Here is a 556,421-nt window from a genome sequence, read left to right on the forward strand (position 1 = left end):
CAAATGGCCAGTTCCAAAGCCACTGGTTGCTGCCTGACAGGGGGCGGCCTTGCCGTCGCTAGGAAAGCAGCCTCGGGAAGATCAGTGTGTGCCCCGGAATCACTTGGAGATCTTGTTAAAATGCAGGTTCCTTGGGGCTGGTGCTGTGGCGCAGTGGGTCAATCCTCCGCCTGCGGCGCCGGCATCCCGTATGGGCGCCGGTTCTAGTCCTGGCTGCTCTTCTTCCAGTCCAGCTCTCTGCTGTGGCCTGGGAAAGCAGTAGAAGATGATCCAAGTCCTTGGGCCTCTGCATCCACATGGGAGACCTGGAGGAAGCTCCTGTCTTCGGATCGGCGCAGCTCCGGCCACTGCAGCCATCTGGGGAGTGAACCAGCGGATGGAAGACCTCTCTCTCTCTCTCTCTTTCTCTCTCTCTCTCTGCCTCTCCTTCTCTGTGTAACTCTGACTTTCAAATAAATAAATAAAATCTTTAAAAAATAAAATAAAGATAAAATAGAATATAGGTCCCCACCAGTAGGTCTGGGTTGGGTCCCCAGACTTTGCATTACCAGCAGGAGATGGGGGTCCCTGGACCCCACTCTGGGCAGCAGGAGTAGCACCAGGTTCTGACCTGTCGACGGAGCACCCTGTAATGCCCAGAATTACATAAAGGCGTAGGAGACAGGGCAGGGGTGCCACATAGCACATCGGAATCAGCTGTGTGTCTCAGATACCAGGAGGGTCGTGTTTCTCGGGCTGGCTAGGATGAACCCAATGTGTTCATTTAAACAGAGTAACTTGCCAAGGTCATGCATTTTCTCAACAGGAGGTCGGGGCTGGAGCTGGGAGGGGGCAGTGTCCAGCACCTTTCAGGGCTGCTGGGCAGGAAGCAGGTGTTGTAATGGAGAGTGTCCTAGGGGGCTGGAGGGGGGGGCAGGGCAGGGGCGGGGCCCCAAGGCAGGGGCTGGAGAAGCAGGTGGGGCCCCGAGACAGGGGCTGGAGAAGCAGCACCCCCCACCCCCGGGGAAGGGCAAAGGGTGCTGTCACTCCAATATGCTCTCTGGTTGGCATGGCAACAGTTCATCATGTCAACAGCTGGCCCATAGCTAATTAACAAGAAGGAGAGAAGGGGATGAGAGACCAGGGGCAGGGGCAGGGGAGAGAAAGAGAGAGAGAGAGAGAGAGAGGGAGGGAGGCAGAGCAGCGCAGGACTGGTGGGCCTTTCTGTCTGGGCCCTGGGTGCTGGTGAGACACAAAAAGCCCCCAGCATGTGAGGGTCCTTCTCAGGGGGTCCATAGCCACTGGCCTGAGCAGAGCCAGGCCGGGGGAGCCCTGGGCAGTGTGCAGGGCAGCATGGGAGCCCGCCGGCACGCTCTGCCACCCTCTCCACCTGTTACTCTACTTGGTCCCAACAGGGTCAGGGCTGGCACACATTACCCACATTGCAGAGGCGAGAAAGCTGAGCCTTGCAGAGGTTGAATGATTGGTCCAAGGTCACGTGGTTGCTAAGTGGCCGTGGTGGTCCACGCATTCACCACTGCTTTGTGGCCCTTCCCCTGGAACCAAGGTTGGCCTTGTGATGTGCTCCAACCCACACAGTACAGGGCATCCAGGGCTGCACCCCTACAACCTGGCCGCACCCTGCCTCTGCCCCAGGAACGCCCATAGCTTCTGTTTCGTGTTCTTGGAAGCCCTGAGCTGCCATGGAATGAAAGAAAACCCAGATTTCCTGCTGGAGAGACAGCGCCCGAGCAGGACAGGCTGACAGCCAGGGGACAGGGACAGGAAGGCCCAGTGAAGTCAGTGTCCCATCTGAGCCCAGCCAGCCCACAACCAAAACCCATTAGCAGAAGAATCGTCCAGCTGAGCCCAGCCCAGAGACAAAATCAGAGGCTCGTAAAATGCTGGCTGTTTTAAGTCACTGAAAGTTGGGTGGTCTGTTACGCAGTTGAGGTCATGTCGGGTTCTGGGGTCATGGGAGGGCTGGCCCTGCCCTTCTGTGCAGGCTTGCACCACTGCTGCTGCCCCTCGTCCTCGTGATCTGTGTGGAAACTCCCACTTCTCTATCGCTTCACCAGACCTGGCTCTGTCTCTGCAATGCCTTCGTCTGTCAGCTCTGTTCCCTCCATAGCCGAATCCCCAGCAGTCCCTGCCCAGAGAGGGGCAGCAGCCTCCCGGCCAGCCTCACCACCCCGTCCTGGCCCTCTGTAAGCCACCCTCCATTGCTCCTTCTCACCCAGCCTGACCCCAGCCCCATTTGCTGCAGGCACCCTCCTCACTCTCCTCTGAACGCAAAAGCTAATTTCAACTCCTTCTTTGGGACCTAGGGAGAGAGGTGAGCTGTGTTTTCCACGCAGTGAAATGCATCCTGAAGTGTCTGGCTTGGTAAATTGTGACAAACATTCACAGCCACATAACCATCACCCAAAGCAAGACATATGAAGCATTCCCATCCACCACCACTCGAAGCAAGATATGCAGATATCCATCACGCCAGAGCTCCCCACTCTCCCACCATCGGGCGATCACTGCTCTGTTCCCGTTCACAAGGCGAGTCCTGCCTGCTATGGAACTTCTACGAACAGAATTGGCCAGTGTTTGTTCTTTCGTGGCTGGCTTCTCTCACTCGACATAGCGCTCTAGAGACAGGTCCACGCCGTGGTGGGCGTCCACAGTCTGTTTCTGTTGCTGAGTGGTGTTGCCTTAGAGAGCACTGTCCATTTGGTCACCCAGTCTCCTGCCAACTGGCACTGAAGCTGTTTGCAGTGCGGGGTCATGAGTCCAACTGCGTGAACGTTCGGGTACGCAGCCCGTCTGTGGCGCGCAGCCCCGCTTCCTTTCCACAGAGACCTAGGAAGGGGCTGGGGGACATCCACGTCTGCTGGGAGCCGACGGGGTTGCACAGAGCTCGCGCTGCCCCACCTTCCCCCTGGTAGGGTGCGAGCTCTGGGTCTTCTGCCGTCTCCTGAACGTGCCCACCCCGGGGGCCGTGAGGCTGCCTCCGCTGGGGCTCTGAGCTTCCCTGACACCCTGCCAGACATGCACAGCGTTCAAGTGCACACTCACGTGCCGTGCGTGTGTGGGCATGTGCACAGCTTGAGCTGCATTGCTTAGCTTTCTTCTGAAAATGTGTGGGTCTGGGGAAGTTCTCCCTGGTGGCACACACATGCACACACAGCCAACATACATACACACGTATGCACACAGATGCACACTCACACGGCTCCACACACACATTCACACACTCCCCACACACATACACGTGCACAAATATGAACACACTCACCATAAATACACCCTATCACATAAACACACACTTACATAGACCCCACATATACATATATGTGCACACATCACATAAGTATACACATACACTGACACACCGTGCACACACACAGCCCTCACAAACATGCAGGTGCACACCCCACAAACACACACCACATAAATGCACCTGTGCACACTCACACACATCACACAGTTAGGTCCCTCACAGCCTTCATGCCACCCCTGACTGCACGTCCTCCCAGGCCTGACTGCCCCTCCTGTAGGCTCACTCCCACACACACACTCTCATGCACACGCATACTCTCTCACACACACATGTGCAGTCACACACTCCTATACACCCACTCACACATGCGCATTCTCCCACATGCACACACTCTCATATGCACACACTCACACATGCACAGATTCTCACACACACACTCACACATACACACAGTCACACAATCTCTCACACACTCACACATGCACACACTCTCACAACACTTCCACATATACACAGTCACACGCACATGCACACACACTCTCACACATGCACATTCTCCCACATGCACACATACGCTCTCACACATGCAAATTCTCACACACACTCTCACACATACACACAGTCACATGATCTCTCATACACTCACACACACTCACAAACTCACACACTCACACATTCACACACTCCCACATACACAGTCACACAATCTCTCACACATACACACACTCACATACATTCTCTCACACACTCACACACATACATACTCACACTCGCATACATTCACTCACACTCATATACATATTCACACATGCACACACACTCTCACACATGCTCATTCTCCCACATGCACACATACACTCTCACACACACATGCACAGATTCTCACACACACTCCCACATACACACAGTCACACACACACTCTCACACACTCACACATGCACAGATTCTCACACACACTCCCACATACACACAGTCACACACACTCTCACACACTCACACATGCACACACTCACATACATTCTCTCACACACTCTCACACATACATACTCACACTCGCATACATTCACTCACACTCATATACATATTCACACATGCACACACACTCTCACACATGCTCATTCTCCCACATGCACACATACACTCTCACACACACATGCACAGATTCTCACACACACTCCCACATACACACAGTCACACGATCTCTCACACACACTCCTGCACACATTCACTCATATACTCTCACACACACGCACACATGCACACACAGACACTCCCAGATGCCCACACTCAAGTGGTTTTGCACGGTCCGTGCCCTGGTTACACATCCACACGCTCTCTGGTATTTTCTCTCTGCTCTCCTGTTAATAAAACACTCGCCCGCGTGCACCAGACTGACCGCATGACCCGTTAATAGATTTCTGCGTGTGTGGCCGAGCTCCTGGTTTGTGCTGAGATGAGAGAGCACTGGAGGATTACGCACGGGGGGTGACTTGCCCTAACCTGCAGTTAATTTTTTAATTTCAGTTCCATTTTTAGCATTTTCAGTGGGAAGTTGCGAACGGACACAAAGCTAATCAAGCCCAGGAACAGAGGCTGCGTGCGCCTTCATTCAGCTTCAACAGCCACCAGTTTGCTGTCCCGTCTCCTACTCCCCCTGCCTCCTTTCTTTGCCGAGACACATGAGAGCAAAACCACATCACTTCATCTACGTCCGCATCCACGCGTCTTACTAGCAAATGACAACAGCACCATTTCCGTGCCCCGTGGAAGCAACTAATCATTTCGTGCTCCTGCTCCCCGTCAGGATCGGTTTTGCTCGAGGGGATTTGCACAGCTGCTTGGTTTGAATCTGGTTGCAAACGAGGTGCTTTTCTCACATTAGACTTCCCCTTTCCCATCTCCCTCCCTGCCTCCCCACTCTCCTTTTGATGTTGAGGTTTAGGATCTGTCAAAGCAAATGAGCAACTTGATGGGCTTTGGCCATTGCGCAGACGCACGCAACAGCTACCCCGGGAAAATCACAGAGCGTCGGCCACCTTGATGATTTCCGTCACCCCCTCCTCCACCTTCCATCCGCACCAGCCTCACTTGGAGGCAATTGCTTCTCTGACTTCTGTCACCACAGGTTTGCGTTGCCTGTTTTCGAAGATCGCCAAGACAGAGCCTTGTGCGCGCGTGGTGTCTGGACCCGTCTGTGCGAGCGGCGTCTGTGAGATTCATGCCATCGGCGTGTGCCGCAGCACTCCGTTCCTTCTCATCACCGAGCTGTACCAGTTGTGTGGGCGGGTGACTGTCCCTTCTCCTGTTCACGGACACCTGTGCCGTGGCTGCTTTGGGATTCCCAAAAGCAAGGCTGTGTTGAACATCCTTGTAAAGTCCTTTTATCAGTCTCTGTTTTCCTTTTTTTGGGTAAAACTTTGTTGTTTTTCAAGACTCTTGGGAGGGTCTGGGTTCTTACACTTTCATGTAAATTTTAGACACAGCTTGCCACGTTCTATGAAGAAGCCTGTTGGATTTTTATTGGGATTGTACTGAAGGCATAGATCAATCTGAGGAGAAGACCATCTTAAAAATCTGACCTTTCTACTCCATCAAGAGGCATATTTCTCCAATTAATTGGGTCTTTGATTTCTGTTTGGTGTAGAGGTTTTGTGTATCTTTTGATACATTTACCCCCAGGCATCTGATGTTTTTCCTGTGTTACTTTAAAGGATGTTTTTAAACCGTATTCTCCAATGGCTTACTGTTGTGCACACCATTGAGCTGTGTGTGTGTGATCTTAAATTCTAAGACCTTGCCAGACTCACTAAATAGTTATAGGAATTATTATATAAACTCATTAGAATTTTATCTATTTCCAATCATGTTATCTAGATAAACACAGTTTGTGTCTTTCTTTCCAATTTTTACAGTGCTGTTTTTTCTTTTTCTTGCCTTATTGCACTGCCCAGGCCTCAAGTGCAAGGCCTAACAGAAGAGGCGAGAGAAGGTACCCTGGCTCTCAGGTGTGGTTCAGCTTTAGGCTTTTTGTAAATGCCTTTTATTAATTTGGAAAAGTTATTCTGGGGTTGGTGCTGTGGTGTATTTGGTAAAGCCAACACCTGCAGTGCCGGCATCCCATTAGTGCACTGGTTCGAGTCCCAACTGCTCCACATCCCATCTGAAGAACCTTAAAAATCAAACCAAGATGGAGTGACCTAAGCCAATACCATTAAAAACAAGAAGTTACCTTTGCCCCACATAAAATTAAAGTTTAAAAATTATAGCCCTAAACTTTTTCCCCCAAAGCTAAAATTAGGTGCAGCTATAAAAATAAGGGACCCTATGCTTAGCTAGCTGCGACACTTGTGCCTGGCTGTGCTAAGACCTAACCCAGTTTGTATGCCTCCTAATACTCAAATAACGGTGTGGGAAGCGGGACGCTGCTCTCCCTCCAGGGGAACGAAGACAGCGAGACGTCGTCCCCCTCAGGGTGAACAAGATGGCGCTGACAGGGAAAGGAACTACTAAAGAAGTAAACAACAAAATGGCGACGAGGTGCATGCCTCCCATGTGATCCCATAGCTGATTGGATAGAAGACGCATGCCCTTCACATGATCAGCTCACGGATTGGACTGCTGTGTGCACGGACTCTATAGTGATTTTGATTGGTAGCTGCGGGTATATAAACCGTGTGACTCTGTGCTGGGGGCGCTCTCTGGACTCCCGAGTTCAGGAGGCCCGTCTGTGCAGACGCCGAATAAATCCTCTTGCTTTTGCATCAGCTGGTCTGGACTCTGAGTCTCTGGGGTGTGCCTCTCGACGTGTTAGCATCCTCACTCCGAGGGTCTAACACCATCCAGCTCCCTGCTAATTCTCCTGGAAAAGCAGCAGACAACAGCACAAGTCCTTGGGCCCCTGCACTCATGTGGGAGACCCAGAAGAAGCTCCTGGCTCCTGGCTCCTGGCTTCAAACTGACCCAGCTCTGCCTGTTGTGGCCATTTGGGGAGTGAACTAGTGGATGGAGGATCTGATCTCTCTCTCTCTATGACTTTCAAATAAATAAATATTGTTCTTTTACACTTGCAGTAAGCTAAGTCTTTTTAAAAATCATAAATAGGGGTTGCATTTTGTGATACTTTTCCCGCATCTAATAAGATGACTGTGTGTTTTCTTCCTTCTTTATTTTGTTATTCAATCAGCAACATTAATTTTTAAAATATTTTATTAAATTTATTTATTTGAGAGGTAGAGTTACAGACAGAGAGATGGAGAGACAGAGAGGAAGGTCTTCCATTGGCTGGTTCACTCCCCAAATGGCCATAATGGCCGGAGCTGGGAGCCAGGAGCTTCTTTCGGGTCTCCCACATGGGTGCAGGAGCCCAAGGACTTGGGTCATCTCCCACTGCTTTCCCAGGCCACAGCAGAGAGCTGGATTGGAAGTGGAGCAGCCGGGACTCGAACCAGCAACCACATGGGATGCTGGCACGGCAGGTGGAGGCTTAGCCCACTACACCACAGCATCAACCCCTAATTGATTGTAAATATTAAATCAATCTTGCATCACTGTTTATATCATACTATATTATATTGCACTCAATACCCTGTCGCTCCCCCTCTTCGCGGAGGAACGACACAGGACCCTGCGCTGTTCTTTTGTCTGCTCGGCCCTCCCTGGGTTTGCTGCTGGTTCTTCCCAGGTTGGCTACCGACCCTTCCACCTCCGTGGAAGGGCGGTTCCCCCTGGCACTTTCCCCACTTCCGCGGGGGAGCGGCACACCGCCGGCCAGCTCTCTCGGGGGCTGCTCAGGTGTTCCTTCAGATAGATGTACCTGGTGCATGTTGTCTCTCTCCTCCTTTATAGTCCTCTTCCACCAATCCCAACTCTGCTACCCACATGCCAAGTACGCTGCTCTCCTCCAATCAGGAGCAGATCCTGCTGTTTATTGGTTGAACTGGAGGCAGCTGTGTAGAAGCTGTTTCCTCCTCTCCCAGCGCCATACTGTGGGAGAGCAGATGCATAGAATAAGTCTTAATTCGAGTAACAGTCTAGTCCGAGTTGCTCCCCACAATACCCTATGTGTTATTTAAATAGTATCTTTTATACATATTGCAGGATTAAATTTGCTGTCTTTTTTTTTTTTGATTTATTTATTTGAAAGGCAGAGTTACAGAGAGAGGGGAGAGGCACCCACTCCCTCCACTCTGACTTTTTTTTATTTATCTGACAGATAGAGTTAGACAGTGAGAGAGAGAGACAGACAGACAGAAAGGTCTTCCTTCCGTTGGTTCACCCCCCAAATGGCCACTATGGCTGGCGCTGCACTGATCCGAAGCCAGGAGCCAGGTGCTTCCTCCTGGTCTCCCATGGGGTGCAGGGCCCAAGCACTTGGACCATCCTCCACTGCACTCCCGGGTCACAGCAGAGAGCTGGACTGGAAGAGGAGCGACCGGGACTAGAACCCAGCGGCCATATGGGATGCCGGCGCCGCAGGCGGAGGATTAACCAAATGCGCCACATGGCCGGCCTTCAACTCCAACTTTTAATTCCATCTCCCCCAAAATCTTTTGATGTTCTACCATAATTTTTTTAGTTGGTGGCTTTAAAGATTTTGTCTATCAGGTTTTCAACAGTTTGGCCGTGGTAGAGCTAGGTATGACTTTGGTTGTGTTTGTACTGATCGGAGATTGTTAGAGTTCTTGGCTTTGTGGCTAGTGTCCTTGCTCGGTTCTGGAATGTTCTTTATTATCATCTCTCTGCACTCTCTCCTCCCGCACACGGAGAGGTTCCCCACCGCGCTTGGAGCGTCTGTTCCGCTGGTTGCTTCCTCTTCCGCTTCAGCTGGATGACTTCTCTGCTGGTCTTCGGGTTCACCAGTTCTTTCTTCGGCAGCGCCAGGTCTGCCACGGAGCCCCTTGAGCACAATTCTTTATTTACGGTACAGTCCTTTTCCGTGCGGAATAACCACCTGGGTCCTTTCTACGGCTTGATGCTGACTTCACCCTCTGATCACACAGACCGCTCACCTCCCACACTAGCCAATCCATCCAGATGCCTTCGATTGCTAACCTCCTGGCTTGTTCGCTGCAGCCTCGGGAAATCGGTTCTGCCTCAGTGTGTCCTCCTGCTCCCTGGGGTGTATTGTAGTTTTCACTGTATTTCAGACATTGTGGGTGGACGATCAGTAGAGACTGAGTGCCTGATAGTTACCTACCGAGGAGGAGCTGAGTCAGCCCAGTCTGAGCCTCACTGAACTTCCCTGAGGTTCACCGGGGACCTCAGTGCTGTGTGGGTTGGGCCAAAACTCCCTGCAGGGGCTGGCACTGTGGCACAGTGGGTTAAAGCCCTGTCCTGTAGCACCAGCATGCCGTGTGGGTGCCAGTTCAAGTCCTGGCTACTCCACTTCTGATCCAGCTCCCTGCTAATGCACCTGGGAAAGCAGCAGAAGATGGCCCAAGTCTTTGGGTCCCTGCACCTGTGTGGGAGACCTGGAGGAGGCTCCTGGCTCCTGGCTTCAGCCTGGCCCAGCCCCATCCATTGCTGCCATTGGGGAGTGAACCAGCATATGGAAGATTCATTTTCTCTCTCTCTCTCTCTCTCTCTCTCTCTCTCTCTCTCTCTCTCTTTCTCTCCACCTTTGCTTGAGAGCCCAGATGCTGTGTCTGGGGATCGGTGGGGAGTCCTTTCCTCTCCAGACTCACCCCTGAGTTCCCACCTTGGATGAGTTCTCTCCACCCTGTGGCTGCATCGCGCGGGTGAAGTCCCGGGAGCCTCAGGGAGCAATGCTCTGCCCTCCTGGGTTTCAGCCACGGCCACACGCTTGGGAGAGGACTGGGAGGAGCGCCGGGCTCCGCGGGGCACACGCTGATCCCACCAACCTCCGTACGACTCCTGAAGGTTTACTGAAGCTTGGATCACTTCTCTTTACCCCCGTGTGTGGTACGCTTAGTCCTCCCACACCCGGACAGCCATGGGTCCCTTCCGTACTAAAGATCCTATAAATTTGTGTCCTCAGCAATCTGACGGATCTTTAACAATTATGTAGGCTATTCACTTGTTTTCATTTTTAGGATGGAAGAGCAGAGCGTTGGCCTCCTGGAGACTTCTGACTCCTTACTGGCAGCAAAGCCCTGTGCTAACCAGAAGCAGATGTCCTGTGGAATAAGGACAGCGAACGGATGCTCCCGCTGCCCGGGCAGCTCCCGGGCTCCCCGTCTGCGGGAAGACGCGCGCTCGGCCGTCTCGTCTTCTCCTTGAAGTCTTTCCCAATTTCCCCGGTAGCCGTGGGCACTTCTTAGTCCAGCCTCCGCCGCTCTTTGATCCTGCTCGCGTTGAAGCTGTTTTTCTCGCTTGATCATCCTTGTTTGCGCACCCGCCTGCTCTGCTGAACTCGCCGTCCTCGAGGGCGAGAGCCCTGCAGTTAACAAGCTGAGTGCACACACGCACACACACACGTGTGTGTTATATGACTGTATCATGACTGTGTAGTGTGCACACAGTACCGCACACACACGTGTGTGTGTTATAGACTGTATTATGACTGTGTGTAGTGCACACACAGTACCGCACACACACGTGTGTGTGTTATACACTGTATTATGACTGTGTGTAGTGCACACACAGTACCGCACACACACATGTGTGTGTTATACACTGTATTATGACTGTGTAGTGCACACACAGTACCGCACACACACACGTGTGTGTTGTAGACTGTATTATGACTGTGTAGTGCACACACAGTACCGCACACACACACGTGTGTGTTGTAGACTGTATTATGACTGTATAGTGCACACATGCACACACACACGTGTGTGTCATTGACTGTATTATGACTATGTGTAGTGCGCACACGTACCGCACACACACGTGTGTGTTATAGACTGTATTATGACTGCGTGTAGTGCGCACACAGTACCGCACACACACACGTGTATGTAATAGTCTGTATTATGACTGTGTGTAGTGCACACACAGTACCGCACACACACATGTGTTATAGACTGTATTATGACTGTGTGTAGTGTACACAGTCACAGTACCGCACCTACACACGTGTGTTTATTATACACACAGCAACACACCTCATACACACAGACAAATGCACAGAAACACACGCGTGCATGTGTAGTGTACACACAGTAACACACATGCACACATATGTGTATTTATTGTACATATGCACAGAGATGCAGTGTGTAACCATATTTATGACCTATGCCTTATATGTGTACACACACCTTGGTTTACATGTGTATTTTAATATTTACACACAGAAATGCAACACGCATGTGTACATTGTATTTGTTATATGGATGTATACACACACACACTTTGATACATACATGTATTTATTACATTCACACACAGAAGTGCACATACATGTTTATATACATGTAATATACCTCACATATGGTATATATTTATGATGCCCTCACATACATGTATGTATGTTTATTATATGTACCTTATTTGCATGTACACACTGGCTGCTAGACCACATGTTTTAACTGTCACAACGAACCCCTGAATTGGTGTCTCACCCCGAGGACCAGTGCCCTGTCTGCGTGTGTCCGCATGTGCGTGTGGAGTGGACACCTAAGTACATGAGTGCACAGGCTCCCGCCATCTGTCCCGAAGTGTGGTCAGCCTCAGGGCTCGGCTGTGGTCTGCAGTGTGGGGGCAAGCATCGATTTGCATATGCAAATATAGAGCTCGGCCTGCGCATTCTGAGTTTGGGGTGCCTGCTGGGAAGTGCGGGTTTTTGGCAGCACCAGCGGGGGTCCAGAGGCGGTGATGGGCAGGGGATTTGGGAACCAGCACAAAGCTGACCCTGTGGTTGTGAAATCTGCTCTGACCATGCTTTGACAGCTGCACCTGGAAGTAGCCGTAAGCTAGACAGGCATCGCGTCTTCTCTAGGGATTGTGAGCCCATGGGCAGGGCAAGGGCGGCCAGGGCATCTGTCCCAACCATCTGATGAGTCAGCTGCCGGCGCGTCTCCTTCCTCTCTCCTCCGCCCCAGAATCCTTCCTCCCAGCCACCCCTGAGAGCGGAATCAGACGGAGCCCAAAGCTCAGCTCTCACACTCTCTGGGCCTCTGTTCCCTCGTCTGTGAAGTGCGGAGAGCAGTGCCCACCTCACAGGTGCTGCGCAGCTGTTTGTAGAGGGCGGGCGCTGGATGTCTCCTCTTTCCCAGAATGCTCCTTGCTCCCTAGGGTGAGCATCTCTTACCACTGGGACAAGTCCCGACTCTGGCTCTAAGGCAGTCAAGGGTGTGTGTGCCACCCTCATTTCCTCCCCTCTCCATCATCGGCAAGGCTCCCCACCAGTTCGAGCCACCCTGGGGGAGAGGACCAGGAGACTTATTACCAGGGCTGCTGGGAGCCAGGAGGCGAGCAGGAAGGAAGGAGAGAAGGAAGCAGACTGGGCCGGCGCTGTGGCGCAGTGGGTAAAGCCGCCGCTTGCAGTGCCGGCATCCCATATGGGCATTGGTTCGAGTCTCGGCAGCTCCACTTCAGATCCAGCTCTCTGCTGTGGCCTTGGGAAAGCAGTAGAAGATGGTCCAAGTCCTTGGGCCCCTGCACCCGCGTGGAAGACCCGGAAGAAGCTTTTGGCTCCTGGCTTCGGATCAGCATAGCTCCAGCCATTGCAGCCAATAGGGGAGTGAACCAGCGGATGGAAGACCTCTCTCTCCCTGCCTCTCCTCTCTCTGTGTAGCTCTGACTTTCTTAGAGGCTCTCACTTTTCTTAGAAGGAAAAAGAGAGAGAGAAGGAAGTAGACTGGGACAGCAGCGCAGCACCTGCGCCCATGCAGTGGGGGAGACGGGCAGCTCCTGCCCTCGCCCGGAGCCCCGAGAACCCTGCCCGGCCTCAGCCCTGCTCTCTGAGCCTCTGAGCCAGGACAAGCACCCAGGTAGACAAACGAGTCAGCCCAGACTGAGAGTGTGGCCGACAGAGACACCTAAGCACCGGGCTCGACTCCATCGTAGGAGAATAAGAGCTTTCGGTTCCCTCCTGGGCAGATGGGAGGGGGGAGGAAGGGAGAGGGCAGAGAATACGAGGGAATGAGAGCCGAGCCCGCAAGGGGAGAGCCCCAGTTCTCAGCGTGGCAAGGGGAACAGCAACACCGCCACACGAGCCGGCATTCCCGGAGCTTGGACCAGAGGCCAGTCGCGCACACCCAGCGCCTCTCCTCTCCACGAGGTGGGCGGGATTCCCGCCGTGCAGGTGCAGAGACTGTGTGTGACCTGGTGGTGAGAAAACCAAGGTTTGCTCGCAGGAGTGCATGGTGCCAGAGACCGGTCTGCCTGACCTTTAGCCAGGGAAGCCCGGGGTTGCGGGTGGGGCTAACAGTCTGCCCCGAGAGCCAGGTCACCCTCTGCAAAGTCCTTTGGACGTTCTTGCAGGATTGGGTGAGATTTTGTGGGAGAGGGGATGGCGAGCACAGGAAGGGGAGGCAGAGACAGACACACAAGGCTGCTACTCTCCTCTCAAAACCACGGACGAGGACTCGGAGAGGGCTCCCTTGCTGGATCCAGGCTACGTCTGGAGTTTGTTTTCGTACTCCCTGCGGGAAAGTTAATCAATTTCAGAACCAACCCCTTCTGGGCCAAGATGACAACCGTGAGAGAAGGGATTGGTTCTTAGCTGCTGGGTTTGCTGGGCAGCCAGCTCCCCTCCCAGCTCCATGGGGCCACGTATTGACACTGAAATATCTCAACAATAAACAGCTATCGACGGCCCCCGAGGTCAATACCAAGACTCATTGACCCAGGCTGCAAGTATGGAAGGCGGCAAGCCCAAGGTGACTATTCTACCTGGAGGGATGAAAAATAAATCCTGATAAGAACCAAAAATAGAAATCAATGGGTGCACTGCGGTGTGCGCTGCGTCGCCTCCGCCCAGCAGCGGGCTGTTTTCGGAGGTTCCAGGCCTCTGCTGCCTCCAGACACAGAGCTCAGGAGTGGAGAGGAAGGAGGGAGAGAAAGTGATGCCCCTCTGGCCATCCTGGCCAAGGAGATCGGCCAAATTGGCCGCGGAGGGGCAGCCCAAGCCCCAGAGAGAATCTCTGTGCCTCTGGCCACTCTGGGCCCATCCCTGGGAGAAACCGCAGACCGGAGTCTGCAGCCACGTGGTCTGGGGTGGGCGTGGCAACGCGTCCACCTCCACAAAGCGTGCTTCCCTGGACCTGCACCTGTGGGATGATTGACAGGCCACCTTTGGGGGAGGGGGGCTTCAGCTTGAGGAGGAGACGGAGATCTACGGTAACCACGAAGTGGAGGAGGGAGCTGAGCGGGCCACGGGGGACGGGCGCGTGGCTCTTTCCTGAGCATCCCGAAGCTTTCAGTGTCTGTGCTGGGATGTGTCCTCTCCTGACCGGGCCCTTTCTGTTACGGCTGTTTGTTTAGGCTTAGTTAACTTCTCTCCCAATTACAAAAGGAATCCACGTTCCTCGTAGAGAATGTCAAGCCTGCTGGGGATGAGCTGGCTGTGCTCACTCCAGTCGTGCAGGCTGTGTGCGGAGGCGGGGGTGAGGGGTGGGCTTCAGGCTTTGAATGCAGCCGGAGCTGGGTTCGAGTTTCAGGTGGCAGACCTGTGGTGCTGCCAAGTCAGGGTGTGGCTGGGCTTCCCTTCCTTGTGGGGCTGACAGGAAGAAGAGATAAGGATTTAGGTGAAGCACCCAGCAAAATGCTACTAAAGGAGACAAATGCCGGGTCTGATCGGGAAGCACACTCACAGGCAACTCGGGAACAGAAATGGGATCTACTGAGGAAAGACGCCTTAGCAGTTCCTGAGAGAATGGCGCACACGACTTCATTCTCACCAGTCAGGAAATCAGCGAGAAACAGGCGGAGCCTAAAGGAAAACTGACACTCAACGTCACCAAGAGTGCTCGATCCTAAGTGTCCTCATAAGTGATATGATTCAAGGGATAGATTAGTTTGATTTAATAATTTCACCTTGTGTTCAAAAACCGTAACATCACTTGTGGTCTATAAATACACACATGAGTGATTTGTCAATATATAATTTAAAAAGAAGACGATCAAAATTGATTAAAGCAGAGGTATCAAATAAAAGTCCGTACGAGTCAGGAACCAATCAGAACGTGCGGAACCATGCCAGGTATCTCAAACCAAATGAGTTTAACGCAGGGGATTGGTCGCATGGGGATGCCTACCGGTTGCCTAGCAACAGTAAGAGGATGATGGACACAGAGGGGAGAAATCTCTAGCCTCAGCCAGTCCTACCGGAGCTTGGACCCGCGGGGGAGGGGCTGAGAATGCTGCGGGAAGTCCTTCCCCCGACCCTGATGCAACATGGGGGAGACTGGCGGGCTGGTGCTGGCCCCTCCCCTCTTCCCCTTGTCAGTCGGTGCCTCCCACTGGCTGGTGGGCAAGGCAGCCTGCAAATGCGGTTCCTGGAGACACAAGACACAGCTCAAGGCCAGGGTCCTAAGGAGTTTCTAGGTAAATTCTACTGAACCTTCAAGGAACAGTTGATTCCTGATAAGCAAATCATTCCGGAGCAGAGCAGGAAATGAACGTGTTTCAAATGATTTCTGTTGGCCCGCGCTACGGCTCACTAGGCTAATCCTCCACCTTGCGGCGCCGGCACCCCGGGTTCTAGTCCCGGTCGGGGCGCCGGATTCTGTCCCGGTTGCCCCTCTTCCAGGCCAGCTCTCTGCTGTGGCCCGGGAGTGCAGTGGAGGATGGCCCACGTGCTTGGGCCCTGCACCCCATGGGAGACCAGGAGAAGCACCTGGCTCCTGGCTACGCCGAACTGTCTCTCTCTCTCTCTCACTGTCTAACTCTGCCTGTCAAAGAAAAAAAAAAAAAAGGCTGTGTTAATTGCTGGTGGGGATGTAAATTGGCACAGCCATTTAAATCAAATGATTTCTGTGAAATAGCAGAACGTGCTAGCAAACCCCAAGAAGCACACAACTAAAAGTCAACTCCAGGAGCCAGCGCTGTGGTGCAGCGGGTTAAAGCCCTGGCCTGAGGTGTCAGCATCCCACATGGGCACCAGTTCAAGTCCTGGCTGCTCCTCTTCCAATCCAGCTCTCTGCTATGCCCCTGCACCCACGTGGGAAACCCAGAGGAGGCTTCTGGCTCCTGGCTTCGGATTGATGCAGCTCCAGCCGTTGTGGCCATCTGGGGAGTAAACCAGCGGATGAAAGATCTTTCTCTGTCTCTACTTCTCTCTGTAACTCTGTCTTTCAAATAAATAAAATAAATCTTAAAAAAAAGTCAACTCCATTAGTAAAATTTAGAGGCAAAAATGTACAAATCAAATTCATTCATGTATTAAAATAATAATGTTACACTCAAGTTTAATTTGTTTCAGGAATTACAGAACGGCTCAATATTGGGAAATAAATTCATGTCGTTGTTTACGTGAACAAATTAATGGAGAAAACATTCAGCCCACTTCTGTGGATACTGAAGACAGATTTGGGAAAATCCAACACGTTCTCCCACAAAACCCAAACCTTGGGGCTTATAGCAAAGTTCCAGTTTGCGGAGTACGAGATGGTTGTGGGAGTAATTTTTCCCCTTTTCCCAGGAGGAAAAAGGAACGAACTTTATAACCGGTCCCATCCCCCAGCACGCAGTGGATTTTGGAGGGACCGTGGTCTGAATGATGGTGTCCCCTCCAAAATCATGTGAACACTTAGTGCCCAAGGTTTTGGGGGCGATTAGGTCTCAAAGCCTCAGCCCCATCGCGAGATTAAAGGGACCCGATAAAAGGACTTGGGGTTGAGGAAAGCACATGGTTGCCCTTCTGTGCCCTGCCACGTAGGACACAGCCACAAAATGTCACCTCGCAGAGTGTGCCCCTCAGCAAACACCAGCGCTGGCCGTCGCAAGCTTGGATTTCTCAGCCTTCAGAGCTAAAAATACGTGTGTCCTTCAAGTCAGCCAGATTCCGGTATTTTGTTGCAACAGCGCAAACAGAGGAAGACAGAAGGTTTGAGCGTATGAACTGGATTGGTGGGTAAACCTCTCCTCTTCCCATCACACCCCTTACTGACCTTGCACCGTCTCAATGACAAAAGACGACACCAGAGAAGAAGTGTCCGTCTGGCAGAGCTCCCTTCCCACCGTAGCAAACCAACCACCAAACACAGGAAACACCTCGTGTTCAAGTCTTCCTCCCTGAGAACGGCTCCCATCGCAGGGCACACATCATCTGTCATTTACGGTGGAGTGGAGGTGAGCAGAAACAATAGGAAATAAACAAAAAGAAGGGGCTGGCGCTGTGGCACAGCAGGTTCACGCCCTGGCCTGAAGTGCCAACATCCCATACGGGTGCCGGTTCTAGTCCCGGCTGCTCCTCTTCCAATCCAGCTCTCTGCTGTGGCCTAGGAAAGCACTGGAGGATGGCCCAGGTCCTTGGGCCCCTATACCCATGTAGGAGACCTGGAAGAAGCTCCTGGCTCCTGGCTTCAGATGGGCACAGCTCCGTCCATTGAGGCCAATTTGGGAGTGAACTGTTGGATGGAAGACCTCTCTCTCTCTCTCTCTGCCTCTTCTCTCTCTGTGTAACTCTGACTTCCAAATATAAATAATAACTTTTAAAAAAGAAGTATAAATATTGGTAGAGGAGATACCAACCCATCGCTATTTGCACACAATGTGAGAACAGCCTACAGAATATGGGAGAATCCACTGGAAAAACCGCCGGGCGGAGTGAAGCTGAATTCAAAGTCAGCATACGAAATCCAGTAGCCTTTCTATTCACTACAATAATCAACTAGAAAATTCGAATTAAAAAGAAAAGGTGCCATTCACAATTGCAACAAAAACTATAAAATACCCAAGCAAGCCTAACAAGGTATATAAAGAACAAATTGGCAAAACTTCACAGAAAGACACAAAAGAAGAATTAGATAGCATTCCTCTGTGGGAAGACTCAACCCTTGAAAATATGGGAATTCTATTTGTATTGGTATGCTAACGTAATTTGGTCACAGTTAAAATCCAGACAGGATATTTTAACTTCACGAGTTGTTCCTAAAATCCATACCGAAGAAGCAATGCCTAAAAATGGCTGAGAAGTTCCTGAAAAGGAAGCGCAAGGAGTAGATTCTTGCCCTACCAGGGAGCAAAGCACCCTGCACGGGGGTTGGGTGCGGTCACCTGGTGAGGGGCCCAGAACAGATCAGCAGCTCCACCGAGCGACACGGAGGCCCAAGCAGATATTGTATGCATGGTGAATTAGCCACAGCCAGGAGCCTGGGACTCCACCCGGGTCTCCCACGTGGGGGGCAGGGGCCCAGGTCCTTGCGCCATCTTCTGCTGCTTTCCCAGGTGCGTTCGCGGGGAGCTGGCCAGCATACACAGAGGCACCACTGTGGCCACCCAACCCTGCTGTGCCACAGAGCCAGCCCCGTGATGTGGGTGACGTTTCAGCAGGAATCAGTCGACTACACATTAATCGCGTCTCTCCCCTTTGAGTGGGGCAGCTAAAGCTGCATCACGTCTCACTCGAAAGCAGACTCGAATATCTACACCGAAACAAAATGCAGCCTTTGAAAAAAAAGTGTTACTCTATGGCTGCTGTTTGTTTTTGTTTGTTTGGTTTTGTTTGTTTGTTTGTTGACAGGCAGAGTGGACAGTGAGAGAGAGAGACAGAGAGAAAGGTCTTCCTTTGCCGTTGGTTCACCCTCCAATGGCTGCCGCGGCCGGCGCACTGCGGCCAGTGCACCGCGCTGATCCGATGGCAGGAGCCAAGTACTTCTCCTGGTCTCCCATGGGGTGCAGGGCCCAAGGACTTGGGCCATCCTCCACTGCACTCCCTGGCCACAGCAGAGAGCTGGCCTGGAAGAGGAGCAACCGGGACAGAATCCGGCACCCCAACTGGGACTAGAACCCGGTGTGCCGGCGCCGCTAGGCGGAGGATTAGCCTAGTGAGCCGCGGCGCGGGCCTAAGGCTGCTATTTGTTAAAACATCCTTGTGCTGTGGCAAGTTTCTCTAAGGGAAAACAAAGGACTTAATCCTAAAGGAAGACATATCGCAATCTTAACGCAAAAAAATCTAATCCCAAAAAATTTTTACAAAGCAGAACCAAAGTTATAATCTGGGAGAAAATACATATAATACAGTTAAAGGATAAAAGAATAATTTATAGAATGTATAGAAAACGATTAATTTAAAAAGTCAAAATACTCCATTTAAAAATGAGACACGTGGAGTGGGCATTTGGTACAGGTTGGAGTGCCTGCTTCGCGTATTGGAAGCCTGGGTTCAAGTCCCAGCTCCGCTCCCGACGCCAGCCTCCTGCTAACCCACACCCAGGAGGCACCGGTGATGGTCCGGCAGTTGGGTCCTGCCACCCACACGGGAGGTCCAGACCGCGCTCCAGGCTGTAGGCTTCTGGCTTCAGTCTGGACTGATTTGGGTGTTCTAGACATTTGGGGAGTGAACTGGTAGATAGAAGACCTCTCTCTCTCTCTCTCTCTCTCTCTCTCTCTCTGCTTCTCCCTCTCTCTCCCTTTCCTTTCTTTCTCCCTCTCTGTGTGTGTCTACCATCCAAATAGCTAAAGTTAGTGATAAATAAAAACAAGACAGTGCTTGAGACTTAGAAGGGAGAAGTGACTAAGAAGTCTTTTTCAAGCACTGGCTGTGAAGCGGTAGTGAGAAAGGTGATGGAGACTGTATCTGCTCATCAGGTTCATGGTCGGCAGGGCGCCGTGATCGCCGCTCACCTGCAAATCCCGGGTTCCGGTACCTTCCCCGCGGTGAGGCTCCCCCAGTCCCGGGAGCAGCCAGTCTGGGGACTTCCGTCCCCGGGGGGCTTCAGATCTGGGTACGTCAGCATCCCCTTCCCCTCTTGTACGCCCCAAAGTCCATGCAACCAGTTTCCTGTACGAAACACCTGCTACTCCGAGTGCTCACGGGTGTCAACCATTGTACCCCCATGTCATCCAGCGTATGTCGCGCAGTCATAGGAAAAACGGATAGACTTACGGCTCTGAGGGGGTCTTCAGAAAGTTCACAGAAACGGGTATTTTGGGGAAAAATACTGCATGGCCCTCAATAATTTTTTTGCGATAAATTAAACTTAACTTTTAAGTCCCTTTTTTAAAATTCATTTTTATTTGTGTGAAAGGCACAGAGACAGAGAGAAGACAGAAATCTCCCATCTGCTGGTTCAGCCCCCCAAACGGCCACGCAGCTGGGCCTGGGTCAGGCTGAAGTCAGGAGCCAAGGTCTCCCGCGAGGGTGGCAGGGACCCGGCTGTCAGAGCCGTCCCTGCTGCCTCCCAGGGTGCAGAGACCAGACTCACACCCCAACACTGCTCGCGAGCCGCGTCTTCCCAAGCAGCGCGTTAACTGCTGAGCCCAGCGCCCACCCCTTGAGGACTTTTCTCCATAAACTTTTTGAAGCATGCCTGGATCGTCGTCGACAGGTTTCTGAGACACGCTGTCAGAGGAAATAAGTCACGGAAAAACATGTTTCGAGTGATCCGGTTCACTGCGAAGTGTGCTCACACCCACACAGGGAGGTGACAGAACGAATACGTCATCGAGTCACTGCCAAGAGGAACCCTGGGAAGACCAGCAGGGTGGAGGGCCCGACGGGGCAACAGCCACGCCCCCTGTCTATCTTCTGCCGGCTGAGCCTGGAGAAATTGGTTGTAAGCGACAAAGCTGAGCCTGTGCGAGGGAACGCGGCCCCCAGTGTCCCCTCCCACCGGCCGTGGCCTCTCTGCGCTCGGCACTCACAGCAGGTGGAGGAACCATTTCCACCCTCTGCCGGAACGCGAACCCACTTGCTGCCCGAATCGATTTGCTCTGTCAGGGCCAATTTCCCAGCATCCTCTCTGGTCCCCAGCTCTGGGCTGGGGGGGGGGGTACAAAGGCTTCCCCTGCTGATGCAATCATTCCCGACTCCCCCTCCTGCAGCTCCCACCCCTGCTGGCCCAGGGGGCTTGCCCTGGGGGCTGGGAACCATGCTCCCGTGGGCATACGCACTGCGCTTGCTCGGTTTCTGTTCAGAAATACTCAGAGGACCACAAGAGATGCCCCAGTGGGTCCCCTAAGCTTTCTGAGTGCTGGCCCCTGCCGCCGTGACATGGGGGCCATTCTCCCTCCCCCAGCAGTCAGAAAGGACACCCCTCCCGCACTTGGCCTGCTTGAATGAGGAGGCCACGGTGACACGAGAGCAGCCAGCACTTTAGACTCGGGGGCAGCGTCCCCTGCCCCTTGCTGGAACCGTCCTCGCTCTGGGAGCTACACCTGTAGGCACACAGAGCTGCAGCTGTAGGCACACAGAGCTGCAGCTGCAGGCACAGGAAACACACACTGGCCGGCGTGAGTCATCGCAGGTAAGAGTGAGAGCGCCTCCCCACTCCAGCCTACGATGCCCAAGCTCACGAATTGTGTCCCCCTGCGTCGCGACCACGGGTTTCCTGTCGCTGTGACCCACCTCCTAGAGGGCAGCAGCCCAGCCTCACCGGCCTTGTCCCCAGTCTGGTGCCTCGGCGGCAGTTCCCAGAGCTCACTTGGCTGCTCCATCCGCTGGCAGGTGCGTGTGGCAGGTGCATCCAGCGCATGACCATCATGTCTTCAGAAGAAATGTCCTGGCTTACCCAAGATCACCGGAGACTGGGAAGCTTGCTGGAGGCAGCAAACTCTTGAGTGCTTGTTGGGTTGTTTGCCTTCCTCTGAAGAGCGGGCATCTCTCTGGAGCGTCCAGAGCCCTGGGGCTTCTGGCTGGTTAAGTGCTATTAGCGTGAGGTCGCCCCCAGGGGGACCACAGCACGGCCCATCCACACGTCCCGATCTGACAGCAGACGGTGCCCTGGCACGCATGTGCTGCTGTCTGTCCCCTAAATGTTTCAGGTCCCCGTTCTTGAAGGGCACCGAAAACCTTGCACTTGCCAGCTCGGAGGCTTCAGACCGTGCACAGAAGCTGTGTTAATTTGTTCCAGGAAAGCAATAGCGCTTGCCCAGGAGCCAGAAGTGCGGCTGGCACTTTCTTAAATCAGGGGAAATCCCTGGGCATCTGCCGTGATCCTCCTGGCTTTGTAGGGGTTGGGAACACGAATCAGATCGCGAGCACCAGCCCTGCCCCTGCTAAGTCGCCGAGGCCCGCGTCTCTGCAGTGCCTCCCAGCATGCAGTGCGGTTTTGATTTGCTATCTTGCGAGCGCGGAGGTCAGGGAGATGGCTGTCGGTTTCAAGGATGTCCACTTGGCCTTGTCCACCACAATAGCTCTTCCTGCTAATACTTCACAAGCCAGCGAGTGAAGGTGAGGGCTATGCCTGCCTTAGCATGCACTCGTTCTGACTGCATGTCATAAACCGGGAAAGCGGCCTCCTATCAGGTCCATGGCCACTGTGAGATGACCTTGGGCTAGAAATCCATTTATGGCCTGCCCTGCTCTAACAGGGAAGACACCGGTGCCGCTCTGGTCCCTGGATGCCACTGTCGATTCGGACCCCATCAGGTCCTTGCAAGATCTGGGTCTCTCCTTTCCTGATATACAGTAGTCCAAGTTATAGGACTCTCTCCAGGATCCAGGAACTCCATCCCGGTCTCCCACGTGGGCAGCAGGGGCCCAAGCACTTGGGCCATGTTCTGCTGCTTTCCCAGGTGCATTAGAAGGGAGCTGGATGGGAAGTGGAGCAGCTGAGACTCGCACCAGTGCTCATATGGGAAGGCGGCATCGCAGCTGAACCCACCGCGCCACAACGCCTGCCCTCCGCACAGGACATCTTGTATCAAGGGGGAGTGGGCTTCTTCTGAAAGCCCTGGGGGCTCAGGGGGTCCTCTGAGGTCCCCGTCTCAGGCCACATTGTTACTGCTCAGGCCCTCCTCTTCCCCAGTTAGGGCCCTACCTTTGCTGTAGCAGCCTCGCTGGGACTAGGAATTCAAACTTCTGTCCAGTTCTGCCTCTGCTGAAATTGGGTGCCGCGCCTGGTCCTCAGCCCCGGGGGGGCGGGAAGGACCGCACTGCCGACGCTCTGACTTCCACACCCGGCTCTGACTCGCTGATTAGCGGACCTGGGCCTGTCGTTTTCTCTCTCTGATGCACCGGTGGCTCTCAGAAGCAGCCACTCCTTTCCACAAGTCACATAATGACTGTCTCTGCCAGTCTGCTCAGACGCCAGAAATATCGTGAAAGCCGCGCATCCCTTCCAAGTGTGGGCTGTCACAGCAGCGGCACCTGCCAGGGACCAGCCACTCTCCCCCACCCCCGTGGCGGGCTCCTCGCTGCCAGCCACCTCCAGAATCCCATCTTTGGTGGCCGCAGCTCCGGGTACCGCTGCCTGAGGTCGGGCTCAGAGCCTCGGTTCTCCCAGGTGGTCCCTGGGCCGCGACATCAGCATCCCCCGACTACTTGCTAGAAACGCACAGTCTTGAACCCTCCCCTAAACCAGCTGAAACGGGAATTCCGGGGAGGAGGAAGCAGGGAGGCCACGGGGGTCCCACTGACGCTCTGCCTAGCCCCAGGAGCACAGGAGTGACCACAGTGCCCCAGCATGGTGCCCCCTAGGGTCACTAAGGCCAGCTTTGCACACCTGCATCCGGGAGCCATTGGCCAAGGCATCCCCCAGCTTCCTGGGAAATGGGGAGGGGGTTGGTTTCCAGGCATCTTCAGCTCCACTTGGCAGTGGGCAGTCCCCTGGGGCGGCCGCCTCTCAGAGCCCCTGGGGAATGGGCGCGTGGCCTGGCCAAAGGGCAGGTGGCAGGGGCCCCAGCAGCACCTGCTGCCAAGTACCCTGAGCCTGTTCATTTTCCTCATGCCTTAAAAACAGAGCAAGGCAGGGAGAGTGACAGCAAATGCATTGGAGAAGACAGCGGGAACCTGGGACTTGAGCCTCAGCACCCGACTCTAGGCGCGTGGCCTCTGACCCCAGTTCCCTCGCTTAGAATACGGGGCTACGGCTGCTCCCCCTGGGCTATGAATGTGAACTCAGATCGTAAAGGCAAAAGTTTGCATGGAGAACGTCAAGTCCTGAAGGGATAGTTCCTAGTTTATGCTTTCTGTAGACTCAAAGAGCAGTCTATATTTTACCCGTGGTGAGAAGGATTTATTACAGAGGTGGCACAGCCTGGGGCGTGGGGTTGAGTATTTTCATCTTAATGAGACACCGACAAATCAACCTTCGAAATGATGGCGGCGTTCGCTCTCCCACCGGCAGCCGCGTGCGTGTGGCTGACAGCCGGCTGGCCAGTCCCCTCTCGCTGATGTCGGCCCCTCCAATGGGCATGGGAGGCGGGGGCAGGGGGTGCCCAGGGAGACACACATTTGACTACACCATTCCTGGCATTTGTGACAGAGACAAAATTGGAGATGAGCCAGGTGGCCCTTATTAAGGGGATGACGGCGTCGGCGGACGGCTCTGTGACAGTTCCAGGGGCTGAACCGACCGAGCCACGTATGCAGATGTCAAGTGGAAACACAAGCTGTCCGACATTATGCCGCGTGTTATGGCAGTTACACGTATGTTTAAACATAAAACAATATCAGCTATTAGTTAGGAATAGACACACTTTTAATCCAAACAGAAGAAATGTGCCCCAAATCCACTCCAAACTATTCGTGGTTACTTATGGGGGCAAAGATATGGGACTGGACCTTTATCTCTAAAATGTGTATTTCTTCATGAAAAAAAGTTTGGAGAGAAAATATGAAAAAAAAAAACGCTGGCCACTGTGGATCTGCCATAGCAGATGCAGAGTTGGAAACTTTTTTTTTCCATTTTAATTATTCCTCTCACGGCCCAGGGCAAACTTCTTCGTATGGCTCACGTTTTATTTCGCAGTGCTGTTTGGCGCGGGGTGTTGGTGCCAGCCAAACAGCCGTGAACTTTGCCCCCTGTGGAATGGCAGCCTGAACTTGTAGAAAGTACCAAGATGGGAAATGACAGGGTGTCATGATGAGTCGATCAGGAGAGCTAAATTTAAATCAAGGCGTTGGAAAAGGCATGGCGAGTCGAGACTTGAAGTTTGGCAGGAAGTAGCAGGGTGGGGGCGGGGGCACTGGGGCTGGTGGACTTGACCCCAGGCCTTGCAGGAAGCCACCTCTGTTGCGGGGGGAGGGTCTGAAAGGAGTCTGGGGGAGTGAGGGTTGGGGTGTGAGGGCAGGAGGCGTTGCTGGCCATGCAGACCAGGCAGGCCCAGGCAGGCATGGTGGCTGTTTGTGTGTGTGTGTGTGTGTGTGTGTGTGTTTTTAATTTTGTGAGTATCTTTGCAAGTTTAAAAAAAAAAAAAAGGATGAGTAATGAAGAATCTGCAATCCGTTTTGTAACCTTTTCATCATAAAAATGTAAATGCAGATCCGCACCAGGAGAGCCCGCGTGCGCTGCTTCAAGACGGACTCGCTCTCACGTCCCCGGCCCACCTGGAGAAAAACCAGCACAGCCCATCGGCTCACACACGTTCCTCCAAAGCCAGGGGCTTTCTTTTAGGGAAAAGAATCTCCCGCATGCAACGGTGCACCTCAAAGGATGATACTTCCAGAATAGACCAAATACCGATGTCTATTTTTGGTAAAGATTTAGTTATTTACTTGCAGAGGGAGAAAGCAAGAGATATCTTCCATCCAGTGGTTCACTCCCCAAAGCCGGGAGGCAGGAGCTTCTTCCAGGTGGGTGCAGGGGCCCAAGCACTTGGCCCATCCTCCACTGCTTTCCCAGGCGCATTAGCAGGGAGCTGGATCCGAAGTGGAGCAGCCGGGACTTGAAGTAGCACTCACATGGGATGCCGGCACTGCAGGCAGAGACTTAACCCTGTATGCCAGAGTGCCGGCCCCAGACTATTTTTTCAAAGACTTACGTAGCCCGTGATGCCACCTGCTTTTAGAACATGGTCCTGGCTGCCCTGTGCAGAATGGCCTTGGAGCTGCAGGGGTGGAGGCAGAGCTGGGAGGCCCCATAAGAGGCCCGGGTGGGACTTGGTGGGGTCGGAGGAAGTAGAGAGTTGAGTCTGCCTTGGAGGTAGAAGCGCAGACGCGGTGATGGAAGGGGCAGGGAGGAGGAGCAGGCGGAGACGCCAGGATGCCCGTCAGGCTCTGGCCAAGCATCGTGGAAAGCAGCCCCCGGGGTGAGCCGGGACGGGGCTGGCAGGAAAAGGGCAGGTGGGGGGACAGCTTCAAGGCCATCTCTCTGCTCTCGAGATCCTGCGTGATGAAGAAGTGCCTGCCTTCCTCCCTGGCTTCCACATCTCTCCTCCTCCTCCTGGGGCAGGAGGTCCAGGCTGAAGCCCAGGGGAGCCAGGCAGCCCCCCCCACTCTGCTTTCCAGAGGGGCCACAGCTGTCTGGGGGCTGCCAGGGGGACCGGCCAGCTGGAGGAGAGAATTCTGGCCTCCGGAGGTCCCGGGATCCATCACCCGCGGCCCGAGCAGTGGTCCCTGGAGTGGGCAGGAAGGTGGTGACGTCTGCACACAGGAAGGAATTGCATCGCTGGGATGTGCCCAGGCCAGAGACCAGGGCGGGTGGGCGGCACGGTAGTTAGGGTACTGCTTAGCCTGCCCACATCCCATATCAGGGTGCCCGGCTCAAGTCCAGGCTCCGCTTCTGGTCCTAGCTGTCTGCGATGCACACCCAGGAGGCTGCAGGGGATGACTCAAGTCCCTGGCCCCCACGTGGGAGACCTGGGCTGAGTTTCCTGGTCCTGGGTCCAGTCCGGCCCAACCCTAGCTGGTGCGAATATTTGGGGAATGAACCAGGAGGCAGGAGCTCGCTCTCTCTCTCTCTCTTTTTCTCTCTCTCTCTCTGCCTTTCCAATAAAAATAAGTAATTAAGCCTTTTCAAAAGTCTTTAAAAACCACCAGAAAGCCGGCGCCGTGGCTCACTAGGCTAATCCTCCACCTTGCGGCGCTGGCACACTGGGTTCTAGTCCCAGTCGGGGCGCTGGATTCTGTCCCGGTTGCCCCTCTTCCAGGCCAGCTCTCTGCTGTGGCCAGGGAGTGCAGTGGAGGATGGCCCAAGTGCTTGGGCCCTGCACCCCATGGGAGACCAGGAGAAGCACCTGGCTCCTGCCATCGGATCAGTGCGGTGCGCTGGCCGCAGCGTGCTGGCTGTGGCGGCCATTGGAGGGTGAACCAACGGCAAAGGAAGACCTTTCTCTCTGTCTCTCTCTCTCACTGTCCACTCTGCCTGTCAAAACAAAACAAAACAAAACAAAACAAAACAAAACAAAACACCAGGGAGAGGGCAGAGGAGGTATAGACTGTGCCAGGTACAAAGAACTCCATCCAGCACCCATAAGTGAGTCAGAAAAAGCACCCCGGGTGACAGACAGTACTGAGCACGGGCCGTAGTTCCAGGGCCACACTCCTTGTCTCATCTGCGTGTGTGTCACCACGGAGGGCTGTGGTTGGGACAAGCCCATGTAGACCTGGGCTGAGCATTTAGGGAGGACTGGGAGAGGGGCTCACCCTGCACGAGGGTCTTCCCATGCCAGCTTCCGCGTGACAAGGCAGCACCAAGGGGCTGTAAATGTCCAGGGAGGAGCCTGTCCCAGCCGGTCCCAGTGGTCAGCCCCAGCCCACGTGGCTGTGAGGACCCTGGGTTAAGGGCTGAGCGATGCCACCTTTCAGGAAAGCGTTTTAGAGCCAACAGCCAGAATTCCAGGGTGAAGGAGAAGGGGCGATCAGAGAAACAGCGGCGGAGCCTGTTTTGCATGAATTCAAAAACTTGGCAGGAAAAGCTGGGTGAGCCACGGGCTGAGAGATGGAAGAGCCAGAGGGTCAAGAGGCGCTTTTCTCTGCGTCTGCAGGCTCCTGCTTCTATTTAAAGGAGCTACAGGAAGCGTTGGTGAAAAGGAAAAGACTGGATACACCGGAGAGGACCAAGGACACAGAGGACCCTGCGGGGAGGAGCACCTGGTCTCAGCTGCAGAGTTGAAGCGACAGAGGCGGAGCTGTTTGCATGGGCAGCCTTGGTGGTGGCCAGCCAGTAAGCGGGGAAGAGGAATTAAAGCCGCACTTCCCAGAGTGGGCTGTGTGCCCCCCAGGGACCTCGTTCAAGGACAAACCCTCGCCCCTCGCTCAGTAGGTCTGGGGCTGGGCCTGAGAACCTGCATCCCCGACCGGTTGCCAGGCGACGCCCCGGCTGCTGGTCCTTGTGAACAGCACCCAGCTCCTGAGAGTCCCGGGGCAGTGGGGGTGGAGAACTGGAGGACAGGAGGTGCCCAGCGGCCCAGCAGGGGGCAGCTGCCTAGGGAGAGTGAAAGCCACAGGTCCAGAGAGGACGGGCAAGCAAAAAACATAAGAAGAGCAGCCCAGAAAGCACCGGAGAAGGAGACATCTTGACGAAGATGGGCAGGTTGTTGGCAAAGCGTGGGGGAGGGGTGGCGTGGCTCAGAGCAGAGCAGGTCCCGGGGTCCAGAGAGGGCTGCGGAGGTGGCGAGTGGGGACCCGGACTCTTCAGAGGCCTGGGGTAAGGAAGGTGGTGCCAGCAGGCCCGGCTGTGTCCCTGCACCCCAGACACAGGAGGCTTCTCTCCACCTTGTCTTTGGTGTTGCAGAGTTTCCTGCTGGCGGTGACTTTTAGCCACCAAAGGTCCAGGCACACAGAGACCAGGGAACCTTGTAGCCTTGAACTGCCGCCCTCACACGGCTTCTGGCCAGTACGGAAAAGCTGGCCGACACTGCTCCCTGTAAGGCGACAGTGAGCACAGAACCGGACAGGTGCGCGCCTCGGCATCCAAAAGGCTGAGAAATGAATGGGACAGCAGGACAGCACGCCGTCACTGTCGTCTAGAGCAAGAGTCAGCAAATTGTCCCACAAAGGGCCATCCAGGGCATATTTTTAATTGTTTTTAGAGATTTATTTATTTACTTGAAAGGCAGAGTTACAGAGAGAAGGTAAGAGAGAGAGAGAGAGAGAGAGAGAGAGATCTTCCATCTGCTGGTTCACTCCCTCAATGGCTACGATGGCCCCGGCTACACTAAGCCAAAGCCAGGAGCCAAGAGCTTTGTCCTGGTCTCCCACGTGGGTGGCAGGGGACCAAGCACTTGGGCCATCTTCTGCTGCTTTCCCAGGTGCATTAGCAGGGAGCTGGATCGGAAGTGTAACAGCTGGGACATGAACAGGCACCCGTATGCGATGCTGACATCACGGGTGGTGGCTTAACCTGCTATACTACAATAAGAGCCCCAGTAATGTTTTAAATTTGCAGGCCAGAAGATCTCTGTCACGAATACTCAACTCTGCAGCCATCGTGTGAAAGTAACTGTAGGAGAAACCACAGCCGCTATACAATATGAATGGGCATGAGTGTGTTCCAATAAAACTTTATTTACAAAACAGCTGGTGGGTCAGATTTTGCTCATGGGCTATATAGTTTAACAACCTCTGCTCTAGAGTAAAGTCCAGCTCCATTATCTTGAGTAGAAACTGCAGAATTGTTTTAAAAAAAATTCTAAGCCATCATTGAGGAGTTGGCTAACATTACTGAGTTCTTATTAGACGTCAGGCGCTCTACGTATTATCTCACTTAATCTTCATAGATAAGGAAGGTGCTTTTATTAATCTCATTTTATATATGAGGAAATTAGCACTCAGACCTCTCCGACTCTATGCTCCAGTTCTTGGCCACTCTGGCATTTGGCCTTCTTTAAAAAAAATTATTCATTTATTTGAAGGGCAGAGTTACAGAGAGAGAGAGAGAGTTGTTGATTCACTCCCCAAATGGCCACAGCAACCAGGACTGAGCCAGGAGCTTCATCCAGGTCTCCCACATGGGCAGCAGGGGCCCAAGCACTCGGGCCGTCCTCTGCTGCTTTCCCAGGAGCATTAGCAGGGAGCTGGATCAGAAGTGGAGCAGCCGGGACTCAAACCGGCACCCATATGGGACACCAGCGGTGCAGGCAGTGACCTAACCCAGTGCACCCCTTTGGAGCCCCCAGATGCCTCCATCTTATCCCAAACACGGAGGATATCGGCCCTGGAGTGTAAAGGAATCATTTCTTACACGCTTTGGCTCTGTTGTGCAAGGCCCTACAAAGAGAAGAATCCTGTTCGGAAACCAGGTAAGCAGGGCCCTTGCTCGGAGCACGAGCCAGATGTGTCCATCCTGCACGCTCCGTTAGGAGTCTGCCGCCTGGGACCCAGGCTGCCTGTCCACCTCCTCAGCTCTGCAAACCTTACTTCTTAGCCACTGAATTAACACGCGTGGTCATCTGTATTACAGATACTGCTCAAAGACTGGGTTGCTTCTAGGGATTAATGAGCATTTGCTATCAATGCAAGTATTGGAAAATAAGCAGTGGAGGTGTGAATGGCTTAATTTACGAGGTCAGTGGAAGCACAGACATCCCCGGTGATGAAATCGCAAGGCCGTCCACACTTCCTGTCTGTGTTCTGGTATTTGGACTATACGGAACGTAGGTCTTGCACAGAACCAAACAGGACAAGGCCGTGCCCTCCAAGTGCTCGCCTTCTAACCAGGGAACACAGGCAGTGGATGGGCTGAGGAGTGAAACCTGTAGCACAGGTAAAGGTGCTGACGGGGGCATAAAGTAGGAAAGTGCATCCGTGTGCGTGTGCACCTGCTGTACGTCTCAGCACGGACACAGCAGTGCATGCTGGGGAGGGCACCAGGCAGGGGCTGCTGGGACTGGTCAGCGCCTCAGCTCTGCACGTGGGCACTGTTTTGAAACCACCCCACGACTGGTTTGTCTTTCAAAGTGATTGACAGGGAGCCCCGCTGGCCAAGCACCGGTTCAACCGAGACACTGCACGCAGCAGGTGGGGGAGTGAGCACGTGGACACTTGGAGGGAGGACACTTCAGGTCCCAGAGCCCCAGGGGTCAGCGAGAGCCAAGTGCAGAGGCGCCCCGAGGGAGGGCAAGGAGGGCAGCCCGGCTGCAGGGTGCTCACCCTCTAAGTTGGGAGAAGCCGGCTCTGAGGGCTCCGAAAGGCAGCTCCATCGCCTCGTGTTAGAGTTAGAGTTCATCACACTGCGATCCGAATGGCCCTAAATGAGTCTAAATCCATGTCCAATCAAAGACCCGTGTCCCAGCCGCCCAGGGGCAGGCTTCGCTGTGGTGCTAATGCCCTGACAGCAGACACACAAAAGACATTTGCAAATAAAGCGGCTGCTGTTTTTTTGGTTCTGAAACTACCACAAAGTGCACATTCTGCCCTAGCCAGCTTCCTCCTTCCTGGATCCTCCAGCAGCGGTTTAGAGCGCCCCCTCCTGTCCAGTAATAGCTCTACGCTTCCCAAACCCACATGCTGTGTCTGTGGCTCCTAGTGGCTGAGCTCACCACACACACACACACACACACACACACACGATTCCTGAGTTTCCCCATGAACTCTCTGCCTCCCCCAGCCTCCACAGAGCCGTCAACGCCGTCTCCTTACTCTCTTAACCTCGGGCTCCCCGTCAGCAAAGCCCTGAGCACTTCAACACGGTGCTGCTGGTCTGGGATGGGATGTCCCCCCCCCCCCCCCATCTGTGTCTCTGCATCTCCTTTCCCAGAGAAGCACTGGGCATGAGCAGGAAGGATCATGGGAGTTGGAGTCCTCTCTGCTTGGGTGGAGCCCACCCAATCAGACCCCGGGGCTGGGAAGCTGGGAGCTGAGCCCATGGTGACTTGTGGCCTTAGCACAGAGAAGCTGCGGCTGCAGGCTGCCCCCAGCTCCGCCAGGGGGGTGCACTGCTCCCTAAGGCTCCTTCTCCTAAAGGAGAGAAAGTCAAGTTTGCTGGGCATCAGAGGCTGGGGGTGGAACCAGGAGGAGGAGTGTGCTCCCTGCAAACTCCCTCTGCTGCAGCCCACCCCCCCATTCCTGACTCCCCCCCACCCCGCCCCCAGACTCTGTTTAGATAAGGGCATGAGGGTGGGGTGCCCCTGATGGGATTAGTGCCCCAACGTGGGCTCTCTCTCTCCTTTCTCTCTCTCTCTCTCTCTCTCTCTGCCCTGTGGGGCCACGGGCTAGGAAGAGAGCCCTCACCATAACCCGGCTAGCACCTTGATCTTCCAGAACTGGAAGAAATGGAAGTCCACTGTTAAGGCCTCCGTGACATTCCTCCTGGCAACCCAAGCTGAGACAGGGACCCTCCCCTCTGTCCCCTTCTCCATCTTCAGAACCAGACAGAGCTAAAAAAAAAAGCCATAAGTATTTTTTAAAAGATTTACTTATTTGAAAGGCAGAGTTAGAGAGAGAGAGAGTAGCAGGGGCCCAAGCACTCGGGCCATCTTCTGCTGTTTTCCCAGGCGTATTAGCAGAGAGCTGGATCAGAAGTGGAGCCGCCGCGACTCAAACAGGTGCTCATAAGGGATGCTGGCGTCACAGGCAGAGGCTTCATCCTCTGTGCCACAAAGCTGGGCCCTGGGAGCCCATGGTTGAAGGCCAATGGTTTTGGGAGCTTCCTTCAGGTGACTCTGTAGAAAATCCCTCTGGGTGCCTTTGTCCGGCCCCGCCCACAGCACCCCGGGGAGCAGCCGGGGAAAGGAGATGCCAGGAGTGTGATGGGGAGAAGCAACAGGTGTGTGGAGTTCTGCTCTCAAGGTCCACATTAGCCCGAGTCTCCTGCTGGCCTCTTTCCCTTCCAGACGGAGTTGTGTCCAAGCCTTCCGCTCCCTCTGTCTGCCTTCTTGTCTCCAGCAGTGCCGCACCTGCGCAATGCAGGAAGCAGGGGATGGTGATGGAGGAGTGGGGACAGGGTGAGGGCAGGCGCTTCGGCTGCTGCCTGCCCTTGGCCCTGCTGAGTCGCTGCTGCTCGGCCAGCAGCAGCCCGGCGCCGCAGGAGGACCCTGCTGTCTGACGCTGAACGCCCTGTTCCACTTGCTGTTACATTTGAGACTGAAACTAGGACAGAAATACACAGTAACCATATTGAAAAGCCGGCGCTGGCGCTGCCTGCTCTTTGGTTTCTGGGTTTGATGTGCAAGGATACTGGGGTAAGTAGAATCCTGACCTTCTTTGGGCTCGAGCACCGCTCTCTGCCTGTCCCGGGTTTTGCCCTCCTGCTAACTCTCTGCTGGGACAAGGGGCGCTGTGTGCCTCCCACTCCCGGGCTCCCTGGCCGTCTGCCCCCTCCTTGATACTGAGTGACAGGCTCTGAAGGCGGGCCTGTCGGGCTGCTCAATATTTCTCTAACCAGGGTGGGGAACGCTTTTCTTACCAAGGACCATTTGGATATTGATAACACCATTTGGGGGCCGGGCAAAATAATCAACTTCAAAATCAGCCTGTTACAGATTGACAGAGTCCCACCTGCGGCTGCCCTGGCAGGGCCAGACCACGCTGGACGACCCCCAGCCCTACCCTAGAAGGAGGTAAGGTTTTACACTCACATGGGGAGGTGAGGCATAGCCCAACAGCCCAGGCCTGCTCATTGGAAGTTAAGGTCCCTGCTCACCACCTCTGCCCCTCCCCCTCAAGCTTAAAGACTCGGGTCTTAGAAGAATCTACAATGGGCAGCCCTGGAAAGGAAGGGGGAGGGGAAAAAGACACAGACCCCATCCCCCAGCTTCCCAGGAGTCTCAAACTCGAAAGGGACAGGATTTTGCAACAGAGCAGCACTGTGGAGCCTGGGAAAGCCGCACAGCCCCTCCTGGTGCAACCTTCTAATTACCCTGCTGGTGGCGAGAATGAGGTCACGGTGTCTGCAAGACTTTCCCAGGAAGGAGACCCCTGCGGAGTGCCAGGCTCCTGGCTCAGACTCCTCCCGGGCCAGCAAAACTCTGGTAAGAAGCAAAATCGGTGCGTGTGTGTGTGTGTACGCGCGCGTGCACGCTAAGTCCCAGTCCCTGTCTGCAGGAGGGGTGCAGATTTGCGGTGCGAGCTGCCTTAGGGACCAGCTGCCAAGCAAGCAAAGACCACCTCTTCCCTCGCCCCAGCCAGTGGCCTTTGGAAGATGTGTGGGGTTACATGTGGCTGCATAAAAAGCCTCCTCTTAAGAAGGGCACAAATGCAGTTTGGGGCCCTGGGGCCACCAGCTTAGACTCCTGGCAACCGGAGGTTCGCATCAACACCGGGGAGTCCGCCACAGCCTCAGACCTTGGCGTCCACAGGAACTGCCACCCTCTGCGAAGAGAGACACAGGCTTGCGGCTGCTGCCTTGCTGGCTGAAGCCCTGCAAACCTGGCTCTCAGGCCCCCTCTGTGAGCAAGCAGGGTAACAGCACCCTGCAGACCCGCCGCTCCTCATGCGTGCAGAGCAGTAGCAGGTGTGTGGGAGCACCCACGAGGTGTGAGTGGTGCGGCCTCCGAGGGGGGCAGCAGCTGGTCACCACGAGGCTTCCAACCCCTCCGTTCTCAGATCAGCCAGCACGGGGCGGGGGTGGGGGCTGAGCCAAGGCTGCACACTGAATGACAGGGGTCGGGGGCAGTAGGGCAGGCAGGCCAGCGTCTCAGGTGTTTGGAGAAAATGCCCACAGCACTTTCAAGGTAGCCGAAATGAGGGTCTACAAGTAATGACAGATCTGCTGTGGCGGCGTCCATCCCGCAGCAACCAGAGGGGGTGGCCTCCAGGGGGAGGTGGGCCCCAGGCAGAGCCCCAAACATCACCGGCCAGGAAGGCGGAGGCAGAGAGGTGGGGTCACTGAGAGGAGGCAGGAGCAGCCCTGGGGGCGAGGTGGAGGGGCTCCTGGTTCTCCACCCCCTCCCAGCGGGAAGAGTCAAGGGGCAAGGCCCCTCCTGCGGGGAAGCGGGGAAGCGTGGCCGGCACAGCCAGCACTACAGCCGAGGGGCTCACCAGCGTGTTCTCATTTCTTCTAAAATCAGAAGAATCAACTTCTAGATGGAAGAAACTGTTTGTGCTATGGAACGTTATTATCATTTTCTTTATGCCAACACAGTCACAAGGAAGTAAAAAAAATTTTTTAATGTTGGAGTAATATAATTTTTTTTAATGTTGGTCCAAGACGCAAAGGTGCCGGATGTGCAGGGACGTTCACCCTGGATCTGTGAGTCGGTGCTGGGCCGGGGGAGAGGAGACCTCGGCGCTCTCCTTTGTGTCTCCGGTATTAAGCTCCCCTTCTCAGATCCCTTACAAGTGAGCTCAGAAGGGGGAAAAAAAAAGAAAAAGAATGCATGTGTCTTGGCACGGACTCCACTTTCTTGGCCTTGTGTGTGTCCCTGGCCTCCCTTTGTCCCGCTCCGGGCCTTTCTAGACTTTGGAAAGCCGGCTGTGGGGAAGGGGAAGCTGGAATCCAGGGGCAGACCGGCCCCAGTCCCCCACCCCCGGGTCTCTTCTGCTCCAGGAAGGGTGCTGGGGGTTCCCGCCCGTGGGAGAGGCTGGGAAGCCGGCGAGGCCTTTGGGAGACGGTTTGCAGGCCCAGGCTGGCGAGGGAGCCGAGGGGCTCGGGGCGCGTCCGTCCCCGTGCAGCGCGGCGGCTGGCAGTGCTGCCCTCCGGCGGGTCCCGGAGAGCCGGGCGCCCGCGGCCGTGCAGACGGCTGTGCTGCTGCGGGGCTCGCTCCCAGGCCTGGCGCGGGGCCACCGCCGCCGCCGCCGCCCCCCTCCCGGCGCGCGGGCTGCGCTCCAGTCGCGGCCACGGGGTAGCGCTCGGCCCCCCTCTCCGCGTCTCCGCCTCCGCCGCGCTCGTCCCCGGCTCACGCTGCCCCCGCAGCTCCAGCGCGGCGCAGGCAGAAGCGGCTCTCAGGACGCCGAGCCCGCGGGAAGCGGCGGGCGGCGGGCTCGGCGAGCGGCGGCAGCGCGGCTCCTCCAGGCCGACCGTGAGGCGAACGTGGCGGGCTCCGCGCCCCCGGAGCCGGAGCTGCCTGCCGGGCTCTCCGTGCGTCTCGCCGAGAGCACCGGTCCGGGTGCGGCGGAGGGCAGAGCGGCCGATCTTCATCCTTGGCCGGGCGGGAGGCTGCGCGCCCGGGCGCCGGCGACAGCCGGGGCTGCCCAGCCCAGCAGCCGCCCCCGCCGCCCAGCCGCCGGCGCGGACATGGGCGCGCGGAGCTGCGCGCCGAGCCGCGGGACCCGCAAAGTTTGCTAGGCGGCTGGGCGCGGAGCCGAGGGCGCGCCTGGCCCCGGCGTCCCCGGAGCGGACAGCGAGCGTCCGGATTCGGCGCGAGGACTGTGCAGCCGAGAGGAGGCGGCTTGGCCCCGCCAGATGTCGCCTGCAAAGTTCGAGAAGAAAACTTCAGCTCCAGGGAGACCCGGCCCGTTATGCTAACTGCGCCCCCCGCCACTGGCACCTCTGAAGGGACCCCCACATCCTCGTCTGCCGCCGCCGCGCGCGGCTCCGGCTGCGTCCCGGGGCCCCCGCGCCTGGAACGGCGGTGACCGCGTCTGCCCGGAGAACCCAGCCGGGGGGCGGGGAGGGGGGCGGAGGGCGGGCAACGTGGCCGCGGGAGGAAGTTTCCCGAAGTTGTCCGTTTATTCCGGAGCGTGGCCAGCGACCCGGCCGGACCGCGGAGGCCGCCCTGCCTGAGAGAAGAAGTGGGAGTTGGGGCGCGGAGGGAGGGAGGCGCCCCGAGTCCGCGAGGGCGGCTGTGCCTTTCTCTTTTGCGCGCCCGTCGCCTTCCGGGCGCGCCGCCGGGACCGGACTTGGACAGAAGGGAGGAAGGGACTGGGGTCGCCAGAGCTGTCCCCCCAACCCCCCCACCCCATCCCCCGCGCAGCGCACGAGCCCGGAGCTGCGTGGACTCCTGGGACCAAGCCACGGGGTGCAGGACCCCAGCTGGATTATAAAGCAGGGCGGAGGGGACTGGGACCCCGGAGGCCCCCTCTCCAGACTGGTCACCATGTGGCGGCTGCTGATCTGGACGCTGCTGGCTCTGCATCGGATCCGCGTGGCCGGAGCCCAAGGTATGGGGCCGAGCCCCTGTCGGTTGGGGAAGGGGCTGGAGGGGGGCGGCGGTCTCTTGGACCTCGGGCTTGGCCTCGGTGGAGCCCCCTCCGGGGAGTTTCAAGTCGACCCCACCCTGAGTTTGGGGTCGTTCGGGGTGGGGCAGGCTTTCTGAGACCTGTGGCTTCTGAATGAGCGGGAGACGGGGGTCGTCCTGGTGGGGAGGGGGCGCTCGCTCTCTGCCGCCCGCCGCGGGTGCCCTCCGGCCGGTGTGGGAGGGGCGCTCCGATCCGTGCCTGGCTCCACGGAGCTCCGCAGGCCGGGCTCCCGGCTCCCGGGTCAGTGTCCGCGGGGAAGGGCAAGGCCCCGCCGGGCAGGCGCTGACCGCCCCGGGACTCGGGAGCGGGGCCAGAGGAGTCGTGAGCTGGGTGCCGGGTGGGTCGCGCCGGGAGGGCAGCGCCCGGCTTGGCCACGTACCGGGGTCTGCGCCCGGCCTCCGGGGCTGGGGGTGCTTGGAGGCGCGGGCCTGGAGCCGGGGTCGCGAGCGCAGTCGTGCGACCCCCCGAGGGGTGGTGCCGGGGGAGGGTCTGCGGCCTCCTCTCCCGCCCCCGGACGCACCCAGCGCCCCGCCCCTGCCGGCCGCCTCCACAGGTCGCTCGATTGTCTGGGCTGCGGCGGCGTTAGCCGGCGCCGGCCCGGAGCCGCCTTGCGGGCGGGAGGCGGGTGGTCTGCGGCCCGGGGGTGTGATGCGCGCGGCCCCCTCCCGGGGCAGATCCCGGGACGTGGCCCCAGTCCCCGGGCGCTGGGCGGCGGCTCCGGCTCTTCCTCGCCTTTGGGGTCCGCTGATCGCGACTGCGGAGCCAGCAGAGTCCGAGCGGCGCCTGCTGGAGGAGGAGGGAGGCGAGGCCGGCCCTGGAGCTCCGGCGCTCGCCGGCTGGGCTTTCCCTCTTCCCGGCTGGAGAGCGGCCCCCGACCCGCCTCGGGGCGCCGGGTGGGGGCGGTGGTCTGCAGCCTGTGGGGCCGTGGCGCCTGCGGGGTAAAAGGGACCCCCGTGCGCTCCGCGCGGGGCAGTTCCCAAATCAGAGAAATGAAAATGATCAGTTCTCCTCAGCAGGGTGGCGGGGAGGGTTTTACGAGGTAATTTACGGAAAAGCACTTAGAAATTCTGTAACGAGCTCCATAAATGTAAGGTAATAAAAGTTATTATTTTTATGGTCATCATAAAATATTCCAGTAGGCGGGGACCTCGGAGGTCGCCTGATTCTAGTAACCATTTGTCAGGTGGGGAAACTGAGGCTCTGAGGCATTCAGTGGCTTGCCCAGGGACGTTCTGTGGTTCCCACCCCCTCCCCACCCAGGCAGGATCAGGCCTGGGACCTCGCAGCTCCTCTCGCTGGCACCAGGACCCACCGGACACCCCGTGGGTGGGACCCAGCTTGGCAAGGTCCCCAGAGGACAGTGACCTGGCGAACACGAGTGGGCTACAGTCTGCCCTGGGCCACCTGCCAGGCAGATTTCTCTAGAGATGCCCACGGCCAGGAGATGAGGGGGCTGGGGGAGCACCCCTGCCTGGACCCTTTCGACTTTGTCACTCCCTGACTCCCACAGGGACAGGTGGCTCCCCTCAGTTCTCTTCAGTCCCATCAGTCCCTGGGACACCTGCCTGCCTTTCCTTCCAGGTCATGGTGCCCCTTTCTGCCCCCTCCTCCACCTGCCCCAGCTCCACACCTGCCCCCATCCACCTGGGGCCAGGACCCCAGGCCGCCTCCTGTCCGCAGCTGCCCAAGGGAGGGCCCGGCCCGTCAGAAGCAGTGATGGTCTCTGTGATGGGTGCACCCCCTGTTGGCGTCTGGCCGCTGCCTTTTTGAGCACTGGGCCGCCCAGGTCTGGGCCGCGCCGTTTGTGTTCCCCACCTCTGAGCGCCCTTCCCGGCATCAGGGCCTGCCCTCGGCATTTCTCTCCAGGGGTGAGCCTTGCGGAGGAGTGCGGGTACACAGCCTCTGGGCTTGGGGCTGTGCTGGGTTGGAGTGTTGGAAGGGATGGGGTTAGGATGGGGTCCCTTCTCTTTGGGATTAGAGTGCGTCTCCTCAGGTCAGTGGCCTTGGGGGGCAGCCCTGTCCCCTCCTAGCTGGTGAGCCCCATTCCCCAGGTGTGACGGACCGAGCAGGTGCACCTCCTCAATAAGACCTCACATTGTTTCAGCTGGACTGAGCCGCCTTCTCCCTCCAGGTGCTGGACTTGAGCACCCTCACCTGGTTACACCGAGGGCTGCCCCTGGCCATCTCCGCCCCCCCCCCCCCGGTAGTCTCCCGAGCCGGGTGGGCCGATGTTGCACAAAGAGCATTGGTCCTGGCAGCAGGAGGAAGCAGGGGCTCGTGGCCTGGCTTTGCTGCTCAGCTGGAGAGCCTCAGTTTCCTCCCTGTACATTGGGTATATGAGCTCCCATGTGACACAGCTGATAGGGAGATTGGGGATGTGCCGAGGGCGTGGGAGGCCCCAGCGAGTGCCAGGTACATGGACCAAGGCAGGTGTCGCAATGGTTGTTTCAACACCATAAGCCAGGGCACCAGGCAGCGTGGTCCCTGCCACCTACCCGCAGACCTTGGGTGCCTTTTCCTCACTCAGGCGCTGCCCCCAGCTTCCTTCCACGGCTGCAGGACTGTGTCTCAAAGACCGGCCCTGAGCTCTTGGCTCCCAGGCCCCTAGTGCAATGCAGACTCCTGGGCCCCATCCCCGGGTGCTGATTGCAAAGGTCTGGAAGTCAGTATTTTAGCAAGCACCTCGCGAGGCTGGCCTCCAGGGCCCTGCAGGCTGGGGGGGGGGGGGCAGCAGCAGCCTAGCAGCCATCTAGAAGGTTCTTTCCAAGGAACCATGCCTGGGTTTGTGAGAACAACAGGGAGGCTGAGCTGGGTGAAGCCGGCGGAGGAAAGACCCTGAAGGAGAACCGGAGACCTCGGCTCCCGCGGCTCACGGAGGGCTCCGAGGGGAGAAAGTTTAGTGCTGGGAGCTAATCACAATAAAAGCCGAACAGCACACGCGGGAGCGGGATGAAAGTTTAATTACATGGTGTGGCTAAGCTGTAATTATTAATTACTGACAGCAAAAAATAACTTATCGATCAGGGCCTCTTGCTAATTACCAGGAGGGCGAGTGTCGTGTTTGCCTCGGGCTCCGCCGTCATGAGCCCTGCACGGGAGCCGGCTGGGAGGCGTCCTGCTCTCTCTGCCTTCTCCCATGCCTCCTGGTTTCAGTCGGGGGAGTCTGGAACGTTCTAGCAATGGTTTGATGAGTGATAGGGTCAGGCACGACCACTGGCGGCGGGAAGTCCCCCTGCCTGGGAGGGAGAGTCAGGACCCCCACCCAAGAGCCCACATCACAGGGCAGCCTGACACCTGCCTGGAAACCCTTCCTGGCGAGTATTTGCTCTGCAAATACTTATCGACTGCCTCTCCCTTATGTCCTCCGCTGGAAGGCTGGGAAGGGGCCGAGAACCTCGTCTGATCAGAGGAGGGAGGCTGGGCAGGAGGCCAGATTCCTTACAGCAGCTCTCTGTTTAAGCAGTGCCTGGTGTGTTAAAGTGCACACTGGAATGCGTTTGACTTTGTGCCACAGGAGGGAGCAGGGCCAGGGGAACGGGCCCGTCCTCCGGGCTGAGGACTAGCGGGAGCCTTGCGCTGCACTTGGAGGACACACGGAACATCACCCAGCGCCCTCCCGGCTCCACAAACCGCACAAGTCCCGCCTGGTCTCTGCGCGCCGGCCCTTTGTGAAGGCAGACTCCTGCTCTCGCAAGGCCAGCTGGCCGTGGGTTTCGCTCTGTGCCGGTGAAGAGAGGGGTCGTGGTGTGGCTGTGATGGAGGGAGCCCTCTGGTTGGCCTGGACCCTGCCCCCACACACCCCTGCTGACTGGCCGCTGAGGAGTCAGGACCCTGGGTGGGAACTGACAGTGGGTGTCAGTGTGCTGCCTGTAGGATTTCCACCCCGCCCCTCCCCCCTGAGCACGTGGCTGCCGCCGGCCCTGGATTTGCCTACGGCGGTGGGAATTAGTCATCGTAATGCGGGGCCTTGGGATGCCAATAGCAACAAATGGGCCAGCAGTGGTTGCCGGCAGCGGCTGCCGCCTGTGATGGAAAGGAAACAAGCCCGTTGCTGAGACATCCCGTCCTCCCACCCCTGCCGTCCACGTGCCGGGCACAGGCAGGGCCCGTGAGCAGTGCGGAGCCAGGGACTGTCTGGAGCTGCCCAGGGTCCTGGGGTGCCAGGCAGGCAGGCAGGGGAGCTGCGGAGCCCGCATCATCAGGCTCCCAGGGCTGGGTGTCTAGAGCGGCCGGGTGATGTCCCCCCGCCTGGCTTCCATCCTCCCCTGGGCAATGCTGCTCTGAGCCTCTGTTTTCTCATCTGTAGAATGGGGAAATCGAGTTTGGGATGAGTGTTAGCCGTCATGTGGGGTTGTTGTGGATGATGAAGTGGGAAGAGCCAGATCCCCATGTTCTTAATGTTAAGTGCGCCCGTGTCCTAACCACTGCTCTCCCCTCCCCTCACACAAGCCACCACCTCCACGGCCTCCTGGTCGTGTCATCCTTGTAGACAGCACCTCTGCGTTCCTGGAGCCCGCCACGTACACTCTGGGGCGGGACCATCTGCCGCCCCTGCGGCTGTGTCCGCCCACTCTGTGTGCCCACGGCTGCTGCTCTCTGCCTCTCATCACTGTGGTCTCCCCAACCGCACGTGGATTTCAGATTTTCCACCCTGGGATCTTCTCTGTCATCCACCTGCATCTTCTCCCTGCCCACCCTAGAACTCCTGTCGGCAGGAGGTGGGGGGGGGCGGTTCCGCTTCTGGGTGAGTTCACGGCTGGGTGCGTCACAGCCATTATCTGCGTCCAGTGCCTCGTGACTCCAGCACGTGGGCAGACTGGCGCTCAACAAGGATAAAGGCCCCCAGGTTCTGCAGCCGGGCGGTCAGGGAGTCGGGATTCGGACCCTGCTTCGTGATCTGCCCTCTTCCTGTTGTCCCAAGCCACCCTGCCTTCCACAGCCTCCGTCACCATCTTCCCAGCGACCAGAGATGTCCCGCAGTGGTACTGCACTGAGACCTGGGGAGACCAGAGAAGGCTGCAGAGTTTGGAATCTCCCCATCTCCCCCCACCCCCGCCAGCTCTCTCCTCCTGTGCTTTGTCCCCTCCCTGGGGTAGGGGTGTCCCCAGGCTCTTTGAGGGACCTCCTTCAGGTCACTCGGGCATTCTTGGCTGGTTTGCGGCTGACCAAGCTGCACAGGAGACTTCTAAGTGGAATGCAATGTGGGCTGGGGGAGGGAGGAGGGGGAGAGGCACCGTGCGACGCCACGTGGGAAGCTGGTAGCAATGCAGACCGACAGGACATTTTGGTGAAGTCATAATCCCAAGGGCAGAAAGTGCAGTTTGTCGTCACTTGGGGCGATGTTATAGTGTTATTTGCCATAGCTTCCTGGGCAGACTGGTGACCGTCCAGGGCCTTCCAGAGCCAGGACCCTAGGAACTTCTGCCTGGGCCCCTCTGTCCAGATACCAACCAGGGAGGCGGTTGTTGGGGTACCCAGATCTGGGCAGTGGGCACCCGTACTCCTGGGTCGTCACCATGTATGGCAGTGCCTGCCCGTGAACTGTCAGCACCAGTCGGTGACAGTGGAGGGCACAGGGAGACAGCACAGCATCCAGGGACTCTGAAGCACAGATGACTCCCCGGGTTCCCGCCCTACCTGCCGTTCGCTGCTTGGATGAGTTCCACAGCCTCTGTGTGCCTTGGTCTGAGTATCTGCAAAGTGGGGGTAACAGTGGGACTTCATGGGGTCCCATGAGATGGGCTTAGGACAGTGCTTAGTGTGTAGTAAACTCTGCGTGGGTGCTTGTCACGTCACTGTTCCGTCTTGGAGTCAGTGAAGCAAGGTCAGCTGTGGGTGACAGGCGCTCTGGGCTCAGAGGTCTTTGCAGCCTTTGTCTTTCCCAGATCTGCCAGTGGCTCCTTGGCTTCCTCCGTTAGGGATCGAATTGTTTGGTGGAGATGGTTGGTCTCCATCTCCAGCTTCGCGTGCGTGTCTGCCACAGAGAGCCCGAGTGGTAAGCCATTACCGGCTGGGTGGACCCGAAGCTGAGCGTTTTCACTGCAGCCTTTTGTAAAACCTCAAATTGCTGTGGGGTGGCTTCCACGGACGTCCCATCTGCGCTCCGGCCCGTGTAGGAGGTTGGCCAGGAAGCATTAGCTTTGTGGATAAGGTTGTTATTGTTGGAGTCGGAGCTGTTAAGTAACGTGCCAAGGTCGTTTGACTCGCAAGAGCCGATGGACGCGGGCCAGCCGTGTCCCACACCAGGGCTCTCGATTTGGCCGATGTCCACCCTCAGGAGCCCCCCGGCCACACGGCCCCAGGGGATCAGGAGTCGTGTCGTCTGGTGTGACCACAGGTGTCTGGTCCTGCTTGGGTGGGCACAGGACAGGGGCTGGTGAGGGCTTCTCCTCTCTCCAAGGGGACTCGGAGCCCTCTCCTGATGTCACCCATCTGCTTGCCCACGGATCTGGATGGTGGGACCTGCCCTGTGACTCCCCGGCTCACAGGCCCTCTGTGGCCTCCACAGAGCTGTGGTGTCCATGGCGTGGCCCCACGTGCTGTTGCGGTGTCACCTCCTCCTGCCCCCTCCACTGGGCTCCCCCCAGAAGCCCATTGGCACCCTTCCCTCCCTTTCTCCCCTCCATGGACCCACATGCCTCTTGTCTTCCCAAAGCCCAGCGTGAAGCCATCCTGGCCACCTGAGATATGGCCTCCGAATGCTCCACACTCAGACTGCTGCAGGTGCACACGTTCCACTGGCACCGTGACCTTGTGGATTGTGAATGACCTTTTAATGTGCATGTGTGACTGATTGCTTTAATTATAAACCCCTCGAGGTCAGGCAGTAACCCTCCATCAACAAGGGTGGAGGTATTAGGTATCAATGATTTTTCCCAGTTAATTAGTGAACTCTTTAAAGGGGCGGTGGTAAAATTGGAGCAAAGGGAACCCGTGCAGGCCTCAGGGCCACCACTGCGAGTCTCCCAGGGTCCCCCTGGGCCAGGCTTTTAGCCCATGTGGCTGAAAGTTCACTGAAAAGCTGGGGGCATAAATACTGCTTTTTCGGACTCCTCCACGCCGGCGCTAATGGTGGAGCGGAGCAGACACGTGCCCTGGGGGATCTGGCCGTGCCGCGTGAAGCTGCCTGCTCTCTGTGTGACCTTTTCCTTTTTAAGATTTTATTTTTTAAATACGTGGACATTTACATGCTGTTCCATAGTCTGTGTGAATTCGATTTTAACACACAGAGTGAAGTTTGAAAGCAGATGGATCCGACAAGAAGGTGTGGCGTGTCTGCCCCAAGGCTTCTTAGACCCCCTGAGAGGATGCGTGAAAACCTGGGGTCACATGATCTGTGGGAGTCTCAGACAGATGTTTCACGCGCACACACATGTGCACAACACATGTGCATACACGTGCACACATGTGCACACACGCGCGCACACACATGTGCACACACACATTCCAGTCATCTGTGGTTGAACGTTTTCTATAATGTTTCATTCGTATGCCTGTCTTTAAAGCAGTTGTACTCCAGCTGTATCCCCACCACCACAGCTGTCAGCCGTGACTGGTCTGTACAGCAATGCCTCCCGGGGTAGAGAGGTGAGACTCCCGTCCCCAGGCGACCCTGCAGCCTGCAGGGCTGTGTTCTCCGCCAGCCTGCTCCACCCCGTTAGAGGAGGGCCTGTCTCCTGGCCCCTCCCGGGAACCTGCTCCCTCCTAACTTGTAGGCAACCCCATCACTACCACCACCGATGGAGACATGTCTCTCGAAGACTCCAAGCAGACACTGCTGAAGGTGCAGACTCCTTGATCCTTAATCAAGGGTGTTGGGTCCCAGGTGACCACGTCCACGGCACAGGGCCTTTCTCCGGGGTCCAAGGTGACCACGTCCACGGCACAGGGCCTTTCTCCAGGGTCCAAGGTGACCACGTCCACGGCACAGGGCCTTTCTCCAGTTAGGAGCCCCTCCGGAAGAGCTGAGGGTGTTCATCAGCCACTTTGCCATTTTGGTCACGAAATATGAGTGGCAGCTAACTTTTGGAGAAAGGGCTCCAGTTTTAGAGGTTCAAGTCCAGGATCGGGCAGCCCCATTGCCTTGGCCTCTGTGAGGGTTGAGTGCGTGGTGAGCCGGGGGCGGGGGGGAGAGGGAGAAGAAGAGGTGGGGGGAGAGAGAGAGAGAGTGAGAGAGAGAGAGAGAGAAAGTGGGTTCAACTCGGGCTTCAGTAACTCTGGCAAGCACCGCCTTCCAAGGGCACGCCCCCAGTGGCCTGTCCGCCCACCCCACCTCCTGAACACTGTGACTGGGTTACGGGCCACTGACTTAAGATGCCCTACAGGAATTTGGGAGCCAGATCCTATTGAAACGCTGGTCCCGCCGGCGCCGTGGCTCAATAGGCTAATCCTCCACCTTGCGGCGCCGGCACACCGGGTTCTAGTCCCGGTCGGGGTGCCGGATTCTATCCCGGTTGCCCCTCTTCCAGTCCAGCTCTCTGCTATGGCCCGGGAGTGCAGTGGAGGATGGCCCAGGTCCTTGGGCCCTGCACCCCATGGGAGACCAGGAGAAGCACCTGGCTCCTGGCTTCGGATCGGTGCGGCACAGGCCGCGGCAGCAATTGGAGGGTGAACCAACGGCAAAAGGAAGACCTTTCTCTCTATCTCTCTCTCTCACTGTCCACTCTGCCTGTCCAAAAAAAAAGAAAAGAAACGCTGGTCCCGAGGGTGTTAGCCAAGGACCCTTCTGCAGTATAGTGGCAGGTGTCCCTGTAGCAGCCCCAGGTACCTGCGCTGCCCGGGCTCCGCCTGCGTTCCTGGGTGGGGTCAGTCTCCTCCTCCCAGAGGCTCTTGTTCTGTAGGACCCGGACCCCAGGGCCTCCATCGGCCCCAGGCTCCCGCTGGGCAGCCGGCCTTCCCCTGTGGTTTCTCTCCCACGGGCCAGACTCAAGGATTCGAAACCCAGAACAGAGGAGAGGCTTCTGCCCTGGGACGGGGCCTGCAGATTGCGTCTTGTCTCTCAGCCAACCCGGGAGTCCCCTCCCCAGGGTGGGGGTGGGGGGTTTAGCACATGTGATGGCTTTGGACAGTTCTGGCCTGTGCAGCCTGGTGACCTTTGACCTCCCCGTTTGGCGCCCCTTCTCCCCGCCCCGGTGCAGCGTCCTCAGGCAGGCAGTGGGTTGGCAAGCAGGCGTCTCGGGGCCCAGAGCTGCCGAGCAGGGCCGAGGGGAGCTCCTCATTAGCTCCGCTCCAAGCTCATTATCAGTGTGCGCATCACTGGGTGAAAAATGGTTGTCGTCAGGACAGTAATAAATACGCGGCTGTCAGTGTTGATGTGATTGCACTAATGAAGAGAGATCAGCCACGGGAGGCAAGCTGCTCCTGGACGTGGCTTCGGGTGGCTGGAGAGCTCTGTCCACTGCCCCAGGGCCCCCGGGGGAAGGGGAAGGCGGGTGCTGGCATTGAACCCCTTCCCCCAAGGCCACGGTGGACGAGGAACCTACCAGGTGCTGGAGACCCTCAGGAGAAGGGAGCGTAGTTCAGCCCGGGCCCTGGGCAGAGCCAGACGGGACCAGCCTGGTGGACAGTGCGGCTTTTGATGGCCCAGCATCCCTTGTGAGCCCTGGTTCCAGAGCAGGAAGGCGTGGGGACGAACACAAGGCCCATTGTCTGCACCCCCGGCCTGCACCCCGCCCGCTGTGTTAGAACTTATTGTGTCTCCAGGAACTTGGAATGCCCGGCCTCAGGGGTGGGGAGGAGGCCTTGGCCTCCACCTTCTGCCTCTGCTGGGGAGAGCTCCAGGGGCCCTGGGGCCTTGGCCGCTGGCCTGAGTGAAGCGGAGCCAAGACACATGTCCTGGGGCTGACGGGTGGGCAGAGCGGAGAAGACTCAGGTTCATTGTAGTGCCTTGGGGTTCCTGGGGGCTGGAGGATGGGAGGGATGGAAGGGGTGAGGGGTCTCAGGAACTGCATTCTTGGAGCCCAGGCATAGCCCACCAGCTCTGGAGGTGAGAGGGTGGCTGGGAGCAGTGGGTCTCACACTTGAGCTGACATTGGCGTCTCCTGGTCGGCTTGTTAGAATGCACCTGCCTGGAAACCTCTCATACACAGGCACATGCGCACACACACACACACACAGAGACCCCCCCACACACACGCAAACATGGAGACCATCTCTCTACCTCTCGCTCACACACGCACACACACGCAAACATGGAGACCATCTCTCTACCTCTCGCTCACACACACACACACACGCAAACATGGAGACCATCTCTCTACCTCTCGCTCACACACGCACACACACACACACACGCAAACATGGAGACCATCTCTCTACCTCTCGCTCACACGCACACACACACATGCAAACATGGAGACCATCTCTCTACCTCTCGCTCACACGCACACACACACAATGCTTTGAAGCTGCAGGTCTCGGATGGGGCCTGGGAATGTGCATTTCTGACAGGTTCCCAGGTTTTGCTGCTGCTGTCTTGGGGACCCCACTTTGAGGCCTGGCATACCGGTTTGAAGGAAGGGGCTTCCCCTGGCCCGAGTAGGGTGTCACGGTGGTAGCCAAGCTGAAGGCTTCTGTGCTGGTGGGCCCTGTGTCTGTCTGTCCTGCAGAGACTGGCAGGCTGGAGGGAGGTGGGCCCTGTGTCTGTCTGTCCTGCAGAGACTGGCAGGCTGGAGGGTGGTCAGGTAGGACGGTATGCATGTTACCAAGTGCAGGTGGGGACCCAGTGCACCAGAGGGTGGCCCGAGAACGCTGGCCTATAGAGGGCTTCACAGTGAAGTTGAGGCTTCCCCAGGGGGCACTGGGGCTCAGTGCTCATCCTCGCAGTCACCAAGGGGCAGGTGTGGACAGCAGGTGCACACCTAGCAGCATTCAGTGTCTAATTGTGCTTGGCCCCAGGGACCTTGCACCGTCTCACAGAGGCCTGGCACCGGGAGAGAAGCGCGGCCAATTTGTCCAGCTACACCCCCGTGTGATGAGCAGGTGCACCTGGGCTTTGCTCACTTCCCTGACCCCTCCTCTGCCCCCAGCAGCAGTAGGTGTGCTGGAACTCCGTCTCCGAGGCCAGATTGCACAGGGCCCCCTCATTCCCAGAGGCGGGCATGGGACTGAGGGAAAGAGGGAAGTGTCCCAAGGCACAGAGCTCGGGAGCCTGGGTTGCAGGCCCCGCCCCTACCGGTGCTGGCCAAGGTGTTCTCATTGGCTAGAAAGCAGCCTGTGGTGGCCTGAGGTTGCTATGCCTCCCTCTTCCAGGCTGCACACTCCATGTGGGCATCGGAGCTGTGAGGATGGTCAGATCAGCAGGATGGGGAGTGGCAGGGCTGTAAGGCACGGGGAGCCTCAAAAGCCAGCAGGAGGCCAGAGCACCCAGGCACGGGCAGTCCAGCCCTCGGGCACAGCTGCCAGCCTTTGGCTGGGGGAGGAGGCGGGCCGGGGAGCAGCTGCTGGGGTGTGGAGGAGCCGACTCGCAGCATGTGGAGGGATGTCATCCTGCGGTTGTCAGTGCACTGCCCTGAGTTCCAAGTGACTCCCAGAGCTCGGGGACGGGCTAGAAGCTCCAAGCCCTGCCCACGGTCTCGTGTGCCCAGGGCCAAGAGCCAGGAGGCACAGGGGAGTTCATGTTGAGTGGGAGGCTGCCAGGGAACTTCCTCCCACCCCGGCAGTTGGCACTGGAGTCAGAGAAGGGGGACGGGATGTGAGGGAGTAGCCATCGGCGCAGCGTCAGGGGCCGGCCCCGGGCGCCTCCCTCCTGCCTCCGTGTTCACCGGATGTTAACACTCACCCCTCTCCGGGGAGACCCTGGGCGCACAGGAGGGGGCATCTGAGTGGATGAAATGCGGCGACGGTCGCTGCTCCCCGCTGGCCGGGCTCTGTCCATGTGCCTCCCCCAACCCCGCCCCCCTAACCTGTGTTTAAATCTGCTACCGCCCTGGGCGTCTGGATGAGACCGCCCCGGGCGTCTGGATGAGACCGCCCCAGGCACCAAGGCAATGGGGCAGCAGAGCGAGTTTATCTGGGCTGATTTTGTGACGATGTCCTGAGGTCTCGTGTCCCCTGCCAGCCCTGACCTCTGCTAGCGGGGCCGTGCCCAGTACCGTGGTTTTCAACTCCTAGGTAAATCCAAAGCCCTTGAGTGTGCACACCATGGACCAGGCCCCTGGGGCCGAGACTTGCCCCCCCCACAAGCTCCCCCTTCCTGACCTCCGAGAGCATGCTGGGCCCGAGGAAGCCCAGCTGCCGGTCCTGCCCCAGGCTTCACATTCCTCCCCCAGCCTTGCCTGGTGCTGGCACCTGTCTCCAGGGGGACGGCGGTCCCAGAGGCATGAATGCCGGCTCTGAGCCCGGCACCAGGCTTGAGTAATGAGGGGCTGTGGCGGGATAGGGGGAAGGGGCCGCCCCTCCGAGCTGGGGCTTCCGGACCAGGCCCGAGCTCCTCAATTAAGTCGTCCTGGCTTTTCCCTTGTCCTTCGACCAATCCCAGAAGCAAAGGGAGGGCTTGGCTCAGGTCGCAGGGCACCCTGGGGACAGGCTGGCATAGCTGAGCACCATGCATCCGCCCAGCCCTCGGGGCTTGGGTGGTGTTGGGGTAGAGGTTTCCCTGGAGAGGTCGGGCCCTGGGGACAGCTGGCCCTGTCCTCCCCTGCCAGCCTCCCCACCTGTGCCCACACACCGGGAGGCCATGCCCGTCCGCTGTCCAGGTGTCACTTTCCCAGCCCGCTCAGGTCCTCTTTCCTCGCTCCTGTCTCTCCTAGAGTTTTCCAGTGCTCCGGGCAGCGGCCGCCCTGGAGGTGTGGGCCTGCACCAGCCTGCCCCACAAACCCAGCTCTGGCTTAGCCCTGCTGCTCAGTCCCATGCCACGGGAGCTGCTCTGAAACGGGCCAGCCCTGGCACGTTCCCCAACCCCTGGCAGCACCAGGATGTAATTTGTAGGGTCCAGTGCAAGACGAGACGTGGGTCTCTCATTAGAAAAATTGTTACGTCTCTCAAGCCAGTGTCTGGGAAGCATTACCCTGAGGGGAGGCCCTTGTGAGTGTTGAGCAGGTGTGGTTGCACAGGTTGCAGGCCCAGGACGGCTGCCCTGCCGGCTCTCCGCAGGCCTGTTTCCTGCTTTGTCAAGTGGAGCTTCCAGCCCTCTGAGAGCCCTGGGCTCTGCCCCCTCCCCTGGTGCTGGACTCCAAGGCAGCGGCCCAGGGGTAAGACAAGAATGAGGGAGAAGATGGCTAACAAAACCTAGAGACGTCTCCAGGCCGGTCCAGGAGTACATCTTGACCTTGACCATGGCAGGCTGGGGAGCGGAGGGGCAGAGCTGGGATTCAGCATCTCGGGTGCCTGCCCGGTCCTGCCTGGTATGTGCTGCTGTCTTTGCCTCTGGCTCCTTATCTCATGGAAACCCGTGTACAGCATGCCACGGGCTTTGAGGCCAGAACACAGCCTGCCTGGAGGGCTGGCCCCGCTGCTCACAAGCAGTGAGACCTCAGCAAGCTAGGGAACCTCTCCCAGCCTCCATTGCCTCATCTGCAAAATGGGCTAACAACATACACTGCCCAGAAAGGGTGGATCCACTGTGCCTGCTTCCCTCCTGGCCTTGGCTGGCTCTCTGAGGAAGACCCTGCGGGGCTGGGTGCAGCTGCCTGCGGTGGCACTGCCTGGGGCTCCGGGCACACAGCAGGGGCTTAGTGAAGACCCCTGCTTAATTCAGGGCCTGGGGAGGCGACCAGGTCCTTGAGGGACTGAGGGCACCTCGTGCTGGCAGCATCAGCACCACTCAGCGTTGGCTGGGAGTGCAGAACCCCAGGCCCCAGCCTGGCCCTGGTGAGTCGGCGCGTGCAGGTTAAGCTCCCCAGGTGACGGGTGCTCAGCGGTATTGGGGGTGCGGGGGAGCACTGGGTCTCCTGCTGCTGCCGGAGCTGTCTTTAGATTCGAGAGGAGAGACCCTTCTTACCCAGGAGCCTCCGGTTCCATCTGCGTTCCTGGGGGGTGCGGGGGGCCGGCTTCACACTGCTTTTTGAGCCCCAGTTCTCCGCGCTCCCCTGCCCCTGCCCCAGCAGTGAAGGCCCTCGGGAGGGAACCCAGAGCCTGAGCCCACCCACCCAGTCCTCCTCCTGGCCAGGCAACCTAGTGGCCGGCTGCCCATCTGCGGTGCTGTCTGCGAGACAGGAACACATGGAAAGGAATTGCCCCCACCGATAAACTCAGCAGTGCCTTCTCCGGGGGATAGCGCGGGGGAGCTCTCGTGGGAGCTTGTCACTTATTTAAGGGGGTCCTGTACACAGTGTGGCTCTATAACTCCCAGGAAAGCACAGGGTGGCCCAGGCTGGACTCACAGGCAGGAGGGAGCTGGGAGTCGGTGGTCCCCGGCCAGTGCTGTGGAGCTGACCCTTTGGGAGTCAGGGGCCCGGCATCAGATAAGATCAGGCACCAGCATTGTCCCTCCTTGTCCCCTTACTGCATTGACAGAGCAGAGGGAACTGAATTGGGTTAGGGTACAGCCTCCCCCCTCACCCCAGGGCCCTAGGGGAGAGTTAGGAGTCCCTGTTCCTCTACTCAGCCAATTGATGGGGCCTCAGGCAGTAATAGGCAGAACTGTGGGGGTGGAGGGAGCTAGGACCCAGGAGCCAGACTGCCTCTGTGGCCCTGGGCGAGTGGCTTACCCTCTCTGAGCCTCAGTTTCCCTGCCTGTAAATTGGGCGTGACAGCACTCACGCCGTGACGATTAGCCAAGTTATTTGGACGAGCTCTTTGAAGAGCTTCTGGCAAGTAGTGAGCATTACAGAAATAGACGTTAATAAGTGAGAATAAAATAAGAAGCTGTGTTCAGACGGGGAAGAGATGGCTCCCGGCTGGGGAAGCAGGAAGGACTTAGAGGAAGATGGGACTTGGAGGAACAGGGCCCGTGGAGCTCCATGGGGCTTGAAGGTGGAGATGCGGGCATGGGAAGAGGGTTTGGGCAGAGCTGCGGGGCAGCCAAGGCCTGCAGATGGACTGTCAATCAAGTGCAGGACAGGTGAGGTGAGAGGTCAGGAGGGGCAGGTGGTGGAGGCCCTTGGATTCCAAGCTGGGGGCTTTGGTGTCTAGGGCCCCGCCCCGGCTGTTTTCACGTGCATGCCCGCTCGCGTGCAGCCGCTGGGGGTCATCTCCCCGACTGCCTCTTGTCTTGAGAACGGGTCGCATTTCCTGCTTCCTTGTGTGCGGCGTAGTTTTGCATGTGTTCTGGACATTGTGATGTAGTCTGTAGCACTCGCCACAGCCCTGCCCGTGCAGGCTCCGGGCCATCCTAGGTCTGGGAGACGCCTTAAGTGGCTGCTTCCCCGGGGGTCCTTGTCTCTTGGGAGGACCTTGCGAGGCGGGGGGAGAGCTGGTCACCTCCCCTTTGCAAGTCACTGCCACCCTCCCCAGGGTGGGGGTGAGGGGAGGCAATGAGTGGCTTTGGGTCTCAGCAGCAGTGCCTCTCTCCCTACCCAGAACTGTGGGCAGGAAGAGAGAAAAGACTCAGAACTGTCACTTCCTTCCCTGATCCCAGCCCTGAAAACAACCCCACTTTCTGGAACGCAGAAAGGTCAAGCTGTGGGTGAAGAGGGCTGTGCAGAGGAGGGAGCAGAGACCCCTGCATGGGCTTGGGGGGTCAGCCTGAAAATGCACAGGGAGACCGTGGGGCGGGGTGGTTCCTGACGTGTCGCTGCCTTCCCCGCCCCTCTTGGGCTGACCGCTTGGTTCAGCAGAGAGTGGGCATCAGCTCATAGCTAAGCCGGAGTGAGGCCAGGGAGCACCTTTTGAAGTTTGGAACCTGGACATGGGGTGGTGGGAGGCCGACACCAGCAGGCAGGTGGATTGCTGTGTGGGTCTGTGCCACGGGTGGATTGTTGTGCGGGTTCTGTGGCTGAGACGCTTGCTGTGTGGGTCTGTGCCACACCCCTCCTCGTAGTCCTGTGGCTGAGACACACCGACCTGGTTCTGGAGAGGAGACCCAACAGCCTTTGTCCCTTGGTCGCTGGGTTCTGTGTGTCCAGACCCAAGCGTCTTCGTGTTGGTTTTCCCTGGGGTTGGCCAGCCACCTTGGATCTGTGCATTCATGCCCTTCATCCCGTTTGGGGAAATATCTATTATTTCTGCAGTTTGTCTCAGCTCCCTCTGTTCTCCTCCTCAGGTCTCACCAGCAGGGTCTTGGCATCTCCGGCTCCTCCGGTTTCGGTCTCTGCTCTCTGATGTCTTTTACCTTGAGGATGGTCCCGTTTTCCTGGTTCTCTGTATGCAGGAATTTTGAGTGTATTCTGAGCACTGCGATGTGCTATGGAGAATCTGGATTCTGTTGTCTTTCTTCAAAGAGCATTGATGTTATTTTGGCTTTTGTGGGAGTGAACGTCCTGGGTTCACTCTTGTTGATCCGTAGCCCAAATCTCAGTTCAGTTCTGTGCCTCCTCAGCTGCGTCCCTGGCACACGTGATAAGCACATGTGGTTCGAGGGTCCGTCCGAGGGGCACGCGTTGTGGCACAGCAGGTGACGCCCCCACCGTGACACAGCATCCATACCAGAGCCCATACCATCCTGGCTGCTCCACTTCCCATCCAGCTCCCTGCTGATGGCCTGGGAAAGCAGCAGACGATGGCCCAAGTGCTTGGGGCCCTGCACCCACGTGGGAGACCCGGATGGAGATCTGGGCTGCTGGCTTTGGCAGCATTTGCGTGAGTGAACCAGCAGGTGGGAGCTGGCTCGCTCGCTCTGTCTCTCTCTTCCTCTCCCACCTTCCCTTCCTCTCTGCTCTTCCTGCTCTGCCATTCAAATAAAAGTTTTTTTAAAAAAATTTGAGGGACGATCAGAGAGTTGGGCAATGTCTGGTTGCTGAATTTAGGGTCCCCTGTATGGCTTTCTCCTCCAGGTCTCAACCTTATTTTCTGGTGGACAAGGCTGCTCTGAATTTTACATGGTGAATTTTCTATTTGATTTTTTAAAAAAGTTGAGGTACAACTCACCTAACATAAGATGAACCACTTTTTAAACTATCTGCCAGGCAGAGATGGAGGGAGAGATACTGACGGCTAGAAAGAGCCCCCGTCTGCTGGCTCCCTCCCGGGATGTCCGCAGTGACCAGAGCTGGGTCAGGTCAGAGCCCGGAGCTGGGAACTCCGTCCAGGTCTCCCCCGTGGGTGGCAGGGACCCAAGTGCCCGAGCCGTCACCTGCTGCCTCCCAGGGTCTGCATTAGCTGGTGCTGGGATTTGGAACGGAGCTGGCGTGGTGTCTTAAGTGCAGGCCCAAATGCCCACCCCCAAATCAACCTCTTGACAATGAACAATTTAGCCACGTTTCGCAGATGCTCGGTGTTGTGAAACCACCCCTTTGCTGTTAAGTTTCAAAGCAGTTTGTTCCCCCAAAAGGAAGCCCCCACCCCCTGCTCCCCGTGTCTCCAGCGTCGGGCAGCCACGGTCTGTGGCCTGAGTCCGTGGCCTCACCTGTTGGGCACATTTCACGCAGGTGGACGTGCACCTGTGTGTCTGGCGTACTTCCCTGAGCGCGATGTTTCTGAGGTCCACACATGCTGCAGCACGTAGTAGGGCTCCATTTCTTTTTCACGGCTGAATAGTATTCCATTTCGTGTATCTACCCTGGTTTGTTTCTTCATTTATTTTTTTAAAGATTTATTTATTTTACATGAAAGAGTTAAACAGAGAGAGAAGGAGAGGCAGAGTGTCGGGGGAGAGAGAGAAAGGTCTTCCATCCACTGTTCACTCCCCAAATGGCTGCAATGGCTGGAGATGCATCAATCTGAAGCCAGGAGCCAGGAGCTTCTTCCAGGTCTCCCACATGGGTGCAGGGGCTCAAGGACTTGGGCCATCTTCTGCTGCTCTCCCAGGCCAGAGCAGAGAGCTGGATTGGAAGTGGAGCAGCCGGGACTCGAACTGGCACCCATATGGGGTGCCGGCACTGCAGGCCGGCAGCCTTACCTGCTACGCCACAGCGCCGGCCCCTCTTTAGTTATTTTTAATGGAATTGGCTGTTGGCACTTTTTTTTCTGTTGTTCGTGGTGCTGATTTGGGTGTATACTTGAGTGGAATTGTTGAGTCATATGGTAATGCCACGATTAACTTCTCATGGTACCAAAATCAGTTTTCAGCCGTCATAAACCATTTCACATCCTCACCGGTACCGTACAAAGCGTCCATTTCTTCACACCAACATTTATTTTCCGTGTGTTTAATTATAGCTTTCCTGTGGGTGTGAAGTAGCACCTCATTATGCTTTTGATTTGTATTTCCCTAATGACTAACAAGGTTTATATCATCTTTATTAAAATATATATAAAGGTTTATTTGAAACACAGAGCAACCGGGGGCGGGGTTGGGGGAGGGGAGACAGAGAGACCTCCCGTGGACTGGCTCACTCCCAAAATGCCTGCAACAGCTAGGAGCCAGGATCTCCACGGGGGTCTCCCACGTGGATGGCAGGGGCCCAAGCACCCAAGCCATCCCCTGCTGCCTCCCCAGGGTGTTGGCAGGGAGCTGAATTGAATGCGGATCAGCCAGGACTCCGGCAGGTGCTCCAACGTCCCAGGCGGCGGCCCCGGTGCCGGCCCTGAGCACCTTTCTGTGTGCTTGTGGACGGCTTGCACGTCTGCCCTGGAGCAATTCCTAGTCAAACCCTTGGTCCCCTGAGTGGTTGTGGTGTGTGTGTGTTTTTGCTGTGTTGAGTCGTGAGGTCCTTTATTTATTCTGGGGAGGAGCACCGGGTTGCATGTTGACTAGAGAATGTTTTCTCCCGTCTGTATGTTGTCTTTTTTTTTTTTTTTTTTTGACAGGCAGAGTGGACAGTGAGAGAGAGAGAGAGACAGAGAGAAAGGTCTTCCTTTTGCCGTTGGTTCACCCTCCAATGGCTGCTGCGGCCGGCGCACCGCGCTGATCTGAAGGCAGGAGCCAGGTGCTTTTCCTGGTCTCCCATGGGGTGCAGGGCCCAAGCACTTGGGCCATCCTCCACTGCACTCCCGGGCCACAGCAGAGAGCTGGCCTGGAAGAGGGGCAACCAGGACAGAATCCGGCACCCCGACCGGCACTAGAACCTGATGTGCCGGCGCCGCTAGGCGGAGGATTAGCCTAGTGAGCCACGGCGCCGGCCGTGTATGCTGTCTTTCTGTTTTCTTGGTAATGCCTTTCGTGCACAGAAGTTTTTAATGTTGATGGAGTCCAGCTTATGTTTTTGTCTCTTGTTAAGTACAAGATCATCAAGATGTCACCCTGTGTTTTCTTCCAAGTGTTGTCGTATTTTGGTTGCTGATCCATTTTGAGTTATGTTTTGTACGTGTTGTGGGGTCCAGGTTCAATGTCATTCTTTCACGTATGAATACCCACTTCTCACAGCACCGCTTATTAAAGAGATGGTTTTCCACACTGAGGCTCTCGTTGGCCATGGGTGCAGGGTTTTTCCCCTGGACTTGCTCATCCACTGGTCTCTGTGTCTGCCCTTAGAGCGGCACCGCACTGCTTTGATCGCTGTAGCTTTGTTCTTTCGCAGGTTTAGCTGTCCGTGCTGTGCTGACGTCAGCCTGCCCTTAGGTTAAAAGCCTTGAACCCCAGGGGAGCCACCTCGTACCATTCACTCCTCCCAAGCAGCTCGTCCGGTCCAGAGTCCGCCTGCCAGTGGCTTTGGCTGGCTGCTCTCCTGTGTCCTGTCCAGAGCTGAGAGCCGTTAGCTGCAGGTCCTCTAGGGGGAGTTGACTCGGTTGCACCAGAAGCAGAACCCTGACTCTGCTGCCCGCTGCGCCCCACCATTGCTTCCCTCGTCTGTTAGTGAGGACGGCAGCGGTGGTGAGGGAACGGGCATTTACCTGTCCGGGTCCCTTCCTGAGTCCCTCTGTGCCTTTGGGCACCAAGGGCTCGGTAGATTTCGGAGGGAAACGCCCTTCCTGTTTGTGGGACGGAACCGGAAGCTTCTTTATGCTGGGCAGAGGTGGGGGGGGGGGCCTCGTCAAGTGTCAGAACTCGGGTTCTGCTTAGCAAATTGCCATCACCCCTACTTTCAGGTGAGGAACCCTGTTTACTGGTTCAGGCTCTCGTCTGTGGGCCTTGGGTTAGATCAGCCGGGGCTCTGTCCCTCCCTGTGCCCACACTGGGCGGGGCCACCTGGCCTGGCTCCTTAGCCCCGTGGGCTGCGTCTCTAACTCACCCTCCAGCCTCCTGCAGGGGCAGGCAGAGCTCACTGTCCCTCGTCCTGCTTGGTTGAAGCCGTTCCCACTGCAATGTTTTCTCCAAACAGGGTTGCTTGCTGGTTTAGCCTTGCCCCGTCCCAGAGGCAGGGGGAGGGATGAGATGACTTCCCGCGAGGTCAGCCAAGCCTCCCCGCTCACTGCTCTCCCTTCCTCCTGGAATCAGGAATCCTTTCGCTAATGGGCCTAAAGTGCTCTGAGTACGCAAACTGTTAAGTGGCATCGAGAACGGGCTCACTAATTATTCATGATTTCAGGCGAGCCAGTTAATTCACCGGGAGAGGGGTTGTATGGGCGGGAATAGGGCTGGTAAATCATTCAGCAGAACGAAAATAGCAGGGACGCCCCCTGCACGCCCCTGACATGAGCTCCGTGTCTCTGGGGACTCTCAGCCGGCTAAGTGGGGGCAAGGAGACCATAGCCGCGTGGTCGGCGCGGTCCACGGCCTGCACTGCCTGCTGCCTCTTTCCCGGGCATCAGGACCCAGATTACCAGGAGCTCAAACCCAGCGCCACGAGCCAGGAGGGGGATCCCAGGGGTCTGTGGGTTCGCCCCCATGCTTTAGAGCACCGTGTCACCCAGAACAGTCCCTCAGACCCCTCCAGAGGGGCTGGTGTCATGGCACCAGCCAGCCACGACTCCAGCAGCCTTTATCGGAGTGCTGGTTCGAGTCCCGGCTGCTCTGCTTCTGATCCAGCTCCCTGCTAATGCACCCGGGAAGGCAGCGGAAGGACCTGGGCCCCTGCTATGCACATGGGAGACCGGGATGGAGTTCTTGGCTTTGACCGGGTCCATCCCTGGCCATTGCAGCCAATTGGAGAATGAACCCACAGATGGAAGATCTCTCTCCTCTCTGCCTGCTTCAAATAAATAAGTCTTTTAAAAGAAAAAAAAGCCCTCCCCAAGGAGGCATGAGACGGAGGCTTCCCTGAGATGAGCCCCCGGTTCTGGAATGACGAAGACCTTCCGAGAGTGGCCGAGGTCTGCTGCTGCCCATTTGTCCCTGGAGCCCTGGGCCCTGCCCTGCAGCCGTAGCTCAGCCCCTGTGTGCCCACTGCTGCCGGCACGTGGACAGCTCGCAGCCGCGGCCACTGGCTGCCCCCTCGCTCCTGCAGCGACTCTTTCCCTGTCACGTCCGTGTGCCACGTGTGGCCATGCAAACAGCCTGCCTCTCCCCTTAGAGACCTTCCTCTCCTTCCACTCTGCCCGGGACAGCTGCTGCTCCGTCCACCCCAGCCGTCCCCACCATTCTCAGCTGTCCGCAGAGCAGAAGGGGCCCCTGTGCCTCTGAGCCCTGGAATCCGACCCTCCCTGCTCATCACCAGGCTGGGAGACTGAATCCAGAGCAACTCCTGCCACAGCCAAGGTCAGGCCCGGGGGCCCTGTGCTGGGGGACAGGACAGCAGAACAGAGCGGGGGAGAGTGTGCGGGTCTCCTCCTTCCTTGCCTTACCCCTGATGCCCTGGGGTGCGCTCAGGGACCTGGGTTCTACTGAGCACCCTGTAGGGACCGACTGTCCCCCCTGGAGCTTGGGGTCCCACATTGCCCAGGGCTCGGGGTAAGGGGGTGGCAGGCAGCAGAGAGGACATTGTCTGGACATCAGGGGACCTGGGTCTCAGCTCAGCATTACCAGTGATCCACTGGGGGCCTTGGACGCAGGTCACTGTATTTCTGGCACCTCAAGTTCATTATCAGCAGCAGGAACACAGAAAGCCAAGGTGGTTCAGGTGTGCCTTTTTCTGCATCTTCCCGAGACTAAAAGAGGACCCCATGCTCTGTCTTGTTGAAGTTTGATTTATTTGAAAGGCAGAGTGGCACAGAGAGAGGGAAAGAGAGACAGAGATCTTCCACTGGTTCATGCCCCAAATGCCCACAGTGGCTGGCGAGGGGCCAGGTTGAAGCCAGGAGCCAGAGAACTCCATCCGTGTCTTCCTTGCGGGTGAAAGAGGCCCAAGCACCTGGCCATCTCCCGCTGCTTTCTCAGGCTCATTTGCAGGGAGCTGGATTGGAAGCGGAGCAGCCGGGATCTGAATCGGTGCCCGCATGGGATGCTGTTGTTGTGAGCGGCGGCTTAACCCACTGCACCACAGCACTGGCCCCGCGGCTCCCACACTCTTGGGTCCACAGTGTTAGCGTCAGATACTCATGGTGAGCCAGGCGTGGCTCAGAGAACCGTAACAGTAACAACAACGCTAACAGCGAGAGTGGCTGGTACTTAGCCTCGCCCCACACGGCTCGCACAGCAACCTTGCAAAGGCACTGGGACAGCTGTCATGGCCCCTGACCTCCGGGCCGGCTGGGCTGAGTCTCACAGTCTGGTCCAGTCGCTCCATCCACCAGGACCTTCAAGCCCGGCACCAAGAAAGGTGGGTCAGGGTTCTTGAGGGGAACAGGCAGGTGCTCTCGCCTGGGCTTCTGGGAAGCCCCCTGGAGAGGAGGGCCCAGCTCCGTGCTGCACCGAGAACCAGGCCTGCAGCGGAAGGTGGGGGAGGCTTTGTGAGCGCAGAGGCCTGGTGCCTGCAAGGACCGTGGCACACCTGGGAAGCGCAAAGCAGCTGAGGATAAAGGACGCAGTAGGTAAGGAGGGGAGAGAGGCTGGGAAGGGTAGGGGTCAGTGTGGAGGCCGCAGGGACCGGCCTGGGAAAGCTGGACTGGATCTGCAAGGGGTCAGAAAGTGAGGTTTTCTTTCTCTTCTTCCTTCCTCTCCCCCCTCTTCTCTCTCTCTTTAATAGCTGCATCTCTCTGGCCGCACTATGAAGGATGCATTTAATTTAAGAAGCACAGGTCCGGGGTGGGCGTTTGCCTCAGCAGTTCAGGTGCCGCTTGGGACACCTGTGTTCTGGACGGGAGTGCTGGGTTCAAGTACCAGCTCTGCCTCCAGCTCCAGCCGCCTCCTTGTGTGCAGACAGCAGGTGACGGCTCAAGTCGTTGGGTCCCTAACACCCACGTGGGAGACGCAGATGGAATTTCTGGCTCCTGGCTCAGCCCGTGCTGTTGCTGGTATTTGGGGAGTGAACCAGCAGGTGGGAGGTCTCTCTGTATCTGTTTGTCTCTCTCTCCGTCTGTCTCTTGGCATTTCATATAAATAAAAATTAAAATTAAAAAGAAGGAGAGCAGGTCCCCTGGCTTCTCAGAGCTCCGGTTCTCTCCCGACTGGCAGGTGGTAGCGGAAACTTCATTCCTTCCCTGATATGGAACCCGAAAGACGCCCCCTCCTCAGCCTGCCCCCTCCCCACCTCATGCCAGGGGCCTGGCGAGTGCATCCCAGCCCTGTCCTCCTGCTGGGAGCCAAAAATAGAAGGGAAGGTGGGGCAGCTGGGATGCCACTGGCCGGGGGCCGGGCCCAGCCAACAAAGGGTCCCCGGACAGTGTGATGGATGGCTGAGCACGGTGGGGGGAGGGGCGGCACAATGGCTCTGATTTCAGAAACCTGCCCCTCAACTGCCTGCAAACAGCTGACAGCCGTGGAAAGCGGATGAAATGGGATTAGACCATCCTTTCCAAAGACAGCAGGACTGCAGAGCGTGACAATACGGTCCCTGTCCTGCTGGCTCCTCGGCTAATTCCGCCAGCCTGGAACCATCGCTCTCCAGGGGCCGGGGGAGGGGGCAGGCAGGACAGCGGGCAGGGTGAGGTGAGCAGGCCATTCATGGGCGTCTCCAGGGAGACGGGATCGGAGCCTCGGAGAGAGCGAGCCAGGGCCCCTCCAGAGGTCTCCTTGTCCGTCTTCCTGCCCCCTGCCCAGCCCCAGGATGGCCGCCGGGAACCTGGCCCTCGCTCAGCTCTGTGGAACACCGACTCCCGTGTGTAACCGAGTCCCTCTGGCCGCCTCTTGACCCTGTACCCCAGCACGAGGTGGGGCGGGCAGGCCCCTGTCTTCCTCCAGAAGATGAGACCGTGTTTCCTACCCCTAAACCGGGGGCACAGGACCAAGGCGTCCAACCAGCAGGTGCCGCCACAGTGAGGAATGCTCTCGGGGCCCCAGCCCGCACACCCACAGGCTCAGGCTGCAGCGAGGGGCCCAGGTCAGGACAGCTGGGGCCTTTACACTGTCACTCGGGTTTTCTGGGCCACAGATCCCCCGTCCCTTGGTCTCACCTTCCACCCTGCCCCCACCGGACCACAGGGACCCACAGCCCATGTGCGTTGGGTCAGCCGCCGCGTGGCTGTGTTTCTCTCCCCTCACTTGAGGAGTCTGTGCAGGGGTGAAAGGAATTGATGTTTATTTTGATAACGAGTTCTCAATGCGTTTGCAAACTAATAAAATCAACTCATTAGGCTGCATGTTTAATTCACAGCCCTGCTGTGGGGAGACTTTCCCTGGTGGCTGATGGGTAATGTGGACTCCCTCCTGAGCCGGGGAGCGTCTGAGGTGCTTAAACTCTCTGTGACCGGCAGCACGTGGCCGGGGATGGCTCCGTCTGTCCCTGGCCGCTGGCGCTGTCTCCTTGCACAGTGCTGGCTGGACTGTGCCACACCTCACCAGTGGCAAGGACGGGGGGGGGGGTGGAGCGGGGAACCCCACGGAGCTGAAACGGGGCTGAGCGTCGTCCCCTGACGGGTTCCCCATGCATGGAGCCCCTGTCGGGAGAGCAGTGTGATGCCCACCACACTCATCAGTCACGCGACATCTCACACCTGCGCAGGCCACAGCGGGGCTGGCGGCGCTAGCACGTGAGCAGAGGCCCCGTGGGGAATTGGAGCCAGGACGGGGGCTCGGGGCCCTCGGGGCACCTGGGTGTCTGGCAGGGAGGAGGCGTGGGCGTCCTGGCCTGGCCATAGAGAGGACGCTGGCATCAGCGTGGTGGTCTTTGGAAAGAGCCAGGTGCCCAGGGGTTGAGGCCTTCCCAGGTGGTGGCCCTGGCCAGGGGAGGAGCTCCAGGGAAGCCAGGTCACAGATCACAGATCCTGACAAAGCCCCCGTGCCCAGAAAGAGAGGCGCAGAGCCGAGAAGGCTCAATGTGGGCCAGGAGGCCTTTTTCCCTCGGCAACATCACAGGGAAGAGAGAGGGGAGAAGAGGGGGGAGGGGGACCTGAGGCCTCTGCCTTGCACGTTGGTTCCCTTCCCCACGAGAGAGCCCTCGGGCTGTACCCCTCAGAGCCACGCGGACCCCAGCGCCCCCACAGTCTCTCTGAGCCCCGGGCCGCCCCTTGCATGGTCACAGCCCGTGCAGAATGTCTGGCAGTGCACCGTGCCTTCGATTTCTAGTGGAATGCAATTGCACTCGGTGCAGAAGGCACGGAACAGGGACCTATGGTTGATTTTCCATCTCTGGAAAATTGTTACTGTGTTCCTAACAGGTTTATGTTCATTCTGAGCCATTGCGGGGCGGGGGCCTGGGTCCCCTTTCCCCATTGATGTCCACATTCCTGTCCAGCTCGCGATCTCTCTCTCTCTCTCTCTCTCACACACACACACACACACACCCCCCTCCACTGGCACACAGTGCCACATGCATAGCTGTACATACACACGGACACATGGATGTACCGACACATAGTCTCACATGCCTGTTCAGTCCTTCCTGGACACACGTGACAATGTAGACACATGCTATTTACACCCATGTGCTTCCTTGCGTGGCTGCAAACACACATGTACATCAACACGCAACCGGGTCCATGCTCCCACCTCCCGCACACCACTCTGGGATGCCATTGGCTCCCGTGGCTGTCTGCCTTCTGATTCTGCCGAGGCAGCCCTGTGAGTCACAGCCCCTGTGAGTGACCCAGATAGTGAGAATCAGGCGCTCTGTCCTTGAGATTGGCAGATGCTGGCACCAAATTTGGACTGATAAAAAAATGGCCAGCTGGTTGATGTCACCCTTCCTGCAGTGTCTGGGGTGGGGTTTGGAATGGGAGGCAGGGTGCATTCTGGGGTGCCCCAGGTGCTTGGCTGGGTCTCCCCTCCTTTCCTAGGGACACGGGTCCCTTGAAGAGCTGAGGAAACTGATGGTCTCTGCCCCAGAAAGTCACATGCACACGCACGTACCTTGTAGGCTACGACCCAGGGGGTTTCAGCCCTGAGCCTGGGGACCCCTGCGGGCTTGTAGTGACCCCCCGAGATGGGTGCCCCTGGGGACGTGGAGGAATGCGATGGGGCATCTTCCCCGGTGTGCACCGAGGCTGTGGCACTCTCCTTCTCACTTGCACCCCAGTGTGAGTGCTGCCCGTGCACCTGCCAGGCCTCCAGCCTCAGCCCCTGCCCCGGGCCTCAGAGCTGCTCTTAGCTCCTCACCGCTGCCTGCTGCGATTGGGTGCGTGTCCCCAACTGCAGGGGTCTCCGGGGTCCAGGAAGATTGCACACAAAGTCTCCCTGCCTGGGCCCCCGCCATGCCACCCCCCGCCCCTGAATTTGACTCCCACCAGCCAGAGGATGCTGGTCACCTCCCTCCCAGGGCACGAGTGGAGAAGCGCTGTGATCACACCATCTTCCAGACAAACTGTCGGGCCAGCCCGGCCAAGCTCTCCCACCCCATTCCTTTGCTCCTCTTGTAGCAAGATGTCTAGGAAAAGTTGTGAGTGCTCCTGCCTCCGATTCCTCCCTTCCACTCTTGAATCCCGCCTGGGGCTTCAGCTCAGTGCCCCTACGAGGCAGCCAAGGGGAGGTCTGCGTCCCTGGTCTCCGTGTGTCATCGTCTTGGCGCTGCCTGCCTGCCATCATCTGTGCCCACGACGCCCACGTGTCTCTCCAGCCCAGACTTGTCTCTTAAAACCTGGACTGACCTATTCAAGTGGGCATTGGCTTGGCTGGCCCAACCTTCCCAGCCGGCCACGCCCAAGGTCTCCCAGCCTCCTGAGCTTTCTCTGAACCTCTGTTGTCCAGCCGCCTCCCCAGGCTGCGTTGAGGACAATGTCAGGATGCAGCTGTCTGGGCCGGCGCTGTGGTGTAGTGGGCAAAGCTACTGCCTGCAGTGCCAGCATCCCATATGGGCGCCGGTTCGAGTCCTGGCCACGCCAGTTCTGATCCAGTTCCCTGCTAATGGCCTGGGAGAGCAGTAGAAGATGGCCAAGTCCTCGGCCCTCGGCACCCATGCGGGAGACTCAGAGGCAGCTCCTGGCTTTGTATCAGACCAGCTCTGGCTGTTGCGACCATTTAAGGAGTGAATTAGCAGATGGAAGATCTGTCTCTCTTTCTGCCTCTGCCTCTCTATAACTCTGCTTTTCAAGTAATAAATAAAATCTTAAAACATATATATATATATAGAATGATATAGATAGAGATGCAGCTGTCTACAGCCAGCGCCTTAAAGCCATCCTTGATTCTGTTTTCTCTCTGACCCACGTCCAATACAACAGCAGCATCTGACCAGCTGAGCAGACCCCAGGAGCATGTGCGGAGCCCTCTGTGGGTGCCGTGGTCCCAGCCACCATCCCCTGTGTCCTCCCGCTCGACAGCAGTCACTGTGATCCGTCAGAAATAGAGCCAGTCCCCCTCCTTTGAGTGTGAGTAGCACCGGGTGCACCTGAAAAGGGAGCCGGATTCTGTAGGCAAAGGGAGTCTGAAAAGCCGCTCTCGGGCGGCGGGGCTGGGCGGAGCCTCTCATCCGTGGGGAGTCAGGTTGAGGGGATGAGCAGCACGCCTCATCTCTGTAACCTCTGCCCCCCAAGCCCAGAACCCCAGCCCAACCAGAGGCACCCCACTGGAGGGACACCTGGTGGAACACCTGCCCCCTGCACCTCAAAGCTGTCAGGGTCCCCAGAACACTGGGCACAGCTGAAAAGCTGTCACGGCTCAGAGCAGCCTGAAGGAGACGTGACGACCGGACGTGCTGGGGGACCCTGGCTGGGCCCTGGAGCAGAGTGGGGTGTCCACTGTGGGGTGCAGCTAGGAGTGAGGAGCCGTGTTGGGTCCTCGGCCGTGACACGTGCACCACGGTGCTGGCCACACAAGAAGCCAGCGGGAAACCGGGAGATTCTTGGTTCTACAACTGCTCCTTAATCTGAAACTTGGCTGTCATAAAACGATTAGCATCGACAACAGGAAACCAGAGCCGTGGCCCCCCTCACAGCGAGCCGGGTGAGACCCTCGGAGCGAAGGCTGTCGTCTGTGTGGTGGCCCCAGGAGCTGATCCTCTGAGCCCCTTGGTCTCATGCCCCCACTGAAGAACCAAGGGACTGGCTGCTCGCCCTGCCCAGTAGGCTCCACTCCAGGTCACTGTCACTGTCTTCAATCGTCATCTCCTGGAGGGTAGGGTAGGGTAGGGTGTCTGGCCTCACTCCGTTTGTTTTTTTTTTTTTTTTTTTTTTTTTTGGAAAGACTTATTTATTTATTTGAAAGTCAGAGTTACACAGAGAGAGGAGAGTCAGAGAGAGAGACAGAGAGAGAGGTCCTCCATCTGCTGGTTCACTCCCTAGATGGCTGCAACAGCCAGAGCTGTGCCAATCTGAAGCCAGGAGCCAGGAGCTTCTTCTGGGTCTCCCACGCGGGTGCAGGGGTCTAAGCACTTGGGCCATCTTCCACTGCTTTCCCAGGCCATAGCAGAGAGCTGAATCGGAAGTGGAGCAGCCGGGACTCGAACCGGCGCCCATATGGGATGCCAGCACTGCAGGCAGGAGCTTTACCCGCTACACCACAGCGCCGATTGGCCTCACTCCTGATTGGACCCTGCGCCCCTGCCTCACCCTGTGTCATCTTCTTCCTGTCGCACACCACCTTCTAACCTCCCGGGACGATCATCTAGTGCGTGTCTCAGGTCTTGGCCTCTCCCTGCTGGAGATTAAACACCGTGAGTGTGGCCGCCTGTGTCTCAGTGGTTCTCTGGTGCATCCCAGACGCTCAGCGCAGGGCCTGGGCCCTGCTGGGTGCTGCTCAGGTGCAAGTCTGAGGAGTGGATAAATGAGTGCGCGTGGGTCTGCCCCTCGCTCGGGCTGGGTGACGGTTAAGGATGTGCCGATCCCACCGACGCCGTGGAGGCTGCACCTGCTGGGGCTTGACCCCGCGAGCTCATCCCAGCAGAGGGGGCAGCGCTCCTCCCCCTCCTGGGAGCTGGGGAGGACTCTGGTCATCCGCACCTGCCCCCAGGAGTTGCCACTTCTCGGGGTGCTGCTTGCTGTCCTTAGAGAACAGGGCTGGAGAAGGACACCTCGTGCCCTCCCGCCTTGCCGGTCTGGCCCCATGGCCTCGCTCAGAGCCTGGAAAATTGGAGCCCCTCGAAACCGTCGGCTGTTGGGCCGTTGCAAAGCTTTTCCGTCTGGGCAACCTGGAAAATCGCCCGGATGTGCAGCCCCTGACCTGTCACCGTTCTCTTCCGCTTCTCTGAGCCTCTTCCGCTTAACGTGGTCTTCCCCCAGGCCCTCTGGGACCCCGGCCTCGGCACTTGCAGAATGCAGGAAGCAGTGGCCATTACTGGGAGGGTTTGCTCCTGTTTAGCGGGTTTTCCCACTGGAAGATCTGCACACAGAGTAGCTAGTGGCTTTGCATAAAACTAGCGGCTCTGGCATGAGCTAAACCTGGGGTAAAAACCGAATTCTCCCATCTCCCGGCCACGTCACCTTGGCCATCATGCAGCCTCTCACTGAGCCCCGTCTGCAAAGCGGAAACAGCCAACCCTGCCTTTCCTGGCTTGGGGGCTTAAGGACGATGGCGGTACGAGAGCAGAGGGCTGGGCACACAGGCACCGTGCTTGACTTCACAGGCCCCGAAAGCCCCTCTCGGCTGTCACTCACCAGCCCCCTCACCCACCTGCAGCTCCCCAACCTGCCTCAGGAGCACGGTCCAGGGACCACGCCTGCTGTACCAGGCTCCCTGTGCCACCTCTGAGATCCTCAGCCTTCTACCACAGGTCTGTGCATGTGAGCCAAGGCGAGATGCGAGGCACCAATAAGAAACAAGCAGGATGCCCACTCCAGCACCCCCCAGAGAGGTGCCTGCACGGAAGACCACACAGCCCAGATCTGCCTGCTCACGGGAACTCATCAGAGCTCTGGGGCCACCTCCTTCTGTTTGTTTGGTCTGAGCAGATTTTTTCCCCCTTATTTTTCTTAAAACACAGGAAGGAAAAAAGCCAACTCCGCAGTTTTCTGTGGTCTCGTTGGGTTGGCGCGGAAGTGGGACGTCAGCTTTCTCAGGCCCGGGGAATACCAAGCAGCTGAGCGTGCAGGTCCAGGGGAGGGACAGTCAGGCCGTCAGCAAGCGTCTCCAGCGCCTGGGCTGGGGGTGCAGTGGGCGCATCCTGTTGGCGGGTGCTTGGCGTTGGGGAGGGACCCGAACACCCAAACAGACCGTCCGTCCCGGTGCACGTGGCCGGCACGTGGAGGTGCGCTGGGTGTCGCCGGCCGCCCCGACCTCTTCCCCGGGTCCGTCCTTCACGCCACGCCTCTTAAAGCTGACTCCCTTTGGTGCACACTCTGGACGCCCACTGCCGCCCCAGCCCCTCCCCCTCGCCTTTGAAGCTTCCCCGCCAAGGAGGCCTGCGATCTCCATGGTAACAAATCCGCTGCACCTCGCGGCCTCCCCTCCTGCCCGTGGTGACCTTGCCTTGTCGCTGCTGTCCAGACCTCGGTGGTGGCCCCGGGGGATTCCTGCCTGTCTGCCCCTCTTCCCTGCGCCTCTTCCTTAGTGGCAGCCGGGCCCGCCCATCACGGTGTTTGCCAGGTTTCCCACCCCCACCCCCTGGCTCCGGGTACCACTGCTGAGCTCATTTCATGTTCTTTTATTAAAAAACAAAGTAGTTGTTTTCATCTACTTGAAAGGCAAAGAAAAGGAGAGAGAGATGGGGGTCTTCCATCTGCTGGTTCACTCTCCAAATGCCCACAGCAGCCAGCACTGGGCCAGCCCAAAGCCAGGAGCCTGGAACTCCATCCGGGTCTTCCGTGTGGGTGGTAGGGGGCCGAGCGCTTGAGCCTCACAGGATGTGTTCGCAGGAAGCTGGGTCAGAGCAGAGGTGCTGGGATTCGAACCCGCGCTCTGCGATGGGATGAGCGTGTCCCACGGGGAGGCTTACTTGCGCCACAACGCCTGCCCCAGGCGTGTCCTTTCCCCCACGGCTCTTGTGGTGACCCCAGCTCTCTGGACAGTCCTAGAGTCTCCCCGCCCTGCCCGTAGCAGCACCCCCTGAGCTGAGCCCCACTTGTTTCTAACCACCAGCCTGTCGCCCAGGAAGCCCCGTGTTGAGCTGCTCATGCAGGTCCCTAGACTGGGGGACAGTGCTGGCTTCGGTCCCAGCACTCAGCAGGCAGAGGAAGGGGTGTTGGTGGGGACCCCGAGGCAACTGCTCACCCCCTGAAGCCAGCGCCTGCCTGCCAGTCCTTGCTGACACTGGCTGTCCAGTGCCAGTGACTCCCCAGGGAGCTCTGGGTCCCTTTGCTGAGCCCCCGCTGTGTGCAGTGTCCTCCTGGGGCGAGGTGAGGGTGTCGGCTGGAGGAGAGGGGCGGCTCCGAGCGGGCGTCCAGCTCTGAGTTGACTTTTCCAGCCTTCCTGGAAGGGCGGTGGGCTGCCCGCGCCGCAGGTCGGGACGCCAGCCGTGAATGGGACTCTGTTCTGCAGAGAGCCGCCTGTGAGCGAGTTCTTTCCGCGGACCCCCACCTGGGCCGGCTCCCGGCCTCGCCCTGGAAACAAACACTCCTGGGGCCAGGGAGGCTGACGCGGTGGCGCCCGTGTCCAGGAGCTGCCCCGGGCGGGCGTTCCCCACATGTGGCGTCTCAGGGCGGGGCCTGCTGCCCAGTTGGCTCGGGCGTCTGAGACGGGCATTGTCCTCCTGCCAAGCCAGGTTGCCCTCCTGCTGTCCCCACTGTGCCCCTGTCCCTGACACCTCTTTCCCGGGGCTCCTGTCGAGAGACGCCTGCCGTGACTGCTGGCAGATTCTCCTCCTACGGGGCCCACGTGCGAGACATCCTCGGAGGACCCCGGATATTGCCATGGCCTGTGCTGTACAGGGAGCCAGACAGACCTGGGGACATCCCAGCTCCACCACTCGTAGGCTCTGTGGCCTCTGGCACCCTCCATAAGCTCTCTGGGCCTGCTGTCCCCTCTTTAAAGAAAGAGGCCAGTCGCACTTCTCTCATAGCTTTAGGGAGAAGGGGAGTGAAAGAATGTTTGGAAGGACCTACAGGAAATGCAAAGCACTAGTGACTGTGGCCCTGCTTGTGCAGTCAGAGCTGGGAGTAGGAGGGACGGGGTCCAAGCTCCCCACATTCTGGGGGTTCCACCCTGCCCGGTGCAGCATCCCAGGCACCACAGGTGTGGGTCGCCCAGGAACCCAGGAGCCACTGCATTTCAGAGAGGAGTCCTTCCTCCATTGAACGGTCAGCATGGCAGGTGTGCAGAACATTCTAGAATCTCCCACAGGCTACACAGACACAGGGAGGTTTCAGAAAAAGCCTCACGAACTAAAAGATGTATGTTTTGGGGCAAAAAAAAAATGTTTGAACTTCAGCAGTTTTTTTTCATAATAGGCCTTTTCATGAACTTCTTGAAGGACCTTGGTATGCGTAGATTTCGCAAGTTTTTTGCTCCAAAATAAACTCATCTTTAATTCCATTTCCCTTGTATTCCCTGTCCCTCCAACCCCTCACCCCCCACCAAATGGGTGGGTGTCTGAGGGTGGGGCCTGGGCACGGTGCTCCCCGGGACATGTGCCAGGGCCTGCAGACACTCAGGGTCGCCCCGGGGGAGGGGGTGGTCCGGGAGTAGAGGCCGGATGCAGCCAAACGTGCCGTGGCACACAGACAGCCCCAGGGCAGGGGGTGATCTGGCCTGAACCTGGGCTTGAGAAACTCGACTTCAGTCTCCAGCCCCCCCCGAGGGAGGCGCCCAGACCCGAACACAGAGCTCCTTGTGTGGGTTTCCTGAGATGGATGGGACCGGGAATGGGGAACAAGTCATCCACCCTCGTTTCCATCTGGCCTCCGCGAAGGAGCGTTGTGCCAAGGACTCCATGACAAACCGCGGGCCTGGCCCCTCTTGGGTCCAGATCTTCCATGATTTGCACAGAAGAGGTACCCAGCACTGGGCTAGGGACCAGAGACTCCCAGGTGCCGGAGCGAGTCAAGGCTGACCTTACCCTGTGCCTGACGCTGGGCAGCTTGGGAGGGAGACGGCCCCTCCTGCCCCGGCCTCCCTCCTGGCAGAGTGGCTGTGGTACAGGGCCTGGCTTCTGTCTCCGTCCCTGCTTCTCGTGGGGGCGCTGCTCCCAGCACTGTCCCTGCCTTGGTTTTGAGACCTTGGTGTGTACCACTCTGACACTGGGGCCTCTGTTTCCCAAACCTGCCCAGCCCTCCTGCCCACCTGTGCTACCGTGGCTGCCCCCCAACAAAGCGCTGTAAACAGTCCAGGCGTGGGCAGGGAGACTCCGTCCCAGGCCCCCTCCTGCACTAGGGGGCTGCTGGCCAGCCGGGGAAGCAGGTGCACAGCTCCAGTTTCTGCCTCCCTCCTCACATGGCCTTCTCCAGGGCTCTGGGTCTCATGTGCGCCGCTCTCTGTACATGTCTCTGTTGTCGCGGACCGTGGGCCCAGCCTGGTCCCCAGGGTGACCCTGTTTCAGCCTGATCACCTGTCCCAGATAAGCTCACCTCCCGAGGCTCCAGGTGCATGTGGACTTGGGGACACCGTTCACCCCAGGACGTGAGCTCCCGGGCCCCGCGTGGATAGACTCACATCATGGAGGCCTCCTTCAGGTGGGTCCCTGTGTGCCCCCCGCCCCTGCTTCCTGTCCCCTGGTGGGCCCAGACCAGCTAGGCAGTGATTGGAATGCAAAGGAGTGAGCTGCCTGGATTAGCCGCTCTGAGCTGCTCCAAGGACAGGCAGAGGATACCAGGGCGGGGGAGTGGAGATGGGACCGGCCGGGCCCTGGGGGAGGGGACCGTTTGTTTTCAGGACAATAAATGTCTCTTGATGGGCTGTGGTTTGCACAGGGACTCGATGCCAGAGCGAATTGTCAGCATTGATTGGCTGGCCGCAGAGCCTTGTCACGGAGCAGGAGAGGAGCCCAGCAGGGTCCTGTCCCCAGCCCGGCCCCAGGCCTCCTTGGAGTTGTGGGCTGAGTGAGCAGAGCAGGTGCCCAGCTCTGACCCTGGGACCCGACCCGTGGAGAGGCCGCTGTGCCTCTGCGACCCCTTAACTCCCCCTCCTCCACCCAGGGCGGGCAGGAGCCAGGGCGTTGTGCTGGGAAGGCCTCCCGCTTTTAATGAACAAATTACCATCCTTGTTAGCGGCACGGACAGGGCTTTGGGGGATCAAGGGAGCTGGAGCTTGGGCCTCAGCCACTAATTCAGTGAAGAGGATGAATTCCAGATGTGGCCTCTGGCCCGGCAGGCAATGCCACCCTTGGGCCCCCTGGGAGAACCCAGGAGCTGCTGGGCAGACGATCAAGGCCTGGATGGCTGTGGCCAGGGGAAAGGTGGGGCTGGGGCTGCCCGCGGGGCTCAGGCCACCAGGGCAGCTGTGTCCCTGCCTTCTCCCGCACGAGGGCCCCTTAGCCGAGGACCCCGGGTCCTGCCAGTTGTTGGTTTAGCCACCTGAGTTTGAGAAGTGATTGAGTGTCACTTCTGAATGGGTTTTTAACTTCATCGCCCCAGCGGCCACACACTGGGCCAGATGACCCTGGGGGTGTGGGGGACGCCCCTGCAGCAGCTCAGCAGCCCTGGTCCCCGGTGGGGGGAGACCACTCACTGGCTGGGCTCTCGGGGCTGTGACTTACCCCAGGTCTCACCGCTCACTGCGCCTCCTCACCTCCGTCCAGGGCCCCTTCCCCCAGGGGGCTGAGACGGGGGTGGGGGGGACCTGCTGCACCCCAGCAGGACCATGGGGAGCCCCTGGTAGAAGACACCCACTGTCCCTTTATCAGCAGTGCCGGTTTAAAGTGGTTCAGTTCAGCGGTGGGGGTGGGGCGAGGCCAGGAGACAGGCCTATCTGTGCTGTGGATTTTATTGAGTCGTAAACAAGGCTGGAGGATAAACAATTAAAATTGGGGTGGGGGTTGTGCACGGGGGGGGGGGGGGTGCTGTAAGGGGCTGGCCTGACCCGCAAGGGCGGAGCTTAGGGCCTGAGACTGGCCCACCCCGTCCCCAGTTCCACCCAGCTGCCTCTCTGAATCCAGCAGATGTGTGTGCTCAGATGGCCCCAGCATAGCAATAGGAGGTGCACGGTGCAGGGGTTGGGGCCAGGGGATCCCAGCACCCCCTGCCGCAGGCAGATGTGATGACGAAAGGCCGAGGTTCCGGGCCCCTGAGAGCAGCTCCTCTTGGCTGCCAGCTGACTCTGCGACCACAGCGTAGGGACCCACGCCCTGTGCATCTCAGTTTTCTAGTCTGCAGCATTGGGGGCGTATTCAGCCTCGCAGGAAGGTCGGGTAAAATGAAATAGAACAGTCAGGCGCCAGCCACCTGTGAGAGAGTTTATGGGGAACTGCTGAGAGGGGAGTTGGAAGGCTCCGATGTGGAGAAGGGATAAGGAGACCGCAGGGCTGTCATCAGGATTCGACAATTGCACGCTGTATTTGTGCATTGGATTATCACGCCGTATCCCGTATATATGAACGAATATCGCGTATCAATTTAAAAAATAAAAATTTGCCACGGGCATTTGGCATGGCGATTAAGTTAAGCAGACGCGGATCTGGGACTTAAACCCAGGTCCCCCGGGTGGGATGCAGGCATCCCAAGCCACGCTTTAACCACTGCACCAAGCACGTGTCCCACCTTGTCTGTCAATCCCGCTTTTCTGTGAGCGTTTTTAAGGCCCTCGTATTTCAACACTGAAACGCCTTGTGGGATTGGTTCTCAGGCTTCCGCTGGGACGCGGGGAGCTCTGGCAGCCTCTGGGGTCTCCCAGGAGACCTCCCCCGACCCGAGCTGGGCTCTGCTCTCTGCAGCCCGGGCACGCTGGCTGCTGGCGTGAACAGGAGGAGACCAGTGACCCTTGGCGAGCCCCACTGTCTGCCTGAGCCTCCCTTCACAGGCCCTGCAGACGGAGTCACCTTGAAGCCCAAGCTACTTGGGTGTGGGGGCTGTAGAGGGAAGAAGGGCTTCCTGGAGGGGGGAGGCCGGGCCCGGGTCTGCATGGGAGGAGCCAGGGCTCGCAGCCTGGGAGGGCCTGAGGCCCGCGCCGCCCCGAGATGCTTAAGGCCCCAGAAACCCACCCAGGTGGGCTGTGCTTGCCCCCGAGACAGCGCAGCCCCCTCCTCCGGGGAGCCTGCCTCCTCCTTCTGCCCTGGGAGTTCTCACTGGGAGCAGCGGGACAGCAGGAGCTGCGCCTTTGTTTCCTTGGTCACTTTCTCCGCGGTCCCTAGCACAGGGCTGGCACCTGTGAGCCCTGTGGGAGGAGGGACTGCTGCAGGAGCACCTCGCCCCTGCCCAGCCCTCCTCCCCCACCCCCTGCCACCACTGCTGGGTCCTGTAGGGGTGCGGGGTGGGGGTGTTCCTGGCGCCCGGTGCTGAGCATCTGCTGTGTGGGCGAGGTGGCAGGAGCGCTCCCACTGCACCACCTTCTGAGTTAGACACTGAGCGTCCTGATAGCTGCTGCCGTCATACGAGGGCCGTGCTTCCCAGCCGTGCAGACCCATTTTATGGGTAAGGAAGGTGAGGTTCCCGGAGGCTGAGTGCTGCATAGGTGACCTGCCGGAGGTCCCAGGCCAGGTGTGGGGCTCAGGCTCTCCTACAATGCCCGGCACGCCCAGGGGTGCTGCGCCATCCCAGGGCCTCCACACCCAGCCCGTGGGCCCCTCACCAGCCTTTGCCCCAACCAGGCGGGCTTCCCGCTGCCTCTGACCTGTGCATCCCAGCCAGGCCTGTTGGGGGCCTCTGGCTCGGTAGCCTCCCTGTGTCCCTCCCAAGGCCTCGCTCGCTGATTCTGTCTGCACAACTTTCCGGTCAGCCAGCCCAGGCCGTGTCTACCACCCCTCAGGCAGCTTGGCGGCCGGTCCCAGGTGGCAGGGAGCCCGGCAGGATGGGGCCTGTCCCTTCTGGCTGCCCCCATGCATTCCTGGGAGGATGGGCCTGGGCAGGGTGTGGGTGGCGCCAGGCCTCCACCAGGCCTCCTTCCACACTGCTTCCTGGGCCCCCATCAACAGCAACTCCCATACCCCAGCTTCCTGGCCTGTCCCGGGGCTGCAGTGAACAGTGAGGGCTGTCTGGGGTGGGCTTGGGCTCCAGGCCTCCCCCTGACACCCAGAGACCCCACATCTCCTTGGAAGGCAGCACGTGACATTGCAGCAGGGGGAGGTGTCTTTTCCTCGGATGGAGGCTGCCTGGGCGATGCACACAGGCACACGGTGCGGCTCCAGGGGAGGCTGGTGCTGGGCACGGGGACGGCGTCTTTGGGACCCACGGGCCCCTCTTCTGAATCTGCCGCTCGCCCCGTAGTGTTCCCATGAGTCCTCGGGGCCCATCCTGAGTCAGGAGCTGCCAGGCAGCCATCGTGTAGGAAGTCCCCCACCCCTGGTCCTCCAGCCGGGCCTCCCAGCCCCATTTCCCTCTTTCACAGGTGGACCTGTTGGTGTCCACACACACACACATACATGCACACACGCTTGTACCTGTGCTGTGTGCATGGGGGCCACCCGTACACACACACACACACACACACACACACACGTGCCTGTGCTGTGTGCATGGGGGCCACCCGTACACACACACACACACACACATGCACACACGCTTGTGCCTGTGCAGTGTGCATGGGGGCCTCCCTGTACTCACACACACACACACACACTTGTGCCTGGGCTGTGTGCATGGGGACCCCCTGTACACACACACACACACACAAATGCTTGTGCCTGTGCTGTGTACATGGGGGCCACCCGTACACACACACACATATACACGCTTGTACCTGGGCTGTGTGCATGGGGGCCACCCATATACACACACACACATACATGCACACACGCTTGTACCTGTGCTGTGTGCATGAGGACTTCCCTGTACACACACACACACACACACACACAAACATACATGCACACACACTTGTGCCTGTGCTGTGTGCATGGGGGCCACCTGTACACACACACACACACACAAACACACACACACACACTTGTACCTGGGCTGTGTGCTTGGGGGCCACCCGTACACACACACACACACACACATACATGCACACACACTGTACCTGTGCTGTGTGCATGGGGACCTCCCCGTACACACACACACACACAAACATACACACACACTTGTTCCTGTGCTGTATGCATGGGGTCCCCCATACACACATACATGCACACACGCTTGTACCTGTTTTGTGTGCATGAGGACCCCCCCGTACACACGCACATACATGCACACATGCTTATACCTGTGCTGTGTGCACGCAGACCCCCCATACACACACACACACACATACACACACAAGCACACACGCTTGTACCTGTGCTATGTGCATGGGGGCCACCTGTACACACACACACATACACGCACACATGCTTATACCTGTGCTGTGTGCACGCAGACCCCCCATACACACACACACACACACACAAGCACAAACAAGCACACACTTGTACCTGGGCTGTGTGCACGGGGACCTCCCCGTACCCCCCCACACACACCCTCGGCCTCGGGCCTGCGTCCTGGGCTGATCTCACACCTCCCTTTACTCTCTCCTCCTCGTCTCCCCCTCCCCCACCCTCACCCCATGAATTCACCCATGCAAAGATGCTAACTGCGCCCACTTTCCTTCAGGTAGGAGCAAGGCCGCAGAAGTAGGAACCAGAGGCCGCAGAACCTCTGCTCCCCGGGCTTGGCCCGCTGCTGGGGGAGGTGACCAGCAGAGATGGGGGAGGCACGTGGACGTGGAGGTTGATAAGTGTTGGGGCAATAAAGCAGGCGGGACGAGGGGCCTGTTTGCACAAGTGTGCATGAGTACACGTGTGTGCGTCCGGGCACCTGGGTGGACGGGGTGTCTTGCCAGGGCGTGGCCTCCAGCTGGGGCTCCTGCTTGCCTGTGCCAGGCCTGCTGTATTCTCTGTCACTTGGCCTTCCTATGGGTGCAGCCAAGGTCTTGCGTATGGGGTCCTCCTGGGCAAGTGGCAGCTGGCGGGAGATTGGGGGTGTGGCAACTTCACACCCAGGACACTGGCAGCTGAGGACAGAGACTTGGGCCCTGTGTTGCTTGGTGGGCAAGGCCAGCACTCCATATGGAGGGTGTTGGGGTTGGAGGGCTGCCGGACCTCCCACTGGAACCCACAAATCGCCACTGAGCGGTCTCCGCCCTGTCCAGAGGCTGGTGAGGGTGGACAGTGCCCCAGCTGGGCCCCTGCATCAGGGAGATCCGATGGGACCAGACGTGGGCTAGACCGGAATCCCAAGCGTAGCTGTGAGTTCCTGGGCAGTTTCCCCAACCTCCCAGCTCTGGGCTTCCTTCTCTCCCATGGGAATTAAAGGGGCGGATGCCCTCAGACCCCCTCTCACTAGCAGTGCTCAGAGAAGGAGGGACGTTGCACTGTGGCTGGGGAGGGAAAGTGAGGGGCCAGGGACAGAGAGGAGGGACCTGGGGCACTGGGGCTGCCCAGAGTGGGAAGGAGGAGGAGAGCAAGGTTGGCAGCAGCCTCCCCCACGCCCAGCCCCGTCCTATCCGATAACCACTTCCAGCCCGAGTCTCCTGGAAGCCTTCTGCCTAATCCAGTTAACACCTCCCGTGATCCGATTACACTGATTACTCCGTGTAAGAAACCCCAAATCTGATCAGCAGACAGCACGTGAGCTGCGTGGTTGGGGGTTCCACTGTGGGTGCCATCTGCTCCTCCCCCAGGACTCTGGCCCTCCCACGCTGGGTGCCTGCCATCGGGGCCAGGTCCTGACCGTCCTTGTCCACCCCATGGAAGCAGACGCTGTCCCCTGTAGGCCAGGACCTGACCTTGACCATCACCGTTGTCCTGTGGGCGGGGCTAGCCTGCAGGGGCAGGGAGAATTCTGCTGTGCTGGCAAGCACGGGACGGGGCGGGGTGGGTTGGGGGTGCTCAGCACCCACCCCCTACCCCTCACCGAGAGTTTTGTCCTCAGAGTTGCCCAGCACATGAAGGACACAAGGCTTTGGGCCCGTGGGGGCCTCTGGGGCAGCTCTGGAGCCAGAGCTCACAGAAGGGCCTCAGAGCCCCTGTCTGCACTGGACGCTGACCCGGGCAGGGCATGAGGCTGTTGGGGGCCCTGTGCCAGCAGCCAGGGGGAGCCAGGGTGGGGCAGTTGTGCTAACTTCACTCCGCCTCCTCCTCGGGCCTCACGTTCGCAGCAGTCCCTCCCCCACCCCTCCCCGCGTACAATCTGGCTTTCCAAGGTTTGAATTTGCTACATGGAAGATTCCTAAGTAGACAATTCATACTTTTTAAACAATTGTTCTATGTTGTTACTGGTTGTTATCTCTTTTTTTAAGATTTGTTTATTTGAGAGAGCGAGAGATCTTCCATTCTCTAGTTCACTCCCCAAAAGGCCACAGTGGCCAGTGACTGGGTCAGGCCGGTGCCAGGAGCCAGGAGCTTCCTCCAGGTCTCCCACGTGGGTGCAGGGGTCCGAGCACTTGGGCCATCTTCTGCTTTCCCAGGCCATTAGCAGGGAGCTGGATCAGAAGTGGAGCAGCTGGGACTCGAACCAGCGCCCATACGGTGGCAGCCTAGACCACTGCTAGGCCCTGTTCACCTCTTACTGTGCTCAGTGTCTAAATGAAACCTCGCGTGGGTTTGACAGATAGGGAGAACATAGCATCCACATGGGATGCGGAGTCCCTGGAGTTCCAGCCTTCACGGGGGGCTCAGCACATGTCCTCCGTGGGTGAGTGGGGGCCGCTCTGTCGAGGGGCAGGTGGACCAGCTGGGCACCAAGCGTTCTTCCCACATGGCTCTGCTGGGGTATCCTGAGCCCCCGTCCTTGGACATTGCCGTGCACTGCGAGCACAGCATTGCTGGGGTGAGCTGAGGTCCACGCCCAGCACTGAGCCTGGGAGCAGGGGGCCGTCTCTCTGGGGTCCTTTGACTCTGTCCATCCCCCAGAGCTCTCGGCGCTGTGCGTGGCGAGCGGCAGCCCTCCCTGCGTGTTTGACCCTGCCCTCCTCCCAGAGAGGGTGAGGGTCTGGAAGCCACGAGGCCCTGTGCCTCCTCCGTCAGCCTCCCTCGGCCTCTGCCCTCTCCTCCCTTCTCCCCGCCCAGCGCACCCTGGTTAGACTGCATTTTGGAAGTCAGTCTGACCAGGCAGAGACATCTTCCATTCTCTAGTTCAGTCCCCAGACGGCCACAGTGGCCAGGGCCTGGGTGAGGCCGATGCCAGGAGCCAGGAGCTCCCTCCAGGTCTCCCGTGTGGGTGCAGGGGTCCCAGCACTTGGGTCATCCTCCACTGCTTTCCTAGATGGGGACAGATGGCTGGAGGCTGGCGGTCACCGATTTTCTCTCCAGTGTCCCCTTTGGCTGGGCTCCGACTCCATTTTGATCATTTTTATTTTTATTATGCCAATAAAACCTGCTCTTGCACATTCTGCACATACAGGTGAAATCCTGCCAGTCAGTACGGGGCAGCCGCGGGCAGCCAGGCTCTAATTCCAGCATGAGGGAGGCAGAGGCCTTGATCGTTGGGCGGTGCCAAGTTCACGGAGGCGTGGCTGTGGGCGGCAGCACCCAACTCTCTCTCCTAGCTGTGGGTTTACCCTCTCTGTGTGTGTCCTGAGGGCTCCTGTGGTGGGACAGGTTGCAGTTCCCGACATGCACTCCTAGTGGCAGAGCCAGGCATCACCAGCAGGTGTTTTAAGTTGCAGAGGGCCAGCGAGGGCAGCCCCCTTCCTCTTGCAGGTGAGAGACTGAGGCTGGTGTGCTGGCAGCAGGTGCGCTGTGTGTTTTCTGGGCAGCCTTCTGTCTCTAGCTAAACCTCTGCTGCGCCACCTCTGGCTCCTCTTGCCTTTTCAACGCTGGGTGCTTTTCACCTGTGAGCCCTCCTGAAGTCTCTGCAGAGCTTGGCCGTGTGCCCACGTCAGTGGGGAGAGCTCAGGGGACCCAGGGGACCTTGGCACCCCCTGTGTTTTTCTCTTGCCATGTTCTAGTCCCTGTGCACCTGGGAGCTGCAGGTGGACAGGGTCCCAGGTAAGAGACGGGATGCCCGGGGAGGTGTGGCTCTCAGCTCCACGACAGCTCCCCCTGGAGCACCAGTGGGCCCTGAGGGTGCACGGGGCTCGCCCTGCAAGCGCGGACTGTTGCGGCCTCACCCCCAGCAGCGCAGCGTCAGCTTTCTCTGAGCGTCCTGTATGTGTGTGTTGTGAAACGGGGCAGCCCCGCTGTGGAGCTGGGAGGAGGATGCTGGCGGCAGGGGAGCAGACGGGGCTCTGGCGGTGGGGCAGTGGCTGGGCGGGGAGGGGTGACCAGATGCCCCAGCACAATATCCCAGCCACTGGTGGACAGCCCTGCCCTCTGGACATGGGTTAAGCACCAACTGCCTCCCCTCCAGGCAAGGAAGCTCCAGGCAGGGTGGTCCCAACGAGGGAGATCAGCTTTGCCAGGCCGGGGCTGGGTGCCCTGGGCCCCCGTCGTCTACACTTCGGCACCATGGGAGACTGCAGGTCCAGCAGCCAGGGCGTGACGGGCGGAGCGAGCCCTTCCGCACTGTGGGGGCTGCTCAGTCGTTGCTATGCAGGGACCCTGGGGCTTGGGGGCGTTGTCTCCAGCAGGGTCAGCAAGTGGCCAGCTGGGAGGTGTCCTTGCACGGCCCGTCAGTGTCACGTGTTCCGGGGACTCGGCGGCATCAGCCCGCGCGCATTGAGTGATGGTAACCACTCCTTGCCCAACCCCTCGGATCCCTGCCTCTGCTCTCCCTCCACTCTGCAGACAGCTGTCCCACTGTCCTGCCACATGTCCTCTTTCTTCCCACACTGCTGAGCCAAGCCTTGCCCGGAATCCCTGCATCCCTTCTGGCCACCTGGTCTCCACCCCACCCCCACCCGCCCGACCCTCTGCAGGGGAGTCCACCCATGTACAGATGCACCTGCTGTGTACAGATAGCTGCCTGCTTTCTCTTTAAGGCCCCTCCCCAGCCCTTTTTCAGTTCGGCTCATTACAGCAAGGACAAAGGCGTAATTAGGCACTAATGGCACTTAGCACCCTTGCAACACCTGCCAATCCCAGTGGCACTGCAGGGCTGCTCAAAAGCAGGCTGGCGCTGCCTGGGGCTGAGGCTGGCATCGCCCTCTTGCATGGCTGCCTTGCGCCACGGGCCCGGGCCCGTCTGCAGTGACCGGGCCAGGCCTGCTTCACCCTGGCTATGGCGTTGTGGGGGCCGAGTGGTTCCCCATTGACCTCCCTTCTCTCGCTCTGCCCTAAGCTGCCTGGCTGGTGGCAGCGTCCCCACCGTGCAAATGAGGAAGCAGAGGCTGTGCAATGGCCGAGTTAGCCACGACTCACGCCGCTGCTGGTGGTGGAGCAGGTCTCGCAGCCGAGTCTCTCTGGTTTGTCCTGGGACTGTCCCCGTATCTCATGGGCTTCCTTGCCCACAGATCTGACCCACACCCCAAAGCCTGGCTCCCCCTTGGGACCTCACTCATGCCCAGTCTATTTCTGTAGATGCTTGGTAGCTGGCTTCGGACGCTCTGGGCTCCTCTTCCTGCCTTCCCCTCACTAGTCCTGGGGCTGCCGTGTTCTGCGTGGTCCCCTCCGGTCCAGTGGGCCATCAGGGCTGTTGTGGGAGAGAGGTGGGGTCAGGTGCGCGCAGCACGCATCTTCCCCATCACTGCCCAAAGCTCCTACATGTGGACGCCTGCCCTGGCCCCTGGACACTCTAGGGGGTGCTGTGATCCTCCCACCCTTCTCAGATGGTCAGCAAGACCTCAGCCTGCATCCTGCGGTCACTTTGAGTTGGCTCAGTCCGCGATGTGGGGATGTGGGGCTGTTGTGTGCATGTGGCCCCTACTCGATGCCAGTTGTGACCATGAACAAGAATGGCCAGGGGCCCTCTGGAGGGGGTCAGAGTCTCCCTGGTGAGAATCAGTGGTCTGGCCAGTGGTTCTCCAAGGTGAGTGAGCCTTGGAATCACCCGGAAGCCGTTGGAACGCCAGCCGCGGAGTCCCGCCCCCAGAGCGCCTGACTGCTCAGGTCTGGGCAGGCCCAGCGAAGTCCTAGGCTCGAGGGGACGCCCAGCCGGGGTGGGTCTTGGAGGTGGGGCTGCCGGGCCCATGGGCACAGGAAGGCTGAGGGTTAGCCAGGGCAGCCCAGGAGCTGAGGGTGGGTGGGAGCGCTGGGATCCAGACAGCAAAGCTCATTTCCCACAGGGCCAGCGAGGCTGGGGGCTTTGGCGCTCAGCTCGAAGTGGCGGTGTCGTCTCGTGTCTGCACAAGTGCACCCACCAGGCCACACGAGTGATGATGCCAGTCACAGAGACGGGACGCAGGGAGGGCCTCAAGGTGCCTGTGGCCACGGGGAAGTGGCTGGGGACCTCAGCTGTGAAGCCAGACACTCCAGGGAGAGCAGAGAGCTTGGAGGTGCCAGAGCGGGTGGCGGCCCAGAGCCACTTAGCAGCTGCGTCTCTGCCCGGCCTCTCCAGGGACATGGCTGCGGGCTCCACCTCGGTGCTGTGGCTTACGGAGTGGACACACGTGGATGGGCGTTCAGCAGGCCGGGAGGAGGGGACCGGCTGAGCCGAGCGAGTGTGCCTGGAGAGAGACAGAATTCCCAGGAATCAGATTCAGAGTGTGGGTCCAGACTCTGCCGGTTTGTAGCGGGGGGCATCATCTTGGTGGGGTCGCTCAGCGGAAGGTCCCCACCCCGTGCAGCGGCTGTGGGCCAGCCATGTCCTGGGCCTGTCACAGTGACATCTCATCCCATGGTCTCATCAAAGCTGCAGCGGGCATGGTCTTCTCCCTGGGACAGACAGGGACTCAGAGGCTCAGAGCTGACACCACAGAACACGTGGGACTCAGTTTTCCATCTCTGCAATGGGGCCATACCCCCAACTGTCCCCTCGCAGAGCACACACGAGAACCGGGTGGGATAACATCTGAAAGACGTCCCAATGCCAGAGATGCGGTCATCAGCAAGCTACTTACTGCACCTTGCAGTGAAGAGGCAGGCGTGCTCCACCTCCAGACGTCAGGGGAGGCGGGTCAGCCCGCCCAGCTGCTCGGCCAGGGGTCTCGAGTGGGGACAGCCCTCAGCAGGTGCCCACCCACCCCACGCAGCCTGCCGGAGCATCAGAAATTAAATTTCACAGCCGGGTGCCCAGAGATAGTGACTGGAGCGCCATGTGTTTATGGCTCGAGGAGGAGATAAGATTTGATTAAGAAGACTGCTATTAATTTATGGCAAGTACTCTGGCACTGAGGGAGAAGCCGCTTTTAATTAATAGCCAGAAGGAATTTACGCGCCTGGTCTCGGAGAGGGGGGCGCGGGCTGGGAGGAGGGGCCTGGGGAGCCGAGTGAGTGATGCAGATGAATTGATCCAGCCGTACACACACCTTCTTTTTGAAGAGGATATAAATAAATAAAGAGCGACAGGCAGGAGAGAGGCGGGCAGGCTCAGGAGCATGGCAGGGGCGAGAGAGGCATGGGAGGCGGAGGAGGAAGAGGAGGAAGAGGGCTAACACCTTGCCAGGTGCTCACTCAATGCCAGACGTTCGGCTGCACCTCTGCAGGAGGCACCTGCTCCGGGCTTTCCAGCAGCCCCGTGAAGCAGGTAGAAAATCATTTGGGGGAGAATAAATAATTCAGGCTAGCGGTTAGACACGCAAACATCCCGAAAGCTGACCGGTGACCGGTGACCGGTGAGGCCTCCTACTGGAGTCTGGGCCATCTGCCTCTCGGTCCCTGTCTGGGACATCCTGTGTAGGTAGGGGGCTGAGGGAATGGGCGTGGCGTGGGACACGAAGGCTGTCACTGTGTGCCGTTGTCCCCTGCCGATACGCACGCTCGAGTCTCTTGTGGGGCTTGAGGTAGTGTTCACATACAACTTGCTGGACACGCTGGTCACCTCCAGATTCCTTTCCTTGCAAGACTTACTGTTGTGTAAACAGCCGATGCGCTGTATCAGCTACGGCCTTGTGGCCCCAGAAGTCTGGGGGTGTTCACTACAGATGCGGTGGTTTCCGGAGTTTTCCAGCTGTGGTTGGTCGAGCCTGGGGGTGGGGATCCTGCAGACACAGAGGTGGGCGGCCTGACTGAGGGTGCTGGAGTCTCTGTGTTGGAGCCCCGCTCAATGGGGCCCAGAGAGGTCCAGTAACTTTCCCGTGTCACACAGCTGCCCGGAGGAGGTGCCCTTCATCGCTGACGTCTTCTGTCAGCTCACACGGGGAGCTGCCTTCAGAGAGTCGCCTTTGGGGACCTGGGGTTGGCTTCTGAGTACAGGTGAGTCAGGGTTGGCCAACACACAGGTGCAGCCGGGCAGGGGGCCGATGGGGCCGCCTCCCCCCTGCTGTCTGCACTGCCCTGCACTCTGGCCAGCTTGGAAAAGCCACAGCCCTTTCTTCCAAGTGCAGATACCACCCTCTCCCAGCCCAGGCCTCTCCCCAGATCAGACCTTCGGCAGCCGGAGCAGGCTGGGGAGGAAGTGTTTAAGTCCTCTGTGTCCTGTCAGAAGTCAGAATCTGTGTGCATTGGGCCTAGCAGGTAGCCCACTGCTTAGGGCGCCCACATCCCACATCAGAGGGCCTGGTTCTATGCCTGCCGCCGGCTGTTGACTCCAGCTCCCTGCTCTTGGGTGCCCTGGGAGGCAGCAGGTGATGGCTCAAGAACTTGGGTCCCTGCCTCGCACACGGGAGACCTGGACTGAGTTTCCGACTCCTGGCTTTGGCCTGCCCTAACCCCAGGTGTTGCAGGCATTTGGAGCATAAACCAGTGGATAGAAGATCTCATTGTATGTATCTGTGTGTGTGTGTGTGTTAAATAAAAAGACATGAATTTTCAAAAGGGGGATTGCACGTGGATGAAGACAAATCCTGGTTGCAGGTAGCTTGGTATTTCCCTCGCACCCCCCTGCCACCCACGTGCCCACCTGAGTGGGCACCTGGGCCCTGCAGCTTCCCCAGTGGCATCCGTGGATGCCCGGGAGTTCACGTGTTGGTGGGCTGGCACCATCCAGAGCCAGGGCGCACCACACCAGCCGCCCTCTAACTCTTCCAGTCTCTGAGCTTAGTGGGCGTGGCTTGTGCAGATGGTTCTTCAAGCCTTCCCTCCTGGCTGTACCTTGGCAGGGGGAGTAGGGGACATGACAGAAACGCAAGTTCTAGTCTAGAAGAAGGGGTGATGGCACCCCGGTGTCAGAGCCCAGAGGGAGCAAAGACAGCAGGTGACTGCTGGGTCTGGCTTGTCCCTGCTGGTCCCTTAGGCGTCCCCTGGGGTACTGAGCAGCCATTGCGTGCAAAGACAAGACTGCAGTGGGCTGGGAACCAGAGCTGGCTCTCAGAGCAGGCAGTTTAGAGGGCAACGTGGGTGCTAGATTAGAAATTATTAAGTGGGCCGGCGCCGCGGCTCACTAGGCTAATCCTCCGCCTAGCGGCGCCGGCACACCGGGTTCTAGTCCCGGTTGGGGCGCCGGATTCTGTCCCTGTTGCCCCTCTTCCAGGCCAGCTCTCTGCTGTGGCCAGGGAGTGCAGTGGAGGATGGCCCAGGTGCTTGGGCCCTGCACCCCATGCGAGACCAGGAAAAGCACCTGGCTCCTGGCTCCTGCCATCGGATCAGCGCGGTGCGCCAGCCGCAGCGCGCCGGCCGCGGCGGCCATTGGAGGGTGAACCAACGGCAAAGGAAGACCTTTCTCTCTGTCTCTCTCTCTCACTGTCCACTCTGCCTGTCAAAAAAAAAAAAAAAAAGAAATTATTAAGTTATTGAAATTGAATGATCTCAGGGTTCATCCCCATAGGCAAGTTATAGGATTGTGTCCAAACGTTCAATAGTGGATTGATGACCTAGCAGAAAGGGCCTGGGAGGTAACATTTATGCTGATCCCTAAAGGATGTGCGGGAGTTAGGAGGCAAGGAGGTGAGGGATGCGTGTACTGAGAGGAAGCTGTGTGTGCAAAGGTCCTGGGGCAGGCAGGAGGGAGCACTGGGGGTGGAATATTCTAGAAGGCTCCCTGGGTGCACTGAGGACACATCCAGGAAGGGAAGGGGTTCTGTTCTCTTCTCAAGGGTCCAGCTGGGCAACAGGAGAAACTGCAGGCCCAGTCGAGGGCACGGCCTCTGCCTGCTGGGGGGCCACCCCCCCAGGGCCCCGGGGAAGCAGGCAGAGGAGCAGGGCCCTTCCCGGGAGCCTGGTCCCTGGCTCGCTTGTTGCTTGCTCTCTTTCTGACTTGGAGGCGAGCGAGCGGGGCTTCTGCATTATTAATGGTGACACATAGTAAACATTTTGATAATTGTCACAGCCACAGGCGCTGCGACTCAGCACCAGCTGTTACCAGCATGAAAAAGCCAAGGCAGAATACTCACGCCTGTGTGCTGTGCACCCCCAGATGCTGGCGCTGGGGTGGGGTGCACCCCTCTATCCTGTCCCCGCCCCCTGTAGATCAGGCACCCCATGATGTAGAGGAGGGACTCCCCCACCCCGCCCCCACCCAGCCTCTCCCTGCACGGGGCAGGGAGAGGCAGGAGCGAGCCGAGGCTGCAGCACGGAGCTCCAGGCACGGCTCCTGCACCCAGTCCCGGGGGGTGGGGGCCGTGCAGCCCCCCTGCTAGGCAGGCCCACTCTCGGGGAGCTGCTGGTGCTGTCCTGCCCCTCCCCAAATCACAGCACCCCCACCCTATCCTGAGCCCAATGCTACTGCCCTCAAGGGGACCTGGGCTGTCAGAAGCTGTGCTGAGGGCAGGGGCAGGCTGGGATGGGGGCTCTCCTGCGGGGACAGAGGGGCGGCTTCTTCCACAGGTCCTCTGACAAAGGCCGGTAGGAGAGGTGGGTAGGAGAGGTTGTCGTGCTGCGAGGCCAGCTCCTCGGGCCGCTGTGTCTCAGAGAAGCAAGGTGGGAGGGGACAGCCCTCAGGCCCCGCTCAGGGCCAGGACGGGGTCGGGGGTCACCGTGCAGAGGGGGGCTGCTACCTGGCAGTGAGCGTGACAGGTCTCAGCCCGGAGGGCAAGCCACATCCGTGGAGGAGTGAGGGAAGACAGTGGGGCTTTGGGGTCAGGCGCGGAGGATGTATGATCACAGATCCTCAGGTGCCAATGGAGGGCAGGGCGAGACGGAGGGGGCGATGGAGGGCGGGGTGAGACGGAGGGCGGGGCGAGACGGAGGGCGGGGCGAGACAGAGGGCGGGGTGAGACGGAGTCCCCCAGCCAGGCCAGGACACAGCGAGGGGCCTGGGATAGTTGTTTGCTGGGCACCAGATGAGAAATGTAGAGACGTGCTGTGCCCCCGTGGCCGTCTGAGAGCCAGGTGTTGGCAGGGCTGGCTCCCGCCAGTCCCTCTCCTTGGCTTACAGGTGGCCGCTTTCCCCGCGTTCGTGTCCCAGTCTCGTCTCCTTGCCCCTTGGCACCACCTTGACCCCCCTTTGACTTCATCATCTCTTTAAAGACCCTGACTCCAAGCAGGGTCCCCTCTGAGGCCCCAAGGGTTAGGACTCCAGTGTCTGAATTTGGGGGGTGGGCACAGCCAGCCCCTGACGGCCCTCTGAGGAGCTAGAACCTAATCGAGGACTGTGAGGTGGACACCGAGCCGGGAGCCTCTCGCAGAGAGCAGAGCGAGGGCGGAGGGCAGGTGATGGGGACAGTTCTGGGAAGTGGGTCCCCGCCAGGTCGTGGCCGGCAGCAGCGGCCTCACTGCACTGTGGTCTCCGTTCTGAGACCCCGATGGGATCTGATTTTGGAAAGATCGCCGATGGGGAAGGGACCGGGCAGGAAGGGCTGAGAGGTGGACACGGGGCCAGGGCAGGTGCAAACGGCAGGGACCAGGGCCCAGTCGCAGAGAGAGGATGGAGCCGAGCAAAGAGGAGGCGCCAAAGGGGAGGCCGGGGCGGGGGAGGGGAGGTGCTGGGGACCCAGCTCTGGGCTCCTGGCCTGGATGGCTGGGGGTGCCACTCCCTGAGGAAGCCTGAGATGGGGACCTTCGGTGGGGACACGGTGCCTGCACGGTGCCTTGGAGAACCCAGGCAGGGAGGCTGAGGGAAGGCGCAGGCCTGGGCGGGCCCAGCCCCTGTCCCTGCCCTTTGACCTAGATGTCCCACTGTCCCTTGAGGTGGCACTGACCCCACAGCACATGTTCGCTGTTCCGGTCACCTGATTAGCGACCCCAGCTCCAGCTATGCCACAGATGCGCAGACACTGGAGACTGGGACGTGGACTGCCTCAGGGCCTTGTTCTGCTGACCACGTGGTCATCATCTGCATTCTACAGAGGGAGAAACTGAGACGGAAGATCCGGGGTTTGCCCAACGTACCGAGCGTCTGTTGTGCCCTTGCCCCCAGGGAGGGCTGCAGCCAGCACTGGCCACGATGGGGGCTGGGCGGGCGGGAGGGCACCTTTGGTCTCCCCGGGGGAATCCGAGGCCTTGTTAACCACCCTGTCCCCACCAAGCTCCGAGGGTGTCCCCGCCCTCTGCAGTCTCCCCACTAACCTGACGGCTTCTCCCAGTCAGGGACTGCATTCATGGTTTGCCTTTGTCTCCCCGATACCCAGTCTGGCGCCTGGGATGCCGTAGGTGCACTGTGTGTGGTTGTTGAGTAGCAGAGAAATCAGGTGCCTGGGCTGGGCCCTGGGAGTCCAGCGCCAGTGGCTCCCACCTGAGGGTCCCCTGGGTAGACTCAGCGGAAGGCTGCCCAGGCCTGCGAAGCCCTGAACCTGTGTGTGCAGATTCCCTCCTGCTTGGCCGAGGCTGGACCTGGATTCCAGCTGCGAGGAGCCACTCTCGGGGCAGCCATTCCTAGCTCTTCGGGGTCCCCACCTCCCTTTCCGGCCTGCATCCTGCTCCCCAGCCCAGACCCTGCTGCGGGGACTCGCTCCCTGGAAGGGAACTTGGTGGGGAGGGGTTGAGGCTCATAGGTCCCCACCGTTCAGGGACCACAGCAGGTCCTGCAGGTTCCCAGGGCGTCCTCGGGGCCTTGGTGGCTGAGGCTGGCTCTCGGCACCTCTCAGAAGCCCGAGGACACTCATGGGCGGCACTAGCAGTGCCCTGGGGGGCTTGGCCATAGCAGAGTGGGGTCCTTGAGGCTGATGGCTTACGGTGGCTATACAGCGTTATCATCAGTGACACCCGGGCAGAGCCCCAGCAGGTGAGAAAGACTGCCGGGTGCTAGTGGCCCCTTTGGGAGGAGAGGTGCCTGGTCCCCGGAGCGCACAGCCCTGGGGTGGACAGGACCCTTGAGAAGTCCATCTCTGTCCTGTTTCCTTCCACGCAGAGGGCAAGGACAGCGCGAGGCCACGTAGCGAGTTGGCCCAGAGCCAACAGTGGAACCTGGGTCTCCTGAGTCCAGCTTGGTGCCCTCTCCTTACAGGACCACGTTGTGTCCAGGGGACAGAAGAAGCAGAGGTGCTGGCACCCTCTCAGCGCGGTGGGCCCACCCCCCGGGTTACTCATTCCCACCCCACGAGGCCAGAGGTCACAGAGGTCACAGCGCAGGAGGTCAGACGGGGCTGAGCCCTGAAGCTCTTCCTGCTGCATTCTTTCCTGCCCAGGGTCTGGGAGCGGGCAGGGCAGTGCCCGCCTCCCCTCCTCTGCGAGAGCGGGAGTGACCAGAGGCTCCTGGGAGAAGCTGCTGACCCCTGGGCTCCCTGGGGGTCCTGGAAAAGCACCAGGATCCTATTGGTCACACGCGGAGCTGCGTTGTCTCGGGCCATGATGCTCAGCGGTGCCGAGTCTGCCCCAGCCCGCTGCCCTTGGACTCGCTCGCTCCTTCCTGGAGCCTCACCTGTGTCCAGCAGCCTGCTGGGCTTGCTCTCAACACAAACCGCCCCTTCCGTTTGTCCACACCCCTTGGCTTCCGCCTTCCTCCTCGCTGCTTGGAACGCCCTCTCTGTCCCTCTTACGCCTCCACCCCCACCTTTCCCCAGATTCCCAGGCAACGCCTGGTGCCTGGGCTTCGGCTGCCCCCTTGGTCCACTCCTGCCTTGGTCCTTGGTACAGACTGTCCCATCCGAGTGTGGGCTCCGCGCCCCTGCTCAGGGCCGCACGTGGAGGGATGTCACAGCGACCCTGCCCCTGCCAAGCATCCAGGCCCCCAGCTCCATGCCTTGCCCGCTCCCAGCCCCCACGTGGCCACACTGCCCCTGCCTGGACATGTGCCCTGCCTCCCACGCTGGGCTGGGCTCCTCGTGCCCCAAGATTGTCTGTTCGCCTCTAATTCTGTAATTGCAAAGACAACAGTTGTATCCTGCTTACTTGCCGAGGGCCAGGCACAATCCTAAATGCCTGACACATATTAACTCGATTAACCCCGAGAGAGAAACGCGACGAGGGCCCTGCTCTGCCTCAGGTCATCTGGTGGACAAGAGGCAGTGCAGCCGCCCCAGGGGTCTGCTCCAGAACCCGCGCTCTCCTCTGCGTGGCCACATCACTTTTTACAATGTAGCCCAGGAACCAAAAAACTCCAGGAAATAACTTGGCGAATGAATGATGGAATGAATGAATGATTGATTGATTGAATGAATGAATGAAGGGCTGGTTCTGAATGACTTCTCCCGAGAGCCCTGGAGTGACCAGTGCAGATTCACAGGCCCTGAGGGACTCAGGGGTCCCGGGAGTGCTTGTAGTGTGGCCGAGGTCAAGTGGGAGGGAGCCCAGCAGTGACCTTGACCTTGGCGCTGCTGTGAGGGAGGCCTCTCTCAGTCCTGTCGCGCGGATGAGGAGGCTGGAGCTTAGGGAGCCTTGGTTCCCTGTCTGGGCTCATCCTGAGGGCACGCAGCACAGTGGGGACTGGGTGTGCACTCTGCCAGGTTCCCTGGCCTCCCACGAGCATGGGGCCATGCACGCTGAGTGTCCAAGACCGTGGGAGCGAGCCCATAGCCAGCTCTCAAGCAGAGAGGGCAAGTGGCGTCCCCGAGGGCCAGGGCTGGTCTGGGCTCAGGTGCAGGACGTGGGCTCTTTGGTGTCCCCTCCCCCCCAGCAGAGACCTTGCCTCTGGCCGTTGTGTTGGGTGTCCACTGGGGGTGTGCAAGTACTTCCTGAGACTCAGGACTCGCCCCTTGGGTCGTGACCGACCGTCCCACACCAGCCGCGGTGATGGAAGGATCTTGCACCGTGCAGGGGAGGCCAGTGTGGAGGGAGGGTTCACTGAAGAAGCTGGGGCGACACGCTTGGCCCGTCGTGGGTTCGGAAGGAGGTGCAGGGGATGCTGTGTCCAGGGGGGAAGCTGATTGCTGGCAGATGTCTGGGCCGGGTGGCCAGAGGCTCGTCTCTGACGGCTGCACCGCACGCCACACACACAGGCGTTTGTCCTGAGTTGGTGCTGGTGGGAAATGAGAGGAGCTACAAGGGCATCATCCCGGTGGCTCTCGGGGTTGTTGAAGCTGCAGAGGAGAGAGAAGGGGTGCGTGTGTGTGCATATGGTCATGTGTTCATGTGTGTTCATGTTTGCATTGTGTGTGGTGCTCGTCCACGTGTGTGCATGTGCTCCTGTGTGCATGTCCATGCATGTGCTCATGTGCATGTCCATGTGTGTGCTTGAGTGTTGGTATGCATATGTGTTGGTATGCATTTGTATGTGTGTTGGTGTGCACATGTGATCATGTGTGCATAGTGCATGTGTATGTGTGCGCATGTGTGTCCATGTGTGTGCTTGATTGTTAAGTATGTGCTGATACACATGTGTGCTTATGCATGTGTGTGCATTTGTATGTGTGTTGGTGTGCACGTGTGCTCCTGTGTGCATAGTGCGTGTATGTGTGCACATGTGTGTCCATGTGTGTGCTTGATTGTTAAGTATGTGCTGATACACATGTGTGCTTATGCATGTGTGTGCATTTGTATGTGTGTTGGTGTGCATGTGTGCTCCTGTGTGCATAGTGTGTGTGTGTGTGTGTGTGTGCTCATGTGTGTGTCCAGTCTGTGTGTATGTACACGTGTGTGCATGCTGTGATCTGAGGTGTGATCAGAGCTGGGACCTGGTGTGCCTCTATAGGCAAGTCTGACCAGGGGGCACTGGGCTTAATAGATAGTGAATGTTCTAAAGTATTACTTCATTCAGTGGCTACGAGGCGTGGTCTGGGGCTGAAGAGAGGAGTGAAGCAGCGCACAAGGAGTCCTCGCCTCCAAGGAGCTTGCACTCCGAGGACAGGCAGAGAACCAGGCGGCGCACAGTGTGAGAGGCGGCGTCAGCACGGGCCGAGCATGCAGAAGCCAGTACAGGTGGAGAGGTTAGGGGTGGCCCTTGTTGGGGGCCGTGGAGTGGGCCTCGAAGGGTCATTCGGACAGTGACCTGGGTGAAGGGGCAGGAGACGGGCCAGGCCGAGGTACCCTAGGGGCAAGGCTAGAACATGCCAGGCATGATGTGTGCTGGGGGCCACAGAGGGGCCCGGGCAGCCGTGGGAAGTGGGGGCCTGGCTGGGGAAAGGGGCGGCAGCCTTGAAGGTCATGGCACAGACTTGGATTTCACTCAGATGTGGGGGTGGGAGCACTTGGAGGCTTTCAGCCGGGTGGGAGTGTGGTCCAGTTTGTGCACTGACTCATGGGGACGCCAGTGGAGGTCCAGGCCCAGGAGCCGTGAGCTGGGTGGTGAGGAGTGGTCAGGTCCAGGGTGTGCTTTGAAGGCAGAACTGACCAGATGCCCAGGGCAGAGGCATGGTGTGTGAGAGCAGGACTGGGTTCCAGGCTGGCGCCAAGGTTTGGGGTCCTTGCAGCTGAGCGAATGGTGGGGGTACCCATCCCTGAGATGGAGAAGACTTGGGGAAAATTGCTTTGGGAGGGTGACCCATGGGGCATTTGGGGGTCAGCCCTCGCCTGCCCATTGACCAATCCCTGCTGGCCCTGGGCACATTCTAGGGGAGTTTGGCTCAGATTCTAGGAAGGTGTCAAAGAGTGGGCCACCCAGGAGGCAGGATGGATGGGGGCCCTCTGGTGGCCAGGAGGCCAGCTTCCGGGGCGGGGGGGTGCTGCCCCTAGCAGCAGGGCCATGTGGCAGTTATCATTTGTTCATTCATTCATTCAGCAGCTGGGTGGGGCACCCAAGCGCGTGTCGATGTTGGAGATGACTGTCCTGCAAAGGCTTCAAGGGAGAAAGAGGCCATTGGGAGCTGTGGCGAAGGCGCACATCGGGTGTTTTGGTGGGGTTGGAAGGCCTCCTGGAGGAAGTGTCCCAGACAAAGGACAAAGGGATGGAGGGGCCCGGGGCAAATGAACACAGTGTTGGCCGTGAGGGTGGGAGACACAGGCACAGCCCATGACGAGACGTAAATCCCCCTTCTACCTAAAAGCCACGTAGCCATCACCTGCTTGGAGCAGTCGTTCCTCGGGACTTGACCCACCGCCCGCCGTGTGCCAGGCTGCCCCAGGGCTCGTGCTGGGTGTCAGAGGACAGATGGAACAGCCCTGCCCCTTGTCCTGGAAGAGCCCAGAGAGCAGGAGGAAAGACTCTCAACAAGCAGAGAGGTGCACACCCAGAAGCATCGTTTGAAGATGTGGTGCACGCTCAGATGGGAAGCATGGGTGGCAGGAGCAGGGGTCTGGGAGGTGGGCGAGCGTCAAGATCCGAGGGGTGGGTGGGAACCCTGCAGGCAGAGAAAGCAGCGCCAACACGTGATGTAAGTCCGTGGTGTTTTTTTTTTTAATTTATTTTGTTTATTTGCACATAACAAAGACAGAGAGATCTTCCAAATGCTGGTTTATTCCTCAGATGGCCGCAGATGGCCAGGACTGGGCCAGGCCAAAGCCAGGAACCTGCAACTCCATCCGGGTCCCCCATATGGGCGGCAGGGGCCCAAGCTCTTGGGCCGTGTTCCATTGCCTTCCCAGGTGCATTAGCAGGGAGGTGGACTCTATGGTGATGGTAACCATGGTGGTGATGGTGATGATGGTGGTGGTGGTGATGGTGATGATGGTGGCAGTGATGATGGTGATACTGGTGGTGATGGTGATGGTGGTGGTGGTTATGGTGATGATGGTGGCGGCGGTGATGGTGGTGGTGATGCTGGTGCTGGTGGTGGTGATGGTAGTGATGGTGGTGGTGGTGGTGATGGTGGTGGTGATGATGGTGGTGGTGGCGGCGGTAATGGTGGTGGTGATGCTGGTGCTGGTGGTGGTGATGGTAATGGTAGTGATGGTGGTGGTGGTGGTGGCAATGGTAGCGTTGACTCTGTGGTAGCCAGGACTCTAGATGGTGCTCGTATGGGACGCCAGCATCATAGACAGCTTAACCCACGGTGCCACAACACGGGCTGCAGGTCAGTGGTTATTAAACTGGGTCCTGTGGATCCCAGAATTCTATGGGGATGCTCAGCCCTCCTGAGGGCGCAGCAGACCTACACCTCACCCGCCACGTGAATGAGGGCAGCTGCCCTTTGCTGTTTTAGCTCTGAGACCTGCCTGGGATTTCATTGAGACGCCTTTGAAAGCTCTGAGTTGGGGAGACAGAACCCCCATTTGGACACCTGTGATCGCACCTGCCTGAAGCACAGGTCCCAGAAACACCCCTGCACCCCGACGATGGCTGGGATGTCCCCACCACCGCGGGGAGGGGCGCTGTGCAGGGAGCTGCCCAGCCCTGTGCTTCCAGAGTGCTGGGTGCATCCCGGTGTCTGTCCAGCGGGCTGTCCTTGGTCCTGGTTGGATGTCAGGCCGGCCTTGGGCGTGGGAAGCCTGGCCCAGTTGTCAAAGGGACGTCTGAGCCCCGTCTGACCTGTCCCCACCCCCTCTGCCCCGGGCTAGCTGAGAAATGCCCCCGAGGAGGAGAGAGCGTTATGATGGGTGAGGCCCCAGGTGGTCAGAGAGGGCAGCAGAGCCCCGGGCTCTGGCTGCACCCCCAGCGGGGCTCACCTTTCCTGGAAGACAGGCAGGGCGGGAGCAGCACTTCCAGTAAGTAGGCGTGGCCCTCTGGGCACACTGACACACTCTCCGCCACTCACCGACGAGAGCTCGCTCAGCTCCTGGGTGGCCCTGAGAGAGCTGCCGAGAGCTGTTTGCGGCTAAGTGAGCCCTAATGGCTTTCTGTGGTCATTAGATACAGCAGCTGGGAGGTGCGGGTACCGCAGGGCCGGGCACCCACGGACTCCCCCGGGACCCAATCCACGAGCCCAGGGTTGGCCTCTGAGCTCACGAGCACAGGCAGCTGCCGGGGACCACGCCAGGGCGCACACCCAGCATTCCTCGCCCCGAGCTGCGGCTGCAGACAGTGGGGAGCTCCTGGGAGCAGGAAGCTGGGGAGGACCCGGAGCGTGTGGGGTCTGCCCTGGCCCGGGAGGCCTTGGCCCAGCCTGGCTAAGGAGAGCATTTAGGGCTGAACTCAGTCCCACCCAGCAAACGTCGGAGGAGGTGTGGGGAGAGTCGGGCTGCACCTGAGGGTTCTGCTCCAGACACAGACCTGGCTGTGGGCTCAGCTCTGCCACAGGCAAGGACATTACCTCTCTGAGCCTCAGTTTCCCTGTCTGTAAAGTGAAACTGACATAGCACACTTCGTGGGGTGGTCGTGAAGATGGAGCGGGGTAGTGTATGTTAAGTGTTGTTAGTGCTCAGTCGAGGTTCGTTCTACATCATCACTAGTGCCTCCACCACCATTGTCACCAGTACCACCACCACCACCATCACCAGTACTGCCAGCACCACCAGCACCAGTACCACCACCACCATTGTCACCAGTACCACCACCACCACCAGCACCAGTACCACCACCATCACCATCATCACCAGTACCACCACCAGCACCATCACTAACACCACCATTGTCACCAGTACCACCACCACCACCACTATCACCAGCACTGCCAGTACCACCACCACCACCATCACCAGCACTGCCAGCACCACCAGCACCAGTACCACCACCACCATCACACCACCGCCATCACTAACACCACCAGCATCACCAGTACCACCACCAGCATCATCACCACCACCACCCACCACCAACACCAGTGTCATCACTACCACCATTATCACCACCATCACCATCACTATCACTGCTACCACCATCACCATCACTACCACCATCTCCATCACTACCACCATCTCCATCACTACCACCATCATCACCAACACCACCATCATCACCACCATTACTACCATCATTACAATCACCCACAGCACCAGCATATCACTACCATCACCACCACCATTATCACCAGTACTACCATCACCATCACCACCACCACCATCACCAGTACTACCACCACCACCATCACCACCACCAACACAGCATCATCACTACCATTTCCACCACCATCACCACCACCATCACCAGCATCATCACCACCATCACTGCCACCACCACCACCATCACCACCACCACCACCATCATCACTACCATCGCCGCCGCCACCACCACCATCACTACCACCATCACCAGCATCATCACCACCATCATCACTACCATTTCCACCACCACCGCCATCATCACCATCACCACCACCACCATCATCATCACTACCACCAGTATCACCATCATCACTACCACCATCATCACCATCACCACCATCGTTACCATCACCAGCATCACCACCACCATCAGTGGAGGGAGTTCATCCTTATAACATTTGAAAACCGTTCGTTGAGTGCCCACTGTGTGCTGGGATTTGGGGAAACAGAGCCAGGAGCTCATAATCTGGGTGCTGTGGTTTCTGGGCCCAGTGTAGGGGGTGGTAGAAGCCGTGTCCCGGGTGGGGCTGTGTTAGGAGGCAGGGGTGTGTGGGGGAGAGAACGAGGGCTGGGCTCATGGGGCAGATGCTGCCTCTGTCCCCAAGACTCAGGCAGTCCTCGTGTCTGGGGAGAGGGGTGGGGGCCACCTGCCTCTTCCTTCCACCGCCCACCAAGGCTGAAAGAGGCGGGGCCCCGAGCTCTCCCTGCTCACCCCTCCCCCAGAGCGGCTCCCGCATTTGACCTCCCGCATCACTCCTGGAGTGGGGAGCGGACGGCTGCGCACTGCAGGGCTGGGAGGGGGCGAGCACGAGACACACAGGTCTGCATGCTGGGCTGGCAGCTTTGCTCCGAGGGCCTTGTGTGGGGTTCTGACTGCTCAGCCAGCAGCGTGGGAAGGATGGACCATTATCTTCTCTTGCTTGGAGCACGGTGCACCCCAGCACTTGTCACCCTGTGCTGCATCGGAGACTCACATGGAGGGCCTCCCAGGATTCTACAGCAGGGATCCACGCCCTCTGAGGCCAACTTGATTCACCTGGGCTGGGGGTTACCTTGGAAAGGGCTGTCTGTGCCGTGTGATCCCAGTGTGCAGCCGGGGTTAGCAGGCCCTCAGACAGAGAGAATGGGCTGGGGCTTCCCTCCCTGGAGCCGCACTGTGTGATCTTAGGGGAGTTACTCAGCACCTCTGAGCCTCCGTGCTGACTTCGGTTTTTAAAGGGACAATAAATGAATAGCAATGTGTGTTGGAGACGAGAGTCCCAGGTTCTTAGGGAGCTGTCCGTGAGTGTAAATTAAGGCACTTAGCAGGTATGAGGTGCTATTTTAGCCCTCACCTTCTCTGTGCACCCCGTGGGCAGACGGCAGGAATATCATTATGCAATGTGTGCGAAGGCTGCGTGTAGCCTGCAGAGAGGCAGGTCCTGCTGTCCAGTGGCCAAGCATGATGACCCCTCCTGCAGGATTGGCTTAATAGCTCTTTACTCTTGGTAATTTTTTTTAGACTTATTTATTTATTCGTGAGGTAGAGTTACAGACAGAGAAAGGAAGAGACAAAGAGAGAGGTCTCGAACTGCTGGTTCACTCTCCAAAGGGTTGCAGTGGCTGGAGCTGGGCTGATCCGAAGCCAGGAGCCAGGAGCTTCCTCTGGGTCTCCCACGTGGGTGCAGGTGCCTGAGCCCTTGGGCCATCTTCTACTGATTTTCCCAGCCATAAGCAGAGAGCTGGATCAGAAGAGGAGCAGCCGGGACTCAAACCCGTACCGTGTGGGATGCGGGCGCCACAGGCGAGGCTTAGCCCACGATGGCAGTTCTACTCTTGGTATTTATCCTGCTATTTGTCTGTCTGCAAATCCGGGGAATTTTCAGCCCTTATTCCCTCCAGGACTTGGTGTGCCTGCATGCACTGTCTTCAGTCTTTCTGGAACATTGACAATATGTATTGGGCTTTTATGTAGAGCCCCTGAGGCTCCAGGCATTTTTTTAGTCTTTTTTCTATTTGTCAGAGGAGATGTTTTCTATTGATCTATCTTCGCATTCACTGACTTTGTCTTCTGTTCTTTCCCATCTGTTGTTTAAGCTTTTAACTTCAGATCTTGCATTTCTCAAATCTAGAATGTTTGGTTATGTTTTTAGCAGCTTTGATTTCCCTGCTGAGGTTTCCTGTTTGTTCGTTCATTATGAGTATATTTTCCTTTATGTCCTTGAAGATATTTGCAATTGCTGTTTATTTTTCCATTTTATTGAAATACAATATGCATACCAAGAAATGCACATAAGTGTAAGGTAAATATGGTTTTTGTTCTCTGTTTACTTATAACTAACACAAAAATTAAGAACAAAACATTTCTCATACCCCAAGAGTCCTCACCATTCCCAACCTCCATTTTTTTCTGAGTGTGGGGAAGAAGAGTATATTGGCTTGTTACATGGTATGAGTCAGTGAAGCAGTATTTATAACCATATGCCAGGTGAATCAATGTCCACATAATTGTTACACTCTCTGTATAATCACTACCATAAATAAGCGAAAACATGTCACATTTCTCTTTCTGGGTCTGGCTTATTTCACTTAGCCTAATAATCTCCAGTTGTGTCCACTGTTGCAAATGTCAGGATTTCATTCTTTTTATGACTGAGTAATATTCCATCATGTATGTACACCACACTTTCTGTATCCAATCATCAGTTGATGGGCATCAAGGTTGATTCTATATCTTTTTTTTAAAGATTTATTTATTTATTTGAAAGTCAGAGTTGCACAGAGAGAGGAGACGCAGAGAGAGGCCTTGCATCTGCTGGTTCACTCCCCAGTCAGCCGCAATGGCTGGAGATGCACCAGTCTGAAGCCAGGAGCCAGGAGCTTCTTCTGGGTCTCTCATGTGGGTGCAAGGACCCAAGGACTTGGGCCATCTTCTACTGCTATCCCACGTCATAGCAGAGAGCTGGATTGGAAGTGGAACAGCCGGGTCTCGAACCAGCACCCATGTGGGATGCCGGCACTTCAGGCCAGGGTGTTAACTTAGTGCACCACAGTGCCAACCCTGATTCTATATCTTAACCACTGTGAATTGAGCTGCTATAAACATGGGAGTCCTGTGGACTTTTTCATATGCTGATTTCATTTCCTTTGGGTGCATTCCCAGGACTGGGATGGCTGGGTCACAGTAGATCTGTTTTTAGTTTTCTGAGGCATCTCCCTACTGTCTTCGATGCTGGTTGCACCAGCTATATTCCCACCAGGAGTGGATTAGGAGACTCACCCTCACCAGAATTGTTATTCTTCCGATTTTATTTTATGTAACCATTCTAACTGGGGTAAGGTGAAACATTGTGGTTTTTATTTGCATTTCTCTGATGGCTGATGATCCCGAGCATTTTTTCATGTGTCTGTAGGCCATTTGAGTTTTGAACTTTCAAAAATGCCTGTTCATGTCCTTCGCCCATTTCTTAACAGGACAATCCCTATTTTAAAAAAATCCATGCTGCCTGCCTTTTTTCTTGTTTCTTCACATGCCCAGAAAGCTTTGGACTGTATTCTGGACATTGTGAATGGCATATTGGGTTTTATGTTTTTTTAAAGATTTTATTTATTTTATTTGAGAGGTAGAGTTACAGATAGAGCCTCTTTGGGTTGTGAGAACAAGCACCTCTCTGGGTTGCACTTGCATCCAGTAGGATGCGTGAAATCAGTCCCTGCAGCCTGGGGGCTCAGACCCAGCAGAATGCAATGTGGCTCGTGTGACGCAGAAAAAGACTTGGGGACTTTATGCTGTAACCCAGCGCCCGAGAGCTCTCTGGGGACAGATCCCGTCTATTATCTGTGCCACCTCACAGGGTAGCCAGTAGCCATGCGTGACCAGTGCACCCAGGAACCCCCATCTGCAATTTTATTTCATTTCATTGAGGTAACTCTGCATTTAAACGGCCACAGGGGGTGAGTGGCTGCCATATTGGACAGTGAGGCACTGACAGGCAAACCCAAGAAATCCAGCTTCCAAGAAATCCAGCTCCAACACAAAGCTGGGCAGACACAGAAGAGTTTGCAGAGCAATTTACTGAAAGAGAAAAGGAAGCACTTGGCATAGGATTTGAGGAGCCCCTCCCCCGCACCCTGCGCACCACCCATCCGAATTCTGCACCGCAGAAATCAGCGGCATCAAGGAGTCGCCATGGGATTCCAAGCTGAGAGATAGATTAGGGGGCAGCGACAAAGGGGCACAGAGGGAGGTTCTGTGAGTCACGGGTTCCCCCACGATGTGTCAGGTGGAAGGTGGTTTCGGGGTTTCCTACGAGGCGGTTCACCTGTTCCTTCCCCAGGAGCACATTGTCTGGTTAAAGGGAAGTTGCCTGTGTCTGGGGCCATCTCAGCCCCGCCTTGCTGGGGGCCCGTCCAGCCTTCCTGCCAGCTATGGTCGGAGGACCAGGGCGGGGGCATCAGGCGGCAGGGCCACAGCCGGGTAGAGCCATCCCCCCCGCCTTACAGCCTCCTCCTCCTTCCCAGAGTGGGGAAGAGTGTGATGTCCTGGCCAGATGGCGTGGGTCGGCATTCCAGCTTCAACACAGCTCCGCAACCTTGGATGCCACGGTGCGCCTCAGTTTCCACATCTGTGAGTTGGGAGAAATACGTGTGCCTCCTCAAGGGTTGCCATGAGGATGCAGTGAGAGAGGATGTGTAACCAACGCACGCAGGCAGCCGTGCTGTGTGACAGCAGCCCGTGGCACAGGCTGCACAGTGTCTTGCTGGTTATGTTTCTTGCTTCCTTGCTCCCTCTTTCATGTCCAGCTCCTCGCCTCTCTGCCTGCCCCCAACTCCAAGGACCAAGCTGATCTCACCCCTCCCCAGCCCTAGGCCAGCACCCTGCACTGACTCAGAACTTGGTGACCGGCTCCCTCCTGCTCCTGCCTGCCCCTCACCTGCCCCTCACCTGCCCCTCACCTGCCCCTCGCCTCTCTCTCCTTCGAGAAGCACCTGACCTCGTGGCGCCCTCAGATTCCGTGTGGGCGTTGCTCTCTCGTGTTTCCACCCGGACTAATTCTTGGAGGAGGGAGATAATTAGATCTAAATAGAGCACAGAGCCAAACGGCGCCCCAGACTTCAGCACGAATTCAGTACCCAAGACAGATAGCATTTTAATGCAACACTTTTAAAATGTATTTATTTATTTTATTTGAAACAGACAGAGAGAGAGCTCCAATCTGCTAGTTCATTCCCCAAATGCCTCTAACAGCCAGGCTGGGCCAGGCCAAACCCAGGACCCCAGGACTCCATCCAAGTCCCCTACGTGGATGGCAGACTGCAGCCATTACCTAACTGCCTCCCGGGGTGTGCACCAGTAGGAAGCTGGAATTGGAAGCAGAGCTGGGCCTAGAACCTAGGCATCCCACAGCGTCCTAACCACTGCACCTAACGCCCACCCCCGTGCAGTGTTTTAAGAAATCCAGACCAGCGCCGCGGCTCACTCGGCTAATCTTCTGCCTTGCGGTGCCGGCACACCAGGTTCTAGTCCCGGTTGGGGCACCGGATTCTGTCCCGGTTGCCCCTCTTCCAGGCCAGCTCTCTGCTGTAGCCTGGGAGTGCAGTGGAGGATGGCCCAAGTGCTTGGGCCCTGTACCCCATGGGAGACCAGGAGGAAGCACCTGGCTCCTGGCTTCGGATCAGCACGCTGGCCGCGGCAACCATTGGAGGGTGAACCAATGGCAAAAGGAAGACCTTTCTCTCTCTCTCTCTCTCTCTCTCTCTCTCTCTCACTGCCCACTCTGCCTGTCAAAAATAAAAAAAAATTAAAAAAGATCCAACCTCACGCAAAAATCCCACAATGCACAAAAGTAGCAAATGTCTAACAAAGACAGACTCCACCCAGGTGCCCACAGGGCCCCGCCCACTCGCCTCCCTCCGTCCCTCCCTGCTGGAGCAGGTCTGTGTTTCACATTTGGACAGTTTGCTCACCGTGGAACGTCTGGCATTGATCTGGGGCTTTACGTGTCCCGAGGACTGGGGTTTGGGGCAGTCCTCCCTTCACTGTGTTCCCCGCATCTCACTCCCCTCCACTGGTCCCGCCCTGGAGAGCTCCACCCCCAGCCACTCCTCCTCCACTGACTCCTGGTCCAGCCTTGCAGCCATGGAAGGCTGGGACAGAGCCCAGGCGGGAGCCACGTGCAAGAGGAAGGCAGCGTGGACAGTGATTCCGAGCTCCGCCATGACAGCAGCCGCACAGCCTGGCCTGGAGCAGGAAGCTCATTGCCCCCTTCCCATAGCAGCCATAGTCACCTTGGCCACTTCTCTGCAGCCATGTCACCCTTTGGGGACCTCTTGGGCTGACGTCATCGCTCTCTGCCCCCACCTCTTTCTTGGTCTCTCCCCCTCTACCTCCCTCTTCCCACTGGGTCTGGTCCCCGTCTGTGCTGAGAGCCGACAGGGCTGACCACACGGCGGGGTGGGTGGGGTGGGCAGGGACGGGCAGCAGGAGGTGCCCAGCCCTGCAAAGCCTGTCATCATCCATCCCCCATGCCCACCACAGCCCTTTTTCCAGACCCAAAATAGCTCCCCCGCCCCTCCCTTGGCCCTGTCTGCCAGGCTGTGGAGTCCGGGGTGGAGCATGTGCCAGGTCCCCAGAAGCTGGGGCGGAGGGAGCAGGGGCAAGGCGGGGGTCTCTTCTCTTCCTTGAACGAATGGGCAGGGGGCTAGAAACGGGGGCGGAAGGTCTGCCGAGCCCGGCTGGGGCGGGACCATCAGGAACACATCCCACATGCCCGCAAATGAGCAGCCCAGCGGTCAGCAGGGCACACGTCCCCGGCCTCCTCCACCCGCACTCTGGACGACTGCGTGTCGGTCGTCTCCTGGGTCCAAGCAGCGAGGCAGTAACTGTTGTCCTGACGTCTGTGCCGCTGTCCAGGTTCCCACCCCTGCACGGTTCGAGCCTGGCCCAGACGCAGGGTGGGGGACATCCACCCCGGCCAGCCCTGTGGTCCACCACGCCCCAACCCGTCCCCGCAGATCTTAGCCCTCCTCCTCCTGTCCTTCCCAGCCACCCCCCTCCCCCGTCCTGATCTCGGGCAGCATAGAGCTCTCGTTCCTACAAGCGCACACCAAGAATCGTAATACGCGTTACAATGTAATGACTGTGTGAGTTTATCGACCCCCTGCTCCTTGCCGCCTGCCTGCCATACATGAGCCCCTTGGCTCGCCACCGCCGTTGTCACTGCTGGGTGACAGAGGAGTCGCTGTCAGGTCCACTGTGTCAGCCACACCCCCAAGGCTCACAGAGGGTCAGGGGCTTCCCCCAAGCTGGGCTCTGCTTCCTGGGGGCCCTCTGCCCTTGGAGCAGAATGCTCGGGGCCTGGCTGTTGTCCATGGGCCCTGCTGCAGGTCTAGGCTGGAGACAAACACAAACGGCCTGAGAGAGAGAGGGAGAGGGAGAGGGATGGATGCGCGTTTCGCTTCCCACCGGGGCTTTCCTAGCTCACTGTGCCGCTTGGCTGACTCCTCGCTGTTTGGACCGAGAGCCAGGAAGATGCCGAGCTGGGGAACACGGGCGTCTTCTCTCCAGGCCCGGCCCCTCCCGCTGCCGGGCTGACTCCTGGTGCGTGACTCCAGGAGTCGGGGAGGACAGAGACCCTGGCAGGCAGCTCCCCCCGGGGGTCTCGGTGGAAGGAGAGGCAGCTCAGCACCCGCCGCAGAACGCCTCCCCTCCCCCCAGCAAGGCCAGCGAAGGGTGCTTTGCTGCCCTGGGCCTCGGTCTCTCCATCTATGTAATGGGCTGACAGTGCCCGCACTGTGGTGGAAGGAGACCCAGTCCGCGTCAAAGTGCCCGGACCTTTTACCGTGCCGTGCAGGTAGAAAAGATACCTTGTCCGGTATTTCCCCCTCCCTCCCCTGCCTTTCTCCTTCCAGCCGAAGTTGGTTTCAGAATAAGGCATCCGAGTCCCTAATGGAGGGGCTAATCATCGTCACTAATGGAGAAATTCTGGAAAGTTCCGCAGGAAAGCTAGCAGAACCAGGGGCAGTGCTAACCACGTTCGCATCTCAGACTCGCGGCTCCTCTGACACTGCACACGGGGCCGTGACGGAGCCTTCACGCCCTGTCACTCCCCTGGCAGGTCTTCCAGGCCCCTGTAACGTGGACCCGCTCCCTCCTGCATGGCCGGGGGGGTGGGGGCAGGTGGTTTAGATGCCCAGGAGGAGGCTGGCTGTCCTGTCCAGCACTGGCTCCCAGGGCCCCGTACCGTATTGCTTGTGGTAGAGGTGCCGGAAGACTTACCGAGGGTGAGAAGTGTGGACCTCCAGAGTTCCGGGAGTGCTCCCTGGTGGCCAAGGCAATCAGAAGGGCCCAGGTCTCTCCATTCTCTGTTGAAAGAGGAGCTTCGGCCCGAAAGAAAGGAGGAGGGGCAGGCGCCGTGGCTCCGCGGATTGAGCCGTTGCCTGGGACCTGCGCATCCCACATCCCATATCTGAGAGCCAGTCTGAGTCCCGGCTACTCCACTTCCAATTCAGCTTCCTGCTATGTATCCTGGGCGGCCGCAGGCGACAATTCACGTGCTTGGGGCTCTGCCACCCACATGGGAGACCCAGATGGAGTTCTGGGCTCCTGGCTTGGGACTGGCTCAGCCGTGGCCGTGGAGCGGGCGTTTGGGGAGTGAGCCAGCACGGGGAGATCTCCCTCTCTTTTCCCTTTCAAGTGGATGAAAGTAAACACACCCTAGAGCAGCAGCAAAGAGGGAGGGAGGGAGGAGGAGGGGAGGCGGGAGCGGAGGAGGGGAGGGAATTTCTAGGTCCTGTGTTGCTGGTAAGGAAGCGGAGCCCAGAGAGGTTGAGTGACTCACTCAGTTTCACACAGCCGGAACATGCGGGAGAATCCTCCCACCACCACACACACATGCACACACACACACACACACACACACGCAGCCCAGGCTACTCCCACGTCTGCTGACTGCCGCGTGGCCTTTCCCTGGCTTGGAGGAGTGGCGGTTGTTAAAGTTTGGCTCCTCTCTGGGTGGCAGCCTCTACCCAGGCCTTGCCATGGGTTGGTGCTACGTTCCTGGTGTGTTCTGACGCACAGGCCATCCCCCCATTTTGCTCAGAAAACCCCCGAGGCCTCCAGAGCTCGGATTGGAACCCACGGCCCTGGCGGGTTCCTTTCATACCAGGGAACAGGGGGCCCTGGGGGCCAGAAATCACAACCACCATAGGGTCACAACAGCCGCCATGTAAGATCTCAAAAGATGCATCTTCTAAAACGTGTGTGTAAGGGAAAAGCCACGCGTAGATCAAACAGGAATGCCCCGATCAAAAATGCCGAGTGGCATAAGCAGGGGAGGGCGTGGCCTCAGAGAGCCTCCCTTCTGGCCGGCATCCCGGGCAGCATCTTCTGTAGGGAGCCGTGGGGCCCTGCTGACTCTCGGATGGTGCCCGGGGCCGGCACGGGTCTCCTCCTCGCCCCTCTGGGTAAGGTGCGCGCCCTCCGATCCAGGAGGTCAGAGCAGCTGGCGCCTCGGGCGGCTCCCTGTTTTGCCCTGTCGGTCTGTGTGAGAGGAGCCTGCTGCTTCCTGCCTTGCAGGGCGGCCTCCGGGCCTGTGCCTCCCTCCACCTGGGAGGCCAGCACCGTTAAGGAGCAGAGCAGGCCCTGAACACCCCACTTCCTGGCGGCACCATCCCCTGCGTGGTGGCACGGCGCCAACTGCTTGGCACCTATGTACGGTGCCCCGCGTCCCCCAGAGCTGCTGACACCTCCCTGGAGCCCCGGAAGCTCAGGTCCCCGCGCAGGCCACAGCCTCGCTCCCTGCAGGACTCGTGCCGCCTTCCCCGGTCCCTGTTGTCTCATCCCTGGGACCTCTTCCCCGAGATATGAGGCCTCTGTGAGTGTCTGGAGTCTGCAGCATTTCAATGTTTGCTTTTTTATGAAAGAGCTCCCGTCTGCGGAATATTAAGTGGCTCGGGCGGCTCCGGAGGCAGAGCGGCTAATCCGGTGACATCTGCTGCATCTGTGATCCTGGCACCCAGCAGCCCCACTACCCTCTCCCTCCCCCCACCCGGCCCCTCCCTGGTCCTCCCCACTGGTGCCGTGGGCCGGGAGGCAGAGAGAGAGAGATGGTGGGAGGGTCAGGCTAAATCCACCTGCACTTCCTGACGGCAGGGGCTGGAGCCACGACCTCTAGGTTCCTTCTGGGGCCCAGGCAGCCTGGGGCACCCCCCACCATGAGCACCTCCTCCAGGCAGTCCACCAGACTCCTGTTCATAAGCCATACCACCGCAGGAGCTGCTCTGCACGCCTGGGCTGGGCCCGCCCCTGCCACAACCAGTCCACACTCTGCCAGCCTTCGGCGCCAGCTTAGGACCCAGGTCCTCTGCAGACCTGAGCCCTCTCTGGCTCCTCTGTGTGGGTGGCGCCTCAGTTTCCCCTCTGATTCTCCTGGCTCCCACAACCTCTTCTGTTTGACTCAGATCTTCTGGGGGGGGGGGTAAGACTATGTGCCTGTGCCCCCCCAGCTCAGGGCCAGGCACACAGCTGATGACCTGGGCTCCAGGATTAACCAGTCACGGGGCCTGCAGCTGTTGGGCAGGCAAACCAGGGAGCGGCTCCCCACTGCTCCTCCCTCCCCACCTGGTCCCCGGTCAGCCTGGGCACCAAGGCCCTGCCAGGCTCCAAGTGCCTAGTGGGCCTCTTGCAGGTGCAAGAAATCATCGTGGCAGTAGAAAGTTCACAGTTTCTCTCCTACAGTAAAAGCCACACTCGGTTCACTTAGCAGCATTTACAGAGCGGCCCGTGAGTCAGTGCAGACCAGTGCTCCACACACAGCTGCGAGGGGAAAGAGTGAGCTCAATCCTTGCAGCCTTCCTGGGAGAGGCAGCCTCTGCCCTGGAATGGGAGGCACAGAACCTGCAGGGAAGGCAGAGGGTAAACTCCAGGCTGGGCCTTCGTGTCCTGGAGCTGCCATGCGCGTGGGACACGGGGGACTTCACGGAATGCGCACAATTCCGGGGACTAGGATTCCGGGAGCAAGGTGTCGGCTGGGTTGCCGGCCTGTGTGGGCTGTGGCGGGCGATCTGTCCAGGCCTGTCCTGGGCACGTCGATAGTTGCCCCCTGCCTGCGTCCCCGCAGTCTTCCCCGCCGTGCGTCTGTGTCCCGTCTCTTGCTGTAAGGTCACCGGTCAGATGGGATCAGTGTCCGCCCCAGTGACCTCTGTGAGCCCGAGTCACCTCTTCACGGCTCTGCGTCCCGCAGCCCTGACTCTGGGGACATGCAGACCGGCCCAGAACCATCTGGGCAACCGCGCTGTGTCTTTGTGGAGGGCAGGGGTGAGCTGCGCATGCGTGCTGGGCGGGGTGCAAAGGTGTGCCTGGCAGGAGCCCACAGCCGTGAGAGAGCCCCCAGGGGGGAGCAGAGGAGCCGAGAGGGGTGGAGGCCACGAGACATGGGGTCTTTTCCGGGCTTAGGAGTAGGAGCCCTGCTCCCCGTGAGCTCCTCCATGTTGGAGCCACCAATTCTTGCCTCAAAGCCAGCCTTGCACCCCACCTCTGCCTCCCATCTTCTCCTCCCGGCCCTGGGAACCCCAACCATGTTGGGAGCGGGAAACTGAGGCCTCAGGCCAGAGCTGGACTTTCTGCTCCGCCCACGCCCCGCCACCAGGGAGGGCAATTTGGGTGCTGGGGCAAAGGCTGTGCTGTGCGGGCCCAGGGCCCGGGCTCTCCTGCGGGAGGGCGAGGACTGAGCAGCGGCCCCAGGCCGAGTGGACGACAACACAGTCAGTGCGGTGGCACGGGAAACCCTCGGCCTCAGACGCCTTCCTCTCTGGCCTCACCCGTCCGTGCTGTGCACCCTGGCTGTTCAGAGGGTGCTCCCTGGGGAGACCCCGTCACACCAGGGCGCCCACAGTGAGCCGTGGCGCTGATCCGCATGAGCTGCCCGCCGGCTCCCTGGCCTCGAGCCAGGACTGAGCCTTGGGTTTATCTTGCAGGGTCACAGAAGGGACTGTGAGGGTGACACTGAGCGAGACAGGGGTGGGCTCAGGTTCCTGCCACTGGCCGCACACCCTCCCCTCTTGTCAGGTGATACACACCCCAGAGGGCGTTTCCACGTTCAGTGTCACCTCTGTACCCGGAGTGGGGACCAGGTGCCTCCCCCGGGCTCTTCAGTCCCGCCTCTCATCAGCATCCATCAGCCTCCCCCGCTGCACACATCCGTGCAGAGAGGCCGCCTGGTGCTACCGCCATCTGCCCCCATCTGGGAGCTGGGATGGGCGTGGACCCAGAAGCCAGGAACGAAGCAGACGGAGCCTCGCCTGTATAGCCACTGTCCCGAAGGCCCGGCTATCTCTGAGTGCCAGCCAGTGGCTCGGGGTGAGAGCTCTCGACTTGAGAGCTTGCCAGGGAGAGAGCTTAGAGTGCAAAGTAAACGGAGCCAGAGCGAGAGTGCAGATGAGTGGGTTCAAAGCTGAGTCGCTAGGGGAACCATATCTGAGAGGCCGACGGGCACGGTGGGGCTCTGTCCCCCGGCTCCGCGCCGGCCTGGCTGGGCTCAGATCCATCCCCCCGCACCCTGCCAGTGTGAGCTTAGGCAAGGGCCTGTGCCTTAGTCTCTCATCTTTAACGTGGGTAGAGGGGGCTGACATTGTGGCATAGCAGGTTAAGCTGTCACTTGGATGCCCAGGTCCCCTATCAGAGCGCCGGTTCAAGTCCCAGCTGCTCTGCTTTCAAGTCAGCTTCCCGCTAACACACCCCGGGGGTAGCAGATGAGGGCCGCTACCTACGCCGGAGCCTGGATGGAGTTCGGGGCTCCTGGCTCCAGCCTGACCCAGCCCTGGTTGCTGCAGGCATTTGGAGGGTGAACCAGTGGATGGAAGACCGATCTCTCTCTCTCTCTCTCTCTTTTTCTGCCTTTCAAATGAATGACATCTTTAAGTTAAGAAAATAAAAATCAAGTATGTGTAACTGGTACCCACTTTATGGGGTGCTGGGAGGCATATCCAGGAGGCCGTACCGGGCACCCGACACATGTCGCGTGTCAGTGACCCCGTTGGATGCTGGGAAGGCAGGGAGGGAGGCCCAGGGCTCCCCACCTGTAGGCTGCTCCTGGCCCGAGCAGCAGCGTCTCCCTGACGTCTTGTCTCGGCCACCGGGCTCCTGGGTCTGGGCTGAGCTCCTGCCTCCCTCCCCCCGCCTCACCGTCCCAGCCTCATCTTGCTTTAGGACCAGGGGGCAGCCCTAAAGGGAGAGGGGTTGGCCCTGGGGGTGGGGACTGGGCCTCCTGGCCCGCGTGAACCTCCTCCCCCTCACGTCCACTGCCCCTCCAGTGTCAACCGTGACACAGATGTCCTGTGTCCCCGCCAAGTCGCCTTAACATGAGGGAATTCTCTCACAAATATGTTGCACAAATGAATAATAAAAACAAAGGAAAATTACCCTCTTTATTGAAACTCATTTTATGAATAAAACAATTATTCTGGTAATTGAAAAAATGTGTCGTTAAATTAAATGCAGTGGTTCCTATTAAAATTTTAGTGCGTTTCTGCTGCTGCCGGCGAGAGGCTGGTAATTATAGTCGAGAGTTTCGCTTTCTCTTTATTGTTTTTTAATCTCTCTGTGCTGCGGCTCTCCGACGATATTTTATGTCAGAGAGATTGAGAACCGCACTCCAGACCGGGAGAGAGAGGCTGGCCAAGGGTGGGGGCCGGCCGGGGGCGGCGGCGCATCTGCCCCGGCTGTCACTAGGCTGCCCGTCACTCTAGCTGTCGAACAGTCTCGGTTGGTCGCGTCCTCCAGCTGTCAGCCAGGTGCTAGCCAATCACAGCCTTCCACACGCGGTGCCCGCCCCTCTGCCCTCCTCTCTCCCCACCCACTTTTCTTGGAATGGGTTGTGGCTCCCCTGGGTCTGTGGGTCTCAGCGCCTCTTCTGTGCCTGTGTTTGGGAAGCAGCATAGCAGGTGGGCTGGGGCAGCCCGTCCCGCCCTCGTGGGGCAACTGAGGAAGGAGGTGGCAGCTGCTGGGTGTCAGTACCCTGAGGGTAGGGACCACGCCTGTCTGCTTTTCCACTGCATCACCCGCTCCCAGCACTGGGGCAGCTGTGGCAGGTGGAAGCGAGCGTGGGGGCAGCTGTGGTAAGGTAGAGAGCAAGGCAGTGGAACAGCCCGGAAGCGCCCTGGGTCTCCTGCCCAGGCAAAGCAAAGCATCGGCTGCCCACATCCCACTGCTGCCAGGAGCCGCCAGGCTCCTGTGACCCAAGCCGTCAGAGGCTGCCCTTGGTGTGTTCTGTGTCTCCCCGTGCGTGTCTGCTCCCTGTCCGGGAGATGAGGCTCCTGGTGGGCGAGGTCTCTGGCCATGTAGCCTCTGCCACCGGGATCTCAATGAGTCGGGCAGGAGTGGGGGTATCAGGGCCATCCGTCACAGGCGCCAGCAGCCAGATGCTGTGGGCCAGCATCACGGGGTGAGCCCGTGACCCCGGCTGGCGTGCCGGCCCGCCCCTCTGTGCGTTTCCTGAGCTGTTGCTTCTCACGTGCCTTCCTAGCCCTCACTCTGCTCTGCCCTGCGTCCCGGGAGGCTCCCGGCTCAGCTGGCTTCAGGCTGAGCTGGGCCGATGGGAGGCACCGGCCGTAGATGGGAGTGGGAGGAAAAGAGGCGTCCGAGTATTCCCCCTCTCCTGCTGCCTCCTTGGGCCCTCCTGGAAGGGGCTGGTTTGTGACTACAGCTCCCAGCGGGCAGGCGACTTGCCTGGGCTCCAGGAACCCCACTCCCCCCTGGAGCCCCCAGCCTAGGCCTGGTAGAGACTGCTGAGTGTCGCTCCTCTATGGGTCACCTCACCGTTCATCACCTGTAACCACGTGGGTAGTGTAGCGAGTCCTCCCGTGTGACGACACGGAGTCCGCTGGACCCTGACCACGCACCTGTCGTGCGGAGGCCCTGGGGAGGGAGAAGCTGACCAGCGGGGGCTGGGCGGGGCTGGGAGAGGGCTATGAAGTCGCCGCCCAGCAGCCCCCCCTCCTGCCTCTCACCTCTGCCTGCAGATGGACACGCGTGTCCCTCCCATTCTAATCCTGCATGCTGACCCATCCACCCGGGACGGCTTCTCATTCTGCAGTAATTGAGCCATTTTCCCGGCAGGGCAGAGGTTAGCAGGTGAGGGCCCTTTGCCCCTTGAGCCAGCCAAGGCTGGGACGCAGCGGGGAGCCGGGGCCGCCTGCCCCTCCCGCGTGCCAGCCCCCTCCCCCACCCACGCTGCCAGCATCGGGTTCAGAGCTCCGCTGAGCAGGCGGCCAAGCCGGACCCGGCTCGCCCTGATCCGGCTACAGCCATGGATGCTGGGCTGGAAGACAGCATGGGGCGGCCCCGGAGGAGGGGGCAGGGGCAGCAAGGCTCGGGGACACAGCCTGGTGTCTGCTGACCGCAGAGCCGCGCAACGTGGCCAGGTAGACAGCAGTGGCTTGGGTTCATCTGCTGCTGCCACTGCTGCCACCTCCTCCTCCTCCTCCCCCCCTCCTCCTCCCCCTCCTCCTCCCCCCTCCCCTCCTCCCCCTCCTCCTCCCCCTCCTGTCTCCGCTCTGTAGCCAGTGTGATCTTTCGACCCAGACATCAGGCACTGTCTCCTGTTCCGTGCCTCCGCTCCCCTGCTTACTTCTTGGGCCTCCCCTCCCCTCTCCCCTAACCTCTGCCTCCGTCCCCCAACCCCGACTCACAGCGTGGCCCTGGGTGCCCCATGCCCTCTGGGTTGTTGTATGTGCATCCCCCCTTGTCTAGCTGCTGAGCCCCCTCTGTCCTGCAGGGCTTGGCTCACATGCCCCCTCCTCCAGGAAGCCTCCCCTGACCCCCCAGGCAGGATTTGCCCCCATCTCCGTCCCCCTGTAGCACTCCCTAGTGCCTGACCCAAGCCTGTGTGTTCTTCATCTCCCCTGGTCTGTGAGCAGACTCCCAGGCAGGGGCAGGATTTCCAAGTAGTGATTTCTAGGTAAATGAATTGAGGAATCAAATTACTAAACTAGAGATTAACTTGTTCAAGCAGAGTACCCACAGAGCCCCAGGTAATGAAAAAACTGGGGGTAGCAATCCAGGAAGACTGCCTGGAGGAGGAAGTCACCCCTTCCCACTCCTGGCCTCTGTCCTAAGCCGGCTCCCCGCTCCTCTCTCTGGCTGCTTCCATCAACCTTGCTGGGTTTTGCCTCTGGCAGGGAAATGGCTCCTTTATCAGCCAGCAGCAGGTCAGGGCGGGGGCTGCTGGCGTCCAGTCCTAGTGCGCGGAGAGAAGGCCGATGGCGTCACGGTGACAGGAGTCCTTGACGTGTCTCCTTAGGAGGCAGCCGGGGTTGTCATTGAGCCTGAGTGGTGCCGAGGAGGAAGCTGACAGGGGCGGCGGCGGGCGTGGATGCCGGGTCGGGAAGCGTCTGAGCCCGGAGCTCAGCCAGTGGGAGACTGGGCAGGGCCCCAGGGAAGCGGCTTCCTAGGTGCCCATGCCCTTCATGGACAGCAGCAGACCCGAGCGTCCAGGTCAAGGCTGCGGCCGCACGGAGACTGAAGCTTTGGCCAGAGGGAGAGAGGACTGACCGCTTCCCTCTCCCGTTCCCCGGAGTCCAAAGCCTGGGCAGTGGCCAGTGTCCTGTCCCCCCCACCCCGTGTCCAGGCCCCCCGGGAGCAGGCCGCTCTGAGAGTGAGCGCAGGCAGGAAGCCAGTCCACAGAGAAGTGCAGCGTGTCTCGGCCAGCTGGACCTTGGCAGCGGCTCCGCCGTCGCCAGAGCGGGATCAGGGTTGTTGGTTGCCCGCTCAAGGAGGACCAATCGTCCTGGGCCCAGGGGCGCTGCGGGGAGGGGCTCCGACAGGGTCAGCGTCAAGGATTCCTGTGGGGGGCCGGGGCGGGCTCTGGGGTCTCGCCAGGCAGGGTCACGTCCCGTCCCGGTGGCAGAGCCTCGGCCCCCAGCGAGAGCCCCGCAGGAACCGTCCCCGCCCCGGGGCAGCGGGGAGGGCACCCGCCCCAGGGTTGGTGGCCGCCCTTCCCAGCTCTGTGACCTTGTAGGGCAGGGACTTAACCTCTCTCAGCCTCAGTTTCCTCGGTCTGCACAGTGGGGCAGTGATCCTTCAGCTGAGCTGATCCAGGGAGATCAACAAGGAAAAAGCCCCAGCCAAGTCCCTGGCAGCCCCCGCCCACCAGAGGAGACGGGCGGGGCCTCTCTCGGTGTCTCCGTGGCGTCTTCACAGCCCTGGCCATGTCCGGAGCTGTACAGGCCCCACCTGGGAGCGGGGACAGGATGCTGGACTCCCTGTGTCACCCAGCAGCTGTGTCCATCAGGGACTGCACCCAAGCCAGCCCAGATCCCCCGAGGCAAGGCAGGGGAGGCACAGGAGCCAGGCTCCAGGAAGTGTGCCTGCTTCTGTGCCAAGCCCAGCTCGTGGCTGGGAGTGCACCTGCGGGACTGGGGGCGTCTGGGTTGTGTCTCAGCCTTGCCATGGCTAAGCTGTGCAACCTCACGGCCCCTGCTCATCTATGAGCTGCCTGTGAGCCGGCATTCGGAAAAAACCCCCAGATTCTGCGATGTACGTTCCGCACCAGCCACAGCTGCTCCAGGGGCAAACCGAAGGGGACTTTGAGGTCACCCAGTGGGGCTGCGCCACAGACCCGTGGGGTTCCTCATTCACACACCGGCTGCACCTGCTGTCCACACTGGGCTGCAGCCCCAGGCAGGCCAGACAAGAATGGAGGGGGTGTGGCTCTCGAAGTGACCTGCAGGGGTGGGCTGCTGGCCAGGCCTGAGACCATTCCACCCTCCTCCTCCTCCTCCTCCTCCTCCTCTGCCCGCCCACCCGTGGCTCCTCCAGCGTTAAGTGCATCCCACGCCGCGAAGCAGCAGCTGGCCCAGGTGTCATCCCAGAGCAAAAGTGCCCATTAAAGCGCCGTCGGCTGCCAGCCCCGGGAGTGATGCTCCCCACACGGCAGACTAATGAATTAATTGATTCTTTCTGCCTGCGAGGGGGCGGGGCGGGGGATGGGTCTCAACCCCACCGCAGCCTGCCCTGCCACAGCTTGAGGGGAGGGGCAGAGGGGGCAGTTGGAGCCCATCCAGGCTCCCCCGCCCCCCCCCCCCAGCACTCCTCCCCCTACCCTGCCCGGAGAAGCCCTCTGGGCCCCACTTCCCTGACCTCGCCCCGCCCTGTCTTTTTTTTTTTTTTTTTTTTTTTTTTTGACTGGCAGAGTTAGAAAGAGATAGAGAGAAAGGTCTTCCTTTTCTGTTGGTTCACCCCCCAAATGGCCGCTATGGCCAGTGCTGCGCCGATCTGAAGCCAGGAGCCAGGTGCTTCCTCCTGGTCTCCCATGCGGGTGCAGGGCCCAAGGACCTGGGCCATCCTCCACTGCCTTCCCGGGCCACAGCAGAGAGCTGGACTGGAAGAGGAGCAACCGGGACAGAATCCGGAGCCCTAACCCGGGGTAGAACCCGGGGTACCGGCACCGCAAGCGGAGGATTAGCCTAGTGAGCCATGGCGCCGGCCCCGCCCTGTCTTTTGAAGCGGGGTCTGTCTGCAGGGTTTGGCCCCACCTTGCTGGCGGGGGCTCCATAGGCTGCTGCCGCCTCTTCAGCTGTGGCCGCCTCCCAGCCTGTCTGTCCCTGCCCGATCCTGAGAGGCAGCCCAGGAATAAGACCGGAGACCCTCCCGGGTGGGCGTCCCCTCTGCACTCCCAGAGGGGCTCTTAAGCGTCAGAGCCTGAGGAGCAGCTGGGGCTGCAGGGACCCCCGGGGAGGATGGTCCTGGCCCTGTGCACACGGGGATACGGGTGGGAGGTGAGAGCAGAGGCACAGGCTGGAGTCCCTGGGGAGCCCCGTGCAGCTGCAGGGCACCCCCCCCCCCGAGAGCAGCTGGTGGCGCCCCGGCCCGCCCGGTGGCTTCCCGCTAATTGGCGTCCATTAGGCTGGGGAGCAGCTGGCAGTGCAGTGCTGCCTCTGAGCCACCTCCCAGGCACGTCCCAGTGTCACTTCCCTTGGCAGGGAGGGCGGCCCAGGTTGGGGGGGCTTCACCTCTCTTTCCCGTTCCTTCAGGGCCTTTTCTGTCCCTGTCCCTGCACCTCCGCACCCCCAGCCTTGTTCCCCAAAGCTCCCCTGCACACACATTCGTGAATTAAGGATGGACGTCTCACTGAGAGGCGGAGCCCTGAGCTGTCCATGGGGTCCCCCGACCTACGTACTGTGGGGGAGCCCCGGGGGACGGCAGGCTGGGCAGCTGGGGAGGAGAGGAGGAGCTGAGTGAGTGTGCGGGGTGAGCTCCCTGCGCCTCGGTCTCCAGGGACAGGGTGTCTCGGGGGAGGGGAACCCTGACAAGATCAAGGCCATGGCATCCAGGCGGAGTCCCAAGGGAGAGGGAGGAGCGGGGGCGTCGACAGGAGTGTGGGAGAGGGCCCTGCGGGCTGCGATCGGCCGTCACCTGACCGCCAGGGACGTACTGTCCCCACAGTCCTGTGCTCACACCCCAGTCACCCCGTCGCTTCTCAGAAGTCTCACGGGACCTGCTTCCCGGCCGTGAGTCTTCATTTTCTACCTGTGGCGTGAAGGGTTAGCTCAGATGCTTTGAGATGATTCTTGCCCTAACGATGCGATTCTGGACTGCTGGGGAAATCTCCGTCATCCCCCATCCACCCATCCATCCATCCCCCATCCATCCATCCCCCATCCATCCCCCATCCATCATCCATCCATCCATCCCCCATCCATCCATCATCCATCCACCCATCCATCATCCATCCATCCATCCCCCATCCATCCCCCATCCATCATCCATCCATCATCCATCCATCCATCCCCCATCCATCCATCATCCATCCACCCATCCATCCATCATCCATCCACCCATCCCCCATCCATCCCCCATCCATCCATCCCCCATCCATCCATCCATCCATCACCCATCCCCCACCCATCCCCCATCCACCCATCCCCCATCCATCCATCCCCCATCCACCCATCCCCCATCCATCCATCCATCCATCCATCCCCCATCCATCCATCCACCATCCATCCATCCATCCATCATCTATCCATATCTTCATCTGTTTTTCAGTTCTTCCATCCATCCACCCACCTACCCACTCATCCATCCACCCATCCACCCATCCCCCCACCCATCCGTCTGTTCATTCTTCCACCCTCCATCCCTCCATGCCCCCCTCCTTCCACTCATCCAATAAATGGAGTACCAGCTACATGCCAGACTCTGTTGGTGACACAGTGACCAACAAGCCAGGCTCAGAGCAGCTCAGGGACACAAGCAGGCAATGGCAGTGCTGCCTGTGGGGGGAGGGGAACTATGAGAACACGCTCTCCAGACCCCTCCCCCTTGCGTCCTGGGGGAAGTCACTGAGGCCGCCCCCCCCACAAGGGTGCCACACAGGCCTCACACGTGGTTGTCAGAATGTCAGGGAGTTCACTGCAGCACAGGAGCTGGAGAGCCTTTCGGTCAACACAGGCGCTCGTATGACGGCTAAGCCTTTAGCATGGCTGCACCTGCAGGGGTGCCAGCCTCCGTGGCATGGAACTGTCCCCCGTCCCCCAGATGCGCCGTGTGCCTTCTCTTCCTCGCCCCCCCCCCCGCTCATCTGGAAGTGCCTAAGTACCACTTCCTCCCTTGCGTGCCCCCGCGTCCCTCTGTGCTCTGAGCATCTGGGTCGCGTGGAGGGGCCCCGGCCACACGTGCTGAACAGGAGCGCCCCAGGCTGGGAGGCTGCCTCACTGGCCGTGCCCTGGCGTTCCTGGAGGACAGACCCAGCTTGTGGCCTCCCAGCTGGAAGCTGGTCAGGCTGGACTCCAGAGAAGAGGTCGGGAGGCTGGTCTTGCCCCGCCCCAGCCCCTGCCCGCGCGCACACCTGCGTCGCTGGCTTTTCCCAGGCACAGATTTGCTGTGGCCTCCATGGCAAGGGGCTCATCCCCAGGCCCCCTCGTGTTCCGTGATGACAACCCCAGTGCCTATTGGAGGGAGACGTTGGGGAGCCTGCTGTTCTCGGAGAAGGAGATCTCCGTGCAGGGGCTCACTGCTGTTTAAACAGACTCTGGTCTACACGGCAAGGGCTCGGGGTGGGTGGGGGAGGGGCTGAGCAGGGTATGGAACCTGCCCACAGCAGGTGCGTGGCTGGTGGCACCTGAGAGGGGAGGGGGCAGGCACCCTGGGCACGGTCACTGCCTCAGCCCCCAGGGAGAGCACGGCGTCCCCTCCACCTCACCCCTCTCCCCTCCTCCCCAGCGTCCTCCGTAGATGGAAGGCTGCGGGTCACTTGTCCGATGGTGGCAGACGCACTGGGGGCAGCCAGCTCCTGCCCTGAAGTGGGCCAGGAACTGGAGAGCAGCAGGTGGGTCCACCTGTCTGCAGGTCTCAGGAGGAGCCAGCTCTGTCCTACCTAGAGGGGACCTGCCTGTGAGGCGTGACCCAACCACCCCACCCCCACCCCCGCCCATCCCCCCTGGACCTGGGGCCAGGAGAGAGGGCCATTTCTGGGGTGGTTCATGACTTCTGGGCATTTGTGGGCCTGCAGAAAGCTCAGGGCCCCTTCTCTGCACCTGAGTATAGTGGCTACTTGTGCTCCTGGGAAGGCTACCAGATCCCAGGGATGGAGCCAGGCAGCCCCGGCCTTGACCTGGCCCCGCCAGCGCTTAGCCAGGGCCCCTCTGGTGCTGACCCCTCCCCAGGGAGCCGGCTGGCCCTGCCCCACCAGTGCTTCCCCTCACCCCTGCCCGACTACTTCACCAGCCTCACCAGGGCACATGCCTGGGAGGCCAAGCAGGGCCATTGCAGGGGAGCAGAGGGGGACACTGTGCCCCTGTTGTGTACCCAGCCCCACAGAGCAGCCTGCTCCGCCCATCCCTGGTCCCTGGAGACCTGAGAGGCTCCTGGCCCCCTCCTCTGTGATGGGGTCGGCTCAGCCTGAGCCCTCTGGGGGCCCTGGGGGTGAGAATCCCACGTCACAACCTCCCCATCAGATGACACGGGGCAGTGTGCAGCGCTGATGTGGGAATGCTGCCTTCTGGAGCCCTGAGAACGGGGTGCGATGGTCACTGTTTATCAGGCTCGGAGAGGTTGGGCTCTCCTGGGTGCACAGGCAAACAGCAGGCACCTCGGATGCCCCTGCCTCTCCAGCAAACCGTGGGCACAGCTGAATTGGACCTTAACACAGGCATCAGACCACGGCCCGGACCCGCTCCTGCCTGCCTCTCAGTGCAGCTCTGCCCCACCCGCCCCCCTCCTTCCACCGCTGTGCATTCTGGACAAGTCCATGTTCACAGCAAGCCGAACAAAAGCCGCCTAAATCGGAAAGGTAAATACGCCAGGAGACTCGCAGCGCCAGCCGGGAGAGCCGGAGGGCAGATGGGGCGGGCTCCAGCGCCGAAGCGGGCCAGGGAGTCACCAGTAGCAGGTGGTCCCTCCCGCACGCAGGTCTCAGCATCCTCATCTGTGCAGTGGGGATAGTGCGGACGTGGAGACGATGGGATAGAGCCCAGCAAGGCTCCCGCGTGCCGAGTGCACTCTCAGAGCTGGCCATGGTCCTCCTGCTATGGTGCACCGGCCAGGGATCATCCGCGCCCGCAGGGAGAGCCGCGGCTGGCGCCGTTCCATCTTTCGGAAGCACACAGAGCTCTTGGCAGGCGGCCTTCTGCACACGCTGCAGCCCACCCCCTGCAGACCCCCGCCGGTGCCCCAGGCCCCTCGGCCCAGCTGCCTCTCCCCCTGCTGCAAAGGCGCTCAGGCCGTGGGGCAGGCGTGGGGAGTGGCTTTCCCACAGCGAGGGCTGGGCAGCAGCTGGCAGAGGCTGGCGCTCAGGCCACCTGGCAGCTGCCCTCAGCAGCTTGCTTGACTGAGACCACGTTTGCAGGGTGAGTCCTGGCGGGGCAGGGATGCCCGCAGCACACGGCGGGAGGCTGGGGCGTGCGGTGATGGCGCCTCCAGGACTTGGCTCTGCTCCAGGACAGACACTGGGCCACCGACTTGTCCTGTCTCATGCACTCGCCTGCCCTCCAGACAGGTGACGTGAGAAGTAGACACGGGGGAGGGGAGGCCCGGGAAAGGACGCTGGCCTGGAGCCCGGGTCTGGGACTCTCCCTCTGAGGGACAGGTGGCCTCACGCCTTCCTTTCTCGTTAGGAACATCAGAGAGGCGGTGACAGATCAGTGCCGCCTCGTGCTCTCCCTGTTACAGCAGGGGAGACTGAAGCCAGACACAAAGTGTGCGTATGTAGCTGTCCCGCAGCACCCACAGAGGGTGCCCAGGGTGCCCCTGGGGGCTCCAGAGTCCTCTGGCCCCTTGTTTGAAATGGTGCTGTGTTCGCTGAGGACCCACGCACAGTCCCCGTGTACCTTGAACCATCTCTGGCTGACTCGGGACGCCTCATTCGATGGAAGTGCTGGGAACCGTGTGGTTGGGGAGAGCGACGAGAAGTAAGGGCTGTGCACGCTCAGCACAGGTGCGATTTTGCGTTCAAATATTTTTGATTCGAGATGGGTTGAATCTGCCGATGCAGAACCCAGGCTGCAGAGGGCTGATGGCACATGGAGTATGTGTGTGTGAGGGTGTGTGCACATGTGTGTGCCTATGTGTATATGTGCATGGGTGTGTGCTTGTGCTGTGTGTGCATGTGTGTGCACGTGTGTGTGATTGTGCATGTGTGACTACATGCACATGTGTGAGTGTATATATGTGAGTGTATGTGTGTTTATGTGTGCATGTATGAGGAAGTGTGGACATGTGTATTATGTGCATGTGTATGCATGTGAGTGTGTATAGATGCATGTGTGTGCCTTGCTGCGTGTGCATGTGTGTACATGTCAGTGTGCATAAGTGTATGGGAAGTGCATGTGTGTGTAACTGCACATGTGAGAGTGTGTGTATATGTGAGTCTGTGCCTTTGTGTATATGTGCATGTGTTTACGTGTGCATGTATGTGAGGGTGTGTGCACATGTGTGATGTGCATGTGTGTAAGTGTGTATATGTACATGTGTGTGCCTTGCAGTGTGTGCATGTGTTTGTGTGTGCATCTGTTTGTGTGTATGTGTGAGTGCATGGGAGCTGCATGCGTGAGTTCATGTGAATGTGCGTGTGTAATTGCACACGTGTGAGAGTTGGGGGTGAGTGTGTGCCTATGTGAGGTTTGGGGGTCACTGGGGAAATCACTCACAGGGCTCACAGCAGTGAGAGCTGTAGCAACAAAGTCTCACAAGCCGGGTGGCCTCAGGCAACACAGTTGCTGGCCTGCATTCTGGAGTCTGGAGGTCTGAGTTCAAGGCCGCGGCAGACCCTGGGAGACCCTGGGTAGGGTCCTTCTTGCCTCTGTGGCGGCCACGGGCACTGCCCTTGGCTCACAGCCGCCGGACTCTCTCTGCCACTGTTGCCACGCGCCTTCTCCCCGGCATCCTGGCCTCGGGGCCCTCTCCTCAGCACGCAGTCTGCTTGGGTCGGGGCCACCTCCCCCGTCTCGTCTCCACTTGGCTCCATCTACAAAGAGCCTGTTTGCAAATCTGGCCGCATGCATGGATCACGGGGTGAGGACTGTACAGAATCCTTGTGGAAACCAGTTCAGCCCATAACCAAGTCTCACTCCCACCCAAGCCAAGCGCTTCCCACACACCCTGGAGCTGTCACCTGCCATCACCCAAGGGTCCCCAGCCCCGTGCCCAGCCACACACTCAGCCTCCCCCAGCGCCCCATTCTGGGCTTCTGGTGTTTTCTTCTCTCTAAGGGGCCTGCTCCAGTGAGCGAGGACCCAGTAAACTTCAGGTGACAAGGAGCTGTCCCAAGGCGTCTCCTTGCTCCCCTGGGAGATCTGTGGGATGGAGGGTGGGGCTGGGGCGGGGTGAGCTAGTTCCTCTCCTCCTTGGGGCTGCAGAGAAGCCAAGCAGGGAAGCCTGGTCCTGCTCCGGCCGGTGGCGGCCACCCCGCCTTTCCTCTCTCTGTCCGTCTCCTGCAGTCACAGCCCAGATAATGCTCCCTGGGTGTGCAGAGGTCAGAGTGGCAGTCACTGGGTCAGGAGCGAAGTCCCCGGAAGTTGGGGCTGCAACGCCGTGGCCGCCAGAGCACTGTAGCCATGCGAGGCTGAGAAGCGATCGCTGCGGCATACCTTGGGTGCCTAATAAGTGCTCCTCCCTCCCGTCCTCTCGTCCCCCGCCATGGCACAGGAATCATGACGCTCCTCAGGGCTGCCCCTCGCCGAAGGCCCGGTGTGGGCTGGGCACAGCTGGGGCCTTGCTGGGTGCTGTTTTTTGGGAGACCCCGAGGTGGTCTGCTCCTCCGCTGATCTTCACCGCGTCGCCCGTGTGCATTTCCTTATTGTCCGTTTATTGGAAAAGCCATGCTTGCACATTTTAAGCCAGAATCTTGGGTGAGGGCTCTCAGACCCCAGCACCACAAGGTGAGCGCCTAGCAGAGAAGACCTGGGAAGTGGGGGGGGGGGGGTGCAGAGAGATGGGGAAGGAGGGGGCCGGCAGCGGGGGAGGCAGAGGAGCCATGGGGGAGCCTGGCAGGGCGGCTGCAGCCCGGACAGGCCGTTCCCATCTGATGATGCTTAGCTCTGCCACTTGGCAAAGTTGCCAACCCTTCCGGCATCTCAGTTTTCCCGTCTGTGAAATGGGCACAGGCTCAGCTTCCACAGGAGGCCAGGGTGTTTGAATCTGTGCCGTAGCCACAAGCAGTCGCTGAGCCCTTCCCGCCAGGCCAGTGCCCTGAAAGCCACAAGCCCCAGGGTCACAACTCTGTGCCTGCCAGCTGCCAGCCGTCTGACATCAGCGCACGGTGCCTGCACACACACCTGTCACCTGCAGAAGAGGAGCCAAGCCGCAGCGTCCCGCGTGCCAGCCAGGGCCTCTCGTCCCTGTCTCCAGCTCCTTCCTTTGCGCCACTGGGGCTGTGCATGGAGAAGCTGTCTGCTGCTGCTTCTCCCTTCTTGAGCCATTCTTCCATTCTCGCTTGTAAGGATGAGTGCAGGGTGCCCCCTGGCCAGTGGAGAGGAGCAAAGTGAACCCTGGGTGGGACCTGAGTTGGGCGCCAGGGGAAGCTCCCTGAGTGGCCTCTGCTTTGGGGACAACCCTGCCGTGGCAGCGACTCTGTCTTCCTCCATCTTCCAGGCTGGGCTCCTCCCCGCCTGCCCAGGCCACCCCCGAACCCCGTCTCCCCACATCCCCCATACCCCCCTGCCTCCCACAGCGCCCACTCAGCTGCAGAGCCCACCCCCTGGCCCTGCCATCCTGCTGCCTGCCCCTCCATTAGCAGCCCTGGAGCCCAGGAGAGGTGCCCCGACGACCTGGGAGCTAAAAGCATGGGGGTTGAGGAACAAAGTGGGAACCGGAAGGGGCAGGAACCAGGGCAGGGTGCTGGGGGTGCTGGGGGCGGGGCACAATTCCGGGTCTGAAGGCCCCAAAGCGAGGTGAACAGATTGAAGCTGCTCTGAGCCTGTCCGTGTATCTCCCTCATTAACAGCCGGGTCCATTTGGCAGGGGCGCGGGGGCAGGGCGGGGGCTGGCCCAGTTTCAAGTTTGATCTCCCTGGGTTTGCAATCCCTCATCTCTTTGCATAAAAGGGGATTAATGTCTGCGCCCAAGTATCCACAGGGCACCCCGCTGCACACACGTGCACACAGCATGCATACGTGTTGCTACCCTGAGCTGCTGCCTCATACCCGCTGTGTGCTCAGAGCAGCCCTCACCGTCTCAAAGCCTCGGGGTGCCCCCAGCTTTTACTCTGCCCCCCCAGCTTCCTCCAGGCCGTTCAGAGCGAGGCCGCCCTGTTCCCATTATGTAAATAAAGATGGTGGTCCCATTAGCGGGGATTAGTTACTCCAGAGATTAGAATATCAGCAGCAAGGGGAGGTGGGCACCAGGCAGGGAAGGGGGCTGGGCCATGGCTGCCTGTGGGACCAGAGGGGGAGGAGCAGGAAGGCGGAGTTTGGGGAGGGAGTGGGGTGCTGCAGGCCCAGGGCAGCAGCCAGAGCCCCAGCTGTGTCTCCATGGCCCACCTGTCTCCCCCGACCCCCGCTCCCAGCTTCAAAGGTGCGGGCACAGCTGGCCCCAGGACAGACGGGTGGGGAGGGGTACCCAGGTGGTACAGCCTGGGAGCCTGGAGAGAGGTGGGGGCTGAAACCTCACCCTACTCGAGGCTTGGGACCGTCTCCTAACCAGGCTGGGGAGGGCTTCCGGTGGGACACCAACCGTGAGTCCGCCACGGCCTTGCCTGGAGCTGGGCAAGAGCCTTGGGGCCCTGGCACCGGGTCCTCCGCTGCCCAGGCAGTGTGGCCTCCCCTCCTGTGCTGCCCATCCGGCTTTGCCTGCTGATCCAGCCCCGGGTGTGCTCCAGGTGCGGTCCCAGCAGCTGCTCAGACCCCACCCCACATAGCCGTGGTCCAGTCTACCCTGCAGGGGCCCCTGGGGTCCTGAGGCACTCGGGGGGTGAGAGTGAGCGTCAGAGAGCAGGTGCGCTGTGGACCACACGCTCCTGGCCGGGGGGGGGAGGGGCTGGGTGTGTCTGCCAGCCTGGGTCGTCAGGTGGGTGACCGTTATAGGAGACGTGGGATGAGCAGGGGCCGTGTGCAGGCTGGGCCAGGAGGGCAGCGGGGGGCCAGGGATTGCAAGCACGTGGTGGGGGCGCTGTGCTCCTTACAGAGGTATCGCCACCCCAGCTGGTCCCCCCTCTGCCCCTACAGCCCACACAGTGGACAGTGACCACTCGGGACAGTGACCACTCCCAGTGACCACTCACGTGACCACTCTGGACAGTGACTACTCCCAGTGACCACTCGGGACAGTGACTACTCACAGTGACCACTCATGTGACCACTCGGGACAGTGACTACTCCCAGTGACCACTCGGGACAGTGACCACTCGGGGACCATGACCACTAGCGAAAGAGCAACTTAGTGTTCCAGGGGCTTCAGTGTCCTGGTCCAGGTTCTTAACCAGACCTTGCCAGTTGGATCCAGACCCCTGCTTTGATGACGCATGAGCTGTGGGTGCCGGGGCCTGAGTCCTGGGGTGGGGCTGGTGGTCTGTGATCTCCTATCAGCCCCTTCAGATCAGCCGTGGTGGGAGTGTTCACACCAGGAGGGTCGGCAAAGGGGACAGATCAGGCTTTTCGTGTTTCCTGGCGAGCAGGTGGTAAGTGTGCACCATGTACCGGGAGGCAAGGCCGGAGGGGAACGGGAGGCAGCACCTGTGTCCCCAGGAGGCAGCACCTGTGTCCCCAGGAGGCAGCCAGGCTGCAGAATGCCCACCGCCGTTCCTGCAACAAGTCCAAACTGAGGTCCAGGCACCGGGCTCGAAATGTGGAGCCGCGGTCCCCTGTGTCATGGCAGCAACCCCACGAGGTGTGCGTGGACAGCCTTCTCTCGCAGATGCAACACGGCAAGACTGGAATCCAGGTGCCGTGACTCCCGCGTTCCTGCCATGCCTGACGGTGCAGGAGAGACATGCACACGGCCCACATGTGCACACAGCCCGCACGTGCACACGGCCCACACATGCACAAGGGCGGGGCCAGGTTTTCATTGCACACAGAGGAGGGTTTAGAGTCGAGGTCCCCTTTGATTCCTGGCTGGGGCTGGGGTTGGTGGGGAGTGGTCCTTGGGAGAGGGGCGTCCATGAGCCTACAGGCTACACTCCTTGCCCTGCAGGTGCGTGCTGGCCCTGGGCTCCCCGGGGCCTCCCTGGCTGTCACCTAGCCGGCTGGAGTGCCTCCTCCTCCTCCTCCTGGGTTCCTGATCTCGCAGCAGCATCCTGCAGGGAGGCCTGGGAGACGCTCGCGTCTCGCCAGCCAGCCCCGCTACCCGCAGCCTCGTTAGAAGAAGGGAACTCTGGGTGATAGCAGCGGCTTTCGCTGAGATGAGAGGAGAGGTCAGGGCCGGGGCCAGCTGTCATGCGAATGGATGGTTCCAATCCAGTGCTGCAGTCACACCTCTCACCCCAGCCAGCGCCACCTCCCAGAGCTACCAAGGCCTCCTCCCCTTGCTGGCCCTGCCCTCTGCCTGCCTGTCTCGCTCCCTCTTTCTGCCCCCTCTCCTATGATTCCCAGTCTTTTTCTCCTTCCTGTTCTTCTCTCCTGTACTCTAGTGGCCCCACCCCCACATCAGGTGTCTCTCTGGAGCACCTGTTTGGCGCCGCCTCCCCCCCCTACTCCTGCTGCCGCCATGGTTTTCCCCAGGGCCCTAGACGGGGCGATCTGTCCAGCGCTCTCCTCCCCCGGATCGTGGGCAGCCTCGTGCCTCGCTGCCCGCCCACCAGGCTGTGTGTTCCCCTTTCCCTCCCCAGCGACACAGCTTTGGGTGCGGGCGCTCGCCGTTGGTTCACTCACACATGCCTTCATTCATTCAGCAGGGGGGGAGGGGAGGAGGAGGAGGAAGAGGAAGAGGCGGGCAGGAGGAGTGGAGTGGCGCCTGGCTCCAAGCGGGGGTGCAGCTGTTGCCTGTGTCACCGCGCGCTTCCGGCTGCCGCGTTGTGTTTGGAAAGTGATGAATTTCGGCACCAGCTAATTAGTCTCTAATTAGCAAGTGGAGTGTAAACGATCACAACAGACGGAGGAGAGCAGGCATCAGCAATGATGACCCCTCTGTGGGGGCAGCGCTGCAGAGACAGGCGCTTCCGTGATGGCGCCGCAGGGCGGCTGGAGTGGCGGCCCGGCCAGGGCGGCCGAATCTGCAGGGGAGGGGCTGCAGGGGCCTGGGGCAGGTCCCCGGCTGGCCTGGGTAGAGGGCTGCTTGAGAAATGTCACTGCCAGCTGGACGTGGCCAGGGCAGCACAAAGCACCTTGGAAAGGGGGCTTTTGTGAGTAGAGAGGAGCCCAGCCCTGTGGACAGCATGGAGCCAGGGCGTGTCCCCTCGCGGGCCTTGGGACACTGTTGCTGGGCACACCAACCTGTGTCTGGCCCCTGCCCGATGACCAGGCACACTGCCAAGGAAGGTGCCCTCTCTTCTAGGAATGTTGTCACTCTGGGTGCAGCCACCTGTCTCTGAGCCCGGGCCAAGCTACGGTGCTGGTCAGCCTGGGGGCCCAGAGCGTGTCCTGGCTCCAGGCCTGCCTGCCTGCTGGGTCCCGTGTGCTTACAGGCGCAGCCCCATCCGCACTGGGAAGGACTGCTCTGTAGGCCCTGTAGGGGCATCAGGGATGCACCCTGGGCTGCACAGAGAGGCTCCAAGGATGCTGAGAGCGAGGAGGGCAGCCCTGGGGGCTGGAGAGGAACAGAGGGAGCGTGGACCCTGCAAGGGGAGGGAAGGCCCTGTGCTCTGATGCCCATCTCTATCCAGGGCCTTTAGTGAGTGCCTGGCTGAGCACTGTGGGGCGCAACGGACCAGCCCCCGTCCCCGGGAAACCTGGGACAGAAGACACAGCTCCCTGTGGCCGGGGACATGCGGCTGCTGAGCTGTACCTCCCTGTGTGGAAGATGCCATGGCCCAGCCTCAGGCCCTACCTTGAGGGCCACCCCTGTCCTATTTCCTTGGGAGGGTGTCCCCTTTGCTGCTGCTGTCACGGGCCTGGTTCGCAGCCTTGTTTGTCGGCTCGGCCAGGCTGGTACGAAGGGCGGGTTCCCTGTCTGGTGTTGTGGTCACGACCCTGGCAACTCGTCGGCTAAACTGGCTGTGCCTGCCGTGGCTCCTGGAAGGAGCGAGCTGCTTTCTGCTGCTGTCACTGCCTCCGTCCGCCACCCAACCCTGCAGCCGGGGGCGTGGCCGGCAGCCTCTCTTTGCAGCCCAGGCCTCCTGTTGGGAGAAGGGCTCCGATTTCCCGCCAGTGCTGGGCAGAGCACTGGGAGAGCCCAGTCGGCAGACTTGGCAAAGGTCTACGCTGCAGCGGGCCCGAGGCAAGACCCCGGATGGAGTACTGGGATGGAGAGACCCTCACTCGAGCCTCAGCTGGGGTTCCTCAGCCCTGGCACTGTCGACTTCCGGTTGCTGTGCCCAGCATTCTTTGGGTGGGGCTGTCCCGCGCCTTGTGGGCAGTTCAGCAGTATTGGTGGCCCCCACCCACTGCATACTAACATCTTCGTCCCCCAATTGTGACAACCACGTGTCCCCAGACATGACCGAGTGTCCCCCTGGTGTAAGAAGGGTCCAAAATCAGCCCGCTGAGGACCACCGTCGTTGAGAAAGAGATGGACGCAGGAAGGGATCACACAGCACCGGGCCCCTCCACTCGTGTGGCTCCAGTGGCAGTGTCCAGGGGAGGCTGGTGGGGCTTCCGGCAGCAGGTGCACCCGGCGGAAGGCTCAGGAGTACACTTGCATGGTGTAGTGGAGAAACACAAGCTGTTGGGTTCTTCCATTTAACCAGTTTCCAGAATGTCCACCGCGTGGCTGGCGCGGCGACCAGAAGGGCAGTACCCGTCTTGTTAAGGAGGATTTTCTCTGTGTGCCAGGCAGTGCCGTTGGAGAACTTCAAACAGGAAGCACATGGTTAGACATCCCCTTCCTTAAGGAGATCAGGCCCACGGCCGATGGCCAGAGGCCAGCGCGGGCTGGCCTGGCAGATGGCATGCTGATAAGAAGCGAGGGGAGACAGGGCAGGGGTGGCTTGCCAGTTGAAGGGATACTTAGAAGGTATTAGCAGGACTAATTTGTTCAAAAAAAATTTGCTGGCTGCCAACCGTGGCCTGGACACTATGTGAAATAGCAGGGCTGGAGGAGGCTCACAACCTGACAGCCAGGCAGGCTCGCAGGGCCAGGGGCAGGGAGAGGGGCGGTGGCAGACAGAGGAGAAGAGGCCAGGGGAGGCCACTGCTGCTTCTGGCCTGGGTGACTGCGTGGGCAGTGCCGGTCACTGTGTACCCCAACCTAAGGAGGACCCAGCAGGTTTGGGTGTGGTTGTTTGTGGGCATGGACGTCTTCAGGCAAGGAGTCGGGGTGAAGGAGGAGAGAAGCCCAAGCGCTCACCTGTTGTAGAAGCCGGAAGGAAGGGGCAGTGCACTCCCAAGAGGGACGCAGGGGACAGCAGGAAGCGAGCAGGAGCTGGGAGCTCCGAGAGCCCAAGGATGGGGAAGGCAGACGGGGGCAGGGCAGGGTGGGGAGGCTGGAAGGAGAAGAAGGAAGTCCAGGTTCGGAGAGTTCAGGGCGGAGGGGATGCCCACCCCCAGGTCCAGCAGGCGTCCATGGGGCTGGGCACTGCAGAAGCTGGCGCAGTGGTTAGGATGCTGCATGGGAGCCCACATCCCATATCCCGGGGCCTCATTCAAGTCGTGGTCCTGCCCCGATCCCACACACCCTGGGAGGCAGCAGGTGTTGGCTTAAGTGCTTGGGTCCCTGCCACACCCGTGGGAGACCTGGGTTGAGTTCCCAAATCCTGGCTTCGGCTTGACCCAGCCTCAGCTGCTGCAGGTGTCTAGGAACTGACTGGTATTTGGAAGTTCTCCCTGCCCCCACCCCGTAGGCTCGCTAATAAATAAATAAATGCATTTTTTTAAGGAGAGAGGAATTAGATGCACCTTGTCGGAGAGCACAGACAGGCCCACGTTTTTCTATGGGTTTTTTGGGCTGGAAGCATGGCCGGGAGTCATAGAGGTCACGGTCGAGCCCACCAGCTGTTGCCGAAAGTGCTGCCTGTGACCTTTGTCAAGTCCATAATGGGAAGAAAGTTCCAGAAAACTAGATGGGGACAAGAATGTGCGACACAGGGAAAGGCAGTCACATGCAGTGCCTTTGACAGCGCCCCTCCCACCCACCAGCAGGACAGGCCCCCCCACTCATGTCCAGCTCACAGCCCCCACTCCCCTGTGCCAGCTGCTGGTGTCCCCCGGTCCTGGGGCGAGGAGTGGACACCAGACATGGAACAAGGGGCCCCGAGAAGCTTCACATCTTGGTGCAGCTCGAATGGGATGGGGAAGGCAGGTCCCACCCCCTGCCCTGCGCCCGTGGACTTGGCTCAACCACTGGGTGCCAGGGATAGATTCAGCCTTAGGGAAGTGTCTCTCCACTGCTTATCACCGACTGTTAGCTTCCTGCCCAGCAGACCTGTGTGACAAGTCCACAGACAACAGGCAGGGTCTCCAATTCCATTTTCCCATGTATGATTTAAGGCCCCTCCTACAGTAGTTCCCCCACCACACACACACCACGCACCACTTCACTGTCCCTGGTTTCACTTACCATGGTCACAATCACCCCGGTCAGCCATAGTTCAAAAATACTAAGGTTTGGCCGGCGCCGCGGCTCACTAGGCTAATCCTCCACCTGCAGCGCTGGTACCCCGGGGTTCTAGTCCCGGTTGGGGCGCCGGATTCTGTCCCGGTTGCTCCTCTTCCAGGCCAGCTCTCTGCTGTGGCCCGGGAGTGCAGTGGAGGATGGCCCAAGTGCTTGGGCCCTGCACCGCATGGGAGACCAGGAGAAGGCACCTGGCTCCTGGCTTCAGATCGGCACAGTGCGCCAGCCATAGCAACCATTTTGGGGGCTGAATCAACAGAAGGAAGACCTTTCTCTCTTTTTCTCTCTCACTGTCTAACTCTGCCTGTCAAAAAAAAATACTAATGTTTGTATTGTTGTTCTTTAAGATTTATTTATTTATTTGAAAGAGTTACAGTGAGAGAGGGAGACACAGAGAAGTCTTCTATCCATTGATTTACTCCCCACATGGTTGCAATGGCCAGGGCTGGGCCAGGCTAAAGCTGGGGTGCTGGGGCTTCATCCAGGTCTCCCACGTGGGTGCAGGGGCCCAAGCACGTGGCCCATCCTCCACTGCCTTCCCAGCCCATCAGCAGAGAGCTGGATCAGAAGTGGAGCAGCCGGGACACAAACTGGTGTCCATATGGGGTGCTGGTGTTGCAGGTGGTAGCTTTACCTGCTGCACCTCAACCCTGGCCCCTTGGTTTTTCAAGAGAGAGAGAGAGACCACATCCATATAACTTTTATTTCAATCAATTATCATTTGTTCCATTTTATTGTTAGTGACTGTTTCATTTCTTACTGTGCCTCCTCTATGAATTAAACCTCCCCATAAGCATGTGTGTGGGAAACACACAGTCTACGCTGGAGAGCCCAGTACACGCATGGCTGTGGGCATGCACAGGGGGTCCTAGGTCAGCTCCGCTCAAATTGAGGCAGCAGCGAAGCTCCCTGCTGGGGACTGAGGAGGAACCTGTCCCAGGCCTCCCTGGAGCTCACGGGGGCTGCTGGTGACCCTTAATTGCTCTGAGCTGGAGACGCATCCCCCGGCTCTGTCTCGTCTCCCCGGGTGTGACATTCTGGTGAGGAGACCAGTCATTGGATTTCAGGCCCAGGTTGGTCCACTGGGTCCTCATCGTAACCCATGATGCCTGCAAGGACCCTGTTTCCGAGCGAAGGCTATGCTCAGAGGCTCCAGGTGCAGTTGAACTTGGGGGACACCACGGAACCCAGCCCCCACCTCACTCAGCCAGCACTTAGATACGCCATCTCCGTGCCAGCCTTCTTGTCTGTCCTGTTTGCTGAATCTTGCTCTCTCCGTGTTGATGCTACTACTCCCATGTCCAGGTGACGAAATGGAGGCACAGAGGGGTGCACTTGACTTTGCAGAGTCCCCCAGCTCCCATGATGGAGGAGGCGCGACCTTTGCTCCCCAGCCCGGGCCTCCCTCTGTGCACCTCGGCCGGCCGCCGGCATCCTCATTACTCGGCCTGGGGCTCCCAGGGGCCTGCTCACAAGTGCTCCTCGCTGCGAGCTAAACCGCCTCATTTCTCCCCAGAACTGTGTTTCTTCTGGACACGGAAATATTTTTCCCACATGACTGGAAAGAAAGCTAGATACAGAAAGCTCAAGGAGGCGAAATTATATAAAAAGGATTCAAGAAACAGGAGAAGAGAGCAGGGAGCCCCAGGGAGCCCCCCCAAAGGAGCTGCAGACATCGTGGGAGCTCAGAGACCCCACAGGAGGCGGAGGTGCAGGTCGAGGCCTGCGCCCCAGCTCCTTCCACCTGTGTAGTGCTGTGGTCCAAAGGGTAATGACCGTATTGATTGGTCCATAAGTTATCTGTGACTGGTGATGGGCAGAGGGACCCTGCTGCCACCCCTCCTCTCACCCGGAAATAAAAGCTTTGACCTTCAGGGGATAAACGCCGCGGGAGTGGATGAGCCGCTGGGAGATTGATCCTGTGTCACAGATGACTGCCCTGCAGTGTCGACAGAGGGTGGGGGAGAGGGAGACGCAGGGGCGGGCGCACCCAGCCAGTTTCTCTGGAGAACGCGGGCAGGCAGCCCTCCCTGTACACCTGGGCCCCACTGGGGCAGCCGGCGTGCCTGGGACAGGAGCCCGAGCCGAGCACCTGCCAGGCCTGAGTGGGAATCCCTCTGCCGCTCACTCCCGTTTAACCTTGGACAGACCCTCAGCCTCACTGTGCTGCTGCCGTGCCCATCTGTTAGAGGGCGACAGTGACCTTGAAGAGTTGTCACGTGGCTTTGGCGCATGGGACAGCCGGTACGTTGCAAGCCCTGACTGCCTTACGCATTGCTTCCGCTGGAGCAGCACAGGCTGTTAGCTGGGCCCAGGGACCCACAGCACATAAAGGACCCCCTGCAACCTCAAAGGTGCCCTTAGCAATGGCCACAGAACTCTCTACCTCAGCACCATCCCCTCTCTCTGCAGACTGTGTAAGCTCTGCAGATCTGGGTGTTAACTGGTGGCTCCAGGCCCTTTGTCTGGGTTCCAGAGCTCGATACCCACCTGAACCGCCACCTTGTCCCAGCATGCCCTGCGCTGAACTTGGCATCTTGACCCCAAAGCCGGCTCCATCCTGGGAGCCTGCACTCTCGACACGGCCCCTCCCCTCTCAGTCAGACGGCCCCGCCCTGCCAGCCAACCCGGAGACAGCTCCCAAGTCCCCACTGTTCCCACCCTGCAGCCACCACCGGGCTCCACGCTAGGCCACTCCCTCTCTCCCGCTCTCCCCAGCACCACCTTTTCTCGGACAGGTGAATCCTTTCCCCACACGACAGAAAAGAAATGCAAGTCCCCAAGAGGTCACACTGTCCCTGGAGGTCATCTCTGCCCTGCCTCCCCTCCCCCGCCCCCCACCGGACTCCACCCTTACCTCCTCCATCCACTGCCACACCCCTCTGCGGCGCCACCTGGTTAGCACACCTGCACGGTGCATGGCCCCAGGATAAACCAGCTCCTGGGTGGTGCCGGGGCCCACGCCGCCTTCCCCTCTGCTCACCGTGGGGGCCCCAGCACAAGGGCCAGGCTCTGTGTCCCCTCCAGACTCCCACCTGCTCCCCCTCTCTGCCTGGCACACCTGCCCCTGCTCGTCACCCGGCTCCCTCCTTGGCTGTGTTGTCACCTTTAGGAGATGTCCCTTTGTGTGATGAGTTTCCACCCCCCGCCCCCATGCCTCCGAACCTGCAGCCCCTGTCCAACGCCTGCCTTGCTGTGTGGTCCCTAAGCTCCCTGAGTGAAGACAGCATCACCTTCCTCTCGCCGCTGCTGCAGAGCCGAGCGCCGGGGCTCACGGCTTTGTGAGCCGACGGTGACTCACTCAGCTCCCCTCCCCCACAGGGCCTCTCGCCTGCCCTGCCCGGCCTCTGCGGCCCAGGCGGCCCGAGCGCCCATCCGCCCAGCTCCCGAGGCCTCGGTGCTGTGCCCGCCCTTAGTCACTCCGTTCTGCCGAGTGAATCCTATCTCTGCCGCCAGCTCTAGAGGCTGGGGCGGGGCCACAGCACCGTGCCTTTGTGTTCCCAGGGCCTAGCCAGGGCTGGCATTCACTGCGCCAGAAATGAGCCAGGACACCGAGGAGTGGCGGGTCCTCCGTGCTCGTCACCAGCCACGCCACCTTCCTCCCCGCCTCTCCTCCAGCACACTCACCGCACGCACACACATGCATGTACCCACACACATGCATGTGCACACACATTCATGCACACACTATATCACACACTTACACACATACATGTGCACATATATACTCATACACACATGTGCACATTCACACACATGCATGCTCCTACACATGTAGACACACATGGGCATTCACACATATACATGCACTCACATGCACACTCAGACATGAACATGCTTACACACACATACTCAAACACGCCTGCTTCCATATACACCCACACACGTGTATACTCATACATACATGCATGCAAACACATATGTAGTTACACGCTATACATACACATGCACACACACACACTCCTACACAAACACATATGCATCCTCAGGATGGCCTCCAAGCCCCTTAGCACAATTTATAAGCCCTTCATCCTCTGGAACCCCAACTCTCACTCACTCATTCACTCATTCAAAGCCCAGAGACTCCTGGGAGACACCTGTGTGTTTTCTCTCGTGAGGCATGTCCCCATCTCATGTTCTCCCCTCAGAGCTCCAAGAGGCCACGGGACTGGCCCCAGGGCAGCCAGGGCTCGGGCCCCAGTGCACGCCACCCAGACCTGCTCTGCCCCGTTCTTGACTCTTGACTCCCTCCCCGACCACCGTGACGTCCTGCCTGTGCCTTGAGCTGCCCCCGGGCAGATCCCCTTCTCGCTCCGTCCCACGCAGCGCCAGCCACGCCAGGGGACCCGGAGCGTCTGACTGGTGCGGGAGTCAGGGACGTGGGACATCCTGACAGTGGGAAGGAGAGGTGGGGGCCTTGGTGCGCAGGCGGGGACAGAGGCACCCATGAAGCAGAGAGCTTCTCCGATGGGGCAGGGGTCCTGGCGCTCCTCTGAGGATGGGGCGGGGGGGTGCAGGTGAGGATAGCCGCCCTCCCCCACTACCCTGGGTGACCGCGCCCCCTCGCGCCTGCTTATCCATCACTTTGACATCACATGGAGGCTTTGCTGGACCACGTCTTCACCCCTTGTCACCAGCCAAACAGCCGTGTTGTGTTCATTCATTGTCCTTTCCAGTAACTGTAGCCTTCCCGGAAGCCCTCCCTTCCCCATCGCCAAACCACAGCCCGAAGCCTGCCCTGTGCCCCCGCCTCGCCTGAGCCGGGCTGGACGCTGGGCAGAGGTCTCCTGGGGCCCTCCTGGCCTTGGCCCTGTGAGGCCATTCGTGGGGCTGCCCTCTTCCAGTGTCGATGCCCCGGGGAGAGTCCCCTGTCTTAGGCTCATAGCACGGGGGACACAACCCTTACCCCTCCCAGCCCCCTCTGGGTTTCTCCTCAGTGCTGGGGCGGGTTGCCCTGCGGGGAATGTGCCCGAGAGGGGGCCTGGCTGCCTGACCTCACCCAGGCCCATCTTGTGCCAATCATCCAGGGCCCCACCCCTGTGATGCAGGTAAGGGGCTGGCCTCTGCTGAGGGAGTCGGTCTGGTCTTTCCGAAGCCATCCTGGGAAGCCGTGTGCTCATTGTAGGGAGTGAAGTTCATGTCCGTGCCTCTGTGAGCATCCAGAGATGGCTCACGGGCATACCAGCTGAAAAAGCATGGCCTTGGGAGACATAGCCCTGCCTGCAAACCCAGAGCCCGCACCAGCCTCCTGTGCAAACTGGGCTTGTGTGTGAGCATCAGTTTTTTCATCTGTACAGTGGGACTGTTCTGCCACCTGGCTCTCCAAGCCTGGGCAGAGGCCTAAGGAAGGCGGGGCCTGGCTGAGGGCAGAGCCAGAGGGCGGGACTCCCATATCACTCTGGGTCGGGGGAGTCCTCCCGGGAGGAAGGGGACACAGGAACAGCCCTCCACCACCTCCGGAGCCCATGAATGTTGAGTGTCCCCTCCCCTCCCCCCACCCCACGCTGGCAGGGGAAGGACTGGGGGGCTTCACTCCTGGGAAGAAGGGAGAGGATGGAGGAGGAGGAAGGGCGGGGCCTGGGGTGGGGGTGGGGCGTGCCGCTCGGCTTCCCAGAAAGGCCAGGCTTCCGGCTTCCAGAGAATGAATTGGAAATGGGCTGTCGCTGTGTGCAGCCATCAATCACGCCGGGGCTCCTGCCAACATGTCAGTCATGCTGCCCGCGGGCTCCGTGCCATGCCCCTTATTGTCAGTCACCATTAGCTGGGCTCAGGCCCGACCACAGGGCGGCAGGTGCCAAGTGCCTCTGGGGCCAGGGAGGGCAGGTGGAGTCCGCTCCCCGGGAAATAATGGCTTGGGTGCAGGGTTCAACGTCATCCCAGACCCCTGGACACAAGAGAACTCCTACTCTTTCCTTCTCCCCAAGAAACCAAATTAGGGCCCAGCAGGACACAAATGACCAAGACGTGGCTCGGAGTCCCGCGGGGGCACTTGGAAGGCACACCCCAGTGACAGTGGACAGGCGCGCACACAGGCCAGGGCGTGTTTCTGCTGGGGAGCCTTCCTGGAGGAAGGGGCTCCGCATGGGATTTGGGGGCACGGGTGAGGGCCTGCCTCAGTGTGCCGGGGCTGCAGCCTCAAAGAAGCACACGCTGGGGGACTTCCAACAGCACACATCCTGTCTCCCACCTCTGGGGGCGGGGTCCAAATCCAGGTGTGGGCGGGGCCGTGAGCCCTGGGGAGCCTGGGAGCGAGATCCTTCCTTCCCCAGCCCGTGACCGCGTCGCTGTAGTCTCTGCCTCTGCTGCCGTCCCACGTCCATCTTCTCTCTGGGTCTCTCCTCCCTTATAAGGACCCCGGTGACATTGGACCTGGACCCCACCCGCCCCCACCCGTGACCTCACTTGACCTTGATTACGTCTGCAGATACTTTGTTTCCCAATAAAGCCACACACTCCAGGGTCCCCGGTCCAGGACTCTGGCTTATCTGTGTGAGGGAGGCAGACCAACCCCAACAGAGGCTGCATCAGGAGCCCACCCGGAGGCACCGCCCCCTGCCCCGGGCTGACCCCACTCTGCAGGCCAGCTCTCTCTGTAAAAGTGGGATCACCAACAGCCCCCCCACACCACGTTCTGCTGTGGCATTGCATCAGAGAAGACACCCGAGGCACCTGCCCCGGCCTGGCACAGAGCAGGCTTCACCTGTTCCCCGTGGCCGGGGACTCCCAGGTGTCTCTTAAGTTCCTTGGCATTGAATCCTAGCAAAACCCAGCTCAGGAGGTGTGGCAGCCCCTCCCCGCGCCAGGGGCCAGCCGGGAGACGGTGACTCAGCACACCTAGGTGCCGACTCAGCACCTGCTTATCAGTGCAGAGCTGGGCTCACAGCCCCGCTGCGCACCCGCAAAGCCCGGGCCCTGTCCCCGTCCCAAGTGCCCTGTCAACTCAGGCAGCAGCTGGAGGAAGGGGATGACCCGCTTGGAACAGGGACAGGCGTCTAGCCCTGTCCCCAGGACTGGCTGGACAGAGAACTGAGTGAATTGCTCCTCCTGGTGCCTGGTGGCGGTGGGGAGAGAGGGACAGGAGGGCGTGCTGGGGGCTTCCTAGGGACTGTGCAGGGCACGGATGTGGGCAGGGAGAATGCCAGGGGCCCCAGAAAAGTCCTTGCACTAGTTTTGCTTTTAGTTTTTTGTTTTTGTTTTTGTTTTTGTTTTTGTTTTTGTTTTTTGACAGGCAGAGTTAGACAGTGAGAGGGAGATAGAGACAGAGAGAAAGGTCTTCCTTCCGTTGGTTCACCCCCCAAATGGCCGCTACGGCCGACGCTGCGCCGATCCAAAGCCAGGAGCCAGGTGCTTCCCCTTGGTCTCCCATGCGGGTGCAGGGGCCCAAGCACTTGGGCCATCCTCCACTGCACTCCCTGGCCACAGCAGAGAGCTGGCCTGGAAGAGGGGCAACCGGGACAGAATCCGGCGCCCCAACTGGGACTAGAACCCGGGGTGCCAGGGCGACAGGCGGAGGATTAGCCCAGTGAGCCGCGGCACTGGCCAGCTTTTTGTTTTGGATTAAGGCGCTTGCCGTTTAGGTCACGTGACCTAAAATTCTCATCCTTTCGTGGACAGTTGTGTGGCACTCAGTGGCTTGGCCTCTACTTAACTCCGGAACACGTTCGTCATCCCAGGAGTCCCCATACCCAGGAAGCTGTCACCTCTCATTCCCCCCTCTCCCAGCCACCAGGCAGCAGCAGGTATGTCTCCAGGGATTCGCCTGCTCTGGACATCCCACACTCAGTGTGCGACTTGGTTTAACTTGTGTGACAGCAGGAGGGGGAAGGGGCTGCCGTGGGAGCCCCTGCAAGCTGGGCCCTGAAGCCACTGCCTGGGGGTGGGGAGCCGGCAGGATTCCAGGCTGGCACAGAGGGAGTGGCCCAGTCTGTCCCCGCCCCTCTGCCGGCCTTGGCTCTCCCAGGCGTCTGTCCACAGGAACAGTGGCTAGTGCAGAGTGCCAGGGGGCTTGTCTGTTAGGAGTTGAACTGGCAAATCTCAGCCGTGGTCACAGCCCCAGATCCCCCATGGAGCTGGAAACAGAGATGTGGCTTCTTGTGGTGACAAAGGGACATGTGACTCCAAGAGGAGGGGTCCTGGAACCTCTTTAACTTTTTAAAGATTCATTTATCTATTTTAAAGGCAGAAATAGAGCTTCTGTCCACTGGTTCACTCTCCAAATGGCTGCAATGGCCAGAGCTGGCCCAGGCCCAAACCAGGAAGCTGGAACTCCATCCGGGTCCCCCAGGTCGGTGGCAGAGGCCCAGGCACTTGGGCCATCTTCCACTGCCTTCCCAGGTGCATTAGAGGGAGCGGGATCAGAAGTGGAGAAGCCGGGACTCGAACCAGCACTCACAGGGGATGCTGGTGTCACACCAGCCCCCAGAGCCTCTTTCTGAGATGGGAGGAACGGACCTGCAGGGCTTCCTGCTAACAGGAGCGCCAGGGAGAGCCAGGGAGAGGGGCGAGGAGGGTGGCTGGGGCCGGCGCGGAGACCGGCATCCAATGGGATCCACAGGGCCCGCCCCGCTCCAGCCTCTGCACAGCCCGCACGGTGCAGCCTGCGTGCGCACAACCCAGCCTGTCAAGTGCTGGGGGCCGTCCCCGCGGCAAGGGCCGCCTGGCCGCGCGGTTATTACTTATGATAAAGTGCCGAGGCGCCTGCCGGGGACTGGAATGGGCTGAGCGCGGCGCGCGGGATGGACGGCAAATTGAACTCCAATTTTCTGCTCCGCGGTCTTTGTTACACGCCACGAAGCGCCGGTACAGCGGGGTCAGCAGCCTGAGGAACGCGTGCGCCTGCGCCGCGGCGGCCCCATCGCTCAGCCTCTCGCTTTGCTGTCCGCTCCCCGCCCCCACGCCTTGCGCGGACTCCTTGCCTGGGATCCTTGCGGAGCCTTGACCCGGGGGCCTGGGTTCAAACCCGCCTCTGCCTTCTCTGAGCTCAGAGAGAGAGAAAGGCAGGGAGAAAATCTACAGCGCTTGGCACTTAGGCGTCCATCAAGTCCTCCCTCCATCCTGGACCAACACCTGTTAGGTGGTGACCCTCCTCCTAGGGGTCACTGCTGGGAATTGTGCTGTCCAGTGCCAGGACCGCTGACCCAACACCATGGTGGACGCTGGAGACCCCCAGGCCCGTGAGTCCTCACTCTGCTGCTGTCACCGCCCCACTGTCCCCAGGTTCCAGGCTGAGGAGCCGTAACAATGAGGTGAGGAGAATTCACCTACAAGGAGCACCGCCTTGGGGAGTGGCAGGTGCAAGGTGGGGACACGCCTCCAGGGAGCCACCGGGCCTGGCCACACAGCTGACCCCCCGACCTGGCCTTCACCCAGATGCCTCATTGCTCCCTGGGGTCCCAGCTGTAAACCCAGGGCAGGCCTTGGGGCCACCGAGAAGGGGCAGAGGACGTGGTCCACGCAGCACAGGCAGCAGCTGGGGAGGAATTGCAGGAGTTAGCGAGAATTTTATTATCGCCCCTTTTATAGCGCAAATGAATCTGGATATGCTAAAATGATAATGGCACTGTTAGGCAGAGCCTCTCTGATCAATAGTATGTGTTTAATCTCTGAGCCCTCCGACTGGAACGCAAGGAAGGGCTCCGTGCCCCTGTTAATTGCAGAATAAACCTGGGGGAATGAGAACCATCTTTTATCCACGCAAGGCTGCCGCCGTTGTGGCATTGTTTACCTGTGCACTTCACGGCGAGGCCCTGGCTGCAGGGGAGGTTTGCAGAGGCGGCACTGAGGGGGGGAGCATCGCAGCTGCTTCTCGTGGGCTCCCCCCTGCTCTGGGCACCCCCCTCGCCTAGGCCTCAGTGGCGGGCACTGCTGCGATCCCATTTCTCAGAAGAGGAGACTGAGGCGCCCGCAGGGCACATGTGCAGCCAGGGAGTAGCAGAGCTCACTGGAGTTGCACCCACGTGGCCCCGATCCAGGGCCCAGGGAGGTCATCACCCACACGGCTGCTCGGATCTCACCACGTCAGAGCCAGAGGGGTTAACGCCAGGGTCCCTGGCACGGTCAGCCCCCGAGGTGGATGTGACCGGGCAGAGTTCCACAGCACCTTTGCTTGTCCACTTTTCCATTCGTGGATCTGGCCGTCCTCCGTGCCTGCTGGGGGCGGGGTAGGGGGTGACACACTAGCCTGGGAGTCGCTGTAGCCATGGCTGTGGTGTACGTCCTGCGTACTGTGCTGGAAGGGAGGTCCGAGGGACGTCAGGACCTGGGACACGGTGTCTGTGCTTTGATGGGTGCCACGCAGGTACTAGCACCGACAGAACACCTGCGCTGTCCCAGCAAAGGGGGAGACTGGGCTCCCCAGGGGAAGAGAAGGCACGAGCAAGGGCCCTGGGGCGCACCGTGTCTGGGGCAGGATCGGCTGTGGCCAGCCAGGCAGGACTTGGAGAGCCTGCCGGCCTCCTTGGAAGGACGGACAGAGCCTCCACGAGGCTCCGTTTCCACAGCTTGGGTGGCTTCCACCAGGTGCCAGGGCCGTGCAGGCCTCAGATCTGAACTCAAGGTGCCAGCAGGGCCCTGCTCTCCCTGACGCGTCCAGGGGACGACCCTTGCTGTCGCCTCCTGCTTCTCGTGGCTCCCGTGAGTCCCTGGCGTTCCTGGGCTGTGGCCCTCTGCTCTCTGTGTGTCTCTGTTTCTTGTTTCTTCTTCCATTGGAAAGACACCAGCCCTGGAGGGCCCACCCTTCTCTAGTAGGACCCCTGGTTACATCCACAATAACTGCGTCTCCGAATAAGGCCCTATTCTGAGCTTCCAAGGGGGCCCTGACTTTCGGGGGGACACCATCCACCGGCACCAACTTTGGTTCCTCTTTTCTCTGTGACTTAGTGGCGGTTTGTACAAGGGGGACAAGAACACGGAGGGCTGGTGGTGGGCTCCGGGCACGCGCATGCACGCACACACACACACACACACACCCCTTCCCCAGACCAGGCCCCCACCCCACTCTCAATTCCCCAGGGCCACGTGGAGAGGCTCCGTCGCGGTGGCTGCCCTGGTGGCCGGGCCCCCCTAATGAGATTAGACGTGTATTCAAACAGATTGGTGATCCGTTCCGTGAGACGCTTCTGAACACGCTTTTCTGAGCGAGAGATCTGTCTGGCAGCAGCTGCGGAGGCCGCTGCGTAATTAATTGTACCTCGGGCCCCCACCCTCCCCGCCCCCTACGTCAGGAGGGGCCTGGCTCTCCTGAGGGTCACTGGCGGGGATTCGATTAAGGAGGGCGAGAGGCTTCCTTGCTGGCTAATGAAGCACTTGGCATGCAGGCGGCACCGGGCGAGCTGGGCCAGGCATCTGCCAGGAGACTGGAGGCAAGGGAGAGGCATAAATTAGCATCTCATTTGCGGGAACAGCAGTGGGGAGGGAGAGGGGTAGAGGGCTGGCAGCCCGCTGGAGGGGGAGGGGGAGAGGCAGGAGCAGGGGCAGGCCGGGCCGCCCCTGGGATGAGACAGGGAAGGGAACCCCTCGGCTCCTGTGCGGGCGGCACCTGCCCAGCGTGCGGCTGTGGGTGTGTGTCCCCACCCGAATGTTGCTCCTGGAAGGTGGGCGCCGAGCAGGGCCCTGGCAGCCTCTATCTGAGCCCCCTCCCCAGGCATGGTCCCATCCCCCATCTGCCGAGGAACCTGCAAGATCAATGACACTGTGGGACAGATCCACCCTGCTGAAGCCCAGGCTGCCTCTACCCCATCTCAGCCTTTGCTCAAGTCCTCCCAGCTACTCTGGGCAAGTCGATGGCCAGCAGTGGCCCCAAGATGGCTGAGTTGGGGAGGCTTGGGTGGGCTCCTTCCAGAAGCTGTGAGCTCCTGGAGGGCGTGGTCCTGAGAAGCAGGAAGTCCCCATCTCCCAGCTATGTCACCCCCAGAGGGTTGCATGGCACAAGCGGGTGGCGTGTGTGGTCCTCCCAGTGGCTTCTGGGGCAGGGCAGGGTTCTGGTCTGTCTTACTGAGGAGACGGGAAGCGCAGGAGGGAGGTTTGTTCTGTGTCACACTTCCCTTAGCACACAGTGGGGTGTAGACACCGCTCTCATCTCCCACTGGGACCTGCAGGCCAGACCCCTGGAAAGCAGTGGCCCCTGGGAGCTTGTGAGCTGAGCAGAGCTATGGGCTGGGGTCTCCCGCCCTAGAAGCCCCCAAGCCTCTGGGTCCCTGCCCCTCCTTCAGGCTCGCCTTTGACCTCTTGCATTCCCAGCTTCATCTCCCTGCATGGCTCAGCCCATGCCCCCAACCCCGCACCCCTGCTCACCCTCCTCACAGCTGACTCCCGTCTCCCAGCTGCCTCCTATTTCACCCCCAGATCCAGGAGCCTGTGAGAATGCCACGGGAGTGGCCGCGGAGCACTTTGAACATCCCCCAGCCCTCGCGTGCCGTGGATGGGGTGGGAACGGGGAGGTGATCTCCGGAAGTCCCATAGGGGCAGCACACAGATCTGGGCTCCGTGGGTCTGCTTTATGCCTGTGTGGCAGAGCCCGGTGGAGAGCCACCGGACTGACCGTTTTTGCACGTGGAAGACAGTGACTGTAGAAGACAGTGACCGTGGAAGACAGTGACTGTGGAAGATGGTGACCGTCACCCAAGGCAAGGGACATGAGGTGCCTCCGTAAATGGCGTGGAACAGAGGCGGTGGCAGGAATACAAGTTTGGGGAGACGCGAGATTCAGGGGGAAGGGCCTGCCCTCAGTGCCTGCTCCCTCTCACCCAGGGCCAGCCAGCCAGGCTCTCCGGAGCTGGGGAGATCAATGTGGGAGGGAGGGGTGGTGCTGAGGGGCTGTTGGAGATGCGGAGGGGAGAGGTGTGTGAGTCCGGGGTTGCAGCCTCCCAGCCCCCTCCAGAGCTGTCCAGAGACTCCTGATCAGCAGCGCTGTTCTTAGGAGTCCGGGGGGACTGTTGAAATGTGGGCCTGGGGAGGCTTCTGAGCTGGGAAGGGAATTGGTGCCGGCTCAGTAGCTCCGGAAGCAGGCTCTGGGGGCAGGTGCACATGTCTGGGCCAAGTAGATGGCTGGTGGAGACCTTCCCCCTGGGGTCCTCGGCCCGCTGGCTGGCTCCCTGGTAGTTCCCAGGGTTGGGCCGGCTGGGAAGTCAAACCCCCTGCAGGGTGACAGGGTGGGGGCAGGGTGGGGGCTGGCCACTCTAGAGAATGGTGACTTTATTCTGCACGGGGCAGAGAAGTTGAAGTTCAGAGAAGCCTGTGTGTGGGGCCGTGTAGCCTGGAGGCCAGAACCTGAGGTTGACAATGGGGGCATTCAGTGGGCACATCAAGGGGAGATGGCAATCAGTGGCCCCTGACCCGCGACGGGAAATGAGAAGGAAGCCCCCAGCCGAGGCCTCCTGCCCGCCCGCTTCTGCAAGTAACTTTTTTTTTTTAATTTTTAAATTTTTTTTGAAAGGCAGAGTCTCAGAGAGGCAGTCAGGGGTTGTCCCTTCTGCTGGTTTGCTTGCAAGTGCCTGCCACAGCCAACCCTGAGCCAGGCTGAAGCCAGGAGCCTGGGACTCTGTCTGGGTCTCCCTTGGGTGTCAGGAACCCGAGTCCTTGGCCATCACCTGCTGCCTCCCCGGGTCTGCAGGAAGCTGAGTCGGAAACAGAGGAGCCATAACCAGGCACCCCAATATGGGATGCAAGCATCCCATAGGGCCACACGCCCAGCCCCGAAGGTGACCCCCAAGGGGCTCAGCCACGCGACACCCCTGAATCAAACACAGTGACCCATCCCTTCCCCTTGTCCCCAGAGGGGACAGCCCCTGCCTGCCCACCCTGCACGCTCTGTCATGTATGCACGTGTGCACCTGCGGCTCTGACTGTGAATGGCTAACTCTTAGCTGGAGTCCACGAATGAAAGTGGCTCACGGTGACGGGCGTTGGGGTACAGCGGCTTCGGTCACCATGTGAGACACCACACCCTTATCAGAGCATCTCATTGAGTCCTAGCCACTCGGCCTCTGATCCGCTTCCTGCTAGGCACCCTGGAAGGCGGCAGATGATGGCTCAAGTCCTCGGGTCCCTGCCACCCAGATGGCAGGCCCCGTGGAGCGCCAGGCTCCTGACTTCGGCCTGGCCCAGCCCTGGTGGCTGTGGGCATTGGGTGAGTGAACAGGTGGGTGGAAGGTCTCTCTTTCTGCCTCTCTGTCTCTGTGTGTCTCTGCCTCTTTGCCTTTCAAGAAAAAATGCAAATAACTAAATAAAAATGTTAGATAAAAGCCATGTGAACGTAATAGAGTAAAAAGATGGTCCCCTCCCACCAGAGCCCTCCCAGCAGCCTGCTTGTCCCCAGCCCCCCAGGGCTAGCTCTTACGTCATCTTCTAGAAAAAGCCTATGTCCATACACACAAGCACCAGGGGTCTACAAGAGGTTCATGGAAAATGTGTGAAAACACGGTGAATGGATTTCAACAGATTTGGCACCGAAATAAACTTACCTCCCATTGCATTTTCCATGAATTTTTTTAAGTCCCCTCATACCGTTTTATGCTTAAAGAAAAAAAAACAAACAAAGGCTGGCGAGCCGTGCGTTTTCCCAGAGCCGCCTGCGTCTTGGGGAGGTGCAGCCGTGTCTTTAACCTGCAGCCTCTTGACAAACGTTCAAGTGGTCTCCAAGCCGTGGCTGTCACAAGCCGTGCAGCCCTGAAGCGCCGTCATCTTGCACGTGCCCCAGCGCGTCTGAGGATGGCGGATTCCTTGAGGAGTCGGTGGATTGGCGAGCGTGAGCACTTCTAGCTGTGATGGAACTGCCAAACTGCTCTCTGTCGACGATGAACAAACTCCACAGGCCAGCCTACCTGTCACACTCTGCATCTTGGCTGATGCGATAGAGACCAAAAAAACAAACCCACACGGTGTCTTACTGAGTTTCCGTTTGGCTTTCTCTTATCTCGAGACTGAGCGTGCCTGCGTGCGTCTTCCCCGTGAACTCTTCATATCCTCTGCCCCACGTTTCTCCGGGTTTGCTAATCTTCTGTCTTATTGATTTGGGGGCACATTTTGTCTGTCAGGGAAAGGAGCTCTTTGCCCGTGAGAACAGGTCCAGACGTCTTTCCCCCGGTTTGCCTCATGTTGCTTCCTTTTGTTGATGGATTTGTTTGCTTTTCCTTGCCGGAGCTTTAGCTGGTTGAAGGTAGCCGTCTGCGTCGCGACCCCCCCGAGTCCGTGTAGTACTTAGAAAGTACTTGGCGAGGACTTCGCTCTGCCAAGATGACCTATTTTTAAACCTCGGTGATTTTTTTTCTAGTTCGTTCAGAATTTCATGTTTCGTGTTGAAAACATCGATCCATCCAGCATTTATTTTGAGGCAAAGTGTAAGGAAGAGATTCAACTCTATTTTTTTATCCCCACATGGCTCCTTCGCGGTTCCAAAACCATTTGTTGAATAATTGATCTTTTCCTCACTGATTGGAAATCCCACTCTCATCGTACATTCAATATCCCCACAGGCCCTTAGAACTGTATCTGGACTTCTAGACAATTCCTTCTCCTGCCTAGACCCACCAGACCACACTGTTTTAATTGTTGTAGCTTTAGAATATAGTTCAGTGTCTGTGCCAGTCTCCCCGGCTGGCCATTCCTTCCCAGAAGTCCCTTAGCTAGTCCTTCATGGTTATTATATGAACTTTAAAGTCACTTTGTCTAGTTTAAAAAATAAATCTTTTGTGCTCGTGTTTATTTTGGGAAGGAGGAGGAGTTTAAGAAAAGGACGCCTTTTGAGGGTGTATCCAGCCACAGTTCTGCATCCTCAGGTCCCCTCCCACTGACAGGGTGGTCAACGGTGCTGTTGTGTGCAGTTGCACAGGTTGTACACTGCACCATCATGGCACCAAGGCTAAGAGGAGCTGCAGCTGTTATCAGCAGTAAAAGCGACCTCGTGTGGCACGTGCCTGCACCTGCTGCACCTGCTTTCTGATCTGATCTTCATGCAGGTGCGGCTCAGGAAGCTGAGGCGACTTCCCCGAGGCCCGCGATGTCTACTGCCTTGTGCACCTGTGACGCGGACACCAGCCCTGGAAGGAAGCACACGCTTAGACACAGACACACACACTGAACACACAGGCATGCATCACAGATGTGCACAGACGCGCATAGGACATCCATGAATACACACATGGACATGCATGCACAGACACATACAGGGTATCCACAAGTATACACACCGACATGTGTGCACAGACATGCAGAATGGCATCCATGAGTACATGCAAGGACATGTGTGCCCAGACACACACAGGGCATCCATGAATACACACACAGACACATGTGCAGACATGCACAGGGCATCCATGGGCACACACAGACACATGTGCAGACACGCACAGGGCATCCATGGGTGCACACAGACACATGTGCAGACACGCACAGGGCATCCATGGGTGCACACAGACACATGTGCAGACACGCACAGGGCATCCATGGGTGCACACAGACACACATGCACGGGCACAGGGCATCTGTGAGCACACATATGGACACACACACAGACGCATCCATAGGACACACATGGACACGTGTGCAGACACGCACAGTGGCATCCATAGGACACACACAGACACACATGCACAGATACACACAGGACATCCATGGGCACATACGTGGACATACACACACAGGGATGCATAGTGCACACACAGAGGCGTGTGCACACAGTTCCCTCCACCAGCATCTTCCTGCCTCAGGGTACCCTTCCTCCCACAGCGCCCGCCCATGCCCTGCCGGCCCCATGCCTCCATGCAGGCTGTCCAGGGGCACTAGCTGAGCCCTGATGGGGCCTCCCTCCGGGACCCCTGTACCCCAGGGCAGGGGCATTTCCGGAGGAGGTGGTTTACGGACAGGTGCCTTAGTCTCTCCCAGGCCTCCTTGTGAGATGACATGAGACGGGAGGCACGCGGCGCCCGGCTCAGGGCCTGCTGTCCCCTCCCCTTCTCTCTCCCCCAGTCCTTATCTCCGACAGCCTCTGCAAGGAACCCATCCAAGCAAGCGTCAGCAGGCTCCAGGCTGGCGCCCAGGGGGCCTGGGTGTGGACTGGCACGTGCAGCCGAGGAGGGCGGGTGTCTGCGGAGGCGAGGGTGTCTGGGTGCAGAGCGCGTGTGTGTGTGCATGTGCGTGTGCACGTGTGTGTGCACACACGCCCACCGCTCTCCCTGCTGTGGCTCTGAGTCAGCGCCACATCCAAGGGAGAGATTTAATCACTCGGGGGCTGGGAATGTTATTGTTTTAAAACAAACGAGCGATGACAGCCCCGAACAGAGGGTTTTTAAAAACGGGATGCAGAGGGCTCTTGAAAGCTGCTGGAGATTCAGTGTGCCTTTGAAGGGGGAGCGAGCCTGTTGCTCCAGCTGAGAACGGGGCTGGCTGCCTGGAGGCTGCAGGTCGCCTCCCTCGGCAAACAGAAGCCCTCCAACCCCTCCCTCCCGTCCCCCAGCCCCTCCAGAGGGATGAGCCTTCCAGGGAGGGACCAGGGGATGGTGGTCACTCCCCCATCTGTGCCCTAAAGGACGAGTCTCTTCCCCTAGTTTGAAAGGCAGGATGTTGTCAGGATAGTAGTCAAGAGTGATGGGAAGACGTGTTCAGGCGAGCAGCCGGAAGTGCACGATTGGAACACCAGCAAACCTCAGACAGAGTGGTCAGGGGGCCGACGTGGGACCACCCTCGCTCTCTGAGCCACCAGCAGCCCACCCTCAGATCCCCCCGCCGGGTGGCCACCTCGGTGAGGGTCCGTAGCAGGGTGCAGGTTGAAGGAGGACCCTCCCCAAGCCATCCCCCAAGTTGGGCATTCACAACACTGAACCCTTGGGCCTGGAGTTGGGGTGCAAGGTGTGAGGGTGCTGACAGCACAGTGCCACTCGTGTTGCGTTGCCGGTCGTGCGGGAGCCCAGGGAGGCCTGCAGACCAGTGCTGGACCCGTCTAAAGATCAGGGAGACCCCGGACCGGGCGATCCAAGGGCCAGGGGAGGAGGGGCACCCAGGGCTCCACGCCCCCTCTGATGCTTCCGCGGCTGGGCCTGGGGAGCAGGAGGGCCCCCACAGCCCTGGGCCGTGACCTCTCCTCTGGTTTCTTCCCTGTCTGAAACCAAAAGCAGCGGCTCCCTGGGCTGGCCCTGCCCACCGTGGTGCTCCCCTTCGTGCTTACGGCGTCAGGGCGGCTGCTTCTGTTCCTCTCCGCCGATGGAGAAGTGGAGTCCCGGGAAGGCGCCTGTGTGTCCACCCCCACGTGGCTGGGAAGCAGTGGAGTGGACGTGGACAGTGTGGACAGGTCTGTGGACCTGGGCCTGGACGTCGGGACCCCCAGGGCCTGCCCTGCCAGCAGCTTCATGCCTGGCTTTGAGCCTGTCCACCTGCTGGGCACAGTGGGCTCACTGGAAGGTGCATGGACTGGGTCCGGCCGCCCTGGGCCTGAGCCCCGAGTCTGCCACTGGACTGTGCGCTTGGTGCCTTTAAGGGTTCCTTGAGCCTTGGGGAGCAGGACACGGGACTCAGGGCTGTGCCTGCACCTGCAGCACAGTCAGTCCGCCTCCTTGCTTCCCTGTGAAATGTGCATCCCCACCGAGGAGAAAGCGGGAGGGAAGGGTGTGACATGGACAGGTGCCAGAGTGTGGGAGTGGCAGGAGGCGGGCGCCTGGTGTGGTCCAGGCGGAGGAAGGCAGGACGCTGGCTGGCGGGCCAGCCTTGGACTCAGACTGCTCTGCTTGGTGGGCCAGCCTTGGACTCAGGCTGACGTGCTTCCAGGGCGACTCGCCCAGCTGCACCTGCGCCGTCTACCTTGAGTAACACGCAGGCTGCCGCGTGTGGGTGACATGGTGATAACCAGCGGCTTTGTACCCTTGTCTCCTGCAGACGATGTGTCCCCGTATTTCAAGACGGAGCCGGTGAGGACGCAGGTGCACCTGGAGGGGAACCGCTTGGTGCTCACCTGCATGGCGGAGGGCAGCTGGCCGCTGGAGTTCAAGTGGCTCCACAACAACAGGGAGCTGACCAAGTTCTCCCTGGAGTACAGGCAAGTCGGGCGCCTCTCCTTGCCGCAGGCTGCCGGGCCTCTGCCCTGGTGACGGGGCCTGGGGGTATGCGTGTGAGTGTGCATGTGTGTGTGCGAGTGACACTGTCGCGCAAGGTCTCAGCCACAGACTCCCACTCCAGTGCTCCCGAGAGGCCAGGGCAGCTGTGCTGCGGCCCTGAGAGGGCCCAGTCCTGCAGACCCCAGCAGAGGGTCCCCCAGGAGCTGGGCCCAGGCACCACCCAGACACTGTGGCCCAGTCAACAGTGGACAGGGCAGAGGCGATGACTGGGGGGCAGGGGGGCTCGCTGCCTACCAGGAGCTGTGGCTGTGGCCGGAGCCCCTTTGGCACCCACTGCGTGAGAAGAGTGAAGCTGTCCCCGGGAGGCTGTGGGTCCAGTGGACGATGGGGTATGTGGCACCCTGGGGTCGGTAAGGGAGGCCCCAACCAAGGGCTTATCTTTGCTCCTTGTTGGTGCCTAGGTGCCTGAGCACTGGGCCCAGCCAGCCTTGCCCTCCCCAGGTCACGGCCACTGCCACACAGAGAGGACCAGGGTAGGGGAGCATGTGCGGGGTGCAGCTGCTGCCCACGCCAGACTGGCCCTGCGGAGCCTTGACACCAGTCCTGCTCCCTCCCTCCCTCCCTCCCTCCGGCTCCTGTTCTTATCCTCCCATCTCTGCCTCTTTTATTGGCTCCCAGCCCTGTGGCTGGTGATTAATCCCTGGGCCTGTTGTGCATAATCGGTTTTGTTGGGGAAACAAGATTGTCTTGCCCTGGGGATGTGGATACAAATCTGCCACCAGGGACAGGAATGCAAATGAGAGGAAGGGGGTTAATTGCTGTAGGATGTGTCCTGAGGCCAGCGCTGGGGGTAGCCCCCACCCCCAAGACCCTTCTGCCTAGTGGTGTGGCCACATGGTCCCCCCTGCCGGGGGTCAGCTGGAGCAGGTGCTGGCTGCCCCGGGGCCTTGAGTTCTCTTGAAAGCCCACAGGGAGACCAGTGGGGCCACGCTGAGCTCGGTTAGGGGCCCAGGGCCGCTCCAGGCGGCTACTGGCACCTGGCACCAGGGGGCTGGTTCTGAGAGTCTCTGTGAAGAGCCCCCTGTGAACCCTTGGGCCGTGGGCGTGCCTGAATGGGACATCTGGAGCAGGTGGGTGGTGTCCCAGCGCTGCCCCGGCCTCCCAGCCTGCCCTGGCCATCTGGCAGGGAGCTGGAGGCCAGATCCGGGGGGGGGGGGGGGGGCTCCGCTATCCTTTTGATGCCCCGCACTGCCAGCACACAGGGTGGACAAGACACAGGAACAGATTCTGGCTCAGCTGCAGGCTCAGGCGTGCCCGACCCAGCCTTTCGAAACTGCCCGCTGTCATCGCTGGGAGCAGGCAGGTGGAGAACAGGATCCAGCTGTTGATGGGTAAAACGTTTGTTTCATGGTAGCTGCTGTGATGTGTGCTGTCCACGTGCAGCACTCAGCCCTGCAGCAAACCTGGGGTGGAGTCAGTTTACCCCTCCCCCTTTATCCCCCACCCCCGCCCACTGCCCCCTTGTACAGATGTGTAAACTGAGGTTTAGAGAAGCTAAAGAATCCAGCCAAGCCTGGCTTGTTTGTTGGACGGAGCTTCCGTCTTGGTGGAGAGGCTCCAGGCTGGAGTTCCTCACCACCCCCGCCTGGCTTCTCCGTGAGGCCGGCTCGCTGCCACCGCTTCCTTCCTCCTGCCAGCCGTGCCCTGCAAGCAGTGCCGAGAATGCAAATATCCCATCTCCTGGCTGGGCCGGGCTTCTCCTTGGGAAACGCATCCCCCGTGCGTCCTGGGCTGCAGGGGTGTGGCCCGGGAGGCCGAGGCGGCCGCAGAGCACCTGAACACAGGTGTGGTCAGAGCCGTCCTCTCTACCCACCAACATCCTGTGCCCCATGTGGCCCCCAGAATTCCTTGTGGCCTGCTCCTGGAGGCACCTCCCGCTACTCCCACGGGGGCTAATGCTCCCCCAAACCCGGGCCATCACAGGCCCCAGGGCTGTACCCAGCACACCCTGTCTGCTGGCCTTTGTCCACATCCCCCCCACTTGGAAGACTGCCACTTCTAGAAGCTTCTCCATCCTGCCCGAGGGCCCAGCACCATAGCACACACGTGTCCCTGGCACTGTCACTCCTGTCGCTGATACCGTGGGGCATTCTTTCGTGTGGAGCCTCCACTTCTCACGCCCTCTGAGGGCATCCAGCATCAGCGAGAACGCGCAGGCTGCGTTGGCACTCGCTGGGTTCCGAGCCGTGCGTGCCATCGCTTGTTTCCATGGCCGTGAACCCAGATCTGATGTCACTCCCTCAAGCTGGACCGTGAGCCCGCCGCCGTCCGAGCGCTTCCTTGGCTCTGGCCGACAGCATGCCCCGCGTCCACCTGCTCAGACAAAAGTCAACTGGAAATTGCTTTACGAGGGAGATCGGCCAGCGAGGCAGCCTGTGGCTCTCCCCGGTGCCGAAGACTTCCTGTCTGTCACTGACTCCAGGCCCTGCGTAGGGTGATAATATCCAATTTGCAGGCAGAAAAATGGCTAAATTTACTCAGCAAGTGGCGAGAAAATAAGATTAGAAACTCTGCCATAAATTTCACTGTGTTTCCCGCTCTGGATTTCAGGGAAGAAGTTTACATCCACATCCAGTTTATGGGAGTCTTCATTCTTGGGCTGTGTGTGTGTGTGTGTGTGTGTGTGACAGCTACACAAAGGCCAGCTTGTACACCCTCCCGGGTGCCAATGACAAGGGTGACCGTGTGGTTCTCGCCCATCGTTGGGGGCGGAGTACAAAGACCCGCACTTGTATAGGACCATGTCCCCTCCTACTTCCTTGCTCTGTGACCTTGGGTGGCCTTGAGTGGGCCATCCTGAGCTTGTTTCTTGTTCTTGGAGCTGGGAGCAGGAGTGCCTGCTGGGGGCGGGGGGGGTATTGTAAGGCTCACAGGAGACCTGTGGGTCCAGCCCATTCCCTGGTGCAACAGATGGAACAAGACAGGTGCAGCATGGCACCTGTTAGGATAGCACACACTCCAGAATCAAATCAGCAAATGAGCCTGCCTCCTCCCAGTGGCCACTTGAGGCCCTGTGCACCTGTTCCCATGGCCCTGCCACTGCCCACAACCCTCTTCAGAGCTCATCTTGGACAGATACAGTGAGAGACCCTTGAGGTGACAAAGCTTTAACCATTCTGACCCTGGCCTTGAACCTCCCAGTTTGAGAAATAAAGTGGTCGTGGCAGTTGAGGGTAGGGGTGGGTGTTGGAGGGGAGGGGGTGCTGGGTGCAAAGCACTCTGACTCTGAAAAACTGAGGGCCCTCTTTTTGTGGGTGTGGGGGACACTGCCCAAGTGCCCCTCCCTCGGGAATAGGGCACAGCTTCACACACTCTCTGTAGGTGTGTGGTGGGGTCGGGGAGGCTGAACAGAACGCAGGAGAGTCCGTGGGTCCCTTGCAGTCCTGCCCCACGTGTAACAGCCCCTGGCCTGGCTGTGTGCCGTGTGTAGGGGTCTTCGTGGGATGGGAATATTCCCAGGCCAGGCCCTCCAGTGCTGCCCTTGGAGCCTCATCCTCAAACCACGCCCCTAGGCTGCCTCCTGTCGGCTCTCTCCTGCCCCTGGAGCCGTCTCCCAGGGTGACCCAGTGGGTGCAGCCTCAGTGTACGTCCACTGCGCCAACAAGGGCTGCCTGGACGCCAGCCACCCTGTCCTCGTGGCCACAGCCTGGCGAAGTCATCAACCGGATTATTTTGTCTGCCTTGGAAACACTTTATCCCATGCTGTCCTAAAAAATCAGAGAGGCAGAAGCCAGCCACCCACGCAGGTGCACACGTGACACATGCACACACAGACGCCCACGCGTGATCAGGTGTACACATAGCAGGAGGACTGGTGTTGATGGAGGCTCACTTGATGCCAGTCACTGTCCATCCAGCGTGTCACGCCAAGAGGAGAGTGTTACTGCCTTCACTTCACAAACGAGGAACCGGAAGCCTGGAGAAGTTCCAGAACATTCCGGGGTCACCCAGAGAGCAGGTGGCAGGTCTGAGAGGGCCTCACTGACCGAGCTGACCTGCCTTTTCTCCCTGTCAGGCCCCTTCTGTCCCTGTCCCCATCACTGTGGGACACCCTTGCCCCGCGGGGCCAGAGCCAGCGGCCTGCCCTGCTCAGTGTACAGAATTGGGGGAAGCCAGGGGAGGCAGGTGGGCCTCTGGCCAGCCCCCAGCTGCATCTCTGGCCCCAAGTCCAGCTGGCTTCCCGCAGAGGGTAGAAGCTATGCTAGGCAGGGAGCCCCAGGCCTGTGACAGCCCTGGTGGGGGACACAAAGGCAGGAGACGGCCGCCAGGCCACTGGCAGCCTTTGAAAGGGCTCTGAGCAGAGGCTGAAGAGAAAGTCCCCAGGCTGGCTGCTTTGTTGCCGGCCCTCCCTTTGGAAGTGACAGCAGGCAAGGGAGCAGAGGCCGGCGGTCTCCCCGGAGGGCACTGGAGCCATGCCAGCAACCAGACCAGGCCCCTGCTGGCAGCAGCTCTGGGAGATCGGTGCAGTTTTTTAATGCCTGCTTCCTATCTAGGAATCACAGCTCTGAGTTTAGAAACCCACTCACAGTCACACACACACACACACACACACACAGCCAGGACGTGGAGAGCCAGGCTTCACCCGGGGCCTGGTGGCCACAGCCTGTGAAGCCCCTCGCTGTCCCTGCTGCCCTTCTTGTCCCTTTCCAGAGCCCGGGTCCTGTCTGGGGATGGTTCCAGCCAGCCTGATCACCACAGTGGAGAAACACGGCTGACACACACAGCCTACTGTGGGCCCACTGCACCCTAGCACCTCGTATCCGCTAACTCTCGCTAATAAATGCGCCAGATGGTCGCTGACCTTGACCTCAGGTGCGCACCTGCAGGCCGCTTTCACTTCCTCCCCCTGCTCCAGCTGTGATCCCGGCATCACCTGTAGGGGGCGCAGCTTGGTACTTAAGCAATGAGGGACTTGACGTCGTCCCAGATCTAAGACCAGCGTCAGACCTGCTGCCTCCAAACCCAGTGATGGACGTCGGGAGGGGGCTGGCGGCTTATTCATAGGGTGATGATGTGGGGCCTTTTGCCTCCCCTGCCGCCCTTTGGGAGTCTTTGTCACCCCGGCACAGGTGTGCACAGGTGGCTTCAATCAGCAGGGTCAGTGCCCCAGGCCTAGTGAGCATTGGAATTTCAGGAAGGGGCAGGGAGTGATGAGAGATGGAGGTGGGAGCACCCCCAGAGGGCCCAGAGCTTGAACTCAGTGGGAAGGAGCCAGTGGGTGTGCACAGGCAGTGAGAGAAGGAGGTGGCACCTCTGGGTGGCCACGCAGGCCGTGCGTGCTACTGGGAGCTGATGGTGGGGACCCGTGCTCAGCGCTGAGTGAGACGGGACTGTCCCTGCCCCCCAAGAGGAGCCAGAGGACGAGGCACGTATTGATGGCTGCCAGCTTTGATGAGTGCGTCCAAGGGAAATACGGGTCATCCAGAGTCCACTGGGGACGCTGGGACCTGGGGAGGAGTGGCGTTGTCCAGTGGCAGGAGCAGTGTGTGGAGACATTGGGTGGGAGGAGCTGCACGAAAGCCCGTGTGGCCAGTGAGTGGGGGAGGCTGCAGACACTGGCAGCGGCCGGGGGCCCAAGTGGGGGCTCAGAGGTGGTCTTAGGGTCTTGTGCTTATTACCAAAAGCTCTGTGGGGCCCTTGGGTTGTTTTCCCCTGGGGAAGGGCGTGATCAGATGCACTTTTGAAAATATTTGCTGGGGGCAGCTGTGGAGGAGGTGGACTAGAGGGGTGGGGGTGGTGGCTGGGGCCAGACTGGTGAGAGTGGAGAGGGGAGGGTGGCTGGGTCTGAGATGTAGTTAGGGGGTGGGATGGGCAAGAAGAAGGGGCTTTGTGCAGAAGAAGCTGAGCTGGGGGGGGGGGGGACAGCAGGCCAGGAGAAGGAAGGCCTGGGCGGAAGATAAGACGGTGCTTCCAAAGCCTCATGGGAAAAGGAATTCAGAGGGAAGTTTATTTGGGGGCACAACCCTGTTGAAGTCCATTCACAGCTTTTTCCACAGTAGGCATGTGTTGTGCATCAGCCGATACAGGAGCCACGGATGTCAACACAGCCATTGACCTCATGGGAATGGGCAGAATGAGAGCCACAGTGTCCGAGCAGAGGGCCCGTAGGTAACAAACAGAGGAGGTGAAAACCAGCCCTGCAGAGCACAGCCAAGAGGCTGAGGGGAGGAGGAGGAGGTTGCAGGGCCACGCTGTGGCGCAGAGGGTTACGCTGCCACCTGCAGGCCAGCATCCTGTATCACAGCACTGGTTCAAGTCCCGGCTGCTCCACTTCTGACCCAGCTCCCTGCTAGTGCTCCTGGGAGGCAGCAGGAGATGGCCCAAGTGCTGGGGCCCCTGCCCCCCATGTGGGAGACCAAGATGGCGTTCTGGGCTCCTGGCTTCAGCCTGGCCCAGCACCATCATTATGGCCATTTGGGGAGTAAACCAGAGGAGGACATTCTCTCTCTCTCTCTCTGTCGCTCTCTCTCTCTCCCTCTCACTTCTAAATAAATAAAAACAAATGGAAAAGGACTTGGATGTGGCGGAGAGGAGATGGAAGAACGGTCTGGGCTCACATTCTTCAGAGGATTTCGGTCAAGGGCACGCAGGCGTCTGGTCAGCGTGGCCCTACTCCCCTCTCCCCTACTCCCTCTGCTCGTGGAAGGAACGGATCACTTAGTGATGGCCCTCCTGCCTCTGCTGACTTCCCTCCACCACCTGCGCTGTCCTGGTGCACCCATGCTGCCTGGCAGACCCCTGCACATCTCCCAAGACTTGGCGCCAGCGTCGCGTCCACCGTGGCTCCCAGCCGCTTTCCCTCACGCGCTGTGTGGCTCTGAGTGCTTGGCTCTCAGTCCCTGCCCCGGCTTCCCAGACTGTGAGATCGGGTGCACAGCAGATCTGGTCACTGATGGCTGTGGACCTGCGAAGGGTGGTCTGAGAGCCACCAGGACATAAAGCAGCCCCCCCATTTTCTCATTGCATGGGGTAGACTCCCCCGCCTCGTTCTCCTCCTTGGCCATGGTCTCGTTTCTCCCCTCCCTGGAGCCCAGATTCCTCTTGGTGCACAAAGCTGGAACAGTCCTCCTACTCCCAGGCTCTCTGGAGATGGACTGCGATTCAGCCTGCGTTTGGACGTCTTGTCTGGAAACTGAAGGCTGATGGTGAGGAAGCTAAAGTGCAGGAATCAGTTATGATGGGCATAAATTGAATTTTAATAGAGACGTAGGTGGCACGGAGCCAGTGTACTCAGGCAGAGGGAAGGTAGTAATTAAAAGTTAACGAGTTTAGAAATGTCGGAATCCCCGGGGAGGGCGAGGAGGAGGAAGGGGTCCCCTGTGGAGCAAGCTGCCCTTCCTCTAACCCAGCCCTGCTCCCGCACCTGAGGGTGGAAGAGGGGCAGAAGGGCTGGAGAGAGGCTGGCTGCAGGCCTCCCGGGGAGGAGTGGGAAGGGGCCTTGGACCGCAGCCTGTGCTGCCCCCAGGGAAGGCCAAGCAGGGATTCTTCCAGACGGAAAGGACTCTGTGTTGTGGGGCTCTCGGAGGCCGGCAAGGAGCCCAACACAGCATCCCTGGCGTTCCAGATGGGATAACCCGGACTCTGTGCAGACATGGCCTGGGGGGCCTGGGGAAATACCCCCCACACCCCTGCCCAGCATCCGCGTCCCACGGCACTGCTGTCCCCAGCATCTCCCCCCAACCCGTGCACAGCTGTGCTGCCAGGGTGTGGTCAGGCAGACCCAGCCCCCAGCCTGCCATGGGAGGGGGAGGAGGGCAGAGCTGGCTGGCCCCACCCTCTGCTCCCTCTCAGGGGCCTTTGCTCTGCTTTTGTCTTTCAAAGATTGTATTTATTTGAAAGAGAGAGAGGTCTTGCCTCTGCTGGTTCACCCCCCAGATGGCTGCAACAGCCAGAGCTGGGCCAGGCCAATGCCAGGAACCTGAAACTCCATCCGGGTCTCCCACGTGGTGGTGGAGACCCAAGTACTGCACCACCTTCTGCTGACCCGGGTGCATTAGCAGGGAGTGAGTCCTCGTCACCTGCATTGTGTGTGTGTGTGTGTGTGTGTGTGTTTGACAGGCAGAGTGGACAGTGAGAGAGAGAGACAGAGAAAGGTCTTCCTTTTCCGTTGGTTCATCCCCCAATGGCCGCTCCTGCCAGCGCACTGATCCAAAGCCAGGAGCCAGGTGCTTCTCCTGGTCTTCCATGCAGGTGCAGGGCCCAAGCACTTGGGCCATCCTCCACTGCCTTCCCAGGCAACAGCAGAGGGCTGGCCTGGAAGAGGGGCAACCGGGACAGAATCCGGCGCCCCAACCAGGACTAGAACCCAGGGTGCCGGGACTGCAAGCGGAGAATTAGCCTAGTGAGCCATGGCGCTGGCCCCACCTTCATTTTGTAATAACCCACGTAGCTGGTGCTTTGTGCTACAGTGGCAGCCTCCACTGGCCTCTCTGGTTCTGGACAGGGGCAGAGGGCAGGTTTCACCCCTCACCTGCACCACACAGCTGGGAGTGGAAGGGTCCAACCCCAGGTGCCCAAATTTCAGTGATGCCCCCTCCCCGGGACCCCCTGCTGGGCGGTGCTGCTGGAAGCTGGAGGCCGTTGTGGGAGAGGACAGGGTGCGTCCGAGGCTGTGGCACCCCTGCCCCAGTCCCTACAGATACCAGAGATGTCTCCAGAGCAGGCCGCACCCCCCCCCCCCCAGCTCGCATGCCTCCGCCCACTTTAGCACAGGTGCTCCCTCGACAGGCAGGCCCAGGCTTGGGCCTCAGCATCCGCAGGGTGGACGAGATGCCAGGGAGGGAGAGGGGAGGCCCGAGCCCTGGGGTGGCCAGGAGAGGCGCAGCTGGCTCCTGGGTCCCGGGATGGCGAGCAGCAGTCCTGTCTAAGGAAGACTACTAATAAGTTCAAAGTGTGGCTCCGTTTCCATGGCAACCTCCGGCCCCTCCTTTGCCTTACACCATCCCAGGCTGGGGAGCAAGCAGGCGCTGGTTGGACAGCCGGCTCGCTGGACCTCAGTTCGCAGACCTCCCTTGAGGCAGGGGAGGTGCTGCTGTCTCCACAGCACCCTGGTGTCCACACACAGCCCTGCAAGGCCCCTCAGGGTGCACCCAGGGGCGCCTCGGAGGGCTCCGTTAGTGCCAACACTTGTCCTTTTCAGAGGGCAGCCCCAGAAGTCAGAAAGCAGTATGCTGCCCATTTTATAGATGAAAACACTGAGGCCCAGAGATGTAAAGTGACACAGCAAACTGGGGTGGGGCTGGAGCGTGGGCCCAGCTCTGCTGCGTGGAACAGTGTAGAAGGCACAGGTGTGCACCTGGCCACACCCTCGCCCTTCCCCTCATCTCTCATCCCCTCCCGCTTCCCAGAGCCTGGCATGGTTTCCACGGACCCGGCCGTCCCGGCAGCCCTGGGGACGGCGGCCGAGTCTACCCAGACCGTGCGGAGAGCACGGGGGACATGCTAATGAGCACTCGCGGCCGCCGATCACGGCTCCGAGGAGAGCTCCTCCCCGATGAACTGAGGCTATTTATTTCCTCCACGAGGAAATTCAACATGCAAATTAGGAAGGCTTTGATCATTCATCACCTAAAATTGACATCTTCGCATTTGGCCCGAATCGCTTGTAAGCCGTGCACAGAGGCGGGCGAGGGGCGTGCGCAGCACAGGGTCCGTGGGGAGGCGGGAGGGGAGGGCCCCGTCAGAGGCCCATATGCTCCTCATCTGCGCTATTTCAAGAGGGCAGTGACATGTTTATTCTCTGTCCCTGTGCAGCTGAGCTGAGGGCCCGCCCCGCCCCGCCCCACCCCCGGGTCTTCCTGTGCCCCCAGCCCTGGCTCCCAGCCAGAACACAAAACCTAATTAGATCCTGACTCAGTTGCACGGCCAGACAGGCCGATGGGTTAGACAGATGCCTGGGGAGTTGTCGTGACCCCTGGTTCCCAGGATAGGAGGGGCGCCTTCCTGCTCGGCTCCCCCTTGCTACCGGGACCCATTCGTGGCACCGGCTCGGCTGTGGCTGTGCCCTCAAAGGGGTCTCTGCCCACCCACCCTGCTGCCCTGTAGCTTGCCAGGGACCTGGATTTCTGTGGCTCTGAACTCCCGCCCCCCACCCTGGGAGGCTGCCCAAGTCCAAGTCCCATGGGGTGGCAGAGACTCCTGGTATCGGACAGAGGAGGCGTAGGGACTGGGAGCAGGGGTTTCAGAGCCAACTGGCAGCCCCTGGGGGGCCAGAGGGGTCCCCCACTGGGCCTGAGGCTGCGCACTGGTGGGCACACACTGGTGGGGAAGTGGGAGGCCCTTCCTCCTGCAGAATGGGGAGCAACAACCAGGAACCTCCCCCAAGGAGATGGGGCACAGGCCCTGGAGGCCAAGGCCAGCACACGCGGAGGCTCCCACCCTGGGACTGCTCTTTGACCCTTGACCTCTAGGACCCACACAGATGGGGACCCTGCCTGCAGGACGGTGCCCAGTCTCTGGTCAGCCGCCTACGGCTGCATAGAAGGCCTCCCTGAAATTTGGTTTCATAAGTAGCCACCTGCTTCTCTCAGGTGTGTCACGAACACACTCATGGTCAAGTCCAGCTGACCGCCAGCGTGGGCCCGGCCCCTCTTGCTGTCCAGGGTGTGTGGTCCCAGGCCGTGATCTGAGAGGGCAAATGTAGAAGCTGCAGATTCTCTGAAGGCCCGGGTTCAGAATGTTCTACCACGTTCTGTGGCTGAACGCGAGTCTCGGGTCAGCCCAGATTTCGGGAGCAGGGAAAGGTGCCACTTCCTGATTGCAGTTGCTGCAAAACACGAGGGCTACGTGCTTCGGTCTCCCGGCTCCACTCGAGTCTGGCCAGTGCCCAGCTGCCCACACCGTCACCTGTTCCAGATGGCGGCTTCCAGGTGGCTCCCCAGGGCCTCATTAGCGCCGTTCCGGTCTAATTCTCCCACAAGGTGTCTCTGGAGTCACCTGCCAGGGTGACTTTGGAAAACCCAGAGAGTGTGGGGGGGAGCAGGGGAGTTGGAGGCAAGTCATGCATGACAAAGACCAGCAAGGTCAGAGCCGGTGGGGTTGACGCCGGGCCCAGCTGTCCAGGGTCTGAGCAGGTGTCCAGCAGAGCAGAGAGAGGAAGCCGCTCTGGCACCCTGGGGCTCCTCGCGGCATGTGGTACACGCCTGAGCACACGCCGTGTATTATCTCATTTAAACCTCACAGGGTTACCCGGGCAGGGCAAAGCAGGGTGATGTGACCTGGGACCCTTCCTACCGTAACTGGGCTGCTCGGACCTCGGCAAGCTGACAGCCCGGCCAGGTTTGCTGACAACCTGCTGGGTGTTTGGCAAAGCCATCAGGTCCCTCCCCAAGGTGCTACCAAACATGGAGCTGACACCCATACCTGGGAGGGTGAGACAGGCCCCCTGCAGAGCCAGGATCCCCCCCCCCCCAAGAAAGGGCACCTCTGGGTGAGCGTGAGGTCTCCAGCGCTGGTACTCAGCGGTGGGGGACGGTGTAGGAAGCCGTCTGCTGGGAGCTGACCACAGCCAGGGCGGTGGGGCAGGTCCCGCAGAGCTAAACTCCTTGGATGGTCAGGCTTTGCATTCTCAGCACCCACTCGGTGTGAGAAATGTCTTCCTAAAAATCGAATGGAATATGCATGAGAGGTTCTTTGTTGTTGTCTCACGTCTTTGTTGGCCAAATTAAAATCAGCCACCCTACCTATGTGGGAAGCGATATAAACGATGGCAGTTAGATGATAGATGAGGGTACTTCAAAAGCTGCCCAAAGAGTGGAATTAAAAGATAAATTTATTTGGGTGTAAAAAGCATTGAAATCCATGTAGTTTCCTCATAATACACATTTTTCATGAACTTTCTGAAGACTCCTTATATGCAAGGATTTAAAAAAACAACTGGCACCAAAATAAAGTGATCTTTTAATTCCCTTTCCCATGAAGTTTCGAAGGCTCTTTTAGACAGAAATGCAGATGAAAGAGACGTAGATGATGTAGACATAGAGATGGACAAGACAGATGTAGGCATAGATACACATAATATAGACATGTAGGTGACATGGATATAGGTGTATATATAGATGATTGAGATGTAGAAACATAGATGATCTAGACATATGGATAAAAGAAATGATCTAGATATAAGTGGATGACTTGGATGTACACATAGGAAGATAATGATATAGATAGATGACATGGATATAGGCATATATATAGATGATAGAAATACAAATGATACAGACATTTATAGATGATAGAAATGATATCAGTGTCGACACATAGATATATATGATAGGCAGAGACCCATAGATGTGGATGATATAGATTCGGGCATGGACATAGGTGACAAACATACGGATGCTATAGTTGTAGAAGGTATGGCTACAGACCTGTGAACGCAGGTGTTACAGAAACGCAGTGTAGATCCCAGAGAGGAGAAACAGCCACACCTAATGCCTCGGGTAGAGAGGCCAGTGCTCACCTGGAGTCAGGTGTGCCTGGGACAGGGACGGGGCGTCTCCTGACACAGCCCCGCCCCCTAAGGCTGCCAGTGCTGGCACTGCAGGGCAGCATGGGAGGGCGGTGGGGGGAGCTCTTCCTAGCTTGCCTTGACCTTCAGGGCAGGTTGCTGGAGCATCCAGCAGACAGGAGCGCACGGTGCGTCCTCCAGCCTTATCAGCATTCACCGAATCCTCAAACATCTGCCTGGGGCAGCCCGGGGAGCGGGATTCAGCCAGCAGGAAGCTCAGGCCAGCTGGTCCGAGGTTGGCAGGGTCCAGGCCATCACAGCTCACTAAGTGCCCACCTGGTTCTTCCCTCCAGGTACACGTTTCCGATGCACAACCATTCCCCACAACCTGCGTGTTAATTAGCCATTTTGCTTTGGGGGCATTAAAGGGGCCGCCACAAGGTCATTGCTGCTCAGACAAGACCAAGTCCTCTTTCTCTTAAGTTCCCTGGCATGTGGAGACGCCGAGGGGCCTGATGTCCACTGCCTTCCCCGCAGCCTCCAGGGAGGACACCTGTTGCCTTGGTGGGCAGCGTTGGGGGGTGGGTGGACTGCAGGAGGGGCTGCAGTGGGCTCCGGGCGGAGTGTGGCAGCGGCAGTGAGCGTCCATCTAACAGTGGGGAGCTGAAGACCGAGCACCGTCCGTGGAGACGGCGGTGCGGCTGCTGTCCTGACACAGGGCCTGGTGCGTGCTGGGCCTTCCCCCGGGGCTGATTGCGAGTAGACTCCTTAAGAACTATCTCTGGAGGGGTTATGAGTTTCAGGGGCTATGCTCAGTACTTTGCAGTCAGTTTTGCTGTCATGGACGCATTCGCAAATATCACTGTGCTGTGCACAATCACAGAGGGGAAACCTCAATGCTGGTCGGGGGAGGGGGCAGGTAGGCATGGCATAGCCATTAAGACCCTACTTGGGGCCGGCGCCGCGGCTCACTAGGCTAATCCTCCGCCTTGCGGCGCCAGCACACCGGGTTCTAGTCCCGGTCGGGGTGCCGGATTCTGTCCCAGTTGCCCCTCTTCCAGGCCAGCTCTCTGCTGTGGCCAAGGAGTGCAGTGGAGGATGGCCCAAGTCCTTGGGCCCTGCACCCCATGGGAGACCAGGAGAAGCACCTGGCTCCTGCGCCAGCTGCAGCGCACCGGCCGCGGCGGCCATTGGAGGGTGAACCAACAGCAAAAGGAAGACCTTTCTCTCTGTCTCTTTCTCTCACTGTCCACTCTGCCTGTCCAAAAAAAAAGACCCTACTTGGGCCGCTCGAGTCCCATATTGGAGGGCCTGGGTTCGAGTCCCAGCTCTGCTCCTATTCCAACTTCCTGCTAATGCACACCCCGGGAGAAGCATTCCTGGTTTCCAGCCTTGCCCTGGCCCAGCCCCAGCTGTTATGGGTGTTCGGGGAATGGGAGATTTCTCTCTCTCTGTCCTTCTCTCTCTCTCTCCTCTCTCTCTCTCTGCCCCCCTCCCTCCCTCCCTCCCTCTTCAAATAAATACAATTCTTTTCAAATAACAAATTTAAGAAAAACCCTCAGTTTTTTGCCCCGGTGGCGGGAGTAACACTCAGAAACCTCGTTGGTGACAGATGAAAAAGAGAGGAACCTGATCAAGACACCTGCATGACTGTGTGCGCATCGAGTGGCTGAGACCCACACGGCCGTTACAGCACACGTGGCGCGCTGGCGTGGCTGAGGCCTGTGGCCTCCTGCAGAAGTGGGCGCTGGGAGACTTGCACTTGTGAGTTTTGTGAGTTATTGAGCAGCAAAAGCAGGGTGTCTGCAACGAGAAGGCCGCTGTGACGCCAGGCCGGGCGGGGACGCTGTGGGGGGTGCTTTGTGCCTCCCTGCACGGCTCAGTTCCACTGGGTTTTCTGCACTTACCTGGGTTTCCCGCAGGCAGGCAAACCATGCCTGAGCAAATGCGGAACCCACGGGTGCTCCTCCCATCCTCATTTATCCATCACACTGAACAAACGCTTGTTTTCAAAAGGAGCGTTGCAGTGGAATGGCCTGCACTTACTTGAATTGTCTGCAGGACGATGCCCATTCTACAGATGGGATGCCCCAGGTCACATGCTCAGTCCCCAGTGGCTCTGGGGCTGGAGCTACGGTCACCAAGGCCAGAGCCCGGACCCTCCAAAGCTAATTCTTTGGGGGCTGTGATCCACGTCGTCTTACAGACAGGGAAACTGAGGACATCGGACACCTTGGTCCTGAGCTCCTCCTCCACCTCTCCAGCCACACCTGCAGGTTCCCACATCGCTCCCTCACGCCTGGTCCCCTTCATCGGACCTCACATGTGTGCCTTTAGGCATCACAGTGGTGCAGATTTCGGCTCAGCAGGTGGGGGCCCAATTCTGCTTTTCCAGCCTGCTCCCTGGGGGTCCCGTTCTGCAGCCCCCACGCTACGCATCCAGTGACAAGGCTGTGGAAAGTCGCCAGCCCCTCACTCACTCCCCCACATCAGCTTCAGTGTGGCTGCACCTGTTCCCTCATGGGCAGACCAGGGTGGCGCCAGCTCAGCTGCTCTCCTGCCACTGCCTCCAGCTGTCTTGCCTCGGGGTCCCTGGAGGAACCCCAGCCTCGCGCCATCCCCAGCCTCGTGCCATCCCCACGCTCGACCTTCCCAATCCTTCAAGGCTGCAAGGCAGGGCTGCAAGAACTGTCCAAGGTCCTGACCTCACCTGGGCCTTCTCCCACTGCTGTGGTTTCCAAACTCCATGTCGCCCAGATCCCCTCCCTTTCCTCCCTGTGCCTTCCCTGCGAAATGGGAGCCGTTGTAAGAAATTCCTGCCTCTTCCTGCCTCAACTTTCCATGCCCACCCTGCTTTTCCTGCCAGGGACAGCGGCTCCACCTGGGCTCATGACCCCAGACCCCCCCTCGCCCCTAGGAACTGGCTCTATCCCTTGCCCTTCTCTCCACTTCTTTTTTATTTATTTTTTTTTGACAGGCAGAGTGGACAGTGAGAGAGAGAGAGACAGAGAGAAAGGTCTTCCTTTGCCGTTGGTTCACCCTCCAATGGCCGCCGCGGCCGGCACGATGCAGCCGGCGTACTGCGCCTATCCGATGGCAGGAGCCAGGTGCTTCTCCTGGTCTCCCATGGGGTGCAGGGCCCAAGCACTTGGGCCATCCTCCTTTGCACTCCCTGGCCACAGCAGAGAGCTGGCCTGGAAGAGGGGCAACCGGGACAGAATCCGGCACCCTGACCAGGACTAGAACCCGGTGTGCCAGCGCCACAAGGCAGAGGATTAGCCTAGTGAGCCACGGCGCTGGCCCCTTCTCTCCACTTCTAACCAGTCCCCTCCACCAACGTTTGAACTTGTCCAAGTCTCACATCTCTTTTCTTAAAAGGTTTACTTATGTATTTGAAAGGCAGAGTGACAGAGAGAGAGAGAATCTTCCATCTGCTGGTTCACTCTCCAAATGGGTACAACAGCCAGGGCTGGGCCAGGCCAGTGCCAGGAGTCAGGAACTTCATTTGGGTCTCCCACGTGGGTGGCAGGCTTCCACTGCTTTCCCAGGCACATTAGCAGGGAGCTGGATCGGAAACTGAACAGCCGGGACTGGGCGCCCCAGTCTGGGATGCTGGCATTGCAAGTAGTGGTTTAACCCGCCACGCTGCAGCCCCAGCCTCCACGTCTCGCATCTCCACCTTTCTCTCCCTTTCACCCCCAGACCAGGCACTCCCATCTGCTCACCCCCTTCCCTCCCCAGCCAGCTGTAACCCCTGACACCGTCCCTCTACCCCAGGGCTCCTACCTTAGCCTCAGCAACCCCCTCACCCCTCCCCCTGACCCTTGGCACCCTTTCACGTGGTCAGCTGCACCGTCCCTCCTCTGGTCTGTGGCAGTGACCAAATTAGTGCCCAAGCCTTTGGCCCTGACTGACACCTGTCAGTCTCCATCACCCTGCAGTCAGAGATCTTGGTACAAAGGTAGATCTGACTGCTTCACACCAGGGCCTGGCAGACGCCTTCTGCGAAGGGCCAGGTAGAGCCTGGGGGCTTTGAGCGCCGGACGGTCGGCTGGGACTGCTGCCTCCACTCTGCCCGTACAGCTCCAAGGAGGCCTTGGACGAGGTGCCAGAGAAGGGAGCTGGCTGTGCTCCCCTAAACTTAACTTACAGATGCCGAGGTCTGAATCCCATGTGATTTTCACCTGTCATGGGACATTCTTCTCTTGCGTTTGTCCAACAGCGAACGCTGTACAAACTACTCTCATTGCCCCTACTCTAGTGAGGATTTGGCCAGCGGGCTGTAGTTTGCAGTTATGTGTTTCCCGCCCCTGCAGAGTCCCGTCAGCACGGTCCTATGTCCTTAGGGGCCCACTCCTGCTCTGCTCAGTGTCACATTCAATGACTCCCTACCTTAGGAATCTCTGACTCTGACATCCACTCATCTTGCCTGGCACCCCTGAACCATCCTTGCTTTCTTCTCACCACTACCTTGGACAGCGCCTCCTCCCAGAAGCCTTTGCTTCCCTCAGATTCCCCCAGCCTCTGCCGGCACCAGTGCTCACCTCCCAGTCTCCCTCTCCCCTAGGACAGACCCCGTTTTCCCTCACTGTGCACACCCACCCCAGTCCCATGCACCCCAGTTTCTCAGTCACCCCAAGACTTGAGGCTCAGCTCTGGGCTGAAGAGCATGCTTGGAGATTCCATTGCTCATTGCATTGTGTCCAAAAAACTACACTGCTGTTCTAGCCCTGCGAGCCTCAGAAGGTGCCCTGATTTGGAAATCAGGGTGTCATCAGTCACAATGAGATTCTGCTGGAGCAGGGGGGGGCCCTAAATCTAGCGTGGTGCTGTCCTTGGGAGTGGAGGAGGGAGCCGCAGAGGAGAGAAGACAGGCTCGCAGAGGGAGCAGCCGCGTGGCCATGGAGGCGAGAAGGGAGCCGTGCAGCCGCAGACACTGGGCTGGAGGAGTGGAGGCAGGAACCCCAGCTCCCCCACCAGAGCCGCTGGAGAGAGCCCAGTGCCCTCAACTTCTGCGGTTTCAGACTTCAGACCTACCGAGCTGTGGGAGACCCTTGTCCTGTAAGAGCACTTCCTCACAGCAAACCGGCGTCCCCCAAACCAGCCAGGCCTGGCCATCAGGGAAGCCACCAGCTGTGGACGGGAGGAAGCCACGTGGCCCAGTGCTCCCAGCACTCGGGCCTCTCATCAAGAGGCTGCTTCTTCCTGAAGTCTCTGGGGGCAGAGGCCATTGGAGGCAGCCCTCTGCCCAGCACACAGGGGACAGAGCCCAGCCCTGGGGTTGCTCTGCCCACCCATCCGCCCACCCGCCCGCCATGACCAGGCCACGAAACCCAGGCCACTGGGGTCCTGAGGCCTGATTTCCACGCCGGCTGTCATCGGCTGGTTTTCACGTGGTTTCTTTGTGATCTCCGTCGGCACAGAAAGGATCATAGTGAACTTGAGGCAGGTGCGGGAGCCTGGGACCAGGGCCTGGCGTGGGGAGCTCTGGGGGAAGTTCCCAACCACAGCGGCCACAGGAGCTCGAGGAAGCGTCTGTCTCCTTCCCCATTTTGAGCAGTGACCACTCCGCACCCCGGAGACCCCCCCCCAAGACACAGCTCCTGGGAGAAGGCGTGGGCCACTTCCCCAGGGGGTTTCTCTCTGTAATGCGAGGCAAGAACAAGCAGAGGAGAAAGGACCAGAGTGGGACCGAGGCTCCAGGACTGGGGAGGGGGCAGGCGTGGGGTGAGGACACCTTTGGGTCAGATGGGCCTGACATCGAATTGCCTCCTCGCGGGATGACTTTGGCCAGGAAAGGAAACCTCTCTGAGCCAGGCCCCTTGGCTATAAAATGAGGAGTGGAGAATGGGAGAAAGAACCGGAGAGTGGATTGGCTGGTGTCGGGCTCAGAAGCTGTGGCTGGGGGTGTGGTCGCTGTCGGGGGCAGGGGGGTCCTTGCGTGATTTCCCAAGCAGTGACAGTCCCGCCTGCCTGGACCTGCCAAGTGCCCGGTGCTGTCATCTCCACGCCCAGCCCCACCCTCGCCTCCCCTGCTGGCCTCCTCCACTTCCTCCCCTGCTTTCTCCCCAGACAGACACCTGGGGAGCTCCAGGCTGAGGGAGAACCACTTCATGAAGTCCTTTGCTTATTCTGACAGCAGCTAATGGGCCCCAAAAGTCACGGTCGACAGAGACCCTCCCTGAGCACCCCAGCCTGGGCTGTCTCACTCTGCGTTGCCCCCGGCTCAGTAGCACAGCCAGCCCTCTCACTGGCCACGGGACCCAAGAACCCATCTCCTGGGGCTGGCCCAGGCCATGCCACAGGCCCGGGGAGGGGCGGTGTTGGAGAGACCCTGAGGCTCCTCCTCCACTCCTGCAGCCGAGTGCCCATCAGAAGGGAGGTGGTCAGGCCACAGGCTGTGTCTCCTTGGAAGCCGCCTTCCGGCACGTGGGCCCCCAGCCTCTTATGGATCTGCACTGATCCACAGGCAGGAGCCAGGTGCTCCTCCTGGTCTCCCATGCAGGTGCAGGGCCCAAGCACTTGGGCCATCCTCCACTGCACTCCCATGCTACAGCAGAGAGCTGGACTAGAAGAGGGACAACCGGGACAGAATCCGGCGCCCCGACCGGGACTAGAACCCAGTGTGCCGGCGCTGCAAGGCGGAGGATTAGCCTAGTGAGCCACAGCGCCGGCCCGGGACTTTCTGTTCTATTGAGGCCTTCAACAGGTTAGGGTGAGTCCACACACACACACTGGAGCGGGCTGCTGCTTTACTGAGTCCGGTGAGTCACGTGCCAGTCTCCCCTAGGAACACAGTCCCAGACACACCCCAAGTCCTGTGCCACCAGCTCTCTGGGCACCCTGAGCCCAGCCAGGCTGATCCTTAAAATCGACTTTCGCAGTCTGAGCCGGGGCTTCTCCCCATTCTCCCCACCGTAGTCCACCCCTCCAGCCTGCTGGAGGCTGTGGGCGGGGGTCGCTGTGCCCAAGCCCCTCGCTGAGAGGCCAGCATGTCCTTCAATGTCCCAGTGTCTGTCCTCAATGAGGGACGAGCGCGTCCCCTGCCCAGCCCTGCGGGGACTCTGGAAGATGGTGCTGCCTCTCCTGGGCGCCCCCGCCCCTCCCAGTCTCTCGGCAGCATCACTCTCCTGTCCTCTCTCGGCCCCGCCCCTCCTCCTTAGCCTGCTGCTCCCCGAGAGCCCCAGAGCGGAAAGACGCGGCCGTGTGCAGGTCACACTCTCGGCGAAGGTGTGGGAGGGAAATTAGAGCCCAGGAGGGGAGTTGCTGAAAATAGAAGAGCAGAAATCTCTGCTCCTGGATCACCCTCACCAGGGGTGTATCCTGACGTCATCCCCGGCCCCCCGACTTCTCCTCCCCCTCGATCGCTCTCTCTCCCCCCACCTCTGCACCCGCCATGAGCTCACATCCTTACGGCTGCGGCAGGGGGCACTCCACACGCCTGAGCCCACATGGTCCTAGGCATCAGAGCTCACCCCTCCCGTACCTGTGCCTCCGCCCACAGTCCGAGGAGTCACTGAAGGGTTTGCCTGAGCGTTTCTGCTGCTGCTGCTGGACCGGCCACTCCTGGACAGCAGTTTTGATTGACATGCTCCAGATCAAATTCTCGGGCCCTGCTCAGAAATCTCCTTAGTGGTGTCTATCCCAGACGGTCTGTGGGGGGTGGGGGTTGCAGGTGCACAGCCAAACTGCCCTTCTTCAAGGCAGACCTGGTGTGAGACGCCCCACACGTCCGGTGCAGGTGCACACTGGCCCTGTGCAGACAGGACTTCTCAGCTGTGTGGCCTCGGGCATGTCCTGCCTGTCTCTGAGCCCCGGTGTCTGTGAGCTGCCTCCTTCAGTATTGCGAGAATTAAATGAGGTGCTGTATGTTAAAGCCCTTAGAATCGTGCCATTCCTTAGAGTCAGAATTCTTATCTGCATTACATGCAGGTATGTTATTGCTATCATTTACTATCTGGGACGTCGCCTTTTCCCTCGAAATCCCCCCGCACACCCTGGAGGCAGACGCACAGTACAGAGCCATCCTTTTCTCTCTGGCCACCTCCGCAGCGACCAGTTCTTTGAGCCCCACCTGAATGTCCTGGTGCCGAAAGAGCTCAGTGTGTGGCCACAGGTGTCTGAGGACACGCACACACGTGGGCACGCACCTCCCCCTGCATTTACTGCCCCTCCTGTCCACTGCCTGAGTGCCCAGGGGACAAGAGAAGGAAGCCTGTGCCCGTGGCCCAGCTCTGCATTGGCCTCAACCGTCGGCCGCATCACCTGCAGGCAGCAGGCACAGCCCCCAGTGGATGTGGCTGCTCTGCTGTCTTCTCTCCCTGAGCACTTGGGGGCGGGAGGAGGCCTGGTGCAAGCATGCGTGCAGCTGTGTGGCTGTGTGTGCAAGCTCATGGTGTTGCACATGCACGCATGTGTGTGGATGTCTGCATAGCCATGTGATGGATGCATGCACACGTGTGAGTTCAGATAGGTGAGTCCACACGTACCTTGCATGTATGAGTTTGCATGTGGTAGGTTTAATGAGTGTGCGTGTGCATACACAGCAGTGTGCATGGGTGTGCATGTGCATGTGGTGGTGTGCATACATGGGCCCTGCGTGTGCCTGTGCACATGCGTGCACACCCTTGGTCCGCGTGAGCATCGCCGTGTGCGTCTCCTGGCGTCTGATTTATTAGCGAGGACAACACAAGGAGAGGGTGCCTGTTATTTCTGGTGTCCGCATCAGCTCCTGACAGCTTCGTGGAGTTGAAATATCTTATTTAATGTGAGTAAGAATCATTTTAAATATCAGCTGTGACACTCAAGGACTCGAACCACAAAGGGCAGCGCGTGTCTCCGCGGGGGCCACAGATGATGCCACACTTGTTAGGCAGCTGTTTTCCCCTGCTCTGCTCTTGTCTCTAAAAATCCAATTATCTGTCCCAGTTTATCTCCCACCCTGGGCCTGTGCCCTCTGCCCCGAGCCCCTGCCTTCATGTGGGAAGAGTGGATGGAGCAGACAGGGTCCTGACGCCGTGTGGTGGAGATGAGGGGGACGGGTGTGGGCTCGCTGCCCGCTGCTGCTCCAGCCCCAAGCCTTGCCCCTGAGGCTTCACTCTGCCCCCGGCCCCTTCTTCCAGATTTCCCCACACTCTGCATCTGTCAGAAAAGCCCAAGCAAGCTCCATGAACGGCCAGGAAGGCTCTCACTGCACAAAGGAAGGCGCAGAGCAGGGCGTGAGGACGGAGGTCCTGCCCCCTGTTCATAAGACCAGAGGGAGCTTAGAACCGGGGACTTGCTTGCATTTGCATAAAGAACTTCCGGAAAGATGCCCAAAGAGCTAACCCCAGAGGTTTCTGCCGTGTGTGTCGGAGGTCGGGGATGTGGCTGGGGCACCAGGGTGTCTTGTAGTTCTTAGGCTTTCAATCAGGCGACTGCGTTTCCTAGGGTGACGTGAGCCTTTAAGAAGGACCCTGATGGGGCTGAGTCCAGGTGCGCACCAGCCCCTGCGGGCCACACCCCTGTGACGCCTCCTCCTGGAGGGGGCATGAGGTTTTGGGTCAGCCAGGCAGGGGCTGCTGCATCCCTACTTCCTGCTGCCCGTCCCTGGGGAAGATCCAGGCTCGGGCCAGTCCACCTGCCGGCTGTGCAAGGAAGGGGGCTGCCAGGCTGCAAGGTGAAGGCAGGGGCTCCGTGCTCTCCTGCGCTTGACGGGGAGCCTGTGCCGGATCCCCGCTCCAGGCCAGGGCTCTCGTGCCCTCTCTGCCTTGCTGTCTGAGCCTCCCACCCTCTCCCCATACCTTCCACTCCCACTCCCGCATTGGATGAACACTTGCACACCACCTGCCATGGGGCAGCCATCTATGCCCAGGATCTCTTTGAATGCTTGTAGTCAAAGATGGCCATCATTGGCCGGTGCTGCAGCTCACTAGGCTAATCCTCCGCCTGCGGCGCCGGCACACCGGGTTCTAGTCCTGGTTGGGGCACCGGATTCTGTCCCGATTGCTCCTCTTCCAGGCCAGCTCTGCTGTGGCCCGGGAAGTCAGTGGAGGATGGCCCAAGTGCTTGGGCCCTGCACCCGCATGGGAGACCAGGAGGAAGCACCTGGCTCCTGGCTTCAGATTGGCACAGCGCCGGCCGCAGTGGCCATTTGGGGGGTGAACCAATGGAAGGAAGACCTTTCTCTCTCTCTCTCTCTCTCTCTCTCTATATATATATATATATATATATATATAACTCTACCTGTCAAAAAAAGAAAAAGAAAAAAAATAAAGATGGCCATCATCACTCCCATCTTACAGATGGGAAAACTGAGGCTTGCAAGGTTCCAAAACTTGTCCAGGACACACCCTAAAGAGCACGAGTGAAGGCAAGCCGAAATCTCCTCGGCTTGGAAGTCCCGGAGCTTTTCCAACATCACACTTACCCTTGGATGTGTCACACATGGGCCCTGCCGGCCATGCAGGCCTCCTGCGGAGGTCATGTCATCCATCCCCCTGTCCCTGGGACAGACCTGGGCAGGGCTGGGCTCCTCTGGCTCCCTGCTAGGCTGGCAGCCATGGCGGGTGGGGCAGGCAGAGCCGGGGACCGAGGGAACACGGTAGAGATAATGAGAACTGTTACTGTCAACATCAGGGAGGCCCAAAGCGGGCTGGAGTCGCAGACCCCAGCACTCTTGCACTGCCTGGGACGCAGGGAGCCGAGAGCAGCCATTTGGGTGGAGTGGAGCGGGTTTCCTGGTGGAAAGGCAGTGGGCAGAACTGTTGCTTTAAATAATATTGCTTGCAAGCCAGAAATAGGTTCTCCCAGACAGGAAGCCAGGGAGTAGCAGCTCTGGGAGAAGGAGGCAGGAACAAGACAGCTGCGCCTTACACCGCGGGGTGGGGACAGCCCAGCAGCCTTCCTGGGGGCCCGGGGGCAGTGGGGGGGGGGGGGTCCTGGCTGGAGCAAACGGACCGCAAGCCTTCTGCAGAAATGGACTTTTATTAAAGTTTATATTTCACCACATACCACTGCCATCAGCAAACAGATTCAGGTCCAATGAGTCCCTGGAGCACTGTTTATAATGTGTACTTAAATTATGTGCATGAAGTGCATTTTTTAAACTTTATTTTTTAAAATAAAAGCAATATATGCGTACGATAAAGAAAATTCCGATGGCGTGGAAAGACATAAAGTTAAGAAGCAGGAGCTTCCCTCCCTCCCCAACCCGGATTCCTCTCCCAGAGGGCCGGCGTGTTGTGGAATACCCACCCCAAAAATTGCTAGGTGTGGAGCCTGCGTGGGGGTGCAGCAGGGTGAGCCATAGCCTGTGACGCCGGCATCCCATATGGGCGCCAGTTCAAGTCCCAGTTACTCCGCTTCCGATCCAGCTCCCCGCTAATGTGCCTGGGAAGGCGGCAGAGGATGACCCAAGGACTTGACCCCTGCCACCCACATGGGGGACCCAGATGGTGTTCTTGCTGACTCAGCCTTGATAATCATGGCTATCTGGGGAGTGAACCAACAGATAGGAAATCTCTCTCTGTCTCTCCCTCTCTCTCTCTGTAACTCTGCCTTTCAATTTAATCAATCTTTTTTAAAAATGTTATTCACATACCGGTGTGCATATGAATACATTTGCGTATGCACGTTTGTGTACATACACATGTAAGTATAGACACTGTTTCAGTTTACCCAGATTGTATCATACCAAGCAGTATCTTGTCATCACAGTATACTTTAACACTGGTTTTGCAACAAGCAAATTACTTTTGGTGGGTCGGTTTGCATGTTCCAAAACATTAAGCATTTGGTAGGCTAGATCCTTTAACAGCCACTGTGTTAACACCCTTGTCCTGAGCAGTCAGCTATGATACTGTGTAGCCTCTCGCTCCCTCCGGTTTACCCAGTCTTCAGCTTGCTGTGTATCCTGGAGAAGTCTCTTTCAGCCCAGGTAGCTGTTCTGCATTCCGCCTGTGGCTGCGGCATCGTTTATTGATCCGGTCCCATTCTGATGGACGTTTCAGTTGCTTCCAATTCTGATTCGTTGACCTTGGCAATTACAAGCGACGCTACAGTGAACATCCTGGAACATATTTTTTCTCCCCCCACATTGTTGCAAGTGGATGGAAAAGGCCAGCTCCCAGGGGTGCAGCTCCTGGGTCAGAAGCTTGCATATTCTGATTCTGATAGATCCTGCCCCAAGGGCTGCACCAATTTGCAGTACCACCAACAGAGCTGAGGGCGCGCCTCCCTCCCCTCCCTCTGGCCAGTGCTGGCTTGGACCGTACCTGCAACTCTTCAGCATTCTGACGTGCAGATGTTGCCTCGTTTCGCTGTGAATCCCTTTCATGAACACAGAGGTTGTGCGTCTTCTCGGGGGTGGTTTGTTTGGTTTTTTTTTTTTTTTTTTTTTTTTTTTTTTGAGCCATTTTTATTCATTGCCTCTCCCTGGTGCTCAGTCACAAGATCTGACTGTTTTCAAAGCTAAAGAGCTTCCCCGGCCCGTCCTGCCTGCCGTCTCCCCTCTCAGGGTCGCCCCACAGCTTCAGAGGGGCAAACAGTTCCCCAGAGTTGCCTCCCCTTGCCCCAGGGGAGTGAAAGCAGGAGCGCCTGGGATGGCGTTGAGGATGGAGAGACCAGAGCGGAGTTCCAGAGCTGGTGCACCTGCTGTCTCTCCATCATCCCGCTGTGCATGGTAGCAGAGAGCAGAGAAGAACTGCAGTTGTTGGCAGAGACAGGGGACCTGGCAGCCAGCAGGTTCTGATTGATCTAGCAGGGCCAGAGCCAACTCTACACGTGCCCAGCTGTGAGTGACGCACCTGCAGGCCCAGGACGGAAGATGCGGTCCCACTGTTGAACCGGCGCACCACCAGCCTGGCAGTCAGAAGGGCCCTCGGGTCCTAGGCCCGCCTCTTCCCAAGGGGGAACTACAGGTTGATGCCAGGATACCTCTGAACCTCAGCTCTGCACCTCCAAGAGACCCCCCCTGCCGTTGGGTTAGTGTGGAGATTTAAGTCAAAGGCTCTCAAACGCTAACCGTATGCTTTGCGACTGTGCATATAAAATAAGAAAAGCCAGGCTGTTGTTGTGGGCTTTGAATAAAATTTAAATTTAGAAAATGGTTAAAACTGCCTGTATGCTGGTATTAGGTTTCTTATTGTCTTCCCAGAAATGTCCTTTTTAAACAAAATATTGATTATTTCTATTTATTTTTCTTTCCCTGGCACTTTTTAATATTAGTCTTTTTTTTTATTTCCGTTTGTGTTGCTTGAATGTTTGTTTGCTTTTTTGGTTGGCTGGTTTTAATGATCTTGAGAAAGTAAAAAGTTGACAATCATGCCAATCCCATTTTTTTTAAGTGCTACTGGTCCATGGTATCCAATAGTCTGGGAACTGCTGTGTGAAATGAAAAAAAATGCATGCAAAGCACTTGATCCAGTGTCTGATGTCGACAGGGCGCTCCTGTTGGGGGAGTTGTGTCATCGTTGGGAAGGTATTGATGATTGGGGCCTGCGCTGTGGCACAGCAGGTTAATGCCCTGGCCTGAAGCGCTGGCATCCCATATGGGCACCGGTTCTAGTCCCGGCTGTTCCTCTTCCGATCCAGCTCTCTGCTGGGAAAGCAGTGGAAGATGGCTCAAGTCTTTGGGCCCCTGCACCCACGTGGGAGACCCTGAGGGGGCTGCTGACTCCTGGCTTCGGATCGGCGCAGCTCCAGCCGTTGCGGCTGTCTGGGGAGTGAACCAGAGGATGCAAGACCTCTCTTTCTGTCTCTACCTCTCTCTGTAACTCTGTCTTTCAAATAAAGAAAATAAATCTTTTGAAAAAAGATATTGGTGATGGTGACTGCTTATGGTGGAGGTAATGATGGTGCAGTTGGTGATAATGATGTAGGTAAGGGTGGTGATGGTGACACTGGTGCCAGTGGTGGTGGTGGTGGTGATGGTTATGATGGGCCCTGGCCAGGACTCCTGTAGACAAAATTGGCATCCCCAGGGAGTGGGCTGCTTCATGCCAGAGTTGGCGTTTCCAGCTGCTGTTGGTAATGAGGTTGGGCAAATCCTAGGACACTCGAGGATGAGGGAGCAGTGCCCTGGGCCCAAACCCCTTGTTCCTCTGAGGGCCCTGAAGGGCCATTTCCAAGGATGGGAAAGATGATCACCGAGGGGCCCCTGGGAGATGTAGCCCCTGGCCCCTGCCCCTCACCCTGTCTCACTGTCAGAAGCTCCCCATGGCTGCTTCTCAGCCAGGTGCACACAGCGTATACCTGTTCTCCAGCCACCTGTCTCCGGTGCCCCGTGGTAACAAGTGTCCCCGGAGAGGGCTCCCAAGTGGCCTGCTGGTGCCAGACACCCCAGCCGAGGGCCCTCACCGACTGCACACCAGCCTGTCTGGCCCAGCCGCCTCCGGCCTTGCCCTGCCCGGGCCCCAGCAGAGCTGTCTGTAGTTTTAAGAAAGGACTGATGCAGAGAGTGTGGGAGACGTGTGAACTCCCCTGCCTCTGTCCCCTCTACCATTTCAGTTTATATTTACAGCACAGGCCGGTGCCTGGCCACAGGAGGCCCCACTCTGTCACCTGTGGGTCACGGGCTGAGGACAGCAGCCTCCAGCGGAGCTGACACAGCCCTAGGCGGCCTGGCCACGAGCAGAGTCAAGGTCTCAGGCACAAAGCAAAGACCTCATTGCCTTCGGGAAGGACCTCCCTGGGATGATGGACAAGAGCCTAGAGTTTCCTCGTGCTTTTCATTCCTGTAGGGGGGGCACTTAATGACCTCTGACTTCTGAACCCAGTCTGACCTCTGCACCCCTGCTCACTGGCATCCCCTCCCTCTCCTAGGTACATGATCACCAGCCTGGACCGCACCCACGCCGGCTTCTACCGATGCATCGTGAGGAACCGGATGGGGGCCCTGCTGCAGCGGCAAACCGAGGTGCAGGTGGCCTGTAAGTACCACTGGGGCAGGGTGGGGCCAGGGCGGGGCCTGGGGCAGGCGGGCTCGGCAGGGGCCACACCCACCGGCCACATTCTGGACAAAGCCAGATCCAGCCGTGGCTTCCCACACCACTGGGTGCTGGCAGTGGCACTTCGTGCTTGTCTGGCTCAGTCCCCGCATTTTACACTTGGTAGAACCAAGGCCCGGCAGTGGCAGGAGCTCCCCAGGTCACAGCGGGCCAGTGCCAGGCGTGTCTGCTGGCTCTGTGACTGTGCACACACGGCAGAGTGTCGAGAGCTCCCCAGGACCCTTCAGTCCAGGAGAGGGTGACTTCGTCAGTGCCCTTGACTGCACTGTGGTTTGTGGGGTTTTGTGTTTTGTTTTAAGATTTATTTATTGATTTGATGGTCGGCACCGCGGCTCACTAGGCTAATCCTCCACCTTGCGGCGCCGGCACACCAGATTCTAGTCCCGGTCCGGGCGCCGGATTCTGTCCCGGTTGCCCCTCTTCCAGGCCAGCTCTCTGCTGTGGCCAGGGAGTGCAGTGGAGGATGGCCCAGGTGCTTGGGCCCTGCACCCCATGGGAGACCAGGAGAAGCACCTGGCTCCTGCCTGCGGATCAGCGCGGTGCGCCAGCCGCAGTGCACCGGCCGCAGCAGCCATTAGAGGGTGAACCAACGGCAAAGGAAGACCTTTCTCTCTGTCTCTCTCCCTCTCTCACTGTCCACTCTGCCTGTCAAAAAATAAATAAATAAATAAATAAAAATCATTTATTGATTTGAAAGGCAGAGTTACAGAGAGACAGAGGCGGAGAGAGAGAGAGGTCTTCCATCTGCTGGTTCCCTCCCCAGATGGCCACAACAGCCAGAGCTGTCCTGATCCGAAGCCAGGAGCCAGGAGCTTCTTCCGGGTCTCCCACGTGGGTGCAGGGGCCCAAGGACTTGGGCCATCCTCCACTGCTTTCCCAGGCCATAGCAGAGAGCTGGATCGGAAGTGGAGCAGCCGGGAGTCGAACCAGCGCCCATATGGGATGCCGGCACTGCAGGCGGCGGTTTGCACATGCCACAGCTCAGGCCCTGTGTGGTTTGTGTTTTAAAGGGGGTCTTGCTGCCTGCTTTGAGGGTCTCCTCTGGGGTCAGCCTCATACTTGGGGAGGGGATCTTAAACCCAGCAGCCGAGACCTCCCCAGCCACAGGACTCCTGGGTCCCTGTGCCCTGGTTTCTGCATCCTCCAGCTCACTCAGCCTAAAGCAGTAACAGTGCGCAGGGCTCCATAGGCAGCCTCAGTGGGTGCTGTAACCCACAGTCGGGGAGGGGGATGATGAGTTGGGGTCTGCGAAGGCCCCTGTGGGCAGAGAGCAAAGTGGGAGATGCTCACGGAGCCCTGCCCATGGCACCAGTCCCCACAGGGGCTCCCTGATGGGGAGGAAGGGACAAGGACCCCAGCGGCTGCCAGCAACCGCCCTCACCACTTCCCCCCAACACCCCTCCCAGAGAAGGTGCTGTGTGCCAGAAACGAGGCCCACGGGGGCCTCTTCCCCATGGGGTTTCTTGCCGGGAGAGGGCCCGGCTGTGCTGCGGGACTTGGGAACTTGGGCACCCTTAGTGAGCCTGGGGAACGAAAGACAAGAAAGGACGCATTCTCTTCTGGGCCCACGGGGCAGGCACTGACGTAGCCCAGGGGCGGGCTTGCTCCAGGGAGAGGCCTGGGGGAGGGGAAGCTAAAAGAAAATCTCAATCAAGGCCTAGAATGTTGGTGATGATCATGAGAGCAGCCATGGTCAGAGCCGGGGAGGGACTTCCGGTACATAGGCACTAAAGGCGACATGCAGCCGAAAAGCCTAGAATTACACGGAGGGGCCTTGGGCAGCTGGGGGCCTGGAGGCCACCCGGGGAGCTTCCCTTAGCCGGCGTGAGAGTCCAGGGGCCAGGGAGACTGCGTGCACGCAGGGGTGTGCGTGGGTCAGTGCTTCTGCTCATGTGTGTGGGGGAGGGAACAAGTGTGTGTGTATCTGTGTGTGTCTGGATCAGTATTCTGGATTCCGTATGCACCTGTGCATGTCACAAGCATGTGTGTGTGTGTGTGTATGCAAGGGTGTGCATACGCACGTGTCCAAGTACGTGCTCACACGTGTGTGCACACATGTACCTGCATGGATGTGCCTGCCTGGGTTGGTTCACGTTTGTACACCTGTGTGCAGGAGAGAACGAGCGTGTATGTGTGAGTGTGTGCACACACACGTGTGAGTACACACACACTGTTGGAAACGCCATCAGTCCACGCTGTGGACACAGTTTCGCCTGGGCTGGGAGGGGTGGGGAGGGGGTACCTGGCTCTGGAGAAAACATTGTGGCGTTGAGAGTTCCGAGGTGAGATGACGTTGACTCCCTGGACTGCGTGAAAATGGAAAAGGCCCGGAGGTCAGGGACGGCGGCCGCAGCGCCGCCTTCTGGGCTGCAGCAGGCAAACAAGCGCTCACTACGCACAAACCCAGCACGGGAGCCACTCCTGGGCCTGCTCTCTGCCCTCGCCCCATCAGTGCCCTCCTGCCCCGAGCTGGAGGGTGGTAGTGTCAGACCTCTAACAGGGCACGCAGCGAGGTGCACCTGTCGTGGACACAGGACTTGATAAGGACCGAGGGGCGCCTGGTGTTTCCCTGCGCCTCGGGCTGACCTGGGCCTGCCCGTGAGGGCTCCCAGCCTGCGAGCAGGATGAGGAGCCGCTGGGGGCACCCGTGCTGCCTGACACCCTAACTTCTGCCCCGGCGCGGCCCCTCCAGGAGGGGTTACCCTGCGCTGTCTCTCCCCGCACTGCCGGCTCCAAGGGTCCTGGACCCCACAGTGAGGCTGGCAAGGAGGACCCTGTGTGGCCATGATGTGCAGGCTCCTGGCCCAAATGCCCGAGCGAGGCTCAGGCCCTGATCTGTTGCTGAGTCAAGGGTGCAGTGCAAGGACTTGGGGAGGGAGCCCGTCCCCAACCCGGGGAGGCAGCGTGGCCTCATGGAGGGGGCGGTGCCCTTGGTGGCTCTGTGACCCCAGGGGAGTGACTGAGCGTCTCTGAGCCCCCGCAGCTCAGGTCCCGCATCTGTGGAATATATTGAATGAGACCTGCTGTCCCATCAGGCTCAGGTGTATCAGAGCACCCAGCGCCCACACAGGAGCCCCCGAGCACCTTGGGAGCCACGGGTGCACTCAGCCCAGGGGGAGGAGCCGGCCACAGCAAACGGCAGCCCTGCCAGACACAGAGCGGGGCGCAGCTCCTTCCCCTGCCCCTCGGCCGCCACACATGGGGGGCTCCAGGCCCTGTCCCTTCCGCCATCAACAGGGGCCAGATGCCTGCCGGGCTTGGTTGTCACCATAACGTCCTTGCACGCGCCCCCCGCCCATGTCACGTGCTGAGCCCCCGCAGCTGGGAACCTGTGCTCCTGACATTCCAGGCCCCGAGCAGAGCACCAGGGAGCCTCTGGATGGGGCGGGAGGGGGAGCAGGGAGGGGGACCGCCCGTAGCAGCACTGAGGGGCGGCTGACACTGCAGGCAGCTTGGCAGGCCCGGGAGCGCCTCGCCTCACAACACCATTCAGCAGAAGCCAAGGTCACGGCCCTCTGGGCTGGGAAAGCCCCGGAAACTCCCATCTGGCCCAGCCCCGGGGTGAAGCCGGGAAACCGATGGCAGAGTCCCTGCGCACGGCTGTCACTTGCCTCGTCCCCGGCGGGCCTCTTCCATCATCCGTGGAAGCTGAAGAATCCCCTGTCCATTGCCCTCCCACGGCTTCTGGGCGTGGGGAAAGCTGAGGCCCGGCAAAACCATCCTCACCCATGTGGCTGTGCCGGGCGGCACACGCTGTGGTCTCTGGTGCTCCCTCCCATGTTACAGCTGAGCGCACTGAGCCTTGGCAGGTTAACGTAACTTGCCTACGGCACGCCATGGGGAATTCCAGAGCCGGGATCGGAACCTCGGCTGCCAGATTCCAAAACCGCCCCGTGCTGCTGCTTGAGGGCCAGAAAAGAAAAATCAAATTGGGGTGGGTGGGAGGAGGGTCACCTCACTTTACCCTGGTCCTGTCTGTCCGTGCACGCGTCCGTCTGTCTGTACATCCATCCATCTGTGCATCCGCCCCTTCTCTCACACTCACACAGCTGTGCTCAGTTCTGGGGACGCATGGGGGCACAGTTGCCCCCCCAAGCCCCTAGCTCTGCCCTGCTTGGTTCCTTTGTGCCCGGTGCAGCCGTCTGAGCCCCTCGCCAGGGATGCTGGGCCAGGCAGGCCCCACCTCTGGCTCCCACCCCCCTCCCGTAGAGGGATCGTGAATTGGGTTCTAATGAGAAATTAATACGGCAGCTGTGCTACCAACTAATGATAACGACAAAGTCGTTAAAAAAAGATTCTTTACTTGTTTTTAATTACAGCAATTAAGGAGAAGTCAATAAAACATCTCCCCCCACCCCGGCCCCCTTCCTGTCCCCTCCCAGAGTCTCCTCTCTGTATTTTTAAAGTCACCGTAAATTTTTGGCGTTGGCTGAGCGGAATGAGAGGCTGGGAGGATCAGGAGAGCCAGTAGTCGGGGTCCCTCAAGCCAGCAGCTTCCGCCCAGGTCCTGTGGGCCCCCAGCCGCGGCCCCCAGCCCTCAGCCACGGCTGACACCAGCGCCCACACACCCACGAGCCGCCACAGGGCGGAGGGGCCCTGCCCATCCTGGATCCTGGCCTGCAGCCCTTGCCACCAGACATCATCGCAGCCACACCGAGAAGATACGGCTGAGTCTCGCGGGGCAGGGGTCCCACCGACGGCCCCGGCTGCCTTAGCTCGCTCTCTGAGGTGTGACTGTGGGGTGCAGGCTGTTCAGGGCCACAGCTTGGTCTCTTTCTGGAACACGGCTCTTTCCTGAACGCCGAATTTAAAGCCTTCCCGAAGCACCTGCTGTTGCCATGGAGTCCCTGCTCCGTGGACAGCAAGGACGCAGCGGGGGCCAAAGCCAAGACACTCATCCCTGCCCTCCACCTAAGTCAGAAAGTAACTACAAGGATATTTCCAAAAAAAGATGAGTTTTTGTTGGGGCACCAGATTTGAAACGTGTGCCAAGTGTTTGCCAGACGTGTTCCCGCGAACTCTGGGAAGACCCTTTATGCTCACTTTCAGAGTGTTTGTGTCAGCATCAGCTTTTCTTTGCATTCCATTTTCTGTGAAGGTTTTTTTTTTTTTTTTTTTGACAGGCAGAGTGGACAGTGAGAGAGAGAGACAGAGAGAAAGGTCTTCCTTTGCCGTTGGTTCACCCTCCAATGGCCACCGCGGCCGGCGCGCTGCGGCCAATGGCAGGAGCCAGGAGCCAGGTGCTTTTCCTGGTCTCCCATGGGGTGCAGGGCCCAAGCACCTGGGCCATCCTCCACTGCACTCCCTGGCCACAGCAGAGGGCTGGCCTGGAAGAGGGGCAACTGGGACAGAATCCGGCGCCCCGACCGGGACTAGAATCTGGTGTGCCGGCGCTGCTAGGTGGAGGATTAGCCTAGTGAGCCGCGGCGCCGGCCCTTCTGTGAAGTTTTTGAACTCCACTTGCATTGCCTATGGTGAGACCCTCAAAGAAAAGCCGCATGTTGTAAGGAAAAATAAAGCCAGAGAAAGGGGTAGAGGGAGGGGACGGGGGTCTTGTGTGATACGGTGGCGGATGGTGGCTGCTCCGGGGAGGTGACAATGAGTGGAGTCTCCCAGGGAAGCAAAGGGTGAACCAAACAGACAGAAAACCCCTCCAGGCTGGGAACAACGAGTGCAAAGGCCCTGAGGCAGACTTGGGTGGAGGGAGCAGAGTGCGGATGAGGGGAGACGGGGCCTTGTTGGGGTGGCCACGTTGGGTGTTGCTCCCAATGAGATAGGAGTCACGGGTGGACCAAGCAGTGGCATGATAGATTCTCGCCGGAGGGAAAGGCATTGTTTTCATTATAAGCAAACACGTAAACCACAATGACTTACCATCCCGTGCCCCCCAGACTGGCCAGAACCAGAGTGTAACCAGATGTGCTGCAGGGAGCGTGGTCCAGATGTGGGCACTGGGTTGATGGTGTTAGCAGAATTAACGCGCATGGCCCCCCAGCCCAGCAATCCCGCTTTTTTTTTAAGACTTTATTTGTTTATTTGAAAGGCAGAGTTACAGAGAGGCAGAGAGAGAGAGAGAGAGAGAGAGAGAGAGAGTTCTCTCCCATCCACTGGTTCACTCCACAAATGGCTGCAACAGCCAGATCTGGGCCGATCTGGAGCCAGGAGCCAGGAGCTTGTTCCGGGTCTCCCACATGGGTGCAGGGGCCCAAGGACTTGAGCCATCTTCTACTGCTTTCCCAGGCCACAGCAGAGAGCCAGATCAGAAGTGGAGCAGCCGGGACCTGAACTGGCGTCCATCTGGGATGTCAGCACTGCAGGCAGGGGCTTTACCTGCACCTGCTGCATGGAAGCGAGTTTCCCCAGGGGCCCCAGCCTCTGTTACCGAGGACCTTCCTCGCCTCCCCTCTCCCCGTGTCATCTGGCTGCACGGGCTCCCTCTTAGCAGCCTCTCGGGGCAGGTGTGGGAGCAGTGGGCACACACGTGGTGCCTGCTCCAGCAGCGGGCTTCTCCCAGGCATACCTGTGGCAAAGCAGAATGGAGAGAACGGGTGGGCACTGGGGGCCTGGGGGCCATGCTGAGAAGGGGGTGGAGCATAGGGGAACAGTCAAGCGTAGAATTTGGATCGAGGCCATTTGTGCCTTCCTTCCCGACATCCCACCATGCGTACGGACAGCCAGCCAGGCACTGATCCCACCATGCAACCATGCAGCTATAAAACCATCCATCCCACCATGCAGACAGACACACAGCCACCCTCCCCTCCGTAGACATAAGCAGACACCACGTACACGTACACACAGCCACGTATCCTTCCATCAGCGCATCCCACCGAACAAACCCACGACCCCACGCTACCGCCCTAAAGAACGTCTTTCATTCCCGCTGTCCACCCCTTCTGTCTCACCCCTGCCCTTCCCACACATCCTTCCCGCTGGCCTGATGCCACGCACGTATGTGCACACGCCTGCTTTACTCATTGTCACTTTCTTGAAAGGCAAAGAGAGAGAACCTTCGACCTGCTGATTCACTCCCTCAAATGTCCTCAGTCTCCAGGGCTGAGCCAAGCCAGAGCCAGGAGCCAGGAGCCAGGAGCCAGGAACTCAGTCGAAGTCTCCCTGCTGTGGTGGCCTTGTTAGTGTCTCAGCTTCTAGGCAGCCTCCCCCCACCTCCCAGTCTGTCCCCCGTCCCGCACAGCTGCGCGGGATGTCCCTGAGTGCTTACCTGCTGGTCTGTTTGCTCTGCCCGACTCATACCGGGGTCTCAATAAGAAACTGTGCACATGGTGGCATTGGGTGGACTTAGAGAGGACCTACTGTGTGCAGGGCACCTACTGTGTGCAGGTGTCGTGCGAGGAGCTGCTAGGGATGGAACTGAACAGAACTGCCTCTCAGAGCCTGCTGCCTGCCAGGAGATGAAGCGGCCGTATGCAGGATTTTAATTCAAGTCCCGATAGGGAAAGGGGTGAGGGAGGGCTCAGCCCGGACCGTTTAGCCTCAGCTTAGCTGCTCTGTCTTCATGAGCCTCAAATTCCTCCCCACAAAATGGAACTAATAAAACCAGAGAGGGGAGAAATCAACACTGTTGCCATGAAATTGCTTTAAATTGTTCAAATATATCTTCCGAGTTCTGTGGGGGAAAAAAGTTTTTTAAATAGATAAAAATTATTGTAGGAACCGAAATCAAGGTGATTTATTGATGTAATTTTTATAGACAGAGCCAAGTAATAGAAATTAATAAACAATGAAAAATGTGTATTTATTAAAGTGGAGCTTGCCGTGTGTTTGGGAGGATTAAGTGAGATAATACGTGGGACGTCTAGGTGGAGAGAAGCCGGCAGAGAGTAAACCTTCCACAAATCTTTGCTTTTTTAATTCTGTTTGGATGGTCTGGGGTAATCTTTGCTAAGAAGATGATGTTTAAACTAAATGGTGAAAAATGCATGGGTTCGTTCCAGTATTTTAATACTGCAAATATTGGGTAGAATCTGCGGCACTTTCCGATCCTCTTCCAGTTTCTGTGGCTGCGTGACAGTAACCGCAGAGCCCAGTGGTGTTCGGGAGTCACTGCCCGTGCTCCCAGCGTCTGGTCCTCCCATGTGCACAGGCTGTGTGGGCATGGCTTGTCTGTGCTCCGCAAGGGCGGAGGTCTCAAGGCTGGGGGCTGAAACCAGCCTGGGGGCTCAGGTCCCCTCCTCGTGGGCTGTTCCCTCGTCTCCTTGGGCTGGAGGGGCTTCCTCCCAATATGGGATTCCAAGGGCGAGTGTCAGGGGAAGCTGCCTCCTTCTGATGACCCAGCCTTGTCATGGCATCGTTTCCAGAATATTCTATCAGTGCAGTAGTCACAACTTCCCCAGATTCCAGAGGCGGGCGTGGGGGCAGGTGCTGTGGCATAGCGGGTAAAGCCACCGCCTGCAGTGCCAGCATTCCAATATGGGTGCCTGTGTGAGTCCCGGCTCCTCCGCTTCTGATCCAGCTCTCTGCTGTGGCCTGGGAAAGCAGCAGAAGACGGCCCAAGTGTCTGGACCCCTGCACCCGTGTGGGAAACCAGGAAGAAGCTCCTGGCTCCTGGCTTTGGTCTGGCCCACAGCTGGCTGTTGCAACCATCTGGGGAAGTGAAACAGCATATGGAAGATCTCTCTCTGTGTAACTCTGACTTTCAAATAAAAAATAAATCTTTCTTGTAAAAACACATCAAGAACTCAACAGGCACAGGTGTGTGGAGGCAGGGCCTTTGTGTGCCCGGGTGGGTAGGGGACACCTGGAACCCAGCCTGTCTCGAGTCGGCCGTGCAACCTTGGCTCCCACTGGAACTCACTAGGCAGCTCTACAGGCTGACGTCTGGGTGCCCCCGACCCGAGGCATTCTCCCCTTGGGGGTGTCACAGGCCTCTGGGGGCCTCCTGCTGGCAGCAGAGGAAGCAGACACAAGGGTGTTAGAGTTGAGAAATGAGAGTCACCGCTATAGGAGTCCAGGTGGCTTAGGATGCGGCCCCGAGGTCAGGGCAGGACCACTGGGCAGCAGGCACATTCTCGCCCCTGGAACCTCACTGCCCACAGGCATTGTGGTCTGGCGAGCCCAGGGCGATGGGCTGAGGATGGGTGGTCTGAGCACGGTGTGCCCCTTCCCCACACCCACACCAGCAAAGTCACATGCTTCGAGGCGTTGTCAAGTCCGCAGGGGACTCGGACACACAGCCAGGGTTGGACCAAGGGCTCTTCTCGCGGCTGAGTTTGGACATGCTCACTTTGCTGAGTGTCTCGCTAGAATGTCGGTCCATTTTTTTTGTTTTTGTTTTTGTTTTTTTTTAAGATTTATTTATTTGAGAGGTAAAGCTACAGAGAGAGGGAGAGACAGAGAGAGGTCCTCCATCTACTGGTTCGCTCCCCAAATGGCCACAACGGCCAGAGTTGAGCCAATCCAAATCCAGGAGCCAGGAGCTTCTTCTGGGTCTCCCACATGGGTACAGGGGCTCAAGGACTTGGGCCATCCTCCACTGCTTTCGCAGGCCATGGCAGAGAGCTGGATCGGAAGTGGAGCAGCTGGGACTCAAACCGGTGCCCATAGGGGATGCCGGCACTGCAGGGAGAGGCTTAGCCTACTGCACCACAACCCCAGCCCCCAGAATGCCAGCTCTGACCCAACAGGTCTTGGGAGGAGGGGCCTGAGACCCTGCCTGGGTGATGGGGGATGCCCACACTGCCGGCAAGTACATTCGTTTTGGTGCAGTTGTCATTTGTGGAGGAAGCAAAAGTCCCCCTTCCCAAGCCCCTTCTCCAAGCCGCTGCCCCCTGCACCAGCCCAGCACACAGTCGGGCAACCAACAGCATTTCCTGTGCACAGCCCTGCTCTGGGCTTCCCTCCTGACGGGTGGAACATCAGAGCCACCTGCCGAGGCACAGGCATGCTTTTCTGAGAGCAAGGTGGGCTTTATGCTCACGCACCTGCAGCCACACACACCAGGAGGGAAAGCCACTCTGTGTCCACCCTCGACCTCCCTCCCTCCGGTGTGCCCACCCTTGTCTCCCCACCAGGGCACTGAGCGGTGGCCCTAGGACTCGCCCCTGACCCCTGAAGGCAGCACACAGCAAAGGGGGAACAACTCTGCGCGGCTCCAGAGTGCGAGGTCTGAGTTCACATCGTGGCTCTGACCCTTCCTGGCTCTGTGACCTTGGACGAGTGAATTCGCATGCAAGCGGCTCTTTTGGTTATAAAATGTGTGGCCCAATGTGTGGCTGATGCAGGAGTCCATTGGTCCAGGATGAAGGGACATAAATGCAAAGCCTGAAGCCATACACAGCCTAGTGCCAGGTCAGAGAGCAGGTGAGGGCTAAGGTGGTGACCCCTCCCCCTGGTCACCCCCCCCCGTCTGCCCCTCCTCCTCCTCCGGCTGCCACCACGCCCCACCCGGGAGCCAGGCAGTCCCTGGGGCTGACCTTGGCCTCTGACCCCCACTCGCCCTGTCACCCCTGCAGACATGGGGAACTTCGAGGAGGGCGAGAAGCACCAGAGTGTCTCCCACGGAGAAGCCGCCGTCATCCGCGCCCCACGCATCGCCAGCTTCCCCCGGCCACAGGTCACGTGGTTCCGGGACGGCCGCAAGATCCCGCCCAGCAGCCGAATGTGAGTGCCTGCACCATGGGGACCTGGAGGGAGGTGGGGAGGTGGGTGTGGCCCTGTCGGAGGAAACCTCGGCCAGCTCGTGGGGACACAGCCAGCCTGGGGTCATCCCAGGGTGGCGCAGAAGCTGGGCTTACAAGGGGCCTCCTTGCAGAGTGCCTGGGAGGACTTGGGACCCTGGAAAGGCAGCTGGGTCCCTGCTCTCAGCTGGAGACTAATTCTGCCTCCTGGGGCACTTCAAACACGCATATACAGAGACCCTGTCACCATGACAACAGGCCCAGGACTCAGGGGCCGGGGCAGAGTGTGGCCGGGCAGCAGTTGGGGTGGGAGGGTTGTGTGTGCTTTGGCTGTGGGGAGGTGTGGCCAGGGCAGGCCCATAGCGTGAGAAAGATGTGGCCCTTAGAGCTTGTGCAAGGACCCTTCTGTGTGCCCACTGGTGTCGCAGTGGGGCCTGGCCAGCACCCCACATCTCCTGTGCCTCCAGTCCCCTCTCGGCTGTCATTTGCAATGCCAGCTCGCCCCTGCTCCAGGAGGCCGCCCTTCTCCCAGTCTGCTCAGGCTGCCTGCTGTGCACACCAGGTGGGGCCTGTCCTGGTCTCTGTGGGGAGTGAGGAACAGATGGACAGATCTTGTCTCTGGGGAACACTCAGCGCAGCGAGAAAAATGTCATGACAGCAACAGGGTGACATCACACCCATGGCAACAGCTGTCGTCATAGCAACAGGGTGACATCACACTAATTGCAATAGCTGTCATAGCAGCAGGGTGACATCACGCGAATGACAGTAGCTGTCATAGCAACAGGGTGACATCATACTCGTGGCAGTAGCTGTTGTCATAGCAACAGGATGACATCGTGCTAATGGCTGTAGCTGTCATAGCAACAGGGTGACATCACACTCATGGCAGTAGCTGTCGTCATAGCAACAGAATGACATCACGCTAATGGCAAAAGCTGTCGTCATAACAACAGGGTGACATCACGCGAACGACAGTAGCTGTCATAGCAACAGGGTGACATCACGTGAATGGCAGTAGCCAGCAGTTGTGGGGTGGCTGCTATGTTCTCGGGAAGCGCCAGGCTCACTGGGCACATCCCTCCCCCGCAGCGTTCTGTGTCATTCTCTTCCCCTGTCCCCAGACGTGTGTTCAGAAGACAGCTGTCCAGTGCACAGCGCTCACAGTAACCCTGCGAGGTGGCTGGGCTTGTCCCCTTCTCACAGACGATAGCAGGGAAGCAGCGAGGCCAGGTCCGGCCCCACGGACTCGGGGCGCAGGGTCCTGAGTTCTTGTCTTGCAGAGGTGTGACCTCGTGACCGCCCGCACCTGTGGGTCACTGTCCTGACAGATTCTCCACCTGGCCACCTGCCCACAGTTGCTGGGAGTCTTGAAATGCGCTGACCCGGGAGGTCCCGATCGCACTGACAGGTGTGATGCAGGCGTAGGATTCTAGGAAGCTCCCGGGGGGTTCTGGCATGCAGCCGGGTTGGGAACCGCCGTTCTGCAATAACGCTCCCTAACACAACATCCCAGCGGCCTACAGCAATAAGCAGTTTTTTTATCTTTCTCCTGAACTTACAGGGTGGTGGTTTAGGCTGGGCTGGGCTGTCTCTCTTGTCTGGGGTGGGCTGGGCTGTCTCTCTTGTCTGGGGTGGGCTGGCTACTGACTGATGGCAACAGCCTCGCACTGGGTGATTGGGCGACCCGGCTGGGCTCTGCGTGCCCCATCCGCCTGCCACCTGGCCCAAGCTCACCATCCTGGAAGCTACACGAGAAGAAGGAGAAAGATAACACTGCCAGGCCTCTGCTAGCATCCCACGGGCCAAAGCAGAAAAAGGGGCTGGGAAACAGGCCCTGTGCCTCGACCTGCAGCGTCGCCTGGCAGAGGGAGCACAGAGCCGGGTGAGGGTGCCAGTGCCACCTCCGGCCAGCGGGTGGACTCAGCATGAGAGCCAGAGCGTGCCCCTTCGTGTGCACAGTGAGATTTTGTCCTGGAGGGGGACCGCTCTGCCACTCAGAGGCTGGGACAGGTCCTAGCCCATCCTGGCTCCTCCCTCCGAGGGGATCGCGGGTGCCCTGGGTGTGTCGCTGCCAGCCATAGGCTGCCTGGAACGCTGTGTTGAGAAGGAAGCTGAGACCTCATCCAGACCCAAGGGAAAAAGCATCATGATCGATTAGCAATGTCTGTCAGGGCGCAGGAGGGGCGGGTTGGCATCTCTTTATAACATTTGCTGGGGCAGCTGAAACCCTGGCCCCCAACACCACTTTCCTGACACCTTCCCACCTCCTTGGTCACCCCTATCCTCTGCCCTCACCCTCATTTTCATCGCCAGCAGTGTCTTCGCCAGGACAGAACAGTGCTGGCCAGCACACACGTGTACCCATCCCAGGTCTCGTATACACACACACACACACACACACACGCACACACACGCCCCTACCACGCTGCTCCCAGACACACGATGGAGCTCTGGGGTGGATTTAGCTCTGCAATTAGTGGATTAATATTCATGTCGGAGCGGCGAGGGCCCCTGGACACGGATTCCCGGGTGTGTACCTGCCAGAGACGTGTATCTGATGAGCTTTATCAGCCAGGACGCCGCTATCTGCAGGGGCCGGGACAGAGCAGGATTAGCGCCACCTCCCCCAGGCCCGTGCTCCTTGTTGAAAGGGAGATTCTTAACAGAGATGCGTGCTGGGGCCGTTGGGCTCATCCTCGGATGATTTATATTATTTGTAATTTTGTAATTGAATTATCCATTGAGACCTGCAGAGCTGAGAAACGGGGGGTGGGGGTGGGGGGCTGCCTAGGAACCGTGTGAGGCAGGTGGGGCAGGGACAGAGGAGTGGTAAAGGCTGGGAGACGCCACCCAAGGGTCCGTCCTACAAGGAGGTGCAGGGGGTGCCGCCAGCTGGGAGCCCTCCCGGGTACCAGCAAAGCCGCGTGCACTTTGCAAGTGGGGTGCAGAAGTGTCTGATTCTCCATCAGGGGGCAGTCATCACCACACCCCCTGCCTGCCGGGGCCCGTGGGAGGACAAGTCAGGTGACCTCTCTGCCTCCGCTGCACCTCCATCAGGCCCTGGGGGTCTCAGTCCAGGTGCCTCCCTCTGGCTGTGCTAACAGCACTCAGATCTTGCAGTGCCACACCGGGGCAGCTGGCTGCTAGCCCATCAAAGCCCACTGCCAGACCAGGTGGGGAGGAAGGCTCCCCTCCACTGTCACCCCAGGGTCCTGGCAGATGGGAGCTATGCTGCCACCCACACAGGCGTGAGGGGGAGGGAGGATCCCGCAGGGGGTCTTAGGGTCCACGCCTGGACCCTGAGCATATCCTTCCTCCCCCTCCCCCCGCCCTGTGCAGGGATGCAGGGCAATCAAAAAGCATGGCCCCACTCCGGGCAGGGATGGAGGCACCGGGATGGAGGAGGCACCCGGATGGAGGTGGGCCACTGGCACCATCCGCTGTCACCGGCTGGGGCCCCATCGCACTTCCTCGTGGGGGCTGGCAGGTGCTGACTTGACTGCACCCCTGGCCTCTATCACAAGTTTTTAGCAACTGTGACAACCCAGAGTTGTTTAGACGTCGTCACGTGTCCCTCAGAGGGCAAAGTCACCCCTGGCTGGGAACCAGCGACCTAGAAGGATGGATCCTAACAAAACACCCTGAGGAGAGAGTGGAGAGCCGAGGCTGGAGCTGGAGCCTCTGCCCTGTGGTGGCCTAGACACGTGGCCCCGGCCCCACGGTCACTGTGGCCCCAGGGGCGGTTGGGCGAGCTGGCACCTGTGTGGCCCCGTGCTTGCTGCCCTTGGGATCCTGTCCCTCCCAAAGCTGGACATTCTGCCAGGGAGGGCTGCTGGAATCCCTCAGCCTCAGCGCTAGAAAAAAATCTTCAGAAACACCTGCCCCCACCCCTTGCACAGCAAGGAGCTGGCTGCCTGCTGCCTTCCACGGTTTACCCCATGCCCCAGCCAGAGCCGTGCAAACAGGGGCAGACCCCAGCCCAGGCCCCCTTCCCCCAGCCCCGGCCACCCCCACAGGCCAAGGGCGGGAGTGTCTGCGGGAGACTCCTCAGTGGGGAAACAGTCACCACTCCTGCCCCAAGTTGTCACCCTGAAACATTTCAGCCCGCCTCTGGTCCCACCTCCAGTCGCCTCATTAGCTGGAGGGTAAAAGACTTCACTGGGAAATAGAAAGGGAGAATCATTAGGGTACCCAGAAGTAGGGAGGCGGAAGGACCTGCCTTCCTGCTTGCCTGCGGGTGGCAGAGTGAAGCACAAAACCTGGCATCCCAGCCAGGCTGGGCGAGAGAGAGAGAGAGAGAGAGAGAGAGAGAGAGAGAGAGAGAGAGAGAGAGAGAGGAGCCTCTGCAGGGTGAGCGGGTCCCAGCCAGGAGTGGTGAGAGCCAGCGAGATGTTTATTGGAGCGCCTGTTGAAACTCTGTAACATTCACCTAATGGGAAAATTTGAAAAGAATTCAACTGGATTTGTCCTTGTTAAACTAACATTAAGGATGTTTAACAGCTGTCTCGGGCACATTGCATTACAATCCAGAGATAGACTTGACAAACTAATAGTTTTGTTTGTCATCGGGAGAGTGGGTGAAGGGAGGGGCCGCGGGAGCCGGCATGGGCAGTGCTCCTGGCCCTGTCGCACCCACGTTTAAGGGGGACCCCCGCTTCCTGCTTGGGTGAGCCCCGCTTGCAGCTCAGGGGCTGCAGGATATGGGACCTGCTGGGGGAGGGGCACCCCCTGTGACTCAGCCAGCCCCCTTTTCCCTCCCACCCAGCCCGGCTTCGTGGAGGGGGACCCTATACCCAGTCTGGGGGACTAGAGGCAGATGGGACCCCCTGCCTGGGGGTGCCAGTCATAGGCAACCCTGACCCTGGAGTTGGCCTGAGCTAACTTCCAAGTAGGGTTCTGGAAGAGCCGGCTGGTTTCTGAATCCATTACCTCCCTCGTCCTTGGGGCATCCTTCCCCAATCTGCCCCATGACCTCCCACAGCTCTGGGCCCTTGGGATAAGGTGGTGGTGGCCCTCAGGGATGTGACCTAGGGTGGGGGCTGGGCAAGCTTCCTGGGGGCAGCCTGACCATGTCCTTCTCATATCTGGGTCTCCTGGCCAATGGTGGCAGGGGCTGAGATCCCGGCAAACCCAGTGCAGCGGGGGCTCAGGCCCTCAAGGGTTGGGGTTGTGGACTGGGGAGGGGGCGGGCAGGACAGCCTCTCCTCTTTCTGGCCAGGGTGGGGTGAGGGCGCCTGCTCCTACTCCCCTGGGCCCGGAGCGCCTGGGGGCCCCATCAGCAGAATCCTTTTCCTCCCCCCAGAGCCATCACGCTGGAGAACACCCTTGTCATCCTGTCAACCGTGGCTCCCGACGCCGGCCGCTACTATGTGCAGGCTGTTAACGACAAGAACGGGGATAACAAGACCAGTCAGCCCATCATGCTCGCTGTGGGGAGTGAGTAAGCGGCAGGGCCTGGGACTGTCACCCAGTGGGTCATTAAATCCCGGAACGGTGCTGGGGGCGGGGTGGGGGGGCCTTGGGGAAGTGGAAGGGAGCAGGAAGAGGAGGAGGAGGCAGGGCTGGGGGTGGGAGTGCCTGCCATCTGTTCCTGCAACAAGTCAAATCCTGTATCAGGAGAGGAGACACCTAGTGTGGCTGTGACCAGGGCTGGTGGGGCCAGGGAGGGGGCGGCGTGGAGGGGGACAGCGCATGCGCATGTGGGCTGTGGCCACACCAGGGCATAAGGGGCTTGCTTTCCCCTCTGGTCAGTGGGCATCTAAAAGGTGCTGCTTCCTGGCGGCCCCCACTGTCGGGGATTCAGACTGGGCGCAGGCTGTCACCTAGAGATGGATGGCCCCTGTCCATCTCAGATGCCCCGGCTCCCCGGGAGTCAGTGGCCCCACCCCCAACACAATGCAGAGCCAGCAACAAGCACGTGGCGGGGTGACTCCTGGGTGCCCTTTGCCACCGACGCTGCCCAGCCAGCCTGGAGCCAGCCAGCTTAGCAGTGACACAGCTGCTGGGTTGTCCTCCCCAGCCGGATGCACCCCCCCCCGGGTTCTGTTGCCAGGAGAGGAGAGAACGTGGGTGAGGTGGCTGGGGTGGCAGCCCAGGGCGGGCGTCACCCAGAGCATGGGCTGAGACCAGGGCTTCGCGCAGCAGCTGAGGCGCCCCCGCGAGCTGGGGGAGCCAGATGTTCGCGTCCCTGCACATCTGCACCACTCCCGCTCCCAGAGCCAGCCTCATCGATCATCCACAGCCCCACCTGTACGCGCCTGCTGGCAGCAAGGGTGTGGGCAGCCTTCCCGCCTCCTTCCGCTGAGCCCAGCCTCATCTGCCAGTGCCCAGACGGCCTGGGACACCCAACCCCTGCTGCCCCTGGCCCTGGCTCCGCTTAGCTCCAGCAGGACCCCCGCCCCATCCCAGTTTGCCGAGAGAGTTCCATCCCGGATGCTGACCCACCAGGGTCACGCTGTGACCTCTGACCTCAGCCCCATGGCCTGGGATTGCTGTTCCTGCAGGAAGAGGAGTTGGGGCATCTGCAGGAGCTGCTTTTCCCGCCCTTCCCAGTGGTGGGATGATGGAGTCTCGTGGGGTCTGGGCATTTAGGGAGAGGCAGGATCAAAGATACAGGGGTGCTTCGTGATCCGAGTCAGAGCCGGGCGTCTCCCTGGGTGCCTCAGTTTACCCTGAGAGCCGAGGTCAGGGCGCCTGTACTCCGTGCCCCTCCTCCAACACCCCCTCCTCTGCAGAGGAGGCTCTGACCCCCCAGCCCTCCAGCTGGCCCCCCTCCTGTCTGCCCACGCTCGCCCTGTCGCCCCTCCGCTGGGATTCGTGCTGGATTGAGAGCAGAACCTGCTGATCGTGAGCTAGTTTCTCCTCCCACGAGTGATCGCACTTCGGAACCTGTCCCCGTCGCTGACACAAATCCCCAGCCTGCCTCTGCCTCACCGCCTCGCCCAGCACCACCCTGGCTCCCTCCCTCACCTCCCCCTGCCTGGCCCCAGCCTCCACCCCACCCTCATCTCCTCTGCTCAGGGCAGTCCAGCAGGGAGCCCGTGCTGCCTGGAAACAGAAAGAGAGAGCAAGGCCAGTGACCGCCCGCCCAGGGTGGCCCTGGTGACTCCTTGGAGATGTCACAGCTCCGACACGCCACACCTGGGCTGCAGTGTCCCTTAAATCTAATGGGAACCACTTAAGTCATTTTCAGACTCCCAGTGGCTTCATTTGTTACAAAGTGAACACAAAGAGGCAAAGTTAATTTTACGACTAAATTCTGCGTAACCCAGTATACCCCAAATCACGTCCTTTTAAAATACCACCAGGATAAAAAAAGTATTGATGGGATATTTTATATCGCGTTTTCACTTAGGAAGTCTTTGAAATCCGCATGCATTGTGCACTTGTGGGACGTCTCCATTTGGAGGCTAAATTTCCGTCTGAAATACGTGATCCGTTTTCAGATTTCCTGAAAGTTACAGCTGGAAAGGTAACGTGGTGTGCCCAAGCTGCCCACGCACGCGCACTCGGAAGTCTTCTAATAACCGAATTGGGAATCTGTTTTTAATTAAATGCGAATCAGTGACAATTCAATCACATTCCATCAAAGGAGTGGCTGCCACGCAGCCAGAGCCCAGGAGGCCCGTGTGGGATGACACGGGTGGCAGGGCCTGGCTGCCCTGGGCCCCGGTGGCTGGCCTCCCTGCCCCCTCGCGTGGGACCTGTGGCCCAGGTGAGCCGCCTGCTTCCGGAGCTGTGTTTGCCTCATCTGTAATGTGCTGCCCATGGCACAGTCGGGAGGATGCAGCCAGGTGATTCAGGGAGGATGGATGCCAGCAGAAGTCCCTCATCGCGGCCTGGGCCCTGTCCCTCTCTTCCTCCTGCCCTGGGGCGCTGTGGACAACACCCCCTCCCTTGATCCGGCTTCCTGTGGTCTTCACTGACCCCTGGGGGCCCCGTTCACCCCAGAACCGCAACTGAGGCTTGAGCAAACTGCACTTCTAGCAGTTCTGCGCTGACTTTGGGTCCAGGCCACAGCAGAGCGGCTGCTGGTGTGTGTGTGTGTGTGTGTGTGTGTGTGTGTGTGTGTGTTGGGGCAGGGTGGGGTGTCCCTGGGCAGGAGCTGGGTATCAGAAAGACCCCCAGGCTGAACGCTCTTGGCCCCTGGGTGTCCCTGTCCTTGGTGGCCTCGAGGCCCCGCTGGAGCCGATTTCCAGAGCACAGTTTGAGTGAGGCACACGCCGTACACGTGGGGCCCAAGTGTGGTCAAGCCGCCCTCAGCCCGGCCAGTCCTGGAAGCTCCGTGAGAGGGGCAGATGGCTTCACACAGCCCTCGATGGCACAGAGAACACCGCACGGCCAGGATTCGGTTGAGGCGGTGATGCCCCCCCGGAGTGTCTCTGACACCCTCGGGCCACCCCCATGCTGTCCCTCCACCCTCAGACTGTACCTCGCAATCGCACCCACAGGTCCCGTGGGACAGGCCCTCCGCGGGAGCTCACCTGGGTCACCTCCACACAGGTGGGGGAAGGAAGTGTCATCGTGCACACTTTACAGACGGGAAAGCTGAGGCGCCGGGGCCCTGGGGGTTATCCCCTCTCACCCCGTGGCCTCTGCTGATGACCGGAGGAACCCGCACTGGGACCCAGGCTGCTGCTTCACCGCCCCCCACCCCCACCCCGTGGCCTCCGGGGCTCAGGCTCAGACAGCAAACGGCCCTCGCTCAGGCTGCTGTCCCCGTCACCTCCCTGTCCGGCTCTGTCCCGGGTCCTGCCCCCCGGACACAGCGCCGTCAGCCCTTCCAGCACCTTTGCAAACCTGCAGCCTCTGGGCTGCCCCCATCTTCTGCCCTGGTGCCCCGAGGGCCACCGGCCACCTGTCTATGCCTCACACGGCACACTTGTTCCAGAGCCCCACCCCAGCCCCACCCCCGCTCCCCTGAAGCCACTCAGCCCCAACCCCCCCCCCCACCGCAGGAAGCACTGGAGGCTTCACTTGGTCTTCCCTGGGGGGTGAGCAAGGCCATCTCTCCCTCAGCCCAGAGCCCCCCCAGCCAGCAGCCGTGGGCTCATCCATCCAGACAGGCGAATCCCCAGGAGGAAGCCGCCATTTGTCGGGCACTTCCTGTGTGTCAGGAGCCCTGCTGTGCCCCAGATGGCTTTACCGCTGCACCTGTGCCCTGCGGCCCAGCACCCAGCACCCGCACCTTTAATTCCCAAAAGGTGTCGCGTTGACTGGACTCCCTCCCAGAGCCACCCTCCCCCCACCCCCAGCACAGGCCCCTGCCCCGGGCAGCAGAAGCCTCGCTGATCCCAAACCCCTGCCCGGGAAACATGGGTCAAGTTCACGCCACCCTGAGAGGAAGGGGGGTTTTATTCCCATAAGAGATTCAGGGAGTGACGTCACCTACAGCCATCACCCCCCCACCCCCACCCCCACAGCACCCAGGGCACAGCAGGGTCCAACCCAGACTCTCCATCACCAACACCGTGCCCGGGGCCCCCAGGTACTGTGGCCCCTCTCCAGCTCCCCGGCCACTCCTCCAGGGACCCTTGTGGCTCCTTGCCAGGTGTCAGTCACCCTCGCCCCTCCCCCAGCCACCAGCCCGTGGCCCTGGGCAGCCCTCGTTTGTCACTCACAGTGCCCGGAGCTCCCGCCTCCCTCCAGGGCCCTGTGTGTACACTGCCGCTGTGCGGAGCCCAGCTCCTGCGTGGGCCCTAAATGTCCGTCTCAGCCTCTCGCCCCATTAATCTGGGCCGCGCTACCTGTGCACCCCAGCATGTAATAAACAAGGTAGCACGCACTTTTATGGATTCGGCTATATCAGCAGCCTTCAATCCGATCACTCTTTATGGCGCCTACACGAGGCCTTTATATTGTTGCAATTATTTTACTTTTTATGCTTCCCTTCTTGCTCCCTTCATTCTCCTTTAGTTTCTGCATTTGATCCCCATTCTTCATGGAGTGAAGTAGGGCTGGCCGTGGTGGCCCAGGGTGGCCGGGGTAGGGAGGGGCTTCTGCGTGCCCCCTTCCTGACCCCATGAGGGACGTCGTACCACTGTCGCCCAGGGCCATGCCTGTCGTGTCCGCCGCCTCCCTGCAGAGCCTCCTGGAAAGGGGCCAATTGGATAGATTTGTTGGAAGAGGAAAAGTCCTCAGAGGTTGTATTTTCAGGAGCCGTAGAGCAGGCACATGAGAGGGAGCGGGGAGTTTCTGCCAGTTCTGGGCCTGCCTGAAAACCAGGCCACTCTTAAGGTGTGCAAAAAAATTAAAAGGGACGTGCCATCACCTCTGTGAGCAGAGTTTAGAGTGTTTCGTTTTTTAAAATTGCTTTTACGATTTATTTATTTGAAAGGCAGAGTGACAGAGGGAGGAAGAAACAGAGTGAAAAAGAGAGGGAGAGGGAGAGAGATCTTGCATCCTTTGGTTCATTCCTCAAATGACTGCAACAGTCAGGGTTGAGCCGGGCTGAAGGCAGGAGGCCAGGACTCCATCCGGGTCTCTCACAGGAGAGGCAGGGGTCCAAGCCCTTGAGCCGTCCTCCACTGCTTTCCCAGGTGCCTTAGCAGGGAGCAGGATGGGAAGTGGAGCAGCTGGGACTCAGACTGGCGCACCTATGGGATGCCGACTTGACAAGCAGTGGCTTAGCCCACTGTGCCATGCCAGCCCCAAGTTCGTCCATCCGTCTGCCCTCTCCCATCCCTCCTTCCTTCCTAAGATGAACCCCGCTTGGGACGTCCTCTGGTTCTGATCATGACCGTGGCTTCCTTTCGTGAAGGCCCTTGGGCACCTGCTGGGTGCCAGCGCCGTTCTCTGTGCTGGAGCCGTCAGCGAGGGCTGCCATGGGGAAGCCACCATGGGGACTTCAGCAACCACAGCGTCCATGTCCCCCCCACCCAGTCCTGGGGTCTGAAGTCCATGGTCAGGGGGCTGGCACGGCTGGTTCTGGTGAGGGCCTCTCCCTGGCTTGCCCGTGGCCACCTCCTCTCTGTGTCATTGTGGTGGGGGCAGGGAGGGAGTGAGAGAGAGGAATCAGGCCTTGGTTGCTTCCTCAGAGGGCACCTTGGGTGCCTGTGTCGGACTGAGTCGCGAGCCCACCCTCATCCAGCCCTAGTCTGAGCTGAGGTGGCGACGGAGCTCAGGGCGGGGAGGGGGTGTGATTCAACCCAGCGGGAGGGTTGTGTTCCGGTGCGGAGGCAGATGTTGGACCAGTGAGGTGCACGGAGGCACAGAGCAGGATTTAGAAGGTGTAGAACAGGACAAGGGGTGGGGGTGAGCCGTAGTGGTCAGCAGTCTCCAGCGGGTCCCCCTGGCCAGCAGAGGGGGAGGAGGGCTGCGATGTCCAAGTCCAGAGGCCACAGGGACAGAGGTCTCCTGTGAAGTCAGCCTCCATGGGGCTGGGCAGAGATGGGATTTCTGACCTCTGCCACCAGCTAACCTCTGACCTCTCCCCAGATGTAGGGGGGCCTGCTGACCCCATCGCTCCCACCATCATCATCCCTCCCAAGAACACCAGCGTGGTGGCCGGCACCTCGGAGGTGACCATGGAGTGTGTGGCCAACGCCAGGTGGGTGGTGTCTGCCCCCTTGTCCCTGACACCCTGGGCTCTGCAGGGGGCAGGGAGAGCAGAGAGGGACGCAGGCAGGCAGCCACGCTGGGCAGGGCTGCCTCTTTCTCTGTGGCCTGGGAGGAGAGGAGCTGTGCTCTGGGCCTCAGTCTGCTCCTCTGTGAAGTGGGAATGATCACAGAGCGGACACAGAGCGGACGACGGGGAGTGCTCACCCCAGCCTGACCTGGCGCCTCCCAAGTGCTCGGTCAAGATAAACTGGTGACCTGGGGCAGAGGGGGCGGGTTTCAGAGTTAGACCGAAGGTGACCCCCGGTCACTTCAGTGAGGAGCCCTGGACAGGAGCCCCTGGGGCAGCGCACAGGGACAGGACGGGGCGCACAAAAGGCGGGTGAGGAGGAGCCTCACTTCCCCCGAGCCGGGGTTTCCCGAATGCTCCCGACCACAGAACCCCTTTTGCACGGGGCCCCTCCAGACTCCCTGTGTGGGGCCGGCACAGACCCACTCTGGCAGAGCCCACCTCAGCCACACAGAAGGTGCTAACCAGCCGTGCCCGGGCCCTGCCCTCCTCCGGGCTGTGGGGGCGCAGGGGCTGGGGACAGTGGTAGAGGGGCCTACCTCTCGCACACTGGCTGCTCCGGGAGCTGGGCTCTGTCCCTCTGCTTCCACTGCCCACCTGCAGTCTAGGCGGATGTCACCTCTCTCCCTGTCACTCGCCCTCCCCTCCTTCCTCCTCATTGATAGATTGTTGCAGGGGGCCCGGGACACAGGGGCTGTCGGGAAAGAGCGAGGTGCCAGGCCAGGCTGCCTCCGCTCTCCACACCACCCCACCCCCACCCCCGGCGCCATTCCAGCATTCTGCATTCGTCTTTACCGCCGGGCTCAGCGGCAGGCACAGTCAGCCCATTTTATAGATGAGAAGACAGAGGCCCAGAGCACAGAAGGGACTTGCCCAAGAGCTGTCCCTGGGGCCAGACACCTGCCTTCCCCCGCCCCCTGCAGGCCCCTGATCAAGCTGCACCTCCTTTGGAAGAAAGACGGGGTGCTGGTGTCGGGCGGCGTCAGTGACTTCAACCGCCGGCTCACCATCACCAACCCCAGCAGCCGCGACGCCGGCTACTACGAGTGTGAGGCCGCCCTGCGCAGCAGCAGCGTGGCCCCCGTCGTCCGCGGCGCCTACCTCTCCGTGTTGGGTGAGCTGCTGGGGCTCCCGCGGGGGCCGGGGCTCACCCAAGGGGACCCCTCCCCCCAGCCCCGAGGCCGATCACGCGGAGTGGGGCTCTGACCACGCCCCGCCCCCCGCCCCGGCTCCACCGTCCCCCCTGCAGAGCCACCTCAGTTCATCAAGGAGCCAGAGCGCCACATCACGGCCGAGATGGAGAAGGTGGTGGACATCCCCTGCCAGGCCAAAGGTAACGCGGCCGCACGGACGGCGGGAGGGGACGAGGGCCCCAAGTGACTGTCATCTCAGGGCAGGTGGCAGCCCCGGCGGCCTGGCAGACCTGGGGCCACTCCGCTCACCCCCTCCTCCTCCTGCTGCACCCGCCCGGGGCACAGCCCCCGGAAAGGGCCCACGTGGCCCATCCTCCACCGACTCCCCCACGGCTGCAGCCTGGCCGAGGGCAGCCCGAAGCCAGGGGCAGATCCGGGGTGATGGGCAGAGAAGCGGGCGCGCCACGGGCCATGGCTGACAGCGGGCAAAGGCGCACCACACAGCCCTGGCCAGAGGTGCGGTGCACGGAGCGGGGACGGGGGACACTGCTCCCCGAGGCTCCACGGGAACAGAGCAGCAAACTCTGGTTGAGGCTGCCCGGGTGCCCAGAGGGTTTTTGGCTGCAGAACACGCAAAGGGGCCCCCAGCAGCCACATCCCCGCCATCTCAGAACCCTCACACTCATGAGAAAGAAGAGCAAACCCTTATTTCGTCCCATCTGAAAAGGCCGGGGCCGTAGGACGCCTCGTGACGTCCTGTCCCCTGACAGCCGCCAGCGACACAGGGGCACAGCCCCGCCTCCAGGACATGGCGACATGAAAGCACACACGTGTCCCGGGATACATGGGGACACTATGGCCCGTGACGTCAGGCTGGGAGGTGGGGGGCTGGGGGCCCCCTCTGAGAACGTGGCAGCCTGCAGGCAGCTCCAGTGGGACCGAGAGGCAAGGGGGCGCCTCTGAGCCCCGCTCTGCCCGCGCCTCCACGCAGGGCTCTGGGGTCACGAGCGACTAGGACACCGCCCCCCACCTGCAGGCTCCCACACATAGGCTAAAGGCCCTGCTGCTTTTCACAGCAAAGAAAAAAAATAAAACCTCCAAACTGGTTTGTGCAATCCTGCGTTTGCAAGCCAAAGTGACGCTGGGATCGCCGCCCCCAGAGGATGTCAGCATTGCCCACTAGGAAGCCCCTCCCCCTCCCCGGGCCCTCCCAGGAGGCCCCAGGCTCCCCAGTGCCCACTTCCGGGCCGCCGACCCCCGCCCCGTGTCGCCCGCAGGTGTGCCGCCGCCCTCGATTACGTGGTACAAGGACGCAGCCCTGGTGGAGGTGGAGAAGCTGGCCCGCTTCCGGCAGCACTCGGATGGGGGCCTGCAGATCAGCGGCCTGGTGCCCGACGACACGGGCATGTTCCAGTGCTTCGCCCGCAACGCGGCCGGAGAGGTGCAGACCTCCACCTACCTGGCCGTCACCAGTGAGTCCTGGACCCCCCTGGCCGCCTCTCGGAGGGGTTCCCGCAGCCGCCTGGCTCTGCCCACTGTGGGGGGCTGTGGGTGGCGGCACTCAGAGCACAGAGCCCTGGAGCAACGGCTCCTGCTGGTGCCATCTGGGGCCATCACCCGGACCCCCAGGGGCTAGCAGACAGGGCGGAAGGGGCGGGACTTGTCCCCGGGGTGGCCACCAAGGGCGGCCATCCTGCCTCTCGCCGTGACCACAGCAGGTGCACCCAGCGCTCCAGTGCCCGCAGGACAGGAGCTGGGGTTAGGGGAGGGAGCACAAACCCAGGCGGTGGGGCCAGAGCAGGTGGTGCTGTCTCTGCAGCCACACGTGTGTGTTCCTTCCAGCAGCTGCGTGTCGGTTTTGTAGTCAGTGGAGGATGAACCCCTTCCGTGCGACCTGCCCAGCCGGGACGGGGATTGGCGTCGGCGGGCTCCTTCCCCCGGGGAGCCCTCATGCTGGCTTCTTCCCGACGCCTGCTTCCCGCCCTGCCCAGGGCCCCACACCTGGGCAGCGGGAGGAGGAAGAGGGTTGGCCCTGACTCCCAGGGTGTGGCTCAGAGGCTCCGCTGTCTGTCCGCAGGCATCGCCCCCAACATCACCAGGGGCCCCCTGGACAGCACGGTGACCGACGGCATGTCGGTGGTGCTGGCGTGCGAGACCTCGGGAGCTCCCAGGCCGGCCATCACCTGGCAGAAAGGTAAAGGGGACGAAATTTTTTTGGAGGTGTGGCTGTGTGAAGTTCAGAGCCAAGTTCTCAAAGCAGCCCGGTGGAGGGCCCTGTGTCCGGTTGTAAAGGTCGTCCACTGCGCGAGCCAAGACCGTGCTATCTCAGACTGATAGCACTGGGTTGGGGCCCAGCCCTGCATCTGCCGAGGCCCGCAGCCCCGAGCGGGTTTTTAACTCAGTCGGAGCTGTGGGCTCCCCACCAGTAAACTGGACAGCAGTATGCATTTCTCAGGGTGGCCAGGGCCTGGGCAGCAGGGAAGCCCAGTGAGCGACAGACTGATGCCGTCCTGCTGGTGCCGGTGGTGGCAATGAGGGTGGGAGCTGTCCCTCACCCCAGTGCCTTGCACAGGATTAAACAAAGCCCACGCCCCCTGCCTCCTCCACTCCAGCCTGCCCGCACTGGCTCTCCTGCCCTCCTGTGCACACGCATGCCGGAAGCCTCTGCTCTGAGGCTCCTCCTCCCCAGGGCCGCCCCGCCCACCCACCCCCTCCGTCCTCGGTGACCCTGGGGCCTGCACATTCATCAGCCTCCCTGCCCGCCTCCCTACCCGCCTCCCACAAGGTTAGGGCTCTGACCTTTGACCACAGCTGGCTTCCCAGGGCCTGGAATGGTTTGGCACATAGTGGGTGCTTGGTGAATGTCGGCACGCCCAGCCCCCCACATACACGCTCACTGTGTACCACACATGCAAACGGACACATGCACCTGCAGATGCCCCGGCACAGCCCGGCTGTACAAGGAGCTTTGTTAAAACAAATACAGTCATAGGAGCCTGCACTGCTGGGCCCCTCCTGCACCTGTGAGCGCTCTCTCCTCTCTCTCGCTCTCGCCCTTGCTCTCACTCGGGCCACAACCAGGCCAGGGCTGTGGGCAGGGCGCCCGCTCCTCTCTCCACCCCACCGCCCCCTCGTCCTGAGGGCCATGCCTCCCTCTGCCCCCAGGAGACAGCGCGTGGCCTTCTCTGGCCAAGGACAGCCAGCACGGTGGGGACAGCGGCGGGAGCTCTGGGCTGCACTTGCCCGCTCTGCCACCCTGAGCCCACGTGCCCAAGCCAGAAACCCCTCCGGGCTCAGCCCCCACCCCAGCGCGGCCATCTATGCCCCTGCTCCGAAGCCACCCGAGGATCTCCGGAGCTGGGAGCCCGCCTGAGACCACCCGCTCTGACGTGGCCAGGGGAGGGGTGGGCTGTGCCTCCTGGGTGGCCAGGGGGCTGCAGGCTGAGCCCCGCCCCCGTGTCGCCCCCAGGGGAGCGCATCCTGGCCAGCGGCTCCGTGCAGCTGCCCCGTTTCACGCTGCTGGAGTCGGGCAGCCTGCTGGTGAGCCCCACGCACATCTCCGATGCCGGCACCTACACCTGCTTAGCCACCAACTCACGGGGGGTCGACGAAGCCTCGGCCGACCTGGTCGTATGGGGTGAGTGTGAGCCCCCCACTGCCTGCACCCACCATATGCATCTGCCCTGCCCAGGGCCCTTCTCGGGGGAGGGACAGTGACAGCTGAATTCAGAGGCCAGGGACCAGGGAGGGGGCCTCTCCACCAGCAGGGCCACGTGAGCGAGAGTCTGTGGCACACTTGGCCACGGCGAGACTAGCGAGCTGATGGGATGGCTGTCTTCATAACTTTGGGGCAGAAACCAGGTGTGTTAGGTTTTGGGGCCACACTGCCACTGTCCTGGCCACGTCGCTGACTCCCATCGCGTGGAGGAGACAGCCGTGGACGGCACGGAACCCCAGCATGACCGGGTTCCAGTGGCTTTGTTTACCCAGACAGCCACTTGCCACATGCGGCCCCCGGCTGCTAGTTGGCCGACCCCCCTTCTGCCTCGCGATCCACGCCCCCGGCCCAGCCGCCCGTGGCCACCTGTCCCAAGCCCAGGGTGGCTGGGGGCTGCAGCACCGGAACAGGAGGCAGCAGGGCCTGTGGCCACTCACTGGCCACGGCGTCCTCAGAGCCCCGTCCCTCCCAGGCACTGGCGGGCACCACCCAGTGAGCCTGCATCGTGAGCATGAGCTATAGTCCGAGGCCAGCCCCCTGTCTGGGACCCCGCTGGGACCCGCCCACTGCCTGCGTCTGCCTTCTCGCACCCACACGCGGCCCCGGGGTTGCCCGCCCACACACCTGCAGCCTGCCTGGGACTCTGGGCCTGCCCCCTCCTCAGCACGCTGGGCCCGCCCTGTCTTCCAGCCCGGACACGCATCACCAGGCCTCCCCAGGACCAGAGCGTCATCAAGGGCACCCAGGCCTCCATGGTGTGCGGCGTGACCCACGACCCCCGCGTGGCCATCAGGTACCGGCTCGGCTCGGCTGTGGCCCTCATACGGGGTGGGGGGGTGGCTGGGAGCTTTTGGGGGCAGCTGGTAGCTGGGCAGGTGTCAGTCCCGTGGGGCCGAGTGGGGCCTAGGAGGCCAGCCTCAGCCTTGAGGAACCGTCTGCGGGGCTGAGCCCGGGGCTGAGATACAGAAGACACTGTTGGCTACGCTCCCTGGGGCAGGGGCGGGCGTGCGGGCAGCACTCAGACACCCGCGCCTGTGTGGGAGGGCTTGGATCCGATTCCAGCTCCCTGCAGCAGGTGCTGGCTCAAGTACTGGGGTCCCTGCACCCACGCGGGAGGCCAGGGGTGAGTCCTTGGCTCCTGGTGCGTGTCCTGGCCCAGCCCTGGCTGTTGTAGGCATTTGGGGAATGAACCAATGGGTGGCAGTCTCTCTCTCTCTTGTCTGTCTCTCTCCATATGTGTGTATGTGTGTGTGTGCATCTTTCATACAAAATGAAAAATTGTTTAAGTGTTAAATGATTTAGAAAATAAATAATAAATGCCCGGGGAGCGTGAACTCCAGGAACTGAGCTGAGGCAGGAATAGGGGAAGGGAGACCAAGAAACAGAGGGAGGAGGCGAGGCGGGGAGGAGGGAGGAGGGGAGCAGGGGGAGAGAGGAGGGAGGGGGAGGGGTGGGGAGGCTCTGGTTGCCCCGTAGGCCCGGACATCACCGCCAGCCTCCCCCATCCCACCCACCCGAGGCTGCCCCCTGGCTGGATCAGTTCACTGAAGCCCCCTTGCGGGCTTCTCGGCTCGGTTTAACGTGGCGGCGCAGACCCAGGAGCAGCCACAGGGCCAGGGCAGGAGGTGGCCCCCAGGAGAGGCGCTGGGAGCCCCTGGAGAGGCCAGTAGGAGCACGGGGTGTGGGGGGCAGCAGGACCCTCCCCACCCCACCCCCACTCCCAGGCAGCAGCTGCTGCCCGCCACTCGTTCTATCCCCAGGCTGCTTCCTGGAAGTGAGTATTCCTGGCGCTCTTGGCTCTACTATAAGAGGTACCGGACAGAGCAGCCCCGCCACCCCTGGGGTACCTGGCCTGCCCTCTGCTCCCCGAGGCAGCTGCGTCCTGGGGCGCCATCTGGTGGTCACTGGGCACATGACAGTCTTTGCCCACCCCACCTCCCTCCACCATATGAGACCGCAGGAGCCAAGGTGGGCCTCGGGGTCCTTTGACTTTTGATTGGTTCTCAGTGACTGCACTGGAAAACGCCTCATTAAGCATAGAGAGCAGTCGTCAGCACCTGAGCCCTAGAACAGGCTTATTCCTGGGTTCATTCGATTTTTCTGAAAAAATGTGTTATAAAATACACCAACCCTAAACACGTCCTCAGGGGGAACCTGCCAGAACACCTCCATGCGTCTCAGACCCATACGTCACGTAGCTGCTAGATGTTTAGCCTTTGTAGGCTGAAAAGTAGCACAATAACAAAAAGCTAAATAAATTCCCTAACACCTTAAATGGGTGTTTTATTTATAAAAACGTCATCTGCTTTTTTGGAAAAGACATGAGAGCTTTATTTCTTCTCTGGACAGTTCTTGAGGAGCAGAGGGGCTCGAGGGACCCCCGGGGACCTACGGGGGTTGGGGGGTCCCTGACACAGCCTCCAGGAAGGGTCCTGCCTGAGACCCGAGTCAGCCACGCAGTGGGGCACAGAGCAGAATTAGTCCCTTGCGCCCCAAGAATTGGCAAAGTCCATGCCCAAGGCCACGGTGCTTCTTCCATCCCAGGCTTCTTCCAAGGGCTGCAGGCAGGGGCTTCCCTACTGCCTCCCCCTCCTGGAGGTCACGCTCAAGGTCGGGGAGGGGACCCAGGCCACAGAGTGTGCAGAGGCCCCCGGAGGGTCTGAGGCTTCCCCGGGACTGAGAGCTCTGTCACAAGGGCTTCCCTCTGGAAGGACCTGAACCTCCTAGTGGACCTGAATCTCGTAACCTGCCTGGGGCTGAGAGCGGGGCGGTGCAGAGGCCACTTAATGGAGCAGTCAGGACCCCCCCTCCCCACCCCGCCACATCCCAGCTCCGGGGTCCGGGTCCCCGCTGTGGCTCCAGCTGCAGAGCCCCGCTTCCTGCTAGTGCAGACCCTGGGAGGCAGCCGTGGTGGCGGGTGCTGGATCCAAGCGGGTGCGAGTGCTGGGCCTGAGCAGGTGTGGGTGCTGGGCCCTAGCGGGTGTGGGTGCTGGGCCTGAGCGGGTGTGGGTGCTGGGCCCGAGGGGGTGTGGGTGCTGGGCCCGAGGGGGTGGGGGTGCTGGGCCCAAGGGGGTGGGGGTGCTGGGCCCGAGGGGGTGTGGGGTGCTGGGCCCAAGGGGGTGCGGGTGCTGGGCCCTAGCGGGTGTGGGTGCTGGGCCTGAGCGGGTGTGGGTGCTGGGCCCGAGGGGGTGGGGGTGCTGGGCCCAAGGGGGTGGGGGTGCTGGGCCCGAGGGGGTGGGGGTGCTGGGCCCTAGCGGGTGTGGGTGCTGGGCCCGAGCGAGTGTGGGTGCTGGGCCCTAGCGAGTGTGGGTGCTGGGCCTGAGCGGGTGCGGGTGCTGGGCCCGAGGGGGTGGGGGTGCTGGGCCCGAGGGGGTGCGGGTGCTGGGCCCGAGGGGGTGCGGGTGCTGGGCCTGAGCGGGTGCGGGTGCTGGGCCCGAGGGGGTGGGGGTGCTGGGCCCGAGGGGGTGGGGGTGCTGGGCCCGAGGGGGTGCGGGTGCTGGGCCCGAGGGGGTGGGGGTGCTGGGCCCGAGGGGGTGCGGGTGCTGGGCCCGAGCGGGTGTGGGTGCTGGGCCCGAGCGGGTGTGGGTGCTGGGCCCGAGGGGGTGGGGGTGCTGGGCCCGAGGGGGTGCGGGTGCTGGGCCCGAGGGGGTGCGGGTGCTGGGCCCGAGCGGGTGTGGGTGCTGGGCCCGAGGGGGTGTGGGTGCTGGGCCCGAGTGGGTGGGGGTGCTGGGCCCGAGCGGGTGGGGGTGCTGGGCCCGAGGGGGTGCAGGTGCTGGGCCCGAGCGGGTGTGGGTGCTGGGCCCGAGGGGGTGCGGATGCTGGGCCTGAGCGGGTGGGGGTGCTGGGCCCAAGGGGGTGGGGGTGCTGGGCCCGAGGGGGTGGGGGTCCTGGGCCCGAGCGGGTGGGGGTGCTGGGCCCAAGTGGGTGGGGGTGCTGGGCCCGAGGGGGTGGGGGTCCTGGGCCCGAGCGGGTGGGGGTGCTGGCGCACAGCCTCCGAAGCGGGGCAGAAGGAAGGGCTGAGGTCTGGGCGCGGCTGAGCAGTTCACCTGGGGCCGTTACTAAGAGGAGTGAACGTTTCTATTTTCTTAAACGAGGAACCCGTTCTGTTTTAGGAGGAAAACGTAGAAAATGCAGATGAGCAGAACGGGCAAAAGAGAGAAAAAGCCGAATGAAGCGTCGCTCTGCGCGAGAGATCCTTGCGATGCTAGCGGGGGCCCTGGGAAAGGAAACCTAGAAAGCCGGTTTCTTACTCCGAGTCTGCCCGTGGCGCTCTTTGCACGCCAGTGAGTGTGCAGCTCGGCACACGGTGACCCAGTCGCCCCTGTGTGGCTGAACAGCGGGTGTCACCACTTCCCTACTGCTGACCCTTCGGGTTATGTCTCAGGTTTCACTAACGTTAAGAACCATCCTAAGGGTATTTACTCCTATAAAAGAAAAGAAAGGTTGGGGCTGGCGCTGTGGCGTAGTAGGTTAAGCCTCCGCCTACAGCGTCGACATCCATATGGGTGCCAGTTCGGGTCCCGGCTGCTCGCCTTCTGATCCAGCCTAGGATGGCCACAACAGCCAGGAGCTAGGAGCTTCTTCCTGGTCTCCCACGTGGGTTGCAGGGGCCCAAATACTTGGGCCATCCTCCACTGCTTTTCCCAGGCCATAGCAGAGAGCTGGATTGGAAGAGGAGCAGCCGGGACTTGAACTGGCGCCCATATGGGATGCCGGCATCGCAGGTGGCATCTTTACCTTGCTGTGCCACAGTGCCAGCCCCTGCTGCACGCCCTTGATTTTCTGTGGACTGTCTAGTGTTAAATAAAGCCAAGAAGACCCTTGGAGACCACCCATCAAAATTGTTTAATACTCAGTTACCTGTAGGGCTGGCCTTCTGGGGCAGCAGGCCAAGCCTCTGCCTGCGAGACCAGCATCCCGGCTGCTCCACTTCCGATCCAGCTCTCTGCTAATGTGCCTGGGAGGCAGCCGAGCATGCCCGGGTACTCGGGCCTGTGCTGCCCATACAGGGGACCCGGATGGAGTTCTGGGCCCCTTGGCTTCAGCCTGGACCAGTTCCGGCTGTCGTGACCATTTGGAGAGTGAACCAGCAGATGGTAGACCCTCTATGTGTGCCTCCGCCTCTCTCTAAATAAATAAGTGTTTATTAGAAAAATAATGATCATATAGGTTACATTATTTTAGTATCTTCTACTTTGGGTTGAATAGACTCATTTTTTAACTTTTTTTTTATGAAAAATACTGGTGAGTATGTTTGATTATGTAAGAAACCATCAAGACTGCCTTCCAGGGCCAGCGCCGCGGCTCACTAGGCTAATCCTCAGCCTTGCGGCGCCGGCACACCGGGTTCTAGTCCCGGTCAGGGCACCGGATTCTGTCCCGGTTGCCCCCCTTCCAGGCCAGCTCTCTGCTGTGGCCAGGGAGTGCAGTGGAGGATGGCCCAAGTACTTGGGCCCTGCACCCCATGGGAGACCAGGATAAGCACCTGGCTCCTGCCATCGGATCAGCACGGTGTGCTGGCCGCAGCGCACTGGCCGCAGCGGCCATTGGAGGGTGAACCAACGGCAAAGGAAGACCTTTCTCTCTGTCTCTCTCTCTCACTGTCCACTCTGCCTGTCAAAAAAAAAAAAAAAAAAAAAAGACTGCCTTCCAAGGAGGTGGCACCATCGCAGTTGGCCACAGCGGGGCGAGGGCGTCCCCTGACCGCGCTGGGTGCCGGCTGCTCTGGATCTGGGCCGTGCTGACCACTGGGCAGCAGTGCCTGGCTCCTGGCCACCCCCCAGGAGCCTCTTGGCGTCTGCGTACCTGCATGGGTGAGCTCTCTCTCGGGGACTCTGCCGTCAGGTGGTTGCTTGCTTCTGGTTGGGTTCTAGGCGTTCTTCCTAAATTCCGGACAGCCAGGCCTTATCAGATGTCTCTTTGGCAGGGATGTCCCCCAGCCTGCGGCTTCTCTGTTTACTCTCCTGGCAGTGCCTTATCAAAGAGCGGACGTCGTTGATTTTCATGAAATCCGTCCCGGGCCTTTGGTGTTGCGTCTGGAAGGTTCTCAGGAGCCCTCGGTCACCGCCATTCTCCGTTATCTTCTAGGAGTTCTGTCGCTTTGCCTTTTGCATTGGAGTCTTGAGTTAATTTTTGTAAAGGGTTTAGGGTCTGTGGTGTCTGGACTCTGTGTGGCTGGCCAGTTGTCCCAGCAGCCTTTGTTGAAAACACTCCTTTTTGTTTTCTTTTTGCTTTGTTTTCAAGCATTGAGTTGTTGGAGAAACCGGGTTCGATGGGACAGAGGTCCCCAAACTATTTCTTTGTTTTTTTTTTTATTAAGTCATATTTGTCTTCCTTATTTGAGATGCAGAGAGAAAGAAAGAGAAATCCCCCCCTCCCAATTGGTTCACTTCCCCGAGGCCCGCAAGAGCCGGGACGCTGGGAGTCAAGGGTGGCCGTTGCGAGGGAGGCGGGGACCAGCCCTGGAAGCCAGCGCCTGCTGCCTCCCGGCTGTGCAGGAAGCTGCCCTGGATGGGAAGCCAGGACTGGGGCCTGTGCGGGAGGAGCATCTCAGCTGCTCACCCAGACGCCCCCCCAGCGAACGGCTTCTGTAAAGGGCCAGGGGGAGAGTGGAAGCCATTGGTCATTTCCGCAGGGACCCGGTCCTGCTTCCATAATGCAAAAGCAGCCACAGACAGTGTGTAAACCGATGGACGCGTCTGTGTCCCAATAAAACTTTATTTACAGCCGGTGGGCCATCGTATGCTGATCTCGCGTTCTGGATCTGGCTAGCTGCTTCCTCACAGTGTCGTTAGCTTGTTCGTCTATCCCCGTGTGTCTGATTAGAATCCGAGTAACTGCTGCGTAGATTGGAGTTCAGCTGTTAGGGCACGAATCCGCAATGCTACCCACTTCCCAGAGCACTGTGCCCTGAAACAATATCTACTCGAATAGGTCGTTCCCTGGGTGCAGCCAGATTTGCTGTTAAGTAAAATTCTGTGCACCCCTAAGTCCTGGCAGGGCTGACTTGTCCCAGAGAGAGACCTGGATTACACTGCCCCCTGCTGGTGATGGGTAAATACGCATCAGAAGTTTTAGAAATTGGCTCACAGGCCGGCGCTGTGGCTCAGCAGGTTAAAGCTCCAGCTTGCAGCACCAGCATCCCATACGGGTGCCAGTTTGAGTCCCGGCTGCTCCACTTCCAATCCAGCTCCCTGCTGACGCACCTGGGAGAGCAGTGGAGGATGACCCAAGTCCCTGGGCCTCTGCACCCACATGGGAGACCCAGAAGAAGCTCCTGGCTTCAGACTGGCCCAGCTCCAGTGAACCAGTGCATGGAAGCACGTGCTCGCTCTCTCTCTCTCTCTCTCTGTCTGTCTCTCCCTTTATGTAACTACAACTTTCAAGTAAAATAAATGTATCAGAGCGCCGGCTCGAGCCCCCACTACTCCACTTCTGACCCAGCTCCCTGTGGATGCGCCTGGGGAGGCAGAGGGAGATGCCCCAAGTGCTCAGGTCCCTGCACCCACGTGGGAGACCAGAGTGGAGCTCCAGGCCGCTGGCGTCCACGTGGGGAATGAAGTAGCAGATCAAAGATCCCTTGCTCTCTCTCCACCCCCCCCCCATCACTGTGCCCTTCAGATAAATAAAATAAATCTGAACAAAGAGAGTATGGGGCGTGGGTTGGCCCAGTGGTTAAGATGCCAACTAGGATGCCCGTGTCCCAATGGGAGTGCCTGGGTGTGAGTCCCTGCTCCGCCTCCTGGCTCCGGCTTCCTGCCAGTGCAGACCCGGAGGCAGTGGTGATGGCCCTGTGGTTGGGTCCCAGCCCCCCACAAGGGAAAACTGAGTTGAATTCTCAGTGCCTGGCTGGTGCGGGCACTTGGGAAGTGAACCAGTGGATAGAAGATCTCTCTCTTTCTCTCCCTCTCTCTCTCTGTGTGCGTGTGTGTATGTGTGTGTGTGTGCACGCGCACGTGCGCGTGTGTGTCACTCTCTTAAATAATAAAAAGAAAAAAATATTTTCCTTTTAAATAAAAAGAATAAATGGAATTGTGATGAATGGGAAAAAAACTTTAAAAAGCTCGAGCGACGGATCTGAAGACATCGTTTATGTAAATAAGCTCCATCAATCAAAATGCTGGCCCCTCCCCGTGTTTCAGACACGAAGGGTTTGCTCCCGCGGTCCAGACAGCAGCCCTTTGGCTTCCACAGTCCAGACAGCAGCCCTGGGAAGCAGGAGGCCTCGTCCTCCTCGTGTTAGAGATGAGGAGGGCGAGCGCGGCAAGGCAGAGAGACATGCCCGAGGTCTCTGAGCGCAAGTGGTGCGCCGGCGAGGAGCTGGGATCTGCCTCCACCGAGGGCCTGGGCGGCAGGGGGACGGGTGGGGGGAGGCAGGTGCACCCGGAGGCTTCCTCCTGCCTGCGTTTCTTCTCCTCCCGTTTTGTCCTTTATTCTTTCTCTTATCTGCACTTTCCACTTCTCTATTGGCTTGCTTTAAAAAAAAAAAAAACTAGTTGAAAAGATCGCACACTCCCTCTCCCTAATGATGTTGCCTTCTCCAGACCCCAACAATCCTGGGAGCCCATTGTTGTGGCGTAGGCCCCTGCCCTGGCCGCCCCCTCCCCCGCCACCCGTGACTGGAGTCACCTGTGGCATGTCCGTCACCCTGTGGTCCTGGTGCCGGGATGGCAGGCCAGCCTTCCCTGGGGCTGTGTGGGTGCCGGTGATAACGGCTGCATTTCTTCAACAACAGCCAATGGAGAAGAAATTTCTCATTGTCAAGGCCCCTCCGTCGGGACTGACCGGAGCTAAAGCGATTTTTTGGACACTGGAGTCAATTTGTCACAGTGATGCATCGATCTAATGATCGCGCTCATAAACCTAATTCCAAAACGTAGTCTGAATGAGTGGAAAACCCTCGTTCATTTCCCGCTGTAATCTTCTCGGCCCTTCGGACAAAGGACACTTTTTGCGCTGGCTTCCGGCCAAAAACAATGATGCTTTGGCCGACGCTGAGCTAGGCTGCAGCCGCAAATGAGCAGTAATGACTCCATGTGCCAACTGCCGGACGCGGTGTCCTGCCGAGGGAATGGTGGATGCCGGGCCCCGTTCCCTGTCCCCTGCTCTGATTGGTGCTTCTGACTTGCAGGTACGTCTGGGAAAAGGACGGGACCACGCTAGCCACCGAAGGCAACCCCCGAATCCGCCTGGACAGAAACGGCTCCCTGCACATCTCGCAGACCTGGTCCGGGGACATCGGCACCTACACCTGCCGGGTGCTCTCGGCCGGGGGCAACGACTCTCGTGGTGCCCACCTGCGGGTCAGGTAAGGGTGGACCTCTGGGGGCCTGGGAGAAGTCTCGAAGGCAACGCTGTCCCCTTTCATCAGCCACCAGGCCCTGCACGCCAGCTCGGTTAGGCCCCGTGTCAAGTGCAGGGGTCTGAGCTGGCTTCAGACAGGTGGACTCCAGCTCCAACAGGACGAGTCTCCCAGTGGGTGGCCTGCGGTCCCCATGAGCATGAGATGAGGGGCCACGGTGGGGTGGGCCCCAGCCCACCTGAGCACACACCGCTCAGGCAGCCCCTGCACACGTGTCTCACCTGCAGGCAGCTGCCGCACGCCCCCGAACACCCTGTGGCCACCCTCAGCACGGCGGAGAGGCGGGCAGTGAACCTGACGTGGACCAAGCCCTTCGATGGCAACAGCCCCCTACTCCGCTACGTCCTGGAGATGTCGGAGAACAGTGAGTGTGGCCCCGCGTCCGCCTGCACCCCCACTGCAGCCGGGCAGGTGCACGCTTGGGAGTGAGCACCCGGGACGCGAGGCCCGGGAGTCAGTGCTGCCCTCTGGCGGCCTCAGCCCCCTCTGTGGATGGAACACTGGCCTCTGCCGGTGGCAGGCCCTCGGGACAGCTGGACGTGGGCCTGGCACGGCAGCCGCCTCAGAGCTGTGACCTCCCTTTGTGCTTCCATTCTCTGAATCCTTAAGCTGAGAAGCCCAAAGTCAGCAGGTGCAAGGTGGATGACGGTTTCAATGCTCTTTGCCCCAAGCTCATCCATGGGGGGGGGGGGAGGGGATGAAGGCTCTCAGTGCCCATGAGCCTTTGCTTCCTCCCAGTGCCCCCTTCCCAGCCCCCAGGGTCCCTTGGGCCGAGAGGACCCAGGAAAACGATGTGTTGGCGGGGCGGGGCAGGCACTTACCCTGCAGCCGCGCCCACCGAGCTGCAGCCCTGCTGAGAGCGGAAGGTAAGCAGCAGGGATGCCCACCTCTGCCCTACAGACGCCCCCTGGGCTGTACTCCTGGCCAGCGTGGACCCCGAAGCCACCTCGGTCACCGTCAAGGGCCTGGTTCCCGCTCGCTCCTACCAGTTCCGTCTGTGTGCCGTCAACGACGTGGGGAAAGGCCAGTTCAGCAGGGACACGGAGAGGTGAGGGCCTCAGTCTTTGCCTCTGTGGAATGGGAATAGTAGTGCTGTCCCCCCTTAGAGACAATGTGAGGGTTAAATGAGGTGACAACGGGGGCGGTGCCGTGCACGGAGCCTGGTGGACCGAATCCTCCAACCACTAACCACTCACCCCTCATCCCGCCCCCCCCCCACCGCGGGACTGTGGCCCACGCAAGTTCAAAGACACAGCTCATTCTACCCTGCAGCCCCTCGGGCCACCCTCATTGTTAGATGAAAACAGCAGGTGTTTGGTTGTAAAGCATCACCAGGTGGCACCCCCTGGAGTCAGACCTGCATTCTACACCCCCTACTCCACGGGTCATGGGAAGGCAGGGGTGAGGCCAGCGGCTGGGCTGACCGCAACGCAAATCACGTGGCCATAGCTGTTTTTCTTTTTAAGACTTATTTATTTGTTCAAAGGCAGAGTGACAGGAGGAGGGAGGGAGGGAGAGAGAGAGAGAGAATCATCCACCTGCCGGTTCACTCCCCAAGTGGCTGTAACAACCAGGGCTGGGTCAGGCTAAGGCCAGGGGCCAGGAGCTTCATCCAGCTTTCCCACGTGGGTAGCAGGGGCCCATGGACGTGAGCCGTCTTCCGCTGCCTTCCCAGGCACCATAGCAGGGAGCTACCCTGGGAGGCGAGCAGCCAGGACTTGCACCAGTGCTGCACGGTGGCCTGTTGGCATCGCAGGCGGCGGCTTCACCCACCGCCACAACGCCGACCTCACGTGCCGTTGGCTTTTTAAAAGACTCCCTTCAGTGCGTAGGAAGAGACCAGGGCTTAGATCAATCCTTGTGGTTTTGTCGCCATTCCAGTGTGTTTGACTTGCTGTGCCGGGACCCAGGCTGCAGCTGCTCCGTGTATGGTGCTGACTCATCTCCCTGACGGCCCGAGTCACTATGAGGAGGGCTCCGGGTGCCCCCCTTGAGCCTTCGCAAACATGGGAGTGAGCCATGTGTGTTTTCGGAAAGCCATCCATCAGAAAGCAAGAATCAGAAAAATAAACAGAAAGGGAAGGGCATCCATCAAAAATAATTAATTTTGCTTCTGATGGATACCTGTCGGCGGCATGAAAAATACGCGTAGGCGGAACACTGCGCCCCCTGGCGACACCCGAGGGGAAGTGTCGCAGCGCTTGCCTGCAGGGGGCGGGCCGGTGCCCTTGGCTGCTCCCCACACGCCGCGTGCCCACCCCAGCCTGGGGCTCAGCTGGTCGGACGTAGGGCCTGCCTGAGGTGCACCACCTGTTTGCACCTGGGACGTGAGACTGCCTAACTCTCCCACGGCCGAAACATCTCAGCAGGGCCCGGCATTCAGTCTGGGGTTAAGACATCCCCGCCCCCCACATCCGGGTGTCTGGGTTTGATTCCCGCCTCTGGACCCTGATCCCAGCTTGCTGCTAATGCAGACCCTGAGAGGTAGGGGTGATGGCTCAACCAGCTGGGTTCCTGCCACTCGCCCGGGAGTCCTGGGAGGCGCTCCCAGCTCCCAGCTACAGCCCCATCCCCATCTGGAGCCCCACTGTGTCTCTTTCTGCCTCTTGAATGTGACCTCATCAGCTCCAGCCACAGCTTCTTTGGAAAACGGGAAACCCAGGCCCACGCTCCTCAGATGCACCAGAAATATGCCCGGGGCGCCGCCTCCAGTTGTGTGAGGCCGGCACGTGGAGCTTTATTAGACAAACGCCCAGAGAGTGTCAGGGCCTTGCCCAGAAACACACAGCAATTGTGCAGAACCTCCCAGAGTCAGGCAGGGCAGGGCTCCATGTTTGCCTGAGATCGGGAGCGAAAGACCCGCCCACTCCTGGTGTTTTCCCATCCAGGATCTCCCTCCCCGAGGAGCCCCCCACGGCCCCTCCACAGAACGTCATCGCCAGCGGCCGGACCAACCAGTCCATCATGATCCAGTGGCAGCCGCCACCCGAGAGCCACCAGAACGGGCTGCTCAAGGGCTACATCATCAGGTAGGCGTCCCCCTCGTGACGGCAGGAAGCCGGTTCCCCGGGGGAAAGGGGTGGCGCAGGAGGGGGAGTGGGCCGAGTGGGCCAGAGAGCAGTGCGAGTCCACGGCCAGTCCTTCCCACCTAACAAGGACCAGGCACCAGAAAATGCCTACGTTGTGGTAGGAAGGACTTAGGTTAGCCATGCGGCAGGACTTCCGGCAGCAAGTACCTTGGAAACAGCAGGAATGCGTCGGAGAAGGGATACAGTGTAGGGGCCGCAAAGCCGTGTGTGCAGGCCAGCCTGCGGCGTGTCAGCAGGGCTGATGGAGGGGGAGCTGCCGGGAATCGGGAGAAGGAGGAAGCCGCCGCCCCGGGGCAGCCATCAGAGGCTGGTTTCTTTGAAGAAGGACCACGAGTGGAGAAGTGCCCGGCAGGTGCTGCCTACAAACCACAGCCGGGAGACCCTGTCGTCCATTTGTCCACTGGACTGAGGGTGGCTCTCCAGCGACCTGCGGGAGCACCGTTAAGGGAACTGAGATGCACGGAAGACGCGTTCTTCCCAAAAGAAGGCGAGTGGTGTGTTATTTGGAGGCCCGGAGGACGCTCAGGACGCTGAATTCTGGCCGCGCCAGGCTGGACAGCTCCCGGGGTCTTGTCCCTGCTCGGACGCCCTCGCCGTGCGGGACTGCCCCAGACTTGACGCTCCGTGCTCAGCTCATCCCGTGCTGGGTTTGCGGCTCATCCCTGAGGGCCGTGCTCCCAAAAGTGCAGCGCCTGGAACCGCAGCCGCAGGTGGACCCTGTGCTGGAAGGAGCCGTGTGCAATGCTCACTGAGGTTCCGGCAGCCGGGGGGTGTATCTGGGACCTGTCTCTCTCCAGGCTGTGCAGTGTGTCCACACGGTTCTCCTGGGCGTCCCCCGTTCCCCCCTGAACCTCCAGGGTTTGCCTGTTTGGACCCCATTGCTCTATCATCAGAGGCTCTTTTTCTGCCTAGGGTAGCTCAGGTCACCCGACCCCACCTAAGTGACTGTCCCAAGACAGCGCCACTAAACCAGACTGGGAGGGAAAACGAGCCGAGCGTGGGGACTGTTCAAAGACTGAGACCCGTGGGCTCTCCCCCCCACACTCGCAGCCCCCTCCCCGTCAAAATGACGCATCCCCTGGACCTGTGCCACCCAGCCTCTAACCACTAGCACCCGTGGCCGTTGGATAAAGTACCTTGGCTCACGCTCGGTGCTTCACCTGCACTGCGCGTGCTGTGGGGCTCAGCAGCCCCCGTGCCAGCGGCTGCCCGACTGGACAGCCAGGGGTGGGACACCGCTGGCATCACGGGACGTTCCAGCAGACAGCCCTGCTCCGGACAGGTTCCTGGGCGCGCGGGGGGCCGAGGCAGTGGACTCAGCATCCGAGACGCAGCCCCGTCTTCTCCCGCTCAGGTACTGCCTGGCCGGGCTGCCGGTCGGGTACCAGTTTAAGAACATCACGGATGCTGACATCAACAACCTGCTGCTGGAAGACCTCATCATCTGGACCAACTACGAGATCGAAGTGGCCGCGTACAACAGTGCGGGGCTGGGCGTCTACAGCAGCAAGGTCACCGAGTGGACGCTGCAGGGAGGTGGGTAAGACCGTGGCCTTGGCGGGGCAGGCGCTTCCTTTGCTCCCAGCTCCCTTGCACCTGTTGGGTCAGACACTGCACAGTCCCGAGAGACTCAGCCTAACCAGGCCCCCACTCTCGCCCTTGGTGGTGCAGTCCCCACCCTGCACCCGGCCCCCTGGAGGAGGCTGGGCTGGGACACAGGGACCTCCTCCTGAGTGCCCCAGGAACCGGATCACCAAACAGCGCCCATGGAGAGCTCCACCGGAAGCCACTCCCAGGGCCTTTTTCCTATCCATCACTTTTACGTACTGCACCCAGACGAACCCAAGAAGGAGTCTTGGGTCTCAGCAGAGAGGGAGGAGTTGAGGGGGGTGGGCAAAGCATGGTCTGCAGACCCCTATCTGTGTTTCTCTACTGACCGGGCCCACCCCCCTTCCCGTCTCTCCGTCTCCAGTTCCCACGGTCCCCCCGGGGAACGTGCACGCAGAAGCCACCAACTCCACGACCATCCGCTTCACCTGGAACGCCCCCAGTCCCCAGTTCATCAACGGCATCAACCAGGGCTACAAGGTACCGGAACCCATCTTTGCCTTAGGAGAGTGGCTGCGAGTCAGGGAGGCTGGAGGACAGGGGGGCAGGGGCAGGGACAGGCAGGAGGCCCTCCGGCACACACAGGACCTGTGATGAAGGGGAAGGCCACACAGGCTTTCTCCAAGGCCACGTTCAGGCTGTGGGTGGGTGGGTACCACCCGGACAGAGACCCAGTGCAGGGGGCCATTCTGATGGACACCGGGGCGTGGGTTTATTTCAGGCTTGGGAACACCCAGCTGTAGCCACAGCCTCATCTGCAAAACCCAGCACTCGGGGTGCTGGCTGTCACGGGCATCCTGATGGGGGAGGTGTCCTTGGGCTGCCCTTGACCCCCCCAGAGGGCGTGGTTGAGGTTGCAGAATTAGAACTGGGACAGAGGGGTTGAAATCCCTGCTTGCCCTCCGCTGTTTTCCTGGACAAGTTCAGTGTCAGCTTTGTGGGTCTTTAGTGAATTTGCACTGGACACTTTGTGCTCCAAGGAGCTTTAAAAAAACTGTCCTCGTTTGCGAATTGGGTGATGAGCCCTGTCCTCTGGTGAAGTGAGACCATGCTCACAATGTCTTCAGCAGAGCGAGGACTCGGAGAAGGATTTCAGTAGTGGCAGGGGTAACAGGGGTTGGCCCAGGTGCCACAAGGAAGTTCTGTAGATTGGGCGGCTCACACACGCTTTGACTGTCTCACCGTTCTGGGGCTACGGGCCCAAGGTCAAGGCGCCGGCACCTTGGCGACCCCCGCCGCCCCTCTCCCTGGCTGTAGATCTGCCTCCTGCCCCATGCCTTCTGCTCTCTGTGTGCGTCCCAGTGCGGAGGGCCTCTCTCTCCGTGAGGACATCGGTCATTTGGATTGGCTCTTACCCTCTCAACCTCATTTGGCTTTTTTTTAAAAAATATGTATTTATCTGAGAAGTAGAGTTATAGACAGAGGCAGAGAGAGAGAGAGAGGTCTTCCATCCACTGGTTCACTCCCCAATTGGCCTCAACAGCCGGAGCTGCGCCGATCTGAAGCCAGGAGACTCTTCTGGGTCCCTCACGTGGGTGCAGGGGCCCAAGGACTTGGGCCATCTTCTACTGCTTTCCCAGGCCACAGCATAGAGCTGGATTGGAGGTGGAACAGCCGGGACCCGAAGCGGCACCCACATGGGATGCCGGCACTGCAGGCGGAGGCTTAGCCCACTATGCCATAGCGCCAGTCCCCTCCTTTAGCTTTAAGAACCTCTTTAATGGCCCTCTCCAAGTATGATCCATTCCAGGGTCCCGGGCCGTAAAACTTGCCCGTGTGGATGTTGCTAGGACACAAGACAGCCCATAATAAGTACTGACAGTAGCAGCAGCAGTGGCAGTGAGTTGGCCATCACGGGACGATGCCTTAGAAGTCAGACCCAGGCTTGGGTCTCTTATCCCACCAGGAGCATCACGCCTGCCCTCCCGCAAGGGAGCTGAAGACGGCTCACGTGTTGTGTGGTTCAAGGGGCGGGGCCTGTCCCCAGCTGCTTAGGGCAGGGGCCGGTTGCCATCTGCTCCCTGTAGACGGGGGGAAGGGGTACAGCATTTGAGGGGTGTGTGGCCGTGAAGTCAGCTCTGAAGGCGCCAGAAAGCTGCAGGCTGTCGGTGTAAGCCCGGGCATCTGTCAACCCCGAGATGATGGCTGACCCAGCCAGCACGGGTCTTGCACCCTCCGCCCTGTGTTGGCACAGCCAAGATCAGTTCTAGAAGTTGTGGCCTCGGCCGGGATTCCCGCTCGGTGGGGAGGTCAGACAGAAGGGACTGAGATGGACGGGTGCAGGGAATTTTCTGCTGATGTTGCAAGCGAGGGAGGGGAGGTCCAGGGCCCGATCCACCCTGGCCGCAGCCCTCGGGCTCCCGGAAGGAAGGCGGAGGACCCAGGGTTGGATGAGCTGTCTAGGGTGTGGTGCCGCAGCTGAATGCACGGCGTGCTAGCTACATAGGAAAGCCGCCTAATTGGGACTCTGGGGGCAGGCAGGGGAGGGAAGCGGGAGGCCAGTGCTGCCCGAGGAGCAGAGCTGAGCTGGAGACGGTTAGCTGCTTGCTGCAATTATGAGCACAAGTTTTGCTGTGCATATGGGAGAGCCAAGCTACAGACTTCTAAGGCGAACGCCCCCACCCCTCCCCTCCAGGTCCACGACCGCCAGCCAGTGGTGAGGAAAGTTAGGGCAAGGGCCCACGGGAGCCAGAGCAAGAGGAGGCTGTGGAGGGTCCCCTGACCCCCAGGGGCAGTTGTTGGCCCACACCCCTGAGCTCCTGCTTACAGGTCAGCAGGGGCGGGCTTTGCAGGTGCTCTGAGCGCACGCGCAGGTGGAAGAGTGAGAGGCGCTCACCCTCACGGGGCTCCTTCCAGGTGCCAGGCAGCACGCTGAATGCCTCGTGCATATTCACCTCTCGTGCAAGCTGCATGAGCCCTGTCAGCACCCATTTTACAGACGAAGAAACCGAGGCAGCGAAGGGCAGTCACTTGTACAAGATCAAACGGTTCTTGGCATTGGTTCGTATGTTAAATAGAAAACGGAGCAGGTGTTCAGCCCCGTGGTTAAGACACCGGCATCCCACACCAGGGCACCTGGGTTCATCTGCCAGCTCCGACTCCTGACAATGCCCTGCTGATTCAGACCCTGGGAGGCAGTGGTGTTGTCTCAGGTAATTAGGTTCCTGCCACTCATGTGGGAGACCTGGGCTTGGGCTTGGTACCTGGCTCCTGGTTCCATCCCCAGCCCACCAGCATCTGGGGAATGGTCCAGTGGATGGAATCACTCTGTTCCTTTTCTCTCTTCTCTCTCTCTCTGCTTCTCAAATAAATGAAAAATATTTGTAAAAGAAAAGGATCAAAGTACAGTTTTAATTGTAAACTAATAATCGGATTCTGATTTTCTTCAGTACGAATCAATAAAAACAGTTCCCTTGCTTCTTTGGAAAGCAGCAGTGGCTGGGCCCTTGTTCATCGCCAATGAGAATGGGCATTTTTCACCATGTTTTAAAAAGGTTTATCTATTTGAAAGGCAGAGTGACAGAGAGAGGGAGAGACAGAGCCAGAGATCTCCCATCTGCCGGCTCTCTCCCTAAAAGGCCGCAACAGCCAGGGCTGGGCCAGGCCCAAGCCAGGAGCCTGGAGCTCTGCCCATGTCTCCCACGTGGGTGGCTGGGGCCCAGGCACCGTCTGCTGCTAACCCGAGTGCCTTCGCAGGGGGCCGAGCAGCCGGGACTCAAACCAGCGCTACTATGGGATGCTGGCGTTGCCAGTGGTGGCTTAACCCACTGTGCCACAGCGCCGGCCCCTTCGGCTTTTAACTCTGAGAATTTTCAGATATCTGCCAAGGTGCAGGCAGGACCATAGTGAACAGCAGCTTTCTCCGCGGCTCACAAACACACCCGTCTGTCCCCGACCCTCTGCCTCTCCCGTGGAACATTCCGGAGCTGATCCCATAAATGCGTCTGCATTGAACAGTGTGATAGATAAGGTCTCTTCTTAAAACTAAACCACAATAAGCGCATTATCAGGATCAGGCCTAAAAATACCAGCAGTCCCTTTAGCCTCCTTCGATTTCCCGTCAGCCTTAGAATTTTCTGGATCGCCGCGTAATTTCTCTTTCTCGGTTTGTCGGCCCCAGGATCTAAATGAAGTCCACAGAGTCGCCACCGCTGGGGTTTTGTGAGGTCTTGGTTGATCTGCAGGTTCCCCGTCTCTTCCTCTCTCCTTTTTCCTTGTGATTTATTTGGCGAGGGAGCTTAGTCATCCCTCTTTAGAATGTTCCAGTGTCTGGCTTTTCTGATTGCATCCCCGTGGGGTTATTTAACACATCGCTGTGAACGCTGCGTTTGCAGTTAATTGGAACCTAGAACTAGGGGCGATCAAGTCCAGTGGGTTTTTTGTTGTTTTTTTTTTTTTTTTTTTTTCAAACTATCGCTTCCTGGATGGTGCTGTGCGTCTCCATCAGGAGGAGCCACGTCTGGCTCTCACTCTTCCTGTGGTGTCGGCTGCCACCAGCAATCCTTGTGTGATCTGTGCTCGCCATAGGGGTTGCAAACGGTGATGGGCGAAGACTGTCATTTCGCCTTGATTAGCTGAGATGCTTTGAAAAACCAAAACAAAACAAATTTCCCTTTATCAACTTTGGTGTCCCAGGTTAGCCAGGAAAAGCAGCGTAAACGCTCAGTTCTTTTCCATGACTTGGCAATTTTTAGTACAAAAAGAGTTGGCTCCTTGGCACTTTCTGAGTTGCCAGGGGAACTCGGTGATGTGGGGAGGAAGGGTGGTGACGCTTTGTTCTGGTTGGGTTTTGCCACTATTACTGTGCACTTAAGGATTTGTTAACGTATCTAATGAATTTCAAGTCTCTAATTTTTTTTTAAGATTTATTTATTGACTTGAAAGGCAGAGTTACAGAAAGAAAGAGAGAGAATGAATCTTCAACCATGGGCTCACTTCCCAAATGGCTGCAATGACCAGGGCTGGGCCAGACCGTAGCCAGGAGCCAGGAATTCCATGAGGGTCTCCAGGTACTTGGGCCATCCTCCACGGCCCTCCAGGTGCATTAATAGGGAGCCGGATCAGAAGCGGAGCAGCCAGGACTCAAACCAGCGCTCCTGTGGGATGCCGGCATCGCAGGCAGCGGCTTAACCTGCTGCGCCACAGGGCCAGCCCTCAACTTCCTTAGTGATGCTAAATTAAGCCATTGTTCCTGCTTCACGTTCAGTCCTGGGAGCATGGCCCATGACGAGATGTCCCAGGCTGTATGTCTACTGCACGGTGCCTGGGATCGGCCGTTCCGTTTGGAGTCCTCGTTCCTCCTGGTAGGCAGTGATAGTGGGCACAGTCTGGCCTCTCTGGACTCCTTATGCCAGGAACGGTGGTTGTTTCTGCACCCCATTATTGGGCAGCTCAGAAATCTTATTATTATTTTTTTTAAGATTTTTTTTTTTGACAGGCAGAGTGGACAGTGAGAGAGAGAGAGACAGAGAGAAAGGTCTTCCTTTGCCGTTGGTTCACCCTCCAATGGCCGCCGCGGCCAGCGCACCGCGCTGATCCGATGGCAGGAGCCAGGTGCTTCTCCTGGTCTCCCATGGGGTGCAGGGCCCAAGCACTTGGGCCATCCTCCACTGCACTCCCTGGCCACAGCAGAGAGCTGGCCTGGAAGAGGGGCAACCAGGACAGAATCCGGCGCCCCAACCAGGACTAGAACCCAGTGTGCCGGCGCTGCTAGGTGGAGGATTAGCCTAGTGAGCCGCGGCGCCGGCCGTAAAGATTTATTTGTTTTACTTGAAAGGCAGAGTTACAGAGAGGAAGAAGCAGAGGCAGAAAGAGAGAGAGAGAGAAAGAGAGAGAGAGAGAGAGAGAGAGAGAGAGAGAGAGATCTGCCCACTAGTTCATTCCCCCAGTGGCTACAACGGCTAAAGCTGGGCCATTCTGAATCCAGGAGCTTCTTCCGGGTCTCCCACATGGGTGCAGGGGCCCAAGCACTTGGACCATCTTCTGCTGCTTTCCTGGGAACATTAGCAGGGAGCCGGGTCAGAAATGGAGCAGCCGGGACTCAAACCAGCACCCATATGGGATGCCGGCGCTGCAGGCAGTAGCTTAGCCTGCATGCCACAGCACCGGCCCCTATTATTATCATTTTTAAAGATTTATTTTTTTATTTGAGGCCGGCGCCGCGGCTCACTAGGCTAATCCTCCGCCTAGCGGCGCCGGCACACCGGGTTCTAGTCCCGGTCGGGGCGCCGGATTCTGTCCCGGTTGCCCCTCTTCCAGGCCAGCCCTCTGCTGTGGCCAGGGAGTGCAGTGGAGGATGGCCCAAGTGCTTGGGCCCTGCACCCCATGGGAGACCAGGAGAAGCACCTGGCTCCTGGCTCCTGCCATCGGATCAGCGCGGTGCGCCGGCCGCAGCGCGCTGGCCGCGGCGGCCATTGGAGGGTGAACCAACGGCAAAAGGAAGACCTTTCTCTCTGTCTCTCTCTCTCTCTCACTGTCCACTCTGCCTGTCAAAAAAAAAAAAAAAAAAGATTTATTTTTTTATTTGAAAGGTACAATTACAGAGAGAGGGAGAGACAGAGAGATAGAGAGAGATCTTCCATTTGCTGGTTCACTCCCCAGATGCCTGCAATGGCCAGGGCTGGGCCAAGCCAAAGCAAGGAACCACGATCTCCCACCTGGGTGGCAGGGCCCGGAGACTCCTGCTGCTTTCCCAGGCACATGAGCAGGGAACTGGGTCAGAAGTAGAGCAGCCAGGACTCGAAACAGCGCCCTAGGGGATGCCAGCATTACAGGCGGTGGCCCAACTTGCTCTACCACAATCCTGGTCCAAGAAATATTATTTTATAAAGACAAAAGACATTCCGATAGTTACAGCTCAAGACTGCAAGCTTCCTTGGTCTTTTTGTCTCGTCTCTCTTCTCCGTACTAAGAACACCCTTCCCGCACCCCCAGCGTGGTCACCCCCCTCCTCCGTCCCATCAGGACGCACTCCAGGTTCAGATGGGTGACATCGCGGGCGGCTGCCGTGGACTGCTTGCAGTCCGTCTGATGCCTGGGGTCTGTCCCGCTGCGTGTGAACTGCCTGTTAGTGCGCTCCAAAGTCTTTGAAGTATTTTCTCTCTGTGTAATTTTGCCACAGCTCACCGCACGATTGGGTTCTTTTTCTTCATCCTGTTTTCAATGTTTAGGGATTGATTTTTTTTATTTAATTTTGTCCTGTAATTACAGAGACTATGTACACAGCTCCCAAGACAGATCTGCAAGGAAAATCCCGAAAAAAGGGCACCTGCAGCCTGTTCCCCTCAGCCTGTGTTGCTTGTTTGTTTTTCCCGGTTCTACAAGCCGGTTTGTGCACATAAATAAGTGTATCCTGTCTGTCTCTGATGAATGGCACTTTCTACACTTTCTCCATCTTGCTGTCCTTTAACAACACTTGAGGGTGCCCAGAGAGATCCTTGCTCCATGTTCTCACCCATATCATAATTCATCTCGCGGGTCTCCCGTGGCTTAGCCAGCCAGCCTCCTCCCGGTGGCATCTGGGTCGCTTCCAGCCTGTTCCTGTAACCGGCTTTTTCAGGGGATGGCTTTGTACGCACATCTTTTTGTATTTTCACAATGGCTTTTGAATAGATTCTTCACAATGAGATTGTTGGGTGAAAGGGTAAATGTGTACATAATTTTTTTTACCCCTGCCAAATCCCATTAGGGCTGTAGATGTATCGTCTACATCTTTTCATTTTCGTCTTAAATAGGACGTGTATTTACATGAGTTGAAAGGAAAGCAGTGTAATAAATAAGTAACAGCGCACAACCTGCATCACACTCCCATCCCCTGGCTGCCTGGTTCTCCTCCACTTAACCCCCAGAACCTTCCCCCGTCACCTAACACTGCTGTTGATTGCTTACCTAGCTTGTCCAAGGTGTTCTATGTGAACCCTTGCAGAGGCAAACAGAGGTGGGGAAGGAGAGAGAGACAAAGCTCCTGTTTCCCACTGCAGTAGCTGGGGGATAGTAATTCTGCACACCTTTCTCACCTCTGGCTGTGCTGCCGGCACTGGGGTAAGAGGCTTCCCTCTGAGGCCAGCCGGGTTGCGATCCCTGCTCCCCGGGATAGCCCGAGGCCCAGTGGCTTGCCCAGGGTCACACAGCGAGTGACAAGGTTTGGGGCTCACCTCCCTGGGCCTCCACTGTCTCAGGGGGAGTCGAACCTGCGTCTGGTGCTCCTTCTCTTTCATAAACCTCAGCCTCTAGGGAGCCCAGTCCGCTTAGAATCCGAGACCAGCAACCTTCTAAGGTAATCAACAGTGATGCCTACTAATGAGAAGGCACAGGGGCATCGCGGGAGCCCTAACTTCACACTGTGTGTGCCTTCGGGGAAGCAGAGGGGTCATCCGTGACCTCACAGCCCAGAGATCTGGAGCCGGCTCCTGGCGGGCCACGCATAAACTGCTCCACCTCCCAGCACCTCGGTTTTCTTCTTGGTGACCGCACGGGACAGTGATTTCCTGCCCAGTCCGCAATGTGGCCATCAGGTGGGAGTGGCCAGGGCGGGGCGCACCCCACGCCTGCATGTCGGGAGGGGTCTGTGTGTGTTCACTGGGCTCGTGAGGCCGTCTAAGCCTGCCCGCAGTCCAGCTCTTATAGGGCAATAAGACATGCTAAAGGCAGTATTCTCTCTCTCACTCGCTCGCTCTCTCTCTTTCTCTCTCTCTTATTCCTAAGCTCCCTCCTCTTCCCACACAGCTGGGGAAGTACAGGTAGCTCACATCCCATCCTAAATCATTTGAGGCAGTCATGGGAAGCCATTGCCCTGCCACCATCTTGTACCGTGGGATGCTGAGGTCAGCCGCCCTTCCATTGCCCCGGATATGTCCTTCCAGGCCCTGTGTCTGGGCAAGGCCTGGTGCCACTGTTTTAAAGCACCTCTCAAGACACCCTTTTTCCATATTAAAAAAAAAAAACAGTGGGGCTGGCCCTGTGGTATAGTGGGTAAAGTCACCACCTGCAGCGCCGGCATCCCATGTGGGCACCGGTTCTAATCCCGGCTGCTCCACTTCTGATCCCGCTCTCTGCTATGGCCTGGGAAAGCAATAGAAGATGGCCCAGGCCCTTGGGCCCCTGCACCCATGTGGGAGACCCGAAAGAAGCTCCTAGCTCCTGGCTTCAGATCAGCACAGCTCTGGCCGTTGAAGCCATTTAGGGAGTGAACCAGCAGATGGAGAACTTTCTCTCCTTCTCTCTCTCTCTCTCTCTCTCTCTCTGCCTCTCTGTAACTCTGCCTTTCAAATAAAAACAAATGAAATCTTTAAAAAAAAAAATAGTGATTGTCATTGGCCTAAGCCAGATAGCGTAATATTTACCCATATTTTACACTTGCTTGGGAACACACCACACAATTAATTCTAACGGCATAATTAATTCAAATTTACATTAATTAAATGAAATGAAAACATTAAACTTGTTTCTTAATCTACTCCAAAGAAGTTGCGCAATTTAATTGCTGTGAAACAAGATAAGCAAAATAAGGAGGATATTTAACATACTTATTAAATGCCACTTAGTATTTCTGATTAGTATTTTTTAGGGTCTAATTAGTGTCTAATTAACTTGCTATAGGCTATCTTTTCACAATACCAATTAAATTTCAAAACATCCTTTATAAACACACGGCCACCACAAGGAGAAGATTAAGCATTGTTACAGACGGGAGTTAATCAGGAAACATAGGGGTGCTATTGTTTTACAACTATAAATACCCACGCTTATTGAAACGCATCAAGTGTTGCTTTTCACCATTAATTGCTGGTTAATCAACTTCAGATAAATGAGGCCAGCTGTCATTGTTGGCGACAGATGCAGGACCCAGGAGACAGGAGCAGGAGGTGAGAGAGCAGGGGGCTCAGCCCCCCAGGTGGGAGCAGTGTGCGAGGTGAGAGAGGAGGGGACGAATTTCCGGGTGGGGGGTTCTTGCCCTCGCCCACCCGCTAGGTGGTATTTTAGGATCAGAATCCTAACTCTGGCAATGAGTGTAAGGGGATACAAGTTACCCACCTGCTCAACTTCCTGGCCCCATAGGAAGTGACCCTGGGAGAACTCCAGGCGAGGCCACCCAGCCGGTACAGAGACAGGTGTGCACGCCTCAGGGCCCAACTCTGAGAACCTCGTCTTCCCCTTAGCTGTGTGGCGTGGAGTAATCACTCAGCCTCTCTAAGCCTCCGTTAACTCCTCCCTGAGATACAGGGCCAGCCTAATGAGCGTACAGCCTGTGGCGTCGTCTAGGACCCTGTACTTGGCAGGGCCCTGAGCCTGGTTAGACGCTCCACTGCTAGTATCTTGGTTTTATTTTTTATTTTAACTTTGAGAGACAGAGAGAGAACTCCGCATCAGCTGGTTCCTTCCCCGAATGCCTGCACCAGCCCCCTGGCCGGGGTTGAAGCCAGGAGCCGGGATCTCGGTCCAGATCTCCCATGAGCCATCACTGCTGCCTCCCAGGGTGCATGTTATCGGGATGCTGGGGTCGGGAGGCAGAGCTGGCACTTGACCCCAAGTGGGACATGGGCCTCCTAACCACGGGGTCAGAGGCTCACCCCTTGACATTCTGAACAGCTGTTGAACAAAGAGAGAGGCCTTCTATTTCCAGTTTGCACGGACCTGCAACTTTGTAGCTGGTCCTACTAAAATGCCTCCCTCCCGGGGTTGCTGTGAGAAGAGTTGGGTAAGTGCTGGCTCATGGGATGCACCCAGCACCGTTCTTACACAGAAGGGTCGCCAGGAGGGACTGTGTGTCGCCTGCCCTGCCTCTCCCTTCTCTGGGAGGAGCCTGTAGGAAACAGCTTGGCCTCTTCTGGAACATTCTCACTGGCTTCTCCCCCAGCTGATTGCCTGGGAGCCGGAGCAGGAAGAGGAGGTTACCATGGTGACCGTCCGGCCCAACTTTCAAGACAGCATCCACATGGGCTTCGTGTCCGGCCTGAAGAAGTTCACTGACTACTTCACCTCCGTGCTGTGTTTCACCACCCCCGGAGACGGGCCCCGCAGCACCCCCCAGCTGGTGCGCACCCACGAGGATGGTAGGCATCGCCCAGCCCCCACCCATGGTCGGCTGGCACTGCAGGCAGAGGCAGCCCTGGTCTTGGCTTCTGGGCCCTCGCATCCCTGGGTGGCCGTGGGCTGCCTTGCAGATGGTGGTCTCTCTCTCTCTTTCTCTGAGGCTTTAACTGGCATCGGGTGGGGTGGGGGGTCCTTTTGGGGTACAGTGCCCGGGCCTGTGGGACACCTGAGCTTCAGTGACATCCTGGACACCTCGCTGAAGGTCAGCTGGCAGGAGCCAGGAGAGAAGAATGGCATCCTCACAGGTAGGCGTCGCGGTGTCCCTGCACCAGGGTGGGACGGGGACAGGCGGGTCAGCTGGCCCATCCCCCTGTCTTCAGCTAGTGCCGTCCAACCCCCAGCCAGCCCCCTCTTTCTATCACACGGCACTGGGGAGGCCTGCAGCCCCTCTGCTCTGTGCCACGTCCCAGGGTCTCCCCTGCACTCCCCACACCAAGTCGGTGTCCCATGGAGGTGACGCCTGTGGCCCCGGCTTGAGCAGCGCCCCCCCACCTCCCCCAGCCTTTGTGACTCTGTTGACCAAGTGAAAAAGCGAGAAGTAGGGTGAGGGTCAAGGCTAACTCGTGGTCCCAGCCAAGCTCACACCACTGCTGGGGTGTTCTCCCCAGGGTACCGGATCTCCTGGGAGGAGTACAACCGAACCAACACCCGCGTGACCCACTACCTGCCCAACGTGACCCTGGAGTACCGCGTCACGGGCCTCACCGCGCTCACCACCTACACCATCGAGGTGGCCGCCATGACTGCCAAGGGCCAGGGCCAGGTGTCCGCCTCCACCATCTCCTCGGGGGTGCCTCCAGGTGGGTGCCGCTCTCAGCACAGGACTGCTGGCCTCTGCTGTGCCCCTCAGCAGCCTGTGGCTGAGGCCTTGTGGTCAGGGATGTTGGCTTTCTACCCTTCGGGCCCTCGCTGGCCCCGGGTCCTCCCCACGACTCCAGGTCTCTGGGTGAAGACTCGGCGGGCTCACTGTAGCTTCCTCCCCCAGCCCCTTCGCATCTCAGCGCCCCCTCCCTCCCCCATCCCGGTCCACCGCAGCCTCCCGTGGTATCTGGAACAATGCTCACTGGTACCCGGAAGTCCAAATGGGTCGCTCAGGGAGGTGGCAGCAGGTGGCGGGAGCAGTCTTGGGCCAGGCACAGAGAGGGAGCCGGGGTCTGATCCCAGCACTGTACCTGCCCAGCTCTGTGACCCCGAGCAAGACGAGGCTGTCACCCTGCCTCCATTTCACCACCCGTGTCCACGGGGAGTTGGGCTAGGTGACCATGTGGCCAGCATCCCTCCTCCCTGTCCTTGAGGGCCTGAACCTGGCCCGTGCATCACAGCCGTAAAGAGTGACGTTGATAGGCACAAGGGGACTTCAGAGAAGTGGTGGAAAATGGAATAAAACTCAAGTTCAGGAGCAGGTGCTTGGTGCACCAGTTAGCTGCCACGTGGAATCCCTATATTCCACCTCCAATTCCGGCTTCCTCCTTAGGCTCCCCCTGGGAGGCAACAGGTGATGGCCCGAGTACTTGGGTCCCTGTCACCCACATGGGAGACCAGGATTGAGTCCCAGGCTCATGACTTTATCCTGGTCCAGCCCTAGGAATTTGGGGAATAAGCCAAAATTCTTTCTATCTCTCTCTTTTTTTTGGGGGGGGGATTTATTGACTTATTTGAAAGGCAGAGTTACAGAAAAAGAAGGAGAGACACAGAGAAAGAGAGAGAGCCTCTATGCACTGGTTTACTCCCCCAAATGGCCACACAACAGCTAGGGCTGGGCCATGCCAAAGCCAGCAGCTTCTGTTCTCCTGTGTGGGTGCAGGGGCCCAGGCAAGACTGAGACATCTTCCACTGCTTTCCCAGGCACGTTAGCAGCGAGCTGGATTAGAAGTGGAGCAGCTGGAACCCAAACTGGCAACCCAAACTTGACTTTAGGAGCCCCAGGTTCCTGGTGGGAAAACTCCAGCTGCCCCCGTCCCCACCCCACCCCAACCCCAGGCTGGGGAGCGGCGTGGGGGCCGGGCCGCTGGAAGGGAGGATTGATCCCGCTTGGTTCTGCGGAGCCACATTGGGCTGGCTCAGCCTTCGTCAGGAGCGTCCCGGCAGGTCCCCACCAGCCCCCAAGGAAGCCCCCTGCATCTGCGGCCCCTGTTGCTTGGCCCTGGGAGCCGTCCCTGGCCCTGCAGGGTGCCTTGAGCCCCCAGATCTCTCGGGCTCCTGGTGTATGCACAGGTGCTCTGTCAGGCGCAGGAACACAGATTTTGTTGGGGGGACAAGAAGGAGGCCTTGACCTTGCTTCTCCAAGGACAAGTCTAGGAAAAGTCCCCTCTGTGCCCACAATGCCTATTCCAGGAGGGGACACTTCCTCCTGACCTCCTGCTCCAGGTGGGGACACATTGTCCCCTGACCTCCCACCTTATCCTCTTATTTTCCAGAGCTGCCAGGGGCCCCCACCAATCTGGGCATTTCCAACATCGGCCCCCGCTCCGTGACCCTGCAGTTCAGGCCAGGCTACGATGGGAAAACCTCCATCTCCCGCTGGCTGGTGGAGGCCCAGGTAAGGCCTGCTGAAGGGTGGCCCCACGGGACAAGCAGTGCCCCCTCTCCTGGCCTCGGGCAGCCCCCAGCTCTCCACTGTGTAGTGTGTATCGGTCTGCGTGAATTTTCACGCACAACCCTCAGTGGCCTAATACAGGTGCGTGTCCGCCTACACGGAGTTTATGTCTTGACAAACCCATCGTAAGTTGAAAATATCTGAAGTGGAAAACACAGTTAAAACACCTGCCAGACGTGACAGCTTAGCCCCACCTACCTTAACCCCCGCTCAGAATGCTTGTTTACATCAACCTACAGCCAGGTATCTCAACAAAGTATCATATTAGGAATTAAGAGCCAGGAAAAATGTTAAAATTCAAAAAAAGTGGCAAATACGAGTGCATGTCGATTTCACAGCCTCATCCGACATCCTTCAGTCAGGCCATTGTGAGCTGGGAACCATCCACATGTCCCAGATGCCCACACCCGCACCTCACCTGAGCCTGTGAGCTCCCCACTCCTCCCTCATCCCTTCCTGGCCCAGGTGCTGAGCAGCTGCCCTAGAACCTGGCTGCTGGCCGCAGCCCCTCTAAGCCACCGGGTCTCAGTTTTGCCTGCACCCTTGACCTGCATCCCACCCCCCGCAGTCCTGATGCATGGTTGGCTGATTTGGGTGCCAGCGGGGATCCTTAGCCGCACCCCAAATGTATATGAGGAACTCATGACAAGCCCAGCCACGTGGCACCACCCCCAGGATTCAGATGGGCTGGGTCTAGGGTAGGACCTGGGACTGCAGGTGTAACCAGCGTCCATTCGGTTCTAAACAGGAGGTCTCCGAGTCTCACTGGAGCCAAGGTCAAGGGCCCTGAAGGATGGGGACCCCTTTGGCCTTGCAGGAGTCCTGGGAGTTGAACCCGGACCCCTGTGGAAGGGCTGGCGTCTCCCCGGAGCTGGGGCTCAGGTCCAAGGGTCCTCCCTTTTCCAGGTGGGCGTGATCGGAGAGGGAGAGGAGTGGCTGCTGATCCACCAGCTTGCCAACGAGCCCGACGCCCGCTCCATGGAGGTTCCCGACCTGAACCCCTTTACCTACTACAGGTAACCAGACACAGCTGGGGTGGGGGTGCTGCCCAGACCGGGGGGGGGGCATGGCCCCAAGTCCTGCCCTCACCGTCCCTCATCATCCTCTCCCCCCACCCCCAGCTTCCGCATGCGCCAGGTGAACATCGTGGGCACAAGCCCACCCAGCCAGCCTTCTAGAAAGATCCAGACCCTCCAGGCGCCCCCTGACATGGCCCCGGCCAACGTGACGCTGCGCACGGCCAGTGAGACCAGCCTGTGGCTCCGCTGGATGGTGAGGCTCCAGGGGGGACCTTGACCCTCACCACCCCACAGAGCTCTCAGTGCCCCAGGGAGGGCCCGCCTCGGAATGCTGACAGCTGGCCACTCTTTTTTTGGAAAATTTATTTATTTGAAATGCAGAGAGAGAGAGAGAGATCTTCCATCCACTGGTTTATTCCCCAAATGGCTGCAACAGCCAGGGCTGGACCAGGCGGAAGCCAGGAGCCAGGAACCAGGAGCTTCTTCCAGTCTCCCACGTGGGCGCAGGGGCCCAAGCACTTGGGTCATCTTCTGCTGCTTCCCCAAGTGCATTAGCAGGGAGCTGGATCGGAAGTGGAGCAGCTGGGACTAGAACTGGCGCCCACATGGGATGCTGGTGCTGCAGGCGGAGGCTTAACCTTCTATGCCACAGCGCCGGCCCCAAGCTCTTCACTCGTTACCGGCTTTTGTCCTTTACTTACCCGGGGAGGGGCCTGGGACCAATCCCAGCCAAGTGCCCCCACAATCGGGGAAGCAGCCGATTCTCCCCCAGACCCTCCCTGGGGCAGCGTTCCCAGTGCAGGTCCCACAATCCCAGGGAGGCGTGGAGCAGACCAGAACTCTTAAACAAGTGCATGCTGGGAGCGGCACCGCACACCTTGTGGCTCCAGTATCAGGAAGTACCAGCTGCACGTGGCTTCCCCAGACCCATTCTCCCACGCCCTTCCTTCCTTTCCGTGGAAAACCACCCAGCGGCTGCTCCCACCATGGGCCAGCAGGACCGTGAGTCCCTTGCTGCCTTTCCCTTATGTGGACGGCCTTGTGAGAGGAGCCAGGAGGAACATGGCGCCACTGGCCCTACCTCCGAACCTCCCCTCCCAGAGAAGCAGGAGCAGAGCCGCCTTCCCACCCAGCCCCTCCAGTCAAGTGTACCCTGGCCGGAGCCCCCCTCCCCCCCGCCCTGTCCCTGTGCTCTGGCCTCTGCCTCCCCCTACTCACATTTCAAGGTCTCAGATACCCAGAGGGGAGAGAGTGCAGTGTGCAGGGAGACCAGAGAGGGAGCAACCAGCAGTAGCTGTGCCGGGCAGGGCCCCACGCCCCTCTCAGGCCCCCTTAATGGTGCACGGCGGCCAGTTAGCAGGGGAGAGACTGCATCAAGTCCCCTCCCTGCTCTGAAGCCCGTCCATGGCTCCCCTAGTGGTCTCTGGCCGGCTTCAAGTGTCTGCGGAGGGAGGGGGTGGGTAGTGAGCAGTGAGACCAGGCCGAAAGGGAGGAGTGGGTTGCAGAGGGTCGCCCGCAGTGAGCTATGGGATGCAGGCCCAGGAGGGCGGCTGCTCCAGCTCCGGCTCTCAGCTCACACCTGCTTCTGGTATGGGCTCCCTGCAGCATGTACACACCTCAGCCCCAGTTCATCCAGACTACGTTGAAGCGGTGAACACAGCCCTCCCAGCCTAGTCCTAAGGCCCAGGAGAGAAATCTCTTTTTTCCCTTCAAAGAGATCAAAGAAGTCAGAGTCTGGAGCCGCGGCAGGGGAGACAGGTGTGCAGACGGGGACTTCCAGACAGGGATGGGTGCCCCATCCATCCCTGAGCCCGCTTCTCCCAGGGCAGGTGCGAGCCGAGACCAGGACTTGCAGGCTGTTAAGTGGAATGGGCGGGTCACTGAGCGAGGGAGCTAAGCACGAGAGATGGCCAGAGTCCGAGGTGGCCACACTCATTGGTGGGTGGGACAGGCAGTCTCCGAAGGCCCCTGGAGAAGCCCCCGCTCCCTCGCAGGGCAGTGAATTGCCATGTGCACAATAAAGAATGGCCTGGAGTGGACACACAGGGAGGTGGGGACCATCGGAAATGCGGAGTTAGGGGCTGGCATGGTGGTGTAGCAGGTGAAACTGCCTGGCACGCCAGCATCCCATGTGGTTTGATCCTGGCTGCTCCACTTCTGACCCAGCTCCCTGCTAGTGCACCTGGGAAAGCAGCAGAGGATGGTCTAAGTGGTTGGGCCCCTGCGCCTGCATGGGAGACCTGGATGGACTACCTGGCTCCTGATGTCTCTCTCTCTCTCTCTCTCTAACTCTGACTTTCAAAATAAATTAAAAAAAAAAATAGAGCTGGGGGTGGACACTGACAGGTTGGGCCGTGGGCTGCCTGCCTGCGAGAGGGGGCAGTTCTGCCCTGCCCAGGGCGGGCTGGGCTCACCATGGCTTTGCCCACCCCTGCCCTGCTGCAGCCTCTCCCAGAGATGGAATACAACGGGAACGCCGACTCTGTGGGGTACAGGATCAAGTACAGCCGCTCGGACGGCCACGGCAAGACCCTGAGCCACGTGGTCCAGGACCGTGTGGAGCGGGAGTACACCATCGAGGGCCTGGAGGAGTGGACGGAGTACCGCGTCCAAGTCCAGGCTTTCAATGCCATCGGGAGTGGGCCCTGGAGCCCGGCGGTCCTGGGCAGGACCCGGGAGTCAGGTACCCCCTTTGCTTCTGCTCTGCGGGCACCCGAGGGCCACTGTTCAAGGCCAGCCTGGGAGCCTGCCTGGGCTCAGCCTCCCTGCCGGGCACCTGCCACACCCTGGGATTGCTGGGGTCCCACCTCTGTGGGACAGCCAGGCAGGCTCAGCTGTCCCGAGTGGCCACGCCCCTGCCCCCAGCTTTAACCCTGACACCCAGAGAGCCTGCGATGGAGACTCAGGGAGAGTTAGCTCTCAGAACATTCCAGAAAGACAGCTAGCAGCTCCCAGGGGCCGGACAGAGGGGGTCGCCCACAGGTCACGAGCCTTGGTAGACGGGCAGCCCTGATCATCTACACGTGGTCCGCTGCCCATTTCAAAGCACAGGCAGCCTTCCTGGCCCCCACCCCCACTGCTGTGCTGGTGGGAAACGCTCCAGGCTCCCCTGCCGTCAGCCCAAGCAGAGGATAGAGGCGGGAGGGGGCAAACCTGACACCAGCAGTGTCTGTGCCGCCTTCCAGAACCCAGGGATGTCACGTGTGATAATCTGCCCTGGGGCTGGCTCCTCCCCTGCCCCACCCCCTCCCACCTCCAGCTCAGCGCCGGGCCCTGAATGCCTTCTCTCCGCTCTGCCTCTCACTCAGTGCCTTCGTCTGGCCCCACCAACGTGTCTGCGCTGGCCACCACGTCCAGCAGCATGCTGGTGCGCTGGAGCCAGGTCCCCGAGGCCGACCGCAACGGGCTGGTGCTGGGCTACAAGGTGGGTCTTGGGACCGGGCACAGCGGGGTCCCTGCACCCCCACCCCCACCCCGGCCTCGCCACCCCAGCTCCCCTGTTGTGGCCACCCTCTGGGCCTCTGCTTCCCTTCTTACCCAGCGGTCAGCATGACAAGGAAGGAGCCAGAGGTGTCCAGTGGGGCCCGGGTCCTTGGGGTGCCTCCCACTCCCAGGAGGCCACACTGGGTGTCCCCAGCCTCTCTGTTTGGGTTTCCATTGTCTGCTGGGATTCCCCATAAAACTCCGCCTCCCTAGCAGTGGTTGGGAGGCGTGGCTCTCTGCCACTGCTAGCTGAGTGACAGGCCCCTTCTGGGCCCCCCTCCCACCTGGATGCACTCTAAGGAAACTTCCAGTCCGGTAGTGAGCCCGCCTTGGTGTGCCCGGTCCTCGGGAATGCTAGCTGTGTCTTGGCCTGGTGCCTCTTTGGGGTCCAGCCACTCCCAGGAGCCCAGGTCCGCCCATCCCGTCCCCGCCCACCTGTCCCTGGGTCTGAGTCCAGGGAGTCATGGGCAGGGAGCGGCCCTCACACACGCCGGACCCTGCAGGTGATGTACAAGGAGAAGGACTCGGACTCGCAGCCCCGGTTCTGGCTGGTGGAAGGCAACGCGTCCCGCAGCGTGCAGCTCACGGGCTTGGGCAAGTACGCGCTGTACGAGCTGCAGGTGCTGGCCTTCACACGCATCGGCGACGGCAGCCCCAGCCACCCTCCCATCCTGGAACGCACGCTGGATGACGGTGAGTCCCTGTCCCCGTGGGCACCGCCTTCCTCCCAGTGCCCTCCCAGCCTCCTTCCTGGGGTCGCACCCTGCTCCAAGGCCAGCCGTGGTCTGTTTGTGCTGAGCTGTGGGGAGCAGGTGCCTGAGGGCTCCCAGCCCCACCACCCAGGATGCTAACGGCAGCCTGGGTGTCGTCGGGGCGGGAAATGGAGCCATGAGGGCAGGCGGACGTCCGATTCCGTGTCCCGGCTGTTGCTCAGGACGAGCGTATGGGACAGGCGCTCTGTGCATGCTTGGTGTTCTGTCTCCTCTGGGGGCAGGCTCATTTTGAGTAGAGTTCTAGGAAGGAGAAAGCCTTGATGTTTTCCAGAACCTCCTGGTCCTGTGTGCAAGCCGGTGACCCCAGCCGGGCTCCAGCAGCATCCCTGCTGGGAAGTTCCCTACCCCAAGCTGACCGATTAGTCCTCTGCCCTCTCCTTCACGCCCTCCCCCCCATACACACCCACGTCCTACCCACATTTGCAGGGTCAAGACGAGAATGCAGAAGGAAGCCCAAATACCATATGTCTGTACGTCCTGAAGTTATAAATCAAGCTAATGAACTGTTAAATTAAATACGTTCCATCCTCCTGCCTTGACAAATAGATGTCCCCTCCCCATGACCTGCAAGGCCAAGTTCAAGTTTAGAAATCTCAGGGTTTCTTGGCATTCAGTCCCAGTGTTTGCCTCCTACGCACACAGACACCCTGTCCCGTCCTCTGCCCACCCTTCCTCTAGCCTGCACCGTTCCTTCTTCACCCACCCCTGCACAACAGCTACCCTTTGGCCATCCTGGGGTCCAGGGGTGCAGTCTGTCCTCGGGAGGGTGGCTCTGGGCCCAGGCAGACCCTGGAAGAATGTTCAGAGCTGCCTGGACAGGGAATTCCAGGATCCTGGGGCAATAGCTAAACAGAGAGGTCGTGCAGGCTCGGGGGGCAGGGGGCACTTCCTGTTGCCCCACGGCACCCCACCCCATGGGCAAAGGAGCTTGCCCAGTGCAGGCCCAGGGCCGGTGCACCTGCCCAGTTCTGGGCGTGACCACAGACCCTGCGCCAAGGCCAGCACAAGGTCTCTGGCAAGTGGCACCTGCTTTGAGGGTGGATGCCTCGTTCTGCCTTCCCTTCCTGCCAAGCCGGATTTGAGGGTGGGAGCCTCATGGGTTTCATTTTCACGACCCTGGTTCCTAACCTGGTGCCAGCCCCTCCACGCTCACTCACTCCGCTGCCTGGCCCTGTCTTCCTCCACCCTCCCGGCTGCCCCACCGGGTTGGACTTCGCTGGCGGCAGCCTCACTGCCGGCCCCTTCCCTCTCTGTCCCCTCCAGTCCCGGGACCACCCATGGGCATCCTGTTCCCAGAGGTGAGGACCACATCTGTGCGGCTGATCTGGCAGCCCCCAGCTGCCCCCAACGGCATCATTCTTGGTAAGCCTGCACCTGCTCCTGTGCCTGGCTGCAGAGGGGAGGAGGAGGTGTAAGATGTAGAAGAGGCAGATGTCAGCCGAGGGCCTGAAAAGGACTCCGGTCTCCTAAGGACCACCAAGTGGCTTTGTGCTTCCAAAGGCTGAGGCCCCAGCCCGCTGGCCATCTGGTAGACCTCGGCTGCTGTTCCCACTGTGGTCAAGCAAGGGTGCACTAGCCGGCTCAGCACAGCCACGCTCACTGCTGGGAAAGGGGAGGGAGGCGTCGCCCGGAAGCTTTGTTTCACAGCCAGGGTTCCCCCAGTTGCATGAACTTGAGCAAGTCTGCGTCCCTCACAGCCTCAGGCCCCTGACCTTGAAAAGGGAGGCTTGGATGACTTGTTGCAGGGCACTCACGCACTCATTCGCCACCTGCCCTAGCCCTGGACGCATTGTGCTCCCCAGGACACAGAACAGCTGGGAAGAACGAGTGTTAGGAGCAGAAGACCCAGGCCGGAAGTCCCAGCTGATGGTCTGGCCAATCCCTGCCTTGGTTCCCTCACTTGGGGCTGTTACGGGGTCACGGACACTGTGCTGCATGGTCTACAGTCTCCCTCGTGACAGCTGGGGACCGGGGAAGTGACCGAGAGGGTTTCAGGCAGACAGACCACAGCCATGGTGGCTCAGGTGTAACACTGGCTCAGTAAGGAATGCCCCGTGCTTGGGGTGCTGGGGGCAGCCTGCCCCGCCCCCTAGCGCACCTGTCTCCCTCCCACCCCCACAGCTTACCAGATCACACACCGGCTCAACACCACCACGGCCAACGCCGCCACAGTGGAAGTGCTGGCGCCGAGCGCCCGCCAGTACACGGCCACCGGCCTCAAGCCCGAGTCTGTGTACCTGTTCCGTATCACAGCCCAGACCCGCAAGGGCTGGGGAGAAGCTGCCGAGGCCCTGGTGGTGACCACGGAGAAGAGAGGTGAGTGCCGTGGGCGGCTGGGAGGCCTGAGGGGCAGGCCAGGGGGTGCTGGGGAGCAGTAGCTGTAGGCCACGTTGCCCTGGCTGCAGCGAAAGCCAGTCCCCCTCGGAAGCCATGGGCAGCACGGGGTCGGGCAGACCAGCAGAGCTGAGCCAGGCACCCCTCCCAAGGACCCTGCTCTGCTCTGGTTTGCTTTATTTTTTTTTTTCTGTAAGATTTACTTATTTGAGAGGCAGAAGTACAGACAGAGAGAAGGAGAGACAGAGAGAGAGGTCTTCCATCCGCTGGTTCACTCCCCAAATGGCTGCAACGGCCAGAGCTGGGCTGATCTGAAGCCAGGAGCTTCCTCTGGGTCTCCCGTGTGGGTGCAGGAGCCCAAGCACTTGGGCCGTCTTCCACCACTTTCCCAGGTGCATTAGCAGGGAGCTGGATTGGGAGTGGAGCAACAGGGACTCAGACCGGCACCCATACAGGATGCAGGTGCTGCAGGCGGAGGCTTAACCTACTATGCCACAGTGCCAGCCGCCATGTTAGTTTTCTAAAGGAACACTGGTGACCATCTGCCTTCCTCTCCCCACCCCCTCCTGCCCTTGACCCTGTCCAGCCCCCTGGGGGACCCGGGTTGCAGCCTGGGGTCCCAGCCCTGAGCTGCCACCTTGCCTGACCCCGGTGGGTGTGGCAGTGAGTTCTGAGAACACGTGCCCAGGAGCAACCAGGAGGTCGAGGTTCCTATCCAGGGGCAGCGTCTGGAGTCACTTCGGTTGTCACAGCACGGGAGGGGGGTACAGTGCCACTGGCCTCCAGTGGGTAGAGGCCCAGGCTGCTGCCATGCATCCACAGTGGGGACCTCACCCCACCCAGAGAAGCGTCCACTCCAAATGCCTGACACTGGAGTTAGGAAACCTGCAGGGGAGGCCAGGGAAGTGAGGCTGGGGAGAGGCAAAAGCCGGGGGGGGCGGGGTGCTAGCTTGAAGCAAAGCCTCCCAGAGGGAGGCACAGGGCCCCGCCCACTCCATCAGGGGCCAACATAGGCAGGAGCAAAGGAGCTGGGGTGCCCGTACCCCAGGTTGGGACTAGTGCCCTGAGTGTGTGCATAGAGTTGGGGCAGGGAGGGGGCACCAGGCCCGAGCCCAGAACACCTGCTGCCCCCCTGGGACGGTGCAGCCCCACCTGGTCCAGGTGTCTGACTTCCCTCTGCTGCCCCCCCCCCCCCCCCCCCGCAGACCGGCCGCAGCCACCCAGCAAGCCTGTGGTGCGGCAGGAGGACGTGCGAGCCCGCAGCGTGCTGCTGTCCTGGGAGCCGGGCAGCGACGGGCTGTCCCCCGTGCGCTACTACACCGTGCAGACCCGCGAGCTGCCCAGCGGCCGCTGGACGCTGCACTCCGCCTCCGTGAGCCACAATGCCTCCACCTTCGTTGTGGACAGGTGAGGCGGGGCTGCCCCAGCCTCTCCCTCCGCCCCGCCCGGCTGGGACAGCACCACTGGGGTGGGCCCCGGGAAGGGGGCAGGGGAGTTACGAGACCCCTAGCTGGCTGCCTAGGAGACCCCTGTCCACTCGTCCCCTCCAGTTCTGTGCTAATGCCCCTCCTCCCCCGGTGTCTGCTGGGAGACGAAGTGGGGATTAACAGAGATGAAGGGTCCAGCAGCCTGGGGTGGGCGGGCAGCGTGGCCAGAGCGGGACGGACAGGTGCTTTTGTGACTGTGTAGTCCTGAGATGGGAAATATGTGGATACTTCCTGGGAACCATGGCTACAACTGAGCTAAAGGCTCCCCAAGCCTGCGCAGTCTGGGAAGCCTGGCCCCAGACCTCCCCTCCTTTACGGCAGAGCTCCTTTCTGGGCCTCGACGTTCCTGTCTGTGTATTGGGTTGGCAGCCTGCCCTCTCTCCCCAAGCAAGAATGGATCGGGAGTCGTTGTGGTGGAGGCCTGGGGCGGGGTCTTCAGGGAACGCCTTGGTTCTTAACCACCTCCCCCCACCCCCACCCCTGCCTACCCTGCCCAGGCTCAAGCCCTTCACATCCTACAAGTTCCGAGTAAAGGCCACCAATGACATTGGGGACAGCGAGTTCAGTGAGGAGTCGGAATCGCTGACCACCCTGCAGGCCGGTCAGTCTCTGCCACCCCTGGGGTCTCTCCCTGGGCCCCCCCTAGGCTCTGAGCATTGTCTCCTGGGGGGAGGGCCTCTGAAGGGCACCACCCCCCCCCGGGGGGCCCTCCAGCTCCCCAGGCAGCGCCCCACACAGGTTCAGGCCAGAAGGACCTCGACTGGGGCCCCGGGGACCCAGACTCATCCCACATTCGAGTACCTTCCGCCTCTGAGACCCCACAAGTCTGGGGGGACGGGGAGGGAGGGTGTTAGGGATGCCGCAGCGGCTCGGGAGGTGCATGGCTCGGGCCCTTTGACCTGCAGCACTGGGTCCGTGGGTACAGACGGTGAATCGGGCAGTGTAGTCAGCAGAACCTGTCCCCATGGGCCCCCCACCTGCCTGCCTCTCTCCACAGCACCCGACGAAGCCCCCACCATCCTCTCGGTGATGCCACACACCACCACCTCCGTGCTGATCCGATGGCAGGTACGGCCCATCTCCTACCAGCCCTCAGACAAGCTCTGCTCTCGGGCCAGGACGCCACCCACCTCCCCCCGCCCCGTCCCCCAGCGTGGTGTCTGCCCCCAGGGCGGGGAAGGCACAAGAAATCCATGTGTGGGCTTGTCGTGGAATATTCTTCGCACACACCAGGCAGGTGCTGCTGTCTCCTGCAGATGAGGCCCGAGACCCGGGGTGGGCACACAGCTTGTGAGCGGGCAGGGTCAGGTTTACTAACTTCAGGTCCATGGCGAGGCACTCCCCGGCCCCCCAGGGTCCCCATCAAGTCCAGCGGGAGCTGCACCACATCCAGGTGCAGGTGAACTGCCCCCTTCCTCGGGCCGCCTCCAGCTGCCCAAGCTGCTGGGCACTTCCTGTCCGGCCATGGCCTGAGGACCACCATGGGGAACCCCAGAGGCCAGGCTGCCCTCGGGTCTCTCCATCCTGGGCTTCGGTGGGTCACCCAGGGGCACCCCGTCCCTGTCCCCAGCCCCGACTCACTTGCAGCCCAGAGCAGGGATGGCCTTGCAAGACAGCGCGAGCGAGGAGGGTCCACGGGCCGGCCCCGCCCTCCCTGAACACGAGCCAGGGCGGCTGTGGACGATCGTGGCCAGACTGGCGAGGAGGTGCCAGGGGCAGGCAGGGAAGCAATTACGGAGCTCATAAAAGACTGAACCATTTCGGCCGGGTTTTAAAAGAGCTGTCATAAAAAGCAGCTCCCGCCTTCTCCCCAAGTCTGCTCTCCAGCTCGGCTGTGGACGTGAGCAGAAAGCGAAGGACGGAGTGACTGGCGCTCTGAGGAGAGCAGTCCGTGAGGGCGCACTTGCCCTTGTGAGCTCGTGCGGTGTTAGAAAAGGCCAAGCAGCGGTAGCCGGGTGATCCGGGGAGTCGCGGGAGGCTGGTATTGGGGACTGGGTTCCTGGATGCGGAACAGCGCGGGGAACAGCTTCGGGTCTGAGCGCTGCTGTGTGATCACGGCCAAGGTCACTGACCTCTCTGGCCCGGTGGCTCTCACCCCTCCCTGCCTCGTGCACACAGATTCAAAGCATCCAGCTTTATCAGGACTTCCGTTCCTGGCCAGAGAGACAGCTCTGTGCCTGCAGGAGGCATGCTGGGGATAGAGGGCGGGGCCTGGGGAGCTGGGTCCAGGGCCCCACCCCATTCCCTCCTCCTTCCTGCAGCCCCCAGCCGAGGACAAGATCAATGGCATCCTCCTGGGCTTCCGCATCCGGTACCGGGAGCTGCTCTATGAAGGGCTGAGGGGCTTCACGCTTCGAGGCATCAACAACCCTGGTGCCAAGTGGGCGGAGCTTACCTGTGAGTGACATCTGGGGGCCACTGGTGACAGACGTACTCCCCCCCCACTTGCTGGACTCCTCTAACCTGAAGCCCCACCCCCGTGTGTGTGCCTCTCTCCCCTGTCCAACTGCTCCGTTCCGGCTGAGCACCTCCTCCGAGACGCTGGGGGACACATCAGGCGTTGAGTGGGACAAGACCCCTGCCCGCCTGGAGCCTGAAATAGATGTCGCCAGGGGCCACACCCAGCAGTGGAGGATGAGTTCCAAGAGAGCCCGAGTCAGGGTCAGGAATGGCCTCCGTGGCCTTGGCCTTGACCTTGGCGCTAACACTGAGGGTGATTCCAGGTTAACCAGGAGAAGGGCTGGGGACAGCCCAGCGTGTGGGAAGGGACACTGGCCTCTGCTGGTCACAGCCCCGCGGCTGCAGGCTAAGCCCCTGCTTGTCCCTGGGTGGAGTCAGCGCCCTGCCCTCGGGTCCTGGGAGTCCCGCCCGTCCTGGAGAGGGGAGCAGGAGAGCAAGGAGCCCGGGGATGGGGGAGGATGCCCGGTGGAGTCATAGCTGCCTGCGGCAGAGGTTGGGGGACCGGAGGCAGGGAGGCCAGCTGGAGGCTGGGACAGTGACGTCACAAGAGAGCGAAAGGTTGCCAGGTGGGGTGGGACAGGTGGTAATATGTGAGGGGCACGGAGTCTCGGGGCTCTGTGTTGGCTCCTGGAGGGGTGAGGGCAGGAGGCAGGGGTGAGGTCGGGTCCCCGGGTGTGTGGTGGGGCCGCTGCTGTGCCCTCAATGCCTCCTCCCAGGGCTCGCCCCAGCCTCCTGGGCCTGGTCTCCCTGCAGTCAGCAGAGACCAGGTGGGCCGCAGAAGGTGTCGGTAGGAAGACCAGAAAGGCGCTCATCCAACAGCTCCGTTCTGGCCGACTCGCGCTTAGAGCGCTCATTTTCTGTGTAGCCCAGCAGAACGTCCTGGTAGTGCAGTTGTCTGGCTCCTAGGAGGTCATCAACAACCCCTGTATTTCACGGCTCAAAACGAGGGAGCCGCTTGGGACCGGAGGACCCTCCTGAGCTGGCCCCAGCGATGCCAGCCTCCCAGGGCTCCAGCTACCCTGTGACTTCCGGCCCCCTCCCCCACACTCCCATCCTGGCCTCCCTCTGCCTGTTCCCCCCGCTGGGGGTCTTTGGGGGGCAGGGAGGGTGTCACACTAACCTCCTCTGTCTGCTGTCTCCCTGGCCCCTCCGCCTCCCCGCCCCCCAGCCCTGTACTCCATGCGGAACCTGAGCCGGCCCGGCCTCACCCAGTACGAGCTGGACAGTAAGTCTCCTTGCATGGCGGCCAGGCCCCTGTGGGAAAGGGGAGAGAGACCTCGGGACACCTGAGGGCTGTCCCCACCCCAGGGCGCTCAGGAGAGAACCTCCCTTAACACACGGGAGGGACTTTTCCCAATGGCACGGAGAGACAGGCGGTGACCTGGGAACTGAGTGTGTGTGGGGGGGGGGGGTCTGCAGCCTTGTGCTCGGGGTCAGTGGGGGTGATGACAGCAGGGCCACGCGGAAGCCTCCGGACACCACAGGGCAGGTGGGGCAGGCGACCTCCTCTGTACTGACCACAGCACAGTTCAGCCCAGCTCTGGCTCCCGTCAGACGCCGACATGCACCTGCCATCCAGGCTGTCCCAGGGGGGCCCGGTGCCCGTCCCCACAGCGGCACAGCCATGGCCTTGCTGTCCTCCTGACCCCCAGCCGTGGCCATGCCCAAAAGGAAACAGCACGGGCTGGAGTCTAACTGGGCCTCCTGCGTGTTCCTCCCCCACCAGCTGGGGGGACTGGCCGCCCCTCTGGTTCCTGGGTGAGGGGAGCGCTCCCTCCCGCCAGGGGCCCAGGGACAGAGGGGAGAAGGGAAGGGACCGTTGTTCTGCCACCCCCAGCAGGGATCCTGTCCCCCCGCCCAGGGTGTCCAAGCCCATTTTCCAGTCCCAGCTCCCCCTTGCCAGCTCCTGCCAGGCGTCCTCTCCTGTGAACCCCAAGTTGAAGCAAACGTGGGGCGCCCCAGCCCAGACTTCCTCCTGCTGCTGCTGCCCTGCCCTCCAGGGCCAGGTCCCTGTGTGAAAGAGCTGGGGCCCAGGGCCCAGGGCCGGATGGCAGGGGGAAGCGGACAGGCAGGCAGGGACTCTGGTCCCGGTGCCCAGGTGTCCCGTGGGCCCCCTCGGACCTCAGAAGCATCAGTTTGAGCAGCGCCCTGAATGGTCACCCCAGGCCAGAGCTCCACCTCCCTCCGCTCCTTCCCGAACCTTCACCAGGGACTGGAACTGCAGAAGTGCTGTGCCCCTCCCCCCATCACCCCCAGACCTGGGCAGGCAGGGACAGTGACCTGAGTGTGCCCCTCCCCCCATCACCCCCAGACCTGGGCAGGCAGGGACAGTGACCTGAGTGTGTCCCTCCCCCCATCACCCCCAGACCTGCGCAGGCAGGGACAGCGACCTGAGTGTGCCCCTCCCCCCATCACCCCCAGACCTGGGCAGGCAGGGACAGTGACCTGAGTGTGCCCCTCCCCCATTACCCCCAGACCTGGGCAGGCAGGGACAGTGACCTGAGTGTGCCCCTCCCCCCATCACCCGCACACCTGGGCAGGCAGGGACAGTGACCTGAGTGTGCCCCTCCCCCCATCACCCCCAGACCTGAACAAGCATCGGCGCTATGAGATCCGGATGAGTGTGTACAACGCCGTGGGCGAGGGGCCCCTGAGCGCCCCCCAGGAGGTCTTCGTCGGGGAGGCCGGTGAGTCCCGGGGCCAGGGGCCAGATCCCCATCCCGCCCCCTTCCTCCCCACCGAGTTCCCTCACCCGCCTGTCACCCCCACGCCCTCCAGTGCCCACGGCAGCACCCCGAAACGTGGCCGTCCACGGCACCACGGCCACACAGCTGGATGTGACGTGGGAGCCGCCCCCGCTGGACAGGCAGAATGGAGACATCCAGGGCTACAAGGTACGACGGGGTGCCCGGCGGGAGGGCAAGGGGCCCGCTGAGCGTTGGGAGGGTGACGGCGGGGAGAGGGCACTCTTGGTCTGCGCCGTGCAGGTGGCTCGGCTGTTTGACCCCGGGTCACAGAGGGATCCTGCACCTGGCACCAAACTGCTCCTCAAGGGGGTCCTGTGGGCAGAGGGTGGGCAAGGCCTGGCTGGCCCCGCCTCAGAGCAGCACACCCCACCTCCAAGGGATCGTTTAACCCCCTCATTACCATCTTGATGCTAATTGGATGGCAAATGAGCAGAGCACCCGTGTGTGGAAATCTCTAGGTTTGGGGTGACGGGTGTTATGATAAGGGGCCTGATTCTGGGTCTGCCAGCCTGCCAGGGCTGGACTGGAAGCGCTGAGTGCCTTATCACTAGAGAAGGAGGTGTGGAACCTGAAGGGTCTCCCCCGCCCCCGGGGGCCGGAGCAGGTGGCGCACACAGCCGCGGGCCGGGCTGGCATGCACTGACTCACTCTTGGCAGCTGGGTGTCCCTCCAGGGGGTAGCCCCAGTGCCGTGGCCCGGCGTGGGGAGTATGACACGTGCAGGGGCCCCCACGGCTCACCTGGCCCAGCCCCTCCTCCCACACACAGGCAGAGATGAAGTCCCTGGATGGGTCTGGATCCGTAGCTCTGCCTTAAGATGGAAGCCAGAGGAAGAATCTCTCTCCATCTGGGGTAGGGGGATGGGGGAGAAGGGCGTCTCGCCAGCCAGGGAGTGCGGAGATGGATGGTGGCTCTGGAGCCTGGGCCCAGGAGCACCAGCTGGGAAGACTAAATATTGCACCCTCAGCATATGCTCCCGGGGAGGGAGCAGGCTGGGCGGAGCCAGCAAGGGTTCCGCAGCCAGCAGTCCGTCAAGGCTTGGGAGACAGACGCGTTACTCTCCACACCCAGGAAGCGTGTGGGTGCACGGGTGCCGTGTATAGCACAGCAGATGCCTTGTGTTCCAGCAAACACCGGTCCGTTCCTGAGCCGGACGACGAGCGTGAGCTGGGGAGATGGCCCCGTAACCCACTGCTGTGGCCGCCCCGGGGTTCACATGCACTCCCGTGACTGCCGCGTTCACACCCCTAGCCAGCGAGTGCGGCTGGGCTGAGCGGTGACGTGTGCAGGCAGGTGCATCCGTGCCCAGTCCGAGCTCTGGTCTTTCAGTCATTCGATGAGCTGTGTTTCTTGAGCAGCTGTTTTGTGGCCAGCATTGTTCTCGGGGCTGCAGGTAAAGCATTCGCGGGCGAACTGGACCAGGGCTGGGCCGGGGGCTGCCAGGGCTGCTGGGTGAGGGCTTGAGAGAGCTCAGGGCTGAGCACAAGCCCCGACGACCCCTTTTGAGGAGTTTCGCACTAAAGAGAATCGCCCAGCCCGTGGGGGAGCTTCAGCGACTCAGGGGCAGGAAGCTGTGGGGGCGCAGGTGAGAGGGACAGGGATTCTGCGTGCACACACGGGGTGGCCTTGGAGCAGCGGGGCAGCCGGGGGCAGGGGCAACAGAGGCGGCAATGCTGCGTGGGATTGCCTCAGTCTCCCCGGAGCGGGGTCCTCAACTAGGAGTGGGGATGGAGGCGGTGGGGCCTGTGGGAGAGAGCAGTGCCATCGGCCTCTGTATTTGCTGGTTCCGCTTTCTCGGGTTCAGTTACGGATCCAAAATACTCAAGGGACAGACTGCACCTGTACTGAGGTATACAGACTTTTTTTCTTTTTTGCAAGAAAAAAAAAACTTGCTTGAAAGTTAAAAGTTATGGAGAGAGACAGAAGGAAAGAGAGAGAGATCTTCCATCCACTGGCTCACTCCCCAAGAGCCAGGAGCCTCTTTCAGGTCTCCCACGCAGGTGCAGGGGCCCAAGGACTTGGGCCATCTTCCACTGCTTTCCCAAGCCATAGCAGAGAGCTGGATGGGAAATGGAGCAGCCGGGACTTGAACCAGCACCCATATGGGATGCTGACACTGCAGGCGGCAGCTTTACCTGCTACACCACAGCACCAACCCCTGGACTTTTTTTCTAAGGATTGCCCTAGCCACGCAGTATAAAACTGTTCACCGGCATCTATGATGAACGAGGCGCCAGTCGTCATCTCGGGACGGGAGTGGGTTCTATGCAGATCCTGCACCATTCAATGTTAGGGATGCGGGTCCCAGAACCCATCCCCCATGGGCACCAAGGCATGGGCAGTGAGTGGACGAGGGCCGTGGGGCACTGTGGCCGGAGCCCTCGGCACCAGGGCTGGAGCTCAGCCAGGGGGCTAAGGTGAAGAGGGAGGCAGGGATTTGGCAAAGTACCCATGAGCAGAGTGAAGCAAGAACCCCGCAGGATGGGGCTGGGACGCGGGGTGAGCGGCTGACACACAGAAGCCTCCAGAGTGAGGGGTGGCACTGAGGACCTGCAGGGACGTCTCTCAGAGAAGAACAAACATGTGAACAGCCAGCGGACCCAGGAGGAGGAGCTCAGCACCGCCCGTCATCCGGGAAGTGCAAACCCAAACTGCAGTGCCACGTCACCTCCCGCCCGCCAGCACGGCTCCTAGCCGAGAGATGTGGACACACCGCCAGCCGGCATGCAAATTAGCACGGCCACTATGGGAAGCAATGAGAGAGATCCCCCAGGTGACAAACGGCCCTGTCGTATGCTCAAACACCCCCACTCCTGGACATGCATCCGAAGGCATTGACAACGAGAGCTGCAGGTACGTGGACGGCCACGTCCGTGACAGCCACGCCCATGACAGTGTTCCTCACAATAGCTGGGGTGAGAACGCAACCCTGATGTTTGCGGAGGGGTGAATGGAGAAGAACACGCACGTGAACACGCAGGCACGCACAGGCGTGCACGCGCCGACACGGGAGGGCTTGTCAAAGAGAGTTCTTGAAAAATGCGAGGTGTGGGAAAAAACGGTGCGTGGATCTGAAAACATTTTGCACCCAAATACGCGGATCTTTGAATTTCCTTCTTCCGCGGGCGTTTTGAAGTGTCCACCTGCAAATCGAGTGCAGCCTTTTCGACGGAGACGGGGGCTCTGCCACGTGCAGCCGCTTGGGTGAACCGGAAGCCTCTGTGCTCGGCCGGATGAGGCAGACTCGGAGACAGACAGATCCAGGACAATGTCACTCACACGTGGAGTCTAAGGAGCAGGAGGGTGGTCGCGGGGGGCGGGGGGACGCAGGGAGACATCGGCCACGGGAGACACAGTTTTGTCTGCAAGAAGGGACTGAGGTGTAGGCTCCAAGCTTGCCGAGGGGTCGCTGTTTCCAGTAGTCTCACCCCGCACACGCGCACGCGCACAAGGTGAGATGAGAAGTGCGCATCAGCTTGGTCCTGGGGACCGTGTCACACAGCAGGTGCAGGTCAGAAACATCAGAGACACGGTTCCAGTGGGTCAGTTACACAGCACGGTGGGAATGGGCAGGGGGCTGAGGACCGTGGACGGGAGCTGGTGATCGCCCTGGTGTCGCCCCTCCACCCACCCCGTCTGTGCAAGGCAGCCATTCCCCCCAGCGAATATTCACTTCTTGGGCACCAACAGTGTGCCAGCTGTAAGCCCTTGAGGACCGGGGTCCCGGCTCAGCCCCTCTGTGCCCTCGGCACAGGTCTCTCTGACCACTGATGACCTGGGTGTCACCAAAGCCTGCTGCATTCAGGACGCGAGAGGAGACGCATCTGCCGAGTGTGTGCTGCCCCGCCCAGCGGCCCTCCCTCCCACGGGCAGGGCAGAGAAGCTCCCGGAATCTGTTTCCTCTTCTGGTGCCTGGTGCTGACCCCACGTGTTCCCCTCACTGTCGCCTTGTCTTTGGTCAGCTTCTCATCAGAGAACTCTGCCGGCCACCTCCGATTCCTGTCCGCGTGTTCTCTCTTGAACCCAACCGAAGTAGCCATGCCTGCGAAGTGCCCCCTGCCCAAGCCTTCCCTTGCCTTCTGCTGGCCGGTGATCAGAGCCCAGCCCCCTCCCGCCTGGCCTGGGACAGCGTCTGATGTGTGGGTCACCATCCTCCCTCCAACCACGGACCCTGGAGAGCCCAGGATGCCAGCCATGACCCTCTCTTCTGCTTCAAAGCGTGCACTAATCAAACACCACTGTGTGCTGGTGCCGTCCGGATGTTCAGTGTTGGCCTTGACCTTTCACCTGGACACCAAAGCCAGCAGGGGCTGGGTTTCCCATGCATCGCCTTACTGGGAATGGACAAAGCAGGGGATGAGTGAGTGAGCTCAGCTCTCATCTACACACCTGAGCGACCTCTTGTCAGCAGGGTAGGATTGGGGAAAAGCGAGGACTCCGTGGTAACAAGACGTCTTAAGCACCATTTACGCCCGCCAGGGGCCACGTCATAGCTTCTAATAGCTTCCTCCAGGGAAGCCTGTGGCATGCAGAAGCCTTTCTGACCAGCAGATGGCGCCAGATGACCTCCAATTCTCTACATGGTCTGCGACCAACAGGCTTTCAGGATGGCTTCAGTTCCAAGTTCTAAAATGAGTTTAAGGAAGTCTCACGTGTCACTCCCTAGGGCATGAACGCCTGTTAAAAATGGATTAAAAGAAAGCCCTAAGGCACACCTGCCTTGTTCCTGGCCTAAAACCTTCAGCCGCTACGCGGCACCTCCAGAAGCTGACCACGTACTTGGGGAGGCGCCATGCTGTGTTTTCAAGTCCTTGTAACCTTTCACCCTTTACCCTTCACCCTTCTCGTTGGGAAGTGGGAGCTCCTTAACCCCACTATGTGCAGGACAAAGCTGTGGCTCCGAGGAGTCACCTGGCCACGTCAGGGGCGGCCAGGATGCAGCCCCCAGGCCGCCTCGCCCCAGGTGCATTAGCCGGGGTCTGGTTAACCCACAGCTGCTGCACGTGGGCCCGAGCCTGGGTCCCGCCAGTTCCCAGCAATGGGACACGGCAGGGCCCTGCGCCGCGCGCCACAGGCTGCACCTGTCTCCTGGGCTGGGCTCCTCCAGGACAGAACCGGCTTATTCCCCCAGGAGCTCTGACGCCCAGTACTGAGCTAAGTCCACCAGCAGCGCAGTGAGGAAGGGGCACCGGGCCTGGGTTCGGTCTGGCTGGGATGGGCCCTGGCTGTTCTGAATCAGCGGTGGCGGTGTCTCCGAGACCCGGGTCGGGCAGGAAGGGAGCAGGGGGGTCTCCGTGCCTGCACCCCCACATCCCACATCCCTGCACCCCCACATCCTGTGCACCCGCAGATTTACTTCTGGGAGGCCGAGCGGCGGAACCTCACGGAGCGGGTGAAGACGCTCTTCCTGGCTGAGAACAGCATCAAACTCAAGAATCTTACCGGCTACACAGCCTACATGGTCAGCGTGGCGGCCTTCAACGCCGCAGGGGACGGGCCGCAGAGCGCCCCCGCCCGCGGCCAGACCCAGCAGGCAGGTGAGGCGGGGGCACCGGGGGCGGCCGAGGGCAGAGGGCGGCCCGGGCTCAGGAGGGGTGGAGGCAGCTGCTTGGTCCCCAGGAGACGTCTCGGAGAGGAGGAAGGCAAGGCCTCACCCACCCCACCCGCCTCTCCTCCCGCGCTGGCTGTGTTCAGCCCGCGTGTTTCTGTTGAGGGTTTCCTGGGAGCCCCTGCGCAGTAGGGGCAGATGATAAACAGCAGGACAGCGGGTGGCTTTCGCTGGGTTTGCCCACAAAGACCTCACCAAGACGATGATTTCGGAGCTGGGGTTTGAATGAGGAGAGAGGCTGGATATGGAAAGTTCTAGAAGGAGGTGGGGACTGTTCTGGGCACACAGGGACCAGCAGGTGCAAACGCCTGGAGGCTGGAAGAGATTGGGGACCAGAGAGAAAGCCGGTGGGCTTTCAAGGAAGTGGGACAAGAGTCAGGTCACCAAGGGTCTGGGGGCTTGGGGTTGGGTTAATCTAAGATGGGACAGGAAGCTGTCGAGGGGCTGAGTGATGGAGTGACAGGATCTGGTTTGTGCTTTGGAAAAAAAAACCACTCTGGCTGCTAGGCAGAAGGCAGACCATGGACGGGAGAGGGTGGAGGCAGGGAGGCCAGCTGGGAGACGGGACAGGAAGGCGGGCAGAGGAGGGGACCCAAGCTCCAGAGAAACCCTTGGCTCCCACACTGGCCAGGGTCCAGCTGGGCTGGATTGCGCTTGAGTTTTCGGCCTGTCCCAAGCACGCTGCGTCAGTGTCTGTGGCCGGATGTGAGCCCCTGGGAGTCTGGAAGCTTCTGTCACCGTGACAACAGGACAACGTGTTCTGTCCCACGTCCCCTCCAGCCCAGGGGAGGCAGGAAAGGCCCCCTGAGCTCACCTCCCTGCTTCAAAGTCAGCTGACCCTGCCCCCAGAGCTGGAGCCGGAAGCGGGTCTGGATCAGCTGTGGCTCAGCGGGGGGAGGCAGCAGTGGACAAAAATAGCCCGGCCACCCCCCCAGAGGGGAGTCAGCTCCAGAGACCACGCAGGGGGCTGCTTCCTTTCCCTCCTCTGGGTCCTCCCCCACGAGGGTCCCTCGCCCCGGTGCGTGCAGGCTTCTGGGCCGGAGCAAGCATCCCCCCCCCCCCCCCCCCGGAGGCGCTGGCTGCCCTTGGCTGTGGCTCCTCCTAGAGGCGGGCTGTGTCTGGGGACAAGCCCAGGGCTGCAGGAGAGGCCACATCTGGGACCTCCCTCCCCTGCAGCTCCCGAGCCCTCTTCAGCACCCACCTGATGTTCTGAGGCCCACACACTCCCTACCTTCTCCTCCAGGGGAGCCAAGGGACAAGCCCCGACAAAGCCAGGAAATGGCCTTGACCCAGGGTGACCCTGTGAGTGTAAAGACTTGTCCCACGCTCGCAGCCAGGGCTCAGGGCCACTGGGCAGGAAGAAGTCTGAATTCTGCAGCTTTGGGGAAAAATAAAGTTTGCTTCTCTCCCAGTTCCAGGGACTCTGGTACTGGCAAGCTGAGTGCCGGCGGGGGGAGGGGGCGGGGGGGACGGGGACCCGATGACCTCTTCCTGCAGGAAAATCTGCTCTCTTGTTTGTTCTGGGCCTAGACCCAAACCCTCCTGCCGGCTCCCTGGAGCACCACGCGAGGCTTTGTGAGAGGCAAACACAAAACCTCTGCTGTCTCTGCAGCCCCCAGCGCTCCCAGCTCGGTCAGGTTCAGCGAGCTGACCACCACCTCGGTGAACGTGTCCTGGGAGGCCCCGCAGTTTCCCAACGGCATCCTGGAGGGCTACAGGCTGGTGTACGAGCCCTGCACCCCCGTGGACGGTGAGTGGGGCCCTCCCTCCCCCACCCGGCTCCTTTCGGGGCCACATCGCAGTCGCTGCCCGGGGAATCTCGTAACAGCGAGAGTTGTCCCTCCTTGAAAACGGGGAGGCAGAGACCAGGCTGAGAAGGGGCGTTCTCTTTCTTTTGTTTAAGATATTTATTGATTTATTTATTTGAAAGACAGTTACAGAGAGAGGGAGAGAGAGAGGGAGATCTTCCATCCGCTGGTACACTCCCCAAGTGGCCACAGTGGTAAGGGCCGAAGCCAGGAGCTTCTTCCGGGTCTCCTATGTGGGTGCGAGGCCCAAGCACTTGGGCCATCCTCTACTGCTTTCCCAGGCGCGTTAGCAGGGAGCTGGCTCGGAAGTGGAGCAGCCGGGACTCAAACCGGTGCCCGTTCGGGATGCCGGCGCTGCAGGCGTTGGCCTACCCCGCTGGCCATAACACTGCCAAGCGGGAGTGTTTTCTAGGCGAAACCACAGCAAGGCAGGGGGCAAGGCTGGGGCAGAACAGGGCAGGCTTTGAACCAGATTCCTCTCCTCGGGTCAATGAAGTGGGAGAAGCAGAGGAAAAATCAGGGCAAAGCACGAGAGGGCTTCAGAACGTTCATGGGGATCCCGTTATCTTTCTGAAAAGATGAATTTATTTATGTGAAAGAGTAACAGAGAGAGAGAGAGAGGGAGAGATCACCCATCTGCGAGCTTGCACCCCAAATGCCCACAACAGCCAGGGCTGGGCCAGGCCAAGGCCAGGAGCCAGGAGCTCCATCCGGGTCTCCCATGCAGGTGCAGGGGCCCAAGCACTTGGGCCATCTTCCACTGCTTTCCCAGGCCACAGCAGAGAGCTGGATTGGAAGAGGAGCAGCCAGGACTCGAACCAGTGCTCCTGTGTGAGATGCTGGCATGCAAGTGGCAGTTTGACCCACTCCACCACAACGCCGTCCCCCCACCCCCATTGTCTTTTAATCCCATTTTTCCCACAGACTTTTGAAGTGCCCCATAGACCCAAGATAGAAAGACCTCTGTCAGCACCCCCAGGAGGGGGCGCCCCTGGGAGTCTTCTCCCACCCCTTGCCCCTTCCCAAACCCAAGGTTCTAGCCTTGCCCTGGGCTGGTTCTTCGTCAGCTTGTGGGGGAGGGGGTGAGCAGACAGGAGCACTTTGGGAATCTGATCAAAGCCCCTCCCCAGGAAGACGCGCAACACTGGGGGGCGCTGCCCTGCTGTTGCGTCAGTGGCCTGCGTGGAGACCCCCACTCTGCGAGTGGTCTGTGTCATGCCAGGGGTCTTCCTGCCTTGAGAGACGCGGGGTTTGTTCAGAAATAGAAGTGAGCAGGTCCCCAGAGGTCCCTATCCTGGTCCTCGGGGCCCCCACTCCCGCAGGAAGCACTCGTGAGCACTCCGTTCTGTCGTCCCGTCACTCAGTTGATCACCTGCGCAGGTGCTTAAACCCGATAGCATCCCTGTCTCCGACACCCTTGCTGGGTGGAGGAGCAGCCATGGCTGAAGACCCCAGGCTGGAGTGGGACAGTTTGGGTTTGAGAGGCACAGCACAAGCCCCGCCCCCTTTGAAATCCCACTCTCCCCCCATTTCCCCCTCACTGGGTGCTGGGGCCCCCTGGCTTTGCCCAGGTGAGCCTGGCCGTGCAAGGAGGCCTGGTTGCAGCCCAGCTCCCCGGGAAGCCTGGGCCAGAGCTGGAGGGGACAGCGGTAGGGGCAGCGTGGCCAGCGAGTCCCCTCCAATTCAGGTTACGGGGTCCACAGCCCACTTCCTGCAATTCTGGCTCCACAGGAGGCCTCACAGGGGAGCAAAAATGGGTGGGAAGTCCATCTGGGGCACGGGGTCAAGTTAGAGGGGGTTCTCTCCTGCACACGCGAGGGAACTTGAGGCCGGACAGTGGACAGAGTGCACCCGGGTTAACCCCGTAACTATGGGGCCCTCGTCCCTGGGAACAGCTTGCCGCCCAGGTAAGGGAAGGAATGGCTTCAGCCTGCTGTCCGGGGCTGCGACCCCACTCCCAGGACCCCTACAGACCCCCCTGGCTGTGCTTCCCACAGGGGTCAGCAAGATCGTGACCGTGGACGTCAAGGGAAACAGCCCTCTGTGGCTGAAGGTCAAGGACCTGGCGGAAGGCATGACCTACAGGTTCCGCATCAAGGCCAAGACCTTCACCTACGGGCCGGAGGTGGAGGCCAACGTCACCACGGGCCCAGGAGAAGGTAGGACAACAGGGGCCATGCACACTGCTGCCCCCAAGTCAGAGCCCCCCCCAGGCACCTAGAGCTTCTCTGGCCCCTGCGGACACAGCGTTGGGGTGCGGGCCGAGCCTTCCCTTCCCCACCTGCTCCCAGCCCTCCACTGTGGTCAGTGACCTCAGGTCCCTGCCGCCTGCAGCAGCCCCAACCCTCTCACCCCAGCCCCACTCACGGGGCCTGGCGTGCCCCCCCCGGCTTGCCTCCCCCGCCGTGGCGCAGAAAGGGTGCAGCCCCCTACCCCATTCAAGCAGCGGCTCTCACCGCAGGGAAGGGGCCCCTCAGCTGTCACTCACGTGCACGCTGCAGGGTGGATGCCGGCCTGCGTCCGAGGGGGGTCCCGCAGTCCTCACTGAAGTTCAGACAGAAGCGGCTCCTGGAGAGGCTTGGCTGGAGCCAGGACCCTCCTCCCTCACTCCTCAGCACCCTTCCCCGCCTCCTGCACCCCCACGAGGCACCTCCTCTCCATGCGCCCCCCTGGCCCCTCCCACCTGCTGGCGTGGCCCGAGTCTAGCCCTCCACACCCCTGCTCATCAGCACAGGAAGTCCCGCCCTGGGCACCAAACCACCTCCACAGGCCAGTGCAGACTTCCCCCAAAACCCGCTCTTCCCATCAGCCAGCGGCGGGCGGAGGCCTTGGCCCCACTGAGGGGGGCACCCAGCCTCGGCAGGTGCAGGCCTGGGAGCCCTGTCTCTCTTCGCCAGGCTTATCTTCCTGCTGGCCTGGGCTGTCCACTTCTCACTTTCCCTTTCTGCTCACTCTGTTGCCAGCCTTTGGTTGGGCTGCAGGGCCTGCCTCTCCCCTGCCTCTCCCCTGCCCCTCACCTGCCCCCACGCCCGCCCCAGCCACCTCTCACCTGAGCTGACTTCCCTAGGAAACAAAGGCAGGAAGAGAGAGCTGGCCCTTGGCAGGGCCGAGGGGACAGGAGAGGGCTGTGGAGGGGACAGGCTGTTCTAACTGCAGGCTGGCAGGGTCCCAGGCTGGGCGGGAAGAGAGGAAGTGTGAAAGAGGAGGTGGCGGGCACTCCTGAGTGTGACTGGGGGGGGTGGTGGTGGTCTGCAGCAGCTGGACACGATGGAAGCTTCTGGTCCAACGGGAGATGACAGCCGCCTCTCCCCCAGCTCTGAGCCTTGTCCAGGGGAGAATGGGCCACCCCCGCCCCTCCTGCCCTCCCTCGGCTCTGTCTCCAACCCTGCGTGACCCACTGGCTGCCTTTGGCCTGGGCTACGGGCAGAACTCATTAGGGCAGAAAGGAAGGGGTGAGGCCGTTCCTGGAGCTGGGGACAGCACACAGGGCTGGGCAGTGGGCTGCTTCTGTGCGTGCTGGACCCTGGCTGTCTTCCCGGAAGGCATCCTAGGGGCCACCCCATCAGCAGGTTGCCCACGCCCCTGGCCACTGGCTGCAGCTCCTGTCCCACAAGCACCTGCTGTGTGTGCTGGACCTTGGAAATGCAGGTCTGGGGGAGCAGGCAAAGGGGGAGACGGGACACAAGGACAACTCGGGGAGCCACAGGAGCCCGGCGGGGAGGTGCCCGGCTGCCACAGGCAGGGCACCCCCTAGAGAAGAAGCAACTGAGGTCCCCTTGTAGACAGAACCTGGCCAACGTCTCTGAGAATGGCGGTAACCTCCTCTCTCCTCCCCCTTCTGGCCACAGCCCAGGCTGCTACCTGGACACCCTCCACGTCTGTTGGCAGAGCTGGCCGGAAGCCCAGTCCTTCCTCCCTCCCACTGCCCAAGGCTCCCGGGGGCCGGAGCCTCCTCTCTCCTTGCTGAACTAAAGAGCCAAAGCAGCTGGGGCAGGAGGGGGGGAGAGCAGCAGCCCTTCAGCCCCCCAGCTGTGGGCCCCTCTGCCATCCTCATGCCTGCCTCTACCACCCTCTGATGCATCCTGCCTTCCCAAAGGGCCTCGCAGATAGGGAAACTGAGGCACTGGACGGCTCTGTGATTGATCAGTCACTCACATACTAAGTTCTGGGCTGGAACTGAGACCCCAGGTCCCCGGCACTACCCCAGACACCTTCCTGGCCTCATCGCCCCTCCTCCCTTGCCCTAGGACTCAAATGTGGTGGGCATGAGCTGGACACGGAGGGGACAGAATCAGGTCCTGGCAGCTTGGCCCCAGACTCACTTCTCAGACCACCCGCCATGCTGCCAGGGTTGCCAAGAAGGCTCCTGGGCAGGGCGTGGTCTTGTCACTCAGCCACACCATGTCAAGGGCAGGCTGACAGGCAGGGTGGCCATCCTGGGCTCAGTCCATGCCCTGCCCACCGTGTCCTGTGTCTGCAGGGGCCCCGGGACCCCCAGGAGTGCCCATCATCGTGCGGTACAGCTCGGCCATCGCCATCCACTGGTCCAGCGGAGACCCCGGGAAGGGGCCCATCACCCGCTACGTCATAGAGGCCCGGCCGTCAGGTGGGTGCACCCCAGCCCTCTTCCCTCCCACACGTGCATCTGTCCTCTGCCTGAGCAGGCCCTGGTGCTACTGCAGGTGACAACAGAGGTGGCCCCCGGGGGGAGTGCGCAATGGGACCAGGGCTGCCTTGTCCGAGCTGGGGTCAGTTAAGGCACAGCCACAGGGCCCCCAGAGAACGACTCCTAGTGCCAGGCGAGGACCAACTGGAGTTGGGGATGCTCCAGGAGCCAGAGGGGAAGCCCCCGTGGTGCACGCCGGTCAGGCACCACGTCCTCCGCGGGAGCCCGCTGGTGAAGCCCCCAACAACCAGGACGCCCACTGCCTCTTTAAGCCCCAGCTGCCTTCACACTGTCGCCGACGTTCTTGGAGCGGTACCAGCCTCTCCTGTCAAGGCTGAAATGCAGCCCCAAGAACTTCCAAGGCCATCAGGAGACGGGCGCGACTGCTAAGTGACTCTGGGGGGCTGCTCACCACGCCTGTGCCCCCTCCCCATCCAACACCTGCTGCCCAGTTCCGCTTCCGCCCAGAGCTCCCGGCCCCACAGCTCCCCCCGTTGCTAGGTTTCCACGCCAGCGAGGAGCTGGAGGAGGCACGCTCTTCGTGTTCCATGGATCTGTGGTTAGGTGATTGAAGTGGAAAAGGGAAAAATTAAGACTCTGTGTCCATAGCCCCAGAAGCAAACAATAACGATAATGCAAAGCAGTTGGGCAGGTCAATAGCGAATGCTTCTGCTGGGGAGAGTCGTCACACCCCACTGACAAACTCGATCCCCCCGTAGCACAGACTCCATCCTCGCCGTCGGTCCCGGAAGCCGCTTGCCAGGCGCCGGTGCTGGCACCTGGCACAGGTCGGTACAATCGGAACTCACCCATCCATCTAGCAGCTCAGGGCCGCCCCGGCGTGGCCGGAGGAGGTGGGCAGGGCTGGCTCTCTCCCTCTCCATATGGTCCCTGCCCGGCCCTCCAGGGCTGGCTGCTGAGTTGGCCAGGAGACCACTGCTTGCGTCTCGCAGCCAGGACTGTGCCTGTTTATCCCAGCAGAGCAGGTGCCAGGCTGTGGAATGTTGGCCCAGACCATGGCCCTCGAGGTTCTCCCCAGCTCCGCGCTCCGGGCCCCCTGGGCCCTCCTTCTGCGTCCCCTCCGTGTCCCTGGTTGCGCACCCGCCTCTGCTCAAGGCTGAAGAGCCCTTGTCCAGCGCTGCTGCCTGCAGTGCCCGCTCTTGGTGCTACTCAGAGCAGACTAAACGCGCCCGCAGAGCCCGGCTGCGCACCCAGGGAGGGCTCTGCCTGGAATTACAGGTCCGTGAAACCTGCCCTGCACACCCGCCAAGCCCTGGGCCCGGAGGCCAGGGCCACAGCAGGACATTCCAGCAGCTTCTGGCCTGGCCTCGTTGCCCCGGCTTCACCCTCTGTGTGGGGTGGAATGGGGGGGCGGTGGTTAAACTGCACGTAGGAGGCCGCAGCTTCTAGAAGGCAGCAGCAGGGTCCTCAACAGGTTGAGCCCATCTGGAAACCTCCGGTTCAGCTCCCCATTGTGCACACCACGGGACTCAATACCAGGGGTCAGCCCGCCCCGGTGCCGACACCAGCTCTGCCACCCACAGCCGCGTGGGCTTGGGATGTGACGAGCCAGGCTCTCTGCGAGCCTTGGTTTTCCCATCCGTGGAAGGGGGCCAGGGGGGGTCTTCCTCCTTGGCTACTGCTGCTGAGGTGTGGAAAGGAAAGCCCCGAGGAGGCCCGGGCTGCTTGAGAAAGGAACACGCGCGGGGGTTGGGTCATCGGCGTCGCTGTCATCCCAGATTGGCAGGGCGGAGGGTGCAGAGTCCCCACACCCACCTCTCCTGGCTGGCAGCACGAGGTGCCGTGCATTCGCTCAACAAACTCCTCGAAGGTGCCTGTGCGAGGTGCCGGTTGGTACAAAGACAAATTACAGATGACCTCCTCCCTGGAGGATCTCATAGCCTAAGAGGAGAGAGGGAGAGACAGACGGACGGACCAACGGACTAAACAGATGCTGCAGACAAATGAGACCGGGGCTCAGAGCCCTGGCACCTTTGCAGAGGACGGACAGGACCCCACCTACACCCCACCCACCCCCGCCGCCGCCTTGGCCTTTCCCAAACCGACCAGATCTCTGCTGGAAGGGGAGAGGCCGCTCTCAACTTGACCAGAAACTCAGAAACAGCCACAGAGCAGTCACAGTGCTGCACAGAGCAGACTACGGATCTGTAAAAAAGCAGCGTGCAAAAAAAAGAAAACCCCTCAGGCCCAGGGAGGGGGCCCTGCCACCCCTCAGCCCCAGGGAGGGGCCCCTGCCACCCCTCAGCCCCAGGGAGGGGCCCTGCCACCCCTCAGCCCCAGGGAGGGGCCCTGCCACCCTTCCCGGCCTGAGAGGGTGCGTGCGGTGGGAGGCAGGGACTTTGGTTCCCTGGTCGTAACAGCCTGGAGCACCTGCCAATCTCTGGGTGACCTCCCCAGGACAGGCCACAAGAGGGAGGATGTGTGACCCCCGTCCACGGAGGTCCTTCTAAGACCCCGGTTCCCGGGCCCTGTGACAAAGGGAGCTGACTCGGGCCCGAGGTGTCCTGACACTACTCCACATCAGCCCACCCCTCTCAGGGGCCAGGCTGGCCTCCCAGCAGCCACACGGGGCATCTGGCCAGGGTCCCTCCTAACCTCCCCATCGCTATGGCAACACCACTGGGCCATGGTGAAGCTGCATCTTGCATGGGCAGCACCCAGATGAGAGAGGCTGAGTTGTGTCCCCCAGGGGCAAGGCCCAGAGATCCAGAGACAAAGAGGGCACAGGACCTGAAAGGAAACGCAGAAGCCCAGAGGCAGGGGCGGGCACTGGAGGCCCGTGGGGTGGAGAACACACGTGTGTGTAATGAGATATCTTGGGGGCGGAGACCCAAGTCTAAGCACAGAAGGTGTTGCATCAGCCCGGAAGACAGGCAGCCTGAAGGTGATTTGACGCCACGTTGTAACTGTCTGCACGAAGCCGTCTCTTGGCGTGGCCTTCCCTGTGGGTGGCATCGTGGTACTTGGAGGGTGGCAGGCTTGGGGGCATGGCGATTTCAGGGGTTCAGATTAGGGTGCTCAACCTGTATTGAGTGGGCTATTCTAGTATTTTCTGCACATTTTTATATGCAGTATATATTTTTAGACATAATGCAGATATTAATCTGTAAAAGAATAAAAGAAACTGTCCAAAGTGCATTGTTTTAAAGAGCATTGGCTAAGGACCCAACACTTAGCACCTAACTGAGTGTTGAGCCCAACAGGCCAGCCCGGTCCTGCCCCCAGGGAGCCGCACTTGGGGTCTGGTAGGGTGGGCCGCGAGTCTCCCTGTCTGTGACGTTGCAGACGAAGGCCTGTGGGACATCCTCATCAAAGACATTCCCAAGGAGGTGAGCTCCTACACGTTCAGCGTGGACGTCCTGAAGCCGGGCGTGAGCTACGACTTCCGCGTCATCGCGGTCAACGACTATGGCTTTGGCACCCCCAGCAGCCCCTCCCAATCTGTGCCAGGTACTGGCCCCTAGGGTGAGGGGTGGGAGAACCCCCAGGAAGCGCCTGGTGCCCCTTGCTGGGTGAGGGGAAGGAGCGGCACCGAGTGCCCTGTCCCCCAGTTTTCTGAAGCGCTGGGTGCTGAGGTCAGGGGCCGGGTCAGCTGACAGCACTGGGGGCCTCGGATCTTTGGGGTTCCCTGACTCCAGAAGCCCTAGAAGGGGTGAAATGGTAGGGCCTGTTAGAGCCTCCGTGAGCAGGTTGCCCAGGAGGCCAAGGCTGCAGGCCCGAAACTGCTCCCCCAGGAAGTGGCCCCGAGCCAGACGGGGCCAGCAGCCATCCCAGGCAGGCCATGCCAGGTGGGCTGTGCTGGGACCATCACCGCCCACCCTCCCCTTGTTCTGATCCTCATTCTCCCCCTCCTCCAGCTCACCGCAGACCCCCAGAGGCCTCGACTCTAAGCCCATGACCCAAACCCCGTCACTAACTACTCTGCCTGCTGAGGCCCTGCCCCCAGGGCCAAGGGGCAACTCCAAATTGACACTCTCACCCAGATGGGTGCCTTCCCTGTCCCACCCACCTCCCCCTGTGCCCAGGCTGATGGAACCAGATCAAGACTGAGATGGGGGAGCTGGCAGCTGGATTAGCCCTGCTGGGTACAGAACGCCCAGGCATGGGGGCTTTGAAAGGAGGGGAGCCCTGCCTGGAAGAGGCCTTCTAAAAAGGCATCCACCCTGCCGACTGCCGCCGCTTGGTTCAGTCCAAACAGACCCTTGGAGAACGCTCTCCCAGGCCAGAGAAGCCCCTTTCTTCTGGGTCCCCCATCAGGAGTCTCTAGGCAAGGGGAGTGTTGCAGGGGTGGGACAGGAAAAGTAGTCAACACGCAGACACTCTCCCTTCCTGTGTCCCCGGCAGACATGGCTAATCGATCCCAGCACTCTTCTCGATGAATCCAGGAGGAACCCCAGAACCCTTCTCGGGTGATCAGAGCTGGCAGTTGAGATGCAACAGGGCTTACCAACCTCGTCCTAGATTCTGCTTTATTTATAGGGCGCACACCCCATCTTCCCATAAACCACCAGAGCAGATGGTAGGGCTCCGGATGGAGCAGCCGACCTGGAGGCGGGGAGGGGGCTGAGCTCTGCGGACCTGACACCCATGGGTGTGTTTCAGCCCAGAAAGCCAACCCCTTCTACGAGGAGTGGTGGTTCCTGGTGGTCATTGCCCTCGTGGGCCTCATCTTCATCCTGCTACTGGTCTTCGTGCTCATCATCCGTGGCCAGAGCAAGAAGTACACCAAGAAGTCAGACGCGGGTGAGTGAGCCGCTGCCTGCCGGGCCCCACCGACTGCCTGCCGGGCGGCGAGCTGGGAGCGTCTGGCCATGCACCTGCCCCGACAGGTGGGCCAGCCTGGGGTGCCCACACACAGTCTCCGTCTCCTGTTGTGGCCTCAACTCTTAAGAGAAATGGGAGTCTAAAGGGGGCCCTCCCCCTCCCCTCCCCCTCCCCCAGGGAACAGCGGCAAGTCTGGAGCCCTAGGCCACGGGGAGATGATGAGCTTGGATGAGAGCAGTTTCCCTGCCCTGGAACTCAACAACCGGCGCCTGTCGGTCAAGAACTCCTTCTGCCGGAAGAACGGCCTGTACACCAGGTAGGGAGCCATCTGCGCTGCAGCCAGGGCTGGGGGGCTGGGCAGGGCCCAGCGGCGCCCGGGTATAGAAACACGAGTGGCCGGCGCCGCGGCTCACTAGGCTAATCCTCCGCCTTGCAGCGCTGGCACACCGGGTTCTAGTCCCGGTCGGGGCGCCGGATTCTGTCCCGGTTGCCCCTCTTCCAGGCCAGCTCTCTGCTGTGGCCAGGGAGTGCAGTGGAGGATGGCCCAAGTGCTTGGGCCCTGCACCCCATGGGAGACCAGGAGAAGTACCTGGCTCCTGCCATCGGATCAGCGCGGTGCGCCAGCCGCAGCGCGCCGGCCGCAGCGGCCATTGGAGGGTGAACCAACGGCAAAAGGAAGACCTTTCTCTCTGTCTCTCTCACTGTCCACTCTGCCTGTCAAAAAAAAAAAAAAGAAACATGAGTGCCACCCGGCCTTCATCTGACCTGGGAAACCACATCCAAGCGCCAGACAGGGCAGGGCCCAGACTGTACACCCCCAGGGCTTGGGCTGGTCCCCGCCGGCCCTGGCCACACCGGGGAGAATTCGCAAAGAGGTGGGTGTTAGGGGTCCCCAGATAGCTTGCAGAATTTTTGCAAACCAGTCTTTGGCTGGTAGGACCAAAGGCAGATGGTCACTTCCCCACAGGCCCGGCCAAAGTAGCCTAGGCAGGCCCACTCCAGTGAAGGAGCTGGGAGCACCCCTGTTACTGCCACACCTGCCCCACTTCCTGTCTGCAGGAAAGCCCTGTCCCCTGGGTCCTTGTTTATACCCAGCAGGGGACCAGCTCCAGCCACCATCATTCTCAATAGCAGTCCGCCAGGGAAGGACCCGGCTGGTGGTCCTTCCATCTCCCGTGGCCCATGGGCTGCCCATTTCCAAGGGCCAAGGGCAGCTGTCCGGGTCTCCCCAGCTCTGGCTGATAAGACGTGGCAGCTTGACGCTCCCAGGAGCTTGCCTCGGCCCTGTTAACATTCCCGGCTCACGGAGGAGGCGGCGGCCGAGAAAGCCAGGCCTCTGCCGGGTAGCTCACAAAGCTGCCCTCTGTCCGGTCAGGGAGGGAGGAAGCACTGTGTGTGTTCACAGGAGGGACAGAGAGGGGGCGCTGGCTGGGGGAGGGGGGCGTGGGCTCTCATCCCCCGCCAAATCCAGCCTCCAAAGAAAGAGCCGATTGAGGCAGCCGTGGCAGCCCAGCCGGGCCCAGCATGGGCACAGCAGCCCCGCCAGGCCGGCTCCAGGGCCGCTACCATGTGGAACAAGGGGGCATTTCAGCCGTGACCTCACCTACCCTGTCCCACGTGCTGTGCTCACCCCCAGTGCACACACACACACAGACACACACACACACACACCCTCCCGCCCCAGGCTCCCGTGTGGGTCTCCAAAAGTTCATGGAAATGCTAATTATAGGAAAACTATGCATGGATTTCGCAAACTTTCTGTGCCAAAAAAAAAAAAATCTATCTCTTGGTTCCATAAGCAGCCCCAGGCTCTGCGACCCTGAGCCCAGCACAGTCACAGTGTCACCTCCTTCGCCCCCTCCCCAGGGCCCTGGCTGTCCAGAGCAGAAGCCGGAAGCAAGAGGAACACGGGTTGGGGGGGGGGGGGGAGGGACACCCGGGGACCCGCGGGCCTGTGTTTCTCCCTGTCCTGCCACGGCCTCCCTGGCCAGGGGGCGCCCCTCCACTTGGGACCACCTCTCGGACCTGCTCTCCCCACTCTCTCCAGGTCCCCGCCCAGGCCCAGCCCGGGCAGCCTCCACTACTCCGACGAGGACGTCACCAAGTACAATGACCTCATCCCGGCGGAGAGCAGCAGCCTGACCGAGAAGCCCTCGGAAATCTCCGACTCTCAGGTGAGGGGCGAGGACAGGGAGGGGAGGGGAGCAGCCCCTGGCAGAGGAGGGGCAGGTGCAGCCTGGGCGTGGGCGGGGCCAGGGCCAGCACCCCGGGACTTCCCTCCTGGGGCCCTAAAGCCTAAGGAGGCCAAGAAATCACCCAGGAGTCGCAGGGCCCAGCGGCCACCTCCCTCCTTCTGCTCAGAGTTGGCACCTGGAGGCTTGCCCGGGTTAACCCAGTTTCCCAACAGCTCGGCCTGCGGGAGAGGGTGGTGAGGACGAGGAGAGGGGGCACCCCGGGCACAGGGCCCAGAGGCCTGGACTCCCGCACAGCTGAGCTGCAGGTGGAAGGCTGAGCGCCTCAGAACCCCAAGGACAGGAAGCCGTGTAGACCAGCGAGGCCTCGGGCTTCGGAGGCTGGCAGTGGAGTTTGAATCCTGGCTTCGCTGCCCGTAGCCAGGATGTCCTGGGTGTGCACAGTCAGCTGTTTGCTCCTCGGTTTCTCCATCTGTGGCGACAGCAGGGGTGGCAGCAGGCTCTCTGGTGGGACTGTGGAAATGATCCACTGAGACTGGGCACAGAGGGCCCGGGGCGAGGGCCAGGGGCACAGCAAGCGGCCCGTACAGGTGGGCTTTTGCAGTAAGAGTGGGGATGAGGCCTCGGGAAGACGGAGCCTGAGAGAGCTGCCGGGAGTGACTCGGGACGGGACACCATCCCAGGCCGTGGGAGGGACTGGGACTTTCCGGGAATGTCATGTTGCGGCCCCTCGGCCCCAGCCAAGCCGTGGTGGCTGAGGAAGGGGCTGTGAGAGGCCACCGTGTCCCATGCCTGGCCCCAGGGGCAGGAAGAGGAGGAGGAGCAGGGCTGTTGGTGGCTGTTGGTGGCTGAGCAGCAGGTGCCAGGAAGCCTGGGCTCTGGGTAGGGGCCCTGTGGCCCGAAGGTCTCTCCCTCGCGGAGGTTTTGTTCAGCTCCAGGGTTACTGCTGGGCTTGGCAGGGACAGACAGGCTCAACCCAACTCCCCAGCTCAAAGCTGGCAGGGACAGAGGCCCCAGCCTGGCTTATTCAGGGACTTTGTAGGCGGACAAAGCGGCTGTGGACCGTGTCATTCAGTTATGGCCTCTTGTTCTGGGCATTTGGCCCTTTGCACCACAGTGCATGCCCGTGGATGCCTGGGCCCTTGCCCGGAGCATGGCTCTCTCTTCAAAGATGGTCAGCAGCAGCGTTCAGATTCCAGATACTCAGCATAGAAGGCAAAGGGGTAAATGGCTCCCTCTATCCCGGGCTGTGGCCTGGGCTCCTGGAGTCTCGCTCCTGTCTGGCTGGGCACTGACCTTCCGGGGAGCAAGTCTCGCGAGTGCAGGTGTGGCCCTGATAGCTCCGGGGCTCCGTGTCACCATCCCGGCCTGAATCTGGACCCTCCTGGGGGTGCGGCGTAGTCTTATATGGCCATGAGCCTGTGCCAGGGCCTCCCAGCCTTAACAAAGTTGCTTGGGAAAGAATTCCCCTGGGCAAGGCCCTCCTGCTCCAGAAGTCACCCCCCAGGACAAACCAAGAGGGCCCAGAATCCTGGCTTAGCCGGGGGCCTGTTTTTTCCTGAAGGAACCCACCTATCACCCGGAGACTGTTTCCACAGCAACTTGGAACGGTCACTCCCTGGAGCACTTGCCCTGAGACAGCTGGTACAGCGGTGCTCACGGCTCCTTCCTGGGGTAGCTGACCGCTGCAGGCCAGGCTTCCTGGAGGCCTGTCCAGTCCAGGGGGCTGGGGACAGTTCAAAGAGCAGAGACGGGCGCTCCAAGGAGAGCGCTCCCTGCGCTGCGGTTGTTCTCAAAACAAAGGACTCAGCTCTGCACACGAGTTCACTGGGGTGACCCTCACCCTCCCCAGAGGGCTGCTTGGAACAGAGACGCTCGTTGGGAAAGACACACGTGGGTGCCGGCTGGTGCGAGAGGCCAGGGAGTGAACCTCAGCTCTGCCCTCTTAGCGGCCCCACGAGCAGGGACGGTCCTTCCAGCCCATTCTCCTCTCCACCTGTCGGTGTGTGGGGCTGTCTGAGCAGAGTGTGAAGTGGGCTGCAGTGCAGGGCCCGGCCTATGATGGGCTCTGGGAAAGGCACCTGGGGTGACTTGGGTCTGCGGGCTCCAGAGCTGCCGTGTGAAGCCAGACCCAGGGCACGGAGGAGGTGGTTGTCGGAGCACCCCGGTCCTCCCACCCCAGGGAACCCACTGTTAACATGGTCAATTGCTAGCATATACCTGTCGACCAATAGCCCAGCCCTGAGCCCCCAGGTGTCACCGAGAGGACTCCCAGGCAGCTTGCTCCACGGGGCCACGCCTGTGGCTCCTGTCCAGCCCAGCCAGGGGGACCACAGGACACTGTGGCAGCTAGGATATCCTTGCTCTGGGCTCTCCGGGGGCAGCTGGGAGTCTGTGGCCCAACAGCTAACAGGGCCTGGATGTCTTTCCCCGGTGCAGGGGGACAGGCAGACGCTGGCTTCCCAGCGCCCATTTCTTGAGTACACCCTGAGGACGGGGAGGTGACCCGGAAGTGGTTCTGCCTCCTAGGAGCTCCCGGGGACTGGAAGGGACATATTTGTGCACAGAGCGGCCGGCCTCCCTCCAATGCCCTTGCGGCAGGCACAGTAAATGCTGAAACCCTGCGTGTGCGAGAAAGCATCGGGGGCGTAGGGCAGCTGTCCCTGGAGGCCACCAGCCACCCAGGCCAGGGCTCCTCCCCCACCCCCACCACCAGATCTCCTGCCGCCTGGTTTCTGTTCTGTTCTGAGTCAGACCACCCAAGACTCACTCTCTGAATCTTCCCAGCCGTCTTCCTGCGCTGCGATCCTAAACAAAAAGCCGATCTGACTTAGACACAGACACACAGGAAATGACGCAAGGCGGGCTGTCGCAGGGCCAGCGGAGGCAGGGACCAGGACCGGCTCTCCAGGGAAGGGGAGGCAGAGTGGGCGCCTGTGGGGTGCAGGGCACGGCGGAGGCTGCAGGGTGGCCGGCGGCAGCCTGGGTGATGCAGCCTTAGGAAACGCAGGGTGGCTGCCTCCCGATTCCACCGAACAAGAGGCCGGGTTGGGTAGGAAGGAAATGTGGAATTAGCATGCACATCATTTTGCTATTCGGTTCTTGGCAACATCACGGGCGGGCCCCTTCCAGCTCCTTAGAATGGAATTCGGCCTGCAGGGAAGGTAAGAGGAAAGTTTGCTATGCCTCCAGATTTATTGATCACTCGCTGCGGGCCGGGCCGGGATAGACCCCCGTGAGTGACAGCTCTGATGCTCAGAGCCCTCTGGGAGGCACTGGTGGGACAGAGAACAAGGAAAAGTGAATCAGGGAACCCCCCACCCCCTTCCGCCACCCCCTCCTCCTTTTACATCTCCCTGCATCCCTGCTGTGTGCCCTGCATGGTGCCTGGGACGCAGAGCCCCGGTCCCCACCTCGTGGGGCCCATTCATTCATTCATTCCTTGGAGCATTTATTCACTGTGCCCACTAAAGGGTACCAGCCACTGTTTGCCCGTGGTGGCTCCAGTAGGGGCCAGAGATACGCTTACCCACGTGACGTTGTAGTGCGTTAGGCTCCACGAAGGGCAGACCACGTGTGCGTGGATAGTCACATGACAGTCACATGTCATGTTCAAATGTTATGGAACCACAGTCGCTACCGCCAGGGAGAAAGTGGTGCCCAAGCATCGTTCTGTTTCTTGTGACGCAGGGGCAGATAGAACACTGTGAGGAGGCCTAGGGGAAAGGCCACCCCAGCGGGAGACACAGAGAGGGCTGCCTGGAGGAGGTGGCATTTATTTGAGTGTGAGCCGGTCCGGATCCTGTGAAGAGGGAGCAGTACGGATTTGCGTCTGGCTGAAGTGAGGCTTCTGCTCTGTCTGTGCCCTCCGCCCGCTGTCTCTGGTCTTATTGTGTTTGGCCAAGGTCTCCTCTCCTACTTCTCCTTAGCCTGACCCATAAGGAGCCTGGCAACCCAAGCTGTGTCCAGCGAGAGCCATGGGGCAGGGCACAGAGCACCTGGGGAGGGGGAGGCAGAGACACACACTGGGCACCTGCTCCGTGTCAAGCTCTGTCTTTGTACATCTGCAGTCAACACCTCATCGCCCCATTTAACAGGTGGGAAAACTGAGGCATGGAGCTCAGAAGTGCAGGCAGCTGGGGTTCACGTGCAGGTCCGCCAGGCTGTAAGGGCCGTGCCTCCTGCAGCTGCCCCACATGGGGCGCAGGTGCATTGGAAGAGAGAGGCCACCCTGACCCCAGCCCCACCCAGGCACATCTGCCGTCGCCTCAAGGGCTCAAGTAGCACGTGTGACACTGTGTCTGAGCTAACTTGTTTGTTTGTTTTTAAAGATTTGTTTAGTTGAGGGGCAGAGGGAGAGAGAGAAAGAGAGGGAGGGAGAGAGAGAGAGAGAGAGAGAGATCTTCATCTGCTTGTTCACTCCCCCAAATAGCCGCAGTGACAGGGGCTGGGCGAGGCCGAAGCCAGGAGCCAAGAGCTTCGTCTGGGTCTCCCACGTGGGTGCAGGGGCCCAAGCACTTGGGCCATCTTCCCCTGCTTTCCCAGGCCATAGCAGAGAATGGACTGGAAGTGGAGCAGCCAGGACTCGAACCGGCGCCCATATGAGATGCTGGCACCGCAGGCCACAGGTTTAACACGCTACGCCACGGTGTTGGGCCTGAGTTGGCATTTTTCTAAGAGATTTCCAATTGTTTTAGCACAGGGAGTCCAGAGCCCAAGAGTGTGTCTCAACGGGCCATCCAGCGAAGTCCTCCCGAGGTGGCCGGGAGACACGAGCACAGCCCCACCCCGCAGCCCTGCAGGGGAGGGCAGCCCGGGTCAGGCTCAGACCCTGGAGTTGGGCAGGGCCCCTGGGACCACAGATGCAGGAGAGGCCTCAGCTTCCGGGCTCTGGGGCCGCTGCCCCCCGGTGACTTCCCTGCCATCTGGGGCAACAGCTCTCTCCCAGACTTTACAAGATTCACAAGATCAGGACCCCCTGCCCGGCCCCAGGGTCTCCCCACAGCCTGGCCACTCCCCGCCCTGTTGCAGGCCCAGTCTGGCACGGAGATGAACAAAAAAGCCGGGCTTTGTTCCCCCTCTTCGTTCTTTTCGCCAGGGTCCTCTCGCCCTGCCCCCTGCGTGTCCCGTGGCCGGCAGGCCTGCCGTCCCCTCCCTGGACCCCGATAATTGCAGAGGGAGTGGCTTGGAGGAGCCCCGGCAGGCCTGAAAGGCCTTCTTTGTGCTGGGCTGGGTCCTGGGAAGCTGCATTCAATTAGGGAGGCCGCGGGAGAGTTGAAAGCTGCAATAGGAACCCCCCCCCCGGCCCCCCTCGCTTGCTGGCTTCTCACCCCACCCCCACCCCGAAAAGAAACAGATGTTCAGAGAGAGGGAGGCGGAGCAGCCAGGGCCCACGGAAAGACTCCCCACCCGCCCCCCACCATCGCCACCTTGGCTTTGGAGAGTGGGGGAGGGGCGGGCCAGACTCTCCCAGCCGGCCCCTCCCCTCGCTGGCTTCTCAGCTTGGCCACCCATAGTCAGAAACGCTGCCCTCCTGCAAGCCTGGGCACCCAGTAGGTGCTTGGCCCCCAGCAATGAGGGCACGGGGTTATCTGGATGAATGGGCTGTGGGGTCTGGGACCCCAGGAGGGCCAGACACGCCCCACTCATGGGAGGCGCTGGGAGGCTGGGGGCAGGAGCTGAGCCACCACGCCCTCTCCAGCCGCAGTGCTGTGCCGGTCTCCTCCACCCTCTGGCCCTTCCAGATTTCTCCCAGGAGTACTTACTTCCAGGACCCTCACTCCGTCCCTGCCCTCACGCCACTGCCCAGTCCCCCCTCCCCTGCTCTCTCCCTATTGATACCTTTTGCAGGGTTCACTCCTATCATAACTCATCTCACCGGTGAACCATGGCACTTTACCCACTTCCCGGACCAGAACACTGAGGCTGAGAGGGTGGAGTGATTGATGGCTCTAAACACGCCCCTCTGATCAGGGCCAGGGGCAGAACCTGACTGTGCCTCCATCTCCTCTCACCCTGGAGACGCTTCGGCCTCTCCGAGGGGGGGGCCTGGGGCTGGCGGAAATTCTAGAATCCCCAGGGATGCTGCCAACAGCTAGCTATTCAAGCCAATTCCTGGGCGGAGGGAGGGAGCCCAGCCTCCTACCTTCAGGTGCCTACCCTGGCAGATGGAGCCTCGCCCCCCTCCCCCGCAGGTCCCCTGTGTGCTCCAGCCAGCAGCTGGGCAGTGGGCAGAGAAAGGGGCTGGTAGAGTGCTGTGTTGCATAATGGCGAGACCTGGCCCAGGGACTTTCCATTGTCTTGGGCAGCTGGCCCTGCCCTGCCCGGGGCAGCGGTGGGGGGGAAGGTCCTGGGAGGCAGGGTGTCTGCTGGGGTTGGGGAGGGGTGAGGAGAGGGAGGGGAGGGGCTCAGAGCATCGCAAAGCTGGTCCACGGGCTGGGGCGGGGAGTGCCTGCCTGGAGAGCCGGGGTGGGCTGTGGAAGGCAGGCCCGGCTCACTCGTTCCCGGGGCCTCCTGGGACACCGGCAGTGTCTACTCACAGGGCATCCTTATGCCCGCGGTTAGCGAGCGAGCCGCAGCCACGGCTCAGAGGTTGCAAATTCAACACAACGGTGCGTGCGCCGGCTTTTCCCACTCTGGCAGAGTGCCTGCTCGTTCACGGGTGTCATTCTAGTTCCAGGCCTTGTGGCTGTGTGTGTCTGGGTTCTAGAGGTTGTAACGGACCCTGAGCCCCCAGAGCCTGACCCTTCGGGCGAGGTCACAGCTCCAGTTTCGCTGCCTGTCCCCCCAGACTCACTTGCTTGGGGCGCACGGGGCTATCCTGCAGACACACACCCCCCCAAGATTATGCTACCAGGTATCACCGGCAAACGCCAGCATCAGCCAGGCATAGTCGGGAAGCCTGGGTGGGATCACGGAGAGTCTGCTCTCACTCTGATCGGAGCGCGCCTCTTCCAGAGTCCCCATCTGGTGTGTCAGCTCCTTCTGCAAACACGGCTGGGAGCGGGGCTGGGGGAGGGGCCCACGGTATTTTTAGTTCCAGGATTCAGCGTCTACAACCCGGATCGTCGCTGTCTCCAGCCGATTTCTCCAACAGGCAGAGGAAGTATGTGCCTGGGACACCAAGGTGTTGGGGAAACAATTTTTTTTTTTACAGGCAGAGTTAGACAGAGAGAGAGAGAGAGAGAGAGAGAGGTCTTCCCTCCGTTGGTTTACCCCCCCAAATGGCCGATATCTGAAGCCAGGAGCCAGGTGCTTCCTCCTGGTCCCCCATGCCGGCACAGGGCCCAAGCGCCTGGGCCATCCTCCACTGCCTTCCTAGGCCACAGCAGAGATTTATTTATTTGAAAGGCAGAGTGACAAAGAGAGTGGGAGAGACAGGGCCAGAGAGATCTGCCATCCACTGGTTCGGTCCCCAAATGGCCTGGGCTGGGCCAAGCTGAAGCCAGGAGCCAGGAGCTGGGTCCCCCTCGTGGATGACAGGGGTTTAAGTGCTGGGGCCACCGTCCGCTGCTTTCCCGGGAGCAGTAGCCGGGAGCTGGATGGGAAGCAGAGCAGCACCCCCATAGGCGATGCCAGCGTTGCAAGCATCAGCTTGACCCCTCACACCGCAGCGCCAGCCCGGAACCACACGCACATGACAATCACTGGCTTGCTGCTCTGTGAATTTCATCTCAATGGGAAAGAAGGTTGGAACACAGGTCTTCCAGTTACACCCGGTCCAGTGGGCCCTCTGCCCCTCCCCCAGCCTGTCTGTGGTTCCACTCTCAGGGCTTTCAATTACCTGTGGTCAACCACGCTTCCAAAGCATTAGATGGAAAATGCCCACGTCCCCCTAACTTTTAACACAGTGCGTTGTAAGACTGGTGCTGGGCCGGCGCCGCGGCTCACTAGGCTAATCCTCTACCTTGCGGCGCCGGCACCCTGGGTTCTAGTCCCGGTCGGGGCGCCGGATTCTGTCCCAGTTGCCCCTCTTCCAGGCCAGCTCTCTGCTGTGGCCAGGGAGTATAGTGGAGGATGGCCCAGGTGCTTGGGCCCTGCACCCCATGGGAGACCAGGAGAAGCTTCTGGCTCCTGGCTTCGGATCAGCACAGTGCGCCGGCCACAGTGTGCCAGCCGCGGTGGCCATTGGAGGATGAACCAACGGCAAAGGAAGACCTTTCTGTCTGTCTCTCTCTCTGGTGCTGGTTTATCACTCATTACTTTCTCTTCTTACTGTGCCTGATTTGTACCTGATGCTTTATCATAACTGTGGGTGTATAGGGGGATGCATAGGGCTTGGTGGCGTCCACCAGGGTTCTGGGGGAGAGTCCCCCATGGGTCCAGGGGCTGCAGTCTCTGCCGGCACTGTGCTAACACGTGGTAGACCCCAGCGCCCAGGATCTGCTCTGCAGGGATCAGAAGGTGGACCTGGGTAGAAGGGGATTTTACCCACTCGGCAGTAGGGAAGCGGAGATGCCCATCGGCCAGGGCTCCAAAGAGGCAGAACAGTGCTCCCAGCCCCGCCCACCCGCTGACCTGTCCCACAGCTGCTGACCGCACCCCCCCATCTCTGTCTTCCCAGGGAAGCGACAGCGAGTACGAGGTCGACCCGAACCCCCAGAAGGCCCACTCCTTCGTCAATCACTACATCAGCGACCCCACCTACTACAACTCGTGGCGGCGCCAGCAGAAGGGCATCTCACGGGCACAAGCCTACAGCTACACCGAGAGCGACTCCGGCGAGCCTGACCACGCCCCCGTCGCCAACAGCAACAGCACCCAGCAGGGCAGCCTGTTTCGGCCCAAGGCCAGCCGGACTCCAACGCCCCAAAACGCCCCGAACCCCCCGAGTCAGCAGAGCACCCTCTACCGCCCGCCCAGCAGCCTGGCCCCCGGCTCCCGGGCTCCCATAGCAGGATTCTCATCGTTTGTCTGATGTCAGCAGAGGAAGGGGAAGGAAGAAAAATGGCACCAACTGTTCCTTCGCTGCTTCCCGCGCCATCTGCCGGAAAACAAAAACACCAAGAAACCAAGTCGACTCTTCACCTCCCAAGTTTATTTTTCCAGAGATTCCAGGGCCAGCAAGCCAGCGTGGAGGAGGAGGAGGAGGGGGAAGAGGCATGTGTGGCCCCGGCTCCCAGAACTCGCCCGGCTCACTGCTCCTTGGGGGATTGCGCTGCACGGGACTTGCAGTGGGTGAAGGAGGGAGGGAGGGCTAAGGCAGGAAGAAGCTTCTGGATGCTAGCGGGCTGCCCCTTCCCGAATGTGCAGGATCCCTAGGCCCACAGTGGCTGCTCCTGGCACCTGACGGCCCCGCCCAGCCCCTGGCCTGCCCCGCCTACCTCCCTCAATCAACTCCTCCACTATGCATTTGATTTATTCAGAAAGAAAAGGAAGACAAAAAAAAAAAGTGCTAAAGGGTGAGAATGTGCTTGGTGAGTTCCGAGTTTCCATAGTGAATGCAAGAGGGGTCTGCAGGGTAGGGGAAGAGCCCCCCCCCCGCCCCGCCCTGCAGCTGAGCCCTGCCTCCACTTCCCTGAGCACAGACAAGGAGAGGTGAGGTCTGGGGAGCAGAGGCCCAGCGCTGTGGGGGGCATTGCAGGAAGTCGGCAATGAAAAAACAAAGCTTTATTCGGTATCTTCCAATCCAGGTGCCACCTGCTGCACCTTGCGCCTAACACAGACGCGCATACACACACACACACACACACATACACACACACACAGCTCCCACTCACTTGCAAGGAGAGGGTCCCCGGGGCTCCTCTGGGAGAGACCCCAGAGCCCACCTCCCAAGCAGCACACTCACTCTGAGATCTGTGGCCCTCCTGTCCCGGCCCCTGCCTCCCAAGCACAGCATCACGCAGCCCAGAGCGGCACCCGCTTTGCAGAGTCAGGGCTCAGCCTGGTCAGGGCTGGGAGTGAGGCGGGGCCGGTCAGGAGACATAGTCCAGTGCACTCAGCCCAGGGCCACGCTGGCCAGCGAGGCACAGGAATGGCTCATGGGAGGACAAGGTTCTGCCACCAAGAATGCTCTGGAAACAGCCGCTTCTGGTGGCCTGATTGTCCCATAGCCTTGGGACTTCTGATACCCTTGGAGACCCCAGCCAGCCCTGAGGAGCCACCCTGAGGCCGTGGCCTCCTCTCTGGTGGTGGACGGGTGCCTGCAGGGGGCTTGTTCCGACCAACACACACGGGGACCGTGGCCGTGCCGTCAGGAAGGTGATGCCCTGCTTTGGGGGTGAGGGGAAAAGTTAGGGGAGCCCTGAGTTGGGGACCTGAGTATGAGCCTGTACCTGTCCCCACCAGCCCAGGCAGACACTGTGATGGTGATGGTAGGGGAGGGGAGTCTGGGCCCCCCCAGCCATGGGCTCCCCCCCATGCACTTGACCCCTGGGAAATGTCAAAGGGGATCTGGAAGGTGGTTCCGCAGGCAGGTGCCCCAACACCCGTGGGAACAGAGGGTGCCCCACTGAGACGGTCTTGGAGGGAAGCACCACCTTACCCCCAGGAGGGCACTGGGTGGAGGTTTTGCTCCTCCAGGAAGGGGGGCGCTGGGGCCCCTGCAGACGCCCCGCCCCACTCCGCCGTCCCCTCTGCAGCCCCTGGCGTCCTCCCAGCTGCACATCTGGCTGCCTCTGCACAGGCGCCCGCCGGCTGTACCCTCTGCTTCCTTCTCCCCTTCTTTTTTTTCTTTTCCTCTAACGACTTCATCCCTCCCCCTCTCCAGTGTGTAACCATTGAAGGAAGTTCCCCTCGCGTCAGGGGATGGTTTTAGCCTCACCCCGTGAGGGGTTCTTAAGAGGAAGGGGGCTGAGTCCAAACTGTGCAGGTGAGCGCGCGCGGCACCAGAGGCCGACATCCTTTGTCTTGAATGACTCCCCTGGTGCCCTGAGAGCGCCCCCGCCCCCGGCTTATTCACACCTGTGCTGGCGCATACGCATGCGCAGATACACACGGGCGCACATCCGCCTGTGCGTTAGCCGGTGGACTCTGGAGCCCCTCGTGGGCTAAGCCGTCTCCCCATGAGGCACAGGCGGCCTGGCGATCTGCTGTTTGAGGAGAGGGAGGACGCTGTGCCAAACCCTGGATTTGCCCAGAGCAAATGTCCCCACCCCGCTGTGGACACCGGCCCCTCTGAAATGCCGCCTCCAGTGCCCCAGCCACGTCTGGAGGCCGCGGCCTCTGGCTGTGCAACTGTGGATTTTTTAAAGACATCTCCTTGTTCTTGTTTACATATCTACCTGGGCACTGGAGGCTCCCAACCCCCCTCCCAGGCTCCCGGCCACACTAGCAGGGTGCGGCAGGCACAGCCCACCAGTGACAGGAAGCCCTCCCTGTGAGCCAGTGACCTTAGGGCTCCTGCCCAGGGGACGCCCCAGGAAGCAGGGTCACACGGAGACACACCTGGCCAATGGGCGTGGCCTTGCGGTGCCCAGGAGCCCACACTGGGCAGCCCAGGGCTGACGTCTCTCCTGTTGGCTGTGCCTCCTCGGTTCACAGGCACTCCTCACCCAGACTGCCAGACAACCAAAGTGATGGGGCTCCTAGAAGCCCCTACCTCCTAGAGCTCCAAGGGGCTTTGCACACCCAGACTGGCTCCCAGAAGCCCCTACCTCCTAGAGCTCCAAGGGGCTTTGCACACCCAGGCTGTCTCCTCTTCCGGTCCTCGCCAACCCTAAACCGGACACTGCCACGACTCAGAGGGAACAAAGGCACAGCGGGGGGGGGGGGGCTGCCCCGCCCGGCACACGCTCCTCCAAAGCCGCCTTCTGTCGCTGCCCCCGCCTCCCTGGGCAGTTTCTCCAGGAGCCAGAGCCTCCCAGCGGCAGGACTGGGCGGGGGCTTCTCCCACCTTCCCTGTGTGCACTCACGGGGTGTGGGGCCCCTGGGTGGGAGGGGCACCATCGGAACAGCTGCTCCCAGCCCCCGAGTGCCTCTCCACGATCCTGTCCCCGGGCAGCCACAGGCGTACCCGCAGGCAACCCTGGCCCCAGTCCTGGGCACAGGTGCCCTTGGGTCCGGCTGCCTGTTTCCGTAAGAATAACCAAAAGCATTGAAACGAGTTACCTTTCTTCACCCACAGAGACTCCAAAAACAAATCACAACACAAATCTTTATTTTTTTGATTTAAAAGATATAATGAAAAATCACACGGAGAGAGGATTCATTATGGCAGGTGTCTTATCTGTGAGAAAAAGTATATATCTGTATGTCCTATAGCTTGTTAGCTGGTTTATTTTTTAAATGAAAGGTAAGAAAGAAATTGATTTGAAATATATACCACGAGAAGTCCCAGGTCCTGTCGAACTGTCAGTATTTTATAAATAAACTTTTTTTTTTTTTTTTTTGAGTTCTGAAGCCTGATTCGTTCTTTGGCTCCCTGGGAGGTAGACAGGACACCTGCCCTAGAAACCAGCCGTTCCCCAAACACCATTTTTAGCCACACTGCGCTTTCGACAGAGAAAGTGGAGGCTCATTCACAGGCGGGTGGACACCTGTCCTTGCAGGTGCAATCTGTTGTTCGACGTATTTGAAGCATTTCAGATAAGAGACTGTCAGGTGCATTCTGCAAGTGGTAGTGAGGTGAGAACAGCAGCAGCCCTAACACACGCTGCAGGCTGCCTGACTCATGGAATTCTGGTGACGCTGGAGGCAAGGGAGTACCTGGAGCGGAGAGTGTAAGTGACTCACTCACCCTGGACGAGGAGGGGCGAGGAGTCCCCACCCTGCCCTTGACACCTGCAGTGCCTCTGATTGGTGCAGCAAGCTGCCTGCCCTGTGGTACTGTAATTTCTACCACCTGGGAGCCCCAGGGATTTGGTCAGGGGCACCTCCCCCTGTCCATTCACCCAGGTTAGAGTTGGGGCTTGCATGGTTGAACGAAGGGCTACAGTGGTGTTGCGTCCTGCCGCATTTATCTCGCGTTACTCAAGTGAGAGAAAGCGTGGAGAAATCGTTTCCATACGACTGTGGTGCCACCCGCTGGGTACACTCATGGGACATTGTTGTATAATGCCCAGCAGGTGTGCATGGACATGGTGGCCACTCAGCCACTGCAAAGGAAGCAGGGGGAAATACAATCCATTAAGCCCCCATTTCCACCTGTGCCGCACACCAGGGCTCATCCGCTGGCCACACCTGCCTTTGGGGCCTGGCCTTGTTCTTTCTTTGAGGATGAGTTCCCAGTATCTGCTCTGCATGCATCACACTTGCAATGCAGCACCAGTACGTCCCAGATTCTCTGAAGTGAGGACGCTTCAGATGCGGATTTCTGGAAGAGCAGAATCCTGGAGTTTCTCTCTCCCTAGCGTTTTACCATCCTTGCCCACAACTGATTCTACAGACTGTTTTTTTTTTTTTTTTTTTTTGCAACTTTCCTTTACTGAAGCATTTCTTTTCCGAGGAATTCACCATAATTTTGGGAGAAATAACAATGCTCCTTCTCCACTCCACTTACCTCATAGTTTACAAAATCATGCAATTATTATAAAAAGCACAGCTGGCATAAACAAGTTTGGGATAACTGACTCTAAACAGGCAGCTCAGTTCCCTGGGAGCAGGAGCGTCGGACCCGAGAGAAAGCAGCCTCCCGGCCTTCGAGCTTTAGGGTACCCCGGCACCAGCGGGTCTTGCAGAAGGAAGCCGGGGCGCCAGTGGCCGTGGCCAGTTGGTTAAGGGGAGGTCAGATCGGGGAGTGTCTGTCCATAATGCAGGACTGCGCTTTGTGAGCACTTTTCAAGTTGATTGAGGGGTTTTCAAGGGCAGTTCTGACAACATACAATTTTTATCTTACACACCATTTGGATCCCACCCCTACAGTAGAAGACACTCCTGGCCCACTGCCCTGAGGGTGTTTGCTTTACGGAAAATAACAAGGAAGGCGTTCTGGGCCTGGACTCTGCTTCTAGAATGGCCCCTTGTGAACCGGGAGACCGCAGAACCTCGGGGCTCCCAAGGGAATCCGGATCCCCCACCGGCCGCTGATGTAGAGATCAGCTACAGCCTTTGAACACCAGAAAGTGCACCCGCACAAAGTGCTTTTGTTCTGGGCCTCGGAGAAGCCGGCCAGCTCTTGATTGGCCGTCTTCTTCCTCATTCACCTTCAAACCCGGGCCGGCCCCTCCCTGACCGTAGCCGGTAGGTGTGGACTTTGGCCACCTACAGCCTTAAGACCAGTCAGTTACACTGAGGGGGTGGGACACGGGACAACACCCACAGAGAGAGACAGAGAGAGGCAAAGCTGAGAAGGTGGAGAGGATCGGTAGTTCCTTCAGGGTTGGGTTGGGCACAGCACCCCGTCTCTCAGAGAAGGTAACCTCACCTGGAAAAACTCGGGAAGGTCTCCCCGAACCCACCGAGCTTCTCTGCTTGAAGCTTGCAGAGTTGCTACATGGGAAAAAGCAGCTGGGCTGGCAGACTTGGGCACCATTGAACTTGAACTTGACCTCAACCTCTGCCATGACCCTCTCTGTGGCCTGGGTGCAGCTTCTGCCTCTTGCAGCCTCTGAGTCCTGGACAGGGGTGACCTCCTCCTCCCCCCGCCCCCCATCCGCTATCCTGCCTGCCAAAGGACAAGCCCCAAACCACCAGAGCCGCGCTCTGTCCTCCCGACCTTGATGGCCAAAGACGCTGGCTGCGGGGGAGGACTCGGCTGGCTCTGGCAGGACAGACACCCTGAAGCCTGAAGCCGCAGACTCCCGGGGAATGGGGGGGGGGGGTAGGGAAGGGGGTAGGGAGGTTTGTTAAGGTGCAAGGTGGAAAGGCGGGGGCGGGGGTGGGCCCTGGGTGGTCCTGAGCAGTCAGTTGTAGGCTCCTCAGGCCAGTGCGAGCGCTCCAGCAGACTCTAGTGGGACCGCCCCCAGCACCTGTGCCCAGGCCACCACCCTATTGCCATGGTGGCCCTGACACACTCCCAGGAAATCCAGGGGTGTTAGCGCTTCCCATTTAGGGACTGTCTGGGCTGTTGAGAGCCAGTTGCTCAGAAGTTAAGCCGTACCCCCGGACATCAAAATGGAAATGCCGGATGCTCTCTGGTTCACCTCCTCCCAACGTGGACTACCAAGCCCTTTGGGTTTAGGTTTTATTAAAACTTAACCAGAGCTTTAGTCAGAATCCGGTTACCCCAGAGGACACAGGGCATCGAAGCCCAAAGCCCATCACCCATTGCTCCAGAGAGATCTGGAAAAAATATGGGATCTTTGGCCATCAACCCCTGCAATCTGCCCTAGAGGTTGGGCACACGGGCGTGGGACCAGGCTGGCATCAACCTGACTCTGAACTCAGCGGGAAGGCGCTACCCATGGCCCTCACTGAGCACCCAGCTGGTGGGGAGGGGGTGAGTGGCGCTGTAGGGGGCTGGGTTGGCTGCACCTGCCCCTGTGCAGATGCCCTTCCAGGCACCTGCTGCCGGCTCTTAGGTTTGGGATCAGCTCAGCCGTTCCTGCAGGGGCCAGATAACGTGCTGTTGTGTGGTCCTGATGCTTAGTTAGTCCCGGTGTAATTATTCGTAAGCTCCCTTCCTCTTCAGCCAATAGATCGTCTGCTCCTCCTACTGAGAACCTGAACAGACTGCCCGCCCAGCGCCAAGCCCCTCCTACAGCCGGGTGCGAGGGTCTGGGGGAGGAACGCGGAGCATCTCCTGGATACAACCGTGATTTGGGACAAGGGGGTGGCGGGGGAGGGCAGTGAGTCCATTTTCTCTGATTGCTGTGTCTCCTCTAGTATGAGTCCAGATTCATAGGATCACCTTCTCCACCCCCAGGTCATGCTCCTTGAGAGTCTACGCTGTCGCCAGGCCAGGATTCCTGGTGGGGGCTGCAGGGACATAATTCACTCGTGTCTGGGCAGGATCACCCCAGCCCTGCTTCTCCTTCCACTCCCTTGGGGGAAATCCAAACAGGTGCGAGAGTTAGAGAGAGAGGGAGGGAGGGACACACACACGCACGCACGCACGCACGCATGCACACGCACACACACACACACACAATTTCCATCCACTGGTTTCACTCCCTAAACAGTTACAACACCTGGGACTTGAGCCAGGCCCAAGCCAGGAGCCTGGAACTTCAACCAGGTCTCACATGTGGGTGGCAGAGACCCAAGTACTCAGACCATCTTCCAGGCACCTTAGCAGGAAGCTGGATCAGAAGCGGAGCAGCCAGGGCTCCAGCAGGTACCCATACGGGATGCTGGCGTCGCAGGTGGAGGTTTAACCTGCTACGTCACAGCGCTGGCCCCACGAGGCTGACTTTGGAAATCTGATTGGTCAGACAGGCTCTGAAGTTGGGAAACCTGGGCTCATGTCAGAGGTGCTGGGTAAAACACAAACCAATGTTGCGTGGGACATGCTTATCCACAAACAGGATTCGCTGTTCATCTGACATTGACAATGAACAGGTATCCTCTGCTTTTATTTGCTAAATCAGACGCCTGGTTCAAGTCCCAGTGCTGCAGCTCCTTGTGCCAATCTGACAGAACCCCAGGTCTCTCCTTCCAGAAGATGGGATGCCGACACCTGCTCAGCCGTCCTCACAGAACGTGCGGCGTTCGAAAGGCAGCCCGTGCGCGAACACGCTCTGTGCACCGTGCAGTGCTCTGCACGTGGACGGCGTCCTCGCTGCTGTCTTTAGAAGCAATGACACTTGGTGGATTCACCCATGAACTCCAAGCTTTAGGCGCCGCCCCCTCAGTCTTCCCGATCCCAATCTGTTATCAAGGCATGCTGTGTTCCTGGATCTCTTCCTAGCTTCAGGGTCTTAGAAACCGGGGGGGGGGGGGGGGGGGGAGTGCGGTGGTGGGGGGGGGTGTCTCTGGGTGGACAGCTAAACCGGGCCTGGAGAGAATAAATATCAGCCAAGCCAGAAAGCAGCGGCACGCTCGGCTCATTCGAGGAGTTTTATAAAATGACCACTCAGCGGCCGGCGCCGTGGCTCACTAGGATAATCCTCCACCTTGCGGCGCCAGCACACCGGGTTCTAGTCCCGGTCGGGGCACCGGCTTCTGTCCCGGTTGTCCCTCTTCCAGGCCAGCTCTCTGCTGTGGCCAGGGAGTACAGTGGAGGATGGCCCAAGTGCTTGGGCCCTGCACCCCATGGGAGACCAGGAGAAGCACCTGGCTCCTGCCTTTGGATCAGCGCAGTGCGCCGGCCACAGTGTGCCAGCCGCGGTGGCCATTGGAGGGTGAACCAACGGCAAAGGAAGACCTTTCTCTCTCTCTCTCTCACTGTCCACTCTGCCTGTCAAAAAAAAAATGACCACTCAGCAAGTTGTCAGCACGGGGTCAGGGCACGGCAAGAGGCTGGTGACACACGCAGGGGGAGGGGACGGGGGCCTGCAGCCTGGGGCTGGTGACACACGCAGGGGGAGGGGACGGGGGCCGGCGGCCTAGGGGGAGAGAGAAAGGCGCCCACCAGGGGCAGGGAGGCTGCTGGGGAGGCCACAGCTCCCAACCGTGCTCTCTGCCGTCTCATTCTCCCGTGGGGGCTCCTGGTGGTGGCGAGGGAAATTCTTGCTCGCAGGACAGCCTCCCTGTGGGGTGCGGAGCGTGGTGGCGCGTGGACAGGAGAAGGCAATGGGAGCCGGCCAGCCCACGGCAGAGTCTCCCCGCGCCTTCTGAGGTTGACGTCCCCACCAAAGTTCCCTTCTGCTTCTCAAAGCAGATGACAAGCAGCTCCCGTCCGTTCTTTCCTCTGGGATTGCTCAGGGTGAAATTAGACCCAGAAAGGATACCAGGAGCTTCTGCCAGTGCCGGTGGGATTCTCCAGTGTGTTGTGACAGTAAAACGGCACTGGGGGCCAACGCCATGGCTCAATAGGCTAATCCTCCGCCTGCGGCGCCGGCACACCGGGTTCTAGTCCAGGTCGGGACGCCGGATTCTGTCCCGGTTGCCCCTCTTCCAGGCCAGCTCTCTGCTGTGGCCAGGGAGTGCAGTGGAGGATGGCCCAAGTGCTTGGGCCCTGCACCCCGTGGGAGACCAGGAGAAGCACCTGGCTCCTGCCATCGGATCAGAGCGATGCGCCGGCTGCGGCGGCCATTGGAGGGTGAACCAACGGCAAAAAGAAGACCTTTCTCTCTGTCTCTCTCTCTCTCACTGTCCACTCTGCTTGTCAAAAAAAAAAAAAAAAAAAAAAAAAGAAAGAAAGAAAGAAAGAAAGAAAGAGAGAGGGCATTGGGGCCAGCGCTGTGGCACAGCAGGTTAAAGCCCTGGCCTGAAGCACCGGCATCTCATATGGGTGCCAGTTCTAGTCCCCGCTGCTCCTCTTCCAATCCAGCTCTCTGTTGTGGCCTGGAATGGCAGTGGAAGATGGCCCAGGTCCTTGGGCCCCTGCACCCATGTGGGAGACCCGGAGGAAGCTCCTGGCTTCGGATTGGCACAGCTCCGGCCATTGCAGCCATCTGGGGAATGAACAAGCGGATGGAGGACCTCTTTCTCTCTGTCTCTACCTCTCTTTGTAACTCTGTCTTTCAAATAAATAAAATAAATCTTAAAAAAAAAAAAAAAGAGGGCATTGCCAGCAGCCCCCTGAGCTGCAGGAAATGATGACAGCTGAGCTGGCTGGAGCAGGTCCCACCCTCCGGCACTGTGCCCAAGGCGGGACCAGGGTGAAGGACCTGTTCTGTGTGCGCCCTCGGGCCCTCTGTGGCCGGCTCTGCCTGCAGGCTGGAGACACGGGAGTGCTGTGTGCATTGAGAGTGGGGAGCAGGGAGGGAGTGGCCAGCCTGAGTGCCAGTGGAAGCCCCGCTCGGCCTGGCTCTGAGCACACTGTGTGAGGGGCAGAGCAGGCTTCTGTCCTGGTGCCTACAGCCTCACCACCCCAACCCTGTTCCAGGAGTGCAAGGGGGCAGACCTGCTTGGTTTTGTGTGTCCTCTCTTTTATTTTTAAGATTGTATTGATATGGGCCAGTACTGTGTTGTAGCGGGTAAAGCTGCCGTCTGCAGTGCCAGCATCCCATATGGGTGTCAGTTACTTCTGATCCAGCTCCCTGCTCTGGCCTGGGATAGCAGCAGAAGATGGTCCAAATCCTTGGGCCCCTGCACCCCCACTGGAGACCCGGAAGGTTCTCCTGGCTCCTGGCTTTGGATCAGCCCAGCTCTGGCCACTCCGTCCATTTAGGGAGTGAACCAGCAGATGGAAGATATCTCTCTCTCTCTCTCTCTCTTTCTCTCTCTCTCTCTCTCTCTCTCTCTAACTCTGCCTTTCAAATAAATAACTCTTTTTAAAAATTGTATTTATATATTGGAGCAGCAGAGACACACCAGAGAGAAAGAGAGCTCCTATTTGCTGTTTCAACTCCCCAGATGCCTGTAACAGCCATAGCTGGGTCAGGCCAAAGCCCAGAGCTGAGAATTCACTCCAGGTCGGCCATGGAGGAGGCAGGAACCCAACTACTTGAGCCAACACTGCTGCCTCTCAGGGTCTGTGTTGGCAGGAAGTGGGAGCCAGGAGCCAGGGCTGTGCCTCAGGCCCAAACCCTCCTCTGTGGGGGTCGTTAGCCGGGGCTCAGGCACTGCATGGTCCAGGGGAGGGGGCCTGAGCACTCCCAGAGACCCCCCAACTCTGGGCAGGCGGCAGAGCAGGCAGGAGAAGCGGCTAAAAGTGAGTGTCCTTGGGGGTCAGGGTGTTTCCCGAAAGGGCCAGCTTTGTGACCACAGCACCCGAGTCCCTGGCGTGGAAGCAGCCACTAACACTCCGTAAATGAATGTGCCTGGCGGGTTTTATTTATAGGCCCTGGAATTAGAATTGCATATCACAGACTATGATATTCGGGATTTGTATTTTCCATGAAGTATTTTAAGACGGTGACAACCACGCTGAAACCAGGCTTGAAACCAAGGCAGGCGTTTGCTCACTCCTGGTCTAAAGTGGCTTGGGGCCAAGCCCACCCTTGCGGGGCGGGGGGAACCCCTGTGGGGCTCTCCGCTGACCTCAGATAAGGGAGTCTCGCACAGTGGAGTAGGTTGAATTGTACCCTTGCAGAGTTCACACCCACCCAGAGCCTCTGAACGCGACCTGATTCAGAAATAGTCTTTGCAGGTGTAATCACATAAGATGGGGCCGCGCTCGGTGAGGTGGGCCCTGCATCCAATGACTGGCGGCCGTCTAAGGACACCAGGGGCCACCAAGTGAGCCAAGGAGGGGGAGGAGCCGTGGGAAGGCACAGGCAGGGGCTGGAGGCATGCGGCTGCAAGCCAAGGAGCCCGGAACCCTCGGAGATTGGGGGAAACAAGGGAGGCTCCTCCCCCAGACCGCCAAAGGGAACCTATGAGCGTGCGCTTCCGTTGGCTGGAGCCACCCAGCCCTGGGACGTGTGTAAGCGGCTCTCCTTGGCGCTCCATTGCGCCTCTTCCATCTCTGGGCGTCACCGAGATTCAATACACTCAGGGAGAGAGCCCGGCGCTGGCATCCCAGGGCCAGGCACCGGAACCACGTTGGCAACCACAGGATGCCGGTTGTCCTGCTTCTCCCCTGCTCCCAGCCTCCTTTGAAAGGGTTTCCAGCCCTTACCAAGAGCCGAACCACCCTCCTTTCCTAAGCTCAAGAAAAGCCCCTGTGGGCTCTCCCTCTGGACACTATGAATCAGGGCCTGGGGGCTGGAGCTCGGGCCCTCGGGCTCTCCCTTGGCCTCTCTGCGTGCAGGCTGGGGACACGGGAGCACTGTGTACATTGAGCGTGGGGAGCAGGGAGGGCGTGGCCAGCCCGAGTGCCAGGGGCAGCAGGACCTGCGCCGTCTCAGCCTGGCACTGGGCCAGCTCTGACCTGGTGCCTACGGCCTCACCACGCCCAGCCTGCTCTGGGAGTGCAAGGGGGCATGCAAATCCCAAATGCAGTGACCTCAGCTGGCGCCCAAGGGTGCAGCACTAGAAGGGGAAACCCAGGCGTTCCTCAGGACACTTGCAAATATTAGCAAAAGGCTCCCGGGCAGGCACTTTGCATACATGAACTCATTGCCTCTCTGCAAGACAGCAGCAGAGGCACAGAGAGGCCAAGTGACCTGCCCGAGGTGGCAGAGCTGGGATCTCCCAGAATATCCCCGAGACCTGGGGACTCTCCCAGCCCAGGCACCACCGCGTGTCCGAGCTGGAAGAGGGCTGGGCTCCTCGGGCTGAGGGGACTTGCCCACACTCCTGTGGGCGTCCGGGACAGCGGTGTCCGGCTCGGCAGACCCCTCGCTGGAGAAAAATGATTGCTCTCCTTCCAGGCTCCCGGGATGACACGGAAGTCGTGTTGGTGATCTTGGCCTTGCATTGGTCACAAAGGGAGTTGGCAGGGACAATCTGGGAAGGTTCTGGAATACACGGATGGATGGGAGCAGTGAGAGGTCAGGGAAACCCCCCGTGAAGTAGCCCCTGATGTCTTGTCTTGGAAGGAGACCCCGGGGGGAGGCGCGGTCCGTCGCCACGGGTGGAGGTGGTGACCACATCTGTTTGCAGCTCTGGGCGGCCTCCCCATCCCACCCCGGCTCTCCCCCTGTAATCAGCCAGCTGCCCGTGCTTGTCCAGCCTCATCCTCGTGCCCGGACCAGTCCTATAGGCACGGGGTGGTGAATCAGAGGGGGGCCGGTCTTGTTCGGCTGCCTCCTGTGGCTTCCCCGGGGCGGGGTTGTTCTGGTCTGGACAAGATGATCTCACCTTAGGGGGAGTTCCTGGGGTTCCGCCCCGGGGAGCTCTCCCTGCATGGGGGAGGGGACACCCTCAGAGGCCCAGGGAGCAAGAGGCAAGGGCCTGCATGAGGGAAGTGGACCCTGGGCCTTGGGAGAGGGAGACACAGGAAGTGGGTCAGCTCGAGACCCCTCCAGTCTCCCAAAAGGGCAGCTCTCATGGAAACGAGAGCCCCCCAGCCCCCATCGTCAGCCTCTCCTCGTGTTTCAAGCACCAGACATCAAGTTTTGTAAATTCCCCTTATGCTTAAATGATAGCAACCAAAAATATGTATTTCAAAACAGGGTTGATGCAGACTGTGGTTTCTCAAAGTAGCTGCAGCAGTACCTGCCATCTCACCTGCGCTCCCCTAGACCCTGGGGGAGGAACTGGCTAACCACAGCAGAAGGGATGTCATGTGACTCTCAAGGCAAGGCCACTGTCACCAGTTGAATTGCCTTCCCCCAAAAACGAAGGTTGAAGTCCTAACCCCAATATCAGTGAGTGTGGTTTTATTTGGAAATAGGGACTTTCAGATGATCGGGTTAAGGTGGGGTCACTGGGTGACCTATATGACTGGCGGCCTGGTAAGAAGGGGCAAGTTGGACACAGAGGCAGGTACACACAGAAGGACGGGGACCAGGGGCCTGGGAGAAAGCCATGTGGCTGGGGAAGCTTGCAGGGGTGCACCTGCAAGGCAGGGAGAGAGAGACAGCGAGACAGAGACAGACAGAGAGAGACAGAGACAGAGAGAGGCAGAGACAGACAGAGACAGAGACAGACAGACAGACAGAGACAGACAGAGCGGGCCGCACTACTGGTGTGGGGTCTCGCAGGACTTTTCGGAGCTCTTGGTAGATGGCCTCGCATCCTTCGGAAGCTGACGTGAGTTGGAGCCTTGCTATTGCTTGGATGGGTGCTGTGGTTTTCAGATGGGGTCCCGAAGCCTGGGGGTCTCCCAGAGGTACCCTAAAACGGCATGGACGGGGCAGAGCCGAAGGGGCCCCAGAGCCTCACTTCACTCCAAACACAGCAGCACCAGCCTGCTCTGCGGGGCGGGGAAGGAATCCCCTCCTGGCAAAAGTGGAGCGTCTTGGAAAGTCCCAGCCGCAGCGAGGGAGGAGAGCGGGCGTCTCCTCCCAGACCCTGCGAGGCCTGGCTGTGCGCCCTCGGGCAGGTCCGCCGCCTCTCTGGACTTTCCTAGCCTGTGAGTGAGTCATTTGTGTGATCCCTTACAACATCGTAGCATTCTGCCTACACAAGCCAAACCGTTTGCTCAATGAGAGAGGGGAAAGGCTCTCTTCCGCGGATTTTCTTGCAGTCACGATACCTCAGTGACAGCCCTCTGACATCCTCATCCTAGCTGTGGTCTCCCTGTTGGCCCCGCAATGACCTTGGATGAGTTTCGCTTTGCTGAAAGATTGTGGGAAGTTCACTAAAAAAGACGGTGGTCCGGGCTGGGCCTGGGGGCCTTCTGCTCCCCCAGCTTGCCTCGCGTGTCACTTTCCTCCAACTACAACAGCCTCCTGGAGAGCAAATGGAGGCGGCAGAGGACTGGGGGAGCGGAGGGGGAAGGCAGGATCAGCCGTCAAGCTGGGAAGCGTGAATCGGCTGTGACATCCGACTGGGCTGAGTCAGTGTTATGACTCAAGGGCTTTCCAGGACGCAAGGACACACACAGACACACACAAATACACACACAGACACACAGGCACATACAGACACACAGAGACACACACACAGATATACACACAGACACAGACACACAGAGACACACAGACACACAGACACACACACACAGATACACAGATAGACACACACACAGACACACAGGCACACACAGGCACACACACAGATACACACACAGATACACACAGACACACACAGATACACACAGACACACAGATACACACAGATCCACACACAGAGACACACACACAGACACACACACACAGAGATACACAGACACACACACGCACACACACAGATTGACACACACAGAGACATACACAGACACAGAGATAGACACACAGACACACAGATATACACACAGACACACACAGATAAACACAGACACACAGATACACACATAGACACACAGACACACACACAGATACACAAAAACACAGACACACACACGCACAGACACACAGACACACACAGATAGACACACACACACAGAGACACACCCCAAGGCAAGGCTTAGGGAACTGAGAGCTCTGGAGAAGAGCTAACAAACCCTGCAGCCGCACCCAGCCCATAAACACCTTCCTGTACCCCTTCCTCCACATCCCCACCCTGCAGAGGGGGAGGGACGCGGAGACGCCAGGCCCTTCTCCCCTCACCCCTTCTTTGCAGCTACTGGCTCACAGCACAGTCTCATTGGCTTGAGTTCAGGGGAAGGTTTGTCCAGACAGGAAGGCAAGACAGATGTTTCTGGAAGCCCCCTTTCTTCCGGAGGGGCCTCCCTGACTGTGTCCGGAGGCTTAGGAAAGCGCAGGGGGACCCTAAGGGTCAGTCTGAAGTGCATCAGGAGGTGAGCCCGAGGCTCTGGATGTTGGGGGCTCAGCACAAAGGGAGGGGAGAAGGCAGGAGCACCCCGAGAAAAGGCCTAGGCACGAGAGCCTCCCGCTTGGAGGAGGCTGTCCCTTTAAGCACATGGAACATCTGGGTGGTGGTGTCACATCACATTGGATGGCGAGGACGCTGAGTGACACCTGCAGCTCCCACTGTCCCCCTCTTCACCCCGGGCCATGCGCTGAGCTCCAGGAAGGGACTTAATTAGGTCTGGGCTGGGGCTGGGGTGGGGGGGACAAGGGTGAGGGGCAGGTGGTGATCCGAGTCCTTTCTCGGCCTTGAAGGAGGGCACCCTGGTCCTGCTCGCAGCGACGGAGAGAAGCTCCCTGGGCACAGAGGCCTCTGCCCACTTAACCTTCGCTTGCCCGCTGAGGCTCAGGCCGGCACCAAGGTTGCTTCGGCTCCAGCTGGGATCTCCCCTTCCTGCTGTCTTGAGGTTTTGTGTGTAGGGCCCGGCCGCCTAGGTTTTCCTGTGCTGTGTTCTGGATTCAGTGTGCAACCGTGGGCAGGCCGCTCTGTACGTCCTGGTTTTCATCAGAGGAACGGGGCTCATACAAAGGCTCTCCAAAAAATTCACGAGAGGCAGGTGTTGGGGCTAGCAGTCAAGACGGCCATAGCCCACACTGGAGTGGCCGGGGTTCACCATCCAGCTCCGCCCATGACTCCGGCGCAGACCCCGGGAGGCAGCCGTCATGGATCGGGTGACTGGGTTCCTGCCACCCAGCCCCGGCTGTTGCAGCCATCTGGGGAGTGACTTTCTGGCTATCTGGGCTGTTCTCCAGCAGAGCTGGGTCTCCCCACACCCTACCCCCTCCCGGGGCAGGAGCTGGAGCGCTGACTTGGGCGTGGCCCCTCTGGGTAAGCCCCCCACCCCACCCTGCAGCCTGACAAAAGTCCTTTATCAGAAGCGCCAGACTGCCTTTTGCAGCTAATGTGAGGTTCTGGGAACCACCGGCAGGGACCGGCCCATGCTGTGCGAGGTGGCCGGAGAAGGCGGAACCTGGTTCCTTCACTTCCGGGCTGGCACCGGCCAGCCCCGGCGTGGCCCCAGGGCTACTGTGCTTGATGGGTGTTACCCACCAACCTCACCCCAAACCCCAAACGCCAGGAGCTGGGCACCCCTGTGGTCCTCTGTGTGCGCTGAGAAAACCATGCCCTGGGAATGCTGGCGACCTAGGGCACACAGTGAGAGTCAGGATTTGAACCCAGGATCATCCGGCCTTGGGACCTGGGTTCCTAATCCAGACCTGTGGCCCCTCGGATCCCTGGGAGAACGCCTCTGCAGAGTGCCACATCCGGGCTCTCCCACGCTTCCCCAGGGCCACCTGTCAAGGAAGCTGCAGGTTCCAGAAACGGAGGGAAACAGGAGAGGCCTGTTATTAACGGGATGAGGTACAGAGAGAGACAGGAGGGCGTGGGCAGGGCATGCGGGGCAGGCTGTGCCAACTGTCCCTTTCCTGGAGGAGAGACGGAGGGAGCCACAGCGCCCAGGAGCCTAATGCTTGATCCAGTGACACTCCCTGGGGCTTTCTGTTATACCTGACAGTTCAGGGAGCAAGAGGACATGTGTGACATCCTTCCACGCTGCTGATAACCTCCCGCCGAAGGTTATGGTGTCCTCCTTACAGATGTCACGCAGCCCCTCCCCCCTCAAGGTCACACACGAGGAAGGAGAACCCAGGTGTTCCGGCCCATTTCTGATGAATTCCACGGGTGCTGCTGTGCCATGGCCCAGCTCATCCCTACCAACCCTTCCCCGGCCAGGTGGACAGAGTCCTCTGGGTTGTGCCCCTGCACCTGCAGCCTGGGCCGTGAGTGCCCAGACGTAGATGCGTTTGCCGTAGAGTGTTGGAGCGGGTCTCGCCCTGGGTGCCAGGCCCTCTGTCGGGGACTTGGTCTCCTCGGGATTTTTCCCAGCTGCTCCACAGAGGTTGGCCCAGCCCCCAGGAAGGGCTCCAGTGGTTCCCAAGAGCAGGGCATCACAGAGCAAGAGTACGTCTATGCAGCAGGCATGGGAGTGGACAGCCCACTTCCTGTTGTGGTACCTAACACCAGGACTGGGGGATTGATAAGGAATACAGGTGTATTTGGCTCTTGGTTCTACAGGTCCAAGGTCCCTGGGCTCCATCTGGGGGGAGCCAAGGTGCTGGGGTGCTTGGGTAGAGGGGACTCTGCAGAGTGCAAAGGGGCTGGCAGCCATACCAGGGGAGACACAGCAAGCTGCCAGTGTAGATCTCTCTTCCTCATCCTCTACTGCCCTCCGGACCTCATTTAACCCTAACCGCCTCCCAAAGCCCCGCCTCCAAAGCCAACAACCCTGGAGCACTGTCCCTAGTCACACCTTGAAGTGTGACATCGCCCCAGGCCCTGGTCACACCTTGAAGATTCCATTGCATCCACTGTGTCTTGTCTCACCTCAGGCGGGGGCTCACTGGAGGGGGAAGGAGAGCTGTTCTCATGGGCAGAGCCCAGAGGCACCGTTATGACAGGGGCTGCCAACTTCCCCAGGGAGAAACAGGATTAACCAGCCGGAGCCTCCTCAGCGCTGGGGCAAAAAAGTGCGAGCAAAAATGCCCAGAACCCAATGCTAACAAACCCCAGGACGGGCTGGCGCTGTGGTGTAGCGGGTAAAGCTGCCGCCTGCGGTGCTGGCATCCCATTGAGTCCCGGCTACTCCACTTCAGCTCTCTGCTGTGGCCTGGGAAAGCAGTAGAAGATGGCCCAAGTCCTTGAGCCCCTGCACCTGGATGGGAAGCTCCTGGCTCCTGGTTTTGGATAGGAGCAGCTCCGGCCATTGAGGCCAATTAGAGAGTGAACCGGTGGATGGAAGACCTTTCTCTCTCTCTCTCTCTCTCTCTCTCTCTCTCTCTCTCTCTCTCTCTCTCTCTCTCTCTCTCTCTGCCTCTCTTTCTCTCTGTGTGTAACTCTGACTTTCAAATAAATAAATAAATCTTTAAAAAAGAAAGAAAACCAGGAAGCCTGTGCTGAGGAGGGGGCCACATCAGAAGAGGAGGCCCACACAGAACTGCCAGGATCTGGGTGCCTGAGGCCCTGGGCAGGTCCTGGCTTCCCCAGACAGGCAGAGGCACACGCCTAGGCCTAAAGGCTTGTAGGTCAAGTTACACCAGAGGTTCCCTTAAGACCTCAAATCCCTCCCCAAAGTCCGGGGCTTAGAGCTTGCCAGAAAATTCAAGGTAGGCATTCAAGCCTCGGGTTTTGCATTTGACTAATTTTCTCTGATCAGCCACAGGCAGCTCGGAACAGAACTCTGCTGCCCTGGAAATGGTAAGAGAGCACCCACAGGTGTGGGATTCCAAATCCCCGGGGAATGTGAGCGCCTCATTTTAATCTCTAGAATGCTGGCTGGAAACATCCGCGGTCCCGAGTGCCTTCCTACAGGCACAGGCAGCCGGAGTGTACCTCGGGCATCCCAGGGGCCAAGGCTTGGGTTTTATTTTTGGTCTCTGACCCCAAAGGGGAACCTCCACGGAGGTTAAGTGTTTGCAAAATGAGCCTGAATTTGAATCAGGGGCAGCAGAATTACAAAGGGACCTCCAGGCTTTGCCCCGGAGGCATGCTTCAGGGATGTGGGATCCAGCTGAGAAGCCCAAACCCAAAGGAAAATAAATTACTAACAAATAGCCCTAAGGAACCAGAAATGTATCAAACCTGGAGGGAAAGGGAAGCGGCAGAGGGAGACGTTCCATTCCCGGAATGGACCCTCTGGTCTGGGAAGACTTCTGGGAACAGGTAAGACTTAAGCCGTGATTTCAGGAGAAAAGGTTCTGGCTGCTACCCAGATGCATAGTGGGGGAAACAGCCAGAGCCGACCTTCGTCGACCTTTGGCAGGGGGGCAGGGGAATGGCCAGGCACCTCCTTTACTGGACCTCCTTCAATATCCCCCAACAGGGGGCGGGCAGGGGGCTCCCAGCAAAACTGCCTTCCCCACCTTACAGGCGGGGTTACTGGGGTCAGAGCTGGACTCCTAAGCCAGAGGAGCCTGCAAACCTCTTCCCAACCCACCTGCTCCTGAGATCTGTGCCAGCTCCTCTCCCAGTCCAGGACAAAACGACGACAGCCTATTCGATTTGCAGGCCACTCTTACCCCACCCCCACCCCCCAGCTTATCTATGTATTGAAAGGAAGAGCGAAAGGGAGAGAAAGCTTCTTTGCAGCGGCCAGGTCTGGGCCGGCCTGAAACCAGGAGCCAGAAACTCCATCCAGGTTTCCGACACAGGGCAGGGGCCCCACGCATACAGACCATCTTAGCTGCCTTGCCGGGTTGCACTAGCAGAGAGCTGGGTAAGACTGAAGAATCCGGGACCGGATGCCAGTGGCGCCTTATCCTGCCATGCCACAACTGGGGCCCCTCCTAAAGCCCCTTCTCACCTAACACCCACCCATCTTCATAACCTCCGGATGAGAGAGGGTCCGTGCTCCCCGGACACAGGAGAGACAGGTGTGGAGCCCGGGGTTTGGGAAGGCAGGTGGGGGGCTCCCAGGGGTGTCCGGGTTCCGGGCTTCTCTGAACCCCACTTTCCAGTCCAAGCGTCTTCATTTCCCGTTTGATCTTCATTGCAGGGTGCAGTGGCCACACGTCCAGACCTCAAGGTAGAGGGGTGGTAGTTTAGGGGGCTGAGGGCAGCACCGGCCCCGCACACCTGCACCCTGCACCTTTAATGCCAGGGAACTCTGGCTTGGTGCTGGGCTCACTCCTTTTGTTGGCTGTACCACCGCCGGCATCTATTTACTTTGGAAATGCCCTTTAGACAGCGGAAACCATCACAAGAACAGTGGCTACTTTGTGGTTTACTTGGGGCAAAGCGGCCTCAGCGGGTCCTGCTTGGGCCAGCAGGGCGGCCAGGGACAGCCACTGCCTAGCGCCGCGTCCCGCCTCGGGTCGCTTGCGGTAGACGCAGGGAGGGACCCTATAAACCTGGCGGCGCCAGCCCTCCCGCTGGGTCTCCTGTGGGTCCCGCAGGGCACGGCCCCCCGTGGGGGGGGAGTGGGCGGGCATCTTGCTTTGGGGGTCGGTGTGGGCAACGGGGCAGAGCCTTAAAGGGACCTCGCACCAAGCCCGCAGAGGGAGAGGCGCCCCCGACCCAGAGGCAGCCGGGCGGGCGGAGGGGGTGCGGTTCACCGCCAGCCAAGGTTGCCCCTACACGAAGCTCGCAGACTCTCCGGCTTCAGATTTGAACGGGGGAGGCCGAGCGGCTGGGCTGAGGCTCCCCGCGGCCATTGGCTGCGGCGGCGCCGTGACATCAGCGCGGAGGGCGCGGGAGGGAGCGCGCGGGAGGAGCCTGCGAGGGGAGTGTCCGAGCGGCTCCGGCCCGGACTGCCCGAGGCCGAGAGGGAAACCAGCTCCGGCGCTGACATGGGCCGCCAGCCCGGCCGCCGCGCCGAGCCCACGGACGGGACAGCGCAGCCGCGCCGGCCCCGCGCTCGGGTCTCCGGGAACCGAGGTAGGCGACGCGCGCCCGCCCTGGCCGCCGAGCCGCCTGCGCCCTGCGAGGCGCGGGTGGGCTCGAGCCCCCCGGGGGCCCGAGAGAACTGAGAAAGCCGGGAGTGAGGGGTCGTGGGGCGGGGAGAGGGGCGTGGGGCACCCCCACTCCGCTCCGGGGCGGCTCGGGTGCCTGGAACCGGGCGCCGCGCTCCGTGCGTCCCAGCAGAGCGGGATTTGGGGAGCGGCGTGCGGCAGAGCGGGGCGCGGCGTCGCCGGCCCTGGGCGTTGCTCGGGGCCCCGTGGCGCGCCCCCGGCCCAGGAATGGGGCGTGCGGCGGTGTGGGCAGGAGCGCGGCGGCGGCGGCGGGCGGCCTCTCCGAGGGGGGCGTGTGCGCCCGGAGTCCCGCGAATGAGAGCCGGATCGTGGCCGTAGTGGCAGAGGCGGGCGCGCACGCCCCCGCTCGTACACGCGCCGAGGCACACGCCGCCCAGTGTCGCCCGGCCGCGGACAAGGCAGCCGCGGCGCTGCCTGGGAGGGAACGGCCCGGGGAACCGACGCTCCCCGCCCCCCGCCCGCGAGCCCGGCCCTCCCGCGCCGGGCGCCCGCCCCGCCCGCCTCCCTCGCCAGACTCGGAGGCCAAGGCCGGGAGAGGCCCAGGCTCCTGTCGGCGGGGCGGGGCGCGCCGAGTCTGTGGCCCCTTTGGAGCCCGCGCGCCGGCTGCGGCGCCCGGAGCGAGGCGCCCCCGGCGTGGTCTCGGGCTCCGAGCGGCCGGTGAATCATTTAACCACCACCCGCTCGGGCCGGCCCCCTCCCTGGAGCGCCCCCAGCCGGAGCTGCGGAACTGCCCGGTGCCCCCGGTGCGCCCGCCTGAGCCGCCCTGCCTGCCGGGTGAGTGTGCCCCTCTGCCTGGGCCGGAGAGCCGGGCGGGAAGCAGGGGCAGCGCGGGCGTCCCGGGGGAGGACTGCGTGCGTGCGTGCGTGTGTGTGTGTGTGTGTGTCACCGTGCGCGACCCCCGTGGGGGAGGGGTGTGCCCTCCTAACTGCCGGAGGAGTCGCCGGGTGCTTTCCTTTCCTCGTCGCTGGGGACTTGTCCCTTCTGCCTCCGCCCCGTGCGATCTGGTCCGCTCCCACCCCCCTCCCGGGGGTCCGCGGTGCCCGCTCTCGGCCCAGGTCCCGAGCTGCCGCATTGGGAAAGGATCCTTGGACAGGCCCTCCTATGGAGGGGTAGGGGTGCTGGAGGGACCCCCAGTGGGGTCCGGCCGGGTGCAGGCGCCCTCATCCCGCCAGTGTAAACAACCCGGGCCTCCGACCCGGCAACTTCTCGGCCTGGCCTGGGTCTCTAATAACTCCCGGCAGCCCCCGCCCCCTCTCGAGCAGAGATGGAGGAGGGGACCACCAGCGGGATGGACTGAATTTTAAGAGAACAAAGAACAGGGCACAAAGGAAGGGGGAGCGGAGCTGTGGGTTTCTCCCAGAAATGGGGACTTTGCTGGACCCCGGCCAGGCCCAGCCGCGCCGCTGGCAGCCCCAGGGCGCCCGCGGCAGTAATGGGGCAGCCACTGCCAGCCAGTGAGGCCCCATCGCTGCTGGGTGGCTGGGGGCCACGCTGAGTGTGGGGTGCCCCCTGCCCTGTGCGAGGCTCCCTTGTGACTGATTAGCGTGGTTTATCTCCTCCAAACTTGGACTTTGCCTGTCCCATCCCTGAGAGCAGCTGCTCCTTCCCACCGCAGGGGAAGCTTGGGAGATGCCAGGGGTTCTCCTGGCCTTCCCGGGTCTGGGGATCCCTGCAGGGACCAGGAGGGGGCCCGTGTGGTGGAGCGAGCCTGCTCCCCAGTGGAGGTGCTTTGGGGGTGAGTCTCAGCCCCTCTGCTACCTCCCCGAGTCCTGCTCTTTGAGGACCCACTGCTCCTGTCCCGTTGTGTGGTTCAGCTGCTTTGAGCATTTCTTTTTTGGGGGGCGGTTTCTGCCTCATCTCTTCTCCCCTCGTCCATCTCTGATACACTCCCGTACACCAGGGTTTGTCCCAGTCCCGATGGGGACACGCAGCCTACCAGGAAGTCGCCTGCAAAGCAGATCCTAGCAAAGGTGGCAGAGGTGGGGCTGGGAGGGGCACCCTTGAGCCTTCTTTGCAAGTCCAGAGCTTTCCCTGAAGGGCCTCGGGTTGGCTGTGGACCAGGGCGTCCAGCCCCTACCCTTGGGGAGGCTGGTTGAGTTCTGTGGCAAGGACAGACTGTGCCCAGGTGTGACAGCCAAGCCCCTCCCTGCCCTGCCTCTTCCTCCTGTCCCCTCCCCCATGCCTTCAAGTTGAGTTGGGAGCGGAGGGGTCAGAGACCAGTGTGTCGCCTGGGACGGTGGCTTTGGGGCAGCTACTCCAGCCTTCCCTGTTGGATGCTCCTCAGAGGGAGAGGAGCAGGCCCTGGTGGGGGGAGGGGGAGGCCTCCCTGGAGGAACCGGGAGCTGGGCTGATGCCAGAGATAAGGCTTGGGGGTGGAGGCAGCAGGGTTGAGCAACCCTGGGAGCCGAGAGAGACCTGACCTGGGCTCAGCTGGGATCTTCCGACTTGTGTACTGGGCCTGGAGAGAGAAGGAGCGGATCCTGGAGCTGGGGTGGGGGCTGGGGGCGGGGCTTGGAGGGCCAGCTGCAGCCAGTGCCCCCAGGGTGCGCCCGGAAGGCTAGCCGGGCCAGCCCTCTCAGACTGGGTGAGTGTGACCCAACACAGCCCCGCGGTGACTAGCAGCCTGTTGTGAAAGAAGTTGAACCATCAGTTTTCCCGCATTCCCACTCACGGCGCTCCTGGAACTCCGGACTACAATCTGCCTCCCCGAGGAGCTGTGGGCCTCCTTCCAGCTAGCGGGCTCCGGAGTCTCCCCCAGGCACGGCCAGCTTGCAGCTCCGGGCTCCGGGCCAGGCGGCAGCACTGGCATCCACAGCCCTCCTTTGCCAGGAAGAAGGGAACTGGAGGGCTCTCTTCATGCTCGCATACCCAAGTCTCCCTGTGGGGGCTCAGGGGAGTAATTTGGGGGGTGTTCGTAAAAGGAGGCTGAGGGTCCCTCCCCTGCCCCCCAGCTTGCAAGAAATGATTCTTGCGTCCCATTCCTCCCAGGGCAGAAGGCACCAGAAAAGCCATAGCTCCATGCATCTCAGTGCTGAGCCACGGTGGCTGCAGCCCCCAGCTTCTCCCTGGGTCATCGGGAGGGCAGCAGGGGCAGCCCCCAGCCTCCCCGCCTGGGTCCCTAGTTACAGGGCTGAACTTGGCCCAGAGACCAGCAAAGCCACCTTGTCTCCCTGCCACTTCTTCTTCTGTCCTGCAGGGGGCGTCTTGTCTTGGGTCCCCACAGAGTGCAGCACTCCCCCCCCCCCCTTAGAATGGAGCCCCTTGGACCTGGCCCCACCTCCTGGGATGGTGATTTAAAGTTTAGTGAACCAGTAGAAGGGGAGAGCCCGCCCAGGATCCCAGGGGGCCAGCTGTGCAGTCCCATGTGGGGTGGGTCCCCGGGGACCAGGCTCTGTCTCACTGGGGGTGACCTTGCTGAAGGTGCTACTGGCAGCACCCGGGCGCTCTGGAATTCCTGAGTTATCTCTCACCCGTGTCCCGGCAGGAATGGGGGAGCGTCTCTCTTCCTGCCTCCACCTCACCATCCTTGTAGCACTGAGATCAAAGGAGCTTAAGTCCCGACTGAGAGAAGCCAGGCTCCTGTGTCCTGCGTCACTGAAGGTTGAGAGGGGAGGAGGGAAGGGGGCGGCCTGATCAGGGGAGAAATTGGTGAGGGCTGCCAGGCCCCACTGCCCAAAGGGACTCCAGTAGGTGGGAGGCCCCCACCCCCACCCCCGCCCCGGCAACAAGTCATCCTGAGAGCCCTGGAGACTTTGTAAAAAAGGACTTCGCTTTCTTAGCTGGGCACCTGCCGACATCATCTTCAAGGCCATGGGTAACGGCGCTCACCCTTACACAGTGCTGGGCTAAGTGCTTTGTGTGTATCCATAGCTCATTTAATCCTTGCCCTGGCTGGTGCCGTGGCTCACTAAGCTAATCCTCTGCCTTGCGGCACCGGCACACCGGGTTCTAGTCCCAGTCGGGGCGCCGGTTCTGTCCCGGTTGCCCCCCTTCCAGGCCAGCTCTCTGCTGTGGCCCGGGAGGGCAGTGGAGGATGGCCCAAGTGCTTGGGCCCTGCACCCCATGGGAGACCAGGATAAGTACCTGGCTCTTGGCTTCGGATCAGCGTGGTGCGGCGGCCATTGGAGGGTGAACCAACGGCAAAAGGAAGACCTTTCGCTCTCTCTCTCTCTCTCACTGTCCACTCTGCCTGTCAAAAATTAAAATAATAATAATCATCCTCGCCCTGATGCTGGGAGGCGCCTGGTGTCATCAGTTATCTGGAAACTGAGGCAGAAGCAAGTTGCCCAGTGTGGCGGGCTGGCGCATCCCCTGGGGAGTCCGCTCTTGAACCCCAAGTCTGGCAGACCCAGGGTGGAAGAGTTGCCAGCCTGCTGTGGAGTGAGTCCAGGCCCACTGCTGGCTCCCCCCGCCCCCCGGGGGGGACCCCAAGCATCGCACCCTCCCCCACTGCTCAGCTGAGTGCTGGCTTGGGAGAAGCAAAGTGAAAGCAAACCAGGCCGGGCAGATCTGATTTCAAACCCTGCTGCTTCCTTCTGAGCCAGGGCAGGAGGGAGGAGTTGGGCGGTAGGGCCACGCCCCTGCATGGGGGCCCCTCCCCGCCTCTCCCAGGGCTCCAGGAAATGCACAGTTTCCAGGAAGGACCCCCTCAGCAAGTGAGGTTGCCGGACGTCCTTGGCTGCCGGCTCCTGGTCGTCTTGACGTGTCCTTCCGGTCGCTCCCCGATCTGGGCCCCTGTCTCCAGGCTGTTCGCGTTCCCAGGCATCGAGGCAGGCTTCGCCTCCCTTTGCACGCATGCACGCACGCGCGGCGCACTTCCTTCCTCAGCAAGTTCTTGGAATGCATATTCTGGAAAACTCGGTTTTGCACCAAAATAATCTTACCCTTTAATGGCACAGCCAGGAGCTGCGTGAGGATGGCAGGGGCCAAGCAGTGCCCTCTGAGGGCCTCGCTGGGGCGGGGACAGTGGCCTGTGTGCTGCTGGCTCCTGAGGCATGGGGGGCCCACAGGAGGGAGATTGCAGCCTGAAACAGTGTGCGGCCCACAGTGCTCGCCCACAGCCTCGTCAGGCCTGGGGGAGCTCTATCCCGCCGCGGAGTGGAAAAGCCCCAGAGTGCAGAATCAGGCAGAGCTGGCTGCCTAATGCCTCCCTGTCCTTACCAAGTGTGTGGTTGGGTGACTCACTGAAGTCCTTCAGCCTCAGTTTTCTTATCTGTGAAATGGAGCCAGTGGCAGTCATCTCTGGTGTTGCTGGAAGGAATGCAGGAGATAAAGGTTTTCTGTTACTGTCATTTTTTTTAAAGAAGCAGTTTTAATCAAAAGCAAACATGCAGCACAATGCTTGGGGCAGAGAAAAATCTCAATAAATGGTGTTTTCTTTTTTGGTTTGCTTTTTTCTCATACTTGCTCCATGACCCCATGACCCAGAGATTGCTGCCTGTTCCCAGGAGGACCCATCCCTCAGGCTGGGGAGGGGTGGAGCCACATTAGCATTTCCCAGACTGGGCTGCACCACACAGTCCCACATCTGGCCCAGTGCACCCTGGGAGACAGTTTTGCAAAGTTGTCTTCATTATAAGTCACGGAACTGGATGGGAAGTGGAGCAGCTGGGACACGAACCAGTGTTCACATGGGATGCTGGCGACACAGCAGCGGCCTCACCTGCTGGTCTCACTCTTTTTTTCCAGCAACTAAAGGGTAAAAGTATCCAGGACTCAGGCTTCCCCACAGCTCAGAGCATTGCTCGCTTTTCCTGCAGGCTGGGGGAGTGTGAATTCCTTACCCAGAGAACATCTGCAGGAATCCAGCGGTGACTGATGAGTAATGGAAGTGGCTCGGGACAGCTCTGGCAATAGGAACATAAATAGTGTGCTGGTCACGTGGGTCGGGTTCCCGGTAGCCACGTCTTAAAACTTGAGAAAGGTAGCCGGCGCCGTGGCTCAATAGGCTAATCCTCCACCTTGCGGCGCCGGCACACCGGGTTCTAGTCCCGGTTGGGGCGCCGGATTCTGTCCCGGTTGCCCCTCTTCCAGGCCAGCTCTCTGCTATGGCCAGGGAGTGCAGTGGAGGATGGCCCAGGTGCTTGGGCCCTGCACCCCATGGGAGACCAGGAAAAGCACCTGGCTCCTGGCTCCTGCCAGGATCAGCGCGGTGCGCCGGCTGCAGCGGCGGCCATTGGAGGGTGAACCAACGGCAAAGGAAGACCTTTCTCTCTGTCTCTCTCTCACTGTCCACTCTGCCTGTCAAAAAAAAAAAAAAAAAAAAAAAAAAAAAAAACTTGAGAAAGGTGAAAATTTTTAATTTTTTTGAAAGATTTATTTTATCTATTCGAAAGACAGTTACAGGGCCCAGCACCGTGGCTCACTTGGTTAATCCTCCACCTGCGGTGCCAGCATCCCATATGGGCACCAGGTTCTAGTCCTGGTTGCTCCTCTTCCAGGCCAGCTCTCTGTTGTGGCCCAGGAGTGCAGTGGAGGATGGCCCAAGTGCTTGGGCCCCTGCACCCACATGGGAGACCAGGGAGAAGCACCTGGCTCCTGGCTTCGGATCGACGCAGTGCTGACCGTAGAGGCCATTTCGGGGGTGAACCAATGGAAGGAAGACCTTTCTTTCTGTTTCTCTCTCTAACTCTACCTGTCAAAAAAATAATAAAATATTTAAAAAAAAGTTACAGAGAGGGGGTGGGGGAGAGAGGCCTTCCATCCACTGGTTCACTCCCCACATAGCTGCAATGGCCAGAGCTGAGCTGATCCGAAGCCAGGAGCCAGGAACCAGGAGCTTCTTCTGGGTCTCCCACGTAGGTACAGGGGCTTAAGCACTTGGACCATCCTCTGCTGCTTTCCCAGGTACATTAGCAGAGAGCTGGCTTGGAAGTGGAGCAGGACTTGAACTGGTGCCCAGATGGGATGCCGGCAGTACAGGCCAGGGCTTTAACCCTCTGCATTTATTTATTTGAAAGGCAGAATTATAGAGAGAGAAGGAGAGATCTTCTATCTGCTAGTTCACTCCCCAAATGGCCAGACCTGGGCCTGGGCCAAAGCTGGGATCCAGGACCCTGGAACAACATCTGGGTCTTCCACATGGGTGCAGGGGCCCAAGGACTTGGGCCATCGTCCACTGCCTTCCCAGGTGCACTATAGCAGAGAGCTGGACTGGAAAAGGAGCAGCCAGCACTCGTGGGATCAGCATTGCAGGCAGCAGCTTAACCAGCTGCACCACAATGTCCACCCCAGTACCCAAAATATTGTCATTTCCAGGGGCTGGTGTTGTGGCATAACGGGCTAAGCCTTTGCCTGTAATGCCTGCATCCCATAGGCGTGCTGGTCTGAGTCCCAGCTGCTCCACTTCCTATCCAGCTCCCTGCTAATGTGCCTGGGAAAGCAGTGGAAGATGGCCCAAGTCCTTGGGTCCCTGCACCCCCATGGGAGAAAAGTATATCCCATTTCCTATAGTTAAAAATTACTGAGATCATGTACATTATGGCTATACACAGACTTCAGAATCCAGTGTATTTTTTATCTTTAAAGCATATTTAAATTTGAATTCTAAATTTTGTAGATACTCAATCAGTATTTGGGTTTTATAAAATGTGCAGTTGAAAAAGTAGATTGGGGTTGGTGCTGTGGCATAGTGGGTAAAATCTGCTGTCCTCAGCAGGGTGCCTCACTTCCTGTCCAGCTCCCTGCTAATGGCCTGGGGAAGTGCCAGAGATGTCCCAAGTGCTTGGGCCCCTGCCATCCACGTGGGAGACCCAGAAGAAGCTCCTGGCTCCTGGCTCCAGATTGGCTCAGCTCTGGCCATTGTGGTCATTTGGGGAGTGAACTGGCAGAGGAAAGATTCTCTCTCTCTCTCTCTCTCCCCCTCCCCCCTTCCTCCCTCCCTCTCTCTCTAACTCTTTCAACTAAATAAGTAAATCTTTAAAAACAGAAAAAGCAGATTGATGCCCTCAAGTTGTTCCAAAAATACCTAAGCTTTCCCATAACTAAACAAAACATCCATTTTTAAATTTGAAAAAACTTTTAAATAAAATTAAAAATTCAAGGGTGGGCGCTTGGTGATTAGATTTGAGTCCTACAGGCAAGTGCCTGGGTTTGAGTCCTGGCCCTGGCTCCTGACTGTGGCTTCTCACCGATGCACACCCCGGAGGGCAGTGGTGATGTCTGAGTAGTTGGGGCCCTGCTACCTATTTTGGGAGACCTGGATTGAGTTCCTGGTTTCCAGCTACAACTGGCCTACCCCTGACCCCCACTACTGCAGGCATCTGGGGAGTTGGCCAGCAGATGGGAGCTTGCTCTGTTTCTCTGCCTCTCAATGAAAAAACACAGCTCCCCGGTCACATGAACCACGGTTTAGCCGCTAACTGGTCCTGTGTGGCAGGTGGCAACAGGATGGCAGAGGAGCAGAACAACCCCATGAATGAAGAATCCGAGAGATTCTCTGTATCAGCAGTAGTAGGACGCAGCGTTGTAGCGGCTGTAACAAGATAAGAATGGGGAGTGGCGGAGGCCAAATGACCGTGGCAGCAGACCGTGGGCTCATCTGCCTGCAGAGCCCAAAATGCTCGATCATGAACTTGATTACTGTGTAAGGCAGGGCAAGCTTAGTGGAGTGGCGTTTATTACATGTTAATCCAAAATTGAAGGAAGAAAAAAATTAGACACCCCCCCCCCCCCACCATGCACTTAGCTATAACCAGTCAGAAACAGAGGGTGCCATGCAGACTGGCTCTCCTGCACATCTGGGGAGTCAGCCAGAAGGTGGACGGTCTCTGCGACTCTGTCTCTGGTCCTCTCTCAGCGCCACCCTGCCACTCACATAAGTAAGTCAGTCTTCACTATAAGACAGAGAGGACAGAGGGTACAAAGTCTGTTCACAGCGACAAGAGACCGTGACACAGCGCAGAATAAATGTGCCAAGGAACATGTTGGATTGACAGAAAGCAAGGCCACAAAACACACTGGAGAATGTCTCCAAACAAGACTTCGATGGTTGTGAGGAGTTAATGCAATAAACTCATTTCTTCCCAAGGTAGTTTATTTTCTTGCAATTCCAGTATAATCCCATCAGAATTTCTTTTGGAACTTAATCAACTATTTCTTGATTCCATCTGGAAGACTAAACAGATTAGAAAAGCCAAGAAAAAAGTCAGGGAGGAAAGTTAAAGTGGGGCTGTGGTCCTGCCGGTTATTCACACTCTGCCATAGGCGGTGACACTGTAAATCCAGGTGAGAGACAGACAGACCCGCGACCAGAGAGGGAACTGCACGTCAGGTCGGAATTTAATTCATGGAAAAGGTAGCATCTGATGCTTGGCCTGCTTTTCAAAACAAGACCTACTTCTGTAAGGGATCAGTATCTACAATTACTCATCATATTTTAATATTTTCCATTTTTTAAAGATTTGTTTGCTTATTTTGAAAGAGTTACAGAGTGAGAGGAAGAGAGAGAGATTCCATCCACTGATTTCACCACTCAGATGACCACAACAACCAGACCAAACTGGGCCAGACCAAAGCCAGGAGGAGCTTCATCAGGGTCTCCCATGTAGGTGCAGGGGCCCAAGCACGTGGGCCGTCCTCTGCTGCTTTCCCAGGCCATCGCAGGGAGCTGGATTGGAAGTGGAGCAGCCGGGACTCAAACTGGCGCCCACATGGAATTGGCTGCACTGCAGGCAGTGGCTTTACCCACTACGTCATGATGCCGGCCCCTTATGTTCCATTTTAAGTGATCTACAATTTTGTAAGTCATAGTAGTTTTTTCCAGTGAGTCGTTTTTAACCATTATAATACCTGGTAATTTTAGAAATGATATTTTCATAAGCTGAGGGATAAGGAAAGTCTTTGCTTTGTGATATTAAAATCAAACCATAAAACAGAGTTGACTAAAAGTTAACAAGTAGGGGCTGGTGCTGTGGTGCCACAGGTTAAGTCACCATCTGCAGCGCCGGCATCTTTTCTGGGCACTGGTTCTGGTTCATCTGCTCCACATTTGATCCAAATCCCTGCTAATGCACCTGGGAAAGCAGCAGAGGATGGACCAAGTGCTTGGGCCCCTGCACTTGAGACCTGGAAGAAGCTGCTGGCTCCTGGCTTTGGCCTGGCCCAGCCCCAGCTGTTGGGGCCATTTGGGGAGTGAACCAGCAGATGGAAGACCTCTCTTTTCTGTCTGCCTCTCATGCTGCAACTCTGACTTAAAAAAAAAAAAATAGTTAACGAATATTCCACAGAAAACAACAAAATCACCATAATTTAAATAGGCATGTGATAGATTTGTAGGAATATTTTAAAGACATGATAGTTAAAGGGTTAAGTACCTTTAATATTGTTTTTAAAAGATTCATTTATTTGAAAGGCAGAGTTACAAAGAGAGAGAGATCCTTTATCCACTGGTTCACTCCCAAAATGGCCGCGATGGCTGGGGAATGGGCCAGGCCAAAGCCAGGAGCCTGGAACTCATCTGGGTCTCCCTCATGGATGGCAGGGCCCAAACCGTCTCTCACTGCTGTCCCAGGTGCATTAGCAGGGAGCAGGGTTGGAAGTGGAGCAGCCGGGACTCAAACCCGTGCTCATGGGATGCCCGCATTGCAGGGCATCACTCACTGCATCACAAAATGCGTCTCCGAGTACCTTTAATGTTTAAAGAAATCACACAAACTCACTGGAAAAAGTGAGGTTTCCACCTCCAAGTATGAAAATGGGCAAAATCTTCCGCCAGCAATTCCTAAGAGAAAGGATACAGATTCCAATGATACTTTAAAAGAAATTTGCTTTATTTGAAAGGCAGAGTTACAGAGAGAGGGAGAGACAGAGACTGAAAGAAAGATCTTCCGTCTGCTGGTTTGCTCTCCAAATGGCTGCATCAGGTCAAAGCCAGGAGATGCATCGTGGTCTCCCACGTGGGTGCAGGGGCCCAAGGACTTGGACCATCCTCTGCTGCTCCCCCAAGTGCACTAGCAGGGAGCTGGGCTGGAAGTGGAGCAGCTGGGACTCGAACCAGCATCTACATGGGATGCTGGTGCTGAGGGTCACAGCGCAGGTCCCCAGAGATCTGTTTTTTAAAAAATGCTCACCCTCCTGGCCGGCGCCGCGGCTTACTAGGCTAATCCTCCGCCTAGCGGCGCCGGCACACCAGGTTCTAGTCCCGGTCGGGGCGCCGGATTCTGTCCCGGTTGCCCCTCTTCCAGGCCAGCCCTCTGCTGTGGCCAGGGAGTGCAGTGGAGGATGGCCCAGGTGCTTGGGCCCTGCACCCCATGGGAGACCAGGAAAAGCACCTGGCTCCTGGCTCCTGCCATCGGATCAGCGGCCGCGGCGGCCATTGGAGGGTGAACCAACGGCAAAAAAAGGAAGACCTTTCTCTCTGTCTCTCTCTCTCACTGTCCACTCTGCCTGTCAAAAAAAAAAAAAAAATTAAAAAATGCTCACCCTCCTTAATAATCAAAGAAATGTACTTTAGGAGTTAGGTGTAGTGGTGGCTGTGTTTTTGTTTTCAATTCAGTGAAAGGAAACACTATAACTGATGTTGGAGCCATCCCCCTGTGTTGCTGGGCCTGCAACAAGATAACAATAAGAAACAAAAGTAGTTTACTACTGAGAAGGCTGCATCCTGCGGAAACAGCTAAGGCAACAGCTAAGGCCGTGGGCGGATTTAGCTGAAAGGAAGGTTAGGAAGTCTCAGGCAAAGATGGAAACAGTGCCTTTATCAGATGGCTGATGGGATGTAGAAAGTTCGAATGTTGGGGCTTCATTGCAAATAATGTAGCACAATTTGTTACCAATAAATATTTTCACCCCAATGTGAACAATGCTCGCCTTTTTCCATGCAAAGTGCTTATCAAGGGTATTTCAAGAAAAATAATGGAAATATGGAATTAAAAGATGAGTTTATTTTGGTGCAAAAAGTTTTAAGAAGGTGAAATGAACATTTTATTTAACTGAATCTATTTATAAAAAACTATCATCATATTGAGATATTTTGCATTCTCTTATTTTAAAAATGTACTTGAAAGGTAGTGAAACAGAGAGAGAATCCTCCATCCACTGAGTCTCTCCTCAAATAGCAGAACTGAGGCTGAAGCCAGGAGCCCGGAACTGCATCTGGGTCTCCCCGGGGGTGGCAGGGACCCACGCACCCAGGCCATCCTCTGCTGCCTTCCTAGGCACACCAGTAGGGAGCTGGACCAGAATTAGAGCAGCCAGGATTGTTACCTGTCACTCCCGTGTGAGATGCTGGCTAACCCGCACCACAGCGCCAGCCTCTGCATTCTGTTTTTGGTGCTGAGTCTTTGAAGTCCAGCCTGTATTTTATACTTTGATGGATCTCAGCTTGGACGCCCCACATGTCAGGGCTCGGTAGCCACAGGAGGCCAGTGGCTGCCATACTGGATACTGAAGGTGTGGATTGGTTAGTAGCCCCTAGGAAGGTGGCAGGCAGTTGAAGTCTTTGGTGTGGATTCGTCCTTGTCTGGTTCACCTTCTGAGCCGTGCGCTAAAGGACCCACCCCCTCCCTCTGCTTGCAGCTGGGTCTTTGTTCCTGGTCCCTTCTAGGAGAAGATGTTTAGGAAGAAATGGGGTGTGCCCAGTGTGGCTGGCAGAGGTACCACTGAGCCCACGGGCCTGGCCTGGATGGACAGGGCCTGGCCTGGAGTTCTTGGAAATGAGGTTAGAGCAGCATCTGGGCTTCCGGGAGCTGCCTCAGGGCAGGACCTCGTGCCCACCTGCCTCCGGCTTCTGGTTGGATCCTCTCCACCGCTCAGCTCCTGTGCAGGCTTCTCGGAGCAGGAGGCGGGAATGGGATGTGGGTGGGAAGGATCCCATTTGGAGAGGCTTTGCATGCCCCCCCCCCTGTAAGGGCGGCTCTCTCATGGGGGCGTCAGTGTGGTGGGTGTTGGTTCCCAGGGTGGTGGATGAGCACCCTCTCCAGCCCCATCCTGCTCCGGCTCCGGCCCTCTGTGTGCTCCTGTCTGCGAGGGCTGGGCCAGGGTCTGCCAGGCCTGGGCTCAGATCGCATTTAGAAGCTGTGAAAGGGAGAGTGAGCCTGTCTGAGCCACGGTTTCGCTTTCTGCAAAATGGGACCAACCACGACCCCCTCCTTGCAGGCAGGAGTGCTTTGAGGTTCAGAGGCGTATGTTGTCCCCAGCATAATGCCAGCATGGAGCAGACACCCAGTAAATGGGAACTGTTGACAGCAGTGCCTTTTCTGCACACAGTCTGGTGGTTGGCCTGCTGCTGGCTGCCCTCGTGTGACCCCTGCCCCCTCTTGTTTTCTCAGCTCCCTCGCGTTGAGCCGTGTAGCTGAGCTGGGGCCGGAGGAGTGGCAGAGGCAAAGCCTTCACCTGCCCAGGGCGTCTCAGAGCTGTGGGAGGCTGGCCCCCAGCTCGGAGCTCCAGTGTCGCTGGATGGAGGCCAGTCTCCGGTGGGGTGGGAGTGATCTTATCACTCATCTCCTGCTCAGCTGGGCAGGCTCAGGCACCAGGAAGCAGCTGTTGGGGAATGAGTCCTTCTGGGGTGGGTGGGAGGAGGTCCTGGTACCCCTGTGTCCTCTGACAGTTGTACGCCGCCCACTGCCTCCTCCCAGACACGCAGAGTCAACCAAGGACCTAAGAGTGCATGGAGCTCAGGGTGAGGAAGAGAGAGAGGCCAGGGGTCAGAGGGAGATCTCCCTATGAGAGGCAGGCTGGGGGATGGATGGGTGGATGAGAGTGAGAAATGAACGGAGAATGGAGACCCATTCTCACTGCACGCCCCGGTGAGTGCCTCGTACTGGGCTGCAGCTGTGGAGTCCTGAGAACTGGATCATTTAAACGGGTCTTGAAGCTAAAGTGTTTTCCTTAAGGCTTTGATGCTCTGGGATTTTTTATTTTATTATTATTATTATTATTATTATTAAAGAGGATCACCACATTAAAGGAAACTTTTTTAAGCCAGTTTGCCTCTCAAGCCTAGCATAGCTGTTCATCTCTCTGCGTTCCCTTTGAGTGTGTGTCTTCACTCTCAGTGTCACTGCCACCACCGCGTGTACACACACGTGTGCTGCGCGTTTTCCTTCCCCCGGAAGCCGTGGGGGAAGCCACCTTCCCCATTGGTTGCTGGTGCTGTCCCCGTGTGCCGGCTTTCAGGGCTGGGTGAGGGTATTTAAGCAATGGCTCCTCATTGTCTTAGCCACGCCTTCCTGGTTGAGCAATCTTTGGCTGCGGCTGGGCCTTTTTTTCCTCCTTTTCGATCGCTCCCTGGAGTAAGCTTCAGAAGTGAGGGCCGGGCCCCTGCTTCTTTCTTGCCGTTATTTGGGAAACGTTGCCCCCACTGCGGGTGCCCCAGGACCCACCCCATCCTGGGATCATTTGACCCTGAGCAGCTCCTGGATCTGGGTATCTTTCTCCCTTCCTGGGGGTCCCAAGTTCCAGCGGCTCAGTAGGAGGGAATTGGCCCTCTCCCGTTTCCTGGCTCGTTTCACCAGCGAGCTCTGGCCTGGTACCTGGCCATGAACCCAGGCAGGTGTATCTGAGGAGCAAGGGCCCCCGGGTCCCTCACAAGCTCCATGACCTTTGGCAGCTTCCTTGTCCTCACAGCCCAACCAAGGCCACTGGGTCTGCCACTGGGTCTCCCAGATATCTGGATCCTGCGGTCTCAGTGGGAGCCCTGATGCTGCAGGTGCTGTGTTTCAGCGACCCCAGGGGCATGCAAGAGTGTCCCCTGGGATGTTGGAGGAGCACACCAGGACTTCTATTATTTGAAAGAGTTACAGTGAGAGAGGGAGAGGGAGAGGGAGATCTTTAATCCACTGGTTCATTCCCCAGATGGCCCCAACAGCCAGGACTGGGTTAGGCAGAAGCCAGGAGCTTCTTCCCAGTCTCCCATGTGGGTGCAGGGGCCCAAGGACTTGTGCCGTCTTCTGCTGTTTTCCCAGGCACATTAGCAGGGAGCTGGATTGGAAGTGGAGCAAACCAGGCTCCACCCAGCGCCTGTATGGGATGCCGGCACTGCAGGCGGCACCTTACCTGCTCTGCCACAGTGCCGGCCCCTCTATTGTTGTTTTTTAAAGAGGACAATTAAAGCTTGTGAATTAACCTATGGTGTGACAGTGGACATGTATGTAACCTGTAAAAAACACATATAAACTACATGTTAAATTTTTTTTTAATGTGAGCTTGCTCCCACACTACTGACGGGGGCATTGTTCCGTGGATGGATTCCTGGAGTGAGGATTAGGCCCTGGCTTCAGGTCAAGTCCTTTAATTCCATCTTTCCACTCTGAAGGGGTGATTCCAACATAGCCAGCTGTTTCTAGGGTCTATGAGATCCAGATACTTACCTGGGACAGATATTATGTGTTTCCACCCTGGACATTTCTAAATATCATTTTTAGGTATTTGAGAGGCAGTGAGAGAGACACAAGGAGAACCCTCATCCATGATGCAATGCCCAGGGCTGGGCCAGGCCAAAGCTGGGAGCCGGAAACTCAGTCCAGGGAACTACATGTGAGGGAACCACATGCGCCACCCCTGCTACCGTCCAGGGTATGCATTAGCAGAGGCTGGAGTGAAGACCTGGAGCCGAGAATGAAACCAACAGACCCGGATGTGGGATGTAGGCATCTCAGCCATGAGGCCAAACACCCTTCACCCATCCTGGTTTATTTAAAAAATAAAATAAAATAAAAATTGTAGCTATTCAGGCTGAGAATATTTCCTGAGAGTGCACCTTAACCTCCTTGTGCAAATAGCACACTCTTCAAATGTGAGGGCTTAGGGGCCGGCACTGTGGCGTAGTGGGTAAAGCCGCTGCCTGAAGCGTCAGCATCCCAGTACCGGTTCTAGTCCCGGCTGCTCCACTTCTGATTCAGCTCTCTACTATGGCCTAGGAAAGCAGTAGAAGACGGCCCAAGTCCTCAGGCCCCTGCACCTGTGTGAGAGACAGGGAGGAAGCTCCTGGCTTCTGGTTTCGGATCAGGTCAGCTCCGGCTGTTGTGGCCATCTGAGGAGTGAACCATCAGATGGAAGACCGCTCTCCCTCTACCTCTGCGTCTCTGTAACTCTGCCTTTCAAATTAATTAATTAAAAATAAAACAGATGTGAGGGCTTTTTGGCAGTGCACATGGAGGAGCTAAAATATTCAGAATAGTGCTGAAGTCAGCTAAAACACCACCCATTGAGCTTCCTCCTGGAATATGTAACAATGTGTCAAAGCATGCGGGCTTCTCTGGGTCACTGAAGGAGTCTTCCCGCCTTATCTTTGCAGGACAAGGCTAGTGAGAGTTCAGGAAGACACTAGATCTTTCTCTGGAGAGCCCCTCCCCTCTGCAGGGCTGTGGCCCTTGTCGAACTGTTTCTTGCATAGTTTTGCAGCTTCTTGTGCATCTCACAGAACCCAGGGCAGGGCAGAACGCTTCCCCTGTTTTGGCAAAGTCGCGTTCTAGCCGGGGGTAGAGTGTCGCCACCTCCCCTTCCATGGGAAAGGCCCGTGCCCACCAGCTGAGCCCAATCTCTGTAAAAGCAGACCCTGGGTTCCAAGCAGCCCCTGGAAGGCCTGGCGCCCCCTTGGGTGCTATCCCTTCTCTGTCCCCCTCATCGGCTCCTGGTGTCTCTGCCTCCAGCCATGCCCTGGTTGTGCCCCCCTCCGACCTCCTCCTCAGTCACACACACGCCCCAGACTCCCTCCTCGCCCCGAGCTCCTACAGCCACCTCCACGCTGCATTCTTGCCTCCCTTGATCCAGGCCTCCAACGCCAGGAGCCACCGGAGCTTTCTCATAGACGGAGTGCATCACTTGCCTGCTAGCGAGTTGACAGTGTCTTTGTGTGCCATGCGTGACATCCAGACTCCTGCCTGGACCCTGGACACGTGGCTTCTCATTCTGGGCCTTTGCATGTGCTGTTTGCTCTGCCCGGGTTATTCTTGGCACGCTGGCTCCTTCTCAGCTCGTGGTGGCCTTTCCTCCCAGGGACTGCCCCAGCCCCCTCTCTCCCATACTCACGTCACCCTACACCCATGGACACAGCAAGATCCACACTGTTGAAATTCCTCATATAAAATGGCCTGAAATTTGCATGTAACCTAAACGTACCCTCCCATATACCTTTTCCAAAAATGTTATTTAAAAGGGGGAGAGAGCAAGAATTCCCACTCATTGGTTGATTCCCCAAGGGCTTGCAACATTCAGGGTTGGACCAGGATTGAAGCTGGGAGCTGAGAACTTAATGTAGTCTCCCCGTGGGTAGCAGGGACCCAATTACTTCAGCCATCGCCACTGCTTCCACGGTGTGCATTGGCAGAAAGCTAGAATCAGGTGTAGGAGGCGGGACTCAAACCCGGGCACTCTGAAATGGAACATGGGCACTTTAACTGGTGTCTGCACCGCCAGGATCAGTGCCCACCTCGCATACCTTCAGTCGTCTCTAGTTGACTTCCAGCACCCAACACCAACACAGATACCATGTAAATAGTTGTTGGACTGTTTTGTTTAGGGAATAGTGGTGAGAAAAAATGTTTTCCTGATCAGTACACCTGCACGGCTTGTTTTTTTTTTTTTTTTTAAAGATTTATTTATTTATTTATGTATGTGAAAGAGGAACAGAGAGATGGAGGCACAAAGAAAGAGATCTTCCATCTTCATCCACTGGTTCCCTCCCCAAATGACCACACAATTCAGAGCCAGGAGCTTCTTGAGTCTCCCACATGGGTGCAGGGGCCCAAGGTCTTGGGCCATCTTCTACTGCTTTCCCAGGCCACAGCAGAGAGCTGGATCAGAAGTAGAGCAGCTGGGACTCGAACCGGCACCCATATGAGATGCTGGCACCGCAGGTGGTGGCTTTACCTGCTACGCCGCAGCACCAGCCCCACATGCAGGGTTTTTTTTTCCTCCCAATATCTTCAATCTGTGAATGAATCTGCGGATGCAGAGCATGTGGCTATGTAGAGCAGTGGTATATGCATAATCACAGGTCCACATTTGGTAAGTCGTCAAGTGCCATTCAGTGAATGAATGACAGTAAGGAGTGCCTTTTGTAGCCAGCCCAAGTCATGGCTAAAGTAGTGTACCAAAAACCTGTCTAGCGTGCTGCCTGGAGCTGGTATCAGGTGCACAGAACACCCTGGGGCAGGGCTGATGGAGTGGGCGGCTGGCTGCCCGGGACAGTGACCGTGGGCACTGAAGCATGGGTACTGTGTGTTTCAGGGTGAGCTGCAGAGTAGAAGGCCTGCATGGCTGCCCCAGGAGAGCTCGGGTTTGGCTCCTGCCTTGGGCTAAGACCGCCAGTGCCGGGCTACTGCCTGGGCGTTTGGAGTGGGCTGTCCTCTGCTCAGAGGCTGCTAGGCGGGCCCCTCTGGAAGGTGCTGTTCTCTGAATAGCTTGCCAGGAAGGATGGCTAAGGGGTCCAGGATGGGGGTGCCCCCTGCAGTCCCAGGCCTGGGGCTGAGCTGCTGGTGTGGTTGGTGTAAACCCAGCCAGGGTTCTGTTAGTGGGGCTGAGGATGGAGCAGTCTGGCCTTCCATAGGAGCCAGGGCGAGCTGCCAGCCACAGCTCTGTTGTCCCTTTCCCTACCAGGAAAGTAGGCTGTGGCTTCCGGGGTGGAGTGGGGCTGTCCTGCCCAGGAGAGGTTGTGGGGAGTGGCCCCAGTCATTGGGTAGCCTATTTTAGCCACTTCCCCAGCTGAGTCATGGTGCTTAGCAACACCCCTCCCAAAGCCACAGCTCCCTGTTGGCGTGATTCCCTCCTGGGTAGGCGCGCAAGGCCTTTCACGCTGCCTCTGCCCCCCGGAACAGCCCAGGCCTCGGGCCAGAGCGAGTTCCTCCCTCAGTCCTGCTTGCTGTCCGGCATTGTGTTGCATCTCCTCATCCCCAGCAGATGAAGGTCTCTTTCTCCGTCTCTCCCCCTCTCTCTGTAACTCTCTCGAAATAAGTGAGTTTTTAAAAAGATTTATTTTATTTATTTGAAAGAGTTACAGAGAGAGGTAGAGAGAGAGAGAGAGAGACAGAGAGAGTCTTCCATCTGCTGGTTCACTCCCCAGATGGTCACAACTGTCAGAGCTGCGCCGATCCGAAGCCAGGAGCCTCTTCCAGGTCTCCCACACGGGTGCCATCTTCCACTGCTTTCCCAGGCCATAGCAGAGAGCTGGATTGGAAGTGGAGCAGCCGGGACTCGAACCAGTGCCCATCTGGGATGCCGGCGCTGTAGGCTGGGTCCTTAACCCACTGTGCCACAGCACCGGCCCCAATAAGTGAGTCTTTAAACAAAACCATTGGGGCCGGCGCTGTGGCGCAGTAGGTTAACACCCTGGCCTGAAGCGCCAGCATCACGCGTGGCTGCAGGTTTGCGACCGGCTGCTCCTCTTCCGATCCAGCTCTCTGCTGTGGCCTGGGAAAGCAGGGGAAGATGGCCCAAGTCCTTGGGCCCCTGCACCCATGTGGGAGACCTGGAGGAAGCTCCTGGCTCCTGGCTCCTGGCTTTGGATCTGCATAGTTCTGGCCATTGTGGCCATCTGAGGAGTGAGCCAGCAGATGGAAGATCTCTCTCCCCCTCTCCCCCCTCTCCCCTCTCCCTCTCTCCCTTTCTCTCTCCCTCTCCCTCTCTGCACCTCTGCCTCTTTATAACTCTGTCTTTCACATAAATAAATAAATATAGCTTAAAAAGCTCTTTTTCAATGTCCAGCAAGGAAGGGGTCCAAGACAGCTGGGGTCCTGAGGGAGTCCCTTTCTGTCCTGCTGCCCCAGGGAGGAGGGGGCTGCAGTGACCAGCAGTCCAGGGCAGGGGCAAGGTCTGGGCCTCTGGGATCTCAGAGCCTCAGCTCAGACTGGACAGGACAGGTGCAAGTGGCAAGTTTGGGGGCCGGTTGCCCCTCGCTTGAGGGGCTGCTCTAAGTCCTGGTCTCCCACGTGGGTCCCAGGGCCCAAGCATCTTCCGCTGCTTTTCCAGGTGCGTTAGCAGGGAGCAGGATGGGAAGTGGAGCCTCCGGGACTCGAGACTCCAACTGGCCCCCACGGGAGCCGCCTGGAGGCAGCAGCCCCGCTCCTCCCCCTCTCCTCTCCGGACCCCTTGGCCAGCAGTGGCAGGAGCACTGCACTGGTGACATTCACTGAGATGCGGCTCCTGAGAGGTGGGGCAGGGCCTGGAGGAGGGGAGGAGGAGGGGCTGGGCCAGGGTGTTGGTTTCTAGGCCAGCTCTGTCCTCTGGGGGATAAGCTGGGGGAGGCACGTGGCTTCCCTGTTTTCTCATCCGTGAAACGAAAGAGTGGCGCTGGGTGGCCCTCCCAGCTCTTTGAGATCCTGCACCCTCTGAGCGGAGCCAGGAGCCCGCTGCAGGCGGAAGTCGGGGCCCTTGGCTTCCGTCCTGCTTCACTGCTCGCCGTGGGCATAGCAGGAGCCAGAGGACGTGGCCAGGACCACGTGGTTCAGTTTCCTTCTGTGCCCAGCGTGACGGAGGCAGAGCCTACCTACCTCACCTCTCCCCTGCTTTTTAGAGAGTTTGTCCCAAGTTTGACCTAGGAGCCCCCCCCCCACGCCCCCAAGTGTTCAGGGCTCAGCGAATCTAGCCCAGAGGCCAAATCAAGCCTGCTATCTGTCTTTGTAAAGAAAGCTGGTTTTTGTTTTGTTTTGTTTTGTTTTTACTGGTTACTGCTAAAGGCTACAATTTAGGAAGAGCAAGGAGGAGAGATGCACAGGGCGAGGTGTGGGGTGGCGGGTGCACCCCCTGCGCTCACCTGGCCTGAAGCTCTCTGTAAATAAAGTTTTATTGAAACATAGCCATGCCCAAGTGTGTGCATATCCTGGAGAGATGGGGGGGGCACGTGCTGGGAGGGGGAGCTCTCTGACTGGGTGGCAGCAGCTTGTTGTGGGTGTAGGGGTCAGGAGTGTGCAGGGCTTGGGGCGCAGGGGTCAGGAGTGTGCAGGGCTTGCGGCGCAGAGCCCTGGAGCTGAGCTCAGGGCAAGATGCAGGCAGAAGAGGAGAACCTGGGCATCGGGGGCGGGCAGGAGACCATCTGCGGCATTCACTGTGGGACAGGATTCTGTGGTGCAGGAACCCTTCAGAACCTTCTGGAAGCTCAAAGTCTAGTGGGGAGATGAGTGTTACCAGCAGGGGTAGCGTGGTGTAATGGTGCCTGTTGGGAGAGGCGACGGCCCAAGTGCGGAGGAGGGGCAGGTGGCCGAGGACGCCCTGGCTCTGGAAGGTTCCTGGGAGTGGCAGTGTCCCACCTGGGCCCTGAGGATGCTGGGAGCACAGGTGGCAGGGAGGGGCGCAAAGGGGAAGTGGGAGAGGACAGGACGGGGGCAGGGAGACCTGTTGGGTGGATATCAAGGGTCAGGAAGCTCTCAGGGTCTGGGCTCTGTGATGGGAAGGGTGGACTGGGAAGGAGGGTGCCCCGAGGACCACCCCCACCCACCATACCTGGTTAAGTCCCCGCACTCATCTCTCCCACCTGTCCAGCTCTGCTGGACTTAATATGTAGGCCAAGTCCTCCTGGGGAGAAAGGGCCTGGTGTGGCCCCACCACTGAACTTCAGCTTGACCTTGCTGGGTGGCACCTCAGGGCTCTCCTGGGCTCTCCTGCACAGTGGGTTTCTGATTTAATCATCTGGGGTCTGCAGGTCCCAGGGGGGCTGAGTCATTGAAGATGGAGTCCCTGCCTCCCTCTGTGTCTAATGGCTAAAGTCTCCCTGAGACCAGAGCGGGTGGGTCCCCAACAAAGGGCTTGGGGCCTCACAGTGGAGGTCTCACAGTTCAGGTCCTTGTCTCTGGGGTGCTGGAGGGCTGGGGAGCTGGCTCTGTGGGTCCCAGCAGCCCCACCCCAGTTCTGATTCAGAAAGAGAGCTGGGCTGCCCACGCGCGTGGAGGCACCAGGGCCCCTCCCGTCTGCTCCCTTCCCGCTGAGGACTGTGACTCAGGTGGAGGTGTCCACTAACGCTGCCAGAATCAAGGTTAGACAGCAGGAAGAACTTACAGCCTGTCTGCCTGCTGGCCCCTGGCATGGCTTCTGCACCCTCCTGTTTGCTCTAGGAGAATCCTGGTTTGCAGAGTTGGGGAGACACTCTTGTTTAAAAGAGAAGATTCTTCTCTCTGTCAGGTTTCAGGGAAAGTGCGTGTCTCTGGCTGCTGGAACCCTAGCCTGGTTTGCAAAATCTCTATTTTCCCTGAGGAAGGGTCTGTGGGTGAAGAAACGGGCAGTTAAGAAATTGGGGGCTCGATCTGCGTGCTTTCATTCTGCGGGGGAGGGGTGCCGGTGCCGTGCGTCCAGCTCGCGCTGACCTTTTGCCTCCTGCTCTGCCCGCAGCCCCGTGAGTGCGAGCGCCGCGTTGTCACCCCGTCCACCCCGCGCTTGGACCTCCGATCGCTCCGGCAGACCCGTCTGCTCCCTGCGGGAGGGCCCGCCTCCCCTCCCGTCCGTCCGCCAAGATGCCGATCCTCAAGCAGCTGGTGTCCAGCTCCGTGCACTCCAAGCGCCGCTCCCGCGTGGACCTCACGGCCGAGATGATCAGCGCCCCGCTGGGCGACTTCCGCCACACCATGCACGTGGGCCGGGCGGGGGACGTCTTCGGGGACACCTCCTTCCTCAACAGCAAGGCAGGCGAGCCTGACGGGGAGTCCCTGGACGAACAGGCCTCCTCCTCCTCCTCGTCGTCCAAGCGTAGCCTCCTGTCCCGGAAGTTCCGGGGCAGCAAGCGGTCCCAGTCGGTGACCAGGGGCGATCGGGAGCAGAGGGACATGCTGGGCTCCCTGCGGGACTCGGCTCTCTTCGTCAAGAACGCCATGTCCCTGCCCCAGCTCAATGAGAAGGAGGCTGCCGAGAGGGGCTCCAGCAAGCTGCCCAAGAGCCTGTCCTCCAGCCCCGTGAAGAAGGCGCTGGCCGGGGAGGGCGGCGTGGAGGAGGAGGTAGGCGCGGGAGAAGGGGGTCCCCGGCGGAACGGGGCCACGGGCCCCTCCTCCCCTGACCCCCTGCTGGACGAGCAGGCCTTCGGGGACCTCACCGACCTGCCCGTGGTGCCCAAGGCCAGCTACGGGCTGAAGCACGCCGAGTCCATCATGTCTTTCCACATTGACCTGGGGCCCTCCATGCTGGGTGACGTCCTTAGCATCATGGACAAGGAGGAGTGGGACCCGGAGGAGGAGGAGGAGGAGGAGGAGGTGGATGGCAGTGACCGTGACCACGAGGGCGCCCGTGGGCTCAGCCAGGCCCCGACCCCAGCCGTAGCAGCCCCTGCCCTGGTGAGGCAGGAAGCCGGCAAGGCTGTCCCTGAGGACGAGGGCTGGGCGGCGGCGGCCCCCAGCCCCGGCTCGGCCCGCAGCGTGGGCAGCCACACCACGAGGGACAGCAGTTCCCTCTCCAGCTGCACCTCGGGTGTCCTGGAAGAGCGCAGCCCGGCCTTCCGGGGGCCGGACAGGGCCCGGGCCGCTCTGGCCAGGCAGCCAGACAAGGAGTTCTCGTTCATGGACGAGGAGGAAGAGGATGAGATCCGCGTGTGAGGCGGCGGCGGGGGCTGGTGGCCGCTCCACGCCTTCGCCCCGCCCCCACCCCCTGCACCCTCTGACCTTAGATGCAGGGCCAGCCAAGAGCAGCCCGGCGGTGGGCCACAGGCCCTGGACCTGGCGGACGAGGGGCATCGGCGGCGTCCGCGGGCCTCGGGAGGACTTGCGGAGCCGGCTCGGGCGCCGTCTGCCAGCCTGACCTCATTCCGCGCCCTGCCTGCCCGAAGCTGCCCGGGACCCGGGCTGTGTTCTTGCAGCAGGAATCGGTTTTCCTCCCTGGGGCTCCCTTTCCTGCAGCCTGGCCTCAAATGGCTGCCAGATGTGAGGCTGACTGAGTTCCTGCCGCGTGCAGCCGCAGCAGGTCGGCCCAGGCCTCAGCGCCAGCGCCCCGCCTCTCTCCTGCCTCTCTCTCCTCCCTCCATCCATCCCTGGCTCCCGCCCCCGGAAGCGGAAGCAGGAGGCCAGCCAAGGACACTACACAAAGCCCCCTTGCAGGGGGAGAGACCCTGCTGGGAACAGAAGGCAAGCCGCTGGTCTTTGCGAATCTTCTAGAAGGGGGGCCTTCTGGGACGACACTAGAGACAGGGGCAGGGCACTGCCCTGTGGGTTGGTTTGTTCTTTATTATTCTGTGTAAATCTTTGTAGGGCAATATCGCCAGCGAGCGGCGTTGGTAGGCCTGCCCGCCGAAAAGCCCGGATCGGAGTAGAAAACCTTTCTCCTGACAGGTCAAAGTGCATATTAGAGGACGAAGAAGCCAGCTCACTTGTAATGAGCGCTTCCAAACTTAGAACTGCGTAGGGTGGGGGTCTGTGCGTGTTGGCCCCCTGCCCCGTAGCTATTAACAGCTCAAGCAGGCCAATGTAGACAGTTTTTGGAAAGCGATTTTTAAAAAATAATAGACCATTCCTGGGGGTGGGGGTGGGGGCTGGGTTTGGGCTCAGTGGGTTCCTCTCCCACACACGATTTCCCCTTCCTTGCTCAGCTCCCCCCTGGGCCAAGGCCCACGGTGGGGTGGGGGTGGGATTGCCAGATTTAACACACACACACACACACAAAAAACACAAAACGAATGCAGAGTTAAATCTGAATTTCAGGTAAATGACAATTGCATTTTTTTGGGGGGTGGGGGGAGGTAGGAGTTTGCCTGTGTGGTATTTGGAAGTTGTTCAGGTTTCCCCGCTGTGCCCTGGAACCACCCTAGTAGAAGCTGGGGTGTGAGCCCAGGGGATTGATTCTCTGTCCTGGGAACAGGCTGACCCCCCTCCCCTCCCCTCCCCTGGGGTCTTCATGTAGCCAGTGGGGGAGGGGAGAGACAGAAGTAGCTGCCATAAGGGGGTTCTCGCGGGGCGGGGCCGGCTGCTACTTCCGGCCTCCTGTCCTTGCCAGACCCCGCCACTGAGACACTAACTTAGCTGGTGCCCTGTGCCCACAGGTGCACTCTTCCCCATAGTTTTAGCTCCTGCAGGGTTTTGGGGGGTCATCCAAAGGGCTGCCCAGCCACCCCTGAATCCACCTAAGCCAGATTCTAAATAAGCTGTGTATTTTTTTTTCATGATATTGTTAAAGAAGCAAGGAAACATTAAAAGTGCCCTCTAGCACCGGTGGCGTGGTCTGTGCTCTGGGAGAGGAGCGTGGGGTGGGGTGGGGGCAGGGCAGGGTCCGGGAGGGGGGCCACAGCGGCCTCTGGCGGCTCCTCTCTCAGCCCCTTGTGCACTCCCCTCCTGCAGGGACAAGACACCTTACTCTGCCTTTGTGCTAACAGGGCCTTGGGACTGGGGGACCAGCTGCCCTGGCCCCTGCCTCACATCTCTCCGAGAAGCCACCAAGGCCCTGCCTGCTGAAGCCCCTGCTTGTCAGCAAATCCAGAGACATGGCGGGGGGCGGGGGGCGGGGGGGCTGCACAGGCCCTGGTGGGGCTCAGGTCCTGCTGCGAGCTGTGCCCCTCGCCCCCGACCCTCTGCAGAGAGCTTCGTGCCGGCCCGCTTGTCCTCTCCCTGGGACGTAATTAAAATGGCACCCAGGTCCCTGCACCCCTAGATGGCTCATTAGAGGTGATGGTGGCCCCCAGGAGGGAGTGGGGCTACAGCCCAGTGGGGACGGGAAGGTACCCGGGGGAGGAAGTCCGGTCACTTGGGGCCTGGGCAGATGATGGGGGGCTGCCCCTCCCAGGCGCAGCATAGCCCTCCCCAGAGGGAAAAGCACTCGGACAAACCAGCGATTCTGCAAAGTCCAGGAGGAGGCGGCCGCCCCTGGCCCCAGCGGCTGAAACGTCGGGACAGCGCTGGCCATTCTGGAAGACCCACGGACCTGTAGAGAGGCCTGGTTGCTTCCCGGCTTTTTATTGTTTTTTTTTTTGTTTGTTTTTTTTTTTTTTTTAAAGATGTATTTATTTGAAAGGCAGAGTTACAGAGAGAGAGAGGTCTTCCATCCACTGGTTCAGCCCTCAAGTGGTCACAGGGGCCAGGCCAGGCCAAAGCCGGGAACTTCATCCGGGTCTCCCACATGGGTGCAGGGGCCCAAGCACTTGAGCCGTCTTCTGATGCTTTTCCAGGCTCGTGAGCAGGGAGCTGGATTGGAAGTGGAGCAGCCAGGACTCCGTCTGATACCCATGTGGGATGCCGGCATAGCGGGCAGCGGCTTAACCCGCTGCGCCCACAGTGCAGGCCGCGCTTCCCAACATTTGGTCAGGGCCCCGTGCAAGGGGTGTGGGACAGTCAGACCGAGAACTGGCCTAGGCAGAGCCGGGGCTGCTGGGTGCCTTGGGCCCCTGCCCCTGTCTGAGCAGTGTTGCTTTCTCCACCTCTGATTAGGCCCTCGTTCAGTGGTTTTCCACTTTGTAGCTGTCGCTTTGTTTGCAGTGAGGACACTTACGTGGGCTGAGCCAGATCTTCCTTGGGTAGGGCTGGGTCCTGGGGGTGGGGGTGGTCTTTCCCCCTCCTTAGTCGCTGAGGGTCTTCTGAGTCACCGAGGGCTCGGCAGAGCACGTGTCACCTTAGAGGTGCTCTGTGCGGCCCCTGTCCTACCTGGGACAACTGGGGGTTAGGGGCCAGCAGTTACTTCGGAGTGATTCGGGTCTCGGCTGCCACCTCTCCACAGCCTGGCCCAGGGATGAGCCAGCGCCAGTCCCACTGCCCACCCTGCCCAGGCCCACCTGTCCCTTCTCCACAGCCCCCAGAGAAGGCCTGGTGTGTGGGTGGTCGTGGCTGCCGCTTGCAGGCGCCGTCCTGTTGTCATCGCTCTGCGAGGTCGGTACTGTTGCTATGGCCCCTTTTACAGAGGAGACAAGTAGAAGAACTGGTCCACCCAGGGCTAGTAAGTGGAGGAGCCGGGCCCAGGCACGTTCCGGAACCCAAGTGCCAGCAACAGCTGGGGCGGGGCCAGGCTGAGGGCTGAAGCCAGCCGGGAACTCAGTCTGGGTCACACACATGGGTGGCAGGACCCAACTACTTGAGCCTCACCTGTCCCCTCCCAGGGTGTGCATCGCCAGGGAGCTGGAATCGGGAGTGGAGCCAGGACTTGAACCCAGGCATCCCAAGCAGTCTTAACCTCTGGGCCCAATGCCCGCCCCTCTACAACCTTGATAATTTACTCATTGGAACCTGGGATGACCAGGCAGGGCCAGTGCCTGGCTGGGCAGAGCAGCAGAGGCCTAGCTGGCAGGATGGTTGGTCAGGGTGAGCCCGCCTCTCTCAGGACCACAAGCCCCAAGGAAAGGGGAGTGCCGCTTGCTGTCGGACGAGGCGCTGGCCCTGCGGCAGCTGCCAATCCACCTGGTCCAAGAGCTGCTCACCAGGCAGTACAAGGGCCCTGCCCGCACCAGGGTCACTGGCTGGACCCTGTCTCTGACAGGCAGGGCCAGGGCTCCAGCTGGGCCCCTCTCCTCAAGCCTACAGCCTAAGGGCTCTGCTGCTGCTGCCCAGATCGCTCCTGCTTGATATTCGCCCTTTGACCCCCGTTGTCACACCCAGCCACCCCCTCCATCCTCCAACACAGCTGCTCCGTGTTCCCAGAAGGCAGTGGGCACGGGGAGAGAGGGTGACTCCTGCGGGCTGTGGGGCCTCCTTCGGATACTCAAAGCTGAGGGTCAGGTTCACGTGCCTCCCCCATTTTAGAGATTGGAAGACTGAGAGAGGAAGGACTGGCCCAAGTCCTGAAGACTGAGAGAGGAAGGACTGGCCCAAGTCCTGCAGGCGGAACAGGGCAGAGATCATGGAATCCACTGGGCTGGCTTGGGCTCCGCAGCCTGGCGGGTGACAGGCAGGCTAGGGGGACTGGTGTGTCTGCAGCTGCCTGCAGAGCTGGAGAGGGTGGCTGGGCCGTGCTGGAGTCAGGCCCAGGTGTGTGTGGCCCGGCTCACCTGTGGCCTGGCCCACAGCCTCCAGCACACCTCTTACCTGCAGGGCCAGCCTGGGCGGAATTCAGGCCCGGGGCCCTGAGTGAGGATGCAGGAAAGGAAAGTTAGGAACACAAATGGGAGCGCCTGTCTTTCTGCTTCCCCTTGGCCATCCCCCCAACCCCGGCCCCCTGGCTTCCGGCCAGCAGACAGATGGGAGCCTGGAAAAGAGACGGGGGAGGGAGGGAGGCGCGGGGTGTGCAGGCAGATGGGCGTTGGCGGTGTTGCTTCTGAAACCTGTTGCTCTCGCCACCTCGGAGCTGCTGTTCCCCAAGACCAGGACTCCCGGGAGGGCACAGGACAAGGCCAAGGGCAGCTGTCTGCCCCGGCAGGACCCGAGCCTGCAGTGCCACTCAGCACCTCAGAAAACCCGGCTCCCCTGAGTCGTGTGTTCTTAGCATGTCCTGCTTTTTCCAAAAGGGATTGGCAGTGGATGACAAAAAAATATAAAATGCAACAGGATGAATATAGGTCAGAGGAGAAACAGCCCTGCAGCGAGCAGTCCTGGAGCCGAGAGGCAGTACACAGAAATGTTCTCTGCGTGGGCGTCTATGGTTCTCAGTGGCTGCAAACTGGACTCTGAGCTTCCCATCAGCCAAAGCAAAGAGGGAAACCTGCCCGTTTCAAGACTCACGGAGTCCACAGGATTGTAACGAACCTGGATGGCTGAGGTCTGAAAGGGATTCTTGTGGGATCTTTGAAGTGGTTGGGGTAGTGGCCCAGGCAATAGCTATTTTTTTTTTTACAATTTATTAATTTATTTAAAAGAGTTACACACACACAGAGAGAAAGATCTTCCATGCACTGGTTCATTCCCCAAAATTGCTGCAATGACTGGGCCTGGGCCAGGCCGAAGCCAGGAGCCAGGGGCTTCTTCCAGGTCTCTCACATGGATGCAGGGACTCAAGCACTTGGGTCATCTTCCACTGCCTTCCCAGGCGCATTAGCAGGGAGCTGGATCAGAAGTGGAGCAGCCGGGACTTGAACCAACGCCCATATGGGAGGCCTGTGCTGCAAGTGGTGGCTTAACCTGCTGTGCCACCCCAATAGCTCTTACAACACGCCGTGGGCTGAACGTTTGTGCCTACGTGCCCAACCCACAGGTCGAAACCCCACCATCCAAGGTGATGGTGGTAGGAGTTGGAGTCTTTGGGAGGTGATGGGGTCAGGAAGTTGGAGCCTGTGTGAATCAGACTAGGGCCCCCTGAGAGACCCCCGAGAGACCCCTTGCCCCTGCTCCACGGGATAACTCAGCTGGAAGCAGAAAGAGGGCCCTTACCAGACACTGCCTCTGCTGGCACCTCAATACCAGGGCCCCCCACACCCCCGAACAGTGAACAATAAACGTCTGTTGTTTCTAAGCCCCCTGGTCTCCAACAGACACAGACACAGCCATGCAAAGCCCACCAGGCTGCAGTCTAGGGAGGGCTCGATGCTGAGGCCCCAAAGGCAACCCCAAGTCCATGGGCACCTGCCAGACCCAGGTAGTGAAGCTGCTCACCCCGGACCTACCACTCAGGTCTCCCAGAGCTGTGCCGCTCCGCCTCGGCGCCATTGGCGTGGGGGCTGGGTCGCGGGCAGCACCCTGGCCTCCTGCGATGCCGGAGCACCCTCTCAGGCTGTGACCCAGTGTCCCCAGACACGGCCACAAGTCTCCCTGGGGGCTGAGAACCAGGCTCGTGGAGGAAGGACAAGACACCTTCTCATAAAGCTCCGTTTTTGTTTTAAGTCACGTTTGTTTTTTAACTCGAAAGCAGAAACAAACAAGGGGCTCCCGGAGGCTCTGATTCACGGCGGGAAAGCTGGTCCTTGTTTCACCGGTAAGCGAGCGCGTCCTTGGGGCTCTCCCTGAGCAGGGGTGCCCGGGGCAGGTGTCGCGGCTCCTCATCCGGAACACAGCTAGGGGAGGTGTGGAGAGGGCCGCCCAGCTCCGCGGATCCAGGGGAGTGGGTGGGTGGGCTGGATCGCCACACAGGGTTGCAGCAAATTCTGTCTCGTTCCTTTGTCAGGATTGCCCCCCACAGAGTGTGCGGTTGTATTTTCTGAAAAAGATACATCTATGGTTCAGACTCAGGAGCTTTCTAGTGAGCACCTGAGAGGTGCTGGGGGATGCAACCCAGTCCAGGTCAGGTCTCCTCGTCCGTGAAAATCATTAACCCACGGTCGTTTGGCAGAGGGGTTAAGATGCCACTGGGGACCCGCGTGTGCCACATCAGGGTGCCTGAGCTCCAGCCCTGCCTGCTCCTGATTCCAGCACACCCTGGCAGGCAGCGAGAGGCTTGGGGCCGGCACCGCGGCTCACTAGGCTAATCCTCTGCCGGCGGCGCCGGTACCCCGGGTTCTAGTCCTGATTGGGGCACCGGATTCTGTCGCGGTTGCTCCTCTTCCAGTCCAGCTCTCTGCTGTGGCCTGGGAAGGCAGTGGAGGATGGCCCAGGTCCTTGGACCTTGCACCCACGTGGGAGACCCGGAAGAAGCTCCTGGCTCCTGGCTTTGGATCGGCGCAGCGCTGGCCGTGGTGGCCATTTTGGGGGGTGAACCAGTGGAAGACCTTTCTCTCAGTCTCTCTCTCACTGTCTAACTCTGCCTGTCAAAAAAAAAAAAAAAAAAGAGAGAGAGAGAGAGACTTGGCATCCTGTCACCCACGTGGAAGTCCCAGGTTGAGTTCCTGGCTCCTGGCTCCGGGCTTTGGCCCAGCCTGAGCTGTTGCAGGTATTTGGGGAGTGAACCAGAGGATGGGAGCTCTCTCTGTGTCTGCCTTTCAAATAAATGAAGTTTTTAGAGGTTATTCAAATACTGTTTATGACTGTGAAAAGTTTAAGGCATTCATATTATGTATCAAAACCTTTTCTTCTACCTAAAAATTCACATTTTCTTCCGATTAAAAATAAATAAATGAAACATGTTCATGACCCCTAAAAGGACTGGGGACCCTCGCGCTGGAGAAATTTGGGCTGGAGAACTGGGGAAATCAACCAGCAACAGGCAAGGCAGGGAGCCAGTGGAAGATGGTGGGCTGGGAGAGTGCAGGACCCGGATGATGGGCCCTGGGGGCTGGGGGCTCCCGGAGGGAGACCTGAGGATGAGGAGCGGTGGAGATGGCTGGGGGATGAAGGACACACCGGCGTGGGGCTCGAGCCTCTGGCTGGTGGTGACACTCGGGGGAGTAAGTCTGGGCTCAGACGTGCGAGAGCTGTTTGTAGTGGAGATGGCGAGAAGGCAGCTGAGGTCAAGCATTAGGGACTGCGTGTCCGTGTCCCGCCTTGACCTTCAGCGTTGATGGTGTGCGGACGTGGGGCCCTCGGGAGGGGCTTAGGGTTCGATGAGGCCGCAAGGGTGGAGCCCCGGGGCTGAGTGTCTGTGGACAAGAGGAAGAGACCTGAGCTCGGTCTGTAGGAAGACGCGGCCAGGAGGGGGCCGTCCACAAGCAGGGCTGGGGAGAGCCCTCACCAGGAACTCGCTCTGCCGCCTCGTTGGTCTTGAACTTTCCCAGAACTGTGAGAAATAAATATCTGTTGTTTAAACCACTCGGCCTACGGATGCTTTTCTTCCCAGCAGCCCTGGCGGACAGAGACAGTGGGCAACCGCCTGCTTGTCTGGACCAAAGACATCCAGATGTGGGAGTCGTCGGCTGGGAGGTGGAATTCCAAGCCCAAGCCGGGAAGCAAGAGCCAGGGGCGGCTCAGGGCTGATGAGCCCCCAGTGAGAGGCGCTCTGTCTGGGTGGGTGGGTGGGCTTGGTCCTCCCCCGCCTGCCCCGTGCTCTCTGGGCCCCTCCCAGCACCCCACTCTGCAGTGAAGGTGGCTTCTCTAGGTGGGGGTGCGCTGGGCTGCCTGCCCTCACCGGGCTTTGCACACAGAGCAGTGCATTTGATTAGTGCATTGTCAATAGCCGGGGCCTGCAGGAGTTTTCCATCTGTGCCCAGTCTGTCCGCTTTGTGACCCCAGAATTATTTAGAGATAACAGACCGGAGGGCAGGCTGCGGTGATGAAAATGGAGTTCTCCTTCCAGACCTAATTGACCCAAAGGCAGATCACATGCGTGACCTTGGCCCGCAATCCATCAAAGAGAGTGCTGCGCGCAGTGGAGAGAATCAATCCACCCCAGGGGCCTGGCCAGTGGCCGTTCCCCGTTCTGTGGCAGCCAGTCTCCCTCGGCCAGGGGGGGTGTGTGGGTCAGACATCCCCCCAGGGAACACAACACCGTCCTTTGAGTTGTGGCACCACGGAGTCAAACTTTGCTGGTAATCAGTTAACCTTGACCTTCTATGGTTTTCTATTTTTTTTTATTTTTATTTGTTTATGTTCATGTTGTTTGAGAGAGACAGAAAGATAAAGACAGGGATCTTTCATCTGCTGATTTATTCCCCAAGTGCCTGCAACAGTTGTCCCTGGGCCAGGTTGAAGACAGGAGCCCAAGGACTGGGTGGCAGGGACCCAAGTACTTGAGCCCTCACCCGCTACCTCCCAGGGTGCACATGAGCAAGAATGGTAGAACTGGAGGCAGCGTTGGAATTTGGGGTGTGGGTGTCCCAAGCTGTGTGTTAAATCCCACCCCAAACCCCTGCCCCCACCTTTTTCTATTTTAGTAAGGACAGAGGACCTCGGGGCTGGGGACCTGTCCCCTTCCCGGCCGCCCCTGGGTTCTGCGACGTGGGTTTCTGGACACGCGTTTCTCTGAGACCCTCTGTGGAGTGTGGCACCGGGACTGTGCATCCAGAGTGCCCTTTCTAAAGTGCAAATCCGACCCACTCTGGAGGTGGGCTCCTCCTGTGACCCCGCAGGCTGGGCCTCCCGGCCCCGTCTGCTTCTGCAGAGGTCGCTTCCCACGTGCACCTGAACTCGATCCCGCTGCTGGGGTTGCGAGACCATCATCCCCGAAAGCGGGGCAGTGCTTTGCCCGCCTCCTCCCAGAGGCCTCCCTTTCATGCCCAGCGGAGAGCTGAGCCATCCAGCAATGCTTTCGCACTCAGCTCCCCCTGTGCCGGTTTCCCTATGGTTACTGCAACAAATGACCACAAACGTAGCGGCTCAGGACCTCATCACTGTATTGGCTCCCGGTTCTTGAGGTCAGAAGACCCAATCAGCTTCCCCTGGGCACCATCCAGGGGAAAGTCTGTTTCCTGGCTTTCTGCTTCCCTTGGCTCTCGGTCCCTGCCTCTGTCTTCAAAGCCAGCAGTGCAGCATCTTCAATTCTGTCTCCCTCCCCCACCCCCTTTTCCCTGGACCCCCGCCTCCCCTTATAAGGATGCGGTCCATCTGGACAACTGAAGATCATCCCTGCATCTCGGGGTCTTTAGCTTCATCGCTTCTGCCAAGTCCCGTTTGCCTTGCAGGTGACATCTTCACGGGTAGGACATGGACATCTCTGGGGAACAGTGATTCCGCCAGCCTCAGCAAACAGCTGTGTCTCGTTCCTTCTGTTTCCAGAATGATGTCAAAAATACTTTTTAATGAATGAATGAATGAATGAGTGAACAGGCCCCGCAGGCTGTTGGGGGTCGGTGGGGGGAGCCCATGAGGGCAGCCAGAAGGACCATGGACAGGGAGGAAGAGGCCGGGAGGCGCCCTGCACCGGCCCTGCCTGCTGCACCTGCCAGCTCACATCTGCCCACAGTCATGCCTGTGGCTTCCCCTTGGCACTGGTGACGTGGGTGGCGCCAGTGCCCGTGAACATTTCCCTCTGGGCCCCAGGAGGCCTTGGGCAGCCTCTGCACAGCCTGTGGGCTCTGGGCACAGAGAGGAGCAGGAATGTGCAGTGGCAACACGGGAGGAGAAACGCCATCAGGACACGACTTTATCTGGGGCTGATTCGCTCTCGGGCCAGAACCTTAACCCTCATGCCCCATTCACAGGAGAGAGCCAAGCCCCAGTCATGTCCTGGACCCCGGGCTCTGGGTCCTCCTCCCAGCCCCGGGGGAGGGCAGGCCAGAAGGAGCATGGCTCTGGGGTCATGCAGACTTGAACCCGTGTTCTTTGGGATGCTCATCTAAGCCTTTGGGTCATGGACGCCGTAACAGCTGTCTTCCTAGGTTGGGTTGGAATGAGGACACCGGGTATAGCGATCAGCAGTAAAGGGGATTCTAGGTCCCTGTTCTGACATCTACTGGCCGTGGAAGCTTAGGCAGTCGGTCGTTCACCTCTGGCCTTGGTTTCTCCATCTGTGAAATGGGTAGAAGACTGTAAGGTTCGCCAGGAGAGCTGGAGGAAGCCCTGGCTGACAACAAAGTGGTCCGGTCACTGTTCCCAGCCTCTGGGGGAGACCCGTGGCTTTCTCTGGATGTAGGCCCTGCAGCAGACTGACCCACACAAACTGAGCTCCTGCATAAATACGGTCCTGTGGTACCGTCCTGGCTGCTGGGGCCCCCTGGCCTGCTCCTCAAGTGGCCATTGGGAGGCCACCAGCTGCCCCCGCTGAGTGGCATATCGAGCTCAGTGGAGAGAGCAGGACACACTGGCTCATTGTCCCTGTGGCTGAGTAGCAGCAGCTGTGGGTCCTTTGACCCCTTGTTTCCTACACGGCGCCTTGCCTGTCCCTGCTGCACCTCCCCGGAGCCCCTCCAACAACATCTGGATGAGCGGGAAGCCCTTACCCCACAGCACCTGTCATCAGGGGGCCCTTTGTGGTCATAAACTTGAAGAAGGGGTGGCACCTGGGACCCTGGGACATGGAGGCAGACACTTGGGTCGGGGAGCCCCAGGCCACAGGCATCCCCGATGTCTTACCTGGGGCAAGGGCCAGGGAGGGGCTGTGTAACGTCAGACAAGTCCTTTATCTCATGGACGGATGACTCATGGGACCTGCGTCAGGCACCCCACAGGGGGGTCACTGTCCTGGGTCTCCCTCCACTGCTATGGAGCTTGGGGCTCAGAGAGGCGACCGAATGCCTGGCCTGATGCCACCGCCCACACTGTTTCTATGAACTCAGGTGTCCATGTGGGAAGTGAGGCAGGTGCAAGGGAGAAGAGGGAGGAGGGCCGGTGGCGCCAAGGCCAGGGAGGTGGGGCGCAGGGAGCCCGCCAGCCAGGCCCTGCGGCCAGAGGACTGCAAAGCTGGCCCTGCCTCTCAGAGCCCGTGCAGTTAAAAAGAGAAAGGGGCAGCGTGGTGATGATTCAGGAAGTTAAATGAGGGCCCCGTAATGATGGTGATTAAAAATTAACATGAGTGTTTGTGCAGCGATTTGGGCGTCTGCTTTGGGCCCATGAATTAATTAATAAACCACAACACCAGAACTGAGGAGCAGCTGCAGGGCACAGAGGAGCTGACTGTGAGGTTCTAGAGGGGACATCAGGGCGCTGGCCCCGGCCCCCCGGCCCCCGGCCCCCAGCCCCCGGCCCCCAGGACTTGTCAGGCCTGGAGCTCACATTGTCTTGAGACAATGGGGAGCCAGTCCACTTTGGGAGCCAGGAGCTCCTAAGAATGAGGGACGGGGCAGCCCTCTGGTCTCCCTGGGGTCCAGCCGACACCCTGCTGCTCACTGAACAAGGGGTGAGGCCTGCCGAGACGGAATTTCCAGATGGGCAGGTGTTGGTCTCCTGGGACCTCCGTGACACATTTCACAAATGTGGCAGCCGAACGCAACAGAAGTGTGTTCTCGAACACCCTGGCGGCCGGAAGTTCAGAATGGAGGTGTCAGCAGCTTGGGTCCTCCTGGAGGCTCTGGGGGTGTGTGTGGGGGGGGGGAGCTGGTCCAGGCCCCTCTTCCAGCCCCCACCCCAAGTGGCAGCCGGGGATCCTGGGCGTTCCCTTGTAGTTGTTAGAATCCCAATCCCTGTGTCTCTTCTGGGTCTGTGGGTCTGAGAGCCCCCTCTCCTTCTTCTTAACGACACCGATTATTGGGTCTAGGACTCACCTGATTCCAGGAGGATCTCATGGCTGGAGCCTTAACCGAGTGACACCTGCGAAGACCCCATCTCCAGACAAGGTCACATGCACAGGCAGCAGGCGTCAGGACTTTGAGAGAGAGTTCAATATGCTGCAAAACGTTCTTTAAATTGGCAAGCACCATGAACCAAGCTACCACCACTTTTTCAATTGAAATTTTTTCTTTTTTATTTGAAAAGCAGAGCTCTTCTATCTGCAGGTTCCCTCTCCAAATGCCCACAACATCTGGGGCTGGGCCAGGCTGAACTCAGAAGTCAAGAGCTCCAGCTGGGTCTCCCATGTGACTCAAGGACTTGAGCCATCTGCTGCCTGCCCTGGTGTGCGTTGGCAGGGAGCTGGATCAGAAGCAGAGCAGCTGAGACCTGAACCAACACTGCCATATTGGGATATGGGCATCCCAAGTGACAGCTTAACCCAGTGCACCAAACACCTACCCTGGGGCCATCATTCTTGTGTCAAACTGACAAGGAGTGACTGGTAGAGGGACAGCCACCATGCACCTGCTGGCTGGGCATAGACAGTGGATGGGCAGCCCAGGGAGGGCAGGGCCTTGACAGGAAGAGGAGAGAAGCTGGGTGTCTCATTCGTGAGCCTCCACCTCTTCCTTCTTTTTAAAAAGATCTATTTATTTATTTGAAAGGTAGAGTGACAGGGAAGGAGAGACAGAGAAATCTTCCATCACTGCTCACTTTGCAAATGGCCACAACAGCTAGGCCTGGGGCCAGGCCAAAGCTGGGATCCAGGAGCCCGGAACTCCACCAGGGTCTCCCACATGGGTGGCAGGGCCCTAAGTCTGCATCATCTTCCTTTGCTGTTTCCAGGCACATTAGCAGGGAGCTGGATTGGAGGTGGAACAGCTGGGATTCGAACCGGTGCTCACATGGGATGCCTGGGCTGCAGGCCGAGACTTAACCTGCTGTGCCACAGCGCCGGCCCATGGCCTTCCTTCCTGACCCCTGACTGCCGCTCAGGCCACCAGAGCACTGGAAAGCCCCTAGGGTAATACCCCTGAGCTGCAGCTGTGTTGTAAAGCATCCCCTAACCCAGGCCTCAGGGGTGCTCTGCTGCCTTTCTGGTGCCCCCCCCACTCCGACCCCAGGCTTGTCCAGAGAGGACCCCAGGCCGGGCTCCCACTTGTTCTCCATCCTTGTTGCTTACCATCTTTCTCTGACCTGCTCTGCGAACCCAAACCCCTGCCCATCAGCCCGGGCTGGACGCTGCCCGTCGCCTGACCTTCTGGAATGTTCTCCCCGATCATCCTCAGATTCCTCTGAGCACGCTCCCTCCCCGCCACCCCGCCCTGCCCCCAGCTCCTCCCTCCCCCACTGTACTTCTGTGTTACCTGCTTGTGTCCTGCACTTGGAGGGGCTGTTCCTGGTGGTGGGGGCAGGATGAGGCTGGAAGGAGACCAACACGAGACCTGGATCTGAACGCCAGCCTTGCTGCTGTTGGCATCTCAAGGCCTTGCTTTCCTGATCCCTCCTGGCTGCCCCGTGAGCTTGCTGCCCGCCTTCGACGAGCCTGGCCGACAGCTGACCGTGTCCTTGACCGCCAATGCACAGGAGAATGCTGGACTTCCACCCAGGAACCCCTCCTCCACACCCCCCAACAAACAGCCCTGCAGCTCAGCCCCTCTGGCTCCCCCAGCGTAGTCAGAGGGAGGCCCAAGCTTCTGGAAACTTCTGGGCTCCTCCCCCTCCCCTGCCAGTCCCGCCTCGGCTCCAGGTGTCTATCTCTAGCTATTTTCTTTTCTGATCTGGAGTTCAAAGGAACAACAAACCTCAGCGCACAGTCACAGCAAACAAAAGCCAGCCGTGGCCTGCAGGGCACTGCCCACGTCTCCTTGCTCCATCCCAGTGCAGGAGGGCATTGGGTTCTGGTTCTCTGGGCGTCGAAGGCCGATGTGACTCTGCGAGCAGCCGTTCCACTTAGAGGCCGGGCCAGTTTGGGGCCAGGGCAGGGAGGGGGCGGGGAAGCCGGGTCTCCTTAAAGCCCTCAAATGCTCTTTTGAGAGCATTTTCAGAAGTCTGGGGCCCCTGCGGGGCAGGGATGGTGCAGTGACCATAAAACAACATTTGCATAGAGAGTTTTCGCAAAGCACTATCTCAGGGGTGGGGAGGCCCGGGGAGGCCACCCAGCCCTGGGCAGCTCAACTGCCAGCCAGCCGGGGTGGAGATTGTGTTCCTGGTAAACAAAGCACCATTCATCCAACTATTTCCGACTCCAGCAGCCTTTGGTTCTCCCCCCTCTCCTGTGAAGAGCTCACTCGGGGCTGTCACTTGGGCCAGAATCCGGGTCCCAGAGGGGAGGCTTGGCTTGGACCTGATGGGGGGGCGGTAGTGGTGGGGGGAGCTCCCTCTGCACCCCCGCCACTGGCCCCTGAGCTGTGCTGGAATCCGCGCAGCCTTGCTGGTGTTGGTTTGTGCAACCCTGGGTTTGCCTGTGGCTGCGTCTCAGGCGTGCAGGCTGAGCAGGGTTTGGGAATGTCTGCCCACGTGCCCTGTGCGTGTTTGCAGAGCGTTAATCCCACCCCCGCCCCGTGTTGCCTCTGTACACAGTGTGGGGGTGTGGGGCCCTGGGGTGCCTGCACCTGCATGGGTGGGAGGGGTGAGGCAGTGGGCCCCACTGCTGTCCCCCCCCCACCAGCTTGCATAGCAGAGTGGCAGCTGGCATCCTGGGGGAGGCGGGGAAGGGGAAGCAGTAGGCCCTGGCCCCTTAAGAGCCTCTGATGAGCCTTATAGGGTCCACCTGCAGGGCGCCAGCGGCTAAGCGGCTAAGATGCAAGAGGTCATTGCCGGCCTGGAGCGCTTCACCTTCACCTTCGAGCACGATGTGGAGATGCAGAGGGGCACGGGGCTCCTGCCCTTCCAGGGCATGGACAGTGAGTGAGGAGCCCCCTCCCCAACCCTGGACAGTGAATGAGCAGGCCCCCTCCCCGCCCCGGGCAGGGGCAGTGAGAGAGGCGTCCCCCTCACCCCCAGCAGCCTTCTCTGCCCTGCTCCCTGGGAGCCGGGGTGGCCTTTCTCGCTGGATCTCTCTCTTCTGTGGCTTCTGGTTCCATTTGCCCCGCAGAGAGACGCAGAGACGGGGAGGAAGGCCGCGAGCTCGCCCCCCCCCCCCCCAGCATCAGAGTTGAGGGTTTCGGTATTGAGGTTCAAGGCTAGCTCTGGAGGCCAGCCCCCAAAGGGCCCAGACCTGGGGACCCACGGGCCTGAACTTGAGGGATGATTAGAGGGGCTATCGGGTGGGGTGGGTGTGAAGGCCCCCAGACAGCCTCGACACTGGGGAAGCTGCCTTCCTCCTCCCTCCTTCCCCTTCCAGAGTCAAGTTCAGCTGTGTGCAACTTCTTCCCTAAGGGCCCGTGCGCCAAAGGTGAGTGAGCGGCCGGCCGGGCTGGGCCGGGCTGGGCCGGGCCGGACTGGGCTGGGGCAGAGTTTCAGTCTTGCAGGTTGCTAAGGTGCCCGAGCCGCCGGCTGCTCCCCTCTGATCTCTCTGTCTCAGCAGCATTTGTATTCGGGTAGCCAGGCCGGGGTTCGGTGTTCCCAGAAGGTGGCCACCCCTTCTTTATTCTCTGATTTGCTTCCCTACATCAACAGGAAACCGGCCAGTTGTCCAGGGCCCCATCGCTCCTTAAGCCCTCTGGTGGCTCTGGCCGAGGTCTCTGAAATGTCTCCCGTGCTCCTCCAGCCCTGGCCGTGGCTCAAACCACACCCTCTCCCCAGGCACAGCCCTTCTGCGGAGGCCTGGCTTCCACACAGGGACTCTCAGCTTTCCTTCTTCCCAGAGAAAGACACAGTTGCAAAACCAAACGAAAGCTTGCCTCCCATTTTAGGGGACCCCCTGCCTGCCTGGAACCCGCCTATAGATCCAGGTTAAGAAATCCGCCCGTGCGGATGAGTTTAGGACCTGCGATGCGATCCAAAGGCCTTGTCCTTGCAAACTGGGAGGACTCGGAGCCTTGTTTATCTTTGGATCACCCTGGACAAGGGGGTGAGAAGGGCCGTGAGGTCTCTGATCACCCAGGGCTTGGGGCAGCCAGCGCCCTGCAGGTGTGGCCACGGCCTGAGTGACAACCCCTCAGCTCGGCCCATCAGCAGCTACGACGCCGTCCGTCTTCCTGTAGGCCAGAACCGAGATGTGGCTGCAAGGGGGCATAGAGAATGCCTGTGCTGCTCCCCGGCTGCATCGGAGAGTTGGCTGTGCACGAGGCCGGGCCTGGTTAGAAACTTGGTGGGTGCAGGCTTCTTCCAGCCGCTGGCGATAGCGACCTGATACGAAAATTGGAAGACCCTCTGTGACTCCTCACAGAGATGGCTCTTATGTCAGCCTGGTCAGCCTTAGAAGCCAGGAAACCTAGCGTTTTTTAAATTTTATTTTTAGACTGACTTATTTATTTGAAAGGTAGAGTTAGAGAGAGGGAGGGACGGAGAGAGAAAGATTTTTCATCTGCTGATTCACTCCCCCAAATGGCCACAATGACAGGCCGAAGCCTGGAATTCCATCCCAGGTCAGGTGCACAGGCCCAAGTACTCGGGCCATCTGCTGCTGCTTTCCCAGGTGCGTTTGCAGGGAGCTGGAGGGGAAGCGGAGCAGCCGGGACTCGAACCAGCTCTAAGCCTGGCTGCCGGCGCCGCAGGAGGTGGCTTTGCCCATTGCACCACAACGTTGGCCCTGACATTTGTGGATTCAGCGGGCCCCTCACGAGCGCCTACTGTGCGCCAGGGGCGGGGCTGGGTGAGGGGACACAGGTGTTCCGGTGTCTGCAGAGACGCTCTGCCCCTTCCGGCACGAGCACGGGGAGAAGACGGTGGTGTGCAAACACTGGTTGCGGGGCCTGTGCAAGAAGGGCGACCACTGCCGGTTCCTGCACCGCTACGACGCCACCAGGATGCCCGAGTGCTACTTCTACTCCACGTTCGGTAACGCCCGGCCAGGCTCGGTGCTCACCTGGGGCGGGGGGCGGCGGCAGTGGTGTCGGTGAGACGGGAAGGCGGAGAGGGGCTGGGGGGACTAACCAGGCTGTCCTGATCTCAGCTGCCTGCCTCTTCAAACCCCCCAAAAAAGCAGAGCTGTGCCCAGGTTCACCCCAGTTAGCTCCCCAAAGGGAAGGGGGTTTTGCTTCCGTCCCCGGGCTGGTCAGGAACCAGCCATCCCCGGTCGCGGGAGGGTGGGGGTCCTGGCCAGGGCTGCCCACGTGTCAGGCATTCGAGAGCCCCTCTCGTGATGCCGGCCCCGCCAAGGGAGCACCTGCATCACTGGGTGCTCTTTCAGCTGCCTTGCTATTTTTAACTCGTATTTTAGAGGAAAACTTTGCACGGCTTCTGTACATGGAAAACTCCCATCACTTGTCGGAAATAAAAGGTAACGAGAAACCTAAACCCCCGAGGCTCGGAAGTCGGCCCCTAGGCTCGTGTGCTCTGGCTGCACCTCCCTTCTGCCTTCCCAGGGGAGGCTGCGGCCACCTGCTGCCTCACTGGAGATCTGAGGCAGAGTGTGCCCAGCAGGTCTGTGCAGCTTGGTGCTTCTCAGAGCTGGAAGGAGCCTGGAGAGTGACCTAGTCCAGAGGTTTCCAAATGGTTCCAAAAAGACTGACCTGCAGAGAGAACTGGGGCCAGGTGCAGGGTCACCCCTGACCTAGGCTGGTGCCAGCTCCCCCCAGGCAGCTGTTCCTCATTGGTACCTATGGGGAGGTCCTGGGGACAGAGCTCTGCCCCCCCCCCTCCCGCCTGCACTGTGTCTCCTGCCTGCTGGGAGGTTAGGGTCCTGACAGTTCCAGGGGGTACCCACGTGTCCATCTGAAAGGGACAAAACTGATCTGGGGCCTGCCCCCTGCCCTCATCATGCCTGAATCTGTCACTTAAAAGGCCGCGTGCTTATTTATTCCTTCAATAACCCTTGGTTGCTTTCCACCTGGGGCTCAGCTGTATTGGGCTTGGATGCAGGAATTGGCCCAGGTCCCTTTCTGTCCTCAGATAATTCTGATTATGAGGGACAGACATGTTAACCACGATTAGAACCACGATTAGGCTGTGTGACCTATGGTTTTTTTTTTTTGTTTAAGATTTATTTATTTATTTGAGAGATCTTCCATCCACTGGCTCACTCCCCAAATGGCTGCCACAGCCAGAGCTGAGCTGATCCGAAGCCAGGAGCTTCATCCGGGTCTCCCACAAGGTGCAGGGGCCCATGCGCTTGGGCCATCTTGCACGCCCTTCCCAGGCCACAGCAGAGAGCTGGGTTAAAAGTGGAGCAGCTGGGATGCTGGCACTGCAGGAGGCGGCTTCACCTGCTGCACCCCAGTGCCTGCCCCAAGAGTCTATTTCTACTATATCAAAGTCACTCTCCTCCCCATTGGATTTAGCTTCTCCTTTTAGAACGTGTTGTGGGGGAGGTGTGGGAGGGGCACAGGGCAGTCCACAGGGGCCAGGACGGCCTCCCTCTGCTCCAGTGAGCTAAAGGTGTGTGGGTGGCTCCTAAAGGCTGGAGACTGAGGTGCTGCTGCCACCTGCTGGCCAGGAGAGGCGCACAGCGCGGTGAGTGTCCGGACTGGGGTGGGAAGGCAAGAGGGTTACAGAGAGCGCTTCCCCATCACCAGGGCACATCCAAACGTGCCTGGAAAATGCAAGGAAAGGTAAGTTTATTTTGGAGCAAAAAAATATTGTGAAATCCATTTTTTTGACAGGCAGAGTGGACAGTGAGAGACAGAGAGAAAGGTCTTCCTTTTGCCGTTGGTTCACCCTCCAATGGCCGCCGCGGCCGGCGCACCGCGCTGATCCGATGGCAGGAGCCAGGAGCCAGGTGCTTTTCCTGGTCTCCCATGGGGTGCAGGGCCAAGCACTTGGGCCATCCTCCACTGCACTCCCGGGCCATAGCAGAGAGCTGGCCTGGAAGAGGGGCAACCGGGACAGAATCCGGCGCCCTGACCAGGACTAGAACCTGGTGTGCTGGCACCCCGCGGCGCTGGCTCCAAGGTGTGTGTTTTTTTTTTGTTTTTTTGTTTTTTTTTTTATGATATACGTTTCTGTGAACATTTTGAAGATCCCTTGTATTTCTGCCTAGCAAATGTTGACCATCCCTAGTCGGAGAGGTCCTTCCAGTCCTTAGAAGGCTTGGGCCCCGAGTCTCAGCCCTACTGAGTGCTGTGCCGTGGTGGTGGGCACAGAAGCTCCTCCCCGGCGCGAGGAAGCCCAGGGAAGTGCACGTGGGTCTCCCCGTCCAAGCACTGGCTTCCTCACTTGGGAGATGACAGGGATGGGAGTGAATGGGGCTCAACACGCCTTGGAAGCAGGGCCCTCCTCTGCAGGGGCAGCCAGGCTTGGCAGGAGCCCGAGGCGTCACGGCGAGCATTTCAGGCCGACGCAACGCAGTTCTGAAGTTCCCTTGGGCTCTGAGGAGCCCTGAGCTGTAGACTGCCAAGGAGGCTGACAGAGAAAGCAGGCAGAGACTGTCCACTTGGCGCAGAGGCGCGTGGGCACTCTTGGAGGCTCTGCCGGCGCCTCCTGGGCACCCCTTAGTACACAAGTGAAGCGCGAGGCCAGTCTCTTCCACGGACAGATGCTAGCCTAGGCTTGGCGGGACCACGGGTATTCCTCCGGTCAGCATCTGTTCACCTCCATGCCAATTTGTTTAAAGAGTTATTTGAAAGGCAAATTCAGAGAGAGAGAGAGAGTGCGCGCGCGCTTCTATCCACTGGTTCACTCCCCCAAATGCCTGCAGCATGGGTGGGGCTGGGCCAGGCTGCAGCCAGGAGCTCCCTCAGTCTCCCGCGTGGGTGGCAGGGGCCCGAGGACTTGGGGACCACCCTCCTTTGCTTTTCCCAGGCGCGTTAGCAGGGGGGCTGGATCAGAAGTGGAGCAGCCAGCTGGCGTCACAGGTGCCAACTTTACCTGCTGCTCCATGGTGCCAGCCTCCTCCTACCCCCGCCCCACGCCAATTTGAAGCAGTTCCCTGCCTCTGCATTGCCCCCTCCGAAACGACTCCCTGGGGCTCTGAAAGCCGCCTGGGTTTCCCAGTAGAGAGGAAGAGACGGGTCCGGCCACGGAGCATGGCAGCCTCTGTGTTCAAAGCCTCCGCCCTCTGGGGTCTCCAGCTGTTGTTCTCTTGTTCCCTTCCTCCCTGGCAGCCTCTGAGCGCCTTCAGTGTCCCTGCTTCCCTCTTTACGTCTGGCCCTGCCCTGACTCTTCCATGAGTGCACCCTCATCCCCGTGCCCCGCTGCGCAAATGCGACTGGGATTCTAGGAAGGATTAGCAATACCTTGCTGTTAAAAAAAACAGCAACAACAAAAACCCAAAGGCCAGTGGCTTATGCCTCCGCAAGGGGCAGGATCAGTCCAGTTTGGGAGGTGAAAGCGACCCTAAAGAGAAGCCCCTTGCAGGCAAAGCATGCTGGTCTTTCCAGGTGACTGCAACAACAAGGAGTGTTCCTTCCTCCACGTGAAGTCGGCTGTCAAGCCCCGGGACTGTCCTTGGTACGACCAAGGTTTCTGCAAGAATGGTGAGGACTGGACGGACCCGAGGCCCTGGTGGCCGTGGGTGGTCAGGATGGTGGCTCTCTGTAGGGGTGGGGCCGTGGAGGGACCCACAGGTGCACAGTGACTCCCGGGGCAGGCTTACTTAGGTTCAGGTATTGCCTTCGACCCTGACAGGCTGCCTGACCTTGAACAAGTTACTTGACCCCAGGAAGGTCACGCCACGGGGGTGGCCTGAAGGAGACACCAGTTCACCTGCACTCTCTTGCCCAGCTGGGGATGGGGTCTGGAGTCACTGAGGCCAGTCCCGCCTTCCCATCGCTGTAGCCAAACCAGGAGGGAGGCTCCTGGCCAGGGTCCCCCGTGCCTGGAGCTCTGTGTCTCCTTTCTACTGAACCCACAGCTGCTCTGTTCCTACTGAGCTCTCGGCACTGCTGGCTTAGGGAGGAGTTCTGGGGGGATGGAGGGGGGTCAGCGAGACTGTAGCGTCCTTAGCTGGATCTTTTAGAGCTAAATAAATAAAGACCGCAGATATGGTCCATGCCCATGCGAGTCCTTGAGACACGGAGCACGTTTGTGGCACCCCCTCTGCTTCCTACTTTAGGACCTGCCAGCAGAGGTGCCCCAGACACCTTCCCAGGGGCCCCTGCCCCCACCTTGGTCTCATGGCTCGAAGTGGGTGCTTCAGGGCAGTGTGGGAGGGACGAGATTACACGTTCCCATTACGTGCGGAGCCTGGGACCACCTTGCTCTTCCCAGGGAGCTTCCCCCTTTGCTCAAGTCCACCTTTTTCTTATTTTTAATTTTAATTTTTTAAAAATATTCTATTTATTTGAGAGGTAGAGTTGCAGAGAGAAACAGAGAGAGAGGTCTTCCTTCCATTGGTTCACTCCCCAGATGGCCACAATGACCAGATCCAAAGCCAGGAGCCAGGAGTTTCCTCCCAATCTCCCACGCGGGTGCAGGGGTCCAAGCACTTGGGCCATCTTCCACTGCTTTCCCAGGCCACAGCAGAGAGCTGGATTGGAAGAGGAGCAGTCGGGACTCGAACCAGCACCCAAATGGGATGCCGGCACTGCAGGTGGCAGCTTCATCTGCCACACCACAGTGCCGGGTCCAAGATTTATTTTTTATTTATTTGAAAGAGAGAGGCACACACACACACACACACACACACACACAGAGGGAGGGAGGGAGGGAGGGAGGGACTGACCTTGGATCTGCTGGTTCACTCCCAAATGGCAGCAATGGCCAGAGCTGAGCTGATCTGAAGCCAGGAGCTTCTCCCAGGTCTCCCACGTGGGTGCAGGGGCCCAAGCACTAGGGCCATCTTCCACTGCTTTCCCAGGCGCATCAGCAGGGAGCAGGATGAGGAAGTGGAGCAGCTGGGACTTGAACCGGTGTCCATATGGGAAGCCAGCATCACAGACAGTGGCTCCACCTGCCATGCCACAATGCCAGCCCCTCAGGTCCACCTTTCTGATCACTTTCTGGTTCCCTCAGGCCCCCTATGTAAGTACCGCCACACCCGCAGAACCATGTGTCTCCGCTACCTCGCTGGCTTCTGCCCCGAGGGACCCACATGCCAGTTTGCCCAGTAAGTATGATCTCTCACGTGCAGCTCCCGCCAGAGGGTGGGCCTGGCCTTCCAGGTCTAGGTCCTTGCGTGGAGCAGACGCGTGGCCAGCATCCGCCCACACCCACCCTCGGCCCTGTCCGAGCCCTGGATGTGGTGCTGCCGCTGGCCATCTGAACTCTGACTCGCCCCGTTAATGTGTGCTCACGCTAGGGCGGGCACAGATGAACACCCTCACCCCCTGTTCCAGAGACAAGGGTAGAAACACATCACAGCAGCTTCCTCCAGGCCCCTGCGGGCAGCTCTGGCTCCCTCCCCACGGGGGTTCTGAAATATGAAATCCGCAGCAGGCTGGCGCAGAGCATGTTAATGAGCAGAAGAGAGGGCGAGAGCCTGGCTGTAATTGTCTGTCTCTCTCTCTCTCTCCTTAGTCCCAAGATCAATCTTGCATTCAACCCGAGTTGCAGGCAGGTGAGTGCCCGTGTGCCTCGCTCGCCTCCTTCCACACTGCTCCCAGCACCCTCGCCCACCTCCCAGCACCCTCGCCCACCTCCCAGCCTCCGCTCCACGCGCCATGATGTGCATTTTGCGGGGGGGGGGGGGCTCCTCCCTTTTTCAGCCCCCAAGCTTTCCTTTCCCTTAGCTAGGTAACAGGTGTGGTTATTGTTACAGGGAACGGGGCCCAGCTCAGGACTTGGGGTCCGACGTTGATCTCCCGAATCGGGGCCACCCGGGTTCCGACACGCGCCCAGACCCTGCCGATGCCAAGTGTTGACGAGGGCCCGCGTGGAGGCTTTGCGAACTGCGCCCTGCAGGCCGGACCTGTCCGCCGTCTGCATCTGCGCAGCAGGGGAGCTGAGCGTGGTTTTATAAAGCTTGGAGAAAAAAATAATAAAGTTTTGTGACATGTGGAATTGATTAGTTCCAGTGCTTTGTGGAGTTTGATTGGAATGGGGCCACGCACATCATTTCCCTCTTGTCCACGCGGCAGTGATGGAGGTGGGGCCTAGTGGGAGGTGCTTGGCTTGGGGGCAGAGCCCTCCTGCGTGGATTAATGCTGACTCATCAGTGTGAACCCTCGCTCTCCCAGGCTTCCAGCCTCAGGAACTGTGAGCCAATGACCCCTCTTCTCTATAAACTACCTGGTCTCAGGTGTACTGTTTGGGTGACAGAGGGACCACCCTGGGGACATTTACGCATTGTTTGTGGCGGTTCTTGGGCATAAGATAGCAGAGCTGAATGAGTGCAATGCCCTTGCTGACCCCGGACTGTTGGGCTGCCATGTAAGTGTGAGAGGCCAGGCAGGAGCACAGAGAATAAACTCTTCAGGGAAGCCCAGCCCCAGAAGCTGGGAGGGCAGCGGGACAGACACCATCTGCAATGACTCGGGGACTTCTTTGATGTCAAGGATTGCCTTTGGCAATTCAAACTGTGAATACAGGCCTTTGGAAAGCTGTTGCAGCCAGCCCCAACGCGTGGCCAGCCCCCAGCCTCAGTGTCGTTGCCACTACAGTCTCTGCCCTTGGTGTCTCTTCATGATGTTGCTTTATCTGCAGCTGATGAGCCGCCCCAGGATGCAGCACCTCCTGCTGCCGCAGCTCCCCACACCCCCCTCCTGGCAAAGTGCCTGCTTCCCCACCACCAGGTAAGGCCCAGACGCTGTTTTGCTCAGGGTGGGATGTGGTGCCTTTTCTACTCCCGGTGAGAACGAGATTCTAGGAGTGAGAATTCAGGAGGGAGGGAGAGGGGGTAACATCCTGTTAAGCAAATGTTCCAGTGTGGAAAGTCGCAACAACCTGATCCTGTTTGCATCTCCGTAGGACTGATTCTTTAAAAGGCTGATAAGTGAAACATCTTTGGTTTCCTGTTTGGCTGCCTGTTAAAATTCTCTGTGTATAAGCAAATCCTTAAGGTGGGCAGGTTTTGGCAAAGGAGAGAAGGTAGCACCTTGTTTTTTTTTTTCTTTTCTTTTCTTTTTTTTGGTTCTTTTCTGATTTATCAGGAAGAAAAAATATCCATGTCTTTATCACATCTTCAGGAGACCGCTTCTGCCTTGTCGGGAGGTTTGATTTCTGTATTCTGCAGCAGATTAGTTAGACCAGCACGACGCGAAAGAGAGGCGGGTCCTTTGAGTTTCCGGTTCATTGGATTTTACGGGTCTTCAAAAGGCCAGAGCCTTGCTCTCCGGGATCGCGAGCCTAAGCTTGAGCTGTTATATCTTAATGTTAGCCGTCGCAAAGCACACCGGACACCGGAGTAAGGGAAAGGGTTTATTGGGGAACACCCTACAGACCGGAGTGAAGGGGCGGCAAAGGAAAAAAGGGAGGGAGACTGCAAGAGAGAAACAGAGAGGAGAGGAGCTAGCAAGCAGAGAAGAGAGCAGAGAAGAGGAGAGAGGAGAGCAGAGCCAAGAGACCAGAGGAGGAGGCTGGAGAGAGGAACCGAGAGAGAGCAGGAGAGAAGGGCAAGAGAGCACGTGTGCAGGAACAGGCCCTTTTAAAACTTTGCCTGAGGGCGGGCAGGGAAGCCGGAGCAGGAATCCCATTAGGATGGGGGTGGAGCCTGGCTCAGGTAGCTGGGCCATGCGGCCACCTGGCTACAACTGCGCCAGTTTCCTAACATGAACCCCGGTCTCTTCCAGGCCTCAGGCACCCAATGGATTATCTCCTCAGGTTCCCTAGACCATCGAGGGTTTGTCTTGAGATTTGAACTTAGGAACATGCACTCACTCCTGTCAGTGCCGCAAGGCAGGCTCCTGTCCCATCAGATTCCGCTGGCAGGAGTTGAGAGCCCTGGTCTGGGGAACTGCATACTTCTTCCTCCTCTTCCTCATTTGTTTGAAAGAGTGACAGAGAGAGAGAGAGATCTTCCATCTGCCAATTCACTCCCCAGATGGCTGCAAAGGCCAGGCTGGTCAGCTGAAGCCAGGCACTCCGTCCGGGTCTCCCCTGTGAATGGCAGGCGCCCAGGCACTTGGGTTTTCTTTCTCTGCCTGCCCAGGTTCACTAGCAGGGAGCTGGATCGGACGAGGAGCAGCTGGGACTTGAACTGGCGCTCTGATACGGGACGTAGGTGTTGCAAATAGCAGCTTAACCCCGCCCCCACACCGTAACACGAGCCCCATGGAAGGTCCTCCTTGGCCCCATCTGTCTAGGGGCTGTTCTGTTTTCAGGACTCCCCAGTGAGCCCACCAGCAGCCTAAACAGGGGACCCGGTGCAGGAGCAGCTGGTGTGTGTACAGTCACTCCCCTTTATCCTGTAAGGCAAAGAGTGACGGACAGGATAGGAAGCCTGTGACTGTGGCAGGAGCGAGTGGTCCATGAGCTGGAGGAGTAGAATGTGGGTAAACTCAAAAGCTGGAGGGCATGGGACATCCACGGTCCCTGTGCTCAGCTCCTGTGCTCCCCAGGCAGGTCTGGGTGCCCGCGGGCCCCCCCTCCCGCGCGTGGCTCGGGGTGCCCGCGGGCCCCCCCCTCCCGCGCGTGGCTCGGGGTGCCCGCGGGCCCCCCCCTCCCGCGCGTGGCTCGGGGTGCCCGCGGGCCCCCCCCTCCCGCGCGTGGCTCGGGGTGCCCGCGGGCCCCCCCTCCCGCGCGTGGCTCGGGGTGCCCGCGGGCCCCCCCCCTCCCGCGCGTGGCTCGGGGTGCCCGCGGGCCCCCCCCCTCCCGCGCGTGGCTCGGGGTGCCCGCGGGCCCCCCCCCTCCCGCGCGTGGCTCGGGGTGCCTGTGGCTCCTCTTGTGCCTGTGGCCTCCACTGCTGGAAACTGGCAATGTGTGACACGGTTTTCTCTGGCAGGACAGCTGCTTCCCCAGACGGCTGTTAGACTTAGGAATACATTCCTCCCTCAGGTAGCGGATCATGCGGCAGTGGATGGCACAACAAAGACTTGGCCGGGAGAGAGCAGGTGGTGACACGGGGCATTTAACATGAAGCCACACATGCCACTACAGAAATCAAACATGGACGCAATTCAATTCCCTGGAAAGGAGGGTGGCCAAGCAGAACTTTTTGGAAGAACAGAAAAGAGCGACAAAGCCCCTGCCTTTGGTGGGTGAGGGCGGCAGCCTGCCCGCTGGAGCTGCAGGGTCAAGGGTCAAGAAGAATGCCTGCCCAGGAGCCCCAGTTCTAGGCCGCCCTGGGCTACATGGGCCAATTCCGTAACCTCCTCAGGCTGTTCCCTTGTTCTGCAAGATGAGCAGGACACAAGCAGTGTCACGGCCGTTGGAGGGATGAGATGGGAAAATGCAGGCCCACGCAGGGCACGTGCTTAAGGAGCAACGAGGAGCCCAGCTGGCATGGCGAGTTGCTTCTGCATGGAGGGTCACCTGGGGGCAGCCCCAGGACACATGGGCCTCCACGCCCCGCCCCGTGACCCTGGACAAGCCACTCCCTCCCATCATTCCCCCTCCTGAAAATCTGACTAGGGAGCCTATCGCGGACACAAGGAGGGTTGAGTGGAGGGGTTGATCCTGAGAGCAGGGAAGCACGTTGGGGGAGGACCACTTTTGGGGGCTGTGTCTGGAGACTCCTCCCCTGCTGAGCCAGCGCCAAGCTCTGCCCGCCCTCTCCCCTCCAACCCTGAACAACCAGGAAGCAGGAGCGTTCCTGTGGGAAAATGCAATTTGCAAGGCCAGCGGAAATAGTGCCCACGTCGGTTGTATTTAAAAAAAAAAAATCCATGGTAGAAAAAAAATGCATATTGGTCCTTAAAGAGGATCTCGGCTCTGAGTCGCATTTAAAGGGTGCGTCCCCTCTTCCTGGAGAGCTGCCTACTGCAGGGCTTTCTGTTGAAGGCTGAAGACGACCCTTTAACAGTCCTGAGGTGGGCTCCGGCCTTTCCCGGCCCTGGCCGAGCGGGGCAGCCGATCAGCTGGCAAGGCCCCTGCTGAGGTTCTGCGGGTGGAGGTGGCTGGGCGTGGGTGGACCCCAGATGCCCGTGGTTGTGCGGTTTGGTTAGGGGCAAGCCGGGTTTGGAGGCATCATGCTCAGACACATGTTCTGTTGCAGAACCTTCTAGAAAGGTGTGGAGGCCTGAGTGTCCCCTGGCCCCAAGGCAGCCCACAGGCATACCAGGTTGCAGCACAAAGGGGACAGGTCAGGCTTGAGGGTCAAAGGCAGAGGGGGCCTGGTGGGCAGGGGACATTTGGGACTTGTTGGGACAGCACTTTGCCTTCCAGATGAAACCTGAGACGCTGTGACATCAAAGCAGATGGGAACCCAGGGGGAGAACGTCACTGTCACTGGAGCCTTGTCTGCCTCAGGGAGTGGTGGCCCTGGGGCTCATCCTCCCCCACAGCACCACCCTGAGACCAGAGGGAGGGGCTGTGAGCAGGGCGGGAAGCCACGTGGGAAATGGTGCAGGAAAAGCAAGAACAGAGGTGTGGGAAACCCAGAATGGAAGCAAGCTCAGGTAGTGCAGGCAAAGGCCCTGCTGTGCACCGAGTGTTGCTGTCCCCCGAAATGTACCCAGAGTTCTCAGGGTGAGGGTCCTAGGAGGTGGGGCCTTTGGAAGGGAGGAGAGCGCTTGCCCAGTGGTGAGGTCATGTGAGGACATGGCAGCGAGGTGGCCAGGGGAGGCCTCGGCAGCACCCATGCCTGTGGGACTGCGATCCCGACAGCACGGCCCCCAGAGCTGAGACAGTGTCTGTGTGTACACTGGCACTGAGCAAGCGGCCGAGTGTCAGCTGCGCTGAGGTGGAGAACAGTGGGGTCTCTCTTCCTTGGTTCAAGTTTAGAATTTGGATGCGGTCTAATGGCAAACATGGTTTTAGAACAAGCGCTATTAATAAGTCAGGCCTTGCCGGAATTTAGACACAAGGCTTCTCAACGAATCCCTACAAAGTAGGTATAATTATCCCCATTACAGCCAAAGGGGGCTCCAGGAAGTGGAGTAACCTGCCCCACTGACACACGCACTCACCTCACAGGTGAGGTTCTGGAAGAGACAAATGATTAGCTCAGACTGATATTTTTTTAAAAATACTTTTATTATACAGAGTGGTGTAGTAATATGCAGGCTCTGCATAAAGCATTAAACAGCTTGTTAATGACTCAACAAAATACTACTATTGGAGAAGCAGAAAGAGAGGCCTCCCATCTGCTGGTCCACTCCCTGAATATCCACAAGGTCAGGGCTGGCCCAGGCCAGAGCCTGTAGCTGGGAACTCAACTCGGGTCTCCCAGGCGGGTGGCGGAGACCCAGCCACCTGAGCCGTCACTTCTGCTTCCCCGGTCTGAATTAGCAGGGAGCTGGAATTGGGAGGCAGGGCTAGGAGTTAACCCAGGGGTGAAGGGATCTTAACCACGAGGCTAAATGTCCCCGCCCCAATTTCTACTCGTGCTGCTGCGCCGGCAGCAGGATGTGAACATGGCTGGTTACTTACGGAAGCTGTCGTCAGTGCCCCAGAAGGCGCACGGCATGACTAAGAGCCAAATGCAGAAGGCTGCTGAGCGCGGGGATCCTGGGAAGCCGCCTTCTCTTTCCCCCGGCTTTGTGGAGAGGACTTCTGCAGGTGGCAGAGTTGCACCTCCTGCTCGGGCCTGGCTGTGCAAATGAACTTACAGGGATACTCGCGTAAAAATGCACCTTGGGCAAGTTTACACCGAAGCTGCACACTGGAGCTATGAAGTACATTCCTTGATCATGCTGAGTTTGCTTAGGTCTAAATCTAGGAAGAGAATTACCCGGTCATCAACTTATCTCAACAATTCTCTTAAACTATTCTGAACATTACGAAGAAAACATCTACGGTCTTCAGTTATTCTCCCAACCCCGGTGGCAGCAAGACGACGAGGGAGCCTTTCTTTCCACTACTTTGGGGACTTCTGCAAACAACTCCAGGACACGGAGATACCTTCAAGCTCTATTTCAAAGCCCTCCACATCATTTTATTTAAGAATGCATTCACAGTAACTTAAATAATTCTGCTAAAGAGTGTTGCTCATTCCCACCATGTGTGAGATAATCCTTGGTCCTGAATGATATCAAGTACCCCCCCCCCCCCCCCCCCGCCTACAGGGTCTCCCCTGTGCCCTACACTGAGCAACAGGAAGCAGACATCCTTTAGGATCAATGGATCACTGGACCTCTTTTTCACACATCTGTGTATCGTGATTACCAAATGGTTAAGTGCTGTCGGTGTCTCGGCATTCTGGTTTTGGCACGCGACACCAGTTGCAGCCATGCTGCCCTGTGTGCTCCCACAGCACTCCAGGTGACGGGCAGTCCAGGGCAGCACGGGCACCCGGGACAGACTCCTATGTAAATGTCTCCTCACCCGGCCGGCGCCGATCTCCGGTCTGTGTAACTCTGACACCTGGACGGGTCGCCTGTCCTCGGGCGGGGGCTGTGAGGGGTCGCACAGGAAATACTTTTGAGTTTTGGGGGGCACAGGGTTTCTGCTGCAATTGCTCAACTTTGCCAGTGCAGGGTGAGGCTGCCAGAGCCAACAGCTGTGCGAGCGGGGCTGGGTTCCGGACTTCATTTAGAAGGGCACAAACAGGCCGGCGCCGCGGCTCAATAGGCTAATCCTCCGCCTTGCGGTGCCAGCATACCGGGTTCTAGTCCAGGTTGGGGCGCCGGATTCTGTCCCGGTTGCCCCTCTTCCAGGCCAGCTCTCTGCTGTGGCCAGGGAGTGCAGTGGAGGATGGCCCAAGTGCTTGGGCCCTGCACCCCATGGGAGACCAGGAGAAGCACCTGGCTCCTGGCTTCGGATCAGCGCGGTGCACCGGCCACAGCAGCCATTGGGAGGTGAACCAACAGTAAAAGGAAAACCTTTCTCTCTGTCTCTCTCTCTCACTGTCCACTCTGCCTGTCAAAAAAATAAAAAATAAAAAAGAAGGGGAGGGGCAGAAGCCTGCTGAAGGGGCTAAGGGACTAAGGGCGTACCACTGCGGGGCCGCCGCGTGCTGACCCAGGTTCGGACTCCCGCAGCCCTCTCGGAAGGGCCCTTTCAAGAGGACCCTGTCTGGAGGTCCAGCGCAGTTCCTGATGCCTGCACTAGACTAGAATTCTCGCCCTCAACTCTGACTTTTCTCCTTATGGAAAGTTCTCGTAGATGGGGACACACTTGTGAGTATGTTTAACCATGAGAATCTGTGGCAGAGTTAAATCATCCCCACTAGGGAGCCAGAGTCCACGTTCTGGGAAGAAGTGCAGGGAACAGCGCACAAGCGGTCTGCGCCGGCCTGAGAAGAACCATCTGCTTTTCCTCAGTTCTGAAAGAGCCTCACGAGGCGTAGGAAGGACTGACCTCATATTTTGGCACGCGGATATTACAAGCAAAGCGGAGAGAGAGTGAGAGACTTCAAAAAGGTCATGGAAAAGTGGAATTAAAATTCAGTTTATATTGGTGCCAAAAATATTTAAAATCCATGTATAGTTTTTTCATAACCTGCATTTTCCATGCATTATAAAAAAACATTTTTGCACCAAAATAAATCCATACTTTTAATTCCATTTCCCACAGGTTTCCTGAGAGCAAGCCAGAGAAGCATCTGGACAGAATCCCATCTGTCCGCCTTAATGAAACATCTACTTCCTACATAACTGTTTCAGATGCCAACACCTTTATTCACTTCACCCCCTCTCCTGTCCCAATACAATTTAAACGGTTAAACCTGTACCGCAGCTGTCCGCACCGCACGCCCCTTGCAGCTCCAGAGCTTTCGTAAGCGGCGTCCAGGTCAACATTGCTTACGCCAGCGCTGCAGCTCTTTGGATAAACAGAGATAAAGGTTACGGACCCACGCGGCAGCCTCCCCCTCTCCTGATGTAGGCTTCTACCTCTCGCAGACACAGACCTACTGTTCCGTTTTTTGTTTTATGAATTTATGAAACGTCTACTAAGCCTGTGCCTATTAACACCAGGTTTTACCAAGTAGACCCCTTTCAGACTGGCAAACCCTGAGGGGAGCCTTGACCTCGGTGGGCCCTGGTTTGGGCCGCACTGTTTGTGTGGGATGACGAGCAGAGGACTGTGCTCGCCACGGGGCTGTGCTGGGCCACCTGCCCTCCTTACCAGGCACTGATTTAGCCAAAACCCTGCAATTACAGTCAAGCCCCGGTTTTTTAAAAAAGTTTCATCATGCTGTACGTAAAATATAGTGACCTTTATTTGTCCATTATAATCTTGTACTTTTATACTGAAAGCGTCTTTATTTTTTTTTTTTAATTTTGTCCTTGGAGCTTATTTTTCTAATTGGAGAAAATACTGCATTTTTTTGGTTCCTAATGATGTCTTTTTTCCCCTTAAACTATGAAGATACACTTAATTACATAGTACTTAAAAGGAGCCAATGTTACCTTGAAAGGGAAATAAATTTGGGCATTTTCCTTCTGGCTAAGGCTTGGTGCCAGCTCAGATTCCTAGAGGGGAGCTTGATTTTTAGATGCAGAAAGACTGGGACGCTGGGAGACGCTGGCACCCTGCCGAGTGTCAGCGGTTTCTGTTCCCGCTCCCCTCTGGGTCACCCCGCTGTGGTTTCAAGGCAAACGCGGCACCAAGGACAGCACCTGCCCTCTTTGAGGGACACAGATTTGGCCAGTGGATCTTCTAGACCGCACACCACCAAGGACAGCATTAGATGGAGGACAGGGGCAATTATGTAAATTCCAGTCAAATCCTACAAAGGCCATTATAAACAAAGTCTCAAATCCTCCCTCCCCACGTACAACCCAGATCTCCAGGCAATAGCTCATTTACTAGGGGATGTCGGGTACTGCAAAACTGGAATAGGAAAAGCAATTCAGGGGGTGCCTACAGTGCAGCGCGGCCTGTCATTTAGGCTAGAGACACAGAAAGGCTTACTCAGATGCCTGAAACTCCAGCGACAGCAAAGGATGAAGTATCCCGTGAAGAGCATCGTGATGCCACCGACTCCACGCTGCCTTACGGTGGCGCTGTACCGGATCCAGCCTGTGCAAAAGGAAACACGCCTGGCCGTTACAGTGTGACCTGGCACCAGGAAGTCCCATTGTCGGTCTGGGAGCTACTCCGGCTAGCTCAGCTGGCTTGGGCGACTGAGCTGCAGTTAACAGAACTTACAAAGACACAGTTCACAAACACATAGTTTATGCACATGAAAAGGCTAAAATCCAAAGACCTAACCTTAACAAAATCACACTTCTTTTGGGAGCTTGCTTAGCTGCAGTAGGGAGGAGACTAACACAGCCGGTTCATCTGAGGTGGAAAACCTTGCTAGCTTCAGGAGGAGGCCTCGTCACTATGGGAGAGGCAGAAGGAGGGCATCGGAAATGCAAGCTGCTCCGTCACTGGCAGCTCCTATTGTATTAGCTTTGGTCAGACTCCAAAATGAAACGAGATAACAGAAGGCTGGGGAGACGGCACACTTGTTCTTCTCTTTTCCTCTTCCTCGTTACAAAAGCCTGAAGCAACAGAAGCTTCTCCCAAATGTTTGCAGTCAGCAACAGAACCCAGCAGTCAGCAAGTCCAGTCTCACCTTGCTGCACAGCTCCCAAGAGCCTCTGTAGGGAGAAGCCGGGCGGGGGTTCCACACTCACGTCAGTCGAACTTCTTTCCAACAAAGGAACTACGGTTCCAAACAGAAGTCACGGTGATTGTTCAGCTGCATTTACCGCCTCCCCAACATTTCATCGCCAGCGTTCCCAAGTCTGGGCCTCAGGAAAGCCTGTTCTGAACAGGTAGGCTAACGGTCTCGGCCTTGGACTTCACCAGGTGTTCAAAGTGAAATGCATGGCAGGTGGAAAACAGCCTTTTGTCAGAAGGCTGCGTGAGGAGCCCCCTGGTGGTCAGCAGCTCTGCTCGGCTGCGATCTGAGGACCACAGTGTGCCCAGGTGACCCCTGTGCACACGGTGAGGAGGTGACTCACTCTCACCCACCATCTGCTACACAGGGCCGTCCACTAGAGCGCGAGCATCCTTATTTTGAAATGCTGGGGGCCAGAGATGGTTCAGACTTTGGATTCTGGGCTATCTGAACGTATACAAGTGAGGAATCTTGAGGATGGAGCCCAAGTCTAAATATGACTTCATTTCTGTTCCATATGCACCGTGTAACACAGCCTCAAGGTGTTTTTTTTTTCTTTTTCTTTTTTTTTTTTTTTTGACAGGCAGAGTGGACAGTGAGAGAGAGAGACAGAGAGAAAGGTCTTCCTTTGCCATTGGTTCACCCTCCAATGGCCGCTGCGGCCGGCGCACTGCGCTGATTCAATGGCAGGAGCCAGGAGCTTCTCCTGGTCTCCCATGGGGTGCAGGGCCCAAGCACTTGGGCCATCCTCCACTGCACTCCCTGGCCACAGCAGAGAGCTGGCCTGGAAGAGGGGCAACCGGGACAGAATCCGGCGCCCTGACCGGGACTAGAACCTGGTGTGCCGGCACCGCAAGGCGGAGGATTAGCCTAGTGAGCCACGGCGCCGGCCTCAAGGTGGTTTTATTAAACATTTTTAGTGTGCCTGTGATGCCACGTGAGGTCCGGTGTGGAATTTTCCACTTGTGGTGTCAAGCTGGCACTCACAAAGCTTCAGATTCTGTGGCATGTTTGGGGTGTCTGGGTTCAGGACGCTCTCTGTCACTACCAGCTACAGTCAACACGTATGTCACCCACTGCTATTACTGGCTAGCAAACGTTTCTTTGTGCTTCATACACAAACACCTTAAGGAAAACCAGAAAAGAGGGCGTATGCTGCTCACCCACATTTTCCCCGTACCTGTCTTTATGTTTAACGCAGGCAGGGAATCTCTACCACTGAGAGTTCTCTGGTCTTGGTTTGGTTCACTAGGTTGAAGGACAAATCAAGCAAATTTTGATGCTAGGTTTAGGAGGTCAAAGTTGCTGTGGATGTTAAAACATGACTCAACAGTCATTCTATTAGGGTAACAGTGAAAAGAACCACGTTAGCTTCCAAGGTATGACACAGAGCATCAGTGGGCAGTAAGGGACCAGGCTCTCTGGAGTTAACTCCCTTGCTAAGACTAGTCCCTTCAAACAATACGGGTAATTCATGCATCTTGGAAAAAATGAGGAGAAAGACATCATGAAAACTGCCTGTGGCCGGCGCCGCGGCTCACTAGGCTAATCCTCCGCCTAGCGGCGCCGGCACACTGGGTTCTAGTCCTGGTTGGGGCGCCGGATTCTGTCCCGGTTGCCCCTCTTCCAGGCCAGCTCTCTGCTGTGGCCAGGGAGTGCAGTGGAGGATGGCCCAAGTGCTTGGGCCCTGCACCCCATGGGAGACCAGGAGAAGCACCTGGCTCCTGCCATCAGATCAGCGTGGTGCGCCGGCCGCAGTGCGCCGGCTGCTGCGGCCATTGGAGGGTGAACCAACGGCAAAAGGAAGACCTTTCTCTCTGTCTCTCTCTCTCACTGTCCACTCTGCCTGTCAAAAAAAAAAATAAAATAAAATAAAAATAAATAAATAAAAACACACAAACTGCCTGTGTGGTCACGTCCGCAGCAGTGCCAGGTAAGCCTATCCACTTCCGGCTATGGACTAAGCCAAACTTAGGCGACATCAATCCAGGCTCTGAGCTGGGCTCTCATAAGCCTACAGCCCAGGAAGGCCTGCTCGGCACCCACCTATCTTGTTCTGCTTGTTTTCAGTGCCTTCTCTGCCTGCTGCCCATGCATGCTGGCTTCCAACGGGGGGCCGGAGACCAAAACCCATGGCCACACCTATCGTCCCTCCCTTGCATCTCCTGGACACTGTCTTGTTTTTGCCTGCCACAAAAGTGCCTACATTTCAAGCCCAACTTACATGGTTGAACTTCCATTGACAGCAGCTCCACACACACACACACAGATTTATTTACTTACTTGAAAGTCAGAGGCAGAGAGAGAGAGGTCTTCCATCTGCTGGTTCACTCCCCAAACGACTGCAACTGCCGAAGCTTCCTTTGGGTCTCCGTGCGGGTGCAGGGGCCCAAGGACTTGTGCCATCCTCCAGTGCCTTCCCAGGCCATAGCAGAGAGCTGGACTCGAAGTGGTACAGCCGGGACTTGAACCGGCATTCACAGGAGATGCCAGCACTGCAGGCAGCAGCTTTACCCACTACGGCACAGCAACAGCCCCTTACGGATATATTTTTAAAAGATTTATTTACAGGGCTGGCACTGTGGTGTAGTGGGTAAAGCCACCGCCTACAGTGCCAGCATCCCATATGGGCTCCTGTTCAAGTCCCGGCTGTTCCACTTCCAATCCAGCTCTCTGCTGTGGCCTGGAAAAGCGGTAGAAGATGGCTCAAGTCCCTGGGCCCCTGTACCCGCGTGGGACCCTGAAGAAGCTCCGGCTTTGGATCAGTGCAGCTCTGGCCATTGTGGCCAACTGGGGAGTGACCCAATGGATAGAAGACTCCCCCACCCTGCTGTCTCTCTGCCTTTCCTTCTCTCTCCGTGTAACTCTTTCAAGTAAATAAATAAATCTTAAAAAAAAAAAAAAAAAAAGAACTTTTGGGGGCTGGCGTTGTGGTGTAGCAGGTAAAACCACTGCTTATACTAGCATTCTACGTGGGCACTGGTTTGCGTCCTGGCTGCTCCACCTCTGATCCAGCTCCTTGCTAATGGCCTGGGGAAAGCAGAGGAAGAAGGCCCAAGTATTTGGGTCCCTGTACCTACGTGGGAGACCCAGGTGAAGCTCTTGGCTTCAGCCCAGCCCAGTGCTGGCTTTCGTGGCCATTTGGGGAGTGAATCAGCGTATGGAAGCTCGTTCTCTGTAACTCTTTCAAAATAAATAAATCTTTATTAAACAACTTTGAACTTTCATGGAATCTTGGCTAAGAAGAATGGGTTATACATTCCCTTGCTCAGGCCAAGACCTTCAATAGGTCATCTGCCCCTTCCTGTCTCAGAACCCAAAGGACTCCCTCAATGCTTGCAGGCAGGGCTGTGGGCAGACAGTACCGGGTTAGCCTGTGTAAGGCACGATGCTTGCCTGTTCACGTGGGTTTTCTCACGTAACCCTTGTATCAACACTGGGGCAGTGTTATCCTCTTTCATAGATAAGGAAATTGAGTTTCAGGGAAGGTACTTCAAAGAGTTCATGCAAAAATGCTATTAAAAGGTAAGTTTATTTTGGTTCAAAAAAAAATTTATTCTGAGGGCAGGCACTGCGGTACAACGGGGTAAGCTGCTGCCTGGAACACTTACATCCCGTATCAGAACGCACTGATGGGATCAAGTCCTGCCGCTGCTTCCAATCCAGCTTCCTGCTGCCGGGCCTGGGAGGCAGCACAATGCCCAAGCACTGGGTTCCTGTCACCCACGTGGGAGACCTGGATAGAGTTCCTGGCTGCTGGTATTGGCCTGGCCCAGCCTTGGCTATTGCAGGCATCTGGGGAATGAACCAGCAGGTGGAGGGTCACTCTCTCCCTTCTCTGTCATAGTGCCTTGCAAATACACAAATCAATCTTGAAAAAGAGAACCATCAGAAAGTGTTTTGAAATCTATGTGGTATTTTCACAATACCCATTATCCAAGTTGTCACAGGTCCTGCGAAAATATGCCTGAAAGCACCACTGACCTCGAGCTAGATACTATTTGATGCCCCTAGAAAATCGGGGAGAAAAAAAAAAAAAAGGCTTCCTGGTGAGGAAAATGAAGACATTTGGGAAGCTCCTGACGAGACTGATTCACAGCCAGGCTCGGGCCAGCGTCCACTCCTGCCTTCCATCTCTGGCCTTCCCCTTGCCCAGTTCACCTCCCAAGCCTGCACTTCCACCCCCTGCCTTGACCGCCACCCTTCCCTGGCAAGTGTACCCCGGCTTTGCCTCCCACTCCACAGCTTCCGCTCATGCTTTCTTTGCTACCGTGGATTCCAGATGCTGCCTCTGCCCACAAACCTCAAACCTGGTTCCTAGATGACCTGTCCTGATTACATTCTGAACACAGTGCTTGCTCCATTCAAGGGAATTCTGAAGTCTTTATGCTTGTCTTGGGTCTGTGCAGCCTGAATAACCACCCAGCCTCTACCCGTCATGCCTCTTCCCAATGTAGAAATTCAGCCACTAGCTGTACTACAAGCCTGTCATAGCCCACTTCAACACTTGGTAGAGGGAGAGGGGGAGAGAGAGAGAGAGAGAGAGAGAGAGAGAGAGAGAGAGAGAGAGAGACCATTACTGCTGACTCCTGGAGCAAAAGCAACGTTTCAGAACAATCAGAAATCTGCACTGAAATGTCTAGGTGTAAATAAGCTGAAAATGAAAAATGCTGTTGATTCCAAAGGCAGAGAGCGCTGTGAGGGGCGGGATGTTTACCTTGCGAGTGACCCGCCCCCTCGGGACTGATGAGCTGAGGCGTCTGGACCACTGCATTCCGATACTGAGGCTTCTCCGGCAACACCCCGAGTCCAAGGTAAGCAGGATAGAGTTCTGGAAACCACTCCAGCCCCATGGAACTGGGAAGGGTCTTTCTCTCCCCAGGGTCAACATGACTGAAGAAGGGGCTTTTAGAAACGTGAGGCTGGGCTGACCGCAAAGACTGCTGGCACCCAGAGGGCAAGGCTTGGCCAGATCTGCGGGCCAGAGAGCCCGGCCCCTTACTGTCCATTAATCCTCCTACATCAGGGACTCGATTCCGAGTTCCTCCTGCTTTCTCTTCTTGAAGCACTCTGATAGCCAAAGAGGTAAGACTCTGATTCCTTGACTGCAGGACAGAAAGACACCCATCGTGAGCTTTCTCCCTTGGAGTGAACACACGTGAATGCGGACCTTCGTCTCGAGATATCCTCTGTGTGGCTGAATCACCAGTCTTGAAGCTGCTCGTGGAAGTCCACTCCTGCACCCCTGTGCCAGACACGCCTGCCTCGGCATTTCCTTTGCTCCCACAAGCCTCTGCTCCCAGGGTAAGTCCTTTTTCTTGGTTCTGTTGGACTTGGGTTTTTCCTAATGGGCTAATTTTAAGGGCTAACATGAGTGACTCTGTGTCCTCTCGCCGAGTCTCAGTGTCTCTGCCATCAGCAGAGATGGCGCAGAGGCGAGCCCTTCCTGCAGAACCTCTCTCACCGCTCCACGCTGCCAGCCTTGCTCCGTTAGCCTCCTCACGGAGGGTCTTTGGAGAGCTGTGATGACCACCAACAGGCACATCTAGTGGTTTTACCAGAAGTCCCTGTCTTGGGGCATCAGCTGTGTCCCGTTTCAGGTCAGCAGAAGTGGTCTGCGCAGCTGAGGGATATTTTCTTCCTTGATTTGACAAAAACGGTTCCAGCGAGCCAGCCAGGAGAGAGGCGTCTGCTTCTGGAGGGCTGCATCTCCTTCCTTCCGATTTAGGCAAATCTTTGCCAAGTCCTAGTCCTCTTCTAGGAGATGCGCCCTCTGGTGCATAAAACTGAGCCTCGGTTTCTGGGTGGAAACTGACCTTGGGCTCAGTGTTTTTTAACATCCTGAACGAGAGCTGAGTTTGATGGCTGACGTCTTGGTCTGGCTTTGTGGTGGTGCTTGCTCTCTCTGAGCCAACGGCCAGGCCTGCAGGGGGCTCGTTTGTCTGTGCTGGCTTGTCCCGTATCAGTTTAGTATTTTTTCCCTCACTCTCTAACTTTCTTCCTTTGGCTTTAATTAAATCTTTGAGGGGCTCTTTCACTTTTTTAGTGCGTGCAGGCGTAGTTGGCTTAGACTGCTGAACATTTTGGTCACCAGGTAAGGTTGCTCCCAACATCTTACAGTACGGCAGGTGGGATTTTAATCTTTTAAATGGCTTCTTGCAAAAAGGGCACACCTCCATTCTGGGCTGATTATCACTCATCTTCTTCCTGCAAAGGGCAAATATGAAATTATGAGGTGCACCTAGTTTGTAAATTAGTATTTTGTGTTATTCGTAACAATCCAGGCTAAAAGGAAACTTTAGATTTGTACTTGATATTATACATTTCTTACAGCTTCCTAGGGAATCTACCATACAAGTAGGTGAGAGACTTACATCTAGTTGATAAATGATCAAAGAAAAGAAAATGTCCAAAATACTAGCTGGAGTAAAATGTTTGCTATTTAAGGTTACAGCAAGTCAACTGGTATCACTTGAGTATAAAGGAGAAGTTCCAAAACTATATCTTTCAAGCACAGCATTCCAAAGTCACTGATCAGAGAGTAGAAGTTTCCACAGTAATATATAAAAATGGGGTACAAAAAGAAGCTTTAAAGATTTATTTATTTATTTGAAAGGCAGAGTTACAGAGAGAGAGAGAGAGAGATCTTCCATCCGCTGGGTCACTCCCCAAATGGCCACAATGGCTGCAGCTGGGCTGATCTGAAGCCAGGAGCCAGGAGCTTCTTCAAAGTCTCCTATGTGGGTGCAGGGACCCAAGGACTTGGGCCATTTTCTGCTGCTTTCCTGGGCACATTAGCAGGGAGCTGGATTGGAAGCAGAGCCGCGGGACTTGAACTGGCACCATGTGGGATGCTGGCACTGCAGGCAGAGGCTTTTACTTGCTATGCCGCAGTGCAGGCCCTGCAGGAAGCTTTTAGAGCGACTGGCATGGCACAGCAGGTGAAGCTGCTGCTTGGGATGCCAGCATCCCATATGGGCGCTGGTTCAAGTCCTGGCTGCTCCGCGTCTGATCCAGCTCCTTGCTCAGGCGCCCAGGAAAGCAGCAGATGGCCCAAATGCCTGGGTCTCGCCACCCACATGGGAGACCCGGATGGAGTTCTGGCTCTTGGCTTCGGCCTAACCCAGCCCTGGCTACTGCCATCTGGGGAGTGAATCAGCAGTTAGAAGATTTCTCTCTGTAATTCTGCCCTTCAATTAATAAATTTAGAACTCCCATGAGAAGTGAAGCTCCACCAACATGTGATGTGTTAGTAGCATGTATGTGTGTCCCCATACATGAGGGGAACTTCAAAATGCTCGTAGAGAGCAGGATGAAAAGAAATTCATGAATACAAAGGGTTTTCATGGGGCTGGCGCCATGGCACAGTGGGTAAAGCCACCACTTGCAGCGCTGGCATCTATATGGGCGCTGGTTCGAGTCCCAGCAGTGTATTATGAAAAAAAAATGTGTGGATTTTAAATATGTTCGCAAAGTAAAACTTCTCTTTTAACCCCGTTTTCCATGAACATTTTGAAGTGCCCTCATTTATACAAATACACATATATAAGATGCACACATATGTACCAATATAAACATGGAGGAGAAATGGTCCCCAACTTTTTATTTAGGGTTTGTGGTACAATGGGGTATTGGCAAATTTATTTAGTTTGAAATCTTTGTTAAATACACACTGTGTAAAAGCAAGTTAAAATATATGTACCTTGTTATCCTTAGAGTCAGGAAAAGAAAATGTTTAACTCCGAAGTTTGGCTAAAAGTTATTTTATCCGCTTTATTCCTTCTGCAAAATAAAATTCCGCGGGCAGAGGGCATCACCCCAGCACTGAGTCTGGCCCGTGATGTTTGTCGTTTGGATTCTCTCTGTAGATGTAAACACAGAAATGTTATCATTACACAGAAATGCGATGAACATACCCCTGACCACGAAACAGATGGAAAGAACGACTGGGGCTGGTGTGTGGTGCAGCGGGTTGAAGTCCCGGCTGCTCCATTTCTGACCCAGCTCTCCGCTGTGGCCTGGGAAAGCAGTGGAAGATGGCCCAAGACCTTGGGCCCCTGCACCCACGCGGGAGATCAGGAAGAAGCCCCTGAGCTCAGCTCAGCCCTGGCCACTGCAGCCATGTGGGCAGTGAATCAGTGGATGGAGGACCTTTCTCTGTAACTGTCTTTTTTTTTTTTTTTTTGACAGGCAGAGTGGACAGTGAGAGAGACAGAGAGAAAGGTCTTCCTTTGCTGTTGGTTCACCCTCCAATGGCTGCCGCGGCCGGCACGCTGCAGCCGGTGCACCGCGCTGATCCAATGGCAGGAGCCAGGTGCTTCTCCTGGTCTCCCATGGGGTGCAGGGCCCAAGCACTTGGGCCATCCTCCACTGCACTCCCTGGCCACAGCAGAGAGCTGGCCTGGAAGAGGGGCAACCGGGACAGAATCCGGCGCCCCGACCAGGACTAGAACCCGGTGTGCTGGCGCCACAAGGCGGAGGATTAGCCTAGTGAGCCGCGGCGCCGGCCCCTTTTTTCTTTTTTTTAAAGATTTATTTTATTTTACTTATTTGAAAGAGTCACAGAGAGAGGTAGAGACTGGTTCGCTCCCCAATTGGCTGTAGCAGCCGGAGCTGCGCCGATCCAAAGCCAGGAGCCAGGAGCCTCTTCCAGGTCACCAACGTGGGTGCAGGGGCCCAAGGTCTTGGGCCATCTTCTACTGCTTTCCCAGGCCACAGGAGAGAGCTGGGTCAGAAGTGGAGCAGCCGGGACTCGAACTGGCGTCCATATGGGATGCCGGCACTGCAGGCGGTGGCTTTACCCGCTGCACCACTGTTAAATGTCTTTTAAACAAATAAAATAAATCTTAAAAGAAACCATCTTCGAGACAAATAATCTTGGCCAATCTAGTTACCGACGCGACCGACCCACCTTAGGCTGCACCAAGTCAGACAAGGCACAGACAGGATGAAAGCCGCGGCCCCCGAATTTGCAAACACACAACTGCAGCTCAAGTACCTGTGGAACTCAGAGGTACAGAGAGCCACAGACTGGGCCCTTCAATCCCTCCCCAGATGGGCCAGCGCCTCCCCGGGAGCCTCTTCCAGCTCTCCCACGCAGGTGCAGGGGCCCGAGCACTTGGACCCTTGTCCACTGCTTTCCCAGCCATCGGCCGGGCCTCGAACCAGCGCCGCCCCGGGAGCCTCTTCCAGGTCTCCCACGCAGGTGCAAGGACCCAAGCACTTGGACCACTGTCCACTGCTTTCCCAGCCATCGGCCGGGCCTCGAACCCGCGCCGCCCCGGGAGCCTCTCTCCCCAGCGGCGCTCCCCAGGGCCGGCTTCCCAGGGGTGCCCGTGCTCCCGCGTCCCGGTCACCGTCGCCGACAGGAGCAGCCGGGCCGCCTGTCCCGGGGCGCAGAGGGTCCGGGCCCGCCAGCCTCGCGGGCACAGGGCGGCTCCAGGGTGGCCGCTACCCCTCACCCTCCTCCTCCTCCTCTTCCTCCTCTCGCCGCACCCGCGCTTCTCCGCCCAGCGGTCGTGACCCCCCACGCCGAGGCGACCCCGCGGCCCATCGGCAGAGTCCCCTCCGCAGGAAGCAGCCCGCCCCTCCGCGACCCGCCCCGGGCCGCACCTCAGGGTCCCGGAGCTCCCAGGTCGCAGCCCCCAGGGCTGCCCGCGAGCGCCGGCCCAACCCCCGGATACAGGACCCCCGGCAGGCCGTCCACGCAGCTGCCTGACGGGGCTCTCGCTCAGTTTGTAAAAATATCCTCACAGGGACTTAATCCAAGGGCTTGTGCCATCGCATCGTGACACACTTTAATGTATTGTACTCCTGGCCTCAGTTTTATACCGGGTGCCACCCCTTATTTGTGGACAGGCGGAGCTCGGGCTACCTCTCACGAGGTCCTCGCTCCGCAGCTCCCAGTCGCTCCTCCCCCTCAGACGCGCCTCTTCCCGTGGGCGGGGTTACCGGTCGGCGCGGCCGGCGTCGCGCCACTGCGCAGGCGCAGGAGGGCGGTACCACGGCGGCTGCGACATGGGGGGGCGCGGAGGAGACGCCGGAAGTAGCGGTGGTACGGGTCCGACCGAGGGGTACTCACCGCCGGCAGCGTCCACCCGGGCGGCGGCAAGAGTCAAGGCCCGAGGGGGTGGGCGTGGCGGCCGCCGGAACACGACCCCGTCGGCTCCCTCGCGCAGTGCGGCGCCGCGGCGCTCCCTTCCACCGGCTGCCATGAGCGAGCGCCTGCGCCCCAGGTGAGAAGGAAGGGACCCCCGTGCCCTTCCCGCCGCTCGCTCGCCCGCCGGCGGGTCTGAGGGATGGAGCCGAGGGGGCGCGCGGGGTGAGGGGTCCGAGCCGGCGTGGGCCCCGCGGGGGCCTCCGTCTGGGGTGCGCTGGCGCCCGCGGGAGGAGGGGACAGGGATGCGCGAGTGGCCGGCTGCCTGGTCCCTGCGGGCGCGACTCCCGCGGGTCCCGGCTGCCCCGTCTCCATCTCCCGCCCCGCGCCCCGGTCTCCTCCTACTCGGAATGGAGTCAGGTCGGTCCCGGAAGAGAGACGGTGGCCCTGGGGCGTCCGTGCCCTAAATTGAGGCGGGTGGGGGGGGAGGCAGGGAGGGAGCCCCCGAGGGCGCCGGTCGGGGCTCGCCAAGGTCAGGTGGGCGGCGGGGATTAGGTGCGGCCGAGAGCCGGGGCGGGTGCGATCCTGGCCGCGGCGGCCTGCAGCAGGATTCTAAACTGTTTGGGAGCCGAGCCGTTTGGCTCCGAGGCCGGCCGACCCGCCGTCTTCCCGCCCAGCCTGGGCCGGGGGCTTTTGTGCCTGCCGCGTGCGGAGCTGGAGAGAGTTTGGTCAGGGTACCCCGGGGCGGAGAGGGCCAGCTTTGTTTCGGGTTGGAGCTCCAGGTGAGGCCGAGGGGGTCACCCAGCCCCGGCTCTGCCGGCGGCTGGTTTTTCCTGGGTCGTCCCGGGCTCGCCGCTCTTCGGCCGCAGGCGCGGAGTGAGTTCGGGGGTCCCGGCGCGATGTTGCTGGGGCCGGCCCCCTGCGCCGGCGGCGGTCGGCAGCCCTTCCTCGAGGCCCCTGCGTGGAAACGGGATTTTGCCGTGACTTCGGGGTCCTTAAGGGAAACCCGGGGTCGCCCGAGCTGCTGCCTTGGACTGCTGGTCTGGGCGCGCAGCAGGTGGACCTAAAACCTCTGCTGGGGTGGACAAGAAGCGGGGCCTGTCACTCCCGGGCCGTGGGAAGTAGGAGCAGATGCAATAGCTTCACCTGATGGCCGTTGTGTCCGCTTCCCAAACGTGGTTCCCTTGATAATCTCGTGTAGTTCCCTCTGATAATCCCGGGTCGTTCCCTTGATAATCCCGGGTGGTTCCCTTGATAATCTCGGGTCGTTCCCTCTGATAATCTCGGGTCGATCCCTCTGATAATCTCAGGTAGGGTCATTCCCTCTGATAATCTCCTGGGGAATCTTAGGTATCTGGGAGAAGTTTTAAATACTTCCTACCAGAGCTTTCCCTTTCCCCAGGCCTGCGTCCCCACCGTCCAGATGTGTTTATGCCGGTGGGTTCCTTTTCCCCGCGGAGCAGTCACGTCCCCCTGTCTGCGGCCCACCCTTCAGAGGGGTCCTCGGCTCTGCACAGGCTCCTCTTCGCCTTTCTCTTCGCGCTGTGTCCCTGGGGTCGGAGGGAGCAGCTGCGCCAGCGTCCGCTCACTCGGAATCTGTTTGCTTACTCCTAGGAGGAGAGCTGGGGCTGAGCTGGGGCTATTCCAGACCGGTCCACGGCCGCCTGGCCCTGCCGCAGAGGGGGGTGTGGCCAGGAGGTCTGTGCTTGCCTGTAACAGAGCCTCACCTCGGATTCACTTGTTACTTAAACAGGCTTTTTTTTAACCTCATATTTATTGGGAATGTTTTTTGCACTAAGAAGAAAGAGTTCCACTTTTAAAAAGTCTGGAAGCCACCGCACTCACGCGCTCGGCTTGCTGCTTTGCTGCCCTCCAGCGTGCTGGAGGCGGCCTCCTCAAGTGGGGCGCGGGCTGGAGCCGGCCTCCTCAAGTGGGGCGCGTGCTGGAGCCGGCCTCCTAGGAGGCTGAAGCAGGGAGCAGCACCTGTGCTCAGACGGCCAGGGGCGCGTCTGATCAGTTGCAGGGTGCGGGGAAATTACAGCCTGGCCTGCGACATTGGTGCGGAAAGGTGTAATCTGCCCGGATGCACCGGTAGGATGTGCATGAAGGTGTAGCCGTGCCAATTATTACACAGCATGTTGAAGGAAAGCTGTTTCAAGGCTGGAATCTGCTAGTAGCCTAGAAAAAGGCCAGTGAACCCTGGGTACGGGCCTTCTTGGACTAGTACCATCCAAGAAATGGGCCACCTGTGGGCCAGAGAGAAAATTCTGGTACCATGAGAAATGTGCTGGTTACGAGGCGGTGATGTTGCGTGGGCTTTTCCCGGGGTTAGGCTGAAATGCACAGGGCCTGCCGGTCCTCCATTCTCTCATCCTTTGTGCCATGCGGCTCCCTGGCAGTCACGTCCTTGTCACCGGAAAGCCGTTCCCCATTGTGAACACAGAAACGCACATGTTGACCAGGTCGCAGGTTCGGTGAGGGTGACTCAGCAGCCCAGGGCACCAGGCGGCTGTCGTCCCGCTGATAAAGTGGGTGTGCAGGCGGCGTCTTGCTGCTGGGGAGTTTCTCTGGCGAGGCCCCTGGCGTCCCGTCTGCTGCTGCTTTGCCACTGCCGCAGTTCTGTGATCATGAGCGCGAGAGTAGAAGTCGCAATTGTATGATAGTCGCACAGCCACTCAGTGACCTTTAAAAGCTGATATCCATCTATTTTTTTAACCTCTTGGCAGCGAGGTAAGGAGTGGAAATGATGACCTTATTTCAAAGCAGCTGAATTTTAGAATGAGGGAAATGGGGTCGCCTAGTGCAGATTGGTTTAAGTTTTATCAGAAGCACACACTCACTGTCATTCCAAATCTAAAGAGATCCGTACTCTATATTAATAAAGTTACATATATTCAGAATGTTGCCGAATCAGAGAATTGAGCTCAGGGTTATAATTAATTTTTTTTAAAGATTTACTTATATTTTTTATGAAAGAGAGGGAGAGAGAGAGATCTTTGATCTGTCACTCCTGTCCCCAGATACTTGCACTGGCCATTGGTCAGGCTGAAGCCAGGAACCCCATCTGGATCTCATGTGCGTGTGCAGGGACTCAGCAACTTGAACCATCATTTGCTGGTTCCCGGGCTGTGGGTAGGAAGCTGGATCAGAAGCGGAGGGGCCAGGACTTGAGCCAGCACCAGACAGCACCAGCCCCTAGCTGCGTGCGCCCCTCTGCGTGCCTCGGAAGGTACTGAATTAAGCATCCGCAGCACTTAGACCCTGACCCGTAGGTGTAAGTCCCGCCCCAGAAAGCAACTCCACTTCCCTGAGAAGCATCTAACTGTGCAGGAAACATAGAAGCTCTTCTTCTCTCACAGCCTTTTGGCCCTTTATTTAAATTTGAAACTTGAAGAATTTTATTTTAATGGGTACTTACTGCTCCTTTGCGTCTAGGGGCCTCTGGCTGGCCCTGCCCAATAGAACTTTATGCCACAGGGGCAGTGTCCTCCATCTGTGCTGTCCAGTGGCAGCAGCCACTAGCTGCAGGGGCCACTTCCCATGAAAATGTGGCTACTGTGACCTAGGAACTGGGTGTTTAGTTCCAGTTATTGTAATTTTAAATAGCTGTGTGTGGCTCATGGCTGCTATATTGGATAGTACAGCCAGGCAGTGGGACTCTGTTACACCTCCTGTATTTCCCGTTTCCGACTGGGGTTGAAGCCTTCTGCCTGCCTAACCCTGTGCGGAATGTGCAGAGTCTGTCACTTGCACCTGAGAACACTTGCCTGAGGAAGACGTGTGGTTTTCCTTTCAGCCTAGAAATTGTAAGCGGCTCGTGCTGCAGACAAGCTGTGGTCTCGGAGCAACAACCCGGCGAGGTGGCTGCCGGCTGGTGGAGCTGGCTGGGGTGGGCAGGGTGGGAGCCCAGTGTGAACAAGAGCTGCTTTTCCAGTGGCTACCCAGCACAGTAATCACTGGGGGGACGTGTTTGCTTAGTCTGATAATTGGGGAAAAATCAGGGATGAAGACAGCTAAAGTTTAAAGGGCTGTTTCTGTGTAGCCAGCAATTTTATGAGGATTTTCTGGGAATACAGGCAAAGGCAGCCATTCTTGAATGTGGAAAGGGAGTAAAATTAGGTAATTTGGAATTGTGATTTCAAGGAGTGTGGAAGGAAGAAAACCTTAATCAGACAGAGCTTGCAGTCTTAGTCATTGACCTCTTCCTGTTCTTATTTAATTCCCGGCATCCATTTAAAATGTTCAGGCTTCTTTTTAGAAATTAGCTTAACTAATTTAAGCTTGACTTTACTGTTGCTCTCTTAGATTTTTGTTCCCAGAGCCCAATGACGGTATTGTTCTAACTTTAACCCATTGGGATATAATGGGATGAATGATCTCTTCTCAGGCAGGGGTGGGAAATTTATGTGAGTATGTTGCATGGTTTACCTTTTAGGATCAATTGTTGGATTTTCTTTTTCCTCCTTGTGATTTAATTTCAGGAAAAGGAGAAGGAATGGCAATGAAGAGGAGAACCACCTCCCCCCCCAGACCAAAAGAAGTAGCAGAAACCCTGTCTTTCAGGATTCCTGGGACACAGAGGTAGGAGTTACAGTCACGTAGTCTCTTGTTCTCACTGCTAGGCTGCACAACCCAGATTCTGCTGTGTAATTAAAGCAAATTTTGTTTATTAAAAAAAACGATTTTCAGTAGTTTCAACATCCCCTCACGCTCTCTTTGTGAGACATGTCCCCTTTGGTGAAGGTGTGTGGCCTCTCCCAAGTAAACCCCACAGATTCTCTCTCTCTGTCTCTCATACACACACACTCCCTCTGTCTCTGTCTCCCTCCTCTGCGTCTCACACACACACACACACACACACACACACTCTCTCTCTCTCTCTCTCTCCTCCCTCCTTCCCTCTCTCCCTTCCTCTCCTTTTCTGTCTCTCAAACACATACTCTCTCTCCCTCTTTCTGTCTCTCACACATTCACTTGATGTGTAGTAGAAGTTTCAGGGTCCTTTGAAAGCCCATTTTTGAACTCCCTATTTTACATTTCAGAAACAAAGTTATTTTCTGATAGTTATAAACCATTATCATTAAGTTTATCGTTGTCATTGTTGCTTCAGTTCACATGTCTTAATAGAGACTTTAAACATGCAGAATATATAAGGTGTGTTTCTTCAAAACCCCCTTTGAGGTGTTCTGGCTTTTTATTGTGTGTGGGCAGGGAGGCTGGTGGAAGGAGAGCTCTTGGTTTCCTGAGAGAATGCTGCAGTTGGTATATTGGGGAGAAATTTTTTGTGCAGTTGGAAGGCTGCTGTGGTAGGGAAGGGAAGCCAACACTTAAGTAATGCTTCTATTAGATTATACACCTAAAGACTTTGACTCTCTGAAAGAATTAAAAAAAAAAAAAGATTTATTTATTTGAAAGGTAAAATTACAGAGAGGCAGGGGGTGGGGTGGGGTGGGGTGTGGAGAGACAGAGATCTTCCATGTGCTGGTTCACTCCCCTGATGGCTGCAATGGCCGGAGCTAGGCCCATCTGAAGTAAAGAGCCTGTAAAATAATTTGTGCTTTAACTAGTTCTTGACAATAGGATTTGACCTATTTCCAGTCTTTCTTTATCAATAATTCAAAGTAACTCCCCCCAGGGGGAAAATCAGTAACTGTCATGTAATGATATTAATTTAGGAAACAGTAAGGAACAAGTTAAGATTAGAATCTGCCGATATGGAGGCTGGAGTTTCTCTAGCGTGTTTCCCTCTCCCTTTCAGATCTTATCTGCTCTGTTTTTTCCTTTTTTTTGTTTTTGAATGGTTAACAGAAAAGTAGTTGAGCTTTTGTTTAATGTGATAGAGATATCAGAGATGAAAGAAAACCAAAGGTTCCAAGCTACCATGAACATCTGATGATAAAACTGTAGTTGTGTTTTAGAGTCTATTATTATTTTGGATTTTAAGACAATTCATTAAAAGACTTTGCAGAAGTTACTGTTTGTTTACCTGTGTTTGTGTGAGTCCTGCTGTGTGACGTCCACATTAATTCACAGGTGTACCAGGTCTAACTCTCTGCATTAACCTTTTTTCCCTGTAGTTACAGTTTTGATGCCTGAGAGCAGAAATAGAAATTGTTATCTTTTTTTTAAATAAACATTTCTGCTTTTTGATTTTAAGTAAGACAAATGCTTTAGTATTAGTGTTAATTGTTTGTATAAGATGACCTTTGCTTGCTTTCTAAAATCTATATGCTAGTATCCCAGAAGAAAATAAGGTGTTGTTATTCAATCTCATGGGTCACACACACCTCGTTCTTACTTGTCCAGAGGAATTCACCTGTTGAGCCGCTGTGTGATTAGTAATCTGAGGGGGAGACTAGTTGTCTTCGTTGCGGTGGAGGTCAGTGCGGGTAACTTTTATCGGAGCCCACTGGGAGTCTAGACTGTTACAGCATGAGTCCCAGCCTGGCTCCTGGAGCATCTCCCAGAGCAGCATCTTGTGCTGTGCCTACGAGTGCGGTACTAACCAGTCGGGGTCCCTCCCGAGTGCGATACTAACCAGTCGGGGTCCCTCCCGAGTGCGGTACTAACCAGTCGGGGTCCCTCCCGAGTGCGGTACTAACCAGTCGGGGTCCCTCCCGAGTGCGGTACTAACCAGTCGGGGTCCCTCCCGAGTGCGATACTAACCAGTCGGGGTCCCTCCCGAGTGCAGTACTAACCAGTCGGGGTCAAAGGGCGAGCCAGGGAGCACCTTTCAGATGGAAGGGAAGCCAGACGAATCGAGGTTTCACGGCTCTAGGACGTCATTATGTTGGCAGCGCACGGCAGGTTTAGGGGCGTTTGACTGCTTTCTGACAGTTGTATAAAACAAAATGATTCATTATGATTATTTTTTAAATTAACTAAGGGAATCAGTGGCAAACAGGTACCATTCCATTCCTTATTTTTTTTTTTTTAAGGATTTAGTTACTTGAAAGGCAGAGTTAGATCTTTCATCTGCTGGTTCACTCCCCAAATGGCTGCAATGACCAGGGCTGGGCCAGGCCAAAGCCAGGAGCCAGGAACATCTGGGTCTCCCATGTGGGTACAGGAGCCAAGCACTTGGGCCGTCTTCTGCTATTTTCCCAGGCCATCAGGAAGGAGCTGGATTCGAAGTGGATCAGCCGGGACTCGAACCAGCACTCGTATGGGATGCCAGTGCCATAGGTGGCAGCTTTACCTGCTACGCCACAGCACTGGTCCCCACATTCAACTGTTAACTTTTGCTGTAAGTAAATCGTAGTCACCTGTGAAATGAAGCTAGTATTTGTCTCTTTTCCTAGATACTCTGAAGTGAAAGCTGATTTTTCAAATTAATTGTATAAAGAGAAACTTTAGGGGCCGGCGCTGTGGTGAAGTGGGTTAAAGCCCTGGCCTGAAGCGCCAGCATCCCATATGGGCGCTGGTTTGAGTCCCAGCTGCTCCTCTTCTGATCCAGCTCTCTGCTGTGGCCTGGGAAGGCAGTGGAGGATGGCCCAATTCCCTGGACCCCTGCACCCACGTGGGAGACCCGGAAGAAGCTCCTGGCTCCTGGCTTGGGATCAGTGCAGCTCCGGCCGTTTCGGCCATCTGGGGAGTGAACCAGCAGATGGAAGACCTCTCTCTCTGTCTCAACCTCTCTCTGTAACTCCGTCTTTCAAATAAATAAAGTAAACCTTAGAAAAAAAAAGAAACTTTATTTTGTTTGCATTTTCTTCCTTCCATTTTATATATATATTTTAAATTTTTCTTTTCTTTTTTTTTTTTGGTGGGGGAGGCAGAGGGAGAGAGAAAGTGCTCACCCTTCTGCTGATTCACTTCCTAAATGCCCACGATGGCTGGGTCTGGCCAAGCTGAAGCCAGGGCTGCGGGACTCCCTGTGAGTCTCCCGTGCAGTTGGCAGGAACCCAGCAGGGTGAGCCGTGGCAGCTGCCTGGCGGGGTGTGCTCGGGCAGGAAGCGGAAACTGGGAGCAGCGCTGGGTTTCCGTCTAGGCCGTTCAGTGTGAGATGCAGGCACCTCAGCGTGGCACGTTAAGCTCTGTGCCACATGCCCTTCCCTAGGGGTTATTGTCTCCAGTTTTCAGAAGGAAAAGTTGGGAGCCAGGACAATGAAGTCACTTGCCAAAGACACTGATTACTGAGAGGCAGGGAGAGCAGGGCCCCAGTTGGACAAATGCTGATGTATATGCCGTCACTAGCGGGCAGAGCGCAGGGCTGAAGGGACCTCACCGAGGAACGGGCCTCGCTGGGATCACAGGGACAGAAAAGAACAGTTCTTCTCTCCTATTTCTTTTAATTGGGAAAAAAAATTTTTTTAAAAGATTTATTTATTTGAAAGGCAAAGTTACAGAGAGGCAGAGAGATGAGAGAGGGCTCCACCGGTCCACCTCCCACATGCCTGCAGTGACTAGGGCTGTGCCAGGCTGGAGCCAGCGTCCAGGTTCTCCATCTGGACCTCCCACGGGGCTCCAAGTGCGTGGCCGTCTGCTCCTGCTCTCCCAGGCACGTTTGCGGGGAGCTGGTTCAGAAGCAGAGCAGCCTGAACTAACTGGCGCTCTTGTGGGAGGCTGGTGTTGCAGGAGGCAGCTCGGCCTGCCGCACCCGCCGCAACGCTGGCCCCTGGAGGATATTTGTCCCAGTAAGTGCTGTGATAAGTTACTAGCTATAAAGCAGTTAGCTAGAAGAAATTGGGGTCTGAATTTTTTTCCCAGAACTCTGTAACTAGTGCTAGAATCTTTAAATCTTTAAATTTGAATGTTGACTCCAGTGAGCCTTTGAATACCATTTTTAAAATTGGATATAAATTTACTAGTATGATTAAGATACTTTTTTTGTAAAGTTGTTGGGGACAAACCATGTGAGTTGATGTCTAGATCAGGCTCAGTTTTCTCTGGTTAGCAAGAAAGGGAGTGCTTGTTAATTTGTCTCCATGATAGATCCTGGGGCTGTTGTTTGGATGGTGAAAACCTGCAAGGTTTACCTTGGCTGATTCTGTTTAGTGTGAGTTGTGTCTTTACAATTAGTAGGCGTAATTGTCTTTACTTTCAATACCTTTGTGTACAAATTAGGAGTTTCCATGTGAAATTGGCTTCTGATTCATAAATACCTGAGAAATAAAAGTAATGCCTTTTTTAAATACAAAAGCCTCAATTTTTTAAAGCCTTCACCTTGACTTATCAAGACTGTTTTGATTTTTCAGGCCACTGTGAACTAGCATCAAATAAAATGAAAACTGTTGGAAATAAAATAGAAGTAGTTCATTGCAACAGCCTGTGCCCCCTTTGTCGTGTCTACTAAAAGGGACAATTTTTAATGTCAGTAGAGGCAGGACCAAAATAATGAAAATAATAATAATAATAATAATAGTAATACCAGAACCAGGAGATCCATGGATTTTTTTTTTTTTTTTTTTTTTAAACAGGCAGAGTGGACAGTGAGAGAGAGAGACAGACAGAAAGGTCTTCCTTTTGCCATTGGTTCACCCTCCAATGGCCGCTGCGGCTGGTGCACTGCGCCTATCCGAAGGCAGGAGCCAGTACTTCTCCTGGTCTCCCATGGGGTGCAGGGCCCAAGCACTTGGGCCATCCTCCACTGCACTCCCTGGCCACAGCAGAGAGCTGGCCTGGAAGAGGGGCAACCGGGACAGAATCTGGCGCCCCGACCGGGCCTAGAACCCAGGGTGCCGGCGCCGCTAGGCGGAGGATTAGCCTAGTGAGCCGTGGCGCCGGCAATCCATAGATCTTTAAAGTTAAGATTCTCTAAGTTTGTTTAACTGATAAGAATTAGCTGAGTGTTAAATGATATTCTTTTTAGACCAGTCTGGATTTAGATGATGTCAGGAATGATCAGCAAGATTTTTCAAATGCTATTGCAAAACCCTTAGTTTCTGCCTACCCTATCTATAACCTTAGTATACGGTACATCCCAAGAGTCAGACCTGTTGTGGCAGATTCTGTTGGGTGAAACTGGTAGGGTTGTGTGTTTAAATCCTGTAGAAAATTCACTTTGGGAAATTAACTTCTTAAGTGATCCCTTCAGGGTGGAAGAACTGTCCTGTTAATCTGATTGTAGAGTACATTTGAAAAAACTTTGCTCACAGTTTAAGCCTTTGACATTTTTAAAAAAATTATTTACTTATTTATTTGAAAATCAGAGTTTACACAGAGAGGAGAGGCAGAGAGAGAGAGAGAGGTCTTCCATCTGCTGGTTTACTCCCCAGACAGCCGCAATGGCCGGAGCTACGCTGATCCGAAGCCAGGAGCTTCTTCTGGGTCTCCCACGCAGGTGCAGGGGCCCAAGGACTTGGGCCATCTTCTGCTGCTATCCCAGGCCACAGCAGAGAGCCGGATCAGAAGTGGAGCAGCTGGGTCTTGAACCGGTGCCCATATGGGATGCTGGCGCTTCAGGCCAGAGTGTTAACCCACTGCGCCACAGCACCGGCCCCTGAAATGTTAAGAATATATTGCATCAGCTCATAGCTACCCCAGGAAGTTTTCTTTTGTTGTTTTTTTAAAGGCAGAGTGAAGTACAGGCACACATGCAGAGACACAGTGTGCGTCCATCCACTGTTATTTTACCTAAGTGCCTGCCAGGTCTGGGCCAGGCAGAAGCCAGGAGCCAGGAACTCTGTCCATGTGTCCAGCATGAGTGACAGGGACCCAAGTACTTGAGCTGTCATCCTCCGAGGACACATTAGTAGGGAGGTGGATTGGAGGCAGCTATCAGGGACGTGAACCAGGGATGTGGTAGGTGTCCTGTGTGGTGGCCTAACGTGCAACGCCGTAATGCCCGCCCCCTCAGTAGCTTCTTTCTGAAACTAAATGTTTTCTAAAGAAATCTTTTTTTATTTATTTGGAAGGCTGGGTGGGGGTGGAGAGAGAGATCCCTTGCGCTGTGCCAGGAGCTTGGAGCTCAGTCTGGGTCTTGCGTGGGTGCAAGGGACCCAACTGCTTGAGCCTCCCCTGCTGGCTCCCAGGGCGCACACTGACGGGAAGCTGGGACTTCAGTCCAGGCACTGCAGTGTGGAATGTGGGCTCCCAAGCTGGGTCTTAACACTCATTTCCTAAAGCAATGTGAAAGTCTGTTACTAAATACATAAGAGATACACGTACATATCTTTTTAAAAATTTGTTTTTAAAGATGTACCTATTTATTTGGAAGGCAGTTAGAGAGACAGGGAGAGAGAGGAGGTAGATATCTTCCTTTGCTGGTTCACGCCCCAGTGTCTGCAGTGGCCAGGGCTGGGCCAGGCCAAAGCCAGGGTCTCCCACGCAGGTGCAGGGGCCCAAGGACTTGGGCCATCTTCCACTGCTTTCCCAGGCGCATTAGAAGGGAGCCGGATTGGAAGTGGAACAGCAGAGACTCGAACAGGCATCCATATGGCATGCTGGCAGTAGCCTTCTACGCCACAGTGCTGCCCTCAGGGGAATTTTGTTTATTTTTAAAGAGTTTATTTATTTGAGAAAGAGGTCTTCCACCCGCTGGTTCGCTCACCAAATGACCACAACGGCTAGAGCTCTGCCGATCCGAAGCCAGGAGCCAGGAGCTTCTTCCGGGTCTCCCACGTGGGTGCAGGGGCCCAAGGACCTGGGCCATCTTCCACTGCTTTCCCAGGCCATAGTAGAGAGCTTGATCAGAAGAGGAGCAGCTGGGACTTGAACAGGTGCCGATATGGGATGCCGGTGCTACAGGCAGAGTCTTAACCCACTACGCCACAGCACTTTTCTAAGGGTTATGAGGTACTTTAAAAAGTTAATGGACTGGGGCCGGCACTGCGGTGTAGCGGGTAAAGCTGCTGCCGGAATCCCATATGGACACCTGTTCAAGTCCCGGCTGCTCCACTTCCAATCCAGCTCTGTGCTATGGCCTGGGAAAGCAGTAGAAGATGGCTCAAGTCCTTGGGCCCCTGTACCCATGTGGGAGACCTGGAGGAAGTGCCTGGCTCCTGGCTCCTGGCTTCGGATTGGTGCAGTTCCGGCTGTTGTGGCCAACTGGGGAGTGAACCAGTAGATGGAAGACCTCTCTCACTCTCTGCCTCACCTTCTCTTCTCTCTGTGTAACTCTGACTTACAAATAAATAAATAAATATATATATATATTTTTTTTAGAAAAAAGTTAATGGAAGGGTCAATTTTGTGGTGCAGTGAATTGAGCTGCAGCTTGTAACTCCAGTACCCCATGTGGGCACTGGTTCCACTCCCAGCTGCTCTGCCTGTGGTCCAGCTCCCTGCCAGTGTGCCTGGGAAAGCCTCAGAAGGTGGCCTAAGTGCTTAGGTCCCTGCCACCCATGTGAGAGACCTAGATGGAGTTCTTGGTTCCTGGCTCCACCTGGCCCATCTGTGGCTGTTGTCATCTGGGGAGTGAACCAGTGGATGGCAGTTATTTCTCTGTCTTCTCTCACTCTGCCTTTCAAATAAATAAGTCTTTTTTTAAAAAGTTGAAATTGCGTATTATGAGAAACTGCATGTATTTCAAAAATTTTTTGTGCCAAAATACCTTATTTATTCCCATTTTCCCACTATTGTAGTTCCCTTCATATTAGGAGAAATGTCAGGGTTGTTTCTGCCATGGATGTACATGGGTTGTCTCTAGACGGACCTCACACCTGGAATGGTGGGATTACGGGTGGGCTCAGCTGAGGGCAGACGCCCCTTGCTGCAGCTTCCGCGCCGTGGGCCCAGTGATGAGCTCCTTCCGTGTCTGTCCTCTTCTGCTGGGGTCTTCCCTTCCAGTGCAGAGGAGGGAGTGGGCCCTGGCCTGCTGGCAGCCTCTCCTGCGGGTTCCTGTCCAGCCTCCAGGGTGTTCCCTCCCGTCCTCCTCTGCTCTGCCCCCCAGCTTCCTGTGTGCTCTCTGAGCGTCTCCACCCCATGGCTTCAGTTGCCTGCTGCCTCGTTCGGAACTTCCTCATTGCCTCTCCTTCCTTTCTTTGGACCCTGGCTTCCTCCTTGACTCTGCTAAGCAAACTGGCCAAGGCTCACCGTGGCCTTCCCAGCCCAGCACACACTTACGAGCTGAGCCGCTGTTTGCTGGGCCTGGGCCTGGGCCTGGCTGCTCCAGGTCAGCTGGTCGTTTCCTTCACCTCCCTCCTTCCTTGCGTTCCGCAGTTCCCAGGCCTTCTGCTTGATGTGTGAGAAAACCTGCCAGTGGGCTGCCGCAACCCTCAGCCCGAGCATGAGGATGGCTGTGTCTTTTTAAATTGCCTTTAAAAAAAAAAAAAAAAAAAAACAAAAAACAAAACTTATTCATTTATTTGAAAGGCCAAAGAGAGAGAGAGAGAGAGAGAGAGAGAATCTTCCAGGTGCTGGTTCATTCCCTTAATAGCCACAGTGGCTGGGATTGGGCGAAGCTCAATCCTGGTCTCGCTGGGTAGCTGGTACCTAAGTACTTGGCTGTCACCTGCTGATTTCCCGGTGGAAAGTGGATTAGCCAGGGCTCTGATATGGGATGCAGGCGGTGTAAGCAGTGGCTTTACCTGCTGTACCACAGCATTGGGACTGGCTACTTCCTTTTAAAAATTAATTGGGACTGGCATTGTGGCACAGTGGGTTAACCACAGCCTGTGATGCTGGCACCCCATATGGGGGCACTGGCCATGTCTTGACTGCTCTACTTCCTGTTCAGCCCCCTGAAAATGTTCCTGAGAAAGCAGAAGAGGACCCAAGTGGTGGGTCCCTGCCACCCATGTGGGAGACCCAAGTGAATTTCCTGGCTGCTGGCTTTGGCCTGGCTCAGTTCTACCTGTTGCAGTCATTTGGTGTATCAGAGGACGTAACATCTCTTTGTCACCCTGCATTTCAAATAAATACATTTTTTTTAAAGTCAATTAAAAAAAATCTGCTGGTTCACCTTCCAAGTGCCGCCACACCCGGGACTGCTAGCCCTGGGCACTTCATGCAGGTCTCCCATGAGGGCGGCATGAGCCCAGCTTGAGTCATGAGCATGCCTTATGTGCACAGAACCTCGGGGAAGCTTCACAGCTCCTGGTAATCTGTCTTGCTGTCACCCACTCTTCCTGCTGTGTGGGCCCAGCCACGCCACTGTTCCTCCCCAAACACTCTTCGGATCTGCTCGTGCAATTCTCAGTTTGCCACCCCATCTCTATTTTTTTTTTTTAATTCATTTTATCTATTTGAAAGACAGAGCCACAGAGAGGCAGAAAAAGAGAGAGGAGTCCTCCGTCCAGTGGTTCTCTCCACAAATGGCCATAATGGCTGGAGCTGAGCCGATCCGAAGCCAGGAGCCAACCCCTTGTCTCCCACGTGGGTGCAGGGGCCCAACTACTTGGACCATCTTCCACTGCTTTCCCAGGTGCATCAGCAGGGAGCTGGATGGGAAGTAGAGCAGCTGGTGCCGCAGGCCGGGGCTTTAACTACCCCCCCCCCCCCCCCCCGGTCTCTTAGACGTCCTCTTCATCCCTGGAGGCTCTGCTGAGAGCTTGTTCTCAGTCAGCAGTCATGGCCAGACTCCTGGGCTGTGGACCGTCATCGTCAGTGGGTGCAGCGCCATTTTCTTGCTGATTAGGCCCAGTGGGTATTTCCTGAATGGTGGGGGCTGCCTGATGATGTCTCTTTGCACATCGTGTGCACAAAGACGTTTGCACAGTGGTTGGTCATGAGGACAGCCAGTGCCCTGCTATTCGCCCAGTGTGGTCCTGAGGTGGGCCCTGGGTGTTAATACTTTTTTTTTTTTTTTTAAAGATTTACTTAGTTGAAAGGCAGAGTGATGGGGAGAGAAGGAAAGAGATCTTCTACCTGCTGTTTGACTCCCCAAATGCCTGCAACAGCTGGAGTTGCGCCAGGCGGAAGTCACAAGGCCGGAACTCCCGTCTGGGTCTCCCGTGTGGGTGCCCAAGCGCTTGGGCCAATTTCCACTGCCTTCTCCGGGCTCAGTCACAGGAAGCCGAACAGGAAACAGAGCAGCTGGGACTCTAACCAGCACTCTGATAGGGGATGCCAGCATTGCAGAGGTGTCTGACACCAGCCCCATGTAGAGCCCACTGCAGAGCCTAGGCCGTGCGGGGCAGCCCCGTGTCCGCCGAGGGGCTGCAGTTGGGCATCCTGGCAGGTTTTGTTTCCGTCTACGCTGACTCCCTTTCCATGCAGGTCTCTCAGCAGGACTCGCCTTTGTCTGTCTGGAGAGATTCTTTGCCAGTCTTCATACATTTACTGCTTTTGGTTCCTATTCATGGATTTGAAAGGGATTTTAACTTTGCAGATTGTGGCCTTCGTCTCCGTGGATTGGTCATACAGATTTGTCTTGAAAATATCCTGGTCGTGTGTCAGCACTAAGTCCGAGTGGAAATTGAGAGGAGGGAAGCTGGGCTGTGTGGCACCTCGCTCTGAGACACTGTCCGACGGGAGTGTTTACAGGAGCCAGGGTCCTGGCAGCAGGAGTTGTGTCTGATGGGCTTTCTCGGCCCGAAGTCTTTGACTCTCCTTTTCTTTCAGTAACAGAATTTGCTGTCTTTCAGGAACAGGTGAAACAAGGTAAATGCTAGGATGGCAGTAGTGTTGGCGCAACCATGTACCATCAGGTAGTGGCTTTCTCCCCAGGCATTCAGAGTAAAAAGCTTCACCAAGTGTGGTAAACACATTTTTTTTCCCAAAAGATTTATTTAGAAAGAGGGAGAATCAGAGATATTTCATCCACTGGCTCATTCTCAGGTGGCTGAATGGCTGGGGGGGGGGGGCAGGCCAAAAGCCAGGAGCCCAGAGCTTCTTCAGGTGTTCCACATGGGTGCAGGGGCCCAACACTTGAGCCGCCTTCTGCTGCTTTCCCAGGTGCATTAGCAGGGGGCTGCATCCAAAGTGGGGCAGCCAGATCTTGAACTGGCACTGCTGTGAGATACCAGCATTGTAGGCAGGCTTAACCTGCTGCATCACCATGCCAGCCCCAAGATTATGTATTTATGTGTTTGAAAAGCAGAGCCATAAGAGAGAGAGAAATAAGTATTTCGTTTGTTGGTTTACTCCCCAATGGCCAATGCTGGGACTTGGCCAGGCTGAAGCCAGGAACCTGGAACTTCATCTGGGTCCTCCATGTGGGGGCAGGGCCCCAAGCACTCAGGTTGTCTTCCGTTGCTTTCCCTGGAACAGCCGCAAGGAGCCAGGCCTGAAGCAGAGCAGCTGGGGCGCAGACAGGTGCTCTGATGTGTGAAGCTGGTGTTGCAAGCAGTGGCTTACCCCACTGCACCGCCACGCTAGCCCTGGGTTTTTGGTTTTAGAAGACAAAACAGTTTTACAGCTAGATATATCTGGATTTTTTTTTTTTTTTTAAGATTTATTTATTTGAAAGGCAGAGTTACAGAGGGAGAGACAGAAAGAAATCATCTTCCATCTGCTGGCTTATTCTCCAAATGGCTGCAATGGCTGAGGCTGGGCCAGTCCATAGCCAGGAGCTTTTTCTGGGTTTCCCATGTGGGTGGAGGGGTCTAAGGACTTGAGTGATCTTCCACTGCTTTCCCAGGAGCACTGGCAGGGAGCTGAATCGGAAGTGGAGCAGCTGGGACTCGAACCTGTGCCTGTATGGGATGCCAGTGTCACAGGTGGTGGCTTTACCTGCTGTGCCACGATGTTGGCCCGTGCTGGGTATACCTTAAGATACTGATTGAGACTTAAAATTCAGTGTTATTCCTTTAGGGTTAAAAGTAAGTAATGACTGCATTGTTTAAGTAGGTTACTTTAGTGGTTGCCAGTGTCAAGACTGACTACAACTTTAAAACTTTGTTGACCCTGTCCTGTAAGAATTTTTAGTTTTGTCACCAAGTACATACCAAATACGTGTAAATTTGAATAACTGAAAAGAAGTTTGACATAACAGTATTCCTTACTGTGTTGAACATTTTCATTTGTTTGTGCTTGCTGCTACTCACTATTGGGTTTTACTCTAAATTTGAGAAGGTCTGGTGCACCTGTAGATGGTGGACATTCCCTGTGTCTCCCTGAATGTGAGAAGACTGCCTGAACTGTCAGAAAATGGGAATCACATTATGTTGTAGAGAAATGTACAGTGGGGCTTAAAAAATTGGCAGAAACTGAACTAAAAGATTCTGCTGTTTTTACCTTTCCCAGTAATGTACGTGTAGTGTTTATGTGTATTAAAATAGCACACAGAGTGCCTTCGCCTGGACTCTACGTTGGCTGTTTTTAATAGTTTGATATCATCGGGCTGCTCAGTGCAAGTGAAGGCAGCTGAGGCGGTCTTACAGGTTCTTGAGTAGTTAAGGAGGTAAAGCAGGCTTCCGAAAGTCTTATTGACAGTATCTATAGCTTTTTCTTTTTTTAATTTGAAAGACAGAGAAAGGCTGGCGCCGTGGCTCAATAGGCTAATCCTCCACCTTGCGGCGCCGGCACACTGGGTTCTAGTCCCGGTTGGGGCGCCGGATTCTGTCCCGGTTGCCCCTCTTCCAGGCCAGCTCTCTGCTATGGCCAGGGAGTGCAGTGGAGGATGGCCCAGGTGCTTGGGCCCTGCACCCCATGGGAGACCAGGAAAAAGCACCTGGATCCTGGCTCCTGCCATCGGATCAGCGCGGTGCGCCGGCTGCAGCGGCGGCCATTGGAGGGTGAACCAACGGCAAAGAAAGACCTTTCTCTCTCTCTCTCACTGTCCACTCTGCCTGTCAAAAAAAAAAAAATAAAAAAAAAAAAATAAAAAATGAAAGACAGAGAAACACAAATATCCCACCTGCTGGTTCCCTCCTGAAATGCCCCCGGATCTGGGGCTGGGTCAGGCTGAAGGCAGGACCCGGGAACTCAGTCCCAGACTCCCGTGTGGTTGGCAGGGAGCCAAGGACTTGAGCCATCACGTGTTGCCCCAGGGTGTGGGTTAGCAGGAAGCTGGATGTGGAGTGGAGCCAGGACTGGAACTAGGCACTCCAGGATGGGATGCAGGTGTCCCGGGTGAGGCGGCAACCACTGTGCCCAAAGACCTGGCCCTCAGGAGCTTTCGAAAACCTCAGTCTTACTTTTGTAGGCGCTTTTTAGTAAGTAGAAGTTAAAACAGAAGGTCTAAATCCTAAATGTTTTGTTATCTTTTCTAGACTATTTTTGGTGTACATATATGTGTGTAAATCTTAAAGAAAAACATTAAACATATCGGGTGACATACACGCTATTTAGTATAAACTAAAATGTTAAAGCCTTTTTTTTCTGTTTTAGAACTCCTACATCTCTTCATTATTGGCCAATAGAATTTCATTGTATTTATGTATACAGTGGATGTATTATAATGGAACCAATTCTGTATTGTTAGGTGTTTATGTATGCTAAGTTTTTAGTCCCCTTATACATGTTTCTATAAAGTTGAGTGGCAAGATTTAAAAAATGAATTAGAAGCTACATTTACCCCCTTTTTAAAAACTGTAGAAATTTTTTCTAATCTGTTTATTTTACAGAATTTCTACTTTTTCTCAGAGTAATGTTACCCTTGGTATTAAAGTGTGAAGTAGATATTTGAGATGAAAACTTGACTTTGCTAGAAACTGATTCAAGTTTTGCCTTGATTTTCAGACAGTGCCTGTAACGAAAAACAGTAAAGAGAACAGACTAAGAGGAAACAAAGCGTTCTGCGCGGTGGGTTTCTCCTCCAGTGCAGTGACCTCCTTGTTAAACACCGACTGCCGGTGCATGTGCCGCTCTGGGTTGTCGTACCAGGTCAGGAGAGGCCTGTGGGGCAGAGCTTGGATCTTGAATTGATTTTGACCTCTTTTATCTTCAGTTTAATTAACTCTGCTGCTGACCTTGCCATCTGACTTCATTCCAGAAACGTGTTAGAGTATGTTTGTGAAGTTCCTCCTTGACTGTGGGCAGGCTGTCACCTGTTACCCACGCGCAGTGACCTATGTTAACAGTGGCTCCAGATGACATGTGGACCATGACAAGTCTTAGGTTTATTACTGATGGATGCTTTGTGAATTTTGCTTTGCTGTTAATTTTTTTTTTCTTTTTGCATCTTCTCAAGATGTAGCTAACCTTTGGCTCAGAAACAACTACAGTTTGGTTTAAAAATCACTGGATTGTAGTGAAACTCTGATCACATTGCAAAAAAGTTATAGAGAGCAACCATAATCTTTTCATTCTAACAGTAATATTTTTCCATTTTTTTTAAAAGACTTATTCACTTATTTGAAAGAGTTAGAGAGGAGACAGAGATCTTCCAACTGCTGGTTTATTCCTTAAATGGCCTCAATGGCTCTGGCTGGGCCAGGCCGAAGCCAGGAGCCATTAACTTCTGGGTCTTCCACATGGATGCAGGGGCCCAAAGACTTGGGCCATCTTCCACTGCTTTCCCAGGCCACAGCAGAGAGCTGGATGGGAAGTGGAGCAGCCGGACTCAAACTGGTGCCCACATGGGATCCGACACTGCAGACAGCAGCTCAACCTGCCGTGCCACAGTGCTGCTCCCTCCATTCAACAGAGAGATCTATCCGCTGGTTCACTCCCCAGGTGGCTGCAATCGCTAGCAGTGGGCTAGGCTGAAACCAGGAGCCGGGAGCTTCATTTGGGTCTCCCATGAGGGTGGCAGGGGCCCAAGCACTTGGGCCATTTTCTGCTGCTTTTCCTAGGCCATGAGCAGGGAGCTGGATGGGAACAGGAACCAGCACCCACGTGAAATGCAGGCATTGCACTTGGCAGCCTGACCTGCTATACCATCATGCTGGCCCCCAAGTCATTTTTGTGATGTGTAGATTTTACTTGTTTGTAAGAGGACATTTCAAAGCCAGTGTCTTTGTTTAAGGGAGCATGAATTTGGATGCATCCAAAAGCCAAGTTAAAAAGGCATAAAGCAGATGATTAATTACTACAGTCCTAACTTTCTCAGGCATTGCTTTCTTCTATTCCATTATTATGTTGAGTTTAATACAGGAATTGCTAATCAGGTTATTGGCATTGTCATTTATTAGAAATGCCATATTAAAACTGTAAAATACTATAATTCTGAAAGGACTCTTTAGCTTTACCTTACCTTTTGGGATGCCTAATGTTGGAAGGCAGGAATTTCAGGTTACTTTTTTTTTTTAAGATTTATTTATTTGAGGCCGGCGCTGTGGCTCACTAGGCTAATCTTCCACCTGCGGTGCCGGTACTCCGGGTTCTAGTCCCGGTTGGGGCACCGGTTCTGTCCCGGTTGCGCCTCTTCTTCCAGTCCAGCTCTCTGCTGTGGCCTGGGAAGGCAGTGGAGGATGGCCCAAGTACTTGGGCCCTGCACCCGCATGGGAGACCAGGAGGAGGCACCTGGCTCCTGGCTTTGGATCAGCACAGCGCCGGCCATAGTAGACATTTGGGGGGGGTGAACCAACAGAAGAAGACCTTTCTCTCTGTCTCTCTCACTAATTCTTCCTGTCAAGAAAAAAAAATTTTTTTTTTTAATTTATTTGAGAGGTTGAATTACAGTGAGAGGGAGACAGAGAGAAAGGCCTTCCTTCTGCTATTTCACTCCCCAGATGGCCACAATGGCTAGAGCTGTGCCTATCCGAAGCCAGGAGCCAGGAGCTTCTTCCGGGTCTCCCACGTGGGTGCAGGGCCCGAGGACTTGGGCCATCTTCTACTGCTTTCCCAGGCCGTAGCAGAGAGCTGGATTGGAAGAGCAGCAGCCAGAACTCAAACTGGTGCCTATGTAGGATGCTGGTGCCGCAGGCAGAGGATTAATCCACTACGCCACAGCGCTGGCCCTTTCAAGTTCCTTTTATCTGAGTAGCTTCTTCCTGGTGACAAATAGACCAGGTCACGTAGTTTCATCCAAGAAAAAGTGAGGCTCGCTTGTGCACACACACGCACACCCACCCAAGCAGAGCGCTGAGCGGGGTGTGTGTTCTGCAGCTGTCGAGCGTCATTGTGTGTCTGTGATGAGAGGTCACAGGTTGCCTTGGGGTGTCATTTCTATCTTGTGCCCAGAAGCCTTCTATGTCATGGCTATACTTTATACCTGTACCCAGGACTGATCCTTGCCCTTGGAGGTTGAGAATTTTCATCACCAGAATGAATGGTGAAAGCAGACAGATGTAGAGTAGTAGGTGTACAGATGTAGTTGAAGGGATGTGGAGTTTGAGTCCAGTCCCTGCTGCCTCCCAGGGCTGTGCAGGGGGAGTAAATGCATTCCGCCTGCCCAGGTAGTTGTGAGGATGGAGTGAGAGGTCTTAGGTGAATGGATCTGTGTGTGAAGCCGAGCGGGAAGCAGCTCTGCTGTGCACAGGGGGCCACGGGGGCTCTGCAGCCGCGTCTGAGCGCTTCTTCTTTCCTTTCCAGTCCTCGAGCAGTGACAGCGGCGGCAGCAGCAGCAGCAGCAGCAGCAGCAGCATCCACAGCCCAGACAGGGCCAGCGGGGCTGAGAGCAGCTTGAGCCAGAGCATGGCGGGGTCCAGCCCCAACACCCCTCAGCCCGTGCCCGAGCAGTCTGCACTGTGCCACGGCCCTTACTTCCACATCAACCAGACCCTGAAGGAGGCGCACTTCCACAGCCTGCAGCACCGAGGGCGGCCTCCGACATGACGCGCCGGCTTCCTGCCTTCTGTGAAGGGACAGTGCTGTGCAGATTTTTCAGCTTACGATTTGTTTAAAAAAAAATTGCACACACACACAAAATGCCTGTTGGCTTTTCCGTCTATATTTGAAATAACAGGTTAACAGGCAGTTGTTTACTTGTGGTTTTGCTGCACTATTGCAATTTCAAAGGGGCTTTGAAGCAATTTTTTATAAGATTCTTTTGAGGGAGGAATCAGGTCCATTTCCAGGTAGTGGTATAAGGAAGTCTCATCTGCGTGTTGTATCCATAGTATGTCCAGTTCAGACTGATCGCCAGACCTGTCAAGTAGAATTCTACTTTATGTAAAAGGGCCTTTTAAAAATGCGGGATCTTCAATTTTTTAACTCAATAAACCAGTAAAGAGTATCTAGTTTCCATGAGAAAACATACCTTTTTTCCAAAATGTAGAGAGCTTGATTCAGTCTTGCACTGAAGTTAACTGCCATACTACCTCTTAGTGTGTAGACGTGCTATTGCAAGGACTCTGCTTCCCAAGAGGACGCCCAGGCTGACTGCGTGAGCGCCCTCCCCGGGAACGGCCTCCCGGCCTCCCGCTGCCTGTTACGCGTCGACTTCCAGGGAGAATCTCCTTCAGACTCTGGGGCACCCAGATCTCTCCTGTGTCAGTGCCCCCATCTGCACCGCAGACTGGGAGAAAACACGGCACAGCTCCAGTCGAGCGATGCGTGATGACGTGCGTGTCACGCACTTGCTCTGTCAGCAGCCTGTATGGTCTGGCACTGGTGCACGCTGATAAGCAGCAGACGCTATCTGCACTGATGCAGACTTGACAAGTACAGTGAGCTCCTGCACAGGGATTCACTCTGTGCTTAAAGCGACCCGGGCAGGAGCTAGGGGCTACACTCCCTCCTCGAAACTGGAACGGCTGGTGTGGCCACGGACAAACGAGCGGGGGCCTCTTTAGAAGTGATGCAGTAGTATTTATTTAGAGGCGGATATGTTCCCAGGCTACTTAGTCATACTGGACAGCCAGCCAAGCTTGAATAACGACGGCGCAGACGTGTCGTCTTCCTCGCTCACGAGCTGTCTGAACAGGGAGCCGGCGTGCGTCATCGGGTCCTCCGCTCGGGAGAGCGCCGGGGGGTCAGCCTGCCGTGGGATGCAGAGGAAAGTGCCTTAACGTCCACCCGAGCCTCCGCCTCACCCGCCCCTGCACTCGGAGTCCTCCCGAGCCTCCGCCTCACCCGCCCCTGCACCCGGAGTCCACACAGCGCACACGGGGGAGCTGAGAAGCAGGGGGAGCTCGGTCCAGACTGCTGTGTGTCGAGATGTGAGGACTTAGCGAACAGCACGACTGTCGCCGGCAAAGGGCAAACAGGCGGCCCCTCCGCGCCGCCGCCTCGCGCACGGATAAAACGTAAGGCTGGCCGCGTGAGGTGGGGCGCGGCGTGGAGGGCAGTCGGCAAGGCCTGTGCTTACCCGGTGAGTGGTTCTAGCAAGCATTTTCTTTTCCACTGCCATCTCTCAAATTTTAAAACCAGATGTTTGATGAGAATTCTTGAGGGTCTATGGCAGGGAACATGGCAGGGACACACTGCTAATGTTTTGTCTAACAGTACAGCCAACACAACTACACGCTGTAGGGAGACAAGCCGTTTGCGCTCTCAAAGACACACAAACACAACACCGTTCAGAAATACCAAGGAGGACTCCTGCAGGCTTAATGGATGGCATCCTACTGGAACAAAACGTGTGTGAACAAGAAAACGTAAAACTTCAGGCAGCAACCTTGTTTCCCACCAAGTACAAGTCAGGAGGGTCCTACTCCGACCACCAGAACCAAGTTTTCCAAGTCAACAGGCACGCTGCTGTGCGGGCAGCTGCGTCTCCACCCTGCCCTGCGTATTTTCTAGGTACTGTTTCTATTGGGAGGCCACATGGGCATCTTTTAAAACTTCTGTTAGCTCAAGCTAGTAAAACCTTGTACTTCTCTGTTGCGTCGCCATTAAAAGCATCATTAGTGTATTCTGTCATTCAGTTCTTTATTGATTGCTTAAAAGGAGTTAACTGGGTGGCCTGGTGGGAGACAGGGACGGGATGCACACAGATGAACCCCTTGCTCTTGGCACTGACCTGGGCTTTGGTTTGGACGCTTCTGGTCAGCTTAGCCTTGCGGTTGCTTGTCATGCTCAGGGGAAGCAGCCCGAACCTCCAAGACGAGAGGAAGGACGTCAGTGGTGCCCGCGTGGGACGGGCTGGGGCCGTGCGGGAGATCCGGGCCGCGGTTACCTGATCTGACTGGATGCCAGGGGCAGGATGTTGTGGGCCTCTTGGGAGTTGACTGCATTGCTCCTCGAGGTGAACTGATTCTCCGTACCAGTAACCAGTCCAAACAGGACCTGACAGGAAACACCGTGAGGGAAGCGCCACCTCAGTAACTCCACGCTGTTTTACTTTATGTGCTGTTGAGGGTGTCCATGTTTGAGAGTGACTTCACTGCCATCCCCAGTCAGTCTCAGTCCCGCAGGCCTTCTACTTCTCTGCTGAGGCCCGGGCGGAGCGTTAAATCCTTCCCCAGGACTGCAGTGGTCAGCCCGGGTTGCCTCAGCATCTGAGACCCTCCAGTGCTTTCAGCCCCGTGACCACACGAGCTAACGCCTCCTCACGCTGCACGCGTCCTGGGCTCCGGGGCAGGAGTCAGCTGAGCTCGGGGCGCGCTTTCCCGTGGGCACGTTGCCCTGACTTACAGAGGTTCGCTGCACCAGGCGGGTAAGGTTGCTGTTGAGGTGTGGCGTGAACACATCCAGGTCAAACGGGTCAATGAGTCCTTCCAGGTAGTCAGTGACCTTCTCAATCCTGGGAAGAAGATTAATATCATGATACCCCACACTTTTTTAGGATAAAAAACCTAACGGTATTTGTTCTGCTGAATTGCTGGTTTTCCCACTCGTCACTGTTGATGGTGCTCAGAGGGTTCACCTGCAGCAAGGCCGTTCCTTCCCCATGCCCTGATTTTGGGGAGGGCACCCCGAGCTCAGCTGGGCTGCCTCAGAGAGGAGTGGGAGTCCCCGGACTTGGCCTGACCATGGATGTGTGCAGCAGGTGGCCGTTTGCCCTGCCAGAAACAAGCACGCACTGTGTAAAGCACGGATAGGCCGGGCTACGGAAGCTCCTCACCCTTGGGCGGGTTACGCTGCTAGGGCGGGGAGTGCCCTAAGTGCACCTAACTGCTGGCCGTCCTGGCTCGGTACAGTGTGGACCGCCCAGTGCCTCACTGCCACCGCCCAGCACAGCACGAGCGCTGGCCTGCACAGCCCAGATCACAGTTCAGAATCAAGTCTGGTCTCTACTGAACGCAAGTGTCTATGACCTCCTAAGGTTAGAAACCTCTAGCTGAGACTATGTGCGGAGAGCCCAGCAGGGAGGACACGGCACCTGGAGTCCGGTTTGCTTCGGCCACTCTTCCCCTCTTCACCCTTGGCTGTCAGGACGAGGCTGAGGTAGCGCAGGTCGTACAGCAGCTGCAGTGCCCGATTCTGGGTCACTGGGAACGCACCTTCCTTCTGCAAACGAATGCCCAGGCCCAGCCAGGGGAGATCAGGAGAAGCAGTTCAGTGCTGGCTAAGCAGCCGCTTTCTCACTCCCACAACAAAACTAGGCTGTGTTAGAAACCTGTCTTAACTCTCATTTTCTTTCTTAAGGATTTATTTATTTGAGAGGCAGAGTTACAGAGAGAGGGAGAGACAGAGAGGTCTTCCATTTGCTGGTTCACTCCCCAAATGGCTGCCGTGGCCAGAGCTGCGCCGATCTGAAGCCTGGAGCTAGGAGCTGCTTCCGGGTCTCCCATGTGGCTGCGGGGACCCAAGCACTTGTGCCATCTTTTGTTGCTTTCCCAGCCTATCCGCAGGGAGCTGGATCTGACGTGGAGCAGCCAGGACTCGAACCAGTACTGCGGGTGGAGTCTTGGCCTAGTAGGCCTCAGCGCTGGCCTGGAAACTTGGTCTTAAAATGGAAAAGCTAACAGCAGGGAGGGGACTGAGCCCTTTGACAACAGGCCGCAGGGTGGGCCGTGCAGCCGCCCCCTGGGATGCCTGCGCCCCGCAGTGGGGGGCCTACTTGAGTCCTGGCCAACCTGCTTCTGATCCAGCTTCCTGCTGACGCGCCTGGGAGGCAGCAGGGATGTGGGAGACAAGGATGAAGTTCCTGGTTCTGGGCTTCGGCCTGGCCCAGTCTTGGCTGCTGTGGCCATTTGGGGAGTGTACCAGCAGGTGGAAGATCCGTCTCTCTCTGTCCCCCTACCTTTCAGGTAAATAAATAAATCTTAAAAAATAAATAAAAGCATCTTAGAACATCTGAGAGTGGCCTCAGGGGCTGTAGGTCACTGTAAAGGGGAAACAACCCCTTGCTGGAGGAGAGGCCCTGACGCGGCTCAGCAGAGCGGACAGTGAGCTCTCCCCAACCCCCACTGCCCCTGGTTCTCAGATGTCACTAAGCAGAGGGGCATCCGCACGGGGCAGCCTGCCCTGCGGAGGCGGGAGGGGAGTGAGTGGAGGGCCCCTACAGTGACTGCCTGTGCCTGCCCAGCTTCACAGGGTCCTAGCTCACACCCCGGGGCGGGGTGGGGTGGGGCGGGGGCTGCGTTCTCAGGAGGTCTGCATTTGATCCTGAGAACTGAGAGGTTCATGATCTGCCCAAAGCCCATGGTGGGCAACTGGCTGGACCTTCTACGATTCTGAAGCGCGGTCGGTTTGACCCTTGAGAAGCGGGCGATGGGACGGTGGAGCTGGAAGGCGGGCCCTCCCGACAAGACGCAGCATCCGCACAGGACCCGGGCCTGGCCTGCGTCCTCTCTAAACACCCGGACCCCTGCTGCGGGCGCCCCCGCCCGGGAGAACGCCGAGGGCAAACACCCACCTTCCTCTGCTGCTCTCCCGCGAGCTGCTCGTAGGCAGCCACTACGTGGGCCATACAGCTCCTCAGCATCTCCTGCAGCGTCACCTTCGGCAAGGCATGGCCCCCGACCCGGTTAATCTCCTGGCAGAGGCTGAACAGGAAGGACTGCACGTACCAGGACGGCTAGAACAGACCAGAGAGGGCCACGCTGTTAACCCGCGCCACGGCCATGGCTCACAGCAGAAGTGGACGTATTCGTCCTCACGAGGCCTGAGTGCCGGGAGCTGGCCCCGGCAGCCAGGCATCGGCAGGTGGCCCACTTAACAGACACAAAGCGCCGTGGTCAGTGTCCCGTTCCGTCATCCCCTCCGCGGTCTGGGGTGGCCTGGCAGGCGGGCCTGTGTGATGCTGCTGTTGTCACCTTATGGTCAGTGCTTCCCTTTAGCACAGAGCGCGTGCCACCCGAAGGCAGACTCACGAAGTGACTTCTCGGCCAGCCACTCCTGACGCGGCCCAGACAGTGGATGTGGCCTGACTGCAAGCCTCCCCGTGGTCAGCCCAGGGCTCCTGTGACGGTGCGACCTGCTCACCTGTGTAGGCAGCCGGATCGTGGATGTGATGCTACCGCCAGACTCGGTCTCCTCCTGAATCTCTAGTTCATCCCAGCTGGTGGCCGTGGCCAGGACGGAGCCAGCGTCATCTAGAAGCAATGACTGGGCGAACCGCTGAGTCAAGACCTGGAGATAAAAGGCAAATGTCCCTGTGAGCTCTCCAGAGCCTTGGAAGGGCCTGCACCTTGCGGCATACCCTGTGATCTCCGGCACAGCCTGAGCCGTGGGGCTGCGCGTGCGGTGGGGTGTAGCCAGCATCACTCTTCTTTAAGCCAATCACGGGCGTGAGGAGGGAATCCTGCTGCTAATCAGCCAAACATCAGATGCAGGGGAGAGGAAGGGAGTGCGGCACTCAGGCCGGGGAACACAAGCAGGGGCTCTCGGCCAGGCAGAGGCCGTCACTTTGACCTGGCGGGAGGAAGCCGGCCTGGGCACGCGTGGACGGGGCGAGGAAGTTACTGTATGAGCTGCAGGTGCCCGTACCATCGAAGGGCCTGCGCGAGGCGGGCGGGGCGGGGCGGGGCGGGGCGGGGCGGGACGGAGCAGGCCGGGCGGGGCGGGGCGGGGATCGCTCACCTTCACGAGCGCGGCGCTCCACACCCGGTAGCCCTGCACACTCTGCTGTAACAGCATCTCTCTCACTTCCTGCCACTCGGCCTGCGTGGGAGCGGCGTCCTGACCCTTCCCCTTGGCTGCTTTCTTCAGAGCCCGGGGCTCCCTGGCTGGTTTCTCGGGGCTCCCAGGTTTTCCCACGATACACTGCTTGAGGTGGGGGCACAGTTCTCCCAGGGACTGGCAGAGCCTGGCCATGAACAGGACGGCGTGCAGCTGGACCCCGCTGCGGACAGCCTGCTGCCCTTGCACGGCCTCCTCAATGCTTCGCAGCTCCGCCTGGATGCGGCCCGTGATGCGGCCGATGCACACCGCGGACTGCGCCCGCAGCAGGTCGCGCACGGTGCCCGCGTCCGCGTACCTGTCAAAGGCAGAGTTCTTGGCCTGCGGCGGGGGGCTCTCCTCGGAGGGGAGGTAGGCCAGGAGGTCATCCAGCTTAACCTTCAGCTTGGCATCTAGGGCAGAGCAGAAGCCCTGCACGCAGGGGCTCACGGCCCGGGCCTTCATGGAGAGGCCGCTGCCGGCAGCCGGAGCCCGGTTGGCCACGGTCACCCAGGCGGCGTCGGGGGGCAGGTCGCCGGCGCTCTCGGACCACAGGAACAGGCACATGTTCTGCTCGTAGTGGACGTGCTTACTGCAAGCGGAGCTGCCGCTGCCACTGCCCTCCAGCTCCTGCAAAGCTGAAGCCAGGAGCTCTTCGCAGCTGCTGGCGATGGAGTCGAAGCCTTCTCTCGTCAGCGTCTGAGAGAGAGAGAGAGCGCAGCTGCCGTCACTGTTCCTTTAGGGCACGCTCAGAGCCGGGGCGACAGCGTCTCCCAGCATTCGCGGCGCTCGCTGCCACGTGGCCCTTCCGATGGGCACGGGCTCATTCCTGGGCCACGGCCAGAGGAGTCTGGCTCTCCGCGAGAGAGCAGCGCAGACGGCACGCAGGGAGTGGCGGGAACCTCGCCCGCCGGCTGCACCCCACCGGGGCCACGTGACCCTGCCCCTCACCTGCAGCCGGTCCAGGAACAGCTGCTGCATCATGTCCTCCCAGAACGAGAGTGGCTGCTCCAGCAGCCGCCGGCAGATCACGTCCCAGCTGTGGCTGGCGGCCTCGTGGGTGAGCAGGTCCCACACGGCGTCCCGGATGGCGGCCAGCGCCTTCATGCTCTTGACGTACATGAGCAGGCTGGTGATCCCGTTTTTAATGTCTTCCTTACACCTGCAAGGGGGTCGTTTTGCTTGGGCTGCATGGGCTTTGTGGTCCTCACAGGTTTATTCAGAAAAACCGCAGGACTCCGTTTGAGTGACCTCTTGCCTGGGCCCGACACCTAAACACCCCTCAGGGTGTCCCGGTGGGGGTGGGGTCTGCGGCCCCAGCTTCCCCGGGCATGGAAGCCGGCAGCCCCATGGGGTGGCTGCAGAACTCAGACGTGCAGACCCCCACATGAAGAGAGCCCAGAGTTCTCTACGTAGCCTCTGGAGGGCCGCCTCCCTCCTTGGCTCTCCCACGCAGGTGGCGGTGGGCCCGAGTGAGAGGCCGCCACGCGCACGTCCCCGGGGGAACGGGCTGCTCTGCTCCCGCTGCCCGGGGCCCAGGGCAGCTGCCTGGCTCTTACTTACATGTGGACCCACTTCTGCAGGGAGTCTCTCAGGTACTCCTGGCTGATGGGATGCGCCAGGGTGCGCAGTGCTGGCTGGAACTCCACGACGGAGGCCGGCAGGTGCCTGAACCAGCTGCACAGCTTCATCTCCCCTTGCAGGACGCCGGCGCCCTTCCCTAGAGGGCGGGGCAGGGGCGTGAGGGGGCAGCGCAGGGGTGCGAGAGGGCAGGGGTGCGAGGGGGCCGGGGCGCCAGAGGGCAGGGGTGCGAGGGGGCAGGGGTGCGAGGGGGCAGGGGCACGAGAGGTCAGGGGCTGGGGTGCCAGAAGGCAGGGGTGTGAGGGGGCAGGTGCGCGAGAGGTCAGGGGCTGGGGCGCCGCGAGGGCAGGAGCGTGAGGGGGCAGGGGCGCCAGAGGTCAGGGACTGGGGCGCCGAGAGGTCAGGGATTGGGGCACCGAGAGGGCAGGGGTGCGAGGGGGCAGGCGCGCGAGAGGTCAGGGGCTAGGGCGCCGAGAGGGCAGGGGTGCGAGGGGGCCGGGGCGCCAGAGGGCAGGGGTGCTGAGACGGCAGGGGCAGGCCGTGCGCGCACTGGGCGCCGCACTGCCGCCCGCCACGCGGTTCTCCTCCGCGCAGGTCCGAGCAGACCCCCGAGGCAGGGGAGCGCGCAGTCCAGGGCCTCCCTCACCGGGAGTGAGGCGGCTTCCTGCCGAGGAGCGGCAGAGCCGAGGGAGGAGTAGAAGGAAGCAATGAGTGCAGCGCGGCCCCCCGCACCTGATAGCAGAAGCGCCGAAGCCAGCGGGGAGCCACCCCACGCCGTGAGGCAGAGGAAGGTGAGCACCCCTCCTCCCGGGTGGCGAGGCCGGCTCCCCAGGCGCTGGGCCCCTCTGGGATGCGCGTTCCTCGTCTTCCGGCGGCTCGGCACCCTCCGCCGTGCAGAACCCAGGGCCCTCTGACGCCCCTGCACGGCACCGGCGCCGCCCCCAGAGGAAGCCGAGCGCGGGAGCGCAAGGTCTCGGGTCCGTGCGGCCCTGGGCTTCACGTTCCCGGCCAGCCTGGCTTTGCCCCCCCGCGGTGACCGTGCTGACGTCCCAGGGCACCTGTGGATCAGGAGTCCAGGCGCTGCCCTGACCACTGGCCCAGGCCTCCACGAAGGGTGTGCATTACAAGGAAGGCGGAAGAGGCTGAGCAAACACGAATGACCGACGAAGGCAAGGCCGTCTGGAGCTCACCGGCAGGGCTGCGGCCCGTGATGGCCTCCAGGGTGGAGAAGAGCAGGCCGCAGGGCAGCGGCGGGGCGGGCGGCAGCCCCTCGGGCGCGGTGTAGAACAGGGCGTGCGCCTGGCTCAGGGTGGTGGCCAGCAGCTCCACCAAGGCGCAGATCTGGGCTTTGATGCCCGAACCTGCGAGAAGAAACCGGCCGCTTTCAAGCAAGCCACTGCCTGCAGTCAAGTTAGAACCAGAGAACGTCCTGGAAGCCTCCCTGCCCCGCGCCGAAGGGCCAGCGTTTGGCGCGAAGCCGCACCCACCGTGGTGTGGCTGGTTGAGGAGCTTCTGGATGGCCGCCTTCCTGGCCATCAGGAAGTCCGTGAGGGCCTGGCGCGGAGAGCTCTCCTCCAGCAGCAGGACGGAGCACAGGGCCTCGGCCACGGCCTGGTCCGACACCGCCTGGCACTTGAGCAGCACCTTGCTCTCGTACAGAATGGTCGACCTGGAAGGTGGCCGGGCACGTCGCACACCTGGGGCAGGAGCCTCGGCAGGGCCCCCAAGACCGCAGGGGCGGAGCTTAGCGTCACGGGCGCAGCCCCCAAGACTGCAGGGGCGGAGCTTAGCATCACTGGGGTCTGGGCTGGGGGCTGGGGGCTGGGGGCAGGGGGCCGGGGCCGGGGGCGAGCCTCTCACCGGAAGTGGCTGGCTGCTGCCACCTGCCGGACGAGGATGGGAAACCGCGCGAGGACCGGGCTGCTGCGGGAGGCCGCCGCCTCCAGCTGGAGCAGGCTGTGCAGGTGGCGGCAGAGCAGGTAGAGCTGCGTGGCGTGGAGGTACCGCGAGGCCTCCATGGCGCTCCACATCTTCTCGGGGATCTCCAGGAGCAGCTTGATCTGCGCGGCCATGCTGTAGAACTTGGGCGACAGCTGACGTGGCTGCAGGGAGGGGCGCGCAGGAACAAGGCAGAGCAAGGTCACGTCTGCAGGCCGGGGGGACCCTCGGGGCGTGGCCGATTCGCAGCTTCTCCACGCCAGGCTCGGTGCCAGGCGGCGGGGCGGTCAGTGGTCACGGCCACCAGGAGAGGTCTAAGGGCTCGATGGCTTTTCTGACGCACGTGCACCTCTGCTCAAGCCCACAGAGAGGCAAAACCGCCTCAGAGGGATCCTTCTCTAAGGATTTATTTACTTGAAAGTCAGAGAGAGAGAAAGAGAGACCCTCCATCCTTCCATCTGCTGGTTCCCACTCCAGATGGCAATAGCCGGGGCTGGGCCAGGCCGAAGCCAGGAGCCAGGAGGTTCATCCGGGCCTCCCGTGTGGGTGGTAGGGGTCCAAGCACTCGGACCATCCTCCACTGCTCATCCCAGGCCATTAGCAGAGCTGGATGGGAAGTGGAGCAGCCGGGGCTCGGACTGGTGCCCAGATGGGATGCTGGTGTCACAGGCAGTGGCTTTACCCACTGCAACACAACGCCAGCCCCTCTTTAAAAAGAAAAGGTTAGGCTGGCGCTGCGGCTCACTAGGCTAATCCTCTGCCTTGTGGCGCTGGCACACCGGGTTCTAGTCCCGGTTGGGGCGCCGGATTCTGTCCTGGTTGCCCCTCTTCCAGATCAGCTCTCTGCTGTGGTCAGGGAGTGCAGTGGAGGATGGCCCAAGTGCTTGGGCCCTGCACCCCATGGGAGACCAGGAGAAGCACCTGGCTCCTGCCATCGGATCAGCGCGGTGCGCCAGCCGTGGCGGCCATTGGAGGGTGAACCAATGGCAAAGGAAGACCTTTCTCTCTGTCTCTCTCTCTCACTGTCCATTCTGCCTGTCAAAAAAAAAAAAAAAAAAAAAAAAGGTTTATTTACTGAAAGGCAGAGTTAGGGAGAGAGAGAGAGAGTGTGTGCTTCTGTGTGCTCCCTTAACCCCCAGATGGCTGTAGTAGCCAGGCTGGGCCATCTATCACTGTTTTCCCAGGAATGTTAGCAAGGAGCTGGACTGTAGGTGGAGTGGCTGGGACTTGAACCTGTGCCCACACAGGAAGCCAGCGTGGCGAGCGGTGGCCCCGCGGGACCTTCTGCCGTTCCTCCTTACTAGCCCCACACCCACGCTTCCTCTGGCTCAGTCTCCAGGCCTCTCCCAGCTCACCTGCGCCCACTCCCCCATCGCAGGAGCCCCTGCCCTTGCCATCCCCTCGGGAAAGGATCTGTGCACGTGCAGGAGCTGGAGGCAGCAAGCTTAGGCCCTTCTTTCTGTTCTAAAATCTTCTAAAAGATGTGTTTATCTACTTGAGAGGGGCAGAGATAGAGAGGGAGGGAGGGAGGGAGTCTTCCATCCGCTGGTTCACTCCCCAAATGGCAGCAACGGCAGGAGCTGGGCTGACCTGAAGCCAGGAGCCAGGAGCTTTTTCCAGGTCTCCCATGCAGGTGCAGGGGCCCAAGCACTTGGGCCATCGTCCACTGCTTTCCCAGGCCACAGCAGAGAGGAATCGGAAGTGGAGCAGCCAGGACTCGAACCGGCGCCCACATGGGATGCCTGACCCACTACGCCACAGCCCCGGCGCCTGCTTAGGCTGTTTTAGAGGCTCGTCTGCTGGCCACCTGAGGACGCAGCAGGAAAGCCCTCACTGGAAAAACGCCTACACCTTGACCTTGGAGTTCCCGGACCCCAGAACTGGGAGAACACGCGTTGACTTCCTGTAAATGATGGAATCTCAGGGCTGCTGGCAGAGCAGCACACGTGGTCTAAGGCGCCCGCGCTGCAAACCTCCTCTCCCGTGGACAGCCCTCCGTGCTAGAAGGGCCAAGCCTCCGCCACTCCTTCCAGGCTCCCAGGGAAATGGGAGTTAACACCCTTCACCCTCAGCTGTTTCTCTGCTGCTCTCCTACACTGTTCACACCTCTGGGGTCCACTGCCATGGACCTCCTCGACTCCTTCAGAACAGAACGAACTGGGGGGCTCAGAAGAACTCAGATAAGAACACCATGAAAAATACAGTTTTTAAAAATATTTTTTTATTTGTTTAGAGGTACAGTTAGAGAGAGGGAGAGACAGAGAGAAAGGTCTTCCACCTGCTGGTTCACTCCCCAGATGGCCGCACAGCCGGAGCTGGGCCGATCCAGAGTCAGGAGCTTCTTCCAGGTCTCCCATGTGGATGCAGGGGCCCAAGCACTTGGCCCATCCTCCACTGCCTTCCCAGGAGCATTAGCAGGGAGCTGGATCAGAAGTGGAGCAGCTGGAACACCAACCGGCGCCCATATGGGATGCCGGCACCGCCGTAGGCAGCAGCTTGGCCACTATGCCACAGCACCAACCAAAAAAATCAATACCTTTCTAAAATCAGGCACAATACAAAACAGCTTTTTAAGAAACCTGAGAGGGGCTGGTGCTGTGGCATAGTAGGAAAAGCCACCGTCCGCGGCACCAGCATGGATGCTGGTTCGAGTCCCGGCTGCTCCGCTTCTGATCCCGCTCCCTGCTAATGCACCTGGGAAAGCAGGGGAGGGTGGGCCAAGTGCACCCACGCGGGAGACCCGGAAGACGTTCCTGGCTTCAGCCTTGTCCAGCCCTGGCCATTGCGGCCACCTGGGGAGTGACCCAATGGAGGAAAGATCTCTAAGTCTGACTTTCAAATAAATACAGCAATCTCAAGAACGCCTGGGCTAGGCCCCCCGCGGGCGGGTACTGCGGAGGGCAGGGAGGGTGGGGGCCAGCTGCACCCGGTTCCGGTGCGTCCGCCCAGCCGGCCCAACCACCAAGCTCCCCCCGGATCGCAGGCCTGTGGCTGCGGTGCCCTCTTCATGGGGTCAGCGCTCCCGGAACCCGCAAGTCGCCCTCCGTCCGCCCTCCCGCAGCCGGCTGCGGGGCAGCAATGACAACGTCCAGCTGGCCACGGGCGAGGGCCTCGGCCACCACCTCGCAGGGGGCGGGGGTCCGCGGACGCCGTTCCGGGGGTGGGGGCCGCGGCGTCCCCGGCCGGGGGCCCAGGGGTCAGCAGGAAGGGGAAATCGGACCTGCGTGGAGCCACCTCCCTCCCCCCGCCCCCGGCGGCTGCAGCCCCCAGTGGAGGAGCGAGGCCGCGGGCCCGGCGTGAGGCGAGCGACTCGAAGGCCCGGACGTGCGGGGAGGCCCCCGAAGAAAACCGCGGCGCGACTTTCGGGGGCTCGGGGCTCGGCGGCGCCCCGGAAGGTGAGGACACGCGCGGTCGCCGCGGCGGGGGCGGGGGCCGACGCGGACTGACCTGCGGGGCCTCCGGCGGCCGGGGCGCCGCCGAGCCGGCCTGGCGGAGCCGGGCGCAGTACTGGTCGGTGGCCTTCACGGCGTCCACCAGCCCCTCGGCGCAGCAGCGCATCTGGCCGATGGTGTCGGCCGCCTCGATCAGGTCGCGGTACCGCTCGCCCACCATCTGCCGCAGCTCCTCCTTCTTGTGCTCGATCTCCGCCCGCACCTGGCGCTCCAACCCGCGGATCTCCTCCGCCCCGTGCGTCTCGAAGAGCGCCGCGGGGTCGCGCAGATCCAGCCGCTTCATGGCGGGAGAAGCGGCCACGGCAGCCATGGCGCGCGGGTCCGCCGGCCGCCGGCCACTTCCGCCCTCTCGCCCCGCCCCGCCGCCATCTTGGTTCGGGGCGGAAGTGCTTCCGCCCCGCGGGGAGTCGTGTGGGTTCCGGGCCTTGGGGGCGCGTCGGAGAGGGCGGTGGGCGGCGCAGGCGAGGTTTTTGTAAAAGAGGGGACCAGGTGGGCGAATGGGGTCCGAAATGGAGCTGGACTGTGCTAGCTGGACTGTGCTAGCTGGACTATGCTAGCTGGACTATGCTAGCCGGAGCCTGACGGTGGCCCGAAACCTCCGCACGCGCAGGTGCAGCCTCTCGCGGTGCAGCTCAGTTAGCAGCCCTCGTGCGCTCTGGTCGCCCACCAGGTCCCCGGGAAACGTCGTGCCCTGCGACGGCGGCGTCTGCCACTTAGTCGGTCCCTTCCCTGGCGTTAACCCCTGCGGCTCCTGCGCTGCGGCCCGAGGCGCGTGTTTGCCGCTCGCTGCTGGCTGGGGGTCGTCGACCCCGGGCACTTTTAGAAGAGAGAACCCGAGCCCCGTGTTTTCAGCTGCTCCAGCTGGGGACCGCAGCCTGAGGACGGGCCAGGGGACGTCGGGATGCAGCGGCTTAATCCCAGCACTTGATCTTAAAAAAAAAAAAAAAAAAAGTATATATATTTGAAAGGGAGAGAGAGGGAGGGGCGGTTTCTCATTCTCTCCTCCAAGTGCTGCCGACAGCCGGGTCTGGACCAGGCTGAAGCCAGGAGCTTGGAACTCGGTCCAGGTCTCCCCTGTGGTGGCAGGGACCCAGGTATTCGGGCGTCTTCTGCTGCCTTCCCAGGCTCATGAGCAGGGAGCTGGATTGGAAGTGGAGCAGCCGGGACTTGAACCAGTGCCCATATGGATGGGATGCCGGCGCCTTTACCCACTACACCACAGCGCTGGCCTCGGTGTTTAATTTTATTTGAAAAGGAGAGGGAGAGAGAAGAGAGATGGAAAGAGGTCTTCCATCCACTGGTTCTCTCCCCAGGTGCCTGCAACAGCAGGGGCTGGGCCAGGCCAAGGCCAGGAGCCCGAGACTCAGGTCTCCCACCTGGGTGGCAGGGACCCAAGTGCTTAGGCCGGCACTTGCTGCCTCCCAGGGAGCACATTAGCTGGAAGCTGAGTCAGAGCAGAGGGCCCAGGACTTGAACCCAGGCGCCCTGCTGTGGGATGTGGGCACCCTTGGCAGCCACTCAGTTACTGTAATTGCTGTGCCAGATGTCTGCTGCTGTGGCTGGTCTTTTTTTTGACCGAATCTTCCATCTGCTGGTTCACTCCCCAGAAGGCCACAGTGGCTGGGGCTGGACCAGGCTGAAGCCAGGAGCCAGGATCTTCATCCAGGTCTCCCACAGGGGCTCAGGGGCCCAAAGCTCTTGGGCCATCTTTCGCTGCTTTTCCCAGGTGCATTGGCAGGGAGCTGGATTGAAAGTGGAGCGGCCGGGACTTGAACTGGTGCCCGTATGAGATGCTGGCACTGTAGGCGGATGCTTAACCTTCTGTGCCACAGCGCCAGCTCCCTTTCTCCTCCCCATGGTGGGTCTTTCCTTGGCTGTCCCCGCTCCCTTTCCCACCTACAGGTTCCATTACTTTGAGGCAAACCTTAATTTCAACCTGCAAATAAACCAACACTGTACAGTATTCTAGTTTACCTCGCGGTAGCCCTGCCATGTCGGGAACGTCATTCTCCGAGAGGCCGGCGGATTTTCTCAGGGAGGTTGCCGTTTTCAGCGCCTGCCCACCCAATGATCTCATCTGCTGAACGTGTAAGTTCCACACGATAGGTAGGAAAAGAATTTTCCTGTTTTGTGCATGACAAGAGCCCAGAGAAGCTCCCTTCCCTGCCAAAGTGCGCCTAGCTGGCAAGTGAGGGTCGCCACCGGATTTTTGCATTTTTGCAAAAATAACTTCAACTTCCCCTAACTCAGATCGCCACCTGGTGGCAGGTCTGCAGTTTGCCATCTCCACAGTGCCATCCCGCAGGCAACAGCGGTGGGCACTCTGCTTCCCCATCCCGGCATGGACGAAATCTCTTCTCTGTTTGGGAAATTCGGCTCTGTCTGGGCAGGGCCCCTCGCAGCCCCGGCGAAAGCCTGGGGCTGGCCGATCAGACACAAGCACCTGGGACACTGGAAGGCGAGCCGGTGATGCTGAGAAGCAGGGACCGTTCCCGTCTCATCTTGGTAGTGGTGAGTCCAGCAGCTCGCAGCTGCTGGCACTGACGGCACGGCTCCTGGCTGCCGTGAACGACCACCAGGATGTCTTCCCCAGAGCCCAGCTGTGGGTGCTTTGGGCGGTGAATGTTTAGTGTCCCTTGGCTCTTGCCTGCCTGTCCCCCGAGCCTGTCCGGTGTCGTGTTGGAGGTGGCTAAGCACAGGTGCACGGCGCCTGTAATGTCAGGCAGAGACAGCCGGCTGTCCCCGCCGGGAAGCGTGTCCTCTCTGCCTGGCTGAGTTCCTCTGATTGCCCTGAAGATGGCGCTGTCGCGCCGTTGCCTGCAGAGCTGAGCACCACCGGAGGCCCACATTGTCTTCCGGTGTGTGTGTGGGGGGCTGTCAGGGCTGGAGGAGACGTGTCTTGGGCTCTTCACTCTCCGCGCCTCCTTTCCAGGCCCCTGAACAAGCCATCCTCTCTGGCCACCTCTGCCTGGCAGCTGCACCTGGCAAAACCAGGCATCTGGGCTGAGAGCCCGGCTCCCGCAGCTGCCCCAGGCACCCTGCCGGGGACAGAGGGACAGAGGCTATAGGAAGTACACGAGTGACAGGACCGCCCCCTTGTTCTGTTGCCCTAGTTTAGTCTTGGTTTGGGGATGAGTGTGTGTGTATTGTGTGACCACCCTAAAGCGTCCTTAGATCTTCAGGGAGAGATTTATTTATTTATTTCTGTTTGAACGTCAGAATTACAGAGACAGGGGGAGAGAGTGTGTCCATCTGCTGGTTCACTCTCCAAGTGGCCGCAATGGCCAGGTCTGGACCAGGCTGAAGCCAGAAGCTTCTTCCAGGTCTCCCACGCGGTGCAGGGGCCCAAGCACTTGGGCCATCTTCCACTGCTTTCCCAGACACGTTAGTGGGGAGCTGGATCGGAAGTGGAGCTACGCCACAGTGCTAGCTCCCAGGGATAGATTTTTTTTTTTTAAGATTTATTTGTTTATTTGAAAGGAGTTAAGGAGAGAGGCAGAGAGAGGGAGGTCTTTCATCCGCTGGTTCACTCTCCAGATGGCTGCAACTGCTGAGGCTGGGCCAGACCAAAGGCCAGAGCTGGGACTTTCATCCGGGTCTCCCATGTGGGTGGCAGGGGCCCATGCATTTGGGCCGTCTTCCACTGCTTTCCCAGGCGCATTAGCCGGGAGCTGGCTTGGAAGCAGAGCAGCTGGGACCTGAACTGGCACTTCCAATAGAGCACGCCGGCGTCGCAAGTGGGGGCTTCAGCTGCTGTGCCACGACGCTGGCCTGAACTGTGTTTGAACCGTAGCACCAGGCATCCTGCCCGTAACAGTAGCTGTGATCTGAGCGCCATCTGGAGAGTCCGCACAGGTCACCATACTCCTTTGGCACAGGTGATCCAGACAAAGCTGGGGTTCTGCAGGACCAGGTACCCTGCCCGAGGCCACAGGGCAGCCCAGCAGCTGAGCTTGTCTGGCTATGGAAGTCCACGCTCTTTCCACTCCCTCGCGTTCTTAGCTTCAAAGAACATTTCTCTCTTTTTTTTTTTTTATTTTTTGGACAGGCAGAGTGGACAGTGAGAGAGAGAGGGAGAGAGAGAAAGGTCTTCCTTTGCCGTTGGTTCACCCTCCAATGGCCGCTGCGGCCGGCGCACCGCGCTGATCCGATGGCAGGAGCCAGGTGCTTCTCCTGGTCTCCCATGGGGTGCAGGGCCCAAGCACCTGGGCCATCCTCCACTGCACTCCCGGGCCACAGCAGAGAGCTGGCCTGGAAGAGGAGCAACCAGGACAGAATCCGGCGCCCCGACCGGGACTAGAACCTGGTGTGCCGGCGCCGCAAGGCGGAGGATTAGCCTAGTGAGCTGCGGCGCTGACCCAAAGAACATTTCTGAACATTAAGAGGCAAGCAGCCTGTGCCATTCTGGCCGGCACGCACACAGTCCCCACGCTGCTTCCTGCCCTCGGCCTGAGGCAGGGGCTCTGGAATTCTACGGGCAGTGTGTGGCTCCAAGCCGGAGGAACGCTGCAGTGGTTGGGACAGGTGACACACAGGGTGGCCGGGCCTGGTGGCCAAGTGTCTTGAAACTGGAGGGCTAGGGTGTGACATCTCACTTTCTCTAAGCCCGTCCGCACTCTCCTATCTCAGTCTGAACATTGAGGGGGCAGGCCTCGCCTTACTTTTTTGATAAACATACAGAAAGCCAGCCAGGATACTGCCTAAAAGAGAAGGAATTTTAGCAGATTTATGCAGACACCACATGCCTTGTGCAATACGTGGTCTAGCAGGTGCAAAGGGGACGGAGACCTGTGCTCCCAGACCCAGCGACTCAGTAAACGTTCGCAAATGTGTCGTGCGTGCAAGCCGCAAAGTCACAGAGAGCCAGGGTCCTGCAAAAGTTTGTGGAAAATGGAATTAAAAGATAAGGTTTATTTTGGTGCAGAAAATTTATTTGAAATCCCTGCATGCTATTTCTTTCTCTCTCTTTCTTTTTCTTTAAAGATTTATTTATTTGAAAGGCAGAGCCAGAGAGAGAGAGAGAGAGAGATAGAGACAGACAGACAGAGAGATATCTTCCATCTGCTGGTTTACTTCCCAAATGGCTGCAACAGCTGGAGCTGGGCCAGTTCGAAGCCAGCAGCCAGAAACTTCTTCCAGGTCTCCCACGTGGGTGCAGGGGCCCAAACACTTGAGCCATCTTCTACTGCTTTCCCAGGTCATAGCAGAGAGCTGGATGGGAAGTGGAGCAGCCGGAACTTGAACCAGTGCCCATATGGGATGCCGGCCCTGCAGGCGGCAGCTTAACCTGCTAGGCCGGCCCCCTTGTTTCTTTCTTTCTTTCTTTTTTTGACAGGCGGAGTGGATAGTGAGAGAGAGAAACAGAGAGAAAGGTCTTCCTTTTGCCGTTGGTTCACCCTCCAATGGCCGCCATGGCTGGCGTGCTGTGGCCGGCGCACCGCACTGATCCGATGGCAGGAGCCAGGTGCTTCTCCTGGTCTCCCATGGGGTGCAGGGCCCAAGCACTTGGGCCATCCTCCACTGCACTCCCTGGCCATAGCAGAGAGCTGGCCTGGAAGAGGGGCAACCGGGACAGAATCCGGCGCCCCGACCGGGACTAGAACCCGGTGTGCCAGCGCCGCAAGGTGGAGGATTAGCCTAGTGAGCTGTGGTGCCGGTCTCCCTTGTTACTTTCATAATATGCATCTTCCATGACTTTTTGAAGACCTCCTGATATGCATGGATTTTATGAATTTTTTTGGACCAAAAAGAAATAATCTGTGGACTTTCTGAAATTGCTTCATACTTCCCCAAGGCTGCCTTAGAAAGAGCAGAGGAGTCTCCTGCCCTCGAGTGCCCAGCAGGCGAAGTAGTAAAAGCAGCAGGGCAGTTCTCACCCCTGTCACACCCGGCTCCTCTGGGAACCCCAACACAGCCCTCTGAACCCCGTGGTGTCGAAGGGAGGGGCGTCTTCTGGCAGAGCTGGGAGGGAGCGGGGCTGAGCATGTGGGGAAAGATCTAGAAGGAAGAGAGAGAGATCCCCCAGGGAAGTGGAAACAGCAGGTGTAAACTCTGGCCGAGCTGGGAGAGGTGGGTAAGGGAGAAAGACGGGGGGAAGGAAAAGCAGAGGGAGGCGAGGAGAGCGACACAGAGGGGAGGGGAGAAAGGGCGACTTGGTGCAGGGAGGGAGACACTGTGTCCCCACGAGTCAGCCGGGCTGGCTGGAAGGCTGCGTGCTGCACCAGCGCCCGCCCCGCCCGCCCGGTGGGATCCAGACATTTGGTGTTCGCTCCTGGCCGAGATGCCAATGAGATTAAGAGAGCCTTATCTTTCTGGGGGTGGTTATCAGCTTGTGTCCACTGGAGGTGACATTTGTGATGGGAGCGCTGGTTGTTTACTTCACAGGCCTTGCACCTGACGAATGGAACCCATGTGCACGGTGAAGGGGACCTCCCAGGGCCTCAGCACGCTGGGGGTTAGCGGAGCCCACATCCCACACTCCATGTCCCTCACCAGTGTGTCCTTGCCGGTGGCCGGCTCTGCGCTGGATGCCACAGGGGAAGATATAAGCTCTTTTTAAAAATTAGATTTATTGGGGGCCGGCGCTGTGGTGTAGCGGGTAAAGCTGCCGCCTGTGGTGCTGGCATCCCATATGGATGCGGGTTCAGGTCCTGGCTGCTCTACTTCTGACCCAGCTCTCTGCTATGGCCTGGGAAAGCAGCAGAAGTTGGCCCAAATCCTTAGGCCTCAGCACCCTCCTGGGAGACCTGGAGGAAGCTCCTGGCTTTGGATTGGCGCTGCTCCAGCTGTTGTAGCCATCTGGGGAGTGAACCAGCGGATGGAAGACCTCTCTCTCTCTCTCTCTGCCTCTCCTTCTCTCTCTGCCTCTCCTTCTCTCTCTATGTAACTGACTTTCAAATAAATACGTAAATATTAAAAAATGTAGATTTATATATTCACTTGAAATGCTGTGGGAGAGAGGAGAGAGAGAGAGAGAGAGAGAGAGAGAGAGAGAGAGAGAGAGACCTTCCATTTGTTAGTTCACTTCACAGCCAGGGTTGGGCCAGGCCAAAGCCAGGAGCCGGGAGCTCCAACCTCATCTCCCTCATGGATGTTGGTTACCCAAGCACTTGGGCCGTCCTCTGCTGCTTTCCAGACACATCAGCAGGGAGCTGGATTGGAAGGGGAGCAGCTGGGGCTCAGCTGGCATGCGGATGGAATGCCCACCTTGCAGGCAGCAGCCTGGCCTGTTGGGCCACCATGCCAGCCCCAAGTTCCTACCTCTTTGCAGACTTCCTCTGTGGCTTTTGGTTTTGCTACTGTGATGCTGCCCTCAGCTTACCTAGAGAGAGGTGGCGGCTTCCCAGTGTCCACAGCTACAACCCGAGAATGTTTGGCTTTAATGCTACACGGTGGTGGGATATTTTCTTCCTGGATCCGGCGTGACTGCAGGAAGAGCTGGATTTTAAATAACTTTTCCTTGGGATGAGCCCTCGGCAGGATCATCCCCACCCTGGGTTTCACACAGCCGAATCCGGTTAAGTGTCAGCCCGTGACAAACGAGGGACACTTCAAGTTCAAGGACTCAGACCACAGAAGTGGGATCTGTGAGGGAACTGTGGATTTGGGCGGAGGCGCACCTACAGGAAGCCTCACTAAGTTGGTCTGCTTGGGATGCTGAGTCTGGGTGTGACATTTGTTTGTTTTTGTTTAGTTTAAACTCTTTTTTAAAAAATTATTTATTTCTTATTTTATTTATTTGAAAGGTGAGTGAGAGAGATCTTCTATCCATTAGTTTACTTCCCAAATGGCCGTAAGGGCCAAGGCTGGTCCAGGCTGAAGCCAGGAGCCTGGAGCTCCATCCAGGTCTCTTACATGGGTGCAGGAGCCCAAGCACTTGGCCCATCTTCCCTCGCCTTCCCTGGCATCTGGCATATTAGCAGGGAGCTGGATGCGAAGTGGAGCAGCCGGGAATTGAACCAGTACTCTGATGTGGGATGCCAGCATTGCAAGTGGCAGCTTAATCTGCCGTGCCACAGTCTGGCATGGTCCTGTTTGGTTTGAATTATTTTTTAATATTTATTTATTTTAAAGTCAGAGTTACAGAGAGGCAGAGGCAGAGACAGAGAGAGAGAGAGGTCCTCCATCCAATGGTCCACTCCCCAAATGACCACAATGGCTGGAGTTGGGCCAATCCAAAGCAGGGACCTAGGAGCTTCCTCTGGGTCTCCCATGTGGATGCAGGGGCCCAAGGACCTGGGCCATCTTCTACTGCTTTCCCAGGCCATAGCAGAGAGCTGGATTGCAAATGGAGCAGCTGGGACTCAAACTGGTGCCCATATGGGATGCCGGCACTGCAGGCAGCGGCTTTACCCACTACGCCACAGCGCCGGCCCCAGTTCGAATTTTGTAAGATAAATCAGAGACATCAAACCTGATTTGCCCAGAACCGGATGATAAAATAGTTGAGTTCTTGGACATGAGAGACTTTGCAGTGCGAGTCCTTTTGCAAACAGAGTTTGGGGGAAAATGCAGCCATCTGGCCACATCCGGTTGAGTAGCCTGGTCATTGCTTTGGTACAGTGGGCAGTGGTGGGAAAGGCTGCTTTACACCTGGAGGGTTGTGCACCTGAGCGTGTATCGTGCGAGGGAGACCGTGGTGGCTTTGTGCAATGTCCATGTCCAAGGCAGAGTTGATTTTTCTGGTGGGTGCTGCCTTGAGAGCTGCACGGGTGGCCGGAAACCTCGTCTCCATCCCTTTTGCAGCTTCTGTGCGGTCCCCGGGTTATTTTCTGAAAATGTTGGGATTTACAGCATTTATTTATTTATTTATTTATTTTGACAGGCAGAGTGGACAGTGAGAGAGAGAGGGAGAGAGAGAAAGGTCTTCCTTTGCTGTTGGTTCACCCTCCAATGGCTGCCACTGGCGCACTGCGCTGATCCGAAGCCAGGAGCCAGGTGCTTCTCCTGGTCTCCCATGTGGGTGCAGGGCCCAAGCACTTGGGCCATCCTCCACTGCACTCCCTGGCCACAGCAGAGAGCTGGCCTGGAAGAGGGGCAACCGGGACAGAATCCGGCGCCCCGACCGGGACTAGAACCCGGTGTGCCGGTGCCGCTAGGTGGAGGATTAGCCTAGTGAGCCGCAGCGCCGGCCTTATTTTTTAAATTTATTTGAAAGAGTTACAGAGAGAGGTCTTCCATCCGCTGGTTCACTCCCCAGATGGCCACAACGGCCAGAGCTGTGCTGATCGAAGCCAGGAGCCAGGAGCTTCCTCTGGGTCTCCCACGTGGGTGCAGGAGCCCAAGCACTTGGACCATCTTCTACTGCTTTCCCAGGCCACAGCAGAAAGCTGGATTGGAAGAGGAGCAGTTGAGACTCGAACTGGCGCTTCAGGCCAGGGCTTTAACCTGCTGCGCCACAGCACCGGCTCCTCAAAAAAATTTTTTTAAAGATTTATGTGTTTGAAAGGCAGAGTTAGAGAGAGAGGGAAGGACCATTCATCTGCTGGTTCACTCCCCAAATGGCCACAATGAATGGGGCTGGGCCGGGTTGAAGGCAGGAGCCAGGAGCTTCTTCCAGGTCTCCCATGTGTGTGCAGGGGCCCAAGGACTTGGGCCATCTTCCACTGCTTTCCCAGGTACATCAACAGGGTTCTGGATCAGAAGTGGAGCAGCTGGGACTCGAACCTCCACCCATGTGGGATGCCAGCATCGTAGGTGGAGGCTTAACCTGCCCCAAACGCCGGCCCCATTGCAGCTGCTTTAGTAGACACTGGGAGACGTGGTCATGCTGGGTCTCTGCGATGGGGGGATAGCGTCCTTGCCCCAGACGCATCCGCTCTGGGACCCTCTTGACTCTGTGACGTCTGCGGGCTCGGCTCTCTCGCCCTCCGGCCTGGTTGAGGGCAGCCTGGGAAGATCAGGAGCATCCCCCACTGCTGTGCAGCCCAGGGCTCCGTGGGTCACGTTCTCTCCATGGCTTCCACCCTCGCTGGGCTCGCGCACCCTGCTCCCAGCCTTTGCCCGTCATTGCTAGGCCTGAAAGGGGCGCCCGCCTTTGCAGGTCTCTGGCCCCTCAGCCCTCCCGCGTTGCTTCCCGTGTGCCGGCACCCACTTCCCCAGGCAGCTCCTGCATCGCCTTGATTCCAGCGGAGCCCCTGGGGGTGTGCCATCAGTTTCTGGCACCGCCCTCTCCCTGTGGTTCGCCCCAGGCCCCAGGCCTCGGCCCCACCACGGTCATGGAAGAATAAGGACTTGGCATTTGGTAGCGTGCCCCGAGCTGCCCGGTTTCTGGAATGCTCTGGCCTCGTCAAGCTGGATCGGGGGCCTAGGGTGGTGGGAGGTTGTGCCCAGTCCACCGTGGTGGAGACCAGAGTTGACTTAGACTTAGCGGAGGCGTCGAGTCCCCCAGCCAGAAGGGACTCCGTGTAGACAGAAAGCGAACTCCAGCTTAGACGACGCAGCCTGTGCCCCGCCTTGCGGGGTTTGAAGCCATGGTTGCCGTCGGGCAGTTTTGGAGACTGGTCAGCCATTCAACAACCAACAACTTTCGGGCTTTCTCTTGCTCTGTTGGAGGTGAGGGCCGGCTGCTGTGTCCCGGGCGCCTCTGTCTGTGTGGTCATGCGATGATTCCCGAGGGTGCTTTCTTCCACACAGCCTTTACAGTATGCCGAGTGAGCCCTGTTCTCCTGGGCCAGGACGTGGGCACCTGGTTGCTCAAGGTCACGCATCCCGCAGTGTCGATTGTCCAAGGTCACACATCCCGCAGTGTGGGTTGCCCAAGGTCACGCCTCCCGCAGGTGGAAGTGTAGCATGAGCTGCCTTAGCACACAGTTTCTGGACGAGGGACTTTGTTTTCTGCTCCACAGAATGGGGGCATCAGCAGTGTCTGCTTCCAAGGGCTCGAATGGGAAGGCAGATAAAGGCTTAGATTGGGAGCTGGTACACGGTGCGCCAACAGTTAGCTCATTCTCTGGTTTTAGCTGTGTAATTTATAGTTAGGACTATTTTAAGCGACTGGAACTCAGTCTGTGTTAAATTTGAGAGGAAAGATAAGAAGAGGATAACAAGTTGTCTCCTTGGACGTAGTTTCTGCACTCTTGGTATTTCTCTGTAGCCGGTTCTGCCTCACCCAGCCCCGGCATGTCGGCAAAGATTTTTTTTAGAGCAGCCCTTTTGTCGTCTGTTATACAAGGTCTTAGCTACGCTGTTTAAATGCGGAAGTAACCAGTCTGTGGACAAAACGGGACTCGCCAGTTTTGCAGTTTTTTTTTTTTTTTTTAAGATTTATTTATTTGAAAGGCAATGTGTGTGTGAGAGAGAGAGAGAGAGGAGAGAGAGAAAGAGAAGGAGAGAGAGAAAGAGAAGGAGAGAGAGAGAAAGAGAAGGAGAGAGAGAGAGAAGGAGAGAGAGAGAAGGAGAGAGAGAGAGGAGAGAGAGAAGGAGAGAGAGGGAGAGAGAGACAGGGAGAGAGAGAGAGACGGGGGAGAGAGAGAGAGGGAGAGAGAGAGAGAAGGAGAAAGAGAAGGAGAGAGAGAGAGGAGAGAGAGGAGAGAGAGAGAAGGAGAGAGAGAGAAGGAGAGAGAGGAGAGAGAGAAGGAGAGAGAGAAGGAGAGGGAGAGAGAGGAGAGAGAGGAGGAGAGAGAGAGAAGGAGAGGGAGAGAGAGGAGAGAGAAAGAGAGAAGGAGAGAGAGAGAGGAGAGAGAAGGAGAGAGAGAGAAGGAGAGAGAGGAGAGAGAGAGAGAAGGAGAGAGAGAGAGAAGGAGAGAGAGAGAAGGAGAGAGAGAGGAGAGAGAGAGAGGAGGGGAGAGAGAGAGAGAGAGAAGGAGAGAGTCTTCGACCTATTGATTTACTCCCCGGTGCTGGGCCAGGCTGGAACCAGGAGCCAGGACTTTCGTAGAGGTCTCCCACGTGGGTGCAGGGACCCAGGCACTTGGGCCATGATCTGCTGCTGCTCTCCCAGGTGCACTAGCAGGGAGCTGGATTGGAAGTGGAGCAGCTGGGACTTGAACTGGTGCCCATATGGGATGGAAGCTTTGCAGGAAGCAGTTTAGCTCCCTGTGCCGTATGCCAGCCTAGTTCTGCCAGTTTTCAAACACATCTCTTCCCTCCCCTCTTCCTTCCTTCTTCCCTCCTTTATTTCTTCCCTCCCCCTCCTCCCCCCCACCCCCCGCACTGTTACTCCCAGTCCAGAGATAGCTGAGACCTTTAACAGCCAGAGAACATCGCAGGGCTCACAGCTTGAAGACAAATTGTGAATTCTAAAGCCCGCGTCGCGTTCAGGAAGTGTGGAGCGTGGCCTTAGGCCTCTGGCCCACTTTCTGAGCTCCGAGCACATGGCGTCTTTTCCAGAGGTAGAAGGGACGGAGGCGAGTCTGCAGAGCTGGCCTAACGAGCGCTTTGGCCTGGGCCCTTCTGTTGAGAGTGTGACTTCCTGTGAAGGTAACTTACGGGACAGTGCACCTGTAAGGCAGTCACTACAAAGAAGCGTCTCCTCTTTGTTTTCCAGTGTTTGGATTGTCCGAGCACTTCTCCCAGCACATGTGGCGGTAAACTTGTCTGACAGAAACAGTCCCCACGGTCCCTGAGAGGGCTGGATGTTGGCATGGCAGCTAAGCTGCCGCTCGGGACGCCTGCGTCCTTTCTGGGAGCACCCGGATGAAGCCCCGGCTCCTCTGCTCTGACCCGGCTCCCTGCTGAAGACAGCAGATGATGGCTCACGTCCTTGGGGGACCCGGGTTGCATTTCAGGCTTCTGGCTTTGGCCTGGCCAAGTCCTGGTCCTGGCTGTTATGAGCACTGGGGGCATGAACCAGCAGATGGAAGATCTCTTTCCATCTGTCTCTCTTTCAAATAAAAATTAAAATAAGTTAAAAAAAAAAGAAAAAAGATTTTAAAGGTTCATTTGAAAGCTAAAATGATTTTCATTGTTGACCTCATTCAAAATGCCATCAGCAGCAGCAGCAGCAGCAGAATCTAACGGCAGACCGTGTGCACGCTGTCCCTGACATTGAAAGCATCAGTCCCGTCACAGAGTCAAAGGTGCTCCTGCAATCAGGGCACCTGGGAGTGCTCTCTCGTGTCCCAGGCTTCCCTGTGTCCATGAGCAAGGAAGGAGAAAGAAATCCCACTGGGCCTTCAAAGGCGGGGAATACAGGGGTGGGAGGGAGACCACAGGCTGATTCCTGATCTCCAAAGGGAAACACACGCACACACACACACACACACACCCCACAGAGAACTCCCCAGTGGTATCAGCACCACTCGGAGGGGCAGAGCCAGGGTGCGTGGGCAGTGTTCGGTCTCCTCCCACAGTGATTGATACCTTGTTTGTAAAAACCCGCTGTTGCTTATTGGTGAGTGATGGCCGAGAGTGACAGGCAGATTACCTAGGAAGTAAGGAGGAAGGAGACGAGAAAAGGCACAGCACGTGTGAAACCGGCTCTCGGTGTGTCCCGGAGTTGAGCACGTGCGCTCTGCCCACCATTCTCAGGATGCTGGGAGCGTGACTAGAGCCCTTTCTGGGGAGGGGGCTCCCCGATCGTTCTGGGGTTGTCTGCTGTCGTTCTGTCGGCCGTCAGAGAGCGAGCCTGGCAGCTGCTCGTGGGCCCTCGCCGCCTCGCCGATGTCCGTCTCCAGGCCGGAACAGGTGGGAGAGCAGCCGTCGTTCGCTGGGCGCTCTAAGTGGGAACCGCTTTCTCCTGCTGAATTACCTGTGCACCTGTGTCTGCCGGAGGGCGTGCGGTGACCCAGAGGAGGAAGAGATGAGACAGAGAATGAGACCTGCTCGGGCCCTTCACCCGAGCCCGAAGTGTCTGTGCTGGCTCCCTGCAAACCGGTTCCCAACGACTTTTATGGGGGACGGAGTGTCCCCTTCTAGTGGCTTAAAGGGAGCGTGGAGGAACACTTGAAAAGGGAAGGCATTTTAAATGCATAGACACACACATACACACACACACACACACACACATGCAGGCGGAGTTCTCATCCCCTGGCTGCGCGGTGGCCAGGGCTGCAGCCAGGAGCTGAGAGCTCATTCCATAGGTGGCAGGGACCCAAGTACTCGAGGTATCGCCTCTGCCTCGAAGGGGCTGTGTCGGCTGGCAGCTGGGCCCGTGAGCCAGGGCGGGGCACAGAGCAGTCACTTGGACTGGGCTGTGGAGCCTTAACCACTGCCCCAGGTGGGCACTTACAGACTTAAAATGCTGGCGAGTACTGCTTGCGAAGACAGGTGGAGGGCATAGTCAGAGCAAACAAATAATGTTCTAAAGTTAAAAATTATGAGACCCTCTGCTCAGGGGCAGCTGGTCTCTGGTCTTGACTCACCGAGAGTAGCTGGGCGTCTGGTGACCTTGACACTCTTCAAGGACACTCAGGTCTCTGAAAACAGCCCTTCCTCTGACATAACTCCTCTGCCTCACTGTGGCTCTCCAGCAATGAGGATTTGCCTGATTGATTTTTTTTTTTTTTTAAGATTTATTTTATTTATGTGGAAGGCAGAATGACAAGAGAGAGGGAGGGGGAGAGAGAAAGAGAGAGAGAGCGAGCTTCCATCTGCTGCTTCACTCCCCAAATGGCTGCAGCAGGCGGGGCTGGGCCAGGTCAAAGCCAGGGGCCTGGAGCTCCCTCCAGGTCTCCCAAGTGGTGGCAGGGGCTCAAGCACGTAGGGCATCTTCTACTGCTTTTTCGGGGAGTGCAGGAGCAGGGAGCTGGGTAGGAAGCGGAGCAGCTGGGGCTGGAACCAGTGCCCCAGTGTGGGATGCCAGCCTTGCAGGTGGTGGCTGAACCTGCTGCGCCACAACGCTGGCCCCTGGGGTTACGTCACGGGTCCTGAGGCAGGCAGGGAGGCATCAAAGTCCCATGCACCCTGCACGCTTGCTTCCCGCAAACCAGATTTGTGTCTGCTCGGCGGGACCAGAAATGCTGCCTTTAAAGCCAAGAAGGAGTGTGTTTCCTTGGCTACAAAGACGGCCCCTGCGAGGCCCCAGGCGGCGTGGCTGGGTGGTTGGGGATGCACTTCTGCTGTCTCTGCATGCGAGAAAGCAAAGGGTGGCTGATACACACAGGCCGATAGAGAAAGGGGGCCGCTCTGGGCTGTCACCCCCAGGACCCATCCTCGAGGGGGTTTGGGCGAGATACTCAGGAGACGGCTTCAGTCTGCCAGAAACAGTTACGCTGACGCCAAGCAGGAGCCTTCGTTGAGGCCAAGCCTCTGCTCCACTGGTGCCTAGCAGTCCAGGCTGGCAGTGCAGCTGCGACTCCACTAACGTCAGTTCATCCTGAGAATGAACCCTGGGGATCAGACGTCTGTTCATCAGGGCAAGGGACCACAGTGCTGCCGCTCCACACGCAGACTGCCGGGCACTGGGAGAGCAAGCGAGATGCGCCGCGGGCAGCTGCCCTGCGCCGTGGAAGCGGACTGGAGCCAGACCGTGGGCGAGGGAGGACATTCTCACGTTTGGGAGGTCTTTCTCCGGAGTGTCCTCACGGGGGAGGAGGAGCGCTGCTGGTCACTTCTGGGTGATTTTCCCAAGCACTCAGGCTCCGCTGTGCAGCCAGAAGCAGGGGTGGGAGGGAGAGACGTCTGTTCAGACGCTGCCCTTGCTGAGAAGCGGCTGGACAGTTATTTTTGGTAATTTTGCTGTTGTTTATCGTATACGGAAACATCGCTGTTAGCAGTACGTGTTGGGTGACGACCGGGGATGAGTTGTAGTAAACCAGTCACTCCCTTTTGCCAATTTTATTTTATTTTATTTTTTTTCAATCGAGGAGACCTGGTAATAGCAGGGACAGCTGGCTGGGGTGAGGCGTGCAGTCTGTGACCCAGCTGGGAATCCTCTGGGTAAAACATTAGCTCTGCACAGCGTCCCCCCCGCCGTGGAGGCATCCGTCTAGAAAACAAAGACTGAATATGCCCAGACTGCCGGTGAGTTAGAGGACAGCGTCCTCGTCGGGGGGGCCACTGTAGACTCTGCTTTGGAAGGCTCACCTGTGTGATGTAGAGTCCTGAGTGTACGTGTGTCCCGAGTGTACGTGTGTCCTGCGTGTACGTGTGTGTACCACACAGTGCCCCCCGGGGCGCACATGCACACACACACTGGGTGAGTGTGTCCTGCGTAATGTGTGTCCTGAGTGTACGTGTGTGCACCACACAGTGTCCCCCGGGGGCGCACATGCGCACATACACTAGGTGAGCGTGTCCTGTGTGGTGTAGAGTGTACTGAGTGTACGTGTGTGTGCCACACAGTGCCCCCCAGGGGTGCCCATGCACACACACGCTGGGTGAGTGTGTCCTGCATGGTGTAGAGTGTACTGAGTATACGTGTGTGTACCGCATAGTGCTTCCCAGGGGTGCCCATGCACACACACACTGGGTGTGTCCTGTGTGATGTGTGTACTGAGTGTACATGTGTGTGCCACACAGTGCCCCCCAGGGGTGCACATGCACACACACACTGGGTGTGTCCTCCACGTGCAATGTGCATGTGTGTGTCACCCGTGTGCTCCAGGGCAGCGCCTGTGTGTGTATTGATGGCACACACAAGCAGTGCGTGTGCACGCATGTGTCCTTGGGAGCGCAGACTGCCGTGAAAGTACAGGTTGAAGAAGAAAGCTTCTCCATCGCCCCTGCTGGTTAACTTGAAGACAAGCGAGACTGGGTTATGTGGACCGAGGACCATTTGAGTTTCTTGCTAAAGAAAAAGAAAATCATGCTCTTGCAAAAGATATCAGCTGTCTTGGCAAGGAACATGCCCCCCTACCCGGGGACAGCAGCCCTCTGGGGAGGGGTGGCCCAGCCCCCTGAGGCAGAGGAAGCGCTGTCTGGGAGTGGTGTTCTGGCTCCGTTGCTGTCCCTCGTGAGTTGACAGGTAGCTCAGAGAGCTGCTGTGGGCTTCCTGTCTGGAGACCAGCAGTGCCGCAGTGCCCGCCCCCACCAGGCACCCGGACTGGCTGCCCTGCACCTGCCCTCCCTGAGGCCTGTGGCAGCTGCACCTGCCTCGTGTCCAGGGCTGCAGCCGGCGTGTTTTCTCTGCTGCCCCAGGTGTGGATTCACCCTGGGCCTCCTCTCCTCTCGCCAGCTCCTTGGGCTGCACAGGGGTCTTCTCAGCCATTGGAGATCCCCCCTCGTTGAATAATTGGGGCATACGAGGCTCTGATTTCTCGGTCAGCGAGCCACGTGTCGCTCCCTTAGCAAGCCTTTTGAGAGGCACCTAGCAGCTCTCTCTCCAACCGGCGCATTCCTTGTCTGCTTCCAGTCCCAGCAGTGAACCCACCGGTATAGGGATCTTTTTATTCTTTCTTGCCTTTTTTTTTTTTTTGACAGGCAGAGTGGACAGTGAGAGAGAGAGACAGAGAAAAAGGTCTTCCTTTTGCCGTTGGTTCACCCTCCAAAAAAAGATTAATTTATTTGAAAGGCAGAGAGAGAGAGAGAGAGAGAGGTATTAATCTTCCATCTGTTAGTTCATTCCCTGAATGACCACAATGGCCGAGGCTGGACCAGGCCAAAGACAGGAACCAGGAGCTTCTTCCGGGTCTCCCACGTGGGTGCAGGGGCCCAAGGACTCTTCCACTGCTGTCTCAGGTGCATTAGTGGGGACCTGGATCAGATGTGGAGCAGCTGGGATTCGAACTGACGCCCATATGGGATGCCGGCACTGCAGGTGGAGGCTTAACCTTCTCTGCCACAGCGCCGGGCCCAGGGACCCTTTTCTTCCCCCTGCCCGTCCTTTCCATAATGCCAAGAGAGCTGGAGAACGAAGCCTCTCCGTTTCCATGAAACCCCAGCCGTGCACCCACCTGGCGTCCCGTCTCTGGGTCGTGGGCTGCCTCGCACTCAGAACCTTTGTCCAGCAGGAGGCAGAAGCTGGGGGAGCAGCCCCAGCCTTTCACGGTGTCGGGCTCACCTGCAGTCCTCGGAGAGTCAACAGCGCTATATAGTCAGGTTGGGTCAGGCTTGGTTAATGTTTAGCTCTGTTCGTAAGCAGAGTCCAGATACAGACAGCGCCCGGGACATCTGATGGAGGAAAAATCTAGACTGGCAGTGTTCGGCACTGCAGAGTTAAGGAAGGGGTGGGCAGCCCTTGACGGTGGGGGCGGCCCGTGAAAGCTGTCCTCGGGGCGTTATTCTCAGCCCTAATGGTCTGGAGAACCGGGTAGCAGCAGCTACAGAAGCTGTTCAGCCATCAGTGGGACAGTGTCCCTGGTGCCTCCTGGCTAGATGAACTGCTAGAAAAAAACAGAAACTCTGCCCGGGAGACCGTTCCCAGCATTCCACATATTAGGAGCAAAACAAGCACTTTAGGAAGGGTTAGCTGTGTCGGAACGTTTGGTGGGAAACTCGGTGCTTTGGGATCCGACACAGTGATCCAGTCTACATGGTCACCCAGGAGCTCTGCTGCTCAGATCCCTAGAAAGACACAGCTCTGCTCAGACCTCCCCAGCCCTGCCCGGCGGCTTCTGATGACCCTCCTGCCGCCCCGGTTCACGCCCACCTTCCGCCGTAACTGGAAGACTCCCACCGGCAGGTGCCCAGGGACGGCCCACGCCCCGGGCCCTTTGCTTCCCACCTGTCTCAGGTGTGTTCCCACCGCACACACTCCAGCACGGCTCCCCCAGGGAGCGCGGCTGGGCCGAGGGGCTGTGTTCCACCATGGAGAGGCGGTTACGTTGGTGTAAGCAAACAGACTCCAGCTCACTGCCAGCCCTGGACGGCCGCCCAGCAGCCCGCATTCTCGCCTCTGCGGCCATTTCACCGTCCGCCATCATTCTCTTTATGTTTTCTTAGCTTCTTCCAGGACATGGCCTGAGCCTCCACGAAGGTTCACCTCCATGTCCTCTATGTTCCTTTTTATTTTTTTTAAAGGGGTGAGGGAGGGAGGGAGGAGGAGAGAGAGAGGGAGGGAGAGGGAGAGAGAGGGAGAATCTCCCGTCTGGTAAGCTCTTTCATTCCCCAAATGGCCACAGCTGGGCTAGGTTGAAGCCAGGAGCCTGGAACTCCATCTGGGTCTCCCACGTGGCTGGAGGGAGGGAGGGGCCCAGGGGCCTGGGCCGCCTTCTGCTGCTTCCCCAGGTGCATTAGCAGGGAGCTGGATCGGAAGCGGATCAGCAGGGACTTGAACCGGAGCCCGTATGGGATGCCAGCGTTATAGGTGGTGACTTAATCCACTGTGCCACAGTACCCCCCCTCCCCATATCCTCTGTTATTCCGTTGACTGTGTCGCTAACATCACTCACCATGGGCGACAATGCCATAACACCTTTCCCAGACACCTTTCTCACGAGCGCTCAGGTTTCATCAGCGCCTTCTGCCCGAGCAGACGGAAGCTTGCAGGGCCCAGACGATTCCCCGAAGGCAGGGCCCTGCCTTACCTTTTATTCCCTCCCATTATCCGGCAGATTCGTCTTCATAATTAAATGTTGAATTGAGGCCGAGATTCAATTTTTGAGTTAGAATCGTGTTAACGTTTACGTGAAAATATTCGCTGCCTCTTTTGGATGTAAGAAATCAGACAGCGAGTCATCCTTGAAGCAGATCTTTCCAGACGTGGAGGACCCCTCCCCACGTGGCAGGCACGTGACTGCCTGACGGATGGCGTGACAGCGTGGCTCCGAAAGGCCCGGTCCTTCGGCCCGGGAATCGTCACCCTGCCATTTCATCTCGGGGTTGCGGATGGCCGCTTGGAACCTGGCCTCCGTGGGAGCGGTTTCTGTGGTCAGTGAGCACGGGTGCTGTAGAATTAGTCTCATGTGCCCTGCAAACATGTCTTCCTTGGAATCAGTTCTCCAAGTAACAATAAATCTTGGTTAAACACATTTCCTCCCAAATCCTGGTTTTTATTAAAAAAAAAAAAAAAAGCCGTTCTTAATTAGACGTGGCTTCCAGGAAGTCCTGAACCGACATAACTACCTGCCGTTAGTGCTAACGTGGGGTTTCACTGTATATACTGTTTTGCAGCAGTATTCCCCGTAGTCTTGTTTTATAACTGCACTGTTTCTTTTCACATGGATTTATTTAGATATTGAACATATTTTTAATATTTATTTTGTATTTATTTATATATGAACGTGTTTTTTTCTGAGTCACAGCGAGTCCTTTCGGGAGTGAGGTGGTGTGAGTGGTACAGACAGGAGAAGGCAGAGGCCAGCAGTAGGCAGGGGGCAGCACTCATTCGTTCTGGCCGCCTGGTGGCCCTGGCTTGGGGAGCCATAGGAGGAAAGCTCGTTTTAAATAAGGCAAAATCTACATGTGAGCCTCTGAGAGTGATCAACACCCAGGCTTATATTTCTCCAACCCCTGCAAACTGGCCATTGAGTGACATGGGCTTTATTTCTTTTCTCACCACCTGTCCCTGAGCCCATCTATGATTTTGGGGACAAAGCCAGTGATGGCATGATGTGCCCGTGTGTGACAGACCTCGAAGAGTCCTCTGAGAGTCAGCGTGCCCTCAGTGTGTATACAGTTGGTGCTGCAGGCAGCCTGGCACAACACCTGTGAGGTGCGCATGCATGCCCGTGTTCCATGTGCTCTTTCCTGTGCCATGTGACTTTGTTAATGCCCAGCTTTGTTTAAGGTCCTTCGAGAACCCCTTGGAGGAGCTGTGGAATCACATTTCCATTTTCTTTCATTAGGAAGCTATGTCTGGCATGAAAAAAAGAAAAAAAAAACCACAATTTCATGGTTCTCTTGAAGGTACAGTTTTGCTCCATTCTTATTAGTTTATTTTCACGGCAAGGAGAATACAGCTATTTCCCCACAAGAATCAGTCTGTGTTTTGCCGTTCAGGTTAGCAATCTCCCTCCCCATAGCTCCCTAAGAAAAACTAAAGCAATGTGAGAAGGAAGAAAGCGCAGTCTCATCACAAAGCAGGTGTCTCTTGATGGACAGAGTCGCCAGTGACCGCGCTGTGTCGAGTTCCTGGGATGAACCAGCAGTCCTGTGACTCCACCCGAGAAGTAGGCACAGGCGAACTCCCGCCCTCTCTCCTTCCCCTCTGATTCCGACCTGACTCTGCCTGAAATGCATGAGCCGGGCCCCAGGGCACAGGCAGGCTTTGTGAGGCTGGGAGGATATGCACCTGCAAGGACCCTTCTAGGGGAAAAGAATGCAAAGTGTTCTTACTTTCACAACTTTGTACACAAACACATGACCATGCGAACACACACACACACACACAGCTCAGGTTCCTCCTGGGCCTTGGGAAGGCTCACAAAGAGAGATCCCTGAAGCTTAAGTTTTATTGGCTCCATGGTGAGTCCGCTTCTGTGGGTGCTGTACTGTGGCAAATGCCCACCTATGCTATGCACACGTGAAATTGAACTCGTGTAACGTGAACACAGGAAGCACAGGGTCTAGGAGTATACAATGAGAGCATATAGCAATACACGAGTATAAATATAAGAACACAAGATTACACGTTGGGTTTTGAACACACACACACACACACACAGATACATTTTTTTTCTATTTTTTTGAGCTTCGGCGTTTCTAAGGTTCACACCCCAGCCGTGAGCGCCTCTTCTGCAGACTTTGACTTGTGAGTTTGCATCTAAACGATCACCTTGAAGGGGAGGTAATCGACGTGCTGCGCCATCGCTCAGCCAGGGCAGCCTTTCCACTCAAACGCTGGTTTCTGAACTGGGCTCGTGCCGGGCAGTCTCTCCCATTCTAGAATTCTGCCAGGCGTGAGGGGTGGGAGGAAGGAAGGGGGTCTCCAGGGAGCCCGCTGCTGGGAAGCAGAGCTTGGCCGGTTTCGTCTGCGTGTTTATGTTCCCCCAGGCAGCTCAGATGCTGGTTTGGAGGTCCCCATTGAGCAGAGTCCTCTGGGTCTCTGTGGTCTCATTCAGCCGGGCCTTGTCCTGCTTGCTGTCACTCCGTTCCCCATCGTCTGCGCCGCTCACTTTGACCAAGCACAGGACATTCTGGAAGCTCTTCTTGAAGTTGTCAGATAAGAAGGCATACAGGATAGGGTTGGCACAGCTGTTAGCATAGGTGAGGACCACCACGAAGTCAAACATGCCTTTGAGGGCGGGGGTGGGGCTGATGGCCACAGAGACGGAAGACACGTTGAATATGTAGAAAGGGAGCCAGCAGAAAATGAAGACGGCCACCACGATGGAGACCATCCGGGTGACCTTCTTCTCGGACTTCTTCCTCTTCGAGGAACCCACTCGGATTCCAGAGGACTTCACTTTGATGATGATGAACAGGTAGCAAAGACAGATGATGGTGAGGGGGACCAGGAACCCCAGGATGAAGGCGTAGATGATGAACCCCGTGTACCATGCCCCAGATTCCCCCGGCCAGTTGATGGTGCAGCTGCTTCTGCCCCACTGGTTGCTCCGGAGCCCGGCATAGATCATGATCGGCAAGATGACCAGCAGAGAGACGCCCCACACGGCCACGTTGATCATCTTGGCTGTCCGGGGTCTCCTCCACTTGGCGGACTTGATGGGGTGAACCACCGCCAGGTAGCGGTCGACGCTCATGACTGTCAGGCAGAAGATGCTGGTGAACTGGTTGATGCCGTCCACGGTCATGACCACACGGCAGATGGCCTTGCCGAAGGGCCAGTGGACCAGCGCCACCTGCATGGCCAGGAAGGGCAGGCCCAGCATGAAGAGCTCGTCTGCGATGGCCAGGTTGAGGATGTAGATGTTGGTGATGGTCTTCATCTTGGCGTAGCGGAGGATGACGTAGATGACAAGCGTGTTGCCGCACAGCCCCACGATGCAGACCACAAAGTAGATGAACGTGAGGACGGCGCTGCTCGTCATGTCATAGAAGGGCTCTGTCTGGTTCGAGCTGTTGGCCACCGCCACCGAGCCGTTGGGGTCGAACGGGGAGGACAGCCACGTTTGGCTGCCGTTGGGAAGCTCGTAGGCCATGTCCATGGCTGCCGTTCAGTCCTAGGCTGGAAAGATCTTAACTCTCACCTTAGTGGGCCTTGGAGACCCAGGATCCACTGTGACATCTGGAAGGAAAAACAAAACAAAACGAAACAGGAAGATTGGCTCAGCGGTCCCAGGCTATTGAAACTGCCAGCGACTTTCCTCATTTCTGGTGGACCTCTCGGGCATGCTGTCACACTGCAGCATGTCACCGTCACACCTCAGCAGCGCAGCCACCAGCCCATCCTTGCTCGGCGCCCAGACTCAGTTTCTGAGTTGCTTCTGCAATAGGGGGGGAGGGGTTCGGGTTAAGCTATCCTCTCTGATGACGCACGCACGGTGGGTGGATCTGGCTATGGGTTCAAAACCGCATAACTTGGACTCCCTCAAGAGGTGGCTGGTCCAAACTGTGAAGACACAGAGCTTAGAGAGGTTCTGCCTCTGACCTCGGAGGGGGCCTGGCGCTGGCCGCCGTGGCCGTGTCCTGCAAGGAAGTCTATGCAGGTTGGGTGACAACATTGGAGTCTCTCTCCTCTGACATCCACTCATGCACAAGCCCCAGACTTGAGGGAGAGAAGTCTGGGTTCCACCGCTGAGCCCAGGGGACCTGGTGCCCGGCCCATAGCTGGTCTCTCATTTGCTGCAGCAGGAGTGTCAGGAAGGCTGAACGATGTAAGGTGTGTGAAAACCCCTCGCATTGTGGTAGGCTGCTAATAGGACCTCAGAAATATTGTTTCCTCCCCTTTTTCTTTCTAACATCTTATTATCTCTAATTTATTAAAATCTGCCCACACAGTGAACCAATTTACTGTCTTCAATATCAAAATAAAAGTCTGGCTTGCTTTCATTTTAGAAATGTATGTTTTAGTTTCCTTTGACTTTCTTACGCCTGGAAGGGCTGTTCCTAGAGCCCTGAGATCTGCCCCAGAAGGCTACTGACGACCTGGAGGATTTGCCTGCAGTTCCCTGGTTAACGGCAAACACAGGAGCCAGGTGAGGGAAGCAGGCTCATCCGTCGACAGGAACAGAAGTTTCTAGAATCGTGTCATTCATTCATGCCCGCTACCCTCTCAGTATTCCACGTCATCCTAAGAGGTGGGGATAATTCTCCCCATTTTCTTTATGTATTTATTTTTAAAGACTTATTTATTTGAATGGCAGAGTTACAGAGAGAGGGGGAGGGAGAGGGAGAGGTGTTCAGCCCTCTGGGTTACTCCCCAGATGGCCACAACAAAGGGCTGGGCTAGGCTGAAGCCAGAAGCCAGCAGCTTCAGAGGTAGGAGCTTCATCCGGGTCTCCCACATGGGTTGCAGGGGGTCAAGTACTTGGCCCATCTTCTGCTGCCTTCCCAGGAGCCTCTGGGAAGTGGAACAGCCTGCATTCGAACCAGCACCCATGTGGGATGCCGGCGTTAACCACCAGGCCACAGCGCCAGCCCCAGTTATCCCCATTTTAAAGACATGGAAACTGAGGCTTCCAGAGTTTGAGTAATTTGTTCCCGTTCTCTTGTGCGTGATCGTCAGAGCTGGGATTTGAACACAGGCTACCTGACCCTAAGTCTGGGAAACTTTTCGAGACATTGTATTGGCTGCCCTGTGGACTGAAATACAGTTGGCTTTGGTTTAAAGTGACTGACTCCCATGTGTTACCTCCATGTGCAGAGAATAATTGTGCCAATAGTAGTGTGGCTTAAGATACAAAACAGCTAAACGATTTATCTATAGTCATTTAAAAAATAACTGGAGGGCTTCTTTGTGTTTTGGGGGTGGCAGGGATACAGGAGCGGATCAGATGTGGCTGGCGGCCACTAGGGGGTAACGAATTAGGGGAGACAGACTAGGAAGCCACTTCATAGCGGGTGTGCACGGCGTAGAGGTATGAACAAAGAATGCCTGCCTTTCCCGGGGCGACCCGGAGCTCCTAGAGCAATGTTCTAGCTGCGCATTGTGTGTGTGAAGATGATGGAGGAGGAAGACGGCAGGCGGACATGGGGGCATGTCCAGCAGTCAGTGGGAGTCATGCCCTCGGCTGCCACCTTCCCCACCGCACAGGGTGCTTTTCCTGGGGCCCGGGACCTGAGTGCGGACAGAGAGGAAGCGCTGAACGCTCGCACAGACTGCAAATGAATTCCAGGAGCCCGAGCCAGCCGCAAGGACGAGAGGACCCTAGCCCATGGGTCTGTTTCCAGGCGCTCAGCTTCTGTCTACGCTCACTCCCCCACCACGCAGCTGTCCGTGAAGTGAGGTCTGAGCTTTCTGACTGATCTTTGGGGACCCAGGATTGGATGTCTGCATTGGGTTACAGGAAAAGCATCAACCAGCAGCTCTTAAAACCCAAAGCTGTAAAGAAACTGTTTCCAGTGTTGCTGGATTAACTTGGGTGGTGTCCACCCTCATTTCTAACCATCTTGTCAGTTACTTGAATCCTGCAGACCCCGACTCCTGCTTAAGCTGCCTGCGCTCAGAGTGCACGTGAATCCCGGGCGTCCTCGGGGTCCCATCTCTGTGCCATGAATGCTTGCACTGCAGGGGCTGGGGGCAACGGAGACCCCTGACCTGCAGAAGCCCTACCTGGGGCTTCTGGCCAGGGATGGGTGGTTGTGCTGGGCTGTGCGGGAGCCTTGGAAGCTGCTCTCCAGCCCTAACTCTGCCCTTTTTGGCTGGAGTCTCGCCAAAGTGGACCCGAGCGCATGATGACAGTTTTTTTTTTCTTTTTCCTGAGAAGGCTGAGAAGCCCCCCACTTTGAGAGGGGCAGCAACGAGCAGGGGCCGTGCCTTGGAGATGCTGGCAGAGATGCAGGGAGGGGAGCCAAGGAAGAAATTAGTGTGGATGGTGGTTTATTTAACCACGAAGTCAGCCGTCTAAGGTCCCCAAGTGACTTCTGCTGCTTTGGGTTCCACAGACAGTGGGTCCGAGACTTGCTGATTTCTGGTTAAATTAAATGTACGAGGAAGTTAGATTTTCAGCTCGCTCTATTTCGCAGCCCGGGATTGCTGGCTACTGAAGCGCTCCCTGGTTGTCAGATTCCTCTGAGACTGGGTCCCGGCTCTGCTGGGGAGGAGGGCGAGGGCAGCTTCGCCACTCACAGCCTCCGCCTCCCAGAGGGGCCGTGCTCGGCTGCCCAAGAAAGCTGTGTTGGGAGAGGGACCCGGCATCAGCGTGGTTCCAAGTCCTACGCAGCGTCCGTTCCTCCTGTCTGCCCAGCGTCTTTCCCACATTCTGTCCCCACCCCCGTGTCCCTCCGGTCTGCTGAACCCGGCTGGAGCGTGACTCCCCGGGCAGGGAGCATGCGGGCCACCTGCGAAGCCGCTGCGGGGGTTGGAGCGCCTGGGAGAAGCCGGGGGCGGCGCGGGCTGCAGGGGATGGGCGCGGGCAGTGGGGAGCCGAGCGGCAGGACGGCCCAGCCGCAGCTCCGCGGGCACGGATACCTCCGCCTCCCTAGCCAAGGGAGCACCCCCGAGGGGTGGGAGCGGAGGTTGTGGTGCAGCACCCTGAACGCCAAGGGGGCTGAGCTGCCGGGGACAGACAGCTGGGGGCGGACGACGGTCGCCTGGGGGCTTGGCGGGCGGCTCCCCGGCGCGGGCCATGCAGTCTGCTGGGTTCTCTCCAAACCCAGGCAAACTGTCCTGGCTGCTGGGCGGGCTGGGGGCGGCGGCGGCGGCGGCGGTGGGGGTTGGTGCAGACCCAGATCGTTCGAGGCCCAGCAGGACGGACGAGGAAGAACGGAGCAGCCCCTCTTTGCTTCCCTCCGCTTCCGCCGCCTGCCCCGGGGTGGCACTTGCGTGGGATCTCTGGGTGCGCGCCCCGCAAGAGCCACTGGCCGCCACCTGCCATGTCTCCCCGCCGGCCTCGCTTGCCTCGGACCGGGAGGGAAGTTGTCCCCGTGGCAGCCACCACCTGGATGGACACCCGGGCCGAGGGGCACACGCCACGAACGCGGGCACGAGGCTATGCGGACAAGTCCATTCCAGCAAACACAGCCCACAGTCCCTACTCAGGTCGGGAGACCCGCTGTGGTTCATTCCCACAAATCACCCCCAAAGGGCACAGGGACCACACTAAGGCGCAGCTATGGGCGCATCGCCCGCCACCAGCGAAGATGCACACAGGTGCCCAAGTACGATTCTCGCTCTCTCCAAATCTCTCTTCTCTCTCTCTCTCTCCCTCCCTCTCATCCACGGGCACACTCGCACACCTCACCTTTGCCTTTCCGCTGCAATCCGCTGGCTCGGCTCACTGGCACCCTGCGGTTGGCTGTCTCCGCCGACCCAGCCGGCGCCCGGGCGCGAAGCAGCTTGGCCAGTACCTGGTGCTAGGTGTCCGGGGTTCCCGGCCCCACAGCTCCCTCGCGCCGGCTTCTGCTCGCCCCTCGTGCGTTCCAGAGCAAACCTCTCGACCAGCAAACCTCTGGCACCCAGCGGTGGGCAGGCGCTCTGGGCGCTGGTGGCCTTAGGAGCGAGCGCGCGCGCGCCCTTGGCTGCGCGGCTTGGACTGGCCCAGCCGGCCGGGGCCCCTCGCCACAGTTCCCCACGCCCCCCTCGCGTTACGTCACCGCAGCTTCGCTCCGCCCGCCGGGTCCTGTAGGAGGACCCGGGTGAGACAGGTGGAGAATCTGGCGGGTGGCTGCGGGCAGCCGCGGCGGAGAGAGGGGACCCCGTGCGGGGGGCGAGAGGGGGTGAAGCGACTTCAGTGCCTGGGGGTCTCCTGGCCAAGACACGCGCCGCTTCCGCCCGGTCTCGGAGAATCACGGCCGCTCACCAGCCCATTCCAGGCAGCTGGCGTGGCGGCGGGGGAGAGCCCGAGCCGCTCCAGGACCTTCATGGTTTTCTCAGCCTTGAGTTTACAAAGCTGGCGTTTACCGTGGGCCAGGGTGCAGGGCAACGCTACGGGGGAAAGGGGTGGGGGAGCGGCGCGGCGCTTCTGTGTGCGGGCGCCTGTCTGAGCCAGCACCTGGGTCCCACGATGCGGTTCGAGGAGCCGCTGCCTCCGACCCCCCCCCCCCCCGACTCCCCCAGGGTTTCCCAGCTCCGAGGGAGGGAGGCGCGCCCTGGGCCGGGCAGCCGGTCCCCTGCCTGGGCAGTCGCACCTGCTGGGCTGACCCAGCGCAGCCCCTCCTTCTCCATGCCGTGCGGGGAGCTGGAGAACAAACGGGCAAGAAGTAGGAGTGGCGTCGCATCCAGCAGCAGCGACTTATTTTTTTGACCGTGATGATTCAGCCTCTGTCCCAGTGGTTTAATAAGTCATAATCAATCCTTCAGCCTCCCTTCCCGCACCCTTTCCCAAGTAGGGGCGCGCACGCCACACACACACACACACACACACACACACACCCCTGGCTCCCACGGTTTCAGACAATGGGAAAAAGGAAAGCAAATTCCCAAGTAGCTTTCTCTGTGGGCTGGACTGGCCCGGTCTGTCCATCCTGTTAGCCGATATCCAATCTGCCAGTGCAAAGCCAAAGTCCAGAATCTGTTTCGAAGGTGGGGTGAGCCCTGGAGATGGGAGATGACCTAAGCCACTAAGCCAGGTAGCAGACAGCTGCTTGGAAGGGTGGAAGCCGGGGGCTCCCACTGAATTCGTCTCCTTTTGAGATGTTGGTCATGAAGGGGCCTGGATTCTGTGTCCTGCACCTCTGTATCCAGGGCCTGCATGGAACTGAGCCAGTGGCGTCCCAGCCAGTCTGGGAGTCAGCGGCTCTTTAGGCTTCTCTGTGCAGCTCATCAGGAGAAGGGTGGGTCTCTGCTCCCTCCATTAGCTGACACAGGAGAGGTGGTTGTGGGGCCAGGGAGGCAAGGTGGAACTGAGCTCAGGGGAACTCCATGTCTTCTGGTGACACTGTTGTCACACTGCCTGTTGCCCCCTCTAGCTTAAAAGCCAGTGACCCCTCAGGTGGGCATTGTGCAGGGGGTCGTTCCTGCAGGGGATGCACACATCCTGTGTTGGATGCAGTGCATTCGATTCCTGGCTTCCTGTTGAAGCGCCTGGGAAGGCAGTGGGTGACGGTCTAAGCACTTGGGCCCCTGCCACCCATGTGGGAGACCCAGATGGAGCTCCTGGCTCCTGGCTGCAGTCTGACCCAGGCCTGTCCATTGTGAACGTTTGGGGAGTGGACCAATCCCCTCCCCCCTCTTTCCCTGCCTCTGTCATTCTGCCTTTAAATCAATCAGTCTTAACAACAACAACCAACATCAGTATCCCCAGTGGTTTGTAGAAAAAGAGGGAGAAGGAGGAGCCAGAGTGCCCACTGTGCCCTCAGATTCCTTTCCCTGGTCCCATATCATCTTGTAAAGGTATTCAAACTGTTAAGGTCCAATTCATGTATCATTTAGAAAACTAACCACTGTTTTCTAGCCCATGATGAATGAAGCCCTGGCTCCCAACACCTCCTCCCCACCTTTCCCAGGAGACCTGGATGGGGCACGTGTGGTTTTTGGTTTCTTCTTCCTCTTCTTCTATTTATTTATTTATTTGAAAGGCAGAGTTACAGAGAGGCAGAGAGAGAGAGATAGAGAGAGAGAGAGAGATCTTCCATCTGCTGGTTCACTCCCTAAATGGCTGTAATGACCAGAGCTTTGCCATGCTGAAGCCAGGAGCCAGGAGGTTCATCCAGGTCTCCCACGTGGGTGCTAGGTCCCAAGGACTTGGGCCATCTTCTACTGCTTTCCCAGGCCATAGCAGAGAGCTGAATTGCAAGTGGAGCAGCCAGGATTCGGAACTGGCGTGCATATGGGATGCCGGCACTGCAGGTGGAGGCTTTACCTCCTACACCACAGCACCGACCCGGTTTTTGGTTTCTGTTCAGTTTTGGAAGCACTAGCACAGCACAGGCTATTCCTGGAGGACCAGCTGCCCGGCCATCTCCTTCCAAGGCGGCCTGAGATGGCACGTCAGGTTGCCTCTCCGACACGGTCGACCAAGTACAGTGGAAGCCCCTTTGTTGCATTTCTCTGTCAAGCCTCGGCCCCTGCCCTCTCCCTCAGTCAGTCTGGGGAGGCGCCACGCGGACGTGCCCCATCCGCCTCGGGAACACCTATCTCTGCTGTGGCTGGCATAAGGGGATCCAAGCAACACTGGCCACGGCAGCAGGAAACGTGTCGTCTAGAACAGTCGTTGATTTTGTCCACCCCTTGGGGGCTTGTCCTCCCCTCCCCGCCTTTGAGTGCCTCACAGGACCTGCTCGGCTTGGCTGCCACCTGTAGTCAGCAGCCGACCCCGAGCTCCTACACCCTGTTGGTCCTCCTCCTGCACCTGCTGAACGAAGCCTGCACTGCTGTCCACAGGGAGCCGCTGCCTCTCTCCTCTGCAGCTCCGTCAGTAACCAAGTAACACAACCTTGAGCCAGAAAAACGGAGGGGCTGGGGAGAGATACCTCCCCACTGGCTTGTTTGGTAGGTTTAGAGCAGTGAAGTAGCGCCTTCCCCCCTTGCAGCACTTGTCAGAGGGACGGTAGGCAGCAGGAAATTAAGGACGGGGGCAGGACAAAAGGCCCAAGGCCAGTGCTCAGCCTCTGACCAGGAGAGACGCTGCGCAGTGAAGACATTGAGGTCCCATGTAGGTCATTCCGGCTTCTAGTGCCTAATGTGTTAAATGGAGGGTAATTGTTACTCTGCGAGTCGGTTCAGGGGAAGTATTGCAATTAGGCCTAGAGCGAAATCCGGCTGGAGCGCTGGGCCAGGTTACATTGGACACCAGCCCTCTCACCCAGCCTGGCGTCTGCTGTCTATCTGGGGCTGCCAGGATGAGGCTCCCCAATTCCCTGGGTGGGGCAGCACCCTGGCCATGGAGGGAGGGGAGGGACTCGCATGGCGACCGTGTTACTGGGCTTTGGAGACACTCCTGTTGTCAGCTGTGCTGTCCTTTACCCCACCCCCGTCATCTGCACTTTACTGAAATTGAAATGTCAGCTTCGGCATTCTAATCCCAAGACTGCGTCTTGCACCTGCTAGAATGGAAAATCTTTCCTGACACCGTGGGAAACTGATGTGTAGTTTGGAAAATAACGATTTGTCCATTGGCACTGCAGGTTTAATGGTCTCTTCAGATACACGAGGGGTTAAGGTGACTGCCTCTCTCTCTCTCTCTCTCTCTCTCTCTCTCGCCCACTCCCTCATGCTGTGAGTCTGCCTTGGTACATCACCGTTTTTCTCAGCATTAAGGAATGTGTCGGCTGAGTAGGTGAGCAGGTGTAGACCCCTCTGGAAACTGCCCCCAGGTAGTTCTGGAATCAGATCCCGGTTCAGAGACACTGGGACCCACATGTTATTCCTCTTCCTTTACCCTCCTCTAGCTTGGCAGAAACACCCATTGGCATGGAATCCTGGAACCAGAAGGAACCTTAGAAACTCGAGTTTATAGCCCAAAACCCATCGCCACCAAGGAAGAGGTACTGGATTCAGAGGCGCCAGGCGACCTGGCCAAGGCCCCTCAGCTAGGGAGAGGCAGCACTGAGAGTCGAATCAGCTCTTAGGAGTCGCAGACCCCTGCCCCTACAGCAGGGACATCCCCCCAAGCAGTGTGAAAGCTGGGGGTGGTGGGGAGAGAGCAGTCCCCTTAGGTCTGTCTCAGCACCTCCCCTCCCCACTGCACTGTCCCTGCTGCTGTCCCCCAGCTCAGTTTGGCAAGCATGGGGTCGTCCTGTTCCGGTGACTTGCTCTGGGGTGCACTTTCCTGGGGCACTCGTTCTGCAAGGCCCTTACAGCACAGGAGCAGAGGCTGCCCGTCCACCCCGCGACCTGCGGGTCCCCCATGCTTGTCAGCCGTGCCCACAGGTGACACTTGTCCAGCTGTCCACTGAGCACATGCTCTCACTGAGTACTCTGCCCCTGTGGAGCTGGTCGTGCTGTTCCCACTGTTAACACCGTCATTCTGAGAACTCTTGCGGGAAAAGACACCTGTCGTCCTTTTGCCTAGTGTGTCCCAATTTATTTAGCCCCAAGAACCCTCCTTACGGATGATTTTTGTTATTTTTTTTTAAGATTTATTTGTTTATTATTTGAAAGGCAGAGTCACAGAGAGACAGAGAGAGAGAGAGAGGTCAGTCTTCTATCTGCTGGTTCACTCCCCAGTTGGCCTCAAAGGCTGGAGCTGCGTGGATCTGAAGCCAGGAGCCAGGAGCTTCTTCCAGGTCTCCCACGCAGGTGCAGGGGCCCAAGGACTCAGGCCATCTTCTACTGCTTTCCCAGGCCATCTTCTACTGCTTTCCCAGGCCATAGCAGAGAGCTGGATGGGAAGTGGAACAGCCGGGACTAGAACCAGCACCCATATGGGATGCCCGTGCTGCAGGCTGGGGCTTTACCCACTACACCACAGCGCCGGCCCTCTAATGGATAATTTTCAAATGCTGTTTCTGTGTGCCAGGAATTACCTGGGTACCTTGTATCCTGTCATCTAATCCTTGCTAACCCTCTGAAGTACTGCCACAGTCTTTTTTTTTTTTTAAGATTTATTTATTTATTTGAAAGAGTTACAGACTGAGAGGAAGGACAGAAAGAGAGCAAGAGAGAGAGAGAGAGAGAGAGGGAGAGAGAGAGAGGGAGATCTTCCATCTGCTGGTTCACTCCTCAGATGGCTGCAATGGTTGGGGCTGGACCAGGCCAAAGCCAGGAGCTTCCTTTGGATGCTCCTGACCCACATGGGTCAGGAGGCCCAAGCACTTGGGCCATCTTCCGCTGCTTTCCCAGGAGCATTAGCAGGGAGCTGGATTGGAAGTGGAGCAGGCAGGTCTCGAACCAGCTCCTATATGGGATGCTTGTATCCCAGGCAGCAGCCTAACCCACTATGCCACAGCCACAGTGTGGACTCCATTCTTAATATCCCTATTTGTGAATGATGTAACTGGGGTACAGAGAGGTGAAGTTCTCTGCCCAACAACTGCAAATGACAGAGCCCTCCCAGGTTTGGATGCCGGAGCGCAGATCTGCAGAATAGCACACATGGGAGACTGGGGCTCCCAGAGGCTGACTGCCTAGAGAAGGGCCCATCCCCCCACACCCCCCCCCAACAGCCCTAATTGCTTGTCCCTGCAGGTGTCTTTGTTGATGAGTTCTGGATCGTTTCCAGGCTCCGGAGGCCTTGACAACCATCCAGTCTTTCCAGGACCCCCGTTGCTCCTCCTTCCAGACTGAGCGAGGTGACAGAAAGTGCCCGGTGTGCACCTGCTGTGTGTGTGAGCAGTCAAAGGCCCCGGGAGAGCAGCCCGTCTGGGCTTTGCCACCAGGCCACACGTGGCAGTCACCTGGATGCCCTGGCTCCTGCCCTGCTAATTCGTTTTAGGGCTTTCGGGTGATTTTAGTGTGAGCCTGAACCACTGAGGGCCCGACGTCTCAGTGTCTTTCCTCTAGAGCAGGGCTGGGAGCTTCCTGCCCGTGGGCTGTGTAAGGCCCTCGAAATCATCGGTGTGGCCCTGCCGAGGCAATTGTAGGCTGGACTGAACATTCAGTCAATCTGTAGCAGGCTAATTTTTAGGTTAATAATTTTGTGTGGACCGTGAATGATGTGATAAATACCCCAATGACCCTTGGCAGAAAAGGGGTTCCCCACCCATGCAGGGGCTCCCAGTGTACCCCATCAGCCCAGGCCACTGCACGTAAACAGGGTTTGTGTGCAGTGTGGGCCTGGGTCCCTCTGCTTCCTGGGCAAATGGAACCTGGGTTACCCCCTCACAAGGGAAACCCCTTCCAGTAACAAACACCCCCGGCCTCCTAGTGGGATCTCAGGGTGGGGTGGGGTGGCTCAGTGAGTGCCATTTGCAGGGGTCCTGTCTCTTAGAGGGGTGGGTATTGTACACCTTGCAGCAGGGCAGCGACTTCACTGATGAGCAGACCGCAGGGTTTTTGTCTGTATCAGGGCATCGAGGATGGGATACAATCCCAGCTGAGGGCACAGAATGCACCCTATCACCTCACCCTTATTTCTGGCGTGTTCCCTCCGGGGGTCTCCGTTCTTGTGTGTTGCCAGCAGCCAGAGACCTCACCAGTGACGTGTCCCACCCTGTTGTCTCTCCAAGAACAGCTCGGCTTGGCACCAGCTGTGTTCCTTGTCCTTTTCTTTCTGCATTAGTGGCCAAAATGATAGCTTGTCCCCGACAGGCCAGAGGATGCCGCATGGTGTCACGGGGCTTTGGGGGAGGATCGGCAAGTGGAGGAGCCGGCCTGATGTGGGTGGGGCTCTCACGGCAGCCTGCAGCTCTCGCTCTGAGTCAGGAATTTCTGCTGCTGAGGGGTCTGCTCCCCAGGAGGCAAAAGGTGCATGCTAATGCAGGAACTGCCGTGGGTGTACAGCAGCCCCCCGACCCTGGGGAGTATGTTCTCAGACCTCCCCGCCAGGGATTCCCCAAAACTGTGGATACTACAGAACCCCACATATATGTGCTATGTTTTCTTCCCACGTAAGCACACACCTATGATAAAGCCCGGATTGTCAACCACGGGGCAGGTGTTGTGGGGCAGTGGGTTGAGCTGCCGCCAGGGGTGTCCATGACCTCTGTTTGAGTTCTGGGTTTGAGTCCTGGCTCCGCTGTTTCTGATCCCGCTTCTTGCCAATGCATCATGGGAGGTGACAAATGACGGCTTAAGTGCTTGGGCTCCCCGAGGGTGGAGTCCTGGACTCCTATCTTCAGCCTGCTTGAGCCCCGAGTATTGCAGGCATTTGGGAGAGTAAACCCATGGAGGGAAGATCTCCCTCCCTCTCTCCCTCTGGCTCTGCCTTTCAAGTAAATGAAAACAATAAACAGAAATATTAACAACATACATTAGGCTGAGTAAGAGATGAACAACAGTAGCTACTAATAAACTAGAACAGTTACAGCGACAGACTGCAGTAAACATTGTTGAAAGCTTATGGGTTATTTCTGGAATTTTCCATGTAATATTTCTGGACCGCTGTTGACCACATGTAACAAACGGCAGAGATAAAACCTGTTTGAATCCTCTGCTTCCAAAGAGACTGCAGTTCCCAGGCCGGCCCAAGGAGGGGGTGAGCGTGCAGAACTCACCGCCCTGGGCAGCCTTGACCGAGCCGTGCCAGGGCTTGCAGGATGGAGCCCCACAGCCCACTGCCTGGCCTCTCTTTCCTGTTCTCCCCTCCGCATCCTCCCACCCATCTGGGGAAGAGCACAGTCTCCTTGGAGTCAGAACGGAGGCTGCCGGGCCTTGGAGGCCAGTCATCTGCAGCAGATTCGGACAGTTTCTGCCTCCCCCGCTCTGGCATCATTGATGAGATGATCTCCTCTCTTCCTGGGCCCTCACTGAGCTCAGGGTGGCCTTCCTGGGAGCCATGGCCCCAGAGGAGAGGGCCAGAGGCCCAGAGGAGGGAGCCTTTGAGGGCAGATGCAAATTCCCCAGGGGGGTGGTGCGGCCACCTGGATTTGGGAAGCGGCTGGAGAAGCCGAGCACCTGTTCTTGTGCTGCGTGCTACAGCCCAAACGAGGCTCCTGCTGAGCGCGATGGAGGTTTCTGTAGTGCAGGAACGGTGGATTTCCCCCCTTCCGTCCTTGACGTAGGCTGCGGCTCCACGGAGACCCGTGGCCGTCAGCCGGGATTCAGTGGCAGGGCCAGGAGGGGCTTCGCTCAGCCAGGTGAAGCCCCAGCGGTGGGACCCGGCCACTTTCTGAAAGGGAGGCTTCCGCGGCGGCTTATTCCTTGTTCCCCCGGGGACAGCCGGCTCGTTTGGCTTTGTTTGCTGGTCTGGTCGCCTGTCCCCAAGCTTCACGGTGCCCACCTGCCCAAGCATCCAGAACAGATGGTCGGAGCGGGGCGCGGGGGGCTTCCCCGCCCCACAGATCACCCATGTGTCTCCTGTCGCCCCCACGGCCCCCAGACGGCTGCTGCTCCTCCTCCCCCTCCCTCTCTGCCACCTTACTCTCCTCTGACAGATTGTCCCTGGGGCTGCTGCCAGAAACCAGTGTCTCCGTGTCACTTCACACACTCAGCCTTTCTCCCTGGAAAGCTTCTTTTATTTGGGGCTGGGAACACCATTCCTGGGCTTTTGTCTCTAGCCCGCTGGAACACTGAACTCTTCTGAGTGTCTCTGTAAGGCTAGGAAGTGTCCTCACTCCCAGCAGAGGTGAGCGAGGACGTTGTAGGATCCCAGTGCGACCCGACACAGCAGGTAGCTGGGGTGGGGGTGGGGGTGGGGGGTGAGGCTTGGCTTCCCAGTGCGATACTGCAGGATTCACTGTAGGGTTCTGTCAATCACAGGCTCATTTAGACAGAACTTAAACAACGTTTACGACTCTTCTAAGTGCATGTAACAATTTGAAACAACAGAATCTGGCTGGTTCTAAAAATCATAGCCTCTCACCCTGCCCTCCTCCCACCCTGCTACCAAATGAAGATTTGGCGTGATAAGTTTATTCTGAACATTGTAGTCTGAGCTCCAAAGTGAATTTTCTTTTCTTTTCTTTCTTTTTGACAGGCAGAGTGGACAGTGAGAGAGACAGAGAGAAAGGTCTTCCTTTGCCGTTGGTTCACCCTCCAATGGCCGCCGCGGCCAGCGCATCGCGCTGATCCGAAGGCAGGAGCCAGGTGCTTCTCCTGGTCTCCCATGGGATGCAGGGTCCAAGCACTTGGGCCATCCTCCACTGCACTCCTGGGCCACAGCAGAGAGCTGGCCTGGAAGAGGGGCAACTGGGACAGAATCCGGCGCCCTGACCGGGACCAGAACCCGGTGTGCTGGTGCCACAGGTGGAGGATTAGCCTATTGAGCCGCGGCACTGGCCGCAAAGTGAATTTTCAAAGCTGAGTTTCAGAAGTGGTTTAGCTGCAGCAATGTTGGATGCCTATTTTGGTTTTCCGAAATGAGTGTTTTTCGGTGCTGTCAGACTGTTTAGGAATAGCCAGTGTTCATTGGCTGTGTAGTTCTGATGTGACTGGCATAAATAAATAAACCAAAATCATAAAAACAGAACTGACAATGCAATCGTGCCTCTGAGAGACTTTATCTATAGATGATCCTCCTGCACAGGTGCATACAACCTCCATCCGTCCATTGTCAATCCATCCATCTGCCTCCACCCCTCCCCCACCCACCCATCTATTTACCCACCCACTGGTTCATCCACTTATCCACCCACCCCCACCCATCCATATATCCTCCCATTCATCCATCCCCTCCACCCATCCATCCCCTCCACCCATCCATCTATCCATCCATACACCCACCTATCCACCCACCTACTCATCCATCGATCCACCCACCCATTCATCCCACTCATCCATCCATCCATACACCCTCCCATCCATGCATCTACCTCACCCCCACCCATTCATCCATCCACCGACTCATCTATCCACTCCCACTCATCCATCCATCCATACACCCTCCCATCCATGCATCTACCCCACCCCCACCCATTCATCCATCCACCGACTCATCTATCCACTCCCACTCATCCATCCATCCATCCATCCAAAAAGCAGGAAGAGCATATCAGAGCAAAGAAGGGAAAATTGGTTTCTAAGTCTTGGGATCAAACTTCTGACCACACCCACGTTGGGCAAGTGGCCTCAGAAGCCCTCCTGTTTCTCAGGAAGAGTTTAAAAAGCATTCAGGGCGGCCGGCACCGTGGCTCACTAGGCTAATCCTCCGCCTGCGGCACCGGCACCCCGGGTTCTAGTCCCGGTTGGGGCCCCGGATTCTGTCCCGGTCGCTCCTCTTCCAGGCCAGCTCTCTGCTGTGGCCCGGGAGTGCAGTGGAGGACGGCCCAAGTACTTGGGCCCTGCACCCGCATGGGAGACCAGGAGAAGCACCTGGCTCCTGGCTTCAGATCAGTGCAGTGCGCCAGCCGCAGCGGCCATTGGGGGGTGAACCAACGGAAAAGGAAGACCTTTCTCTGTCTCTCTCTCACTGTCCACTCTGCCTGTCCAAAAAAAAAGCATTCAGGGCAATACTTATGTTCACAGAGCCCCTGCCTCTGCAGATCTTTCAGAAATCAGATGGTTTTTATGGGCTCTTTCATCCTTCTCGGGCTAGAGGCTTTAAAGGGCTGTCGTGGCTGGAGCTGGTTTTGTCTCTGTCTTTGGTATCTTGCCACAAAACTGGCAGTCTGTCAAAAAGCAATTAGTGGTGCCTGACTTAATGAGCATTTGATGCATTTCTTTAGTGAGGTAAGAGGGAGGGCACTGCTGTAGAGTAGATAGATCGAGGCTGCCTGGTGGGCTTCAATTACTCATCCTGGTTACTGTCTTCTAAAATTATATCCGATAGATGCTGCTAACAAATATACGCTGCTCTCCACTGCACGCTGGTAGAAGGATTTGTTTGACGAGTGAAATCTTTCTGTTTTAAAATGCAATTTTATTTTTATCGAGCTCTGTTTGTACATGGCTAAGAAGTCAAACAGTAGGATTAGGCTTCTAATGAAAATCAGCCGAGTTCTGCCCTGTCGTCCTGCATTTCTGATGCCCTGCCTAAGCACAAACGCTCTCAATTCTTTTCGCTGTCAAACTTCTCTTTCTTTGTTTTTCTGTGGTACATGCCGTTGACTTTCTACCGTGAAGATCCCAGCTCACCACTCACATGATGCATATCCCTACTCCCTCTCTTCCTTTTTGTCACATCACTGGCTGCTGTTTGCCATCAGCATAGCCACGGAAATATCACCTGAAGCTGAGCCAAGCACTGTTCTCTGCAGCCTCCCCTTTCTTGTAGAGCCTTTTGTTTTCCCTGGAGTTAATGATTACCTCTGTGCTTACTTTTGTATGCACCTGTCAATGATTCATCCTCAAATTCTGACGGAATAGAAAATCTCTGACCGGATTGGAGGTGGCCGCTTCACATTTAGCTCGGAGGCAACCTGCCAGGGTCTCCTGGTGCTGTGCCCACACTGGCCCACAGCTCTGTCTAGGGCTTCTCATCACCGTCATCCTGGGCATTCCCCGGCCCACTGTCCCGGGTGAGGCTTGCCTTTCCTCTCGCTGGCTCTGTGCCTGGCTGGCTTCTCTGTTCTGGTGGTGCATCACCTTAAGGAGCTTCTTGAGAAAGGGTTGTGGTGGCCGGGCTCCAGCATGGACCCCAGTAGTCCCCCTCCCCCACACCGATCTGCGCGACCAGCAGGACACAATGGAGGCGATGAAATGGCACTGCACTAGAAAACGTGTTTTCAATAATTAGTTTGAAAGGCAGAGAGAGAGAGAGCACATGAGAGCAACAATGCCTGCCCCATCTGTTTTAAGATGTGTTTGTTTATTTGAGAGAGAGAGAGAGAGAGAGAGAGAGAGAGAGAATGCCCTCACATTCAGCTGATGGTTTAATCTCCCTGTTGGGAGTATCGTGCCACATCGCACCTGCCAGGGGACCGTGGATCCCCAAGCCTTGAGCTGGGCTCCTCAACCATTTATTATTTTTTTTTTCTGAGTGATCCTTGTTTTCTTAGAGCTGGGATGGGGAGGGCATACGGGGGGGACGTGGTTTCAAGGCTCCAGCAGCCTGCTCTTCCCAGTGCTACCTGGGACCCGCAGCACTGAGTGTGCCCAGCGCCTGAGCGGCGGCTGTACTGGTGCGCTTTGCCCCAAAGCTCCTATTTCACTTTCTCCACTCTACAAAGTCACTGCTGTCCCCGGAGTTTCTCAACTTCCAAAATCTCGTCGTTATTTTCTTGCCTGCTGTCATTTCTCCCGACATTTTCTTAACCAGTTGGTTCAAAAAAAGCTTCCTGACTGTAATTTTAGAGGCGTTTGGAAGGAAAAGGAGAAAATGGCATGTGTTTGATCTGTCGTTTGCGTAGTGTGCTAGTCTGCCCTGGAGCTTTGTTTTGCTTTCCTGTCTTGGTGCACTTGTTTAGTTTCTGTTGATTTAGCTTTTTGTTCTAGAGATTTATTTATTGTATTCGAAAGGCAGAGTTACACAGAGAGAAGGAGAGACCGAGAGAGGAAGGCCTTCCATCCATGGGTGCACTCTCCAAATAGCCGCAACGGCTAGGGTTGGGCCACCTTAAAGCCAGGAGCCAGAAGCTTCCTCCCGGTCCCCCACGTGGTTGCAGGGGCTCAAGCACTTGGGCCATCTTCCGCTGTTTTCCCAGACCATTGGCAGGGAGCTGACTTAGAAGTGGAGCAGTGGGGACTTGAACTGGTGCCCGTATAGGATGCCAGGGTCATAGGCGGTAGCTTTACCTGCCGTGCCACAGGGCTGGCCCCTCCCCAGCATTTCACTGTACATCCAGGTCTGTCTGTCCCACTGGACAGGGAGCAATGCTGACCTGGCGCGCCCCATAGGAGCGCTAGCACAGAGATCACCCACTGGAGGAGCGGATCCGTCCATTCTGTGTTGCTTAAACCCCAAGGCTGGGTGGATGCTTTACACGGCTCAGCCCCGGCAAAGGCCTTGTGGTCCCATCAGCAGCAGATGGCATCCTAGGGGGAGCACTTGGGAAGAAAAGGCACATGGTGAGATAGGGAGCGAGAGAGTTGAGCTGAGATACAACCCACTCTGTGAGCGGGCATCAGTCTCTCCCGCGAGCAGTGCCCCTCCCCCACCTAACCACCTTCTACCATGCCCCCCCCCCACCTCTTAAAGGTCCCAGTGCGGCAGCAGCACCACCCTGGGGTGCAAGCTTCTAGCTTAGGATCCTTTGGCGGTCACACTCCCAGGTCCATGGTGAGGAGACACACCCACTGGGCAGAAATGGCCAGGCCCTGTGTGCCCAGTCATGGCCGGGGGGCTAAGAGGCTGGAAGTGCGCTCAGCTTGATGGCTGGGAAGGAGCCAGAGGAGCAACGGCAGGAGGCTATGGGCCAAGTGAACTTGAGGCTGAGCCGACAGTTCTTTCCTGAAAATCCGAGGGCGCGGTCCCATGGCCGCCCTGCAGAGAGAGGATGGGAGAGGCTGCCCCGGGGCGTGGCCCACTCCGAGAAGGGGTGAGAGGAGATGAGGCTGAGTCTGTAGATCGGAGGCGGGCAGTTCAGAGACACCACTCGTGTTGTTTTCCACTAAAAAATTAAGATAAAATCCACATACAGTAAAACGCACCCACTTAACTCTGCAGTGCTATGTTTTGGCAGACATATGCAGCTGTGTTAGGACCACTCCAATTAGGGTATCAAAGACCCGTCAGATTCTCCTGGGATCCTTTGTCGTCATCAGTTTCCAACAGCCCTAGCCCCTGGCGGCCACGGGTGAAACCCCCACCTCTACAGGGAATATCTCGTACGGGGAAGTGTACAGTGAGTAGCCTTTTGCATTTGGCTTCTTCCGCTTAGCGTGGTGTATCTGAGGTTCACCCATGTGTGCTACCGCTAGCACATTTCTTGTTACTGTGGAGAATTCCACTGGGTGGATGTACCATACTGGTCTCCAGTATTTGGTGGTTCTGGATAGAGCCGCTGTGATCATTCACGCACAGGTTTTGTGTGGGGACCCGAGTTTTCATTTCGGTTGCTTAAATCCTTAGGATGGGATCACTAGGTTGCACAGCAAGTCTGTGTTTAACTTCAGAAGAAACTGACAGATTAATTTCCAAGGTGGCTACTCTGTTTGCCCAGCCACTGCAGTGTGTAAGAGTCCCAGCAGGGCTTGGTAATGTCACTTTTCTTAGTCACGGTGATACATATGTAGGGCTAGCTCATTACAGTTTTAATTTGCATTTTTCCTGGTGAGTAATCACACTGAGGACCTTTTCATGTGTGTCTTCTTTGGTGGAATGTATTTTCAGATCTTTTCCCCAACTTTTATTTGCATTGTTTTCTGGTTATTGAGTTACTGAGTTTCCTAACATTGTTATTGAGAGTTCTTTGTATATTCTGGATACAAGCCCTTTATTACATATATAACTTGCAAATATTTTCTGTCAATCTATATCTAATAATCGTATCCTTCAAAGAACAGAAGTTCTTTATCTGATTAATCAGGTTTTTTTCTTTTATGGCTCCTGCTCTTGGGAGATAAGAAACCCTTGACTAACTCAAGGTCAGACACATTTTTCTCTGCTGTTTCCTTCTGATGTCTTATAGTTTTCAGTTTACATTAAAGTCTGTGGTGCATTTTGAATGACTTTGTAGGGTATGAAAGAGGGTCAAACTCGTGTTTTTGCTGTTGCACGTGAATGTCCAGTCGTTGTGGCACCGCTTGTTCTAAAGGAAGTCCTTTCTCCATTAGATTACTTTCGTATTTTTTAAAAAGATTTATTTATTTATTCGAAAGTCAGAAAGAGAGAGAGAGAGAGAGAGAGAGGGTCTTCCATTCGATGGTTCACTCCCCAGTTGGCCACATCCAGCTGCGCCGATCCAAAGCCAGGAGCCAGGAACCAGGAGCCAGGAGCTTCTTCCAGGTCTCCCACACAGGTGCAGGGGCCCAAGGACTTGGGCCATCTTCTACTGCTTTTCCAGGCCACAGCAGAGACCTGAATTGGAAGTGGAGCAGCTGGGACTCGAACCGGCGCCCAGTTGGGATGCTGCCGCTTCAGGCCAGGGTGTTATCCCGCTTCGCCACAGCGGTGGCCCCTACTTTCATATTTTAGTTGCAGATAGTTGAGGAAATGTGTGTGCGTGGGAAGTCTATTTTGCATTCTTCTCTTCTCCTGATTTCTGTGTCTTACCTTGTTGCTAATACGACCTCCTCTCGATAACTTCCATCATAGTGAGTTTGAAAGCACACAGGAGGGGTCCCCAGACTTCATTCAAAGTTCTCTGGCATTCTCCACTTCCTTTCTCTTCCCGTGTGCATTTCAACACGCAGCCTATCCGCTCACCAATGGCCTCTGTTCCCTCTGTGAGGCAACAGAGGAGTGAATGGGGAGGGGTCAGCCACGCTGGAGGGAGGGGAGAAGCTGTGAACACCTTCGGGACAACTAAGACCGGGAGCCCCAGAGCGGTTGTGGGGTGTGAATTTTGGAGCCTCCATCTAACTATAAACTTCTAAGAGCAGCGTGGGGCTTGCGGAAGACTTTGGCTGGTTCCATCACCAGCAAAACTTCCTCCTGCCCAAAGGTCTTCCCTGGTTCTGTTCTCCACAGGAGGGGGCGGGGCATCTTTGTAAGATCGTCATAGTCCGGCCCAGCCCGGCTTTCCGCCCTTCCAACAGGACTCCTACAGCTTCAGCTCTAGGCAGGGCTCAAGTTCTTACTGGTGGGGCTGCTGGGTTTCATGCAAACCAGGCGCGTGGCTGGACACTCGCGCCCATGTTTCGGAACAGACTCTGAGGATGAGCAGGCCCTTCTGCTCAGGTCCCACAGAGGGGGCCAGAAGGAGGCTGGGGCCAGCGAGAGAGAAGACCCAGTAGAGGCTGAGACCAAGGGCAAGAGGCCAGCCCACCTGGGCCGTGACAACTTGTCTCATCCTCCACCCCTTGCCGCCCTCTGTGTGTTCTGGGGAAAAGCAGGTCGTGGTAGGAGCGGGAGAACTGCATTGCCAGCGGCTCAGGGCCCTTCTGTGGTCCTTCCCAGAAAAGACCCGGTCGAGCAGTGCTGCTGACAGGGACAGGTGCTGCTTATAGGAGCGAGGCAGGTGCTCCGTGGTCTGGAGGCGGCCGCCAGCAGGGTGGCAGCGGGTTGTGGGTAGTAGGGTGATGGGGCTGTTGGGGGAGGAAATACAGCAGGGGCAGAGGACCCTGCAGGGGGCAGCTGGGCCAAAATGTCAGGCGACCCCCACCCAGCTCTGGAGGGGCCCCGGAGGGAAAGTGACCGTCCTCAGACTTACCCAGGTTGAAGCCCAGCGGGCGCTTGTGCTGTCCCAGAGTGCTTCAGGGAAGAGAAATCCCAGGAAAAGATGGGCCATTTCATGGATAAACGCTCAGAGTTGTTGGCTGGCACCGCGGCTCACTTGGCTAATCCTCTGCCTGCGGCGCCGGCACCCCGGGTTCTAGTCCTGGTCAGGGTGCCTGATTCTGTCCCGGTTGCCCCTCTTCCAGGCCAGCTCTCTGCTGTGGCCCGGAAGGCAGTGGAGGATGGCCCAAGTGCTTGGGCCCTGCACCCACATGGGAGACCAGGAGGAAGCACCTGGCTCCTGGCTTCGGATCGGCGCAGCGCACCAGCCATAGTGACCATTTGGGGAGTGAACCAACGGAAGGAAGACCTTTCTCTCTAACTCTGCCTGTCAAAAAAAAAAAAAAAAAAAAAAAAGCTCAGAATTGTGATAGTTCGGTTGTAGGTGTGAATACCACAGAACTGGATTGGCGTTGCATCACACTGAGATCTGAGATGCTGGTAGCCCATAATGGAATGCTGGTTTGAGTCCCAGCTACTCCACTTCTGATCCCGCTATCTGCCGACATGCTGGGGAGGCAGTGGAAGCTGACCCACTGCCATCCATGTGGAAGACCCGGGTGTAGTTCCTGTCCCTGTCCTCGGCCTGACCAAAGACCTGGCTAATGCGGCCATCTGGGGAGTGAACCAACAGATGGATGGTCTCTCTGTCACTCTGCCTTTCAAATAAATATGTAAGTCTTAAAAAACAGTTTGTGGGAAAGTAGAATTAAGAGATGTGCATTTCCCCCAGAATTAAAAAAAAAAGAAAAAAAAAACACCCCCAGAGCTGTACTCATCTTCACATGCATTCTGCAAGGTGGGTTAGACCCTCCAGCTTACAGTCAAGGAGGCCAAGACTCTCATAGGCTACTGCTTTGCCTAAAGTTATGTAAGTCCCACGCCCACTCCAGTTTTCAGCAAAATCTCCCCATCCAACCAAGACAGACGTGAACTGAACCCCGTCTTTGTCTGACGAGCTGTGTCTGCCCGTAAGTCCTTCCTTGTCTGTTGTCTCTGGCTGCCGGTCCTGAGATGTCACTGTGCATAGTTGGCCTGGCAACTTGGGCCAAACCTCATCCTTGCAATTCCGTGAATGGGAAGGGCCCAGGGTTTTGCGTTTAGACAGACTCTCGGGTCATTTCTCCAAGGTCAGTCCAGTTTCCGGTGCATAGCAGGCAGTGGGTGCATGAGAAGATGGGTCATAGTTGTCTCAGCGCCTACTGGTGGGTGGGATCCAGGCTTCGTCCTGTCCTTTTCCTTCCTCCATTCTCTTGCCTCCCAGCTTCGCTCAGGCTGCCCTCGAAGCAGCTGTGTCTCTCGTGTGCTGGAGTATGGGACGTGCAGGATTTGGTGACGGCACCACACAGGCATCTTCTTGCGTGCCCTCACCTGCTGGAGAGCGAGCACGCGTGTCTCTGTGTCTCGTCTTAGAAGGGCACTAAGCCCGCTCAGGAGGGCACCACCCACATGACTGAATCCCGCCAGAGGCCTCGCACCGTCACACTGACGGTTAGGGCTTCAACACATGGACAGGGTGGGTGGGGGCAGGTGGCGTCTCTATTCACCCTGGGAGGAGACTGAGGCTTTGGGCCGTTTTTTCTGGAGGGGTTAGGATCGCTGGGAGAACCAGCCCTGGGTCTTAACACTCACCCAGTTCTGGAAGGGGCCTCCCACTCCTCCTCCTTTCCAGCCCCATGGCCGCCCCATTCTCTTAGGAACAGGTCTCTCTTCCTCCTTTTTCAAGATTCACTTATTTATTAGAAAGACTGGTGGTGGTGGAGGGAGAGCATAAGAGAGATTGATCCTCCATCTGCTGGTTCACTCCTCAAATGCCCACAGCAACCAGATCTGGTCCAGGCCAAAGCTAGGAACCAGGACATCCATCTGGGTCTCTCACGTGGGGACAGGAACCCAAGTACTTGGACCATCACCTGTGGCTCCCCTGATGTGCAGAGCATCAGGGACTTGCACCCAGGATGCCGACAGGTGCCACAGTGCCTGTCCTGCCTGGCACTGGTTGGTGCTCCCTTTTCCTCAGCTCTCTCCTCCTCCCAAGAACTGGGGCGTGGTACCTGCTATATGAACAGTAATATTTACAAATTCTGGCATTGATTAGGAAAAAGGCCAAAGACCTAGATGCCCACTGCTGATGGAAAATTATCTCCTCGGGGGATTTATTCCCCTCTCTGGGTCCTGTGTTCTGAAGCCGGCACGCGGTGCGTACGCAGCCCCCTGGTTAGAACTTGGAAGCTGCCCTCGCCCCTCTCCCGGCCATGTCGCCACTGTCACTGATTGTAGTGAGAATTAGGCTTTTCTTTGGGGATGACAAACACTAGCTCTTTGGCAGCCGAGAGTCTCTTTTTTCCACGCCCGTGCAGGTGAACAGGGACGGCTCGGCCGTCGGAGTTCTCCTGGGAGCGCCGTCTCTGTGTGATGGAGTCCCTGGGTGGCAGGAAGCTGAGCGGGCGGATATTGGAGGAGGGAAGGCAGCACAGCCGGCCTGTCTGCTTGTCCGCACGCGGCAGGCAAAGCCAAGTTCTCCCGGCACACGTTTCCTAACCCTCCCAGCGCCAGCAGAAGGAGCTCTTTCCGGATTCTTAGCCCTGAAGGGCACAGAGATTGGGTGAAGGAGGAGGGAATCCAAATATTTGCCGTGGGCCTCCATGCGCCGCGCCTAATGACGGTGCTTTAGGTGCAGAATCCCGTGCAATCCTCAGACACCCCGGGGAGCTGCCCCCCAGGGAGCACCCCGCGGCAGCCAGGTCAGTCACTTCCTTAACTTCTCCAGCCAACTCGCGAGTCACTGGAGGCCCCTGGGCCCCGAAACCCAGGCGCTTTGTTTGTCTTTCCTCCCAGCTTTGTTGTAGACATTGGACCCGTTGGAGGTGTACCACATGATGCTGTGGGTTATGCTGCCATTGTGGAGTGATTACCAGAGTCAAGTTCATCGACACACCCGTCACCCGCAGTCACGTGTTTCCTGTGTATCCCGTGCGGATGTTGACAGACCCGAGCTCCTTTTCCACGCTCTTGCTCACTTCCCGCTGGGCCCTGAAGGAGCCCGGGGGAGAGGATGCAGACGTGCGGCGAGCCTGTTGTCATCCAGGGCCCCGGCGCTGCTGCGTTTCCCAGAAGCAGAGTTGAGACAGGACAAGGCCCCCTCTGGGCCCTGGCAGGTCTGGAGGCGCTGGTGCAGCAGGGTGTGGCCCAGGAGGAGGAATGTGTGCTCTGGGGGAGGTGGCAAACAGATGGTGCCATGTCGACCTCATCTTCCTGACCAGCTGTCACAGCTCCCCGCCCCCAGGCCTGCTCCCCGCTCCCCTGCCCCCGCCCCCAGGCGACAGTGGACAGGGGTCTCCGTGGGAGGAGCCTTCCAGGCCAACCAGGCTGAGCTTGTGGGCCCCCAGGTTCGCATTTGCGTGCATTGTCAGGTCATCGCCTGCTGGCCCACCCGTGTGGGCTGCTGTTTGCATGTCCTAGGCCTGGGGCCCATCCGTGTGGGCTGCTGTTTGATGTCCCAGGACTGGGCTGGTGTCCAGCCAGCAGGGGGACTGCAGGACCCAAAGGCACCACTCACAGATGGCAGCAGGGCCAGGCAACACCAGCTGAGTTTCCCACACATCTGATCTCCTCCGTTGGAGCTCCCTGCAAAGCCTCGTCTGTGTCCAGCCCCTGCCAGGTCAGAGACAGCGGGGCTCCACTCCCTGGACTTGTGGCAGACGGCAGGGCCGAGAGAGCCTTCACTTACTCTAAGCACGGCGTGTCTGTGATAGGCCTGCTGCACGTTTGAATTGGTGACTTTGGTGCACCCAGGAGGCTGTTTCATAAAACTTTAAAAACTACTTTGAAAAGGATTTTTATCTTTTAGAGTTTTTTTTAAATGATTTTTACCATTTATAAATGGTTTACTTACTATTGTTATTTTGCGAATAATTACTGCTCTGTGCATCCCACAAGGAGACTGCCCTGGGGTCCGATAATAGAGGCTTAATGAGATGCACCAGTTCTGTAAAGCGACCCGTGCAAGCCTAGGGTCTGAAATAGCAGTGTGTGTTTCTGGAAGCTACTGTGTGTGCCAAGTGTATGCCAAAGGCATGACAGCCCTTACGTCACTTAGCTCCACGAAGGGAGGGGTGTTAGCACCCCCTTTTGTAGATGGGGAAGCTGAGCAGTCAGGTCAAGGGCTTTGCCCGAGTCCACGAGGGTTGTAGCTCAGGGCATTTTTGTTTTTTTAAGATTTATTTATTTATTTGAAAGGCAGAGTTACAGAGAGGCAGAGAAAGAGAGAGAGACTCCCCAAATGGTTGCAACGGCTGGAGCTGTGCCGGTCCGAAGCCAGGAGCCAGGAGCTTCTTCCAGGTCTCCCATGTGGGTGCAGGGGCCCAAGGACTTGGGCCATCATCCACTGCTTTCCCAGTCCCAGAAGCAGAGAGCTGGACCAGAAGTGGAGCAGCTGGGTCTCGAACTGGCGCCCATATGGGATGCCGCTACCTCAGGCAGAGGATTAACCAAGTGCGCCGCAGTGCCGGCCCCTGGATTCATCTTTTCTGTATTTGATTCCCTTTAATCACATGTGCAGCCTTTTCAGCAGAAAAAAAAATATCCCACAGCATTTCTGGAAGGAGGGAGAAAACGTGAAGATGGAAGGGTCTGGTGGAGTGTGTCGGTGGTGGAGAGGATCTAGGACATCGCCAGCCTCCTTTCTCCCAGGTGTTCGAGCTTTGCTGTTTTGGCAGCGCCTCATCAGTTTTAGAATCTGCGGAACTGCCGCCACAGCCAAGCGTGTGTTTCCATTCTGTGCTTGGCGTGTGTGCTGCTTTGTAATCTACTGTGATCTGTGGCCACAGATCAGTGGACGTTAAGGTCGTTTCTAACTTTTTGCTATTCTGTACCTAGAGCGGGAAGTAATTGATGGGAAACAAATTAGAAGTAAAAGCCAGGGAGTAGGAAAGAATGAACTGTAGCAAAAATGTCATGTCAGAAAGTGACGTCAGGGTGTTCGGGAACCGCTAATCAACCCGCAGGGAAGACACCGGGCCAGTGGTTTGGATCATCCCAGTTAGTGACATCCGGCCGAGTTGTGCGGGAGTGGACGTGCGTCCTTCTGGTTATCCTCCGTGAGAACCGTCGTCATTCGGGAGCTCCCCCGCTCAAGGATACAGCCCACTTTGGCAATAACCGGGCATCGGATTTCCAACAGGGGCGTGGGTGCCATGAGCTGGGGAATGCTGATCCCGTGCACCTGCGCGTGGGGTTGCACGGCCTTGGATGAGGAACTGGTGACGGAGAGGAGCCAGGGGCCACGTGGGAGCCAGGTTTGTGAACAGAAGCAGTGGTGTCATTACGCACAGCTTCCGGAGGCTCCGGCAGTCATTCTGGTTACAGCATCCGGGGGTCCCGGTGCTAGTGGTGGGGCCCGCAGTGGGGACACCTTGCAGGTTGGATAGCCTCTGTTCTCGTGGGTTGGTTCTGTGGTCTGTTTATAGGATTGCACCTGTCTTCCTCTGGGTCTGGTTGTTCTTTTCCTCTGGAGGAGTCTACATGCTATTCAGTCACTGGCTGATAAATTTTATTTCCATTTAAATCAGTCAGAGGTAGACACTAGCAAGTAAAAATTAGGATGGATGCGTGCATGATTCCATGTATTTCCATGTATGAGTTATGTATACCTTTAATCCAATTGTGTCTTTGCACAATAAGATGATGGTAGGCTCAGCAAATGCATTCAGGATTAGCAGTTTTTTTCAGAAGTTCAGGGCTTTAAAAAAATAATACCAGCGATCTGCCTGATTAATGATACGAGATATTTGCATGAGTGATTTAAGCTTAAATTATTATGGAAGTCATTAAAAAAGTATTGAAAAGTATTCTGGAGGGATTTTATTTCTTCTAGCAAGTAAATTGGGTCATATACTTAAATTTCCGAAGGTCATCGAAGTTGGGGTGAAAACATTGGTTATAATGAATCTCATACTCATTTCCCAGGTGGGGCTGCATTTGCATAATAGGGGGAGTTTGGTGGTGAAGTCTTGATTTTTGATGTGGCTGCAATCCTACCCCATTTAGTCCAATAGCATATTATTATTATTATTATTATTTTTTTTGATAGGCAGAGTGGACAGTGAGAGAGAGAGACAGAGAGAAAGGTCTTCCTTTGCCGTTGGTTCACCCTCCAATGGCCGCCATGGCCGGCGCACCGCGCTGATCCGATGGCAGGAGCCAGGTGCTTATCCTGGTCTCCCATGGGGTGCAGGGCCCAAGGACTTGGGCCATCCTCCACTGCACTCCCGGGCCACAGCAGAGGGCTGGCCTGGAAGAGGGGCAACCGGGACAGAATCCGGCGCCCCGACCGGGACTAGAACCCAGTGTGCCGGCGCCGCAGGCGGAGGATTAGCCTAGTGAGCCGCGGCGCCGGCCAGCATATTATTTTTTTTAAAGATTTATTTTACTTGAAAGTCAGAGTTACACAGAGAGAGAGGAGAGGCAGACAGAGAGAGGTCTTCCGTCCGCTGGTTCACTCTCCAGGAGGCTTCAACAGCTGGAGCTGAGCCAATCCGAAGGCAGGAGCCAGGTGCTTCTTCCGGGTCTCCCATGGGGTGCAGGGGCCCAAGGACTTGGGCCATCCTCCACTGCACTCCCGGGCCACAGCAGAGAGCTGGCCTGGAAGAGGAGCAACCAGGACAGAATCCGGCACCCCAACCAGGACTAGAACCTGGGGTGCTGGCGCCAGAGGCGGAGGATTAGCCTAGTGAGCCGCGGCGCTGGCTGCAGCAGAAGTCTTAATAGTGGCTTTAATTAGGTAGGGAAAAGTCTCCAAGAAGTCCGGGGATGGCTGGCATCATGTCCCACAGTGTCAGTGCCCCGGATTCCTCCTGTCTTACTGCTCTGAAGGTCGCTTTCATCTTTGAAGTTCCTGGTGCTCCAAAAAGAGCTGCTGTTGTCACTGCCATTGCATCATAGTCCCACCAGCAGGAAAGAGGAAGAGGGAAGCTAAAAGCTGCCACCTTTTAGGACGCGTCTTGGTTAGCATTTGATCACATGATCTTGCACATCTGCAAGGGGTACTGGGAAATGCAGTGTTTATCCCAGGTGGTCTTGTGCCCAGATGGGAACTGAGTTTCCTTAATGCAAGATGAAGAGGAGAATGGATTCCTAAAGGCAATTAAATGCCTTTAATTAATTAATTAATTAATGCCTTTAAAAGTCTGTCCTAAGCAGTAGTAAAGAATTAATCAATTCACTTTCTTTTTTCTTGTTTTTTAAAGATTTATGTATTTGAAAGACAGAAATACAGAGAGAGACGGAGAGAGATAGAGACGTCTTCTATCCACTGCTTTGCTCCTCAAATGGCCACAATGGCTGGGGCTTGGCCAGGCCAAAGCCAGGAGCTTCTTCTGGGTCTCCCACGTGGGTGCAGGGGCCCAAGCACTTGGACCGTCCTCCACTCCTTTCCCAGGAGCATTAGCAGGGAGCTGGATCAGAAGAGGAGCAGCCGGGACTTGAACCAGCGCCCATATGGGATGCCGGCACTGCAGGCAGAGGCTTAACCTTGCGCACCACAGCGCCGGCCCCGATCAGTTCACTTTCTCAAGAAGGGCGTGCGCTCCCATGCAGTGTATTCCGTGTGTCCGTGGCGGTGTTCATCACTGTGGGGTGGTAGGAGTGAGGGTGCAGGGTGTGGTGTAGCGGCCCAGCAAACTGGCTGAGGCTTTCAGTCCCTGCGTTTGAATTTGGTTTTGGCATTTTCTGGCTGTGTGGCCTCAGGAAGCTCATAAACCTCTCTGAACTGCAGTTCTTCTCCACGCCCTGCTTTGCAGCTTCGCTGCGTGAAATACAGTCCCCCGGTGTCCCAGCACTTGGGACCTGCCTGTACTGGAACGTTGTCATTTATCTGACACTTAACTTTAACTAGCTGTTGTGTATTTATTTGATTAATCTAGCAAGTCTGCCCTCTCCCCATCTCCCATCTGTAAAGTGGGGGAGGTTATCAAACATATTTTAAAAAAATAGCGCCGTGGCACAGTAGGTTAATCCTCCGCCTGCGGCACCAGCATCCCATATGGGCGCCGGTTCTAGTCCCAGCTGCCCCTCTTCTAATCCAACTCTCTGCTACGGCCTGGGAAAGCATTAGAAGATGGCCCAAGTCCTTGGGCCTCTGCACCCACATGGGAGACCAGGAAGAAGCTCCTGGCTCCTGGCTTCGGATCAGCGCAGCGCCGGCCGTTGTGGCCATTTGGAGAGTGAACCAACAGACTGAGGACCTTTCTCTCTGTCTTTCCCTCTCATTGTCTGTAACTCTACCTGTCAAATAAATAAATAAAAATCTTTAAAATAAAAAACAGACCAAAAAAACTAGTTAGTAAACAAGTAGAGCTTGCTGTGTCCTGGGGTCCTGCTCTGGGGGTAGGAATAGAATTTACATTACTGGGGCCGGGGCTGTCGTAGTGGGCTCAGCCTCCTCCTGCGGTGCTAGAATCCCGCAGGGGCGCCAGTTCAAGTCCCGGCTGCTCCTCTTCTGACCAGCTCTCTGCTGTGGCCTGGGAAAGCAGTAGAAGATGGCCCAGTCCTTGGGCCCCTGCACCTGCGTGGGAAACTCGGAAGAAGCTCCTGGCTCCTGGCTTTGGATTGGCTCAGCCCCGGCCATTGGGGACGTCTGAGGAGCGAACCAGAGGATGGTTCTCTCTGTAACTCTACCTCTCAAATAAATACACAAAATCTTTAAAAGAATTTACATTATGGATTGTTTGAAGATGAAGCAAACAAGTGAACAAAGCCCCCGTGAGGGGCTGGGAGTCAAGCAGGATTGAGCCGGCTGGGGAGCTTTGCTGGGGGGAAGGCGGGGATACCAGCAGCACGGCTCTCGCGGGGTGCTCAGGACCCTGCGCCAGGGTCGCTGGATGCTGACAGCCTTGAGGGGCCCCAGGAGAGGTCTTGGTGACCTCGCCTCTGTAGAAAGCCTTCAGGGCCACTCTGGCTGGAGGCCATCTTGCCCTCTTCCAAACGCAGAGACAATCCCAGGCATACAGTGGCTCGACTTCCAGTGTTTAGGCTTTGTGATGGTGCACAAGCAATACGCATTCAGTAGGAGCCATGCTTTGGATTTTGATCTGTTCCCGGGCCAGCGATGCGTGGTCCCATCCTCTCCGGAGAAGCTGCCCCTGGGCAGCCGCTGCTGCTCCCCGTCAGCCCCACAGTCACGGTCACAGCCAGGGACCGCACCTGACGCCCTACAGCGCGCTGTGTTTGCTCAGCGAGGGTGCTCAGTACGTGTGGTATGGCAAGGGCTTTAGATTCAGGATCTTGTCAGCTTTCCATGGGCCTGTAGAATGTAACCCCATTGTACGCTGAAGAGAGAGAGAGAGAAAGAATCTGCTGTTTGCTGGCTACTCCCCAAAGTTGAGGTTCGTTTCCCGAATGTCCCAGGATGGCCAGGCCAAAGTCAAGAGCCAGGAATTTCATCCAGGTTTTCCCATGTGGGTCACTGGGGCCCAAGCACTTGGTCCGTCTTCCCCTGCTTTCCCAGGTACGTTAACAGGGAGCTGGATCAGGAGTGGAGCGGCCAGATGGGACTCGGAGCAGCGTTCCAGCGTGTGATGCCAACATCGGAACCCGCTGCGCCACAACCCCAGCCTCACTGTCTCTTTTCTGATGAGCTTTTGTAGTGTTACGTTCTGTGGTCTCCCTCCTTGCTTATAAACGTCCTGAATCTCAAGGCCACGGCCTGATGACCACCAGAAGTGGTCTTTCCAGGTTCAAGGCGCCTCAGCAGCTCCCGGGAGGCAGACTGACTTTGGAGTGAGTTTCAGCCTCTCCAGTTTCCCTCCCTGGCCCTGCTGGGGGAGGCTGCAGGGTCCTCTCCTCGCTTGGCTCTGGCTCCAGTGCTTTCAGCAGACCACTGAGCTCTCTAAGCGAGGGATGAGCCCAGGAGCTGCCGCGGCGGACCGAGGGACAGGGGGAGAGGGAGGACAGCCCCGCTTTATGATGTGTTAACTGGCGGGTCTCTCTGTGAGCTCCTGTCGAAACAGAGGGTTGCTTAGCTGAATAAAAACAAAGATCAAAGCCTCCGTGCTCGGTGAAGGGTGGAACCCCGGCTCCCACCGATGGAGCCACTCTGAATTCATACACAAAGTCAGGATGTATGCAGACGGTGCTCTGGACAGCTGCGGATGGAAACAAGGTGGGTGAGAATTGCATCCTTACTAAACACGGGCAGACTCTTCTCCTGTCATCATTTCACTGGAGACAGCATCAACAGGACCCTCTCCATCGTGTTCGGTATCGTGAGTCAACTAGAGACGGCAGAGTGAGTGGCAGGCAGTACGTGCGAGGGCTGTGGGCAGTTTTCTAAGCACTTGAGCGCCCTTGGCTTTTGCTGTCTGTGGGAGGTCCTGGACCCAATCACCCACGAATACCGAGGCAAAAGCTGCGCATTTGCGTTTTTCTGCGGAGAACATCCGCGGCTGTCGTCAGCTTTTCAAAGGGGCCTCTAACGAAAGGACTCGGAGACAAGCTGTGTTTCTCTGGGGTTCACCTCTGACCCGGCCCTGTGCCCCCTCGCGCTGACCCGGCCCTGTGCCCCCTCGCGGGGTAGCACAGCCTTTCCTTAGCCGGGCGTCTGCGTCCCGCTCTGGCCCCGCACCTGCAGCCGGCAGGCCCACGCGGGAGGGCGCTGGGAGTGTGGCTGCCGCACATCAGCCTCCGTCACGCCTCATGCGGGAGATGGCTCTGCAGGGGGAAGGAGAGAGATGGAGGGCTCCAGTCAGCGTGTAAAACCTACTGGAAATGCTTCCACATGTCTGCAGCGGGGGACTTTCTGTGCCACCCGTACACGACTGGGAGTTGGCCGTGCAAAGCTGTAGAACGGCAGGAAGAAACGAAAGGGGGCAGGAGACCTGTGGGGCCCCCAGGTAAGGACCACCCCCCAGCACGATGCTCTTTTTCCCTCCCTAGAGCAGGGATTGGCAAACTTTTTCTATAAATGGCCAGAGAGTCAATGTTTTCAGCTTTGTGGGCCGGATACTCGGTCGTAACCTCTCAGTTCCCCTTTTGTAGCAGAAGCAATTACAGACATTACCTAACCAGTGACCGTGGCTGCGTTCCAATAAAACTTTATTTATAAAAGCAGGTGGTCACCAGACTGGGCCCATAAGCTGTCATATGCCAACTGTTCCACTAACGTTTGTGAAGACCCAGTGCACGAAGGCTCCAGATGCCCTGTGGCTCCAGCTCGTTCCTCCCGGGGGGATCCACTGCCTTCCAGGAAAGACCCACTTTGTACATGACCTTGACATTTTTCTGCAGAGAGTTTTGTACGCCCCCACCCTTGGCAAGGAGCACACAAGCTGACTTTGCTTGTTAACGACTCTTGTTTCATAAGCCTGTGTGGATGGTCCCCCTGCAGCTCCATGCAGCCACGGAGTGCGATTCCAATCTGCGCTGATGGGTTCCTGGAGACGGGAGCTGGAGCTGGCGCCCTTCCAGGGCACGGCTGGCCACAGCCTCGCCCACCAGCCGAGTGCCCACTCGAAGCCAGGCAGCAGGGCCGTCATGGGTGCAGCTGCCCACTCACTGCCTGTTTATGACAAAAAATGAAGGAGATAATTATACTTGTATCTCTCCATGTGTCTCCAGCCTCCTAGAATTGTGGCAACACACACACAAGTTTACCACCCTCACAGTTTTTTTTTTTTTCTTTTACAGATTTATTTGTTTATTTGAAAGGCAGAGTTAGAGAGAGGCAGAGGCAGAGGCAGAAGCAGAGAGAGAAAGAGAGAAATCTTCCATCCTCTGGGTCACTCCCTAAATGACCGCAACGGCCGGAGCTGGGCCAGTCAAAAGCCAGGAGCCAGGAGCTTCTTCCAGGTCTCCCACACAGGTGCAGGGGCACAAGGGCTTGGGCCATCTTCCACTGCTTTCCCAGGCCACAGCAGAGAGCTGGGTTAGAAGAGGAGCATCTGGGACACAAACTGGCGCCCCTACAGGATTCTAGAACCGCAGGAGGAGGCTGCGAAACGGCACTGAATGGTTCCCTTGAAAGGGTTGATTTTGTTAAGTGATTTCCACCTCGGTGTAAAGAAAGCACAGCCTGGTGATTAGGTTTACGGCAGCAGGCTGACTGTGGGTTTCTGCAGATGACCATGACCTGGGAAGGGCGGGGAGGGGCCCACGCCCTCCATGTCCCACCTGGAGCCCCAGGTACCACTTTTTAAACCAAGCATAGCTAAAACCAACTCTTATTTCTCTGGTGCCGTGGTATGCCCCCAAAGACTTGGACGGGACAAGGACCTGTCTGGCTCACTGGAGCACCCCGCCATAGTAGAGAGCTGGATCAGAAGTGGAACAGCTGGGACTCGAACCAGTGCCCATAAGGGACAGCGCCGGCCCTGACTCTCACTGTTTTTACTGATCGCTCTGGGCACAGTGTGGACAACAGATCTCAAGTCTTCTATGAATCTGATGGCTTCAGATGCCTCGAGCAAGCAGTCATGCGGCATCCGTTCTCCTGTGACTGCCGTATCTCATGTTGCGTGGTGTTCACGTTGCTTCCTTCCTTTTTCCAGGCTGGGTAATGCTCCGTTGGGTGCATCCATGAATAAATAAGGGTGCATGCTACTTTACCCAGCCATCCAGGAATGCACCTCTTGGTTGCTCTTACCTCTTGGCTCTTGAGAATGGTAGCACAGTGCTTGGGGGAGTCCGGATACCGCCTCAAGATCCTTTTTTTCAGTTTTTTTGAGTCTTCAAAAAGTTCACAGACGATGTGTCTTATGAACGAAAAAAATGCATGGTTTTCAATTTTTTTTGGTACCAAGGTAAACTTCTCTTTTAATTCCATTTCCTGTGAACTTTTTGAGATACTCTCGCATACTTAGAAGTGAGACTGCTGAATCATATAGTTAATTTTATTTTTACTTTTTTGAAAAAAAACTCCATCCTATTTTTCATACCAGCCACACAATTTTACATTCATACCAGCATATTTATAGGATTTATTTTAAAGACAGGAAGAAATATAAACAAGATAGTCTATGGAATTTCATTCATTCACTCACTCAAACGTGATGACTGAGTGCCCACCCCTGAGTAGGCAGCGGGGTGCCCCAGTGAGCCAGACGGGTCCTTGTCCCGTCCAAGTCTTTGGGGGCGTACCACGGCACCAGAGAAATAAGAGTTGGTTTTAGCTATGCTTGGTTTAAAAAGTGGTACCTGGGGCTCCAGGTGGGACATGGAGGGCGTGGGCCCCTCCCCGCCCTTCCCAGGTCATGGTCATCTGCAGAAACCCACAGTCAGCCTGCTGCCGTAAACCTAATCACCAGGCTGTGCTTTCTTTACACCGAGGTGGAAGTCACTTAACAAAATCAGCCCTTCCAAGGGAACCACTCAGTGCCGTTTCGCACACATCACCTCTGTCTAGTTCCGGAACATTTTTATTACTCTGGAATTAAACCCCCTACCCATTAAACAGTTGCTGTTCTTTCTCCCTTTAGCCCCCCGAAAGCGCCCGTCTTCTTTCCTCTTCTATGGAGGGGCCTGGTGGGGGCGCTGCTTCCCGCGAGTGCTGTCGTCCAGTTGTCGTCCAGTCCGCAGTCCTCCCTGCTGGGCTGTGAGCACGTGGAGCAGAACGTCGCTGAGGCGCCCCACGTCGTAGCTGTTTCAGGCCTCCTTCTTCGTCCCAGGGCCGTGAGGCTCTGTTGTGTGGGTGCGTCCCGCTGTGTCTGCCATCTATCTCATCAGCGAGCGGCGTCTGGGTTGCTTCTGCCTTTTGCCTATTGTGAATAGTGCTGCTGGGGATACATTATGCACCAGGGTTTGTTTGAGTCCTTTTTTTTTTTTTAAGATTTATTTATTTGAAAGGCAGAGTTAGAGAGAGAGAGAGAGAGAAGGAATCTTCCATCCACTGGTTCACTCTCCAAATGGCTGCAACTGTGGAGCCGGGCTGATCCAAAGCCAGGAGCTTCTTCTGGGTTTCCCACTCAGGTGCAGGGGCCCAAGCCCTTGGGCCATCTTCTACTGCTTTCCCAGGCCATAAGCAGAGAGCTGGATCGGAAGTGGAGCAGCTGGGACTCGAACCAGCAGCCATATGGAATACCGGCACTGCAGGTAGCAGCAGCTATACCTGCCACGCCCCAGCCCCCCTTTTTTTTTCTTTTTCGGGGAGTTGGGGGGTGGGTTGCTATGATGATAGACTCGCAGCTCAGAGGTGGGTCACTCAGGCTCCATTCCATCATAAGCAGCAGAGGCGACGTGCTGCTGGCAGTGAGTTGGTGGAGCTGGAGAACCTGAGGTGGCACCGGGACCTTCAGGCAGCATTCCCTAGGTCACACGGCTGCAGTCTCACTCCCGTGCCTTGCCCAGCCTGGTCGGCCTGGTGCAGCAAGCACAGGGCCTGGGATTCCCTCAGTCGGGTTCTGAATCTTGGGAAGTCCCCCCACCTGCCTCCCCCAGCCCTTGACTCCTATAAAGCGCCTTCCCCTAAGGAGAGAATTATCCCCGCAGTGAGCCGTGCCCGTGTCCCAGGAGCACCCTGCTCCCTCGGGACTGCCCGTATCCCAGCTGTGGCCTTAGGGCTCTGCTGTAGTTGTCTCCGAGGGTCAGCCTTTGCTGTGCTGGACCTTGGCGGTGGAGCCTGGGCGCTGACTCACGCCTGCCTCTCGTGAGCCTTTGGGGAGGCAGCCGTGGCGCCGGGAGCAGTGGTAAATGTTACAGGTCCACAGAGGGGGGATTGTGGAAACCTCCTTTCCGGGGGGGTCCCTCCCAGTGGGTCCCGGAGGGGTTCCACGAGCATGCAATAGGCATTTGTTTTGGGATGGAGGCCCAAGAAATTCTAGGATTCACCGATAGATGGTGGAGGAAGCCAAAGTCTCTGGATCCGAGGCCCCCTTGAAGGCTGCGTGCTATGTCAGGGTGAGCGAGTGATCTGTTAAGCTCCAAGGACTGCCATTCGGTACCTCCTGGGAGCACCGTCGTGGGTGGAATTGAGTCTAAGCAAGAAGGAGGAACACGGAAGAGTAGGAGGGAAAGAGTGGAGCATGTGGCTAGAAGACACAGAAAGGAAGCGTGGCCGAGGGGGAAGGGCCGCGCCTCTGGGCCCGGCAGCCTGTCTGGGTCCCTGTCCTTGACCTGGAAGTGCTGAATTTTCTCCAGTGGTTTTTTTTTCTTTCAAATTTTTGTTTGTTTAATTTATTTGAGAGACAGAGGCAGACAGAGGTTCTGCAGCATTCAGTCCTCTCCTGCACTTTGCAGAGTCGAGGGCGGGGAAGATGCTCGGTGGGACGTCAGCTGATGTGCAGGATCCGAGCGAGGCTAGGAAGGAGCGTGCGGTGCTCACCCAGCTGCCCTCTGCCCCAGACCTTGGAGATCTCCCCCGGGCTGGTGAGCGCTTGCCGAGCATCCAGATAACACTGTTACCTCTGCTGCAAAGAGAATCCGAGCGAAATACCAGCCGGTCGTTTGGGTTCAATTCCGGCAATTATCATGCTTCCTGGCCAGCTCCCCCGGCTCCAGGTCCTCCGCTGTCATCTTGGCAGAGGTTGGGAGAACTCTGCACTCACTTATTAGCCTAATGGACACAGCAGCCCTTGGCTTTCCAGCCCGGAGCTGCTTTTATTTTCTGCTGTCTTCCTTGGGCATAACTTACCACTGGGGAACATCTGCATTATCTAATTTATTCCTTTGAAACATTTCATTTTTTTGCTGATTGCTGCTTAAAGGTCATTTCCAAATAAACATGGACTGAAAGGTCACTGTACCCAGCTGAAAAATCATCACAAAGTGGCCTTGGTCCTGCTCAATGCCACTGCCGACCTTCTCTGACCCCCTCGGCGGGCCAACGGAGCCTTGTTCTTTCGGTCGCAAGTGGCTGAATATGTTGCCCTTCAGCTGTGGGTTTGGGGATGGGGTTAGCAACAGGTGCATGGCAACAGGTACAGAGCTCACTGCAAATCTTTATTTGTCAAGTGCAGGCTGAGCTCTGGGCGCCCGGGAGTTGGGGATTAAAGTCGTTTGTGGAAATCACAGAGGAGCGGTGCGTGTTCTGGTGGGCGTGGGTAACAATGATGCCCCTAGGTGGGTCAGATGCCTAGAGACTGGTAGATGGAATTGTGAATCTCTGGGGGCACGATTTTGGAAAAACACAGGGAAGGGAAATCATAACAAGAGACCAGGGCACTCCAGCTTGGTGTTTTTTCAAATAGTAAAGACTTCGCTTAATCTACTGCTGGTCCTGGAGCGAGTTCCTAGTATAGATTGCGCGGTAGATGGTTTCTGTGCACCGAAAGACTTGAGCTACAAAGAAAGAGCTGCATTGGAGCGTCTCGTTTATGTCCTCTATCGGCTTAGTTGGCAGGAAGGCGTGGTGCGTGCTGTGAACTTGGGCACATTGGGTTGGTAACGCGGCACTTGCCATGTTGCCTGGGCAAACTAGGTGGGCCCGAGAGCTACTCACAAGGGCACTGTCCCAGTGGAAAAGCTCTCTGCAGAAGGATGGGTTACCATGGTAAAGATACCGTGGTCAGGGGATCAAAAGGATTAGTAGGGAAGACACAGGGCACCCCAGATTGGAGTGGGAACGCAAAGAAGAGTGAAGGAATTTGGCCACGGCTATGAACATGAGAAACTCCGGTCGGTAGCCTAGGGAATGCCTCCATCTCTTTATCTGTTTAGGGGAGTGCCAGGAACTAGCTTCCTAGGGTTGCAGTAGAGATGAATTGAGTCCCGACAGGTAATGTGTTTAGAATGGTGCTTTGTCAGCTCTCTGCTGTGGCCAGGGAGTGCAGTGGAGGATGGCCCAAGTGCTTGGGCCCTGCACCCCACGGGAGACCAGGAGAAGCACCTGGCTCCTGCCATCGGATCAGCGCGGTGCGCCGGCCGCAGCGCGCCAGCCGCGGCGGCCATTGGAGAGTGAACCAACGGCAAAAGGAAGACCTTTCTCTGTCTCTCTCTCTCTCACTGTCCACTCTGCCTGTCAAAAAAAAAAAAAAAATTTTAAAAAAAGAATGGCGCTTTGCACGTGGTATTCTGTTGGGTTTTTCAAAGTTCCCGAGAGGATCCTGATTTGTCTCTGTCCTCTCCACTCCTGTCCCTGACCTGACTTGTTGAGAACCTCTGGTCCAAGACAGAAGGAAATCTTTAAATCAGGGAAGTTGTGGTTCGATTTGGCAAATGCATCTGCTGAGTGTCTGCTGTGTGGGTTCGTTTCTTTAGGTACAAGTGATGCAAGGTTGCACAAAACCAGCATTGTCTTTGTACCCTGGAGCTGACATTCTCAAAGGGAAGACTGGCTCAGCCAACACGATACCCCAGGAGCCTGGAGCCAGAGGTGGGAGCCTGCTAGGGCTACCCAGTAAACAGCACTTGGCTGCAGCATGGCCGGGAGCTGCGAGTGGCCCTGGCTGAGCTGGCCTTCTGCCTTACGCGACCACAGCGGGGGATCCAGCCAGATGGTTTGCTGTGATGATTCCAACTACCCAGCCTCCCCCCACCCCGTAGACAAGGCTGTTAGCAAGCCCCCAGACTCATTCAGTATGGCGCACAATGTCAAGGCAAAGGCCTTTCTGGCACGCTGTGTGTTACTAATGAAGAGCAACCGTAGGTGGAGGGGCAGACCGCATGGGCTCCCGGCAGCTGGAGGCCGCTTACCGTCGTTAGTGTCATTGTCATTCCCCTTGGACCAGGGGTGGGCCCTGGGTCACCTGGCTGGTTCCCTCCAGGAGCCTGCAGGGTCAGCATGGCCGGGTTTTCAGGATTTTAATGAACTCCCTGGCAGGCAGGTGCTCCCAAATGTCTGCCTTTGACTGTTCCTTCGGTGAGAGTGTGTCGTCTTTGCTAAGCCTCTGGCTCTTCACGGGGGCTTCTCAAGGCACGGGAGAAGCCAGAGCACCGCAGTGCTGTGGCTGGGACATCCTGGCTCCCCACCCCCTGCTGGGTCCCATGCGTTGTTCAGGACTGTGGCGCTTTCTTTCTGGAAGTGAAGAGAGGAGGTCAGAAGACTCTTTGGACAATGTCCGCACAGCGTGATGTTGTGATCACTCATAAAAGCTGGCGCTCCTGGCTAGCCTTGTGGTGTAGCCTGTTAAACCACCACTAGCGATATCTGCATCCCATATGGGTGATGGTTCGAGTCCCGGCTGCTCCACTTCCAGTCCAGCTCCCTGCTGATGCACCTGGGAAAGCAGCAGAGGACAGCCCAAGTGCTTGGGCCCCTGCACCCACATGGGAGACCCAGATGAAGCTCCTGGCTCCTGGCTGTGACTTGGCTCAGTCCTGGCTGCTGTGGTCATCTGGGGAGTGAACCAGCACATGGAAGTTATCTCTCTCTCTCTCTCTCTCTCTCTGTAATTCTGCCTTTCAAATAAATAAATCAATCATAGAAAAAGCCGATGTTTACTTGGTACCACTTTGGGACGTTTCCCCCGATATTGAAACAAGAAGAGAAACAGCAGGTGCACAGCCACACAGATGGCTTAAGGGACAGATTTCACCAAACAGCCTTGTGCTGCTCACACGTGACTGTACGCACAGATTGTCCGGGGGTCTGGCTGCAGTTTGGTTCTGCTCCACCAGGTCAGGGAGGGGCGTGAGCTTCTTCAGCAGGCTGGTGGCCATGCCTTACGCTGCACGTGCAGAGTTCATGCATTGGGTAGCCAGGCAGGAACCTGACCTTCAGTGTTCCTGGTGCTTAGTTAATTCCAGTGTGGACAAAGCTCTGTGCGTGAAGGGTCAGCTTTCTTTCACGTGTATGACATGTGTGGTGTGGTATGCAATAACCAGCTTATTGTGGTTTGATCAGAATTATCCCAGTCAGAACCGAAAGCCCTGTATCCGAGGAAACCCCTCAGTTGTGTGTAAATTAGGGTGGCTGGCCACACTCTCAGGCTAGGAGCATCCCCAGGGGAGGGCAAGGCTGGACTTTTGGGCTTCCTTAATTTTTTTTTATAAGATTTGTTTTATTTATCTGAAAGACAGAGTTACAGAGACGTAGAGACAGAGCGAGAGGTTCCGCTGGTTCACTCCCCACATGGCTGCAATGGCCAGAGCTGCGCCGATACGAAGCCAGGAGCCAGGAGCTTCTTCCAGGTCTCCCAACCGGGTGCAGCAGCCCAAGGACTTGGGTCATCTTCTACTGCTTTCCCAGGCCACAGCAGAGAGCTGGATCGGAAGAGGGGCAGCCGGGATTAGAACCAGCACCCACATGGGATGCCGGCGCTGCAGGCCAGGGCGTTAACCTCTTGTGCCACAGCACAGGCCCCTGGGCTTCCTTTAGTGAGGAGGACTCTGAGACAGAGCAGTGCAGGCTCCAGAAAGGTGCTTGGTTTATTGATGTTTCTCTCCTATTCTGGCACTGGACAGGGACGACGCTGTGACTCCCAGCGCCTACCACTGGGGCGCCGCTCTGACGCGAGGAGGACTGTACTCCCCCTGTGGCCAGGTCCAGCGACTCCAGCCTCAGCTTCCCCATCCCTGTCCCTGCTGCCTCAGATGCTTCCTCTTTGGAGCAGGCCACAGCCCTTCTCTGGAACATCCAGCATTTCCCGGCTGATGGAATTCTCAAGTATTTTACCCTCCACAAAATACGTTTTATGGTGGGTAGGAAAAATGCAGGAGATGTTTCCAGTTCTCAAATAGCTTGTATTCTCAGTGGGTGAGCAATATACATGGGGTTCTTTTTTTTTTTAAGTTTTATTTATTTATTTGGCAGAGAGAGAGAGACAGAGAGAGAGAGATCTTTCATCTGTTGGTTCACTCTGCAAATGGCTGCAACAGCCAGGACTGGCCAGGCTGAAGCCAGAAGCCTGGACTCCCATCGAGGTCTCTCGTGTGGGTGACAGGGGCCCAAGTACTTGGGCTATCAGCCGCTGCTTTCCCAGGCACATTAGCAGGAAGTTGGATCATAAGCAGAGCCGCTGAGACTCGAACTGGCCCTCTAATAAGGGATGCAGTTCTAACAATCGGTGGCTCAGCCTTCTGTGCCACAGTGCTGGTGCCCATGAGTTGATTTTTTTTTTTTTACAAAAGGTTAAATATTTTATTTATGTATTTAGATTTACTTACATATTTGAAAGTCAAAGCTGGGGGGGAGGGGAGGGGAGGGGAGGGGAGAGGAGGGGAAGGGAGGGGAGGGGAGGGGAGGGAAGGGGAGAGATCCTCTATCTGCTGGTTTACTCTTCAGAGGACTGCAATGACTGGAGCTGGGCCAGGCTGAAGCCAGGATCCAGGAGCCTCTTCCAGGTCTCTTATGTGGGTAGCAGAGGCCCAAGCACTTGGGCCATCTTCTTCTGCCCTTCCCAGGCCATTAGCAGGGAGCTGGATTGGAAGTGGAGCATGTGAGACACTAACGAGTCCCTACACAGGATGCTAGCATTGCATGCAGTGGCTCTACCTGCTATGCCACAATGCTTGCCCCAAAAGGTTAATTTTTTAAAAAAGATTTATTTTATTTATTTGAAAGAGTTACAGGGAGAGGGAGAGGGAGAGGGAGAGGGAGAGGGCGAGGGCGAGGGCGAGGGCGAGGGTGAGGGCGAGGGCGAGGGCGAGGGCGAGGGCGAGGGCGAGGGCAAGGGAGAAGTCTTCCATCTACTGGTTCACTCCCCAATTGGCAGCAACAGCAGGAGCTGCGCTGATCTGAACCCAGGAGCCAGGAACTTCTTCTGGGTCTTCCCACATGGGTGCAGGTGTCGCTCCCCCTCTTCGTGGAGGAACGACACTAAACCCTGCCTAGGCTTCATATCCCGAGTCACGGCACCATTATGTCGCTCCCCCTCTTCATGGAGGAACGACACTAAACCCTGCCTGGGCTTCATATCCGAGTCACGGCACCATTATGTCGCTCCCCCTCTTCGTGGAGGAACGACACAGGACCCTGCGCTGTTCTTTCGTCTGCTCGGCCCTTCCCGGGTTTGCTGCTGGTTCTTCCCGGGTTGGCTGCTGGTCCTTCCCGGGTTGGCTACCGTCCCTTCCACCTCCGTGGAAGGGCGGTTCCCCCTGCCACATTCCCCACTTCCGCAGGGGAGCGGCACACCGCCGGCCGGCTCTCTCGGGGGCTGCACAGGTGTTCCTTCAGATAGATGTTCCCCTTAGATGTTCCTGGTGCATGTTGTCTCTCTCCTCCTTTATAGTCCTCTTCCACCAATCCCAACTCTGCTACCCACACGCCGAGTACGCTGCTCTCCTCCAATCAGGAGCAGGTCCCACAGTTTATTAGTTGAACTGGAGGCAGCTGTGTAGAAGCTGTTTCCCTTCTCAGCGCCATATTGTGGGAAAGCAGATGCATAGAATAAGTCTTAATTCCAGTAACTTAGTCTAGTCTGAGTTGCTCCCAGTTGCTCCCCACATGCAGGGGCCCAAGGACTTGGGCCACCTTCTACTGCTTTCCCAGGCCATAGCAGAGAGCTGGATCGGAAGAGGAGCAGCTGGGACTTGAACCGGCACCCATGTGGGATGCTGGCACTGCAGACTGGGGCGTTAACCCGCTGTGCCACAGCACCAGCCCCAGTATTTTGTATTACTGAGGGCTGCAGTGCTCGCCATGTAGGGTCTGTGTTGATGAGCGTCTGCAGATGAGTTAGAATAGAACCAGAAGGCAAACTGTCTAAGAGTCCTCTTGACACTGGCCTGGCCAGTCCCCGTGTAGTTGGCCAGATGCTTCCGGTTAATTTCTGCCTCCGCTCCCCTGCTAGCTTGGTCTCCCCACACAGAGCGTCGTCTCTTGTCCACTCTGGCTGTCCAGGTCCTTCATATCTTCGGAGGAGCCTGCCTTTACCATCCCCCTTCACTATCGCAGCCCCCAGTGGTCTCTGTCCTAGGACTTTGGGCGTTTGATCGAGTGGCACTGTTTTCCAGCCGTGTGGAGCTGCAGTCAGACCCAACAAGGGGGTTCAAGGAGAGAGTGCACATGAAGGGGAGGAGGTGGTGTTAGGGGCGTCCCCTGCCCTGCCCTCCGACTCATCACCACCTGAAACAGCAGCCGCACTTAATTCATTGATTAATTTTTGGGCTGGGGGTGGCTGTGAGATCCTGCACCACAGGTCTGCACACTGTAAAAATAATTGTCTTAAGCAAAGTGGGTCACCGTTCATTTACTTGACAAATACTTAGGAAGCGTCTTCTCTGTTCACCAAGGGCTAGCCCACGGTCATTGCTAGCTCCCTTCAGGGCTGAAAAACCTAATTGGTGCAGGCGTAGGAGGAGCAATGGACAAGGCTCGGCGCCGCCCAGGTAGTTGGCTCTCCTGCGTGCATACATTCGCGTTCTTGCTTTTCTGCTTTCTCAAAGCCACAGACTGCGTGTTTCATTTATTCCCTGCCCCCTGCAGCAGTGTCGCCAACCTGGGGTTCCCGGGCTTGAAGGGACTGCCTAGTATCGCATTTATCATTATTATTTCCAAAAGGCCGTTGAGACAAAGGCAAATTAAAATCCAATCTCTTTGCTTTTGGCTGGAGTGACAGCCTCTCTGTTCTGTAGCCCTCATGGTGTGCGCTGATCTGAGGCTCCGATCGGGAGCGCTTTTGATGAATAAAATTGGGGTGAAGGACGAATTCCTAGCTCAACATGCTTGATAAAACGCTTCCAAAACGTTGGCTTTTTTTTTTTTTTTTAAGAGAATGAGGACAGAGAAATAATCGTGGGTGCTTTCTTACCAGCATACCGCTGCATACGTAGATAACGAACACTTGTGAAGGTTAACTCAGAGGGGCTGGCGTCGTGGTGTAGTGTGTTAAGACGCCGCCTGAGATGCTGGCGCCTGTACCGGAGTGCTGGTCTGAGTCCCGGCTGCTCCATTTCCTATCCAGCTCCCTGCTGATGCACTGGGAGGCAGCAGAACATGGCCCAAGTCCTTGGGTCCCTCCCACCCATGTTGGAGACCAGGATGGAGTTTTAGACTCCTGCTTCAGCCTGGCCCAGCCCCGGCTGTTGTGGGCGTGAGCCACTGATGGAAGATCTCTTTTCCTCTGTTTCTTCTTCTCTCTCTGCCACTCTGCTTTTTAAATAAATAAATGTGTTTAAAAGGCGCTGCGGCTCACTAGGCTAATCCTCCACCTGTGGCGCCGGCACCCTGGGTTCTAGTCCTGGTTGGGACGCCGGTTCTAGTCCCGGTTGCTCCTCTTCCAGTCCAGCTCTCTGCTGTGGCCCGGGAAGGCGGTGGAGGATGGACCAAGTGCTTGGGCCCTGCACCCGCATGGGAGACCAGGAGGAAGCACCTGGCTCCTGGCTTCGGATCGGCGTAGCGTGCCAGCCGTGGTGGCCATTTGGGGGGTGAACCAATGGAAGGAAGACCTTTCTCTCTGTCTCTCTCTCTCACTGTCTAACTCTGCCTGTCAAAAAAATTTAAATCTTAAAAAAATAGGTTAATACAGAGTGGATTTTGGCATTCAGTGAGGCTCTAGGGGGTGCGCCCCCATTGTGGCCGTGGAAGTTCCTGGAAGAACTCAGCATGGCCTTCTCTACCCCAGAAGCAGGCCCTTCGGGAGACCATGCTCTAAGGTCCAGCTGCCAGGTGGCTCGGAGATGGCGGCTCTGGGCCTGTGCTGGGGCCCCATGGAAAGCCTCACTTTTTACAACCTGGGGCGGGAGGGAGGAGAGAAGCAGCCTTAGGCATAGACACTTGGCCCTGAACTTGGGGTCCCCCGGGAGCATCCGGGGAGCACCTGAGATGACCAGCGGGGTGGAGTCTCTGGTGGAGAGAGGCTGCCGCAGGGCTCAGATGTTCTACTGGAGCCCAGGCCCATCTGCCATCTGTCCGTGTCTACAGGGAGAGGCCTGTTCTGCAGTGCCGGAGGCTGCCTGGTGCTGACAGGCAGGCCCCAGGGGCTCCCGCAGGGGCCTGTGCTGTGACAGGGAGGGAGGGGCGCATGCAGGAGGGCCTTCCCTGGGCCTTGGTTCTGGGCACGTGGAGACCCCCTCGTTCTGCAGCTGGCCTGTGGCAGAGCTAATGAGGTGAAGAAAATCCTAGGGACGTGATGGATTACGGCACACCGTGGAAGTTTTCACGGGAACCCGGCTTCCCAAAGAGCTGGGTGGCTTGGGATGGACGCACAGGACGTCTGGTTCATTGTCTGAGAGTCTCAGCTCCCTGAGTGGGTTTCCCTGCTAGTCTTACTGTTTTCTGTATTCTTATACCTTATTGAAGTATTTTTAAATTATAAGAGGAACATAACATTATAGAAAGGGATTAAAAAAAACCCTACTTCCTACTCACCCAGTGCTCTAGCTACTTCAGTTGGTATGAATTCTCATCCAGTTTTTTTGTAGTAAGAAATGGCATATTTTTTGTGTATTGGTTTCTTTCTTTCTTTTTCTCTCTCTCCCTCCCTCCTTCCTTCTCTCTCTCTCTTTTTCTTCTTTTTTTTTTTTTTTTTTTTTTTTTTTTAACAAAAGCCGATACCCTGAGTGTTTCCTCTGCTGCCGTGCCGCTCAGCGTCTGGACGAGCTGTGTGCAAGTGCACGGCATTTGTGCCCCGTAATGTGTCTGACTCTCCTTCTTGCATCGAGCACCAGGGTGGTCAGCGCCCTTTCTCCTCCCTGTAACGTGAGTTGTTTCATTAGCCGGGTTCCCGGGAAGTCCTCTTGCTGGGCCGCTCTCATTAGCGGGGGCAGAGGGCACAGGCAACTGGCAGGTTGTCATTGTTCTCTTTAACGAGAGACGGTTGGCTGGTGGGAGTGCCTTCCCTGGGCACGGTTTCCTGTGCGTTAATGTCTGTTGCCGGCCCCCGACTATGTGGCAGGACCGCAAGGTCTCACAGATCAGGACAGTGTTGGGGGAAAGCCCATGCGGATCTGTGGAAAGGCTGAATTCCACATAATTATTTTTTTCCACCTTCTTTTTAAATGCAGTCATATATGGCTTAATGACGGAACAAGTTCTCAGAAATGTATCCCTGGGCCATTTCATCATCGTGCAGACATCTTAGAGTCACACAAACTAAGATGACTATAGCAGCATCATTAAGTAATGGAATCTTTTTTTTTAATCTTTTTTTTTTTTTTTTTTTTGACAGGCAGAGTGGACAGTGAGAGAGAGAGACAGAGAGAAAGGTCTTCCTTTTGCCGTTGGTTCACCCTCCAATGGCCGCCGCGGCCAGCGCGCTGCGGCCAGCGCACCGTGCTGATCCGAAGCCAGGAGCCAAGTGCTTCTCCTGGTCTCCCATGGGGTGCAGGGCCCAAGGACTTGGGCCATCCTCCACTGCACTCCCTGGCCACAGCAGAGAGCTGGCCTGGAAGAGGGGCAACCGGGACAGAATCTGGAGCCCCGACCGGGACTAGAACCCGGTGTGCCGGCGCCGCAAGGCGGAGGATTAGCCTAGTGAGCCGCGGCGCCAGCCGAGTAATGGAATCTTTTTTAAAAGATTTATTTATGTATTTGAAAGGCAGAGTTACAGAGAGAGGAGAGGCAGAGAGAGAGAGAGAGAGAGAGAGAGAGAGGTCTTCCATCTGCTGCTTCACTCTCCAGAAGGCCACAATAACCAGGGCTGGGCCAGGCTGAAGCCAGGATCCTGGAGTTTCTCCTGGTCTCCCACATGGGTGCAGGGGCCCAAGCACTTGGGCATCTTCCACTGCCTTCCCAGGCACATTAGCAGGGAGCTGGATGGAAAGTGGAGCAGCCGGGTCTTGAACCAGTGCACTGCGGTGGTGGCTTTACCCACTACACCACAGTGCTGGCCCCTGGTGATATAATTGTAAGGGACCACCATAGTATGTGTGGACCACCATTGACCAGAATGTCGTAGTTGAACATGTGACTGTAGCTGCAGAAATCTTACCATGAAAATAAGAAGCGTGTTCACACCTCTCACTTTCAGGATGCTAAGGCCCGGGCTGGCAGTATCCGTTGTTTGTAAGAGGATGTGCCTGGAAGGTCCCAGAAATATTTTTGATTAGCTTTGGTGTTCTGACTCCTTTCCCCATAGTCTTGCTTGTAATAATTGTTTCCATGGTTGGGCTGTCAAGCTAGGATCTAATCCGACAGCCCGGGAGGGTTAAGGGCTCCCAGATGGGGAAACATGGGGGGAAGTGGGGCCGGTGGGAGATGTGGGCTCCTGCCCCGGCTCTGCCACCAACCTGTCTCCTGCTCAGAGCTCGGCGCGTGTCCGTCTGTGAAGTGGGGGCCGTGCAGCAAACTCTCTCTGAGGTTCTTCCTGCGCTGAACTCTGCCATGTGAGCAGCAGTGTGTTAGTCTTCCAGGGCTGCTTAAACAAAGTACTGGAAGACCCCATGACTTGTTATAGAACTGCCCCCAAAGGCCGGCGCCGCGGCTCACTAGGCTAATCCTCCACCTTGCGGCGCCGGCACACCGGGTTCTTGTCTCGGTCGGGGCGCCGGATTCTGTCCCGGTTGCCCCTCTTCCAGGCCAGCTCTCTGCTGTGGCCAGGGAGTGCAGTGGAGGATGGCCCAAGTGCTTGGGCCCTGCACCCCCTGGGAGACCAGGAGAAGCACCTGGCTCCTGGCTTTAGATCAGTGCGGTGCGCCGGCTGCAGCGCACTGGCTGTGGCGGCCATTGGAGGGTGAACCAATGACAAAAGGAAGACCTTTCTCTCTGTCTCTCTCTCTCTATCACTGTCCATTCTGCCCGTCAAAAAAAAAAAAAAAAAAAAAAAAAAAAAAAAACCAAAAAAACACACACACAAAAACAAGGGGGAAAAAAAAAGACCTGCCCCAAAACCCGGGTCCGCTTGGCAGACACGCAGCTGACACCAGGGAGGTGGAAGAGGGAAGAGCCTGGGGCAAGGAGGCGGGCACCTGTTGCTCAATTCTCAAACTCCCAGAAGGGCTGTGGACCAGAAATCTTAGAGTGTAAGCCCGGGTCCAGGACTCCGTGCAGGCCATGTGGGAGTCTCGGTTGGTCCACGGTATTTGTGGCTTTGCTGGGACTGGTCAGCAGTAGGAGGCCGGTGTGTCTGTCCTGAAGACGCTGTGATGACCAACTCAGCTGCAGCCCCTCTGGGCAGCCTGTGGGTAGGCTGGGTATGGCCTCGATCAAGGTTAGAGTCGGGATGGTCGCTATGGAGATGATAACTGAATTTCGAATCTTGTGAACCAGGGTTGTGCAGGGCCAGCCTCAACCTCACACCATTCCCTTTATTTAGTGAGTTAATTTTTATTCCTTTTTTTTTTTGAGAATATATTTTATCATCTCTTTGCATTTATAACAATTCACTTCAACAATCACAGAATCCTTTTCTTCCAACGCCACAAACTGTGTTACAAATGAAAGCTGGTACCGATGCTTATCAAAATATACAAGGCATTGATGTTTCATATAAAACTTGTTAACTAGTTCCCGAAAACTTCTCTCTCTTTTTTTGGCCTGGCCTAAAATAATGTGCTATAAATATTTACAGTATTTTTTTTTCTGTTAGATGAACGTTCTTATAAACCAAAAAAAAGGGAATTTTATGGAGAGACCACATAAAACGTGAGACAGTGTCAGAGGCTCCTAGCTGTGCTAATTTTTTTTCCTTTAAATACAGTGCTGAAAACGCCAATCAAACCTTGCCACCCTAAACATTCCGTTCACATTTAAACTCCCTTTTTCTCCACGGAGTCTGTGCATCACTAGGAAACAGTGAGGGAAGGCCACTCTGCCTTGGGCCTTCTTGCAGAACGGAGGTTGGGGAAGGGCTTTGCGGAGAGGAGTTACAACCAGCACCAGGCTTGGTCTTTGGTCAGAGCAATGAGGTGACATTTTGATGCAAAACTTTGCTTGGTCAGCAGTCTTTATAATTAGTGTTTTCTGGACTTGGGATGGACTTTTAAAAGTTCTGGGTAACAGGGGCCTGCGCCATGGCGCACTAGGTTAATCCTCCGCCTGCGGCGCCGGCATCCCATATAGGTGCCGGTTCTGTCCTGGTTGCTCCTCTTCCAGTACAGCTCTCTGCTGTGGCCCGGGGGTGCAGTGGAGGATGGCCCAAGTGCTTGGCCCTGCACCCGCATGGGAGACCAGGAGAAGCACCTGGCTCCTGGCTTCGGATCGGCGCAGCGCTCTGACTGTTGCGGCCATTTGGGGGGGTGAACCAACGGAAGGAAGACCTTTCTCTCTGTTTCTCTCTCACTGTCTGTAACTCTACCTGTCAAAAAAATAAATAAAAAATATTAAAAAAAAGTTCTGGGTAACAATAGTAAGGGGAGAAAAAGAGTATGATTTTTTAAATTACATAAAAATAGCTATTTAAATATTCGTTATTACAACTATTCCATAGATCCAAGAAAATAGCCTGGCAGTAGTGAGTTAATTTTTAGGAAGGAGTTGATTTGTAATCACCAAATCAGAGGAACTGCAGCTAAGGGGTGAGGATGGGGCCCGATGAAGTCTACAGGAAAGACGTCAGGATTGGGGTTCATTTCAACTTAACCAACACAAGTTTGATGTCTTCTGGGGCTTCCGGGTCCCAAACCACGGTGCTGGCGGGGTTGGTTCTTCGGGGGGCTGTGAGGGAGGGATCGGTCAGGGCTTTCTCCGTGGCTGGTCCAGGGCTGATCGATTCCTGTTGTCTTGTGTGCGTCTCTGCCCGCCTTTCCTCCTCCATCAGGACACGGGATTCGGGCCACGCTGATGACCTCACCTGGACCGCACTGTCCCTGTAGGGACCCCGTTTCCTGCAAAGGCCACATTCTGAGGTCCTGGGGGTTAGGAGCACAGGCTGTGAATTTTTAGGGGGACACAACCCAGCCCATAACAGGGACCCTGCACACTGGCCAGCACCCTGAAAGAGGTTGCAGAATGCGAGCCCTGGCTGCCTCCTGGGCAGAGGCAGCCCCCATCACACAGAGAGGCGGGCTTTGTGTTGTGTTTTCCCTCCTATGTTTAACAAATCAAGGGTATAAAAGAATTCCTTAAATTCACTTGATGAAAGCCCTGGCTTCCGGCTGCCTGGGACTTCCCCGCCTTCCTGGTGGTGGAAATGGCAGGGGTCAGCGTGTATTCACTTCCTAGGGCTGCCGCAACCATATATGCTACAAAATGCGTCAAGTGGGCGGTCTCAGACCCCAGAAGTTTGTTCGCTCACAGATCTGGAGGGCGGAAATGTGGAACCAAGGCAGAGCCACGCCCGTGCTCGGAGGAGGCTCGGGGAGGACCATTCCTGCTCAGCTGTATCACCGTAGTCTCGGCTTCCATCCAAATATGACCTCCTCCTTCCCTCTGCGCATCCCCTGTCTTCCTCCCTTCTGTCTATTACAAGGACAGGCATCGTGGGATGATCTCATCACAGGATCTTTAATCCCATCTGCAAAGAGCGTCATAAAAACATCAGGTATCAATCACAGATACCAGAGGTTGGGATTGGAGCCTCTCTTTGGGGGCCGCTGTTCAACCCACCGCACAGGGCTTCCCCAGTGACCATGGACCGTGGGCACACGTTTCCAGTCCTGGCCCGATGGGCTTTGGAGAACCCTGAAGTCTGCTCCTGTCTTGTCTGTGGACAGTCAAGGGGTGAGCTCCCCCGGCTCCTCATGCCCCTCCCGCAGAGCCCCCTCCTCACCATCTCATCTTGTGGGGGCTCCCGGATTGCTGTTCTCATCTCCTGGGATGGTGGTGGCAGCAGGAGAGCACCCCGTCCCTGGGAGGTGCACCTGCCACCACTCTGTCCCCACAGGTGGCCCTCTCTGAGCCCCAGCTAGGCCACATGGGGTGACCCGGGTTTCTGCTCCCGCTCTGAGAGAGGAGTCTGCTTCTTGGAGTCCTGGTGCCTTCTCTGTTCCCCGAGGCCTATTTTTTTTTTTTTTTTTGACAGGCAGAGTGGACAGTGAGAGAGAGAGACAGAGAGAAAGGTCTTCCTTTGCCGTTGGTTCACCCTCCAATGGCTGCTGCAGCTGGCGCGCTGCGGCCGGCGCACCGCGCTGATCCGATGGCAGGAGCCAGGTGTTTCTCCTGGTCTCCCATGGGGGTGCAGGGGCCCAAGCACCTGGGCCATCCTCCACTGCACTCCCGGGCCACAGCAGAGAGCTGGCCTGGAAGAGGGGCAACCGGGACAGAATCCGGAGCCCCGACTGGGACTAGAACCCGGTGTGCCGGTGCCGCAAGGCGGAGGATTAGCCTAGTGAGCCATGGCACCGGCCCCCGAGGCCTATTAAGATCTTCATAACCCCCCGAAGAACTCTTGCATTTTCAAAGTCTTGTCTCACATGGCACCAAACACTTTGAAAGGCTCCCACATTCCACATTAACTGCCTTTTCAGCATAAAATAATCAGAAAGCGTTCTATAATTTTCCTTCTGAAATTATTTGTCTCTAAGCTTATTTAATTTATGATTGGTAGTGATTTCTTGGCTGTCATTGTACATGCACAGGAATTCTCTGGAAGTGAGGAAAGCTAAGCCTCAGATTGTTTTTTGAATGCAATTAAATGTTATGAATACCAGAGTCAACAATTAACAAGATTTTATAGACAGTGAATTAAACACTTATTAATTTAGATTTCTGCAAGGTTTTTTAAATTTCTTTTGAACCAATATATTTCTGCAAGATTCTGAACTGTTCTGTAAGTCCTTAGAGAGCTCGGAGACCCGGATTTCAGGCTTTCACGCCTGCCTAGCCTCTCTTTCTGCTTCCGCAACCCCAGCCTCCGCCTGGCAGGGCGCCCCTCCTTCTGGGCTGCTGGGGTCGCCTCTGGCTGCCTTCCACGGGCTTGCTGAGGTCAGGCCTTCCTGCTCCAGCTGCGGCGCCCACCTGGACCGTCTCTCCATCCGGAGCTTTCTACACGAGAAGCTCACCGTGGATCTGTGCTTGGTTTAACGCTTGGTCCTCACCGCCTGGAGATTCTTAATAACCTTATTTTTGGACTTAGGTTTTTATCAGCAATGAAGCCTGCGCCTTGGCAGAGGAGAGATGCGGAGGCCAGGAAAAGGCTTTATATCTAAGTACCTTTAATAATGCTTTTTCGGCCGGTGCCGCAGCTCACTAGGCTAATCCTCTCTGCCTGCGGCACCAGCACCCCAGGTTCTAGTCCCTGTTGGGGCGCCAGATTCTTTCCCGGTTGCTCCTCTTCCAGTCCAGCTCTCTGCTGTGGTGTGGGAAGGCAGTGGAGGATGGCCCAAGTGCTTGGGCCCTGCACCGCATGGGAGACCAGGAGAAGCATCTGGCTCCTGGCTTCGGATCAGTGCGGTGTGCCGGCCGCAGCGCCCTGGTTGCAGCGGCCATTGCAGGGTGAACCAATGGAAAAGGAAGACCTTTCTCTCTGTCTCTCTCTCTCTCTCACTGTCCACTCTGCCTGTCAAAAAATAAATAAATAAATAAATTAATGCTTTTTCCTCCTCTCCTCTTTGAGCAAGGGGCCTTGCATTTTCATTTTGTTCCAGGGTCCAGCACATTGTGCCGTCACTCCTGCACGGTAATGGCAGTGGGTGAAGACCTGCGATGGGTCTTGGAGTTCGCAGGGAGATTGGAAGTGTGTCAGTGTCCTCTGGCTGCTGTGACAAATGACCACAGACTTAGTGGTGTAAGACAAGAAAAGGGGGCTGGTGTTGTGGTGCAGTAGGTTAAGCCACTACTTGCAAAGCCAGCATCTTCTATCGGAGCACTGGTTTGAGCCCTGGCTGCTCCATTTCTGATCCAGCTCCCTGTTAATGTGACTCGGAGTCAGCAGGTGATGCCCCAAGTACTTGGGGCCCTGCCACTCACCTGAGACCCGGATGGACGTGTTGGCTCTTGGCTTCCTCCTGGCCCAGCCTTGGCTGCTGTGTCCACTTGGGGAGTGGAAGATGGAGAGAGCAGATAGAAGATCTCTTTTGGTCTGTCCCTCTGTCTGTCTCTGTCTCTCTCTCTGCCTTTCAAATGAATAAAATAAATATTTATCAAAAAATACAAACAAGACAGATTTATTACGTTAGAGTCCTGGAGCCTTCCTGGGCTTGTGGTGGCACTGCGGGGACCTCTGCTGCCACTGTCCCATCCCCCTCACTCTGACCCCCCCCCCGCTGTAAGGACCCTCGGGATTCCATCTGGGGCCCAGCCAGGTAATCCAGGCATGGATGTGAACGGGGGTGAAACAGGAGATGGATCATAGTCTCCCGGAGTTCAGGGTCCAGACTTTCTGAGGTCTCTGCAGCTTTCACCAGCGTGTACAGCAGTGTGGAGCCCAGGCTCTCCCACCTAGAACATTCTCCACTCCCACAGTCCCCTTCAGATAGGGGGCCCTGAGCCTGGCTGCATGGAACTTGTGGTCAGCTTCTCCCTCCCTCCCTCCCTCCTTCCCTCCCTCTCCCTCTCTCCCTCTCCCTCCCTCTTTCTTTCTCTCTCCCTCCCTCTTTCTCTCTCTCCCTCCCTCTTTCTCTCTCTCCCTCCCTCTTTCTCTCTCCCCCCCTCCCTCTCTCTCTCTTCCTCTCTTTCTCTCTCTCTCTTTTTCCTTCCTTCCCTCCCTCCCTCCCCCCTCCCCCAAAGAAAGGAGGTTATCTCCTGTTGATTGACACCTCAGCTCCCAGTGGTGGAAGGCATGGGTGTCCTATGAAGAGGCAGTTGATGAAGGAAAGAGCTTAATAATAAACTTTGTTTAAAATGCACACTCGACGCAATGCCCAAAGCTTCTAAATGCTGGAGGCACCGCGAGGCCAGCGTTGTATCTGTGTCGTTCACTGTCATGTGCCTCACGGAGGAAGAATGCAGTCAACGTTTGCTGAGACACGGATCATCCAATGATTTGATGTGATCCATAAAACCACGAGGGCATAGGCTCAAGATAGGCCTGAGTTTTGTGTGTGTGTGTGTGTGTTTATTGGGAAACAGTGGATTTGTCCCTTGAGGCTTGGCCCTCTGACTGCAGGATGCCAGGGTGGTTTAAGGGAACGAGACATTCTGCTGATCATGGTGACTGCAGGTGTTCCGTGAGCCCTGATTGTCGCACAGAAGGATGGCCCCTTCTCCGGAGTCTGCTGGCCTTGGTCGGCCTGGGGTCAGTCTAGAGCTTTCTGAGCTTCCTTCTCTGTAAAACGGGGCTGATGACACCCACCTGTCCAAGCTGTGAGTTCTAAAGAGGTGATGTGTGTGCAGGGGAGAGGGGTCCCAGCTTGGGCACTCCACCAGCGCTGGTTGCTTCCCTCTTTTCCTGCCCCGCCCCACACCCGGTTTATCCGCGAGTCGCCCAGGAGTGTGGACTGACTGTGGGCTCTGCTCTGAGATGCTACGCTGGCTGCGGTCAGGAGGAGTTCAGGGAGGACCTGGATTCAAATCCTGGGTCTGTGTGCTGAAAACAACAGTGTGTTAGTCTCTCTGTACATGCTGGAAGGAGCCAAGGGCCTTAAAGTCCGGGAGAAACTCAGTGGTACCCCGGAGGATTTATCATCCTGAAAAGAGTAGGGAGGGGCAGAGAGAAAAAGAGGTCCCCCAGTCATTAGTTCAGTCTCCAAATGCTTGCAACAGCTGAGGATGGGCCACGCTGGAGCCAGAAGCTCGGAACTCCGTTTGGATCTCCCAGGTTTTTTATTATTTTATTTGAAAAGTAGAGTTATAGACAGAGAGAGAGACAGAGAGAAAGGTTCTCCTTCCATTGGTCCACTCCCCAAATGGCCGCTATGGCCAGGGCTGCACCGATCCAAAGCCAGGAGCCAGGTGCTTCTTCCTGGCCTCCTATACGGGTGCAGGGCCCAAGCACTTGGGCCATCCTCCACTGCCCTCCTGGGCCACAGCAGAGAGCTGGACTGGAAGAGGAGCGACCGGGACTAGAACCCGGTGCCCATATGGGATGCCGGTGCCGCAGGCTTAGGATTAACCAAGTGAGCCACGGCACCGGCCCCCGACCTGATTACTTGAGCCATCACCTGCTGTCTCCCAGGGCGAGCATCAGTAGGAAGCTGGAGCCAGGACTCCAATCTGGGGTGCAGACATCCCAAGTGCTGGCTCAACTGCTATGCCAAACACCTGCCCCTGCCCTTGCTTATTTTTAAAATTGACACATAGTAATTATACATAAGGGGTACAGGGTGACCTGTCCATACAGTATACACTGTGACGATCAGATCAGGGTAATTGGTACCTTTGTCAACTGAAACATTGATTGTTTGGTTTGGGAACATTCAAAAGCTTCTCTAGTAGCTCTTTTGAAATAGTTATTAATTATTGTCAACCATCATTATCGCCTTGCATATTAGAAGTGATTCCTCCTGTCTAATTGCTGTACCCATCACCATCCTCCCCCTACCTTCTCAGGCTCTGGTAACCACTCTTCATCAGGGACCCCGTTTCCATGCAGGGGTGGGTGGGCAGATGGGAGTAGGTTGAGCAGGGGCGCTGGAGGAGACGGCATTGAGCCCGGGCTGTGGAGGGTAAGGGGCTTCTGGTCTCAGGGCCCGGCAGGCAAAGGGCTGTTCACAGAAACAGTATATGAGGAGCTACCGGTGGGTGGGCGTGTCGGCTGGGCAGGGGGCAACGCACCATCAGCCTGGCCTTGCCCGAGGGCCCAAGGAGAACACTGGGGGACAAACCAGAGACGGTTTGGCTGGAACCAGGTCATGGGAAGCCTTGAATTCCAGGCTGGGGAATTTGAACTTTGTGCCAAAGGCCCTGGGGGTGGGGGGTGGGGAGGGGTGGGCCTGGGGGTCTCTGAGCTGTGCTTCAGGCTGGTTGTGGTGTCTGGGGCAGACCAGACAGGACCCAGGGCAGCTGTCCAGGGACTGAATCTTCTGAGGCAGAGAAAGGGCTGGGCAGGAGAGGCCTTTTGTGGATAGTTTAAAAAAAAAACGAAAGTCTGTGATTTCTGAACGTGTGCAAAAGTGGAAAAACTGAACACGCGCGCTGTGCCCAGGCCCGGCGTCAGCAGCGAGATCTCTGCCCCGTCACTTCTTCCATCCTACCAAAAAGCACCTCCTTCAAGCCCGTTACGGGTGTGTGGGGGGGGCTGCGGCCTTTTGCACGGCGACTGTAGTGACTTCTGGGACTCCCTCTGACCTGGGGGAGTCTTGAGGGCAAGCCCCCCACCCCCACCCCAAGTCGGGGGCCGTGCAGTCTTCTCTCCCTGACACAGCATGGGGGATATGGTGTGGCTGTCCGTGTCCCGGGCAGGAGGGGTGTGTCTCGTGGCACCCTGCCATCCGTGGCCGCTGTGGACAGGGGTTCTCTTTCCGCCGGGGTAGCCACTTGCCAGACGGGCCGCGCACCTCAGCTTGAATTCTGGACGCACCGTGACTGGGTCTTTAGCCAAGTGTGTTCCAGACACCACACGGGGTGTCCTTATTCTAATGAAATTCAAACGTAGCCAGGCATCCTCTTTTTATTGGATTTCCTGTTGTTTTGGGTGAAATCTAGCCCATCCTCTCTGGCCTTCTCGCCAAGCCCTTGACCCAGGGGAGGGCTTCTCCAAGGGTGGCTCCTGGCTCCAAACACCTAATCTTGGACGCGCCCACAACTGGGTGGGGGAAGGGAGGTTGCCAGCGCCCTGCGTTTGACTTCCTGCTGGGGGTTTGAGGGCCTCTGGCCGAGGGAGTGACGCTGATGGAGCCATCACTTGTCCCCCTCCCGTCTGCCCCCAACACCTCGCCCCTCCCCCAGCACAGCCCGCCCCACTGCGCTCTCAGGGCACGGGGCGGGGATGCCAGAAGTGCGGATACAAAGGGCTCTCCCCTGGGGTGTCGGCGGCCCCTCCCGCGGGGCTCCGTGCCGCCCGCCCGGGCCCGCTCCCGAGCCCGCAGTGGCTGTGAACCAGAGAATCTTCTCCGGGCGGGCGGGATCCGCCGGCGGCGAGGCGGGCGGGGCCTGGCGGCCGAGGGCCACGTGTGCCGGGAGGGAAGCAGGAAGTGACCGCGGGAGCGCAGCCGGCCGGCGAGCGGGAGCCGGGGCCGATGCGAGTGCAGTGGGGGCTGGCCAGGGCACCCCAGTGAGTCGGCTTTTCTCTCCTTCCGCGCCTGTGGTTGGGCTGGGGGCCCGGGGTCCGGGGCCACCGGGGCTCGGAGAGGCAGCTCCCTGGCACCCACCGTGTGAGCAGGGTTTGCAGCAGCGGCCGAGGCTTTGGCAGGTGGCAGAGGAGGGGGGGTGCCCCTCTCCAGGGTGAGCCCGAGGGCGGTCACGTGCCTTCGGGTCACAGCTCTGGGCCGGGGACCCTCCTCCTTCATCCCCTCCCTGTGGGTGTGGGGGCTCCCGGGCTCCCTGGGAGCAGAGGTCGGTGCAGCTGGGGCTGCTCCGGGGCCCCTCCCACTCTTGAACCTGGCGGGGCCTCTGGTTACCCTGGGGCCGGTCTGGCCTGTCTGAGGTCCTGCGGCTCTAAGCCTTTCCCAGGGCCCAGCACCGCACTGTGGTGAATGGGGTATGCTGGGGAAACTCTCCCTGGGGTCTGTCCGGACCTGTGTCTGGATCTGGCTCCCGGCCCCCCACCCCCCAGCCTGCAGTCAGGGCTGGGCAGCCCCCAGCTCTGGAAGCTGACTCTTTGGTAGTGGAGCAACAGGTTTAAAAGGGGGAGGGAAAAAACAACCCGCACGGAGGAATCCCATGTCCCGTGGGGATGGCTGTGCCGCGTGTGGGGCGGCGTTGGTAGCCACGGTGTGCAGGGATAACTCAGCCGCTCACCCACGAGGAGGTCGGGCCCAGCTGGGAGCTGCTTAGGAGGGGCAGTGCCTGCTGGTCCTTGCCTGGGCACTGCTGGTCTCCTGTTAGAGAGAAGAAAGGTGTGTTCTCTGGGGACTCCTCTGAGAACTCCTGGGGCTCTGCCTGCCAGTGCCCCCCAGGGCAGGAGACCTCACTCGCTGACCTCGTGCCAGCCTCAGCCCGGTGCTTTCCACACTTCAGCCTAGGAATCACCTGTGGTCCTGCGGCGGACCTGTGGGCTTCAAGGGGAACTAACTCTGCCACGCTCTGAGTAGTGAGGAAGTTGTGTTTTTTAAGATTTTAAAAATTTATTTGAAGCCGGCGCCGCGGCTCAATAGGCTAATCCTCCACCTAGCGGCGCCGGCACACCGGGTTCTAGTCCCGGCCGGTGCGCAGGATTCAGTCCCGGTTGCCCCTCTTCCAGGCCAGCTCTCTGCTGTGGCCAGGGAGTGCAGTGGAGGATGGCCCAAGTGCTTGGGCCCTGCACCCCATGGGAGACCAGGAGAAGCACCTGGCTCCTGCCATCGGATCAGCACGGTGCGCCAGCCGCAGCGCGCCAGCCGTGGCGGCCACTGGAAGGTGAACCAACAGCAAAAAGGAAGACCTTTCTCTCTGTCTCTCTCTCTCACTGTCCACTCTGCCTGTCAAAAAAAAAAAAAATTTTATTTGAAAGGCAGAATTGCAGAGAGAGGATAGGGGAGAGAGAAAGGAAGAGAGAGATCTGGTCTTCCGTCTGCTGGCTCACTGCCCAGTGGCCAGAGTTGGGCCAGGCTGAAGCCAGGAGCCTGGAACTCCATCTGGGTCTCCCACGTGGGTGGCTGGGACCCAAGTACCTGGGCTGTCCACTGCTTTCCCAGTCGGGTTAGCAGGGAGCTGGATCAGAAGTGGAGCTGCCGGGACTCGAATCCAGGCTTCTGTGGGATGCTGGTGTCACAGGTGGCACCTGCTACACCGCAGTGCTATGCTCACATCTCAGGTTTTCCAACACAGGATAAGCCGGGGCTCACCTGGGCGTCTTGGGGCTCATCTTCACCTGTCTGGACCGACAGCCTTCGCTGGGTTTGAACTTGACCGTGTTGCCAAGCCCCTTGGCATAAAGGCCCGTCCGCCCTCCGCAATGGTTTGCTTTCAGGGACATCAGGGGCGGCATCTTCAGCTGTTGACCTGCAGGCCCAGGGCTGCTGGCTCCTCAGCTCTGGGGCCTGGCAGGGCCGAGCCCAGTGGGGTTGTGTCCAGCCCTGCGGGCGCTGGAAGGCCACAGGGGAACTGAATGAGGCCTTTGAGACCAGGTCCCGAGCCCGAGTGTTTGCGTACCAGAACACAGAGCTCTTCAGCCACCGGCTCTCTCTGCCTGGTAACTTTCCACAGGGAGAGACCCGACTCCCTGGCGCTTCAGAGCTAGAATTTTCAACACGTTGAAGTCTGCAGGAGGTTCCTCTGTGTTTGGGGGGGGGGTGGCTGAGATGAGGGATGGGCGCTTCCCTTTCTTGTCCTGGTGGGTGGGCCGCGGTCTCGCTTCCCTGTGCTGAGCTGGCCAGGAGAAATGCCATTCACGGACTTGTTTCCTTGTCCTTGCTGATGGCCCTGCCCAGGTAAGCTGGCCCTTTTCAGTCCAGCAAATATTTTTTCAGGTGTTACAGAGCCCTCTTTTGTAGGGTTGTCAAATGTGAAAAAGTACTGGCCCTGTCTCAGGCAGCCAAGGCTTTGACCACACACGGAGAGCCCCAAAGGTGTGCACCAGGGTGGGAGTGGGGGAGATCGGGAAAGCCTGCGTTGGCAGCAGGTGGGCCACAGGGGATGCTCTGGGCTCTGGCAGCTGGAGGTGTGGAAGCAGAGTGTTCCAGGAGAGACCGGCTGGGGCCGGTGGAAGGTGCCATAAAGAATTCAGTGGCCCTGGCGATCAGGACCCAGGTAGGGCAGGCATAAGGGAGAGACGGGAGCTTGGAAAGTCGGTGAGACTATCGAAGGGCAGTTGGTGGGGTTGGCCCTTTGGCCAGCTGTGGGAGCTGCCACCGGGAGCTAGTGCAGGTGTGATGGGTGTTAGAGGGAAGGGCTTTGGAGAAGACGGGACAGAGGACAGGCAGGGGCAGGTAGGAGAGGCAGGATGTGCAGGGAAGACTGGCTCAGACCCCGGGGGTGCCGCCTTCCTCCAGGCTGGCTCAGCACTGCCTTCTTTGGAACTGCTTTTCCATTGTGCAGCCTCCCCTGCCGTCTCTCTCTAGGGGTCCTTTCAGAGTTAGATGGTCTCTAATGCCCCAGGGACTGCTTGTGCCAGGCAGTGGAGGCACGCTGGGGTGTCCAGGCCGGACGGCGCAAGCCGCCAAGCCAGATGGAGGTGAACTCAGGCAGGGGGGGCGTCCGATACGCCAGGGCACGCGCGTGGTGCTGAAAGGGCCCCGCGGCAGCTGACCCTCTCGCTCCTCTGCACACAGCTGTATCCGGCATGCTCCACGGCCACGGCGCTGTGTCCCAGGCCTTGCTGGGCACCTTCTTTACCTGGGGGATGACGGCGGCAGGGGCGGCCCTCGTGTTCGTGTTCTCCAGTGGACAGGTGAGTTGCCTTGCTTCGGTTCTGGAAGATCGTGGGGACTCTTGCCAAGCTCTGAACCCACCCCGCGCCATGGGGCAGGTGTGCAGACCCTTTAGTGCCCCTGGCTAAAGGCCAGGCTAAAGGCCTGGCGGTGGGGTTGTCTGCCGGCTTCTTGTTTGCCGCCCTCTCCCTGCCTGGCTGGGAGGACGGGGGTCTGGTGTCCCCTCGTGCGTCTGACAACCCGACTTGGAGGGAATAAGAATGCCGAGCCCGTTGTTCAGCTCCCTGAGCCCCGCTGCCTGATTTCTGCCCTCTGCCTGCTTTCTTGCACAGTGGGTACTCCTGCTTCTCTGTGCATGGCTGACAGAGAACATGGGTTTCAGATGTACCTGACCTCTCCTGTGGCCTTGAGTTCGCCCCTTTGCCTTTTACCCCATCTCCTGGACCTTTCATCTCCCTACCCTTGGAATGAATGCAGCAAGACCCACCTCCCTGTCCCCCTGCAGACCCCCACACCTGCCAACCCCAACCCTCATGTATCCTCTACAGACCCACTTAGCTGTACCACCCCCTCACTCACTGCATACCCCACATACTAGCCCACCCTCCCTGCACCCCTGTGTCCCTGCACCACATTTCTGTACCCCGCTTAGACCCACCACACTCCGTACCCTGGCGTAACCCACACCCCACATCTGTACACTGGGGACTTCCCTCTTCTCCAGCCCCGAGCTCCCTCAGTCCGCAGGCCCAGAGCCACCCATGGGATGAGGACACAGTCCCTGTGCTGTTTACCACCATAATCATAGAAACTGTAGGAGCGGCACAGGGATAAGTGAAGACCTGTTTCGACATGCCCTGAGACGGATCTGGACACACAGACACGTCTAGAAGACGGCAGGCAGGCCCTCTCGTGTCGGAGACGGCACCGCAGGCGTAGATCTCAGTGTTTAGACCCCTACCTCCCGCAGCGCACTGTCCCCGTCCCCTCCCATCCCTGGGGAGTCTCAGAGCCGACTCGTCCGCTCAGGGACTTTGGAACGCAGAGCACAGAACCTGGAATCACAGGTTCCCCGGATCTGGGCGTGCAGCCTGGAGAAGTCCAGTTCGCGGAGACAGAGTGGGGTGGTTGCCAGCCCGGCAGGAGAGCAGTGAGAAAGGAGGTGGTGGTGAATGGGTGTAGAGTTTCACTTGTGCAGACTGGCCGACTTCACCGCAGCGCTCCGCCGGCTGGCACGGTGTGCGGGAATGCCCTTCTGCCCAAAGGCTGAAGAACGGCCCGTTCCGTACACCCCGCGTGGGGTTTGCCTGTTCAGCTGTCCATGGCCACCAGCAATGCTGCTTTTGAAATGCAAGGTGCGCAGAGACAAGTGCCTGTTTGATGAACATGAGGCTTATTTATTTCTCACAAAAAACTGTGGAGTTAGTGCCCAGAGCAAGCGACAGAACCTTGTAGCCACTTCCTGCCGTCTCCTCAGCTCCCTTCTAGAACCTGCCCTGACCCTCAGCCTCCTCCCGACTTCCGTCTGTCTGTGTTTGTCCTTTCTTTGGATGGAGTAAGCATGTAGGATGTGCTGGTCTCTGCCTGGCTGATTTCACCCTGTTCATTTTCCCGGTTATTCCATGCCCCTGCCTGCTTGTGAGATGTGTGTGTGCATTTGCCACGTGGTATTCTGTTATATGACCATTTCTTTTTATTAAATATTTTTACTTATTTGAAAGAGTGAGAATGAGAGAGAGAGAAGGAGAAGGAGGGCAGAGAGAGAGAGAGAGAGAGAGAGAGAGAGAGAATGAATGAATGAATGAATGAATGTTTCCCATTTCCTAGTTCACTTCCCAAATGCCCAAAACAGGGCTGGGCCACACTGAAGCCAGGAGTCTGGGGCTCCACCCTGGTCTCCCACTTGGCAGCAGGGATACCTGAACCATCGTCTGCCGCCTTCCCAGCATGCATTAGCAGGTAGCTGGACTGGACGCGGAGGAGTCAGGACTTGAACTGGTGCTCTGATATTGCTTGTAGGCCTCCCAAGTAGTGGCTTAACCTGCTGCACCGAAACGCAGGCCCCTGTGTGGCTGTCTTTTTTTAATTTTTTTAAGATTTATTTATTTACTTGACAGAGTTACAAAGAGAGGAGAGGCAGAGAGAGAGGTCCTCCATCTGATGGTTCACTCCCCAATTGGCTGCAACAGCTGGAGCTGTGCCAGTCCGAAGCCAGGAGCCAGGAACCAGCTCCAGGTCTCCCACGTGGGTGCAAGGTCCCAAGGACTTGGGCCATCTTCTACTGCTTTCCCAGGCCATAGCAGAGAGCTGGATGGGAAGTGGAGCAGCCGGGTCTCGAACCAGCGCCCATATGTGATGCTGGCACTTCAGGCCAGGGCACCGAAACGCAGGCCCCTGTGTGGCCGTCTTGACCGCAGTTAAGGTGTCCACTCTAACAGCTCACTTAGACTGCACCTGCAGGCCCCTTGAGTGTGTGCTTTTGCTTTGCAATAAGTCTTAGTCCTCTGCTGTCCTCGTGACCGGGGTGGGGATGCCCATTCTACCGTTGGTGGGAATTTGGGTCGTTCTGAGTTTTGGGCTCTCACAAATCATTCTGCTGCGCACACTTCTGTGTGTGCGTTTGGTGAGCCCAAGCCTGCGTGTCCATTGTTGCTCAAAAGTGGCGTGGGCTGTGGTCACCCTCACTGGTGCCATCATATGTTTTCCAGAGCGGTTGCGCCAGTTTGCATCCCCACCCGTGTGAGGGTCTTGGTTGTTCCAGAAGCTCCGTGGCAGTGCCTGGTCATTTCCACCAAGAGGTGGAGAAGACCAGCTACTTCCTGAAGGTCTATATCTGTGATTTTCAGGAAGCTAGAGCCGGGTCAGAGACAACACACGGGTCAGTCAAGCCCAGCACGTGGGAAGAATGGAAGTTTAAAAAAAATCTGACCCTCCCCTCCTTCCCCTAACCCCCCTTCCCCCGGCTCTGACCCCATTGTAAAAACTCAGGAGTTGACAAGCTCGGTGGGCCAGGCCTGTGGTCTCCTCTGGTCGCAGGACGCCTCATCTGTGGTCATTAGGAACTGAAGCGTCTCGTTTTCATTTTCAGAGGCGGATCCTAGATGGAAGCCTTGGCTTTGCTGCAGGGGTAAGTAGCACACGGCACGAGAAATGTCTAACGGAGACACGTCTTTTCTGGCGTTTCTCTGCCAAGGGCCCTCCCTGGCCTCTGCCCACGTGACCCGCTGCGTCGCCGTGTGCTCTTCAGAGGAGGACAGCCCCCTGAGGTCCCAGCCGTCTCGTTTCCCCGCGTGCTGAACGCTCCTGCTTACGTGAGGGCAGGAGGCATCCGGGCAGCACTGCGGGACTCGTGAAATGAGATCTGAGAGGCTGAGCAGGGCTGCCCGTGCAGAGTTAGCACTCACTGAATATTCTCTCGTCTTCCCCCGTAAAAGACTTTTTATTATAGACATGTTTTTTTTAAGACTTATTTATAGCCGGCGCTGTGGCTCACTAGGCTAATCCTCCGCCTTGCGGTGCCAGCACACCGGGTTCTAGTCCCGGTTGGGGCGCCGGATTCTGTCCCGGTTGCCCCTCTTCCAGGCCAGCTCTCTGCTGTGGCCAGGGAGTGCAGTGGAGGATGGCCCAGGTCCTTGGGCCCTGCACCCCATGGGAGACCAGGAGAAGCACCTGGCTCCTGCCATTGGATCAGCGCGGTGCACCAGCTGCAGCGGCCATTGGAGGGTGAACCAACGGCAAAGGAAGACCTTTCTCTCTGTCCCTCTCTCTCACTGTCTACTCTGCCTGTCCAAAAAAAAAAAAAAAAAAAAAAGATTTATTTATTTATTTGAAAGTCAGAGTTACACAGAGAGAGGAGAGGCAGAGAGAGAGAGCGAGAGCGAGAGAGAGAGGTCTTCCATCCAATGGTTCACTCCCTAGTAGGCCTCCACAGCTGGAGCTGAGCCAATCCTTAGCCAGGAGCTAGGAGCTTCTTTCGGGTCTCCCATGTGGGTGCAGGGGCCCAAGGACTTGGGCCATCTGCTGCTGCTTTCCCAGGCCATAGCAGAGAGTTGGATCGGAAGTACAGCAGCCGGGACTCGAACCGGCACCCATACGGGATGTTGGCACTGCAGGCCAGGGTGTTAACCCGCTGGGCCACAGCACCGGCCCCTATAGACACGTTTAAACAAGTGGAGAGAATCCTCTAGTGCATCCCAGGTTCCCCTCATTCAGCTGCAATCATTAAATATTTATTTATTTGAAAGAGAGAGAGAGGGAGGGAGAGAGAGAGGGAGAGAGGAAGTGTCCTGCATGCACTCATTGGCTCTCTGCTTCCATAACAGCTGGAGTAGGGCCAGGCTGGAGCCTGGAGACTGGAACTAGATCCGGGTCTCTCACATGTGTGGCAGGAAGCCAGGTACTGAGCCGTCATCGGCAGCCTCCCCGGGCGCACAGTGGAAGGGGGACTTGGCCGCAGCCACTCTGACATGGGATAAGGGTGTCCCCAGAGGCCTGTCAACCGTCACACCAGACTCCTGCCCAGCCGGCTGCCTTCATTCTTGGCACTTCCCTACGTTCATTGTGTTTGTCGCCTTCCAGTCTTCTCAGGGGGCTATCATAGTGTGTAAAAGCAGATCCTGGACATCGTGTTTTGTCTTCTGTAAGTTTAATACACATCCTAAATGCTGTGACTTTAAAAAAAAAAAAAAACATAATCACCACGTTAGTGTCATGCCTAACAAGATTAACACAATTGCTTCTTATGATCCAACGCCCAATATGCGTTTGAATTTCCGCCCCATTTTCAGAGGGGTCCTCTAGGGTGGCTTTGCCAGAATCCAGATACAAACAGGATTTTCACGCTGAGTCTGTTTGCTGGTTGTTTACCTTTATTGCATTCTTCAGCAGTCCTGTTGGCTTTTCACACCAGTCATTGGTCGGAGGACCACGGTCACTTGTGTCTAGAATGTTCCGCAGGCTGCATTGGCTGATTGCTTCCTGCTGGTGCTGTATAACTCGTTCCACGGTCCTGCGCAGCTCCTGGAAGCTGGGAGTTGGAGCAGGAGTGTTGGTTCGTTCAGATTTCACTTCTCAGGCATGGCTGTGTCGTAGTGTGAATTCCAGTGCGTCAGTTCTGGCAGAAGGCACATGCCACGTGCCCCCCCCCCCCCCATTTAAAATGTTTATTTATTTGAGAGGCAGAGAAATAGAGACCTGCTGGGTCACTTCGCGGTGAACCTGTAACGGCTGGGGCTGAGTGGGGCCAAAGCCGAGGCCAGCAGCTCAGTCCAGGTCTCCCGTGTGGGTGACGGGAGCCCCCCAGGGTCGGCATTCGCAGGCAGCAGGAGTCAGGAGGGAGGGGGGTGTGGAAGGCAGGCGGCGCCGTGTCACATGGGTCTCCTGCCTGGAGGCCCGACGCCCGCCCCTGTGGTTTTGCGTTTTAGTTGCTCAGGGTTTGGTTGTTTTCCTGCTTTTGTGGTCTGGTGAGCTGGAAGGGCTGGTGTGGGAGAAGGGCCTCCCCGCAGCCAACCAGGTGGGCAGCTGTGTCGTGGGGGCCTTTGTTCCTCCAGGAGAAGGTGGGCAGCGCGCAGTCTGCTGCACTGAGGGCGAGGGCGTTAACAAGCCAGTGCCTGTGTTCTCTCTCCTAAAGCAGCTCTGCGGAAGAATGTTCTGGAAGTTGCTTCTCCCTTCCCGTCTCCCCTTGCACAGGTGCCCTCTCCCACCTTGCACAAGGAAGGCACTCTCTCGCCTGTTCCTTGTCTCTGGGTGGCGACCTTTCCAGACAGAGGAGAGGGGCCCTTGGAACGTTAGTGCCCCTGTGCAGGAGGTGGAGGATCCTAAGCACCAATCGGCCAGGGCAACGCCTTGAGCATTTCAGGGGCGGCCCGGACTCTGAAGGTGGCGCTAGCCCGATTGTTAGCAGCACGCCTGGACGGCTTCAGAGTCACTTTCCGTGAACGACCACTCCGGGATTCGGGCCCTGCTTGTGACGGAATACTTCAAAGAATAGAATTGTAGTATTGGTTTTTTTTTTTTTTTTTTTGACAGAGTTAGACAGTGAAGAGACAGAGAAAGGTCTTCCTTCCCTTGGTTCACCCCCCAAATGGCTGCCACAGCCAGCGCTGCGCTGATCCGATGGCAGGAGCCAGGTGCTTCTCCTGGTTTCCCATGGGGTGCAGGGCCCAAGGACTTGGGCCATCCTCCACTGCACTCCCTGGCCACAGCAGAGAGCTGGCCTGGAAGAGGAGCAACCGGGACTAGAACCCAGCACCCATATGGGATGCTGGTGCCGCAGGCGGTGGATTAAGTGGATTAACCAAGTGAGTCACGGCTGGCCTCCCAGAATTACAGTATTGTAACACAGTATCTTCCCTCCCCACCTCATCCATGAAAATATAATTTCTCTTTGTATGTGGTAATAAAAAGAAAAATAGGATTAAAGTTAGTGCTTAGCCATGTCTTGTTCTAGCAGTGACTACTGAATTATCCACTGGTAGATGAATGACTTGAAAAAACACAAAAAAAAGCCCTTGTTGAGTGGGACAAATTTTTTTTTTAGGAATAGTTTACTTCCTAATGTCTAATAATTGTATACCTTGAGTTTGTGTTGCTGTGAATCTCTGCTCTGCGAGTAACAGTCGTAGTGGGAAATCAATCCAGGAAATTAGTGTTTAAGCATTTACAGCCCCAAGCTCACAGGAAGTCTTTAAAAATTAGATTGAAATGTATATGGATACTTACGCGGTGGAGAAGTATGATGATGAAATCAATAATGAGATTGTCTAGCATGAACTGTAAGTTGCTTTAGGATAAAATTCCATGGAGAGAGATCATTGAAATATAAGCCAATGAGGAAAAAAATAGAAATGATATAATTGTTAGCTCTCAAAGGATTTCCTCGCGATGCATTTATTTTCTTGTAGGCAGAATTTAACACAGAAACAGCAGAGTGTGTAGAAGACGTGCTGCTTAGTTTATGTGTCCTATTTTTGAGGTGGATAATGACAGGAATACAATGCCCGTGATATTTAAATTCTGGATATATTGAAGACTGATGAGAGCGTCGTTTAAACCAGTCGGTATTTGGATGCTGGAAATCACAGCTTTTGCAAGTGTTCAGACTTCAGGTGAACGCGTTTTACATGTCGGCTTACACGCGAGTGCAGGGGACTTAGTTTTTCAAAGTCCGAAGGGCTCCCTTCTGCGCTGTGTTGCGTCTGCTGCTGACCTGGGAGGCCTCTGGTCCAAAGCTGCTGCAGGGGTGGGCGCTGTGGCACAGTGGGTTAAGCCACCGCTTGGGATGCCTGAAGCCCCCAGAGTGTCTGGGGCTGAGTCCTCTCTGCTTCGGATCCAGCTTCCTCCTCCGCACCCGGGAGGCAGCGGCGAAGGCCCAGGTACTTGAGTCCCTGCCACCCACGTGGAAAGCCCCAATGGAGTTCCTGGTTCCTGGCTTCAGCCTGGCCCGGCCCCACTACTGGGGCATTGGGGAGTGAAGCAGCAGATGGAAGATCTCTGTGTTTTTCTGTTGCTGTGCCTTTCAAACAGATAAAAATGCATCAATGAACATTGAAAACACCATTGCAAGATTTATGTAGCAAAAGAAAATAAACCAGTGAAACAGGGAGGGAAGCCAGCAAAGCAGTGTGGAACTATCTTCAGGATGTGTGAGAAGGAATTTCAGAAGATTACAACATGGAGACTGAAGATACAGTTTCCTCAACAACAAAGACGAAACCACGAGGTCAGTTTGCTAGTGTGTTTCCTTAACGGTGAAGGTGTAAAATAGATCCAGTTACGATCTTTGAAGCCATTGGCAGCGGAAGGGTGTCTGAAAGTTACGTGTGTGTCGACCAGAACACCAGCCGTTTGCTGCTCAGCATGGTCTTGAATGGGGGCTGCTGGTTCAGAGGAGTCCTGGCAGGTCCCAGGAAACACGGAGCACAGTAGAACAGGACGTGGCCGGTGGTCGGAGCTCGGATCCAGGGACCTCAGCGACACTGATGGCCAGGGGTGGGTGCTCGTACATGCTCCCAGGTGAGGGAGGGGCAGCGCACAGGCGGCACGAGCTCTTACAACTGCTATGAACTTTCTTTTTAAAGATTTATTTATTTACTTGAAAGAGTTACACAGAGAGGGAAAGAGGCACAGAGAGAGAGAGAGAGAGGTCTTCCATCTGCTGGCTCACTCCCCAGATGGCCACAATGGCTGGAGCTGCGCCTATCCGAAGCCAGGAGCCAGGAGCTTCCTCTGGGTCTTCCCATGTGAGTGCAGGGGCCCAAGGACTCGGGCCATCTTCTACTGCTTTCCCAGGCCATAGCAGAGAGCTGCATTGGAAGTGGAGCAGCCGGGACTTGAACCGGTGCCCATATGGGATGCCGGCACCGCAGGTGGCAGCTTTACCCGCTGTGCCACAGCACCGGCCCACAACTGCTGTGGGCTTTCAGAGTCATGGGTGAATCTTCGGAGCAGCGGCACTTGCTTGTTCTTTTCATGGGGTGGCTGACACATGGCAGACCTGTCGGCTCACACGGTGGTTCTAACCCAGGGCTGGTTTTGCCTCCTAGGAGCCAGCTGGCATGTTTGGCTGTCCCAGCCTGGTGGGTAGAGGCTGGGGAGCCACTAAGCATCCTCTGATGCTCGGGGCAGGATGTGGCGCGGCCACGAAGGATTCTCTAGCCCCACGTGTTGGCAGGGCTGAGGCGGAGAAACCCTGGCCTGGGCCTGGATCACCTCTGGCTGCAGCGTGGAGTTGTAAACATTCAGATGGCAACTTTTTTATTTTTTCTTTTAAAGTGACAGTCTGCTCGCCTCTGCCCCTCAATCTTCAGAGGTCGCCCCCACCAGTGCCGAGTGTGCGTCCTCGGTGCACAGCCACAGTATCAGCACAGGGCGGTGTGCCGCGGTGCCAGGCACCCGAAGGGCTTTGCCTCCTCACCCCAGCTCTGAGAAGCTTGGAATACATGTGGTGGAAAAGGCAGAGCGCGGTGGGGGCTACACAGCACCCACCGCACGTGTCGCGTGGTTTTGCATGCCACTGTTTGTGCGCACATGTATGTGTGTGCAGAATGCTACCATCCCCCAAAACAAGGCTTTCTGTGCGATTCCTGGGACAAAGGATAAGAGCATTTTAAAAATGCCAAGCAATCTACTTCATAGGTTTTTTTTCCCCCCTCATTAGCAGGGCCTTGGATGTGTGAATCCTATCTTCTTAAATGACTCTTCTTGGCATTTGCCTAATTTTCTCTTAACTCCTTAAAATCACTCTCCAAGTTCCTTGTCATCATTTTCTTAACACTTGTTTCTGGCCATGATTTTTTTTTGCCCGAGGTATGAACTTAATAGGGAGAACTGTTACCATTAAAAGAAAAATAATTCCTTATTAGAATACTAGCGTAATATAGCTTAAAAACTGAAAAAGACCTTGGGTAATTATAAAGCCCAGCATTTAATGAGTCCTAAGTAGGTACACGACCTCCATCGTCTAATTGAACTTTCACAGCTGTTCTCGGAGGTGTGCAAGCCCCCCCCCCGCCCCCGCAGGCCCAGTGAGTGTGAGTTGCTCACTGTCGCACAGCAGGCCGAGCCCGGATTTGAACCTGCAGTCAGACTGCAGCACTCCCAGTCCTGGGCTGCCTAGCTGCCGTCCGGTCTAGCTGCCTCTGCTTAGAGACAGAGATAAGTCCCAGGAGAGTGAGTTACTGAACAGTGGCAGAGCTCGGAGCAAACCCAGCAGAGGCCGGGGCTTCCAGGACTGAGCTGAGTGGCCGTGGGCAGGCTCCTCTCTGGACCCCGGGTCACTCTGCTGAGAGAGAGGACGTGGGCCTGGCCAGGGCGCCGACAGCTTCTTGGCCCTCCAGTGCCTAAAGGGGTAAGGTGTGGCAAAGGCTTGTACCAACGCTGCGAGGTGGGTCGGTTAGGTTTTGGTTCTACTCAGGGGCTACGATTTCACGCTGAGCTTCTCATGTTGACCGAAGATCTTTTCTCATGAGTGTGGCTGAGCGTGGGGCCTCGCCGTCTTCATCATCATCGTCTGCCCCGGATGTGGCGTGTGTCTCTGGTGATGGCTTGAACCAGCGAGGGATCTCCACACCAGTGCGTGTTCCGCCCCAAGGAGGAAGCAGTTATGTGGAGTCGCCGTGGCCCGGGGAGAAACTTCACTTCTAGGCGATTTAATACCCATTATCCCACAGGGAGCTGGTCTCTGGCGGAAGGCTGTTTCCTTAAGGAGACTGGCGGGCCGGCTTTGGGGCTGCAGGTGGTGAGCCACGTGTTCCCCACGCGACCGGCTCTCTGTTGGGAGTTAACGATGCTTTCTAGGCATGGCCCTGCGTCTGGAGGGGTCATGGGGAGCAGCTGTTTCCCATTTTCTTGGAGAACTGGGTGGGAGAAGGGGGCTTCCGCTGCAGCTTGATGGCACGGGGAGGTTTATCCCCCCCCCCCCCCCCAGTAAAGAGCAGAGGTGGAGGGCCCAGGAGAGGGAGGGGCTGCAGGAGTGGCTCTCCCGCGATCCCACTCTAAACCGTGGGCTGTGCGGGTCCTGGAGTGGGGGAAGTAACTGCTGCTTCCTTTTTCCCTATCATGCGAGAGGGACCGAGCCTAGTGGAGACTTTTCACGGAGCTGGAAGGTGCGGGCTCTTGGACCACAGTGAGATGGGCGGGACCACAGTGCCACAGGATGCCGTGGAAGGAAGGAGGATGCTTTTGGGCCCTGCTGAGACCCTCTCCAAGGTCACTGCCATCGTCTGCTTCTCTGAGCTGAGACTTTCCCCCTCCGGAGGCGGGGGAACACTGAGAGCCCTTGGGGATGGCGGCCTCCCTGGCATGAGGGACAGGGCCAGAGAATGCTGGGTGCGATGACCAGGGATGTGGCGCTGGTTGTCTGTCTCAGGGCTAAGGTGCCTGTAGGGAGGCACCCAGCGAGGAGACCGAGAGGTGTGTGAGTGTGGCTTGTGGGACTGCGCTGCCCGCCGGGGGTCCCCCGCTGAGTGTGCAGCAGTGCGTGCAGGGGGTGTGCGGGGAGGGGTCCTTCTCCCACTGTTACAGCCTCGTTCAGGGCCTCCCAGGACGCCTGCCACTTCTGTCTTGCTGGTTTCTGCAGAGTGATGCTGGGAGACCAGACTTGGCCTGGGGGGCCGGGACCCTTCGGGTTTGCACGATGAGGCTTTGAGCACTGTATTTTTAAAAAGATTTCCAACAGAAAAATGTGGTGTCTCAGCTGAGGCGACTGTTTTCAGACCCAGCTCAGCCCTGAACACTCTCGGGGGAGACCAGCCAGACTTCCGGCTCAGCGCCCCCGGCCCCCCCCCCGGCACTGGTGGTTTTCGTGGGCTCGAGGGCGCCGTGGTGACAGCTCTGTCTCCTGCCTCTGGCCTCATCGTGTGTGGCTGTGCCCTCCCCACCCAGAACTTCTGGCTCCTGATGGGCACGGGCAGGAGAGCTGAGTCTTGGTGCAGGGAGAGGGGGTGGCGAGGTGAGGAGGGAGGGAGGAGAAAGCGAGGCAGAGCGTGCAGGGAGGTGACAGATTGTTATTAGTATTATTATTACCGTATTTTTCCCCTTTTGATTTCATGCTTAAGACTTCCAGTATCGTTGTGCACAGTGTGTGTGTGTGGGGGAAATGGTACCTCTCGCCTTCTCTGTGGTTCTGCGGAGTCACAGCTGCTGTCTTGGCGGAAGAGCCCACGCGCGCGTGCTCGCCCCGCTGAGCCAGAGCCGCCGGTCACCTCCCTTCCCCGGCCTCTCCCTGTCCTCTCCCTGTCCTCTCCCCTGCTTCTCCAGTGTCACACTCAGGCTGCTGGAGCGAGCGGGCCAGGCTTCTGCCTGCACTGTCAGGGCCTGCTTGCCCCCTTCCGCCTTCCCCTGGGGGCCTGGGCCTGCCACACGGCTGTTGCCCAACTTCACAACGGTTCGGCTTTACAGGGATGCAGAAGTGGCAGGTGTGCCGCGGGAACCACATTTCCTCCCTTCTCCAGCCAGGGGGTGCGGCGTGGCGCCCTCGCGCTCTGCCGGGCTGGGGGTGCGGCGTGGCGTCCTCGCGCCCTGCCGGGGCGGGGGTGCGGCGTGGCGCCCTCGCGCTCTGCTGGCTGGGGGTGCGGCGTGGCGTCCTCGCGCCCTGCTGGCTGGGGGTGCGGCGTGGCGTCCTCGCGCCCTGCTGGCTGGGGGTGCGGCGTGGCGTCCTCGCGCCCTGCCGGGCCGGGGGTGCGGCGTGGTGTCCTGGCGCCCTCGCGCCCTGCTGGCTGGGGGTGCGGCGTGGCGCCCTCGCGCTCTGCTGGCTGGGGGTGCGGCGTGGCGCCCTCGCACCCTGCTGGGCCGGGGGGTGCGGCGTGGCACCCTCGCGCCCTGATGGGCTGGGGGTGCGGCGTGGCGCCCTCGCGCCCTGATGGGCTGGGGGTGCGGCGTGGCGCCCTCGCGCCCTGATGGGCCGGGGCAGCAGCTGCAGCTCCCCGTCAGCCCCACCGTCACCCAGGGAACAACCCCCACCCTGTGCTGGGCTGTGTCGCTGGGGGTTCTTGGGCACCGGCATTCAGTCAATTACATGAGATATTTGTTGCTTTATTATAAAACCGTCTCTGTGTTGGATGCTTTTGCCCAACCCGAGGCTAGCGTGAGTGTTCTGAGCGTGTTTAAGGTAGGTGAGGGGAAGTGTAGTCAGTGCATTTTCGACTTAGGCTAGTTCGTTCAACTTAGCAGACTTTACCTCATTGTAAGTGGAGGAGCGGCTGTGTAGGTAGGATCAGCGCGTTCTCCTTGGGGACATGTGTTCTTTCTGTGGGGCATTCTTCCCTCTGTCTTTGAGGAGTGTCACTCCCCCTCTTTGTGGAGGAACGACACAGGACCCTGCACTGTTCTTTTGTCTGCTCAGCCCTCCCCGGGTTTGCTGCTGGTTCTTCCCGGGTTGGCTACCGACCCTTCCACCTCCGTGGAAGGGCGGTTCCCCCTGGCCACTTTCCCCACTTCCGTGGGGGAGCGGCACACCGCCGGCCGGCTCTCTCGGGGGCTGCTCAGGTGTTCCTCAGGTGTTCCTGGTGCATGTTGTCTCTCTCCTCCTTTATAGTCCTCTTCCACCAATCCCAACTCTGCTACCCACACGCCGAGTACGCTGCTCTCCTCCAATCAGGAGCAGGATCAGCTCCTGCAGGTCATCACTCAAGTTGGCGAGAGGCAGCTGCGTAGAAGTTTACTCCTCCCCAGCGCCATATTGTGGGAGAGCAGATGCATAGAATAAGTCTTAATTCCAGTAACTTAGTCTAGTCTGAGTTGCTCCCCACAGAGGAGTGGGTGTGGACAGAAGTTAAAAGAGGCCCTAAAGAGTCAGCTTCAATAGTCAGATGTGGGATGGGGTGGGTGTTTGGCATAGCAGTTAAACTGCCTCTTGGGGTGCCCACATCCCACACTGGAGGGCCTGAGTTCAAGTCCCAGCTCTGCTCCCAAGTCCAGCTTCCTGGAAGGCAGCAGATGGTGACTCCGGTTGTTGGACCATCACCACCCACGCGGGAGACCCAGGTCTGACTCCTGGCTTCAGCTTGGCCCAGCCCTGGCTGTTGCAGGCATTTGGGGAGTGACCCAGCGCATAGGAGATCTCTCTGTCTCTCTGCCTTTCAAATGAATAAAATAAATGAAAAAAAAAAATTAAAAAGCTGGATCCAGAGTGGAGCAGCCGAGACCCACACCGTGCCAGCCCCTGCGTATGGCAGGATGCGTTCTGTGGGTGGTGGGAGTGTGAGCAGCCCGAGCCAGAGCCATCGGACCCCAGCTGTTGGCCGAGAGCCAGGGCTGGGGGGCTCAGGGTGCTCCTTGGCTGGGCTGTTGGGTGTTTCCAAGTGGGTGACTTCCTGGGGGCTGCCCGATGTGACGGAGCCGCTGAAGGGGAGCCTGGTGTTTGCTCAGGAAGTCAGAGCTGCTGCCCCTCCTCTGCTGGGCATTTGAAGAATCTTCGGGGGGTGGGGGGGCTTAGCGGTGAAGCGCTGTGAAGTTTTTGGACCCTTTTGCTCCGTTCTCTGTGTTACACAGGCACAGGGTCTCGGGACAGATGGCCCAGAGCTGAAGTGTGCAGTTTGCGATTGTGAAAGGAAGCGAGGTTTCCCCGCTCAGCCGTTAGCATCCGTGCTCCAGCAGAGTGAGCTAACCTGGCCTGATGGCCTTGCCGTCCTGTTCCCAGAAGCCCTCAGGCTTGGGGAAGTTCCCTTCATTGGGATGCAGTGGTTCTGTATCCTGGTTGCGTGTTGTAATTACCTGGAGCAATTAAAAACATAAACACAGGGGCCAGTGCTGTGGCACAGTGGGTTAACGCCCTGGCCTGAAGCGCCGGCATCCCATATGGGTGCCGGTTCTAGTCCCTGCTGCTCCTCTTCCAACCCAGCTCTCTGCTATGGCCTGGGAAAGCAGTAGAAGATGGCCCAAGTCCTTGGGCCCTGCACCCGCGTGGGAGACCCGGAGGAGGCTCCTGGCTCCTGGCTTTGGATTGGCGCGGCTCCAGCTGTTGTGGCCAATTGGGGAATGAACCACTGGATGGAAGACCTCTCTCTCTCTCTGCCTCTCCTCTCTCTGAGTAACTCTGACTTTCAAATAAATAAATCTTTTAAAAAAAAAAAAATAAATAAACACAAAAGCCAGTGCCCTGGTGGGGACATGCTGGACTGGCTACGTCAGAATCTGGTGATACAGGTAGGGAGGCCGAGGTGGAACATGGCACCCGTAGTTAGAGCTCCTTGGCTGGTTGCCAAGACTCCTTTTAAAGACTTCCTGGGGCCATGATGCTAAGAATCCAGCTTGGGGCGAGAGGGGCACCAGAGGTGAACTAAGAGCCTTGGAACTTGGACTAGGGGAAGCCCAGTAGAGGGCGCTGCCTCAGGGCTCCAGCTGCAGACTGCGTGACAGTGCACCACATACTTAGCCTTGGCTCCCGGGACTGGTGGATCTTGCCCCAACCTGTGGGAGGGGGCATATGCTGATCGTTTTCCAGCTGGTCAGGTGATACCGGACAGGCGCTTCCTTTGGATCCTTGGCCGTTTTGAAAAGAAAGATGGGAGGCAGGCTCTTTCCTGCTTGGAAATCTTGAGGTTGCGTTGAGACTCCCCCTTGGTGCGCAGACCTCGTTGGATCCCACGCCCTGTCTGAAAAATCTCAGCGTGGCCGGAACTTGGAGGAGTCATCGCCAGCGTCCCTCTGCCGTCAGACAGGGCCCATGCTCCACTGAATCCAGACAGACGGTGGGGGTGGAGATTGTCCCCCGAGATTTGTGAAGCAAGACTTTGCACTCTTTTTTGGTAACCTAATTGAGTGTTTAGCTAGCTCGTTAAGAAACTTTTCTGATCTAAATGTCTTGCTGGAATTTAAATAATGGAAGAGCTGACCTAATATATATATATATATATATATATATATATTTTTTTTTTTTTTGACGTGTCTCAGTACCAGTCACAGTCAAAAGCGTTTATGGAGTGTTGGTTTTTCTCACACGTACTCGGAGTTCCAGGGGTCAGAGTTAGTGTACGTTTAGTTGTGTCCTTTAGCCTTTGCACGCCAGCACCACATTTATGCCTGTTATTCATACCAGTGCTCTGTAGAGCGGCTGCTGGATCACGCATTACTGCTTTTTAGCATTGGTTGCACACACCGGGGAGAAGAGCCAGCAATCAAAGCGTCGTCCAGGGCCTGTGTAATTTTAGAAACGGTGAACGTGCATTCTGTCTTCAGAATAACCAACCCATCATTGTCCTCCTCCTCGGAGAACGGTGACTCGGAATGTGGGAGCAGGGAGAGAGTTCTCTTAAGGCCCATCCCCCAGCCCTGCAGCGAGCACCTACTGTGTGCAGGTGCACCTACTGTGTGAGGGAGGAACCGTGAAGAAGCAAGAGGTAGTCCTCCCTGCAGGGGATTCAGGGTCACGGTCACCTGTCGTCAGGAAACCGTCAGCATGTGGTGGTACAGACGGGAGTGAACAAAGGATGCTGGGCGCGCAGGGCCAGACCTGGCTATAGTCGGGGAGTTAGGGAGGACCCGTAGAAGGAGCTGGAAGGGGATGGAGTCGGGGCGATGCCGGAGATGGAGCTCGCAGGGGATGGAGTCGGGGCGATGCCGGAGATGGAGCTCGGAGGGGGTGCATAGGTTGAGTCTGACAGTCGGGAACTGAGAGGGAGGGAAGGAGATGAGTTGTGGAGGGAGGATGGGAAATCGAAGGAGTGGTGACGGGTTTGGCAGGGAGGCAGGTTGGGCTTCCGCCATGGACCGCCTGGGTTTGTGGAGGGGAGTTTGTGTTTGTGCCTTGCTCCCTCTATGGCAGAGTCCCCGGAGAGTTTGGGAAGGGGACAGGAAACGGTTCCATTGGTTGTGGAAAGCCCGGCTGTAGGGAGTGTGCTGAGATGCGGGTTGAAGGGTCTGTGTTCCCTCCCGTGAAAGGCTGTGACGCGGCCTTGACTTGGGGCAAAGGAGGTCGGAAGTGAGAGAGGACAGGAAGAGGCCTACGGGAGCACCCGGGGGGCCTGGCAGGTCCTGGGCTGGGAAGGCCGCCAAGGAGGTTCCAGCCTGGGACAGGGACTGTGGGGCTGGGGCCGCCCCTCCTGTGGCTGCTGGCCAGTTTCCTGTTCCCATCCTAGCTTAGGGACTGGGGGGTACTCCACCGGAAATGGGCCGGGGGCAGGTCAGGCTCCCATCAAGCCTTTCCCAGTCATGTTGGTTTGTACTTTGGAATCTGTGTGGCGGGGTTGTCTCCATGGCAACCAGACACCTGTAGCCGCTTGTCCTGATGGGGACGTGAGGTTCCCTGCTGCCCTGCTTCTGGTCATTCCACATCCATTAGGCTTAGGTTTGACTGACAGTAATTGAGACTCAAAAATGCTGGCTTAAATGAGAAAGACCCCTTCCCTATAGAAGTTCAGAGACCATGACTGAGGAAGTAGGTCCATAGAGTTACCAGGAACCCAGATCTTTTTTGCTTCTTGCTTTGCCCTGAAAAGTAATTGGGCTCAAGGTGGCTGCCTGAGCTCAGGTCATCACATCCTGCCTTCCAGGCAGTGCAATGGCAAGGGGGAGGGAGAGTCCCCATAGGTCCTGGCAAGCCCCCCGTGCGGTTTATTGTCTAGAACTTGTTCCTGGCCGGCGCCGCGGCTCACTAGGCTAATCCTCTGCCTAGCGGCGCCGGCACACCGGGTTCTAGTCCTGGTCGGGGCGCCAGATTCTGTCCCGGTTGCCCCTCTTCCAGGCCAGCTCTCTGCTGTGGCCTGGGAGTGCAGTGGAGGATGGCCCAAGTGCTTGGGCCCTGCACCCCATGGGAGACCAGGAAAAGCACCTGGCTCCTGGCTCCTGCCATCGGATCAGCGCGGTGCGCCGGTCGCATCGCGCTGGCCGCGGCGGCCATTGGAGGGTGAACCAACGGCAAAGGAAGACCTTTCTCTCTGTCTCTCTCTCTCACTGTCCACTCTGCCTGTCAAAAAGAAAAAAAAATAGAACTTGTTCCTATGCTCAGATCTAGCTGCAAACAAGGCCAGGACGCAAGGTCTGTTAGCTGGGTAACGAACGACGTGTCCAGGTCAGCCTTGCGATCCTGTTACTGAAAGGGAGGCAGAGAGTGAGAACCGGGGCAGGCAGTCAGCGCCTTGGCCACACCGCCTAGCGCAGAGGAGACCTGGGGCCCCGATGCCGCTGTGCTACCTCCTCCGCGTGTTTTTCATATGCTGCTTTCCGAATGAGTTGTGTTCTTTCTTTCTTTTCCAAACGAAGGAGTAACACATGAACTTGGCAGGAAATTCAAGTAGGCCGAAGGCTGTCTGAGGAAAGTGAGTTCCTTCAGCTTCCTTGTGCCAGCCAGGGCCGCCTGGGTCGTGATGATAGAAAACCTAACTCAGCCTGGCACGAGGGAGAGAGGAGCTGTGTTGGCCCGTGCAGTGCAAACACACCGGAGCAGAACTGGCCCCAGACGCTGCCGGTGCTGCCGAAGCATCGCTGGTGCCTGCGGTTCCTGCCCCCTCCCAGGCCAGCCTCTCCCTGCGCGCGCTTTCAGGTCGGCTGGTCCTGTCCTCCTGGGCTGGAGTCCAGAGGAGGGGAAGTCTCCGTCCCACAGCTGAGGTGTGGTCTCAGAGCTGAGCGTCACGGGCAGGGACTCACTGGCCTGACTCGGGTTACCCACCGCTCCCTGCAGCCGGTCCCTGCTCCCTGCGAGATTGTGTGTGCAGTGGCCAGTCCTGGGCCTCGTGTCCTGCCCTGCCCTCTCTCCACATCAGAGTAAAAACAAAGACCAATCTGGACAAACAACAGGGAGGAGGGTGGTTTCTCCAAATCGAGTCGAGTGTTGTTGCCAAAATAGTGAGTGCTGAACAGCCAACACGCTACACACACTGGACATGCTACGCACACTGAACACACTACGCACACCAAAACGCTACACGTACTGAACCCGCTACAACACACCGAACATGCTACACACACTGAACATGCTACACACACTGAGCACACTCCGCACACCGAACACACTACACACAGAGAACAAGCTACGTACACCGAACACGCTACGCACACTGAACATGCTACACACACTGAGCACACTCCGCACACCAAACACGCTACACACAGCGAACAAGCTAGGTACACCGAACACGCTACACACACTGAACATGCTACGTACACTGAACACGCTACACACACTGAACATGCTACGTACACTGAACATGCTACACACACTGAACATGCTACACACATGGAACACGCTACACACGGAACACACACAACACACCGGACACGCTACACACTGAGCACTTCAGCGAGCAGCAGGCATCCCCACGCTCCCTGGACTCTGGTGAGAAGCTCCCTGTAAACTGAGTGGCGTGCGTCTAGAACAACTTCTTATTTCTCACGGTCTGGTGGCCTGGGCGCAGCCGGGAGGCTGTCCTGCCGGCTGTGGTCTTGCCCGGGGCCCTTGTGCGGATGTGGTCATCAGGCAGGGGCCAGGCGAGGGCCTCACTCACAGGGCGGCGCCTGGTGCTGCCTGTCCACAGGGCTGCTCCAGGCTCTGCTGTGGCCGGGCTTCCTCACCTGATATTGGCAACACCTCCAGGTGGGAGGGTGGAGACACGACGCTGGAACTGCAGACCCATGTCTGCCACTGGCCGAGGCGCGCTGCCAGGCCCCCTCGGATGCAGAGGGGTGGGGGTGGGGGTCCACTCTGGTTCTCGGTGGGTGGGAGGAGCCTGCAGAACACCTTGGCCCTGCTCACCATCAGCCACTCCCCCTTGTGGAGCACACGTCCGCCCAGGGTCTGTCCTTCCAGAATCAGTGTTCCCCGTGTGTGCCGAGTGCTCCTCCCCGTGTGTGCCCAGTGCTCCCCGCGTGTGTCCAGTGCTCATTCCCGTGTGTGCCGAGTGCTCCTCCCCGTGTGTGCGCAGTGCTCCCCGTGTGTGCCCAGTGCTCATTCCCGTGTGTGCCGAGTGCTCCTCCTGTGTGCGCAGTGCTCCCCGTGTGTGCCCAGTGCTCATTCCCGTGTGTGCCGAGTGCTCCTCGTGTGTGCGCAGTGCTCCTCGTGTGTGCTGAGTGCTCCTCGTGTGTGCTCAGTGCTCCCTATGTGTGTCCAGTGCTCTTCCTCGTGTGTGCTCAGTGCTCCCCGTGTGTGCCAAGTGGTCCCCGCGTGTGTTCAGTGCTCCTCGTGTGTGCCCAGTGCTCCTCGTGTGCTCAGTGCTCCTCCTCATGTGTGCCCAGTGTTCCTCGTGTGCTCAGTGCTCCCCGTGTGTGCCCAGTGCTCCTCGTGTGCTCAGTGCTCCCCGTGTGTGCCCAGTGCTCCTCGTGTGCTCAGTGCTCCCCATGTGTGCCCAGTGCTCCTCGTGTGCTTAGTGCTCCCCGTGTGTACCCAGTGCTCCCTGTTTGTGCTTAGTGCTCCCTGCATGTGTCAAGTGCTCCCTGCGTGTGCCGAGTGCTGCTTGTGTGTGCACAGTGCTTTCCGTGTGTGCCCAGTGCTCCTCCCCATGTGTGCTCAGTGCTCCTCCTCATGTGTGCTCAGTGCTCCCCGTGTATGCTGAGTGCTCCCCGTGTGTGCCCAGTGCTCCCCCCGTGTGTGCCTAGTGCTCCTCCTCGTGTGTGCCCAGTGCTCCTCCTCGTGTGTGCCAAGTGCTCCCCGTGTGTGCTTAGTGCTCCTCGTGTGTGCCCAGTGCTCCTCCTCATGTATGCTCAGTGCTCCCCGTGTGTGCCGAGTGCTCCTCCCCGTGTGTGCTCAGTGCCCTCCTGGCCCTCGACCCCGTGCTGGTCCTTCCCCGGTCTTGCCTTCTCCCTGCCGCCCGCGGCTTCCCTCCAGGCAACGTCTCCCACCCCTGGGCAGAGTCGGCTTTGGGAGCTTCCCTCCAGTTGCCGACTCGAGCAGCCAGGGAGGAAACCCGAAGCCCAGGCCCAGCCCAGCCCAGCCCAGGTGTCCAGATCTGTGCGAGTTCAGGGTTCGGGCTAGGCCCTCCGGCCAGAAGGCAGGAATCAGCCGTTGAGGTGGCGTCAGTGGCTGACGGCAGTTACCTCCCCAGGGTCTCTGCTTGGGGGAAGGATGCCGGCCTCCCGAGAACAGGTGTGTCCAGGGTCTGGGGTTGGAAGCGGCAGGGGAGAGACTCCAGGTTAATTTTTAATAATATTCTGGGCTTCAGCCATCGTTGGTTTTGTTAACCTGCACCAGTATTTCTTAGTTTGTTTTTTTTTTTTTTTTTTTTTTTAAATTTAGGATAAAAACTTCCCTTTCAGAATAAAAAGTCCATTTGCTTCCCTCCTGCGGGAGTCTGTGTCTTGCCTTATGAATGGACCCCAAGGCTGTGGAGAGACCTGTGCCACGGGCAGGTGGGATGACGGGGGACCCACGCCAGGCTTGCTCTGGCGGATGCGTGGGCAAAGCCGTGGGACAGCAAACAGCAGTTTCTCCCCCTCTCTGCCTGCCAGGAGAGTGGTGAGAGCCGTGCGGCCCAGGGGCGCTGGAGGAGTGGGACTCCCCGCTCACTGCCTTTCTCGGCCTGGCCAGAGTGTGCGGGCTGGGCTGTGGGGTTGCCTGCTGGGCGCAGTGAGAGGTTTGCGTGGCTTCCTGCACTCTTCCGTTCCCGAAAGCGGCCAGTCCAAGACACGAGGGCCCCACCCCCTCCAGGAGCACCTTGGTAGTACTGCCCCTTTCCTTAGGGGTGGGGCACGCCTCTCTGGACAGCTGCAACCCAACCAGGAAGCAGAGCCCTGAGCCCGCAGGGCTGCAGAGACAGCGTTGTGGTTCAGATCCGGGGCAGCCCAGAGCCCCGGGTGGGGTTTGGAGCTGAGCTGCTGTCAGTCTGCCCGTAACCTGCAGGCGTCTCCCGGCTCTGCTGAGACCCTTGCCTGCCTCCCCGCCTTGTGCACGTGGTGGGGATCAAGCACTCATTGATGGCTTAGCACTCACAGACCCTCCCTAGACTGGAGAGAACACATAGCGGTGTTTTAGTAGCTTGGCTGTCAGGGTTGGCCCGGCTTTCAGTCTCGCGTCTTATTGTGACTTGGGGCCAGAAGCCACAGCACCGGGCCTCTGCACACCAGACAGCGAGCCTGCAGGACCAACCACGGGAGATCAGGCCTGGGGGGAGAATCGTGTGTGTGCTAAGCAAGGCGGGGTGGGGAGCTTTGCACTTACGACGCGTAGGTTTCTTTTTCTTTCTTTTTTTTTTTTTTTTTCCTTTCTCACCACGGCCTCTCTTTGGGAACCTTTCTCAGCTCTGGATCTCTGCAGAGAAATCAGCCAGGACAGCCCTGGAGCTAAGTGAGTTAGCTCTCCAGGAGGGTGGAGAAAATATACATCTGTCTAGTGTATAAACAAGGGCCAAACGGATTAGTATCGTATTTAAGACAGAGGAAGAGACGCAGTCACAGCCCGGGCCGAGGCTTTAAATAGATTACAGGGTGGAATTTGCCAACCGCTTTGTAATTCTGCACGAAGAGTGCGGTGCAGAGGGGTGTCCAGGAGCTGATGGCCAAGAACATTCGCATCCGAGGGGCACAGGAGTCCCGGTGTTAGTATGTGACAGTCACCTCCCATCCGTGACCTCCTCCGACCCTGGCCATGATCTCGTCGCCGGAGGTTTCAGTGTTTGCGTATCGTAGGTGGCGGAGGGGCTGCCGCCCATGCTGGACCCTGGTCTGAGCTGCCCCTGGGACGCTCAGGGCAGGGAGTAGGGAGCCCCTGTCCGAGGGGTATGAGCATCTTAGATGAGCGGGTGGCCTGGCTGCATGTCCCGTATGCTGTGAACTCCTAAATGATTAACTGTGCAGCTTTTTGTGGAGAGTCCTCCCCCCCGCCCGCCCACTGTGCGCCAGGCACTGTCCTAGACTCTGGGGATGAAACAGTGAACAAAGCAAACAAACATTCCTGCATGCTGGGGCCGCAAGAGTCACTTGATAAGCAAGCTGTCCCACGCTCGTGCTGTGTGTCCCACAGGGGTGTGACGGACCAGGGTGGAGGGCAGAGAATGCACTGCGGGCAGGTGTGTGTGTGTGTGTGTGTGTGTGTGTGTGACAGAGAGAGAGAGAGAGAGAGAGAGAGAGAGAGAGAGAATTGGCAGACGCAAAAGAGCAAATCCAAAAAGATGCTAAGGAACTGTTCTTGGCCTATGCAAGGCTCTCTATTGATTTTTGGATGCAGTGAACAAATACCAAGTGCTCAGGTGGGTGGGCGGAAGAGGAAGGTTGGGCACTACCTCCTTGCAGATCTGGGCTTCCTCTGAGTGCCTTAGGGTGGCTAAACACTTGCAGGAACACCCCCTCTGTCCCACTCCAATGTCACGCATCAACGTGGAGCGCCCTGAGTGGGACCCCAGATGAGCAGCCCCTGCTGGCCAGGGACAGCCAGCATGCAGCTGGCTTGGGGTAAGGATGCTCCCGGGTCGTGCAGTTTGGGTGATGGGAGAATTTGCCTGTCATTTATTCCGGCTTTGCTTCTGTCTATGGGCGTGGCGCCCGAGCCCTGGGATGTGCCTGCCCCGAGTCTCTTCTGGGAGCGTGGTTCCTTCCAGATCCTAGTGATCGTGTGTTTCTTTAAGGGGATTTCCTCCTTAATCCGTCACCCGCTCCCAAGATGGGATCAGAAAGACCTGAAGCCGGCGCCATGGCTCACTAGGCTAATCCTCCGCCTTGCGGCGCCGGCACACCGGGTTCTAGTCCCGGTCAGGGCTCCGGATTCTGTCCCGGTTGCCCCTCTTCCAGGCCAGCTCTCTGCTGTGGCCAGGGAGTGCAGTGGAGGATGGCCCAAGTGCTTGGGCCCTGCACCCCATGGGAGACCAGGAAAAGCACCTGGCTCCTGGCTTCGGATCAGTGTGATGCGCCGGCTGCAGCGGCCATTGGAGGGTGAACCAACGGCAAAGGAAGACCTTTCTCTCTCTCTCACTGTCCACTCTGCCTGTCAAAAAAAAAAAAAAAAAAAAAAAAGACCTGACAGATGTCCACAGCCTGCCACGGCTCTGTCACCTGTTCACCTGTCATCTTCCCTGCCCACAGCACAAGCCCCCAGAGGGCAGAGGGCGTCTTTCCGCTGCTGAGCCTGGGCTGTCCACGGCGGGGTTAGCACACAGCTGGCCTCAAGGTCGTTTGTAAAGCAGGTGTCGAGTGAGAGTGGCGTGTGCATTTGGGCTTTCCTTGGGCCTCGACTGCCTGCAGGCTCAGCTGGATTTCTCTAGAATCCCTGGAGCTCCCGAGTGTGCTCTCCGAGTCGGCAGGGAGAAATCCGCCTCGCGCCGTCCACGAGGAAATGGGTCTTCCTGATTCGCCCAATGAAGGAAGAAACTAATCGAATGCAGACTCATTACGGCTCTGAAGCGCTTTGAAAACTTCCCCGCGATTTAATTAGAATGAGCTTCTCAGGATGTGTCGTCATGCCAGGAAATGTCTCACGCTGTCAGCGGGTGGGGTGAGCTCTGGGCAGGGGGCCGTGGGCACCGAGGCCGTGGCCTTTGTCCTAGCAGACACAGAAGATGGCCCTGGGATCGAGCCTGGTCTCTCTGCTCCTGAGCCTGGAGCCAGCGCTAGGAACCTCGGGGGTTCAGTTTCCTCATCTGCCCACTGGAGATGATCGTATTGGCTTTTTGATTTTTTTTTTTTTTAAGATTTGTTTATTTATTTGAAAGGCAGAGTTAGAGAGAGAGAGAGAGAGAGAGAGAGAGAGAGAGAGAGAGAGGTCTTCCATCCTCTGCTTTACTCCCCAAATGGTTGCAACGGCCAGGACGGGGCTGGGCTGATCTGAAGCCAGGAGCTTCTTCTGGGTCTCCCACGTGGGTGCAGGGGCCCAAGGACTTGGGCCATCTTCTGCTACTTTCCCAGGCCACAGCAGAGAGCTGGATCGGAAGAGGAGCAGCCGGGACTTGAACCGGTGCCCATAAGGGATGCCAGCAGTGTAGGCAGAGGCTTAGCGCCGGCCCCTATGGGGCTGTTGCACTGATGAGATGGGTAATGTCTTTGCAGCGCACTGATTGCCGAATAGTAAATGCCCAGTACTTGTTGACGCTCGTTACCGCGTATCAGATGGGTGGACTCTGGGGCAGAGCGAGTCAGTGACGTGGCTGTGGGGGCTTTAGACCAGCCTCCCTGCAGGGTGCGCCCCGCTGGTGTCATTACTGCCCGTGTTACTCGTCCTCAGCGGTTAACTCCTCCAGACCTCTCTGCTCGTAGCGGGAATCGCTCGCGCTTCCTTCGGTCGCCCTGTGTGCGGTGTTGGAAGCATGCCCTTTGACCTCACTCACCCTGACCTTCCCGCCGTGGCTCTGGGGGCTGCCCGCGCCGCGTCACGGCATCCACCCTCAGGTCGGTTTTCGCCTTTAATGAGGTGTCATTGAACCCCACATGTGACCGTGACATTGCCAGCTGATGACCGTTGGACACTTATGTGGGTCCTGATTTTTTATTTTTATTTTTTTGCATCATCATTTTGTATTGCAGCCGTAGAGGCCTCCGTCTAGAGAGAGCAAAGGTGGGTAAAAGGCTTGTGAGAAACCAAGCAACCAGCCACCCACCCTCCCCCCCCCCCCACTTCCACGGCCCTGCTCTCTCTTCCCAGAAGCTCCCACTCTGGTCTGTTTCTTAAATTTTCTAGGCCGGCGCCGTGGCTCACTGGGCTAATCCTACGTCTGCGGCGCCGGCATCCCGGGTTCTAGTCCAGGCTGGGGCGCCGGTTCTGTCCCGGTTGCCCCCCTTCCAGGCCAGCTCTCTGCTGTGGCCCGGGAGGGCAGTGGAGGATGGCCCAAGTGCTTGGGCCCTGCACCCCATGGGAGACCAGGAGAAGCACCTGGCTCCTGGCTTCAGATCAGCGCGGTGCGCCAGCCGCAGCGGCCATTTAGGGGGTGAACCAACGGAAAAGAAAGACCTTTCTCTCTCTTTCTCTCACTGTCTAACTCTGCCTGTAAAAAAAAAAATTTTTTTTCCAAATACATTCATTTTACAGTTTCTGTTTGGAGGCAGCGCCCCCAGCTCTGGTGCGCGTCGCGGTGTGGCCCTTGGATCGTCTCCCGCTGGCCTGCACCTCCCTCTTCATTAGTTTCATTGCCTGGCTCTTGGGCTTCCTGGCTGAGTCTCATCTTCCTCTCTTCCGCTTTTTATCATCGCTTTGCTGTGCGCTTCTGCATGGTGGGAAATTTCATGGACTTTTAACTCCAAAAAAACACAAAACAAAACAAAAACCAACACTGCAGATGCTTTTTCTGTGTGTGTTTTTTTTTTTTTTTTTTTTTTTTTGACAGGCAGAGTGGACAGTGAGAGAGAGAGAGAGAGAGAGGAAGGTCTTCCTTTGCCGTTGGTTCACCCTCCAGTGGCTGCCGCGGCTGGTGCACCGCGCTGATCTGAAGCCAGGAGCCAGGTACTTCTCCTGGTCTCCCATGGGGTGCAGGGCCCAAGCACCTGGGCCATCCTCCACTGCACTCCCGGGCCACAGCAGAGAGCTGGCCTGGAAGAGGGGCAACCGGGACAGAATCCGGTGCCCTGACTGGGACTAGAACCCGGTGTGCCAGCGCCGCAAGGCGGAGGATTAGCCTAGTGAGCCACGGCGCCGGCCTCTTTCTGGTTGTTTTCAACAACTCTCTTTGTGCCCTGTTCTTTCTTTCCTCCGCTCCTTGCCAGGGAAGGACGTCTTTCAGGATTGCCTCCACGCGCTCGTGTCTCTTGCATGGCAGTGCTAGGTTCGCCTTCCGTACGCGTGGTCTCCCTGAGTTCCCTGGTCCCGTGGAAGGGTCTTCTCTTCCCCTGCGTGGTCCCCCCGCCACACTGGGAGTCCGCGCTCACCACAGCAACCTCAGAGCACAGCCTGTGCCCGGCGCACGTATCGGCTCTGTCAGTCCTCGCGCGGTGGCAGCCTGTGCAGGTGATGCGAGCTGCCCGGGCGTCACCGGGCTGCGCACTCGCTCGGGGCTCCTTCTCATTCTCCGGTCCCTGGCCTGAGACGAGTGCTGTCATCGTCCCTGATGTGTCCTGGGTTACAGGCGAGGCTAAGCAGCCCCTCGGTGCCCGGGCACCCTCGGCATGCCTCTCCTCTCGGCGGTTGCGAGAAGGAGCGTGGCCCAGGTCAGCACCCCGACTTTGAACTTGCGGCCTCCGGCAGCATTTTGGAGAGAAACGTCTCTGTGGTTTGAGCCACCTGGCTCGTGCCGCGTGGTCACAGCACCTGCAGGAAGCTTGCAAGTTCCTCACTGGACGCCGCCTTGCGCGGTCTGTGGCTGGGCCCTGCCCCCTCTTCCTCCGAAATGCACCCTGATTTCCCCAGCGTCCGTCATGCGCGGGGTTGGCACCTGCCTGGGCCGCCGGCATCTCCCATGGAGCGCGCGCGCTCGTTCTCTCTCTCTCTTTTTCCTTGAGGGGCCTCCCTGCTGCTGTCTCTGCACCTGCTCTCACCCCCCCCCCATCCCTGCCGCTCTGCGCCCTCCACCTCTTCATCCACTGGTTCAGCGTGAGCTTTTACAAATGTCACTCCCCGCCTCGCTCTCCCACGGTCTGCGAGGACCCTGATTACCCAAGTAAAATGATTCCTCCCACAAAGTAAAATCCATGTCCATCCCAGGGCGTTGTTTTATTTGCTTCATATCATTTTCGGAACTGCGCCGCCCCATGTTGGGAGGCAGCTGGGGTCCCAGGCAGCTGGGAGCTCAGAGTTTCGGGGAGGGCACTTGCCCCCCGTGGCCAAGCGCAGAGCACTGCTCTCTAGGAGCACCCAGAGGGTGGGGGGGCAGGCTCTTCACCTGGAGGGAGCCCTGAGCCTCGCGCTGGTTTGTGCCAGGCAGAAGCCCGCAGCCAGGAGGCTGGTGGTTTGTCACCTCTCACGAGGCAGAGCAGTGGAGTTCTAGGTGGCCGGGTTTTTCTCAATGAGCCAGCCAGACAGCAGCTTCCTCTCCTCCCCTCCCACCCCCACCCCGGCCTCGGCAGGGGCTGCTCCCCGGCAGCCAGGTCTGGGACAGATTGGATCCGTGGGGGTGAGCGGTGGTGTGGGGGTGGGGAGGCCGGACCAGCTGGCACAGTTGGCCCCCAGCAGGCCCACAGTGAGAGGGTGCTGACGGAGCGGTGGCCGGGTGCCACGGGGGGCTGCCTGGGGCAGTGTGTTCTCACTGTCTGTGTGACCGGCTGGTGATTAGGTTTGGTCAGGACACCCTCCCCTCCCCCTCCCCTGCCACCCTGCCATCTCCCTGTTGTTTTAGTCTGCACGGAGTTAATAGTTGTGGCAAGCTGAAGGCTTCTGGGAGTCCACGCTAGTGGACTACTCTAGCTAGTCTGACTCTGCCTTGAAAGCGTGCCTCTTATTCAGAGCCACGGGCTGTGGCAGAGGAGCCTTGCACTGGAACCAGAGCCGAGGTTGGCCTTGACTTTGGAGCACAGCTACTCCCGGTGCAGCTGAGACGCGTGCTTACGGGTGCTGCAGCCCAGGTGGGCCTCTCACGCATGTGTGTGTGTCGTGTTGAATTGCACTTTGCAAACAAGAGCTTCGAGGGGAAGCAGCGCCAGCCTCCATGGTTTCTCGGCTCAGGAGTTAGAAGTAGGTTGCTGGCCAGCAATGTCGAGGCCCAGATGGCTTTAGTGATGCGTCAGGGAGCTTATATGGTCCAGGGCTTAACCCACCCAGGACCTGGGGTCACTGAGAATGGAGGCTGGGGGTCCCTTTGGGTGACACTGCCATGCTTGTCTGACACCGCTGGTTCTTGGGGGTTACAGATGACCTGGCTCTCGCCCTGGGCCTGTTGGGTCTTGTCAGGTACTTCGTGATTGTAGTGGGTGACCCAGGCCTGTCCCCAGAGGGACCATTGTAGGGTAGCCCTAGAACCTGGGTGCCCAGCATGCTGTCCCCGGAGCGAATGTGGCTCCTTAGAATCAGGAGTGCATGCAGCCTTTTGAAGTCTTGAAAAACGCAAGTAATTGAATACCAGAATGTACCCAGATCTTAAAGTGCCAGGTCAGTGAGTTTTGACAACAGCCTGCACCTGTAAAGCCCCTCCCCCCCCAGTGAGATGGGGAACTTCGCTGTCATCCCAGAAGGAGCCCCTCCTCCCCACCCACCTCGGTTCTCCCAGGCCACCGCTGTGTGAGTTGTCGCCATAGCTTAGCCCTGCACGCGCCCGTGGTGGGGTGGAATCAGTGTGTACAGGGAGGTCCGCTTGCAGTGTTGCTGCCATATCAGTCATTTGCTTCCTTTACTGCCCACGAGTGTTTCGTCTTAGAGATACACAGACGCGTGTTTATCCCTTCCCCGGCCGTCGGGCTGCGTCCCACGTGGACGAGAGCCGCTGGGGTGTTCCTGTGTGGACGCCTGCTTCCGCTTCCGCTGGGGAGCCGTGTAGGAGAGGAGTTAGGGGACCGTACGGTCACGGTCGTAGCTTTGCCTTTTTGCTTTGCTCTAGCACAAGTGCCCTTCCTTAGTTTGGAGGGGATAAAGCCACGCCGCTGTCCGTCGTCATCACTGGGGAGGTGCGGCTCCGAGATGGGTCAGCCAAACCAGCCTCCCTCCGTTAACCACCAGAATCGGAGCTGACGATGATCTCCAGCTGTTCGGTTTCGTGCTGCAGAGTTACACGACGCTGGTGTATCTGCACGTCGCCAAGGCATGTTGATAAAGTCAGATTAAGTACGGACATAGCCCCCATGCGCTATGTTTGATTCATGCTCGGATCATGCCTGCTGATCGGAACGCCAAATTGGGAAGCTGACTCAAGGCAGGATTCGGGTGGCCGCCCGTCACGGGTTTGTGGTGCAGTGACTCGATGTTGCGTGGCCGGGGGCGACCGCCTCCTGGAGGGTCACACACATCCTCCCCGCCCCTCCCCCCCCGCCCCGTCTGTTCACTCCCATTCCTCGTGACCGCAGTGTCCCTTTAAATCCGTCCTGCCTGCTGACACGTCAGCTAACCCTCCCAGAATGCCCCCTTCCCCCACTGCTGAAGACCCCTGGGTGTTTCCCCAGCGTGGATCTGCTGGCAGAGCAGCCTTGGCCTCACCTGTGACCCCCTGCCCTACCCTGGGGCATCGGTCTCAGCAGGTTGTGACGGAGCGCTGGCACCTGTGTCTTGGACGCTCCAGTCCATTGCGGCGTGCAGCCAGAGTTGCAGACAGCACACCGGCCACCTGAGGTCCAAGGCCGTCCTCTTCACTCGCCAGGCCCGAGCGCGCACCCCGGCCTTCCGCTGGGCCAGTGCCCTCGCGGCTCCCCCAGAGGAACTGTGCCTGCTCGCTGGGCTCGTCCCAGCGCGGGAGGTCCCACCTTCACGCTCCTTTCCAGCCCCTGGCCACGCCTCAGGAGACCCTCCCCTGCCTCCTTTGCTATTCCGCTTTGCTTGCTTGTTTGTGTACGTGTGGCATCTCCTTTCTTGGAACAGCTGCAGGCTCTGTTCAGCTGTCTCTCGGGGTCTCTTACGAGGGTGCACAGCCAGGTCCTGAGAGGCAGCACCCAGATCTGCCTGGGTCTGTCTTCCTCCCCTTAAGCCCTCGGGGTCCCACATAACGTTCCACACTCACCGGGTACCTGCTGATTGACTTTCTGAAGGTAAGTCTATATCTGATTCGGAGCCAGAACGTAAGAGACGCCTCCTGGCTTCTGTCCTCGGGGAGCAGCTACTGCCTTGACGTTTCCGGGTTGCGAGTCTGTGTCTCCTCCTGGCCAGGACAGCAGCCTCCCTGAGCTGGGGTCCACGGCCCTCTGCTCCCGTGGACACTGAAGGCAGCCCTGGTCTGCAGCGGGCCCCGAGCTGGCTGCTGCTACTTTGAATTTGTGGCCCTGTCTCCCGTAGACTTCCATGCCCGTTCTTTTTTTTTTTTTTTTTTTGACAGGCAGAGTGGACAGTGAGAGAGAGAGACAGAGAGAAAGGTCTTCCTTTTTGCCGTTGGTTCACCCTCCAATGGCCGCCGTGGCCGGCGCGCTGCGGCCGGCGCACCGCGCTGATCCGATGCCGGGAGCCAGGAGCCAGGTGCTTTTCCTGGTCTCCCATGGGGTGCAGGGCCCAAGCACCTGGGCCATCCTCCACTGCACTCCCTGGCCACAGCAGAGAGCTGGCCTGGAAGAGGGGCAACCGGGACAGAATCCGGCGCCCCAACCGGGACTAGAACCTGGTGTGCCGGCGCCGCTAGGCGGAGGATTAGCCTAGTGAGCCGCGGCACCGGCCATGCCCGTTCTTTAGAGGTACGACTCATCGACCCCGATATGCCGTGCCTGGTAAGTGAGCCGTGTGCTGTAATTTTGTTTCGCTAAGAGGACAGTTTTGCTTTGTGGCTGTCATTTCTGTACGGAAGGAAAGGCGTGGCCACACCCAGCTGCCGGCGCGTGCTGCCGGATTCCTGAACTCCTCGCAGACTGATGGGGATTTCCAGAGCTGAAGTCCCAGCGCGAGCACTTGAGCGGGAGTGTAAGGCTTTGCCTGCTGTGGGCTAGGAGTTCAGATGGTTCTTTCCCCCACCTGTTATTCTGTGCTGACACCTCTGGTACCAGAGGGAAATTGATAGCATTCTCAAGGATGTCTCTCTGTGGCATTCTGCAAGATATTTTGAGAAAAAGGATTGCATTGGGAGCTTTGCTAGGTTTTTATTTTGATTTTTTTTAAAAAAGATTTTATTTATTTCTTTGAAGTAGAGTTACAGAGAGAGGGAGAGGCAGAGAGAGAGGCCTTCCATTCACTGGTTCAGTCCCCAAATGGCCGCAACGGCTGGAGCTGGGCCGATCCAGAGCCGGGAGCCTCCTCCCAATCTCTGACACAGGTGCAGGGGCCCAAGGACTTGGGCCATCTTCCCCAGGCCACAGAAGAGAGCTGGATCGGAAGAGGAGCAGCTGGGGCTCTAACCAGCGCCCATACGGGATGCCGGATGCTGACACTGCAGGCGGGGGCTTCGCGCACTACACCACAGCGCCGGCCCCCTTGGCTGGGTTTTGAGGGTTTTGGGAAATGGGGGATTCTACTCTTGGGGAACACGAGAGAGACCCTGTTAGTGTCTGCTGTGTGTCCTCGCGTCGCGCTCGCCCTTCCGCTGTCAGGGTGTGGTTTCAGAGCCCTGGGCAGAGACGCCCGGCCCTGCGGGGCGGTAGGGTAGCATGCAGACCATTCTGCAAAGTGGTGGTGCGTTCACCGATCGTATCCCGGACTTGGCTCTGGGATTTTCCTGCGGATCAGAGTGGGGATGTGGGCGGGTGCTGGGTGCCCTCACTCCCATACAGCACCACTCTCCCCGGCTGTGCGCCGCACGGGACCCTCTCCCTTGGCTGAGCTGGCTGCCCCTGAATTTCTCTCGGGACGGTTGCTTGGCCACAGCGTGCAGGGGGAACCTGGGGTCTCACTGCTGCTCACCAGGCTGCCCGCGGCGTGCTGGTCTGTGTGCAGGCCGCCGGGCTGCTCTGGGCTTCAGGCTGTGCTGCAGGCCCAGGCGCCAGCCCCCCTGGGTGTCTGTCTGGGCTCGCCTGGCCCTCTTCTGGCTTCCTGAACGCGGTGGCTGTCGTGTCCTCTTCCTCCCCTGCCGACCCCGTGCCTGTGGAACCTTCTCACCCTGGGTGGTCACTCTGGTGGGAATTTGGGAGTGAGCCGTTTGTGTCCAGTTGACCGCAGTTAAACTAGAAGTTTTACGACTTAGGTTTTGTGCTGTTCCTAATGGACTAGTGATTTCATATAAGCTGAGTAAACCTTTGAAAATTAAAAAAAAAAGATTTATTTCTTTATTGTTACAGCAGAAAACTAACAGATGTACAAATGCTTAAGATAGAGGTCCTACTGCAAGACAGCAACCTTTTAGAAAAAAATTTATTTATTTATTTGAAAGGCAAAGTTGCAAAGAGAGAGAGGGAGAGACACGAGAGAGAGCTTGCATCTATTGGTTCACTCCCCCAGACGGCTGCAAGGCCTGGAAGGGACCTGGCTAACGTCGGGAGCCAGGAACTCCGTGTAGGTCTCCCATGCGGGTGCAGGGACCCGAGCACTCGGGCCGTCTTCCGCTGCTTTCCCAGGCCACAGCCGGGAGCTTGTTTGGAAGCGGAGCAGCTGGGAATGGAACCGACACTCTGATATGGGTGCCGGCATGGCAGGTGGCAGCTCACTCTGCTGTCCACGACGCCAGCCCCCTGCATCTGAAAATCATATTCGGAGGGAAAGTATTCTCTGGTTAGATGCTCTGAGTAGCTGACGTTGTGAATATCATTATTATTATTAAAGAATTTCAAACATTCCAGAGACGGGGTATAGCTTTGGGGTTAGGAGCACAGCTTTGAAATCAGGCCAGGGTGTCACATCCCAGCTCTGTCCCGTCCAGCTGGGTGTCCCTGAGTGACCGAACTGCTCTGACTCCCCACGGGGAGGCTCTAGGTTGCCCCGCGGTCAAGCACACGCCTTCTGACTACAAAAACGGAGGCCTAGGCCTCTCACGTGCTGACCCCACAAAGCGAACCGTGGGCACCCTTGGCTTCTGGTCTTTGCCCGTACAGTGTATGATCCTCGGCTGGAATGATCTTCCCCTGTCCTTTCTCAGGGCTCGGTAACGGTTATCATTTATTTTTATGTTTTTTCAAGTTTTATTTATTTGTTTGACAGGTAGAGTTAAAAAGAGAGGGAGAGACAGCGAGAGAGAGAGAGAGAGAGAGAGAGAGCGAGCGAGCAAGCTAGCTTCCACCCACCTGGTCATTCCCCAAATGGCCACAATGGCCAGGAGTCATCTGCTGACCCCCAGGGGCATTAGCAGGGGGCCGGGTTGGAAGCAGACGGGGCATCCCGCTGTGGGATGACTCATTGGGCCCTAAACGTCCACCCCTAGGCTATTCTCATTTTTAAAATGCAGCTCACCGCGGAGGAAGGGGTGCCTTTTATGCAAGAAACCCAGCCCCAGAGCTTTAAGGTTTCCACGATTCATTCTGGAGCTCCCAGCTTCAGGTGTGCTGTGGGAGGGTTCGTTTCGTGAGTCACGTAATTGCTCATTCCCCCCTCCCTCTTAAGCACAGCGGCTATTAATAGTCTTAGATTTGTGAGGGCTGAGCTGTCTTCCGAAGGCAGGTGTTTAGCAGGCTCATTACCACGGTTTATTAGTTGCCAGCGTTTTCCCAGCACTGAGTTTGCTGGGAGTAGCTTGCATCACGACAGGGAGGAAGGCCCCGGATTGCCGATGTGCACTGGTCCCAGACGTGGGTTCTGGGTTTCTGTGCCTTGTGAGGGGGGGAATGAGGGAGCACCGGTCCTTACCCCATAGCTCTTCAGATTTGTTAAATGACTCCGGGCCCAGGATGGTGCCGTCTTCGGCTGGCGCCGGCGCGGCCAGCTTTGGGTGGCATCCACTTGCTCTGGCACTTGGCGGAAGCCCCTGACTCTCCGTGGACCTCAGTTTTTCCATCCGTTCAATGGGTTGTTTGGAGCAAATAATGTCCGGAAGTCCCTTTCAACTCTCAGTGAGTTGTTGATTCTATCAGTAGCCTCTTGAGCGGGTTACCCATGAAGCTTTGAAAATGGTATGAGGACTTCTTTCTATACCCGTGGAAAAAAAAAAAAAACCTCTGTTCTAAACCACTACTTAGTTGCCAGTGTTTGTCAAAGGAGTGGAAGGCATTTGAGTATTTCATTCGGAAGCTTAAAAAAGTCAGTTTAAAATGCAGGCCATAGATGGGAAAGTGCTGAGTCACTTCCGGGTCGCGCACCCTGACCTCTGCAGCCCGGGTGCTCCCTGTACAGAGCTCATTTAGATAACGGTGACCGGGCAGCTGCTCCGTCCAGGTCTCCAGCGAGGTGCCACAGCACAGAGATTCTCAAGGCACAGCCCCGATTCCGCGCGGGCCACGGTTCCCAGACAATACGGACACGAAGAATGGATTCAGGGCCCCGCAGAGGCCCCTCAGCGGGGTGAGATGGGGAGAAGGACGAGAGGAGAACCCTGAACCACACCGTCCCCTGACACAGCTCCCACAGCACCGCGGTTCCGTGTCTGGTCTGCAGGTGGCCAATCTGAGCTGCAGAGAGCTTCGACGATTTTTCTAGGATGACCTTGCTGGTCAGAGGCAGAGCCGAGACCCAAACTCAGTCCTGATTCTGTAGCTGGCATTTCCCCCTCCTAAACGTAGACCCAGGCAAGGGCTGGGGATGCTTGGAGGAACGGTCACGTGCGCTGGGGCCTGGCGTTCTGTGTTGTCCCGGGTGGAGGTGTTGGGCTGAGAGGCCTGCACATGGCCAGGGGTGTGTAGTACAAGACAGGCTCCTGGAGTTGGCACAGCCAACCTCAGCTTGGAGAGACAAAGCCATGTAACACGGCGTCCGCTGTTGTAAAGTACGCAGCTCTGTGGCATTTAGGGCGCGGACAGCGTTGTGTGACCCTCACCTCTGTCTACCTCTGAATGCTTGCATCACACGCACTGGAGGGCCCAGGCCCATAGAGCAGCCACTCCCCAGGGCTGACTCCTGCCGCCTGTCGGCCAGTAGCCGACTGGCTATTTCTGTGGCTGTCTGCCCTGGATGTTCCGGGGTATGGACGTCCTGCGGCTGTCTTCTTGCACTGGGCGTAATGTCTTCAAGATCCGGTCACATCTTAGCGTCAGTCAACCCCTTGTTCCTTTTCATGGATTGTTTTTTTCTTTGTCTGTCTGTCTGTCTTTTTAGATTTACTTTATTTAGTTGAAAGAGTTACAGAGAGAGGGAGGGAGGGAGAGAGAGAGAGAAGTCGATCTTCCATCTGCTGGTTCACTCCCCAGATGGCTGCAATGGCCGGAGCTGTGCTGATCTGAAGCCAGGAGCCAGGAGCTTCTTCCAGGTCTCCCACATGGGTGCAGGGGCCCAAGCACTTGGGCCGTCTTCTACTGCTTTCACAGGCCACAGCAGAGAGCTGGATCGGAAGTGGAGTAGCCGGGACTCAAACCGGTGCCCATATGGGATGCCGGCACTGCAGGCAGTGGCTTTACCCACTGTGCCATGGCGCCAGCCCCTGGACTTGATGACCTTGTCTACATCACACACCCTTTAAGTGACTTTTCTGGGGGACTGTGTTAATGGGGTTCCAGTAGGATGTGCGTATGGATGCATGAGAAGGGGTTGACTGTGGAATCGGCTCACGTGGTCTCGGTGACCGGAGGTCCTGAGATGCTGGTAGTGGGGCTCAGTCCAGGTCCAAAGGCCCAGAGCTGGGGAAGCTGAGGATGTAACCCTCAGTTTCAGACCAAGAGCCGGGGGATGCAGGGGCAGGGTCGTTAGTGTTTAAGTCTCGGAGTGCGGGAGAGCTTGGACTTCCGGTAGCCAAGGCAAGGCTCCTGGCCTCTGGCTGACCGCCATTCACTGTGAGAGTGGGTCTTTCCCACAAGGACACGAGAAGGAAAAGGAAGGGAGGAATCCCAGCTGGGCCCCAGGTGGGGCTGGGAGGAGGAGACCAGAGGTTCCAAGAAGGGGCTCCCCTGCATCACCTGGGCCGCTTCCCCTCGGAGCACCCCAGTCTCCCACACTGAGTAACTCACCTGTGGGAACGCCATATGCTTCTCACCCATGGGTGCAGAAAGACGTGGGTACCCAGCGGTCACTGGGGACCGCCGGGGACTGTGAGAGCCGAGTGGGAGCCGAGTGGGACCTGGTGGGGGGAGGGGCTGAACAGCAGGGCCTGGGAGGCACCCTGAGTGCTGTGATGAGGACACTCTGTTTTGTCATCACAGGATGGGGTGCTGATCATGTGGCTTTAGAGCTGCCGAAGGTGGGAGCGGGTGGGGCCACCCTGGGACAGCCAAGGCCAGAGACTGCTGGGCAGGTCAAGCTGAAGATGAGGCTCATGGGTCTCTCCGTCCCTGTGTGTCCGGGCAGGTCCTCCCCGCTGGGGAGTTTCCTGCGAATGGCAGCTTCCGAGGGCTGTCGGATGTTAAAGTGAGCGAGACAGTCTGGAGCGGGGCGGCTTAGGCCACGCCAGGGAGGAGCCCCGGGCCGCCTCTGATGGTCTTCTCAGGCAGCGTGGCTCGCGGCGCTGACCCGGTCGGCCTCAGCTCCCAGGCCGCGTAGATGAGGCGTGTCCGTTCTTTCTGGGAGTTCCACGGGAAGTTGTCATTTTCCACGGCGGGGGTGCCCTAAGATTTTTGCTGGGAGAACTGAGCCCGTGACTGTGAGTGAGTGATGACTGGCAGCAGGGGATTTGCGGCTCCCTGGAGGGGTTGGTTCCCTGCTGTCACTGTTGTAATACCTGGTCCTGTCACTCAGGCTGCGATTCTGCAAATGGGTGATGCATGCACAATGTTTTTTTTTTTTTAGGGCAAGGCATCATTAAGTAATTTTTGGAAGCCCATTCAACATTTTGTGTGTCGACGATGACTGTCGTACCCTGACAGTGATGGGCCGGGGGTGTACTCTAGCCACGGAGGTGTCACGGCTTCCGTGAGAGTAAACAGCTGTTGGGTGGGTGTTTGAAGAACCTTTTATCGGATCGACCTCGCTGGCGCTGGAGAGCAACCTCATTTTTCTCTTCCCCCTCGTGGTTCCTCCCTCAGTGAGTTGATTATGGTCCCTGGGCGGTCAGTTCCCTGCACCTGACACTTACTGCCTGGGTGACCTTGGACAAATCGCCTCGCGACGTTGAGCTTCACTGTCTCGCTCTACAGATAGCTTTAGAAAACAACATGTGCCTTCCGGGGTGTTACGATGATAACAGAGGAGATCAAATGCAGGGCTTGGTCCCTGGACACAGCAGGCGATCAATAAATATTAGTTCGCCTCTTCCTCTCTGGAGATCAGAAAATTGATGAGACCGACGTGCCGTTGACTTACTGGTTGTGTTCAGACATTTCGGAGGCTGTCGTGAATCACAGAGGGAAGAGGCCTTCACTGGTGCTCTGGGGAGCAGCCCGAGAGCTAACAGATAAAAATGGAAGGGAGGCAGGTTGCAGCTCACCACGAGGAAGAACTTTGTAATCATCAGAGCTGCGTGAGGACGGAGCGGAGCTCGCGAAGGAACGAGCGGTTTGTCTTGAGAGTATTCAATTAGAACAGGATTTCGCAGCAGCGTGATGGCTGGCATTTGGGGCAGGATAATACTTTGTTAGCAGGGCCTGAGCCGTGCACTGTAGGATGTTAACCCGAACCCTTGGCCACTACTCGTCAGGCAGCAGCAGTAAGCCCTCTTAGCCTCCCCCCAGGGTGCCTGAATCGGCTCCGGACGGTGCCACTCGCTCCTTGGCAGGTAAAATCCCCCCTGCTTGAGGCTGGACAGCAAACCGGACTCCGTCCCCCGAGGTCACCCCAGCCTTACCTAACGCTGCCTTCTGACAACGCCAGCTCCAGGGATTCTTGGGTTTGGGGTAACAGCCATCACCCGGGACCGCAGGCCTGCCACCCGTGGAGTTGTAGGGTTGTGTTTGGGCCGTAGAGAGCACACGAGGTCCCTGCTGCGAAGGCCTTGTGTGGTCGGCTTGCTGACTCGTTGCCCCTTCTTGCTCTTGTAGGTCATGTTAGCCGCTTCCTATTGGTCCCTCCTAGCCCCAGCGGTGGAGATGGCGACGTCATCCGGGGGCTTCGGTGCCTTTGCCTTCTTCCCGGTGGCCGTGGGCTTCACCCTCGGCGCAGCTTTCGTCTACCTGGCTGACCTCCTGATGCCTCACCTGGTGAGTACAGCTTGGCTTCGGGCCGCCGTGTCGGCGCACGCCCAACAGCGCCGTGCGTTGCTTCCTGTGGAACTTGGTAGACCCATGATGTCTCTGTTACGGAGTCAGTGGTATCTAGACAGATGACAGGCGGAAGAGGAACTGGGAGGGCGATTACTTCCTTCAAGAAAACCATCTCCTGGAAATGCGACTAATCATCCCCTTATTGCATTTCGCTGAGTTCTGCCGTCGGATGTCAGCTTTCATTAGGAACGCAGAGTGCAGCCGATGGTGCAAAGTGTGCTGGTGTTTCTGAGGGTGTTTCAAAAAGTGGGTGTTTGTACGGTGGTGGTGATGCTGCACGGGACTCTCGCATCCCGTATCAGACCGCCCGGATCGGACCCTCCTTTGCTGTCCGTTCCAGTTTCCTGCTAACGAGCACCCTGGAAAGCAGCAGCCGATGAATCAAGTACTTGGGTCCCTGCTGCGCACGTGGGAGACTCAGACTGAGTCATGGGCTCTTGGCTTTAGCAGGGCCCAGTCCTGATTGTTGGGGACGTTTGGGGAATGAGTTAGTGAGTGGACTGTCTCTCTTTCTTTCTGTCTCTGTCTGTTTTCAAATAAAATGAAAATAAATTTAAATATAAAAAAAGTTCAGGGAGAAATGGAATGAAAAGATAAGTTGAGGGGGCCGTCACTGTGGCTCAGTGGGTTAAGCTTAAGCTGCTAACTGTGATGCCAGCATCCCGTTTGAGTAATTCGAGTCCAGGCTGCTCCACTTCCCATCCAGCTGCATGCTGATGCGTCTGGGAATGGCAGTGGAAAATGTCCCAAGTACTTGGGCCCCCACCACCCACATAGGAGACCCAGAAGGAGTTCCAGGCTGCGGGTTTCTGCCAGGCTCAACCCTGGTAGTTGTGGCTATTTGGGGAGTGAACCAGCAGGTGGAAGGTCTTGGTCTCTTTCTCTCTCTCTCTCTTTCTAACTCTGACATTTATTTTGGTGCAAAAAAATTGAAATTCATGTGGACAAGAGGTCTTCAAAAAGTTCATGGAAAATGTTTGTTATGAAAAATCCATGCACAGGTTTCAAGCATTTTTTTTTTACCCCAAAATAAACTTAGCTCTCATTCCATTTTCCTGTGAACTTTCTGACGTGCTCTCCCACATGTGCACACCTGGAACCGGGAGAAGTGAGTGACCATGACCGTGACCGTGACCGTGACGGTGGCCCTGTCCCCTAACGATTGTGATATTCTGGGAGGACGACAGCAGATCTGACTCCTGTGTGAGAGCTTCACCGGGGAGCACATCAGTCAGGCTTGGGAGGAGGGGGAGGCAGGCCGGGCAGCAGGGGGAGGGGGAGGCAGGCCAGGCAGCAGGGGGAGGGGGAGGCAGGCTGAACAGCAGGGGGAGGGGAGGCAGGCCAGGTAGCAGGGGGAGGGGGAGGCAGACCGGGCAGCAGGGGGAGGGGGAGGCAGGCCGGGCAGCAGGGGGAGGGGGAGGCAGGCTGAGCAGCAGGGGGAGGGGGAGGCAGGCCGGGCAGCAGGGGGAGGGGAGGCAGGCCAGGCAGCAGGGGGAGGGGGAGGCAGGCTGAACAGCAGGGGGAGGGGAGGCAGGCCAGGTAGCAGGGGGAGGGGGAGGCAGGCCGGGCAGCAGGGGGAGGGGGAGGCAGGCCGGGCAGCAGGGGGAGGGGAGGCAGGCCAGGTAGCAGGGGGAGGGGGAGGCAGGCCGGGCAGCAGGGGAGGGGAGGCAGGTCGGGCAGCAGGGGGAGGGGGAGACAGACTGGGCAGCAGGGGGAGGGGGAGGCAGGCCGGGCAGCAGGGTCCTGGCTTGAAGTCACTTTTGCCACCTACTGCTTGTGCGTCCTTTGTTCCAGTTCTCCTCCCCGTAGTCTGAGGATAACTGCTCTGGGGGGGAGGGGGTGGGGGTTGTGAACATGTCCAGTTCTAAATGGCACTGGATTCTGGGCGAGCCAGAGACTTTTGGCTTCTTTGCAGAGGTGGGTTTGGTGAGCCGGGTTTGGGAGCGGGCGTGGACTTGCTCACAGAGAACCCAGTTAGAACTGCGGCCTGGAGTTGGCTGTGAGGGCTGAGCAGAGAGCGCGGAGGCCAGGCAGTGCCATGGCAGCTGTAAGCACAGCGACGGCCCTGGCGTCTGCAGGAGCGGGCTCAGTGCCAGTCAGAGGTGGGGCAGGCAAACAGCCTTCCCGGACGCTGTCCCAGCAAGCAGTAGAGGGGGTCGGAGGCACCCCGGAGCCGGTGCTTGGGTTCCCTGCCCGCTTGGAAAGTGCAGGAGGAGCCATGTGGGGGGCGGTGGGGCCAAAGGCTATTTCTCCCGTCAGATCCCGGTCAGATCCCGCCACTGGGTAGGTTAAGTCAGACTCCCTGGAGTCAAGGGACAGGGACCCCATAGGGGGTCACTGAGGTTCTCCTCTCTGCCTCCTTTCTTGCCTTCAGTTTCCAACCAGAGGAAGAAAATTCTTGCCAAGTGGTCTCTGGGCCCTGGGGCATGAGAAGCTGATCGCTTGTGTTGCAGAAGGACCGTCCTCCCAACCAGCCAGCCGAATGTGGCGCCCGAGTGCACAGCTGACGCGAGGGCCATCTGTCATCGTTTGTCCACTGGGAGGTTGGGTGGCAGTGTCTGGTCGCGCCCTCCGGGCGTTCGACTTCCTTGCTGTTGAGTGTCTGTCTCTGCCATGCGGGCAGCTTCCAGAGATCCTCACCGCAGGCTGCCATGTTCTGCCCTCCGATGCACCTGCTGAGCTGTGACCTTGCCCTTGGAGTAGGCAAGGCCTTGTGGCCAGCGCTCCCAACTCAACAGGGGACAGGAATCTGGCCCCCTCCAAGCCCCAGTCTGCAGTCTCACCTGGTTCTTCCCCCTCCCCCTGCTCACAGAGGGACCTCCCCAGCCGCAGTAGGTCACTCCTGCTGGTGCGGGGTGGGGTGAGGCGGGGTGCGCCCAGTTGTGTTTGATCAGCTGTTGCGATGGAGGGGCTTCCTCTGGGCAGCGTCAACAGTGGCCAGTTTGTACTGTGCAGCAGGTCTCTTTAACCTTTGGTTCGCATTTGTTCTTTTTTTTTTTTTTTTTTTTTTTTTTTTGACAGGCAGAGTGGACAGTGAGAGAGAGAGACAGAGAGAAAGGTCTTCCTTTTTGCCGTTGGTTCACCCTCCAATGGCCGCCGTGGCTGGCGTGTTACGGCTGGCGCAACGCGCTGATCTGAAGCCAGGAGCCAGGTGCTTCTCCTGGTCTCCCATGGGGTGCAGGGCCCAAGCACTTGGGCCATCCTCCACTGCACTCCCGGGCCACAGCAGAGAGCTGGCCTGGAAGAGGGGCAACCGGGACAGAATCCGGCGCCCGGACCAGGACTAGAACCCGGTGTGCCGGCGCTGCTAGGCGGAGGATTAGCCTAGTGAGCCGTGGCGCCGGCCTCGCATTTGTTCTAATAAATGCTTTGAATATGGAAACGCTTCCGGGGGCAAAGTGCTGGATCCACCATGCAGAAAACCAGGAACGGTTCAAGAGAGGTGGAGGAACATAGGGGGAGGGGGTGCCACGGCTCAGGAGGGGGCCCAGGGGCCACTGATACCCGGGATCTCAGGGGCCGGCGCCAAGACCCAGCTGATCCTGCACCTGCGTTCTAGGCGCTCTTAGAAGAAATTGGTTCCAGCTGTTCACATGAGACGGGGCATTCGTCTGAGAAGGTGTTGCCAATGGACGAGAATTGATTCTAGTTGCTGCCGTCGCTGGATGCAGACGCCGGTGGCAGAGTCGGGCTTGGAAGCGGTCTGCCGGCCTTTCTCTGGGGCCGTCCGAGGTTTCCCTTGGTGTCAACGTTCATCTGCTTAGCAGACCCGAGAAGGGCGGCAGCTTGGGCTGTGGGAGGCGCTTTGTGGAGTCGGGGCTAACGGGTTTGGAGCTGGGGTCTTAGTGGGCCTGGCACGGCTTGTGCATTCCCAGGGAGTTAGTCTTCCGGTCCGGGAGTGTGTGTGTGTGTGTGTTGTTGCTGGACTGTGTTTCAGGATGGTCTCTGCTCTTGAATTCCTGGCCCTTGAGGCTGCGGGGAGTTCCTTCTGTGGGTAAATTCAGCTCAGGACTTTCATTCCCTGATTCGTTGCGGCTCAGGCACAGCCCCCCCCCCCCCGGTGTCCCCGAGAGCAGGAGGACGTCACTGGAGGAGAGGCTTCGGGGTCGGGGGGCTCCCGTCCCTGAGGGTGAGCGGGGGCCTGTGTGCAGACAATCCCCGCGTCGCCGTTCTGTCCCCGCTGACTCGGCACTGGGGGTTGACAGCGTGGACGGATGTGAGTCAGTCTCTGTTTTCCCACCTGGGAATAAAGCAAACGTGAGATGTCCGGCAAGGGGCAGTGTGGTTTTGGGCCGGGGCGTGGGGGGGGGGGGCAAGGTGGTGTCCTTGCCGGGCAGTCCAAGCACAGGCCCCAGTGCCTGCGAACGTCAGAGGTGCGGACGTAACAGACGCAGGATCGGAGAGCAGCGGTGCTCCTGGGTTGTCGGGAAGGCAGTGGTTAGCGTGCGTATTCTTTGATTTCCCGTCCGCTCAGCCTGTTGGAGCCAAAGCACACCACTGCCCAGAAAAGGGCTTTACTGTCGGGCCGAAGCCACCGCGCCTGTTAACTTCACACGCGGCGGCGAGTCGCTCTCCGCTGGGCTGGTCTTCATTTCCACGGATATATCTGGGAATAAAGGAGGGAAGGCTTGTGCGGTGACTGTGGCAGGGAAATTGCCGGACAGGGATTCCAAGAGAGTTTGCCAAATGGTGTCCTAACCAAACGGGGGAGGCGGCAAGGACGCTGCGGCCTGCTGGGCCTGGCGGGGGCTGCGGCGATGAGAAGTGTTCCTTGGGCCACCCCAAGCTCGGTATTCCCCATAACGTGGACCTAGGGAGGGGCTGGCGTCGGGGTACAAACAGTTAAGCCACAGTTACAAAGCAGCGGACGGTTGTCCCAGGTACTCCGGCACCTGCCACCCGCGTGGGAGACCCAGGTGGGGCTTCAGGCTCCGGCGTCAGCCTGGCCCAGCCCCGGCAGTTGCAGCCATCTGGGGAGTGAACCAGTGGATGGGAGATCTTGCTGCCACTCTGCTTTCAAATAAATAAAACAAATCCTTAAGGAAAAAAATAGGCAAAAGCTGGCCCTGGGCAGAACGGAAGGCCCAGCCAGCAGCCGCTTGGAGGCGCTGCGGTCCTGAGCCTGGTGGTTCTGCGTCCCCGTGAAGCAGCCACAGGTGGGAAGCCTTCACTTGGATCAAAGTGGTGGTTTTCGAAGGGTGGGGCTGGGGAGGAGGGTCGTGTATGTGTGTGCCCGAGTCTCCCGTCTTTCTCTTTAGCATCACATCGGCGTGGTACAAAAATCTCATCATGAAACAGTTTTTCAGAGCGATTGTGTGACAGCCCCTCCCCTTGGTTCACCTTTTCCCCAGCCCAGCAGGTATTGTTCTAGTATTTTCCTTTTTTTTTTTTTTTTCCTCTCTGCAAGCCGATTCTGTGTTTTGAAAACACTGAGCTGGAAGCGCCTGCCCCTCCTGCGTGGGCTGCTGGGGTCAGCTTGGCGTTGGCCGGAGTCGACTGCAGTCGGCCTGAGCCGCGTCTTCTGTGTTCTTTTACAATTGAAAATGGTTTTCGTCCACGGTTGCTTTGACACCTGTCCAGAGTTCCACCGCGGTGGTGCTGTGTGCAGCGCCGTCTCCCTGTCCACGGGTGCTGGGTTGCTGTGTGCGCCTGTGTGCTGGGAATGTGCCCGTCTGGAAGAGGAGTCTTCCATGTTGGCAGTCTTCCCCGGGAGCTGGGTGCTCCCCACGCCACGCTCCCTTCCCTCTCTTGGTATCTGACGCCTGGAGGGGGCTGCCCAGGAGACGACGGTGGGCAGGGAAGGTGGTGGTGCCTGTGCCTCTGCCTGAGGCTCCGTCCCGAGAGGACTTGGCCCCTAGTCCTGCCCAGACAGGCCTCTGAGTGGCCGGGGAGCTCAGCAAGTGGACTCTACCTTCTTCTCCGGTCATCCAAGCCCCCGATCGCGTTCGGTTTCTGTCAGCTCTCATTGTGACGTCAGCAAAGACGCCTCTAGGGCAAAGTTAAATGAACAGTGTGTGCACCTGCTGCTAACGTGCGCCCAGCCTCTCCCGGTGTCAAGATCGGGCCACGGGAAGCTGCTGTGAGGAGTTACCGGGGGCAGCTGTCGGGAAGCGACAGGTGTGACATCCCCATCCCCAGAGTGGAGCTGCATGCATTCCCCCCTCCTAGGTTGTCCCTATCCTCAACTTCTGATTCTGGCTCCCAAAAAGAGAGGGGGAGGAGGATGGGGGAGAGGGGATGGGAGAGAAGCAGGGGTGGGGGGAGATGGCAGGCAGCTCTTGGAGAGGACACAAGGAGACTCACAGGCGCACCGCACCTGAGGTTGTCCGAGACGCCCAGCTAGATTGACAGTGAAGGTGAGATTGCCCCGCGTCTCCGCTCAGCATGTCCGTCTCGTACATTCCCATCGGGGTACGCATTGTGACCCTGCACTGTGAGGTGGTCCTGGGCTGGGCTGGAGAGAGCCCCTGGCGCAGGAGCAGAGCCGACCAGTGTGGGGACAGGACTGTGCCTCTTGAAGAGGCCGGGTTGGGGGGTGATGTCAGAGGGCCAGTGTTGTGGCGCCGTGGGTTAAGCTGCTGCTGGCGACACTGGCATGCCACATTGGAGTGCTAGTTTTATGTTATGCCTGCTCCACCTCAGTCCAGCTTCCCGCTAATGCACCTGGGAAAAGCAGTGGAAGATGGCCCAAGTATTTGGTCCCCTGCCACCCACATGGAGTTCCTGACTTTGGCCTGGCCCAGCCCTGGCCGTTGCAGCCATTTGGAGAGTGAACCAGCAGATGGAAGACCTCTCTCCATCTCTCTGTCTCTCTCTCCCTCCCCACAGCCCCTTTTTCTCTTAAATAAATAAATCTTTGGGTTTTTTAAGGTTACTGTTTTGCAGTGGGACCTCTTGCTCAGGTGTCTGTACATCTGTGTAGAGCCCGGGCTGCTATAACCAAGACTATGGACGCTGGTGGCCTAAACACCAGGCCTTTATTTCCCCGCAGTCCTGGAGGCCGGAGTCCCAGACCTGGGTGTCGGCAGGGTTGGCTTCCCAGGCCTGTCCTCTTGCTGCGTGGGTGGCCACCTGTGGTCTGTCCCCGGCGTCCCCTCTGTGTGTGCATCTCCCGTGTCTATGTGTCCCACTTCCCCTCTCCCTAGGCGGGTACCAGTCAGGCTGGACGAGGGCCACGCTGCTGGCACCATTTAACTTCATCACAGCATCTGATTTTTTTTAAAAAATTGTTTATTTCAGAGGGGCAGAGAGAAAGAAGGAGGGAAGGCGGAGGGAGAACCAGCTAGAATGGCTGCCATACAGAAAGAAATCAACAAACAATAAAGGCTGGCGAGGATGTGGGGGAAAAGGTACCCTAACCCACTGCTGGTGGCAGTGTAGACTGGGACAGCCACTGTGGAAGACAGTATGGAGATTCCTCAGAAGTCTGGATATAGACCTTCCGTACGACCCAGCCATCCCACTCCTGGGAATTTACCCAAGAGAAATGAAATCATCGTAGGAAAGTGTTACCTGTACCTACCTGTTTACTGCAGCTCGATTCACAATAGCTGAGACAAGGAATCAACTCAGATGTCCATCAGCTGTTGACTGGATAAAGAAATTATGGTATATATACAGTATGGAGTACTACTCAGCTGTAAAAAAAAAATGAAATCCTGTCTTTTGCAACAAAATGAATGCAGCTGGGAACCATTATACTTAGTGAAATAAACCAATCCCCAAAAGACAAATACCGTAAGCTTTCCCTGATCTGTGGTAGGCGTGAGATGGACATTTTGAGCTACAACGATTGTTTACAGCCCTTGTCTCTACTGTTGTGGAACAGTGTGTTTTTCTTGGATTTGTTGAACTCTACTTGGTGTAGAGTTAATCTTGTGAGTATAAAGTAAACAAAGTAGGTCATTGTAAAAATTTCTTTTTTTTTTTTTTTTTTTTTTAGCGGTAGAGTTACAGAGAGAGGGAGAGGTCTTCCGTCCACTGGTTCACTCCCTAAATGGCCACAGCAGCCAGAGCTGGGCTGATCAGAGCCAGGAGCTTCTTTTGGGTCTCCCACGTGGGTGAAGGGTCCCTAGCACTAGGGCCATCAGCAGAGCGCTGGAACAGAAGAGGAGCAGCTGGGACTTGAACCTGTGCACAAACGGGATGCTGGCGCCACAGGTGCAGGCTTTAGTCTACTGTGCCCCAGCCCTAGCCCCAGCCCCAGATCATTGTAAAAATTGAGAAGGAGTAGGAGAGGGAGGAGGAGGAAGGTTTGGAGTGCGGGCGGGAAGGAGGGTAGGGTGGGGAGTATCATTATGTTCCTAAATCTGTGTATACGCAGTACATGAAATGTGTATACCTTAAATGAAATAAAATAATAAATGAGATAGGAGAGTGACATACACAGGGCTGCTGGGGGTTAGGGCTTCAACATATGAACTGAAAAAACAGTCTTTATTTGGTAGAGAAAGACGTAATAGACACACACGCACACGCACTCACACACACGTGTGGCTTCCATCTGCTGGTTCACTTCCCAGACTCCCTCAGTGTCAGGGGCTGGACCAGGCTGAAGCTAGGAGTCGGGAGCTCAATCCAGGTCTCCCACGGTGGTGGCAGGGACCCAGCTCTCTGAGCTACCACTGCTGTCTCCCAGGCTGTGCGCTAGCAGGAAGCTCCAATTGGAAGTGGAGCCAGGACCGAAACCCAGCGCTCCTGTAGAGGATGTGGAGGGGCATCCCAGCCGCATGGTAACCGCCAGGCCGAGCGCCTGCCCTCATGTGGACTTTGGGGAGCACAGTACAGCCCAGGCCAACGTCGTCACCATTTCCTTGGACATTTATGGCACTGAGATTGAGAGCCAACTGGGATGGAGGGAGCCCACCCTGGGGGTGTCATCGGAGGCCACCATTGTAGGCGTTGGGTGTCCCCGTTGGCACTGAGTGGGTGTGCCCTGAGGGGCAGGCACGCGGGGGTGTGGGTGGGGGCCCAGTGCTGACTGATTCATGCTTCAGGTTTAACGCAGGGCCCTGTGAGCGGGCAGCAGCAGAGGGCACGGCTGGTGAGTGCCTGCCAGGGAGCGCTGAGAAGGGCTTCTCCTCCAGGGGTCCAGGGGGCTTCCCTGGCCTGGGGGAGCGTTCAGTGTCAGACAGCTGGGAGGGTTCATTCCCCGGAAGCCACAGGCCCCTCCCCCCAGTGTTTGTAGGAAGTGGCATCGCCCCCACCTCCACACCAGTGTCCTCCCAGAGGCAAGCGGATCAGATCGTGGGGGAGGTCGTTCCTTCTGCCTTCGGAGGCCTCCCCAGCCTCCTGGGACTTCCAGGGAGGTGCTCAGGGGTCCTTTGCGGCCCTCCTGGCCCACAGAGGGCTTGAAGGCGGCCGCCCTCCCCGCGTGGTGCTTGCAGATGCCTGGTGCGGCAGGGGCTGCGCCTCCTGGGGATGCCGGAAGGGAACGGGCACTGGCGAGGCACGTGTGCTCTGTGTCCTGGTGCAGGTCTCAAAGACTGCCCCGCACCTTGACACCCCTGTGTGTGCGGAGCGTGTACGTGGTCTCACTCAGTGAGGCCTCAGGGAAAACACCGGGGGAGGGGGGAGGGGGAGGGGGAGGGAGAGCGGCCTGTGGCCTGGAGCACTGGGAGGGTGTCTGCCCTCTGCCTTTTGTTTTGTAAAGATGTATTTATTTGAAAGGCAGAGTTACAGAGAGACACACACACACACACAGAGAGGTCTTCCATCTGCTGGTTCATTCTCCAGATGGCCACATGGCCAGAGCTGCACCGATCCGGAGCCAGGAGCCTTTTCCTGGTCTCTCACATGGGTGCAGGGGCCCAAGCACTTGAACCGTCCTCTGCTGCTTTCCCAGGCTCATTAGCAGGGAGCTGGATCAGAAGTGGAGCAGCCGGGACTTGAACTGGTGCTGCAGGCAGCGGCTTTATGCGCTGTGCCACGGCGCTGGCCCCACCCTCTGGCTTTCTACCAGGGGTCAGGGACTATGTCTGCAGGTGATGTTTATTCCTGGAGAACCTCAGAGGGTCTGCATGAAAACACGCACACTCACACGCATACACACACCCCCTGCACACACACACACACACACACACACACACCCTGCACATGCACACATACACTCACCCGTGTGCTAAGGCTGTGGTTTCAGTGTAGATTGGTTTGTCCAGAGGGAGTTTTCAAGCCCTGGGTGGTTCTTGTTATTGTGATCAGAACGCTGGACAGCGCCGCGGCTCACTAGGCTAATCCTCTGCCTGCGGCGCCGGTACCCTGGGTTCTAGTCCCGGTTGGGGCGCCGTTTCTGTCCCGGTTGCTCCTCTTCCAGTCCAGCTCTCTGCTGTGACTTGGGAGGGCAGTGGAGGATGGCCCGAGTGCTTGGGCCCTGCACCTGCGTGGGAGACCAGGAGGAAGCTCCTGGCCTCAGATCAATGCATCGCACCGGCTGTGGCAGCCATTTGAGGGGTGAACCAACAGAAGGAAGACCTTTCTGTCTGTCTCACTAACTCTGCCTGTCAAAAAAAAAAAAAAAAAAAAAAAAAAAAAAAAAAAAAGAATGCTGAGATTCCTAAATGGAAACAGGCCTGGGCGGAACCTTCTAGGCCTTGGATTTCCTTCTCCACGACTAGAACCTTTTCGTGTGTTAGGCCACCAAGCTGTGACAGGAGACCTGTCCTCTCCTGCCATCTCTTGAGCCAGGCAGTGTGTTTTTATGAACAATACCCAGGGAGGAATGCTTAGCCTAGCAGTTAAGATGCTGGTTAAGAAACCCACATCCCACATCAGAAAGCCTGGGCTCCTGACTCAGCCCCTGGCTGATGCAGTCCCTGGGAGGCAGCGATGATGGCTCTAATGATTGGTTTCCTCTACCCATACGGGACACATGGATTGAGTTTCTGGCTCCTGTCTTTGACGCTGGCCCAGGTCCTCTCAGGCATTTGGGGGGTGAACTGGTCCCAGTGGAAGGGGAAGGAAAAAAATACCCAGAAGCCACTGTGGAAGTGGACTGAACCAGTTGGTTGTGTGTGTTGGGGGGGTGTAGCAAAGATTAATTATGAGAGCAGGAGAGAAAGGGGTGCACCTGCCCTTAACTGGATACTGCCCTCTGTCCACAGGTGGTTGGCACCTATTTGTCTTGCTTGCCATGAGCTCCCTAGCTCAGGGGTTGCTGCATTAGCACTTAGCAGAGCAAAGCCTGGCCATGCCTGTGTTGTCCATCTTGTCCTGGACTGAGTGGAATGGCCTGGCCACGCCTGTACCATCCATCTTCTCTTGGATGGATTGTTGTGTCCTGGTCACGCCTGTGCCATCCATCTCCTCTTGGATTGATTGAGGTATAGGTCATTTTGAGGCGGTGCCCTAAGCCTGCAGACTTGAAGGCCTAGGGGAGTAGATAAAGGGTTTTGGTATCAGGGAAGAAATAGAGAATAAAGTTTGGGGATGGAGATGTGGTTTGGCCACATTGCAGGCCGAAGGGAGCCCAGTTAATTAAAGTCATTGGAAAAATTAAAACCGTGTTGTCCCCCAGATCACGCATGGCGATGGTGGTATGGGAACCCTTCTCTGCAGAGCTTAGCCGAGCTCCAGGTCTGTGGTTCGATTCCCTGGCCTGCACACCAGGGCTGGGTGGAAGGGAAGGGATTCGTACCCCTGTGTCTCTGGGGCACACCGCATCCCGACCTTCCTAGACCTGAGACTGAAGTTCTGACTTTTACTTACAAATAGAGTCTTTCTAAACTGATGACGGTGGTTACCGGTAGTGTCGCAGTCTCATCTCTGCTTGCAGAGGGCTGGGGACGGAGCATGGGTGCCTTTCTTGCCGGGCACAGGACCCTCACCTTGTCCAGTGCTTTCCCTGCAGACACAGTCTGTCTGCGAGAGAAGTGCCTGGGAGAAGAGTTGGGCCTCTTGTCCCCTGGCCAACCACCTGCCCCCTGGCCACCACCTGTCCCCTGGCCAACCACCTGTCCCCTGGCCAACCACCTGTCCCCTGGCCACCACCTGTCCCCTGGCTAACCACCTGTCCCCTGGCCAACCACCTGTCCCCTGGCCACCACCTGTCCCCTGGCTAACCACCTGTCCCCTGGTCAACCACCTGTCCCCTGGCTAACCACCTATCCCCTGGCCAACCACCTGTCCCCTGGCCAACCACCTGTCCCCTGGTCAACCAACTGTCCCCTGGCCACTACCTGTCCCCTAGCCAACCACCTGTCCCCTGGCTAACCACCTGTCCCTTGGCCACCACCTGTCCCCTGGCCACCACCTGTCCCCTGGTCAACCACCTGTCCCCTGGCTAATCACCTGTCCCCTGGCCAACCACCCGTCCCCTGGCCACTGCCTGTCCCCTGGCCAACCACCTGTCCCCTAGCCAACCATCTGTCCCCTGGCTAACCACCTGTCCCTTGGCCACCGCCTGTCCCCTGGCCAACCACCTGCCCCCTGCACTGATTCCTTCCTTCCTGTAGCCATCCTTGCAAGCTCCCTTTCTCTCCAGTGGTGATGGTGCCCATTGCGTTCTCTAGTTCAGGCTGGCATAGACCGAGAGACTGGACCTGCTACTCAGAAAGCCAGAGGGGCCATCCCGCAGGCCGAGACCTGCACCGGTGATACCACAGAAGCAGAGTTCTCTTTCAGGTTGAGGGAGGCTGAGCAGGCTGTAGAAACCCAAGGGAAGAAAGTGAACAAAATGCCCTGGGGAGGTTGCAGATGGGCCAACGGCTGCATCCCGTGTTTGGGATGAGCGTCCCTTTATGGCTGCAACGGCTGCCGCTGTCTCCCGGGTGGGCTTGTGTTAGATTCCTGTGAGCCGCGTGCACGCGCGTGACCTAGTTTAGGTTTATTTTTAATGGAACAGAGGCTTATTTTTGCTTAGTCTTGTTTCTTCCCTGATGGAGAGACTCTGGGAAGGTTGCAGACAAGCTTTCCGTGGTGGTTCTGACCCTGCCAGGACCACGCCATGAGAGCTGCGGACTGGCCTCTCCTCACAGGCTGGGCTCCCCTGCAGGCCACCTGCTGAAGGGGCGGAGGGGTCACCTGCACATCCCCGGAGCGGTCTGTGGTCTTGGGTTGCACACGAGTAGGTGCGGGAGCTGGGGCGCTCGCCCTGGTTCCCGTGGTTGCTGCCTTTTCAGTAGTAGCTTGCTCCTCTATCTTTTCTGGATCTCCAGAGGGGCGGAGCTAAGGTTCGCCTTGAAGATGGCTCACGTGCATGTCCACACCCTGCTATGTGCACACATTCGCTCGTGCATGTGTACGCATACCCTAATATGAACACACGTGGGCTGGTATACCCAGGCGCATAGAACTTCCCAGGCTGGCGTCCATCAGATCAGACCGCAGGGGTGAGGCACCCTGGCTGTCGCAGGGGTCAGCAGTGTGCGCACAAGGCAGAGGGCACCTGTGGGGAGGCGCCCATCAGCTGCCCTGAGATTGGTCCACCCACAGCTCCAGGGAGTGCAGCACGTTTCAGGACAGCTTGACGGCCAGAGCTCCTCGCGAGGTTTGGGTGCTCAGTGTGGACAGTGGCGGGAGCTGAAGTGGAAGTTCTCAGGTGCTCTCGGGATTTCACTTGTCCTCCTCTAGAAGTACTGCCCCACGGAAGACGAGGCAGATGCCACTGCGGTGGGTTCCTGCTGTCCGAGGTCTGATGCTCCTGCTTGCTGTCTTTTATTTATTTATTTGACAGGCAGAGTGGATAGTGAGAGACAGAGAGAAAGGTCTTCCTTTTGCCGTTGGTTCACCCTCCAATAGCCGCCGCGGTTGGCGTGCTACGGCCAGTGTACCGCGCTGATCCGATGGCAGGAGCCAGGTACTTATCCTGGTCTCCCATGGGGTGCAGGGCCCAAGGACTTGGGCCATCCTCCACTGCACTCCCTGGCCACAGCAGAGAGCTGGCCTGGAAGAGGGGCAACCGGGACAGAATCCAGCGCCCCGACCAGGACTAGAACCCAGTGTGCCAGCACCACAAGGCGGAGGATTAGCCTAGTGAGCCACGGCGCTGGCCTTTTATTTATTTTTTAAAAATACTCATTTATTTATTTGAAAGGCAGAGTTACAGAGAGGCACAGGCAGAGAGAGAGAGAGGGAGGGAGGGAGGGAGAGAGGGAGGGAAGGAGGGAACCATTTGTTGGTTCACTTCCCAAATGGCTGCAACGGCCAGGCTGGACCGATCTGAAGCCAGGAGCCAGGAGCTTCCTCCAAATCCCATGTGAGTGCAGGGGCCCAGGGACTTGGGCCATCTTCCATTGCTTTCCCAGGCCACAGCAGAGAGCTGGATTGGAAGTGGAGCAGCTGGGACTCGAACCAACACCCATATGGGTGCTGCAGGTGGCGGCCCCTCCTAAAGTTTTTAAAAATAGTTTCCATTTTTTTTCTGTAGCCATCTTGCCATTTGCCTACTCATTGTGTTAATCCTTTCCTTTGTATGTTTGAGCATATTCATAGTAGCATATTATAGTAACTGTTAGTTACATCATGTCTGTAAACTCTGGTCCATTCTGATCGGCTTAAAACTGCTCTGGTTATGGGTCGTGTTTGGTCTCTGCATGTGTAATCATGTTTGATTTTAAGTTAGTATCACTGGAGCTGTGTTGCTGAGAGACGGGATTTTGTCATCTTGAAGAGTCTTGGATTTTATTCTGACAGGCAGTTAATTTACTGATGCTTGATCCGCTTCTGCGAAGGCGTGGCTTTAGGATCTGCTGGGATGGATTTCCGGTTCTTTCACTCTGGGGCCAGAACAGCTCTGCCCTTAAGGGTGATCTTTTGGGCGTTTTCTGCTGTGCATGGTCAGAACTCCAGGATTCCCCAGAACCGTGTGACCGACGGAGTCTCCATTCAGCTCCGTGTGCCCTAGAAAGGATCTGTCTCCCAGGCCTCACAGCATCTCGGTCTAAGCCTGCACATCTTAGGATTTAGCCAGCAACTCCGGGACCCCTCTTTGCAGTGCAGCTCCCCGCTGGGGTTCCTTGCTCTGCCAGTTTCTGCGGCTTCAGCTCCTGAATTTGTCTGTGTGCTGTTCCATTTCTTCATGCCGCAGTTTGCAAAGTACCTGCAGGTAGAAGGCTTGGGTGGAGGTGGTGCACTCCTCCGAGTATTCCCGTCTTGAAAGGATCCTACCCTGTGTAGTCTGTCCTGCAGTCCCTGGAAACAGTTCCTTCCCATGTGTTACCCAGTTCACCGTTGTTTCCCTCCCGTACCGATGAGACTGAAGCAGGAAGTCATGGTGGAATTAATTTAAACGGTTGTTGGAGATTCTTTGCAGGTGCGTGGGGCCACGTCCTGCCCCCCCCCTTCCCGCCGGTCTCCCTGCCTTCCGTGTGCGGGGAGTGGGGCCTGAGAGGCAGCAGCTGGGGGTGTTTCTGAGGTGGAGCTTCTGTTTTTCTACATGCAATATTGATGTTTGCTTCGAGAATCCTTCTCTGCGTTCTGGCCACAGACCTTTTTTGGGGGGTTTTAATTAGCAGGCACTCAGCGGGGGAGCTCGAGGCTCTTGGTCCTGCTGTTTGGTGGCGTGTTCTTCAGGCGGCAGGAATCATGGTAATTGGTTGATAAGCTGGGACACGCGGGTTCAGAAAATCAGATGGAGGCCCGCTGGGAAGGTGACTGGCGCTAGCTGTGGTTCAAGGATCCTCAAGTGTCGCCACAGCCGCCTCAACTCTGCTCTCCCCTCCCCTCCCCTCTCCTCTCCCCTCCTCCCCTCTCCTGCTCTCCCCTCCCCCCTCTCCTCTCCCCTCCCCTGCTCTCTCCTCCCCTCCCCTGCTCTCTCCTCCCCTCCCCTCTCCTCTCCCCTCCCCTCCCTTCCCCTGCTCTCCCCTCCCCTCCCCTCCCCTGCTCTCCCCTCCCCTCCCCTGCTCTCCCCTCCTCTCCTCTGTCCTGCTCTCCCCTCCCCTCTCCCCTCCCCTCCTCTCCCCTCCCCTCCCCCCTCCCCTCCCCTTCCCTATTCTCCCCTCCCCTTCCCTATTCTCCCCTCCCCTTCCCTATTCTCCCCTCCCCTCCCCTGCTCTCCTCTTCCCTCCTCTCCCCTCCCCTCCTCTCCCCTCCCCTCCCCTGCTCTCCCCTCCCTTCCCCTGCTCTCCTCTTCCCTCCTCTCCCCTCCCCTCCCCTCCCCTCTCCTGGCAACAATGTAGTCGCGCTCGCTCCGGCAGATTCTGTGCTCTGGAGGTTCTGCGCGTCCTGGGATGACCTGGTTTTTAAAAACGCAGCTGTGTGATGCGCTGCCGCCCCGGGAGTCTGTTAGGAGAGCTGGAGGGGAACCCACGGCTCCGTGTTGCTATCGTGCATCCCGGGACATCGTGGTGGAGGTCATCCTGGAGAAACCCTGCGAGGCCCCGTGGTGTGGGGTAGCAGGTGAAGCCGCTGCCTGCGGCGCAGGGATTCCGTGTGCCGCCTCCGGTTTGTGTCCTGACGCTCTGCTCCCTGTCCAGCTCCTGGGAAAGCATTGGGAGTTGGCTCAAGGGCTTGGTCCCTGCCACCCACATGGAAGACCCAGGTGTAGCTCCAGCCTCCCGGTTTTGGCCTGGCCCAGGCCTGGCTGTTGGGACCATTTGGGGAGTGAGCCAGCAGATGAAAGCTCGCTCTCTGCAACTCTGCCTTTCAAATGAATAAATCGATAAACTTTTTTTTTTTTTAAAGGAAATAACAGCTGGCGTCCTACTTCCCAGACGTGTTGTCATGTCTGTTTTAGTTTTTCTTCAAGAAGGCGTACAGGCATGTCTTCAATAATCAGACAGGTGATTATTGACCCATGACACAGATGGCAAAACTGAGGCCGAGAAGTTAATGACCTCCCTGGGGGCTGAAAGCATTTGGTGCCACGTGAAGCTTGGGCAGGGAAAGAGCCAGTTCTCCCAGCTTGTAAGTTGGAAGTGCCCTACCCAGGGGCGCCGTGGTTTCTGGAAGCAGATCCGACTCCTTTGCAATGGACGCCGTTTTTGGCACTCCAAACATGAGGCACAGATAATCACTCATGCGGAGGGAGAAAGAGAAAACCTGCCTGTGAAATTTGAGAGCTGCCTGATTGTTCATGCTTTATTGACTTGTGTGAGTAACTTCGCCGTAGAAGCTGCAGACCTACAAGCTGCCATTCACGGTGCGGATTCCTGAGCCGAACGGGAGCTGCCCGGCTGTCTCAGGAAAGCACTGATGCCGGGGGCCTCCGTGCGGAGTCTCTGAATCGTTGTGTCCAGGGTGCGGCTTAGACGGTAAAAAAAGAAAAAAAACAAAAAAGAGAGAAGCCCACAGGGCTCTGGCATTGAGCCAGGCTGGTGGCCTCCGACGCAGGGCTGGTGTGACTGCTTCAGTTCGGTGCTGCACCTGGACGGGTCCCTCTTGTTGAAGCATCAGCTCCCCCTCTTTGAAGAGGTCCCCCCATGGCACGAGACACAGGAAAGAAAGAAGCATTCTCCTGCCACTGATTGCGGCCAGTTTCGGCCGGTCTCAGCCGGTCTCGGGCCTCGCCGGAATCCCCTGGGGCCCTCACAGCCTGCTGGTGCCTGGGCCCCACCCACACCCAGTGACGTAGACGCTCTGGGGTGAGGCCTGCATGTTCAGCCACGTCCCCAAAGTGAGAAGACGGGGGGGGGGGCAAGTCCACAAGGGTGCATAGGGGGGTGGTTGGAAGATCCAGAATCTTAGAATCAGGAGGGCTCTAAAGCCCACCCCTCGTCACATGGTGTCCTTAGAGAAGAAATTTTTGACCAAGGTAAAATTCACGCAACGTAAAATTTAGCCATTTTAGACTAAGTAGTTCGGTGACATTTATACATTCACGGTTTTCTGCAGCCAACACTCGTCCGCTTCAACAACATTCCCATCACTCCCCACGGCCATTAAGCAGTTACTCCCTCTTCCTCCTCACCCCCCACCCTGCATGATGCGGCGTCGTGGCGACGGTCACTTTCTGTAGCATAAAGTTCTGGAAGGGGGGATGGCCCCTAAATGCAATCACGAGTGTCCTCAAAGCGGGGGTGGGGGCAGAACGAGGTCTAAGCAGACGAGGAGGAGGCCGGGGGGCCGCAGAGGCCGGCAGTGGGGTCAGGAAACTCTGAGCCAAGAGGCCAGGATTGGATTCTTCCCTGGCACCTCCAGAGAGACCATGGCCCCAGGGACAGCCGGATTTCAGCCAGGGGATGTTGATTTCGGCTTTCTGGACCCAAGGCCATCGAGTCTGGGACAGCTCATTACAGCAGCCACAAGAGACTCATACACACAGGTGGCACCGTAGCCACAGGAGACTCATACACACAGTTGGCACCGTTAGTTATCCCCTTGGTGCACCTGCTCCTCGTGCCACTCCAGGGGAGCTGCATGGTCACCGAAGGAGACTTGGTAGTGTGTGTCACTTCCCTGGCACTGACCAGCTCACCGCTCATGGACAGCGCCCTTCGAACAGCCCTAAGTCCCCGGTCAGCGGCTTGTGCACACCTTTGCTGGCCACAGAGCAGAGCTGCCCAGAGCACAGACTCCGCAGTTCTCACTGAGGTCAGATCTGCTCTGCTGCCGCCGCCCGTGGGACCTTGAGCCACTGTCTCAGCCCCACTCACTGTCCCTGCTTCAGGGAGTTTGTTGTAAGGGTTCGGTAGGTTGCCGTGTTTCAGTCATTCTAAGAAGTTTTTTTCTTTTACCTTCTCTTTCACCATCTTAAAAAGTGGGGCACACCCTCCAGGCGACAGTAGTTCATTGTTTAATGGGCAGCACATTTTTTTTTTTTTCTTAGTGTTGACCAGAGTAAAGATGTACTTCTAACAGACGGCGCCGTGTATCAGTGCACGTGGGCAGTCCGTGCAGATACGCTCCGCGTAGTGCCGGGACGTTGTTAGAGGCCAGCAGCTGTGAGTGAGGAGGCCAGTGGTGTCGTTCCAGCGGTGGCGACACACAGAGGTCCTGGGCATCGCTTCACCAGCCTGAGCGTCTCGACCCGCTGCCTCTCATGATCCAGAACCTCTGCCTCGCCGCACCTGCTCGCGCTCTCTGAGCCTTTGCTTTGTCCTGGCACAGCCACCCTGCAGGGCCTGGTGCAGGGGAGCCCCTGGGCTCTGGGTCACGTGCCTGGTCCTCTCCTACCTCTGCCTTGCAGAAACCACCAGGTGTGTGCACGACCTTGCTTGCTGCCTTGAGTGGCTTCAACTCGTTCCTGGGGCCTCTCGGGCCCGAGGTCTGCGATCCTGATTTGTCTAAGTCGCTCTTCCCCCGTGTATCTCCGTTTGGATTTGGTCTGGTGGCAGATGGGATGCTCACCCCAGTTTTGTCATAAGGCTTGTGTCTGTCGCTCTGGGATGAGTCCGAGGTAGAAACCACATCAGGCCGGCGCCGCGGCTCACTAGGCTAATCCTCCGCCCTGCGGTGCTGGCACACCGGGTTCTAGTCCCGGTCGGGGCGCCGGATTCTGTCCCGGTTGCCCCTCTTCCAGGCCAGCTCTCTGTTGTGGCCAGGGAGTGCAGTGGAGGATGGCCCAAGTGCTTGGGCCCTGCACCCCATGGGAGACCAGGAGAAGTACCTGGCTCCTGCCATCGGATCAGTGTGGTGCGCCGGCCGCAGCGCGCTGGCCGCGGCAGCCATTGGAGGGTGAACCAATGGTAAAGGAAGACCTTTCTCTCTGTCTCTCTCTCTCACTGTCCACTTTGCCTGTCAAAAAAAAAAAAAAAAAAAAAGAAACCGCATCAGTCCCGTGGGCATAGAGAATGTGACGTTAGGACTTGCTGGACTCCGAAGGGAGTCGTTTGCTAAGAAAAAAAGATCACCTGGTGTCAGATGTCGCAGAGGGAGCGGCTACTGAGATCAGCCACCAGCCCTAGGGTGAGGACGCTAAGGAGGGGCCGCAGAGCTGAAACTCAGGGTCCGAGTGGGGTGCCCACAGGCTGGAGCTGGTGTCTAGACAAGGGCTCAGTGAAGCCAGTAGCGGAGCATTGACAAAGTCCAAACTGACTTCGGCTGATCCTGCAGGAAAGACTTGCTGGGGCTGTGTGCGCAGCAGGGGCCGGCACTCGGGAAGGGACGCACCTCAGCTCCCCGACCCCCCGCCACCCCCAGCATCTGTGATTGGCAGAGCCTCATCAACTCGCTAAGCAAAAAGGCCACACCCTAATATCACAGAGGTGGAGAGAGGTATGTTTGGGCTAAAAGTCAGTGTAGGATTTTTATTTTTTAGGATTTTATTTATTCGAGAGGTAGAGTTATGGACAGAGGGAGAGACAGAGAGAGAGGTCTTCCGTCTGCTGGTTCACTCCCCTAATGGCTACAATGGCCAGAGCTGAGCCAATCCGAAGCCAGGTACTTCTTCCAGGTCTCCCATGTGGGTGCAGGGGCCAGAGCACTTGGGCCGTCTTCCACTGCTTTCCCAGGCCATCAGCAGAGAGCTGGATCGGAAGTGGAGCAGCCGGGACACAAAGTGGCATCCGTTTGGGATGCTGGTGCTGCAGGCGGAGGCCTGGCCTCCCACACCAGTGCCCTGGCTCCTCAATGTAGGATTTTAATCGACATCCGTTGACCTAAGACCCCTGTGATCGTGTGTTTGCACGCGAGTGTGTCCATCAGTCAGGGATCTGGTGTGCAAGCAACAGATACTGAGTCTGGCTGACGAGATAGAGGTGTAGAGCCTCTAAAGGGACTCCGAGTAGCTCCCAGAATGCTGCTGGGGGAGGCAGGAGCGAGGGAGCCAGGCGGAAGGCGCAGCTTCCAGGAAGACGCCCCAAACCGAGTTGCTGAGCTGGTCAGTTGAGCAAACCCCTGGTGGCCTGCGGTGTGTCCTGTGCCCACATCCCAGCCAGACACGTGCTTGCAAGGAACTGTTGTGGCTTATGTGTCAGCCAACACCAATAAGAGAGAGAGAGAGAGAGAGAGAACTAGAGGGGGAGGAGGGGGAGGGGAAGGAGGGAGGGAGGGAGAGAAGGGCCCGTGACCTTCTGTGGCTTCTCCCACGTGTGAGGAAGCGCTAAACACGGGTCTGAAATCCCCTCCACTCACTCAGGGGCTCCTTGAAGCCCTGTAATGAGCACCTTTGATGGTTGGAGCTGCAAGATGTTGAGCAGGTTTCCTAATGACTAGCAGCCAGGTGGGGATGCTCCCCCATGGAGCGCTGAGCCCTACACAGTTCCGGGGCTGAAAAGGCCCCTTTGAGCTCAGTCTGGTTTTTAATTAATTTTCCAGCAGGCTCACACCGTGGGAGGATCCAATATTATTGCATTGCAGACAAAGACATGGCCTGCGTTTTTCAGGGTGGCGGTGAGCATGGGCGACAGTCCCAGAGTGAAGCCCGTAATTGGGATAATTGGTGGCTGCAGCGGGAGGTCTCCGTGTTGCTGTCAGGCCCAGACAGGACCTCTTGGGAGGTGGGGTGGTGCGTAATGTCACTTCCGACCTCTGCCCTCTCCAAATTGCCACCGTCCTCCTCATTGTCGTCTTCCTTCTCAATGAGGCTCTGCAGCCACTCCGCATATCTGCTCCGCTCTTGCCAGACCCAGGTCGGAGAGTTCTTCCTAACAGCTCCTTTAGCATTTCTCCTTTTTCGGGGGCTGGCATCGTGGTACAGCGGGTTAAGCGGCCGCCACTGGCCATGTCAGCCTCCCGTATTGGAGTGCCGGTTCGAATCCTGGCTGCTCCGCTTCTGATCCAGCTCCCTGCTCATGGGCCTGGGAAGGCGGCAGAGGATGGGCCAAGTGTTTGGGTCCCTGCGCTCTACGTGGGAGGCCCCAGGTGGAATTCCTGGCTCCTGGCTTTGGCCTGGAGCAGCCCGGGCTGTTGCAGCCATTTGGGGAAGGAACCAGCGGATGGAAGAGCTCTCTTTCTTTCTGCCTTTCAAATAAGTGAATGAATAAATCTTGGGAAAAAAAAACCCAAACTTCTCCTCTTCCTTGTTCCTTCCCTGTGACTGCAGAAAGTGCCACCAGCTCCCTTGCTCTCCCGGAATCCGGTGCCTCACGCAGTCTGCTCTGTTTGCGCCGTTACCGAGTTGTTTCGGCAGGGACCCGGCCCTTCTCCCCCGCCCAGAGTTTTGCTCTGTGGTTCAGTGATGGGAGGACGCTGAGGAGCACCCAGAGCGGCCGCATGCGGCGAGGCCGCACCGGGACGTGGGGTGCCGCACCAGACGTGCTGTGCCGGAGGATGGATCTGCTTCCTCTCTCCTCCCTGCCTCCCTCCGTCCTGTCCCCACCCGATCTTTGCTGTCTGTGACTCATCTAGTGCCAGCCCTTGGAGCCAGGCACTTTGCTAGTGCCCAGGATCCACAGCTTCATCTAATGATAGACACAGGCAGTTACAGGGCAGTAATTGCTGTCTCTGGTGGAGGTGGGTGTAAGGGGGGGCGCTGGATACCCCCAGACTCAGTCCATCTGGGGGGGTCACAGACGGCTTCCTGGGTTTGCTGCACAAGGGCAGACCTGGAGATTAAGTTGACATTTGTCAGGTGGGTGTACCTGAGAGGAAATGGTGGGATATGCATTTCAGACCAGGGGACGGGTGTGTGTGTGTGTGTGTGTGTGTGTGTGTGTACACGTGTATCTATTTAAAAGATGTAATTTATGGGGCCGACAGTGTTGCGTAGTCAGTAAAGCCACTGCCTGCAGTGCCAGAATCCCATATGGGCACTGCTTCCCATCTAGTTCCCTATTAATGCACTTGGGAAAGCAGTAGAAGATGGCCGGAGTGCTTGGGCCCCTGCACCCACGTGGGAGACCTGGAAGAAGCTCCTGGCTTCAGATTGGCCCAGCCTTTGGCTGTTGTGGCCATTTGGGGAATGAACCAGTGGAGGGAAGCGCGCTCTCTCTCTCTCTCTCTGCCTCTCTGTAACTCTGACTTTCAAATAAATAAGTAAATCTTTTTTTAAAAACAGATGTAATTTATTTATTTGAAAGGTAAGGTGGTAGAGAACGAGAGGGAGAGAGAGAGAGAGGGAGAGAGGGAGAGAGAGATGTCTTCCGTCTCCTGGTTCACTCCCCAAATGGCCCCAGTGGCTGGGGCTGGGCCAGGCTGAAGCCCGGATCCTGGAGCTCCATCTGGGTGTCCCACGTGGGTGCAGGGGCCCATGTACTTGGGCCATCTTCTGTTGCTTTCCCAGGTGCATCAGCAGGGAGCTGGAACAAAAGTGGAGCAGCCGGGGCTTGAACTGGTGCTCTGATGTGGAAGGCCGGCGTTGAAGTGGTGACTTCACCCGCTGTGCCAGCAACACCAGCCCCCGGGCACAGCGTATCTGAAGCAAGCTCACAGGACGCTGCTGTGCAGAGCGGGGCACAGCGCACGCATCAGTGAGCTCTTGCTGCCTACCAACCAGCCGTAAAGCCTCAGTGGCACCGGCAACAATGACTGAGTTTCCAGGGGCCTGCAGTTGGCTGGATCAACTCTCCTGGCAACTGCTGGGTTTGCTCATGCCTCTGTGGACTGGCTGGTCTTGACTGCTTTAAGCTGTAAGACTGCAGACAGACGGGGTGTCATCTATGGACCAGGGGGTGAGTGCGTAAAAGAAAGGCGAGAAAGAAACAAGGCCTATTTTGCCTTGTGGCACTCCAGAAAGCAGCAGGGGTCAGCAGCAGCTCTCGGAACGTGCTCCCTCTCGTCACGTCTGCTTAAACCGCCACTGTCTGACCCGGCGATACAGCCTCCACGTGTGCTGCCCTTGTGTGCAGTGTTCAGTTGGCTTCATTCAGCTGGACTCAGTCTGGGCTCTCCAGGGCGATGGACCCGAGAGTGGATGTGTACAGAGAGTCACCTGCCACAAAACACGTCAGTCTACGACACACAACAGTGGTCCCCTAAAACTGCATCACCTGGCGACCTTCCAGCCGCCTGCGCTCGGTGCACTTCTCAGCCTGTGTCCCCGTGGGGAAGTGATGCCTGGTTGTATATATGCAGCCCGGAAACTCGTCACAGGGACTGCGTCGTGTGGTTGTGGAGCTGATGAGCGGTGTGCAAGCCGGAGGCCCAGGAAAGTGAATCTGGGTCTGCAGGCCCGGAATCAGCAGTGGCAGTGGTGTTGGTCTTGGTCTGAAGGCCCAGGAGCCGGGAGCTGCAGTGCCTGGGCGCAGGGGCAGATGGGAGCAGAGAGAGGGAGGGGAAGCCAGCCACCCCGCTGGAGTGGGTGATGCCCACATCGGCGAGGGTGGGTTTTCTCCACTCAGACCACCGATCCTGAAACACTTGACACACCCACCAGGAAGTGATACGGATCCGCCCCGTGGGCATCCCTCAGCCTGCCACAGGGAGATGGGTGCATTGATGACTTTCCTGCAACAGTAAACAGAGGAGCAAAGGATCTTGGGTCTGGAGGAGGGGGAGAGGAGGAGTTCAGTTTCTATGGTCAAGCTTGACGGAGTGCTCCTTCCACCTGCTCACCGTCTCTTGGCCAGTCACATGCGTGTCTGTGTGCAGGAAAGGCTAGTCACATGACTGAGTCCAAAGTCAAGGCGGGGTTGGGGGGGTACGCCAGGCCCCGATGAGGCCAAGGGAAGGAGGTGGCATGCAAGGAGGGATAAAGAACTGGGGCCATTCAACTGAGAATGTTGAGCTGTGAGGTCACGGCAGGTAGGCGGGGATGTACTGGATGTAATCCAACGCTGGCTCCTGGAAGTAAAGTACATAGATTTTTTTTTTTGAATTAGATAGAGAGAAAGGTCTTCCTTCCGTTGGTTCATCCCCCAAATGGCCGCTACTGCTGGCGCTGCACCGATCTGAAGCCAGGAGCCAGGTGCTTCCTCCTGGTCTCCCATGCGGGTGCAGGGCCCAAACACTTGGGCCATCCTCCACTGCCCTCCCAGGCCACAGCAGAGAGCTGGACTGGAAGAGGAGCAACCGGGACTAGAACCCGGTGCCCATATGGGATGCCGGTGCCTCAAGGCAGAGGATTAACCAAGTGAGCCACGGCGCCAGCTCCCGAGAACATAGATCTTGGTAAGGAGGGCTGTTGGCCACTTAATTGGCTGCTGCAAGCCACTGAGGGCAGGGGCTTGTCTGATTCACTTTGGTTATTAATATGTTAAGTTTGTCAAAATGACTCCCTCCCCTGCTGGCAGCATTAAGGGTACTCAAAGCATCGGGAAGCTAAAAGCATAACAATTTTGTGTAGCGCATTTTATGTGAGGCTCGGAGGCCACTTGTTCCTAAAGGGGAAATCTGCAGTTGGAGGATGTGCAGAGCTCAGGAGTGCCCAGGCCCTGCCTTCAGCCCTTTTCCAGAGAGAACCTTCTAGAATAGGCCGGGTCCTGTTTCTTGAGCACCATTGACTTCCACAGAGCTCAGATTTTTTTTCTTATTAAAAGAGGCTAGAGCTGATCATCCCCATTCATTCTTTAAAAGATTTGTTTGTTTGAAAGGCAGAATGAGAGAGGGAGAGTGACAGAGGAGGAAGAGATCTCCATCCAGCGGTTCACTTCCCAAGTGACTGCAGTGGCCAGGTGCTGGGTCAGTCCAAATCCAGGACCCAGGAATTCCGTCCAGGTCTCCCACGTGGGTGCAGGGGCCCAAGCACTTGGGCCATCCAGTGCAGCCTTCCCAGGTGCATTAGCAGGTGTTACTGGTCACGGAGGGAAGGGCGGTTGACAGAGCGAGTGTCATGGGTTGTTTTCCTCGGCTCAGTATATAAATAAAAAGCCAGGAAACAATTTGCGAAGAGGCAGGAACTTTTATTAGAAGAGAAATTTTATTTGATTGGCAAGTGACAGAGAAAGCGCCTGGTCCAAGAGGAGCCCAGGCGGAGTGCCCGAGCCGGACACTGGCTTCGAGGAAGGGTCCTGGGGTTTTCAGGCTTTGGTAGCTGGCTGTTGGATCTTTCTATTGAAGTTGCCCATTGGCGTGGGGCTCATGGAGATCGCGGGGGTCTCCTGGAGGCTGTCCGTCTCCTTAGGGGCTCCGCCCTCCACCCCCTGGCTAGCTCTGGGTGAAAGAGCAGGGAGCTGAATTGGAAGACGGGACTCAAAGTTGTGCTCAGACGTGGGATTCTGGCATCGCACGTGGTGGCTTAACCTGTGCCACAACCACCCCTGCATCCATTTTTTTAAAGAAAGCTTTTATTTAATAAATGCAAATTTTCATAGGTACAGCTTTAGGGAATATAGTGGTTCCTCTCCCCATACCCGCCCTCCCACCCCCAAACTGTCCCACCTCCCACTCCCTCTCCCATCACATTCTTCATTAAGATTCATTTTTAATTACCTTTATATACAGAAGACCAACTCTATACTAAGTAAAGGTTTCAACAGTTTACACCCACACAGACACACGAAGTATAAAGTACAGTTTGAAGACAAGTTTTACTGTTAATTCTCATAGTACAACACATTAAGGACAGAGATCCTACATGGGGAGCAAGTGCACAGTGACTCCTGTTGTTGATTTAACAATTGTCACTCTTACTTATGATGTCAGTGATCACCCGAGGCTCTCGTCATGAGCTGCCAAGGCTATGGAAGCCTCTTGAGTTCACAAACCATAGTCAAAGTGGAAGTTCTCTCCTCCCTTCAGAGAAAGGTACCTCCTTCCTTGATGGCCCCTTCTTTCCTCTGGGATCTCACTCGCAGAGATCCTTCACCCTGCACTCATTTTTAACTCTAATGTGAAATATAACACACAGACATAAAAATCCCTCACTCTGTATCACAAAACAAATAGTTCTAAAGCAAATACCTTTGTAGCTACTGCCACGTCAAGTCATAGCAGCCTTCTGCTGCCCACGTGTTTTCTTGGTCAGTTCTTCTCACTACCTGCTAAGTCACTATTATTCTGATTTTTATGAAAATTAATCCCTTTTAAAAAGTATTAGTTTTTATTTATTTTAAGGGCATAGAGAGATGGATCGATCTTCATTTGCTGGTTCTCTCTCTCTCTCTCTCTCTCTCTCTCAGATTTATTTTATTTATTTGGAAGGCAGAGTTACAGAGAGAGCTCTTCCATCCACTGGTTCACTCCCCAAATGGCCACAAAGGCTGGAGCCGGGCCAGTCTGAAGCTGGGATCCAGGAGCTTCTTCTGGGTCTCCTGTGTAGGTGCAGGAGCCCCAAGCACTTCAGCTGTCTTCCGCTGCTCCCCCGGCCATTAGCAGGGCGCTGGGTTGGAAGTGGAGCAGCCCAGTGGACTAGCGCTCCTAGGGGACACCAGAGCAAGGGGTAGCGGTTTAACACGTTAGGCCACAACGCCGGCCCCTACTGCTTCACTCTTAGAAATGCCTTCAGTAGCTGAGGCTGGGCCGGGATGAAGCCAGGAGTTCATTCCAGGGTTCTCATGTACGTGGCAGGGACCCAAGTAACCTGAGCCATGAGCTGCCGCCTCCAATGGTGTGCACCATCAGGAAGCTGGAGTTTCAGCTGTAGCCAGGACTGGACTCTGAAGTGCAGGTGTCCCAACCTGTCTTACTGCAGCAAACATTTGTCCTCTTCCCGTCCCTTAGAAAACAATTCACCCTTCAGGTATATATCCTTAAACAACAAAGTTCAGTGTTTTAACTTTATATAAAATGGGGACATTCTGTGTACTTTATTTTTGTTCAATATTATAGAAGTAAAACATCCCCACATTGTTGCCTGTGAATTCATTTTGGCTGGTGTATAGTATTCCATTATAAGAATAGAACTCTATTCGTCCTGTTGCTGGTGGACCCTTGAGTTGTTTCCAGTTTTTGGCTACTTTTGTACAAAGCAAGTGAAATATTGCAAGATGTTAATGGAGACAAATTTTAAATGGTTTGAAGAAGATTTGGATAAATATTGATGCCATGTCTACTGATGAAAGAACTCACTAAAAAAATTGGCTGTTTTCCCCAAGTATATATTTAATACAGTTTGATTGAAAACCTCCACATGTATTTACTTTTGGGTCAGACTTGTGAAGCTGATCAGACAGCTCATAAAGAAAAATGCAGGGCCAGCAGTAGTGAGACACTCTCGAAGGAAGGGGATAGAAGAGGAGGAGGGAGAGCAGCGATTTGGTCTCCCAGGCACCAAGACTCATCAGGAATGGAAGCGCCGTGGCCTTGCCCACAGCTGTATAGCATGCGGGAGGGAGGTGGGATGTGGTCTCTGCACACATGGAAGCTATGCATAGCACAAGGCAGACTCACTGTGAATCCACGGGAGGAGGAGGAGGACCGAGGCAGTATATGTTGATACAATCAAATCTCCTCCAGTAGATTCCCACCTTGCATCTACACACACACACACACACACACACACACAAATCCCGGGGGAAGTTAACGGTGCTTAAACACTATTCAGAACAAGGCTTTTCAACCCTGGCTACACAACACAATCATTTGTGGACCCTTTGTAAAAATATATATATATGTATATATATGTGTATATATGTGTGTGTGTGTGTGTGTATAAATTCCAGGTTTCGGCCCCAGAGATCCCGACTCGGGTTGCAGCTGCCTGTTCTCAGAGCAGCTGTGTTGAGACATGATCTCCACGCACCTGCTCATTTCCAGTACGCACTTAGACGTGTTCCCACAAGCGTATCTACCTGTAGCGTCTTCACAGTCCTCAGACTGAAGATTCCCACACTCCCCAAGTTCCCTTGTGCCTCCTGGGGTTGGCACTCCACACTCCAGCCGGTTTCTAACACTTAGCTTAGTTTTAGGCATCAGTGTTTTAAAATACGCTCTCCAGTTACTGTTCGTACGTAACCAGCTAATGATAAAATAGAACAGTTGATGATGTCAAAATAAAAACTGCTGTAAAAAGACATTATGAAGCCCAACAGCAGATCCTTGCAGTGTATGTAACTGACAAAGGATCAGTGTCCAGCATATATAAGAGCCACCAGGGGCCGGCACTGTGGCGTAGCCGGTCAAGCCGCCGCCTGTAGTGCTGGCATCCCATGTGGGTGCCGGTTTGAGTCCTGGCTGCTCAACTTCTGATCCAGCTCTCTGCTATGGCGTGGGAAAGCAGTAGAGGATGAACCAAGTCCTTGGGCCCCTGCACCCGTGTGGGAGACCTAAAGGAAGCTCCTGGCTCCTGGCTTCAGATCGGCACAGCTCCGGTAATTGTGGCCATTTGGGGAATGAACCAGCAGATGGAAGACCTCTCTCTCTCTCTGCCTGTACCTCCCTGTAACTCTGCCTCTCAAATAAATAAATAGATCTTAAAAAAAGGATGTTATATACAGCAGTATGCCATTTGATTAATGAAACTGTAAAATAATAGTTCCTATTTTTTATATAAGTGTATAAAATATATTAGCATGACTGTTAAACATGGAAACATGGCTCCAAAGGTGCCCATAAATGTTGAATATTTTTAGTGTTGAATATCTTTAGTGGTTGGGGGAAATAGAACCTCAATTTTTTAAAAGATTTTTATTTTTTGAAAGAGTGAGAAGGAGAGAGGAGGAGGGAGAGAGAGAGAGAAAGAGAGAGAGAATCTTCTGTCCTCTGGTTCATTTTCTAAATGGCTTAAACAGCCGGAGTTGAGCCAGACCAAAGCCAGGAGCCCAGAGCTGCTTTTGGGTCTGCCATGTGGGTGCAGGGGCCCAAGCACTTGGGCCGTCCTCTGCTGCTTTCCCAGGTGCATCAGCAGGGAGCTGGATTGGAAGTGGAGCTGCCAGGACACAAACTGGTAGCCATATGGGATGCTGTCACTGCAGGCAGCAGCTTAACGCACTACACCACAATGCCAGCCCCAAGCCTCAATGTAAGATTTTATTTTATTTAAACCATTTGAATCAGGGGCCGGCGCTGTGCTGTAGTAGGTTAAGCCTCTGCCTGCGGCGCTGGCATCTCATATGGGCACCAGTTTATGTCCTGGCTGCTCCTCTTCCTATCCAGCTCCCTGCTAATGCTCCTGGGAAGGCAGCAGAGGGCGGCCCAAGTGCTTGGGCCCCTGCACTCACGTGGGAGACCTGAAGAATCTGCTGGCTCTTGGCTTCGGATTGGCTCAGCTCTAGCCATTGTGGCCGTTTGGGGAGTGAACCAGTGGATGGAAGACCTTTCTCTCTGTCTCTCCCTCTGTCTGTGACTCTGCCTCTCAAATAAGTAAGTAAATCTTTAAAAAAAAAAATTGAATCCAATGTGGTAAGAAGTTAAGCTTTATTAAATCTGGATGGTTGATACCTGGATTTCCATCGTGTGGTTCTGTGGATTTTCCTTTCTCTGAAAGAGTTGCTTGAGAAGGAGTCTGAAACACTGTAGATCAATGACATCAACGAATGACATCAGATTGAAGGGAAAAAATATATGTTAGATCAGTAGACTTCCTGTTTCCATGTGGTGGTGGCCGGAATCTCTCCCACATTTTGTAGTAATGGTCCCCGACCCTGTACCTGCAATTTAAGCACCCTGAACTCTTGTATCTGGATTATTCTAGAACCTGTAAGATTTTGGGGGTGTGTGTTGGTCACGACTGGAGTATACTAGAAAACCCAGATGTGGAAAGGAAATGCCTACCTTGAGTATATTCACACCATTATATGTGAAACCCTCTTGATTTATCTTCCTGGTAGTTTTATAGTGATGGTTGTTAGATTTCTAAATTTGATCAATACTGAGATTCAAATATGTCTGAATTTTGTGGTCTTTTTTTTTTTTTAGATTTATTTATGTATTTGAAAGGCAGAGTGACAGGCAGAGGCAGAGGTGGAGAGAGAGGTCTTCCATCTGCTGGTTCACTCCCCAGATGACTGCAATGGCTGGAGCTGTGCCTATCTGAGTTCTTCTGGGTCTCCCACGCGGGTACAGGTCTCCCAGGCCATAGCAGAGAGCTGGATTGGAAGAGGATTGGCTGGGACTTGAACCGGCGCCCTTGTGGGATGCTGGCACTGCAGGCGGTGGCTCTTTACTCACCACGCCACAGCACCAGCCCCATGGTCTTTAGATTTGTAAATGGTTGGAAGAATTTATTTGTAGTCGTCATCAAGGGTTGAATTTCAACATTCTAACTGTAAAACCAAGGAGAGGCCGGCGCCGCGGCTCACTAGGCTAATCCTCCCCCTTGCGGCGCCGGCACACCGGGTTCTAGTCCCGATTGGGGCGCCGGATTCTGTCCCGGTTGCCCCTCTTCCAGGCCAGCTCTCTGCTGTGGCCAGGGAGTGCAGTGGAGGATGGCCCAAGTGCTTGGGCCCTGCACCCCATGGGAGACCAGGAGAAGCACCTGGCTCCTGCCATCGGATCAGCGCGGTGCGCCGGCCGCAGCGCGCCGACCGCGGCGGCCATTGGAGGGTGAACCAACGGCAAAGGAAGACCTTTCTCTCTGTCTCTCTCTCTCACTGTCCACTCTGCCTGTCAAAAAAAAAAAGAGTAGATTACTTAGCTGGTGAACACAGAAGAAGTTAGCCTTTTATAGGCGTGTTCACTTTATCCTGGGTGACAGTTACGTCTCTCAGTAATTACGATGGGTGATACCCACACATGCACATCACTGCATGAGCAGTATCCTTGGGGTCCTGTACCGATGAGCACTCTGCACGTTGGTCTGATTTTCAAGGTGAGAAGGTATCCCTTTCTCAACACAAAATTCTACATCTGCAGACAGTGGGATGAGGAAAAAACCGTCCTCTCTCCATAAACTACAGGAGGTGAGGACTCGTGACAAATCATCGTTGTAGTAACCGTGCTTCCCAAGAGCAGTGGGAGTTCCTTGGAACAGTAGACGCCCTTTTAAAATTCGATTAGAGAGCAAAGACAACGATACAAGCCGGATTATTTAAAGGCAACCTCTATCCTTAAGACATGTCTTGGGGTGGTAGAAGCAAAACGATTTGACATAAACGGGATATTTATACCCTTGCTGTTATCATGTTATAAGGCACGATACCATGGGAAACTTATCCTGTAATCGTGGAAAAGTCGTTTCCGGGTAAGTAAAAGGATCAAACAGTTGGAGGAGAGAGAGTCTAGGTTCAGGAACACACGCGGAGGCGAGGCCAAGGTCTGTGCTGTGAACTCCCACCTCCTGCGTTTGGTGAGGATGGCCGACGGTCTCTGTTGTCGTTTGGTAAAACACAGAGTTTGCCGTCCTAGTTATTTTCAAGCTCAGTGAAAGGCGTGCACGTTGTTCTGAAACCGATATCTAGAACTTTCTCACCTTGCGGAGCTGACACTCTGCAGTCACTAAATCGCGGCTCCCTTTTCCTCACTGCCCCGGCCTCTGGCAACCACGCTGCTGACAGGACATTCGCCGTCCTGCGCCGGGCCTGTCTCACTTCACAGAACATCACCCGGTTCGCCCTGTTGTACAAGCCACAGGGTTTCCTTTCTTTATTGTGCTGCCCTGAACATGGGCAGGCAGGTGTCTCTTTGATACTTTGCTTCTTTCAGATACACTTGTATACCCAGAAGTGGGGTTCGTGGATTGGGTGGTAGCTCTGTTTTTAATTTTTTTTTTAAGATTTGCTTGTCTATTTGAAAGGCAGAGTTATAGAGAGAGGGAGAGGCAAAGAGAGAGAGAGAGAGAGAGGGAGGGAGGGAGGGAGAGAGAGAGGGAGAGAGAGGGAGGATGAGCAAGTGAGCACGATCTTCCATCTGCTGGTTCACTCCCCAAGTGGCCACAATGGTTGGGTCTGGGCCAGGCTGAAGCCAGGAGCCAGGAGCTTCACCTGGGTCTCCCACATGGGTGCAGGGGCCCAGGCATTTGAGTCATCGCGCTTTGCTTTCCCAGGTGCCTAGGAAGGGCACTGGATGGGAAGTGGAGCAGCTGAAGCAAATCTTGAGCTTGAGACTTGAGCTGATGCCCATACGGGATGCGAGTGCTTAACCTTCTCCACGCCACAGCGCTGGCCCTGTGTCTAAGTTTTGCAGCAACCTCCATACTTTTCCCCGTAATGATTGCACCATTTATAATTCCACCAACGGTGCACAAATGTTCTCATTCAGCCATGTCCTCTGAAACACTTGTCATTTTCTTTCTTTTCTTTAGTAGTAGCCATTCTAATTGATGTTAGGTGACACCTCATGGATCGGAAGTGCAGCAGCCAGGACTCGAACCAGCACCCATATGGGATGCCAGCTTTACCCGCTACGCCACAGTGCCAGCCTCGATACCTCTATTTTTAAAAGTGGAGATGAGGAACAAAGTCTGATCTTTTCAAAAACCGTGACTGTGGTTCACTGTAACTAAGAGGCTTCGATTTCACAGAACGAGGGATGGCTGTGTTTGCGGAGGAACACTGGGCTGTGGGGCACAAAACACTCGCCTGGGGGCTTTTGGCTTTGTCTCCGGTCTTCTCGGCTCACAAAGAAACAAAATGGAGACTGGCTGCCATCTTTCCCGTGGACCTCTTCTCTGGTTTTGGACTGCTTGTTTAACCACCCCTCCATGTGGAAAGACCGGAAATGCAAACGGGCAGGTCTGTGGGAAGCCACAGTCCCGGGCACCTGCTGCTGATTTTGAGAGGCGGCGTCTGTGGGTGAGGGAGACTGAGTCGGCTGGACTCTGGGACTTTGCCTTTCCCTGTAAATCCCAAGGATTTCTGGAAAGGGGCAGGACTTGGTCTGGAAGAAAAGGCAGCCGGGTCAGGTCCTTGTTTTTAGGCCGAGAAGAGCATTCCTTGTTTTCTGAGATTTCCAAAGAACTCCAACGTAATCCACATGTTCCCATAAAACCCCTCTGTTTTTTGGGGGGAGCAGAGTATTTTTACATGTCTAAATTTGCCATGGGATTGCTAAGTCACCCTCATTAATTGCTTTGGGTTAATTGTTCACCCCAGTTCCTTTCTGTGGCAAATCCAAGAGCGTTGAGCCGAGCGCCCCATGCAGTCAAACTGGACACACTTTGCACAGATACACTTGATAATTGCCTAATGAGAGATGAACTTGCATCCTTGTAGAACCGCGTAGTCAGCTGGGGGAAGTAACAGCCTACTCTTTCATTCTTTCCCTTCTTATATAAAACCCCTAGTGATTGCAGTTGAAGACAGGAGCCAGTTCATCCCTGTTGTTGTTGTTGGGGGGGGGGGCGCTCAGGAGTGTTTGCTGAGTACCGAGCGCTCAGTATGCACCGGGCACTGCTCTAAACCCTGCCTGTGTATTCACTCGGCCCCCACGACCCTGTGAGGCAGGTACTGCATCGACCTCGTTTTACAGAGCGAAGGGTGGAGGCCCAGAGCGGTGGTGCGGAGTCCGCGTGCGGTGCTGTCAGCGCCGCCTGGCCAGTGGTTCTCATTTGTTTATTCTGCCCTCCTCAGCGTTTGTCTTATCGCCATGGAGCATGAGGTTCTGATCGCATGGGGCCTGAGGTTCTTCGTGTCTCCCCGGCCCTCGTGTGTGACCCGTGCCTCTGTCCTGTGGGGCCTCTCAGAGTGGCCAGGGCTCGGAGATGCAGCGGCAGAGCAGTGACTGAACCGCACGGCTGGAGGCGCCCTGGCAGGTCTGTGGGTCCGTGCCCGGCAGGTGGCCTGTCGCACCCCACCCTCCGGCTTGGGGTGGGAGTCGCATGCCTCTGTTTCTGAAAACCTCACAGGGACTTTGGGTGCACCTGCAGCTTTGGGAACCACTTACTCCTGTGGCTCCCCAACCAATGTTTGAATCACTTCTTCAACACCTGCCGCCTAATGGCTGTGTAGTGCCTGGGACGTCCTGCCTGTCAGAGGTAGCTCCCTGGGCCACCCTGCCTTTGGGGAGACTGGAGTCTCACTGGGGAGGGCATAGGTTTCCTAGGGCTGTCTTGACACTGCATCACAGTTTGAGTGGCTTAAACAGCATAACATTTACTGTCTTCTGGAGGGCAGAATATTCTAGAAAGTATTTCTAGAAGTCTTCGATGAAGATGCTGGCAGGCCTGTGATCCTTCTGCCGTCACTAGGGAGGGCTTTGTTCTAGGCCCTCTTAGCTTCCGAAAGTCCCTTGGCTTGTGGCATCCTCACCCCAGTCCTCCACGCCATTCTCCGTGCGTGTGTGGCTCTGTGTCCAAAGGACTTGGTCCTCTGGAGTTAGGACCCTTCCTGTGACCATCATCCACAGAGATTCTGCTTCCGGACAAAGTCTCGTTCACAGATCCTGTGGGTTGGGGCGGTGACATCACTAGTGGTGGTGACAGCAGACATGGTTGTACCCTGAGCAGGAAAATAGGGCCTGGGTAGCCAGAAGATTAGCAAATCAAATCAAAGCAGCACTGAAAATGTAGGTGTTGGTGTTGTAGAGCGGGACAATGAGATGAGCAGATTTCAAGGGTTTGGATGGAAAGCGACGTCACAGACTTGGTGCGACGGCCTGCCCCGCCAGCAGCATTGTGGGCGGGAATGCAGAGAGGGTCCAGTCGCGTGGTCCTCGCTTGGTGGCTCTTTCTCCCCAGCCCCGTGTAGCTGTCCTTTCAAGGCCACCCCGGTACAGGCACATCCCTGCCTCGTGCCTGGCACCAGGCACATGAGCATTAACCGTGCTGAAGGGCACGGCCCTGCGTAGCCGGCAGACACAGGCCAGTGGAAGTGCTCACCCTGCCCCTGGCCTGGTCCTCCTGGTGCACCCTGACCGTGAATCAGTGCAGGTGGGATCCAGAGTGTGAGGACTTTGTCTTTATTCCTACACAGAGAAAATCAATTCTGCAAGAGGGTTGTTGCGACTATGTGCGGTTCACTGGAGTTAGCAGCAGAATCATCAACTTTAGAAAGAAATGAAATAGAGCTGGGGAACTGTTAACGTTTCAGGTAAACAAATGACCTCTCTCCTTATTCATTGAACATTCTGTGTCCAGAGGCGATGGCTGGTGACCCGAGCCCGTACACTACCTGTGGCACCGGAAAGGCCAGACAGGTGCTGGGTGACTTTGCCCCTCTTTCTCCGCTCTGGGAGCTGGTGCTGCTTTGCTGCAGGGGCCCTCACTGCTGAGTGCGCCTCCTGAAGCCTGCATGGGGCCGGCGTCAGGCCTGGCAGGCAGGACGGACGCTGGGTAGACTTGGTTCCACCCCTGACTCCGGCTCTCTGCCGGTGCTGACCCCGGGAGACAGCGGAGATGGCTTAAGTGATGGAGTTCCTGGCTCCCAGCTTTGGCCCCACCCAACTCCAGCAGGTGCAGCCATTCGGGGAGTGAACCAGCTGGTGGGAGTGCTCTGTCTAAAAAAAAAAAATACTCCCCCAAAACAACAGAAACCGCAGCACCTGTGGGGGAAGCAGGACCTTGTTACCTGAGCTGGTGCCGGCCCAGCAGACTCCGTGATGAGCCCGGACGTCACCGAGCGGTGCCGTGCCTGGGCCTTCTCTAACCTTTCTTCAGGGTGCACCCAGCTCCTGCTTTCTGTTGGGTCGGCCCGGCGAGAAGCCCGTTTTGGGGGATGGCGCCGACGTATTAAGCGTGGCCCTGGGAGGGTCATGAGTGTATCTCTGTGGACAGACACACCCAGACCAACACCTTCCCAGCTCCTGTTCTCCTGGGATGCTGCAAACTCAGCCCTGGTTCAGTCGGCGTTTTCTCCGCTCTCTGCAGCCTACTGCCTGGCACAGAATTTCAGAGTGGGGCCACAGGCACCTGATTTGGCTCCTCTTCAGCTCCCCCCAAACCCACTGCTGAGTTGTTCCTAGCTCCCTAGAACAGAGATCAGCAAGTTTCTTTCTTTTATCCTTCCTTTTTTCCTTTCTTTTTTTTTTCCCTGCAAAGGGACAGGCAGTAAGTATTTCTGACTCTGCACCCTGGCTAACCCTAGACAGTGTGTACATGAGTAGTTGTGTTTGGGTTCCAATAAAACTGTATTTATAGGGGCCAGTGCTGTAGCATAGTAGGCCTGTGGCATCGGCATCCCATGTGGGCACTGGTCTGTGTCCCATCAGCTCTCTGCTGTGGCCTGGGAAAGCAGCAGAAGAGGCCCAAGTCCTTGAGCCCCTGCACCTGTGTGGGAGACCCGGAAGAAGCTCCTGGCTCCTGGCTTCAGAGTGGCTCAGCTCCAGTCATTGCAGCTGGTTGGGGAATGAACCAAAGGGTGGAAGATCTTTTCCTCTCTCTCTCCCTTTCTTCTATACCTTTACCTCACAAATAAATGAATAAAAACAAAAATCTTTTTAAAAAAACCCACTTTATTTATAAGAGCAGGCTGTGGGGTGAGTGGAGCCCGTGCAGGTCTCTCGGCGACTTCGGGGCCTGTCCTCGGTGGGCAGGGGGTGTGGCTGCGCTCCTGTACGAAGGGGAGGCTACATGGAGTTCTCTGGGGCCTTCCTGCTTCGCGGGGGAGGACAAGGGACAAGGGTGGATTTTTTTTTTTGCTGCCAGCTGGTGGAAGTCTGATGGGCCCGCCCCCAATTCCCCGACTTCAGGGTGGTTTGAGGCTCCCAGGATTATGCTCCTCTTGCAGTGCCACACTAAGCCGGGGGGACCCTGAGGCCACTTCGGGCTCTCTGTGCCTAGTGACCCCTGCCCACCCCGAGCCCCGTCCAGTAAAAGGCTCTGGCAGCCTCTGCTCTTTGAATCCCAAAGCCATCCGGGGAGTTGCAGTTCTCCAGGCCCCCTATATCCTCACCCACCCTCAGCCTTCTCCGCGTCCCTCTGGACTCCTCTTTCACGACCGGGAATGTTTATCAAGTGGGGCGCGGCTGGCTCTCATTTGCAAAGGTGAAGTTGGGGGTGATTGGTGTGGTTTAGAGATGCTGCCGGGGGTGCTCAGGCCTGCACTGGAGTTTTCTTAGCTCCGCTCTGGCTCTGTTCCTGATCCCAGCTTCCTGCTGATGCACAGCCTGGGAGGCACAGGTGATGGGTGGCGCCGGCAGTGGGGTCCCTACCACCCATGCGGGAGACCCAGATTGCGTTCTGGGCTCCTGGCTTTGGCCTGGTCCAGCCCTGGTCCCACCAAATGCAGGCGTTTGGAGAGTAAAGCAGCAAATTGAAGACCTCTGCCTTTCAAATTCAACAGAATACGCAAAAAATTATAACAAGGCGGTGGGTGTTGTGACACAGTGGGTTAGGCCCCCACTAGGGAGGGGAGGGCCAGTCGGAGGGCCAGTCGGAGCACCAGCTGCTCCGCTTCCTGTCAGCTTCCTGCTATGGGGCTTACTTAGAGCATGGGCGCGTGGGAGACCCCATGCAGCTCCTGGCTCCTGGCTCTGGTCTGGTGGAGCCTTGGCTGTTGTGGGCATCTGGGGAGTGGACGACCAGATGGAAGACCTCTCTCTCTCTCTCTCTCTGTGTCACTCAGCCTTATCAAATAAACATGTAAATAAATCTGTAAAAAGTAGCAGTTTCACGCACACAGCTCGCCTTCAGGATGCGGGCAGAGGTCCGCCGTGAGGAGTGGCTCAGCTCCCTCTCCCGGGGACTTGATGTGCTTCGCTCGCTCAGAGGCTCCCGCTGTAAACGCGGGGTTTCTGCATCCCCCCACAGGTGCCGTATGCCTACCTAAGCATGCAGGTGGAGCGGTGTGAAGACTGCTCCCTTCCCAGGTTTGACCTCGTCTTGGACGAGGGTTCCATTTCGGCACAGCTGTGTGGTGTTCCGTCCAGTGGAGGTCCCAGGACTGACTGAACCATCTCGCTGCTGTTTCCTCTCCCTCCCTTGTATGACCAATGACGCACTGACCGTGCCGGTTCCTTAAACGACACGCTCTCGGCTGACCTTGGCTTGAGAAATGGACAGTCGGTGTTTCTTCTGCTTGTGGTACTTTTTTCCTTTTTTTTTTTTTTTTTAAGATTTATTTATTTATTTGAGAGGCCGAGTTATGGACAGAGAGAAGAGACAGAGGGAGGTCTTCTGTCCACTGGTTCACTCCCCAGGTGGCTGAAACAGCCGGAGCTGGGCCTGAAGCCAGGAGCTTCTTCCAGGTCTCCCATGTGGGTGTGGAAGCCCAAGCACGTGGGCCGTCTTCTGCTGCTTTCCCAGGCCATTAGGCGGGAGCTGGGTCAGAACTGGAGCAGCCGGGACTCGAACCGGCAGCACCCATGTGGGAAGCCAGTGCCACAGGCGGAGGCCTAACCTCCTGCACCACAGCACTGGTCCCTGACCGTGATACTCTGAACACACGGTGGTGGAACCATGCCTTATCATCCTCTCAGAGTCAGATTTCCAACCTAACTGTTCATGCCAGTTGTCCTGTCGCCATTTTTCGATTTAATAAATGTTAACACAAACTGATAAAATATGAGGGTTGAGACGCAAAAGCCGTTTTGAGGGAAGTTCACTCGGTTGCTCTGAATAGATTTGCTAATATTGAACCACCAGATTTCTGCCAAATAAGGCATCGCAGAGACAGCCGTGCAAAACAGTCTTGACAACAAAGCAGAGAAATCGGGAGCGACTGCTCAAAGTGACACCATTTTAAAGAAAAAAAACCTGAAGGTTATGAAGTATTATGAGCAAAGTTTTTGCAAAACAGATGAAGCAGAAATACAGGTGACCTACAAGGGCTAAAACCACACATGAATCTGCTTGAAATTAAAGGGACTTTTGAGGGTAGCGTCTCCCCCAGGCACTTCCGGAATTAACCTGTTAGTGACCAAGCTGGGCCACACTGAATGCGCAGGTGTCTACTGTAGGGTTAACATGACCTGGTCTGCAGTGGGTGTTCTGGGATTTCTGGTGGTTTGTGGGCTTTCGATTTTTATGGAAATTCTCAAGTTGCCCTCTGTGGGCTGTGGGCTGTGGGCTGGTTTATGCTTTCGCCAGCAAAGCTTTGAAAATGCCTTTACCCCCACCCTCATCATTGTGAGGTTTGAGTCAATTTTTTTGACTTTTTGGTTTACAAGGGTAGGTGGAAAATGTTATTTTTTGGAGTCTTTCTTCCTTTCTTTTTTTTTTTTTTTGACAGGCAAGTAGACAGAGAGAGAGAGACAGAGAGAAAGGTCTTCCTTTGCCATTGGTTCACCCTCCAATGGCCGCTGCGGCCGGCGCACCGTGCTGATCTGAAGCCAGGAGCCAGGTGCTTCTCCTGGTCTCCCATGGGGTGCAGGGCCCAAGCACCTGGGCCATCCTCCACTGCACTCCTGGGGCATAGCAGAGAGCTGGCCTGGAAGAGGAGCAACCGGGACAGAATCCAGCACCCCGACCAGGACTAGAACCTGGGGCACTGGCGCCGCAGGCAGAGGATTAACCTATTGAGCCGTGGCGCTGGCCTGGAGTCTTTCTTTTAAAAATTATTCTTATTTACTTGCAAGACAGAGCCAGACAGGTAGATCTTCCATTCACCAGTTCACTCCCCAAATGCCCGCCGACAGCCAGGGCTGAGCAAGGCTGAAGCGGGGAGCCGGGAGCCAGGAGCTGCAGCTGGGGCCCCTACAGGCGCGGCAGGGACCCGCGTACAGGGTGCTCATTAGCAGGGAGCTGGGTGGCAGCAGAGCTGGGGCTGGACCAGGCTGCTGTGGGGGAGGCGGTGTCCTGAGTGGCGACTTCCCTGCCTGCCCCTTTACATGGCTGACTGTGGCTCCTAGGAAGGTTAAGCTCCTGTTTGTGGCCCACGTTGTATTTTTATGGACGTCACTGCTGCAATCTCTCTGCCCTGCCTGTTCCGCTGTTTCAGCTCTTTGAACTTTGTATTTTATTACCCATTCGCCCCCTGTTTTCTTTTCCGTCTTCTAAAGTTCCTTAATTACCCTTAGAGCATATTTTTCCTTATGAACCTTAGAGTCAGCCTCCCAGCTCCAGAAACGTCTAGATGTTTTTCCCAGCTTTGTTTCAAATTAATGGTTTAATTTAGGCAGCGATGACAGTTCGATGATAAGAGTTTCAAGAACCAAGTATGCCACCTCATTTATTCGAGTTGTTAATTGTGTCCCTCTGTAGCTTTTAGAGTTTTCTTTAGAAGAATTTCCATGTTTCTGGTGGAACATGTTTCTGGGTTTTTCATTTCCTTTTGTTGCTATTGTAAACGGGATCTCGTCTTTCATAACACGTTCTATTGGGCCGTCGTTTCTGTGCAGGAAAAGTATTGATTTTTCCAGACTAATTTTGGACTGAGCCACCAGACTGAATACTTATATTGTTAATAATTGTTCAGACGATTCTCTGGGGTTTGTACATGTATAATAACATCTTCATACATAATAATGACTTTATTTTCTTCTCTTGTGCCTTTTACGTGTTGTTTCTCTTTTTCTGCCCCTCCTGTTCTTTTACATCAATAATATGAGTTAATTGTCAGATACAGTGTTTGTTCCTTAGGTTTATGTCTTGTCTTCCGCACAGCCTCACCAACTCAGTGACGAGTTTACATTTTATTTTTAGTGTTGTGTTTTTTTTTTTTTTTCCCCTTCTCCTGAAATATTAGCCTGGATGATGGGGCTGTCTGACTGAGAACAGCACAAAGCTTACAGATGCCATGAAATTCTGGATAAAAGCCCCATTTACAGCAATTACTTGAAAATATTTTCCTGCCATATTTGACACGGAAATTGGGGTCGATGTGGGGAAGTTAATTAGCGCAAGACATTTCTTCCTCCATTCTTTCAATAAAGAGATTGGCTTTCTATGTGAACAGTGCGTAAGTGAACGCTCAGGTTCTATTGCAGTGTAGCTTTAAGCATGTGCAGCCTGGAGCTTTCGAGACCTGTTTTGCTGTAAAGCCAAGGTGTGGTAGGTCATGGAGCATCTTCTCTGTGCGGTTCCTTATTTTTCTAAGATTTATTATTTATTTGAAAGTCAGTTAGAGAAGGAGAGGCGGGGGTGGGGGTCTTCCATCCGCTGGTTCACTCCCCAATTGGCTGCAATGGCCAGAGCTGCTGCAATCCGAAGCGAGGAACCAGGAGCTTCTTCCAGGTCCCCCATGTGGGTGCAGGGGCCCAAGGACTTGGGCCATCTTCCACTGCTTTTCCAGGCTGTAGTAGAGAGCTGGATTGGAAGTGGAGCAGCCGGGACTCGAACCACGGCGCTGCAGGTGGTGGCTTTACCTGCTATGCCACAGCGCCGGCCCCTGTGGGGTTGCTGTTCATCACCAGTTTAGTCTTTAGGATCCAGTAGATGTGCAGTGACCATGAACCCAGCACCACGGCAGACCAGGGGAAGCCGTGACTTGGGGCAAGTGGCACGGTGGGCAGGCTGGGCTGTCAAGGGCAGGTGAGCTCCTGGTGGGGAGAAGCCAGGCTCAGACACGA

General features: G+C 57.8%; 8 protein-coding genes and 2 long non-coding RNA genes across 57 annotated transcripts in view; 5 read left to right on the forward strand and 5 right to left on the reverse strand.

The window, feature by feature from the left end:
* The first annotated feature begins 36,517 nt into the window (after positions 1-36,517).
* On the forward strand, positions 36,518-272,602 carry SDK2 (sidekick cell adhesion molecule 2). Of its 4 annotated transcripts, XM_051825916.3 has the most exons (45): positions 36,532-36,969; positions 147,304-147,463; positions 174,790-174,896; positions 185,447-185,594; positions 190,917-191,050; positions 197,051-197,162; positions 198,164-198,354; positions 198,490-198,573; positions 199,651-199,845; positions 200,451-200,567; positions 201,843-202,010; positions 202,782-202,884; positions 211,222-211,398; positions 211,680-211,816; positions 212,353-212,500; positions 214,341-214,481; positions 215,896-216,077; positions 216,514-216,629; positions 227,005-227,200; positions 227,387-227,485; positions 227,849-228,040; positions 229,658-229,779; positions 230,743-230,852; positions 230,958-231,108; positions 233,301-233,538; positions 234,164-234,279; positions 234,842-235,031; positions 236,375-236,473; positions 237,233-237,427; positions 238,651-238,852; positions 239,430-239,533; positions 239,930-240,000; positions 241,194-241,329; positions 242,561-242,617; positions 243,978-244,079; positions 244,171-244,286; positions 249,489-249,675; positions 251,359-251,496; positions 253,552-253,713; positions 256,035-256,160; positions 259,527-259,691; positions 260,844-260,984; positions 261,183-261,321; positions 263,053-263,179; positions 271,761-272,602. In XM_051825916.3, exons 1-45 carry the CDS (start codon positions 36,906-36,908, stop codon positions 272,112-272,114), a joined length of 6,519 nt encoding a protein of 2,172 aa, XP_051681876.3. In that variant the 5' UTR covers positions 36,532-36,905; the 3' UTR covers positions 272,115-272,602. The 4 variants fall into 4 exon arrangements, with proteins under 4 accessions (XP_089174005.1, XP_051681876.3, XP_069916474.2 ...); XM_070060373.2 differs by lacking the exon at positions 242,561-242,617; XM_089317879.1 differs by lacking the exons at positions 259,527-259,691; positions 260,844-260,984; positions 261,183-261,321; positions 263,053-263,179; positions 271,761-272,602 and adding an exon at positions 256,493-259,497 and having other exon boundaries at positions 36,518-36,969.
* On the reverse strand, positions 251,635-256,023 carry LOC138846025 (uncharacterized). 2 transcript variants are annotated; one of them, XR_016224038.1, is made up of 3 exons: positions 254,604-256,023; positions 254,043-254,098; positions 251,635-252,124 (listed from the first exon to the last, which is right to left on the reverse strand). It is a non-coding gene; the product is annotated as an uncharacterized LOC138846025 (long non-coding RNA). The 2 variants fall into 2 exon arrangements; XR_011383372.2 differs by lacking the exon at positions 254,604-256,023 and having other exon boundaries at positions 254,043-254,587.
* Positions 272,603-292,702: 20,100 nt separating the features above from the next.
* On the forward strand, positions 292,703-318,002 carry CDC42EP4 (CDC42 effector protein 4). 2 transcript variants are annotated; one of them, XM_051825914.3, is made up of 2 exons: positions 292,703-292,858; positions 315,211-318,002. In XM_051825914.3, exon 2 carries the CDS (start codon positions 315,333-315,335, stop codon positions 316,398-316,400), a length of 1,068 nt encoding a protein of 355 aa, XP_051681874.1. In that variant the 5' UTR covers positions 292,703-292,858; positions 315,211-315,332; the 3' UTR covers positions 316,401-318,002. The 2 variants fall into 2 exon arrangements, with proteins under 2 accessions (XP_051681874.1, XP_051681873.1); XM_051825913.3 differs by lacking the exon at positions 292,703-292,858 and adding an exon at positions 293,484-293,727.
* Positions 318,003-324,578: 6,576 nt separating this feature from the next.
* LOC149121089 (uncharacterized) lies at positions 324,579-331,132 on the reverse strand. 2 transcript variants are annotated; one of them, XR_016223936.1, is made up of 4 exons: positions 330,461-331,132; positions 330,023-330,223; positions 328,649-328,749; positions 326,017-326,956 (listed from the first exon to the last, which is right to left on the reverse strand). It is a non-coding gene; the product is annotated as an uncharacterized LOC149121089 (long non-coding RNA). The 2 variants fall into 2 exon arrangements; XR_016223935.1 differs by lacking the exon at positions 330,461-331,132 and having other exon boundaries at positions 324,579-326,956; positions 330,023-330,434.
* Positions 331,133-331,254: 122 nt separating this feature from the next.
* CPSF4L (cleavage and polyadenylation specific factor 4 like) lies at positions 331,255-339,638 on the forward strand. 7 transcript variants are annotated; one of them, XM_089317632.1, is made up of 8 exons: positions 331,383-331,561; positions 332,002-332,052; positions 333,447-333,599; positions 333,982-334,041; positions 337,079-337,174; positions 338,652-338,745; positions 339,156-339,195; positions 339,397-339,638. In XM_089317632.1, exons 1-8 carry the CDS (start codon positions 331,459-331,461, stop codon positions 339,433-339,435), a joined length of 636 nt encoding a protein of 211 aa, XP_089173758.1. In that variant the 5' UTR covers positions 331,383-331,458; the 3' UTR covers positions 339,436-339,638. The 7 variants fall into 7 exon arrangements, with proteins under 7 accessions (XP_008269993.2, XP_089173764.1, XP_089173758.1 ...); XM_008271771.5 differs by lacking the exon at positions 333,982-334,041 and having other exon boundaries at positions 331,255-331,561; XM_089317637.1 differs by lacking the exons at positions 333,447-333,599; positions 333,982-334,041.
* A 5,051-nt stretch (positions 339,639-344,689) lies between these two features.
* Positions 344,690-359,146, reverse strand: MTNAP1 (mitochondrial nucleoid associated protein 1). 8 transcript variants are annotated; one of them, XR_016223939.1, is made up of 9 exons: positions 358,843-359,146; positions 356,933-357,092; positions 353,948-355,437; positions 349,183-349,272; positions 348,531-348,638; positions 347,347-347,435; positions 345,999-346,067; positions 345,105-345,389; positions 344,690-344,970 (listed from the first exon to the last, which is right to left on the reverse strand). XR_016223939.1 is itself a non-coding variant. In XM_051825139.3 (6 exons), exons 3-6 carry the CDS (start codon positions 355,428-355,430, stop codon positions 347,407-347,409), a joined length of 1,710 nt encoding a protein of 569 aa, XP_051681099.3. In that variant the 5' UTR covers positions 355,431-355,437; positions 356,933-357,092; positions 358,843-359,146; the 3' UTR covers positions 347,273-347,406. The 8 variants fall into 8 exon arrangements, 4 of the variants coding, with proteins under 4 accessions (XP_051681099.3, XP_089173769.1, XP_008269991.3 ...); XR_016223940.1 differs by having other exon boundaries at positions 347,341-347,435; XR_016223937.1 differs by lacking the exon at positions 345,999-346,067.
* A 16-nt stretch (positions 359,147-359,162) lies between these two features.
* VCF1 (VCP nuclear cofactor family member 1) lies at positions 359,163-381,209 on the forward strand. 9 transcript variants are annotated; one of them, XR_016223941.1, is made up of 5 exons: positions 359,172-359,465; positions 363,808-363,907; positions 366,434-366,572; positions 377,831-377,974; positions 380,567-381,209. XR_016223941.1 is itself a non-coding variant. In XM_089317663.1 (5 exons), exons 1-5 carry the CDS (start codon positions 359,737-359,739, stop codon positions 380,807-380,809), a joined length of 636 nt encoding a protein of 211 aa, XP_089173789.1. In that variant the 5' UTR covers positions 359,716-359,736; the 3' UTR covers positions 380,810-381,209. The 9 variants fall into 9 exon arrangements, 6 of the variants coding, with proteins under 6 accessions (XP_008269989.2, XP_008269990.2, XP_002719549.2 ...); XM_089317663.1 differs by lacking the exon at positions 359,172-359,465 and adding an exon at positions 359,716-359,746; XM_089317664.1 differs by lacking the exon at positions 359,172-359,465 and adding an exon at positions 359,716-359,746 and having other exon boundaries at positions 377,831-377,893.
* Positions 381,210-381,763: 554 nt separating this feature from the next.
* On the reverse strand, positions 381,764-394,296 carry COG1 (component of oligomeric golgi complex 1). Of its 5 annotated transcripts, none has more exons than XM_089317642.1 (15): positions 393,929-394,296; positions 390,404-390,645; positions 390,031-390,212; positions 389,734-389,904; positions 388,526-388,682; positions 387,914-388,124; positions 386,885-387,661; positions 386,288-386,434; positions 385,719-385,880; positions 384,240-384,364; positions 383,552-383,660; positions 383,094-383,203; positions 382,938-383,013; positions 382,505-382,539; positions 381,764-381,953 (listed from the first exon to the last, which is right to left on the reverse strand). In XM_089317642.1, exons 1-14 carry the CDS (start codon positions 394,241-394,243, stop codon positions 382,525-382,527), a joined length of 2,799 nt encoding a protein of 932 aa, XP_089173768.1. In that variant the 5' UTR covers positions 394,244-394,296; the 3' UTR covers positions 381,764-381,953; positions 382,505-382,524. The 5 variants fall into 5 exon arrangements, with proteins under 5 accessions (XP_089173768.1, XP_089173767.1, XP_089173765.1 ...); XM_089317641.1 differs by having other exon boundaries at positions 384,240-384,367; XM_089317639.1 differs by lacking the exon at positions 382,505-382,539.
* The window catches only part of SLC39A11 (solute carrier family 39 member 11), a 443,645-nt gene continuing 280,848 nt past the window's right edge, over positions 393,625-556,421 (forward strand). For 7 of the 17 annotated variants that reach the window (XM_089317645.1, XM_002719501.6, XM_089317646.1 and 4 more), the window contains exons 1-4: positions 473,121-473,263; positions 476,400-476,518; positions 479,587-479,625; positions 514,311-514,469. In XM_089317645.1, coding sequence (XP_089173771.1) covers positions 476,411-476,518; positions 479,587-479,625; positions 514,311-514,469 — 306 coding nt within the window. In that variant the 5' untranslated portion in view covers positions 473,121-473,263; positions 476,400-476,410. Of the gene's footprint in view, positions 393,877-473,120; positions 473,264-476,399; positions 476,519-479,586; positions 479,626-510,632; positions 510,754-514,310; positions 514,470-516,906; positions 517,915-556,421 lie in introns of those variants that run through there. The other 10 variants (XM_089317653.1, XM_089317654.1, XM_089317647.1 and 7 more) reach the window with 8 other exon arrangements.
* On the reverse strand, positions 415,339-421,290 carry SSTR2 (somatostatin receptor 2). The gene is made up of 2 exons (XM_008271765.5): positions 420,999-421,290; positions 415,339-416,881 (listed from the first exon to the last, which is right to left on the reverse strand). Exon 2 carries the CDS (start codon positions 416,799-416,801, stop codon positions 415,692-415,694), a length of 1,110 nt encoding a protein of 369 aa, XP_008269987.1. The 5' UTR covers positions 416,802-416,881; positions 420,999-421,290; the 3' UTR covers positions 415,339-415,691.

This window comes from Oryctolagus cuniculus, chromosome 17 (genome assembly GCF_051225735.1).
Source record: "Oryctolagus cuniculus isolate XC-2025 breed Fujian yellow rabbit chromosome 17, ASM5122573v1, whole genome shotgun sequence".
NCBI classification, from domain to species: Eukaryota; Metazoa; Chordata; class Mammalia; order Lagomorpha; family Leporidae; genus Oryctolagus; species Oryctolagus cuniculus.

Excerpts from the sequence above, each read along its gene's own strand:
- VCF1 (XM_008271767.5), top strand. The coding sequence starts at position 359,248 with ATGGGGGGGCGCGGAGGAGACGCCGGAAGTAGCGGTGGTACGGGTCCG. Across the intron at positions 359,466-363,807 it reads AGCGAGCGCCTGCGCCCCAG|GAAAAGGAGAAGGAATGGCA; the intron begins GTGAGAAGGAAG and ends ATTTAATTTCAG. Across the intron at positions 363,908-377,830 it reads AGGATTCCTGGGACACAGAG|ACAGTGCCTGTAACGAAAAA; the intron begins GTAGGAGTTACA and ends CTTGATTTTCAG.
- MTNAP1 (XM_051825139.3), bottom strand. The coding sequence starts at position 355,430 with ATGAGTGATAATCAGCCCAGAATGGAGGTGTGCCCTTTTTGCAAGAAG. Across the intron at positions 349,273-353,947 it reads GGGGGCGGGTCACTCGCAAG|TTCCTTTGTTGGAAAGAAGT; the intron begins GTAAACATCCCG and ends TTGGAACCGTAG. Across the intron at positions 347,436-348,530 it reads CTGGAGTTTCAGGCATCTGA|AGCTGCAGCGCTGGCGTAAG; the intron begins GTAAGCCTTTCT and ends GTTTATCCAAAG.
- CDC42EP4 (XM_051825914.3), top strand. The coding sequence starts at position 315,333 with ATGCCGATCCTCAAGCAGCTGGTGTCCAGCTCCGTGCACTCCAAGCGC.
- COG1 (XM_051825138.3), bottom strand. The coding sequence starts at position 394,243 with ATGGCTGCCGTGGCCGCTTCTCCCGCCATGAAGCGGCTGGATCTGCGC. Across the intron at positions 383,014-383,093 it reads CTGGCATCCAGTCAGATCAG|GTTCGGGCTGCTTCCCCTGA; the intron begins GTAACCGCGGCC and ends CTCGTCTTGGAG. Across the intron at positions 381,954-382,937 it reads GCGTCCAAACCAAAGCCCAG|GCTGACCCCCCGGCGCTCTC; the intron begins GTCAGTGCCAAG and ends ATCCCACGGCAG.
- CPSF4L (XM_089317632.1), top strand. The coding sequence starts at position 331,459 with ATGCAAGAGGTCATTGCCGGCCTGGAGCGCTTCACCTTCACCTTCGAG. Across the intron at positions 333,600-333,981 it reads CTACTTCTACTCCACGTTCG|AGGAAAACTTTGCACGGCTT; the intron begins GTAACGCCCGGC and ends CTCGTATTTTAG. Across the intron at positions 337,175-338,651 it reads CCAAGGTTTCTGCAAGAATG|GCCCCCTATGTAAGTACCGC; the intron begins GTGAGGACTGGA and ends TGGTTCCCTCAG.
- SSTR2 (XM_008271765.5), bottom strand. The coding sequence starts at position 416,801 with ATGGACATGGCCTACGAGCTTCCCAACGGCAGCCAAACGTGGCTGTCC.
- SDK2 (XM_051825916.3), top strand. The coding sequence starts at position 36,906 with ATGTGGCGGCTGCTGATCTGGACGCTGCTGGCTCTGCATCGGATCCGC. Across the intron at positions 237,428-238,650 it reads GGTGACCACGGAGAAGAGAG|ACCGGCCGCAGCCACCCAGC; the intron begins GTGAGTGCCGTG and ends CCCCCCCCGCAG. Across the intron at positions 253,714-256,034 it reads CACCACGGGCCCAGGAGAAG|GGGCCCCGGGACCCCCAGGA; the intron begins GTAGGACAACAG and ends CTGTGTCTGCAG.